The sequence below is a fragment of the Ornithodoros turicata genome, chromosome 3 (assembly GCF_037126465.1).
Source record: "Ornithodoros turicata isolate Travis chromosome 3, ASM3712646v1, whole genome shotgun sequence".
NCBI lineage: Eukaryota > Metazoa > Arthropoda > Arachnida > Ixodida > Argasidae > Ornithodoros > Ornithodoros turicata.
In genome coordinates, this window is record NC_088203.1 from 103998409 (window position 1) to 104452333 (window position 453925).

The 453925-nt window shown below is 44.8% G+C and overlaps 5 protein-coding genes and 4 long non-coding RNA genes across 13 annotated transcripts; 4 read left to right on the plus strand and 5 right to left on the minus strand.

The window, feature by feature from the left end:
- Positions 1 to 102372: 102372 nt before the first annotated feature.
- On the minus strand, positions 102373 to 105336 carry LOC135387600 (uncharacterized). Its single transcript, XR_010421228.1, has 2 exons — positions 104975 to 105336; positions 102373 to 102877 (listed from the first exon to the last, which is right to left on the minus strand). It is a non-coding gene; the product is annotated as an uncharacterized LOC135387600 (long non-coding RNA).
- A 7365-nt stretch (positions 105337 to 112701) lies between these two features.
- LOC135387601 (uncharacterized) lies at positions 112702 to 114880 on the minus strand. The gene is made up of 2 exons (XR_010421229.1): positions 114801 to 114880; positions 112702 to 113550 (listed from the first exon to the last, which is right to left on the minus strand). It is a non-coding gene; the product is annotated as an uncharacterized LOC135387601 (long non-coding RNA).
- Positions 114881 to 119341: 4461 nt separating this feature from the next.
- Positions 119342 to 124897, plus strand: LOC135387603 (uncharacterized). Its single transcript, XR_010421231.1, has 5 exons — positions 119342 to 119484; positions 120053 to 120090; positions 120201 to 120236; positions 120563 to 120769; positions 124629 to 124897. It is a non-coding gene; the product is annotated as an uncharacterized LOC135387603 (long non-coding RNA).
- Positions 124898 to 133815: 8918 nt separating this feature from the next.
- LOC135389778 (myb-like protein X) lies at positions 133816 to 137771 on the plus strand. The gene is made up of 9 exons (XM_064619809.1): positions 133816 to 133892; positions 134061 to 134117; positions 134285 to 134341; positions 136562 to 136618; positions 136800 to 136856; positions 137024 to 137080; positions 137249 to 137305; positions 137474 to 137530; positions 137699 to 137771. Exons 1-9 carry the CDS (start codon positions 133816 to 133818, stop codon positions 137769 to 137771), a joined length of 549 nt encoding a protein of 182 aa, XP_064475879.1.
- On the plus strand, positions 134974 to 136492 carry LOC135387602 (uncharacterized). Its single transcript, XR_010421230.1, has 7 exons — positions 134974 to 135125; positions 135193 to 135354; positions 135422 to 135583; positions 135651 to 135812; positions 135880 to 136041; positions 136109 to 136270; positions 136338 to 136492. It is a non-coding gene; the product is annotated as an uncharacterized LOC135387602 (long non-coding RNA).
- Positions 137772 to 143979: 6208 nt separating the features above from the next.
- LOC135387604 (uncharacterized) lies at positions 143980 to 148083 on the minus strand. The gene is made up of 12 exons (XM_064616719.1): positions 147999 to 148083; positions 147850 to 147903; positions 147693 to 147748; positions 147535 to 147590; positions 147377 to 147432; positions 145639 to 145694; positions 145490 to 145543; positions 145335 to 145387; positions 145180 to 145232; positions 145031 to 145084; positions 144568 to 144623; positions 143980 to 144177 (listed from the first exon to the last, which is right to left on the minus strand). The coding sequence occupies exons 3-12, from the start codon at positions 147741 to 147743 to the stop codon at positions 144001 to 144003; spliced, it is 666 nt and encodes a 221-aa protein (XP_064472789.1). The 5' UTR covers positions 147744 to 147748; positions 147850 to 147903; positions 147999 to 148083; the 3' UTR covers positions 143980 to 144000.
- A 556-nt stretch (positions 148084 to 148639) lies between these two features.
- Positions 148640 to 150249, minus strand: LOC135389779 (uncharacterized). The gene is made up of 6 exons (XM_064619810.1): positions 149364 to 150249; positions 149192 to 149268; positions 149057 to 149112; positions 148908 to 148961; positions 148769 to 148829; positions 148640 to 148673 (listed from the first exon to the last, which is right to left on the minus strand). Exons 1-6 carry the CDS (start codon positions 149412 to 149414, stop codon positions 148640 to 148642), a joined length of 333 nt encoding a protein of 110 aa, XP_064475880.1. The 5' UTR covers positions 149415 to 150249.
- A 4093-nt stretch (positions 150250 to 154342) lies between these two features.
- On the minus strand, positions 154343 to 405021 carry LOC135389089 (uncharacterized). 4 transcript variants are annotated; one of them, XM_064619055.1, is made up of 11 exons: positions 404863 to 405021; positions 369561 to 369609; positions 342323 to 342424; positions 267384 to 267558; positions 238842 to 239094; positions 167667 to 167816; positions 160389 to 160441; positions 159058 to 159186; positions 158897 to 158983; positions 158675 to 158825; positions 154343 to 155446 (listed from the first exon to the last, which is right to left on the minus strand). In XM_064619055.1, exons 6-10 carry the CDS (start codon positions 167741 to 167743, stop codon positions 158758 to 158760), a joined length of 414 nt encoding a protein of 137 aa, XP_064475125.1. In that variant the 5' UTR covers positions 167744 to 167816; positions 238842 to 239094; positions 267384 to 267558; positions 342323 to 342424; positions 369561 to 369609; positions 404863 to 405021; the 3' UTR covers positions 154343 to 155446; positions 158675 to 158757. The 4 variants fall into 4 exon arrangements, 1 of the variants encoding a protein (XP_064475125.1); XR_010421570.1 differs by lacking the exons at positions 167667 to 167816; positions 238842 to 239094; positions 267384 to 267558; ... (1 more) ...; positions 369561 to 369609; positions 404863 to 405021 and adding an exon at positions 160626 to 162444 and having other exon boundaries at positions 158887 to 159186; XR_010421572.1 differs by lacking the exons at positions 159058 to 159186; positions 167667 to 167816; positions 238842 to 239094; ... (2 more) ...; positions 369561 to 369609; positions 404863 to 405021 and adding an exon at positions 160516 to 160606 and having other exon boundaries at positions 158887 to 158983.
- On the plus strand, positions 281697 to 453723 carry LOC135389088 (zwei Ig domain protein zig-8-like). 2 transcript variants are annotated; one of them, XM_064619053.1, is made up of 6 exons: positions 281697 to 282145; positions 386328 to 386560; positions 439258 to 439468; positions 442344 to 442640; positions 450725 to 451265; positions 452769 to 453723. In XM_064619053.1, the coding sequence occupies exons 1-5, from the start codon at positions 282004 to 282006 to the stop codon at positions 450841 to 450843; spliced, it is 1002 nt and encodes a 333-aa protein (XP_064475123.1). In that variant the 5' UTR covers positions 281697 to 282003; the 3' UTR covers positions 450844 to 451265; positions 452769 to 453723. The 2 variants fall into 2 exon arrangements, with proteins under 2 accessions (XP_064475123.1, XP_064475124.1); XM_064619054.1 differs by lacking the exon at positions 281697 to 282145 and adding an exon at positions 328362 to 328392.
- The last annotated feature ends 202 nt before the right edge of the window (positions 453724 to 453925 follow it).

Here is a 453925-nt window from a genome sequence, read left to right on the forward strand (position 1 = left end):
ACGGTGATTTGTCTGTGAATTAGTTTTAATAATAATAATAATAATAATAATAATAGTAATGTTTTATTGGTGCCTCACCATTGGTTGCCTGCTGTGTGCTGAAATTTAGCTGATATGTTTAGCTGATATGTTTAGATGACATGTATTGCTTACGCTTAGGCAGGTTGAGCTGATAAATAATTCGTGGCTTTACGTCGCGAGCCAACCATGATCATGATTGACGCCATGGTTATCGGTCTGTGGATTAGTTTTGCTCACCTGGGGCTCTTTAATGTGTGCTGAAATTTAGCTGATATGTTTGGCTATGTTAGCTGATATGTTTAGATGGCATGTTTAGCTGATGTTTAGGTAGGTTTAGCTGATAAATAATTCGTGGCTTTACGTCGCGAGCCAACCATGATCATGTTTGACGCCATGGTTATCGGTCTGTGGATTAGTTTTCCTCACGTGGGGCTCTTTAATGTGTGCTGAAATTTAGCTGATATGTTTGGCTATGTTAGCTGATATGTTCAGCTGATGTTTAGGTAGGTTTAGGTGATAAATAATTCATGGTTTTACGTCGCGAGCCAACCATGATCATGATTGACGCCACGGTGATTTGTCTGTGAATTAGTTTTAATAATAATAATAATAATAATAGTAATGTTTTATTGGTGCCTCACCATTGGTTGCCTGCTGTGTGCTGAAATTTAGCTGATATGTTTAGCTGATATGTTTAGATGACATGTATTGCTTACGCTTAGGCAGGTTTAGCTGATAAATAATTCGTGGCTTTACATCGCGAGCCAACCATGATCATGATTGACGCCATGGTTATCGGTCTGTGGATTAGTTTTGCTCACCTGGGGCTCTTTAACGTGTCCTGAAATTTAGCTGATATGTTTGGCTATGTTAGCTGATATGTTTAGATGGCATGTTTAGCTGATGTTTAGGCAGGTTTAGCTGATAAATAATTCGTGGCTTTACGTCGCGAGCCAACCATGATCATGATTGACGCCATGGTTATATGTCTGTGGATTAGTTTTGCTCATTTGGGGCTCTTTAATGTGTGCTGAAATTTAGCTGATATGTTTGGCTATGTTAGCTGATATGTTTAGATGGCATGTTTAGCTGATGTTTAGGCAGGTTTAGCTGATAAATAATTCGTGGCTTTACGTCGCGAGCCAACCATGATCATGATTGACGCCATGGTTATCGGTCTGTGGATTAGTTTTGCTCACGTGGGGCTCTTTAATGTGTGCCGAAATTTAACTGATATGTTTGGCTATGTTAGCTGATATGTTTAGATGGCAAGTTTAGCTGATGTTTAGGTAGGTTTGGCTGATAAATAATTCGTGGCTTTACGTCGCGAGCCAACCATGATCATGATTGACGCCATGGTTATCGGTCTGTGGATTAGTTTTCCTCACGTGGGGCTCTTTAATGTGTGCTGAAATTTAGCTGATATGTTTGGCTATGTTAGCTGATATGTTCAGCTGATGTTTAGGTAGGTTTAGGTGATAAATAATTCATGGTTTTACGTCGCGAGCCAACCATGATCATGATTGACGCCACGGTGATTTGTCTGTGAATTAGTTTTAATAATAATAATAATAATAATAGTAATGTTTTATTGGTGCCTCACCATTGGTTGCCTGCTGTGTGCTGAAATTTAGCTGATATGTTTAGCTGATATGTTTAGATGACATGTATTGCTTACGCTTAGGCAGGTTGAGCTGATAAATAATTCGTGGCTTTACGTCGCGAGCCAACCATGATCATGATTGACGCCATGGTTATCGGTCTGTGGATTAGTTTTGCTCACCTGGGGCTCTTTAATGTGTGCTGAAATTTAGCTGATATGTTTGGCTATGTTAGCTGATATGTTTAGATGGCATGTTTAGCTGATGTTTAGGTAGGTTTAGCTGATAAATAATTCGTGGCTTTACGTCGCGAGCCAACCATGATCATGTTTGACGCCATGGTTATCGGTCTGTGGATTAGTTTTGCTCACCTGGGGCTCTTTAACGTGTCCTGAAATTTAGCTGATATGTTTGGCTATGTTAGCTGATATGTTTAGATGGCATGTTTAGCTGATGTTTAGGCAGGTTTAGCTGATAAATAATTCGTGGCTTTACGTCGCGAGCCAACCATGATCATGATTGACGCCATGGTTATATGTCTGTGGATTAGTTTTGCTCATTTGGGGCTCTTTAATGTGTGCTGAAATTTAGCTGATATGTTTGGCTATGTTAGCTGATATGTTTAGATGGCATGTTTAGCTGATGTTTAGGCAGGTTTAGCTGATAAATAATTCGTGGCTTTACGTCGCGAGCCAACCATGATCATGATTGACGCCATGGTTATCGGTCTGTGGATTAGTTTTGCTCACGTGGGGCTCTTTAATGTGTGCCGAAATTTAACTGATATGTTTGGCTATGTTAGCTGATATGTTTAGATGGCAAGTTTAGCTGATGTTTAGGTAGGTTTGGCTGATAAATAATTCGTGGCTTTACGTCGCGAGCCAACCATGATCATGATTGACGCCATGGTTATCGGTCTGTGGATTAGTTTTCCTCACGTGGGGCTCTTTAATGTGTGCTGAAATTTAGCTGATATGTTTGGCTATGTTAGCTGATATGTTCAGCTGATGTTTAGGTAGGTTTAGGTGATAAATAATTCATGGTTTTACGTCGCGAGCCAACCATGATCATGATTGACGCCACGGTGATTTGTCTGTGAATTAGTTTTAATAATAATAATAATAATAATAATAATAATAATGTTTTATTGGTGCCTCACCATTGGTTGCCTGCTGTGTGCTGAAATTTAGCTGATATGTTTAGATGACATGTATTGCTTACGCTTAGGCAGGTTTAGCTGATAAATAATTCGTGGCTTTACATCGCGAGCCAACCATGATCATGATTGACGCCATGGTTATCGGTCTGTGGACTAGTTTTGCTCACATGGGGCTCTTTAATGTGTGCTGAAATTTAACTGATATGTTTGGCTATGTTAGCTGATATGTTTAGATGGCATGTTTAGCTGATGTTTAGGTAGGTTTAGCTGATAAATAATTCGTGGCTTTACGTCGCGAGCCAACCATGATCATGATTGACGCCATGGTTATCGGTCTGTGGATTAGTTTTGCTCACCTGGGGCTCTTTAATGTGTCGTGAAATTTAACTGATATGTTTAGATGACATGTATTGCTTACGCTTAGGCAGGTTTAGCTGATAAATAATTCGTGGCTTTACATCGCGAGCCAACCATGATCATGACTGACGCCATGGTTATCGGTCTGTGGATTAGTTTTGCTCATATGGGGCTCTTTAATGTGTGCTGAAATTTAGCTGATATGTTTGGCTATGTTAGCTGATATGTTTAGATGGCATGTTTAGCTGATGTTTAGGTAGGTTTAGCTGATAAATAATTCGTAACTTTACGTCGCGAGCCAACCATGATCATGATTGACGCCATGGTTATCGGTCTGTGGATTAGTTTTGCTCACCTAGGGCTCTTTAACGTGTCCTGAAATTTTGCTGATATGTTTGGCTATGTTAGCTGATATGTTTAGATGGCATGTTTAGCTGATGTTTAGGCAGGTTTAGCTGATAAATAATTCGTGGCTTTACGTCGCGAGCCAACCATGATCATGATTGACGCCATGGTTATCGGTCTGTGGATTAGTTTTGCTCACCTGGGGCTCTTTAATGTGTCCTGAAATTTAGCTGATATGTTTGGCTATGTTAGCTGATATGTTTAGATGGCATGTTTAGCTGATGTTTAGGTAGGTTTAGCTGATAAATAATTCGTGGCTTTACGTCGCGAGCCAACCATGATCATGATTGACGCCATGGTTATCCGTCTGTGGATTAGTTTTGCTCACCTGGGGCTCTTTAACGTGTCCTGAAATTTAGCTGATATGTTTGGCTATGTTAGCTGATATGTTTAGATGGCATGTTTAGCTGATGTTTAGGCAGGTTTAGCTGATAAATAATTCGTGGCTTTACGTCGCGAGCCAACCATGATCATGATTGACGCCATGGTTATATGTCTGTGGATTAGTTTTGCTCATTTGAGGCTCTTTAATGTGTGCTGAAATTTAGCTGATATGTTTGGCTATGTTAGCTGATATGTTTAGATGGCATGTTTAGCTGATGTTTAGTCAGGTTTAGCTGATAAATAATTCGTGGCTTTACGTCGCGAGACAACCATCATCATGATTGACGCCAGGGTTATCGGTCTGTGGATTAGTTTTGCTCACCTTGGGCTCTTTAATGTGTCCTGAAATTTAGCTGATATGTTTGGCTATGTTAGCTGATATGTTTAGATGGCATGTTTAGCTGATGTTTAGGTAGGTTTAGCTGATAAATAATTCGTGGCTTTACGTCGCGAGCCAACCATGATCATGATTGACGCCATGGTTATCGGCCTGTGGATTAGTTTTGCTCACGTGGGGCTCTTTAATGTGTGCTGAAATTTAGCTGATATGTTTGGCTATGTTAGCTGATATGTTTAGATGGCATGTTTAGCTGATGTTTAGGTAGGTTTAGCTGATAAATAATTTGTGGGTTTACATCGCGAGACAACCATGATCATGATTGACGCCAGGGTTATCGGTCTGTGGATTAGTTTTGCTCACCTGCGACTCTTTAGTGTGTCCTGAAAATTAGCTGATATGTTTGGCTATGTTAGCTGATATGTTTAGATGGCATGTTTAGCTGGTGTTTTGGCAGGTTTAGCTGATAAATAATTCGTGGCTTTACGTCGCGAGACAACCATGATCATGATTGACGCCACGGTGATTCGTCTGTGAATTAGTTTTAATAAATAATAATAATGTTTTATTGGTGCCTCACCGTTGGTTGCCTGCCGTGTGCTGAAATTTAGCTGATATGTTTAGATGATATGTTTTGCTTACGCTTAGGCAGGTTTAGCTGATGAATAGTTCGTGGCTTTACGTCGCGAGCTAACCATGATCATGATTGACGCCATGGTTATCGGTCTGTGGATTAGTTTTGCTCACCTGGGGCTCTTTAATGTGTGCTGAAATTTAGCTGATATGTTTGGCTATGTTAGCTAATGTGTTTAGATGGCATGTTTAACTGATGGTTAGGTAGGTGTAGCTGATAAAGAATTCGTGGCTTTACGTCGCGAGACAACCATGATCATGATTGACGCCATGGTTATCGGTCTGTGGATTAGTTTTGCTCACCTGGGGCTCTTTAATTTGTGCTGAAATTTAGCTGATATGTTTGGCTATGTTAGCTGATATGTTTAGATGGCATGTTTAGCTGATATTTAGGTAGGTTTAGCTGATAAATAATTCGTGGCTTTACGTCGCGAGCCAACCATGATCATGATTGACGACATGGTTATCGGTCTGTGGATTAGTTTTGCTCACCTGGGGCTGTTTAATGTGTCCTGAAATTTAGCTGATATGTTTGGCTATGTTAGCTGATATGTTTAGATGGCATGTTTAGCTGATGTTTAGGCAGGTTTAGCTGATAAATAATTCGTGGCTTTACGTCGCGAGACAACCATGATCTTGATTGACGCCATGGTTATCGGTCTGTGGATTAGTTTTGCTCACCTGGGGCTCTTTAATTTGTGCTGAAATTTAGCTGATATGTTTGGCTATGTTAGCTGATATGTTTAGATGGCATGTTTAGCTGATGTTTAGGTAGGTTTAGCTGATAAATAATTCGTGGCTTTACGTCGCGAGCCAACCATGATCATGATTGACGCCATGGTTATCGGTCTGTGGATTAGTTTTGGTCACCTGGGGCTGTTTAATGTGTCCTGAAATTTAGCTGATATGTTTGGCTATGTTAGCTGATATGTTTAGATGGCATGTTTAGCTGATGTTTAGGCAGGTTTAGCTGATAAATAATTCGTGGCTTTACGTCGCGAGACAACCATGATCTTGATTGACGCCATGGTTATCGGTCTGTGGATTAGTTTTGCTCACCTGGGGCTCTTTAATTTGTGCTGAAATTTAGCTGATATGTTTGGCTATGTTAGCTGATATGTTTAGATGGCATGTTAGCTGATGTTTAGGTAGGTTTAGCTGATAAATAATTCGTGGCTTTACGTCGCGAGCCAACCATGATCATGATTGACGCCATGGTTATCGGTCTGTGGATTAGTTTTGCTCACCTGGGGCTGTTTAATGTGTCCTGAAATTTAGCTGATATGTTTGGCTATGTTAGCTGATATGTTTAGATGGCATGTTTAGCTGATGTTTTGGCAGGTTTAGCTGATAAATAATTCGTGGCTTTACGTTGCGAGACAACCATGATCTTGATTGACGCCACGGCGATCCGTCTGTGAATTAGCTTTGCTCACCGCTGGTTGCCTACTGTGTGCTCAAATGTAGCTGATATGTTTAGCTGATATGTTTAGATGGCATGTTTAGCTGAGGTTTAGGTAGGTGTAGCTGATAAATAATCCTGGGTTTTCGTGGCGAGACAACCATGATAATGATTGACGCCACGGTGATCGGTCTGCGGAATAGTTTTGGTCACCTGGACTCTTTAATGTGTGCTGAAATTTAGCTGATATGTTTGCCTATGTTAGCTGATATGTTTACATGCCATGTTTAGCTGATATTTAGGTAGGTTTAGCCGATAAATAATCCGTGGGTTTACGTCGCGAGACCACCATGGTGATGCCACAGTGATCGGTCTGTTTAATAATTTTGCTAACTTGTGGTTCTCTACTGTGTTATGAAATTTAGCTCGTATGTTTAGCTGTTTTCTTTAGCTATTTTAGCTTATATGTTTAGATGACATGTTTAGCTGATGTTTAGGTAGGTTTAGCCGATAAATAATTTGTGGCTTTACGTCGCGAGGCAACCATGATCACGATTGAGGCCACGGTGATCGGTCTGTGGATTAATTTTGCTCACCTGGGGCTCTTTACACTGTGCCGAAATTTAGCTGATATGTTTAACGATGCTTTGCTAATAAATTTAGCTGAGATGTGTAAAGCTATGTTTAACTGGAATGTTTAACTATATTTAGCTGGTACGTTTAGCTATGTTTAGGTGATATAATATTTCGTGGCTTTAAATCACGAGCAAGGTTGTGGTGTGGGGTCACGCATTCCCTTCTGGGGAATCGACATTTGTGATAATTCAGCTCTTTTCAATACGTCTTAATGAAAAGGTACGTTCAATTCCTCGCTCCTGGAATGGCTTGACCGCCCCATTCCATCCCTTTAATTCCACCAATAAAAGAAAAGGGACCGGTAGGCGTAGTGGGCAAAGAGGTGCAAAACGTCCGGAAATTTTGAATCGCTCGAAAAAAAAAAACCGGTTCTCTTCGTTTTTTTTCCGAAAAAATGGAAAAGAAATGGAAAGAAACGCGGTACTGCTGAGTTGAAGCATTGCCGGCCAAGCCACAGTATACAATGCGCTAGAAACTTTAGTAGTGTTCACCCTCTCGGCATAAATGCAGAACACAGCATCCCATGAGACTGCTGTCCACTTAGCGACAGGTAATTGAACAACCCGTCCACTCCGACATTATGTGAACGCGATGGCGATCGCTTGGAGCGGCCAGACGGAGCTCTAAGTTTGTGGTTGTTGGTGGATTAGAGGCACCTAAGGCACTGTTGGCGGGTTGGAACGCATCGAAGGAACAAAAAATTTACATTTTTGAATTTTGTCGCCTGGAAATTTGAGCAATTTTTCCGGAGACGAGGTAAAAAAACCGAAAAGAAAAACTGTGTCCCCAAACATTTCCGTTTTTTTTTTTTCCCGGGGCTTCGCATCTCTAAGTGGGCAGCGGAGCAATGTCGGAGGCATTATCCAGTGCGGAAGAAGTGCAAAGACGAACTAATTCGCTCTTGACCGTGTGCAAGGCAGGTGCGTGTGTGCAAAGGGCACGAGTTCAGAAACCAGTGGGTTGGAAGCAGAAATACCACCGGGGCGTCCAGAACATTCCATTCCTAGGACTGTTCCCGCCATTCCATTCTAACTCCATTCCGGGCTCTGGTAAATCTGGAATGATTCCCGAATCATTCCGACTCCGGGGTGGCAACACATCCTCTACGCATGTCAGCGTTACGAGGGGCACCGGTCAAATCTCCAGCGCCGTCTCGCTCAGAGATCGAAGTAACTCGTTAGAAGCATAGATTGAGAAGTTAGCCGTCAAAAAAGAACTCGATACGAGTTGAGTTACCGTGCGAAAAATGTAACTAAGTTAACAACGAGGTTCTTCAGCCTGAAATGTAACTCGCAGTTACTGAGTTACCTAAAAAAAGAACGAGTAACTTCCAAGTTAGCTAGAACACAAAATAGCGTTACGCAGGTGCAGCGCGCGTGAGCAGTTGAGTTAGACCTTGAGTTGCCTGCGGAGGAGTGCAACACGCTTAGATCGTTTTCGTTTATGTCCAACAATCGATCTCTCCCTGTTTGTAAACAAATGACGTCATAGTGTTCGGCAGCGCCACAAATTTGGTAAAGTTGAACTAGCTATAGGTGAACAAGGTCGCGCCCGAAAGCCACGGTCTTGAGGAATTACGATGGTCCCTGAAAGGGACGCGATATTCCGTCCTAGTTTTCTTTCAATGGGAGGCAGCGAACAAGTCCCCGTTCGGGAAACCAAGCCCTCTCCTTCCGATTTGTTTCAGTTTCAGTCTGCCTACCAACGTTATGATGACGTTTCTCTGGTAGAGGTCTATTCGGACGCTTTGCATCTTACGCCCTGTGGGCGCGCCATGGTTCAGCTTCATTTCAATGGCAGCGGTTCATACTTCCAGAATAAAATACTGTCATAGATTGAATATCACGTTTTATGGCAAAAAATACCATGAAGGAACCGGAGAAACAGTAGAAGTGAGTGAAAAGCGGATTAACAGTATTTTGAACGTAAGTTAATTTGGACAAAGTAAGAAACGAGTTCCTCTGAAAGTTACCACGGCGCAAAAGTACCCGGTTAAGTTAGAAGTTTACAAAAAAGAAAAAAGAAAAAAAGGAACTTAGTTATAGTAACGGAGTTACCTCGACCTCTGGTTACAAGTAACTCGTTACTGGAACTAAGTACTACACACTCAAGGTGTGTGAGAAATCAGGGCAAAAAAGCCAAAAGCCAACACCTACTCCTTTGCCAAGAATTAGACACATCCATACCCATGAAAATCATTTTATAAATTTACAGAAGGACCTACACAAAAAAAAGTATTTGTTCTACGTTGCTATTTGATAGGCAAAGAATAGAAATTTTGAAAGATAGCTTATTTAGCAACCTGGGGAAGTTGGTAGGTAGTGACTGTATACCGTCGCTTGTTCGACGAAGATGGTATGAAAACTGGGTACATCGATACATTCGTTATGGGATATGCGCACTCGTACTGATCCAAGGAGGAGAGACTGGTATGACGGCTTTCCGTTTATAACAACAGTTTATAAAAAAAAAAAGTGCTAGGGATAGCTATTAAAGAGCTAACGCTTAAGACGTGAAGTTTAACTTAAGTGCCATAGACGAACTTGTCGGCGGATTCCTGGTTCAAAACGCGAGGACGAGTGTAGCTAGTCTACGAGCATTTGTCTTATTCTATACTGCCACGGACTCGTCGGATTGCATTCTGCTCAATTGGGATAGATGGCAGCACTGGTCTGCGTTTGCTCCAAACATTCAGTTGCGCAGCAGACGTTCAAAATATGTGTCGTCCAGCGCGGCGCCGGCTCACTTCATTTGTAGCGAATCTGAAGAAACGTAATTTTGCTCGTCCAGTGAAGATGATGACTTTATGGCGGAACATAGCTCTAGATGAAGAAGAGGAGGCTGACTGCGGTGGTGGCGTGACGGAACTACCATAATGCCGCTTGCCGTTGTCGGGCACAAAAACCCAAGGCTACGACCGCCTCGCCTTACCGTTTTTGGGCTACCCTTGGTTTTTCATTTTTGTTGTTATATGTCATTTTTTGCTTAATATAATACTTATCATATGGTTATATACACAGAGGCTTAGGAGGGCGGATGACCACGAGGGTGCGATAAGCAGGAAAAAACCAGATGATGACAGTGAGCTTACAGGAAAACACAAAGGGGAGATTATTGACACATGTAGGGATAGGGGTCCACGTTTCGGCAGTCAAACGCTGCCTCGACGGAACTGGGGTTTGGTGACAAGAACAAGCTTTAAAATATGGGAGAGGGTTATGTATAAGGGAGAGAGTGAAGCGCATGCGCTTTTGCCATGAATAACATGGGTTGAAGACTATGTGGAAGGGAATGTCCTCGACTGTGCAGCAGGATCTTGACCCTTGAGCCAGGTAAGAGACAAAAGAGCGTATGTATTGTGGAAGGACTAGAATGTAGGTTACAAATACGCTATGAAAGTAGGTCAGCCTTTCGCGCAGTCTCTCAGCTTTTCCCTTTCCCCTCGTGCACGTAGAACGATCTGTGGCGCAGTGGTTAGCGTGCTGGCCCTGTCACGTCGAGACTGGGAGGTAGCCGGGTTCGAATCCCGTTGCCGGCTGTGCAGCCTGGGGTTTTTCCTGGGTTTTGCTCAGACGCTTTCACACATATGCCAGAACAGCCAGTCGGAGTCAGAAGTCTGCCAGGACGCACATTCCCATATTCACCCCCCCTTTCACCAGCACCACCACGTTGCTTCATCTTTTTCACCATAGTGCTGTTATAGTGTTGTGGCCCGTCTGCGAATACTCCCTTATTGCTGCTTTCTGATTGGACGGACGCTTTGTCACGTGCTTTCTGACACCTTTCCTTTTTCTCATGCGCAGGGACGTACTGTCGTAGTGTATGGCTGAAAGGATTTCAGGCTCTTCGTTAATCTCTCTCTGTGAGTTTTTATGATCGAGATAATATTCGGCCTGTTCCTCGCGCGCGGTGATGGTAGGCATGACTGTAGAGGAAAATAGATATGTTTGTGATAGAGTGACCTGGTTTTACTGTAGTGATCGTGTCACTGGCAGTCTCAGGTTTTTTTGACAACTACATGAGTTGTGGTAATCGAAGCGCGTTCTGAGTGACGTAGCTGTCTGGGCCGATATATTGGGCGCTACTGCTAGATTGCTGGTAGAAACTTTTGTAGTCCTTACAGTTAAAATCGCCATTGATTTTATCCCGATAATGATTATTTTGTAACTTTCTACAGCTTTAGCGTCCTGCATTGATTTGGCAATATACATTGCAATACCATGGGTGACAACTCATGTTATGTTCTGGGCGCTCGTTAATTTGGCATTTACTTAGTTTGGCCTTGAATGTTGCCATGCCCTGCGATAAAGTATCGCGCGGTGGCTCGGAAAATATTTCATCCAATAAGATAGTGAGAGAATTGCGCTGTGGCGGTATAAGTAATACTGTAATGTTAGGGATGCTGCATTTGAATTGTGACAGTGAAATTTACTGCATGATTTCTAATGGCTCGAGGAGATGTTTGGGAGCACTTGCCGGCGATCTGTGGGTCTGCTCGGGCATCTGGCGTCTTTTACAAGTTAGTCCGAGACCTTCTCCGTGGGTTCTGTGGGGGATGTTAGGTAAAGGGACGTGACATCTAACGTTACTAAGAGACAGCTTGGGGGAGTGGTTTCTTGTGACATAACTTGGAGGAAATGGTTGGTATCCTCTGATGGTGGGACGTGTAGTTTGGGGAGGGGGGGGGATATGGTTATGGAGGTGATCAACAAAAGACGATGGTATTCTTTGTAGCGGGTACCACTACAAGATACAATTGGTCTTCCCGGATTGCCTGGTTTATGTATCTTGGGCAGCATGTAAAATATACCTGGTAGAGCACGGACCGCTTTCTTAGGCCCAGGCCCTGGCCGAGCTCGGACTTCCTTTGATTTACCCGCAAGGGCCCGGTCCGACGGCTGCATACCTAGCCCGGGCCCGGCCATATAGCCCGAAGGATTCTTAAGTTTCTCAGCCCATATCCGGCCCGAGAAATTTTATAGGCTACCCGGCCCAGCATGGACCTGTGTATCAGGCTGGAAAATTTGACCGTGGCTAACTAACAGGGGGGTAATACAGGCTTGACTCCAACCTAGGCTCGGCAATGTACGGGACCGGCCCGGGCCCAAAATGGTCAAACCCGAGCCCAGCCCAGGATCGCAAAAAGAAGACTGTACGGGCCGACCGGGACGGGCTGGGCTTTCGGGTAAGTCCGAGCCCGTGCAGTGCTCTAATGCCTGGGTTCGGATCGTATATGTATATATATATATATATATATATAAGCAGGAAAAATCAGAAGACGACAAAGAGCTTACTTGTCGTCTTCTGATTTTTCCTTCTTATTTTACTCTCGTGGTCAACCGCCCTCCTAAGCCTTTAAATTATATATATTATATATATAATAATGAAAGAAAGGGGTTCGGGCGACTGTGAAATTCAGGAGGTGCTAACAAAGTCAGAGGCAGACAACGAAGATGTAGGGAGTAGGGAAAGGGGGTATTATTTATTTACTGGTGGCAAAGTTAAGGGGGAAGTCAACGTTGCGGCGGAAGCTCCGCAACTCCCCCTAACTACACGTTTTCCTACTTCTTACATCTTCGTTGTCTGCCTCTGATGTTGTTAGTACCTATATATATATATATATATACAGGGTGTTTGGTCTAACGTGTCCAGAAATTTTATTTAAAGCCCGCGATAAAAGAGAAACGAGCGCTTACAAACGAGCGAAATGGTGCGAAGGTACGCTATTAAAAATGTGTCTTCTATTTTCTTCTTTAATAGCGGTCTGGAAAAGTTGGAAATTCTAGGCCTCTGCTTAGCACGTATAACGTAGCAATGACGTAACACTAGGCGTGATGTCATATGTCTCGGTAGACGCCACGCGGCTGCTTTGCGCGGCGTATATTTTAGCCTCCTTCCTTTCTTCAGAAGTATACCCTCGACATTGTCCTCACCCGCCCTTTCTCGTCGCCCCTCCCTTCCATTTGTTCTAGACCCTGTGCAATAGGGTTGTTGGAGCAAAGTTTGCACAACGCCACTTTGGGCCCAATAAGCCACGGATCCAACAGTAGGTAGCTTCGTTGGCGGGTTTTGCATGGTGTTTCAAGCGGCATGTCGCCAACGAAAGCTACAAAACGTGTAGAAAATCACGGAAAAAGCGGTGCATCTTGCCAAGTGCTAACAGCTCGAAACCACGTATTTGAAAGTACCGCTGTCGTCCGCTAACTGCCGCGCGTTGCTGCTCACTTGCGCCACCTGGCCCGCAGAAACAGCTCTATAGCTAAATTCACACTAAACGCAAACGTTCTGTGAAATAAATGTATTTTATTTGAGGCATTCAGTTCACAACACAGGCTAGAGTGAAACAGGAGTAGTCATATTCCGAATAGCAATATCTAAGAAATTTAATATGGGAGTAGCAACTTAAAAGGACTTGCGTGGCAATCACGGAAACATACCAGAGAACATAGGATGGCTGGATCAATAATTAAGTTCGGGGTGGACATCACATAGATTTTCGGGCATGTTTTGAGAAATACTTGAAATCATTAGATAAAATGGTTCCTTTACCGTCTAAGAGAGCTAAGACGAGTATGCAATGGGCCTAATCTGAATACTGCTGATATTGAGTCTGCTGCATATCAAGTCGGTGTGAGAAGGAAGGCTGGGACAGATGAGAGCTTCCTAGGGCCACAAGGTGTGATGTGTCACCAGACCAGCCCCCGTAGCTCAGTGGTTAGCGTGCTGACCATGTCACGGCGAGACTGGGAGGTACCCCGGTTCGAATCCCGCTGCAGGTTGTGCTGTCTGGGTTTTTTCCTGGGCTTTCCTCAGACGCTTTCAGACATATGTCTGCACAGTTCCCTTAGAAGTCGGCCCAGGACGCACATTCCGCAGGGCGTTAGTCGTGAGGTTGCCCACCTCTGTGAGGCCGACCAGCGACGGGTCCTTTCACCACCATCACCGGCGTGTCACCATAAGAATATTCGTTGCCTGCAGGAGAGAGAGAAAGCAAGGTTTACTTCCGTCGTACTATGAGTTACTGACAACAACAAAGAATTAAAGAGCGAGGTATAAAGACACTTGCACCGATAGTAGTGACAACAGCAGGTTCCGTTGTTATCCGCTAACTGGACCCATTTGTTTCAAACACGGTTGCGAAAAAATCGCGATTTCTTGAAAAGATCAAATCAATCGGATTTACGTGATTTCAATCTCATTAATTTGATTTGAATCTTTTAATCAACTCCTTTAAATCTCCCTTCTAGCTGACCATTTTCCTAATAATCGCGAAGCACGACGGCGTGATAATAATCCGTCGGTACATATCATTAAATTCACACCCCATGGCACGTAGATTTCCTTGATGTATACTGTCAACTCAAAATATCAAAATGATATGTGCTAGACGAAGCTTCGCGAACATGAAAGAGTCTTGTGTGCTCTTTGCACATGCAACACGAAAATTGTCCCTAATTTGTGCATTAAGAAACGCTGTGCATGGAGAAAAATATTAGGACTTCATTTTTAAGGGCTTAGGGTAACTGAGAACGGTCTGGGAAAGCTGGTTGGAAAATTTATTTATTAGTAGATTATGAAAAAGAAAAACGGAGAAAAAAAAAGAGTTAAACAGCCGAGCCGAGCTTTGGCGATGTAACGTTGAGCTCTTCGCCTGAGTGTTGTTGGAATGACGCTGAGGAGCAGAAGCTGAGATTTTACGCTGCATTGCGGGGCTCTTTTCGATGTCCCGAAGCAGTTTCCTTTCCAAGGAAAATTATTTTGTAAAGAACAATAAAACAATTTAAATCACGCTTAACACGTGTGATGAAAATCGCGATTAAAATAAATGATTGAAATCAAGCCTTTAGATGTCGCAACTCTTGTTTAAAACACATGCCACGCTGCTACCTACTTTGGTCAAATTTGTCAACCTTGCCTGTCTCTGTGCCAAGCTAGACGCATCAAACTGCTCGTCCTAGAGAGAATTGCGCGGTGTAGATCAAGATGAGTATGAGTACGCGGTAGTATCAAGAGCAGTCGTCGGACGGAGACAGCCCTCCAGAAAACGTTTCGCATTAGTAACTACCATGTCAATGGGACACACATATTACTTGTTTCAAAGTCACTAAAATGCTTAAGCAAAAAATGGGTACAGCGGATTGGTTTCAGAAAAAAACCTGCCGCCAGAAAGTTTCAGACAGACTAAAAGTCATCTCGAAACACCCATATATAAATGTACCATAACGTAATTCTCCCAATGCTGTAATAAATGTCTGCCAAATACGCCATTGGCTTGGATCGTGATACATTCCGTCATTGACTAACTTGGTCAGCTGAGAGTTCTGCATACGGACTCGACACGGATTCTACGTGAGAGAAACATGCAATATAATTCCCTAACACGGAAAATAACCAGAAAACTCGTTCATCTGGACATACGCTTACCTGCTGCATTGTCATGGGAGAGTGACATCGCTGCCGTACATACCGGGGAGTACTTGCGCAGTGTGAAGAATATCTGTCAGTCTCCGAAATGAATCGCATGGACATCTTCAGTAACGAACACGCTGTGCACCAGCGAAGTCCACACTGGTCACGCCCAGTTACGTTACCCCTCCTTAAGTTGTACCTAAAAAAAGACGAATAGCACACGAAAACGACGCTACGAAACACGCGGCGTTTTTACAAATTTCTCAGTTAAGTGGTTTCAGTTAAGTGGCTACACGGAAGTGTTTACTGAAGACAAGGCAAATGCCCATATGAAATGAACTGCTACTCGCAAAACTGGACGATAAAGCACAGGACAAACAACAACTAATGGCAGCGAGTAAAAATGACCGAGGTAGGTGAGGTAAAGTTAAAGTTAAAAAGTAGGTAGGTAGGTAGGTAGGTAAAGGTAAAGTTAAAGTTAAAGTTTTACGTAACATAGCAGTAGATAAAACAATGAAGCACATGATAACAACACCACTAATTGCTAGTGAGAAAACACAACAGCAACACTTAATGACAGCGAGAAAAAACAACAGCAACACCCAATGGCAGCGAGAAAACCCAACAGCAACACCTAATGGCAGTGAGAAAACCCAACAGCAACACTTAATGGCAGTGAGAAAACCCAACAGCAACACCTAATGGCAGTGAGAAATCCCAACAGCAACACCTAATGGCAGTGAGAAAACCCAACAGCAACACTTAATGGCAGTGATATTACCCAGCAGCAACACCTAATGGCAGTGAGAAAACCCAACAGCAACACCTAATGGCAGTGAGAAAACCCAACAGCAACACTTAATGGCAGTGATATTACCCAGCAGCAGCACCTAATGGCAGTGAGAAAACCCAACAGCAACACCTAATGCCAGTGAGAAAACCCAACAGCAACACCTAATGCCAGTGAGAAAACCCAACAGTAACACATAATGTCAGTGCGAAAAGACAAAGGTAACACATAATGGCAGTGAGAAAAGCCAACGGCAACACAAAATGGCAGTGAGAAAAGACAACGGCAACACTTAATGGCAGTGCGAAAAGCCAACGGCAACAAATAATGGCAGTGAGAAAACCCAACACCAACACCTAATGGCAGTGAGAAAACCCAACAGCAACACTTAATGGCAGTGATATTACCCAGCAGCAACACCTAATGGCAGTGAGAAAACCCAACGGCAACACCCAAATGGCAGCGAGAAAACCCAACCACAACACCTAATGTCAGTGCGAAAAGACAACGGCAACACTTAATGGCAGTGAGAAAAGCCAACGGCGACGCCTACTGGCAGTGAGAAAACCCAACCGCAACACTTAATGACAGTTATACTACCCAGCAGCAACACCTAATGACAGTGAGAAAACCCAACGGCAACACCTAATGGCAGTGAGACATGACAACGGCAACGCCTAATGGTACTGAGACATGTCAACGGCAACGCATAATGCCAGTGAGAAAGCCCAACAGCAACACCTATTGGCAGTGAGAAAACCCAACAGTAACACCTATTGGCTGTGAGAAAACCCAACAGCAATATGTATTGGCAGTGAGAAAACCCAACGGCAACACCTAATGGCAGTGGGAAAACCCAACCGCAACACCTAATGGCAGTGGGAAAACCCAACCGCAACACCTATTGGCAGTGAGAAAACCCAACAGTAACACCTAATGGCAGTGAGAAATGACAACGGCAACACACAGTGGCAGTGAGAAAAACCCAACCACAACACCTAATGTCAGTGAGAAAAGACAACGGCAACACCTAATGTCAGTGAGAAAAGACAACGGCAACACATAATGGCAGTGAGAAAAGACAACAGCAACAACTATTGGCAGTGAGAAAACCCAACAGCAACAACTATTGGCAATGAGAAAACGAAAGAGCAACACCTAGTGACAGTGAGAAAACCCAACCACAACACCTAGTGTCAGTGAGGAAAGCCAACGGCAACACCTAATGGCAGTGAGAAAAAACAAGAGCAACACCTAGCGGCAGTGAGAAAACACAACAGCAACACCTAATGGCAGTGAGAAAACCCAACAGCAACACCTCATGACAGTGAGAAAACCCAACAGCAACACCTAATGACAGTGAGGAAACCCAACTTCAATACTTAATGGAAGTGATATTACCCAGCAGCAACACCTAATGGCAGAGAGAAAACGAAACAGCAACACCTAATGGCAGTGAGAAAACGAAACAGCAGCACCTAATGGCAGTGAGAAAACGAAACAGCAGCACCTAATGGCAGTGAGAAAACCCAACTGCAACACCTAATGGCAGTGGGAAAACCCAACAGTAACACCTAATGGCAGTGGAAAAACCCAACAGCAACACCTAATGGCAGTGGGAAAACCCAACAGCAACACCTAATGGCAGTAAGAAAACCCAACAGCAACACCTAATGGCAGTGAGAAAATAAAAGAGCAACATCTAATGGCAGTGAGAAAACCCAACTGCAACACCTAATGGCAGTGGGAAAACCCAACAGCAACACCTAATGGCAGTGGGAAAACCCAACAGCAACACCTAATGGCAGTAAGAAAACCCAACAGCAACATCTAATGGCAGTGAGAAAACCCAACCACAACACTTAATGGCAGTGATATTACCCAGCAGCAACACCTAATGTCAGTGAGAAAACAAAAGAGCAACATTTAATGGCAGTGTGAAAACCCAACTGCAACACCTAGTGTCAGTGAGAAAAGACAGCGGCAACACCTAATGGCAGTGAGAAAACGAAACAGCAACACATAATGGCAGTGAGAAAACAAAAGAGCAACACATAATGGCAGCGAGAAAACAAAGAGCAAGATTTAATGGCAGTGTGAAAACCCAACCGCAACACCTAGTGTCAGTGAGAAAAGACAGCGGCAACACCTAACGGCAGTGAGAAAACAAAAGAGCAACATCTAATGGCAGTGAGAAAACCCAACAGCAACACCTAATGGCAGTAAGAAAACCCAACAGCAACACGTAATGGCAGTAAGAAAACCCAACAGCAACATCTAATGGCAGTGAGAAAACCCAACCACAACACCTAATGGCAGTGAGAAAACCCAACAGCAACACCTAATGTCAGTGAGAAAACAAAAGAGCAACATTTAATGGCAGTGTGAAAACCCAACTGCAACACCTAGTGTCAGTGAGAAAAGACAGCGGCAACACCTAATGGCAGTGAGGAAACCCAACAGCAACACTTAATGGCAGTGGGAAAACCCAACACCAATCCTTAATGGCCGTGGCAAAACGCAACAGCAACACTTAATGGCGGTGGCAAAACCCAACAGCAACACCTAATGGCAGTGAGAAAACGAAACAGCAACACCTAATGGCAGTGAGAAAACCCAACCACAACACCTAATGGCAGTGATATTATCCAGCGATATTATCCATCCATATTATCCACCGAAGGCAGTGAGAAAACAAAACGGCAACACCTAATGGCAGTGAGAAAACAAAACGGCAACACCTAATGGCAGTGAGAAAAGGCAACGGCAACACATAATGGCAGTGAGAAAAGACAACAGCAACACTTAACGGCAGTGAGAAAACACAACACGTAATGGCAGTGTGAGAACACAACAAAAACAATACCCAATGGCAGTGATAAAACCCAACCGCAACACCTAATGTCAATGAGAAAAGGCAACGGCAACACTTAATGGCAGTGAGAAAACACAACAACAAAAACAACACGTAATGGTAGTGAACAAACACAACACATAATGGCAGTGAGGAAACACAACAACAGCAACACGTAATGCTAGTGAAAAAAAACAACAACAACACGTAATGCTAGTGAAAAAACAACAACACGTAATGCTAGTGAAAAAACAACAACACGTAATGCTAGTGGAAAGACACGATAACAACGACAACACGTAATGCTAGTGGAAAAACATAATAACAACGAAAACACGTAATGCTAGTGGAAAAACATAATAACAACGACAACACGTAAGTCTAGTGTAAAAACAGCACCACAACAACACGTAATGCTAGTGTAAAAACGCCACAACAACAACAACAACAACAACAACGCGTAATGCTAGTGTAAAAACGCCACAACAACAACAACACGTAATGCTAGTGTAAAAACGCCACAACAACAACACGTAATGCTAGTGTAAAAACGCCACAACAACAACAACACGTAATGCTAGTGTAAAAACGCCACAACAACAACACGTAATGCTAGTATAAAAACGCCACAACAACAACACGTAATGCTAGTGTAAAAACGCCACAACAACAACAACAACAACAACACGTAATGCTAGTGTAAAAACGCCACAACAACAACACGTAATGCTAGTGTAAAAACGCCACAACAACAACACGTAATGCTAGTGTAAAAACGCCACAACAACAACAACAACAACGCGTAATGCTAGTGTAAAAACGCCACAACAACAACAACAACGTAATGCTAGTGTAAAAACGCCACAACAACAACACGTAATGCTAGTGTAAAAACGCCACAACAACAACACGTAATGCTAGTGTAAAAACGCCACAACAACAACACGTAATGCTAGTGTAAAAACGCCACAACAACAACGCGTAATGCTAGTGTAAAAACGCCACAACAACAACAACAACAACGCGTAATGCTAGTGTAAAAACGCCACAACAACACGTAATGCTAGTGTAAAAACGCCACAACAACAACAACACGTAATGCTAGTGTAAAAACGCCACAACAACAACACGTAATGCTAGTGTAAAAACGCCACAACAACAACAACAACAACAACACGTAATGCTAGTGTAAAAACGCCACAACAACAACACGTAATGCTAGTGTAAAAACGCCACAAGAACAACACGTAATGCTAGTGTAAAAACGCCACAAGAACAACACGTAATGCTAGTGTAAAAACGCCACAAGAACAACACGTAATGCTAGTGTAAAAACGCCACAACAACAACACGTAATGCTAGTGTAAAAACGCCACAACAACAACAACAACAACACGTAATGCTAGTGTAAAAACGCCACCACAACAACAACAACACGTAATGCTAGTGTAAAAACGCCACCACCACAACAACAACACGTAATGCTAGTGTAAAAACGCTACCACCACAACAACAACACGTAATGCTAGTGTAAAAACGCCAAAACAACAACAACAACAACACGTAATGCTAGTGTAAAAGCGCCAAAACAACAACAACAACAACAACACGTAATGCTAGTGTAAAAACGCCACAACAACAACAACAACACGTAATGCTAGTGTAAAAACGCCACAACAACAACAACAACACGTAATGCTAGTGTAAAACGCCACAACAACAACAACAACAACACGTAATGCTAGTGTAAAAACGCCACAACAACAACAACACGTAATGCTAGTGTAAAAACGCCACAACAACAACAACACGTAATGTTAGTGTAAAAACGCCACAACACAACACGTAATGCTAGTGTTAAAACGCCACAACAACAACACGTAATGCTAGTGTAAAAACGCCACAACAACAACACGTAATGCTAGTGTAAAAACGCCACAACAACAACACGTAATGCTAGTGTAAAAACGCCACAACAACAACACGTAATGCTAGTGTAAAAACGCCACAACAACAACACGTAATGCTAGTGTAAGAACGCTACAACAACAACAACAACACGTAATGCTAGTGTAAGAACGCCACAACAACAACAACAACAACACGTAATGCTAGTGTAAAAACGCCACAACAACAACAACAACACGTAATGCTAGTGTAAAAACGCCACAACAACAACAACAACACGTAATGCTAGTGTAAAAACGCCACAACAACAACAACAACAACACGTAATGCTAGTGTAAAAACGCCACAACAACAACAACAACACGTAATGCTAGTGTAAAAACGCCACCACAACAACAACAACACGTAATGCTAGTGTAAAAACGCCACCACAACAACAACAACACGTAATGCTAGTGTAAAAAACGCCACCACAACAACAACACGTAATGCTAGTGTAAAAACGCCACAACAACAGCAACAACACGTAATGCTAGTGTAAAAACGCCACAACAACAACACGTAATGCTAGTGTAAAAACGCCACAAGAACAACACGTAATGCTAGTGTAAAAACGCCACAACAACAACACGTAATGCTAGTGTAAAAAACGCCACAACAACAACACGTAATGCTAGTGTAAAAACGCCACAACAACAACACGTAATGCTAGTGTAAAAACGCCACAACAACAACACGTAATGCTAGTGTAAAAACGCCACAACAACAACAACAACAACACGTAATGCTAGTGTAAAAACGCCACAACAACAACAACAACACGTAATGCTAGTGTAAAAACGCCACAACAACAACAACACGTAATGCTAGTGTAAAAACGCCACAACAACAACACGTAATGCTAGTGTAAAAACGCCACAACAACAACAACAACAACACGTAATGCTAGTGTAAAAACGCCACAACAACAACACGTAATGCTAGTGTAAAAACGCCACAACAACAACGCGTAATGCTAGTGTAAAAACGCCACAACAACAACACGTAATGCTAGTGTAAAAACGCCACAACAACAACACGTAATGCTAGTGTAAAAACGCCACAACAACAACAACACGTAATGCTAGTGTAAAAACGCCACAACAACAACAACACGTAATGCTAGTGTAAAAACGCCACAACAACAACAACACGTAATGCTAGTGTAAAAACGCCACAACAACAACACGTAATGCTAGTGTAAAAACGCCACAACAACAACAACAACAACGCGTAATGCTAGTGTAAAAACGTCACAACAACAACAACAACGCGTAATGCTAGTGTAAAAACGCCACAACAACAACAACAACAACACGTAATGCTAGTGTAAAAACGCCACAACAACAACAACACGTAATGCTGGTGTAAAAACGCCACAACAACACGTAATGCTAGTGTAAAAACGCCACAACAACAACAACAACACGTAATGCTAGTGTAAAAACGCCACAACAACAACAACACGTAATGCTAGTGTAAAAACGCACAACAACAACAACACGTAATGCTAGTGTAAAAACGCCACAACAACAACAACAACAACACGTAATGCTAGTGTAAAAACGCCACAACAACAACAACAACAACAACAAGTAATGCTAGTGTAAAAACGCCACAAAAACAACAACAACACGTAATGCTAGTGTAAAAACGCCACAAAAACAACAACAACACGTAATGCTAGTGTAAAAACGCCACAAAAACAACAACAACACGTAATGCTAGTGTAAAAACGCCACAACAACAACAACAACAACACGTAATGCTAGTGTAAAAACGCCACAACAACAACAACACGTAATGCTAGTGTAAAAACGCCACCACAACAACAACAACACGTAATGCTAGTGTAAAAAACGCCACCACAACAACAACACGTAATGCTAGTGTAAAAACGCCACCACAACAACAACAACACGTAATGCTAGTGTAAAAACGCCACCACAACAACAACAACACGTAATGCTAGTGTCAAAACGCCACAACAACAACAACAACACGTAATGCTAGTGTAAAAACGCCACAACAACAACAACAACACGTAATGCTAGTGTAAAAACGCCACAACAACAACAACAACAACACGTAATGCTAGTGTAAAAACGCCAAAACAACAACAACACGTAATGCTAGTGTAAAAACGCCACAACAACAACAACAACAACAACACGTAATGCTAGTGTAAAAACGCCACAACAACAACAACACGTAATGCTGGTGTAAAAACGCCACAACAACAACAACACGTAATGCTAGTGTAAAAACGCCACAACAACAACACGTAATGCTAGTGTAAAACGCCACAACAACAACAACAACAACACGTAATGCTAGTGTAAAAACGCCACAACAACAACAACAACACGTAATGCTAGTGTAAAAACGCCACAACAACAACAACACGTAATGCTAGTGTAAAAACGCCACAACAACAACACGTAATGCTAGTGTAAAAACGCCACAACAACAACACGTAATGCTAGTGTAAAAACGCCACAACAACAACACGTAATGCTAGTGTAAAAACGCCACAACAACAACAACACGTAATGCTAGTGTAAAAACGCCACAACAACAACAACAACACGTAATGCTAGTGTAAAAACGCCACAACAACAACAACACGTAATGCTAGTGTAAAAACGCCACAACAACAACAACACGTAATGCTAGTGTAAAAACGCCACAACAACAACAACACGTAATGCTAGTGTAAAAACGCCACAACAACAACAACACGTAATGTTAGTGTAAAAACGCCACAACAACAACACGTAATGCTAGTGTAAAAACGCCACAACAACAACACGTAATGCTAGTGTAAAAACGCCACAACAACAACACGTAATGCTAGTGTAAAAACGCCACAACAACAACAACAACACGTAATGCTAGTGTAAAAACGCCACAACAACAACACGTAATGCTAGTGTAAGAACGCTACAACAACAACAACAACAACAACACGTAATGCTAGTGTAAGAACGCCACAACAACAACAACACGTAATGCTAGTGTAAAAACGCCACAACAACAACAACAACACGTAATGCTAGTGTAAAAACGCCACAACAACAACACGTAATGCTAGTGTAAAAACGCCACAACAACAGCAACACGTAATGCTAGTGTAAAAACGCCACAACAACAACAACACGTAATGCTAGTGTAAAAACGCCACAACAACAACAACACGTAATGGTAGTGAAAAAAAAAAAAAACAACAACACGTAATGGTAGTGAAAAAAAACAACAACAACACGTAATGGTAGTGAAAAAAAAAAACAACATGTAATGGTAGTGAAAAAAAAACAACAACAACATGTAATGGTAGTGAAAAAACAACAACAACAACATGTAATGGTAGTGAAAAAAAACAACAACATGTAATGGTAGTGAAAAAAAACAACAACATGTAATGGTAGTGAAAAAAACAACAACAACATGTAATGGTAGTGAAACAACAACAACAACATGTAATGGTAGTGAAAAAAACAACAACAACATGTAATGGTAGTGAAAAAAAACAACAACAACATGTAATGGTAGTGAAAAAAAACAACAACAACATGTAATGGTAGTGAAAAAAAACAACAACAACATGTAATGGTAGTGAAAAACAACAACAACACGTAATGGTAGTGAAGAACAACAACAACACGTAATGCTAGTAAAAAAACACAACCACAACACGTAATGCTAGTGGAAAACACAACAACAACACGTAATGCTAGTGTAAAAACGCAAGAACAACACGTAATGCTAGTGTAAAAACGCAAGAACAACACGTAATGCTAGTGTAAAAACGCAAGAACAACACGTAATGCTAGTGTAAAAACGCCACAACAACAACAACACGTAATGCTAGTGTAAAAACGCCACAACAACAACACGTAATGCTAGTGTAAAAACGCCACAACAACAACAACACGTAATGCTAGTGTAAAAACGCCACAACAACAACAACACGTAATGCTAGTGTAAGAACGCCACAACAACAACACGTAATGCTAGTGTAAAAACGCCACAACAACAACAATAACAACAACACGTAATGCTAGTGTAAAAAACGCCACAACAACAACAACAACAACAACACGTAATGCTAGTGTAAAAACGCCACAACAACAACAACAACAACACGTAATGCTAGTGTAAAAACGCCACAACAACAACAACAACAACACGTAATGCTAGTGTAAAAACGCCACAACAACAACACGTAATGCTAGTGTAAAAACGCCACAACAACAACAACACGTAATGGTAGTGTAAAAACGCCACAACAACAACAACACGTAATGCTAGTGTAAAAACGCCAGAACAACAACAACACGTAATGCTAGTGTAAAAACGCCACAACAACAACAACACGTAATGCTAGTGTAAAAACGCCACAACAACAACAACAACACGTAATGCTAGTGTAAAAACGCCACAAAAACAACAACAACACGTAATGCTAGTGTAAAAACGCCACAACAACAACACGTAATGCTAGTGTAAAAACGCCACAACAACAACAACACGTAATGCTAGTGTAAAAACGCCACAACAACAACACGTAATGCTAGTGTAAAAACGCCACAACAAGAACAACAACAACACGTAATGCTAGTGTAAAAACGCCACACAACAACAACAACAACAACAACAACACGTAATGCTAGTGTAAAAACGCCACCACAACAACAACAACACGTAATGCTAGTGTAAAAACGCCACCACCACAACAACAACACGTAATGCTAGTGTAAAAACGCCACCACCACAACAACAACACGTAATGCTAGTGTAAAAACGCCACAACAACAACAACAACACGTAATGCTAGTGTAAAAACGCCACAACAACAACAACAACACGTAATGCTAGTGTAAAAACGCCACAACAACAACAACAACACGTAATGCTAGTGTAAAAACGCCAAAACAACAACAACAACACGTAATGCTAGTGTAAAAACGCCAAAACAACAACAACAACACGTAATGCTAGTGTAAAAACGCCACAACAACAACAAGAACACGTAATGCTAGTGTAAAAACGCCACAACAACAACAACACGTAATGCTAGTGTAAAACGCCACAACAACAACAACAACAACACGTAATGCTAGTGTAAAAACGCCACAACAACAACAACAACACGTAATGCTAGTGTAAAACGCCACAACAACAACAACAACAACACGTAATGCTAGTGTAAAAACGCCACAACAACAACAACAACAACAAGTAATGCTAGTGTAAAAACGCCACAACAACAACACGTAATGCTAGTGTAAAAACGCCACAACAACAACACGTAATGCTAGTGTAAAAACGCCACAACAACAACACGTAATGCTAGTGTAAGAACGCTACAACAACAACAACAACACGTAATGCTAGTGTAAGAACGCCACAACAACAACAACAACAACACGTAATGCTAGTGTAAAAACGCCACAACAACAACAACAACACGTAATGCTAGTGTAAAAACGCCACAACAACAACAACAACACGTAATGCTAGTGTAAAAACGCCACACAACAACAACAACAACAACACGTAATGCTAGTGTAAAAACGCCACAACACACAACAACAACACGTAATGCTAGTGTAAAAACGCCACCACAACAACAACAACACGTAATGCTAGTGTAAAAACGCCACCACAACAACAACAACACGTAATGCTAGTGTAAAAACGCCACCACAACAACAACAACACGTAATGCTAGTGTAAAAACGCCACAACAACAGCAACAACACGTAATGCTAGTGTAAAAACGCCACAACAACAACACGTAATGCTAGTGTAAAAACGCCACAAGAACAACACGTAATGCTAGTGTAAAAACGCCACAACAACAACACGTAATGCTAGTGTAAAAACGCCACAACAACAACACGTAATGCTAGTGTAAAAACGCCACAACAACAACACGTAATGCTAGTGTAAAAACGCCACAACAACAACACGTAATGCTAGTGTAAAAACGCCACAACAACAACAACAACAACAACACGTAATGCTAGTGTAAAAACGCCACAACAACAACAACAACACGTAATGCTAGTGTAAAAAACGCCACAACAACAACAACACGTAATGCTAGTGTAAAAACGCCACAACAACAACACGTAATGCTAGTGTAAAAACGCCACAACAACAACAACAACAACACGTAATGCTAGTGTAAAAACGCCACAACAACAACACGTAATGGTAGTGTAAAAACGCCACAACAACAACGCGTAATGCTAGTGTAAAAACGCCACAACAACAACACGTAATGCTAGTGTAAAAACGCCACAACAACAACAACACGTAATGCTAGTGTAAAAACGCCACAACAACAACACGTAATGCTAGTGTAAAAACGCCACAACAACAACAACACGTAATGCTAGTGTAAAAACGCCACAACAACAACAACACGTAATGCTAGTGTAAAAACGCCACAACAACAACACGTAATGCTAGTGTAAAAACGCCACAACAACAACAACAACAACAACGCGTAATGCTAGTGTAAAAACGTCACAACAACAACAACAACGCGTAATGCTAGTGTAAAAACGCCACAACAACAACAACAACAACACGTAATGCTAGTGTAAAAACGCCACAACAACAACAACACGTAATGCTGGTGTAAAAACGCCACAACAACAACAACAACACGTAATGCTGGTGTAAAAACGCCACAACAACAACAACAACACGTAATGCTAGTGTAAAAACGCCACAACAACAACAACACGTAATGCTAGTGTAAAAACGCCACAACAACACGTAATGCTAGTGTAAAAACGCCACAACAACACGTAATGCTAGTGTAAAAACGCCACAACAACAACAACAAACAACACGTAATGCTAAGTGTAAAAACGCCACAACATCAACAACAACAACACGTAATGCTAGTGTAAAACGCCACAAAAACAACAACAACACGTAATGCTAGTGTAAAAACGCCACAAAAACAACAACAACACGTAATGCTAGTGTAAAACGCACAACAACAACAACAACAAACAACAACACGTTATGCTAGTGTAAAAACGCCACAACAACAACAACACGTAATGCTAGTGTAAAAACGCCACCACAACAACAACAACACGTAATGCTAGTGTAAAAACGCCACCAACAACAACACGTAATGCTAGTGTAAAAACGCCACCACAACAACAACAACACGTAATGCTAGTGTAAAAACGCCACAACAACACAACACGTAATGCTAGTGTCAAAAACGCCACAACAACACAACAACACGTAATGCTAGTGTAAAAAACGCCACAACAACAACAACAACAACGTAATGCTAGTGTAAAAAACGCCACAACAACAACAACAACACGTAATGCTAGTGTAAAAACGCCAAAACAACAACAACACGTAATGCTAGTGTAAAAACGCCACACAACAACAACAACAACAACACGTAATGCTAGTGTAAAACGCCACAACAACAACACACGTAATGCTGGTGTAAAACGCCACAACAACAACAACACGTAATGCTAGTGTAAAAACGCCACAACAACAACACGTAATGCTAGTGTTAAAACGCCACAACAACAACAACAACAACACGTAATGCTAGTGTAAAACCGCCACAACAACAACAACAAACACGTAAATGCTAGTGGAAAAACGCCACAAACAACATGACAACACCGTAATGCTAGTGTAAAAACGCCACAACAACAACACGTAATGCTAGTGTAAAAACGCCACAACAACAACACGTAATGCTAGTGTAAAAACGCCACATCAACAACACGTAATGCTAGTGTAAAAACGCCACAACAACAACAACAACACGGAATGCTAGTGTAAAAACGCCACAACAACAACAACAACACGTAATGCTAGTGTAAAAACGCCACAACAACAACAACACGTAATGCTAGTGTAAAAACGCCACACAACAACAAACACGTAATGCTAGTGTAAAAACGCCACACAACAACAACACGTAATGTTAGTGTAAAAACGCCACAACAACAACAACACGTAATGCTAGTGTAAAAACGCCACAACAACAACACGTAATGCTAGTGTAAAAACGCCACAACAACAACACGTAATGCTAGTGTAAAAACGCCACAACAACAACACGTAATGCTAGTGTAAAAACGCCACAACAACTACAACAACACGTAATGCTAGTGTAAAAACGCCACAACAACAACACGTAATGCTAGTGTAAGAACGCTACAACAACAACAACAACAACAACACGTAATGCTAGTGTAAGAACGCCACAACAACAACAACACGTAATGCTAGTGTAAAAACGCCACAACAACAACAACAACACGTAATGCTAGTGTAAAAACGCCACAACAACAACACGTAATGCTAGTGTAAAAACGCCACAACAACAGCAACACGTAATGCTAGTGTAAAAACGCCACAACAACAACAACACGTAATGCTAGTGTAAAAACGCCACAACAACAACAACACGTAATGGTAGTGAAAAAAAAACAACAACAACACGTAATGGTAGTGAAAAAAAAACAACAACAACACGTAATGGTAGTGAAAAAAAAAAACAACATGTAATGGTAGTGAAAAAAAAACAACAACAACATGTATGGTAGTGAAAAACAACAACAACAACATGTAATGGTAGTGAAAAAACAACAACATGTAATGGTAGTGAAAAAAAACAACAACATGTAATGGTAGTGAAAAAAACAACAACAACATGTAATGGTAGTGAAAACAACAACAACAACATGTAATGGTAGTGAAAAAAACAACAACAACATGTAATGGTAGTGAAAAAAAACAACAACAACATGTAATGGGTAGTGAAAAAAAACAACAACAACATGTAATGGTAGTGAAAAAAACAACAACAACATGTAATGGTAGTGAAAAACAACACAACACGTAATGCTAGTAAAAAACACAACCACAACACGTAATGCTAGTGGAAACACACAACAACACGTAATGCTAGTGTAAAAAACGCAAGAACAACACGTAATGCTAGTGTAAAAACGCAAGAACAACACGTAATGCTAGTGTAAAAACGCAAGAACAACACGTAATGCTAGTGTAAAAACGCCACAACAACAACAACACGTAATGCTAGTGTAAAAACGCCACAACAACAACACGTAATGCTAGTGTAAAAACGCCACAACAACACAACACGTAATGCTAGTGTAAAAACGCCACAAGAACAACAACACGTAATGCTAGTGTAGAACGCCACAACAACAACACGTAATGCTAGTGTAAAAACGCCACAACAACAACAATAACAACAACACGTAATGCTAGTGTAAAAACGCCACAACAACAACAACAACAACAACACGTAATGCTAGTGTAAAAAACGCCACAACAACAACAACAACAACACGTAATGCTAGTGTAAAAACGCCACAACAACAACAACACGTAATGCTAGTGTAAAAACGCCAGAACAACAACAACACGTAATGCTAGTGTAAAAACGCCACAACAACAACAACACGTAATGCTAGTGTAAAAACGCCACAACAACAACAACAACACGTAATGCTAGTGTAAAAACGCCACAAAAACAACACAACACGTAATGCTAGTGTAAAAAACGCCACAACAACAACACGTAATGCTAGTGTAAAAAGCCCACAACAACAACAACACGTAATGCTAGTGTAAAAACGCCACAACAACAACACGTAATGCTAGTGTAAAAACGCCACAACAAGAACAACAACAACACGTAATGCTAGTGTAAAAACGCCACAACAACAACAACAACAACAACACGTAATGCTAGTGTAAAAACGCCACCACAACAACAACAACACGTAATGCTAGTGTAAAAACGCCACCACAACACCAACAACACGTAATGCTAGTGTAAAAAACGCCACCACAACAACAACAACACGTAATGCTAGTGTAAAAACGCCACAACAACAACAACAACAACACGTAATGCTAGTGTAAAAACGCCACAACAACAACAACACGTAATGCTAGTGTAAAACGCCACAACAACAACAACACGTAATGCTAGTGTAAAAACGCCACAACAACAACACAACACGTATGCTAGTGTAAAAAACGCCAAAACAACAACAACAACACGTAACGCTAGTGTAAAAACGCCACAACAACAACAAGAACACGTAATGCTAGTGTAAAACGCCACAACAACAACAACACGTAATGCTAGTGTAAAACGCCACAACAACAACAACAACACGTAATGCTAGTGTAAAAACGCCACAACAACAACAACACGTAATGCTAGTGTAAACGCCACAACAACAACAACAACAACACGTAATGCTAGTGTAAAAAACGCCACAACAACAACAACAACAACACGTAATGCTAGTGTACAAAACGCCACAACAACAACAACAACAACAACACGTAATGCTAGTGTAAAAACGCCACAACAACATCAACAACAACACGTAATGCTAGTGTAAAAGGCCACAACAACAAACAACAACAACAACACGTAATGGCTAGTGTAAAAGGCCACAACAACAACAACAACACGTAATGCTAGTGTAAAAAACGCCACAACAACAACAACACGTAATGCTAGTGTAAAAACGCCACAACAACAACACGTAATGCTAGTGTAAAAACGCCACAACAACAACACGTAATGCTAGTGTAAAAACGCCACAACAACAACACGTAATGCTAGTGTAAAAACGCCAGAACAACAACACGTAATGCTAGTGTAAAAACGCCACAACAACAACAACACGTAATGCTAGTGTAAAAACGCCACAACAACAACAACACGTAATGCTAGTGTAAAAACGCCACAACAACAACAACACGTAATGCTAGTGTAAAAACGCCACAACAACAACAACACGTAATGCTAGTGTAAGAACGCCACAACAACAACAACAACACGTAATGCTAGTGTAAAAACGCCACAACAACAACACGTAATGCTAGTGTAAAAACGCCACAACAACAACAACACGTAATGCTAGTGTAAAAACGCCACAACAACAACAACACGTAATGCTAGTGTAAAAACGCCACAACAACAACAACACGTAATGCTAGTGTAAAAACGCCACAACAACAACAACACGTAATGCTAGTGTAAAAACGCCACAACAACAACAACACGTAATGCTAGTGTAAAAACGCCACAACAACAACAACACGTAATGCTAGTGTAAAAACGCCACAACAACAACAACACGTAATGCTAGTGTAAAAACGCCACAACAACAACAACACGTAATGCTAGTGTAAAAACGCCACAACAACAACAACAACAACACGTAATGCTAGTGTAAGAACGCCACAACAACAACAAACACGTAATGCTAGTGTAAAAAACGCCACAACAACAACAACACGTAATGCTAGTGTAAAAACGCCACAACAAACAACACGTAATGCTAGTGTAAAAAACGCCACAACAACAACAACACACGTAATGCTAGTGTAAGAACGCCACAACAACAACAACACGTAATGCTAGTGTAAAAACGCCACAACAACAACAACACGTAATGTTAGTGTAAAAACGCCACAACAACAACACGTAATGCTAGTGTAAAAACGCCACAACAACAACACGTAATGCTAGTGTAAAAACGCCACAACAACAACACGTAATGCTAGTGTAAAAACGCCACAACAACAACACGTAATGCTAGTGTAAAAACGCCACAACAACAACAAAACAACACGTAATGCTAGTGTAAAAAACGCCACAACAACAACACGTAATGCTAGTTGTAAGAACGCTACAACAACAACAACAACAACAACAACACGTAATGCTAGTGTAGAACGCCACAACAACAACAACACGTAATGCTAGTGTAAAAACGCCACAACAACAACAACAACACGTAATGCTAGTGTAAAAACGCCACAACAACAACACGTAATGCTAGTGTAAAAACGCCACAAACAACAGCAACACGTAATGCTAGTGTAAAAACGCCACAACAACAACAACACGTAATGCTAGTGTAAAAACGCCCACAACAACAACAACACGTAATGGTAGTGAAAAAACAACAACAACACCACGTAATGGTAGTGAAAAAAAAACAACATGTAATGGTAGTGAAAAAAAAAACAACAACATGTAATGGTAGTGAAAACAAACAACAACAACATGTAATGGCAGTGAAAAAAACAAACAACAATGTAATGGTAGTGAAAAAAAACAACAACATGTAATGGTAGTGAAAAAAACAACAACAACATGTAATGGTAGTGAAAACAACAACAACAACATGTAATGGTAGTGAAAACAACACAACAACAACATGTAATGGTAGTGAAAAAAACAACAACAACATGTAATGGTAGTGAAAAAAAACAACAACAACATGTAATGGTAGTGAAAAAAACAACAACAACATGTAATGGTAGTGAAAAACAACAACAACACGTAATGGTAGTGAAGAACAACAACAACACGTAATGCTAGTAAAAAAACACAACCACAACACGTAATGCTAGTGGAAAACACAACAACAACACGTAATGCTAGTGTAAAAACGCAAGAACAACACGTAATGCTAGTGTAAAAACGCAAGAACAACACGTAATGCTAGTGTAAAAACACAACAACAACGACAACAACACGTAATGGCAGTGAAAAAAACACAACATGTAATGGCAGTAAGAAAACACAACAAAACACGTAATGGCAGTGAGAAAACACAACAAAACATAATGAGAAAACGCAAGACTATATGGAAGTGAGAAAACACAGCAACACTTAATGACAGTCAGAAACACAACAACAATTGTTAATGGCAGTGAGAAAACGCAACAGTCAATGACTGCAAGAAAACACAATACTGGATTGTAGTGAGAAAAATGGGAGTGAGAAACACAAACAACGACACTTAATGGCAGTGAGTAAAAACAAAGGGCGAGATGGAGTGAAGGTACACTTTTATGTAGCGTAGGGAGTAGTCACACACACATAAAGATGCGATGTTGAATGGGGATGATGCCGGCCGGATACGTAGCAGTAGATGCGACAATGAAGCACAGGCAAAACAAGGCGCATTAGTCAACGTTTCAAGAATGTAACAAAAAACATTTCCGTGAACATAAGAAGGGGTGAGAAGGACGACACCAAAAAACACAAGGTTCTTGGTTTTTGCTCCACGTTCTTGGTACTTGACGTGGTTTTGGTTGGTCTGTGGTCAGTTGATATTCCTGAAAACTTTACAATGACAATGCACTTTACACAACATGATAGTCAATGGGACATACCGCGTGGGAAAGCAATCTGGACGGCAGTCTGTGGGATCCAGGTACCAAGCGTAGACACACTTGAGTAGGAAGCATTCTCTGACACTCTGTGAACACTGACAGTTCACCTCATGCAGGGAGGAAGAAACAATTTCTTGCTTACAGGAGACTGGGTGCGTCAAGAAAAGAAAAGAAAAGCTGCCGCCGTTAAAGTTAGCATTTGAGGCACTCGTATGAGGACCTGGTGAATAGCAATGTTGTACCCGCTACCAAAATGAAAGTAACGGAATATCGCTACTCCACAAATAAGTAGCGCAATGCTAGAGTCGCTGTAAATTTGAAAACGTACGCGATACTACAAACAAATACAAGTAACGTAAATGCTCCGTCCGCTGCTTTTCAGCTAGCGTACCCTTCTCTAGGCAACACCTTATAGCTAGTCATTTGAAGAAAACGCGTAGTATCGACACTAGTAGTTCGCCATGTTGTTTTAGTGGCCATATTGTCCACTCTCGCTATTTGTGAAGGAACAGGAAGCCGACACAAGGAAGGAGGACAATCACAACAATCCTTGTCTCGGTTCCTTTTTCCCTCACCATGTACCATCTCGCTGCGCCCTTGCTCTTCTATCGTCGCTATTTGTATTCGTTCTGGAAATAAATCGTTTGATAAGGCCAAGTTAAAAAATGTGGTACAAGATAAGGCGGATACTATATCTACAGTACCCCTCACTGGTTTGATTTTGATACATAATATCCATGCTTTTAGTGTTTTAAAGAGTAAAAAGACAAGAATTTCATCAACATCTGTAGGGGCAATACACAATGAATCACTTATTTGACATTGTATAGTGTACTTTCAGTTGGTATCGAGGACACATTGGTTAGACCACGTGTAATGAATTGGCATGGGATTTGTTAAACGTATCAGCCAATGACTTTCATTGCAGCTGCTCATCTACACAAATACGCTCAACAGGTGACCCACCTTTACTTCTGCAGGTCAGATGATTAACATATTTCCATGTCACCTCGGGTTTATGGTTAAATGTCGCCCATAATACTCAGGTTTAGCTTCGCGCAACGCTGGGTTCAGGAGGATTCTAAATTGCTTGAATGTTCTTAACTGTAACTATCTTGTCGTCAAAAATGTCCTATGCAACAACCGCTTATGACAAGTCATTTCAATCACCTTCTTGGTCATCCACGGTCTTCTTCGAGCACTATGAGCTTGACCAGATTGTAGGAGTGGAAAGTGTTCACTATAAATGGCAATATATTTATTCGAAAACCATTCGTGTGCCATGCTTGTATCACTTGCTTCATAGATGTACGACCACTCTATTTCCCCTATTTCCATGACTTCCATTTGAAATCTTCAAGTGAGTGATGTCTTTGTAATAAAACCCCCCGTTCTTTTCATATGCAAGTTCATAAAAGCAAATATTGGCAGGTGGTGGTTTATGTCTTTAACAATACTCCCAGCCTTTGATTCTGATTCAGTTTGTTATCATGAAATCAATAGGAATTGATATTCCAAGTGCAACACGCATTAGATAAGTTATCATATCACTGACGGCATGGACAATACGGTCAATTCACGTTATAGTGGAGGGTGCCCTTGAATATTTGCATCGAAGTCGCTTTCAGGGCACATAGAACGTATCTATTGCTACGAACTCTATAAAATAAGGGTTCAAGTTGCTCAGACACGCAGGCTTCTGCGATGGACGTTAAATATGGTGTGCCGTATGTCGAGATTTCGGCGCACTTAGGAACCCTCATTTGCGCAAAATTAATCGATTATTGTATGGCAAAGTGGCTGTATAGATCAATTTTCGGAAACGTTTTTCCCAATGCTCTTTTACTGCATCACTTTGTTGTCTTGTTGGTTCAAATTGGGCTTGGCCCCTCCTGCTTGGGTCTTGCGCTCGCAGTATGTATAAATACAAATAAATAAAAATCACAGACCCGATCACTGTTGTGTCGCTCGTGACACCAGTTGTCTCGCGACGTAAAACCCCGAATTATTATTATCATAATACTAGAACCGATCCATCGGGCCATTTTTGTCCCAAAGACACCACATTTTGTTTATGTGTTCCGAACAACAAAGTTGAAAAACACAATTTGAAATGTTCTATCAGCAAGCTCAGACTTGCTTTGAACTGATTGTATGACAGAAACTAGCTTTCTAGCCCAAAATATATGTTCGGTACATAGACCTGTTTGTGCTTCGCAAATGTGTCATAAAGAGTTAAGAAAAACGCACATCATAACACAAGTTATATTGCGCTTAGTGAAACTGAAGATGATCTCATGATGCGGATCTTTAAAGAGTCCAGAGCAAATCCAAACAATTTTTTGCTGCCATAGGTCTCTCTACCTCTTATTCATTACGCGTCAACTTATTGTTTGTATTCTCTGCTATAGAAGTTCCTATGGCACCAGACATTGAAGTTTCAAACTGCCACATATATCAATGAGCATTACAATGCAGTTTGTAACGCAATGTCTCTCAGTTGATAAATTTAAAGACGCGTAACAAGTGCAGGTCGTTTCAATTTGCATCTTTGTTTATCAGTACCTTGCCATTTTTTAGTGCTTTGTCGCTATCACCGTCTTGTTTTGCATGGTTCCTTTAGCGTACTAGTAGATGTCTTTCCGTCGCACTGCACTAAATGTATTTTTTTTTTTACCTTGTGGTGCGCCTCCGTCACGACGGAGATCAATATCTCTTTTATGGAGACACACAGTAAAATAATAGTAAATAAATAAATCGAAGATAGGCACATCAATCTACGACTAAAAGAAATTAAGGGAAACGATAAGGAAAAAAATTCCTGTTTCTCCGTTATATCGCCAATTTTCTCTCTCTATTCCACGCCTTCCATATTATGAAAAGTAGCGGCAGCGGAGAAAGAGCCCGCCGCTACTCATATTTTGTAGCGGAAATAATTGTTCCATCACCAGTATAAAATTTACCGGGAGTGCTACTCCTCTGCTGAAAACAGTTGACAAATACCGGTAGCGGCCGCTACGAAGATACAAACCAGCAGACCCTAATTGGAGATGAACAATGAATCCATGACTTGAAAACCCGAGACGAGGTAGGGACAATAACAGACAAACACAAACACGTCTTTTGTTTGTCTGTTATTGTCCATACCTCGTCTCGGGTTTTCAAGTCATGGATCGTCACCACCAGCTCGCTTGCTACCTAACTTTCCTTCCGTGAACAATGAATCATTACCTGTTCGACAGCATTGACAGGACGGATTTTTAGATGTATTCTCCAATATGCAAACAGATCTGTCACGGGACAACGGTCCCGTCTCTTCGCATTGCGCTGTAGGACACATATGGGAAAGCGTTATCCATCACGGAGAGAATGCACGCACTCCCAAGTCCGACGGCAACAGACCCCATCCTACACCACCAAGTACGAAGGCGGTGAACACAGGACAACGTAGACCCGCAATGTGAACAGAACCGTCTAAGCCCAATGCATTCGCGGATGTCAGGACGTAGGTTTATGTCCCACGTTGGTCGTGACGTTGCCCGCTTAAGCGTGGCCAACTATGGCAAGCAGTCTCATCATCACCACGTAGGTTTATGGAGAGGAGGGTTTATCGCACGTGTAGATGTGGCTAAGGCGCGTGCTACACTGTACAGCTTACGGCACGTGGCAAAAATGTGTGATATCAGAAAAATACCGGTGTTTATCTCCCATTAATCATCGGTTGCTTGCATTCTCTCTTATCTTCTAGAGCACAAATTGGTGTCTAAAGATGCGTCCTGACTATGCCGATCGGCAAGGCCGATCCTTAATTCCTTTTAAGGTGTGATCTCGTAAAAAAATAAAATGAAATAAAGAAACATATAAAATAAAATGTGATAATGAAAAACTAAAGGGCATCTGTACCTTTCGGTTTCTTACTTTACCTCTTCGTATAATACTTAAATGCACCTCACGGCAAGGTCGAAGCCATTCGAAATAAGTCGGCCAGTCGAAGATGCCATAAGAAACCACAAATTGAAATGTAGGGTTTTCACTGTACCTAAATATGTGCAAGATTTTGTGTACTCCGATCGAGTGCTTTCCTTATTTACAATGCATGTCAAGGAGCAAAATAAGCGGCAACCTCCTCCCTCATTACGTAGTCAGAATAAAACTGAAACAGGAGCATCTAGTTTTAATAGCAAGCTCTCGTGCGGAGCCTGCACTTCTGCGCTTCTGCAGAGGGCGAGTCTACATATATATATAAAAAAAGTAGATAACATAACGTTTGTAGCTTTACGTCGCGGTCAACTGTGATAAAGTTTAGAAAGAGAACGAGACTGAAATGTTAGACCCGTCGTTTCACTCCTCCTTTAAAAACCCATAATCAACGATGTGATTTTCGGAGTGTCCCCAAACTGACATTTCACAAAAAGGTGGGAGTCTTTTGACGTGCAGAATACCTCTTGAGTCTTCTTTCTTTTTGCATTTTTTATTTTGTTCCTCGGAAGACGTATCTCGGCTCTCACCCACTTCCAGTCCTACGGACGCAATCTCGTCGCCGGAGACACAAAGAGCGATACCAAGGCTTGTAACGGGAAGCATTCACTTTTGTTCGTGCTATCAACAGAACTATATCCCAAGCAGCACAATGTACTGAAAGTCGAGTGCAGTAGGGGTGGACGGGTAGGTGGAAGGCCTTGAACAGACTCCTGGAACTAAAGAACATTGATAAGACACATACCGTCCACCCCTATTGCACTCAACTTTCAGTACATTGTGCTCCTCGGGATATCTACAACAAGCGTGGAATTTTCGAAGGTTGAATGTTGGCTGTCATGAAATTCCTGTTCATGCAGAATACGTTTTCCGATAACAGCAGCACAGTTTGCATCTGCGATGATTCGTTCCTCGTGAATTCTATAGTGGGCCACATTACAGTTAACACAGACGCAGGTTCCTTCCACAGTTTGTAGATAAAAAAACAATGAAGTTATAGGTATCTTCGATTTGGCATTCACCTCCGGCACTAGTTCAAGGGGGCGCCGATGTTGGGCAAGCGCGTGCGCCGAAGACTGAGCCAGTGCAAGTGTAGGTTCAAGCACTAGCGCCTACAGGGTCGCTTCCAAAACGAAGAAGCGAGCGCAGTAGCGGGGCTAGTCGTCTGCTGCGCGAACCGCGGCCACTGTCATGTTCTTTGACGCTTGCTTTTCCTTTCGTGTAGAACGTTTGTGTGTGTTGTGCTTCATTCGGTTTTACTACTCATGGGAATAAGTGTTTGTTATGGCACGTTACCTGTAAGCATGCAGCGAGACGAGAGATAGTGATCGGATCCCAGCTATTACGAGAACACTGAGGCAGATACTATACGACCACTAGTTCTTCTGTTTTCCTAGTTCGACCTCCATCTGTGCATATTTTTATTTATACGATATTCGCAGCCGCTCCAAAGTTTGCGTCATTTGCAGGCATAGCAGAGACTGATAACTAATGCTTCCCGCGCAGGCGAGATATTCGAACAAGAGAGAAACTGATGTTCTGAGGCTGGAAACAACATAGAAGGGACAGATACAAACCAAGCCTCAAATTGCCTAAGAATTCAACGATGAAAGATGAAAGTCACTGAAAAAGTTTAGCCAGCTGTAGGGATCGAACCACATCTTCGGGATAACCGACGCACCCCGAAAGTCGCTGGAGAGGCGTGTTAGCTTAGCTCAATTGGTAGAGCCCTGGACCGGTAATCAGAAGATGTGGTTCGATCCCTACAGCTGGCTAACCCTTTTCAGTGACTTTCCTTCTTTCATCGGAGAATTCGAGTTACCCGTTCGGTCTTAGATCGCAAATATAACCGCAGTATGTCACGTATTTATCGCGACCACGCAACTTCACTAGACTGCCTGCCGCGCACACATGGCTTCCGCTCTTGATGCAGGAAGGAACCATCACGGTACCCAACATCACGCCGCTGACGCGGACCTATACGCGTGCACTCGTTCTGCACTTCCTATACCGCAAGTGCAGGCACAGCCGTGAACTCGTGCAGAACTAGTGCTGCACCATTACAAAAGGAATAAGAGAATGCAGAGGGCAAGGCCGGCACTGACAAAACGAATACAGAAGTGCTGCACTGCCTGAACTAGTTAAGAAGTGCAACCAAATCGAAGAGATTTGGCAATATGAATACCAGTGATGGCCGCTAACTACTTCTACAGTAGTTTAACTATAACAACTAACTACTTCGCGATGGAGTAGTTTAACTAGTAGTTCAACTACTTTTCAGGGGAGGTAGTTAAAACTACTTCTTTAACTACTGCAATGTATTTTAACTACACCTATAACTACTTAACCTTGTCCGTCAACACCAATCCCAGTCTATAGTGTTCTTGGACACCTAAATATGAATCACAAGCAGCGATAAAAGTGAAGATTTAGTACACATGCAGGGCACAATTGCTCTGCACCTCCATTCTCATCAAACAACTAGCTCAAGGTAAAAGTCGGAAGCACAATCATGCCGTAAAGCTTGCGGTAAAATCGGAAGTAGTTGGTGCCATGCAGTAACCTAACTACTGTAGTTAACTACTCGAATAGTAGTTTAACTAGTAGTTGCCACTACATTTCTGCAAGTAGTTGATAACTACTTTTTAACTACAATGATGTAGTTTAACTAGTAGTTTAACATACTTGTAGTTAACTACTGGCCATCACTGATGAATACATACTAATGGTGACTGCGGAGTGCCTCAGCATAACGAAAGTCCTAGTTTGCGTTGTATGCCTGTAGGCAAAGTCCATGTGCGTGAATTGTCTGTCCTGCTCTCGGTAATTAAAGGACAACGTTTGGAAGCTTGCATCTGCAATCGGTTCTGATTCGTTCAAGTGGGTTCAAAAAATGAGGTGTCGAACCGATTTTAGTCGGTTCACCGCAGCTAAAAATTTTATGTGCTGATATTACAATTCAAACGTGGCTTAGGCCATTTAAGTACCAAGGGCATTACTTTCTTTCACGGAAGTGTGATTTCACAGAAACAGTCCTTAGGATCGGCGAACAATAGCACACGGCCAGAGGTGCAACCGCCTTTGACACGTCGTTCCTCGGAGGTTGCGGCCTGGCAGATAAAATAACAGAATCGCAGTGTTAAAAAAATATTGTCTTTTAATTGTGCAGCTCGGCTTATAAGCTGTTTATTTATTATATTCGGGTTTTGAAGCATTCGTTCGTGACAGCTTGATATGTGTCGTTTCATTATCCACGACAGGCTTCCAATTCGCATATTGCATATACAGTGGCGGATAAAGTACCCCCAGAAATGTACTTGAAGTAAAGTACGAAGTACCTGGCGTTGTTGGTACGTTAGGTAAGTACGAGTACCACATTGCACAGTGTAGACTCAAAGTAAAGTATTAGGCAAACAAATTACTTGACGTGCAGTCATAGAGCTTCGGCTAATGTTCATTTGTATCAGGACTCTTCAAGTACATTGACATTTTTCCTCCTGTCTCTGCTATACAACACTAGAACAGGGCGCTGAACAAAGTTGAGCTCCGGGTCAACTTTTATAGCGCTTATTCCTCTTGGCCATTCACGAAGCTCACCTAGCTGTCGAGACGATGACGTCGCGGAAGCCGTGGGTTGTTTTGCTTCCGCCATAACAAGTGGTACGGCGACAGCGCGAAGGGCTTTCCGTGCGTGTTCGTCCTTGCTGATTTCTCTACAACAAGTGATGAGATGTGATGTGATGTGATAAAGAAAAAAATGGGGATTCATCACCTAATTTAAGGATACTCTAATGAAATATAACCGGCTGGCCGAAATCGGCCAGGACTGAGAGCGACAGGTGGGTTGAGAGGAAACTGGCGTGGGAGGTTGCGTGTCCTGTCACGTAGCCTAGGCAAGGGCACGTTTGAGAAGCCTTCTTGGTCCCCGAAACGAAAGACTCCTAAAGCGTCGCCGTCGTTGAACGCGCCCTTGCCACAGCAACGAGTAACAGCGGGTTAATCTGCCAATGCATGGCAATGACAGCATCGACACGATCGCAGCCCATACGTACGGCCCTTGCGCTGACCCGAGCAGGATAGCGCTATGCGCTCGGCTGTATGTGAGAACGGCAAGCGGAAAAACAGCGCTAGGTTTCAAGCGCTATATTAGCTCTATGAGCCTGTTGCACCAGAGTTTCGTCCGGCGACCGCAGCGCCAACTGTCCTCTAGTGTAGAGCGCCCTTACTAGACGGTCGTGTCCGGCGTGTTCCTTGCCTTACCGCCGTACCGGGAACATAATCTCTTTTGTGGAAGTCCGTGCGCCACGATTTTTGAGAGACGCAGTGTAGGTGGTACATGCCTGTGTAAGGAAAAACTCCGGCTACACGACCACAAATGGCGCTGCGGAATACGGTTAGTAGTGCCCCAAACGTCGTGAAACAGGACCATAGACGACCCTCTGTTTACAAACATGTGACGTCACGAGAAGACTGGTTCGAGGTTATATTTTGCTGTGATGGCAAGAAGCGGTTAAAACGTGTCGGCTGATAGGCTGATAGTGCCCTCCAGCATGCTTTGCGCGGCGGCGTTACGTAATCAATGACGTAGGGGAGCAGGTCGTCTAGAGAGTAAAGCGCTGTATGTGGGAACTATTGTTCACGCCTTCTTTGTTTTTGCGACCAATGACAGCTTGCAGAGAAAGTAATGAGGTGGATTACTTTTGACGAGAATAGGGTCCCAAGGACGCCCCCACGCTCCTCGTGCTGATATGCATTAAACCGGGATCATCTAAAGGCAAGATCAAGAGTTTCCTGCTAGCCAACCCTGAAAACTTGAAGGAACACAACACGCCCACGATTATTATGCGAGGCTTCACTGCGGACATAAAGAAGCCGCGGAACAACTGGTTCGCGGAATTCATTCCCATAACCAATTCCCATAACCCGTACTGAAAATGCTATAGATTATGTCCTCCTCAGGGGCATAGATAAGCTAGTGGTTGCCAAGTACCAAGTACGTCACGTGCTTCAGTCTCCACAGGCCTCTACTGTCCATCATCGGAGAATGCTCACGATGAACTCGTATCGCACTGCAATGAAAATGTGCACAGCGATTTCTGTATTGTCATCAAGCAGGAGAGCTACCTATGGAGGTAGGTGCACAGCGATTCCTGTCGCACTTTTCGGGCTCTCCTGAGCACATGACTGTTCCTAGAGCTGCCTGCCATGATATATCGCAGCCGGATGGGGTCCGATATTTACGGTGCCAATTTTCTACGGCTCTTACCCAGTTTGCTGTAAACTTGGAATGCAAGCTCACACCGCCGTAGAGAACTGTCTTTTGCATTAGTGCGGCATAACTTGGGCCATCACGCTCCCTACATAGTAATGTTGACGGGCACGTGTCTAATGGTGCTAAAAGCGTTCACCAGCAGGGACATTTAACGAAAGCAACGAGATCCCCTCGTTTAAACGTTCCGGTAGCATTAACTGTCATTCCCTTCATCTGAAGAGCGACACGGTTCGAAAATCCCGATGGTACGATCATTCTATACCTAAGTACGGGAGAAGCCACACCAGCGTCATTAACGCTTATCGTTAGCACAACTTACGCCAGTCCGCCACATTGCCGTTAACACTGACGGACATGAAGCTCAAATGGCGCGTGCAGCGTCGCGTAGCGTCGTTAACGTTGCTTGCGGCCGCCTGGTTGCACGTTGCTTATTGGTTCTTTCCGCTTTGCGTTTCGTTGCTGCTCATTACGGAGGAAGGTTGTGTCAGGTGCGTCGTCGTCGGATGACCTCTCAAGGAAAATAGAGGACGACTTATTCCTCTTGCAGAGATAAAATCAAAGTAACCGATTAACTGAGAGCGAGGGTTCATGAAAGGGCACACGTTATGGGATTCGAACATCCGATTTCCTGGCAGAGATGATACCGCGCTATGACGGAAGCAGGAGAGAATCACAACCGGGAATGAGAAATCTGATGGTGTGGGTTTGAAACCCGTTGCTGAGACACCTGTCATTCTCTCTTTAATGGAGCTACGCGACTGGGCATTGTATTCGCCCTTCTACACTCTAGAGAGAATAAGATTTTTACCCACCTTTTACTCTTTTCTGCTCGTCTTCACTAACCTCGTCTTACGCTTCCAAACTCACTTTGCTTTGCCGAGATTTCTATTACTCATCAAACAGCGTAAAGGGTACTCAAAGAGAGCGCAAAGAAGGGATCTGTTACACTTCTTTCACAATTTTCTTGCCGGATATGCTATTTTCTTACCCCAATTGCTCTAACCTACTCTTTCCATTTTCTAGTCTGCGATCTCGAAAGTTCTTTTAGACTGTGCCTTGTGTAATTACGTAATATATCTGTTGAATTGCTGGAAACGTGATTGTTTCAGCAGAAAATGTAATTAGAAACGCAACATCATCTCTTTGAGAGCCATCCTTTTCAGAGACAACGTATTCCGCTCATTTCAAATTGAGGGAAGATCGTGGTACTTCATAGTTGCCATAGCACGCATGTAAAAGTAGTCCAAGATTGTACTTTACAGTGTTCTGCTCTACAGAGCAGAACACGTACGATAGCACGTGCTCGGAGGCCTCGTACGCGAATCCGGAGCCGCAACAGGAGTCTGTGATTAGCACTGGTGGGCATGACGAAACCGCGCTGCATGGCTGCAGTATATAGGTGGGTGCATTTGCGTAAGCCGGATCACCAGAAAGAGTGAAAAGAAGCACGTGTACAGGCAGGGTGCTCCGGTTCACCAGAAAGAGGGAAAAAGCATGGGTAAAGCTATGGTGTGACGTCATATGCACGCCACCTATACTAGCAATCATGGGCGTTCCCAGGACTTTTTCCAAGGGGAGGGGCAAAGTGCTTCCAGGGGGTGCAGGCGTGCACCCCCCCCCCCCCTCCCTACCACCTCTTTTTCTGGAGGCGGATGTTGCGGACTGTGCGGGTGTTTAGAGGTTCCTATTATGACATCTCAGAATAATAATGACGACCTATGACTAAAGAACGCACTTTTTCACACGCGACCTTGGAGTTCCAGGAGGGACACGGTCCCCCTCTTGCCCCCTTCTCGGTGCACCTATGTTAGCAAGGGTATAATTTTGCCATATCGTGCTGAATACGCTTATTCTCCTCCGTTTGCGACCTGCATTGCGCTGAAATATAGCGGCTTATGAATGGAGGACACGAGCGCGTTCCTGGGTGCAGTGTAACGTTGACTCCCTTGGCTCCCCTATCCTAGTGGCTATACGATGATGGTATTCCACGTCGAGACTGGGAGATGACCTGGGTACGAATCCGGGCAAAGGCTGGGGTGCCTAGCTGTTTTCCTTCCGTTTTCCTCAGACGCTTTAAGACAAATGCCGACACAGTTCCCTGCGAAGTCTGCCCAGGACGTACGGTCCCCCTGCGATAGTCGTGACGCTGTCCGTCTGAGGGTGGCCGAGTACGGCAAGCAGTTCTATCACCACCACCACCTTAACGTTGACGCTCGTGTCTTTGCACGCTGCGCTACATGCGAGAGACCTCAGTGACAAAGATTTCACAGTGACAAAAGAGTTAGGTGTACTCTATTTTTCGTACAGGTACATTGGCTCCAGCTGCTGCTGGGTTTCTGGAGGATTATTGTTTTCTTGAGGATACGTCAGTCTTTCTGCTCGAGCTTATAACGTGAAATCGGTATGCAGTGGCCGGACATTCTGGTTGGGGCTGCAGCAACGGAAATCTTACATACTGCAAAGGAGATGACATGACACCCCCAAATTTTGCAAGGCGTGCTGGATACAAATGTGCGAGACTGTGTCGTATGAGCGCTTAAAGTAGGACTTCGCAACAAAATCACCATAGAGGTTGTGGTATACCCGTAACCTTTGGGACGTCGGGATCGTGTGTACGAAATATCTCGTTCCAAAACTGCGCAGATTTTACAAGGTATATTTAAACAGGTAGCGCAACTCCCATAGGCCCCTGTGTCTTCAGAATGACGCCATGATAGAGACGGTCAGCGCCATCCATCCGTTGCGCGGACTACTACGATTGTAAATAAATGACGTCAGAGACGACGTCACTAGTATGAATAATAAGTAGTGCATAATTAGCCATGCACGTTTATACTGGCCCACTTCGCTTGCCTTGTATTCCCTTTTCCGCGCCCAGTCAACAATACCAGACGAGAACACAGAAAAATAAAGCATATCATATTTAATGAATCATATCAATTCCAAATACATACAGTTATCACAGATTTTGACAACTCCAAACAGAAAGGCGTCTTGAGACCACAAAGAAATTAGAAAGGCTCACATAAGGCCCATTTCTCACCTGGAGCTATACGTACATCTAGTGATTAGACGTTTGCATTTATTCAATGAGTGGCCGTTATAGGTCCATTGCAACAAAACACAACATCGTTGGTGCACAGTTGGTTCCTGCTAACACTCACACCATCATGGCCGCTCGTCCCATGACGAAATCTTTTTTTCGCGGGCCCTGCAACAGGAGATGCATTGTTGCATTCACATCTGTTAATCTTGGTCTACAGCACGGAGATGTGAAGGTCGCTTCCTGTTTAACCCAAAGAGTGTACGAACTCCGTATTACAATGCACGGACACACGGTACGGATACAGAGACACACGGATAAACACCCCCCAACTGTGTCACATGCGCAAAGGAGCAGGATACGGAAATGTACTGGAGTGGTAGATGATCTCGTATATATGCACGAGCGGGGCAACAGAAAGCTTTTTCTACATTGAAATTAAGAATAACCTATTAGTACACACACAAGCCAGGCCCATGTTGTAAAGTTTTTCTGTTTACAACCGTACTTCTACTGTCAACACCCAGGATCGCTCGCGCCTCATGCTGGTGGCCTTGCCGATGGGTCTGATTTGGTATTTTCGCTAGTTTTCGCTACCAGTTTAGATATACCTTGGATTTTATACAAACGAATTTATTACGAAGCGAGGGCTTCGCTTCTGTGAAGCTAGAGGGCACTGAAAGCAACACACTGCTGACATCATCCGGCATCCGGCAAGGGAAAATGGAGGTTGCGAAGCAGACGACAATGCTGGGTGACGTCACGGTATAGCATGGAGCTCTTTTTTCTGCTCTTCGCATTTCGGTTTCGGTTTGCCATTGTCATCATTTAGGAATTAATTACTCGCGCAGAATGAATGCGAATGTTGTATTCGGTATCGAGAGGGTGGTTCGTGTTCAGTATGATGCTCACCTATTTTTTTTTTTTTTTCGAATGCTCGCGAAGTCTCCCTTTAAAGGGACTCTCGCATCCCGAACCGCGTGTATGAGACCCATACGGTAACGTTAGGAACCGCTTATCTTCCGAACGCGGCTTACATATTAAATAAACAAGTTTTAAATATCCCCACTCCCTCTGCAGCTAAGGAAGCCCCAGCGATAATAACATCATGATGACGTAAGCCAGGCACACGAACGGGAGCGCAGCGCAGGCGGTTGTCTCCGAACTCGTCTGCTTTGCGTTCGCACCGCAATATACTATACGTGAAAATTCTCGGTAAATACGCTGACTTTCGCTTATCAGTGTCAGTTCTGACGCGACCATATCTCGCAGATCATGGTGTTACGTTCCTGGCAGCACGAACACGTCCGACGCTTGCCCAGAAGTGACATTCCACAAGCCGATCCCAGACTCTCCGCGACCTGCAGGCGTCCTCCCACACGTCCTCCGCCGGTTACCAAGGGCCCTCCGGTCGCTTCCTGATTGGCCTTGTCCGAGTGGCGTTGTCTCCGATTTCCAGAGAGGGAATTGCGGCATACTCTCAACATCCGTCTTCTGCTCTTGCCACGCATCACATGAAATTGCACAGACACTACTCCAATAATTCGCGTCGGATTTTCGGCGTTATTTTGGATGATGAACGAGGAGCAAAATGGCACAACGGCAAAATATTTTCGGAATCGACCGGGTCGGATGCGACAGCCCCTTTAACGTCAAGAGGCGTCCACTACCCGTCTCCGTCACTGTTGTTTACGCGACGCCAAAATTGCTGGAATTCCAGGAATTGCCACAACCAAGGCTGCAACTGGATTTCTCTAGCATAATTCATTTAAAGTGCATGTAAAGCATTGCCTTACCGGCACGTGTCACGAGAGCTGTGCAGAGAATGTTACTCAAGCATACCTTGACGTGCGTCTGAAGCTGCCAAGGAAAAAAAAAAAGCGCGAAGAAAGGGGCTCCTGCAAATCACGTAAAAAAAAAAAGAAAGGAAGAAGAACGACACACGCACAAAGAGGGTATCTTGCCAACTCCATTAGGCTACTTCCTCTATAGTACAGCAGGGAATCTGCAACAGCCCTTCGCTCTGAATGCCATAGTAGCTTCCGGTTTTGGCTAGACATCCCCGTGCACTTCATATAACAGAATCAACCGCTTCCAATAGCAAATACGCTCTCCGTGCTCAAACACGTCCTTCCCATCATTTATGCCCGTCCCTTACATGCATTACTAATGCACAGTGAAAGACCGAAGACATCTCCCACTGTTAGCCCGTATTAATATCACGCACAAGCGAGGGTCTATATAATACCAGATTATAGACAATCCCTGCTTAATGCGTAAAGATGGCAGTGTGCATGATTAAAGGATGTCCCGAGGGTTGCGTTGGGTGGAACACCAAGTTCATAGAGTAAACACGGAGCCTATGGACGCAATACGGATTACGTTGTGGTTTTTCCAACTTTTGGTTTTGGTTTCGGTGTGTCTACCAACGTCATGATGACGTTTCTCGGGTAGAGGTTTATTAAAGGGGCAATAAACAGGTATACAAGGCGCACTTTTTTTGAATGTATCGTGATACGTTGCCGACGGTGAACGTTTTCCAAAAATGGTTGTCGCAAAAAAATAAATAATGACGCCAAACCGACTGAATATTCACTGCACTCTTTCGCCCTTATGCTCCGCCCTGCGATCTCCTGGCGACAATAGCGACACGTCATTTTGACGTCGCGCATCATCAGCCATTTAGAATGTGGGACGCCTATACATGAATTTTGTTATAATATCGAGAGGTGAGGTCAACTCTAAACATATTCCCACTTGTCAAATCCAAGATAGCCATTTCAAACCGTACCAAAACCCTCAATATTCTATTTCACGTGCGCACTATGTTTCCGGTGCTGTATTGCTGTATTGCTGAGGTCACCGCGATGTCCCCACAACCGGTTCCCTCGCGAGCTGCAGCTTGTCTCAGTGGGGTCCGTCATTGGCTAGGAGAGCGAAAACTCCCCCACTTCCAGCGCCTAGAATTCGGTGTTGCTATACGCTGGAATATAATGACGTGACTCGGTTCCAAGGATAAGGAGAGACTCGCGCGGATTATGCTCTTTGAATGGCATTGTTTCGTGTTAAAGACGCTCGCTAGAAGCAAAATAATTTCATATTTGGATATCATGAGCTATGTTCTTTCATTGGGCATAATAATTGGAGAATGTTCCTCGACCTGTTTTGTGCCCCTTTAAGTACAATTAGGAATAATAATTCGTGGCTTTTCGTCGCGAGACAAGTATGAAAACTAATTGATGGGTAGTGTTCTGGCCACCGGTACCAGACTGGAGCCGCCGACGGCTTTTGCGATTAGAGTTCGTTTCGACTGTAAGTTACACGTATAGATGCCGTCTGCAAAATGTCATCCGAGAGAGTTTTCAAGATAAAAAAAAGACTACGAACGGGGTATGCTCGGTTTTGGTTTCGCGGTGACGTAAGCTTGAGCTACCGCAACTTGGCGATCGTCACGAGAGCGTGCTACCGAGGCAACAGTAATCGGCGAGTTTTGCGTGCAATCGGGGGCTTCGCAGTGGCTGACGGCGACGTTACGACAGCGAAAGTACTGGCCATAAAATTATAATTGATTGGTTGCGTATTTGATTGAAATATTTTGCACGGTGAGCCTGAATATAATAAGAAAGCACGTGACAGAGTTTGTTTGGCTTCGATTTTTTTCTTTTAAAATCAATCAATCAATCAGCTTTGATTTGGGTACGGACTATCGCGTTAGGGAGAGCTCGCTCCTTATGGAAATGTGTGTGACAGGATCTATTCGACACCAAACATTCGTGTACGACGTTTCGCTCGAGATCATCGGATTTACAAAGTTTTCTGTATTTTACCGTGATAGCTTGTAGCAGCGGCAGATACACAGGGAGGAGAATACTAGAGAGCCACCCAGTAATCACAAAAAAAGCCAATGAGTGCCAGCGCCAGGGTACGGTAGAGAGCCTATCATGCACGCACTTCGTTCACACTGCACTCATGCACTCGTTGCATGGCGTTCACTCTGGAGTGGTCACGTGGGAGCGAAGACGACAGCCAACAGCAGCCCGCGAGGCCGCTGCCTGGTGGTTAGACCAGCACCAGCTAGATACAGAAGGTCAGCCTAATGCCTCCTCTCCCTCCTACGCTATACGTGGGCACATAAAGTTAGAATTTGTCTGCTACCGCGTCTACTGCCCAAAACTCGGGGTTTCGAGACATGAAAGTATGCCGGGGGTCACAGATCCGAACCCTAGTGATGAAATGAGTGGGTAGCGACCAGGGGCGCATTTAGGGGGGGATCCGGATGTCCTGACCCCTCCCCTCAATTCCAGACTTGAACATAGGGTTCAATGGACCAATCCCAGCATGCACCTGGCACTTGTCCATAGCGGACCCCCCCCCCCCCCCTCGGAAAAATCCTAGATCCGCCCCTGGTAGCGACATGGAAGCAAGAGGCACGTGGTTCCGTTGACTCGAAGAGACCGCGGAGGACGGAGGGGGCGTTGTATATGGGGCCAAGAAGAGTGGAACATGAATGAATGACGTACCACGAAGTTCTGGCACGTTTTAAAACTCTTCTTTACTCTGGCATCCCTTGAAAATCACCACCGCGACCTTAATGACGTACGTAAGCTTTCAAGACGCTCAGCCCTAACGTATGGTACTCTTTGCAGCCATAGGAAGAGTACCATGCATAAAGTTACAAGCAAACATGGAGCGTGGGCTTAGAGGCTTGAATACTTCATGGAAGCCGTGTGAAGCTCTGAAAGAACGTCCTCCTGCATTGCACGCACGTATTTAAAGTGCCCCGTGAAGCACACATTCTGCATCTACATGTTTTATGTACGGCGGTCTAAACATTAGCGTGGAAATCTTAAAACGGACTCGACGACAAATGGCCCCAGTCACTTCTCCATTTTTTTTTCTCTTCTTGTTCCGTTGTGATGCTGTATAATTGAGCGTCACTGCTGCATGCTGGAATGTTTAAAAAAATATGATGCGCTAAAATTGCTTAGCGCCATAAAAAAAAACATCGTTACGTAATGAAAAAACACACACAAACATCGAAACTTCCGTGCTTTGTGACCGCTTTAAAGGTGACAGCGTTCGGATGTTGTGCTTCCTTCTTGTTACCACTGTCAGACCACAAGGGTGATAAATGTACGTGTTCTTTTCTTCGTTTTCCAAAAAGTTCGTTAAGTTGTTTTTTGTAATTAAGCAGTTGACTGCGAAAAGGTGTACCTAATGACGGTGCTCATGGTAATGTGTAAGACTGGGAGCTAAACCGGGTTCGTGTCCCGAATAGACTGTACTGCCTGGGTGTCCTTCCTGGGTTTCGCTCAGACGCACAAATACCGGCGCAGTTCCATATGAAGCCGGCACTGGACACACGATCACCAGCAGCATGGCAGGTAGATCACTTGGAGTAGCGGGACGTATTGGAACCACAGAGATTTGTAGGAATTATGTCCAAGGACAGAGGGAGGACTGGAGGACTCCGTTTGTTCGCCAGTGTGTGGATATGAGAGCGCATGGACGAAAACCTAAGAGTGACGTGGGCAGAGTGAATGCGTGTTGGTGTCTCTTTGAAAGAAACATTGGTATGTTTACGAGAGCGCGATGTCTGCGGACCGTAATGGTATAGCACATCGGACCGACCAGCAATTGGAGAGGTACAGGCTCGATTCCCGCCTCATCCATCAGCTGGGCTGTCCCTACGCCATTTTATTGTTCACCCGGCAGGCAAAGGGACCCTGCAAGAGACGGGTGTTGAAGCGCGTTGATTCGGGGATGTAGGAATCTCGAATCTTTGTTGTTAGAAAAAAACACCGAGCACACTACCGTGAGGATATTCCCAATGGATATTTAGGTGCTGGACACTGTACTGCACACAGGAGATAAGTAAGATTTGGGGTTAGCGGGACAGAAAGAAATGGGCGCCGTGCTTGATTCAAGTGGAAATTCAGAGGCACAGCCAGACGGCGGAGCCGATTATGTAGGTTTCTCAAATAAACAGGATGTGCACACTTCGTGGTGCCTGCTGGCCTCTCTTCATCTGTCCACCTCTTGTGCACCGCTGATATCCGCAGTGTTTTCGCGATGCTAGCGCGGACATAAAAAACAAACAGAAAACATCATGAGCCAGTCCGCTCTCTTTCGATATATTCTCCTTTCTTCCATTCTGTCTCTTAGTGACGCTACGTACGACTTGCGTTTTATGTTTGTTATACGCTACGGTTTGTGCTGAGAGTAATTACCATCGTAATAAACGTAAGGAAGCTACCATAAAGGAAGGAGACCCGTTGAATCCTGTCGACGCCCCGAAAACCGTTTGAGAATATTTATCCCGAGAGGGATATTTGCTCTTCTAACCATATTTTCCAATGCCGACATTTGCATACATATTGCCTGCTTAACGTCCGAGTTCTGTGCGGACCAACATTTTCCTTTTACGTGCCGTTTTCTTCGGGACCCGACTGGAGAAATTCGTGAAAGAGCGTCCCTTCTTTCCCAGCTTGCGGAGGACGCGCTTATTCGTGCAACATCTCTCGAGCTCTTATCTTGTCTTCGATGTTCGGGGGCCGGAGGTCGTGGCAATTGTCGAGGAAACCAAAACTGTCCTGTCCGTGTGGCATGTACAGCTCCGGTCAACCTTAATAATAACACTGGAAAAAATTCGGTCTTATTTCCCAGCGCGATAACAGCCACCCTTGGGGCACTGGGGGAATGTTAAGTGAACAAAATCCTTGCATTCAACCAACAGAGTAATTTTGTTCGATTAAGATTTCCCCATGTCCCAAAGGGTTGCTGTAATCGCGCTCGAGAGCGAGACCACATTTGTACATATAATGCATGTCATGGTACACGTATGTACCATGACATGCATTAGTACACATTTCACCAAAGTACAGCTTGGGACAAAAAGTTTACGGAGCACCGGAGCACCGTTTCTCCATTGCAGCGACACCCTAGCAGCGAACAGGAGCGGACACACATACTGAGAGTTGGATACGGTGAACCCTCGTTATTATGACCATGGTCATTCCCGAAAATTTTGGTCATAATGCGGAATTGTCATATTAACGGGGGGGGGATTTGCAGACGTTTCACTGCATTGTTCCCCAGGAGTACGCGGTCGTAAAGCGCGTATGTCAGATTATCGGGGGTCATATTAACGAGGGTTCACTGTGGAATAGCCGGTCACCCGTTTCGTATTCGATAGCTTCCTGATAGCTAGCAGGAGGCCGCTACGATGAAGAAGTACGAGGGTGCCGTGTTCCGTAAACTTTTGTCCCAAGCTACAATTGAAGTAAAACGTACAAATGTAACACGCCAGCACAGCCTGTCAGGACTACGTGCTTTCAGTACATCACACTGCTTCGTGAAACTTTATATTATAATTTTTGATTTTCTAATTATTTGTAATTTGTTATTGTGAGTTATAATTATAGTAACATGTATTATATTATAGAATAAGTTAGGCTGAATAAACAGTTATAGAATAAGCTATAATATAGCAAAAATATTACAACTATGGTTCTTAATGCATTCTTTTCGTGTAATGTCATGTCATGGAGTAATGAACGTACCGAAGCACGATCTTAATTATCTTGCGTGAAAAACCGAAAAGAAAAATTAACGATGGAGAGTAGACGAAGATTAGAAACGTGCTTTGGTTTGTAATGAACATAAAACATTGGGTATTAAAATACGAGGTAACCGACTATAAAAAAGGAAAAGTATATGAGCCATTTGTAACCTTAAGCGAAGGGACAGCTGCCGCCACCCCGATTGAAGGGCTCGAGAGATTAAAGAAAATAAATTATGAGGATTAAATGGGCCATCTTTTCGGTGAGAGAAATGAAATGAAAACCCATCCGGCAATAACTTCAATAACATTGCAGCGGAATCTCGTAACTAGTATGTGCCGGCAACTCGCATCGTCCACGATATGTAGGTACTGTTGGGGAAACGGTTAGCTAAAATTGCCTCGAGTACAACGCCGTCCCGTATTACCTCTGCTGCGTTTGTTAGTGTTGTGCCAGTATTGTATTTGAAGGTGGAACATGTGATGCACGCGTTTATTACTAGAAAGAAATAGTCTTGCAACACCTGGAGATTTGAGATGAGATAAACCACGGAGTGCCGATTTTTGACAACCGTGTCCCCCACAGCACATATAGTGAGACTTCTAATCACGTCATATAAAATAGAGTGGTGTACTCGAGACGGTGGTACTGATACACGCAATAGCAAGATGCGTTTCCTGTTATTGTCGGCCAATTTTAATCTAATCTAAACAACGTTATTCTCAATTAATAGTCAGTCAGTCGGAATTGTCATATTTACATAGTTGAAATTCACGAAGAATGAAGGAGAACTTGTCTGATTACTTTCTATGGCGAAACTTTTTTTGTTATTTGCGTCGAGTGGAGCTACAAACCTCTCTGGAAAGCAATAACGCTTCCCAGCACATTTTTATCTTTGACCCACACAAAGTGTCCTGTACGCATTCCGAACGCCTTTCCTTCACCCAGAGTGGCTCGAAGGGAAAAGTTGAGGCCCATGTGTATAGCCCGGCTGCGTGCTAGAGCGACTCAATAGTCTGGCACATCCCTTTCAAAAGAAAGACACAAAGCTGCGTCTAAGATCCATGACGGATAATGCGGGTCGATGGACTCGGAAGCTTCCTACGGATTTCCAACGAGGGACCGATGAATGGGGAGCTTCCCATTGGCTCTAACGATATCTCCATGTATTCGATGGATGCGCGGTTTCGGACGAGTGTAGCGGTATAGGAAGTGCTCTGGTAGTGTTGCATGCTGCCATAATGAAAAAAAAAAAAAAAAGCCTGACCGGCGAAAGGATGAACAACACGGACAGGCTTTTTTTCATTATTGACAGAAACACTCTGAGCATTGCTTTCTACGCAGTCATTTTTGCGATGCGATAGAGTGGTAAACTCATTTTCGGTGGGGGGAGATAAGCAATGTAGGTGTCATTCAACACCGGCAGATTAACTTCTCTACCTACGTTGAAGAATATATGTGAAAGATTGACTGCGCATCTATCGTTCGCCTTCTAATCCCCCCGCGATTTTACCTCCTACAGCAGAGAGAGAGAGAGAGAGAGTAGAGTAGAAGTACACTCTTAAAAATGAACTTCACCGCATAGCACGCTCCTAGCCAACCATAATCTCGAATGATATCGTTATCTGCCCTGATTTGTTGAAAAGGGGAGGCGTACGCCTTTTTTGTGACACTCACAAAAAAGGCGTACGCCTCCCCTTTTCAACAAATCAGGGCAGATAACGATATCATTCGAGATTATGGTTGGCTAGGAGCGTGCTATGCGGTGAAGTTCATTTTTAAGAGTGTAGCTGCGTTTTGGAGCTTGGTGACGCCCGAGTTTGGGGTCTGCTGCTCCATTTCTTTTAGTTGAGGAGTATGTTCCTCTTCTTCGCTTGTATGTCGGCTGGGGGAAGGGGGTAGCTCGAAGAGGTAGCTGGTTGTTGATTACATTTATAGATGGCAGGATGATCGTCCTTTGCACTTTGGATCTACCTGCTGATAGTCAAGATGCGCAGTTTCTTCTTCAGTGGACCTGGCCTAGTATCTCTGCACGATTTGCGTATCTTTGAGGAAGTCACACAGCACACTGAGTGCAATTTTTCGGTCTGAGCTAGTATTCCAGTTGCTCATTATCTCGGCAAAGGTGAGAGGCGTGTGACTAAGCTTTCTTAGTTCCTTCTCTAATTGTTCACGTTCTTTGGAGAACTTCGTGCACTGAGTGATGACATGGTGGGTGGCATCGGGAAGCATACACGTTGAGCAGTCAGGAGAGTCTGCTTTGCCTACAGCACGGATGGCCAACAGGTCGAGCTTTTAAGCCTTCGTCGTTCTTTCAAGAGCTTTTTAGCACCGCGAAGCGAAAGTGGCTATTGCCGGTGTCCAAACGGTCAGGGGGCAGAGTCGAGGATAGTAGGAAGTGTCAGGGGAACCTCATCCAGCATAGGCTATGGTAGGATTCGACCCCACCAGCGGACACCGTATCATCGCCTCCGGATCTTGAACTTTCCTAAGGTACGTTTTTTAAAGGTACTGTAAAGTAGTAGACAAGCATGATATCCCGGTGATGTGACTAGAGACTTTGTTGCTTCTAAACACCATATGCGGAACCATACGACCGACAACGCGCTATAAGTATTTTTAATTTGCCATGAAAAATGCGGCGTAGTGGAGCGGTGCGACGCCTGGTGTAAAACTACCCCCTGTACAGCGGGCAACACTGAAAATTGGTATTACACACTATTACATCGGAACTTCGTTATTTTAGTAACCATATTATTAGTTTCTCCGTTTACCTATGCATTATGAAACCCCTGTTAACAGTGTTTTTTTGCGAAGTAACCCAGCGCTGGCCGCTCTTCGATGGAGGCTCTCCCTACTTCTCTACTGCGCCTGCGCGCTCCTTCTGTTCGCGGTCCCTTTCGAACGAACAAACTCTCTCTGTGAACCTCTGTGAACAAACAAGTCCCGACGCTGTCTGGCTTCTTGAACGTCTGACACATTTTTTTCAACGGCTCAGCATTTCATTTCAGTTCGCTTATCCGTCTATCCTCAGATGTGAAATGAAAAAAAATAGCCGGAGCTCTTTGGCTGCACGTATAGCATATGTTTGTAACTCAAACGTCGCCATGCCAGTACTGGACAGCTGTTTCGGGCTTGTTGGGCCTCGTCAACAGTACGCAGGCAGGCAACGTTTGAGTGGATGGCGTCAGAAGGTCACGTAACACGTGATTCCTCCCGTCAGGGTGAGATAACTCACTCACTGAAAGCCCAGGGGCCCACTTTCAGTGAGTGAGTTATCTCACCCTGACGGGAGGAATGACGTGTTACGTGACCTTCTGACGCCGTCCACTCAAACGTTGCCTGCCTGCGTACTGTTGACGAGGCCCAACAAGGCCGAAACAGCTGTCCAGTACTGGCATGGCGACGTTTGAGTTACAAACATATCCTCAGATGTGGATCGTTGTGTGAATTGCAGGGACGGGTCTTATGGTGGAATGGAATGAAACTTGCGCTGTTTTTGTCCTGGTGGCTTGGACTATCGAGTAGCCACACTAAATGACATTTGATCGGTGCTGCTTTACAGTACCTTTAAGGACCAACTATTACTGACACTTTGTAACTCCCTCTACGGGTTCCACAAATTGGAAAGGAAACACTCAGCCTCTCGCTCTACCATGCGAATATGTACCGTCGAGTAGATGCGCCCCTAATGTTCGGGATGAGAGCTGTACCCTGATTGATGGCGACTGACTGGACTCGCCAGGCACCCATTATATACGAGTTGCTGGCAGTCTCTCCATTAGAGCGAAACTGTGTCTGTGTGGAGAACCACTCACGTAAGGGTTTCACCCCGCTGAAATGAATCAACTCGCTACACAAGGGTAGGTCTGGACGCTGACTGGTAGCTGTTCACCGGTCATTAATAAATTAATTACAGGTTTCACTGTAACGAGATACGGACGGGTTCATGAACTCCACTAATATTTGAGCGGATGTTTCAGATGTCTTATACATCAGTTCGAGTTCAGTTGAGTTACAGCGAATAGTTTGAGATGAACGGGCTTGTTTTACCTAACGTGTCGCAAAAGATTATTGTTAATTTATGTGTCTGAAAATTATGAGATCAACGGTATTCATTTACAGGGAACTTTTGTCACGTGCTACGAGTAACTGCATTAAAATTTCAGTTAAAAGAAATCAAATTTCTTGAATTGATCCCTGAGAATCAGGAGGCGCATCGCAGATTTACCCAGGACCACCACAAAATACGCTGCCTAGTGCGATGGCACAGCTGGAAACAATGTGCGAAAATGGTTGTTTGAATAGAATAGAATTAAAAAAAAATGGAAACGTAGGTCGACCTGGTGTGACCAGCTGTTCTATGACGGTTGATGTGTGAAAGCACTGAATGATTTGAAAGATTACGTCAGCACGTATATGTCGTTGAGGAAGTTCGCCAGGGCACACAGCGCAGGTTGTTGGTGTTGCTTTGGCCAGCTCCCCGGTTCTTCTCAACACTAAGAGGCCGGTTGTCAAGTTTCCGAGGGCGTTCTTCAGTGTTCGCGGACTAGAGTCGAAGCGTCGGCAGGTGACCAGCAAGTGCTCCGTGTTCTCCACCGTTTCCCATGTTGAACAGATCGGCGATCCAACGACAGCTATCTTATGAAGGAATAGTGCTGCGAACGGGACGTTGAGTCGCAGGCGATGGATGACGGACTCTAACGGCCATTGCATCTTTGATGGGGGGCAGTAGGTGCAGTTGGGGTCGATTCGCGCGAGGAACGAGTGATTCATGAGGTCGCCTGTCCACACGGTCTTAGAGAGGCGATTACGTAGGGAGGCGAGCAAGTACTTTGCGTCAGATAGCGCGAAGTAGATTTTATGAGTAGTTCTGTTATGGTGAGCAATTCGAGCAGCTTGGTCCGCCTTCACATTTCCACTGATACCGCAGTGCGCTGGGATCCACTGGATGATGTTGTGACCGTTTGTTTCTGCAGAGTTGTACGCTGCGATAACACTGTAGACGACCGGCGCAAGTCGGCGCATTTCGTCGAACCTTGCATTGCTTTGAGGCCAGGTTTTGAGTCAGAGTCGGGGTTTCTTTTGACGTTGTGCGTAGGAGAGCTTTTTCGATGACGTCCTGTGAGACAGACGGATCGCGCGGTGCTCTCCCGAGAACGGAACGACGAATACGCATGTCGATGACTCTTGTGATGTGGACGCATCTGTAAATATCAGCTGCATGGTTTGGTTGTTTGCGAAGCGCGATATTTGGACCGCCCTGGTGCATTGCGTCTCTGTATTCTATCGGCTTGAGGTAGAGTACCAAGTTATTCGGAGGTACAAGGTTCGTGACATAGTCGTTTCTTTGCAAGCCTTAGAGTATGAAGGTATACATGCAGGCCGTCTCACAAACGTGTCGAAAACTCGCAATGAAATTGTTTGCTGTGGTATGTGGTGAATGAGCCCGTTCACCTCGCGGTGAGCTGGCCTACACCTGGTGTGGGGAGCATAGTGGGAAACATCGAGACACAGGCACAACAGAGGGTTTCAAACGTGATTTTACTCCCTTGGAGGTATTGGCCGCCAGGGATGTCGCCGGAACTGCCCGGGATGATGGAGAACCCTCGTACGACGTGACAGTGAGGCGGCAGCTGGGATAGAGCGGGAAGTGCAGTGGAGGTTGTAGTCCGCCTAGGGCCGGTGTCTGCAAGGTCTGTGGTTTGAGCCAGAAGTTCGGTCCAGTTCTTTTCCAGCGAAGCCCGTCTGCAGCCTCTCTCGAGCTGCACCTGCAAGGAACTGCCGCCGCCGCTTCTCTTCGTCCTTCTTCCGCGCTCCCATGCACCAGCGCCACCACATGGTAGAGCACAGTATTTCGTCCAGATTTATTTGTCACTCACCGAGATTTTTGTGTGTGCTGTGTTAGTCTTGGCTTGCTTCTTTTTTACGAGGAATGGGTGCACTATATGGTCCTCGTAGTTATACACCATAACGAACGAAACATTATTAACACGTCGTCGCTATGGTCATGCTTACACCGAGCACGCTTGGAAGAAGTTGGAAGAACTCACACGAGGAACCAGTCATAAAAGATTTAAGGCCACGTTCATAAACAAAATTACGCAACTCTCAACAGCGTCATAGTCCTCGCTACCCCCTTAATTATATTCCCTTCGACACGAGGCGTCTAAGAAGCTCAAAAGACGCCAGCGTACCTCAAAAGTCATTTTTTAACCTCCAATCAAAGCCCACTTCCACTCGAGGCGTCACCTTGAATGTCGCAGACGACAAAGGGGCCATGCGTGAAATACTCTTGAACCCATCGTTCAGCGAAGATCATTATAATGGGCTGCTAGCGGCAGCCCCTATCCACATACTTGACTGCTTTCTGCTTGCGATTGAGAAACGCGTGCACTAATAATCGCCCTTGTATGATTCAGTTTTGCTTCACTGCATGCATTGGGTGAATGAGATACGCTGATCTGCCGTTCTTCTTTCGCTGCATACATTTTAGCCTCCGAATATATATTTCTTTTTCCGTGGGTAGCGAGGGCGCTTTGACTAACGGTTCTCATGGCTCGCTTTTTTTTTTCCTTCTCGTTTTTATCATGGTTACGGTCGGGCGCAGAAATTGCATACTGCACGAACGTAGTGTGACCGTTATCTTGATCGAGATCTTATAATTTTCCAGCGCAGAGCCCAAAAATGACACCATGTTCCTTTCCTTTTTTATTATGCATAAAAACGCCAAGGGACCTGTGGTGATGTGTAACATTCTATTCTTCTTTCTTTTTTTTCCTTACAAACCAACAAACATCCATCCAAAAAGAAAATGAAGTCCAAGGCGAAGTTCGCGGTTGGAAAGCTTTGAGCATTGGCTGCTTGTTTGAATAGAATTCCTCCGCGGACAACCTGCGCACATGACGTCACGAACATGTCGCACGTACCATGTCTCTTCGGACATGCCATAGAAAAGCCTCTTGGCTTTCCTCGCTATTTCGCCAAATGATTGCGGCTTTACATTCCAGACAACTACGATGATGAACGTGACCACGGTGGTCTGTCCGTTGATTATCGGGAGATCTCCAGATCCTATGCCATGGCTATACGTAGGGCCAAAAAGGATTTTTTCTCGGTCAAGCTCCCCGGTATGCCTTCTGGGAACCCTCATAAGTTTTGGAGAGCCATATGTCCCCCTCGTGCCGAGTCTGTATCTCTGACGGGAACAGACGGCTCTAACCTTACTGACGCTGACTGCGCGGTTAGATTTAACGAAGCCTTTGCGAGTGTTTTCACCAGGGTTGTACACGTTACTCGAAAAAAGTAATTGATTAAAATTACTGTTACTACTGCGTGAAAAGTAATTCTTTACCGTTACAAATTACTTCATCAAAAATGTAATACGTTACCGATTAGAAATGTAACGCGTTACTTTTCCCGTTACTTTCTAATTGTCTCTCCTCCTGTCCCTGATGAGGACGACCGTATAGGCGTTGAAACATCCGCTTCGTTTTGTTACTATTGTTACTGTTGCTCCAGTAGGTCGCGGTTGTAAGGAATTATCGTATTACTGTGGTCTGCATGGAACACGTGAGGACTAGAGACGGCCGTCACAGTGACCTCTGCGTCATTGCTTCAGTCGAAGATCGGGCTTGCTGAAAAGTGTTGCCATTGTTGACAGAAGGTTAAAAAAGTAATCGATTACTCAGTAATTGATTACCGAAAATTGTAATCAGATTACTTGGAAAATTACTTGCTCACAAAATTAATTGATTACGTTAAAATTTACTGAAAAAAGTAATTGATTACTAGTAACGCAATTACTAGTAACGCGTTACGTACAACTCTGGTTTTCACCAAGGATGCACGCTTAGCACACTCACGCGTGACCAACTCGCACAGCATCTCCGCTCCAATGGATAAGAATGTGGTCACGCAGGCAGGGGTGATAAAAATCATTGAGCGTTTGAAGTTGTCATCCTCGTGCGGGCTCGACCTCATCAATTCTAAAGTTCTTAAAAACACGAAAGATGCGTCCTCATTATACCTGTGTGCCATTTTTTTCGCAATCCCTCGAGCTTGGGGAAGTCCCGAGTGACTGGCGGCAGGCAAAGGTCATTCCCGTTTTTAAGTGCGGAGACAGGTCATCATACCTGAATTACCGACCCATTTCATTAACGAGCATATGCTGCAGGGTACTCGAACGTATTATTTATTCTGCACTCTCACGTCATTTGGAATCTAACACACTACTTGTTCCATTTCAACACGGGTTTCGTAAAGGTTTTTCCTGTGAAACGCAATTAGCCTCATCTATCTTTGATATCACATCTCAGATGGATAACTCTACGCAGACGGACTCCATCTTTCTTGATTTCCGAAAAGCTTTCGATTCTCTGTCTCATTCATAAGCTTTCTCTCCTTAATATCTACCATGATGTCTTTCGCAGGATCCAGAGTGACCTATCCAACCGGTCCCAGGCTACACTTGTTAACCATACCCTTTCTCCTGTCATTCCTGTTTTTTCCGGGGTTCCGCAGGGTTCAGTTCTTTGACCTCTATTGTTTCTCATCTTTATCAATGATCTACCAAATACATTAACATCCTCTATCAGGCTCTTTGCTGATGACTGTGTCCTTTATCGTCCCATACGTTCTCCTTCTGACCGGATGGCTCTTCAGCAGGATCTTAACTCGATCTACGACTGGTGTTCTGTCTGGCTGCTACCACTAAACGCTTCCAAATGCTGCTACCTGCCATTTTCTCGGTCCAGGTCGACTATAACCCATCAGTATCACATTGGTCCCTCCCCTGTCACTTTTTCTACCTCCTATAAATATTTGGGTCTTACTCTTTCCACTAACCTTTCTTGGTCCGACCGCATTCATGGCATCGTCAGTGAAGCAAATCGTGTCCTGGGTTTTCTTCGTCGGACTCCAAGACTAGCACCGTCCTCTGTTAGACGTCTTGCATACCAGACCTTGGTCCGGCCCAAACTTGAGTATACTTCCAGCATCTGGGACCCACCCCACGCTAATCATTGATAATTGGGTGTTTACGTCGCGAGACAACTGAGATGAACGCTAATCATGTCGATCTCCTTGAATCTCTTCAGAATCGCCGCCACCAGATTTATACTTTCTAATTACACTTATCCATCCAGCATCACCTTACTTAAATCGTCTCTTGATCTGCCTGCACTCCAGCAGCGTAGGAAACTTTCTCGCCTGTGCCTCTTCCATAAACTATATTACGTATCATCGATTCGCCCTTCGTTCATATACCAGTTACATCTCATCTAGATTAGACCATTATTGTAAAATACCAGCCTATTACTTGTAACAACTCCTACTTCATGTACTCATTTTTTCCACAAACAATCTCCGACTGGAACGACTTGCCTCAGTCACTCGTATCCATCTCTGATCATTCATCATTTCGAGACACATTGGCTACTTACCTTTTTTGTTAAATAGTGCAATATTGTCAATTTGTTTCAAGTGTTGTAAGGATGCTTTCCCCCCTCATGTATCGCCCCAGGAGGGCATTTGAGGTATTGACAATAAATAATTTTGCTCACTTGAGGTTCCTTGAACGTGATATTCTGCTGACGTCACCAGAAAGCGTAGCGGGTTACGCAGCGTTCAGACGGGGCAACTTTTCCAGCAACTATGAGAATTTTCGAGTTGCTGGCAGTCGGCCGACACCGGCAACCTCCAGTAACTCGAGTTGCTCGGAATCGCTCCCCGACCGAAAACTTGAGAAGTTGCTCGTGCAGCATCAATCAGTGTGGGGAGCATTGCCACGTGACTCCCGATGGCGTGATGTGATTTCGTTTGTGGGTTCACGGGTAGAAACCTTGCAGCTGAGAATTTCTTTATTATTTGTCCTTACGTTGCACAGGCATGCCAATAGCCATTTTGTAAAGATAATGATAATGATGATGATCTTTTGGCGTAAAAAAAAGACTAATGTTTGATAAACAGCAGCTAAAGAAGAGACACCATCAGTTGGAATCGAACCCACATTCTCCGGTTACCGTAAGGTTGCTTGTGGGTGAAGCTACTGACTTGGTACGTGTGAACGCGTTCTGCATGTTGCTCATAAGACGTCAGTTCTAGTTGCTCCGAGTTGCTGATAAAAAGTTGCCCCGTGCGAACGCTGCCTTAGGTGTCAGTCTCAACGTTCCGCTTTGTTCTCTATACCTCAAAATAATATCTTCATTCTCAGGTGATTAGTTTGAAGAGAAATAACGCAATAAAAAGTTTCGTTTAGAACAAGATTTGCTCGAATTATCCAAGTAATGTTATCCGTAACTCCAGCACACACAGTAACCCCTCCATGGAGACACTGAATTCCCAGCTTCTTTTCATGATTCGTTTTCCACTTCTTTCACTGTTTTCCCGTCGAACTGCGACCTCTGCAAGAAACGGAAGATTCCCATTAGAGCGCAATAATCGAGTTTGGAGCCAACATGGCGGAGGTGTTTGGTAATTAGGTTACCAGCGAAGAAGACACAGGAGCAAGATTTCTGCCGGTTCTTTTCTCAGTGGCGCATTGCTGACTGTGCGCCGACCGTGGCGTTCGCTCTTAGATGACAGTATCGAAATCGCTGATAAAGGACGCCTTCCAAGGAACATTTTTTATGCGGGGTGACTTTTCGCGGCGGTTGCCTCGTGATCGATTCGTCCCTTTTACGAGGTTAGATAAAGGTCGATCTGAGCAACGATTGCGCCTTGGCTGGGTTGAGTCGCCCGCGGGGGCCTGGTAGTGTCTGCGCCAGTGTGGAAGATGGCGTCAGCTCCGTTGAGTGCAGAATCTAAACAAAGCGACATACTACAATGCGCGTGCGTGGAGGTGTTTTATTAGTCATACGCTAGCGTCGCAACGCAACTGTCACTATCGGCTCAGTGGTTAGCGTGCTAGCCATGTCACGTCGAGACTGGGAGGTACACGGGTTCGAATCCCGGTGCCGGCTGTGCTGTCTGGGGTTTTTCCTGGGTTTTCCTCAGACGCTTTCAGACATATGTCGGCACAGTTCCCCTAGAAGTCGGCCCAGGACGCACATTCCCCCAGGGCGTCAGTCGTGACGTTGCCCACATACGTGAGGCCGACAACGGCAAGCCCTTTCAACATCACCACCACCACCACCACTATCGGCGGTGTACAGGATGAGGGGAGGATGGGAGGAAAGAGTCTTGGACGGACTTCACGGGGAATTGTGCTCTGTCATCTGCTTCGAAAGACGTCCGGAAAGCCGAACCTGAGACAGCACTATCCCGCTGTGGGATTCACTGCTGAAGACTGATCATGGGCTGTGAGCTTGTGGAGACGGCTCTCGTCACTGGAAGTGCTCTCCAAGATTTCCATTGCGCTTTCTGTAAAGCCTTTTACATAGATATCGACAAGAGGACTGAGGACATGTACCATCCTTCTTGTTGTCCTCCGTCAGTCCACGCGTGCACACTGCTGTGTAGATCAATATTTGCTCCGCGATGCTAACAAGCAAAGAATAAAAAGGAAGTAAAAGAGAAAGAAAGAAAGCGGTGCATTTAAAGTATGCACGGTCACTAATCTGTCGGCGTTCTTTGCTGGCGAATAACCATGGGACGGCGTACGAATGATAGGGTTATCGCTTCCGATTCGAGGAGAGAGCGGGGCGTACGCCTTTTTGTGACAATTTGAATATACGCTAATTGCCACAAAAAGGCGTACGCCTCCCTCTCTCCTCGAATCAAAACAGATAACCGTATCGTCCGCGGCAGTGATTGGCGCACTACGTGCTATGCGGTGAAGTTCTGTTTTTAGAGGCAACGAACGAGCGGACCAGCTAGCTTCCTCAGCACACAACAGCTGCAGCCCATCCTTAGCAGTCCCGGCCGACACTGACAGGCTCTTGGTCGTCAAACAGCTAGTTGAGGTGCGTCACCCTGGCATACAGGACATCATGCAGAATCACCGACCCTCTCTCCCCACGAAAGATCTTCCCCGTGGTATGCAGACAATGCTCCATCGATTACGCACAGGATCTGCTTTCACGAACTCTCAACTGTGCAAGATCGGCTCCAGGGAGGATTCCAGTTGCGGACACTGTAATCATCCGGAGACAATTGCGCATATCCTGACAGAATGCCGTGCATACCATGCCATGCGGGAAACCCATCTTCCCCACGCCAGGCCTGGTATACTGACGGACGTCCTCTTCCCCGAAGGTTCTTGTGCGGAACGACTTTCAAAAACTCGCGGCCTCGTGCGCTTTCTCCAAGCAACGGGCCTAGCGGAGAGACCACTCTAGTGCACCTCTCACCTACAGTGTGCTTCCGTCCCATCAGTACCGGTCATCCTGCTTCTACATCACTTTGAAGTCCTCAACTCCCCTTTCTCCCACCTTCTTTTCCTTTTTTTTTTGGCTATAGTCGTGACGATGCCCACTTGAGTGCGGCCAACAACGGCAAGCTACCTCGACACCCCCCCCCCCCCTCTGTTTTTAGAGTGTAGGACTGCGGATATTTGCGACCACCTGGCGCTCTTTTGACGTGCGTCGAAAATCTCTCCGACACGCGGTGCTGGAACATTAGCAATCAATTTGCATCACTGCCAAAAATAACAGCAACAACAACAATAACAGATAGATTAATGATGATGAATGGGGAAAGAAATAACAGCACTTAGAAGAAGTTGGACAGGAAATAACGATCGGCAGTCGATAGAATTTTCCCTTAATCAAACATCATTTCCATCAGAAGACCTGGCCTGACTTTTAGAATAATTAATGCGTGTCATTCTGTGGAACGCAAGCTGTCTTAGGAGAACGGCTTTGAACTAAAACCTCTCATATTTGACGTTTACTCGAACAAGACGAAGTTCTGCTTAAACAAACAAGCACATTACGGGAATAACCTGGAATAAAAAGTGCGGGTAGAAAAGAAGTCGTGCTGCCTTGTGTAGACAGTGCAGTGAAAGGCAGTGACCGGAACGCGGCCTCAAATGCGTCTCAAGAAGCCCATTTGCACGAATGCAATTTCGAGCCACGTGGGCACCGCAGCAGACCCCCCCCCCCCCCGCCCCCGCGTTGACAGAATTCGTGTTCAGGAGGTAAGAACAATATGAGAGTGTGTAATCAGTAACGAAAACAAAATGGCGAGAAAATGCGCGACCAGCAAATCCTTTGTGCCATTCAGAGATAGATAAATATGTAGGTAACTGCTGGTCCGAACGGTTCGCTGGACGCTCGTCTTCTTGATCTTCATGACGGGCTATACTCTTCCATAAAGTAGCCAAACAAAACCTTCTGGAGGTATATGCCGCGCGCTACTGCGCCTGGATCAGTATGACGTAGAATCAGCGTTAGCGAGCAGTCGCGAAGTCTTATTTCCCACCGAAGATTCGTCTGCTACGGACAGGGCGCGGCGCGGCGTACTCTCTACGTCACGGAATGACGTCACCATCACTCGTTCGCTTGCGGCCTCTCTGAACGAGTTGAGGAGCTCTAGAGGATGCGCAGATCAAAGACATCTCTCTCGCGCAAGAGTTTAGCTCATCAAATTTTAGCTCAAGAGTTTAGGTCATCGTTATTGCGCAAGAGCGCGCATTATTTGTTGCACAATCACCCGCGGCCAAACAGGAAAAGTTCATGGAGAGAGCTCTCAGAGATCCTTTAATTATGGATCACTCTCATCAGCCCTACTCCCGTTGGAGAAACAAAACCCCATCGCAAGACGTAACATCTCAATGATCCTCCCGTCCGCAGACTGCCATCAAATTACCCAAAGTATTGTTCCACCCTCTTGATCCTCTTACCTCTCTACCGCAACCCATCCCCATCTGTCTGTCACAGACAACCTCCCTAAGGACCGTCTCATTGTGTGCATCTCCCCATGGTATATGTATCCTGCCTGACCATTACCTCTATTAAATACAGGGAGCTGACAGATCCAAGACCTTTCCATTCAAGCGCCTGTATTCTCGCGACATCCCGCTTCGCGAGATTGAGTGCAGTGCGCACACAATGCGTATATTAGAGGGGACTGTTCCCGTTGCACTCTCCCGAATAACGGTGCACAGTGTGCATATTTAAGGACGCTGCCTGCTAGATAATAGGGATGCATTGAGAGTGCGTCTGTAGAGGAGAACTTCGGACGGATGGGTGTGGGATATTACGGGCACGGCTGTTGTAGTGCGTTCTGGAGTTAGTGTGGTTAACTTTCATTGTATGAAGTGCGCCGTGTCGCATGGAGTGCTCACCCGGTGTCTTTCTTCGTTGACGGTGCATTTTTATCAATCATTTTTTAATTTCTCTATTATTTGACGCCTCCCCCCCCCTTTTTTTTTACTATGAGGCATTTTGTTCTATTTCGCTTATACATACACCTGGATATAATCCTCGAATACTGAACTGTCACTGTAGGTAGTCTTCGATCTCGCCGAGTTCTCAAAGGTGCAAGTGGCTATTAGATCAAAACCACCCTTCTGATGTAAGTTTTTCAGTTCGAACTACCAAACAGTCAATTTCGCGAAATAATCGAAAGAGAAAACACCTTATCTAATGACACGATACACTATCGATACACTGTAGCTAATAGAGGAGACCGGGGTGTGTTGTCACACGGCTCAACTGTCGCAAAAGTAGAGCAGCTGAGCCATTTCCCCGCTGTTTGTCAGCGGCACGAGCAACCACTAACTGAAGAAGCTTTCTTTTTCATGTAAAGTATGGCACTGTGCACACAGCACAAGACTTGTTTCTGTCACGAGTAACTAAAATTTCCCGTTCTTGCAATTTTCAAATTTTGCGCGACACACACTAAAGCTCTAAAGAATGCGCGAGCTCGTAATGTTTATTCAACTTTCGGACATCTTTTCACGGATTTTCAGCGGAATGCGCTCCACAGTTAAGTCCACTGCTGAGGTAAAGTCATTGCGGGTGTCACAGGGGTCAGTTGTCCCATACGAGGCGGGGTAAGTTGTCACGTGTTTCAACCTGTAGAGCAACTGACAGCGCAAATTACATCCGCGAGAAAGTGCTTCAGTAGCTTTTTTAGTACCTCCTAGAGATGGTGTAATAATTTAATGCCGCTTTTTACATTTACAATGCAGGTCTACCAGCCAGTAATGGCTAGCTTGCATGAATCCTGTACAGCTAGGACAGACGTAGAAATATAAAATGTAAGGCTTAAGATAATCAGTTCTTCTCTGCTCGGTTAGTTTGTTTTCCCGTGTGCACTTCGAATGGTATTTCATTCGTTACACCTCCACAAGAGAGGTTACGAGAAAATGCAGCTGAGCCAACCTGCCCCAGCCCGTGTGATAACCTGCCCCGCTACTGAGGCGTATTGTCACACTTCACGACCTCCGCGCAAATCTCTTTTACAATCTGTTTTTGGAAGCCAGCTTTAGTTTAATATGTGCGTTATGTAGCCAACAGATCGCACTAAAATCCATCGTTGGTCTCATCAGCCTGACGAACGTACTTTCGTCACAGCAAAGCCAGAAGTAGAAACTGTGAAAACTCTTCTCGGTCTCCCCTACTGCTTATCGTGCGGTGTGCATGCTTGAACCTACATGCGAAGAGGACGATACTGGAGACAAGGAACAAACAAACAAACACACACACACACACACACACACACACAAAGTTTCTCAGAAATTTTGAAACCAATTTTGTGTGTGTGTTGTGTGCTTCTTCCTTGTCTCTGGTATTGTCCTCTTCGCAGTACGTTATGCACCAGCTAGTCAGCACATTTCCACTCCTGTTGAACCTACAGCGCGGACCTAAGTGAAAACAAAAAGAGCTGCTACCGCACGATCTGTTCACCTGTTCAATAAGGCGGCCGCCCATTATTTACGTGCGCATATTATTCACTTTCTCCCACGACGTCAACGTCATCAGATGCTGGCCCCGTAAAACGCCCGAGACACAGATATCTTTTCGAAATTCTCCGAAGAATTTTCAACAGTGTTTTTCGTCCAAGGTTGGTTTCCGAAAATGCGACTACCACTCAGTGCTTACATCACTCCAAAACGGAAGCGTGGCACGCATATGTAGTAAGTTTTTCTCCTCCATCTGGGCGAAAGAAGCTACGAGGCTTTGCTCGGCAAAATTTTGCACACAGCATCTGCACATTCGTTACAGTGTACGAGTACGGAAACCCAGTGGCCGTAGAGCAGCTTCTCCTCTACCAGGGCTCCGCAGATACTTTTTTTTCTCGATAACCGTAACATAAAATAACCTGTAACCTAACGTAATGATTACGTAAAATAAAATGATGATACAATCTCAATGAGATGAAACGAAAACTAACCAAGATATATATCTCAATAGCCTATTACGAATGAGCTTTCTTAACGCACCTTTTGTACTGTTGAATTATTCGAAGAATCACCAAAGCGTGAGCTTCAGGCTTCCTACTCTGTGACCGATTCCCTAAAGCAAAGCTCGCACTATTCTTCGCAGCAATTTATTCGTCCCATGAACGATTCAAATGTACAGGTTTCTTCAGAATCTTCTACAGCAGCTCCACTTTCACGGTGTTGCGCGTCTGCTTCTGAAACCGCGTCCAGGCAGGCTGCGAATCCACTTTGCCCTAATTTCCTCATTTGCAGACACTTCTTACCAGATACACGCTCATTTGCGTGCTATGCACGCATACCATCCACCTTCTCCAGAACCCCGTGAATGTCGGCGGCAACGCAGAGCCTATACAACCGTGCCCGGAATATAGTCTCCTCTCCCGCACATTATTCTCATCTAGAGCCAGTTTTTTAACGGGTAGCTGCACGCGCGTGCGGGGAAGTTTGAGACTATGTTGCCTTCGGTGCGGTGGGCTTAAAAGTCACCCGCTGTTTGACGAGGTTTTGATATCACCGGGAGTGGCCTGAGATTAGGGATGAAACGCTGGTTTTTATTTGAGGGCGACATAATGGAATGGAAGGATGCTCTTCGGTATTGCAACGAAGTGAGCTTTACATTCGCGGTCTGACTTCCAGGCAACCAATGAAATATATATTCCCTCGATGGGAAGCCGGGAAAAAAGTTTGAAACAGCTTGCACGCTCACACCCACTTCTAAGCGGGCACAAAATGCATTATGGGTAGAAGTGAGTTCAGGTAAGTAAATTCGCACCCGCTGATGTGCCACCCGCATCCGCAACTCGCGCCGCCTCATCTGGGTACACTCGCACTACCCGCGTAACGCGTTACTGGTAATTACGTTACTTGTAATCAATTACTTTTTGAGTAATTTTTCGAGTAATCAGTTACTTTACTGTGAAACTAATAACTGCTTTTATTATCGTACATCGGGGTGCCACAGGGTGGAGGCCCAAGCAGCACAACATCTTGGCCCAATATTGGACCAATGTTGGCAGTGTCGGCCCAATATTGAACCAAGATTGGACCAATATTGGGACAAGATGTTGTGCTGCTTGGGGGTGAACGGATGATTTCGGTCAACATCGTCCCAGGTCACACCTACAATACGGATACGTGTAAAAAAAAAAAAATGTCCGCATGGGGTGATATGTATTAACGCCCCGTAGAATACAAGACTGCCTCTGCCTTCCCCTCGCCTTTCAAAGAGACATGTTCTGCACCGGGTGTAGCTTCTCGGATGTGTCGGATCGCGCAATATTGTCTGCTGCTGACACGCAACATCGTCGGTCCACGCAAGGATCGCGCAACCCAATTTTCACTTGCCAGAAATGCCCCTAGGAAGCGATAACGGAGCCAAGAAATAGCCCCGCTCTACGAGGAAATAATTTATTACAGTGTAATACCATTCCGGTGATATACGCGCACCATATCCGAAATTATTTATTGCGTGTCCGCCGTGTGTTTGTGGGGCTATAAACATGTTCCTTCTTAAGGACACCACGAAAAAGGTTTCGTTGGTTCCCATTAAATGCCCTGCTCCGTATACTACATGGCCGTTAACCGCTTCTAGTCGAGTTTAGAACTTTGAGAACGACGAGTAGTTAGTGTAACTATTCCTAAATCTACACTGCGCTCTGCAAGATATATGTGTACGCCCCGCATCAAATAACAATAGATATTTTATAAGAAGATATGATTCTCTCAGGCCCGAACATTAAGCAGGGATGGAGAAAGATACACGTAAAAACGAACTGAACACTATAAATTTTGCGTGGTTGCACACACTGCTTTTTGCTACGTATACTTACCGTAATATACACATACCGACACCCACATTCACGCGAATCACGTTACATAGCACGCACTACCGTCCTTACCCATTGGTGTACAAAGTATGACTCTCAGATAAAGAATGTTTACATTGCGACCTTCCATCACAACCAAAAATCTACGATACCTTTGGGCAAAGAAGAAACCCCCCTCCTCCCCCTCATACCTTCCCGGACACAGTGAAGCGAAACGACCACAGAATACAGCGCAAACATCATTTCCCGTGTGATACGACACCAACCACCATCATAGCTGCGTTTTCCGCAACAAATTCACCGCACAACCCGACAATATTCACACAAGGGGGATGGATCCTTTTCAAGCCAAGTCCACCGCGACTGAGCCTCAAATAAAGAGCGAGTAAATAAAATGGCTACCTAGGGGAAAAGGACAGTCTATTCGTGGCACCCTCGAAAAATAGCAGACGCTGTCCGAGATCAATAAAGTTGTAACAGGACATGGGCCAAGATGAAGCAAGAATTGATGTGTTTCCGATTTAGATCTACAGAACGACCACAATTTTCCGACGCTGCTCTTTTCTGTCTCTCTTGGAATGTCCATCGTTTTCCCCCCGCGGAAGACGATGAAGTTCTAGGGGAGAAAGGAAGTTCCATCAAGAGAGGAGGGATGTCTTTGAAAGTAATAAAAATGAATCGAGCAGAATTGCCATGAGGGAGAAAGGGTGACATAGGGTAAGGAGGAAGGTTCCAAAGAGGCCCGTATGAAAACAACGTACATATAGGGAAGTCTTTTCGGAGGTCGTTGTACTCGAGTCGCGCTGCGGTCATTGCGGGGGTGTCAGCTTTGAATTGTGACGATGGATGTTGAAAGCAATGCTCTTGTTTTGTCATTCTTATCCGGAACGTTGGGTTTGGAAAACCGCGATTTCTTCAGTTGGAGATTCGCAGTTGCGATTCACGTTTTGGAATGGTTTCTCGACTAGGTCATTTGGAATTCGTCGATTCGTGAAAGGTAATACCGATGACCCGATGAAGTTGCAACGTTGAAGTAATTTTCACCCTCACACACGTTACAATTTCGCGAAGGAAACACAAAATATTTAACGCGAAGTAAAACAATCGCGGGGATCGCGTTGCTGCTCGACCTTCAGAAGCATACGGATAAATTTGAGGATTTCTCGATTCGGTCCTCACAGCTCCTCAATTAGTTCTCCAGCCACGCAGTAATTTTCTGCGTCACACTTAACTGCCACCGCAATTGTACAGTGTTGTTTCTGCGCTCTTATGGATACGAGTGCACGTGTAAGGCGCATAACATCACTTCTGGAGCTGCAGAGAAACACTGTTTTTGATTATGGCAACTTTGTCCTCTTTCTAGGCGGACAAACGCCTCTCATTCCTTCCTGCTATCCTCATTCCACTTCTGTGTGGCGTTTATAGCCACAGTTGCGAAATGATGCTTTGGTCACGTGAAGGCTTCGGTACTGTCCGCGTTTACTTTGGCACCAAGACAGTACATTTCAGCTATCGACGATAGCATCCTTCTTATCTCCTCCCGAAGAAAGAAGGGTGTCAGGCTTCACCAGCCCTGTCATCCCCGTTATCACCCGGTTTCCTTTCTTTCTCGACTTATCGGGTTGTTAGCCAATCACACAATAACGCGTTTTGACTCCTTAGAAATTTTCCATTTGTTGCTGCAAGTCCATTAGCGGGTGTACTGTGACCGCAGGCCACTACTTCTGGTTGCTGCTCTTCCAGTGGTGAATCACCCCATGTCATAGTCACAACAACAACAACAACAGCTTCATTGCAAAAATAACAACAACTATTTGTTGTTGTTAGTTTTTCCGTGGCTGGCATTGGGGGACGTAGAAGTGAACCGCCCAGCTTCACATCCCGGGTGTCTGAGGAAAAGACATATGTCGGCACAGTTCCCTTAGAAGTCGGCCCAGGACGCACACTCCCCCAGGGCGTCAGTCGTGACGTTGCCCACCTACGTGAGGCCGACAACGGCAAGCCCTTTCACCACCCACCACCACCACCACCATCCCGGGTGTAGTTTTGGAATAATGCGAGGGGACACTGGACAACGTCGTCAATGAGGTATGAGACTTGACCTGCAAGTGATTATCTCGATACAGTTTAAAACTTTAGACTGCTCAGGCAGCCAATGGTATGCGGATTATCGTGCATTCTATGGGAAGCGTTCTGTCTCCGGAGACGGCCTACCTGCCCTCTCTCATACCATATTATGACGTCACGGCAAGTGGGACACAGCGCCTGCTCACCCATGCCGGCGTCGTCAAATTATAATATACTGAGGCATATTATATACGATGTGCTTTGGGGACGTTTTTCGTGAGAGTGTGGCTTTTGTTTTGTTGACCACCGACACTGGCTCACTTGCTTTGCTCTGTCCTGTACGGAAGACTTGGAAGGTTGCTACAAATGTCACTGTACACAATGATCAGCTTTGAGTCTTCAGCAGGGTTGTTTGGATTTTATCCGATGGATTTTTATTTTTTCCACACAATTTAATCCGGATTTTTTATAGATTTTGTCCAGAAGCTATGTGAAAGACAATCTTAATTCAACGTCACGCGGAAAACTACCGCTTTATGTTATTGTAGCGTTGGCTGTTTATAAAAGCCCAGGTACGCGCAACATTAACTTCTTTTTTAGCTTTGTAACTTTTCAACGTCACTTTTTGATCTTTTCAGATTTACCTTTTTTCCCGTTTTCTTCTACTTCTGCCCATTTAGGGAGAGGCTTTCTTCTGCTTCCTGGAGACATTGTAACTGAAGTACGGCAGCTAATCCAGGCGTGTAGCTTCTACACCATTCACCCACGCGTGCATGGGACTCCTTTCGGAAAACAGTGGAAATTCACTCAGTGTTACAGGGACAGACAGTTTCATAAACCGAAACTATGAGAGGTCACCCGAAATCAAGAAGAACAGCAAAACACATTTGTTTTTACTCTGCGTCACATTTCTAGGCTTGTCTATATTCTCCAAAAATATGCAAAAATATCCCGGTTTTAATAAACAAAAAAAAAAGCCCACTGGAGAGGGTCTTTTTAAAATTATACGAATTTTTTTTAAACCCTGGTCTTCAGTAATTGCATGAACGGAAACGTAACTCTGTTTTTGCCCAATATGTCCTGGAGTTATCGTCACATTGCGTGGCCTGTAGCTGGGCCAAGGCTGTTTGACGAAAATTACGACTTTGACGATACTCTCTGCAGGACATGATGAATTGGAAGTCCTCCGCGTTTAGCAGTAGGGGAAAGAGTCCTGGTCTCCTGAGTTTTTTTTTTTTTTTTTGTTTGTGCAGTCGACACTTTCGTGGCCTTCCGTCACATTGCCCGAGCGGCTATAGGTAAGTCAAAGCTGGTGCTCCGGGTGCACTGTGCCTATGCAGGCCTCATCTTGGTGTCTGCACATAGGTCATATACAGGGTGTTCAAAATTAAGCTTTCACTAGCACTTTATGAATTGGCGAACAAAAGAAAACTGGCTGCTATTTTTCTGTTTCTTGAGTAAGAAACAGGTGCTACATAATTAGCAGCACCTGTTTCTTACACAAGTAGCGTAAAGTTTTCATCCGGTTTCCTGTCATCGCTGTGTTTGCGTAACGCTCGTGAAAGCTTAATTTTGAACACCCTGTACATGGTTTGTGGAGCTTTCAAGAATTACTTTGTAAGGATTTATTTCTTCCCATATTGTTTGTAGCAGTTACGTATAGTGCTACGCCCTGTTAGATCTATCTGCGACGTTTTTCAAAGTTTGATTTTTAACAGCTTTTCGTATGACGTTATCAACACGTAACTTGGGGAAAAGCAGCGTGATATAACGTCATTATTACGGACACTGTAACCGCCCGTTTCATTTTTTTTTATCACTAACGTCAACATGGAGCGCTCTTTTGTGTGAATCCTACCACTCCCATCCCTCCCTACTCCCCAGCGTCAGACGGGCGCTTACAGGTTTCTAAAAATGTCGGATACTTCTTTATGGGTGGCCTTTGTGTCGTAAATGGCCATAGAAAATAAAATTAAGAACCAGAAACTGCGCGAGGATCAAGCGAAACTGGCAAACCGACACGTGTTACTTGACTCGCCATCATCTCTCGTGCTGTAGCTGATACCGCACTCCTTTCAGTCCGTGAAGGTGTTATTGTATATTCAGACGTTCACAGACCATTTGGTTTTCTATCGCCTTCTTCACATATTCTCTCCGTGTATCATATCATTGCCCTTCCCGCCTGTGTGTACTGGTTCTGATATCGGGTATAGTGTTCTTTCCGCATTCCCTTATTGAATGCAAGTGTGGCCGATACAGACGCGGTTGAAGACAAAAATTTGCACAAAGTATCGATCGTTGTCCGTCTGCGGTCACGTTGACGCTGCTCGGTCGAAGGAATATTCTTCTTTTTCGTGTCGCGGGACGTTCAAACTTTCCATTAGTTAATTAACGAGTTGATACGTCTTATGACCATTGTCCTATAAGAAATTAGTAGTTTCCTTACCAAACGCTAACAGCGTGTTCTGTAAAGAACTCCACTTATATCCGATATACCACAGTGGTCCGTGATTGGTCATTTACTCTTTCTTATGCGAATTAACGATTCACTTAAGGATTAAGGACTTGCACGGTATTCACAAGTAAGAGGTCAGATGGCTCATTCTTTTCATCGTTATGCAACGTGACATTTTCACACACCTGTGATGGCTGTGTTCTGTGAAGGTTGACAACATTGCGGAATTCACTAATACGTTCACAAACACTGTTGCTCACCGGAAAATAGTTGGACGTAGCCTCGCAGCTTGAACTTGGGCAGATGCATGTACTTGCAGTGTTCATCATTGAAGTAGCTTGGTTGACAGGATGGTATCTTCATTTTGTCCTGGGATGCCACGATGTTGGTGCCGTCCTGGGGCGCCACGATGTTTGTGCCAAGAAGAAGTGGGAAAGCACAGTTCCTTGGTTGAGACTTGCGTTGTGTTGATGAACATGCACTAGGTGCTGATGTCGTGGCCTTGTTGTTGTTCCTTTGCACGTTGTTGGGAGCGTGAAGGATGTGATGAGTCTTGGTGTCCGTGGAAGTGTCTTGACGCTTGGATGTCGTGGTGTTATAGAAGATCCGTTCTCGAATTGGTTGGAATTGTTCACCTTGTGATGGAGACGTTCGCGAAAGTTCCTAGATGATGTCTTTCTTTGGGAACATGCTGTTGAAGATCTTCTCCTGGTGGGAACTTGGAGGTGACTGGATGGAGACGTGTCCATTAGGCCACAGCTTCCCTCCCACGGAAACGGAGTAAGAAGAAGGATTCACCTGTAATTCGTTCTTCATTCATTCAGCTTTTTGCTGGCGCCACTCTCACATATCATAACGCCGACCGTGTCCTTCAAAGCGACCTTAATAGGCAAGGCCTAGAAGAAGGCTAGCGAGCTGATGTTTTTGTGACAACATACTTTGTAACAAGTCACACACACGTCCGTACTGTCCACTTTGTTGGTGCTCTGTATGTTTACCTGCCTTCGTGTCCTTCGTTACGCTCAGACTTGTGCCCGTTACCAAAAAATAGGAACTAAATACCGTTACCAGTTACTTCAGAAAAAAGTAACTAAATACGTTACTCGTTACCAACATACAAAAGTAACGAGTTCTCGTTACTCACAGGTAACGAGTTACTTTTTCGTTACCGCCGCATATTAAGGAGCCAACAAACATGCCGTCACTTGCCTTCAACTCATTGTTAATGAGAAATTGCACTTCACAAGAAGCTGATACTCGAAATTTACATCAGTGGTCTTCGTTCTCTTTCGTGTGATGACATCTGCTGCCGAAGTGGGGGTGATCGGAGGTTAGGAAAACACAAGAAAAGACATCGGTTTTCGTGCCACCGATCACCAACGGTTCCCAAAAACAGATGAGGGGCTGCGTCATAATTTAGGGCTCTCAGAAGCTTAGCAAAGACAAGAAAAGGCTAGAAGTCGAAACGCGTTTTTTATAGCCATAGCACAATTGGTACCCATCCTTGGGAAGGAGTGATGGTCGGAGATTACGGAATCAAGAGAAAAGACAAGGGCCTTCGTTTAAGACGATTCAGCACGTCAACAACACATCCAACGAGGGACTGCAATAATACTTTGAGTCACACGTGGTCGTGGGTCACGCAGGTCCACGCATTGCGCCACACGGAGTGCCGAAATGAGCTCCCCCACGCTGAAGAAAAGGATTGAGTAACGTCAGTAACGAGTTACCAATTTTTGTAACTGATTCCGTTACTATTATCACTTTTTAAAAAGTAACTGAATCGTTACTTCGTTACCAAAAAAAGTAACCGTTACCAAGTAACGAGTTACTTGTAACGAGTTAGGCACAACTCTGGTTACGCTCGAGGAACTGTTGTCTTTAATCGACAACTGGTGGGCAGAGCGGCGTTATGCATTTTAATGTTAACAAACGTATAATGTCCCGTCTTCTGCAACGTAATAACATCTTTTCCTATCCAAAATACCTCTGTCTCATGTCAGCTCCTATAAATGGCTTGGTCTTCATTTTGCCCCCGACCTGCCATCGACACCGCACTATTGTCGCCAATCCTTCCCCGAGTTTCTTACGTAACAACAACAACAACAACTAAATCATGACTATGGCCTGGGGGTTTCTTACGTAGAAACGTTAAACGCCTAGCATATGTCGCATTAGTTCTAGGGTTCGGAATCCCGAGCCGTTTTTACAATCCCGGGATTTCGGGATTTCGAAATGTGGATCCCAGGATCTCGGGACGGGAGCGGGATCTTTTCGCAACTCTACCCAGGATGTCGTATAGGACTGTATCCACTTGCACAACCATGCTATCACAAATTGCCATATAGTTCGCGTCTTCTGCCATCCCCACGGAACATTCTAGTGAAAAAAAAAAAAGAAAGAAAAAATGCTCACGGGGCAAAATTTGCGCATTACATTGAGCATTCGCACCGTGCCGGAATGTCAACTGAAGTGCCGCAATGAAATGCGTCTCTTCTTGTCATCTGCTACGGAATATCTTCCTGCTGCGCCCCAGGATATTTCCCGCAGTTCGAAGTGCACGAGAAGATACATACTTATGACGTACAGCAATTCTAGTTACGCAGCCGCTAAAATCAATGACGTATTTCGCATCATCCGCTGGAGTATTCTGGGGAATGTCACTTGTGTGAATACATGGAATAATGCGGTTTGCTCGTCTTTTTTATTCATCCACAGTGACTGTTGTGTTCTATTCTGCAGCAGCAGAGTCCATAATTTTCTGAAAAGGCTGTCTCCATTTCCTCTTTCCTTTCCTCTCTCTCTCTATATATACATATATTTGAAAACAAACCACATTATTCCATGTATTCACACAATTGACATTCCACAGAATACTCCAGCGGATGATGCCAAATACGTCATTGATTTTAGCGGCTGCGTAACTACCCAGCGTATAACTGCGCAGCTACCCAGGGCTGACGAGCCGCAAACACGGCGAAACACGTGTCCTCTGATGCTGTCGCTTCGTTCCATGAGTATCTGTTTCTCTACGTGCAGCCATAGAAGCCATCTTAATCTGCAAGTTTGAATTTCAAACACATCTAGCGTCATTTACTTATTTCTTTCATGGCTTTTCTCCTCTCTTTATAATTCACTGGCTTGCACTGTGGCGTTGAGGAGTGCTCAGTCGCCCTCCCAGGTGTATATCGCTCGCTGAGTGACCCCTGGTTTGCCAATCCCGAACGATACGCAGCTACCCAGGGCTGACGAGCCACAAACACGGCGAAACACGTGTCCTCTGGTGCTATCGCTTCGTTCCATGAGTATCTGTTTCTCTACGTGCAGCCATAGAAGCCATCTTAATCTGCAAGTTTGAATTTCAAACACATCTAGCGTCATTTACTTATTTCTTTCATGGCTTTCCCCCCTCTTTATATATATATATATATATTGACGTTCCAAATATACGTATTCGTGAATATCAAAAGAACAAAAAGAGAGATTCTGCAGAGAGAGAGAGAGAGATTCTGCAAGGGATTTTTTATACTACTTGAGGGCTGTTCTCTGCTATGGCTTGCGTAGTTCACATGAGTCAGCAGCTAACGTCGTTGTAATGTGTCGTGGACGACAAGGTTGGTTCGGTTTCGGATTGCAAATCATATTCTTCGAGGAAGTGACGCTTGAAACAAAAAGTCGATTGGACACCGTTCTTTCCCTTTCACTCGTACCACCGAATATTTGTTGTCAAAAAAGCCGAAATTTATAATCTCGAAATCCCGGGATTTCGGGATCCCGGGCTCCGAACCCTAATTAGTTTCCTCTAGGGTACAGCACGCATTCGAAACCGTGCTGGTTTAGGATCATAACATCTAACCTCCAATATTCTACTGGTGTAGCCCAACTAAAAGACCGCGCTTCTCTGGATAACGCGTCATTCAGGAGGCGTATCTCACGCTTTTTTTTTTGTAAACTTTTTCTATCCCTCTTTCCATCACTTTGTGTGTTCTCTTTTGAGGTGAGATAAAACGCTCCGTATTTCACTTCGGCGAGTTTTAGTTTATCGGTGGTGGTAGTGCCCCCCAGCGGTGGGCAACGTCACCACTAACGCTCTGGGGGGATGTGCGTCCTGGGCCGACTTCTAAGGGAACTGTGCCGATGTACGTCTGAAAGTGTTTGAGGAAAACCCAGGAAAATCCCCAGACAGCACAGCCGGCACCGGGATTCGAACCCGGGCACCTCCCAGTCTCGATGACACGACCAGTTAGTTGATCGGAAAGTGTTCACGGCAACGGTTCCGAAAATATGACAAGCCAATTGCCTTATTCCTGATATATACAGGTACGTTTGCTCGAACGCGTCCAGAAATTTTATTTGAAGCGAGCGATAAAAGAGAAACGAGCGCTACTTTTCAGCTACTTGACTAAGAAACAGGTGCTTCTAATGTGAAGCAGTACGCGTTTCTTACTCAAGTAGCAGAAAAGTACCACTTGCTTTTCTTTTATAGCTCGCTTCAAATAAAATTTCTGGACACGTTAGAGCAAACACCCTGTATATTCGTGTCAATGTTTCTCATCAATCGTGATTCTCTAATCTCTATTCTCCCTCCGTTATATAATGCCCCCACGGGACCCCTAACAGGCTGCAGAACAGAGGTGACTAACGAGACAGGTTCAGCGGAATTTCTTCGATTTATTCCCTAAACGACAAATAACAAACGCGCTTGCATTATGAACTGTCACATATACGTCGCACGTTAACGTACCCGCGCTGTAACAACTAGGTCGATGTCTGAACTGTACACCCTTTTGTTGGCTACGGGAGGATATTAACGTTCGCTCATTGTTAAGACGGTACGCACGGATGCACAGACTACCTCTATCGTACGCACGACTGCGTAGAATAGAGGGAGAGAGCAAAAAGAGAGTGAGTAGCTGCAGCACATCGATTTGGCTCCGTGAATCTGCATTAATGCCGGAGCCCGTTTTTCATATTTACCCGACTGGTTGTTGCACTTCCCCAAGGGGTTCCGCCCATATTTCGTTCCTCATCGTTTTGGTAGCGCCGCTTTTGAAATCCACGGGTTTCCGGCCCTTAATTTCACGCAAGCAGGGAGAACACGTGCATTTAACGTGTCTGGTTCTACAGGGGTTTACGAACGCGAAGGCAATAGAATACTTGCTTCGTTCGTGTAAAACTCGTGAACCAAACTTATGCTGTTCATAATTGTCACAAAAAAGGCGTACGCCTCCCTTTTCAACAAATCAGGGCAGATAACGATATCATTCCAGATTACGGTTGGCTAAGAGCGTGCTATGCGGTGAAGTTCATTTTTAAGAGTGTAGGCTACATACACGAGAGTTTAAGAAGGGCTAACTTTCATCGGTTTAACAATGTGCTAATCCCGCCTTGATTAACAGTTTTGTGACCGATTGGTGCCCAGAATAGTGGAGGTGTTCATCTCTCGACGCCCTTGTAGTGTACCACGTAAACAAGGGAGCAGAACGCGCGTTCAACAAGACGCGCCGAGGGTCTTGCTCTCCACGAGGCCATCGCTTCCCTTTCTTCTTTACCCTGGGGTGATAGGAGGACTCAACAGTCGACCAGATGTAGTCGCCTGGAAACAGTTTCTGGGCGACACACAAAGGCCAGTATGAAGTTGGAGAGTTAATCGAGCGTGTCCGTTTAAGGAGCAAACATTTTTCAACTGGGTTCGTCGACGGGTGTTGTTTGAAGTTGCGCGTTGCCGTCCTGCAGTGCGACTAACCTCCTACTTTTTATATAGAACGCACGACGAAAGATCCGCTATGGCGGAGTGTACATAGAGTTTTCCCAAATGGTTTTCTCGGAATTCCGTCTTTGTCGACGTGGGTCGTGGGGAGAGCGGCCACGTCTGGGTTGCCCAAGTTTGCCCCAGCGCTTTTCAGAGGCTTTTGACGCCGCGGTGTAATCATTTGTAAAATCCGGTGTTGCCTTTTCGGGGATGCTGAGATCGATGTAGAGGACGTGAGAGATAGTGAGGGGCTTGGGGGTCTTTTTTTTCTCGTAACGAGGTATAGATGGTGGCACTAACTTGCTGCATGCAGTAAATGAACACAGCGTTTTTTCGGCCATCCTTTGAGTAAACTCGCACATGTTTATCAACGGTATAACCGTAAGGTGATGGTGATGTGATAAAGAAAAAAATAAGGGATGTCGGTCGCTACATCATCATCAACAACAACAACAACGACAACTTTATTGCGAGATGATGGATGGGGAGTATCAACGCCAGGGACGATACTCTACCCCTATTGCTGGTAGCGATGCGGGGAATGAAATAATGAGCCCCTTCACAATAAGGATCGAAGTCCTATGGTATCCAAAAAGGTGAAGAGAGCTTCGAGGGCAGAACGTTGGTGGGCTGGATTTGGCCAGGGACCAAGCAATTTTGTGAGAGAGTTGAGGCGGGAGGCCAGCTCGTTAAGGGACCCGGAGAGTACGGTTCGGGAAGGTTGGTATCTTGGCACATCAAGTGTTCGACAGGGCACACACTTATTGTAGGTTCAATAATCACAACTACTCAGTGATCAGTTCGAGCAAAGATAAATAAATTCGCCTGAACGCAACCAGCATGTTGCGTATATTGAAGCAAAAATGTACATGGCACGGTGACAGCACACTTCCTTCCTATACGAGTCTCTCCCATTTAGTCCTGGAAGGGTGAGCTCTAATGCGAGCGGGAAGACCGAGAGACCCTATTAAAACCTGCCGAGCATTATTTATAGCCTACGGCAACGACAAATGGGATATGGCAGGAGGAAGCCGCATGAAGGAAATATTGCGATATGTTACAATCTACTTCGCCAGGGAAAGCTGGACCCGACTCCCGCTTACCGAGTAGGAATAATTATTACCTTACAAAGTGGCTACGGTGTTCAAGGGGATGTAATAATTCAGCTCTGTAGTACTACTACGACACTTAGCAGCTCTCAAGCGTAGTTGGCGAGATAATATTTGTATTAAAAAGAAACGCAACCAAAGAAATAAACTTTGTTGCCTGACTACAATATGCAAACCTTCATGCATCTTACTCGTAGCAGTAAGCACTTTATCTGCAACAAAGCCTTGTACTTCTGACAGCTACAGCCTCTCAAGAAGGCGCTTAATTGATCGTAATAACATGATAACACGTGATAGGAAACCAGATCATGCACCACATGGCCCGTGATACGCTACGAGCTCCCAACCTATCAAAATGCTTTTCACGGGCCGTCACGTGATGTTTGGAGCGCGCTCATCTTGAAAAAAAAAGAAAAGAAAAAGGAATAGCGCTAACGCTTGCTATGCTCAGACAAGATGCGAGTCATGTCTGAGAGATAACAACTCACAGAGGCCCTATTGACTACAATGTTCTCTGCATCTAGTGGGATGACGTCACGTTTAGGCTGCACCATCACGTGACACTAACTTGAGGTATCCGCTTGTAGCAGAGGGAGTGTGCAGAAAGAGCCAAGTCCTGGATGGCTTCACAAACATTCAAAAAATATCACTGAGAACCCCCTTTAACAGAAATCTGTCCCCTGTATATCGTGCTTTGCCTGCGATGGTGCGGTGTTTAAGGGTGAAGCGAAACGTACAGATCTTCGAGAAATTTATTGTACACATTCCGGTTCTTAATTTTACTCCGCATTACGGACAAAAACTCGTAAGTCACCGAGTTTAAACCCGCAAAATTTGAAAAGAAATGCACAACCTCGCAAGAGTCTAGTTAACAGAATGGCGTGGTTAATATCGTTCGTTATAATTCAGCGATTGTGCGTTGACCGCTTCCAGTACACTACGCCTCATACAAGGGGAACATAAAAATGAAAATCAACCATTAATCGAACACAGCTAAAATAAGTTACACGTCTGCAAAGATTGCACAGTGTTTTCCCCTTTGCGCCCCACACATCATTGGCGATGATTTATGGGAGCAACCTTTAATGCTTCCGAGTCGAGCAATATGTGCAGGGCTTGTGCAATGCGCCATATCGACGGGCTGCTCATTCTCTCATCATACTCTAATGTGTTTTTCTCTGCAGACGAAAGTTTGAATGGGGACGAAAGGAGTCATTGTTAATAACGTGAAATTCTCGTTTTTGTTGCACGTTGCCGATGTACTTTTATTTGATACCACAGTGATCGTGTATTGCACAATATGACTATTGGTAAGCGTGGGTACTGAGGGTCACCCGCACAGCTTTGCGACTTGTGGGTGAAAAACTAAGCGTAGCTGCGGGTGAAATGAAAGAGAGAGAGAGAGAGAAGCGTCAAGCATAGCGTCGACACAAGTGAATCACCCGTTTAGTTTTATATTCTGCATCTATTTTATTGTAATTCTTTTAATTCCATTTGATTAACTATTTTTTGTGCACCAGCGGCATTGCCGAGTGAATTAAAGCATCCACTTGCTGGTGAATATTTCAAAGTCATGTTGGTGCTGAAGGCTTGGAGGTGGTGGGTTCCAATCCTACCACGGGCTGTGCTGCCCGAGGTTTTCCCTGGGCTTTCCGGCAGACCTTTCAGGCGGATGTCGTCGCAGTTCCCATTGAAGTGTAACCACCCACTCCTTACTGCTGTTTGCTCTCCATCTGTCCCCGCCTGTACCCGCTTATAGCCACAGTTGCATCGCGGCGCTAACACGAAACGTCTAACACAGCGTCGCTACCAACTCTCGCAGCTTTCCTCCTGTCTGAAACCCTCGTCGCCTCGCGGCCGTCCGAGCTTCTGTTTCTAGAACATGCTCTCGCATTTACGGATACACGAGTGCCTCTTTAGTGTACATAACGGTGCCCCCCAGGTCAAGGAACTCTCTATCACTCACAACCAAAACAAGCAGCTCTCGATCACGCCTTCCTCTTTTCCTTCGTATAGAAAACCCGTATTTATTTCTTCTGTCTCCTAACTCTTTCCTCATCTATCACCATTTTCGCTACTCGCGCTCCCTGGCGGTAGCACGAGTAGATTAACATCTGTAGCAATGCGTTCTCTCTTTCTATCTGCTGTCCTGGCGAACGAGGTTTGACGTCCGCACCGTACATACATAGTATACTGAGGCTTCCCGTTTGCCGGTTCTCCATCTTGCCCGAATAGCTAAGTGGATTTTGGGGAGACAAAGATGGATGACAGCTGACGCCATGTGGCGGCGCTTCGTTCGCAGGTTGCGTCAAGGACACGGAAAGGCGGGACATGGCTCGGCAGATGTGGTGAAGTTAGGTGTCCGAGAAGGTGATTTTTTTTTGTCCTTCCCTGTAATAGAAAGGGGTTGTTGAGGAATGTTGGGGGAAGTTGTGCGGGCCTAGGGTTGAGATGGATTACGTAATTGGGGTGGACGGATAAGCGCAAGCTGCTTATTTGGATGGGAGCCACGGTAAGGGTTATGCGCTGCTACGGTTGAAGCAGCGAGGGATATTGATGTAGGCAGGGCAAGGTGCTACGATCGAGAGTCCGGGACGTAAAGCGAATGCACGTCGTGCTGAATAGCGAGATCTTCTAAAGGGAGGTTACTGGTCGCCGTGACTTGACAGAAGTTTCTGGAACTTAGGAAACAAATTGTGAGGACGGTAAACAATTACCACAAAAAATTGCTTGACCTTTTATTTTCTCACTAGCGCTGTCCTAGAGTATAGGTACAACATCCGACGGCAGTATGGCCGGCGGTGTCGGCGACGCGGACGCGCAAAAGTTAACGGTAGTGCGACTGCACGATCTAAACAGTTATGTTCGTTTAGTGAACCCGCGCGACCCACGAGTCGTAGTCGTGGTCGTGACACCTGAGAGTCATCGTACGTCATCGACTCCAGCGACCGCATCAAGAAAAGAGTCGCTACGAGTCGACTCTAGAGCACCTCCAGTGTTGAATCTTTGAATTTTTGAACGGGAGTCACTGCAACGGGGATGACGTCACGAGAGCGGCGCCGTTGTATTTTCGCCCACCAAGAGTTCGAGTTGCTCGAGTCCAATAAATGAACACAAGCGATGATAAGCAAATGAGCAAATAAATGTATTATCAAGTTTTGTTATGTCGTGTGACAATACTAGAACAGTGTTTGTGAAATCTAGCGAGAAGGACTCATGTCTTTCTCGTGTCTTTCTTGTGTCATGTCTTCTGTCTTTCGCGAATTCATCCCGATTTTACTGCGAGTTCCGCCTTTATGACCAGATTTCCAACACGAAATGTTTCCAGGCTGTTCCGAAAGTTTCAAATGAGCTCATTGGAGGAGTGATTTCTATTCGATTCACAGTTTGACTAAGGACAAGTGAGTCGTGAGTCGTGACGTTGCCCACATACGTGAGGCCGACAACGGCAAGCCCTATCACCACCACCACCACCACCACCACTAAGGACAAGCCATGGGATCTATGCCCGAGGTTGGGTTATGTGAAATACCCCTTTCTGATCCTGAAAGTGTCAACTAATGAAGAGCACGAAACAGAATTGAAATTTCTCACGTGTCCAGACTTGAAACGCGTAAAGCACATCGATGCAGAATATCGGAGAAAATCAAGACGGTTATTTTGAGCAGTTACGACAGCTCCCTCTCGTGTTCCCTTAAGTCAATCACACGACTTTCTTTCGTCGCTTAGCACCATAGGACCATAACCACATTTAAGTATCGAGCAACATGGTCGTGTTGCCCAAGATCGGTGTCTGTCTGTCTTATTTAGATGTAGTTTTCTTTTTTGCTCATCTTTTCTTCAAGAAGCCTCATCTCACCTTCCCTTCATCCTCTTTCCATCTGCCTGTACTCCGCACGTGGCTACACTTGCTTCGCTGTGCTATCACGCAATCAGGGTACTGAGAACACCTTTATAAGTCCATGCCCGCCACTATCGCAGATACACGAGCAAATCCCTGCAGCCCGCTTTGTAAATGTCCCAAACTTTTCCTCGCATTGACGGCTTCCGGCAGTTGTCTCAAGCACAGTTCCTGTGAAGTTGGCCTAGGCTGCTCCTACCGTCGCCGCCACAATGAGATCCCCGTCTCACAAAGCAGAGTGTTCACGAGACAGGAGCTCTCGAGAGCCACACCGGAAAGGAGTTATATGAATAATGAATTCGTCTGGCAGAGACAAAGTGTGGGCTACATAAAGTGCTCGGGAGAGGCTCGTTTCGGAAAAGTGCATCGCAGGCGACTTGTTCACCGCTCGCACAGCTGCCGCGCCTTTCCATTCATTTATGCGTTCGGAAGGGCCTCGGTATTGATCGGCAATTAGAACGGCTTTCCGTTCGAACTCGATATCGCGTGTATCACCAATCGCGACGAAAATTTTGCTCGTTTAGGAGGAACCTCAACAATGTGTGCCTTCGTACGTGATTGAGTTGAGTTGCAAAATGGAAGCCGAACGTTTGTTTATTTTGAAAGTGCGTATATTTGTGTACAGGGGGATTCGAATTTGCGTGCCGTCTGATTTCCCGTGCAAATATCGAGCCGCAAACGGTAAAATAAAGCAACAGTAGGATATTTTTCCTGAATCTGACCTTTCAGCGGCAGTATGGCCGAGTGGATACAGGGATCGCTCGATTGGAGGTATCTCCAAGGTCATGCTGAAGAATGGGAGGTTGGGGCTCGAATCTTTACTACCAGCTATGATGTCTGATATTTCCCCAGGCTTTTCCGACGAGACTTTCCAGGCAGATGTCGGCAGAGTTCCTCTTGAAGTCTGCCCAGGACGTAAATTAACTCACTTCTCTCCCACTCATTCCTGCTGTCCTCTCTCCACCCGTCTCCATCTGTACGTCGCTCATAACCACAGTTGCCTTTGCAATGCCTAACACGGATTAAAATAAAAGAACTTTCCGCAATATCCACGTAAAACACGGTAACTCGCGAGACCGAACCTGAAAACAAAACGCGAGCGTATCATTTTTCTGTATGTTTCTATTCAAGGTATAGGCTTGGGCGACGTTCAGTGATAGCGAGTTTTAGTATAACGTTGGTAACTTGCCTACCGGAACCAATGACAGCGTGCGTGACTCAGAATCTTATCGGTTCATTGGGACTCCCGATAACTGTATACTAAAACTGTATGATGCGCTTCTTTCCATACCCAGCAGCCGAATCTATCAGAAATTATATGCTAACACATAGTGTAAGATTTCTACTCCATCTGTTTGTGGAGTAACCCCTAAAAAAGTGACGCTGCAGATATGCGGCGCTTTATCAGCATCGAGAGAGAAAACGTTCTCTTATCGGAGTTGATGAAGGATCTCAGTTTGTGATGTTCCTATATCCGTCAAGTCTAATGGTTAGGACTCCGATACTGTAGGAAATCCGTGTTAAAACCTTGCCATGAACCTGCCATTTTTCAGCAAGTGCCTCGCGCAGCGTCATTTCATTGACGGCTTCTTGACACTCTGCCGTGCACGTCCATATCAGTTTGAGTGGTCTCCAAGAAGACGTCCAACGGCGTCACCCCACCATTCATTTCCGAGCGTCAATGTCATTGGGATGCAGTACAAGTGATTGTGCATGATGGCACCCTTTCACAATGCGCACGTCTTCTATTGGATGCTGTATTCGGCAACACTCTTTGAAGATGAACAGTCACTCCCGTCAGTGGGATTGTCATTGTGGTCACCGCGTCAAGGGCCGCGCCTCCATCGCCTTTTGTCCGTCCCGTGCCCTCACTTGCTGTCGAATACAATGTTCGCGTCATTACACCGTCGAAATTTACCACCCCGCGAAATGGTATCGTCCACTGTGCGCAGTGGAACATCTCACAGCCTCAGTAACATCAGATATTATCACGGATGACGTCAGCATATTGTTAGGGTTTTGCTTTTTTTGTGTGTGTGCGTGATAGGACTCGGTTCCACTGGATGTTTATCCCCCAAATCAATTTTTCTTCTTGATCGTTTTTTTTAGATGTCTTTGCCGCATGCAGTACACCAAGGAAAGCACAAGCAGCATAAAATTGTGTATGTACAGGCAAACTGGTGAAGGAACCCGATAGCGAAAAAAACCTGAACATGAGTAAAACACAGAAACAACAGCCCAACGCAATAGCTTTGAGCTGTCATGAGACAACAGCTCAGCTATGTGTTCGTGTTGTCTCTGTTGGGGTTGGTGGTTGGTAAAATAACAAGGGGAGGTTGAATTCGCGCAAGCGAATTCTGCTACCCCAAAAAAAGAAAGGAAACGGTACGATTGCACCACAGAAGGTGCGAGCGCACCGCAAAAGTTCACCGGGGCGAGCGTCTCGACCGCGACCACGCAGGGCCGAGCGCGCCGTTCACATCAAGGATCATAGTAATGTCCACGCACCGTCTAATATCGGGTTTCTAGTCCAGATTTCACAATGAAAGTGACAAGAGCATTGAAGGCTGCGTCCCTGTGCTTAGCGTCCCATACGCTTAAGACTTTCTCTATGCTGAAGTCCCTGCTGTCGAGATGACCAAGGGTCTGCCTCAAGATGCCTCTTTGTGCAGCATGTTTTGGACAATGCATGATGATATGTTCAGCGTTTTCCACTGTGTTGTCTCTGTGTTTTTGCCCACGTCCGTGCTTTTTTACGATGGGACACAAGCAGCACTTCTTGCAATGTGCGTGCACCTGATACGCTAACAAGAAATCCAGCTACGCTGTGTAACTGTATAAGTTTCAGGGCTCAACCTGAATGCAAAATGCACTTATGAAGCGCGAAGTGGATGAAAAACACTTTGACCGGTTTAACACTCCCATTTCGTTGGCCCAGAATGTGTTCATCCAGTTTAGTGATCTCAGTGATATCGTGACTTCGCTTCAGGATTCGTTTGGCGAGGAGGCTCTTCAGTATTTCTACTACTACATTCGAAAGAAGTAGACACCAAAGGAGTAATCTCAGCTTAAATGTGGTCCGCCAACATGGAGCAAAACAACGAGGCTGTATAAAAATCGTTTTGGAAAGAGAAAACCTGTATAGCGCCCTCTGTTTTGCGTATTACGGGAACCCAGTAGAAGCTTGGGCAATGTGTTGTTTCCCTCGTGATGTTCTGTGGATTACTCGTTCGTATAATTACACATCTGTTACACGAGAATTGCTATCTTACGTGGTGTGATGACTACTTAGTTATTTTGTACGATATGGCTCATCTACATTAAATATTGCCGTTTATAATAAGTCGCACAGCATGATTCTAGATCATCAGCGCTATCACATACGAGGGTATGCTGAAAAGTCCTGGTAGATACAAAGAGCCAGGCGAATAAGACGAAAAAACTGTAGGTTTGTATACCGTGAAGCGTTCATGTGCGAAATTTTCAAAGGTTGAACTTGAGTCCTGAGAAAAATGACGAGTGCCCGTGACGAAGCAGAGTACCAACTCTCAGCGTTCATGTGTCGACATTGAAGACGTCGGAAGATCAAGAGACCTCCAACGGTGTCAACACCCGAAATTGTTCATTATGTCCGTGACCTCATTTTGGCAGATCGGCGGATCCCGGCTAAAACAATTGCGGGGCATGTCACGAGAAAATGGGCTTATAATTGATGAAGAGTGTTTGAGTGTTTGAGTGATGAAAGTATGTTTGAATGCCAATAAGAAACAACGCCAAATGGATGCCTCCAAGTGGACTTTGCAGCATTTTCAGCGTTCTGGCGGCACTTTTCTTGAGGAACTAGTTGCAGTTGATGAAACAGGGTTGCATCACTATGATTCTGAGATAAAACGACAGTCCATGGAATGGCGGCACTCGCGTCTCCGTGTACCGAAGCATCCCAGACTCAACGATGAGGGGGAAAGGCCATGGCCACGGTTTTCGGGGACAAGGAAGGTGTTTTGATGACTCTCTATCTCCAGACTATCTCCAGTTAATACAGCATACTACTGTAGCCTGCTCTGCCGCTTATAGCGGGCTTTGAAAGAAAAACGGCGCTAGAAGCTATAAGGAAATGTGCTCTTTTCGCAGGACAATGCACCGGCTTACAAAGCAGGCAATATCAATGCAGGCTCTGAAGGATCTGCGATTTGAATGCACTGTACACCCGCCGTACTCGCCGGATACTGCCCTATCGGAGTATTTTTTGTTTCCAAACCTGAAAAAAAAAAAAAGAAAAAGAACGGAAAGAGATTCTCGGAGGACTCGGAGGTGATAGGAGCAACCCAAACATATTTCGGAGGGCAGACGTCGGATTTCTTTTTTCGAGGGTTAAAGAAGTTTTAGGCCCAAGTACGCCAAGTTTAGGCCAATGCGCCAAGTACGTTGAGCTTCGAGGTAGATATGTGGAATTGTAATACAGGTTTATTACACTAGGCCGCGTTCTTCCTTGTCAGGTCGATAACTCTTCAACAGCCCCTCGTAGGCATTGTGCTCTTCGAAAAGAATGAAGACAGACAACCAGACGGTGGCATTTTTCGACGACTGTCTTATTCCAATCTCTCAGTTGTCTTGGGCGTTGGAGTCTGTTTCTGCTTGCCTGTTCTTATGTCGGTTTCAGCTTGGTTAATTACCATCCTGTTCTTCCTTTGTTATGTTAGGTATGGCGATTCAGGAGAGCATTGTCTGTTGAGGTAAAGTCCATGTGTCATTTACCGAGAACGGAATTGTCTCCTACAGGCAAACGTGAAACCGGATCTTGCGATGTACGCGAGCTTACCTTTTACGGGTCACTTTCCATCCCGCTGACGGTTCTGAGTCGAATACTCTGATATTTTAGCAATTAGCTGCAGAACAGTCAACTTGAGAGGACACCTGACACCGCTGCACGTCCTCAGAAAGGATAGCAGAGAGGATTTCCCTAAATTACGCTCGGACAGCACGGCTCCAGATAGATTAGCTCCGACAGTGCGGTTTCGCGCTGCTTCCTTTGATTACTGCCAATTGTTTCTGCAAGTTGCACATCAGCATTTTACGTGTGTATGTTGGGTCATTTTATTCAATCTTAGCTTTATCGCAAGTGATGCAAAATATGAGCGCGAGCAAAACTGGAAAAATAATTTTTTTTCTATAATCAAATTCAAACTCGAAAAATAATTACTCAGTGAAGGAGAGAGAAGAAAAACTATAAAAAAATGGGTTGAATTTGCGCACAAAAAGCTGGATTTACGCATTTGAACGAGAAAGATAAAGAAGAAGACAAAGCGTGCTGCATGAACGGCGATTGAAAGACAGGATTAGGCTGGCTTTGAAGCTCCTTTGGAAACGCGACAGAATGGGTTGAAAATTTTTCTTCTCGTGAGGGTCTCAGGGATTCCTCATTTCAAGCCTCGTTTTATGAACTCTTGATAAGGGGTTTTCTTTGTCAGCACTTAAGTGCACATCAGCATACTTAAGGGGCAGCAAAAGCCTCCTCCATAAATTTTTCATTCCTTTTCATTTTTTTTTTTTTGCGGCTGATTGTGGAACAAATAACTTGGCGCTCAAGAACGATTATCATAGCTGAACTCTAGCGCGCGAGAACAGTCTTTAATCTGCATACCCTCTAGAACTTCCTCAAATCCTCCAGAGAGCGCGTAAGCGAATGAAGGATGTTGACGAGTCAATACGCGCAGTGTACATAGCCGAGGAATGAGAACTCGCAGCTTCTCGATACGTTGATTCTACGTCACGCGGATCTGATTACGTCACGCCAGGAGATGGGGCCGATCTTCCAAGGTCACGTCATATAGCTTATGGCTGGCTGCTTAAAAATACCGTAAAGCAGCAGACAGACAGGTTCTGGTGACGGCGTTGTTTTACAGCTCCTTGCATGTAAACCCAGCACAACAAGTTAGATGAAATAAGGGTGAGCAGGCAAGCGAGCTGGTGAAGGTTCGACGAAGGCATACCTTGAGCTTGAGGGAACGATAACACACGAAGAAGTAGACAAGACGAGGCTTGTCTTGTCTACTTCTTCGTGTGTTATCGTTTCCTCAAGCTCAAGGTATACCTTCGTCGGACAACAAGTTATGCACTTGATAGGGAACGATAAATACTTTTAATCCGCAAGTAAAATTCTGTTAAAATGGGTGCCTCAATACTAGCTCCCTCTGCATACGGTGAAAACAACCGCGTCGTCTGCTACGAATTTCTGCCATCTTGACTCCTGTGCACAGCTCGCGATGCGCTCACAAAAGTATACGCTTTTAGAGTTGAGTAAATACGCAGCAGAGGAAGTTCGAAAAAGTTGGTGATATCGTGTACACAGCATTCGTGCATGGTAAGCGTGGGAATCAACATGGCGAATCAACACCCTTTGCGGCATTCGCTTCTACAAAGGGTGACTCCACCCTACACAGATGGAGCTCAGGCACCCTATGTTAAAAGGGCTACGGGCGACGCATGGTGAGAAATACTGTAATCCCCAGTTTTGACTACGTAGCCGACTTGTGTACTTAGATAATTTATGTCATTCGTCTCTCCAATAAAATATTCTGAACAGCCGACTTCTCTTGCTTTAGACCCAGTGTTATGCGCACGCAAGGTAGTTTTGCCGCCGTACGCGCCGAGTAATGCGCAGTTGGTGGCCACTTCGACACAGTATTGCCCGACCATTTCAATTTTAATTTGCTAAAAACCTAACGCTCGTTGGTGGTAGCCAAGGACGTACTGAAGACTGGGAGATGGTGGGTTCGAATCCTACCACCTACAGTACTGTCTGAGGTTTCCCCGGGTTTTCCGAAGACTTTCTAGACGAAGAGAAACTTCCCCCACTCCTTCCTGATGTCCTCTCTCCATCTTTACACATCTGTACGCCGCTCATAGCCACAGTTGCTTCGCGGCGCTGACGCAGAATTAAAAAAATACTGGGATTGTAGTTCTAGTGCTTTACAGTGACCTTAAAGGGTGTTTTTGTAAATTTTATTGAGCAGTGACGAGACACCGTTCAGTGAAGTTATTTTGCAGGACGGCTTCTGATAAACTACTGGATGAATGAACCAGGATTCGAGCAACGCCATAAGTGTCACTTCATTACTCCTATAAGACGGCAGTTGTCTCGCGACGTAAACCCCCAATTATTGACTATAAGACGGGGCAGAAGAAAATAAACTGAGCTTTCGACTGATTCCTGACATCGAAGTTGTGTCGTAATTATGACTTTATTGTAAGCGTGATTGTGATGCTTGAAGCGCAGCAAACCAGCTGTAGTATACCAAACTTAAAGGGATATTCAATGTAACGCCATCCTAGAAAACACTGGGTACATGTTATTGCCGCATTCTTGCGTTTGACGAACAATTGCAAAGTCTGGTAACACAAGCCGTTCCCTGCGACTTGGAATATTCAGTGACTTGCGAAGTAACTATATGTACGAATCCAAAAAAAAAAAGAAAACGTGACGGGGCGTGAGGTTTAAAGAAGGGCGGTCTGCCAGCCAGAAAGGGGGGCAAGTTGCCCCAGAAAAGTAAAAAAAAAAAAGAAAAGAAAAGGAAAGAAATGCGGTGTTGCGTACGGCCATTGTAGCGGAACTTCGCTACGATTGTAGCTTGTTCTTAGCTTCTTGTCAAAAAATAGCAAAGAAAGAAAAGCTTTGTTATTGAAAAACTAAAAAAAGAAAGCTCATCGAGAGAAAGAGAAAGAGAGAGAGGGAGAAAAATTGAACCCAGAATGATGAATAGCATCTGTGCTGTCTTCCGAATTTATCGCATCTCGGGCTTGAATAGAGAGCGGCTCAGTCGATACATATGGCTTCGTAGCTCGCTTCGGCAGAGCAGCTTGGAGCCGATCCAAAGTTCTTTATGAAACCAGGGATTCGGGTCGCTCGATACTCCAGAAACCTGTACTCAGCACCAGCCATTGGTTTTAACTCGGGACGCGTCGCACACGCTGTATATTGGAATAAACCTAGTGAGGTACGACAACCCTATAGTTCAGCCAACACCACCAAGTTGCAGAGAGCCTGCTTACTCGTCGACGTGAAGTAACGACTTAGAGTCACCCAATTAGGATCTTGTTTTCAACGACCGTAGCCAATCACGAACGCGCTTTCAGCGGGCGTAATTGTGAAGACGAGCCACCGTCAACTTCATGGGTAGCAACTGTCGTCTGCGAAAATGGTTAAAAATTGGGCTGTTCGGTACAGCATACTTTAAAAGCGATAAAAGCGATATGCCGGGGAACAAGTCAACAGACGACACAACACACAGGCACAGTGTGCCTGTGTGTTGTGTCGTCTGTTGACTTGTTCCCCGGCACGGGGGTTTTATCGCTTTTAAAGTATGTCGTCTGCGATTAGTAAACGTCCCTCGTATTAAATAGGAAAACAAAATAAAGCGCAGCATGGTCCCATATTGTTCTTAATACCGATTTTCTGGATAGCGTGTTGTACGTTTTGTCTACAAGTTAGCTGCAATCATTTGCGAGTTTCGCAGAAGGGCGAATCGCGGTAGCAGACGAATTCGGACTTTCTATGTCGACGTAGCGAACGAGGGAGAGGAGGCAATCCTTCTGTATCTAGATGGCGTTGGTGCAGCGACCATAGCACAACCTTGTGGGCGATCAAAGCGGAACTTGGCTCATCATTCCAGCAGTTGTTTCTCTTCAGGGTGTCTTGCTAACGCGACTGAAAGCGGTTAAGTTATTAGTGAGTTGTAGTACATCGTACGCTATCACCTTTGTGTACGTATAATGGATAACGTTGATGGTTCTGCGCATGCCCATAAGAGAAAGAGAGCTTCGCGCAGTGCGCAGAACCATCAACGCTATCTGTTACGTACGCTATTGCCTTTGCGTACGATGTACTATAAAACTCTGTATTTTGTAACGCGGGCAAACGCAACACTGAAAGCGAAACGTGCCACGTGACGCTTTCCGTTACGCCGCATTCGTGATGTCAGCAGAAGAGTGAGAGGAGAGAGAGAGAGAAGAGATAGAGAGATGAGGAAGCGACATGCGTGATTATAGGTGGGCTCGTGCCTCATAATTTCTTGACGTAAGTCATAGAGAAAATTCCCACGGGCACATCCGGGTACGGCTTTACGGTGATGCAAAAAGCAATAGGCTGAGCTTTGCGGACGTCGGGCAAAGTGCGTGACCGAGATAAAAGCGATTGGAGCATAGTTTGGCCCAGCATTCGCGTCTTCGATGGTTCTCCAAGAAAGACAGCTGAGACTGACGCCACGACACAGTTAGAAACAATTGGAAATCGTGAACACTTTAAAGCAGTAACTTTGACGCCGAGAGCTTTGTAGGTCCGTCCATAACAGTTGTGGAGAGAGAAGAATAGTCTGGAACTACAGGGTTAGTCTAGCAAACATTACACATTTCGATCGCATTGTAAGAATAGAAGACTCCGTTTATCCTGCCGCAAACTTTGCGGGCTCATAGCCATTTCTCTGAAGTTGAATTGTATTGTTTTTCTAAGCGTTACGGTCGTGTAGAGAAAAAGTAAAAAAATAAAGTAATATTTCACCCCATGCATTTTCAATGGCCTATATCACACAAACATCGTCATTTTTCTTGAGCCTGCTTCACGTTTACATCACTACATACACGTGGCGCTGCCTACAACAATGCGACATGCTGACGTTATGCATTAATCACCCTCTTATGATGTTTTTTTTCCTCTTTTTGGATTTCCTCTAATTGTATGTTGGTTTCCTCTAATTGTACGCCACCTGTGTGTGGTGATATGAAAACGAAGTGCACATATGGAAAAATTGGCGGCTTTTGAGTGAGATAGGTCATAGAAAATGCATGGGGTGAAATTTTGTTTGATTTTTTATATTTTCTCTACATGTCCACAACGCTTGTAAAAAAACAAAAAACAATAAAACTTCACACAAATAATGGCTAGCAGCCTCCAGAGTTTGCGATGGGATGAACGCAGTCTTCTAATTTTACAGTGCAATCAAAATGCGTAATGTTTGCTAGACTAGCCCTGCAGTACGGGCGCCGGAAGATCAGGATCGGAAGATGGTTACCGCATTTTTAAACGCTTTTGGCAGAATGCCCAAGGACCGGGTGGGTGTACACCACCACTGGCCACACAGTCCACGTCACCCTCTCCATCAATCTACGGGACATTAAAGTTACCCACATAAAGACGGTTCCATTACCCGTACAAATTTATGCACCGCCCTCGCCTTACAAATTAAGGCGCACTTTCGATTAGCGTCGCCCGAACGTGTGTCTTCGATAACAACATTTGGACCATTTTAGGCGGGAGAGCCAAAAGGAGGGAGGGACAGTATAAATGGCCGCTTCTTCTGGCAGCCTGAAACTGGATCAGTAGAATTTATCACAGAACGCGCCCCAAAGTCTGTTGCGAGTCCAAGATGAATGTAGAAAGCCTTCTCTTTTCCTTCTACTTCGCCGATGGAGCAAACATTTGTTTTTGTGTATTCATTCTGTCAACCGAGGGAAGCCATTTACACCGTTTGCGTTCTGCGCACAAGTAAGACTGAGGAAAAAAAGTGGGAAACAAAGCGATGTGTACTACGCAAAATGTAGTACACATCGCCGTGCAATTGCTCCCCATCGAGTAGGTGAAAGTTTTGTTTCACCGGTTGTGTTGGCGTCAGCCGTATACAGTGAAATCAACTAAAAGAGCACTGCGAAGTCGTGAGTAGGAACTATAGATTAAGCCGAAAGGGACAGTCTTGGGGGAAAAGTCACTTGAAAATCGAACTACCGAATGTTACAGGTACAGTCATTCAGGGCAAATACTAATGGCGTATTCCATTGGGAGAGCAGATTTTGCCCCGCGCTGGGTTGGGTTTGAGTGCATGCTCCTGGCGGGGTCACACGGGTTTGCTTCGTCAATGGAATGCTAACAGTCGTTCGAGATACGATGCACGCGCTGCGCATAGCACGTGAGCCCGTGCTTTCCTGGGGTAGCTTTGGTCTCGTGGGTAAAAAACTATTGCTCTTTCGAGCAAACGTTTTGCCCTTGCTCCGCCAATGAAACATTCAGCGTCAAACACGATTCTGCCACTGGAACAGTTTTTGTCCCTTCCCGGGGCAAAAAATTTGACCCAGCTTTGCCAATGGAATGCGCCATAACTATACTCATGTTCAACTTAAGAAGGAAAAGAAATCTAGTCCGTCATCTACATACGCCTTTGGAGGTAAGAAGACACAATAGCGCGCCAGGAGAGAGACTGCAGACCCCGCCATGGGGGAGTTCTGGTGTAGTGTCATGCGGCCAGTCTTAACAGCCAATAAGGAGGCAGAGTGAGTGTGATGGATTATATTATCTGGCGGAGGAGGGAGAGTGACGTCTCGGTGTTCGGCCATCCTATCCGCGGCGCAGTAATATTTGAGAGCTGACGGACTAGATTTCTTTTCCTCCTTATATAATTGTGTTACAGCTATAAGTAACTTAGTTACTCTACAGTTACTTTCGAAAATGGGGAAGCAAGGACTACTAAAACTTTCTGCTAAATTATTTACTAATGCGACGCGAACTAGTTGTGCAGGTTGTACTGGAGCAACAGCTGCTGCTCCAAGTTTGTTTCTGTATGTCTATCCAGCTTTATTCCAAAGCATCCCTACGAATGCTGAACAGCCGCCCAACAGGGACATAGACGGGATCAACGCTTCTTCCATATAGCACTTAGCAGCGCTGACCACAAAACTGTTTTCTTGTCATCAGAGTAAAGAAAACGTTTTATATTGTAGCAATATCAAAAGTAACTTTAATCTCAGCCCCTTACGAGGCTAGAGTGCCATCGTTGTACTTATCTGCGAGGATACTATAGGACTGTATCTTAGCATAGTGAGGTAGTGAGGTGGGTACCCTCCATGCCTGGACCACCCCCGAATGCAGTGGACGCGCCACGCGCTTGCTTTTCACCCAAGCAGCACAATGTACTGAAAGTCGAGTGCAATAGGGGTGGACGGGTAGGTGGAAGGCCTTGAACAGACTCCTGAAACTGAAGAACATTGATAAGACACATACCGTCCACCCCTATTGCACTCGACTTTCAGTACATTGTGCTGCTTGGGCAATAGCGGTAGTTGTTTTTCACACTGGTATCACACACTAGTATCATATCACACTGGTTTCATACTGGTATCATTGCTGATAGCTTCACGGGCAGTTGTGTGAGCCACGGATAACATGCTATCTAAACTAAATTAGTATCTGAAAGTATCTAGTTATTGTAACTAGTTAATGAAAACGTAACTAGTGTAAAAGTTACAGCTGAAAGTTACTTTCGTAGGAAGAGTTGCTAGTTACTTCTAACTAAGCTACTTCCTAAGACTGGAAAGGGGTCGTAGCACTTGGCTCCATCTTATGCCGGATAAGTAGAAAAGAAGTCTATTTGAATCGATATTTTGAATTGAATTGTTGAATGTTTGATTAGTTGAATTCTTTATTTTCACATTTTTTTATAATGTGCATGCACCAGAGCAAAAAGTCGTGGCAGCAGCATGACGGGACTCTGTCCTCTTCTTGCGACAGCGGCAGCCGTAAGGAGAAGCACGACTTCTGTGAACCTGTATTCAAAATTTTACAGCAAAAGAGGCTCAATAGAAGCGTAGAAAACTGGCACCGCGAATTCCGAGACTGATTCGGCTGTGATATTACGGCAGGCATCTTCGTCAGCGATGTAGCTACAGGGGAGGTCACGTGCCTATTACAGCCAATATGGCTGACCGAGGCTCTCGCCTCTTTGACGTCAGAGCTCTACGCTGTAGTGTGCATGAATATATGAAGTTTAGGTAATTAGTTGGCCGGTAGTTACATGCGCTTTCCCCACAGGATTATCGTATTACCTGCGGAATACCGGTCTCCTCAGTAGCCGGTGACATCGTGGGCGGGATGGTGGAAGACCTCTGACCTCTGACCCCACATCGCCTTACTCTAACTACCCCAGGAACATGACTACCCACTAATGAATTATTTAACGAGGAATAGCAAGTCGTCCTTTCTGGCCGACTTTTCCTGTTAAAATAAATACATACCCCCCCCCCCCCTCCCCGACACACACTCAGGATTTCCGTCTGACCAGGCCGTGTAACCCGCCTGCAAAAGTGGCATCACTGCTGTTCTCACAACGTTTTTTTTTTATTATAAATCTGTAAAGGATATAGCACCCTGTATATAGGGACCGCTCTGACCCTCAAAAGAACAGCTGGAATATTTCTCAGCATCTCTATAGCGCAGTAACAATGCACCCGTATTGCCACATCTTTCTGAGAGTTGCGCCTACGTGGAGCGATATGCTTTGTTGAGCAGCCCATCTTTTGCCATGTTCGGAAGAGCTAATCGAAAGAGAGGAGAGATGATACGTGTCAAGGACAGGCGAACGCTATTATAATCGTCTATTACCGTAATTTGACGCGTATCAGCCACGTCTTATGCGCGGTTTTTTTTGTTTTTTTTTTTGTTTTTCTCACGGGCGCTCTGCGGCTTATCTGCCAGTACGGCTCATCTGATGACTATTTTGCACTGATATTTTCCACATACCCCGGTTTTAACGAAAGGGCCGACAGTGTCTCTGGAACAGCACCGCACTGCTAATGCGTGAACAATGCGTAACAGTGGTGCGTCCAACCTCGAATAGACTGACCTTCTTGGTGCCTTCCCCCAAGCAGCTGGTGACCAGCGAAAGTGGTGACAGTGATTCATGTCTTCTGGAAGGCCACTGACCCGTCGATATATATAAAACGCAAAACAAGGGCGCAATCGGATCATGGTAGAAAACTAGAACTGACATCCTTCGTTGTATACTAGGCCGACCCCGGAGTATGGACCAACGGGATTATAGCCTTCTCTATGGTCTCTTTGTCGCACAAATCAGTCGCGTCGTATTGCCCGCGGCTTATCTGCGAGTGCGTCGTATCTGCCCGAAAATTTTCAAAACGTTCCTAAAAACGGGTCCTCCGGCTTATCCGCGCTGTGACTTATACGCGTAAAATTACGGTATCGATGCCTTCTCCTAGGCGTTATTACATTTTCAATTTCTTACCTCGTACCACTGAGCGCAAAGGTAAAAATGACACTATACGCTTCGCACTCACACACACACACACACACAGAGAGAAAGGGTCAGCTAACTGAGTGACGCAAACTATCCTTTCTTTCGTACATTCCTATTGCACTGACGACGACATGTATCTGTTCGACTGCAGCCCAAATTCCCGTACAACTTCATGCAGCATCCAAACACACATCAACGCATTGGACACCGCACAACCAACCAATTGCATCTCATCGGTAGAGCGGAAATGACGCCGTTTCCGACCGCTGACTTTTATCCAGCTGGATGGCCGTCGGTGGCAGGATGGGAAAGAAAAACTGCAAAGACGGGGGCTGCATGGGGTATAGGTGAGAGCGGCTGTGTGTTTATGTTCGCACGTTTTCCGCTCCCGTGGCTTCGCTTGTGTCGGTCGGCTGATGGGATTACAGTGTTGACGATTGCAGGCTAAAGGTGGAACAGATGAGGTTGCCGAAGCGTGGTTGCAGAGATTGCTCCCCCCGCGCCGCCATCGTTTGTTTGTAGCAGAAGCGTTCCGGAGAAATGGCTCCATGATAGGGCGAATTGATTCCGTGTTGACGTAAGCGACGAACGTGACGTTTATAGTGATATTTTTCTTTTTTCATTTTATTTCATTCGATGAGACCCTTAAAGGCCCGAAGACATTACATAAGTGGAGGGGGGGGGGGGGGGCAGGTTCAGAATGATATAGAAGAACGAAGCAAACCACGAAATAACTTCGAGCCAATTAATTGCCACATAGACTGAATGTGTAGTTACAATATGAAAATGTATAACGCAGATATTAGGAAAGAATAATGCAAGTTAAATAATATTTATGAAGACTCGGGACTCGGCCCTGGAGACCCTTCGCCGTATCTCCGCCTGGACTTCGCCTCGACAATCTTCGAGAGGTGGCATCTCCCGCTGCACGGGCGGCCTCCGTCTTATTTCTGTGCAGTTTGCTGCGCCGGTGAGTGCTGGCTCGGTGGAGTTCGGATACACGACAGGTGGGGCATAGTTGTCTCTTCCTCCTCAGGCAACAGAAAGGGTGGGTCCAGGATGGCGCTCCGCGGAAAGGAGCCGGGGTCATGCCTGTGTCGTGGGTTGGGTGGAGGGGACGAGGATGGCTTGACCACTTGCTGCGGGAGGCCCAGCCTGCGGGGAGGCCTCCGGCGACCACCATCGTGGTAGCAGTCGAACGACGGCAAGGGCGGGAGGGGGGTGAACACCATGACTGGAAGCCTAGGTAGCCCGCAGATAGCGGGCATAGTCTACCATAGACTGCTGAGCGCGAGGCAAGGAAGGTATGCAGCTTTGGCACCTGCAAGGAGACACATGGGGAATGCAGTAAAGAGGAAAACCCCCAAGCTGCGAGTACCTGAAGAGGTTGACTCCCAAAAATGATAGCGGAAGACTGCGAAACAGAAATCGCCAGTGACAACTAATACACCTGTCACACGGGCATTTTCGATCCTGCTCGACCGAACCTGCTTGAACCCAATGCAGATCGGATGGTGCTACACGGCCGCTTCCAAGCAGGATCGAACTTTGATCCTGCTTGACTCAAGACAGTTTCCATAACAGGATTGAGAATTTCAAGACGGCTCGACGGCCGCCATTTGCATCCTCGACCCCGGTGAACTGTCATAACATGCGCGCGAAGCTACAAATGATGCTTACATCGGTATACGATAAATTACCACTAATATCGCTGTTATATAGGAAACGCGAAATTAATGAGTTCCGTTTATTCATTTGCACAGGTCAACCATTCAATGCGCATTGAAAGTGGCCGTGTAGCAGCGTCAAAACTCGAGCGTGCTCGGGAAGTTCAATGCAGATCGGATTCGAGAAGGATCGGAATGCCCGTGTGACAGGGGTATAACACACACACACACACACACACACACACACACACACTGCACAATTCCAGCACGTGTCAGAAAACGCCCCCACATATTAAACCATTTTTTTTTTACTACCATGTCGTGCTCTGTGGCGGGCAGTACCTTCTGCAACGTACATGTCGCCGTGTAACATTAAAGGCTGCAGAACTAAACCTGCATGCTTTTGTCAACAGAATCCTATTGTTGTGCTGTTTTGCATAGATCGAGAAGTTACCCGTCAAAAAGAACTCGTTACTAGTTAAGTTACCGTGTGAAAAATGTAACTAAGTTAATAACGAAGTTCTTCAGCCTGAAATGTAACTCGCTGTTCGGAGTTACTTAAAAAAGAATGAATTACTTCCAAGTTACCTGGGACACAAAATAGCACTACGCAGGTGCAGCGCGCGTGAGCAGTTGAGTTAGACCTTGAGTTGCCTGCGGAGGAGTGCAACACGCTTAGATCGTTTTCGTTTATATCCTACAATTCGAACGCTTTGCATCTTACTCCTGTGGGCGCGCAATGGTTCAGCTTCATTTCAATGACAGCGGTTCTTATTACCTGAATAGAATACTGTCATTGATTGAATATCACGTCTCATGGCATAAAATGCCATGAAAGAACCGGAGAGAAAGCAAGAAAATAAGTGGACGTCAGTGAAAGGCGAATTAGAAGTAACTTGGAACTTAGCTTAAGTTACTTTTGCAAAGTTACTTGAAAAAGAAACGAGTTCCTCTGAAAGTTACCACGGCGCAAAAGTACCGAGTTACAAGTTACAAGTTACAGTAACGAGTTACTTCGAACTCAGCTGTTTTGCGATATTAGAAAGTTTTAGAGTACGGTACAGCCAAGCGCTTTGGAGCCCTAGTGAAGTTTGGGGTCTTCACTGGGCATGCTCCGAACCCAATCTGTGTTTTCTGTTTTGGGGGCGCACGCTATTCTTCGAAAATAGTGAGGGTAACCAGACTCGCAATCAGACTCAGAATCAGATAATTAATAAATACATAAATAAAAAGAAACGAAGAAGAAGCATACATCGCTTGTGTAACATAAATTTAATGACGCTATTTTGGAGAAAACATGCATTTTCTAATATACATGTCATATATACGTACAGAAAATAATTACTGCAGCCACCGTTTGACAGTACTTTCGTTTTGGTTGCGATGGGGGATCTTATTCTCAAACTCTGTCTTGTTGCGTCTGTTTGAGTACGCCGTATTCCCCGCTTATTGGGTACGCTATGTGCCTCTATTTGAAAACTGCTATTGGCTGACCTTCCTTGGAGTTTAACCCGATAACTCCCCATTCCTCATCTTAAAAATAAAGTTGTTGTTGTTAGCCTTATTATTAAACTTATTATCAACACTTATAACACTAACGCTGATATTAAACTTATTATCAACACTAAACCTTTTCGTCAGGGGGTATAAGGTTTCCTAACACTAAACCTTTTCGTCAGGGTGTATAAGGTTTCCTAGACCGTATAGCGGAAAGAACGATGCCATGTTAGAGCCAAACCGTTACTGCTTACTTCTTATCACCAATGGCTCCTGATGATGAGCACACAAACGTAGACAAGCGAATCAATAACAAAGAAAGCCGATCACCCAAACGACGGCAAGGAAACACACGAGACGTTCCCTTTTATGGCAGATGACAGGCACGGAATCTGCAACGAAGCCATCTCGCAGACGACGACGACGACTTTACAACATTCGGGAAAATAGTCTCTCTCTCGCTGTACGTCATGATGATCGAGGAAATGGCACGCAGAAGCCAACAATGGGGGGCACTTCATAGCTAGGCCTTCTTAGAAGAAGCCAATTTATTGTGTCGGCTCCACCCTGGCTTCGCACTGGAGCCGTTTTCGTGATGATGATGATGAAATAAGAAAAGGACGGAGTGAGTGGCCATTTTTGTGCGGGAGTCCTGAGACGTCGGGGGTTCCTGTTCGGTCGCAGGACAAGAAAATATACCCTACCGGCGAAGCACGGCAACGCGATGGACGGAATTACGATATGCCGCGCCGATAAACGGTTACGTTGCAGTGTTATGTTCGCGAACACGTACAAGGGGATAGTTCTTCTTCCAAAACGTACATCGGAGATAACTTTCAATCTATGTCTGATATATAGCCACGGAAGAAAGGGGAAAGAGAAAAAAAAAACGAGGGAGAGAGGATGTATATGGGACGAGGTTTTAGCATATTCCGGGCTTTGTAAATGTATACGTTGCGCGAGGAAGTCAATCAGTGGTGGTTGCACACGTCTTTATAGGGGGAACTTTAACGAGGCTCATCTGTCTAGGTCGATTGTAGCCCTTACAGTGTTATGCAGAGAACTGTCAAAATGAATGGAAACCATTTAGCAGATCATCTCTCTCATCAACCTAGTAAATACCGCGTCTGAAAAGTTCCTTCAATTCCCTTCATCCTCATAGCGTCTCAGAAGCGCTTACACGCTTTTCCTACCTATCTTGCGGATACCTTTGCGTACTGCATATTTTCCAGTACGATGAAACAGCCGTTACATCAAGTGTCCGGACGGATAGGTCGTGCGAAGTCGAGCACGTTTGCCGCGACTCTTGCGAAATTTCCCAACCCTCTTTTCTACAAGATTTGCACGATGATTTCTAGCAGAGAGCGGTTTCCCAAGCAGCACAATGTACCGAAAGTCGAGTGCAATAGGGGTGGTCGGTATGTGTCTTATCAATGCTCTTTAGTTGCAAGAGCGTGTTCAAGGCCTTCCACCTACCCGTCCACCCCTATTGCACTCGACTTTCAGTACATTGTGCTGCTTGGGTTCTTGCTCCCGTCCTGATTATATTTCATCACGCCGTTATCATATCCACAACATCGAGCTACCACTGATACGACTGCCTGTCTTTCTTCCCCAAAACTGACTGGATATCCCATTGACTGGATCTTCCTCCTCCAACGCGTTGCTCTCCCGTGGTAGTTAGGGTTCGCGGTCTTCAGTATTTACCGAAAAGCACCGATAAAGGGACGCCTGTAAATTTTTTACAAGTTCGGTGGAAATAATTATTCACCGATTGTCGTCGAAATGTCGACTTCGAATGTCTTGATGTCATTTCCTGTCCCTTCGCTCTGAACTTGTTGGCAGCGGACAGTGGACACGATGTAGCTCTTGAAAGAACAGATATTTGGTCTTTAGCTTCTCACGTGGTCTTGCCTAAAGTCAGGATCCAGGGCAGTTACAAATAGATCTGTATGATGAGAATAGGTACGTTCGGTCAGGAAGTGCTCCAGCTAGAGCCCAGAGACCATGGAGTGTACCAGTGCAAGCTTTTCGCCTATTCCACAAACGCTGAAAACTAAGACACGGACCGACTGAAAGATTTGCCTTCCATAAGAAAGCCCCGATGCTAATTCCTAACAGTGCAAAGAGCGGTGTGCGATCTCACCTGCATCGCTAACATGTACCTCACAGACTTATATATCAAACCCTGATTTTAACAGTTGGCATTGTAATGGGAAAAAAGAAGAAACCCCACGACGACATCAAGTGTTGGTTCAATGTATGCATGGAAAACTCCCGTCACATTCCTCGCCGGTTTCCACCGGGTGTCTTCACGTTTCAACATATTACCACCGAAAAACACCGATTCCGGGTGAGCAAAATAGCCACCGATTTCTCCCACCGAATCTCTAAGAAATTAAGCGCCGAAAACCGTGAACCCTAATTGTAGTCAAACAACATAGTGAGATACCATGATATTTACCTTTCCACTCGCTTTTTTTTTCCCTTTGGCCTAATAAATATATACCCCCCCCAAGGTGTTTACTTCAGTATGCTCCTCGGTCATGTGTTTTCCCTTCCCCACCCCGACGTTTATCTTAATAAATAAGTAAATACGTTTTAAACGTAGTCGTAAAAATGGTATGGCAAGCACGTGAGCGACATAACATTCTGGTTGTCTGGATGCTGAGAATTCTCGTCTAGTCGCCGTCTCCAAGTTGTATTTTGTGCCGCATTGCACTCGTTCCTTTTTCTCGCTTTAAATGTGTCGCTCCCTTCTGTATAGGAGCTTCATTTCTTTTGCATTGTTCGATCTCAAGTATTTTTCTGCACTGAAGGCTGTTCTCGAATTTCAGTTGAGTTTATGCGGAATCTAGCGCGCATCACTTCAGCGCTTTCTTTCTTCCTTTTTGCTCGAAAAAAGCGCGTTATTTTTCGTTGCTTCGCTCTTATTTTACGTGGCAAGGGTGCAAAAGAATGCTTCTGTGTTTCCAGAAAAATCCACGGCCAGCGGAGATGCGATTTTAGTACTCCTACGTTTCCTGTGAGCCTGAGGAATGCGAAACCTTCTAGCGAGCCGGGATGCAAGTGGAAGTGGATTGCGAGGTTTTAGAAAGGAGATACCGAGGATTTTGCGTTTCTCGTCTCGTTTATTAGATCTATGTTTGTGCGTGTGTGTACGTCTTTGTAGGCGCGAGCTGTAAGACGATGCTGCCAAAGTCAGGCTTTTCTCGGATCCATCGTCGTAAAGTTTAGTAGTTTAGGAAAAAGCCCCGAATTGGAGAGTCATCAGAGTCATCTGGGATATTGTTTATGGACGGTGTTGTCTTTTCAGATTGCCTGGGACACACTACGAAACGTGTCGTAGGCGCTGATACTGACGGGTGTGTATGACCTCGCGGTCTTGTTTCTTAGGCAATATATACACAGTTTTTAAGCCAGCCTCACACCCAGCGCTTTTGCAGTCACTGTTTACTGCCCTAGTCAGAAAGGAGCAAAGTGATACCAGGAAGGAAGCACACGACACGTGTACATTCTTTCTTTCTGGCTTGGGCGGTGAACAGTTTTCAACGTGGCTCCACCGGGTAGTCGGCGCTGCGCTTTCAGTATGGCGGTGTCCACGGGAAAACGATGTATAGGCCTGTGCGAATACTTTCGGGCTTTCTTGAGTACTGAAGCGAATACTTGTACATTTAATTCGAATCCGGAATCTAACTTGGATCCGTATCCGAATTTGGAATCGAAGCGACGGCCCTTCCGAACAGGACATATTTGAAGCTGGACTCGCAAGCCCCCCCCCCCCCCCCCCCAAGAAAAAGAGAGAAAAATAAAAAGAAACACGCCAGAAGCGAGAGTATAAAACAAAGCGAGTGCTGCTTCATAGGAAGAACCGCATACACACATAACGTACGTACAAATACTGCATATCCGTACACATTCTGCATATGTGTTCGGTTCGCTTCGTGTTCACTTCGTTAACTATTCGTTTCGTAATATGCCCATGACCGTCCCCGTAGATATTGGTCATAGAGCGAATTGTCATACTAACGAACAGCATATGATACAGAGCACAGAAAACACTGTATGTAACACAGCGCCGTGTTATTATCTACTGCAAAGCAGTAGGCATTGGTGAACAATGGACACTAGTTAGCATACTATTCATTTCATGTTAACGAGCTACGTACACACAAATACGCAGTCTTCCCTTCATCTACCACTTTGTCTCGTGTACTTTTTGCGATATTGCTGGTTTTATTTCTAGCCGTATATGCTGTCCTCTTTTTCTACACTCTAAGGAAAAAAAGGAGTCATTTTACTCCTTTTTGGGAGTACGTATTTTCACGCGTATAAGCCGCACCGCAGATAAGCCGCAGGACTCGTTTTTAGGAACGTTTTGAAAATTTTCCGGTAGATAAGCCGCACTCGCAGATAAGCCGCAGGCAATACGAGACGACTCCTATGTGCGACAAAGGAGACCATAGAGTAATGCCATAAACCCTGTGGTCCATACTCCGGGATCGGCATAGTGTACAACAAAGGAGGTCAGTTCTACAGTTCTACCAAGACCGGATTGTGCGGTTGTTGGGCGCTTTTCATGCATTGAAGGATCAGTGGTCTCCCAGAAGGCATGAATCACTGTCACCACTTTCGTTAAAGCTGCATGGGGGCAATCTACTCGAATGCTGACCCATCCCTGTTAGGCACTGTTCGTGCATCAGCCCTGTCGACCTTTCCTTAATATCAGTGTATGGGGAAAATACCTGAAAAAAAAAGTCATCAGATAAGCCGCACCGGTGGATAAGCCGCACAGCGCCCATGAGAAAAAAAAATCGCGCATAAGCCGCGGCTAATACGCGTGAAATTACGGTAAATGTATTGCCACAAAAAATAGTTCCTTTCGGGAGTAAATGCACGGGAGTAAATGAATGTCACAGAGTGGAGACTGCATTTCATGCTCTGTTCTAAGAGTCCCAGGAACGAAATTAGTGTGCACGCATGAAAATACTTCGAATCAAACAGTCAACAGTGATATGTCGAGTGATATAAAATCTTACGACATATACATAGGGCACAATTTGCGATAAGAGAAGAGCTAACTGTTTCTTACTCTGTGGGGGTGGAAAATTGCTAAGTTGGCTGAGTAATACAGCCTTATGACATCAAATTGACCAAGAGCACACAGATTAACATAGACTGTTGCATTCGGAAGACCATTTGTGAAGTTCAGTGACGATTTGCAGTCCTGGGAAGTAAATGTCGGGGTTAGGGAACTAAAATGGGGAGTATTTGCAGTCTAGGGGACTAGAAGCTGCAATTACTCCCCATTTTTCTCCTTTTTGTTTCTTAGAGAGTACGTATGACGTCAATTCATATAGGAACCAGCCTCACGTGCATGTTTTCCATGCCTGCTTCATTGGAACACTGTATACTTTTCTTTTCTTTTTTCCGTTCGCCTTGTGCCGTTCTTGGGCACGTAATATAAAGATTATTATTATTATTATTATTAATATTGGCTTCGATTTCAAAATGAGCATTCGCACAGACCTGGCAGCTATTCATAGCGTCCGGAGGCAGCAACAACAAAGAAAGTGACGCCATCTGGTTGTGTCAATCTAAGTAATTCAGAATTGTTCAATGTACATATCTCGTTCGGCTTATGAGCAGTCGTTCGACTCATGTGTTGGTGGAGACCCAACACGACTCTTCTTACGCAATTTGCTTATACGGCTAACAGGTACGAGGCACACCCAGCGGCGTGGCCGAGTGGATACGGCATCCGTTTTTCTTGGGGGTCATTTCAATGTCACGGAGGTGGTGGCTTCAGATCCTATCTCCGTATGTTACGTCTGAATTTCCCCCTAATTTCCCAACAGACTTTCTGGAAGGACTCCGGCTCCCCCTGAGTCGGTCGGGTCAGTACGCGTGCTATCTCCATGCTTCCCACTTCTTCGTGTTGTCCTCTCTCCTACTATCCACATCTGTACACTGCTCATAGCCGCAGTTGCTTCGCCGTACAAGCACCGAACCAGAAAAAAAGAAAACAGCAAGGCTTGCTCAGGCTTGCTGGTTTGCAGTGCTATATGCGCTGTATTGTGTACAAACAGCTTTCACGAATAATTGTGTCTTTCCAGGAAAAATTGGGAACAATAGGAAGTAGTATATATACACAGGAAGGTGTTCTTGATAACAGTTCTGAAAACATGATAAGTCAATCACCTGATAGTTTTGAGGTGGCTGACATCACGTTGCTGATTTTTTTTATTTGACAGGTCGTGTGTCGTTTTTCTAGAATACTTCTGGTCCACTAAAATCCCGAATAAGTAGTGCTGTGATCCGTATCTCTGTAGAGCTCCCCGTGTTATGTAAACATTGCAGCGACTGAAGCGCCACAATGGTGGGTGCCGGCCACCCTTCGAACTATTCGTGTGCTCTGGCATATATGACAACATGTTTGTCTTGCCCACCAGTGGACAGATTACGCCACAATGACGTATTTGGCGGGGAACTCTATCGGGTTTCGTTCCGTTTTTAACCTTATCAGTGACCAGATGTCAGTTAGTTGACTGATTGAATTGATAATCCCCGAACTACCCAACGAACAAGACACCAAATATTGATAGAAATATTTCCTGGCCTCTGAACCGATGTCAGAGGCTGAAGGCGTTATCATTGATATGTCATCTCTGCGCAGTTAGTTATTGACCGGAAACTGGCGTAGAGACAAGTGACCTTATAGAGAACCGGCCTTTCCCAAGAGTATTGCCTCCGCTATCGTCCACCTCGATCGCGGTCAGCGTCTGTCTGTGCAGCCACCTGGTACAGAATGAAGCGAAGAACGCAAGCTGTGTCGCGACAGCATTTTTTTTTTGTTCTTTCTTCTATCGCAGACCTTCGATATCAGTTTTCCTGTGACAGGTTGATTTCGCTTCAATGATGATCGATCGCAGGGTTATTGCTGTCCCATCTTGCGTTGACCGCCCTTCAAGTGGGTGTAGGTGCGAAATTGGTGTCAAATGTTTTGCGGGTATTGTCGTCCGATTCAGTCTGCACTAAACCTTTATGTACAAACTTGTGTTGGGTGGCACAATTATGCCCCAAATAACTATTTCGAGCCTTCCAGAAGAAATTAGCACGTGATGGGGGGGGGGGGCGAGGAAGTTCTAATAAAACGTCTTGATTCATGTCTAGGGCGTGTCCTTGTTTTAGTCAGTTTACCCAGCACTGTTTATCATCCAGGAGCTTCCATGAGCAACAACTTTATTTTTACGATGATGAATACTTGTGGGTGTTTCGTCACCAGGGGCAATACTTGGAGGATCTCGATATTCCTGGTTGCGAGATCCCCGATCCCGAAACAAGGAAAATGCTCGATTTCTTCGTAAGATGATATGTCGTGTGTAAAGACACGACATCATTCTTTAAACACTCAAGCTAACAGGTTTTCTATATCTATCCAAGTTGTTTCAGCGAACGGAAGCCACATTTTAGTTTTAGGCTTAGCTGGGCCGGCACGACGGAACACGTTGGTTAGTTTATTAGCAGGTTTATTAGAGTAACAGGTTAGTCCAAGTGCGGTGTTTGCATTTTATTCTCTAGGTTAGTCCAAGTTCGCCGTTGGCAGTTTCCCGCGCGACTGTACATTTTATAGCCAGATAACATTTATTAACAGTTTATTTTGCAACGGGGATTTCGATCGTTGTTTCGAGGTACACCCGCAATACTCTGCTCATTTGACCGCAGTAATTTAGCGATAGTTTAGTTAGGCTCATCGTTCAATGAAAATGAGCCGATTGCTTCTTCAGAAACACGTTTCTGTATAGTATCGCACAAATACTCCCCTTTGGGTGTGTCACTTTACGTCCTATAGGGTTCCCCTGTTTCGGTGCTGCCTCGAAGTTGTACATAAGTAGACATTATTTGCCTTTGTGGGAATACTTCTTCCACTTGTGGGTCCCCCTGCCCGTTCTGTCGTCGAAGGAAGACACAAGCAACCAAATAACAAACAAACAGTTTATTACCGCACCAACCGTTCAATGCCCACATCAACGCCCGGAGCGAACCTAAGTGATGACCTAATCACACATCATTAGGTTCTCAACTTGAGAGCGATGCCCGCGGCAGTACAGAAAACACGGCATCAGTGATAGCTTCGCAAATTTATATAACATTCGAGATAATCTGTTCCCCACATCCCCTTACCCCCAAAACTGGACACAACATCCATAACACAGTTTCGCTAACTCAACAAAACAGAAGGTCAACAAAGAAAGTGGTTTACGGTGCTGCACAATCAGTCGGGGCGAAACGTCGTACTCAAATGTCGGGGATGTCTCCGTGGTGGTGCTCGCTCATCAGACGCAAACAGTTCGGGGCGACGTCTTGTTAACAAGGAGATGGCTGCTTCCACGTAGTTATCGGCGGCCCTGGCATGACACGCGGCTTCTGTCTTAGTGCAGTGCAGCAATCCACGACGGTGAGCTTCCCGATGAATTTCTGGGACCATGCATGTAGGGCACAGCAAGCGTCGTTCGTCTTCGGAACTTGACGGTCGCTGGGGTGGCGTTCTACGAGCGTGAGATCGTTGAAAGACTGCAACACACGCTGCGAGTCGTCGCGAAGCGGACTTTGCTGGGAAGACCACTTAGCGGAGGAAGCCCCAGGATATCGGTCGACCATCAGCTACTACGGTCCAGGTTGCCGTCGAGCGTGTACGAGGCGCTCCTCCTGAGCCACGTTGTCCACCTGGCCAGGCGCCGTTCCCACAATCACGGCAGGAATCATGGCTGTTCGAAGCTCTCGTCCTGGCTCCAGCAGGCCTTGCTCTTGAAGATGGCTGCATGACAAACTACAAAATAAAGAAAACCGCAAACCGTAAGGAGGTAACTCCGACCGAAAAGGGTCGGTTCAGCCCTCTTGGAACATCATCGCGAGCAGCCGTGACACGGTATTAATCATATTCATACATGAGATATTCCGCAGAGAGCGAACCCAGTCGAGAGTACTAGGGTCTAGTGACCGATGGGCGGGAACGTTTCTTCCCCTGGACGAGGGGTGCGAAAGATAGTCTGAGCTACTCGCAGTGTTTTTATCGTCGACGTCTGAGAGCACAGCCCTCGAACCAGTCTCGGGATCTCCAAGAGATTTTAGAGATTGCGGTCGGTTTTCCGGTAGGTAAGTTGGGGTTTGAAACCGACAAACCGAGGAGCGGCGGAACACCATTATCAACAGCTTGTTCAGCCGGTATCAAAAATAGCGCTACGGATAGTAACCGATCGCCTACAGATCTGGTGGATAGCCGAGACGCAGGAAGCGCGTCACTGTCATAGCGGTTCGGGTCGGTGATGGCTCGTACCAACCTGGATCAGCAGTCGTGAGAATACCCCGGGGATATTCTGCTGAACGGAATCGGACCGCGCAGAAATCGCTTGGCAATGAGATGCGACCCCGCAGCAAGCAAGTGCCAGGTGCCGAATTTAGCCGGGTGCCGAAGGCCTTTGTTAGCGCCTACTGATGCGTAAACGTGGCAAATAACAGTCCTGCAATCAGGCGGCCTGGAGGCTGCCTTGCGTTATTACGACAGTCGAACTGGTGCATAACTTCACCAGGATGCTAAAGAGAGTGTTCGTTAAGGCAATGCAGGTGCAGGTACCTAAACAATCGTCTGGTCCTATCGGTCGTGTGAACAGTGGGACCTGGCTTCCTCAGGATCGAGAGTCGGGTAGGCTCGTAATCGGGCTCTGCAACCAAGGAATGGCACGCGGCGCAAGCAGTGCTCCAGGATACTAAATGGATGCTAGAGAACTAACAAGAAACGGCATAGCCGCTTGAGGGTCACCGGCAAAACAACCACTAAGAAGTAAGGAACCGAACCCTCCTCCAACCAAATAGACAGGACCCGCTCACAGAGCCGCTTCCCCCCTTCGCCCTCCAAAGTCAGTGCAGCGTTCATAGCCTGCACACTCAGGCGAGCGGGAGCCGAGCCCCACGTTGGGCGCCACTGTGTGGGGATAGTTATCCCACTCGTGGGTTCCCCTGTCCGTTCTGCCTTTGAAGGAGGACACAAGCGACCAAAGAACAAACAAAACAGTTTATTACCGTACTGGATCCAGCCAACAGTTCTCTGCCCACACCAACGCCCGGAGCGACCGTCTGCGTGCCAAGCCGGATAGGTCCAGAGGAAGCTTCTCCCCTAAGCTGCACGAGCAGCTTCGCTTTTATAACAAAAGTCCCGCCCACACGTGACATCACAGCTCGTGTGCGCACCGCCCACAAAACGTACCGACAAGGCACACATGATTAGGTTATCTCAATTTGAGAGCGATGCCCGCGGCAGTACGGAAAACATGATAACAGCGATAGCTTCGCAAATTAGGTAACATTCGAGATAGTCTGTTTCCCACACCTTCTAGAAGATTATAGCAAGAAATATGAGGGCGTTCATACCATGACACGACACCACAATAAGATTTTTGTGACAATCTTCCCGTTGTGTTCTGCTATAGCGAATTTTAAAATGGGCTCAGAACGATGTGATGTGAAAAAAATGCATGTTTCATGTTTCCACCATCTAGGTTCTCCCAACGTGTGCGCATTCACAAATGTGAGGTAGCATCGCAACATTCATTCACTGCGTATCTTTCGCTGGAGCATGTATGTACACCCGCAGGATGCGGCAGAGTGTGCACACGTTTCACCACTGGGTACCACAATTCGGGGTTTCGCAGCCATTGCTGCTCCCCTATACGCCCTGCTGTCTAAGGACATTAAGTTTGACTGGACAACAGACTGCGCACGCGCCTTCCCATGCCTTGAGTCGGCGCTTACCACCGCCCCTGTACTATACGCCTCTTTGGCACCTGCGCACCCACAGAGGTCCATACAGACGTAAGTGACAGTTCTCGCTCAGCGTTTTCCTGACGCTCCCATGCAGCATGCTGTCACATTTGCGAAGCGCCGCCCTGACGAAATCGAGCGGAACTATACGACGATGGAGAAAGAGTTCTTACCGTTTGTGTGGGCCGTCAGGAAATTTCTCCTCTCCGGCAAACCGTTCGTAGTCGTTACCGAACACCCCGCACCATGTTGGCCCCATTCTCTGAATGACCCCTCGGGACGCCTTGGAAACTGGATTCTTCGTCTACAGGAATTCGATGTGACCATAAAGTCGGGTCGGAAGAACTCAGATGCGGATGTGCTGTCGCGCTGCCCATTGCCTTACGATGAACAACACCACGAGTCTTTACCCGAGTTGGTCACACCTCTCTGTCCTCTCGTGTCCTGTGACGCCGCCTCTTTTCGTGAGGAGTAACTGAAAGACCCCCAGATAATCCATCTTGACGGCACCCACCCTTCCACCCCGAAGATCGCTAATAAGAGTAGGAAGAGTAGGAACTCGACAATGGCGTTCTATACAAAAATAACTATTGCCCTGACCGGGAACGCCACGTTTTAGACGTGCTCCCTTCCTTCCGCCCACGAATTATCAGAAGCTTGCACGACGACCCAACGCCTGGACACCTCGATTTCTACAAAACCCTTGATAGAATTCGAATACGTAATTTCTGGCACCGCATGTACACAACGACATAGATGTATGTGAACTTCTGTTTCTGGGGTCAGAATCGCAAACCGTCTAACCGTCGCTGAAACCTGATCCCCTCAATCCTCTTCCACCATGTCATTACCCGTTTCACCGTGTTGGCATCGACCTCCTTGTCTCGTTACCTCGTACTCCCTCTGGCAACCGCTGGGTCGCCGTAGCGATCGACCACTGCTCCCGGTACGTCGAAACAGCCGCCCTTCCATCAGGAACATCTCAAGAGATCGCAAAGTTCTCGTTAGCGACCGCGGTCGTTCGTTCTTGGCACATATATTGCAAGATATCCTGCGCGCCTGTTATGTAGTTCAGACGCTTACATCAGCCTATCACCCTCAAACTAGCGACCTCACGGAGCGATTTAACCATACCCTCGCTGACATGCTGACTCCCTACATCTCCGCCATAGTCACGACAACTGGGACTTGCTACTGCCATACGCCACGTACGCCAACAACTCTGCTGTCCAGTTCACACTCTATAGGGTCGAGAATCTCTTCATAATGTGGACACCATCTTGCCGTATCGACCTGAGCCTGCAGAAAACTCCACCCTTGCAGAGGCGACCTCCCACACTGAAAAATCCCGCTAGCTTGCCCGCTGTCGCACTGTTACGTTTATCCTTGATGGGTTCTTGATTTGGCACACTACCTGAGCAACCAGGCTGACGTAGAACGATTTCTTTTATTACCAGCACTACTGACATACAAGCGTCGAACGCCATTCACGCGCTACCCGCGTCTCTTTTTCTCGTAGTCTTCTCGCAACGTCCAAGATGGTGGTGGTGGCTCGCCGCTGTCGGCCTCACAGAGGTGGGCAACGTCACGACTGACGGGGAATGTGCATCCTGGGCCGCCTTCTAGGGGAACTGTGCCGATATATGTCTGAAAGTGTCTGAGAAAAACCCCGGAAAAGTCCCAGACAGCACAGGCGGCATGGGGATTCGAACACGGGTACCTCCCAGTCTCAACGTGATATGGCCAGCACGCTAACCACGCGAGCTGGTACGCAACGTCCAAGAACGTGTAATCCAAACTCACATGCATAATACGCACCTTTGACCACCAGGCAGCTTCCAAGTTGCGCTACAAGGACGGAATTGTCGCCACGTAGTCTACATCCTCGGCGACCTCGTGTGGCTCTGGTGCTCCCCCCCCCCACCCGAAAACCAGGTTTATGCGAAAAGCTAATTTGTAAATATACCGGTCCCCCCACGTTCTTCACGTTTTTTTCTCCCACGTTCTTAAGCCTTCTGCACCTGCATCGTGGCGGCACGCGTTTCATTTCTATCAGACCAGGGCGAAAAGCTCGTCAGCACATCTGACCCTCCGGGCCACTCCGTCATCGATGAGTGAGACTGATGCAGGCAAACTCGCGCAGTGGCGGATCCAAGGGGGGGGGGGGGGGCAAGCGACTAAAAAACGCTAGGTTATACTGTTATAAATTAGGTTTCCTCCTCTCCCGGTCCCTATTACGCGCTTCTACAATAAACACCCCCCCCCCAAAAAAAAAAATAATAACGGCCCGGGTCAGCATCCGCCACTGGACTTTCGTAGTGGACACTGCAATGATTATGCCATTTACATCACAGTCTGCATCAAACGTGGTCATGATGTCGTAGTATTACCGGTAGCTTGCCTTATGAGAGTTGCACACAATATCCCACTAATGATGGCGTTACATTGCCTGCATACGTGTATACTTGTTGTGTGAAAGACAATACTTATTCTACGAGCCTCGTTCAGCCACAGCAAGAGTTGACAGATCATTATAACACGGGCAGTTGGTTGTAGACTCAGTGCTACTTGGTTCACTGTTCTTTCTGCAGTAGCCAGCGGACGCCCTTTTTGTATATCTCTGGTGCGTCGTCATGACGACCGATGGGCAGCAGGAAGAAAGGTGACCTACACGAAAACATTCCCGACCAGGCCGTGTCCAGAAACTCTAGCCGTTTAATTCACGGTGAAAGTAAGCAAGAAAACGAGACTTGCATCAGCTGAAATACGTCGAACTTCATTTATATGGCACTCGTTAATCTGACATCCTCGCTTTATGACCATACCCTAGGGAACCATATGCTCGGGAACCATATACCCTCCAGATTGCTTATCTGACAATAACCGATATTTTTTTGCGCAAGTAGTGGGTGTATTATGCCCTGGATATTATGAGCGACGATGGTTGAACAAGTGGTCCTCTTGACAAAGTTTTCTAGCTCCTACAGCTGCCCTGTGGTTTCCGACGGCATATGTCGAAGACGCACGCCCGATTTCAGGATAACTCATGATGTTTTCTTGTTACACCAACAAATGAGCTTAAAGAGCAGTGGATTTGGCCGCTTGGTCATATTCTGATCTGCAGCGGTGGTACGCGAGCAACAGAATGTGTTCGCCACTGACCATGCAAAAAGTATATTTGCAATATAATTGGTAAAACTACAGCTTGAAGACGTAACTAAGTTGATACTGTTATCGGATGCCCTGCGTAAAGTAACTGTAACATGATGTCCAACATTGCCTCCTGTTTTGCAATAAATTATTTTATTTTATTGTTTTATTTGCTCCATATTAACGATGTTCGACTGTGTATCGAAACACCTTGTTCACCTTATGATTATTTTTTAGTAGTAGTAGATTGACCAAAAGTTACTACATGTGACTGCAGTTTTTCTCGTCCGTGTTTTTAACGGAGTCAAAGGGAACCCATTGGGATCTACGAAGCTCGATAGGCGTTAGCCTTTTAGGTTGTATTTTTGGAGCAAACGGACAACAAACACGCTAGCGTGTAAACGGTTTAAGCCTGGCGTCCATTCCTCGTCCTTTCTGCTTACATGACCCTTTGGTGCGATAAGCTATCTTGTCAGCAAAGCGAGACACGACACGTATCAGTGTCTTTATCCGCTTTTTTGCCCTGTACACTTTTGTCTCACGATAGACTCACGCCCATTGTGTTCTTCTTTTTGTTTACTCTTGTACACCTTCGCCGCGGCTGCGCATAGCGGTCACGTGACAGTACTGTTCTAACATGGCGGCCAGTTGGTGCTGTTGTTGTGTCGGCCGGAACGCGTATTCCAGTTTTCTTCGTGAAATTTTTATGTGCGACGTCGTCGTTAGCAGTTTTCAATCCTAGGAAAATGTGAATGAAATGGGAAGACAATGACGATGCCTTTGAAAGCGGACAACAGTACGTAACGAGTTGGAATGTTTTCGTTGCTCATATTACACAAGTGTAAGCTGCCTACGCGGATGACAGAGTCGCGGAGCGCTAGCCTCTGGACTTGAGACTGCGTCCGCAACATAGGCCCGAGTCAATAAAAATAATATGACACCTTGACCCTCCTTGACACACTCCTTGGCGCCTGGACCCTGTGACGTTGAGCCGCCTACAGTCTCAAGCCGACGGCCAACGTTCCGTCGTGCTGGCGTCTGCACATTGTTGTGTCTCACGGCGGCTGTACGCGCATGACTTGACCATCGAAGGCCTGGTTTTACCAACGCCGGTTAACTTTGAACCGACATCGAGCGTTGTTAAAACTTGTTAACACTCAACGTTTTTTTGTAGACGTTAGTTGGTGACGTGATGGACGTTTCAGTAACAATAACTCCCATTTGATATCGGTTCAAGTGTTAATCGGCATTGGTGAAACCAGGCCCAAGACAACTGTAAACTAAAATTTTGCAGTTCACCATGATCTGTAGTATGGCACTGTATATAATCCAAAAATAATTGCAATAATCCAAATTTTTTGTAGGTAGATTTGGACGTGCACGAGGACGCTGAAAACCCAGAGTAGGATTTGCCCCACCATTTCCATTTCCCATACACAAATACCACTGATGCGCGTAATTGAGCGTGGATTGAGCGCTGCTACTCAGTTGGACGTTGTCTTTGTTTTACAGATGAGGGTCCACATTTGACATTCCACGATGCTGCATGTAAGCCTTTCCTCTCTATTTTCAGCCAAACAGCAAACGATTTCAGGTCCGGTGTTATGTTGTTGGGCACGAGATGGTTATTTCCATCGATGTGAATACAAGCTTTGCAGCAGAGGGGGTTAACAGATGGACAGAAAATATAGGAATACCGATGCGTGGAGCGTAAAGCATCTCCCCCAGTGAGGCAGTTAGCACCATAACAGCAGCATCCGCTTGTTGGTCACAATTGCTAGCCCATGCTAAAGAGAGTCAAGATGGAAGGTCCAAATCTTACCAGTAGCCGTGCTGTCGGAACACTTGTTTACAGATTGCCCTGGGTTTTCCAGTTGACTTTCAAGACGGATGTTCGGCATGCGATTCCCCCCTGAAGTCTTCTCTGGCCACTCCACTTTTTCACCCTTCTTGCTGTGGCCCTGTCTTCGTCTGCCCACGTACACCGGTTGTAGCCATAGCCACGGTGCCAGCACGGAGTAGGAAAGTCTCCCGGGTCCAAAAGGAATGGTCCTGTCAAGTCGGTTGGCAGTTGCGTTCAGGTACCTACGATGCGTTTATGCTTACAAGTTTTCTGTTCCTATATATATCTTATATCTTCTATATCTATCTTATATCTTATTCTATACTATTCTTACAGGCTTATCTTATAGCCACTTGAAAATTTCACTTGAAAAACGTCAAGGAGGAGAGAAGAACAGCGTTCCTAACTATATCCCAAATTAAGCGCATGTAATTAATCATATAACTAATCGCATATAAGGTCAGTTGGTCGCCTTCGAGTGATAGTATTAGCACATCGGTATTTACAGTGTTGTTTCTGCTATAGTATATGGCGATTGGAGGCATCGGTTACATACGAAGTAGCGTGTACCGGTTGAATCGCATAACAATGGGGGCGCATAGAGCACGCGGCGTATAACGTTGAGGCGTATACAGGGTGTCCCAGAAAACGTGTCATTGAATTATAATAAAAAAACTACGCCACCTAGAATCATGCGGTAAAGAGCATTTGTTATTATTAGGTTTTTGCCACCTCCTAATGTGAATGGCATGTACTCCAAGTTTAATTATGTAAATATTTGCGAACTCAACTCGGAAATTTGCCAAGTAAAGGTCACTTTTTTACCCCACCAATATGAAGAGCGTGCCGAATTCACTCAAATTCATGATAATTCACAGTGATATTCACGAGCTATCCCATCGGAAAAAATAGCCGAATAGCATGCTTTTCGGAGCACCGGACCATAGCGCGCGATGACTTTTAGAGCGCAATCGCTCTTAGTGCGACGAAAGGAGGTTCCGAAGCCAGCCCACAGAGTGATAGAAGAAAAAGTAAAAGTTCCTTAAATTGGGAGAGGGTAAGCATTATCCCAGCGAAAGTCGGACGTGATAAGCCGTGCCTGTTTTATCTCTTTCTGCGATGTCGGGGAGGGCTGGGTTTCGAACCTCCTTTCGTCGGACTGACAAAGATTGCGCTGAAAAATTCATCGTGCGCTATTCTGTACGACCTCCGTAGAGCATGATGTTCGGCTATTTTTTCCGATGGGATAGCTCCTGAATATCCCTGTCAATTATCATTAATTGGACTAAATTAGACACGCTCTTCACATTGGTGGGGTAAAAGAGTGACCTTTACTAGGCAAATTTCCGACTTAAGCTCGCAAAAATTTACATAATTAAACTTACGTTACACGACATTCACATGAGGAGGTGGCAAAAACCCAGTAAGAACAAATGCCATTGACCGCATGACTCTAGGTGGTGTAGTTTTTTATTATAATTCAATGACACGTTTTCTGGGACACCCTGTAGAAGTCGTGGCGGTTAAAAATAGAGCTTATGTATCCGGCCTCAAAATAAGCGCTATAAATTTACAAAAAAATAGGGCTTATTTATTCGCCACCGAGGGGGATATATTTATTAGACGAAAGGGGAAAAAAAACGGAGGAAAGGTCAGCCAGACGGGACGTCGGCTTGCTATTCCGCAAAAAAAAAAAAAAATAAAGATGGAGAAAGAAGAAGAAATAAATAAAAAGAAAAGAAAAGAACGGGGAAGTAAAGACGATGAAGAAAAGAAGAATAAAATAAAAAGAAAAGAAAAGAATGAAAAAGAAAGAAAAGAAGAAGAATGAAGATGAAGAGAGAAGTGCAGAAGGGTGTTTAACGGCTTAACGGAAACGCAGGAGGGCAAGTAATATTTGAGACTTATAGTACGTGGGAAGGGTTGGGATTATGATAACTGTATGAGCTTTCCTGATGCCCATTGTACAGCACGAATTTTGTGTTAGACGACAGATAAAGCTTGCGAGTGGTGTCAAGGGGTGTCAAGTAAAGACGTGTTGGGTAAATACATATTCTGCAGAGAACAAAAAATAACGTGACACCTTGAAGCGTTCAGTTTCTCAAATCTAACTTCTTGCAAATTCGATGCATTCACTGTTCTTGTTAGGATCTGCCATAAATATCTGCAGCTGAGTAGAGATTATCCATCAGGGCCGCAACAAGGCATTTACAGCGCGAAGAAGTACCAGCTCCCGTGGCATAGTGGTTATGATGATCCACGACCAGACTAGGAGATGACACAGGCTCGAATCCTATCACCGCTCGTGCTGTCTGAGGTTATCCCTGGGTTTTCCGAAGACTTTCCAGACGAATGTCAGCGCAGTTCCCCATGAAGTCGGCCCAGGACGCATACTAAACCCCCTGTCTCTGGCCGCTCTTCTTGGCCCCGTCTTGCACCCCAACCAGTGGGCTGTCACTGCCGCTCTCCTCGGTATTCTCCGAGTCTCAGGACTCGTGAACTGCATGTAACGGTGTGCTAGTGTTTATTCTCTTTCTTTCTTTCTTTCCTTTTCCTTTCGTTTTGTTTCTTTTTGTTTCTCTTTCCTTTTCCTTTCTTTGTGTATCGAGTTATCTTTGCTTTTCCTTTCTTTTTGTTGCTTTTTGTTTTTCTTTCCTTCCTTTTTTCTTTTGATTCCCCCGTTTTTCTTTTTTCTTTCCTTCCTTTTCTTTTTGATTCCCTTTTTTCTTTTTCTTCTGTTTCGTTTTTGATTCCCCTTTTTGTTTTTTCTTTCTCCTTCCTTTTTCGTTTTCCCCTTCCCCTTTTTCTTTTTTTCGGGAATAGCAAGCCGGCTCTTTGCCTGGCTAACCTTTCCTTTCTTTTTTTCCTAATAAACATATCCCCCCCTGTGACAGAGGCTCGAATCCTATCACCGGCCGGGCTGTCTGAGGTTATCCCTGGGTTTTCCGAAGACTTTTGTGGCAGTGCGTACACACCGAAGTCTGGCACTTTTTCGTACTTCTTTTTTTAAATTCCATTTGAGGGGACAAATTGATGTCAACTTGTCAAGCAACCCTGTAAACAAGGAGTCCGATAAACAGATGACTTTCCTGTTAGGATTTGCAAATACTACCTTTTGAGAAAATGTAATTTGTGTGAAAGAAAATAAACACAAGCCGAAACTCGCACTCAGTGGCTAAACGTCTATACCTGGGCCTTGTTTCAGCATCGTGGCGCTGCTATCGTACGTCGCTCTGTTCGGCCCATAGTTGTGCGCATGAGACATTTTCGCCGCCGTACTTGGCAGAGTTGGCGTTTCGTCGGTCTGCTTCGCCACAGTGTTGTCAATAGATGTAAATTTTCATTTTTTCGGGAGCTATAACGTCTATGTGAGAAAATTTTGTGGCATTTTACTCCTGAGGACGTACACAATTCAGGGCACACAAAACATGCGGTTGCACCTCGACTGCTTTATAGTACCTTGAAATTTCTCCATGAACAATGCCATGTCTTATTTTTTTTTTTTTACATTCCAGACGAAACATAAAAGTGCTCATAATTAGCTGAATGTATGCACATATGTTGTCTAGATACTACTTTTTATTTTGCAGTGGGAACCTTGCAGAGAGGAACACCTTCAGAATTCCGTTGGGAAAACGCCAAGGGGCGTGGTTAACCTTTTTTGTTTGCATTTTTACGGAACAAACAAGTGCTCATAATTAGGTGAAATTCTCCACACATTTTCTCTGGATAATACCCTTTATTTTGCAGTAGGGGCTGCCCAGAGAGAGACACCTTTTAGATGTCTCCATGACATATGTCATGTCTTACTTTTTTACGTCCCTGCGAAACATAACAGTGCTCATAATTAGCTGAATATAACCACGTATGTTCCCTAGATACTGCTTTTTATAAGTACTCAAATTCTCCACATATAGTCTCTTGTACCTACTCTTTATTGGAGCCGCGCTGAAATAGATATGTACCTTTTAAATTTCTCCTTGAACAATGCCAGGTCTTACTTTTCTTTTGCACTCCGGGCAAAACATAAAAGGGCTCATAATTAGCTGAATATATGAACATATGTTCACTAGATACTTATATTTATTTTGTTCTAGGAACCTTACAGAGCGGAAGGGGAACACGATGGAAAGTGCTGTTGTGACGCCCTACAGCTGGCTAACCTTTTAGTGACTTCCTGCTTTCGGAGAGAAGCACCTTCAGAATTTCGTTAGGAAGCAACGCCAAGGGGAGTGTAGCCTTTTTTTGCATTTGTTGGGAACAGACAATAGTGCTCATAATTGATTGAAATTCTCCACTCGTATACTCTAGACACTGCTCTTTATTTGAGCCGCGCAGAAAGAGACAACTTTTAAATTTCTCCATGAAAAATGCCATGCCTTACCTTTTTACATTCCTGGCGAAACAAGTGATCATAATGAGCTAAATTTATGCATATAAGTTCTCTAGATGTGAAAAAGTGAACTGTTTTACACTCCCTTCGAAATGTAACAATGCTCAAATAATATATGCACACATGTTCTCTAGATATTGTTTTTTTTTTATTTTGCACTAGGAACCTTACAGATAGGAGCACCTTCAGAATTCGGTTAGGGAAAAACGCAAAGGGGTATGTGCATATTTGTATGTGCCCTTTCTTTGCATTTTTAGGGAACGAACAAAAGTGCTCATAATGAACTGAATATATGCACATATGTTCTCTAGATACTGCTTTATATTTTGCAGCGGGAACCTTGCGGAGTAGAGACCCTTCAGAATTCCGTTACGAAAAAAAACGCCAAGGGTGTGTGTGACCCATATTTGCATTTTTAGGGAACAAACAAAAGTGCTCATACTTAGTTAAATTTCATCACATATATTCTCTCGACACTGCTCTTTATTTTGCACTAGGCGCCGAGGCAGAAAGAGACAGCTTTTAAATTTCTCCTTGAAAAATGTCATTTTTACATGTCACTTTTTTACATTCCTGGCGAAACATAAAAGTGCTCATAATGAGCTGAATAGCTGCATATATGTTCTATAGATACTGCTTTTTATTTTGCAGCGGGAACCTTGCGGATATGAGCCCCTTCAGAATTCCGCGACAAAAAAAAAAAAAGAAAACGCCAAATGGTGTGTGTGACCCATTTTTACATATTTAGGGAACAAACAAAAGTGCTCTGAAAGTGCATGTGCACTGAAAGTCTGTGAGCTGAAACTTTCTAAAGAGCATGTAAGCCTCCGCGGCAGTTGGAAAAAATCAACTTCCGGTTTTCCCGGACTGTCCCTTTAAAAACCCCAAGGGGTTAGGCTTACCCTTTTTCCCATTTTTGGCCAAAAAATAAAAGTGGTCGAGTCGATCTAGAAATAAGCACACAGAATCAGCAGATCGTGAGCTTTAATTTGAACCCAAATTCGAGGTCGACAGAGAACCTTCCAGTTTTCGCCTTGAAAAAACCCAAGGGGTTAGGCATACCCTTTTTCCCATTTTTGGCCAAAAAATAAAAGTGGTCGAATCGATCTAGAAATGAGCACACAGAATCAGCAGATCGTGAGCTTTAATTTGAACCCAAATTCGAGGTCGACAGAGAACCTTCCAGTTTTCGGCTTGAAAAAACCCAAGGGGCTAGGCTTACCCTTTTTCCCATTTTTGGCCAAAAAATAAAAGTGGTCGAATCGATCTAGAAATGAGCACACACAATCAGCAGAGCGTGAGCTTTAATTTGAACCCAAATTCGAGGTCGACAGAGAACCTTCCAGTTTTCGCCTTGAAAAACCCCAAGGGGTTAGGCTTACCCTTTTTCCCATTTTTCGCCAAAAAATAAAAGTGGTCGAATCGATGTAGAAATGAGCACACAGAATCAGCAGAGCGTGAGCTTTAATTTGAACCCAAATTCGAGGTCGACAGAGAACCTTCCAGTTTTCGCCTTGAAAAACCCCAAGGGGTTAGGCTTACCCTTTCCCCCATTTTTGGCCAAAAAATAAAAGTGGTCGAATCGATCTAGAAATGAGCACACAGAATCAGCAGAGCGTGAGCTTTAATTTGAACCCAAATTCGAGGTCGACAGAGAACCTTCCAGTTTTCGCCTTGAAAAACCCCAAGGGGTTAGGCTTACCCTTTTCCCATTTTTCGCCAAAAAATAAAAGTGGTCGAATCGATCTAGAAATGAGCACACAGAATAAGCAGAGCGTGAGCTTTAATTTGAACCCAAATTCGAGGTCGACAGAGAACCTTCCAGTTTTCGCCTTGAAAAACCCCAAGGGGTTAGGCTTACCCTTTCCCCCATTTTTGGCCAAAAAATAAAAGTGGTCGAATCGATCTAGAAATGAGCACACAGAATCAGCAGAGCGTGAGCTTTAATTTGAACCCAAATTCGAGGTCGACAGAGAACCTTCCAGTTTTCGCCTTGAAAAACCCCAAGGGGTTAGGCTTACCCTTTTCCCATTTTTCGCCAAAAAATAAAAGTGGTCGAATCGATCTAGAAATGAGCACACAGAATAAGCAGAGCGTGAGCTTTAATTTGAACCCAAATTCGAGGTCGACAGAGAACCTTCCAGTTTTCGCCTTGAAAAACCCCAAGGGGTTAGGCTTACCCTTTTTCCCATTTTTGGCAAAAAAATAAAAGTGGTCGAATCGATCTAGAAATGAGCACACAGAATCAGCAGATCGTGAGCTTTAATTTGAACCCAAATTCGAGGTCGACAGAGAACCTTCCAGTTTTCGCCTTGAAAAATCCCAAGGGGCTTACCCTTTTTCCCATTTTTGGCCAAAAAATAAAAGTGGTCGAATCGATCTAGAAATGAGCACACAGACTCAGCAGAGCGTGAGCTTTAATTTGAACCCAAATTCGAGGTCGACAGAGAACCTTCCAGTTTTCGCCTTGAAAAACCCCAAGGGGTTAGGCTTACCCTTTCCCCCATTTTTGGCCAAAAAATAAAAGTGGTCGAATCGATCTAGAAATGAGCACACAGAATCAGCAGAGCGTGAGCTTTAATTTAAACCCAAATTCGAGGTCGACAGAGAACCTTCCAGTTTTCGCCTTGAAAAACCCCAAGGGGTTAGGCTTACCCTTTTTCCCATTTTTGGCCAAAAAATAAAAGTGGTCGAATCGATCTAGAAATGAGCACACAGAATCAGCAGAGCGTGAGCTTTAATTTGAACCCAAATTCGAGGTCGACAGAGAACCTTCCAGTTTTCGCCTTGAAAAACCCCAAGGGGTTAGGCTTACCCTTTTCCCATTTTTCGCCAAAAAATAAAAGTGGTCGAATCGATCTAGAAATGAGCACACAGAATAAGCAGAGCGTGAGCTTTAATTTGAACCCAAATTCGAGGTCGACAGAGAACCTTCCAGTTTTCGCCTTGAAAAACCCCAAGGGGTTAGGCTTACCCTTTTTCCCATTTTTGGCAAAAAAATAAAAGTGGTCGAATCGATCTAGAAATGAGCACACAGAATCAGCAGATCGTGAGCTTTAATTTGAACCCAAATTCGAGGTCGACAGAGAACCTTCCAGTTTTCGCCTTGAAAAATCCCAAGGGGTTAGGCTTACCCTTTTTCCCATTTTTGGCCAAAAAATAAAAGTGGTCGAATCGATCTAGAAATGAGCACACAGAATCAGCAGATCGTGAGCTTTAATTTGAACCCAAATTCGAGGTCGACAGAGAACCTTCCAGTTTTCGCCTTGAAAAACCTCAAGGGGTTAGGCTTACCCTTTTTCCCATTTTTGGCCAAAAAATAAAAGTGGTCGAATCGACCTAGAAATGAGCACACAGAATCAGCAGAGCGTGAGCTTTAATTTGAGCCCAAATTGGAGGTCGACAGAGAACCTTCCAGTTTTCGCCTTGAAAAACCGCAAGGGGTTAGGCTTACCCTTTTTCCCATTTTTGGCCAAAAAATAAAAGTGGTCGAATCGACCTAGAAATGAGCACACAGAATCAGCAGAGCGTGAGCTTTAATTTCAGCCCAAATTCGAGGTCGACAGAGAACCTTCCAGTTTTCGCCTTGAAAAACGCCAAGGGGTTAGGCTTACCCTTTTTCCCATTTTTGGCCAAAAAATAAAAGTGGTCGAATCGACCTAGAAATGAGCACACAGAATCAGCAGAGCGTCAGCTTTAATTTGAGCCCAAATTCGAGGTCGACAGAGAACCTTCCAGTTTTCGCCTTGAAAAACCTCAAGGCGTTAGGCTTACCCTTTTTCCCATTTTTGGCCAAAAAATAAAAGTGGTCGAACAGACCTAGAAATGAGCACACAGAATCAGCAGAGCGTGAGCTTTAATTTGAACCCAAATTCGAGGTCGACAGAGAACCTTCCAGTTTTCGCCTTGAAAAACCCCAAGGGGCTTACCCTTTTTCCCATTTTTGGCCAAAAAATAAAAGTGGTCGAATCGACCTAGAAATGAGCACACAGAACCAGCAGAGCGTGAGCTTTAATTTGAACCCAAATTCGAGGTCGACAGAGAACCTTCCAGTTTTCGCCTTGAAAAACCCCAAGGGGCTTACCCTTTTTCCCATTTTTGGCCAAAAAAATAAAAGTGGTCGAATCGATCTAGAAATGAGCACACAGAATCAGCAGAGCGTGAGCTTTAATTTGAACCCAAATTCGAGGTCGACAGAGAACCTTCCAGTTTTCGCCTTGAAAAACGCCAAGGGGTTAGGCTTACCCTTTTTCCCCATTTTTGGCCAAAAAATAAAAGTGGTCGAATCGATCTAGAAATGAGCACACAGAATCAGCAGAGCGTGAGCTTTAATTTGAACCCAAATTCGAGGCCGACAGAGAACCTTCCAGTTTTCGCCTGGAAAAACCGCAAGGGGTTAGGCTTACCCTTTTTCCCATTTTTGGCCAAAAAATAAAAGTGGTCGAATCGACCTAGAAATGAGCACACAGAATCAGCAGAGCGTGAGCTTTAATTTGAGCCCAAATTCGAGGTCGACAGAGAACCTTCCAGTTTTCGCCTTGAAAAACCGCAAGGGGTTAGGCTTACCCTTTTTCCCCATTTTTGGCCAAAAAATAAAAGTGGTCGAATCGATCTAGAAATGAGCACACAGAATCAGCAGAGCGTGAGCTTTAATTTGAACCCAAATTCGAGGTCGACAGAGAACCTTCCAGTTTTCGCCTTGAAAAACCCCAAGGGGTTAGGCTTACCCTTTTTCCCCATTTTTGGCCAAAAAATAAAAGTGGTCGAATCGATCTAGAAATGAGCACACAGAATCAGCAGAGCGTGAGCTTTAATTTGAGCCCAAATTCGAGGTCGACAGAGAACCTTCCAGTTTTCGCCTTGAAAAACGCCAAGGGGTTAGGCTTACCCTTTTTCCCATTTTTGGCCAAAAAATAAAAGTGGTCGAATCGACCTAGAAATGAGCACACAGAATCAGCAGAGCGTGAGCTTTAATTTGAGCCCAAATTCGAGGTCGACAGGGAACCTTCCAGTTTTCGCCTTGAAAAACCCCAAGGGGCTTACCCTTTTTCCAATTTTTGGCCAAAAAATAAAAGTGGTCGAATCGACCTAGAAATGAGCACACAGAATCAGCAGAGCGTGAGCTTTAATTTGAACCCAAATTCGAGGTCGACAGAGAACCTTCCAGTTTTCGCCTTGAAAAACGCCAAGGGGTTAGGCTTACCCTTTTTCCCCATTTTTGGCCAAAAAATAAAAGTGGTCGAATCGATCTAGAAATGAGCACACAGAATCAGCAGAGCGTGAGCTTTAATTTGAGCCCAAATTCGAGGTCGACAGAGAACCTTCCAGTTTTCGCCTTGAAAAACCCCAAGGGGCTTACCCTTTTTCCAATTTTTGGCCAAAAAATAAAAGTGGTCGAATCGACCTAGAAATGAGCACACAGAATCAGCAGAGCGTGAGCTTTAATTTGAACCCAAATTCGAGGTCGACAGAGAACCTTCCAGTTTTCGCCTTGAAAAACCCCAAGGGGTTAGGCTTACCCTTTTTCCCCATTTTTGGCCAAAAAATAAAAGTGGTCGAATCGATCTAGAAATGAGCACACAGAATCAGCAGAGCGTGAGCTTTAATTTGAGCCCAAATTCGAGGTCGACAGAGAACCTTCCAGTTTTCGCCTTGAAAAACCCCAAGGGGTTACGCTTACCCTTTTTCCCATTTTTGGCCAAAAAATAAAAGTGGTCGAATCGACCTAGAAATGAGCACACAGAATCAGCAGAGCGTGAGCTTTAATTTGAGCCCAAATTCGAGGTCGACAGAGAACCTTCCAGTTTTTCGCCTTCAAAAACCCCAAGGGGTTAGGCTTACCCTTTTTCCCATTTTTAGCAAAAAAATAAAAGTGGTCGAATCGATCTAGAAATGAGCACACAGAATCAGCAGAGCGTGAGCTTTAATTTGAACCCAAATTCGAGGTCGACAGAGAACCTTCCAGTTTTCGCCTTGAAAAACGCCAAGGGGTTAGGCTTACCCTTTTTCCCATTTTTGGCCAAAAAATAAAAGTGGTCGAATCGACCTAGAAATGAGCACACAGAATCAGCAGAGCGTGAGCTTTAATTTGAGCCCAAATTCGAGGTCGACAGGGAACCTTCCAGTTTTCGCCTTGAAAAACCCCAAGGGGCTTACCCTTTTTCCAATTTTTGGCCAAAAAATAAAAGTGGTCGAATCGATCTAGAAATGAGCACACAGAATCAGCAGAGCGTGAGCTTTAATTTGAACCCAAATTCGAGGTCGACAGAGAACCTTCCAGTTTTCGCCTTGAAAAACGCCAAGGGGTTAGGCTTACCCTTTTTCCCATTTTTGGCCAAAAAATAAAAGTGGTCGAATCGACCTAGAAATGAGCACACAGAATCAGCAGAGCGTGAGCTTTAATTTGAGCCCAAATTCGAGGTCGACAGGGAACCTTCCAGTTTTCGCCTTGAAAAACCCCAAGGGGCTTACCCTTTTTCCAATTTTTGGCCAAAAAATAAAAGTGGTCGAATCGACCTAGAAATGAGCACACAGAATCAGCAGAGCGTGAGCTTTAATTTGAACCCAAATTCGAGGTCGACAGAGAACCTTCCAGTTTTCGCCTTGAAAAACCGCAAGGGGTTAGGCTTACCCTTTTTCCCCATTTTTGGCCAAAAAATAAAAGTGGTCGAATCGATCTAGAAATGAGCACACAGAATCAGCAGGAGCGTGAGCTTTAATTTGAGCCCAAATTCGAGGTCGACAGAGAACCTTCCAGTTTTCGCCTTGAAAAACCCCAAGGGGTTAGGCTTACCCTTTTTCCCATTTTTGGCCAAAAAATAAAAGTGGTCGAATCGACCTAGAAATGAGCACACAGAATCAGCAGAGCGTGAGCTTTAATTTGAGCCCAAATTCGAGGTCGACAGGGAACCTTCCAGTTTTCGCCTTGAAAAACCCCAAGGGGCTTACCCTTTTTCCCATTTTTGGCCAAAAAATAAAAGTGGTCGAATCGATCTAGAAATGAGCACACAGAATCAGCAGAGCGTGAGCTTTAATTTGAGCCCAAATTCGAGGTCGACAGGGAACCTTCCAGTTTTCGCCTTGAAAAACCCCAAGGGGCTTACCCTTTTCCCCATTTTTGGCCAAAAAATAAAAGTGGTCGAATCGACCTAGAAATGAGCACACAGAATCAGCAGAGCGTGAGCTTTAATTTGAGCCCAAATTCGAGGGCGACAGAGAACATTCCAGTTTTCGCCTTGAAAAACCGCAAGGGGTTAGGCTTACCCTTTTTCCCATTTTTGGCCAAAAAATAAAAGTGGTCGAATCGATCTAGAAATGAGCACACAGAATCAGCAGAGCGTGAGCTTTAATTTGAACCCAAATTCGAGGTCGACAGAGAACCTTTCAGTTTTCGCCTTGAAAAACCGCAAGGCGTTAGGCTTACCCTTTTTCCCATTTTTGGCCAAAAAATAAAAGTGGTCGAATCGATCTAGAAATGAGCACACAGAATCAGCAGAGCGTGAGCTTTAATTTGAACCCAAATTCGAGGTCGACAGAGAACCTTCCAGTTTTCGCCTTGAAAAACCCCAAGGGGCTTACCCTTTTTCCAATTTTGGGCCAAAAAATAAAAGTGGTCGAATCGACCTAGAAATGAGCACACAGAATCAGGAGAGCGTGAGCTTTAATTTGAACCCAAATTCGAGGTCGACAGAGAACCTTCCAGTTTTCGCCTTGAAAAACCCCAAGGGGTTAGGCTTACCCTTTTTCCCATTTTTGGCCAACAAATAAAAGTGGTCTAATCGACCTAGAAATGAGCACACAGAATCAGCAGAGCGTGAGCTTTAATTTGAGCCCAAATTCGAGGTCGACAGAGAACCTTCCAGTTTTCGCCTTGAAAAACCCCAAGGGGCTTACCCTTTTTCCCATTTTTGGCCAAAAAATAAAAGTGGTCGAATCGATCTAGAAATGAGCACACAGAATCAGCAGAGCGTGAGCTTTAATTTGAACCCAAATTGGAGGTCGACAGAGAACCTTCCAGTTTTCGCCTTGAAAAACCCCAAGGGGTTAGGCTTACCCATTTTCCCATTTTTGGCCAAAAAATAAAAGTTGTCGAATCGACCTAGAAATGAGCACACAGAATCAGCAGAGCGTGAGCGTTAATTCGAACCCAAATTGGAGGTCGACAGAGAACCTTCCAGTTTTCGCCTTGAAAAACCCCAAGGGGCTTACCCTTTTTCCCATTTTTGGCCAAAAAATAAAAGTGGTCGAATCGATCTAGAAATGAGCACACAGAATCAGCAGAGCGTGAGCTTTAATTTGAACCCAAATTGGAGGTCGACAGAGAACCTTCCAGTTTTCGCCTTGAAAAACCCCAAGGGGTTAGGCTTACCCTTTTCCCCATTTTTGGCCAAAAAATAAAAGTTGTCGAATCGACCTAGAAATGAGCACACAGAATCAGCAGAGCGTGAGCTTTAATTCGAACCCAAATTCGAGGTCGACAGAGAACCTTCCAGTTTTCGCCTTGAAAAACGCCAAGGGGTTAGGCTTACCCTTTTTCCCATTTTTGGCCAAAAAATAAAAGTGGTCGAATCGATCTAGAAATGAGCACACAGAATCAGCAGAGCGTGAGCTTTAATTTGAACCCAAATTCGAGGTCGACGGAGAACCTTCCAGTTTTCGCTCAATAAAGGTTCCTCTCTATTCTGCAGGTCTATTGCGCGCAGGAAGGAGGACCTCCGGAATTGGGCCTCAGAAAACACCTAGAGGTCAGTCTTATCCTAATTACCTTGATGGAAAGTAATTGTTCTGAGGCTGGAACATACAAAAGAAATACCCAACACAATCCTCAAGTTGCCTGGGAACATTAACAGTGCCTCTATTGAACTGACATTAAGCACACAATGCTCAAAAGAATGTCCACTCTGTTCTACAGGTCTACTGAGAACAAGAAGGAGGACCTCCTGAATTGGGCCTCAGAAAACACCAAGAGGTTAGTCTTATCCTAATTACCTTGATGGAAAGTAATTGTTCTGAGGCTGGAACATACAAAAGGAAAATCCCAACAAAAGCCTCAAGTTGCCTGGGAACATTAACAGAGCTTCTATTGAGCTGACATTAAGCACACAATGCTCAATAAAAGGTCCACTCTGTTCTACAGGTCTACTGAGAACAGGAAGGAGGACCTCCGGGATTGGGCATCAGAAAACAGAAAGAGGTTAGTCTTATCCTAATTACTTTGATGAAAAGTAATGGTTCTGATGCTGGAACATACAAAAGAAAAACCCAACACAAGCCTTAAGTTGTTTGGGAACATTAACAGTGCCTCTATTGAGCTGACATTAAGCACGCAATGCTCAATAAAAGTTCCTCTTTATTCTGCAGGTCTACTGGGAACAGGAAGGAGGACCTCCGGAATCAGGCCTCCAAAAACACCAAGAGGTTAGCCTTATCCTAATTACTTTGATCAAAAGTAGTTGTTCTGCGGCTGGAACATACAAAAGGAGACACCCAACAAAAGCCTCAAGTTGCCTGGGAACATTAACAGAGCTTCTATTGAGCTGACATTAAGCACACATTGCTCAATGAAAGTCCCTCTTTATTCTGCAGGTCTATTGAGAACAGGAATGAGGACCCCCGGAACTGGGCCTCAGAAAACACCAAGAGAAGTTAGTCTTATCCTAATTACCTTGATGAGAAGTAATTGTTCTGAGACAGGAACATACAAAAGGAAAACCCAACACTAGCCTCAAGTTGCCTGGGAACATTAACAGAGCTTCTATTGAGCTGACATTAAGCACACAATGCTCAATAAAAGTTCCTCTTTATTCTGCAGGTCTACTGAGAACAGGAAGGAGGACCTCCGGAATCAGGCCTTCAAAAACACCAAGAGGTTAGTCTTATCCTAATTACCTTCATGAAAAGTAGTTGTTCTGAGGCTGGAACATTCAAAAGGAAAAACCCAACAAAAGCCTCAAGTTGCTGGGAACATTAACAGTATGTGCCTCTATTGTGCTGACATTAAGCACACAATGCTCAACAAAAGGTTGACTCTGTTCTACAGGTCTATTGAGAACAGGAATGAGGACCTCTGGAATCAGGCCTCCAAAACCCCCAAGAGGTTAGTCTTATCCTAATTACCTTCATGAAAAGTAATTGTTCTGAGGCTGGAACATACAAAAGGAAACACCCAACACAAGCCTCAAGTTGCCTGGGAACATTAACAGTATGTGCCTCTATTGTGCTGACATTAAGCACACAATGCTCAATAAAAGGTCCACTCTGTTCTACAGGTCTATTGAGAACAGGAATGAGGACCTCTGGAATCAGGCCTCCAAAACCCCCAAGAGGTTAGTCTTATCCTAATTACCTTCATGAAAAGTAATTGTTCTGAGGCTGGAACATACAAAAGGAAACACCCAACACAAGCCTCAAGTTGCCTGGGAACATTAACAGTATGTGCCTCTATTGTGCTGACATTAAGCACACAATGCTCAATGAAAGGTCCACTCTGTTGTACAGGTCTATTGAGAACAGGAATGAGGACCTCTGGAATCAGGCCTCCAAAACCCCCAAGAGGTTAGTCTTATCCTAATTACCTTCATGAAAAGTAATTGTTCTGAGGCTGGAACATACAAAAGGAAACACCCAACACAAGCCTCAAGTTGCCTGGGAACATTAACAGTATGTGCCTCTATTGTGCTGACATTAAGCACACAATGCTCAATAAAAGGTCCACTCTGTTCTACAGGTCTATTGAGAACAGGAATGAGGACCTCTGGAATCAGGCCTCCAAAACCCCCAAGAGGTTAGTCTTATCCTAATTACCTTCATGAAAAGTAATTGTTCTGAGGCTGGAACATACAAAAGGAAACACCCAACACAAGCCTCAAGTTGCCTGGGAACATTAACAGTATGTGCCTCTATTGTGCTGACATTAAGCACACAATGCTCAATAAAAGGTCCACTCTGTTGTACAGGTCTATTGAGAACAGGAATGAGGGCCTCTGGAATCAGGCCTCCAAAACCCCCAAGAGGTTAGTCTTATCCTAATTACCTTCATGAAAAGTAATTGTTCTGAGGCTGGAACATACAAAAGGAAACACCCAACACAAGCCTCAAGTTGCCTGGGAACATTAACAGTATGTGCCTCTATTGTGCTGACATTAAGCACACAATGCTCAATAAAAGGTCCACTCTGTTGTACAGGTCTATTGAGAACAGGAATGAGGGCCTCTGGAATCAGGCCTCCAAAACCCCCAAGAGGTTAGTCTTATCCTAATTACCTTCATGAAAAGTAATTGTTCTGAGGCTGGAACATACAAAAGGAAACACCCAACACAAGCCTCAAGTTGCCTGGGAACATTAACAGTATGTGCCTCTATTGTGCTGACATTAAGCACACAATGCTCAATAAAAGGTCCACTCTGTTGTACAGGTCTATTGAGAACAGGAATGAGGGCCTCTGGAATCAGGCCTCCAAAACCCCCAAGAGGTTAGTCTTATCCTAATTACCTTCATGAAAAGTAATTGTTCTGAGGCTGGAACATACAAAAGGAAACACCCAACACAAGCCTCAAGTTGCCTGGGAACATTAACAGAGCTTCTATTGAGCTGAATTAACCACACAATGTTCAATAAAAGTTCCTCTCTATTCTGCAGGTCTATTGAGAACAGGAAGGAGGACCTCCGGAATCAGGCCTCCAAAACCCCCAAGAGGTTAGTCTTATCCTATTACTTACCTATTACTTCATGAAAAGTAATTGTTCTGAGGCTGGAACATACAAAAGGAAAAACCCAACAAAAGCCTCAAGTTGCCTGGGAACATTAACAGTATGTGCCTCTATTTTGCTGACATTAAGCACACAATGCTCAATAAAAGGTCCACTCTGTTCTACAGGTCTACTGAGAACAGGAAGGAGGACCTCGGGAATTGGGCCTCAGAAAACATCAAGAGGTTAGTCTTATCCTAATTACTTTGATGAAAAGTAATGGTTCTGAGGCTGGAACATACAAAAGAAATACCCAACACGCTCCTCAAGTTGCCTGGGAACATTAACAGCGCCTCTATTGGGCTGACATTAAGCACACAATGCTCAATAAAAGTTCCTCTTTATTCTGCAGTTCTACCGAGAACAGGAAGGAGGACCTCCGGAATCAGGCCTCCAAAAACACCAAAGGGTTAGCCATATCCTAATTACTTTGATCAAAAGTAGTTGTTCTGAGGCTGGAACATACAAAAGGAGAAACCCAACAAAAGCCTCAAGTTGCCTGGGAACATTAACAGTGCTTCTATTGAGCTGAAATTAAGCACACAATGCCCATTGAAAGTTCCTCTTTATTCTGCAGGTCTACCGAGAACAGGAAGGAGGACCTCCGGAATCAGGCCTCCAAAAACACCAAGAGGTTAGCCTTATCCTAATTACTTTGATCAAAAGTAGTTGTTCTGAGGCTGGAACATACAAAAGGAGAAACCCAACAAAAGCCTCAAGTTGCCTGGGAACATTAACAGTGCTTCTATTGAGCTGAAATTAAGCACACAATGCTCATTGAAAGTTCCTCTTTATTCTGCAGGTCTACCGAGAACAGGAAGGAGGACCTCCGGAATCAGGCCTCCAAAAACACCAAGAGGTTAGCCTTATCCTAATTACTTTGATCAAAAGTAGTTGTTCTGAGGCTGGAACATACAAAAGGAGAAACCCAACAAAAGCCTCAAGTTGCCTGGGAACATTAACAGTGCTTCTATTGAGCTGAAATTAAGCACACAATGCTCATTGAAAGTTCCTCTTTATTCTGCAGGTCTACCGAGAACAGGAAGGAGGACCTCCGGAATCAGGCCTCCAAAAACACCAAGAGGTTAGCCTTATCCTAATTACTTTGATCAAAAGTAGTTGTTCTGAGGCTGGAACATACAAAAGGAGAAACCCAACAAAAGCCTCAAGTTGCCTGGGAACATTAACAGTGCTTCTATTGAGCTGAAATTAAGCACACAATGCTCATTGAAAGTTCCTCTTTATTCTGCAGGTCTACCGAGAACAGGAAGGAGGACCTCCGGAATCAGGCCTCCAAAAACACCAAGAGGTTAGCCTTATCCTAATTACTTTGATCAAAAGTAGTTGTTCTGAGGCTGGAACATACAAAAGGAGAAACCCAACAAAAGCCTCAAGTTGCCTGGGAACATTAACAGTGCTTCTATTGAGCTGAAATTAAGCACACAATGCTCATTGAAAGTTCCTCTTTATTCTGCAGGTCTACCGAGAACAGGAAGGAGGACCTCCGGAATCAGGCCTCCAAAAACGCCAAGAGGTTAGCCTTATCCTAATTACTTTGATCAAAAGTAGTTGTTCTGAGGCTGGAACATACAAAAGGAGAAACCCAACAAAAGCCTCAAGTTGCCTGGGAACATTAACAGTGCTTCTATTGAGCTGAAATTAAGCACACAATGCTCATTGAAAGTTCCTCTTTATTCTGCAGGTCTACCGAGAACAGGAAGGAGGACCTCCGGAATCAGGCCTCCAAAAACACCAAGAGGTTAGCCTTATCCTAATTACTTTGATCAAAAGTAGTTGTTCTGAGGCTGGAACATACAAAAGGAGAAACCCAACAAAAGCCTCAAGTTGCCTGGGAACATTAACAGTGCTTCTATTGAGCTGAAATTAAGCACACAATGCTCAATGAAAGTTCCTCTTTATTCTGCAGGTCTACCGAGAACAGGAAGGAGGACCTCCGGAAGTGGGCCTGAAAAAGCACTAAGAGGTTAGTCTTATATCCTAATTATCTTGATGGAAAGTAGTTGTTCTGAGGCTGGAACATACAAAAGGAGAAACCCAACAAAAGCCTCAAGTTGCCTGGGAACATTAACAGTGCTTCTATTGAGCTGAAATTAAGCACACAATGCTCAATGAAAGTTCCTCTTTATTCTGCAGGTCTACCGAGAACAGGAAGGAGGACCTCCGGAAGTGGGCCTGAAAAAGCACTAAGAGGTTAGTCTGATATCCTAATTATCTTGATGGAAAGTAGTTGTTCTGAGGCTGGAACATACAAAAGGAGAAACCCAACAAAAGCCTCAAGTTGCCTGGGAACATTAACAGTGCTTCTATTGAGCTGAAATTAAGCACACAATGCTCAATGAAAGTTCCTCTTTATTCTGCAGGTCTACCGAGAACAGGAAGGAGGACCTCCGGAAGTGGGCCTGAAAAAGCACTAAGAGGTTAGTCTTATATCCTAATTATCTTGATGGAAAGTAGTTGTTCTGAGGCTGGAACATACAAAAGGAGAAACCCAACAAAAGCCTCAAGTTGCCTGGGAACATTAACAGTGCTTCTATTGAGCTGAAATTAAGCACACAATGCTCAATGAAAGTTCCTCTTTATTCTGCAGGTCTACCGAGAACAGGAAGGAGGACCTCCGGAAGTGGGCCTGAAAAAGCACTAAGAGGTTAGTCTTATATCCTAATTATCTTGATGGAAAGTAATTGTTCTGAGGCTGGAACATACAAAAGGAGAAACCCAACAAAAGCCTCAAGTTGCCTGGGAACATTAACAGTGCTTCTATTGAGCTGAAATTAAGCACACAATGCTGAATGAAAGTTCCTCTTTATTCTGCAGGTCTACCGAGAACAGGAAGGAGGACCTCCGGAAGTGGGCCTGAAAAAGCACTAAGAGGTTAGTCTTATATCCTAATTATCTTGATGGAAAGTAATTGTTCTGAGGCTGGAACATACAAAAGGAAAAACCCAACACAAGCCTCAAGTTGCCTGGGAACATTAACAGTGCTTCTATTGAGCTGAAATTAAGCACACAATGCTGAATGAAAGTTCCTCTTTATTCTGCAGGTCTACCGAGAACAGGAAGGAGGACCTCCGGAAGTGGGCCTGAAAAAGCACTAAGAGGTTAGTCTTATATCCTAATTATCTTGATGGAAAGTAATTGTTCTGAGGCTGGAACATACAAAAGGAGAAACCCAACAAAAGCCTCAAGTTGCCTGGGAACATTAACAGTGCTTCTATTGAGCTGAAATTAAGCACACAATGCTGAATGAAAGTTCCTCTTTATTCTGCAGGTCTACCGAGAACAGGAAGGAGGACCTCCGGAAGTGGGCCTGAAAAAGCACTAAGAGGTTAGTCTTATATCCTAATTATCTTGATGGAAAGTAATTGTTCTGAGGCTGGAACATACAAAAGGAAAAACCCAACACAAGCCTCAAGTTGCCTGGGAACATTAACAGTGCTTCTATTGAGCTGAAATTAAGCACACAATGCTGAATGAAAGTTCCTCTTTATTCTGCAGGTCTACCGAGAACAGGAAGGAGGACCTCCGGAAGTGGGCCTGAAAAAGCACTAAGAGGTTAGTCTTATATCCTAATTATCTTGATGGAAAGTAATTGTTCTGAGGCTGGAACATACAAAAGGAAAAACCCAACACAAGCCTCAAGTTGCCTGGGAACATTAACAGTGCTTCTATTGAGCTGAAATTAAGCACACAATGCTGAATGAAAGTTCCTCTTTATTCTGCAGGTCTACCGAGAACAGGAAGGAGGACCTCCGGAAGTGGGCCTGAAAAAGCACTAAGAGGTTAGTCTTATCTGTTCTAACACTTTCAGCAAAGAAATGAAAGTGCATAGATTGCTTACAGTAAGCACACACAATCAGTAGAAGGTACTTCATATTGCGCAGGTATCGTGGGACTGGAGGAAGGATCTTCGAAATTGGGCCTCAGAGAACACCAATAGGTCAGTCATATCTGTTTTAAGCAGTCTTGGGTTTTAACTAAGTTACAAGTAACTTGGAACTCTATCGAATTACTATTCTAGAAAAGTTACTTCTAACTGTAATGAGGTAATGCTTTCGGTTAAAGTAACTGCAAAATGTAGCTAAATTACTCAGGTATGGTGATATTTCACGTGGACCGAGGCTTGAAGTACATTGCTGCTTTTCCTAACCAGGGATTCCATGAATCTTGTCATCTCATACACACCCAGGATGACCTAGACCAGTGCTTCCTAAACTCTGCCCCACTACGTCCCACCCAAAATATAAGGTACCGTGTAACCCCTCCTTCCCCCCACGTCCCAAACGAGCTTTTCGATTTTAGTGCATGAGCAGTAGCAACGAAAGTTGTCGCTGAAATGTAATTTGGCGGTTAATATGGTGAGATATTAAAATTATATAGTCAGCTGGGCTACAAGTCATTGCACAAAGAAAACTTACGTATCTCAACAGGAATGGCTGTTCCTATTCGAGAAGTGACTTTGTTTGCTACCAGGAGGTCTTCTGTGACGCATACTAGTGGGCAGATCATGGTCTATGGACATTATTTGTGTCTTTCTCTTCGTGCTCTCTGCCCCCCCCCCCCCCCCCCCTGCTGAGTCTGTCGCGACGCACAGTTGGGGAAACATTGACCTAGACTTTAGTCTAGGTCAATGTTTCCCCAACCCCACCGTGCAAAAACTGATTTTTGCGTTTATTCGACTTTTTTTCCTCAGAAGTTACCTGTAAAGCAACCAAGTTACTTTACTTTAACGCGGTAACTGTTGTACAACTAGTTAGATTTCAAAAACGGTAACTGCAACTCAGTTGTTATCTTTGCAGGCTACCACTAACTTACTTACTTTTTGTAGTAACTTAGCCATTACTGGTTTTAACCCAGCAAACCATTAATATCCATGGGACATCCCTACAAGGTCGCGAACGTCCTGAATATCTCGACATCCATAGGATATCTATGGGATATCGTACAATTTCATTGCGTTTTGGGCTTACTCCAGTAAACAACAGATGTCCCTGGTATGTTGGAAGGATATCGCGCTCTGGATGTTTGAATGTCCCATGACAAGCAGCCTGCAGATCCTAGGGATGTCTATGGGAGATCCAGAAAATATTTGTCTGTCCTTATAGAGAGGGTAATCTGAATTAAAAACACAGTAGTTGATAGGAAGGGATGTCAGAAATGTTGTTAGGTATACTGTGGGTTGATGCAGAAACACAGGAATTGCGAAGATACATCCTCGTCACCGTTACAAATGGTTTACGCCACGCTACCCCTAACGAACGTGTGTGTAACGATTTGTATTTCAGTATATGTTCCATCCAGCTCGCAAATAGAGGTTATTGCGGGTTTTTCCAAGTGGTCCAAGTAAGGCGGGCAGGGTTCGGCACTTATGCTGGCGTGTCCCACGGTGTTGCTGTACTGTGATGAATCCTGTTAGGCTAATGTAATGTTTTTGTTCCCAATAGTATCAAATGGGTTAAAACACACAATAATTTGCTTAAATAAATAAATATTAAATATTATTAAATATTAAATATTAAATAAATATTATTTGCTGGAACACAGTTGCTGTGGTCTCTACGCACTTTACAAACACTAAATATCTGATGCACAATATTGTTAAAAGCAAAATATGTACGATATTCGTAATCTCCCGTATATATCCAAATATCCGTGATAGACGTCGCAGGGACTTTCAGTGGATCTACAAACATGGCAGAAATGCTAGTCGCAGGGATATCGCATGGATGTAAAACGGATCTGTGGCAAACTCCACTGGATATCCAAACGTCCCGGGCGAGATATCTTACGGATATTTGCTGGATGTATCTGGTTTGCTGGGAAGTGCTTATATCGCGTTGTAATCATGCACATAGACTCAATAGAGGGTGCTCTTTATTTTGCATGTGGAAATGACGGGAACGAAGGACCTTGGGTGCACAGGGTGAAACTACAGGTTCGTGGAATGAAGGACGAGAGGGGGAGGGAGTTTGAATGCTTTCTCCTTTCCCCCCTTTGATTATGTCGGTTAGAGTTTCAGTTGTTCAGAAGCGTTAGTGTGCATATGTTGGATTCTGCGAATAAATATCTGGGTTCACACTTTGCAGTTTCGTTGTTATTCTCTGTCATCCTTCACAGCATGTACTACATACATCATGTACATCTCAAGAGCGGTGAAGGACTTTGGAAATCTGGCTTCAGAAAACTCCGAGAGCTCTGTATTGCTGTATATATTGCTGGATAGTTTCTGCAGTTGGAATTATGCAGGAAGGGCTACAAAGACGTGCCATTACAAACTTCATTGGTCCGTTTTATTTTCTAGTAATGAATAAAATTTATTCGTAACACCGTGATGCCAAAGAAGATTTGCATAATTCAGAATGCTGGAAAGGTAAGCGGCTCTTGCCTATAGATTGCGCTAAAACTACTCCTGAAAAGTTCGCCCCGTAAACAGACTACGAGAAGGGCGAGAAGGATAGCACGACCCCTCTCCCATAGGACATTCTAGACTTTTTTCTAACCTGAAAATCTTGTTCGGATCCAGTAAGTGAAATGGACTCGTCCTGCAGGGGTGTAAAGCACACCCCCATTGGACGAGTCCATTGATGTGCTCAGTAGAATAGGCAAAACTGGCAGTTCTCGCGCCCAAAATCCTGAATTTCCTGCGCAAAGTGCAGCGCCCCCTAGCGGGAACGTCCGGAACTAATTCAAGGCCACGTTTGAGGTCAAACAAGGTTATTCAAGGTCAAACAAGGTCAAACGGGATTAATTTTTTTGGGCCGTTTTTCGACAAAATGTTCAGAGTTTGAAGGTCGTCTTAGAGGTCAAATAGAGGTCAAATTGAGGTCGTTCAGGGTCGTTCAAGGGCGTCCAAAGTGACTTCTAAGGAATGGACTCGTCCGGGGAGGGAAAGGCCACCCCTTGGACGAGTTCATTAATGGACTCGTCCGAGGGGTGTCCTTTCCATCCCCGGACGAGTCCATTAATGAACTCGTCCAAGGAAAACCCTGACGCTGGAAGAGTCCATTTTTTCGCGTTTCTTTTGCAGGATTTTGTGCACAATTTTGGTACAAGGAGGCGCTGCAGTTCCGTAAGAGTAGTCTTTAGTCTTTAGTAAAAGACTTTAGTTAGTTTAGTTTACAAAATTTGATTATGGGACACTCCAGGTGTTTAGAAAGTCCGGTTAGAGCTTGCTACAACCAGCACTGCTTAATAGTAAATTCTGTAGGCCATCTACGATCAGATAGCTTACCTTTGATCGCTTGCCGATTCTGCACTGTTTCGTCAAAACCATGCTTTATATGGCTTGGATCAATTTTATTAAACACTGAATCAAAGACACACAGAGTTGAATGGCATATTAAATGAAACTGAATAAAGAACGAATTGACACCCGTCAAAGTTTTGGGGTCTTCCGCCATCAAATTCTCGAGGTACCACCGTCCTGTCCCTTTTGGCAGTGTTTGCTGCGGCCAAATTTCGGCAGTCGCTGTTCCTCTCGAATTCCATCTGCAGAATAAAGAGCACGTTTTACTGAGCATATTTGCTTCCTTTCAGCTAAATAGGTGCATTTTTATTATTTCACTGAACATGGAAAATGTGAGTTTTCTGAGGCCAAATTTCGGCTCTCGTTCTTCATCTCTCATTCTACCCGCAGAATAAACGGCACCCTTTATTGAGTATGTGTACTTTCAGCTCAATAGCACCATTTTTATTATTTCACTGAATATGGAAAAGGTACGAAGAGTTTTCTAAGGCCAACTTTCAGTCTTCGTTCTTCCTCTCCCATTCTACCCGCAGAATAAACAGCAGCCTTTACTGAGCAACCCTGCTTAGTTTCAGCTCAATAGGAACATTTTTTATTATTTCACCGAGCATGGAATAGAAAGTAAGACTAACCTCTTGTAGCTTTCTGAGGCCAAATTTCGGCGGTGGTTTTTCCCGTCGCATTCCACCTGCAGAACAAGAAGCACATTTTACTAAATATGTGCAGCTATTTTTAAGCCAATAGGATTTCTTATTTCACTGAACATGGAAAAGAAGGTAAGACTAACCTCCTGGTGTTTTCTGACGCTCAATTTCGCCCGTCGCTCTCCGTCTCGTTCCACCTGCAGAATGAAGAGCTGAATATGTGTGCTTAGTTTCAGCTCAATAGGAACATTTTTTTATTATTTCACTGAACATGGAATAGAAAGTAAGACTAACATCTTGGTGCTTTCTGACGCCAAATTTCGGTGGTGGTTTTTCTGTCGAATTGCACCTGCAGAACAAGAAGCACATTTTACTAAATATGTGCAGCTATTTTGAAGTCAATAGGATAATTTATTATTTCATTGAACATGGAAAAGAAGGTAAGACTAACCTCCTTGTGTTTTCGGACGCTCAATTTCGCCGGTCGTTCTCCGTCTCGCTCCACCTGCAGAATGAAGAGCTGAATATGTATCCTTAGTTTCAGCTCAATAGGTGCATTTTCATTGTTTCACTGATCATAGAAAAGAAGGTAAGACTAACTTATTGGTGTTTTCCGAGGCCAAATTGCGGCAGTTTTTCCTGTACCATTCAACCTGCAGAACAAGAAGCACATTTAACTAAATACGCGTGGGTAGTCTCAGTTCAATAGGATCATTTCTTATTTCACTGAACATGGAAATGAAGGTAAGACTTACCTCTTGGTGTTTTCTGAGGACAAATTGCGGCGTTTTTTCCGGTACCATTCCACCTGCAGAACAAGAAGCACATTTTACTAAATATGTGTGGCTAGTCTCAGCTCAATAGCATAATTTCTTATTTCACTGAACATGGAAAAGAAGGTAAGACTAACCTCTTGGTGTTTTCTGATGTTCAATTTCGCCGGTCGATCTCCGTCTCGCTCCACCTGCAGAATGGAAAGCTGAATATGTATGCTTAGTTTCAGCTAAATAGGTGCATTTTTATTGTTTCACTGAACATGGAAATGAAGGTAAGACTAACCTCTTGGCGTTTTCCGACGCCAAATTGCCACGGTTGTTTTTCCTGTACCATTCCACCTGCAGAACAAGAAGCACATTTTACTAAATATGTGCGGCCAGTCTCAGCTCAATAGGATCATTTCTTATTTCACTGAACATGGTAATGAAGGTAAGACTAACCTCTTGGCGTTTTCTGAGGCCAAATTGCAGCGCTTGTTTTTCCTGTACCATTTCACCTGCAGAACAGGGAGCACATTTTACTAAATATGTGCGGCCAGTCTCAGCTCAATAGGATCATTTCTTATTTCACTGAACATGGAAATGAAGGTAAGACTAACCTCTTGGCGTTTTCTGAGGCCAAAGTGCCGCGGTTGTTTTTCCTGTACCATTTCACCTGCAGAACAGGGAGCACATTTTACTAAATATGTGCGGCCAGTCTCAGCTCAATAGGATCATTTCTTATTGCACTGAACATGGAAATGAAGGTAAGAGTAACCTCTTTGCGTTTTCTGAGGCCAAATTGCCGCGGTTGTTTTTCCTGTACCATTTCACCTGCAGAACAGGGAGCACATTTTACTAAATATGTGTGGCCAGTCTCAGCTCAATAGGATCATTTCTTATTTCACTGAACATGGAAATGAAGGTAAGACTAACCTCTTGGCGTTTTCTGAGGCCAAATTGCCGCGGTTGTTTTTCCTGTACCATTTCACCTGCAGAACAGGGAGCACATTTTACAAAATATGTGCGGCCAGTCTCAGCTCAATAGGATCACTTCTTATTGCACTGAACATGGAAATGAAGGTAAGACTAAGCTCTTGGCGTTTTCTGAGGCCGAATTGCCGCGGTTGTTTTTCCTGTACCATTTCACCTGCAAAACAGGGAGCACATTTTACTAAATATGTGCGGCCAGTCTCAGCTCAATAGGATCATTTCTTATTTCACTGAACATGGAAATGAAGGTAAGACTAACCTCTTGGCGTTTTCTGAGGCCAAATTGCCGCGGTTGTTTTTCCTGTACCATTTCACCTGCAGAACAGGGAGCACATTTTACTAAATATGTGCGGCCAGTCTCAGCTCAATAGGATCATTTCTTATTTCACTGAACATGGAAATGAAGGTAAGACTAACCTCTTGGCGTTTTCTGAGGCCGAATTGCCGCGGTTGTTTTTCCTGTACCATTTCACCTGCAGAACAGGGAGCACATTTTACTAAATATGTACGGCCAGTCTCAGCTCAATAGGATCATTTCTTATTGCACTGAACATGGAAATGAAGGTAAGACTAACCTCTTGGCGTTTTCTGAGGCCGAATTGCCGCGGTTGTTTTTCCTGTACCATTTCACCTGCAGAACAGGGAGCACATTTTACTAAATATGTGTGGCCAGTCTCAGCTCAATAGGATCATTTCTTATTGCACTGAACATGGAAATGAAGGTAAGACTAACCTCTTGGCGTTTTCTGAGGCCAAATTGCCGCGGTTGTTTTTCCTGTACCATTTCACCTGCAGAACAGGGAGCACATTTTACTAAATATGTGTGGCCAGTCTCAGCTCAATAGGATCATTTCTTATTTCACTGAACATGGAAATGAAGGTAAGACTAACCTCTTGGCGTTTTCCGAGGCCAAATTGCCACGGCTGTTTTTCCTGTACCATTCCACCTGCAGAACAGGAAGCACATTTTACTAAATATGTGTGGCCAGTCTCAGCTCAATAGGATCATTTCTTATTTCACTGAACATGGAAATGAAGGTAAGACTAACCTCTTGGCGTTTTCCGAGGCCAAATTGCCACGGTTGTTTTTCCTGTACCATTCCACCTGCAGAACAAGAAGCACATTTTACTAAATATGTGTGGCGAGTCTCAGCTCAATAGGATCATTTCTTATTTCACTGAACATGGAAATGAAGGTAAGACTAACCTCTTGGCGTTTTCCGAGGCCAAATTGCCGCGGTTGTTTTTCCTGTACCATTCCACCTGCAGAACAAGAAGCACATTTTACTAAATATGTGTGGCCAGTCTCAGCTCAATAGGATCATTTCTTATTTCACTGAACATGGAAATGAAGGTAAGAATAACATCTTGGCGTTTTCTGAGGCCAAATTGCCGCGGTTGTTTTTCCTGTACCATTGCACCTGCAGAACAGAAGCACATTTTACTAAATATGTGTGGCCAGTCTCAGCTCAATAGGATCATTTCTTATTTCACTGAACATGGAAATGAAGGTAAGACTAACCTCTTGGTGTTTTCTGATGCTCAATTTCGCCAGTCGTTCTCAGTCTCGCTCCACCTGCAGAATGAAGAGCTGAATATGTATGCTTAGTTTCAGCTAAATAGGTGCATTTTTATTGTTTCACTGATCACGGAAAAGAAGGTAAGACTAACCTCTTGGTGTTTTCTGAGGCCAAATTGCCGCGGTTGTTTTCTTGTACCGTTCCACCTGCAGAACAAGAAGCACATTTTACTAAATATGTGTGGCTAGTCTCAGCTCAATAGCATCATTTCTTATTTCACTGAACATGGAAATGAAGGTAAGACTAAGCTCTGGGTGTTTTCTGATGCTCAATTTCGCCGGTCGATCTCCGTCTCGCTCCACCTGCAGAATGAAGAGCTGAATATGTATGCTTAGTTTCAGCTAAATAGGTGCATTTTTATTGTTTCACTGATCACGGAAAAGAAAGTAAGACTAACCTCTTGGTGTTTTCTGAGGCCAAATTGCCGCGGTTGTTTTCCTGTACCATTCCACCTGCAGAACAGGGAGCACATTTTACTAAATATGCGTGGCTAGTCTCAGCTGAATAGGATTATTTCTTATTTCACTGAACATGGAAATGAAGGTAAGACTAACCTCTTGGCGTTTTCTGAGACCAAATTGCCGCGGTTGTTTTTCCTGTACCATTTCACCTGCAGAACAGGGAGCACATTTTACTAAATATGTGTGGCCAGTCTCAGCTCAATAGGATCATTTCTTATTTCACTGAACATGGAAATGAAGGTAAGACTAACCTCTTGGTGTTTTCTGATGCTCAATTTCGCCAGTCGTTCTCTGTCTCGCTCCACCTGCAGAATGAAGAGCTGAATATGTATGCTTAGTTTCAGCTAAATAGGTGCATTTTTATTGTTTCACTGAACATGGAAATGAAGGTAAGACTAACCTCTTGGCGTTTTCTGATGCCAAATTGCCACGGTTGTTTTTCCTGTACCATTCCAATTTTACTAAATATGTGTGGCTAGTCTCAGCTCAATAAGATCATTTCTTATTTCACTGAACATGGAAATGAAGGTAAGACTAACCTCTTTGTGTTTTCTGATGCTCAATTTCGCCAGTCGTTCTCCGTCTCGCTCCACCTACAGAATGAAGAGCTGATTATGAATGCTTAGTTTCAGCTAAATAGGTGCATTTTTATTGTTTCACTGATCACGGAAAATAAGGTAAGACTAACCTCTTGGTGTTTTCTGAGGCCAAATTGCCGCGGTTGTTTTTCCTGTACCATTCCACCTGCAGAACAAGAAGCACATTTTACTAAATATGTGTGGCTAGTCTCAGCTCAATAGGATCATTTCTTATTTCACTGAACATGGAAATGAAGGTAAGACTAAGCTCTGGGTGTTTTCTGATGCTCAATTTCGCTGGTCGTTCCCCGTCTCGCTCTACCTGCAGAATGGAGAGCTGATTATGTATGCTTAGTTTCAGCTAAATAGGTGCATTTTTATTGTTTCACTGATCACGGAAAATAAGGTAAGACTAACCTCTTGGTGTTTTCTGAGGCCAAATTGCCGCGGTTGTTTTTCCTGTACCATTTCACCTGCAGAACAGGGAGCCCCTTTTACTGCAACACAGCAACAACTAAAGATGGGTGGCCATAGACACAATGTCTATGGCCACCCTCCTTGGTCCCGTCCCTCGGCCTACCCAGTGGGGCCGTCACCACAGCTCTGCTCAGCTTCCTGAAAGACTCGGGCCTTGCGTCTGCCCTCTGACTGGGCTTTATCGTGCCATGTCGTGCCTGTACTACACTAACTGTTTTTGTTTCTTTTTTCCTTATTTTTTAGTTTATTTCGAGATTTTCTTTTTCGGAATAGGAAGCCGGCATTAGCCTGGCTCACATTTCCATTATTTTTTCTTTCTTTTCATTCTATTAAACATATTCCCCCTTTTACTAAATGTGTGTGCTTAGTTTCAACTCAATAGGATCATTTATTTCACTGAACATGGATAAGGTAAGACTAACTTCATGGTGCTTTCTGACGCGCAACTTCACATGTCGTTCTCCCTCCCGCCCAACCTGCAGAATGAAGAGCTGAATATGTGTGCTCAGTTTCAGCTCGATATGAGAATTTTTATTGTTTCACTGATAATGGAAAAGAAGGTAAGACTAACCGCTTGCTGTTTTCTGAGGCCAAATTTCGGCGGTTGTTTTCCCAATACCATCCCACCTGCAGAACAAGGAGCCCCTCTTACTCAATATGTGTGGCTATTTTTTAATTTTAATTCCGTGTTAATTCCGCAAGGCAAATAAATATAATTCCGCGAAGCAACTGTGGCTATGAGCGGTGTACAGATGGAGACAGATGGAGAGAGGACAGCAGGAAGGAGTGGGAGACAGGGGGATGTGTGGCCTTAGTCTCAGCTCAATATGATAATTTCTTACTTCACTGAACATGGAAATGAAGGTAAGACTAAGCTCTTGGTGTTTTCTGATGCTCAATTTCGCCAGTCGTTCTCCGTCTCGCTCCACCTGCAGAATGAAGAGCTGAATATGTATGCTTAGTTTCAGCTAAATAGGTGCATTTTTATTGTTTCACTGATCATGGAAAATAAGGTAAGACTAACCTCTTGGTGTTTTCTGAGGCCAAATTGCCGCGGTTGTTTTTCCTGTACCATTTCACCTGCAGAACAGGGAGCACATTTTACTAAATATGTGTGGCCAGTCTCAGCTCAATAGGATCATTTCTTATTTCACTGAACGTGGAAATGAAGGTAAGACTAACATCTTGCCCCCCTAAGACCCCTCTGCCCAAAGCATGCACTGCTAATCTTTTGGAGAACCTGATACATTGGTCCTTATAGTCTGGCTCATCAACGAACAACAACAAATACACCGATGATAATGGATGGTCACAACAACGACGAAATCACGAGAGAGGAATGGGATAGAGTACAACCTCTTTGTTTTTCTAAGTGATCTGGAGTTGCCGGATCTCGTAATGAGTGCCTCTTTCTCCAATTTCTTTCTGCTCTCTTTCAACTCAACTCTCAGGAACAAACGGCGACATTTCCTCGAGTTTGAGGGCTTCTTGATGTTACTACTTTCTTCGGTTTCAATTTTCAGTTCTGGTCTTGGCAGATACTTTTATTGACAGCCACCATGACGCGCATCCCATGACCACGTGATGCTGTGACATATATTGCCATTCCTGACAGCCCTATAAAGTTACTGCATTTGAACGAGTTTAGCAAAATGTTACATTATTAATGGCGCAACTTGTATGGTTGTGTCTCCTATTGATTTAATTGGTACATTTCGGCTGGCCAACGCTAATGTGTCAGCATTGGTCCACGTTAGGCTTAGTCTAGACTGCAGGTGAACAGGGTATGCCTTTCCCTTAGGTGAACAAGGACGATTACATGCTGGCGTCCGGAAAGCCTTTGGGACAATTCCGTGTCTATGCAAAAAAAGAGGGTGGGAAAATACCTCCAAACATTAGTGCTTTCCCTGCTGTGCTGGGAGGTGCGCCGAGGGAGTGCAGAGGGTTGTCTTCCGTACTGCAAACATATTCAGTGCGCATGTTCCCACGTCCCGTCTATCGCCAGACTGAAAAAAAAAAGAAAAAGAGATAACCGAATCGCGCAACACGCCCTGTCAAATCAATCGAGATCACACGTTCAGATAACAACCTAGCAATGCCCCATGGAAACATTGAGGTGAACCTGCTGATAACCTGCGTACAGATGGAGTGAAAAAAGGTGAAATGCGTTTGCAGCACTGAAAGTTTGCCAAATATGAGTGGCCATGGCACGCATTTCCTATGTTTTTGCTGATATGGGTTTATTGCAACGACGATGCCAAGAGACACTGAATGGTTTTCAATGTTCAACTTCTAGTCCAGTTGTTAGCCCAGGAAGGACTGTAGAAGCTGTAGTAGTATGGCAACCAGTAAGGTGAGGGGTAACAAAGGTTGAGAGCACAGCCACATCTTCACAATAAAAACGGGAAGAGTCTCTTGAAAAAGGAAAATACATCAACTGAAATCAACCACACTGACAGTCAGGGAAACTCGGTAAATAGTGTCCTGCCTTGCCTTCTCGACGCCAGGTTCAATACTACAGAGACCAGCTCCCGTGGCATAGTGGTTAAGATGATCGCCTTTCCACGCCGAGACTGGGAGCTGCCACGGGTTCGAATCCTGTCATCGGCTGTGCTGTCTGAGTATTTCCCTGGGTTTTCCCAGTTCCCCCTGAAGTCGGCCCAGGACGCATACTGTCCCCCCACTCCTTCCATGCTGTCCTCTCTCCATCTGTCTACGTCTGTACACCGCTCAAAGCCACAGTTGCTTCGCGGCGCTAACATGGAATAAAAAAATAAATCAATACTACAGAATGTGGTACACCGGAAAAAAGACTTATCACAGACTTATCATCTTCATGAGGGTGATAGAGCAGTACTCCCAGTGGTCGAATCGACCTAGAAATGAGCACACAGAATCAGCAGAGCGTGAGCTTTAATTCGAACCCAAATTCGAGGTAGACAGAGAACCTTCCAGTTTTCGCCTTGAAAAACGCCAAGGGGTTAGGCTTACCCTTTTTCCCATTTTTGGCCAAAAAATAAAAGTGGTCGAATCGACCTCGAAATGAGCACACAGAATCAGCAGAGCGTGAGCTTTAATTTGAGCCCAAATTCGAGGTCGACAGGGAACCTTCCAGTTTTCGCCTGGAAAAACCCCAAGGGGCTTACCCTTTTTCCCATTTTTGGCCAAAAAATAAAAGTGGTCGAATCGACCTAGAAATAAGCACACAGAACCAGCAGAGCGTGAGCTTTAATTTGAGCCCAAATTCGAGGTCGACAGGGAACCTTCCAGTTTTCGCCTGGAAAAACCCCAAGGGGCTTACCCTTTTTCCCATTTTTGGCCAAAAAATAAAAGTGGTCGAATCGATCTAGAAATGAGCACACAGACTCAGCAGAGCGTGAGCTTTAATTTGAACCCAAATTCGAGGTCGACAGAGATCCTTCCAGTTTTCGCCTTGAAAAACCCCAAGGGTTTTTTTAGCTAACCCCCATTCAGCATAAGTGGTCATAATTAACTGAAAGTTCACAGATATTCTGGTGATGGTGCGTTTTATTTTGCAGTACAAACTGGACAGAAGGAAGCAACTTCGATATTTCGCTATGAAAAATGACTTCTTGGGGCAAGCACACGTCTGGTGGGAGGACATCGTCTTCGTGTACAGTTTACACCTGTTTAGACAAACTACTCATGTTCCTATGAATTGAATAAATTTTGAAAACAATGTAGTTTCTTAAATACATTCAGGCTACAGCCAATATGTTGTGGAAGACAGGTTGAAGACATGCGAAGGTATGTAGAAAAAGTTATGGGAAAAGTTATCACAACAACAATTACGGTGCAAGATAGCTGTAGAAATTTCTGTATGTGATTATCAAACATTGAGAGAGAATAAATGTAGAGAGGAGCGGTTTCGGTTTAGTGGAGGTAGCGCAGCAAAGTTAGAATACGAAACTTGCGGGAATAGGACCAATTATTGCGCCAGGGAGGTAAAGGACACCCCTTCGGACGAGTCTATTAATGGACTCGTCCAGGGGTGTCCTTTCCCACCCCGGAAGAGTCCATGTAATTCCAGTCGCCTTCGTTGACCTTGGCCGACCTCTAATTGACCTCTATATGACCTCCTAGACGACGTATTTTTACTTCGGGAATTCGCACAATTTAGTACGAAAACGGCTTAAAGTTTTTGCAATGAGGTCACCTTGTTTGACATTGTTCGACCTTGTTTAACCTTATTTGACCTCTAATGTGGCCTTGAATTAGTTCCAGACGTCCCCGCTAGGGGGCTACCTATAATTTTTTAAAAATACGCAGGATTTGCCGTACAGGACGCCAATCAGTACCAAAAGTCAAGATTTTTCTCCAAAATACAAATATCTCCTAGCGGGGACGTCAGGAACTAATTCAAGGCCACATTAGAGGTTAAGTAAGGTTAAACAAGGTCGGACAATGTCAAACAAGGTGACCCCGTGCAAAAACTTTGGGCCGTTTTCGATTAAAATCGCACGGATTCTTATGGGCATGAGGCGGTCTTCCTAGAGGTCACGTGGAGGTCAAGCAGAGGTCAACTAAGGTCAACCAAGGTGACTGGAATTACATGGACTCTTCCAGGGAGGGAAAGGACACCCCTGGACGAGTTCATTAATGGACTCGCCCGAAGGGGTGTCCTTTACCTCCCTGGGCGAAATAGTGCTCTTTCTGTAAACAAGTTTCGTACTCTGTCCTTCCTGTGCCACCACAAACCGAAACACCGCCTCTGTACATGGTCTTTTAGTATGTTTCATAATGATATATCAAATTTCTACAGCTGTCTTTTTTGCTGTATTTCTTTTACCGTATTTTTTGTAGTGGTAAATTTTCTGACACATCGTTACATATCTTCCGCGCGTTGTCTTCAACAGCATGTTGTCTATGCACCGAAGATTATATTACAAACACTCAGAAAATGTATTATTAAGTTTTATTAAATTCCTACCCAAGACATGAAGATTTAATCCCTGTGACGATAATACATGTATTACACCATGAATCAATTTATATCAATAAATAAACCAATAAATCAATTTGAATCAAAATGTTGGACAAGCCTGACAACTAGAGCCCTGTGACGGTACGTCAAGAGTACACGTCAAGAGCCCTGTGACGGTACAAAACAGCAAAGCGACAAGAAGGAATATCAGAAGCCCATCTTCTTCTTTAAATCTTGAAATAAGAAGGAAAGAATACATATACTATATTATATGTAAATGGGTGTAAATGTGCAGTTTGGTCAAGGTTTCCAACTCTTTTTCTTTTTCTTTTTTCACAAATTTGGGGGGATAATTCACATCTTTTTATTGTTCTCGAGATCGGCCGAAACGAAGAACAAGACGAACTTTTGGCTAACCTCTTCATTTTTCATATCACTTCCCTGAACTCATCCCACCGCACATTGGAAAAGGCAAGGATCGAAGCAGCTACTTCCTGGTGTGGATCCACATGCAAAAATCCTCAAGTCGAATTTATAGCCGTGTGAATTTATAGTTCTCTGTTAATACTACTGTACTTTACTAGGAATGCTTACTGAAACACGGTACAGACGACACAGTACAGACGAGTTACAGACGAGTGTGTGCGGGTGCTGGACGTGGTGAAGTCAACATGAACATCAACTCAACATGGCGAACATCCGCAATATATACCGCGCGTACACGTTTATTTTTAATGTGTTCGTTCGCCTCCTCCTCGTAATAGCTGGACATAGCAATATAGCTGAACGTATTTCCATTAGTCAGGAAAGTGAGTAGAACCGACCATACATGCAACTGAAGGAAATCTGGATACGCAGTCCAATGCACAGTTTTCTTTGCGTGGCGTCGCTGCCGTGCTTGATTGGTAGCGTGTCTGGCAAGGGGCTGTCTTGCTCAACCGCTTGTGCAAGAAGACGTCTGGACACAGCTGCCAACATTTTGGTCACGGTGAAACATCTTTGTTGCCATGGGACGGAGCCGGGATTCTCGGGGGCCTGTGAGCTGCGACCAGGAAAGGACCACAAGCTGGAACAACCACTGGAGGAGAAAGATATTTGTAACTTTAGATGAAGGAAGGTATTGGGTTTCTGGGACGAGTGTTCCGACGAATTTTCTAGGGAAAAATAACTGGTCCGGAGAAAAATTTCTGCCGCAATGTGGTGAAATGCACCAATAGATCGCAGCTTCACACATCGTGTCCCCTCGATGACACGTTTCTATCGCTCGTTTACTCGACCCTCCACTCGAGCTGTTCGTCGAGACACGCTTTTGCGCTTCATAACTGGCGTGCACGCTCGGTGGTGGGAGCCAAGGTGGTGGGTTCGAATCCTATCACTGGCTGTTTTGAAAGGGTCTTCCGAAGACTCTCCAAACAAATGTCGGCACGGTACTCCCTGAAGTCCGCACAGGGCGCATAATAACTTCTGTTCAAACAACACAGGGAACAATGGGAATAGCGTGGTCCCTACTGTCTTCATTTCCTGCACGATAACTGTGTTTCGATAAAAAGAAAACGGAAAAAGAAAAACAACAATTACCAAACAGGCTGTCACACGAATAGGCAGCCTTCAATGGTCATCGAAACCATCGGGTATCAAATATGCACCTAAGGACACCTAGCGTGTAACGTAGAAGCTTCTCAAACTGCTACTTCTCAAAGCAACTTCTATCGCTGTCGAGAGCCTTTTCACCCAGCCCTATAGCTTGGGGATGAACCACTTTTACCCTACATGAAAACTTTCAACTTTTTTTTAGAGCTATCGGCTATTTAAATGCTTTATAACTGTATGAATTTCCCTTTACTGTGGTTTAACCCTGAAATTCTGAAGTAATTTGGCTTTAATTGAGCAGTTTTACCTTGCGACACATATCACTATTTTAGCGCACTATAACCTTAGTTGCTCGTGCGCCATCATCATCATCATCATCATCTCAAAGTGCATTGGATCTATGGAGGAAAGCAGAAAAAGAGGCGCCTCAACGGCCCTTCGAGAGAAGACAGAAGCGTGGGGCAAGTGACGTGAGGATAGGAGGTGAGCTGTAGCTTCTTTGGAGCTATGCGAGGGTCACGTTACCTGAATAGCCCAATGAGGTCGCTTTGCACACGCCACTTTGGGGGCCACTTCGGCGCGCTACCACCACACCTCTCCAAGTATTCCGAAACTAGGCGTTGGGGGCTCCCATAGAGATGTATGTAACAGAAACCAGAAGGCGAGCGGTGATGTCACTGGAGTGGCCCCCAATCTCGGCTTCACTTCTCAGAGCAACAGGGCTCCTCCTCTCTTTCATTCCTCCATGGTTTGATTCAAAGCACTTTGAGAAGTTGACACGCTACACGCTCGATGGCGCCACGTGCATATATTCAATGGCCGTTGGTTTCGATCATCATTGGTTTCGAGTGGTACGAAAGACGCCTGGAGACGAGATTAGGGCTAGGGTGAAGGACGATTGCTCGGGGACCTTCTCGCTTCACGTCAGATGAGTCCCTCACACATATCATGTAGAGGCTTCCCGCCTGGTTGATAATCGCTGAAGATATGCGCTGGATAGGGTAGAAAGTAGGTCCTATCGACATAAACCCTGGCGAGCTTCCTCCAAGACAGGGCCTTTTTTTAAGGCTCACAAGATATCTAGAAAGTAATTGGTGACGCGCTTTAATATACCAAAAGTTGTGGGGCAGGTAGCCGCACCAGTGCGGAACTACGTCGCCAGTTGTTTCTTTCTAGTTCTCTCCGTCTACCGTCATTTTCCGAAGACAATGGCAATTTGCATTGTTACGAGGCACAGAATGTTGTCGTGCGCATGAACGCCTTTATCGTCTAGGCAGTCACACAAGAGACTTCGACAGGGCTGACACTCCGAACCAGGGTTTTTCTGTCTGACTCACTTAAATGGACTATCGCATCCAGAAAGGCATGTATGAGACCGATACCTTAAAGCAGCACAGAAGTCACTTTTAACACCCTGCTAACTTCCTATAACACTGTTAAGTAGGCCAGTTAGATGCACCATGCGAAGTAATTCACACTAGAGAGTCATAACTATCGCAGAAATTGAATTTAAAGTACGCTGCAAAAAGCGACCGTGCGCAACGGCGGTGGGGAGCAGAACCAGCCTGTGATATGCCTGGGACCTCGTGCTGACGCAACGAGGATCACGCTCGCAGATTGGTCCAGAGAAATGTTGTCTGCTACTCGGCTGTTCGGGGTTCTGAAAAAGCATTCCTATTGGCTCGGTCATGATTCGGCGCTCCTTCTGTCCCTAATTCTCTGGGGGAACTGGAAAATACTGGTTTACGGCGGCAAAGGGACAAGGCGCTGACCCCCACTGACCGGCGAACCAGAACGAGTTATCCCTGTAACGTCACCGGTGACGTGGCACCATACCTCCTCCTCCTCGTTATACCAGGAGTCTGGAGTTAAGGGTGAGCAAACGGAGCCCAATTTATGTGACTTTTTTTCTGGGAAACAAATTGCACACATCAAAGCCTTTCGCGCTATTCGGTATAATGACACACACACTTTCATCAGACGTCTTAACATGAAATTTTTTTGGACGGCCCTCTTTACTCCATCTATGTCGTGGTGTGGTTTCACAGTCTACTTGGCCAAGTTTCTCTTCCGAAAGCAGCCTGCTTATTAAATAACCCAGTTTTAAAAATTCGCACTCCGTTTGCAGCTAAGGAAGAATGACGTAAGCCGGGCTCACAAATGGGAGCACACCGCAGGTGATTGTCTCTGAGGACGCCTGCTTCCCGTTCGCACCGCAACACACTAAGTGAAAAGACCTCCGTAAATACGCCGACTTTCGCTTACCAGTGCGAGTGCTGACCGACGTGACCGTGTTCCGTGGAACACGGCGTTACGCCCTCGGCTGTACAAACACGTACGACGCTATGCAGAAACAGCACTCCACGAGCCGATCTCACACTTCTCCGCCACCTACAGACGCCAGCCATCACTCCGCCCGGCGGCCGGACGCCACGGTGTCTCTGCCGCTCCCTGATTGCGCTTGTCCGCGCCAAAGGGCGCTCACTAGTTGGCCTTGTCTAAGTGACGTTTACAGAGAGGGAATTCCGGAATGCCCTCAACACCCGTCGTCTGCTCTTGCCATGCGTTACGTCAAGTTGCACAGTAAGAACTCCACGAATTCGCGTCGGATTTTTTGCGTCAGGCATCGGTGATGAACGAGGAGTAAAATGACACAGTAGTTTCGGAATGTAGTTTGACGGATGCGATAGTCCCTTCAAGTGTTGGAGAAACTCACCTGACTTTTCTTGCGCAACGTTCGCTGATAGTTTGCAACATTTGCAGCCATCATGATGCGCTACATGAGGGACAGAACAGCGTTCAGGCGTTTTCAGCATCACCCGTTCCACAGTAGGCTGAGTCAGAGTGCGAAGCCATACTGCAAGCATCTGTGATGCAATAAATAGAGTTGTCGCTTTTTAAGTTGAATGAACAACGGAAGGTACTTACCGTTACCTACCATCAGTGTACCAAACCACTGCTATAGTCCACGTAGAACGGACATGCCGCTGATATGAGTCCGCAGGCAACGTGGGCATGTACCTATCTGCCAAAGTATAGCAAGTGTAGCTGAAAAGAACTGTGCCATATTTGTTTAAGTACCAATTAAGAAATATTTACGCTGTGCAACATTATGCTGTAGAACGGAACCTGCACACAACACACATGTGCTGACTTTTACTGATAAGCTTTTTTTTAGGCGTGGTCCGGCCTGGCCTGGCCAAACGCCTCGTTTTGGACGCCACGGACCTAAGGAAGCAAGGATCGCGAACTGTAAGTAAGAAATACCGAAAATAATGAACGTTCTGGCACAAAGACAAGGAAGAATCTGAAAATAAGCGAATAGGAAACGTCAGTCAAACGCAAAGACTCAAACAGAAAGTGTTCTTAATGAGAAAGTACGAAGATATGAGCAGAAATTGGAAACTGTTGATGTCAAGGTTTTGCCATCGTGCAGAAGAACAGCAGATACGCACTTTCGCGACTCGTGACATAAATTACAAACGGGCATAAAAATATTTCTGGACACAGCTTTTCCAGAGCATCATTGAAAGTGGATCGGATTAACCGACGTCAATTAAAAGGACGTAGTTTCTCAAGGTATGGTCGTTAGTGGCAAAGTTTCACCGAGAAAAAGAGCGCACCTCATGTCTGTTCTCAATTTCCAGAAGCAAAGTCTTACAGAACCCGTATACTTACTCGTATCTTCGACAATCAAAATATGATAAGGGCCAAAATTGAGCTTCATTAACTAAAGACGCTCGCACGTAGTTATCCTTTTTAATTTACTTCCCAGATGTGCTAAAGCGTTGCCACAGAAACTGGACACTGCAGTTTGATTATCAACTGACGAAGTCGTACTCTTCTTGTTCGTAAACATATTGCGCACTGATAAGAGTGATAAGAAAGAGAAGTTAACGAGAGGATAATGTGAGACAAGATAAATCGTGCGATGTATTTGTTGCGTCGAAATTGAACATTTAACTGGTTGGCTAGACCAAGGGATAATATATCCGCCCTTAAGCAACCAGACAAGATAATCGACTACTCTTCGTGTGAGAGTTCTAGTTGAACAGTAGCGCAAGCAGTTTCTTCTGTGTATTCCTCCTCAACTTCGAGTTTTACGGGCGGAACTACTCCGAGGACGCTTTTTCTTCGCGAAGCAACCGTGGTTAAGAGTGCTATCCCCACATGCTATCCCTATTATCTATTATGCTATCCCCATATAGATGGGGATAGCATAAAGAAATCAGCATAAATTATGTCAGGAAATCGGAGACGGAGTATTTGATCCAGCTGCTTCCGAGTCTTACTTTGGAGCAACGGGCATGACTTATTGTCCTAGTAAACGCCTCGCAACAAGGTTAATAAATTCAAACAACTCAATTCAATAAAGGCAAAGGTTAATATCATCATACACCGTTTGCGCTGTTCCCAATGGCTTCACTTACCACAGAGGTTCATCTTTAGCAAACTGGGGCAGCCCATCTTCCCCCTGATGCGTCTGAAAGAAAATAGACCTCGTTGAGTGTGACCACTACCCTCCGCGCAGTAATGCATGTTGTCCTAGCGCTTTACATGTTTGCACGATTTCAGTGGCGGCGGATGCCCATACTTTCATGCGCAACGCCTTTCAATTCAGGGTGCGTAACATGTAATCGCTGAAAGGAGTCATAAATTACAGGTACCATTTACAAATAGCGGCTGAGCAATCATATAGAAAATATTATGTAAGGGATACGTTCATCGTATGCGTTGCAACTCAACGCTAAAACACACACAAGCTCCAGGGCCAGCTCAGCGGCCTTGCCTACAGTTGCCTTGCCTCGCTTGTGCGCCGACAAAGCAGGTGCCCGCCATTCGTATGCAGTGAAGCCTTCAGTATGTAGGCCCATATCAGCTCAAACGTAATCGCCACGTGCGAGCAAAAAACAATGCCAAACGGTAGCCTTATCGATGTAGGTAAGCCTGGTGCTCGTGCGCTGACAAAGCATGTGCCCTCCATCCGTGAACGAAGCCTTCAATACGCGGAACCATATCGCTCGATTACAACGTCAAAAATAAGAGGGTGCCAAACAGTAGTGTTATCGAAGTAGATAAGCCCGTCTATCGCACGCTTCTATCTTTACAGCATTGCCGTGCCACGCCCACAATGACAAAACAAACATCATTTTAATATGAGAATGTAAATGATTACAGGGGGCGCAAGCATCAACTTCGCTCTTTCCACCGTGGGAAATATAAGCTGTGGCCTGAATCAATCTTGTCAGTCCTGGGGTGAGCTTGTCGCTGCGCGGATGGCCCCTTCTGCAAGGAACTCCAAGGAAGGTTTGGTCCCGGTCTCCTCTTTGCAGCACGATGAAGTTACTAGGAACACCGAGATACGTGCACGATTCTGCTGAGGGACTGGCCCCAACGGGATAGCGAAACGTAACCAGGACCATGGTTTCGCCTCTTTGGGAAGGTAGGTGTTTGCCTGACTGCTGCTGAAGTACGATTGCTCATTTTGTTTAGTTACATTAGTATACTAGTCGTGAAAAGTTGGGTCTTTTTCCTTGTACTGTCCTTTTCTAATCGCATGTTCATTCGTTTGTTGATGCTTCGTCTGAGGACCTTCCACTACGAACACATGCTGCGTCAAAGGCATATGGTGCGGTCCTTGGAACTACAATCGTCTCGAAGCTTTCGTAGGATAAAGGCCGTTGGAGGCCGCCGTCAACGGAGCGGAACCTTCCATTTTGGATAACTGCCTCCGCTTTCAAGATCCTGTTTTGTCAAGTTTCCGTTCCCATATTGTCCCAAGGCCCCGCGCACATGAAGTGCTACGTTATTTCCACCTCCTGAAATGCCGCCATGCAATGATAAAACTTGGTTCATCCATACCACGTAGCATATCTATGCTTGTTTACTCAATAAAAGTAGTTGAAGTGCTTGCTCCGTGTTCCTGGGTCTCGTAACGCTCTTTGGAGCAATTGAATCTATGTAGGTTTCCGGTATTGTACTCTCAATGTGAATAAAAACTTCATGTAGTCAGAGTTTGACCGAAATGTACTCATAGCTGCACTACACGCCTGCATGTGCCCTACCTACCCACCTTTAGCGGTGAGGCCGAAGGAGCTGCTTGAATGGCGACGTTTGTTATAAATTCCTGTCAATCGTTTCCTGAATCTGTCGTGAAGCAAACAAATTATACAGAATGCTGCCATGTACGGCAGGTCACGAGAAAAAGACTATCTAAGCTATTTGGGTTTTCTATGTTCAAAGGTAACTCCGGTCTGAATCATTTTATCTTAGTTTCAAGCGCACACCTCGAAGTTACTTGCGCTGCGTTCCTCATGATATTCGGTGGCAAGCATCACTATCAGGAGACTCAAACCGTGAAGTGTAAGCCTACAGCTAGAATTAATGGTCCTAAAAGAGTAAATGCATCAACAACGAGCTGTGACATGTAGCTCCAAAACCATTGTCTCTAAAGGCTAACGTTTTTACGGTTACGCCCCATTTCGTCCAAACGTTTATTTCGTCCAAGTGCTCACAACGTCCAAATATTTAATTCGTCCGAAAAAAATCTGACGTACTGAACACTTGGACGAAATGAACGAGCGAGGAGAAACTTGCCCAGCGCGTCCAATAGCCCGTTTCGTCCAAATGGGGGAATTCCCAAAGGATCTGCTCCTTTCGGCAGGCGACTGCCTGGCTACATTCATGAAAGCACAGGCCATTTTGACACTGGGTGAATGGCAGGTGACTGTATTCATGAAAGCAAATGGATTATCGATCAAACGGGGAATCACAGAAAACACAAACCCGTTCACAGGACCGCTGACCTACAGTGACCGTCCAGTTAACGATGTGTTGTTTTCTATAGCTGTGTTCTCGCTACGTACCGCGTTTCCCAATGTCAGTGATCTTTCTTGGAGACATCTAGGGATCTGAAAGGAAACTTGCGGCCCTTTGCCTTTACGTAGACTACTTCGAGCGGCAGTGGCTTACCAACGTTCATCTCTGGAATTAGTTTGCGGATGAGGACGATCTCCGCACAAACGATCACGCCGAAGGGTGGCATAATTCGCTGCGCATGAAATTCAAGAGCCAACCCCACATGACGTTTTCGAAGTTCCTCGTCGAATTTGAGTCAACCATACACAATGTAAGCACAACCAGGTAAGAAACAAATTCGCATAATCAGGGAACATCATCATGATAATTAATAGAATATAGCATATATACTTCCTCGCTTGCTCTCTTTGTATTCATGCTTCTTACCGCCATTTGCAGGTACGCATTCGGCTGCTGTTGAACGGGGCTTCGCCAAGCAGGAGACGATACAAGAGGCTCGCTCTTCCTTCTCATGGGCGTACGGAAAATACAGCTCAGGGGAAATGATGCTGGGAAACGAAGCAAACTTCACAGACGTAACAGAGCAGTTTGCTCATGTCATCAAGGCATACCTGCAGCGCATGTCCCACTTGCTGGGCCATGCTAACCAATAAGTTAGTTGTTTAAATGAAAAAATGAAAAGAAAAGAACAACTAAACGGAGCAGGCTGAGCATTTGTTTCTCGTTTTACTCGGTGTATAACATCTTTCAGTGGGAATGTTTAAATCTTACCTTCAACTAATAAGTCAGTTGTTGGAATGAAAAAAAATAAATAAAGAAAAATAAATAAACAGAGCAGGCTGAGCACTTGTTTTTCGTTTTACTTGGTGTATGACATGGCATCTTTCGGTGTGAATGTTTAAATTCTACCTTCAATCGTAAACGAAGCAATTGTCCACTCGCATTCGGAGATCCCCCTCCCTTTTCGGACGAAACAAGCGTTTGGACGGGACGGTTATTTGGACGGGTTGGTCAAGTTTCCCCCCCCCCCCCCCTTTGGTTCAGTTCGTCCAATGCCCACTATGTCCAATTTTTTTCGGACGTGCTGAGTACTTGGACGTTGTGAATACTTGGACGAAATAAACATTTGGACGAATCGGGGTGCTACCGTTTTTACAAAAATAACTATTTACATAGTTTATCTGCGCAGGGACCATTATTCCAGCAAGGACTGTTACCGATGATCATAGTGGATTTTTTTCCAGGACAAGGTTACATATTTCCAAAAATGGTTTCCACTAGGCGACAAAGACAGTGTTGTCGCCATGACATCAAACTTGTCTGTCCTTTTTTTCATTCCCTTTCACGGGTTACTCGCCTTCGGCTTTGTGAGCTGAGTCCCGTATATGGTTCCGACTCGAACGCAACCGGGAAGTACAACAAACATCAGCGCGGCTAACAGGCAACAACAAAAGGTTTATTGACTCACATTGAGCAGCACGCACACCACTATCCACGGCGATAATTCCCAATTCTATGAATGCACAGTAACAGCACGAGCAAATCGTAGTGCTAAGAAAAGATTTCCGTCCGACCTGAGAGCGCAGCTCTTACTGCAACCCCCCCCCCCCCTTACAATCACTCAATGCCCTTTTTACCTCTACCGAGATAAAATAACGAAAGGGAACGGGAACGTGCCCCGGCCGGCATATCAGTCCTTGATATCAGTCTACATATTTGTCAGAAGTAGCTTCTGATGATCCCACAACATCAAACTGGTTTCGTTCAGAACTTCCAAAAGTACGCAAAAGCCGCAAAGCATTGCTTGTACGACATAAATCATTCTGCGGACTAGCGTCAAGACCCCCCATTTCGTCATCTCACAGCATAGGCAACCTAACATATTAACTTGCGACCGCTACAATAACTTTACCCTTCACAGCGCATATTCTTGCATAGCAGCTAAAGCAAAAAGAAAAAATCTGGAAGATAATCGCCTTTTGAGAACCATTAATCATTCAAAGGCAGGCCAAGCGCAGTGCATGGGAACTCGCTGTAAGACTAACTGCTTATAGCAAAATCAATAGGAGCCGAGCAGTCGCCAACGATGTTGTTTCTGACGCGCGAAATAATCCATCAAATTTAACATAACGAAAGCTATTAACGGGCCTTCATCGTTCACTATTTTGTACTAAATAAGTAACAGCGATGAAACGATGCGCGAACCACAGAATCGAAAAACACACGTGGTTTCAAAGACGCCTGAAACCTTATCGCCATTCCTGATTGTGGGTTACCATTCGAGATCGTGAAGATCTAAATGTACCTTCGACAGCCGGTAGCACGCTGTAAGCCCGAGGTGGACGAAGAAAGAAACAACCAGAGCAGCAAAATGTACTGAAAGTCGAGTGCAATAGGGGTGGACGGGTAGGTGGAAGGCCTTGAACAGACTCGTTAAACTAAAGAACACTGATAAGATACATACCGTCCACCCCTATTGCACTCGACTTTCAGTACATTGTGCTGCTTGGGAACTACCGATGCTGTTGTCAGAGTGCTCCGTTTGGACCAGTCGAAGATAGAGGGCTCTAGAGAGTTCGGTGGCTGCCAGTCCAAGATGGCCATAAGAAAGATACCATAGAACGAAATGAAAGGAGGAAATACGCATGTTTTAACTCGCTCTCACTGGCTTTAGCGTAAGAAGCCATTGGAGCTGCGTGTATGCTATCCAGTCCTATCCAACCCGTTCCGGTTTCGTGGAGGCATTGATCGTGTTCTACCAGAGCACTGCACTCGTGTTTTTTTTGGTGATGCAAAAATGGGGCATATTGACGTTCATAGCACATTTTCTCAGTGAACACACATACGTGCAGAGAAATGACTAAGGAGGATTAGAAGACGCTGCTATTAGAAGGCACATTACAGTTTGAGGGGGGGGATATACATTTATTAAAAGGAAAGATCCGCCATTATAGTTTGAGTTGAAAATGCAGCCTTCGCACAGACACGGGCGCGTCGCGTGTGAATATGAAACCGAAACTCCTACGACATTTTTCTTTCCTCTATAACGACTATATTTCAAACCTCCAAACGAGATCTCTCTAGTTTCACCTTATATCTTCGCAATGGGTTGGACATCACGGTAGAATTGGCTTGATAGACGTTTTCTTTATTTCTTCTTTTATTTTATTTTTTTATTTTTTTGCATTCGCTACATGTACACAAGATTATAAGTTCAAGTTGTTTTCGTCCGCTGGTCACACTGACCCCGATGTGGCTTCTCTCGCCTAGTCTGTCACCGTCGGGTTATTTGGCTACAGTATCTTGTGTCTCTATGTTTATGAATAATCGCGCTCGATAAATATCAATAATGTTGTTCTAGCAGAATGAAACATATCGGTGAGCAGACTGTGAGCCTCTCAGACATTGCCCACGTGGTGAGGAACAGGTGAGGAGAAATGAGAGAGAAAAGGAGGTAATGATGATTAGTCGCTTTACGTCGCGAGACAACTATGACAACGCGTTGAGGGAAAAGGAGGGAATCGACGGGAAAGAGATGGGTAAGAAATGGGGGCACGTGTTGAGAAGAGAGAGAGGGAAAAAATGGGTAGCTGACGAAGCGGATAAGAAAGCTCCGAGGAAGGGGACAATATAATGACTTTTTAAAGGACCTGTGAAATGCCCCTCCATAAAATTTTCGTTTTCGGCGGCGACGTGTTGTGCAAGAAATAACACGAGCCTCTCGTGATGGAAGGGCGGAATAACACGAATCCTCTCGCGACAAGCGCAGCGGCCCTGCAGCAGGCGCTAGGGGCCTCTGGCAAGACCGCCCAAAAATAAAGCCTTTTAGCTGAAACGACGTCACGTAGCAATTTGGGGTCCGCCGCCTTCGTGAGGTGGGAGAAAGGAGGCAGCTGTGGGATAGAGCCTCATGGCGCGGACCGCTTCAGGGCCCCGCAAGACCCTAGGCTACCTCCACCACCACCAGCACCAGGAGACGAAAGGAGGGGTGCCAGGGCAGGACTCATCCGGAGCCATCCCCGGGGGTCATAATTTCTCTCGTCGGCCCTGGAAGTAGCCATGGGCACAAACCACCATCAGCCACAAAGCCTGCGTTTGAAATCATCTGCGGCGATTGGCCTACATCTGTTAATATGTTTACGTGCAAAAGAGTGAGAGGACACATTAATCAGGCGGTTGATCAACAATCAATCAACAATCTTCGGTTGTACTGGGTTGAAAACATGCAACCATAAACAGTTACGATGTCATGGTATTTTAGATTAATTAATGCATTTAATTTAATTTAAAAAAAATGTAGCAAATTTTGTGCAATGTTCTTTTACTCAGTGACCTGTATTGAGTACTTCTGTTTTATCATTTTTTTCTTTTCACTGTTCTTCTGTTTCTACATACTACAGAAAGTGTATAGGTACTGCCGTAAATTTTGCATGTTTTTTCTTTTTTTTTTTTTACTTACTGAGCTGCATTGAGTGCTTTTATTTTATAGTTTTTCTTTTCACTATTCTCCTGTGCCATATTTTTACTTACTACATAAAGTTTATGTTTATGAGAATATGTAGCATAGGCTAATGTGTGTTTGATTCTTGTGCATTATTTATCTTTACTGTGTACTGCATACTTGTGTACTGTATTTCTGCGTAGTGCTGCCTAGTGTCAGTGCGGCCCCCGGGTGCCCTCAAGGTACTTTGTTGTAGCTTTTTTTCCGGGGCCACCGCCATCTTTTGTTAGATGGAAACAAAAACAATAAAAAAGAAAAAGAAAAAAAGAAAGGTCTTCTCTATCTGGATGGCGTTTTCCTCTGGTCAGCACACCCTCTACTCATCCTCCTTCAAACACCCTCCACTCCTTCAAAGAGCGTGTAAGTGAATGATGGAAGCCAACGTCACTTTGTCACGTTCGCAGTCCCGATGGGAGGGTGATCATGTGACTCGTGACGCAGCCCCTGGCTTCGCTGAAGCGCCATCACATTAGCATCATCAGACGACTCCTTGCTGGTGAATACGAGCTAACGGCTGCTCCCCGTCCAGGCCTGCACTCTAAGAGAGAGAGAGAGAGAGAGAGAAAATGAGTGATTTTAGTATTTCGGGGGATAAAATGCACTACTACAAAAATTAGTCCCTTTCGAGAGTTAATGAATGTCACAGAGCGGGAACTGCATTTCACGCTGTGTTCTAATAGTTCTAGGTAGATTATTGATGTGCACGAATGAAAATACTTTGAATTAAACCGTCAAACCGTGATATGTCGAGTGATATCAAATCGGGCGACGTGCATAGGGCATAATTTCGCAAGAAAGAACCTTTCCCTATTCCTTTTTACTATTTACAGTATGTGTGGGTGGAAAATTGCCCAGTTAGCTGAGATGTATGGCCATCAAATTCACGAACAAGACGTATTTACGTAGACTATTACATTCAGGAGGCCATTTGCGAAGTTGAGTGACTATTCGCAGTCCTGGAGAGTAAATTTCGGGGTTAGGGTACTGAAATGAGGAGTAATTGCACTCTAGGGCAATAGAAGTTACAATTACTCCCTGTTTTACTTTTTCTCTTCTCCTCACAGTGTGGTGCAATGCAGAGTCTGCAGACGTCACGCGAATAGATCGGGACGAGGTTGCTCTCTCCGGGCGTTTCTATAAATTTTATTGCGCAGTGGCAGTACATTGCACAGCTACTTATAGACTGCATGATGAGTGAAGCAGGCTTTCGAACGACGTTACGTGTCACTTCCTTGTTCTTTCAGGCGGGCGTTCGCGATCACGTGTACGAGATGCAGCCCTGTGAGCAACATAAAAGTTCGGACTCAGTCAATCAAACCGATGGTGGATAGCGGGCGGATAGATGAAGGAGGACTCGTTGTTTGAACAACGAACAAAATAAAAAAATTACTGTTGCTACACTTGATCAGATACACATACGCGTTTCCAAAATCACAACTACAAACACAAGAATGCCACACAGGCGATAACAACAACACCAGTAAATGATGACGATGACGTATGGGGTGTTTCACCGCGGTGGTGCCGTACCCTACCCCATTGCACGTGGAACATTATGTGATAATGATGAAGGAAGGGTGAAAACACAAGAAAGAACTAAAGCGTCTGAAGCAATCCAGTGGACGACAGGAAGTCCATGAACAGGTGAAGAACCCGACGATGGAGCACAGGATCTTCATAGGGGCCAATGACTGCAGCTAAGGTGAGTGGCCTGTTGCTGATGCGGGCTACCTCACCACACAATGTTCGCCTTTGCGGGCAGTAGAGTGAACATTCCATAAGAATGTGCTGGGCAGTCGCCACGACACCGCAAATGGACTAAAGGCCCGTGCCACAGCATCGGATCATACACTTCAATTGCGGGGTGAAACAACATTGAGCCGGAGTCTATGCAGGAGGGAGGCAAAAAAAAAAAAAAAGGCGTAGGAGACGGGCAGAGAAAGAAAACGACAGATTTGGGACAGGCGATAAAACCAATACGTTACAACCACAAATCTGAACTACAACACAACTCTGCCACTCAGGCTACAATAGATCACGGTACATAAAACAGTCGACGCTTTTCAAACAAACCTAGCTGTGGTGGTTACGGAGTCTTCCCTCGTGGATACACAAAACATCGTTGGCCTTCCTCACACAGAGACTCTCGCGCACTTGGTTACATAACTTGACTCCACTCAGAGTCTTTGCCCTTCTTCGTCGATCCTCGAACTTCCGTCACGCTACCGTCCACACATTGAATGTACCGACTTGCGCACCTCGGGATCTCCCCAGCGGAGAACCGCCGCCACCACTTTCACTGCACCTTTCACTTTCGCTGACCACCAGACGAGTGACCTTACCCATTACGTTCCCTTCTTTTAACACCTCGGGGCACGCACGGGACCTTCTAACAACGCCCGCAAGACATGGCCCACTTTCCCTAGTCACAAATAGGTCACTGCCTGCGTCACATTCTTGGAATGAAAAGTTGCCCACTCTTTTACAATCCGGCAAACACCTGCCTTCCCGCGGTGGCACGGCTACTCTGGCCACCAAAAATGAACACCCCTTTTCCACGTGGTTCGACACAAGGCTTACACGTTAAACATCGAGAAAAAATATAGGGGTAAATTACGGCTGTTTAAAACACAAATATCTGTTGTACCGTGACAACGTGGACATAACCGTACTTGGACGTACCGTCGGCGTACCGTGGATGCACCGTACGCTACAAATTCCGCAAAACAATGTCGAGGGGTACACCAGTTTTATCCCAATAAGCTGTAGGCCGCGCCGCAGAGATATGTCCTTACCAGTAATTCATAATTGGCTCCTTTATCTACCGTGCCTGCGACCCGTTCTCAACAGGGGTTGCCAATTTCCCTAACGGGTGCCATTTTTCAGAACGGGCTAAACGTCCAGCGACGTCAGCCACTGGCCACAAAGAACGCGGAACGCACACCAAATTCTCCGAGCTGTGCTTGGTATGACGTATTAGCTGATCACAAGTTTCTGATTAGGAAACAATGGGTGGCTGCTTTCCGAAAGTCTGCCCATATATCACGGGAGAACGTGTGAAATGATCCACGGATGGGGCGACGTTGCCAGCACCTCAATGGTGTGTATTGTGTTATTAGATGTGCGGACCTGATGAATGGCCCTTTCTGCTTGAACGACGTTTGATTGCCCCACGAACAGAGGATTGGCACAGAATTAAAAACGAGCCATAGCGGGAAAAAGTAAGGGGAACTTGTTGATGGGTATTTAATAGTGTTATTGGTGTAGGTGTGAAGGAGTACTGGTCTCTCTTGAGAATATGGCACAGAGTATATGAGGACATTTTGCTGCGGTGGAAGACGTTATCGCGGTGTGCAGGAACGTTAGAAAAACGATGATGACATCAGAGCAGGTATATGAGGAATTCTATCCAAGCGATTTCGGAATATTCATCGCGATACTCTTGGATTTCTTTATAGCCTTTCCAATCAATTAGATTCGGAATGGTAAGGATGAGTGATTTGCTGTTCTCGTGAATTCGCTACGATTCTTAAGAAATAGACGCGTAATTCCCAACGGAAGTTTAAGTACGAAGAAAACTACACGCTAGTTGTCAAATTATCGGTTTCTATTCGTCGCTCGGGGGTTGGACTAGTAAATACCAGAGTTGTACACGTTACTCGAAAAAAGTAATTGATTACAATTACTGTTACTACTGCGCGAAAAGTAATGCTTTACCGTTACAAATTACTTCATCAAAAATGTAATACGTTACCGATTAAAAATGTAACGCGTTACTTTTCCCGTTACTTTTAAATTGTCGATCCTAGCAAAGCCAACAAGCCTGCAGTGTGCAAACATGCAGCTCTTGTTGCAAATTCTAATGAGACACCAACATACATGATAAGTGAAATTCACAAATACATCTGAAAGCAACATACAAAACACATACACGCGTTTATTACAGATTTATATACACATTTAAAACAACGTCGAAACATCCGCTTCGTTTTGTTACTATTGTTATGTTCAGCCCGCAAATTTATCAATACAGTCACCTATTTTACTGTTGCTCCAGTAGGTCGCGGTTTTAAGGGATTATCATATTTACTGTGGTGTGCATGGAACACGTGTGGACTAGAGATGGCCGTCACAGTGACCTCTGCGTCATTGCTTCAGTGGAACTCGTGGTGGAACAAAAGAACAGATTGGCTTGCTGAAAATGGTTGCCATTGTTGACAGAAGGTTAAAAAAGTAATCGATTACTCAGTAATTGATTACTGCTGAAAATTGTAATCAGATTACTTGGAAAATTACTTGCTCACAAAATGAATTGATTACGTTAAAAATTACTGAGAAAAGTAATTGATTACTAGTAACGCAATTACTAGTAACGCGTTACGTACAACTCTGGTAAATACTAGTATGACTACAGGCTTCCCGCGTAGCAGACTTGTACACGTTACCGAAAAAAAGGAACTAAATACCGTTACTCGTTACCACGAAAAAAAGGAAATAAATACGTTACCCGTTACCAAAGTAACAAAAGGAACGCGTTCCCGTTACTCGATAGTAACTAGTTACTTTTACGTTACCAAGCTATTACAGAGCCACAACCATATCAAAATTGACACGTGCTTCATTTGGTCCGACAATTTCCATGGAATTTGCTTTGAAGGATAGTTGGTACTCGAAATGGGCATCGGTTATTTTTGGTGCGTTTGCTCGAGAGAGCCTCTGTGACAAGACTGAAAAATTGCTGTGGAAAGGCATGGTTGCATCAAATACAACCACCTTTGTTTGATGCATGCGTTGGATGCGCCTGATTAGTAGCGAGGCTGACTTTCCTTCTTTTTTTCGTTCTGTGAATTCAAGGTCAACAGCTGCTTTTATTCCCCTATTTTGGCACCACGGTTAGGAGGCTGCACGACGTCAGCGCGATATTGTGCGTCTATGTTCTGATAAATATGTGATATATCTGATATGTTCTGATAAATGCTACACCAACGTCTACAAGCCGTTGTATAAGCTGCCTCTTTGAATGGCTAACCTTTCCTTTCTTTCAGTAAACATACCCCCCCCCCCCCCCGTTGTAAGCCATCAAATCAACAAATGTTATCGGGCCTCACAACACAGCATTGGCTCCACGAGGTCGATGGACTCGTGAAAAGCAATGCCTTTAACGTGTAATCCTCTATATAGTAAATGCTACAGCTAACTAAAATATTGGAGACGCTCACCTGGGCACGCTTCTCCAAATTCGAATGCGACGAGTGGGATGCTCTCCTTCATTTTAGTTTGGGAAAGCAAAGAAGACACTAAAATACTACATTCCCGTCACCTTTTGCCGCCTTCACTCTGAACGTCTCGTCCAACCCAGGCCACACTCACGTGATTATCATCTGTGCCATCTTATAATCCAACGAGAGATCCTCACTGGAGCTCAGAAGTGTGGAGGTGGGAGCGAAAATACGGGGACTAAGGTTTCTTCCCGGGATACGCTGGTAGGCCAATGACACGCGCGGGCTGCATATAATAAACCCGGGATTTCGTGGTCCACGTCGGGTGGACCCACTTTACAACAACACGGCGAATCAGCAGAGATTGACAGTGCCATCTCAGGATCCGAGTTTCGGCGAGCTCAGTTACTCTAGTATATCCATTGGCAGCTGCTGGGAGATAACACCTACACCCACAAACAAATTCAGGGTATTTTTCCAAGAATGCTTTCAAGGTCAATGACACCACCGGGAAGTATTGGGGCATTCGTCATGCCGGTCACTTTCAGACTCAACAAAAGAATGACTGCCGACCAGAGGCTCCCAGGAGCTGAACATCCAGGTCAGGTCACCTCGTGTTAGAAGCGTGCGAGATTTCGGGAATTTCCACATACTAACTGACCATGTTGTCCATGTTGAAGCCGAGCGTAAACGAAGGAAAGGAACGAGTAACGTGAGTAACGAGTTACCGATTTTTGTAACTGAATACGTTATTAGTTACAATTTTTAGAAAAGTAACTAGGTCGTTACTTCGTTACCGAAAAAAGTAACTGGTTACTGGGTAACGAGTTACTTGTAACGAGTTACGTACAACTCTGCCGCGTAGTTGAAGGTGACTCATTTCCATGACAACGGCTAGAAGCATGTCTGTGATTCGCGGGCCGACCTGCGACACGTCGCGGTCACAGAGCGACGAGGCGTTATTCAGTGCAGACGACGTTGCTATACGTTGAGAACGCGTCGTGTTATCTTCTGTTCCCTGTCTCAGATTTTATCGTAGTTTTACAATGTTCCAGCTCGCCTGCCAGTGGCGGATCCAAGAGGGGGGGGGGGCGGTTGGGCGATCACCCCCCTAAAAAGGTCAGTTCATACATTGAATTTCCCTCTCCCCCTTCCCCACTACGCGCTCCGAAAAAGAACCCCCCCCCCCACCCCAAACCGAGGGTCTGGATCCCGCCCTGTCGCCTGCACCCTTGCACTTCTACGGGATTCTGGACGCTATCTCTCCCTTGTTTCCACGCTCCATATGTGCGTAAACAGTTTCAGTATTTTTCCCCCACGAGAAAGAACGATTAACAATCCTGTAAATCTCTACGTCTCTAACGGACCAATTTTCTGCCATTTAATTACGCTCTGGCATTACATATCGGCGGGAAAGAACGGCCGCCGGGTTTACGAAGGTCGCGCGACCTGGATCTCATCCCATATAAGGGCAGTATCAAGCAGCGTTGGCACGTGAAGTAAATCACACCTGAAAGGTCGCAATTATAGATAAAGGCAGGTGGGCCGACGGCATTCGGATCAAAACAGATAGAATCTCTCTGAGCGGTCCACACCCTAATACTGACCGGGTACCATTACTGATGCATCAGAAGATCACTCTCGCGAAATAATAAGGCAGACAGTTCGTGCGTGGGCCCCGTATTTAAGGTGGCGAACTCTCGGAATGAGGACATTTTGAAGAAGCCCATTGGAAGGAAGCCACCAAGAGATACTTGAGAGATCTTCTCCCTGAGAAAACGATCAATGTTCTTAACCTGTCGGTTTCTGTGGGACTACGACGAATGAGAACGGTAATGAAGGGACGTGATTTTTATCGCGTTTTGTTATTTTTAATTCTGGGTTTTGCTTTAAAAAAAAGAAACTTGGTTTCTGGTATTGTAGGTATCGCCTTGAGCACGGCCAAGATCACGAGTAACCAAGAGCACCGAAGCCAATAACGGGGGTTAAAACAAAGCCGGAAACACAGGGGAGGCACAAACCCGCTATTGTTGTAACTACCCTCGCGCGAGTGCTTTTGGCAAAACTGCCATCTTCTTCAGGTCGCACGTCATAGAAAACGTCATTTTGAGGTCATGTGACTTTGTTTACATGTCGTTTTGCCGCTCACCGACATATTCCCGTCGTCATAGCGAAAAGAGATGAACGTATTTCGCCAACGTAAACTATGCGGTGCTTCTTCCGCAACATGGTAGCCTATTTCTCCTTAGTTTAAGTACATCGCATCGGCTCAGTGAGTCTTAACGCTCGGTCGTCATTACATCTTTGGAAGTCGTCAACAGTACATGGCCTTACGTGCAAAACTGCGCGGCTTACCGCGAGATTATCGGATGCAAACAATTACCGTGATCGAAAAACATCCAAAACGTCGCACAGAAACAACAACCGCATTGTGTACAAACGGTTTGGCCGCCGATCACGGGCGCCGCCACCTTTAATGTCACGTGTGCCTTGACGTTTGCTGGTACGTGCGACCAGGACCTGTCCAGGATGCATTGCATTCGCCCAGCACGCTTTCGTCTACGGAGCAATACATTGGATGCCACCCCTGTGGCCAGAAACGACGCCTTAAAAAAAAAAAACCCCGCTGGTCAATCTTATCTATAGTCGTGTTCAACTTAAAAAAGAACATAAAGTTAGTCCGTCAACTCCATACGCCGTTGGAGATAAGGAGAAGCAATAGGAGCGCCAGGAAAACTACTGCAGCGCCACCATACGCCATCAGTGGGGGAGCGCACTCTCTGCGGCAGCGTAGTGTCACGCGGCCAGTCTTAACATCCAATACGGAAGCAGACTGAATACGGTGGATTACATTATCGGGCGCATGGAGGGAGCCTGACCACTGTGTCCAGCCATCCTATCCGCGGCGCAGTAATATTTTCAGAGCTGACGGGCTAGATTTCTTTTCCTTCTTAAGTTGAATACGAGCATAGACAGGCACCCTGGCCCAGCAGTGTACGCTTGCATAGCTTTTCCTCGTAATGAATCACATTATCTGTTTAGATTGACGTAGTACGACCAGAAGTTCCTCTGCAGTGAGATAGATGACGGTGCGGCGACTAGACTAAAGCACACCCTTCCCTTCCCTTTCGAGGCAACTACCATCGCTGTGCCATTAAAGCAATTACGCGGGCTATTTATGCCCGCATGGTACGGCGTCCAAAGTACGGTCGTTCCATGGACAGACAGCGCATTGCGAAGACGCGCCAAGGCAGCAACGGGAACGCGTCAGCGGAATACAGAATGAGCTGCCAAGAGTGCTAATCAGCGGGTTGCCAACTTCATTGAGCTAAAATGTATTACAGTTATAGTCTCCAATTACATCGATGCTTATTTCATGCACAGTGCAGCTCATCTTTTAGCCCGCACCGACCTGGGGCGATCATAAAACACTAAAAAAGGCTCGGGTATATCAGTTGGCAACATGTCCGTCTATTGATCCCACGGTTGCGGATTCGCATCCGGCTAAGAAACTTTGTGGCAGGGTGCAAGTTGCTTATAAATCTTGTGGCGTTACTCTCAAACCAGCAGTCTCCGAGCGCTCCTTAGCCTCGTTCCCAACAACGATACAGTACACTCTTAAAAATGAACTTCACCACATAGCACGCTCCTAGCCAACCACCATCCCGAATGACAACGTTCTCGCCTCTGATTTGTTGAAAACGGGAGGAGGAGCCTATTTTGTGCTGTGCATAATGGGCACAAAATTGGCTCCTCCTCCCGTTTTCAAGAAATCTAGGGCGAGAACGTTGTCATTCGGGGTGATGGTTGGCTAGGAGCGTGCTATGTGGTGAAGTTCATTTTTAAGAGTGTAGGGGCGGACTGAAAGAATTGCCTCCTCCCATTGGGGATGGATGCTGGTGGACGCCGTCTTTAATGAGCATAACTGATGAGAACGTTAACGTTCCATATAACTGGTCATCCGGTTAACATCTGAGTAGCGTATCAATGTTCCAAAGATCAGATAAAAGAATTTTTTTGCTTGCTTCCGCGTGCGATATAAACAGTTGTCCACGTGAGGAGTACTGGCCAATGCGATATCTTCCCTACTCCGGTTCCTATGTGCTCTCAACGAACGGAGAAGCTGACCAACCACCTCGCGAATTGGTCAAAACTAAAGATATAAAAATAGCACGCTAGAACGTTAATGAGGATGGGATCACTGTGTTTGTGAATTCTCTAATCAGTCAACAATACAAAAAACGTCTTAAGTGACCGCCAGCTTTCATGGTTATTATAGAAACGGATCATAGTTGTCTCGGGACCGCAAAATCACGAATGTCCCTTACCTTTTATTAAAGTACACGGAGTATACATGTTTCCTCCATCCATTACAATGCATAAAGCAAAAAACCAATGCCCCCTGACCTATTTGACGTCATACACAAATTATATCCCCGTGAGTTCCAATTAGCTGCCGTGCACGCTTTCCTCTCATCAAGCGCACCTCGTCGTCGATCTGCCTGGAAGGCGCTATTTTGCGCTAACCCAAAACATGGACTGAGAGGGCCTTAGAACCTTATCTTCATTTTCAAGATTTTAATGTGGGGTTTTCTCGCAGAGTTAATGACCTACATGGTGGGGTAGCGCTTTACATCCGTAGGAGCATCTCATATTCCGTGATGGAGAAAACGTCATTTTCTTGTCGGTTAGTAGAGTCTCTCCTCATTGAAATTCCTGAGTGCCCTCCCCACTTTTCCACTTTCCATAAACGGCCTCTCAATGTCGGTGTTATACAGGGTGTCTTTTTTTTTTCTTACAGATTTGTCATATATATAAGGGCTATAAAATATGAGGGCTATAGACATCCAGTTTTCACTTCCATCATCTCTGGGCCGGCGGACGTTCTTGATCATCTGTTGCTCAACCGTCGAATGACTAATTACCTAAAAATCGTTAATTAACTTTTTAATTATAACACCTACGAAGTTGTCCAAATGAGGACACCTGTTCCCTTCGGTCACCTGATATCGTAGCCGTTTTCAGAACAAAAATTCGTTCGATAGATCGTCCGCAAAAAATTCGTGAAGGAACACAATTTTTTTATTTATTTTGTTCATCGCGCATCTTCGGAGACGCGTCTTTCCTTCATCCCCCAATGTGAGAGGGTGAAAGAGCACACTATCGCCTCGTGCGTCCTGGAAAAAGATTAAAAGAAAACAGAAAATGCATAGATAAGGGCAGTTCCGATAGCGGCACCCGATACATTTGTTTTTGTTTTGTTTCCACAAGGTAAAGCTCATCTTCGACGCATGAGGCGGCACTGTGCTCCTTCACCCTTTCACATTGAGGGTGAAGGGAAGACGAGTCTCCCAAGATAAGCAATGAACAAAATAAATAACAAAATGGTGTTCTTTCAAGATTTTTTTTTGAGGACGATCTATCGAACGGATTTTTGTTCTGAAAACGGCTACGATATCAGGTGACCGAAGGGAACAGATATTCTCTTTGGGACAACTTAGTAGCTTTTATAACTAAAAAGTTAATTAAAGATTTTTACGTAATTAGTCATTCGACGGTTGAGCAACAGATGGCCAAGAACGTCCGCCGGCCCAGAGATGATAGAAGCGAAAACAGGACGTCTATATAGCTCTTATAGTTTTCTTTTAAATGAAAAATCTGTATGGAAAAGAAAAAAAAAAAGACACCCTGTATATCGATCACCAAATAATGGTGTAAACTCCTTTCTTCACGAGTTTGAGCGCATATTATTTACTTTTTGGTCCTCAAGGTACAATGTTATAATCTTAGGTGACATAAACATAGATCTGCTTTCCCTATATCTCGCAAGCACATTGTACACTGAAATATTCGCATCTTACGCCTTTAAACAGCTGATTGCCTCAACCACGCGTTTTAACACTCCACATTCGGGATCGCACGTTCCCCCAGGGTGTTACTGGTGACGTTGCCCACCTCTACGCGTCTTTTCACCTCCAGCACCGCAGCACGGAGCAGCCTGAGCGTGGCCGACTACGGAAAGCAGTTCCACCACGGAGCGGTTCTCGAAAAGCGACTCTGCGAGCACTGCGCCGCGCATCTGTTGTCAGGCATAAATGGGACAACCCGCTGGTCGCTGACGGGACAAAGACGGCGGTCCAGATGTCGTCCCCATTTAGGCACGACAGATGTTGAAGAATAAGGTAAGGAACAACAGGCGAGTTACCAAAGGCAAGGACAGACGCTGGTTAGGCTTTAGGTTGGTAAAGGGCCGAACTAAAGAGTTCACAGATGGCGATACGTCGATGCTGGCCGGTGAACTCTCGTGGCATCTCCCATATGCCCATCGCTTTCGTGGATAAACGACGCCACGATGAAGATGATGATTGGTCAGTGGCAGTGATGATGCTGCTGCTTCTGACACGACCTCCATGTTGAAGGACGAACTCTGCGGCACTACTCAAGGGGCGTGGCACCACTGAACCTTAACTTAAGGCACTGAACTTAACTTAAGGCAGTTTCACTAAACGTCCGTGGTAAGGCACTGTCTTCCGGTCGCGATGATGCGGTCCGTATGTTGCTGCTGCGGCTGACGGTGTAGTAACGCCACCAAATTTTTCAGTGCGCTTTCCTGGGAAAGCTTTCCTCATCGGGCAAAACGAGGACCCCAGTGCATGAGCACAGTTTCAATCGCAATTGCCGGAAAGGAGACAAGTTGCCTGTCTACTTCACCACAGCTGTTTCTTCGTCGATAAACTATTGAAAGTACGCTTTGTGGTGTGTTTTCCGTGTGATCGTCCGGTGATGTTCGTAGGCTTTTAGCGCTTTGAAACGACTTTAATAACGATAACAAAAACGGTAATAAAAAGAACAGAGATTATAACTAACTATACGAGCAACGATAGCTATAAGAGGCTGCTGCTAAGTTCACTATCAACGTATAATAATTAATAGCAGCGTTAATTTATAAGCTCTGAGCGAACTGTCAAGTGTTGTACCGAGTTATACTCTATAAGCAAAGATCGAGTGGTACAAGCACAACCACTTCCAAAAACACGCGCCGTGCGTTACATGTGCATAGCTTTTACGTCATCAAACACAATATTTCCAGCACAATAACATTTCGACGCAATATCGTGCATTGCAGGTTGGTGTCGGAAGCTAGTGGTTACGGCATAAACCTTTCTTCTCATTTCATGAGAGTAATAACAATGGAATGCCAAGCGACTTACATCAAAGAAGATCTGTCGAGGAGGCGAAAAACCCCAAAATGAAAAACTGTCAAACTTTTCCTCAAGACTCTCGAGGAAGCCTCGTCCAGCCACACTTTTATTACATTTCTTTTTCGAAGCTGTCCGGCATTCAACTCTCATTCCAAAGAGAAGGAAGAAATATCTCACTTCATGTTCCCTCCACGAAGCTTCATAACAGAAGAATGTTCACTATCGCAAGGCGTTACAACGATACGAGTTCAGAACGAAACTGGTTGCCAAAACGAAAAGTCGTCCTCGAAACGAAGACTCGGGAAAATATGGGTCGAAATAGTTATAAAAAGTCCCGAGGAAGCGCGAAAGGAAGGATGTAGCAGAATTCAATAATAGAGGACTCAAGGGACGTTTACGTCACACAAAAAAAAGAGAGGGAGAGAAAAAGAAATAGAGGGGAGGTCCAGTTCCAAGGCACGTCAGATGGACGAGGAGAGAGGGCGAGATAAAAAAAAAAAATCGATTGTGAAAGATTGCGACTGAATTTTCTTCTATCGACTCCGGTCTGTCAAACACGACGCCGGAATAACAGTGACACTCGAAAGTGCCAAGTTGAAATAACGGGTTTCGTATTGCGATCAGGAGTGAGTTTGGTGGCTGCGAAAGAGTCGGGAGGGGGAAGGAGAGAAGTAGGTGAGGAGATGGGGCGTACATCGTATATTAAAGAACGGAGACCGAACGAGATGAAAGAGAGAGCGAGGAAAAGGAAGAAAAAGGATTCTGAAACAAGCGAGCGGCGGTAATGTGAAAAATGGCGATCGTGCAAGATATTTTGTCGAAGATGATGGGACGATTCTTTGCTTTGATGCGTGACGGATGTTCCGAATGAACGCAGTAGATAATAATCTTTACACATTCACAAGCACTTCCATGAACCAATTAGCTCGATTGCCTGTTACAGGTAGCTGCTGCGTTATCTGACTTGCCAGAACCTTCTGCCAAATTAAACATTCCACAAGCAGAAAACGCAGCCGATATGAGCACACAGCGCGGACGTGTATAGACACACGCACGCGGTACAAATACATACGAAACTGCTAAAAAAGTAATAATGGTAGAAGAACACAGTAGAGTATAGCGAATCCATGTAATTACATTTAGGAATATTACGAAGAATCTAATAGCGACGTCTTGATTTCCTTATTGACTCTCATTACGGACCTTGAAGTTTTTCTGTTGTCGAAGTAATCAGTTGAACAGGAGCGGAATATAATATACTATGTGGTACACTTCCCATAATCTCCCTTACAAAACTCTCTCAAAAAGAAAGATTTCCTGATCGCAATGTTGTATTTCTGAAAGTTGCTGCAGGTAATCAGGTAACGAAGGCGCATACCTCGCCAGTATTTCTACTTTAATGAGGTACGCAAAAAACTCATTCCAATGCCTCAAGCACGTTTCGTATGAAGCGCACTGAAATAGTCGCGTAACATGAACAGTATAAATATGGCAGTCGTCAAAATAGTCAGAGAGCGCAGGATTTGAACCACACACCTCTCGAATACCGGTCGAGCGCCTTGAGGCAACTTGAGGATTGTGTCGTGTTTGTTTGTCCCTTTGTATGTTGCAGCCTCAGAACAATTACTTTCCTTCATATTCGCGTAACACTCACAAATGGGGAGAACAACCATTTTAATGTCCCATATTCATTCGTACTCACTGTGCACAAAACGTTCTTTGAGAAAACCATTTTCACTGTTATCGAATAATAATTGCTGTTCGAAAGAAAGCAGCGGGATGGAAAGGTTGTGATTAACACGTCATTCTTTTCCTTTCCCCCCCACAGGAACAAAAAGAAAAAAAAAGAAAGAAAGGAAATAAAGAACAACAAAACCTTAATCGAATGAAAGTCCTGGGTGGGCGCGCACTGCGCAACCAACCGTTCTGTATCTTAATCGGAGGGGATCTTAACCTCGGCGAGACCTACTAAACGGCGGTCCTCTTGTTATTACAGTCTGAGCGAGATTTGCGAATTTATTCGACTCGGATTAAATAAAGTATGCGGACGGAATATTTAACTTTCATGACGCACATTTTAGAATAGGATTGGGCCAGAGGAATTATGTGGGCGCAGAGGAAGATTTTGCGAGCAGCCAAACCGTTTTTCCTGGATTTGGTCGTTCCAAAAGCAACTTCTTTCGCTTGACATAAGAGACAGATATACAAGAAAGAGAAATTGGGACTGTATGAATTACCGACTCATTTGATTTTAGAAGTCGTACCTATAAGCTCTTATACGCCCCCCCCCCCTTGTATGACGTCACGTAACTTTTTTTTAAGTCCCACGTTAGCGCCGCGAAACAACTGTAGCTATGGAGAAGACAGCACGAAGGAGTGGGGGACAGGGTGTCGCGTAACTTCGATGAATGTATGTTGTAACTCTTGTATGATTGTTACTGTTTATTTGTTGATTGATTGATTGATTTTAAAAGAAAAAAATGGAGATGGTAGTCTCGAGCCACTCGGGACTGGCTACTCCAGGACGCGTTATTAATAAAAGAAAGGGAAACTACACTAGCCTCGACGCTTTGAAACGCTTTGAAAGAATAAATGAGAACATCATCACCGAGCTTGTCACCAAAAGCGAAGTCTCAAGGCACTAAAAACAAAGAGTGTCACAATGTGTCAAACAGGTCCGTCGAGACGAGAAATTGCACAAGGGCGCGCATGGCAGGTATGAGCTGATTTGCTGGCCAGCACCCAAGAACCTTTTCGGTGGAGTATGGCCGATTATCCAGGCGAGACAGGGACGACACAAGGGTACATCGGTGTGCACTGTACCTCGGGCAGTCTTGGAGTATATGATCCACGTCCTCAACTACATCACACAGACTGCAGTTGGGGGACGGGACCATGCCGAGCTTAAACAAAAGTCGTCCATTGTATGGCACGTTGAGGCGAAGCCTGTAGATGAGCGACGTGATGGGTCGAGGGAGCGCTGACGGCATATAAAAACGGAGATCTGGGTCCACCCTGCGCAGGAACGACGTAGAAGGGACACTTCTGCGCCAGTGTTCACTGCACAGACGTCCCATGAGAGCACCAATTGCTTGCTTCGCGTCCGCTTGGGTGAAATACGTACGGTGCGTCGGTACGCCTCGTGCCACATGAGCCCGTCTCGCAAGTAGGTCGGCAGCCTCATTCCCAGGGACGCCACAATGACCTGGGATCCACAGTGGGATTTGTTATATGTTGACTGTTTGATTGACAATATTGACAAACTTGATTGATTGACAATACCGGCACAGATTTTGCCGGTATTGTATGGGGAAATTCCGTCGAAATTCCTGGATTTTTCTGGAACGTGATTCTTGGCCGCTTCAACGTTTTCTAATTTCATGCAACCTCTTTGCTGTGCACGTTCAACCACCCAGAATCGTCACGGGAACGCGGACACTGTATGCATACGTGCACACTGCTAAATGTGCGATATCGCTCCTGAAGAGTTTACTTCACCCTCTCCCAACCTCTCAATTTTCCTCCCCCAATCTCAAATTTTCTCATCTCTCCTTCTACCACACTCAGTCAGCCGGCATCTTTGATGACCAAAAGTGGCAATACTATGTAGACCAACATAGAGAGGGAGGGCGAGATTAAAATGTGTTTTTAGTTTCCTTAAAATTCCGGGTTAGCACCGCGAAGTAACTGTGGCTATGAGTGGCGTACAGACGTGGAGAGATGGAGAGAGGACAGCAGGAAGGAGTGGGGGACTGGGGGGGGGGGGGGGTTAGTATGCGTCCTGTGCCGACTTCAGGGGGAACTGTGCCGACATTCGTCTGGAAAGCCTGACGGAAAACCCAGGGAAAACCTCAGACAGCACAGCAGGTGCCGGGATTCGAACCCGTGTCAACTCACAGTTTCGGCGTTGAAGGTAGAGATGCGAAGCTCCGGAAAAGAACCCGGAAATTTTGAAAAAAAAAGACATTCTTTTTGTTTTTTTTCATCGTCTCCGGAAAAATTGCCCAAAATTTCCAGGCGACAAAATTCAAAAATGTAAATTTTCGATGCGTTCCAACCCGCCAAGAGCGCCTTAGGTGCCTCTAATCCGCCAACAACCACCAACATAGAGCTCCGTCTGGCTGCTCCAAGCGATCGCCATCGCGTTCACATAATGTCGGAGTTCTGGTCGGAGTAGACGGGTTGTTCCAATTACCTATCGCTGAGTAGACAGCAGTCTCGTGGGATGCTCTGCTCTGCATTTATGCTTAGAGGGTGAACACTACTAAAGTTTCTAGCTCATTGTATGCTGTGGCTTGGCCGGCAATGCTTCGACTCAGCAGTAACCGCGTTTGGTTCCAATTTTTCGCAAAAAAAAAAAAAAAAAGAAAAACCAAAAACGAAATAAAACGATTTTTTTCGAGCGATTCAAAATTTCCGGAAATTTTGCATCTCTAGCTGAAGGCGATCATCCTAACCACTACGCCACGGGAGCTGGCGAAAGTTGTGTGTGAATAAACTCTGAGCAGTTGAGAGAAGTGGAGCGGATGCCCCGAGCTTTTGTGTCCGAGTTGTGCATCGCTGCTTACTCCTTTTGATAATAATAATTATTATTATTATGTGAACGTACGGATTTACTTGTTGTTTCTTCTTTCTGTGTTAGCACCGCGAAGCAACTGCAGTCATGAACAGATAGATACAGAGCAGATAAACAACAGGAAGGAGTATGCCTTCTACACCGACTTGAACGAGAACTGTGCCGACGTGTTCCAAAAAATCTGCCGGAAAACTCAAGTAAAACTCGAGACAGCTCAATTGATAGTACGATTCGAGCCTGCCACGAGGTTTCTTCAGCATGAGGTCGAGGTCACACTCTGCTAGTGGAGAAATGTACTGAACTGGCCACGCCGCTCCCCCCCCCCTTCTTTTAGGTAGGTTTTTTAGGTAGGTTAGTGACATATTGTGCATACCTTTTGCACATGCACACGACGATAAGTACAATTGGGAAGATGAATACGCCACTTAGCGCATAACCAGTAATGTACACGATTAGTGTCATGTAACGTGAAAGAGCCGGCAATCACGGTTGATGGAGATACTTACCTTAAATTGCCCAAAATAGTAAAAACAGCGCGTACGAAAAAGATATCTGTTCCAACAATTCGTCGTTGGCCTTTGCGATGGAACTGTTGTTTGAGAAAATTTATTAGACGACTCATACTATAAAGCACAGTACGAGTACTAATACTAATACACACTAATACGCTAGTTGGAATTAGTTATAATGCACAAGATACAATGTATATATGTTTGCATGGTTGGTATATGGTTGTTGACTATTGCGTTTCATTAAATTCAATCGGATTCGCCGAGAATGCGTCCCCTTTTTGTGCACACTAGCGCGTTCACTGCTTGTGCACATTGCTTTGTTTTCCAGCTGTTCCGATCTGAAGAAATAAACAAAGCCTAACCGCAATAAAAGTGACGATAAGGAGAGAGAATAGCCGCTAAGATGACCAGGACTGACAATAGAAGTAGCGTTTCGAGACAATGGGAGTTGGCTTAAGCACGTAGGAGTAAACAAACAGGCTCAATATGTAGTACACGCAGTCAACATGTTCGTACAAATCGGATAATTTTTATCCAGTGCAGACAAATATCGCTGTCGATTCGATTTCGCGTTAGGACCGCGAAGCAATTGGGGCTATGAGCGGTGTGCAGACTTGGACAGATGGGGAGAGGACAACGGGAAGGAGCGAGAGACAAGGGTTAGTACACACCCTTGGTCGACTTCAGCGGGAAGTGTACCGAGATCAGACCATGAAGTCACGGCTGCCGGAAGGCCCAGGAAAAACCTCAGAGAGAGAAGAAGCAGGAGAAATGTGCAAATTGGTGTCCCGTGTGAGTGTCCATAACAAATAAAACGACATAATACAGGGTGTCTTTTTTTAATACATATTTTTCATTAAAAAACTATAAGGACTATAGACATCCTGTTTTCACTTCTATCACCTCTGGGCCGGCTGACGTTCTTGGTCATCTGTTGCTCAACCGTCGAATGACTAATTACCTAAAAATCGTTAATTCCTTTTAATTACAAAAACTACGAAGTTGTCCCAATGAGAACATCTGTTCCTTTCGGTCACCTGATATCGTAGCCGTTTTCAGAACAAAAATCCGTTCGGTAGATCGTCCGCAAAAAATTCGCGAAGGAACACCATTTTTTTCTTTATTTCTTTATTTTGTTTATTGCGCATCTGAGGAGACGCGTCTTTCCTTCATCCCCAATGTGAGAGGGTGAAGGAGCACAGAGCCGCCTCATGCGTCGAAGATCAGCTTAAACTTACGGAAACAAAACAAAAACACACGTATCGGGTGACGCTATCGGAACTGACCTTATCTTGGGTTGCATTTTCCGTTTTCTTTTAATCTTTTTCCAGGACACAAGAGGCGACAGTGTGCTCTTTCACCCTCTCACATTGTGGGTGAAGGAATGACGCGTCTCCGAAGATGCGCAATGAACAAAATAAAGAAACAAATGGTGTTCCTTCACGAATTTTTTGCGGAAGATCTACCGAACGGATTTTTGTTCTGAAAACGGCTACGATATCAGGCGACCGAAAGGAACATATGTTCTCATTGGGACAACTTCGTAGCTTTTATAATTAAAAAGTTAACGATTTTTAGGCAATTAGTCATTCGACGGTTGAGCAACAGATGATCGAGTACGTACGCCGGCCCAGAGATGATGGAAGTGAAAATAGGATGTCTATAGCCCTTATAATTTTTTATGAAAAATCTGTATAAAAAAGACACCCTGTATAATCACCAAACGAAAGTGTAGTACATTTCTCTATCATCATCATCATCATCATCAGTAAAATAAGTATGCTTATAGAAAAAGTTGATTCAAGGTACAAATGTCTGCACGACCATCATAAACTCCAGTTTACCGCATTGCGCACAGAATGGAAAAGAATAGGAAAAAACACCGTATATGAATCCTAATGAATGCGTATGAACTCAGTTTTCTATGCTCGGCACGTTTTACGTTCTTCTTACGTTTTACATTTTATGTTCTTCAATACGACCGTCAGTTTTGGAAGCAAAAAACTTTTTCTTTTCATATTGTTTTGCTCTACATGTGCAGTGCATACGGAATTTGGTGGAAACTACGTGGTTAAGTGTGTAACCATGCACGGGATGCAAGGTATGCAGTGGCTGGAACCGAGCTTTTCTTTATGTTGAGAAGGCTCAAAGCACAAGCTAGCTCGTGATACGCACATCATGAACGAAATTCCTCGACACACAGAAGCGAAACAGACGGTACAACAACACATTCTCAAAAATAGCAATGATTATATAATTTACATTAGCACACACACACACACACACACAAATAGAGATACGATGATGAGATGGGGCTGATGCCGGCCAGCAGGCTGATGCCACATTAGCAGCTTCCAGTGTCGAGACCAAATTACTCGCGTTCAAAACTTTTATAGAACCAATCCTGGAATATGCTACCGAGGTTTGGGGCGCTTTTCACAAATCACACATTACTAAATTAGAGACCGTGCAAGAGAAGCTGTTCGTTTGATATTGTCTGTGTATGATCCCCTGTTTTCTCCCGGTTCTTCCGGCTCTTCCGGTTCTTCCGGTTCTTCCGGCGGCTCTTCCCCAGACTTGATTTGACACCACTTCACATCAGGCGCCGGGTGCTCCGTCTAAAAGCCTTTCGTGCTCTTGATACCCGTAGTTTAAGTGTTTCTGGTACTTCCTCACCATGGAAGTTCACACAGATTAAATATTGCGTAGTATTCACGTGTAGACCTGATCGCCTTAAGTATAACTTTTTTTCCGTGGTGTGTCAGCGAACGGAATGCCATTGATGGTTGTGTTCTAGAGTTGCCTTCGAGTCAGATTTTGAATTCGCTCCTGCTAAAGTCTCGCCTCCATATGAGGCTGCAGTATGTAGAAATAAATTTATTCCCGACCAAAGTGAGGAACGAAGGGGAGACAGTGCGGGGGGGGGGGTTCCATACCTGTCCCCTTTACACCTCTTCCTCCTCCATTTCAGATTTACTCCTCTCACTTTTTTCGTTTTTCGGTGCAAAATGTTCTGCAACGAATAAAATGAGTTCCTGCGAAAGAACGACGCGCGTAGGCGACGTACAGAGCGAGCGCGAGGGCTCTGTTCTGCACACCTTTGAAAAATCTTTGTCCTCGTGAAAAGAGCGCATCGCAGAAGCAGAGGACGTCGTGGCGTATGCTACTCCCCTCACGTGACCAGTGACGTACGGCGACACAGCTCAAGGCACGGAGTCTTCACCACGTCACGAGAGCATCGTGTCGGCCGTCCGCGGCTGCTTTCTCCGACTGTTCTTCTTTGGTTTATTTATTTATTTATTTATTTGTAAATTCGATTTCACAGCCAAAGGACGTCACAAGAGACTGAGGCTGAGCTCACTGCTTGTTTATTTTTATCTTGGGTCCAAACTGTCGCTCTAAGAGCCATGTTTTTTGTTTTTTTTTCCGAAGACTTTCCAGACGAATGTCGGCTCAGTTCCCCCTGAAGTCGGCCCAGGACGCATACTAACCCCCCTGTCCCCCACTCCTTCCTGCTGTCCTCCCTCCATCTGTCCACATCTGTACGCCGCCCACAGCCACAGTTGCTTCGCGGCACTAACACGCAATCAAAATATGAGCCATGTTCGGTAAAAGTAGGAGAACTGTCGTTATGAATCAGGCCATTTCATTTGTCCGCTTTTTTTTGGACGGTGCGCGGAAAGTATGGTGTTTGTTCTTCTAGCGGGTGCGTTCTCCGCACGTCTCTGACGTTGCACCCTCAGGCTTTTCCCTATGCACATTTCGGTTATTGGAATAACGGCGCTGTATACTTTCGTGGTTTATTGAAAATTCTCCTCCCCAAACAGACATGAATTTGGTTTGAGAACAGCCTCGTTTGTTTATTCAGTGGCGGTACCCTACCCGACTTCTCCGCGTACAATAAAGGAAACGAAAAGCGAAGTGTCGTATATATTGAAATGAAGGATATCGAAAGAGAATCGAATTTTAGAGTTGAAAACAAGCAAACAGGGAACAAGATGAATAGAAGGAAGATGTCCGCCTCCAGTATAATACGGAATGCTCAATTTTACTAACCCGAAATTGAATTGAATTAAATGCACTCCGTGACATACATTGAACGGGTGTTCTTTATCAGCAGCGCCACAGTGCCACGGCGCCACACAGCGGTAGAGAATCATACGAGCGCTAGTGCTGTCTGATGTTTCTTCTTACAGTCGGTACATATTAACACCCCTGTCTCCCACATGTTTCTACTGTCCATATCTGTACACCGCTCATACCCATACAGGGTGTTCAAAATTAAGCTTTCACGAGCGCTACGCAAACACAGCAATGACAGGAAACCGGATGATAACTTTACGCTAGTTGTGTAAGAAACACGTGCTGCTAATTATGTAGCACCTGCTTCTTACTCAAGGAACAGAAAGAGTAGCACCAGTTTTCTTTTGTTCGCCTATTTTTAAAGCGCTAGTGAAAGCTTAATTTTGAACATCCTGTATTTCCATCGCATTTGTAATGCGGAATTAATGGAAAAGTCAGCATCGCCCCCCCCCCCTCCTTTTTTTGGCTTCCGCATTTCCCCAACGCCATACAGCCTTAAAGTCCTTTAAGTCCATACCTGAATACGTTCCATTCGACCTGACTTAAGCCCAACTTCGTTGTACGAGTGCACAGCTGTCCAATACCTTCGACCGGTAGCAACACTAAACTGCAATACGTATTCAACATGGCCCTGTAAACTGATCAACAACGACCCTCTTAACGAAGCCGGTCTTTTCGACCTGCTCTGCAGGGCACAAATTATTACGGTCCAGTCCACTCATATTACGTAGCCCTTCCATTAGCTGCTCCACTGGTAGGACATTGCTTTGCCCATGGCAGTTAATCAGACACTTTAATCAACTCGCGTAGTGACTACTCTAATTGGCTGGAGGTGGTTGTAAGATGGTGATAACTTTCGGGCAATTTTGTTCGCTCCAGAGTTAATGAAAAGCGCTAGTCAGCCATGTTGGTTGCTTCAAAGGGTAAATAGGTGCATTCGCTCAATGCTTCGAGGGGAATGTTAGTCTGATCTGATGGGGATGCACTAATTTGGTGTTGGAAGGCCCGTGTCGGTGTGTTAGAGAAGTATCACACTGAAAAAGTTAGAGGATTGGGTAAAATAAGGGCGTAAAAGCCGAGATTTACTAGTGATTATGGTGGATGATGGTGGCGGTGGCGGTGGTGGTTGTGGTGTTAAGGAAGAGAATTCTGAGGTACAGATTCTCTGACTGTTTATCTTCTAGAGTCGTGTGCAATGAACTCTTCAGGGTCGTAATATACACGAGAAGGTGGTGGTGTCGTGAGAGGCTGTAGGACGTGAGTCGGTAATATGGGGGGCTATGGTGATTGATTAATTGTATTAGATAATTACCTTACTTCTAGTAATTAATTGGAGAATGTTGAAACTGAGTAAAGTACAGACAACACTAGTGATAAAACATTGAAACTACTGTGTTTATCATCGTACAAGATTTCATACAGTGTACTGCATTTAATCAGGTAATGAGGTTTTATCAGGTGACGAAATGCAGTCCACCGCATGAAAGCTTGTACGATAAAAGACACAGTAGTTTCAATATTTTTTAATCTCAGTGTTATCACTTATAGTAATTAACAAAGGCGGAGCTTGTAATTGCCGGGAGGGTCGCATCAAATTGTGGATCCAAAAGGACGAACAATATGGAAATCGTGGCATACCGTTAAAAATACTGCAAAGTTACTTAGAAGGCTGAAACCAATTTGTATCTGTCTCCGGACACAATTCTAGCGTTAAACCGCTTACTACTGGTGTCCCCCAAGGCTCGAACCTTTTTTATTTCTAATCTATACCAACGACCTCCCTGACTGTCTCTCTGAAAGTTGTTTTCTCTATGCCGATGACACGAATATTTCTGATGTTTTTGAAAAAGGAAATACTGTGTTAACTAAGCTATCCACTTGGCTCTCATCCAACAGACTGTTACCGAACATCAAGAAAACTTCGTACATGGTATTTCGTGCCCGTCAAGCACCTATCAACTTACAGCATTATATTTTTATATAATAATTTTTTGTATATTTTTATATAATAATTTTTTGTATATTTTTATATAATAATTTTTTGTATATTTTTATATATTAATTTTATATATTATAAGGTATTATATTTTTCTGGATGTACTCTTGAGAAAGTTTCTTCTGCCAAATTCCAAGGGGTTATTCTCCATGAACACTTCAGTTGGAATGACCACGTCAACTTTGTTCGTTGCAAGGCCCTTCCCGGTCTGTTTGCATTGTCTAAACTCAGGTCGCTTTTTCCTATTCCAATTCTTTTAACAGTCTATTACGCATTAATTCAGTCGCACTTCTCCTATGCCTTGGAAGTGTACGGTCTCACGTATCATTGTACCGTGTATCATCATCGAGAAGAGAGCCACGCGGTTCATTATGTCACTACCGCCCCACGACTCAATTTCCGTTGCTTTCAATTGCCTATCATTACTAGACATTTTTACTCCTGTTAAGTTTATGGTTTTGCTCCTAGCTTACAAAGTGTATCACGGTATGCTGCCCAATCTCTTAATATCAGTTAATCATTTTCAGACACCTTACTCGCTACGCCGTCAGACAGCTATGTTGCAACTTCCTTTTCCCCGAAGAAATTTTGATCATCACTCGAGATTGGAATTCCTTGCCACTGCAAATGGGATCTATAAACAACTTTCCTCAGTTTAATTAGCAACTACGCGTATTTTTGTTGTCGACATAAAAACAGTTTCTATAGGTTTGCATCATTGCGTTCTACGTTTAACTTATTTTTAGCTCTTGCAGCGCACAATATATATTTTCCATTGCCAATCTTACGCTTTAGTTATCTTGTTTTCTGTTCCCATATACTATAACCTACGGACTGTATAACAGGGCTTGCCCTCACAGTCCAGTTATTTGTGTATTTGTCATCGTGATCTGTTCGAATAAACTATTTTGACTTTGACAGTTTGTTGTCCACTTACTAATGCACGTACTAATGCAATAGCGCTTGGCAACTGGTAACCAGCTGGATGTGAACGGTAGCTTTGAGTAAATAAAAGAGCTCCATACAGAAAAAAAAGTTATACTTTAAGTACAAAATGTATTTTACTCCCAAAATACCTCCACTGCAATCTTTGTACCATAAAAATTAGGTCACAATAGATTGCTCAAAGTCAAAGTCAAAGACATTAGTCAAAGACAAAAATTATGAAGCAAGGTAGGTATTCATAAGATGCTGCCCAGTTGAATAGTCTGTGTTAGAAATAACGGCGGCTTCTACTTCAACCTACCTCCACCGGATTGCCGGATTTTTCACTTTTAGGCATCAATAGAAATTTTTCTTTTTTCCTCTATAAGGTGCGCTTTACAACCGCTCATACGTCTTGCTGTTATAATCGCGAAGATTGTGTTACGAGAAATACTGTTCTAATATTAAGTATGACTCCTTCGTGAATTCGGCGCTTTCGGTCATCCTGCCGCCATTTCTGCGCTTGGGTCGTCAAAAACGAGCTATATCCAGGCAGATGGCGCCAAGTGTGGCTGCTTCTTGGTGCCTCTGTGACACGCGCGTAATTTACGTTGCCATCGGCGCACAGGTCAATTGCAACATGAGCCAAGTATGAACAGCATTCCGTCATTCCCGTTTTGAGTGGTGAAAGGATGGAACGCATCAGAGACTGTCAGAGAACTAGCGCCGTTCAGAAACTTCCTAGGCTACTCGTACACCTGCTGTAGTGAGACAACAACAACAGCAACAACAACAACAACAATAGATGATGACGTGACGTTGTGAGAGCAATGCATCGTCGTACTGCATTTTCGTTCGTAGATGAATTTCATCAGGCTTCTCTACTGAATAAAAAAGAAACGAAAAACCGTACGACAGAGTGCTCTTCTCCCAGCTTCGCCTGACTGAAGTTCCACAACCTAGCATCCTCTCCATTTTGTTCAGCTCATTTCTTTTTCTTTTTTTTTTCGTTCGTGCTGCACGTCCACAAATACCACGAGCCTCTTTGTGCTTCGTAAGCCTTTCGCGCCAGTTCGCTACTACCCAGAAGAATCCCAAAAGAAGCACAAGCAATGTATAGATTCTGCCATCGAACCGGTCACATTTTATTTCGCCCCGTTACTGCGCATTAATTGCGCCGCAACAACGAGCACCGCCGGCCGGTTCCAAAGCCCCGGCTTCAAAAGAAAACCGCAGCCTTGACGACCGCAGCGCCACGTAGCTGCCGTTTGTCGAGACGAATTCCCACTCGTCCTGCGTAACGGAATTAGACTCGGGAGACCACTTGGGCGACAGTTGTCTTAGGCCATGGCCCGTGGCTGCCATAAAGATAACCACTTGCGCCATGTGAAATGGTCCTGCCGTTACGCAAACGATGTGTGTCCAGGTTTTTACTAATTGAATTGCTTTCGTGAAAGCAGCTGTGCCTGCAAGAGGACGAGACATAGCTACGGATTTGTTACCCCTAACCGTTATGTAGGGTGCACCGTCTAGTTCTCGGTGCTGTTAAAGGCCTCAAGTAAAGTAGGACCAGCGGCATGGACGAGAGGGCAAAAGAATCAGCTCCAATGTCGTGCTGAAGATTGGGAGGTATCGGGTTCAAATCCTGCCACCGGCTGCCCCTGTTGTCCGGCAAACGTTCCAGACGAATTTCAATTCAATTTTATTTCATTCTTAGGATGTGGAGATGGGGAAAAAAGCTGTAGGACAGCTTGACAAGTTCCCATCCCTAAAATGTACACTTCGAACTAGCACAACAAGAAACAATGCCAAAGTTTAGGCTTCAAACTAGCACAGTAAGAAATAAGAAACAAAACAATACCCAGTTATCATACACACTACACATATAAAAAACACATTATCACAGTTCCAGCGGTGACTGCAACCCGAGAAAATCAGATGGCTCAACTTCAATGCCATGTTCAAAAAATCTATTTAAGATAAAAGCTAGAATGTCGGCCGAGTTCCCTCTGAAGTCGGCCCAGTACGCATACTAACCCCCCCTGTACCCCCACTTCTTCCTGTTGTCATCTCTCCATCTGTTTACGTCTGTACACCTATCATGGTCACAGTTGCATAACGGCGCCAACACAAAATCTAAAAAGTAAAGTCGGCTTGCCCACGCTACACGACAGTCCTGCAGCCAAAGCACGCTTTACAGGAACAAACACTGCGTTTATTTTCAACTGTGAGTCTTAGCTACACTGATATTTCAAAAATTATCGAAACCTCATTGGCGTCTTCCGTTTGTTCTCGACTCTATACTAAGATTTTTAGTTTGCTACAAAATGAAATATTCACTCGAAGAACTCGTAAAAAGATGTATCATTACACACGCCACACTTAATGCGTCATGCGAGAGGATACAATGCAGAAATAATTCATGCCTTACTATCCTACAAAATTTACGGAAGCATGCAGACATGGCGTTTAAAACCGTTGAACAGCTGCATGAAACACCGCTACAGCGCGTAAGCTGCGCAAATTCTTCTACTCCACGCTCTCTGTTACGAACTCTCATCCTTTTCAACCTCATTCCTTCAAAAATTTTCACTGCCCTTTCCAATTTTACGGCGCGTTATCCTCTCGTTATGTGTCGTCCGATTCGCCCCATCGCTATGCACGCTCGAAAACTTCTGACTAAAAAAGGAAGACAAAATAAAAAGGAAAAGCAAACGCTACACACGCACAGGAAGGATTCGAAAATGCAAAATTAAAGTTGTGGCTATAATGTCCTCTCAAAACAGCCCGGGTTGCGCCGTGAACTTATATTGAGACCGCTTAGAACACGCCATTTACATAGCAACGCGCGTCGAAGATCTGAATATAAGGTCGGCAGCCAGATCCCCAAAAGATCCCTTTTGTTACCAACGTCGTTCCGAGGAAGCTACGCGTTGCTGGTTGAAGGCGATAAGATTCTTTCTTTTTTTTTTCCCCACCGCATTTATATATTCCCCTTCTGGCCTGGCGCTTTGTGTGAAGTGCGCATGTTTGCAGAAGAGGGTCGCCACCGAGCTTTAAGTTGCGCGAAATTAAACTCCCGAAAAAATAAAAAAAATAATAATAAAATAAGGAGGATGCGAAACGAGGGAGAGGATGTGCAAAAGTTAAACTCCTGAAAGAGGGAAAAGGGTGCGAAACGTGTAGTGGAGGGTCGCGAAAAGGAATGGAAAGGCGTGGAACTAGAAAGAAAAGGGGGTGCGAAAGAGGAGGAGAGGGATGCGGGACGACGGTGATGGAGGAGATGGTAAGCGGATGCGTGATGAGATTAAAAGGGGTGGTGAGTGACTTGGCTAATTAATCGATTTGTATTACGAAGACTTTGTGGCCGGGGTGTGGCTGAGGCGTTGTGATAGCTTTTCCACACTTTCCGACACATTATTTCGTTGATAAAGCTATTTCTTTTGGTGTGCAAATTCAGAAAATAATGTTCAAATTAATTCAAATTATTTTGTATTGCACAGTTAATACGCGCACGATGCCGGTACTAGGCAGGAGACGAGAGAGTTGACTGTGAACACGCCGGCAATACATTTATATTTGAACTCAATGTTAACTGTGACGTTGCGCTACATACAAAAATGCAAAGCGCTATGCAGCAAACTCCTCACCATGGATGAGGCAAATCTTGTGCAGCACATTCCTCGCCTTATAAACTTGATATTTCACACTATAACCAAAAACAAGAAAGAAAAAAGCAGAAATGAGCAGCATTCTATTTTAGTGCAATTTTAGCTCGCGGTGACCGCTCAGCGAAACCTGCATGCTAGAAATACATACAATATGGGTATAAACATATACAATATGTTTATATGTTCGTGTTGCATATTAGGCGCTGAGAAATTAGACGCTTTAGATGCTTGAGAAAGAGAAAGAAGTTGTATGTCTGCTGAGGGGAGAGAAAGAGAAAATACACACAAAGCAAGAGCCAATAAACTGTCATGACATGGATGAGACGCCCCGATTTCCGCGATGCCACAACAACAACAACAACAACATAGATGAATGGATGATGATGATGATGTGGGATGTTTGCCACAAGGTGCATATTTACCGACACGATTGTCAGGAAACTTCACCTTTTGAAAACGGAAGCATACTGCGCATCAGGGTTAGATACACACACACACACACAAAAGAAAGAAAAATGATAAGAAGAAGAATACGAAGGAGAAAAGAAAGAAAGAAAAGTGGAGTGCGAGACGGTAAGCCTGTCAAAGATGGGCTTTCGCCATTTAATTAAAGAACGCTGCAGCAGTGCGCGCGGGGTCCATTTCTAAAGCGGCCTTTATTCTTCTTTCTATTTTATTTTGCGAAGCCTTTGAAAGGATCGATGTTTCTGTCAGTCGAAGCTCCCATCTGTGCGAGTGTTGATCAATTTAAATGCATCGATCTCGGCGGTACGAGAAAATTGCACAGGCCACACGAACCTCTTTCCAAGAAGAGAGAATAAAACAAAAATGTGCTGGAAATTCAAGAAGAACGAGACGAAGAAAATGTGAAATCTGAACAAAAGGAGTAAAATGGGAAAGAGAGAAAACACGATGCCCCTAGTACGTAGATTAAAGGGAATAAATTCGTTATTGCACCTTCTCCTCCCATCCTCTTCTGCCGGCTGGTATCATGACAGTTATTAACGCATGAACTCCGCGTTCAGTGTGCCCAATAACAGTGGTGAGCAGTACTTGGCATTGTACAGTACTTTACCTCTAACTAAAACTATTGCGCGATGGACAGCAGTCGGCATCTGGTACCCTTAGCCCCTACCGCCTAACTGGACGATTTAGATTTTCCCGCTCATCTTAATCCAATTAGAACCGCCTGTGAAAACCGCCTGTTTACGGTCAGAGAGAAAGGCTCTGATCCAGGTTAAAGGTACTATAAAGCAGTCGAGGTGCAACCGCACGTTTTGTGTGCCCTGAATTGTGTACTTCCTCAGGAGTAAAATGCCGCAAAATTTTCTCACATAGACGTTATAGCTCCCGAAAAAATGCAAATTTAAATCTACTGGCAACACTGTGGCGAAGCAGACCGACGAAACGCCAACTCCGCCATGTACGGCGGCGAAAATGTCTCATGCGCACGACTATGGGCCGAACAGAGCGACGTACGATAGCAGCGCCACCATGCTGAAACAAGGCCCAGGTATAGACCTTTAGCTACTGAGTTCAAGATTCGGCTTGTGTTTATTTCTTCTTTCACACATATTACATTTTCTCAAAAGGTCGCATTTGCAAATCCCAACAGGAAACCAGTCTGTTTATCGGTCTCCTTGTTTACAGGGTTGCTTGACAAATTGAGGACTTCTTCCAACCAGGCGTCGCCCCGACATTTTTGACCGCGTTTTTATTTAGCAATTAAAACTACTTAGAGTAAACTCCTGCGCACATGACTTGTTGTGCTGAACCTCTGAGTCTAGCACTCTCATGTCATGCTGATTGCATAGGTTCGACCTCGACTGCTTTATAGTACATTTAAGACAAAAGGGTCGAGATTTAAATATGAGGGCTTAGCCAAGAGACGGGCATGAGGAACAGTGCCAAAAGCTTTGGAAAAATCTAGGAAGATGGCGTCCGCGTATTGGATATGCACGGTTTCCTCGATTTCTACGTCACCCACCCGCTGAATACGCACAACTACATTTTCAAAAGCAAAGCCAGTACTTACATTGATTGATGCTATTTAATGTAATTTCCAGCCTTCGTCGCTGCTGCGCCATAAAAATACTAATCATCATCATCATCATCATCATCAGTAATTTCCTCGTCAAATTTTTAATCCGTGTGCCATATGAAATAATCCAGATGCCAAAGTTTTAGTCCAGGTACAACGCAAATTAATCCAAGCGCGCGAAAAATAATCTGTGCACCAGAAATATTTACACAAACGCGAAAAACAAAATTAATCCGAGCGCCATTCGAATAATTTCGTAATCAGGACTTGTTATCATCTGTGCGAAAATCTCACATTCTTCCTATGCCACCTTCGGTACACCGATTTTATTAGCGCTCGTAAGAGCTCATTTTTATCAACACGGGAAATACTTTTCTGGTTAGCGCTCGGCACAGTAGGCTTAGCATAGCGGGAACTAAGTTGGTCCGGCCCTGTTTCTGTACTTATCATTGTAGCAATGCAGTTTTATGAGGTTGCAGAATGTAATTTAGATTTCTCTTGATAACTGATTGCATACGAGGCTCCGGGAACGGCTACCGGCTTATTTCAACAACACCGGTAACGAGTCGGTTTCGTCCTCTGCGAACTGTAAATTATACGCTGCTTGACATCTTTTGCGACTTCGGATTGTTCGATGGCTTGATTGTGAACTATGACTCGCGTTATTCTCTCAAACTAGTCTTGTCATTCAAGCGTCTCTGCTTTAAAATGCCTGCAAAAATATTCCAAAAGCCGGGAGACGACATAACTGGACAAAAAAGTATAGAAACTCCGACGCGTTGTCATCCCCTATGTCAAAGGCGTTTCTGAATCTATCCGCCGGGCTTTGCTTCTCTTGGATATCAGGACTTCGTTCAAACCGCATGTTAAACTTCGAAGTCTCATATCGAAACCGAAGGACCCCGTCCCCCGCGGAAGACCAGTCTGGAGTAGTCTACAAAGTACAATGCCAAGACTGTGACACGTGCTACATTGGCGTTTGGCGAGACAGGCAGGAAACGGAACACTCGTTTCAAAGAACATAAGCGGGACATAAAGAGCGCGACGCACGCCACACGGTTCAAGACGGATCTTACAGAGCATTAGGAACACGGGGCATTGTTTTGACTTCGACAACGCGGTGACCTTGGTTCGAGAACAAAGATGGGGACCCAGAAAGCTTCTAGAGTCTTGGCACATACGTGGTGACCCCTCGGTTTGTAACAAAAACCGTGGCCCCCTTCCCGAACAATACTCCCATCTCCTTAAATAGTGACCGGTTGTGTAATCTCTTATTCAGTTTGGCACTGATGATGTCCGTCGCATGACGGACGAAACGTCTGAGTAAGCCTTGTTATTTTGTTATGTTAAGTCGGAGTTTCTCTACTTTTTTGTCCAGTTCTAAAATGCCTTCATAACCTCCCCACTCTCGCTTTCGCGAATATTCTTCCGCTTGTGCCTTTTCCATAGGTTCATTTACACGTCCTCCTTGTGCGCCACTTACATCCTGCCTGCACCGTCTCTCACTGCGTCTTGACCATCCCATGAAAGTCAGCCGTCCCACTACCCATGCCCTTCATATTATTCGGAATCATTCTTTCCACAGAGCGGCAGGGGCTGGAATGGCCTTCCCGAAGCCCTCGTTCTCAGCCAATGATCCCATTATTTTTCCCGCTAACCTGTATTCTTTTCTTTTTCACTCAATCATGTAAGTTGTACATTGTGTGTTCTATTTGTATGTCCTGTTTCTTCTATTGTCGTGTTTTTTCTCTTTTGCTTTTTGGCTACCTAATGTACATTAGTAGGTCAAATAATGCCTCATGTAATGTCTTTTTTTTTTCAATAACCACATCCACCCCACCCCACCCTTGAGACGACGTCATCAATAAATAAATATGTTGATTTAGTGTGTATGTGAGTGGTCTCAGAAATCTCAAATATATGGTGAACCTACGTCCACCGTGTCACCCTATTATGGTAGAACTACGGTGGTACATTCCATAGCCTACACCGGTTATCAAGAGCTGACGTACACTACCTGGTCGGTGTGAAAGAGCATAGCGTTCAAGGTGCAGGTGGCGCGTCGAAAATTTGCCGCGTGCGCCATCTACGGTGAAAGTCAGCAGCATTGAACTGAGCCTGCGTCGTTGTTGTCATGCAGCCGTACCTTGTACGTTCGCTATGGCGGGAATTACACTATAATGTCGGTTTCACCCTCTATGTGGGGTAGAACTTTCTTTTAGAAGGGGACAAACCTTGAGAAGGGAAGACGGGCATATTTCCGCCGTCGAAGTAGTTCTACTCGGGAAGCCGAAGCGTTATTACAGGAAGGTGCCTGGCGCTGACAAGCACATATTTACATCTCTCCTCAGGTAAATAGCTTACGCGTTAGCCCGTGAAATTGAAATAGTTTAATTCTGATTGTTTTTGGAAGGACTTTTTAGGAGAAGGAGCTGGGCGCCCTAATACGCGAAAACGAATCACGCGTTCTGTGTATGCACATTTATTCCACGAAATCGTTCTCAACACCTTTGCTCTTTGTTTAGCAGGCCAATGAAAGACCCGTAAAATAATAAAAGGACAATGTATTCGCAAGGAGGAATTGCGGCGAAATGTAGGCACGTTGTACACAAGCAAGCAAGGAAGCAGAACATTACGTTACTTGTGCCTCGCGACGATTTTCCTTTGATTCAAGCGTTGCCTAAGCTGGAAGTGCTCTATTTTACACATTTTCGTGAAGGACTGTGTGGTTAAACAAGAGCTGACATTGATGTCACTGTGTAGCTACTTTTCTGAAATGCGCGTGACTCCACGAAAAAACACGTTTGCAGCTTTCAGTGCGTGCGTGTGAGAGCTATTGCCTTTTTGTACAGCTGTGCAGTCTCTCCTAGCTACGCACCAGTAACATGAATTTTCTGAAGGCCCTCACATACTTAGTAATTACAAGCCTTGCAGTTGCTGATAGTTGCAAACGACTATCACGCAGAAAAAAAGAAAAGGTAATATTTTATGCGTTTATATTTTATCAGTTACACACAGACACAGTCAGAATTTGTGGTCGCTTTCCTTCGTTACCCAGAACACGGCGCGTGACGTTACGAAGTTATCACATCACCATCACGTTACGAAGTTAGGCATCGTGAAACATTTACGTTGAAACCACGCTTATTCACCTAAGGTTTGCAGCGTTTTTCGATGCGTAGATAGCAGCTATAAGCCTTCTTTGTCTCCTGTATTACTGAACTTTATCGTGACTCATAAGTGTGTTTCCTTTATACAGGGTGTATGCTGTAAAAGGTCAGTGACATTTTCGCGCGTGACACTATATCTATTTGAGAGACGGTCTTGTGCTGTCATACAGTGAATCACTTATGCCAGAGAAACCTACGAAAAAATTCTGGTTACCATTTACTGCGTAATAAAATAAACACGGCCGCGGAAACTTTCGTCCTCATGTGTTTCCTATGCGCAATACCGATGGATGGAGGTGAAAGTTTGCATGGTCATATTTATTTTGTTACATTGTGCTAGGTAACCACAATCGTTTCGTAGGTTCCTCTAGCATAAATTATTCACTTTGAGGCAGAGGAAGTCTTTTCGTGATAGAGGTATAGCATCAAGGAGGTATCACTTCTTGCACGAAAATGTGACTGACCTTTTATAGCATACACCCTGTATATGTGTATGTGTGTATGCATGTGCGTATATATGCATATGTATAGCTAATGTAGTTTATTGAGTACAGCTTCATGTTTGTTGGCATAGCGGTTTCCTTTTTTTTATTTTATTATGATTATTATTGTTGTTGCCGTTATATTGGTAGCGGAATATGAGCACTATGTATGTCCCTCCTTCCATGGCGAGTCAAACGCCAGAAGTATTTCAAATAAATAAATAAATAAATAAATAAGAGCCCGGCTACGGAACTTCATTGGCATCATATTTACAGGAGTTCTCCACCAAGGTAACTGGTGCAAGTGATGTAGATTTTGCGGGCCTCACACTATAGTGAAACCAAAATCTCCATTTAATTTTTTTCTTAAAACAAACCAACCAACTCGCGCCTTTGAAATCATACCCAACGCTGCCTGCGGTAGCGCTTACACGGTCGGGATGGAAAGCGGTAAAACTTCAGGTGTTGATCTTTCCCTGTGGTTGTTCGAGCAGCCCACAATGCAGGAATAGGAGCCACGCGAAGCTCCCGCAAGGTTTCCGTCCATGGCACACGCGGAAGTTTTTGTTGTTGAAGTTTCATCGCCCCGGGCGATACTCTACCTCATTGCTGGTGATGTGGGGAATGAAATAGTGAGCCCCTTCACAATAAGGAACGAAGTCCTGTGGTGTTCGAAAAGGTCAAAAGAGCTTCGAGGGCGGAGCGTTGGTGGTCTAGATTTGGCCACGGACCAAGCAATTTTGATGGCAAGGAAACAATATTCGCACGCGTAAAATGCTGACGTTCTATTATCTAAGGAACACCCCTGTTCGATGTGGCTCGTGCGCTCAGACTTGTACACGTTACTAAAAAAAAGTAATTGATTACCGTTACCGTTACCTTGTACGAAAAAGTAATTTTTTACCGTTACAAATTACTTGCCGGAAAAAGTAATGAAGTAACGCCTTGAAAAGTAACGCGTTACTTTGCCAATTACTTTCGATATCTGAGAAAACGATATAAAAAAAGATAGAAAAAAAGATATCCACAAAAAAAAAAAGGAAACTGAGCAAAAACGAAGCGAAGCGAAGCAAAAATGAATGGGGAGAGGACAGTGGACTCAAAAATACACCACACGTGCGGAACACTGTGGCAATTGACCTCGGGGTCCTCGGGTAAGTAATTGTTGCGGGAAAAGTCTTAGAGATAAGACAGCTGCCTTGCACCGAACTTGCAGAGGGCAGTTGGTTTTGTCTTCTCGCGGCGGTGAATCATCCCATATATGTGTGTGTGCGTCGTCCCGAACAATGTGGATTCTTTAGTTTCCAAGTAATCGATTACTTGGTAATTGATTACTGAAAATTGTAATTGAATTACTCAAAAAATTACTGGGCCCCAAAAGTAATCGATTACGTTACAAATTACTCAAAAAAGTAATTGATTACTAGTAACGCAATTACCCGTTACCCGTTACGTACAAGTCTGTGCGCTACGCAGTCGTGTCCAGAATGGACAACGTGGAGAGCGACTGTACAGGTAACAATGAATCTTGGCGAGTCTTGTGTATAGCTGAAATTATTTATTTGAACCTACGTGTTCGGGACACTGAGAGTACATGGCACGCTTACAACGAAAAAAAAAAAAAAATACAGGACGCTTACGACTCGTGTAAGGTAAAATTCAGAGTCAGCTGTGCGTGTGGTGAAATGAGGCCGGATGAAAATGTATATAGACAAATTTACTTAAGCGTGATGAGTAAGCATTGATTTGTGGTCGCTGAAATGGTTGGCTAGGTGAGCGGTGTTCTGCGAGCGAGGGGGCTATTCTGGAACACCAAGTCTATGCATGAGCCATGTCTAGTTGTGGGTTGGCGGATGTCGGTGCAGAGCGTAAGGTCCAGTTGTTTCGGATATATCACTTAGGAAAGTGGTATCCTTCGCGAGTGAAACGCCCATGTTGAAGTCTCCGACGACGAGAAGCTTGTGCGTGCGGTAAGGCGTGAGTAGATACACGATAAAGCGCCGAGCAACATTTCCCACGCCATCGGCAAACTTTGCTGACGTACTTTGGTTTTTATCTCACTTTCCATCGATAGATGTTGTAATATATACAGCTCACTATATAATATATAATGTAATATATACAGCTTCCTATACAGCTCACGCTGTAAAAGGAAGAGAGGCAATACAGTACATCACTGAGGTAATCTCGTCGTTTGATGTCGTTGTTCTAGTTTCTCTTTTCTTTTCGTTTCTTTTCTTTTCCTTCCTTTCCTTCTTTTTCTTTTCCGTTTCTTTCTCTTTCTCCTTTTTTTTTGGAATAGCAAGCCGGCTCTTTGCCTGGCTAACCTTTCCTATCTTTTTTTTCTTTAATAAAGATATACCCCTCCCCCCGATCATTTCAGCGGATAAAGCACTGTACAAAGGGCGGAACGTCGGCGAAGTGGGTACCATACGGGACTTTTTGAGAAACGATAACGAGCCTTGTCGGTCCAGTAGTAGCTGTCACGACCTCCACTTGATCACTTGTCCGCATCCTTCGAGAGCAGCTCTCGAATACTTGAAGTTATTTCGGTCGTAATCTGCACATCCAACACGTTGAACTTTCAGCATGACATGTTGCGCTGCGGACTCTAGCATAGCTCTTCGATGCTCCTTTTTCGTGATGCCTACGGGTGCTGCCAGGAGTTCGTCTCTTCCTTTTCTGAGAAAAGCCTTCACACACATCTTGAATTTAGCGAACATTTCCTCGATGGGGTGAAAGAACGGGCTCTATGCAGGCAGATGTTAACAACAACAACTTTATTTTGTGATTATGATTGGGGAGTTTCATCGCCAGAGACGATACCCCCACACGCACACACTTACACATAAAGAAATGATGATGAGATGGGGCTGATGCCTCCGTCCAATTGTACCCCGTTGCTGGTGGTAATGTAGTTAAACGGAATAATTAGCCGCCTCACAGTGATGACCGAATTTCTACGGTGTCCAAAAAGTGATATTAAACGGTAGGAGCAGCTTATTTATTTACACATGGTAACGAGACTTTCCTGCACGAGACTGCACTTCTTCAGGTTACAAAAATACGAACATGGTACAGGAACATATATACAGCTGACGGGGGAGTTTTGGCATGAGAGGGTAACAGGGTGATGGAAAGGATGCAAATACAGGTAAAAACGAAAAGAACATACATACAAACGCAGGGGTATCAGAAGCGCAACATAACGCGAGTCACAGGGATTACACGGGAAACGAGAACGTTTCTCGTTGCGTTTTCGTTTCCTGTGTAATCCCTGTGACTCGCGCGGACACGTACAGACTCAAATAATGTTCCAGCCCGGCCGTACGAACCACTTTCCGACGAGGAAATCGCGACATGAGGGCATTCTTCGTGCGCGAGGACATTAAAAAGTATCGCAACAAAATTAAATGAAATACACACACACACATACGTATAAAAACATGAATGATGAAAGAAAGGAATACAAGAGGTAAAGGAACAAGTACATAAGAACAAAATAGAAAATGCCGAGAGTGACCGAAAGTGCACCGAATTATGGAGGGAAAGAAACTAGGGAAAACATAACTTCGCATCATCGCTACTCGGGTTTGTAATCGAGATGACACTATGTTTAGGAGAGACAGGCCCAACTACATCTGTGGAAGCACGTATTTCGAATAAACTTTTTATGGAAATGACCTCAAATAACGGAATATACGGAGTCGTGCGATGATGAGCTTCAGTGAACCCTCTCCCTTCCGCATGCAGTTTAACTCCCTTTTATGGCGTGCAAATATACGCGAAATGCTCGGAAGGAAACATAGGAAAATGGGTCGATGCGCTGCGCTGTCCTGTAGTTGTGCCCCGTTGTAACCGTAATATTTATACCAGGAAGAAACGCGATGTGTGATAGATATTGCAAACATTGTATAATGTGTTATCGCTTTTTTGGTCTCGTACCCTTTCCCACGAGACGTGGCCAGGATTCAGCGGCTTTGCGTGCGAAGGCAAGCATTAATAGTGAGTTTTAGTATATATATATCGTGTGCTATCGCCTTTGAGTACGTAAGGGATTGCGTTGGTTGCTCTGCGCACACGAAAAGAGAAAACATAAAGAGAGCTTCGCGCATTGTGCAGAACCACCACGCTATCTATTACGCACGCAAAGGCGACGGCGTACGTCATATACTAAAACACACTATTCAAGTACAATTTCCACGCTACTTCCGGTATATGTACCACTGGAAACTGAACCGGAGTTCTCTTATTTCTTCTTCTACAGTAGTGAGAAGAAAGAGGAAAAGCCCACGTGTATATTCTTTTTCCCTCCGTCTCGTGTTCGGTTCTCGTCAGTCCAATCACGGATAGAAATACTCAACGTGCGGGACCTCATCTCTACCCACTGGGGCGATTTCCGGGTCGATCTCACCCTTGCAGACGATAAGCGTTTATCGAGCCGCAAAACGATCGTAACCCAATCAAAATCCGGAAAGACCTGTTTCGAACTTCCGGTTCTCGATGCAATCGAGATTACAGACAGTCGTATTTTATTTTGATAATCCAATTAATCTGATATGGTTTCGACATCACTCATGACCTTAAGTAGGGCGGATTTTATTTCCATGCGCATATCGATATTTACAGTGGGATGGCATTATTGTTGTGCTCCATAAATCACCTAAATCGAATATTTGTTTCATTCGTTGACCAAATGTGCATAACACGACCTTCATGAATTACGTTCATACTAGAAGAACAATATTCAGCTTTGAGGGACACAGAAAGAGACATTATGGCACGAAGGCTCGAAAGAAGCAAACTGAAGAAAATAATAATAATTAGCTAATTAACTATGATCATGACTCATGAGCGACGCTATAGTGGTCGGACTTAATTAATAACCTAATTAATTAATTTAAGTTTGGTTAATTTTGCCCACCTGAGTGTTCGTTATCGTGCGCTGAATAGGGCGCACCGTATTTAACGGCCTCCGCGGAAACGTATGAAAGCAACTTGTACCCTGCCACCAAGTTGACGGGTTCGAACCCGCGATCAGTAGGCGAACGTGCTACCAAATGAGCCATCGATGGCGCTGATGAAGAAAGTGAACAAATTATATATGTATATTTGCTGGGTTTGAGCGATCGTGTAGCTTTTTGTGTGTGTGTTTTTTTAGGCGACAGACATAAAGGACTCATTGTGACCTCAACAGCGCTCTCGGACATTTCCATCATCACCATCACGATCACGATCAGGATCGCCATCGCTGCTCCGATCATTCCCGTCATCTCTCATCACCGTCACCACTCATCATTGTCACCACTCATATTAGACCCCCTAGCTATGGGGTAGCGTTCCGCTCCTAGAGTGGAAAACCTCCCCACTTCATCATCAGAATATATTTGTCGTTTCTGTTGTTGTTGTTGTTGTTTTTGTGTGTGTCTTTCCCAAGTTCAAGGTTCTTCTGCCATGGACGTTTATCAGCTTTCCGCCCTTCGTTTTTCTGTGTTATCTGTATTCCGTATCGTCTGTATTAGAAACATGTCGACAATCTTCCCATCCACGTTCAGCACAAAAGGCTGTTTTAGAATTGGGTGCCGAACCGCGTTGGGGCTTTAAAAAAAAGGCGATTCGTGAGTGCGCAAAACACCATTTGGGTTCTTCGCATGCGCAGTGGCGACCCTTTAGAGGCCCAAAAGCGCTAGGATACCCTACTCTAACAATGCCTATTCATCAACCATCAACATGTACAGAATCTCTCGCGACTATACCATTCGAGGAATGTAGCGTTTCGATATGCCTCCCGCACCCTTATGAACATCCCCGCTGTACACCTACCTGAATAGCCGGAGCGCTATTCAGCACGTGTAAGAGACCGACGAGCGAGGCAGCAACTTTCCAGCTCCAGAACAATGAGACCCTGGCGCGAAAAAGGGTAGGACGCGCCCTGCTTGTTAACGAGACTACCTCATTTAAATGACAAGAGCGTAATATTAGCCTTTATTGCCTTCTCTGTTGCCCGGCAGCGAAACTTCGTCTACTGAGAAAGAAACACGCTCCGTGTATTGAGTGCCATTCAATGGCCACGTGCTCTTTATTTCGTCGTCTTCTGCTATTTTGGAGCGTCTAAGTTTAGACTTTGATTGGCTTCCAGTCCGTTGTTTGGCTGCGGAGAAGCGAGAGGCAGGTAAACGGTGTTTGTGGTGGAGCTGTTTGCGACGTTTTCAAAAGGTCTGACTGAACGCATGTAACAACAACAACAACAACAACAACAACAAGAGATGCATGATGATGATTGAGGTCCGCAAATTTATGCACAAAAATATTGTCAAGAAAATCCAAAAGATGCATGCAAATATGCGGCGCTAAACGTCTAAATATGCACAAAATATGCACAGATACAGGGTGTGTGCAGAAAAACGTGACTCGCATTTTTACATGTAACTCGTTGTCTACTTACCCGAGGAACTTCCGGTGGCGTACGATGGCGTATTTATGCGTGCGAAAGCTGCAAAAAAATCATGGAAGTCATAATCAGCGTAAAAAATAAACAGAGCGCGAAAACATCGGCTTCCATGCATTAGAATAGGGCGGTCATGACAGTGCATGGTAGTGCATGGCGGTCTCAGGAGAGTTATGTGCAGGCACCGCTAGGGGTACTACCGATGAGCATCCATGTGGGACATCGTTTCGATTTCTGCACCGATAGTTCCCCTAGCGGTACTTGAACACAACTCTCCTGCGTCCGCCATGTTGCCCTATTCTGATGCACGGAGGCGGAAGTTTTCGTTGCTCTGTCTATTTTTTAAGCTGAGTATGGCTTCCACGATTCTTCTGCAGATTTCGCACGCATAAATGCGCCCCCGTGCGCCACTGGAAGGTCGTTAGTTATGTAGACAACAAGCTATGTGCCTAAATGCGGGTCACATTTTTCTGCACACACCCTCTATTATGAAACCGGGAATGTTGCTCCGGAAGCTTTCATCATCGTCTCTTTATGTGTGTGTGCGTGTGCTTTTGCGTACCTTAGAACTGTATAAAAACCTAAATCTCTAAAATACTTTCTACAAATGAAAATGCACATGCCTTATTGGCAGATGGAACGTATGCACATAATTCACTAGTGCACGTGCCCGTTGTCCACCTCTGTGAGGCCGACAACGGCGAGCCCTTTCACCTAGTACCACCACCCATGTACCACCCATGTACCACCCATGTACCACCACCACTACCCTCACGAGTGCACACTCAGGTATTCCTTGTTGGTCATTACAGTATGCCGCCATAGCCATACTCAGGTTTTCAGGAGTGCACCCACACATACATACGCATTTTTATAGGGGATGATTAGAAACTCATGTGGCGACCCACTCATCATCATTAATTTATCGGTTGTTGTTGTTTCTGTTTCGCCAGCTAAGTAAGTCATGTACCGCAAAATGTGCGGGGGAATTTATTGGCAGAAAAAGACAAAGAAAGAAAACGAAAAGGAACGATAAAAAGGGAATGGTCAGCCATGCAGCACGCCGGTTTGCTAGTCCATAGAGAAAAAAAATAAAAAATAATTGATGTTATTAGTGGCACGTTAGATGGTTACCTGGCTCAAAAACGCCATGTGCAGACAGCTCTTTGTTCTACTGTTCATTGCCCTCGAGAAGGGCCGCTCACAGACTGAGCTACTTTCGATTCCCTTATTCTTATCAAGCACAACTTGTACTCGCTGACTACTCGTCGCACGTTCTGTGTTCAGGAGTTGGTTCTGGGTGCTAGTGGTGCTAGCCGAAACTACTGATTGCGTAGCACGAAGCAGCTCAAAAGCAGCGTAGTAGCTCAGATGCGAAGCTGGAACACGGGTTTTGGGCCGATGGGCTTCCCCCTTTAAAATAACGTGAGTAGTTGCAAAACAAACGAACCGGATAATGTTAGAAAATAATTGAAATGGCGTTAAAGTGTGACCTATTATGCACCCAGGTGGCGCCGAAATATGCCGAAATGTACAATTATATGACACAAAAAACATCGCATATTTGTTTCCTTGTGATTGGCAATGTGTGGAGCAACGTTAGAATATCCTTTAGAACGCACTCAAAAGATATGCATTTTGCATGAACTCCCGGGGCCTAATGATGATGACATGAGGCGTCGAACGCAGGTAAGAAACCACGTTTAACGAAGCTGCGTTCAAGTTAACTTTGCAACGAACTGTACATGTTGTGCGCATTTCTACGCAAATATTAGGCTCACCTGATGTGCTGAAACTCGCTATTCTCAAATCCAAGCTTAGAAATGTGATGTCACCCACATCACAAGAAACGTGGCGATTGGGCTCTCACCTTTTCGGAACGGTTAGCGCGAAGAGCTTACGATCTACTAAACCTCGCTACGCTGTATCCCAATTATTGTTGCACTGATATCGTTGATAAGACAAGTAGTGGTCGGCAGTCCGGAACCGTTGACCATGATTAGGAATCGGACATACATTCAGCTGTAAGCCGAATTCGCCTTGTCGACCTGGAGCGTTGTTTTCTTCCTTTTTTTCTTTTTTTTTTTTTTTTCGTGTTCCGCGGTGGCATTCTCGGCATATTTTGACTGATCAATTCGGATGGGATTCTTATATTTCAAGAGTCAGTTGAGCTCAAGTCGCTCCACGACGTGGCGTTTTTCTTGTTCAATCGAGAAAGCTCAGCTTGAGCCGGAACTTCAACGGATGACTCGTCACTTCCGCATCTTGCGAGCTTTGAGCCAGCGCCACCTAGATACAGAAGGCCAGCTTATTGCCTCCTCTTCCTCCTCCGCTACGTGGACGTATAAAGTCAGAATTCGTCTTCTACTGCGATTCGCCGCTCTGCAGATTCAGGAACACGCAAGTGATTGCACCTCACTTATAACCTGTAGACTTGAATCGGCAGACAAGTTAGTTAGTTAGTTAATAAATTAGTAAAATAATTAGTAAAATAAATTAGTAAAGTAAAGTGAAGTAAACAAAAACTGCGACACGCTTTCCAGAAAAATCAGTGTTGAGCAAGATATGGGACGATTTTGCGCTTTATTTCAAAAGTTTTCCCATTTAGCACGCGGGGACGTTCAATCAGTACTCGCAGACGACGGTGGTTCGTTTCCATAGGTACGACCGCTGAAAGCACGTTCGCGATTGGCTACGGCCGTTGGAAACACGATCCCGATTGGCTGACTCTTACTTGTTACGCCACGTCGACGAGTAACCGGGCTTTCTCTATCTAGGTGGCGTTGGTTGAGCGGACTCAATGAGTTCGCCGAATGCGGGCTACGATTTCCACCAATTGCTTGGCCGGAGCGTGCTTGTTTGTCAATAGTGGATTCGTTTTTGGTTTGGTTTCTCCATGCCGGATGTGGTCGCTCTGTAGCGGGCGGTGCTCTTCGAGAGCTTGCTCCAGATGAAACAGTCATGCTAGCACGGATGCTAGATGGAAAACTTCATCCAGTAGTGCGTCGTAGTTCTTGGGATAAAGAAGAAGAAGGAATGGCATGTCCACATCTGACTTCTATTTCACAGTGACCTAAACATGAACAGCCGCAGCTTAATGCACGCCACGATGGTGTGGGTCCGAAATAAAAGTGATTGATTGAGATATGATAAAACGTAATCAGCACGTTTCGTCTCAAATCGGTGGCTCGAATCGTCGGGAGAACACAAACCGGAAGCTACTGACTACAGCGAAATGGTGACTGTAAAGTTCATGCTGCAAGTATTTGCTGGTTTGAATTTCTTCCTCAAACTTATGGAAGTGTTTGTAGATACATATCCTATCAGCTATGTATATTTTTTTTCTTTTATTGTTATTGTTATCTTGTTCACATTTAACTTTCCTTCCGCATTTGCAAGCGAGCAAGGTTAATACCGAATATTTTCGCTATTTGAACGATTTTCAGCTTCATATTTCACAGGGTGAATGCTTTAGGACAGAAGAACCAACTGAAAATGATCGTAAGCTCGTCAAATGTCATTTCATAGCCCCTTTAAGTGTCATGCAGTAGACGGATCCACATGCATGGAACTACCATTTCCATGTTCTTTATTGATCCATCAATCCATCCGAAGTCGTGGGAGCGATCCAAGCTCTCAGCTGAGTACACTCCAAATATTAGGACATGGAGCAAATTGCTCCTCATGAGTTGTTCCATGGGAAAAACGTTAAAGAGTCGATGACTTTAACCCTATGGTAAGCGACATCAATACGCAAGTCGACAGCTATGCTATCACTTAGGAATATAGGTAAGCATCGACGTAGATAACCATCCTCTACATTCATCCACCATAAATCGGGGCCGCTTCAAGTGTTTACTAAAGCCCTCATTGGCCTCGGTGAAAGGAAACACGACGAAACGGGAGAGCTCAGAATAACGAAGACGCAAAAATAAAAGTCAAGGACAGGTATTTGATACGAAAGCACTTTGCATTTCACGGCTATCGATTGCAAAATGTCCCCAAACGTACGATGGTTCAAAGACCGAAAGCAGCACGCACACACCAGAATCCACAAATGTGGGATTATGTACCTGAATGTGCACGTTTAATTGGAGGCTTGTGTTAAACTTCTTATTTGGTTCGTAGCCGGGAAGAAAAAAAATATACGAATCCGTGCGGTCTCCTGAAAGTTCAACGGCTTTCTTTAGCATGATCATTTCGGGACGAGCAGTACGTGTACATCGATGGCTCGGTTACGTATGCTTCAGATTAATGGTTTTGTCGCTCGATGGGGGGAATGTCTCGCTTAACCACAAATGCATTTCTTCTCTTTCGTTAGCGGAGGACAATGAACTGAATATTTGACGGAGCAGTAATTATGTTCAGTGTCTCCGAGGGAGGTGCTCGCTTTTTTGCAGCCCATGGGGAACATTTCTCGATTACAAATGCAGGCCTTATAGTACTAGGCGTTACGTACGCATAGATACCGATACCGTCGTGGGTCAATGACCGCCTATTTCATTTCTTCCGAGTCGTCTTTTCTTCCAGTAAACCTGCTCGTTAAACGGCGTTGTTAAATGTAGGTCCTTGAAAAGGACAGCGAAGGACAGGACGGGAAGACAGGACATATAGCAACTTTTAACGTAGTTTACTTCGCAGGCCGTTGAATGTTCAGGTGCGTGTTCACAACCGTGTCGCAGATTCGCAAGTTTGTGTTGACTCCGCCCATCACCATAACAACAGGCGGGCCACGTGGTACGTTTCACAGGGTGAGCGCGAAAGAGCTGTCACGAAAATATGTGCCACGTTCGCTTTGGAAATAAATCCTTACGTGATCTTAAATAACGAAGGCATCGCTGATGACACGTGCCCCACTTATTTGATGCCTTCGGTACCATATGGGGTAAAGCAACAAGGAGAACACGCTGGTGACAAAAGTATTCGAATTAATACTGCTAGCTTTGTGTTCCTGAACTTGTACACAACCCAAGTATAAAGCTATGTATCGCGCCATATCCTTCCAAATGACGGACTCCAATGTCAAACTGAACTTGTATTACATCTTCCATGCAATATTTTCTTTCATGCAAGCTTTAGAGATTGTCAATAAAACACAAGCAGTCAACGGATGATAAATGTAAGAACAGAATACTTTATTCCCCCCCCGGCTGGACGTGCGCCTTGACGGTTGGTGACGGCCCGTGTTCTTTATTATAAAATTCCGCGTCAGCGCCGCGAAGCAACTGTGGCTGTGAGCGCGTACAAAAGTGGACACAGGATAGCAGGGAGATGATAGCAGGAAGGAGTGGGGGACATGGGGGTTACTATGCGTCCTGGACAGACTTCAAGGAGAACTGGCAGGCGCTGTCGTGCATCCTGTTGGCGACGGCGATTGAGCCGCTACGCCTTTTCATTTTTTTTCACTCGCATCATGGCTATTGGACCTCCTGTGGCCTAGCGCTGATGAGGGCGGAGGAAACGCGAACTCGCGAAGCTACGAAGTGGCAAGGAACGCGCCCCGGACTTGTCGTGGTAAAGGTTGTGGCTTTCCTCCCGTTGTTTTTTGCAATCTCCTTCGTTGTGAAAGACAGGAACGTGTGAATGGGGCGAATTTTTGTTTCAAGCTGGAACTGGTTAGAAATGCAGTCGAGCCCAATCGGCAACAGCTGTGTCGTTTTGTTGTTCGTTGCGCACCATTCCGCCTTATCCTGCCACTCGCAATTAAACGCAGCAAGTACAATACTACCGTAAATGGCGTAGAGCGATAGGACAATAGTAAAGCGTTAGAGAGACAAAACAAGACTCTAAATACTCTGAGCGTGAGCGTCAACGGCCCCATTGAGTTCCGCCACACGAGGATTTTAAAACATGATGGACCACATAAACAGCAAAGGGAGATAACAACAACTAATGTCATCGCCATAAGCACTATCGATCTTAATCTGAGACGTGCCCGTCACGTCTTCTAGGTTCTTTTCCTCGTATCCCATTTCTACTTTAGAGGCCGAGAGGATGGAAAGGCGGAGAAATTCCATCCCCTTCCTGTTTCTTTAATCTCGGAACAGGATGCTCCACGCGGATCAGATAAACCGTGAAAAATTGCCGCCACGACATGGGCTACATTCCTCCTCGCCTCGTTCCACTCTCTGCCATCTAACACATTTGTGAAAGATTCCTAGGAGGGAAACGAAAAGTAGGTCAGAGAGCGTAAATAATCTGAAGTAGTGCAGTGCGGTTCCCATTCATTCTTCCTGTTGCTTGTTTTACGCGGGAGGAAATGTTACTAGGACCAGCAATAGCGATAAAAAGATACAAACGCTGAAGCTACTGTTTATTAGCGTAAAAGCTTTCATGTAGTACGCTAATACGTTTGTGCTCTGATAAACTGCAGCTTCTTAAACAGTAGCGCTTCCCTGTACGCTAAAGGTGGAAAAGCTGGGTGTGTATTTCAGGACGTAAAACCGCCAGCGCGTAAAACGCACCGGCAAAAACACGTGGGACAAACCGCATGGATGAAGCGCACGTCGTGAAACGAGGAACTCGCCGAGAGAAAAAGTCACGCAGTGTTGCCAGTACTTGCGCAATATATACTAAAGCAAGACAGAGTAAAACACATACAGTAAAAAAACAAAAAAACAACAAAAAACATAAAACGTTTACTTGCTACAGGAAAGGGATTTCGGTAGGAGAAAAGCGGTTAGGAAGCAAGACGAAGGTTAAACGTTTGGTTTAATGGTTAAATGGTTTGGTTAAAAGGTTCAGCCGGGTGCACACACGGCGCTTCTATCAGGGAACGCTCAGCATCCAAGTGTTGTTGCAATTCCTTCTTACATTGCCGTCTTCAATACGACGTTTGTGTATTCTTTACTTCTTATATCCCAGCAGCGAGAACCTTTCCTCTACCTCTCCTCATCTCGAAGTATGACAAGTGTTTTTGAGAGGCCTGCAATGACCACCATACAAGGATGGATACAACGTCAAAATCATAGCGGTTTCCATGGGTTGCGGAACCGAAAAGTGATACGGATAACACGCTGCCGTCCGCGTGAAATATGAAGAGGTGCTGATGCGCTCGAGCACGTGGAAGAAACCAGTTCTCCGCGCGAAGTTGCACACCTCCGTGTATGTGGAACCAAACCACTTCGCCTCTCCGCGCCAAAGAGGAGGAAAACAGACAAGCGACAGGTGCGCGCGCGCAGGTGTGGGAAGGGCAAGCAGTGCGAGAGAGCGGCACCTGTGTGCGGTTTAGGCGGTTCAGCGAAATCAAAAGGAAGTACACATTAGGGAGAGTTTTAGCGCTTCGGATGCTTTCCACGGATCCAAAACAAGAACAAAAAGGAAGCTTTCAAATTGAAAAAGTGTAAATATTTGGCTCTTTGGCATTTAGATAAAACCGCTGGAACTCTAGTACAAGGGGAACACAATACAAAAAGGACGGACGACACAGCACTAACGGGCAAACAAGCTTTACGGCAAAAGGCAGCGTAGATTTTATGTACCTGAGGCATTAATTCCTCGCCGCAACATACTTTTCTCTGTCCTCCATCAAAGCAGTGAAAATAATGCTACGTGGTTCTGCTGCTAGTAAACATAGCCTGGGAATATTTTGTTGTTCCATGTTGCTAATTTTACCTTGTGCGACATGTTGTTTATCTTTTAGTGCATACTTTTGCATATCTTTGTGTTTGTTTTTTGCCTCCCACTTTCTCTGCTCCTGCACCCAGCCAACAAGTCCCTGATGGCTTAGGCGGGCTAGTTGTGTAAATAGTATCATGATCTGAATAAAATAGTAATAGGAATAATAATTTATTACTACTCAATAATCAGAATAAATACAGTGACGGTAGCTCGTGGCTATTCTCAAGTTAGAAAGGGTGGATATCAAAGAACGATAGCACTCACAATCAAGTGACGTGTGACAGAACTAAGCACATCGATATTAAGTAGCACTTCCCGAGAGAGAAGATCGAAGAGCACAATCTACAAATGGAATACGTCGAGTCCTCGAAGAACTATGTCGATCTTTCCGCGAATGAGAGCTATGAGCGTTTGGAGGAGGGGAATTTGGTGTCAGCGTATTAAGGTGAGACGTATAGTATTGTAAGTTACTGCCACCATTCAGCTCTGTTTTTGTGTATACGTGTTGTTACGGGGTTGCTCGCGCTGTGTGAGCGCACGCTCTTATCAAAAGAAAAAGAACCCGCTTTCTCGTTCTGCGGTTTGGTCGGTCGATCATCACTGGTAGCTAACAAACCTTTCATTCCTAGAAGGAGCAGAAGACATTCCAATCGTCACGAAAATCTCGTTGTTCATGCTTCACAGTCATTCCGGCTTTACAAAATGAACGAGATGCATGGCTCCAGGAACCGAAACCGAACCGAAAGCGCTTGAAATCGAAACTTTTGTACAGGAACCGGAACCATCACGTAACCGGGTACCCTTACCGTCCAATAACTTAAACCGTAAACCTTTACGTTTACATTTATTGACTCCAGAGTCAATAAGTGGACGTCTTCGGAGCAAGAATATTAAATATAGCTTCATCGAGCTATGCATTGTGGGCAGCTTTCGATCGTGCGCAACTAGATGGCAGTGCGATAAGAAACCGCACCTGGCAGGAGGGCGTGTACAGAAGCTTTAAAGGTGGGGCCTTGTGGATTTTTAGAACGGACGGGGGAAACAGGCGGGGAAGCTATATATTCCCTTTGTGTGAAGGTATGCAATAAACATTCTTCTTTGTTGAGCATTTCTTCGGCCTTGGGACGGTCGAGCTCACGCCCCGAGGTTATGAAAACACAGGTTTCCACAGCATACCAGATAACATATAACATAAATGCTATAACATTATTAGTAAAGAAAGTTCAAAGCGCTAAAACCCCAGTGCAGGGGATATAATTAGAGGTTAAGTGCGCGTAAGCAAACTTGGAACCGCACCAGCACAGTACTCGAGCGTGTGTGACCCGCACCCGCGAGAATTTTATCTGGGCGACCCGCACCCGCAGTGCTGTCTGTATACCCGCATTGGGACCCGCAGGGGGAAGTGTTCCTCGTCCACTTTACCGCTGTTCCTATTCTGAAACAATGGAAGCTCTGAGTGTTTGCTACGTGTCTCGGACGGCTTCAATCGAAAGCCAATAAAACTGCAATTCAACAGAGAGCCATATATGCATTAATAATCAAACTCGCACGCCAGCACTTGCCTGCTGCAGTCCAGCACATGGATTTATACGGACAACGACACAGGGCAGTGCTGAGCTCGCGTGTGACAGAGAGGGATCACTTAGTTGGCCGCGGAGCGAGGGTAACGCGGGTATACCCGCATTACCCGCGGCCGCATTGCGGGTACACCCGCATTTTACCCGCTACCCACAGCAATCGCGAGTCGTGACGACGTGCGGGTAACTGCCGGTACCCGCGAGTATACCCGCATCCGCGCCCAGCTCTAGATATAAACACGCACACAAACGCACACAAAACACGGACAGACAACACAGCACTGGGAATATGGTTAGTACTACGTATCATTAGCGCTGCGCATGTTAGATAACACATTACAGATGTAAGTAACATGACTCCCATTAAAAACTCTACTCCGACCGCAATCTAGTGTTCCCAGCCTCAAAGCAACCTCTCCATTTCCTTCAACGTGCCATTAAAATTGTTTTTCAACTATCTCCGCATACTATGCCCCCCACTTATTACTCGTCGCCCAAACACCCTTAAGGAGAGAAAAAAAAAAAACATAACGACAATTAGGGAGAAAGAAGCTAACAATGTTTTCAGACTCCCTTCCAGGAAAAATTACGCCGCCGCTCGCCTCCGCTGTTTGAGCTCTTATCTGCCGTCCCTCTATAGCGTGACCGCCAAGACAATGAAAGCAACACTGGTGCCTGTCTTCTGCTCCATCATCGTTCTTTGCATGTGTTTCTAACTTTTCTAGTCCTGTTACTCGACCCGATAAGCTCGCTGTTTTTTTTTCTCTCTCTCTCTTTCTCTTCGAGTCGTTTGTAATTAAATCAGGGGAGCGTTTAAAACTTTAGTTCACAAATATTTCTTGCTTCTTCCATTAATTTAAACTGGGCCTGTTTTCCCTCCTTCTGAGGCTTCATTCGCGAATGTTGCAAGAGAAGAAAACACAGTGCTCTTTTTCCTTTTTTTTTTTTGGAAAGGCAAAGAAGGACAAGTAATAAACACCGGGTAGCTGGAGTAGCGCAAGATTAGCTCTCCAATCACGGCAACTTCTCACCAGCGCGTCATAGTTAAATTAACGTGCAGCTGAGAGACGACAAAAACATAAAATGCGACGTGGGGTGTCAGGAGAAATTGCTTCCTGTGTATCGCCAACCAGGGCATCCTTTGTTTCATCAAACCCGAAGCGTGGAAAATTAACGGAGACGTTGCTTTCCCCGCTTTTTCCATTCTTTAACGCCCCCGGAGGTTCCTTTTTTCTTCTTTTCATTCGGTTTCAAAGCGAAGAGAAAGGAACACAGTTTTAAAAGGGGGCACCTAATGGCGGGTGTTGTGGACCGTGCACAAAAGCTGCTCGCGATTGATAAGGGGATTGTCGAGTTAGATGGACCATTTTGCGGCTTCCACGGCTGTGATTGCCCGCATAAAAGAGTGAGGAGATAAGCGCTGTGCCGTGCCGTTTCGTCTGTCTCTGTGTATAACCTGTTGTTTTGAGGTTAATGACGCTGATTACGCTGCATCTCAACATTCTGAAGTTATTCTCATTTCGCTGATGTCTTTGTCAAGTTCTGTTTTTCATGATAACTGTCACGAAGCGCAGAAAAAAAAAAGCAAACAAACAAAGAATTATAGGGTACAGCCCGTGATGTCAGATGTCTGTGATGTCAAATGTCAATGACGTCAGTGATTTCAGTCTTCGATGTGGGATGCAGGGTACAACATAATATGTCACAAAACAGTGCAGGATGTTAACAGAAACTTTCATAATGCCAACTTAGTTTTTTTCTCTGTATGCGTGCGCATCTATCTAAGTGTTGCAGTGCCTCAGTGCAAATCTACAAAGTATTTCGACTGAATTACAAATCCGTTCTTTCTGATTGCAAATGCATCTGCAATTATTTGGTATTAAGGTATTGTTAAACTTCAGAAGGAAAGTTCGAAAGTTTCTGACACGAGCGGAAGAAGAAGACTCGTTATTTTATTTCATTGTATTTTCACTGGGCGCAATCGCGTCGAACACCGCCCCTGGTGTTGAACCCCCGCACACGCTGCCAGTTGCGATAAAGCAGGGTTGAAGTCACGCTCCGCTGAGGCTGGGAACCTATTCAGGGGAACTATAAACGTTTAATGGCACCATAGACCTGAACGCAGTACGCTGGCCGTCAGACGGCAACAGAGGGTAGCATTACCGTTAAAGGCCGAAGTGATGTGACGTCAAAAACACACAGTTTCCTTTTTGGAGTTTGCTTCCTAACACTAAGCTGTAACTGGAAGGTTTTGAGGTTAGGAGTGTTTAGCGGTTCAACTCTTTGTGTTAAAAGGCTGTTATATGAACGCACGCCACCCCCAAACGACGTAAAACGTAATTTATGCACGCGCTGAACGTGCTTGAATTATAAAAAAAAGGAGAAAGGACACAAGTAACAGATATCCTAGTCTCCAACAGATATAACAGGTTCATCTATTAGCGTTGATGTTGAAACGCCCTAACGCCACCGCCGCCGACGTAGGTCAAATGCTCCTGAGGCGCGCGGTTTTGGTTTCGGCTGAGTTGCATAGCCAAATTTCGTGATAGATATTTCACCGCACGCGCTCGTTTCAGGAATTTTAAAAGACAGGATGGCTTTCATCGAAGACTGCCTCCCATTCCCCGATCTCGCTTTTGCCCGAAATCACCTAATTAAAGAGTTAATTAATGAATTTTAGTTAATTGTTCGCCTTGTAGGTACAGCTCCCCGCAACCTTAACTTGAACGTGGCTACGACTGGCGGACCGGGAGCAGAGACAGCCCAGTGGGATTCAGCAAAAGTGGATCAGGAGCATAAGTGAATTCAGGATCACAGCAGAAAAGTGAATCCCACTGGCGTGCCTCTCCTCCCGCTCCGCCAGTCGAAGCCGCGTTCAATTTAAGTTTGCGGGGAGCTGTACACGCTTTCTTCGAGAGGATGCCCACCTAGCTGCATAACTCTCTGAACTGCAAAAATGCCAAGTGTGCTGCACTCATAGCTTTTTTTCTAAAAAAAACCCTGCAAAGAATAAGATAAAAACACCGTGTACATAGAGGAAGTTCCACGTAACAGTGCCACAAAAAAATATATTCAAAAATTGACTTGTCCGAAAATTATGGGGTCAAAGTTCTATATCTTGGAGGAGCTTTTGCCATGACCTCCGAGCACTTTGATCAATTTTCATCCGCGAGAAATTGAGTTTTCAGTGAATTCAACTCCAGAATTTGCCAAGCCAATATAACGTTTCTTTTTTTTTTTTTTTGCAACAAAACAAAAAGCACATGCCGAATTTACCCAATTCGATCACAAAATACATTCCCTGCTAGAATGGTAGTAGCTGAGAAAAAAAAAAAAAGCAAGAAAGCGAAAACCTTCGTTTCCTGAGGCGCAAATTGTCGGCCGTGCTGAGTTATCCGCCAAATTAATGCAACAAGCGCAGAAATAAAAAAAAAATGAAAAAGAAAAAGACAATACGGTGACCCGGCTCATCCTGATTTCTTCTCACTTTTGTTTCAGATACCTGTGGCGTTTGAACCTTGCTGCAGTTAAGAGCAGAAGCATGGAAAAGGAACCTGAAGGATCGGGTCACCGGTGTTTTCTTCTATCGCTTCTCGCATTCATTTGAGTGCGGCCGACAACCTGCGCGTCATGTTTTTCAGAAGTTTTCACATTTTTTAATCTTGTGTTTTTTATCTTATGTTTGCAGCTATTCCCATTGTAGTAGGGAATGTACTTTGTGATGAAATGAGGTAAATACCGACAAGCGCTTTCCGTTTGCTGCAAAAAACATGACATTGGGTCGGCAAATTTCGGAGTTAAATTCAGAAAATTCTATTTCACAAGGCTGAAAATCGGGTCGGGCTTAAATTTTTTTGGACAAGTAGAATTTTAGATATATTTTGGTAGCACGTTGGTGAAACATCCTGTGTATCCGCGCTGTGGTTCTGCCTGTAAAGCGTGCTTTGCCTGCAGCATTTACGTGTGGGCAGGAAAAGCACATTTTACAAAGTTTTCGCGCGAGCATATTGCATTTTCGATATGGAACTGTTGCGGTTTCAGTCTACTTTTGAAGACGGTGATTAACGGGATCGACAAGACTAGTGATAGGGCGTGGCGAAAGCAAAAAAAGAAAGCGTCCGAAAGCGTCCAGAGGAAGGTAAGTTATGGAAAGGCACGATACAATCCTCGTCCACCGTATGATGTGTTCCTTGCTGAACCAACTTGGTGTAACACTCAGCACGCTAAAGCCGTTTCTCGCACAATACCTGGGGACATCTGCGAACAACATAAACAGTTTGGACGCACATAAGGACAAAAGAGCTCCATAGCTTTCTCAGCGAACGTAAACCTTCCCAGGGGCTCGGAACGGGTTCGCGTTCCGGAACACAAGTTCAGTGCGGACTTGACGGTTTGATCTGCTGACTCTGTACAGACGTCTCAGACATTTTCTATTTTTGTTTCTTATTTGGAGGCAGTTCGCTCTTCTTTAAACGTCACGCCACGTCACGCCACAGGCATTCAACCCCTCCGTTGAAAAACTGCTGAGCCCTCTTGCCGCCCTGTAGCCATATATGGATCTTCTCTGGCGGCATCAAATGCTGCGAACCTAAGCACACTTTAAAGGATTGTTAAACAGAAAGTCGCGATACTTTTGATTTACTCTCGAGCTCCACATTTTCAGGAGTGCAGTGGAGCGCAGACGAGGAATCTACTTGATTGCTTCTTCCTGTAAGTGAATCTTAACTATTCACAAAACAGTAGTTAAAGCAACCTAACGTTTATACAGGGTGTTCAAGATTATGCTTTCAGGAGCGCTACGCAAACACAGCGATGACAGGAAACCGGATGATAACTTTACGCTACTTGTGTAAGAAGAGGTGCTGCTAATTATGTAGCACCTGTTTCTTACTCAAGGAACAGAAAAAATAGCACCAAGTTTCTTTTGTTGGCCTATTTATAACGTGCTAGTGAAACCTTCATTTCGAACACCCTGTGTTACTACTATTACGAGTGTTCAGCAATTGTAGCATACTCGTATTTCCTAGAATCATTCTGAGCCGACATTAGACTCCTGGTGCTTTTCTTTACGTGTGTCACGGTAGAACCCGACAAGTATTGAGGGGGGGGGGGTCGGTGGTAGCGGTTACGAACACAGCCGAGGACGTCAGCAATTTGGTGGCAGGAGACACACACACAAACACACTCACATACACGCACGCACGCACACATACACACATGTACGCACCCACATGGAAACGTGCATAATTATAGAAAGGTGCCTTAATACTATTGAAGGACAGTGGTTATGCTTACTTTCACTTTAATGATTTTGATTGGGTGTGGTCAGTTCCTAGGTTCCTAGGTAGCAGGAGCTAACATTTTCATGTGTATGTTTCTTACTATATACGTCATTTTTTAAAGAAGCAAGTAACACCTGCCACCTTCCATTTATGCGCCATATTTTCCGTACCTTATTTTCTCGCATCAGTAGAGTAACCAACCAACCAACCAAGATGTCATCCACGATCACCTTCAGAAATTCTCCGCCTACGTGTCTTCCTAATGTTGTCGAAATCACACCGACAACACCAAAACGTTGCCGTCGTTTCAACAGGTAAAAAAACAAACAAAAAAAACTGAGAATTTCTGCAAAGCCCTTCAGTCGTGCCTATCCGCGAGCGGAAATTGCAGTCAGGCAAGCCGGAGAGAAGGGAAAAAGAAATAAAGAATGAAAGAACACAATTTAAACCGCTTCCGGAGGCCGGTACAAAGAACACAAGGAATGTTGTCATGGCTCGCCCAGGGCTCTGCATTATTAGTGGCTCCAGTGTTCCTCACGGAGAAGTGAGCCGGAGAACACGAGGATCTAAATGTTAGAACAGGAAGTTAATGAAAGACCAGAGTTTGCTTCTGTTCTCTTCAACTATGAACGAAATAAATGAGAACAGGGTGCCAGGGTCGGTAAACAATGTCTTGGTCGGTGGATCAAATGACATTGAACCCTTGGAGGAGTGTGGCGCTAATTAAAAGGAACTAATCAATCCCGACTCGCATGACGTGGAATTGTTGGGGGTGGGGATAGATTAAAAATCGTGATAAATCACAGAGAGACGAAGGCGTAAGGGGTGCGTTACAAACAATGGTTATTACCGTTATCCCGATCCTAGCGCGGTTTGCGCGAATGTCTAAATAAATCGCGAGTTTAGTATCACTTTTAATTAATATGGCAGTTCATACGGCACGTAAGGCTGTCTGCACTGAGGACTGAAGATGAGCACAGTTTGTGCTCCGCTAGTAGCTTCTGTAAGTTATCGGATATCGTTTCACAGGGTAACAGATGCAAAGGCTCAACTAATACAGTTTTACTCCGTGTAATGAAGCACTCTTTGGAATAAAACTCTAGTATTAATAATGTTTTATTCTAAAGAGTGCTTAATTCCCTGGACTTATCGTGTTCTCACTACTACCCATACGGGATTGTTTATGTTTTTTTCCTTCATCAGCCAAGGAACACAGTTTTACTCCGGATTAGATGCACACGTACTGGCAGTGCGCAACGAGCCTAAGGTCGATCCCTTAATTGACACGACACCTATTTCGCGAAAGTAAGCCCCGAGAATCATTTTTCGAAGCAACTCCCTCACAAATCGCGAAACATTTTTCATAGAACAAAAGAAAGAAAAAAAGTGACAGGATGTGTACAGTAATACTGATCGAAATAAAGCCACTTCATACTGCAAAAAAGTCTGCATATGGGCACAAAAAGGAAACAGACGACAGTCGCCTGCCTTTACGCTATTTTATCAGTAACAGCGACTTGTTGGGTGAATGCTAAATTTACTCAGCATTACATTAGTTTTACGTTCATTGTCTGCGCACTTCGTCGAATTACTACTCATTCAAACGCACGTAAGCCTGACTGCAGTCGAACTTTCGGTACAGAACTTGCTATCCGACTAGACAAACACCAGCTGCCCCTTGAGTCTCATAGACATTCCTAACTCGTTCGCATGGCCAACATATTCGATCAAACCTGGCTCGCACGGTATACCGTAGTTATCGTAGAGTATCCAAAAACAACATAAAAAAAGAGCGGTGTAGTTATTGTCGAGTCGGACTGTGTGCGTACAATTCATCAGTGAAGAACTCCAGCCGAAGCCAAAGTCACATCTTTATTCAACTTCTCTTGACACACAAAGAAAAATAAAATTAGACGACTCAAGAAAAAAGACGTACATAGTTTTTCAATCTTCAAGAACGATTATGACAATGTTGAGGAGCACGGAAATTGCCTCTTATTTACACACTGCCTTTGCTTACAGTTCCGACGTGGAAAAAGAAACAGAAAAATCCCAGAGAAACAGCAAGAATTAAAAAAAATTAAATACAATTACCCTTGTACGTAACTCTTCCATCTCCCTTTCTCCCTCTCTCTCAGTGCCTTTATGCTCTGGATGGTATCCGAAGACTTGTAAACTTAGTGTATTAGAAGCTTGTAAACTTAGTGTATTAGAAGCTTGTAAACTTAGTGTGAGATACAAGACGAGTCCAGCCACACGTTAGTTATACATACTGTAGTTTACCAAAGTGCACGCGCAGACCAGATTGCTGTGACCGTTACTTGTGGAGGTTGGTGAGCCGCAAGAAATGAAGTGTGCAAGTGTTCACATGCGTACGACCCGCATACGTAACATCGACAGGGGCAGCACTACGTCGAGCAAGGGTAAAAACTATGCATGAAAACTTTGCTTCATTTCTAATTCTTTATTATAATTACTTTTTTGAAGGGAGCAGCCTTCTTCTGCTTGGTGATCAGGCGCCCTCGGGCCAGAAAATAGCTTAGTAAAGGCCACTGAGGCCCGCAGTCCACGTGTTTGAGGTCCCTGCTATAAATAGTCACCTCACGTAGTCGGTGTGTATTTTTTTTTATTCTACAGTTAGTATTGCGAAGTAACTATGTCTATGAACCTTCCTTCCTTTTTTTCGGAATAGCAAGCCGGCTCTTTGCCTGGCTAACCTTTCCTTTCTTTTTTCTTAATAGACATATTCCCCCCGCCCATAGAATGGGCGGGGAATAGACATCTGCTTACTGCATTTTCCCATCATGGGCGTGTACCAACTACCCAGATTGTTCTTATTGTCCCTTACGTACGCAAAGGCGATAGCGCACGATGTACTCCAGACTAAACAAACTATTAACACATCGTCAAACACATAATCGCCCTTAAAGTCCTAATCTGAAACCTGGGGTAAAGCGGGTAACATCTGAAAAAATAACGACCCGAAATCTAATTAACACACGCAAACCATACCGCACTCAACATAACAGGTACCCCCCACACAACTAAACCCTTAACGTCCATCCCCTGATGAGCTACACGAACATCTACCAACTTTCTGAAACTTGAAGCCCACGGGGAAGGACATCCATACTTCCCTAAGCCCCTTCCCAAAATCCCTTTCATTATTACCCCTCTACGCACTCGGTTCATCCAATGGATGCCGATAGAAGCGGTCTTCTTTGTGCCCTCTATTGGTCACCCCTATCTGAGGGATACGGAGCTATCTGCACACCACCCTCATGGCCCTCTATCTGCACTAAATGGAAGCGCGCCAGTGAAAAGCAAAGTGGCGAAGAAGGAGTACGCCGTTATTTCTTCGGCCGGTAAAAAGAGGGGCTGTCATCGGAGATTGTAGCCTGTCACCGCTATAGTATCAGCGTCGACGGATACCCCCAACGGTTGGCGCTTAGGCACCTTTCAGTTTGCCGAAAATGCAATTTCTCTTCAATCTTTCCCTTTCTTCGTGCGTTGAGGGGCGGAGACACGAAGAGTGTTCTTCCTCATGAGGACGAGGTCGCCCCTGCGCCATTATTTTGCCAGTTCGTATCAGAAGAAATCTACGAACTAATGCCTCATACATATTTCGCGCGATGGGACTGACTGACAACAGAAAAAAATGCGAAGAAGATGAACGCGGTATAGACTTGAGATACTGGCCGAAGTAGAAAGGAAATGAGCGGTGCTTCCATTCGATATACTGGCGACATACACCTGAACTAAGTCGAGAGCGTAGTACGTAATAAACACGCCAAATAGGCAGACGCCCCTTAACCATTTCAAACATGCTGTGACCAATACCTCATTCGAATAAATAATCATTTGACCCTCGCTAAAGCATCGAAAATTGGAGTACGGCTTGAGACAAAAGTTTGCGGAACACCATGGTGTCGCATTTCTCCATTGGAGTGACAGCCTAGCAGCAAAGAAGAGTGGACACACATACTGAGAGATGGATAGAACAGCCAGTCACCCGTTTCTTACTCGATTTCTTATTTTTTTTCTAGCAAGAGACCGCTCCGTTGAAGAAATGCGCCAGTGCCGTGTTCCGTGAACTTTTCTCCCAAGCAGTACAATGAGACTGTGAGCGCCAAACTGTTCAGTCAGCCTCATCGTCATTGAGTTAAGCAAGCAGTGGCACCGCAGTCTGCATATAAGCGCGCGATATAGACCTGTTTCTCTGGGCCAGGTGGCGCGAGTGAGCAGCAACGTCAGCGCCCCAAATTGTGCAACACGCGGTCGTTTAGCAGACGACGCGGCACTTTCAAATACAGAGTCTCGAGTTGTTCGCACTATTCAAGAAGCATCGCTTTTTCTGTGGATTTCCTACAGGTTTTGTAGCTTCCTTGGCACCATACCGTTTGAAACACCATGCAAAACACGCTGATGAAACGACCTACTGTTGGGATCTGTGGCCGTTTGGGCCCGAAATGGCGCTGTGCAAACTTCACTGCAACAGCCATTATTATTGTTATAATTAAGCGCGCCCTACGCGCTGATGTGTGTTCTTCATCATACGTCGTCACTCATGAATGTTGGATCCTTGTATTAGCTCATTCGGCCCTTCATCACCCAAACTGTCAAGGATATTTGTTCCTTCATTTTCATTGTATGCATCATTCCAGAGTGTTAGTAAACTGTCTGTGTGTTATCCAAATGCCCTATCCTTGAATCTTTTGAGTTAGGCACAGCCAGGCAGTTAGCCAGGGGCATCGGGTCCGTCGCCGACGCTTAACTACATCTTCAACCCTTTTACCCGGTCTATCTTGCCTCACAGACTGAATGTCTTTAAAACACAGGAGCTTTCTGTTGTTAGTTCGGCGCACGTGCAAAGCGCTATTATCTGTCAATTTTTTTTTAAAACTGATTCTATGTGAGCGTGACTGACTTGTGCACGCGACATTAACTATAACCTCAGTGATGTATCTGTACGTTTTTATTTGTAACCGTGTTTCCGAGCAACTTGTATATTTTAAGTGAATTGTTGAAAGGTTCTTCATATAATGCAATTAGTAGTACTGACGGGACATAGTAGAAGAGAATACCAGATAATAAATTAGCGTAGATAAAGACGACGGGGAGAATCAAGAAACGGAACGATATGTGACCACTTTCATCATGTGGACGAATGTAACCATTCGTTAATTAAACCCTATATTTTCATTTTTTGCAACAGTACTCGACCAAGCTTTCCCAATTACCTTTCCACTTCCTATTTCTCCCGCCAAAAATACACGCGACTTTTCTTCCATCAGCGGAACGGTGCTTGTCTGCATCGAGAGTGCTGTGTTTTTTGCTCTATTTGTAGCGGATTGCGCCCCCTAACGACGAGGAGGAAGACGTTGAAAGCAAGAGAAAAAGAAGGAGGGGCGGCAGAAGTGGACGCCGTGACTCGAAAGACGTCGCTCCAGGTCAACGGTGCCGAAGTCATTTCGTGATCGGCATCTTTGATGCCCCTTTTTTAAAGCATACTGCGAGGGAACAAGGAAAGACGAAAGCAAAAGAATCGTACTCCGATCAATTGAAGCAGGCGGGGGAAACGGAACTGCAGGCCGCGTACTTAAAAGAGGAAGGGAAAAGAAGGAAGAAAGAGTGAGAGCATAAAGAAACGACGAAAAGAAGGGAATAATAATATCTGTTGCAAACCATGGTTGCTCAAATTCCGCCCGTATTTCGAGAGACCAAATATTCCGCTTTTCATGATGCAATAACAAAGGCTAACTGCGCGCAGAACCGAGTTGACAAGATCAATTTTTTTTTTTTTTCAGAACCGCTGAGCCGAGACGCGTGCGCTCCGCGACACCGAAACATTAGAGCTTGCGTCTTCTAGTCAACCTTCGACCAACCTCTACTTCAAAGTGGGTCTAACCTTTCCTCTTTCTTTATCCCTGCGGTTATCACCCCAAAGACAAGCCCATTCGGCAGTTCACAGCTGCGGGAAATGGTCATTTAGTCCCGCCCATCAGCAAGATAGCGCAAACCTCTGGAAGAGGAGGAAAAGGAGAAGCACCTTCCAACCGGGATTTCAAATGGTCGGAAAACCGCTTCCGAAATGACGGTCTAACTCGTATCCCCCATTAGTCTCGCAAAAATTGGAGCCCTCACCAGTTGAGAATGGCTTTTAACAAAGCCCCTGTTATCAAGACTTCCCGGAAGCATTTTAGAGAAGATCGTGCAGCGGATGGTTCGCGCGACACCAAACTGGTTGACGCCAACGCAGGGATAGTATTGAAGATAAAAGCATACACACACACACACAGTGCATAGGCAACAACGCCGTTTTATAGGCCTCTGTAGGAAACACACACAACGGCGTACTACGCATACAGCTGCGTGGGGCATTGCGGCTCTCAAGCACGCCATTTTGTCCCCGCATAGCATTTTGAATTTTTTTTTCTTTTTGTCTTCGTTCGGCTTATTGGTATTAGTGTCGGGTCTCTGGAACCGCGCGTGATCTGTGTTCGAGATTCGAGCCATTTTAAAAATCTTCTTTAAAACGCAGTCACGACCAGTCAATAACAAAAGCGGATAAAAATAAATAGACAAAATGGAAGAACATTGGAGAAATGAAGAATAAAGATGCGGGGTCCGTTTGTCGTGATCCTCCTCAAGTATTGCACCCGGCGGGATGTTCATTTTTCTTTTCTTTTCTCTTCTTTATAACTTGCTTTAGTTTAACAGCGTAAGCTTTACAAAGTTCCCTTTGCTTATGTTGCATTTGGCTGTGCTCTGGATCTTCACATGGGTGGGAGAACGCGTGGGGATGAAATCGTTTTTTTTTCTTCATCATCTTTCTAGTCTGTACCGTCGCAGCCACAAGAAATAAAGCCGAAAAAAAAAAGAAACGAAAAGCTGGGCTAGTTATCAAAACTTTTGTCTAAAGGACACATTTCAATCCTTCCCGTGCGCACAATTGTGGGGTTTGTTGACTATAAAGATAAGAAAGTTACGGGAGAAACCCCAGACTTTATTAGACTTTACAGTAGGTAGATTGGATATACAGCGATGCAGTAGCGGGTTTTGTCTCTGTACACAGGAAGAAGAAGAAGAACGTTGTGTGATGGAGGCAGCAGTTCTTGAAGTTTAGGTTTGAATAATACGGCCAGAAAATCATTACGAGGTCAGAAAAATAGTGACTTCATAAAGCCTTGTGGTTTCATAACATTAGTACTGAAAATTCTGTACGTAGTGGAAAATGTTACGTAAAGGAATACGTCACATATTACAAAACGTTACGTTGTGGAACGCGTGGAGACGAAATCGGTTTTTTCTTCTTTATCTTTCTAGCCGTCGTAGCCAAGAGAAATGAAGCCAAAAAAAGAAGACGAAAGAAAAGGCTGCGCTAGTTTATAAACTTTTGTCTGAAGGACACATTTCAGTACTTCCCGTGCGTACAATTGTGGGGTTTCTTGACCATATAAGGATAAGAAAATTACAGGAGAAACCCTAGACTTCATTCGATTAAACATAGTGGACAATTTCACATAGTTGAGAGTATGACCTAGCGGAATACTTAACGTAGTGAAAAATATTGCGGAGGTGGAATGCTTTACGTAGTGGGAATCACTAACGCAGCGAGAGTATTTTCGAAAGTGGAAACTTTTTACATGTTTGTTTTTACATGAGGGGAGCACCACATTTACTGTAAGCATTCCATACTTTTCTTTCACGAATGAAAAAGTTATTTATTAAAACTGCCAGTAAAAGCGCACGAAGTGTTTCTATTGGACACTTTCAACTGGAACACATCTACAAACTGCAGAACGTCCTAGCTTCTGTCCATCTGGTCTGCAATTACGTAACATGAAGCGACGAGCTGAACAAAGGACGTAGATAGCAGACAACAATGCCTGGCTTCACCGGTTAAAAGGGTACCTTGACACATTAAAGTTTTCCTGTTTATGGGTTAGCGCGGCCGTCGGGTAACTGACAAAATTATCCTTTATACTTTTTATGCTGCAGGTGCGGCCACTTGCCTCACGTGTACGTCCATTGATTTGAAAAAAAAAAACTAGTCATTTATTCATCTTTTTCTGAAATTCAATTTCTCCCTATTATTTTTTTCGCCAACATCGACATCATTCTTCTGCAATTTCATTTTGGAACTGAATTTTAATGCACAATTTGCCATACATGCTTTACGGGATTCAAATGAGATTTTGCGCGAAACATAAAATGTCTCGGATGTAATTAAGACAACAACAACTTTATTTGATGATGATGATGAGGAATAGAAGAGTTTCATCACCAGGTGCGATACCCTACCCCATTGGTGGTGGTGATGTGGGAAATGGAATAATGAGCCGCCTTACAGTGAGGATCGCAGTCCTACGGGGTCCAAAAAGGAGAGAAGAGCATTGACGGCAGAGCGTTGGGAGCTGGATACGGGCGTGGACCAAGTAATTTTGACAAAGAGAGACGGCGAGAGTTCAGTTGAGTGAGAGACCCAGAAAGAGTGGTTCTGGAAGGTTGGTAGTGTGGACAATGAGAAAGGACGAGGAATTACGACAAAACGACCAAGGTGTCATCACTTCTATTTTCTTCGCGTGATGCGTTCTAACTGTAATAACGTATTGACGTGATATTCAGATAATATTCAGAATACTCGGAGGTCGACGACACTAGTCTGTATAACGTGAGCTTTGACTGCTTTTTGCGTGCAATTAAATGAATAGAAGAGTGTGTTTGTTATACCTACATACATACCTAAAGAAAGCAACGAGGCATGGAATGACTATATAAAAACAGCGTTGAATTACGACTCTGTTGTAGCTGATCACTGTCTTCGTGTAGTCCGTCCCTGTTGTGTCTGTGTACATGCCGGTTGAGAGGACGAAAGCCAAGGTAATGCGTTTAGAATTTGCCGACTATGAGACTAAAAAAAAACTTCCAGATAAAACGTAGGCTTCCACTTTCTGTATGGTATATCTAGGGTTCTGCGTTTTCAGCGTTTATTATGAGACAAATAATTCGCCGTACGTTTTTCAGTGTTTTCGTTTTGCCGAGTAATCATCGATGCCTTGCGGCTAATGTTGTGGCTTGTAGTTCGTTTACCCGTTGACAATAAGCGAATTTGAATTGTCCATTTCACCGCGCCGCTGTGTTTACACCTCCTCAAAATCAGGGAAACGTTGCCTTCAAAAACCGTACACAGGCTCGCTCGTGTCTTTTGCACAAAGTCACATCTGCTTTACATGCGCGCAGAATGCATTTTCATTGGCGCGTGGCGCCTTTCTCCCAGAACCGAATAGTGGAATGAAATACAGACGTAAGCGTGTCGTCTTTCTTTCCTGTTTACGCTGAAGAATACGCGGAACCATAAGTACATAATACAGTGTTATTTCCAGCGATTCTACAGGAATGAAGACATGGCCGCTACACCATGCCCCACATCACGCGCTGAGCTTCTCCATCTTCTTGCCTTTCGATATTATTTCTCCTCGAACAATGCGGGAACCACATCTCCATTTTCTTTTTCGTGGAACTGCTTACGATTATTTCGTGTGTATATAGACATTCCCCTGTTTTCCCGCTCCCATTGGAACGAAGGCTAACGGCAGGGAGGCTGAGTTCAGCCACGCCCGTCACGTCTAGCTTTTACGGTTGCTACAATGAAACGACTCGACCGCCCTCATCCCCATATTCTCGGAAAAAAAGAGGCGCAACGCCGAGGTTGTTCAAACACCGGCGCTGCAAAGGCGTGCATACGATTATGTGCCACGTGATGGGGCACGTGATCACGGACGGGTGATGTCTCTTTACGCAGTGGAATATCGAAGGAAGGGTTACGAAGAAGATAGGGAGAGAAAGGCTATAAAAAGGATGACAAAAGGGGTGAACGAGGATTGCGTGATGTCATTATTGACAGAACTCGGAGCTTAAATTTTATCTTTCAACGCGTGCTATGAGAGATATTGTGCTGTTGGTTCTGTGTCGAGTTCCACTGTGTGTGTGTTTTTGAGCGACCGCTTGTTATCCACACGGCATACCCACAAGTATGTACTAAATGCGGGAGAACACGCTTCACAGGGATGTTCCTTAGCCGTCTTCTGTTCGATCCCGACAGTCACCCGAAGATATATTTGCCACACCCGTCGTACACTTCACTACGTGTGGCTATTTTCACAAACACGCACGTTGAATAACATGAAGAACAATTGAACGCATGATTCAGACATGTTTTTTTTTTTTATTAACGTGTTGATGAAATCCAGAGTGGTTCACAGCGGGAAAGAAACACGAGCTTCGCAAACACGAACAAGTTTCTGCTGAGTTTCTGTCTGTCCTGGTTTACACGCAACACACAAAATACGTCGATATTTCAACGCTGACATCCCAGACACGTCGACAAACACGAGAACATGATTCCTACAAGCATCTGCAACGCTTCATCTATTCCCTCAGGAGAGGTTTCGGTGCATACGCAAACTTCCTGACATAAAACCTCGTATGAGAGGCATGCCTTTACATCGCTTGAAGTTCAAGCCACTTTGAATGGCGCGCTTACATATTCAAAAAAGCTCGGAGGATGCATTTTCCTGGGTGCACTTCCAGGTGTTTACCGTTCTCTTAGGATATGCGCTGGCGCCAAAATTAACTGCACAAATAAGAGAGACCGTGTTACCTGTTTGTTTGCAACGTCCTCGGAGTACATTTTCGTGTCCCAGCGCCATCAACAACACGGACGCATTACGGCACCTCTTACCGGGAGCCGAGCGGGGATGAACGGAGTTGGTCGTCCGCGCCCAAACTCAGTTCTCTGTTTTAGAGGCATTAATGTCGTCAAAGAAGTACAGTCGTTAGAGTGCATTTTCTGCGTCAGCTTCGGCGGACAGGTTCCCGCGACAGGTTTTAACGTAATTATCTAAGTACACAAGTAACTTCTCAGGTTACACTTTGCTTGTAACTAACACAATAACAACGTAGATGTTCTGCGTGCCAACTACCGTTACAAGAATGTCACACTGCTAAAAATATGTACAATCTACCATTCGTATGTACACATACCAGGCAAAATTCGAATGCAAAAATTGGTTGTAATTGTGAAAAATTGGTTGGATTCTTGTTCTGCGCAAAATTGCAGCTATATACTGTGCTACTGGAAGCTACTATTTCGAAGATATCGAGTGAAATAAGGAACAATAGTCAAGACAGTGGGTATGACAACTGAGGACACATATCCCTTCGTTTGGTAAGCGAAATAAGATTCGCCCGAGAAAGCCGGAATTATAACGGGAATCTAACGGGAATTATAAAACAGGGAATCTGAAGTGGAACTTGGCGGGGGTGGAGTGACGTTGGATTGACTAGATGTCTGCCTGCCTAGACTGGCGGTACCCTACTCGTGGAGAGGGAATATCGGGATGATTCCTTTTCAGCCGCACTGGTGACGCGGCAGCTGCGTAGAAACAAAGCATGCAATGTCACATTCGTGACTTCGTGCGCACGTGATCGTACGCACGGTCTTCACGTAGGGTTCCATTTAGAGAAGCTACATACATTGAAAATGCAAGATCTATTTTAAAATCTTCTAATGGTAGTGTTCTTGAAAGACGTCGCCTATGACTATGAGCGCCGCCACAATGATCATTCGTAGGTTAGCTTTTCCCCCTCCCCCCCTGAGGGCTCTTTAACGTGCGTAGACATCTCAGGGCACCCTCGACTGGGTTCGATCCTGCAACCTTGGAATCTGTAACTTACCTACCTACCTACCAGCCGAGGCGGTAAAAACTTGTTTCGAGGTTGTTTGTAGCATTCATGGTTATCAAAAACGAACGGAGTTCCACATCTGGGGTTGTCCTGGAATGATTGATGTTGGCTGAGGGGGATTCTAACAGTTTGTTATTTGCCGAGTTACCAGCCTTGATTACGCGTTATGGGATACCAGTAGCTTGGGGGTGGGGTATATGCTTATTCGGAAAAAAGCAAAAGGAATAGAAAAAAGGAAAGGTCAGCCAGACAGAGGACCGACTTGTTATTCCACTGAAAAAAAAAGAAGAAAAATAATGAGAAAGAAATAAAGAGAGCGAGCAAGAAAAGGCGAAAGAGTAACGACAATTTCACGAATGGGGTTCGCTTATTCAGATACTGTTCATAGTTCTCTTTTCGTAAGTACGCTCTCAGGAAGTGGAGTACTACTTTTGTCACTACGGAGGGAGCTGTATGGGGGTATACGTTTATTTCGGAAAGGTCAGCCTGACCGAAGGTCGGCTTGCTATTCCTAAATCAAAATATATATATATAGCCCGAGCCCTGTATAGGGCCGGGTAATGTCGCTAAAGAGAAGGCTGGACATCTGAGATCACTTAAGCGCCGACTGAGAATGTCGCAACTAGCGGTGTATCGTTGAGCAGCTTGGAAGCCAAAATAGTACTTAGTGAGCAAGCAATATGGGTACTCAAGGTACCCCGTGGATGGTGGCTCATCCAATGCCACAGTAAGACTGGCGCGCAGGTAAAAAAAAAAAGAAAAGAAAAGAAAAAGCAAAGGCGTTCGCTAGCCCCACTTGCTTTCTATTACCGACAGTCTTGTTTCAATTTGCCTACGTCTCTCCGTCACCGATATCCACAACAGCTAGAGATGTTCTCACGACATCTACAACAAGCATGCGTAAGTCAGTGGCCACAGAAAAATTAGGAACCCGCGCAAAAGTAAAGAAAAGTCACAGACACCAAAAGTAACTTTAGACAAAAATAAAGACACCCCTGTGTCAACCGAAAGTGTCAAAAGTAAAGACACCCTTCTGGAGTCACTCATTTACCCCACTGAACCAATGTCAACACGGCGGGCAACACAAAGTATAGTCCTAGACTTTATGAAGGAGAGTAACTGCCTAGATGTTCTCTGACAGCAAAGGAGAAATACACAACGCTGTGACCTGCCTGACCAACAACCTGTGACCAACTGTGAACAACAAACCTGTAACCAACTAATGTGACCAACAAATCTGCGAGCTGCTGTAACAAATATGATCAACTGAAAGTTATTAGTTATTAGTTACAGAAAGTTATTACGGTGCACTGACCACCAGATGGCACAGCCACTGAACTTTGCACTGAGCGGATCATTGCTATGTGTCGTGTGTCTTGTTGGTGTGTACCGTCTTTCGTTTTCCCTCCTTTTTCCTCTCCCTCTGTGGCAACTTGCCGCCCGTCTCGGCAGGCAGACCGCCCTCTCTCTCTTATTTTTTTCTTTCTTTCGGTAAACGATACCCCTCCCTCCACACGTAAAAGTCAGTCACCGTCCCCCTAGCTACCATGCAAACAGCCCTGTCCACCACGTGTGTACCAACAAGGTGTAGGAGCGCCCACAGCTATGTATCTTAAACACGATCCACATAATTACTTGACTCACGCGATCTAATTCATTCTGCTTTATTCCTTTCTTTTTTCTTTTTTTTTTTTACGTAAAAGCACGATGACCGATAGCAGTGACAAGGAAAGAGTAGCTCCCCACGGAGGCTGGACAGAAAAAGCTAGTGTTAGGAACAAACGACCAAAATGGCGGTTGGCCGTCCTAAGGATCCAGGCGACGACGAATAGTGTCGTAAGTGTCGGCCCTTTTGTACTTTCCTTTGATTCATGTCGACCATCAGCCGCTGATAGATGGCATCTTCGGACACCGCCGTTGTCTTCATTGTCTCCTCTCCGTGCCGATCCTCCCTCTTTTTCGGCGTTTTCCCTCCCTTTCTAAAGCTTTCATCTGAGTGAGTGAGTGAGTGAGTGAGTGAGTGAGTGAGTGAGTAAGAGAGAGAGAAAGGTGGAAATTTCCAATTCGCTAAACACTGTAACGTTTAAGTAGAGTGCGATCATTTTTTAGGGTGAATGAGTCGACTCGCCCGATGTCTATCTCCCGTATCGATGTTAGACTGCAACGGGCTGTTGGCGATACGCATGTGACTTCACAACTTTACCGCATAGAAAAAGAAGAAAATAGTGGAAAGCAAAAAAAAAAGAAATTAAAAAAATAAACGGTAGTTTTTATGGACATCTCGACCTCTTCTATCTGTCTCTCACGCACGCAGACGTGCGCGCACGGACGGTGAGAGAGAGAGAGAGAGAGACAGACAGACAGACGTAGTAGATGTGGCAATTAAACATAACAGGGCGAACACAACAGAAGCCCCACAACGCCTACGTGCATACTTCAATTGAGCAACGGCAGTTGAAGAAGACTCACTGCTGGTGCTATCTCTTCAACTGCCGTTATATTCAATTGACAGTCAGACAGACAGGGAGACGTAAAATTTACATAGGCATTCCTCACCTTTAACTGCGCGCTCATGGCCGGTAATTTGTTCCATTGTATAAACGTACCACACTTCAAAGCTCTACAAAAGAAAAAGAAAAAAAATTACAACTGGACACCATTGACTTAGAATACTTCTGTTCTAAATCACATGCGCAAAGCATGTCGATTCTCGATTTACTGCGCAACATTATGAAGGTGAAGGACACCTGCTATCCGTTGTACCCGCTGGGAAAGGGGACTTCCGCTCTCCCGCTACCATAGGAAAGGCTCTGGCTGCACTATGTTCATCTCCCGGGTTCGCAACCAATCTAAAGGCCGATTCACCCTGCTGCTTTTAAGGTTGCGCTTGCGCGTTATGTCCGCTGACAGCGAATCACTGCAACGGAACATCCTTCCGGATGGAACGAAAGTACACACGTATGACGTTGTACGCAGCCACAAACGCAGTAACGCGAATTAGCCTTAACTTTCGTTGTACAACGGTACGGGTTGTGAAACTAAACCTTCTTCACGAAAATCACGTTTGGATACGTGCATATTGACGCTGTGGCATGGTGCTGACCAGAAGCGTGTTTCTAACCTTTTAAACCTTAGCACCGAAACAGCCGAATGCCATATAGTAGATAATACACATCAAATACGTTAATAAAAAGACCAGCGTGCTGAAGACTGCGAGGTGGTGGGTTCGAATCGTACCGTCGGCTGTGCTGTCTGAGGTTTTTCCTGGGTTCTCCGAAAGACTTTCCAGACGGATGTCGGCACGGTTCCCCCTGAAGTCGGCCCAGGACGCATACGAACCCGCCTGTCCCCCCCCCCACTCCTTCCTGGTGTCCTCTCTCCATCTGTCGACGTCCGTACGCCGCTCATAGCCACAGTTGCTTCGCGGTGCTAACACGGAATCGAAAAAAAAAGTTAGTAACAAGCGGATATTTTCTCCCCGAATTTATGAGCGATATATCGGCGAAAATCCTGTGCTGCTGTATCGTTCTAGCAGCAGCTTACGCAACACTGAAGGCAGAAACCGTTCGAAAAACAAAACAACAAACGCCATCATAATAGCAAACACGGTTGCTAGAGGAATCCTTCAAGATATCGCGTTCGTCAACGGGCAATATCCACGACGACAGTATTTCCACCTTCAACTCGCGTGTCCATCCTGGAAAACAATTGACGCACAACAGCGGAAGGCCCCCCAAAAAGTCCCGAGAGGCATAAGAATTCTCGCGTCCCCAATACCGCATTCCGCTGCCTCCCTCCTGCTTCCCTTCAACCCGAAATAAAAGTGACACCGAAAGGGTGACACGTCCTGTCTTGGCTGGCTCCAACGACACCGCATTCCACTCGAAAAAAGAACGGGAAACAACAACGGGAAAGAAAAGGTGGAGAATAAATATTCTTACAGCCTACATGCATTGAGACATGGCGATCAATACGGCAATATACACTTTTTTTTCTTTTTTCGTTTCCACTAGTGACCGACGTTGAGGCATTCCGGAAACCGTCCAGTATAGGTAGGAAAGCCGGTAAAAAATGGCGAGACAAAGCGTTACCTCGAAAGAAAGGGGAAAGAATGCGTTTTGGAATTTTTCGAAGGTCTGGAGGAACCATCTGCCCTTCCATTTCCGGATGTCAAGTGGGGCCGTTCGCAAAGGAAATGTTGCTTCTTATGACCTGCCCTTCAGCGAGACCGCGCGGTTTCTCGCGAATCGAAGAAAGCTTGTCAGTGTCATTCGGAGATGTATGGTAAAGTCCCGCTCTATCCGCGGACGTAAGCGGTTATCCGCCGGCTCCTTTCGGATAAGTTGCGGATATCAACATAGCGATCGGAGCTAATCGGATGCGTTTAACCACGCGCATGTATCAAACCGCCCACGAGTTTCTCGGCACTCCGGTCGAATTCGATGCCGCTACCCTTGGAACAACAACAACAACAACTTTATTTAAATGATGATGAATGGGGAGTTTCGTTGGCAACACTGGTACTACCCTTCTAGGCAGCAACAATGAGTGTTGAGAGAGCGAACGACGGGTCACTGCATTTGTAACATTTTGTAATGTCATCTTTTGTAAGCACAGGTAATAAACGATACAACAATAAGGTAAGTGTTGTAAAAAAAAAAAAAAATCACGTCTTAGCAAATCTGCACTTTGGCAGTTGTACCTTAACACATCATCTGTGCATTTTCTCATTTGCCCCCATGGACCATGTAGATCGGATGAAAGTGACTGATACGGTAATGTACCGCTTCACAGTCAGCTTGGCAAAGTTTCTCTTCCGAAAACTGCTGACGTATTAAATAGAAGAGTTTTAAAGATTCGCATTCCCTATGCAGCTAACACCATGATGACGTAAACCAGGCACACGAGTGGGAGCGCAGCGCAGACGATTGTCTCCGAGGTCGTCTGCTAGGCGTCCTAATCGCGATATACTAAGTGAAAAGTCCCCGGTAAATATGCCGGCTTTCGCTTACCAGTGTGAGTTCTGACGTGACCATGTTGCGTGGAATACGGTATTACACTCCTGGCTGTACGAACCCGTCCGTCGCTAACCAGAAACAACATTCCGAAAGCCGATCACAGAGCAGACGCCGTCCCCTAGTGTTCTGGATCGCCCGCCCGCCTGTGGGTCGGTCGGTCTTCAAGGCTATTAAGGTCCCTCAAACCGGTCCATGATTGGTCTCGTCCGGGTGACGTTTCCAGAGAGGGAGTCCAGGAATTGGTGACCTACAAGTTCAGAGGTGGCGCTATGCACAATTCAACATGGTAAGTAGACAGCACGGCATTTAGTGACAAGTGCCTACACCCCTAAGTTCAATTTTGTTTTACGCTGATGATATTTTTCCATAGCGCAGGATCCCGGGGTACGCGGAGTTTGTGTCCTTTTTCGGCAGAATTAGTGCAGTTACAACAACAGCAACAACAACAACTACATGAATGGTGGCGGGATGATATGATTCACCGCAACAATTGCGGTACCGTACCTCAGTGCATGTGGGTTAATATATGAGTGAGATGACGATGAAAAAGATTAGGCGTACACAGTCATGACACACGCAGTTAAGCGCTGAACACCCGCCCATTTTACATTGAAAACACGCTGACGATATGCAACTCCAGCAGAAGTTCGGACCGGAAGCGTAAATTCACGCGACACTGCAACCTCCCTTAAGCCATTTTGAGAGGAAGTTGCAAACCATCCCTGCTCTCAATACGCGTCGTCTGCTCTTGCCATGTGTTGCATCAAACCGCGCAGGAATAACGCCACCAATTCGCGTCGGATTTTCGGATTTGTTATCAGATGATAAATGCGGAGTAAAACGGCACTACAGTTTCAGAAGGTGTTTCCTTCTTTTTTTCTTTTGTTCGGCCTCCAGGGTCACGTTACGAAACATGTCGTCGAAGAATATCGACTTTGTATCTACTTCGTTTTAGGACTGCTTACGTGGCGAATTTCCCCATTCATTTTCATTAATTTATTTGTTTTTGTCGTTGTTTTAGGACTGCGTAGCAGCTGAGGCTACGAGTGTCGCAGAGACGTGGACGGGAGTAGAGCGTACATCATAAACGAGATTGTATCGGAACAGCCATCTCATCGTCGGCTACGCAGGTCCCGCTCTTGCGCCAGCGAAGCTTGACAATGCAAAGCAACGCTGTGACGGTGACTGTGGCGTGTTGAGAGCGGTGAGCGTCGCCAGCGGCGCCGCCTAGCGAGTCCTCGGAGGAATGAGGCACCGTACCTCCTGCGACGGCTTTCGGAATGGTCCTTAGATGGTCTTTGTAATAGATGTAAAATCAGGGATGGTGTATTGCCGAATTGTCTACCGGACTGAGGTGTCCGTCGCCCGGGTCATCAAGTATATAGAGGAGATGATGTCCCTCTACATGAATTCTTATGGGCGAAGATGGAATATCCCCGAGGGCTGGATGTGCTGGGGAGCTTCTCAACCCGCGGATTCACTCCAGGACGATGTAGATACAACTAACTGGTTTGTACCATGGCGCGTGGAAGTAGCTTCTTGTCGCCACAAGATGAAGGCGTAGGGGTTAGTATGCGCCCTTGCCGACTTCAGGGGGACGTGTGATGACATCTATCTTGACAGCCCAGGGGAAAACCCTAGGAACATCTGGTACAGCCGGTGATCGCTTTACGTTCTAGTTAGAACGTGCTCTTTCCTGACGTTTCTCGGCGACACCACTCGCGTCATCGAGTGCGAACGACCAATAAGAGACGTCGCGTTAGTTGCATCATAAGACGACAGGGACGAAATTCTTCTCACAGTTCTCCTTCTCGAAGCAGACGACGGAGCAGACGCACCGACATCCTTCATTCAACATCCAACAACTTCGCCATTAATATAACTCTGCCTTTCTCTGCAATCGAGAAAATAAGTCTATGACGAAGCTGAACTTCCGTCAGAGTTCGAAGCGATGCTCGAAGCAAATCCCAAGAAATACATCACCATCCAGCCTGTTCGTGCTTCGCATAACCTCTCCTACACTCACGGGAGTCGATCACATCTTCGACATTCCGGACGTGCACTTTCTTCTTCTTTCAGCCAAATAGAGACTTGTCCGCTTTTATTTTCTCGCTCGAATTTGCAGCGTATAGAGGACGGTGGGATTTCCGATGACGAATGACTTCTTTTTCGCCGTCTTTTCGATGATTTATTACGGATCGTATTCAAAGCCGGAAGCGAAGTTCACAGGCGGTGATGTTGGAACCGGAACCGGAAATCCTGATCCCTCCCAGATGTAATCTTTGTTTCTAGAGCGGAACTGGTGTTCACGCCTTTTTCGAACGGGGTGCAAGAGGCGGCAGGATGCGCTGCGCGGAAGATTCGATATGCGCTATTTCTCCTACAACGTGAGCAGTATTGTTAGAGACCATTTCATGCTGATTGATTGATTGATTTTAAAAGAAAAAAATGGAGATGGTAGTCTCGAGCCACTCGGGACTGGCTACTCCAGGACGCGTTATTAATAAAAGAAAGGGAAACAACACTAACCTCGACGCTTTGAAACGCTTTGAAAGAATAAATGAAAACATCATCACCGAGCTTGTCACCAAAAGCGAAGTCTCAAGGCACTAAAACCAAAGAGTGTCACAATGTGTCAAACAGGTCCGTCGAGACGAGAAATTGCACAAGGGCGCGCATGGCAGGTATGAGCTGATTTGCTGGCCAGCACCCAGGAACCTTTTCGGTGGACCATTTCATGCTACGCGTTAGTGAGAGGCAGTGTTGTACGTAACGCCGTTACCGTAGTCTATATATATATATATATATATATATATATATATATCTTTTTTTTTTATCGAAGGGTGGATCGCAATATTTTTTAAAATCGGTATGAAAAAAGTATTTCCGTTACAAATAGACGAGTCCAGAAAATCCCGGTGCTCTTTGCGCACGCATTGCATCCTGGGAGCTTACTGAGTGGGGGAACCAAGAATAATCCTTCACATTTCGCTTTCGCTAACCTTAACACGTCGCGGACAATGGACTGGTAGGGGAGAAATCGGAACAGTTTGGAGGCCACCCGTTTCTTTCGTATTAGTAAACTCCCACAGTTCAAAGCGATGCTAAGCACTCTGGGATTTTCTGAACTCGTCTATTCATGGTGACGCGATCTCCGTACCGTTCCCGATACCTTTTATAGTACCCCATTCTTGCCTCACCTGTCATATTTCTTACCTCGATCCATTCACACTGGCCCGCCTAGCGCGGACTGTGACAAGGACAGCTTCCCGAATGTTCACTTTGATTCAACCTTCAGAAAAGTGAACACAGCCGTTCCCTCTAATGCTCGAGCGGAACGTCGATTCAGCAGAGAGTTCTAGTACGTACATCGCACGCAAAGGCGACAGCGTACGTAAAGATAGCCTGAGTGGTTCTGCGCACTGCGCGAAGCTCTCTTTCTGTTATGGCCGTGCGCAGAACCATCAACGCTATCCCTTACGTGCGCAAAGGCGATAGCGTACAATGTACTAAAACTCTCTAGTGTCTGTGCAGACTAGAGATGCAAAATTTCCGGAAATTTGGAATCGCTCGAAAAAAAAAAACGTTTTTCTTTCGTTTTTTTTTCCCGAAAATTGAAAAAAATGGACACAAACGCGGTTACTGCTGAGTCGAAGCATTGCCGGCCAAGCCAGAGCATACAATGAGCTAGAAACTTTAGCAGTGTTCATCTTCTAGGCATAAATGCAGAGCAGAGCATCCCATGCGACTACTCAGCGATAGGTAATTAGAGCATCCCATCCACTCCGACCAGAACTCCGACATTGTGTGAACGCGACGGCGATCGCTTCTAGCAGCCAGACGGAGCTCTAAGTCGGTGATTGTTGGCAGATTAGAGGCACCTAAGGCACTGTTGGCGGGTTGGAACGCATCAAAGGCACGAAAATTTACATTTTTGAATTTTGTCGCTTGGAAATTTTGGGCTATTTTTCCGGAGACAAGGAAAAAACCCGAAAAGAACTGTTTTTTTTTCCCCCAAAATTTCAGTTTTTTTTTTTCGAAGCTTCGCATCTCTAGTGTAGACACGCTTACAGGAGAGCCCACTAGGATGACAGACGAACACTTTGAGCGCCATCTCTTGCTAAAAGCCAACCAAAGTGTCTAAACTGTATGATAATTGTCAAGCTCTTTTGTTGCAAAACTCTCTTCTCCCAATTACTTATTATCCAAATGGAATGTTCACGAAAACGAGATTTCGATGTCGTAGATTTCATGCAACTTTTTCGTATTTTTAGCAAAAGTATCGAATAAAGCATCGCGTTACTTTCTTTTAGTAGCGGTAGCTGTACTTCGTTTCATTAAAAAGGAAGTATCCATATCGGTATTTCGCTACTTTTTACTCAAGCAACGAGTATCGGTATCGCGGCACCATGTTTCGGTAACAGGTACAACACTGCTACGCATCTTATAATGCTGTTACCCTCGAGACATACAATTAACTTGTACGTCAATCACCCCGTTAATTTAACTTACCATAATTTATATTCTGTTTCTATGGAACTTTTTTTTTTTTCGATAGCAGGTGCCCATTTCCTATGGGGGGAGCTGAAGTTATCACGGTGAGCTAGCACGCGACTAGGATTGATGACGTCAACGTGGAGAATGACTTCCAGGAAAGCAGGGAAAACGAACAAAGTCAACCACCTTCCACGACAGCGTTAGAACATTGTCAGCACCGCACGTTTCCTCACAGAGTTCTGATGAAAGCAGATTTAATTAACTCCTTAGGAAGACCAGCGTTGACAACTGCCCCTTGTCGTGAAACACGGGTGCATGACGGAACGGACTGCAACCGCTAGGCGGCTTTTTATCCAGCGCTCAGCAGAAGACAGCTTTCAACGATGATTTGATTTATGATCTACACAACTTTTTAGTGTTGTTCGAACAGCAGAAAGTACATAATTGTAATGTCTGAAGCATGCGATCAATAGCGTACGCTACTTTAAACTCATAATCCACGTAATAGGAACTCAGCTTTAGAAACATTAGGAAGTGACCTTCATGTCACGTGATTTTCAAGCTCGGCATCCCTGTAAAGCAACCATCAGCTGTAGCGGTAGCATTGTTGGTAATCATTTTGTCCGAGATGAAATTTTCTTTGTTTCGTCCAAGAAAGAAGTATTTTTTAAGACATCGGTTTTTGTAATAAAAATGTATGAAAACTAAATTCCTATAAAATGCCACGTAACAATACACTAGCGCTCCTTCTGACGTGGTATTCCTGTTCTGTATTTCACTGGCTTCCATTTCAGGCAGGAGCAAAACAACAACAACAACAAAGAACGAGAAAGAAAGTCGCACAAAGCGTGATTCGTTGGAAACGCCTGGGCCGAGTGTTTCTCAATGCTCTCTACAAGTTTCCAATTGTCACCTTGACCCTTTAACCAATATTTTAAACGTTATTGAAATCGTCTGACCTAATGAACTTTTCGGTCACAATGAGAAACATATACACGACTATGATACGCCACTGCTAACATTCTTGGCGTTTCATTTGGAGAGCGACCCGTACTTAAATAAAAGAAAAAGAAAGGTCGATGTTAGCAGGGACACTCTATATCTTCCAAATCATCAACATCAACAAGGAGATGACAGTCCTTGAGACTGAGGGAAGACGATGCCGAACAAGAAGTATTTTCCGCTGTTTGAACACCCATAAAAATGTCTTCCCACAATCTTAAAGAACGTCAGCTCCAGATTATCAGCTCGCTTGTATCCTACTTTTATGTTCAGCCATCAACAAATTTCAACCGAAACAGTTTCATCCACGCTATCTCTAGTTTCCTCATCATCCGTAGCGCAAGTCACAAAAATCAAGGCTTTGCACTTTTCCTTCGACGATTGATTAAACATTGCGAGATCTCTCGGAGGACCTCGTTATGCTGAAGCCCCCCTCGCAGCGTCTATTAAGGAGCAGAGCACCACCTGCTCTTTAATTTCGCTGCTTTCTTCACAAGAAGAGCTTTCATCCGATAAGCGAGGGAAGTACAAATCCCTACATGTCCTCTTTTTCCTGCCTCGCCTAAATACTCCAACGGGAACAAGGCCTGATTTCCCTGGGGGAGCCTCGTCTTTACTGCGATTTGCTCACATCGATGACGATTGCTATAAATATTTCCGTTTTCTTTTTTGTCGCTCGTTCTGTCTGCAGGATAACGCGTACCTGTTCATTATCATATGCCGTTAGAGAGACTTAAAGTGTACCGGCACCGGTATGTGTCAGCCGCAATACTGTATTATAGTTGGACTACTATTGGTCAGGGCAAAACGATATTCCCAGTTTACGTTGGTTCATTGTTAACGAGACCACCAGCCTGTGCGGGTCAGCTGTCCGTTTTGCTGATCCCGGGAAAGCGAGTTCGAACCCAGCTGAGGACGCCAGAAGCTTGGAGGCACGGTGCAAGTTGCTTTGACACGTCGACAACCTTGAAGTACGTTGGACGTTCACACTCTGCTGGTCAACAAATTGTTTAACTTCATCTCATCCGCAATTTGCGTGTCGGAATATTTGCGTGTCTACCTTTGGACAACTACACGAACCTTGGCTTCCGGCCACTCAAATCTTTGGTCTTCACGCTCCGGTACGCATCCATAAGGACGCCAATGTACTGGAAGTACTTGTGATGTTCATCTGGCAATGAAAAAATGCCTAGGAAGCAAGCGAGCTGGTGAAGATGATGCATAATGTTCAACCCCGAGACTAGGGAACAGAAAGGGACAGACACAACATGAAGCCTCAAAAGTATTTTTGCGACTTCGTGTTGTGCCTGTCCCTTCCTGTTCCCTAGTCTCGGGGTTTTACATTATGCATGTTCATCTGATTGCGGGTGCAGCGTTTTTGTTTTTTGTGATACTGGTCTGTCTGTTGTACCTTCTGGAGTAGGACCCTTATCGGACCCTTATCGACTCTTCAAAAGAAGGGTCGATAGACAGTATAGACCTAGCTCAAGCAGCAGCGTCCGGTCAACAAGACATGACCATCAAACCGCATCAGGCGAACCACATCTGCGCGTACACGGTTAGTGCCGCACTTTCAAGAAGTATAATCAAAAACAAGGTTGGCTAGCATTTCCCTTCCTGGCGTCTTTCTTATACCTATAGCAGGGAATCCATCAGCGCTTGTCGGCGAAGACCTCAAAGGATCATCCTAAGAGCGATTCTTTGGGGAATCCCTGATGGATGACGAAGTGCACCGTCCGGGGCGTTTGCCGTGGACGCGCATAATGCGATTACGGCCAACTCACCATAACGATGACGTGCTGCTTAATGAAGTTAGGATGTGCGTCTGGTGTCTCGGACGACGCGCAAGCCGCGATAGATCCCTTTCTCCGTGGTTGCCTAGTTAGAGCTTATAATGCGATGTGCATATACTTCGGCTACACATAAACAAACGGTACTGACACATCTAGTCTTTTAAGCTGCTACTGGGCTTAAATGCGTCAGTTATAAGGATCAATACCGTTATTCTTGTAGTGGTGACAACACATTTCGCTTACCTCCGGAGAAGTTGCTGCCCCCGCGAGGTCCTACGTTATTAAAGCGATAGCTTTGTGGGACAAACCAACGTGTAGGTCCGTCCATAGCTTTATAGCCAATGACCACGTGACCAAGAACCACCAATGACGATCCTATAAAGCTACCGCATTTCAGTGCATTTGGCGCACGTACCCGAGGATGCAGCCATTTTTGGCAACGCAATATTTTTTTTGTGTGTGTGTGTATTGTTTTCGTACTTTCATTTTTGTGCGCATTGTCATATTTATACCACATGCCCAGGTACTCTTCGTCTAGCTATTATTATTTATTTTTGATAGCACCGTGAACCACTACTTTAACTATATGACGTAGAGACGTTGACAGAAGAATAGACGACAGCAGGAGACAGGGGTATTAGTATATGCGTCCTGGGCCAGCTTCACGAGAGCCGCGCCATAATTTGTCGAGAACCGAAAAGTCACCGGAGTGTATGTACCTCTCTTTTCTCTTATTGCGAAGCATCTAACAAAATATTTTCGAAGCTACGTGTACTTCAAGTTACAAGCAATGAAATAAACGCAATATTCGTTGCGAAAGCCAGTGCACTGTGTCTGGTAAGCTGACTACTGTTTTCAAAATGAACAGTTAGACTTCAACGCAAACGTCTCAGTTACGTCCCTAAAGGTACCGCTGAAGACAGGTCGTTTCCATGGTAGCTTGCGGTCGCCAAGAGCCTGGTTACGATTGGAGGAACAGCCCACAATACTTCGCCTTCTGATCCCGAGATCGCGGGTTCGAACCCGGCCGAGGACGCCAGTAACTTGGTGGCAGGGTACAAGTTGCTTAGACACGCCGTCTTCCGCGAGGGACGTTAAATACGGGGTGCCGTGTGATGAGCTTTCATCGCACGTTAAAGAACCCTCAGGTGGGGGGGGGGGGGGGGGGGAATATGTTTATTGAAAAAAAAAAGGAAAGGTTAGTCAGGCAAAGGCCGACTTGCTATTCCTTTCGTAAAGAGGAACGGAAAAGGAAAGGGGACGAAATAAAGGAAAGAAAACGAAAAAATAGAGAGAAAACGAAAAAAAAAGAAAAAAGAAGAAAAGAAGAAAGGAAGAAACGAAAAGAAAAGGGAAAGAAACGAAAAGGGGAAAGAAAACGAAAAAAGGAAAAAAGGAAAGAAACGAGAAAAAAAAAGAAGAAACGAAAAAAGAAAGAAACGAAAAAAAGGAAAGAAAACTGAATACACACACACATACACACAGACAGATACACAAAAGGGCCTTAGAGGCTGGTCGAGAGACCGGTTGCACGGAGAAAGCTCAAGAGGGCAGTCGTAACTGCCCCCTGGTTGTGCAGGACCGGGCCGAGCAGGGTGGCCAAAGAGACGTTGGGGTAGCCAAGTTGTCGCAAGTGGCGTTGGAGGACGAGTCTTTCTGGGAGGTACCGGTTACAGGATAGGAGGTAGTGCTCGATGTCGGCTTCCACATAACAAGTTGTGCAATCGGGGGAGTTCGTCTGGCGCATTTTATGCAGGAGTGAGGGTGTCCGTGCAACATTCATTCGAAGGCGGTGGAGGAGTGATTCTTCCGCTCTATTGCAGCGGCAGGCAATAGTGAAGTCCTGCATGGGGTCAATGAGGCGTACGAAATGATGATATGAGGTAGAGTCCGCTCGGAACTGCCGGGTACGGACATAACGCCACCGACGAATGTGCAGGGAGCAGACAGAGATCGTTAGGGGCAGAGGGGTGGCAGGAAGAGCTCTGTTAGATGTTGCGTCTCTTGCTATTGTGTCTGCGCGGGTGTTACCCAGAAGGCCTACGTGTCCCGGGATCCATTGAAGCGTCACAGAATGGCCAGTTACCGCAAGTTGTGTCAGAGCTTGTAGTATGGTGGGCCTCAGGTGGGCAAAAGCAATCCACAGACCGACCGCTGTGGTGTCGCTCATGATCTCAGTTGTCTCGCGACGTAAACACCCAATTATTAAACACCCAATTATTATTACAGCCCACAATACGTCACGTCGCGCGGCGAGCACGCCTTCCTTAATGCAGATGGCGTTGCGCATAGGAGCAATTACAGCTACGCGTTTAAGGATGTCGTCGTTGTGGTGGATGATTCAGAGTTCCCCTCCTCTAATGCAGAAGAACCGAGAAGCAAAACAAGATTTACAATTTATTGCCAAGAGCCGTTCCTAATATTTGTAGGGAAGTTTTTATTATTTTTTTTTTTGCGCTGTCAGAGGCGCCGCGACACGTGGCACGATGAAAAGGGGGAAAATAGTAATCCTACAAAAATTGTAGAGCAATCAAAACTATAAGCACCCCGCGTGAAAAATGGCATTTCAGTTTACGACAGGGGGACAATGAAATATGGAGTTTTTCTTCGCACCTGACACGGTTCCAACGTCTTAATAAGCGGTCGTGATAGATTAGACAGTGCAGCATCTGGTAAGCTCCACTCAACTTTCCTGCACAAACAATCTCTCTCTCTGTCTTTGTCTCTTCTAGTCTATTGGTTTTATTTTGCCTTCACGAGGGAGCAAACTGCAAGCAGTAAACTGTGACAAGACCTTGACTTATGATCCCTCAATTTAGGAATTCTCTAGTTTTATGAACAGCACCTTGTGGGGTGCGACATCTCGCTGTATTTATCCCTCGTTTGAAGCTAGAAACCCAAGTGCCGCGATTCATGAACGGATTGAGCAACGTCATCCAAAGGTCAGCAAAACACCACATGTCGGCGATCGATTACAGAAGGCAAAGCCACTGCGAACGGTGACTCGAGTTTCTTGGAGAACAGGCAAAAAGAAAAAGAGAGAAAAGAAAACTGCCCATTTGAACGTTGAAATGCACATGACGGGAGGGGTAAAGTGAAAGCGATGTCTGCAAAAGCGGCCTCTCCAATCCTTAAGTCTACGAGGGCTAGTCGCTGCGAAGTCAAACTTTTTCAGGGACATAACGGTCGCGATAGCCTCTTAGCTGCAGTTGCTCTCAAATGTCGCTTAATGATCTGTACAGAACCACATCCAGCGCATTAAGTTGCAGATAAGACTTATCGGCAGAAGAGAGGAAGATAAAGGTGAAAGAATGGAGTGGAAGGCAATTGGAGTAGACGTAAAGTATGTCATGGAGTGGAAGTCAAGCGCTAAGGTATTAATGTTTATCGTGAGATAAATGAATATTGTCAGATGTAGCGTAGTTTTTGCAAGTTCGATAAGGCTTACGATCCCTTCCATTGATTCAGAGTCACTATTTACGAATCGCTCGATTTATGAACGACTTTGGAGAAATTTTAACGCTCACGTATCGAGGTGGGGGAATATGTTTATTATCAAAAAAAAAAAAAGGAAGGGAAAGATTAGCGTGCGCTACGGCGGCTTGCTATTTCGAGCAAAGAAAGAAAAAAATGAAAGAAAACAAACAAAGAAGAACAACAAAAAAGGGAAAACAAAGGAACAAACAAAAAGGAAAACAACAACGAAATTGATCACAGTTCACCCAGAAGGCCACAGATCCGCAGGAAATGAACAAGTGATTTTGTCACGTGACTATGCTGTGTGAGGCCTAGCAGCGTAGCTAGGGAAAAGTCTAAAATGCTGAGGCGAGCGATGCGCGATCGTATCGAGGGTTGACTATATATCAACTTATGAGCGCAATCTACTGTGTCATTGAAAGCTTCCAAGCGCTGTGACTCATATCGGTAGCTCAACTTTGATTGGGAGTACATATTCCTAAACAAGATTTTCAATGAAGATCGCGTATTTCTTGCCGCAGCGTGTTCTGCAGCATATTGCCACACGTATTTACTATATGAGTGCTCCGTAAGCATTCCTGCACGTCCTTGTACAGAAGCACACTTCAGGACGTTGTAAGCATGTACATGTTTCCGGGGTACCTAGGTACAAGGGTCCTCCGAGCCCGGCCCAGTTCAACATAAAACGAGCGGATCCTGTAGAAAAAAAAATGCTATGTGCGCCAAACTTGAACTCCCTTGCTGTGGTTATTTCTTCCGTTCATCGTTTCTAATGCAGTCACTGAGGATACAAGAGTTTTTGCTTGAACCTGATACCAATTCCAAGTCCGATTGTGTCCAGAAAGGTCAAAAGAGGTTTGAGCATAGAGCGTAGGTGGGCTGGGGGGGGGGGGGATTTATTGGCAGAAAACAAAGAAAAAGAAAAAAAGAAAGAGGAAAGGTCAGCTATGCAGCACGCCGGCTTGCTATTCCCTAAACCAAAAAAGAAAAGAAAAGGAAAAAATAGTAATAAGAAAGAAAAAGAAATAACAAAAAGACAAATAAATAAATAAATAAAAACAAAAAGAAAAAGACACTCGGCTCACAGGTGAGCTGGATTCGGCCAGGGACCAAGCAATTTTGAAAGGGAGAAGGGGCGAGAGTCCAAGCTCACTAAGAGATCTGGAGAGTGCGGTTCGGGAAGGTTGGTATAGTGTGGGCAATGAAGATAAGGATGTGCTCCAGATCCTCTAGAGCACCGCGGTGACAGCATCTGAGAGAGAGTCAACTTGTTTCAAGCGGTAACGCCACTGAGCTGTAAAAGCCGCATCGGACCGCATTCGATGAATTAATTCAGCATCTTGACGAGAGGTGTTTCGTGGCATGCGGAAAGCGAGAGTTATTTCATTCCCCACATCACCACCTGCAATGGGGTAGAGCATCGCTGATTGATTGATTGATTTTAAAAGAAAAAAATGGAGAGCATCGCTTCTAGCGATGAAACCATCATCTTAAAATAAAGTTGTTGTTCTGATACCAATTCTTTTCCCTATTCTCCTATTCTTTTCCCTCTACCTCTTCACTGGCGTATTATTAGATCCTGACTGGCACTTGCCGCAATATGCACGTTTTGTTGACACTTACGTTCACTCCTTCGTGGGCTCATCGAGCTGCAGTACCGATAAATAAATAAAAATAAAGACCGTTGATTTGCTGCCTCTCGAGGGCAGTTATGTTGTAAGAATAACATAAAGCTCTGGAGAACACCCATATAGTGGCAATAGTGTAAGTGTTGCAGCCATCTAGTGTGTGGTTGAGAAACACCCTGCAGCGACAATGACCAACGTTTTATTGAATATGTGAAGGTGTTCTGGTAACCCCCCGCAGACATGGTGTTTGGTTTAGTGCTGAGATAGCTGCGAGGTATGTGGCTAGCTGGTGATGATTCATATAGTTCAAGAAAACCTTCTTTTCACACGTCTCTTACATTCCTCAAGCTCAAAGTTTTGTTTGGTGGTTTTCTTTCCTTTATTTTTATTTCGTTTTTTTCCCCCGACGCCGTATGATGAATGAGTGTTCGCCATTGCTTTCACCATTTTTTCTTTTTCTTTACTAATTTTGTTCGTGATTCTTATAATTTGACGTTGTCACCTTTGTTGGTCTCAGTCACGTCATCTGACCACACCAAAACGTGAGAAGCTGGAAAAATCTTCTTTTTTTTTCTGGAGCCACTCCCTTTAAAAGATTCGCAAGTCGAAAATATATCTCGCCACTTCTCCATTAATTGTAGTGCATAATAAGCACGAATGCCACCGCCTTTAAAAGATCCGAAAGTTGAAAATATATCTCTCCACTTCTCCATTAATTGTAGCGCATAATAAGTAATAAGCACGCATGAACTAACTGACATCGTAGTACAAGTGCAGATTATGGATTACAGAGCGCCGACGTTTGGGCTTTTCGAGCAGACCATCACCGCCCGGGGCAATGGGGTCTTTCCTCTGTTGACGCAGTGGCCCCCTTGCGGACGGCCCGGTAAGCACGCACCCCGAGGGATGTCAGATCTTGGAGCGTGTAATTAGGTTTTCTCCAAGATTGTATCGAGGTGGGCTGTCACCACTAATAAGTCCCTTCGTGCGGCAGTGGGGACCGCGATGTTCACGATGGCCGGAAGCTATTGTAAAGCAATATTCACCCACGGCGACAGTCGAGTGGATAGCCGAGTTCGTGGTGGCTTTAATGTCATTCTAAGGACTGCCATTAAAATCTGTTCTGGCTGGATACTTTCTAGATCGTATCGAGATAGTTCCTCGTGAAGTCGGCCTAAGACACCATGCGAAATCCCTGCCTTACACTCCATTCTTGCTGTCCTTTATTCTACGTCTGTACATCAGTCTTCTACGTTGATACGTCTTGAGGTACTGATGTGTTTGAGGAAAATTTAAAGGTACTGATTACAAGCAGGGATTTACGCAGCGATGGAACTGAAGAGAACCTGCTCTAATCAGGTAAAATGATTACTGAAATAAATAAAACAGTTGATATGATATAAAATTATATAAAGTCGTCGCTGTCTTCGATTCGGCAGGCGGCTCAGTTGAATATCAGCAGGGAGTCTCACCACTGCATTTTAATCTATTTTCTATATAATCTATATATAATCTATTTTCAGCGCTGCAAGTACAGCGGGCTCAGGGTCCGTCTCCTCACTCATCTTTTCATTATCATTTGCTCGTCATTATCCTTTAGTCATGCGCTGGCTTTAGCTCCTCTTATCCGATCCTTAAGCCTCGTATTGTATCGCTTCAGCTTTCCTACACTTATTCGCTGTTAGCACCGCAGGGCAACTGGAGCTATGAGCGGCGCACGGACGCCGACAGATGGAGAGAGGATAGCAGGAAGAAGCGAGAGACAGAGAGTTAGTGTGCGTCCCGGGCCGACTTCAGGGAGAGCTCTGCCGGAAAACCCGAGGGAAACCTCACACAGCACAGCCGCTGCTAGGATTCGAACCCACAACCTCAAAGTCTTCAGCATGACCTTAGAGACACCACATACGAGCGAATTTTGTGTCCATTCGGCCATGCCGCTGGTCATCGCTTCAACTGCAGCAATTATATATATTCTTAAAATAGCGCGTTTTCGCTTTATACATGTGCTAATATGTGTATATGCTGGGATAAACTGCTCTGCAGTGATGGCCAGTAGTTAACTACATGGAGTTAAACTACTAGTTAAACTACCTGATTGTAGTTAAAAAGTATGTATCAACTACTTGCAGAAATGTAGTGTGCAACTACTAGTTAAACTACTATTTCGAGTAGTTAACCACAGAGTTAGGTTACTGCAGGCGCAAGCTACTTCCGATTTGGCCGCGAGCTTTACAGCACCATTGTGCTTCCTACTTTTACCTTGAGCTACTTGTTTGATGAGAACGGAGGTGCAGAGCAATTGCGCCGTGCATGTGTATACTAAATCTTCACTTTTATCACTGTTTGTGATTCATATCTAGGTGTCCAAGAACACTATAGAATGGGATTAGTGTTGATGGACAACGTTAAGTATAGTTGTAGTTAAAATAGTACATGCAGCTAAAATACATTGCAGTAGTTAAATAAGTAGTTTTAACTACCTCCCCTGAGAAGTAGTTGAACTACTAGTTAAACTACTTCATAGCGAAGTAGTTAGTAGTTATAGTTATAAACTACTGTAGAAGTAGTTAGTGGCCATCACTGCTACTATGTGAGAAAACAGCGTACAACGCAAACACAACCATAAATTAAGTTTGGAAGGAACACTGTACCCGATACTATGGTAACCAATACGCCATTTTCGTTTGTCACAATAATTCCACCTCGCGCCCGAACGCCACCCTACCTTCTATCCCCCCTAAACGGACCTTTCGTGACACCGTGACACCCCCCCCCCCCCCCCACACACCCCCAAAGCAGCCAACACGTGCGCTGCTCGATTAAGCCTAATGGTCTATCTAAAATCCAAACGAAACCCTGCTGTTTGCCTCATCATTTATACCCGTTTAGAGACAGCGCAGTATAGAGAGACACATCGAACCCTAGGATTTGTCAAAGGCATGCACGCCGTACGATAGTGCAATGTATGGCGTCATTTGTCTAAAGTGTCAGCTTCCATATCAGGGTCATGGTGCGACGTTGTTCCCTTTTCAAAGCGATGCGTCAGCCTCTGCTGGGAATTGAAGGGAAGTTGACGCGCTTGTAATAGGGAACCACTCGGGAATAATAGTTTAGCGGAGTGCAGTACTGGAAAGGGTGTTTTGAACAGTGCAGGCGAAGCGACGATACCGGTGGGTTGGTCGCTGTAGAGTGACCAGTAGGTGGCAGTCAGGCGGGTTGCGGCGTCATACTGGTGTTGCCACCGGCGGCGTCGGCGGCCGAACAGATAGGAGTCAACGATTGCGCTCGAGCACTAATGTTCCTTCTGTTGTCCTCTCAACCACACTCTTAAAAAACGCCCTTTTTGTAACACTTATGCTGTACATAATTGTCACAAAAAAGGCGTACGCTTCGCGTTTTCAACAAATCGGGACAGATAACGAGAATGATGGTTGGCTAGGAGCGTGTCATGCGGTGAAGTTCATTTTTAAGAGAGTTCCGGTTCGCTGGATTTCTGAAGTTCACGTCAAGACTGGGAGGTAGCCGGGTTCAAATCCCGGTGCAGGCTGTGCTGTCTTTTCCTGAGTTTTCCCTCAGACTTTTTTGAGACATATGTCGGTACAGTTCCCCTAGAAGTCGGCCCAGGACGCACATGGCCCCAGGGCGGCAGTCGTTGCCCACCTCTGTGAGGCCGACAACGGCAAGCCCTTTCACGAGCACCTCATTTCTAAGAGTGCACGTAGTTGCAGCACATACCTATGGAACTGTCTGCAGCGTATGCGTACTGGAAATTGGGTCATTCAAAGCACAACTTATGTTCAGCAGTTCTACTTGATTCATCGCATGACAGGGCATGCCGTGGGACCAAAGGTCTCGACTCGTAAATATGAAACACCCCTTTCTGGCCCTCAAGGTGTCGCCGTTCCAACCATTACAAAATTAATGCAACGTGAAACCGATATTTGTTACTTAAGCAAAAAGTAGTGGAACACCGATATCGATAAACTCATTTGGAAGTAACGTAATACCACTACCATTAACCATAAAAAAGTAACGCTATGCTTTACCCGCTGCTTTCTCTGAAGATAGAGGTAAGTGGCAGCGAAAGCAGACTACTTGAACCTATAACCCACCAAGTAATTCACAGAAAGCCAATGAGCGCCAGCGCAAGAGGTTATAACCCGTGCTAACACGGCGATGTACATTAACAAAGCTCTGCTTCAGAGTAGCCAGTTTGAAGTCTTCAGGTAGCAGGAATACCCATGATTCGTCACCGCGGACTGCGTTCGCGAAGCTGCATTTTAAAATAAGTCGTCCGCTGTGCGCAGTGACTGGTCTTATGAACGTAGATATTGAGAAAACCAATTAGGAGACTCAGTGCGATGATACTCCTTCCCTACAGAACCCAGAGCAGACTGCCAAAGACTAAGCAAGATTGTTGGTGATAATTCGTGATGTGATGTGATGTGAATAAAGAAAAAATGGGGATGTGAGTTTCGACGAAGTCAAACTGGCTACCCCAGTACACTTAATAAAGAAAGTTCAAACAGATGATGAGATGATGAAAACACAAAGGGATGATATCCAGAGACGAACAGAGATGATAATGGAGTTCAGCATGTAGTTCAAAAGTTGAAGAGCTGCGCCCAAGTGAGAGTAAAGTGTCGGAATCGCCGGGGGCACACACAGGACACATCACACATTCACCGTGTCATATAGGATGTCCATAAGCCCGGTTGCATGCAAAAAGTCTTCAAGTGCCCTTAGCGTCTTGTCGGACGAAGGAGGACCTAACAGTTTCGTGATTCGTGACTTTACGTCGCAAACAACTATGATCATAAGAAACGCACCAGCGATTGCTCTGTGAATGAATTATGTCCACATGAGGTCCTTTCACGTGTGCCGTAAATTTCGAAACTCCGTATTTAGCGTCGCATGGTCCGAATGAGTACCACAAGCACAGTTCCTTCGCAGTCACGACGATGGTGGTGGTAATGGTGATGGTGAGAGGGCTCGCCGTTGTCGGCCTCACAGAGGTGGGCATCCTGTGTGCCAATGTGCGTCCAGGGCCGACTTCTAAGGGATAGCACATACGGATAGTAAAAGATTTGCGAAAGCGCACCGGAGTACTGTACCGTATTCTTCGCCTGCAATGACAGTCTACGGAATGGAGCACCATGGCACGAGACACTACCTGCTGTCCGCCCATGATAGGCAAGCCTGAGCGATGGGCAGGAACACGTAAACAAACACAAACGCGAAGGCTTTTTGAGCCTTCGTGTTTGTGTTTGTTTACGTGTCCTGCCCATCGCTCAGGCTTGCCTATATCATGGAATTCATCCACCAGCTATAGCCTGCATTTACGCCATTCTGCTGTCCGCCAATTAATCACACTACCAGCAGGTACTACAAAACTAATTGCTACGTGCTTGGTTAGCGCCCATGTTCGTCGACTTTCAAATGATGCTTCCGCTGGGGGACACACGCGAGCCAAAGGTGTAATACAGGGAAGCCGAGGGTGCAGGTCACATTTTCGGAAGCGAGGAAACGTGACGAATCGGGGTTCAGCGTAACGCATTTCCTCGGACTGAATGAGTGCTGACGGTTTTAGAGATGAGTGCGAACCCGCGCGTAAAGTTCGGAAGTGCAGGGTCGACGTAAAAAGGATAGATAAGGGTAGTGAGCAGGGATTTGTTTACGTCCATACAGTCGTTTATGACGGTTTATTCTAGTTTGCAAAGTTTCGAATGGTTTGACTTTTTAAAGCGATTAAAAAAATCGGGATAAAAATTACCGGTGAAAATAAAATGTTACGAGTTGTGACATCAAATCTATGCTGGCAATCTCTCACTCTCTCGTCTTGAAAAGAAATGCAGGAAATTTGGTGGAATTACAGGGAATTGCTGGAAATTTGGTGACTCGAATAGTCGACAAGTCATCAGGGCTAGCTTTGTTCCCCATTTTGTTTTTGCGAGAGAAAGTTGGGACATATCTGCAGCACTGTTACAGTTGACTTGTTCTGTACGCGTATTGGCATTGGACCACGGAATGTTTTTTTTTTTAAATGCACTGTGGAGATGGGCGAGAACTTATCGGTCTAATTTAAGCTCTATTTCTCCACGTAGTTTATTTTGCAAATAAAGACAGCACATCGTTTATGTCCCCTAAATCCAAATATAATATCTGGAGTAAAAACTTCCATCTTTCAAATTAAATAAATTTCGTACATGGCATGACCGCTGGGACTATACCACTTGACGGTGCAGCAAATGCAAGGTATGATGCAGTGCCGTGTATTAAAGGGGAGTCTGGCCATTAATGGGACCTGCCTATACCTGAGGCTCCACCCACTTTTTGAGGTATCTAGCCAATCACTGGTCGAAATACAGTTGTCTATTATTACATCCATCCAGTGCTTATACCTCACCCTTATTTACTGGGTGCCACCATTTTGGAGAAACTCGGTTGATTCGGATCGAAACGGATATCACTGGTGACAGACCAAAACGACGGATTTTGCACCCACTTTTATCAACGCCATCTGCACGGAGAGAGGCATGTTGGGAAGGCTCAGAATTGCAGAAATGGTTGCTGGCAGAAGTGATTGGCCAGTAGAGCAGTACAACCGCTTCTTGGTAGCAGACGACTGCCGGTATGAAGTTTTAAATCACGTAATGTAAGTATAGATCGAATCAAAAATGAGCAAAGATGTATGTATAAATAAAATGCAATTATATAATGCAAAATCCTACGTATAAGGGTGGTCCTGCTTGCTATTTTCTTGGTATCACGGTGTTAACTAGGCCTAACGTTAGCGACGAAACATCCCCATTTTGCGTAAATCATGACGGCGGAGCCAGAGTTGAGGCTGATTTTGCAGATGCGTACATAAGGATATATACTCACAGTATGAAATTAAAGTAGTCTGGGATAATTTTTTGTCACGAAATCTCCGCTTCGCCGTTCCAAGCACCATCCTCCATCTTGGAGAAAATTTGGTGTCATGGCAGCTCGCATGGAAAACGGTAACCAATGAAATGCGCCTAAGTTTGATTGACAGGTCGAGTCTCTCTTTTAGGCTCCTCCTAATGGCCAGACTCCCTTTGGCATACACGGCACTGAGTGGTGGGATTCTATCCTGCCACCTGCCGGCCTCGGTGGATAATTCGGTAGCGTGTCCGCCTACTGATCCCAGGGTTGCCGGTTCGATGCAGGCCGGATATGCAGCTTGATGGCCGGTATATACATGCGGTTGCTTAGACACGCCGTCGTTGAATACGGTGTCCCGTGAGCTGAGCTTTTGGCACAGGTTAAAGAACCGTCAGGGGGGGGGGGGGGGGAATTAATTCACAGATCGAGCATTGTGGCGGCGCTCATGATCATAGTTGTCTCACGAGGTAAAGTCACGAATTATAAATCCTAGCACTTCCCAGTTTTCAGCTGCGTCATCACCACCATCACCAATGAGCGCACGCTGTATTCACCGGAGCGACGGTGGCCCGCTTTTTTTTTCCTTATTGTATAAGAAAAACAAAAAGTAACAACCAGTTGCTGACACTGCGACGATGTTGTATGCAAACAATCGCGTTACATTTTCTGTAACCTTACATGCATTGTCGCTGCGCTGCAAATTATAATTGCTCAGTATTTCAGCTTAATTTCGTACCAATATTGACTCAATGTCGAACAACGCTGCAACCAGAACCTGGAAGAACCCACTGGCAGACCATGCCCCAAAATCCTCCTCAACAATTCACGGGGTTTCAAAATCGATAAAAAGAATCACCACTCCTCGTTACAAATCCACCCATTTTCCAGTCCATCTTACTTCGATCACGCTCCTTGCTCACTTTCAGAAAGCCTCTTCCCTTTCCTTTTGCTCTCTCTCTCTCTCTCTCTCTCGGGCGCTTTTTTTTTTCTCACGCAAACAACTAGGATAGAGTGATAGTCGCGAGGCACTACCGCTATGGCTACTCTACTCGCAGACGGATGCGCCCGGCGGTTGGCACGCCTCGTTGAGCAGGTATATCCACCCGTGCGCACGATGCAGTGTGTCCCGACGACGTTCAGGAATTCTCCCGCCTCCACGACAAGCGAAATAAGAAAAGAAAAAAAGCAGAGAGGAAGAGAGAGAGAGAGAGAGACGTAAAACATTCTTACACGCCCAACCACCATAGCTTCGCTCTCGTGCCTGCCTTTCGTGGAAGCATCATTGGCTCCGCTATTTATATTCATAGCCAAGTCGAGCCGAGACAAGTTTTCTCGGAGTGCGGCAGATGCAGTGGCGCAGCATCGCAATAACCGTGTCTGCTTTCGACCCGTGTCGGTTTACTTTAGGAGTGGCATTATACAGCCGCTGTAAAACTTGGCCTTCGCTGATGAATCTAGGATCTACTATTTACTTCATTTCCTTTCGGGACTCACTGCGATTTGCGCTCGCATACAATCGCACTGCACCTACAAAAAAAAAAGAAGAAAAAAAAAAGAAGGTGCATTCGCTTTAGCACAGTATAAAAAAAACCTGTGGCAATGCGAATCGTCCTTATTTGACGCTGTTCAAGCAGAGGTGACACGAAGAGATGAGGTAAACGATATATGTCTGAGGTGAAACAGGTGCAAGTGATACGAGTAAAAAATCAAATTAAAAAAAACAGGCAGTGTTAAAGGAGCACTTGGATAACATCCCCCAATTTTTTATTTATTTCTTTTTTTTTTTTTGCTGGGTAGTGCTCTGCAAACGAATAAAATGAGCTCCTGGGAAAGAACGGCGAGTGTAGGTGACCTGTACAGACGGCGCAAGAGGCCTCTGTTCCGCACACCTTTAAGAAATCCTCCGCTCGTGAAGAAAGCGTATCGGAGAACGAGGGAACGTCATGACGTGGCGTGGTCCCCGGGCACGTGACTCGTGACGTAGAACGTACGGTTTCAGTGGGTATAAGGGGCGCGTGCATGAGCGGGGAAGAAAGAAATAAAGGCACGGGGGTTTCCCTACTTCACGCAGGATCGTGTCGGCCGCAGTAGCTTTCTCCGACTGTTTTTGTAAATTTGATTGCGCAGTTATAATATACCACAGTGCGAAAATATTTTGCACGGTGGACAGGTCGACGAATGAGACAGCGTTGCGAGTCACGTTAAATGTCATCTAAGGTTTTTGCTTTGGTTCGAGTTTTTCAAGTTTAGCACGGGGAGCTGTGATGCCATCGGCACATTTCGTAGAAAATAACGTCATGACACGTTTGTTTCCGCGTTCTTAAAGAAGCGAAGAAAATCGCTACATCGAAAGGAAACTCGTTCTGAAGCAACTGCACCTATAGACAATGTAGCACTGCAACAACTCCTCGGTCGCACGCTAGATGTCGTTAGGAAGCTGTGACATCACATCACCTAGAAAAGTAATGTGTGTGTGCCTTCAGAATCTCAGTATCAAAGAGTGTTATCACTTTCGTTATCTCGGACACCTAAGATGCGCGTTTCTAGTTCCTGCAGCCCTGCCACATTGGGTGCCACTTTTTTATTCTCGAACATCATCACAAACATTGCCGATTGAGAATCAACCGGAATCTTCGTCGTCGTCAAGATCACTTTTAAAGTAAGGTTTTTCCTCGAATAAAACCTGGCCTCGGGCAACAGAAAAAGGCTTCGAAGGATACCTTCTACATCTGCGGTCGCAAGTATTCGCCTCTCCGACTACACATAGAGGCGCTCGAGTCATCCTCAACATGGGCGGAGAAAAGAATGATTGCCGATGAATAAATCGCCCTGCTTCATGCCTTCTTCCACGAGACGCGCTCCAAAACTTGTACACATAACATAACTCGCGCGCGGTTTTCTGCTGTCTGCGTTGTTTTCGTTCAAGCCGCTTCTGTGGTAGCACATTTTCCCTCCCCCCCCCTTCTCGTCATTGAATATTCTTCTCCGCAGTAGTTTTGCACTGCGGAATTGAGCAGTGCTGTTGCTGTTTATGTTCTGTAAGCCGGGAAACTCCATCAAAGGGAAGTTGCAGCAGTTTCGTGTCTGCGCGAAATATACCTGTCGTCCGGTCTTACTATCATTCATCGAGTGCTTCTGCTGGGTCCGCTAGCTGGCGAGCAGCCAGTTGGAGAGGTGAATACGTCTAATAACAACTCAGATTATTTCCTAAACAGAATATCAAGATCAAGATATCACCCTCCATATCATTCTACCATGACTCACACTAAGATGCCAGAGAAGACGGCATAAGGGTCAAATTCACAGACCTGTCCGTCCACAGGATGCCATGATGTTGGTCCAGCGAAGGTTGGCTTCGGTCTTCGTTCGCTGCCACAATATTCATTTCGAAAGCTAGTACCGTCGCAAATATGAAAATTACTAGGATATCGTACCAATGTGCAGGAACGACAGGGCTTGGGCGTGTTGTCCTTTTTGTTGTGTTGCTAAGCTCTAGCTTTCCCCTTCATTGACACGATCCACTAGATTGCCCGTGCTTATGCCGTTTCATCTTCTATCGTACGAACCATATCTACACAGTAAACAAGACTTGGAAACACCAAATGAAGGGTGAATGCGAAGAGGATATGGATCAGGACAGTCAGGACTGTGAGGACTCTGGTGGTGGTACTGAGGAAAGGTCTAGCCGTTGTCGGTCTCACAGAGGTGGGCAACGTCACGACGGAAGCCCCGGGGGAATGCGCACCTTGGACCGACTTCCAAAGGAACTGTGCCGACATATGTGTGCCAGTGTCTGAGGAAAACCCAGGGAAAAACCCCAGCACAGACAGCACAGCCGGCACCGGGATTCGAACACGGGTACCTACCCTACTTCACCCTACTTCGACATGGCGCAAAATCGCTAGCCACTGTGGTGCAAATGATGTCACGTGATGTGATTGAGGAAGAAAAAAAAAAAGGGATTTATGTCACGTGAATAAAAGCTATGATGATGATGTGTTTCAGTATGTCTTTTGAAACGGAAAGCGTCGACCAAAATACAGAAGAAACGTGCTCGAATAGAGTGTAGTAATAATAGTGTAAAAGTGAGTACATATACCTACATGCGTGGGTGTCTCTGCATGCTCTAAATGCTGCATTGTAAATCTGCGGGTACTTTCGACTGAAGGTAGTATGAGTTCTTGTCACTAAGTCTTAGCGTGTCTAGGTTTCGTAAAGTTTTCTGCCACATACAATTTCGACCACCTGGAGTTCTGTAACGTTCGCCTAGAATATTCGATACGCGACGCTGGAACCTCCCCTATATTACTGTTCCCGTTCGAATGTAGTTACACGTAATTTAACGCAAACGCAGCCAAAGATATCAAGACAAGCTAACACGATAACAGAACGCGCTGTCTTATTCAGTCCATCTGACTTTCATTCCATAAAAAGAGTGATCAGAAAAAGCAAGCTGCACGAGCCTTCGAACCCAGGGAAATCTTCTAATTTCATCGCCCATCACCGGAGGGCGCGTTGACATGCGCTTCACAGCGCCTTCCAGCGCTCAACGCCGGTACTACTACTTCGAGAGCTGCATTCCGTCTCTTTGATAAATTATTCCTGGGACGATAGAAATGAGTTTCGTTTCGTTTTCTTCTCTCTCTCTTTCTTCTTTTTGTTTTGTACGTACGAGCGCACAGTATTCCATGGCGGAGCGAAGTACTGATGAATTTTGGAAGTTTGCGCGAGAAAGAAAATTAAAATAATGAGAGAAGAATCACATTAAAGTCTTCCGCTTTCGTAACCTGTAGGGGAATGCGTCGCAAGGCATTTCAAAGCAACCGCTGTTAAACACAAGAGGAGTCGGGGGAAATAAAACGTACATGTTGGTGGATTTCTGCTATATGATAAACGAGCTGTACAATTCTATTCTCACACGGATAAACCTAAGGGACAACCCGAGACAAAAAAAAAGAGAGAAAAAACAATAATAGTAAACAAATAAAACGGGTTACTTTAGATGTGCCTTTCTGTGTGTGGAAGTATTTTTCGCGTTTATCGTGCACCCCTGCTAGCCCTGCGATTTTGTTCGTCCATGCGGAACGACTATACGATCGACGTTAACTACTGAATATAAGTACTGATTTGAAACCATAGTATCTATCTTGAGTACACTACCAGAAATGCTTGCCATCAGACAGGAGTAACAACGTACAAATGCTGAACTATAGTGCAGCTTTACTCATAACCCTTGATCACACACATTCCCAGCTCACCAGACCTAAGGCTTGCAAATTCTTTTGCAAAAAAGATTGTCCGCCAGACAGAGAAAAAAAACAAACAAAAAACACACACATAAACAAAAACAGAACGAAAAATACAGTACTCAAAATTACCGCAAAAACCATCATTGCTGTGCATGTTTATTTTATATTTTATTTTTTTAATGCTGGGTAGCACTCACGTAAGTGACCCTTAAAAATCTCAGAAGGAAGGTACAGTATGCGAGTGACTGTGCACTGATAGTTAGAGTTTTCACGATGCTTTACTCCGGGCGCAACCAAAACCTCGTGCATGAAGGGAATTGCCTCAGGACGAGTGCCGCCGATATTTCGAACAGAGACTGTTCTTCTTCTGGGCACCGTCCTCGTCATTGGCATGGTATTTAAATGGGTTAGGTATGACGTGTTAGAGGTTCATGCGAATTGTGATTCACAATTGTGCATTCACAATTCGCATGAACCTTTAACATGTCATACCTAACCCTTTAAATACCATGCCAATGATGAGGACGGTAGCCAGAAGAAGAACAGTCTCTGTTCGAAATATCGGAGGCTCTCGTCCGGAGGCAATTCCCTTCATACTTCCTTACGGGTTCGCTTGATTTCTACCCGTCTACGTAAGCCACCGTGTTTTTTTTTATATTTTTTTTACCATGAGCAGAGAATGTGTCTGTGTGTCACGGACGCTTGTACCAGAGCTTCATAGATTGCGCAATATAGGCAGTTGCCGAGCTACATCGCGTGCATGGACCCTCAATAAATCGTAGTCTTCATCTAATATCAACAAAGATTCATGAACCGGCGCATGTGATATAAGCACACACCGAGAGCAACATATCAACATTACGTCACGCAAACGCCCGTATTATGAGGCATTGCTATAAGCAACGAAGGTCACTGTAATAGGGACGCAAAATACGTCCATAAGGCTCAATAAGCGCTCAAAGTTGGCAGCATCAATGTCACAGTGGAAGCTTAGTAAGAAGGGAGATCCTAAGTCATGCATTTATGGCAGACTTCTCAAAAACGTATAGCAATAATACTGATAGTAAGCTTTGCAGCTTTCCGGAACACCGATGTTAATGGTGATATGCCTATGGCTTCACAACTGTTACTGTATACCACAAATTTAGTGTTACTGATAAGGTATGGGTGAAAGGTAGTGAAAAATTCACATAAACAATCCAACTTTTCTATCTTGTTTGCTACATTATGTAAAATATCACTATTTAGATGCATATCCATATGACCATGCTCTTTAACATGAACCTATTCCAACGCAAACATTGATGTTAACATTGCCTTGAGTTTGAGGGGAAAAACACAGGGCGAACATAGGACGAGATGAACAGATAGACTCACGAACTCAAGGCTATGTTAACCCCTCAAACTCAAGGCAATGTTAACATCAATTCAACACCAGCTAGCTTGCCTGCTCTTGCTATGTTCAACAAATCTTGGCCTCACCATCCAAAGATCAAGCACAATCACTCACACTCAATCACACGTCACGCGCATATACACGACATGAGACGTGCACATCATTTTCCCATTTTATCCCCTTCACTATCCCCATTCTCCCCTAAAACCCCCAAATCCCTCGTTCACCGCGAATACTTCCGCTACCATTTGCCCCACCAGCCCAGCTGCCACAAACAGTCGGAATCAAAGCTGAACAAGTAAACCGCGCAGATCCAACCCTAAAACGGGGAAGAGTACGCTCCCTTTCTCTCCCATCATCTTCGCCTCCTCACCCCATCCTATACTCCCCCAACAACCAGACGGGGAGGACATCAATCACCCAGACAAGTCCGGACACCCTCTCCCCTTGATGACAACTGTGCCGGAGTCACGTGCCACGGACACCCTCTATGCGTTTTCCCCCTTTATATTATACGCAAACATAGATAGAAACAGAAACACAAGAAAAGGAAAGGAGAAGGGGAGGGAGGGAGCGAGCGAAATCTGATGCTGTCCCGTTGCGAGCTCCCCTTAAAACCCCCCGCCCATAATAGTCAATTTTTTCAGATTTCTCGCGAAATCTTGACGTTGTGCCACGCTGCCGCTGAGTATGAAATAAAGTAAAACGCTTCCCTCCATAAAAAGGAGAAAAGAAAATGATTGTGTGTGGGCAAATACAGAGGTACTGTTACTTCCCATGAACGGGAAATATTACTGAAGAAAAAAAAAAGAAAAAGTTTTGCTACAGGAATAAAAAAAAAAAAAAAATACTCCGCCCTCCCGTTCGACTGCTGTCCATTTGATATGCTCTCTTCCTTCGGAGCACGTGCAGAGCAAATGATGTGGTCCTTTTGTAGTAGATGGATCTTTGTACGAGGTTATTCAAAGCCCCAGTCATGTGACTTTGAAAAGTGCACGCGTGCACGTAATAGGATGTCCTACTGAGGCGTAGTAAGCAAGGATAAAGTTTCACCTTGTGCATCAACGACAGAGACTGCCGCAGAATACGTGTGGGAATAATTCCTCCATTATTTTTTAGGGAGCCGGTCTATAAATACTCTCGAAAGAGAGAAAAAAAACCAATCGCGCCAAGCATATATTCATTAGTACATTAAGCAAGTAATCGTCGTCGTTTTCCGTAAATACCTTTTGGTTTCATCTTCAACCTCCACTAGAGAGAATCATCCTTGGTGCTTTGTTACCTTTCCCACCCACATTGATAGTTTTAAATATTCTTTCTTCCCGAGAACAACGCAGGAATCGAATTGCTCCCTCGTGGACGCCTATCATACAACTCCACGCGACGATCGACGTTATAAACTTCATAATCATCTGCAGTCAGCCAGCTTCTCATTCAATGTTCTGACCATTGTTATTAGCCCGGAAATTGTTCTTCCAGTGCGACCTGGAATGTTTTGTAAAATAAGAATGTTGTAACGATGAAAGACATCAGTTCTCTCAAGAATGTTGTAACTGCTAATTTTGATTAATATTGTTTTCTGTTTTGCTTCCGTCGTTGTTGTTATCTGATCGTTTTTGTACCTTACAAAGTGCGCTCGTTTATTGTGCCACGTTACTTTGGCCTTGTGTCGGTAGCATTTCACTTCTTTATTTACTTATTTTTTCATTCAGTAAGTCGAAGGACAAAAGCTATACAAAGCAGCCTGATGATATCAATGATTAATGAGATTATTTCTCCGTAGACGTATTATCCTTCTAGGACTTTCAATAATCAACACCTTTTATTGTTCCCGACATCGTTGCAGTTATACAACGTTGCAGAAAAATGAAATGAAACGCGATGTGCGTTCAGAACTTGGCGGAATTAGAAGCACATAGATCGTTAACTTCGAGGCATCGAACACTGATATTTGCACGCTCTAAATATTAAGAATGGTTATGGATGCTTTCTGGATGGATATGTTTGTACAGTACAATGCGTCATAATTTTAATGGGTTTCTCCCGACCGTAGTCAGATTTTTTTTTGTATGTGTGTGTTTCTTATGCACCATCTCAAGATTTCTTGCCCTATTCTCTTTTTTTTTCTTTTTTTATGTAGCGCAGAACAATGAACTCTTTTTTATTCGTCTTTCAACAGAACCATCATGTTTCTCGATAAGAGTGCGAATGAAAAAAAGAAGAAGAAGAAAGGTTCGACTTTGTAGTACAAAAAAGAATAATTGAAGCGTGGGGCGGATCGTGTTGAAAACAGGTTCGAGTACGACGAAGACGTGCTTGCCCTTCGACTGGCAAAGCTGTCTTTTTTTTATAAATGGTCACATTATTTTTATGCTCCGACGCGTTCTTCTATTCTCTTCGTTTTACAAATACTTTTTACTTCGACATCATCGAATGACACACCGTCCAATTTGTTACTGGTGCTGGAGCACCAGTAACCAAAAAAAAAGAAAGAAAAAAAAGAACACCTTGCCATAGGCATTATTCAGCTTCCTCCCATTATCACAGCGTCAGTGTTATCAAATGAAAAAAGTGAGGATAAATACCTGTAAAACGGTGCGACAGTGATAACTGTTCGACGGCTGCTTAGCAAATATTCTGTACGTGTTTTTCCACAGTCAGCTTCCAAAATCTTCCTTCCTTTCTTTTTTTTTTTCAACCTATCGATCCTGATGTGAGCGATAGGATAAAATGTTTCTGCGACGACATTCGTGGAGGTATCTGCGGAACGAAGGGAAAAAGCAGGAAGAAACGAAATAAATACGAGGATGGCTTTAATGAAGTTAGCGTAACGCGGAAAACAACTTTTTTTCCCCCTGGAACCTATTGGATGTGATCAAAATAAGATGACAAAAGCAGTTGGACAAATTGGCGTTTGATGTGTTGTCTTGCCAACGTCACTAGCTGGAGCAGGTATAATAATAATAATAAAAAAAAATCATGTTAGCATTATTCCGTGCAAGTACCGCGAAGGAACTGCGTTTATACTAGTGTTTGCAGACGTAGACAGGTGGACAAGAGGGTGTGAGTATGCGTCCTGGGCTGACTTCTTGAGGAACTGTGCCAACGCCTGTCTGCAAAGTTTGCTGAAAACCCCATGGAATAATTAATTAATTAATTTTCTTTCTTTATTTATTTATTTCTTTTTCCCTTACTTCTTTTTCTTTTTCTTTATTTCTTATTTCTTAATTTTCTTTATTTATTTATTTATTTATTTCTTATTCCTTCCTATTTCTTTCTTTCTTTCTTTCTTTAATTATTCTCTTTTCTTTTTATTTATTTATTATTATTTCTTATTTCTGGAATAGCAAGCCGACGTCCCGTTTGGCTGACCTTTCCCCGTTTTTTTCCCCTTTTCGTCTAATAAACATATCCCCCCCCCCCCCCCATGGAATATTGCTCAGACACAAGAGCGGGTGGTGAGATAAACGTCCGATTCGCAAATGGATTTCTTCACAAAATTGGTGCTGCAACCTCAATGTGCTTCCCACGGGAAACTCGCAGGCGTATCCCGATAAAACATGATCGCTATCCTACGAGCTGGAAAGCGCATCGAAGAACCCTGGACAAAATAGATAGATGTCCAAATAAAATTTAAATTTCGCCATTCGAATTTCATTGATTCTTAGACGCTGGAATGCTTACGTGCTTGCGATGTTGCATCTTTCTAGCGTGCCCCGGCTAATTGTCATTGTTGCTTACATAAAATAGATGTCCTTTTGTCGTCATGAACATGTTGGGTAATTGGCCTGCTCTCCATCGACAGACTGCACGCTGTTTACTAATAGGTCGGCGATAGAGGAGGAAACAGCATTTTAACATCTTGCTCGCGAGGGTCATTCCTAAACGGAGACCCAAGCAGCACAATGTACCGAAAGTCGAGTGCAATAGGGGTGGACGGTATGTGTCTTATCAATGTTTTTTAGTTTCACGAGTCTGTTCAAGGTCTTCCACCTACCCGTCCACCCCTATTGCACTCGACTTTTAGTACATTTTGCTGCTTGGGGACATACAGGTCACACAAAGAGCTGCTGAAGTAACATGTAGCCCTGGTTTCACAGATGGCACGTTTCCTGGCATTGCAAATAATGAATCTATCATATTTCACAATCTTATCACTCTGACATTGAATGAGCGCTGTGCTTCCTGCGCTGTTGATCGGTGCGGTTTAAGTTTCGGCTCATTTGCACCGCAAAATTCGACTGTTTCAACGTATGTGCTCGTTTTAGGGTTAAAAAAGGGATATGTTAGGGATATATTTAATGCTGATAGGGAAAAAAAGAAGGGAAATGTTAGCCATGATGTAGGCTTCCCAAAGCACACACAAACAAACAAAAGGAAGCTGAAGCATCAGAGACAAAAAATTATGAAGAAATGCGGGAAATGACAGCTCATTCACTAATCGTTGTGCAGACAGTCATATAGGAGGTATCAGAGAGTGCCCAAGAGTTCAGATTCCCGAATGAATCGTGTCAGCGCAGATGTGACTTCAGCGTGCTGAGCACACTCTTAAAAATGAACTTCACCACATAGCACGCTCCTAGCCAACCATCATCCCGAATGACAACGTTCTCGCCCCTGATTTGTTGAAAACGGGAGGCGGAGCCTATTCTGTGCCGTGCATAATGAGCACAAAAAAGGCTCCGCCTCCCGTTTTCAGCAAATCTAGGGCGAGAACGTTGTCATTCGGGATGATGGTTGGCTAGGAGCGTGCTATGTGGTGAAGTTCGTTTTTAAGAGTGTAGGGCCAAGTAGCAATGCGAGGGAGGGGGAAGCTCTCAGTAGCCTACACTCTTAAAACAGAACTTCACCGCATAGCACGCTCCTAGCCAACCATCATCTCGAATGACATCGTTCTCTTACCTGATTTGCTGAAAACGGGAGGCGTACGCCATTTTTGTGACAATTATGCACTGCATAAGTGTCACAAAAAAGGCGCACGCCTCCCGTTTTCAACAAATCAGGGCTGATAACGATATCATTCGACATGATGGTTGGCTAGAAGCGTGCTATGCGGTGAAGTTCTGTTTTAAGAGTGTAGATGAGCGGGACGGCGCCGGAGACTGGAGCGGTGACCTTCGTACCGCTGGCAGGCAAGGAGTATGTGTTGGACGTCAGCTTCTACATGACACGTGAAGCAAAGAGGTGATGGAAGTTGGGAGTGGAGCACGTGCCACATTCAGCCGCAGCCGATGAAGCAATGATTCCTCGATGCGGGGGATGCGGGGAAGGCATTGGTGCGTATAGCTTCTTGCTGAAAGAGCTGCGTGCGGTTGGCAATAAACGGCGGATTTTCAGCTGGCACATACGGAGCGTAAGGAGATAGTTGGCTGCTCAATGTCGTGGACATGCCGAGCGAGAGCGTCAGCACGATCATTGCCAGGAAGTCCGACATGGCTCGGAATCCACTGGAATACCACGCCGTGTCCCAGGGATGCAAGTTCAGAGTGCAGGGCGATCATCGTGGTGTACGTGTCAGTGATGACCGCAGCAGAGTAAGAGGCCAGCGTCTCCAGAGCCACTTTACTGTCGGTCGGGATCGTCCAGGCCCTGGGCGCCAACGAGAAGACGTGTCTCAAAGCGGCCAGTATTGCGAATGCCTCGGCCTCGGCAGATGTCATAACAGGGAGTTTGAATCCGTGCTCAATTCCATCCTGTGGGATGCAAAAGGCAGCAGACGACCAACTAGAGAGACTGATAGCATCAGTGTATACTTGGGTTCGGTGCCGGTGGTGGCTGTGGATGTGGTTCAAGGTCAGTTGGCAGGCCACAACTGTTGGCACAGCATTCTTTTTCCTAAGACGTAGAATGCACGTTTGTACAGTGGGGTAGTGAAGTGTCCACATGGGTGGCGCATAGGAGGTCCAGGTCGAGGCTGAGGGGATGTTGCCCCGTAAACGATATATTCGTTGACCGAATGCAGATGCGGGATAACGTTGAGCAGTGTCACAGAGGTAATTAGCACGCTCTGCGCCAACCACTGCCATGAATGATAGGGTTATCGCTTCTGATTCGAGGAGAGAGGGAGGCGTACGCCTTTTTGTGGCAATTACCATATATCCAAATTGCCACATAAAGGCGTACGCCCATCTCTCTCCTCGAATCAGAACCGATAACCCTATCATTCGTGGCAATGGTTGGCGCACAGCGTGTTATGCGGTGAAGCTCTGTTTTCAGAGTGTATGTTTTCGCCACATCGAGGAAGACAACGGCCGTTAGGAGTCCATCAGACTTTGCTTGATGGATAGAGGAGACGAGAACGATGGCATTGTCAATTGCAGACCGCGCTTGCCGGAAGCCAGCCCTGGCCTCAGGAAAGAATCGGGTGCTCTCAAAATACCAGTGCGGTCGAGCGGATGCCATCCGTTCCATAATCTTCCCGACACAGCTGGTGAGGGCGCTGGGCTCTTGCGTCGCTTATGGCTTGTCTCGCAGCCATCACCCTAATGAACGAACTCCAAGCCGTCGCCCTGATACGTTGGCGAGCGTACCATGGTAAATCATAAAACCATATCAACCCACATGCACTGGAATAGTGTCCAGCAACCTAAGCTGGAAAACACCCCATTATCATCCATAATTTAATTGTGTGTAGGAAGACAAAATTGGTAACCTATTCATCGTCATAGTCGTTTGGACACATTTCTTGACATTGAAGTTCATTTGCCATGATTCGCACCATAGGTCGATTGAAGGGAGTTGTTAAGACATTCCTGATCAGTGACGTCGGCTGTATCTTTACAACAACAACAACAACAAATACACTGATGATGATGAATGGGGAAGTTCGCCACCTGGTTTGTGGCCCACTACAGCAATGCCGACGGGACTGCATGAGATGTAAAGTGACAATGAGGGGACGAGGGGAGAGAGACGGTAGCAAGGCCGCACGTCAGGATTAGATAACATAAAGGAGACCGGTATCTCGCAGAAAATCCAGGAAAATTTGCGGGGAACGACGGTGTTGCAGGACGTCGGTCGAAGGCCTATAAGGACTGTCGCCAAAGTGAACGGAGCGGCAGTGATAGGCTCCAATCGGATTCGCAACCGTTCTCGTTGAACCCTGAAGACGACACAGCCCACGATCACGTGCTGGATATCTGCTAGCACGGTACACCAGGAGCATAACATGGTGTCAGAGCGACCTAGCCTGCATTTAGAGAGTGGGGTGAAGCGACACCGAGGCGGAGCCTGCGTATAAAGGACGAAAAGTTGCGAGACACCCGATTGGGCAAGTTGAGGGATAAATCGGGAACCACTTCTCTCGTGAGGGTCCTTGGTGGGACATCTTGACACCATTGTAGATGGGACAGGGGCTTTACCATATCGGCAAGGTAGCTTCTTCTATCCCCTTTGGAGAGGATAATAGATATTGTTGATCGGGACTCATACGCCGCTGCAGCAGCCCTATCCGCTTCTTCATTCCCGTGGATGCCACAATGTCCCGTAATCCACTGTAGAGATACTTCGTGACCACTACTCGTCTGTATAGACGGCTCATTTCCTGGAGGATGGATGTAACAACCGGAGCCAGGGATCCACGAAGCCCCATATGGGTAATACATTGCAGGGCAGCCTTGGAATCACAGTATACCACCCATCTACGACTATGAGTGGATGGGACATTTCTGAGGAACAGTAAGATGGCATGGTAATAGTTGTGCAGACGTAGAGGGTGTGCGATGTGATAATCGGTACCCGTGAGTCAGCGAGTCATCCGGAATGGTAAATGCAGCTGTCGACCATTGAGACCTGGCAGATCCATCCGTGAACACAGCCGTGTGCTCAGTATATCTCCTCTGCATCATGCACATCGTTAATTGTTCCAAAACTGGAGTTGCTGTCTTATTCTTCCGGTCTTTCAGCCAAGGAATGAAAAAAGAGACTTCAGGGGTCATGAACGCCCACGGAGGCGTCGCAGGCACGATGGGGATGAGAACAACAAAGGCAGGAAGCGAGGGCTTCACTCTGTCGATGCACTTAGAGATGTTTCTCCGCTTCCGTCGACGGATCTTCGAGATCAAGGGGTGACGATGATGGTGAGCAACCAGGCGTAAGTATAGTGACGCACAGTTTCTTTGAGCCGTAAAACCTCCACTGGAGTTCCGTGGGCCACCGCCAATACCATTCGGGTTTTTCGCCGCGCGCGGGACTCCAAGGCGGATACGCAGGCTTCTGGACAACCGGGCGCGGATTCGCTGCTCAGATGTTCGTGAAATCCCATGTAGCACCGGTAAACTGTACAGGAGGGTTCCACCGACCAATGCAAAATGGATGGTTAAGAAAGCCTTCTGGTGAATCCCCCGTGTAGCGTCAGCAAAGTGCCGGAGGACGTCCAGCCAGCGCTGCGCCTTCGTCTCTAGATATCTGATATGGGCTGCCCATGACAAGTGGCAGTCCAAGGTGAACCCCAGGAATTTATGACGCCTAAGACGGTTAATATGGCATTTTTTTTTCACCTCAGTGCCAGTTAGCTTTTCCCACCTCACTATTTTTGCTAGACATACGGCTAAGCTTCCACCATGAATGGGGTAGGGTCCTGCACTCAACGCAGGGAAACATCCCACATCATAATCATCCATTCATCTATGTTGTTGTTGTTGTTCCACCATGAAGCTACATTTCTTGGACCCATACCTACGATTTCGATCGCATATCAGAAAAATTTCACAGAAAATCTCTTTTGGCATCAGTAACTTATTAAGGACTAGACAGTGCGTTCCCGTTTCAGTTCTCCTCAATTTGTATTATGCATTTATACATTCTCACATTGCGTACTGTTCCTCAAGTATGGGGGTGGACATATAAGTCTCACTTACATTCCTCACAAGTGTTGCAAAATCGAGCTATAAGAATAATTTTTAGTCCATCATACTAATCACATAGCCCATACTATCTCGTCGGTACTGGATTACTCTGAAGTTAGGTCTACTTGATTTACTCGAGCAGGAGTAGTGGGCATATTTAATCTACCCATTACTAAAACTAATTTCGAAAAACTGTCGTTTCTTTTTTCGAAGCGTTTCAGATTGGAATCTTCTTCCATCAGAGTTAAAAAATTGCGTGAATTTACCGTTACTTAGGAGAAAGGTTAGACATTTTCTTTTGCATGTAATTCAACTGCTATAGTACTCATTGCTACTTTTTACGTAATCATTATTATCCATTTTCTGCTCCCTTGAATTCGAGCAACGCTGTTCTACGTTATCAATATGGATGACCCTTCAAGTGGGATTACTTTCCACTGGGCACTCCGTTTCATATGTACATGATGTCGGTATCATCTGCTGAAAATAAGCTTCAACTTCAACTTAAAAAAAAAAATAACAAGAAAAGAAAAAGAAACAATCGTCAGCAAGAAATCGACACTGCATACCTAGATTATTCACACATAAAACATTATAATAAATAAATAAATAAATACAAAGTAGATTAATAAAAGCAACCGTCCAAGAACCGGGCCCTGAAGTACTCCAGAAATAACATAGATGGGTAGAAATCCAGCGAACCGGTAGAGATGTAGGAAGGGAGTTGCCTCAGGACAGAAGCCGCCGATATTTCGAACAGAGACTGTTCTTCTTCTGGGCCCAGAAGAAGAACAGTCTCTGTTCGAAATATCGGCGGCTTCTGTCCTGAGGCAACTCCCTTCCTCCAGAAATAACAGGTGGTAATTGCAAAGAACAGGCGCTACCAACAATGGCAGACATCTGTGCTGCTTTCATAGTTTTTTTTTAAAAATCACCCTTATACACTTTATAACCCTTTTACTCCTTACATGTTTATTTTCTCTTTGTAAATTTCACTTCGAATTTTCATTGTTAAAAGGTTAGTTCCTAGCTCCCTGTGTATTTTCGCTCAGATAATCACTTGGTTATTCATCACAAACCTAATACCCTATAGTATTATTACGCCATAGCCTCAAAATAGCCTCGACGGACAGATCAAATCAACCTCATTTATTCGTGAGCACTATGAGTTACAACGCACAGATTGATTTGGAGCAGCTACACGTCTAGACTGATTACAACAGTACCAGTACGCCTGTACCTGTACACGTAGAACGGATACCATAACGAAATAGCGCCAGAAAAGACACGATATTATGATAATGTCGCTACTCGACGCGTCGTTCTTTTTCGAGAAATATATTCTCGGAAGCGCCTAATATGCGTTAATAGCTACAGCGATTTTCCAGTTTCTTCACTCGCTGATGTCAGGCATGTAAGTCACACAGCCATTATCATCTAAGTAGGTAGCCGGCTTATTAGAGCTGGAGGTCGTATTCAGAAGGCCTCTATGGACAAGATTAACTACACTTGTATTCTGTTTCTTTTCACGCAGCCAATTGGCCATTACTGAAAAGAACATTTCTTTCATTTCATTCACGTATGCGCGGGGGTCCCGTTTTATTTTTTGTGCTGCCAGTTATGTTTCTTTATTAATGCTTGTGAAAAATTGCATGAGGCCGCGTAGAGGAGAGCTCACACTTACGCAAATGGATCCCGTCGTTCTGAGGGTAGCAGGGAATGAGCATCAGCATGAATCATTACTCAAGTTCTTACTGGTAATGAATCACTCCCAAGATTTCTTGTGGTACCGTCTCTCTTTCCTTTTGAGTGAAATGTTCACAGTCCAATAGGCACCCTTATATAGAGCTCCTTCTTGCGGTCTCGGCGTGGGCGTTGTTCATGGGCACCGTTTCAAACATAAATATATCCTTTTTAAAAAATAAATAAAAAATAAAAAGATAAATTTTCTAGAAGGTTACATACACTCTAAAAACAGAACTTCACCGCATAGCACGCTGTGCGCCAACCATTGTCGCGAATGATATGGCTATCGCTTCTGATTCGAAGAGGGAGGGGGGCCTACGCCTTTTTGTGGCAATTTGGATATATGAAAATTGCCACAAAAAGGCGTACGCCTCCATCTCTCTTCCAATCAGAAGCGATAACCCTATCATTCTTGGCAATGGTTGGAGCACAACGTGCTATGCGGTGAAGTTCTGTTTTTAGAATGTACCACGAACAACCTCGCTAAGTACCTTTAGGAAACCTCAAATTAGTCTTGAGCCGCCTTTACGTCAATCGCATACTTGTGTAACGTCCGCAGAGGTACTGCTGCTCATGCTTTAGTATCGTAATGCTTACGTCACGGCATCATCAAGAGGTACGCTGCTGAAATTTTCGAAACGTACACTCTAAAAACAGAGGGGGGGGGGGGGGTCGAGGTAGCTTGCCGTTGTTGGCCGCACTCAAGTGGGCATCGTCACGACTATAGCCAAAAAAAAAAAGGAAAAGAAAGTGGGAGAAAGGGGAGTTGAGGACTTCAAAGTGATGTAGAAGCAGGATGACCGGTACTGATGGGACGGAAGCACACTGTAGGTGAGAGGCGCACTAGAGTGGTCTCTCCGCTAGGCCCGTTGCTTGAAGAAAGCGCACGAGGCCGCGAGTTTTTGAAAGTCGTTCCGCACAAGAACCTTCGGGGAAGAGGACGTCCGTCAGTATACCAGGCCTGGCGTGGGGAAGATGGGTTTCCCGCATGGCATGGTATGCACGGCATTCTGTCAGGATATGCGCAATTGTCTCCGGATGATTACAGTGTCCGCAACTGGAGTCCTCCCTGGAGCCGATCTTGCACAGTTGCGAGTTCGTGAACGCAGATCCTGTGCGTAATCGATGGAGCATTGTCTGCTCACCAGAACTTCACCGCATAGCACGCTGTGCGCCAACCATTGCCACGAATGATATGGTTATCGCTTCTGATTCGAAGAGGAAGGGGGGCATACGCCTCTTTGTGGCAAATTGCCTCTGGCGATGAACCTCCCCACTTTCAATTTCAAAGTAAAGTTGTTGTTGTGGCAATTTAGATATATGAAAATTGCCGCAAAAGGGCGTACGCTCCCTCTTTATTCGAATCAGAAGCGATAACCCTATCATACTTGGCAATGGTTGGAGCACAGCGTGCGCTGCGGTGAAGTTCTGTTTCTAGAGTGTATAGCCGAACGCGGCGCGAAAAGAACGTAAAAAAAACGATTTAAATATGGAGAAGACGACGCAAAATACCCCCCTCCATCATTCCTCGCCGACCGTCTCTCTCTCTGGATATCCATCTCTCGCTTTCCCTCCCTAGCGGTTGTCCTTGGCGCCAGATGGCGATTGTACGCTTTGATTATGAAGCGGCGTCCGGCAGCACGGTTTTGTCTGTCGAACTCGTGACCCGGTGATATCCTGGTCATAAATTATGCAGACACGCGGTTGGCAGGACATAATGCTTTCATGAACGGGACGGTATTATAGGGGGGCATATTCTTCTGCATATTAGTTTTCATCGTAGAGCTTCGCGTCCATGTTTATAAAAAGAACTCCCGTGTGCTTTTCGGGCGCATAGGATTTTCGAGTGTTGGTAAAGGTACATCTCCGTGTGATTTCGTAAACAAAGGCAAGAGCAAGTGCCGTAATGTCTACGTTTCCAAGACAGTAAGTAGGAAATCAAATCAATTGTTCTTTACCTAGAGGTGTGACACACATTCATACGCGTTTGTACGCCAACACATGGCAAGTCCGGAGAATAGAGGGTGACAAAAGAAAGACGGAATGGGGGGGAGGAGGGGGACCTTGGTTGTGCTTGGACCTGGCTTGGCCTGGACGTCCCGTTTGGCTGACCTCTCCCCCGTATTGTTTCTCCTTTTGTCTAATAAATATATCCCCCCTCTGCCGTTTCCAGAGACCTGGTCGAGTTGTTCATCCAGAATCGGAAACGTTGGGGGGGGGGGGGGGGGCTATTATTGCAGTACGTTGTAACAGCTCTACGTTTAATCGCTGACGTCTGTTTAAAGCTGAAATAACACTGCCCCCCCCCCTTTTTTTTCTTTCTAGAGGGTACACAGGAAGAAATGTCAGGGGGGGTGTCGCGAGGAATTTTAGGAGGTATTGGGGGTGTAGGGGGGTCTGGATCGATGTAGGAGGGTCACTGACCAGATCGATTCCTTATCTGTAGTCGTGCGGGGGTTTCTTCTTCTTCTGTTTTTTTTTTTTGCAACCTCATTTTAGCTGACTTTTTAGTGGCCGCCATTGATCAATAAAGGCGGGTATGCTCTCACGTAAGAACCTGTCGTAACCTTTGGAGCGTTACTTTCGAAAAGATGCCATGTTCCTAAAATAGCGTCATGAAAGCCAAATAAAAGTTCCTTACATAGAAGGAAGTGTAAAAAAAAAAAATAACGGGAGTATTAGAAATAACAGGGCTATTCTAAGACCAAGTAAAGACAGGACTATCGATAATAACGTACACTGCAAAGGCTGAAGCAACATGAGGCAGAGGTGTGGGTTAGACTCCCATCACCGGCCACACGTTGACTTTTCGTCAACTGCCAGGACCCTACACTCTTAGAAATGAACTTCACCGCATAGCACGATGCTAGCCAACCATAATCTCGAATGATATCGTTATCTGACCTGATTTGGTGAAAACGGGAGGCGTACGCCTTTTTTGTGACAATTATGAACAGCATAAGTGTCACAAAAAAGGCGTACGCCTCCCGTTTTCAACAAATCAGGGCAGATAACGATATCATTCGAGATTATGGTTGGCTAGGAGCGTGCTATGCGGTGAAGTTCATTTTTAAGAGTGTAGATGCCTGTAAATTTCTCTTCACCGTCATATTTTTGCTGTTGCGCGTCATTTGTGGTGGCTCTGATAAACTTAAAAGCAATAATCTGTAAAGAGCGGCGAGAAAACGGGCGAGCTGGTGATCATCGATCTTCATAACGAACCCTGAGACTGGGGAAAACACACTAAACAGGAGTCTCAATTTCCCCAGTCTGTTTTCCCAGTCTCAGGGTTCGTTATGAAGGTCAATTATCACCAGCTCGCCTGCTTTCTCGCCGCTGTTTGCGTTTCATGTCCACGCGCAGGCTTCATCCCACAAAGTTTTCCCTGTTTGCTGTTTTCTTCTGGTTCCTTCGAAAAGGATTTGGAATGGATTACCATGGACACCCTACACTCTTAAAAATGAACTTCACCTCATAGCACGCTCCTAGCCAACCATTATCTCGAATGACATCGTTATCTGCCCTGATTTGTTGAAAACGGGGGGCATACGCCATTTCTGTGACACTTATGCTGTTCATAATTGTCACAGAAAAGGCGTACGCCCCGTGTTTTCAACAAATCAGGGCAGATAACGATATCATTCGAGACAATGGTTGGCTAGGAGCGTGCTATGCGGTGAAGTTCATTTTTAAGAGTGTATGCAGACTTGCCCGCACTCGGACCCTCCTGGAAGCGGAATATCGCCTAATTGGTGTTTTGCTACGGAAAAGGATTTTGCCCCAAACATTTTGTGGTTCTATCTCTGCCGATTGAGACTCCTGTTTAGTGTGTTTTCCCCAGTCTCAGGGATCGTTATGAAGATCAATTATCTGTATTAGCAGAATCCTTTTTTTCTTTCTGAATAGTAATTCATCAAAACGCTAGCTAGCAGCGACAGTGCCGGATTTAGGGGAGGGCAGACGGGGCACTTGCCCCGGGGCCCCCACCACAATTAAGGGGCCCCCACCAGTAAAGGGCTTGTCCAAGGGAAATCTGTTTTGCATGCCTGAAACGCATCCCTGAAACGGAAACTTAGTAAAAATCTGTCCTCCGTCCACGCATATCGACCCCGAATAACACATTGGATGGACATGAATAGAATATTTATTTCACTTGTCTACGAAATGTTCAAAATATGACAAAACCTGACTGCTGAAAAATCTCGGACTAGTGGGCCACACGGCCGTCGTCCTTTAGATACAAAACGATGTCATTTATAGACATATAATAGACGAATACATAAAATACATAGAATACACGAGGGAGCCCCCACAGCACAGTGCCCCCCCCCCCCCCCCCCACTGTAAATCCGGCACTGAGCAGCGATGAAGTAGGCCAATTACAACTCTCTCCGTAATGCCCACACGACTGCCCTGCAGACATCCTTTCACAACCGATGTCGAAATCCCGCCTATTTCAGGAAACACAACATTCGACTGCAGAAACGCCGTCTATCTGTCTGTCCCGAAATTTAGTGCAATTACCAAAAAAACGCTCGCGCTGCGTTGAATGTTATCCCAGAGGTGCCAGATGTTAATTCTGCACGCTGCGAACAGGACGCCCCCGTCTAGGATGGTCCATTTTTTTATTGTGTGTCCGGATAATTCCTCGGCTCATATATTATGCGGGGACACGTGTTTGTCGCCCTCATAACTCTTGCTTGAAAGGAAAGCGGGATTTTTATGCGCGATATGTTTTTCAGCGGCGGTGCTTTTATTGTGTTAGGTTCTCTAAAAGAGAAAAACGTTGCAAAAAGGATGTCTGGTGCCTCGAAAGGATATGAATAATTTCAAGTTTTGTAAAACAGGTTTTGTGCACAGAATAGAATGTTTTTGCTTTCCTTGTTAGTATTTGTTGGGTCAACCTCCCCTCAGGTCCCTGTTGGTGCTCATAGAGGCTGAGAATGAACTGTTCGTCAGTTGCATCACGTACACTGTAACCTTTCCAGTGCTATTTTTGCACCCTATCCGGCAACTGCCCTTACAAGATTAGAAATCTAGGAGAGTATACTGTTAGAAAAAAGGAGTGAAATAGGGAGCAATTGCAGCATCTAGTCCCCTAAATTGCAATTTACTCCCCATTTTAGTCCCCTAACCCCGACATTTACTCCCCAGGACTGCAAATTGTCACTGAACTTCACAAATGGTCTTCCGAATCAAACAGTCTGCGTCAATATGTGCCGTTGATCAATTTGATGGCATAAGGTACGGGTTACGGGGTACTGGGGGTACGGTTGCTGTCAAGCTGCCTCTGCAGCTTTTTTGCTGTACCTCCCTTTTCCTTTGGAAATAAATACGAAAGTAAAAAAAAAAAAAAGGTAGCATAGCTCAGCCAACTTAGAAATTTCCCACCCACACAGAGTAAGAGACAATGAGCACATCTTTCTGCGCAAATTGTGCAATATGTATGTCGCAAGATTTTATATCACTCGATATACCACGCTTGACGGTTTGATTTAAAGTGTTCGCATGCATGCACACGAATTATGTACCTGAGACGCTTAGAACAGAGCGTGAAATGCAGTCCCCTGTGACCAGCAGCAGCATCGCAGCTGCTCACACCCCACTCAATGACATCCATTTACTACCGTGCATTTACTCCCGAAAGATACTTTTTTTTTGTGGCAATGCATTTAGTCCCCAAAAGGAGTAAAATTATTCCTTTTTTTTCTTAGGGTGTACTGGCTCGAACACGGGCCGAAAGTAGTGTGTCGACAACCTAAAACCTCGCTTCATATTTCTGGAAGGTGTTCGGTTTCCGCCCTCTGCGTGTCGCATACTGTAATCGAGATTTCTATGAAGTACCCCTGGTTGAAGTCCACTGCAGTAAACCACGTGAGACACCTAAACAACGGGCTCATTTCCGATATCAGGGGGTACTCCCGTATTGCTGTATCGTATGTCCGCAGGGAACTTATTGCGTCTGCATCATAAGGCATACCTCTCGTTACGCTCAATTCGATCATCGCAGACTGCTCTAAACTTTCTCTGGCCACCTGCTGCCTGAGCCGACACGGAGCAAACCGACACTCCAACAGGAACGGAAATCTCATCCAGAGACAACGGCGACGCATGCGACGAGGACGGCAGATTAAGCCCGGCGGCACGGCCACAATCTCCCCATCCTGATCAGTGCGTCTCCACGGAAGTGACGTCGCGCCTCCTCTTCCGCGCCTGCGCTTTCCCGCAGCCCACGTGACTCTCTGCGCAGACGTTTCCCCCTCTCCCCGTTATCCCGGCACCACAAGCGTTCCGCAGCGTCCCGAAGAGTGCTACGCTCACACCGCTACGCCGATCCCTTTCACCCTATTCTCAAGTAGGGAAAGAATTGTTATCCCCAATTTTGCGGCTCGCACCTCGTTTTGCCCCGATTATTTTTCCTTCGCCCCGCTAAATTGAGTAGAACATGTTCTCTCGAGTCTGTGGCTGTGTGTGATACGACCCCCGCCTGGATTTGTGATGACCAGTGTGCTCACCATGGAAAATTACGACTGGTATGGTTAGCGCTAACCACGCCGGCCACGAGTGACGTGAAAAAAAGTTGTGGTTAACGTTGACGGATGAGTGTGTGATCATGTCGGGTTCGGATTGTCGACGGCGCCGGTCGGTGTGGAGCCTCGGATGGGGGAGCCTATGTTCCGTCTGGCTCCCTGTGTCGTTGGTGTTCGCCGAAATAGCTGGGCACCTGCTGGCAACATCGGGATATGCCACCACAGGTCAGAATATTTTGATCGTGATCTCTCTCTCTTTTTCTCTATGTGACGCGCGTAAAAAAGATGTAAGAGTACGAGGAAACGAGTTAGTTCCCTTCCAGAGGGTACCTTGCTCTCAAATTCAGGATTTGTTACACTTATTCCTCGAGTTTGAGTCGGTCCCGACACCCTCGGTATTTCTTCATAACGGTCATCCTTTTGTGACCTTCAAAAATACGAGGGCACGTTATGACGCGTACATAGAAACGACACTCTAAAAATAACTTGGAAGGAAAAAATGGGAAGTATCTTTCCCCTTTGTGGGTATTAATTTTCTACTACACCGTTTAATTTCGCTTTACTGGACGCGAAAGTTACAAAAAGGGACGGTACATATCTCACACGGGACGTCCCGCCAGAGTAAGGTAAATGCATGCCGTCCATAAAGAATTGCGTACCCTTGCGTAGAGCAAAGATCGTGGCCTTCGCAAGGCCCTCGAGATTCCTGTTTGTTTATATTACCGTTTGCTTGATGATTTATTTTAGTTTATTTGTGCAGCGCCGTAAAGGATTGAATAATTAGGACGCCAAAGTGATAAATGAGTACACACTTTGTTGGCGTTGAACATATATAGAAAGAAGATACAAGCAAGATGGTGTGGATTCGAAGTTGGCAGCAGTTCGTTGCGTTTGAGACTCGAGGCGGAATATACAGCACGAAATAAAACGGCATTTGAGAATCGCCGTGGCAGCGCAACGAAAAGAAGCTGACTCGAGGAACATGAGCTCGCGGTGGCGGCTGTGACATAAGTCAACGTTAGCCCTCGAAAGTTGGCCTGAACATCACGAGTTCTGTGGGAGCGAAGTACAGGTGAGCTCGCGGGTTGCCACGCGAGAATAACGGAGGGTCCGTTCGCAATTAATTTTTTTCTTCGTCACGGAAGGGGTTGAGATAACGTTCGCTATACGAAAACTGAGAGTTTTAATGCATCGCACGCTATGGCCTTTGCGTACGTAAGGAATAGCGTGGAGGTTCTGCTCAATGCTCTCTTTGTGTTGCGCGTGCGCATAACGTCCAACCCTATCTCTTACGCACGCAAAGGTGATAGCGTACGAGGCAATAAAACTCAGTAATAAAATAAATTGTTCTCACGTGTGCAGGTAGCTGGCAAATTTCATTTTCGTTTTCAAAATCTTGTATTTCCCCATTCAGCATAATTAATTTATCTCTTGTCCGCGTTGACGTCGCCCTGGGCCCGTCAGGAATGGTGTCATGACGTCACCCGGTGGTCGCTCCTGTATGCTGTTGACCCAACTATTATTATTTGAAATGCCAGGCTGTTTCCACGGCCTCTTTACGTCACTCGTGCGTCGTTTACGACTTAGCGTTGCATTCATCCCTGCACTCCGGTATAGGCTGTGCCACAGCAACGCGACGCTGTGTATACAACTTGTGGTTTTCCGGCAACAATCCGACACATTATAGAAGACTGTAGCCAGTGCGCATGCGTGCGACGGGCCTTTAAATGTCTACTTGAACTGCTGGATCAGAGGCCATTCAACATCTGCGAAGTTCTCGGCCCATGGAGTAACCTTGCACATCAGTGCCCTGCACTTGGCGCTTTTCTTTCCTTTCTGAGGGCCACGGAAGGCCTTCACGAAGGCCTTCGCGAAGGTCCACGAAGGCCTTCAAGAACTGTGGGGATTTCCTTCCCTCTTCATCCTTTCATGTGAACCTTTTTGGAGTGGGGTAGGGTCCTGTACTCAACGCAGGAAAACATCCCACATCATCATCATCATCCATTCATCTACGTTGTTGATGTTGTTATCTGTTGTCGTTGCGCGAAACAGTAAAACTGCTGTATTTTTGCTTCGGCTGTTCGGCTGTTGGGGGAAATTATAGCTTTGTATAGGTAGGAAACATTACTAGATAAGATACGTTTAACAGAGATTGGACAGCGATGGTTTGTCAGTGATTGCGTCGCGTGCACTTACTAAACTACTTTAAATTGGCGGAGTCTCATTTTTAAGAACAAAGCTATGTTACCGCGGCGTTCTCACAGCGGCGTTCGTGGACCTAGGGACCGGGTAACGAAAGGCGCTCACTCACAACGACTAACGCGACAGTCGGAACCGTGACCAAAGTTTAAATAAACAAATAAAATAGGAGCGTATACGCTATATTACGATCACCGAAACAGAATATTTAAATTACATTCGCAGCCAATTGTTTATCGTTGAATTTTACGACCAGCTCTTTCGCTGCCGTGCCGTCTATCTCAGTAGCTTTGAGACTTTGTCTACCAAATCACCGATTAAAGACAAAACTCACAGAATGCATTTTATGATATCGCAAAACAGTAAATTCATGGTTGTGTGGTGGTAATTCATGACCTTCATCCCTGCTGCACACTCTCGTGAAGTCACGTACGTCACCGTCACCGTACGTCACCGAAAAACGAAAACTGCATGGATGTGAACTTTTTGTTTTTGTTTCTAGTTACCTCAAAAGCTTCGACGTTATCCTGGATAAAATTTTGCATTTTGCATCTGCACATAATGCACAAAAGTACACGCAACCCTAATTTCAAAATCAGTCGATCGCTGCAGACTGCGGTCCATTTAAGAAACAGCAGTTCACAAAAAAGCCGGCGTGGCAGAAGCTTTGACCCCATACTATACTTCCCAACATGGGCTTCACATTACGAAAATTTTAGGTTATAAACCTGGACACACAACGACACTGCTTCTCAGAACTCTTCAATCGCTTCCTGCCCTTAAATAATATCGGTCAGTGCGGGATAACGGGAGACAAGGTATGTGATAGGGGGAAAAAAAAAAAGACCAGGACCTGTAGCATCATAAACGTATTCCCATCTGTGACGTCACTCTCAGCTATATCATGTGTATACACTACATTTCTTCACAAACGGACCTTAGTGTAATTAAATTTTCGACTCTAGCCATGATGATGATGATGATGATTGAAAGAAAAAAAATGGGGATGACTCTAGCCATCATCTTCACCAATTGCACTAGGACAGCAGTTCGCCTCGATAACAGGCTAGTCTCAATCCGTTGCCACCGTGTTTGTTTGTGCGTTGTGTTTGTGTTTGTTTGCTCGTTCGTTCCTTTGTTTGTAGGAAGAAAAGTGGAGAAATTGAACACGTCTCCTGACCTGTTCTGCTACCCCTAACGTAAATTCTCACCCACTCCCCCACAACTTAAGGATACTTCTGAAGTGCTCTACTTCCAAGTACGCTATTCACTAATCATATGTTCGCTATTCAGAAGTGCACTATTCAAATGTTCACTAGAAGTCCACTATTCACAATTATCCCAAGATCGTACACAGAGAATCCTAGAAGGTTGCATCCATCCCACAGCTCTGGACAAATTTGGCAAGTGCCGCCTAAGGCAGCATCCTTCGTGTTCGGTGCCCAAAGTCCCGACACCTTCACTATATCGAAGACCCTGCTGTCTAGTCCAGCAACTGTATAGCTTTCAGTGTAGCTCTTTCTGATGCGTACCTAGTCCAGTGCATTATATAATATGCTCACTATCCTCCACAGTTGCACAAACCGAACAAATCTACGAGTCGGCTCTTCCAATTTTATGAAGAAAATGACCGCCATAAGGCCATTCAACCGGCACCGGTGTAAAAACGTCTGAACAGAGCGCAGTAACGTAGACCGAACACTGAACTTTAGCTCCGCATCTATGCAATGTAGCAGCGACGAACCACTCTACAATTGTACCCATCGCCGTCTGCACAGTTCCTGCGACAATGACCTTAATGAAGATGCAACATCTGACTTTGAGTATATCCTTTTGCGCTTCGCCGCGGCCAGTCGCGACAAAAATATGCAAACCGAAACCAATTCATTACTGCAACAAATGACCCGCTTTGGTGGCAGATTTTTCTCTAAGAGGCGTCCACTGAGGGTCCCAAAAGGGGTAGTACCCATTTTAATGCCAGCGGCGCCCTGCTTTAGAAGTTAGGTTCTTTCACGAAAACCATTTGGATTTTATTTACATAATGAGCGCCTCCCACTCATTCACACGGTGCGCGGGTTGTAGGCGGTATCAGACAGATACTTGTAAAAAAGAAAGTTCTTCGATTGGTGCAACGGTTCGCGACTTATTTAGTCCGGGGATTTAACTGAGACACCCTGTATATACGAAGGCTTCCTCCAAATACGAGACAAAAAATATCATTGAAAGCTTATGCTTATCAATATCTTATAAAAAATATCATTGAAAGCTTAGGAAGAAGGCTTATGAATCGTTGCTGACAGTAGGTAAATCGGACACACGGCGCATTGTTTCAACAGCAAGAACTAAACATCATGATGATGGTATTCTCCGCGCCAGGAGCACAATGTACCCTATTGCTCTTGGGTCTTTTATGAAAACTACTTCAATTCCGTAGGCATACAACTTCGGTATCTACTTCGCAGTGTTAGAAACATTTCTCTTTGTGAAACCGACGAAGGACTTGGTAGTGGAGCACGCAGTACAGAGCCAAAAATAGAACATTAGCATGACAGGTGGATTGTAGCTCCCGACAGGTACATAAAAAATGTCACGAAACTCAAACATTCCAAATGACTTTAGATCACGAGAAGCACGTTTCGCACATTCCTTATTGATTTTTATATATTTATTTCGTATCGTCGGGTGTGGTAAAATGGACGCAAATATCACGTTATATTTCAGACCAGTAAAAATAAAGCGCGGGCATTAGCAAAAACCTCGACTTCACAAGCTTGCGACGGCCAACGACCAAATACATTCAAATCTGCTAATCCTCCCGGCTCTAATTTTAACCTAGCCATCTAAATTCACCCGGGGCGAGGGAACCAAATCGTGCGCGGATGATAAACAAGATAAGTCGAGGGATTTGGAACGTAGTCGAATTCCGCGTCGACAATTGCCTCGGAACTTCCGCTAGAGGAAACGCAGTCGGCGCAGAGCCTCGCGGCATGTCGTAAACTGCGTCGTTTGCTGATGCAAGATTTTTAGAAGCAGTGGAGCACAAGCGAGAAAGAAAGTCGATGATGCAGATCTCTCTATAAGAGCGAGCAATGTGTGTGGCATGAAAGTCTGTTGGAAGTAAAAGGCGCTAGCTCATCACCTTCGTTAAGATAGCATACACTTTAAAAACAGAACTTCACCGCATAGCACGCTATGCGCCAACCATTGCCGCGAATGATAGGGTTATCGCTTCTGATTCGAAGAGGGAGAGGGGGGGGGGGCGTACGCCTTTTTGTGTCAATTATCATATATCCAAATTGCCACAAAAAGGCGTACGCCCCCCCTCTTTCTTCAAATCAGAAGCGATAACCCTATCACTCTTGGCAATGTTTGGAGCACAGCGTGCTATGCGGTGAAGTTCTGTTTTTAGAGTGTAGCACAGCTCTCGTCTTTTTAGAAGTTTTTTTTTTCCTTTCTAGGTTAGGAGTACCTTGTCCCGCCGTGAGCGGGCTCAAACCTCCATATTTTCCTTCTACCATTATTATCACCAAAATCTCTAAGTGGGGATGGTCGGGAAAAAGTGTAAGCGCACACTAAAAACAGAACCTCACCGCATAGCACGCTGCGCGATAACCATTGTCACGAATGATAGTGTTATCGCTGGTGATTGGAAGACAGAGGGGTGGCATACACCTTTTTATGGCAATTTTCATATATCCAAATTGTCACAAAAAAGCGTACGCCCCCCTGTATCTCCGAATCAGAAGCGATAACCCTATCATTCGTGGCAATGGTAGGCGCACAGCGTGCTATGCGGTGAAGTTCTGCTTTTAGAGTGTGTGTGTGTGGGGGGGGGGGGGATATGTTTAATGATAACAAAGAAGAGGAACGAGGGAAAGGTCAGCCGGACAGGGTGTCGGCTTGCTATTCCCCCCCCCAAAAAAAAAAGATAGAGAGAGTACCCAGGCGGGCACAGGCCGGTTCACAGGGCGACCAGTAGGTCGGTTGCAGCGAAGTAACGGAGGAGCAGTCTGGTGACTACGCACTGTCGGGTGCGCTGCACGGGGCCGAGTAAGGTCCGTAGCGTGAGGTGCAGGCCAAGAGTGTGGGTATGGTGGCCTTACATGTAGAGTATGCATCGGGTTTTCCGTCATGCAAACCGGACACCGGGTGTTTTTGATTCTCCAGTATCAGATTTTTTTATCGTTTCATTAGTTTTTTTTTTTTCTAACGAAGCCGAGGATGTTGATGAAGATCTGATTACGCGTCTATGTTGTTGTTCGTTATGGACACATGTACGCGTGCACCATGGGCATGTTGTACTTCCTTCTCAACAACAACAACAAATAAATCGTGACTATGGCCTGGGGTGATTCACCACTTGAGAGCAGTACACTGCCCCATTACACGAGAAACATGAAAAGTGAAATATGAAAATGAGGTTATGTGGAAGTACAACTCTTGAACTGCCTTCCTCTGGTTGCGCAACGCTACGTCACACAAAAGGAAGAAGATGCAGGGGGGGGGGGGGACCCTAGAGCGTCTGGAGCAAGCCGGTAGCCAAGAGGAACTACAAGAACACCAGAAGACCTCGACGGTGTTGCACATGGCTCTGACATGGGCCAAGAATTGCAGCCAGGTTGAACGTCTGTCGGCTGGCACCACTCAGCTGAGCACAGAGTTGCCGCCTCTCCGTTTCGTAGAGCTCACATTCTGTTAGGACGTGCTGAATGTTCCCTACGACGCCACATTTGGAGCATAGGCTGCTGTCACAGTATCCGATTCGGCACTTGAATTGGGGAGTAAAGGCTACGTTGAGGCGAAGCCTGTGCAGGAGGGACGTAAAATAGCGTGGTAAACGGTCAGGAACTGAGAAGGACATAGTGGGATCCACCGAATACTTTCTTCTCAATTGTGCGTTCTAGTTCCGGAAAGCAACTGTCGCTAAAAGCGGTACGCAGCTGTGGGCAGAACGAACTTGGGGAGACTCTGGTACACGTCTGGTGGCTTACTTCGAGGGGAACTGGAACGGCTTCCGGAAGACCCGAGAAAATCCTCGGAGAGCAAAGTCCGTTGTATATAGGATTCGAAAGTGCCACATCATGTCTCATGGGTGTCTCGGAGCCGTCACCAAAAAGCGCGTGCCCCATCAGCTGGTTTTTCTTAGAATAATATTGCGGCAGCGGATTCAATTAACAGTGGCACCTGTGGGAATGTTGAGGCGCTGAAGATATCTTATTATCCTGTCCACGGTATCAGCAGTACAGACAATCTGTACAAGCTTCCTTAGCTCGGCTGAATGGCAGACCATTTGATGTTGTTAAGGTTCTGGGCCCTTGGACACCCGACCATCGGTTTCACGCCATTCAGGTGTTTGTGCGATTTTGCGCAGACTCCAAGTTGGTGGACACAGTGTGACTGAAAGTGTGTGCGAGTGACTGACTGTGTGTCTCTGTCAGTCATTGTTCTTATTGTTGTTAGGCATCTGTGTTTTCCTATGTGATCTGGAGTAGCCAGCTCTCGTAATGAGTGCCTATTTCTCCATTGTTTTAAAAATGATTCTTATCAACTCAACTCAACTCAAGAATAATACTCCTGATCCAAACAACTGGTTGCTGTCCTTCTTCAAACACACGTTGTCCGAACACAACTTCCCCAAACCATGGATCTCGGTGACCGATACCGAGTACAACTTCATTTGAAACAACACACTCTACTCGCTTCGAAATTTTATGCCGGCATATACACATTGTATAGGCCTAACCGTTACGTTTAACCTTCCCGCATTTTTTCCACGGATGTTTACGTACACTAGCGATATGAACGCAGATATGCAGCAAGGCGGAAGCATCTTCCATCTTTGTCAAGACGCGCTGATCCCTGTCCATATATTTTTACCTCTTCCTTTATGCATATCCTTCTACAACGCTCCATTGCGGTCTACTCCGGCAAATGCTGTGCGTCATCTCCGCTGAGGAAAGCGAACAAATGGAACATGCTTGTAACTCTCGACTGACCGATTATACCGGAGCAAAGCGATACGGGCTCCGTATAGGCAGTTCTGCGTTATGCATGCATGCATGCATGCAACTGTGCTCCGCTCAGGATGACGTTCCATAGCTTTCGCGTCTTGATCTGCGCGCGGTCTTTGTGATGCGATGTGGGCGCCTGTGAGCAATGTACACATTTACTTTTCTCTGTTACTCATTGGTGCCTACACGTTGAAACTTGACTACATATTACTATTCAGGCATCCTATGTATATTACATAGCGCAGATACACTGTTATACTATGAGAACTTGGCTCCATCTTTTGGCAATGTGCCAAACGTGTTCTAAAAGAGGTAGCTTTCTATAGGGCTGTTTCCGTCATCGTAGTGCATGGTTGGATCTCTAAAGCCAAGGACGCGTTTACACGGCCAGTAGTAGCTACGGGACGCGGAACCGGCCCAAGCAACATTGAATCTTGGACCAATATTGGTTGGTCATTGGAAGGATTGGTCCAGTTTTGGACCAGCTTTGCCAATAGCCAGCCAGTAATGGCTTCAGCATAAAAATATTTGTCCAACATTGCCAATTAGCAGCTTATGTTGGCTATAAACCGGCAATGTTGGGCCAACACGTACCGCCAACAACGAACCCATATTGCCTGGAAGCTGGGAAGGTCGGCACTCATCATTGGCGTTATCACGAGAGAATTGGCACAATATGGGCAATATGGGAAGCGCACTGGTAATATGGGAATCCACCATTGGGCCGGGTTGCATTTACAAAATTGGGCCAATATTGGCATCACTAATTGTCAATATCGACCCAATCTGGGACCAATATTGGCGTGCTGCCTGGGGGTGTGAAAATAGAACAAAGAGCAAACGAATTATAGGAAACGTGCGTACCCAGTCATAAAGGTCCGACATACATTTTTCTCTAGAACGGTCATTTTTGAGGAAGACGGCAATTTCGCGGGAAGGTTTACAAAATACAGCTGTCTAGATTGGGAACAATGTTATCGAAATTAACAATGTTACAGAAACTAAACACCCATTTCTATTCGTGAGTCTAAATGTATTCCAAAACTACAAAACATCGCTGGTCTCTTGATAGCTTCTATCGACCACGTGACCGGAGGCAACAATGTTTTTTTAGCTCCGCGAAATACGCAGATAGTAGATATCCCATGAGCCCTTGCAGCGAAGTGATATCGGACATGATTTATACGCAGCTTCGCACACTGGAAAACACTGATAATCCAGGCCACCGATGCGTTGGCTCTTCGCACAGAAATACGCGGCTCTCGGAGAGACACAAGTTACAAGGAAAGATATATATAGAGAGAGATATATGTACTCTCAGCTTTCTCGTCGGTGAGAAAGGGTAAAGTAAACAACCCCGAAAAGGTGGAGGGAAAAGATGCGATGGGGGGTAGAGTGGCGGTGAAAAGCGGAAAATATATTTATCGGTTCCGCCGTAATCTTCACCCGAACGACGGTGGCGCTGCAGTCAGCAGTAATGCGATGAATTCGTCCTTGTCATTGAGCTTGAAGCGCTTGCACTCCAGGGCGCGGGACTCTATCAAGAGATTGTTGGGATTAGGTTTTTTGAGAATAACACGGGCGGAAGCTGTTTAGAGAAGGCTGAGAGGGGAGGTTTCAATCACGGGAGGTGGGGGGTGATTGAGTGTGGGGTTACGGCGCCTACTGATAACCACAGGAAGAAGAAAAGAAAGGAAATAAATGAAAAAAAAAATCACGCTAGCCCGCCATACTCATCACTGTAATCGATGGCCACCACGAGTTTGCATAAGCACCGTGTGACTTAGAGATTAAGCACTTTAAGAAAACATTGGGTGCGACGTTGGAAAGATTGGACAAGACGTGAGGTTTATAGAAAACATACAGAAATTCTGTCACGCATGTAACGAACTTTACGTCATCATTCCCAAGTGAGGCATACTATCCTCGCAGGTGAACCTATTTGGAAGCGGTGAACAGTTCGTCCAGTGAAATCTCTAAAATCGAAGGAAAGCTTTGAATGCAGTGGGAAAGACTGTGTTGTCCTTATGTCTACTGCGTCACGTCTTGAGGTTTTTGGTTTCTCGCCCAACTCAAAGTCGTAGATGTCATTTCTTACTCTGCTCAAGATACACAGCCGCAAAAATATAGGGCACCTAAGGCCTCCGGCAATTGGTGAAAATCTAACCAAATTAAACAGAAATTGGAAACCTACTCGCAATTTCGAATAATTGCGCGTCCTGTCACCAAAAGCTCGCGCACAGTTTATGGCAACCGTGTTTATGCGACTACGTCAGCTGCCAGCCTTACCTTCGCTGTATTATTATGTATTATTATTATTATTATTATAAAAACTCAAACTCACTCAAACTCAACTCATTCTTATTATTATTATTATTATTATTATAAAAACTCAAACTCACTCAAACTCAACTCATTCTTATTATTATTACCTTAACAGTTCTGTTTCCGTGATATAGCTCATATCCATATATGGCTCACTAATCAGATCACAATGAAATCCAAACGTGATTACAGGTTGAAATGCACCTAAGAAAATATAGTTAACATTCGTCGTCGACTTTGAGAAAGCATTTCGCTGCGTCCTCATTTTGATCACGCTCCAGGCGTCGATTTTTTTCTTTTTTCGTTCCCAAAGAAGTGACGGTTTCGTTCCCTCATTCTGATATTGATTACTTCAAGGGAGACCTTACATTTTTTGCTCGATTATTCTAGAACACACACCGGGCGCATTTTTACATTAAGCCCGAGAAACATTTGGGCTCTCTCTGTTTTCCTTCCCTCGATTAAAAGCAACTTCCCTGCAACCACAGTCTGTCTCCATTGAGACTTTCCATTGAGACTTTGGGACTCCATTGAGTTCTCTCCATTGAGAGAAGTATAACTCGTATCCAAAAACAGCAGTTGACATGTAGTTAACGAGTGCCTGTAACGGGACACTGTGTCGAGAATTTTTTATTTATTTTCTTTTAATATACACAAAACTGTTTATACAAAAGTAGCAGAAACGACGCTACGCTGCATACTGCGCTCTCGTCAACGCAGCAGGATTACGATATCCGCTATAACCTCCCACGTCGACCCAATTCCCAGCAACAACAACTCGATGGGCAATGTTTTCATTTTTATTCTTTTTCCCTCCTTTCCCCGTCTTTCCTCTCCCAGAACTTTTAAGTGCTCCTTTTGCATGAGAAATCACCTACTCCGCATAGATCGTCTCCAGCGCCGAATTCAATATTTCGATCAATGCGACCCTGTACTTTGTATACCCTTCGGCGAGTAGAACGGCTCAGCCGGTCCATAACGTTTCATGATGTTTTTCTTTTTTCTATTTTTTTTATTATTTTTCCTTAATGTATGTATACTGCCGTGTGCGCTGCGGAAAGTAGATACGTGGGTTTTCGCATAATGTGTTGTGTTTAGGGCCTCGTTTATCGAAAGATTTTCGATGCATACTCCTGCGTAACTTACGCCAAGGGCGGTTTGGTATTGAAAATCGCGTGGGTAATTTCAGGGAGGGTCAGGGTGTGAATGTCACAAGGGGCAGGGTAAAACCAGAGACGGATACGTCACTTTGAAAAATTTAACTAAATTACGGCAAGCTCGTGACGCCGAGTTTTTAGGATGTTGTTGTTGTTGTGGTGGTGGTGTGTAAATATTTTCTGAAACGAATGTACATAATATTGTCTCCAGTTGTAACTGCATGATGTATGGTTGTGTCTCGGGTGTTGTCTGTTGCGCGTTGTTACCGTCAATAAATTTTCATATAACAGCTCGTGGAACTTGTAACTGAGTTACAGTAACTATTTGAAATGTAGACGGTTACAGCTACCACGTTAAAGTTACTTAACAGTTCCTTCTTGAGAAACGAAATTTTTGGTAACCGCAAAAAAACTTTATTTTAGCATTTGTAGCATTCAATCGCAATTACATCGCATCCTTTGCTGCGGTAGTTGTTTTTCCAAATTATCGCCAATAACCTTAGATCACTTCAGTCAAACCATATGTCACCCCCACCAAAAAATATAATTGAATTCCAAACTTTCTGCAGTTATTGTTAGAACCACAGTTCGGTTCACATCTTCCACTTGCCATATTATAGTCATTGTTAACCCCAGGAGCAGTTAGCAACTACATATATCTCTTAATCGATAATTAACCCTGGTAATCCACTCCGTCATCGACTGCAATTTTAGAAAAAAAAAATCAAAGGAACATACGCATGGCGCCGAAGTTTCGTACCCTTTAGGGTACCTCACGCTCGTCTCCGATACTGACTGTTCTCACCCTTACAATGTGAATACCAGCTACACTGCTTTTAATTACTCTGTTCTAAGAAATAAATAATCTTCGCTGTACTGGATACAAAGTAGCTATATCTCCTTTCGCTGGCAATTCTCTCGGGGCTGGATCCTCGCATCCAATTTGATCCCCACGGTCTCGTGGAGAAAGAAGAGTAACCTAACCACAGCGACAGCGAAACTGAAAATCACGAAAGGAAGAAAAAAAAAAGATAGAGGGAATCGGAAGTAGCGGCAAAGACGCTGCCATAGTAACGCGATGTAGGTGACATGCAGGTTGGGGTTGGGTTGGTACTTCCATGTTCCATTTGTGGCCTCCCCTAATAAAGCAAACGCTAACAAAAACTGATTTTTCTTCGACAGTCAGCGTGTATATTGTGTTGAAGAGTGGGTGGGTTGTAGTTTGTACATGTGTACAAGTTTTGTATACAAGATTGTATATAAATACAAGTATACAGTATACGAGATTGTATAGAAGTATACAGTATACAAGGATGTATAGAAATACAAGCATACAATATACAAGATTGTATACAAATACAAGTATAGAGTATACGAGATTGTATAGAAATACAATCATACAGTATACACGATCGTATCGAAATACAATTATACAGTATACAGGATTGTACATGTGTACAAGACTCACATTACAGAACGCAAACGTCTACAAAGCCGAGAAAATAATCCAAAACAGGGTCATGTCAATTTGGAAAGTCACTCAACTATTTTTTTTTTCGAGGGTTTTACGGAGGCATCTATGATATTAAGCAGCGCCACGGTGGTCAGTGCGTGAACTTGCTCTCGTCCATCGGCGACATGTCTAAGGAGCATGCGCCATGCCATATACCATGTTTCTGGCGTCCTTGGCCAAGTTGGAATTCGCAACCTTAGTATAAGTTGGCAGACACACGCTACTATTCTGCGTGGGCAACTGCGACCATGGACGGTGTGCAGACGCGGACAGATGGAGAGAAAGGAGGAGTGGGAGACAGGGAGTCCTGTATGCGTCGTGGGCCGGCTTCAGGAGGAACTGCACCGACATATCTCTGGAAAGTCTGGCGGAAAACGGAGGGAACGATATCCCCACTATCGAATCTTTAAGATGACCTTGAGGTGACCTTCATGATGTCACCAACCTGAGAATGTTGTATCCACTCGGCGGTGCAACTGGCAAGACAGAACCAGCAGCAGTTCATATTCCGTTCTTGAGTTTAATACATTTTTCCTTTAACAGACAGAACCAACAAAGCAGCGCGTCCGTTCTTTTTTGGCTTCTGCTTTATTATGATCTAGCACAAGTTGGCGTCCGAGACAGAAAATGAACCAGGCAGTGCCATTCAAAACACGCGTTGAGCGGCAGCCGTGCAAACGCATACATAACGAGATTCTCGTGTCATCGCTCTAGCAATATATCACCTGTACCTGTACCATTGTTTTCCCCCTCTCTGGCCTGACACGTTCAAGTATTTCTGTCGCACGATATGTAAAGCGATTCCAAGGCCTGAGCTTCTTTTCTTTTTTTTTTCTCGAGCTTTCCCTGCCTTTTTATTGTTTCAAGGTCTTAACTACGGAAGTTGGGCGCTATTATAATGATGCGATAAAATATCGCGAAAGGTCGCGCGAGTTTATCGAGTGTGATGATACGAAAAGTGAAAAGGGGCTTTTCACCGAGTTTCCGGTGTCCCGCAGACGACGAATAGCACATTTCGTTCGGAAAGTATTTGTCATAAACAGTTTTCGCCCCACATTTTTTTGTTATGTTTTTGTTTTTTAATATAGCCCCCAGGACATTAGAACCAATGTGGTCTATCACAACGTGATGTCACAAATATGGCGCGCTTGCTCCACCCGGGTAAGCATGCGCTCCACTTGGTCGTCATTCCTGTTTTTGTTGTCGTGGCGAAACAGAAATCGTCGCGTGATCTTTCATATTTAGTTTCGACGCGATTGATTTCGTCCCTCGATCGCTTTATCAAAGAGCAGGTGCTCTAACCACGATACCACATTAGAAGAACTTCATTCTCTGTTTTAAGTTTTTATGAAACGTACTCTCGTATACAAGACGAGGCAGGCGGCTCCTGGCGAATATGATGGAAAGTACCCGCACCGAGACTGGCAGCCTTGAGTATTCTGTCCTATCCTATATCCTATCCTACCGTACCCTACCTTACCTTACCCTATCCTATCCTACTCTACCCTACCCTGTCCTATCCTATCTTATCCTATCCTACTCCACCCTACCCTGTCCTATCTTATCCTATCCTACTCTACCCTATCCTACCCTACCTTACCCTACCCTACCCTACCTTACCTTACTCTATCCTATCCTACTCTACCCTATCCTACTCTACTCTACCCTATCCTATCCTACCCTATCTTTTCCTACCCTACCCTATCCTACCTTACCCTACCCTACCTTACCTTACTCTACCCTATCCTACTCTACCCTACCCTATCCTATCCTATCCTATCGTACCCTATCCTTTTCCTACCCTACCCTATCCTACTGTACCGTATCCTATCCTACCCTACCCTATCCTATCCTATCCTATCCTACCCTATCCTACCCTATCCTTTTCCTACCCTACCCTATCCTACTGTACCGTATCCTATCCTACCCTACCCTACCCTAACCTATCCTAACCTAACCTAACATGTGCCTAATGCGACGCAGTATCTGTAGCGTGACTCACTGCTCGTCCTTTTCGTGGGCCTTAGTGGAAATGGCAATACACATTACCCACTTACGGAGTACATCATTTTTCCTTCCTCTTCGGCGCCGCCATGTTGAACCTCTTCTCCAAAACAAACGAGGCTTACAATAGCAGAAACCATAATTCCAGCTGCGCTTTCAACAACAGCTACCATTTGGGATCCGGTTCCATTGTTCCTGCGTGGCCTCGCCCCGCTTATACGTTGCCACAATTGTTTCGCAGGATTTCAGAAGATGAACGACATGTGCCTTTGTGTGTGTTTTTTTTTTTCACAAAAGTGAGCTACGTCGTTTCCCGAAGGAAAAACGAGAAATACACGACGACGCTCAGATGGCCACTAATGACTTGGCAATGGAGCGCGCGTGCGTCGATAGCATGAAGAGAGCGTTCACGTATCATTTTCCGCGCTCCGCTAAGCAAACGTAATTTATGTTACATTACCACGTGGAGCCTGAAAGAATGGTACAGGTCTGATTCGTCCACGCTGCGATCAGTCAGGTAACTACGAATAGCGTTAGTCCGTGTCAGCACCTCGAGCCAACTGTGGTCATGAGCGATGTACGGATGAACGGGTGAAGGAGTGGCAGAAGAGGGGGCGTCAGAGAACACCTCAGAAAGCGGAAGAGATATCTGTTAAACTACACTCTTAGAAATGAACTTCACCGCATAGCACGCTCTTAGCCAACCATCATCCCGAATGAGAACGTTCTCGCCCCTGATTTGCTGATAACGGGAGGAGGAGCCTATTTTGTGCCATTATGCACGGCACAAAATAGGCTCCTCCTTCCGTTTTCAACAAATCAGGGGCGAGAACGTTGTCATTTGGGATGATGGTTGGCTAGGAGCGTGCTATGCGGTGAAGTTCATTTTTAAGAGTGTAGATGAACAGTAACCGTTCTCAATCTAACGAATACAACAAAAGCGTCAAGGTGCTTAAAATAGCGAAGAAGTAATTTTGAACACTCTATTTTCTTCCTATAAAACTGTTAAGTGTGCCAGTAAGATACACCACGCGAAGTAATTTAAACCACAAAGTCATAATTATCGCAGAAATTGAATTTAAAATACGCCGCAGAAAGCGACCGTGCGCAACGGCGGTGGAGAGCAGTACCAGCCTGTCATCTGCCTGGAACCTCTCGCTGACGCTACAAGGATCACGCTGGCTGATTGGTCCAGAGAAATGTTGTCTGCTACTCCGCTGTCGTCTGCTACTCGGCTGTTCGGGTTTCTGAAAAAGCGTTGCTCCCGGCTCGGTCATGATTCGGCCGCTCCTTCTATCCCCAAATCTCCGAGAGAAGTGGCAAAACTGTTTTACGGCGGCAAAGGGACAAGGCGCTGACACCCCACTGACCGGCGAACCAGAACGAGTTCTCCCTGCAACGTCATCGGTGACGTGGCATCATACCTCCTCCTCCTCCTCGTTATACCCGTAGTGGCGAGTTAAGGGTGAACGCGCGGAGCCATGTTTACATGAATTTTTTTTTTTCTGGGAAACAAATTGCACACATCTAAACTTTTCGCTCTATAGTCGGTAAAATGATACACACACTTTCATCAGACGTCTTCTTAACCTGATTTTCTTTCTTTCTTTTTTTGATGGCGCTTTGTACTTCTTTAAGGACACAATGGATCGAAATATGGCAGTCGTAAAAAAAAGCCAGAGAGAGCCGGGATTCGAACCACGTAACTCTCGGCTTGCCCGTCCAGTGCCCTAACTAATTACGCTACTCTGGTATCAGCTTGCCGGCGACTTACCAAGGGCCTCATTCAACGAACGGGACAAGGCACTCACTCTCTGTACGTTCCCTCAGGCTGCATTGCTTCTCATGCACACACACATACCTACAACACAGGACGAGGCAAGGGCGAAAAAACATGTGGGAGAGAATGTGGAGAGAGTGAGTGTTTGTACCTCTCGTTGAATGAGGCCCTTGATAAATCGTCGGCAAGCTGATGCCAGCGTAATGTAGGGGTTAGCCCACTCCATCGGCAATCGAGAGGTGCATGGTACGGTTCCCGCCACTGTATGGTTTTCTCGACGGCTGCCATATTTCAATCTTGCGATATCTGTCCCCTGCATGGCCTTGAAGATACCAGCAGCGAGCGAATGTTGCATCCATTCAGCCGTTACGCTGGCAAACAGAATTCGGCAATGAAAGATGGACCAGCTGGTGAAGGGCAAAGACGGAAGTCTTCGTATGGCCGATCATTTTTTGTCTAAAGAAACGCTCCATCCTCAAAATCCTTGAAATGTTAATCTGAAATGACGACATCATAGCACAGATTCTACGTCTTAGCGTACGCGGTTTGTCCGTATAAACCAGGGATGGGCAGTATTTAAATACATTGTAATTAAAGTACTATTTAAAATATAAATACATGTATTTATATTTTGTATTTAAATACAGACCTGAAAAATGTATTTATAATTACATTTAAATACCAATTTTTGGGTATTTATTCTTGTAAATACTTTGTAAATACTCCTAAATACAGTATATATACTGACTCATATTTTAAAGTTGCCCTCCATTTGACCTTTCGGGAAGAAGAGAGAGTTTGGGGCACAGTTATGCTGTGTTTGCGCTACCATGCGCATGCGACAAAAAATTTTAGATGGCAAGTTTTTCCCTGTTGTTGCGGACAACGGTCGCGACTAGCCAATTACCTTGTTGTACGAAGCATCTTCGTCAAATTTAATAAAAGCATTTGTTCATCGGCACCTGTGGAGATGCTCTTCTCCTTTGCGAATCTGATGGTACGGCCGAACAGAAGATGCCTAAAAGATGCAATATTCGAGAAACTTCTAATATTAAAATTGCCATGATAATCTTACAAATACATGATATTGTTAGTTGCTGATTTGTTGTTATGATCATCGTTATTTCTGTAATTCCAGATGACATTTTCCTCACAGTATTTATGGTAGTAGTTACGGTATTTAAATACTGTATTTATATTTTGTATTTAAATACTCATGTTGAAAAGTATTTATGCAGAGTATTTAAATACCTCTCTCAACAAAGTATTTTGTATTTATATTTACATACTCAAAAAATGTATTTATGCCCATCCCTGTTATAAACCGACGTTTGTCCTGTTTCTTTGTACTTCAGGTTTATGCAAACATAAGACAACATGATTTAAATCCTGTAATACTTGTAATGAAATGTGGTGACGTAAACGCTAGTGATGATGACGTTAGTTCTTAATGTTTCCGGAGACGTCACAACGTTGGCTAATAACTGAGGACACTAACGTTGTAATTCCGGGTGCCTTCGGAAAATACATCAATATTTCCGAATATTATCTGGAGATATGCCTATATTTTCTAACATTTCCTAGAAATACGGCCACATTTTTTTTTATTATTCTTAAGTCGGTTTGTTGTTCTTTCGTATCACGACAGGCTAGTTGCTATACAGGTCCAGGATGAGGAGAACAAGCAAGACAACACACAACCACACAACATAAGCTCAGTTCTTGTTCAGTTCTTTCAGTTTCTTATTTTACACAGGAATGACTGCAATTTTTAGGTAACCTAAGGTTTACATCATGTAAACCGCTCCAGAGACAAAGTGCGCCTTTACGAGTGTTTCGCCACACTAAACGAACTTCAACTTACAGTAACCTAATGGAGCGAGGGAAACATCAAAGCAACGCTTGTTTACTCTTTTCATCCCCATACTTCCCGCTGCCACAAACAGCTTCGCAATTTCCCGCAAGACAAGACCTCCCTTCCTGACCACGAAACACACCTTTCTTAAACCCCGAGTCAATTCACACAGAGGCCGAAAGCGGCTTTTCCTTCGAGAGGGAAGAAATGAGAAAAACCGAGAGGGTTGTAAACCTGGTTGTCGACGACTCTCCTCAGAGGGAAGCTAAACATCCAATCTAAAATCGAGCCACAATAAAGGCACTGCAATAAAGGAAGCCCTGATCCACCTGCCAGGAACAGCTAAATCCAACCGTGTTCCGGGCAGGTATAAGAGCGCTAAAATAAGGTGAGGTGCGGATGGGAATGATAAAGAAAGGGGGAAGTCGTAGACAACTTAATTTCACGGTTTGTTTCTGTTTTTTCTCTCCACGTGCTACACTGCAGCGTTGGTCTTGAAGGGGTTTTGACACTTTGATATGTGAGGTCCATTACGCAATGCAAGCATAGTACTGCACGGCAGGTTATTGAGGAAAAGAAAATAATTAGTTTCCTTCGTGTCGTACTTGGCAAGAACACACCAAGCCCTAACGTCAAAGGAGCGAGAGCCACGGCCATTGGTAGTTAGAGACACGTGATCTTTCCCGCGCTGCGTGATTGGCGGAGACTCCGGGTGAGTTTCGCTATTGGCGGTGCCGATTCCCCCCCCCCCCCCCCCCCCGATCTACTATCCCATTTGCTGTAAAACTCAATATGTAGGTTCGCATCGATGCAAGTGATGAACTTTCACATTTCGCATAACATTGGACGAAGTATTGCAATTCATTTCAAGAAAAAACACACACACACACACATAAATGGGATGATGATGTGCTGGGCCATTCACCGCCGTTATGGTGGTACACTGCCCTACTGCTTTTGTGAAAAGGATGAGAAAGGGATGATGATGATGGATGATGATGATGGAACGGTGTCCTATTAGAGTTCGCCCATTAGTCCAATGCTGGAGAGGAACTCAGCAACAACTCGTAGGCCTGGCATCTGAGGTGAGGGGTCCGACCATGGCCCGAGAATTTTGGCTAAGTTGAACTGGCGTTGATCGACGCTTTGCACAGCAGTTTCCACGAGGGCGAGCACGAGATCACCGCGCACACCACACGTGGAACAGAGGCTAGATGCGCCGACACCGAGGAGATGTTTGAAAGCCGGTGTAAAAAGTCACATGCCGTGGAAGACAGTGGTAAAAAAAAAAGGGGGGGGGGGGTGTCTGCCTGCCTAGACTTGCGGCACGTTGCTCAGCACGTGGAACGTGAACGTGACATTGGAACGTGACACAATGGAACGTGACATTCGGCAAGAAAACAAAGATGCTAGAATAGTAGGAATTTCAATTAACTAGACAGCAGGGTCTTCGATATAGTGAAGGTGTTGGGACTTTGAGCACCGAACACGGGGGATGCTGCCCTGGTGGCACCTGTGAAATTTGTTCATAGCTGCGGGGTGGATACCACCTTCTAGGATTCTCTATCCATGATCTTTGGGATAAGTGTGAATAGTGTATAATTGTGGGCTTCTAGCGAACATGTGGATAGTGGACTTCTGAATAGCGAACACGTGAATGGTGAATAGCGTAGAGCCCCTGAGAAGTAGTTTTTAGGGGGTTGGGGCGGGGTGAGAATTTAGGTTAGGAGTAGCAGAACAAGTTGGGAGAGAGTTCAATTTCTCCTTGTTTTTTTTTTCCTTACAAACAAACAAACAAACTACGTAGTACTCATGGAGACTTTGTGACCATTACAGTGATTGGTGTGTGCATTAATACCCCTAACACACGGGCACTCTAAATGCCTTTCCAGAGAAGGACACCTAGCTGAACGGCGTTTGTGCCCATTGACACACGATAACAGATATTCTTGTAGCCGCGTTAGGCCGGGTTGACAATCGACCCTTCGGAGTGCAGAAGGTGCTGGACCCATGGCCAACGAGCACGCAACTGCCAGCTTTGCGAGCAGTTACACAGTTTTTAAGGGACACCAAGCTGTTAGACGGGCTATGACCCTGACTGTTGCGTTCGTAGCCGCTTCGCGACATCTCCAGTGGGTGTGGGTGGATGTGTCTGGCATTCCTTTCCTCAGGTGATCTGGGGTAGCCGACCCTCGTGATGAGGACTCGCTGTTGGGCACGTTGGTGACTATACATGTTCGAAAGTTGATCGTAGTAACCCTAAAGTCTCTTGTGGCAAGAGCCATCAGCACCAGTACGTTAGCTGTGCGGTGGGGGTAGTTTATGAGATCCCACTCACATGCGATAGGGTGTACATTGGCCAGACTGGCCGGTGTGTTAACGACAGGGCCCGAGAGCATGAAAGGTCTTTGTCTAGTGCGGACACGCGTCATTTGCCTATGCATGTTACCAAATGTAAGTGTACTCCGCTATTCAGCCAGATTGTCGTGCTATCTAGGAGCAGAGATAAGGGTGCGCGGGAGTTATCTGAAGCGTTTTTTATCGGGGATAGAGGCGGTAGGTGTGTGAGCCAAACTTCTGTGTCTTTGTTATCGGGGGAGAGGAGGATGTTGTCGAGGCGGTAGTGATTGTGTCTGTCTGAGCGTCTGCGCTTTTGGACCAAGGTGGGGTGACTGGGTTGGCGGCTGTGCGCCTGCGTACTGGTTTTTGTGTTATTAAACTGTTCGTTGGAGTCAGCGCCTGTCCTGTCCTCTCTTCTTCCGTCGTGTCTTCTCGCGCTGTGTTTTGGATCTTCATGGACCTCGTGATGAGGGCTACAATCCCCATTTTTTTCTTTCAATCATCATCATCATCCATCTAGCTGACCCGGATCTGAAATTTAGAGTTCCGTCAACGCTACCCCGGTCTATCCAGACGCTCTAACACAGGTTGTCATCTGAATGTCGCGAACGGGCGCCAATTCCTCCATAAAATTGGGAAGGCTGATTCAGCTAACTGTACACTCCGTGGAACCATGGAGGACACTGAGCACATTCTCGAGCACGGTTCTAGACACGCACCTCAAAGGTGTAACATGAAATCTGCTCTCGACCGACTGGACAGCCGCAACTTTGACCCCGTAAACTGAGTGCTGAGTTCTTGGCCACCTGACAAGAGGAATGCTTCCTTGTCAGCGTTTGTGACATTTATTCAGCGCTGTGCGTTGGGGGGAGTGGGGGGGGGGGGGGGGGGGTTCGAGCGGACTGCCTCCCTAGATTGGCGGCACGTTGCCCGGGGAATGCTCACAGGTCTGGTTCTGCAGTTCCCTGCACTACAACCGACCCTGAGGGTCCACTGCCTTCAGAAAGTTCAGCCAGGGCTGGAGGTTGCCGCGCGGTTGGACGATCTCCTCAATCTGCAGCTGTTCCATGGTGCTGCACTGCTTTCTAGAGTTCCCGCCAGGCGCCCGATGTGTAGCCGGACACACACCATTATAATCTGTTCCTTCGTTTGTGGCTCACCGCATTGGCATTGAGGCACTTCGAGATCAGACTCGGTTCGAGTCAGTCTATTAGGACCGTGTGATTCATTGTGCGATGCGTGAACGGGTGATTTGGCCTTTGGCCGATATTTATCGCCGAAGGCGGCGGGTTTTTCGTTTCTATTTTTTTCCCTTTGGGGGGGGGGGGGCGGTTTATGGGAGTAGCCGAATTTGTCGTGGGACGAAATCAATCTCTACCTATTATTTTTTTTCGCCAACATCAACATCAATATCGGGCAGGATGGAAGTGAGGAAAAAATAAAAACAGATGTGATGTGATAAAGAAAAAAGTGGGGATGTGAGTTTCGACGAAGCCGAACTGGCTACCCCAGTACACTTACACAAACAGATGATGAGATGATGGAGTTAAACATGTCGTTCAAACAATATAAGCAGATGATTGATTGATTGATTATTTAAAAGAAAATCTACTAGTTCTGCTACTCCCAAAACAAAACAACAAAGACACAAAAACAAACAAAAGTACATTCCCCATCCCCAACAATTAGTAGCAGAAGCAGACGAATATAAGCAGAAGAATATATATCACCATAGACTTTAAGGAATCCTCGGGAGTCGGCACTATAACAAGCATGAACGCTTAAAAGAAAATACAAATTGTTTGCTACCGATCAGCTCTGTTCGCAGCTCGCTGCTCACAATTCAACGCACACGGCCACGCTTTAACTCGAAGGTAGTACACTAGGGAGCTTTTTTTTTCAGTCTGGTGCGAAGAAAAGAGAAATCTAGCTCAGGTGTGCAGGTCCGATGCAGGCGTACGTGCTTGTCATTCTGCGCTAACAGAAACGCGACTACGAAAGCTCTTCTTTTGTCGTGCTGCGTGACTCTTTATGCAGAAAGCGTGAGAGAAAAGCTGTCGAAACGCGTGTTTCGAGGCATGTGTGTGGCGGATACATGAGTATATTTTAGCTTTTCATCTTTGGCTTGCGAGCTGGTTGTTCCCAGTGGAAAAGCCTGTTCCCGCTGTATACGCCTCGCTACGTAAACACCTTTTTCTTTGCTTTCTTCTTTCGCGTTTCTTGCTGCTGTTATTGTATTGCAAGAAGCAGGCAAACAGAAAGGGGGAAAAGGAAATACGACAGAGCAATCCTTGTAACGTTCCGTTTTTTTCTTTGTGTTTCCCTTATACTATGAGGAGGTTATACGCTCACTATTCTTGACATGCCTCATAGGAACAGAATGGAAACGAGGGCCCCAAATGCTTTCTACACGACGTGCGTGCAGGATACCATAAAAAGCAAGTATTTAAAATACGATGACGTATCTATATCGAAGGCAGAAGGTAACTGACATGGTACAATAAAAGTACTTGGAACGACAGTATATGGAGAAGAGTACTAAGTATTTCCAAAAGTATTTAAGGTCAAAACGACGATAAAACCTGAGACAAGGAACAGAAAAAATAACGCGACACGTTCTTAATGTTTCTCTCTTCCTTGTCTCAGGTTTTATCGTCGTTTTTACAATGTACAGCTCTCGTCAACCTTAATAATAACACTGAAAAAAAAAAAAAGGTCTGGTGTCCGAGCGCGATTACAATACAATTGAGGTCATGAGGAAATCTTAATTGAACAACATTTTTCTGTTAGTTTTACGCAAGGATTTTGTTCACTTAACATGCCACCAGTGCCCCCAGGGTGACTGTTATCGCGTTCGGAAATGAGACCTAATTTCTTTCCAGAGTTATTATTAAGGTTGACGGGGTCTGTACCAGCTCGCCTGCACATTTGCTCTTCTACCATCACTTCTATTATGATTATTATTATTATATTATTATTAGCTTCTATTTTGCTTTCTTGAATAAAAATTTATTATTATTATTATTATTATTTAAGTCTTGGTGATGGCGACGTAATAAAGAAAAATATGGGGATGGCAGCCACGACGAAAACTACGCTTTCTTGGCTTTCTGTAAGAGTTGCGTTTCAAAATATTCGTCTGTCGGCCTTCCTTTTCATTTTCTTCAAATGCTGCTAACACTGAACCGATAAGTTGTTACGTTCTCGTAAGTTGTGTTCTGAACGAAAATGGCCATATAAGAAAAGGCCTACACTCTTAGAAATGAACTTCACCACATAGCACGCTCCTAGCCAACCATCATCCCGAATGACAACGTTCTCGCCCCTGATTTGTTGAAAACGGGAGGAGGAGCCTATTTTGTGCCGTGCATAATGGCACAAAATAGGCTCCTCCTCCCGTTTTCAGCAAATCAGGGGCGAGAACGTTGTCATTCGGGATGATGGTTGGCTAGGAGAGTGCTATGTGGTGAAGTTCATTTTTAAGAGTGTATAGGTCTCCTGGCTAGTTTCCATTCGGTGTTTCGATGCCAATGTGCGGAAGAACACAGCCAACTGCATTGCTCCAGAGATGACACACGTTTCTCTATCAAAAACAAAATGGCGAGCAAAACTAGACTCTTAGAAATGAACTTCACCGCATAGCACGCTCCTAGCCAACTATCATCTCGAATGATATCGTTATCTGCCCTGATTTGTTGAAAACGGGAGGTGTACAGGTTGGGACAAAAGTTTACGGAACATGCGAGCGGCGTACTTTTTCTTCGGTGCGACACCCTAGCGGCTGCAGGAAGCGGGTGAGTTCACTGTTTCGGAGGGGTGGAAGGGTACGCTGTTAGCGACACACAGCGGTAGCTTCCACTTCCCAAACAACCAGGCGATACCGGAACTACCGCTGTGTCTCTGGCATCGCACGCTTGCACCCCTCCGAAGCAGTGAACTCACCCGCTTCCGCCAGCCGCTAGGGTGTCGTACCGACGAAAAAATACGCCGCTCGCGTGTTCTGTAAACTTTTGTCCCAACCTGTACGCCTTTTTTGTGACACTTATGCGGTTCATAATTGTCACAAAAAGGCGTACACCTCCCGTTTTCAACAAATCAGGGCAGATAACGATACCATTCGAGATGATGGTTGGCTAGGAGCGTGCTATGCGGTGAAGTTCATTTCTAAGAGTGTAGCCCTCGTCGCTTAGGGGGAGTCTGGGTACCTGAGATATTTTCGAAAAAATGACCCAATTCTCAATTCCAAATAACTAATTCCATTGCGCCCCAAAGAGCTCGTGTAACTTATCCTACTCTCTCTAAACTCCTTCTTAATTTGGCTAAATTTATTAATTGAGAGCTGCGCTTGCCTTTTTTTTTAAAAATTCCGCGTTAGCGCCGCGAAGCAACTGTGGCGATAAGTGATGTACAGACGTGAAAAGATGGAGAGAGGACAGCAGCAATGGGAGACAGGGGAGGGGGGTTAGTATGCGTCCTAGGCTGACTTCAGGGGGAACTGTGCCGACATTCGTCTGGAAGGTCTGCCGGCAAACCCAGGGAAAACCTCAGACGGTACAGCCGGTGCGGGGAGCTCCTGCTTCATTCAAGAGGGATAGCAGTATGATATTTAAACTTTTTTTTTTATGTACATAACACACGTATCGTATGAAGGAGTACCGAGGCCGCACAGCCTAATGATTGCGAATGTCAACTGTATTTATATTCCACGGGAAGGTTAGAAAAGCGCAGAGCAGAAATATATTGGAAATAAATGTTGTCGTAGGAGCTTCGCATATACCCGAATGAAAAAGGTGCAAAACGCGGAGAAAATCTCCAGACGTTGCTTCGAACTCATTTGAAACGTCGTATTTTCCGAGAGTAGATAATTAATGTTGCAATTTATTTCAAGGAGGAACAACTGGGAGCACGAAAGCCTGAAAAATGATGCGGATGATGTTTAGGAACGGTGCTACATTACCTCGCGTGCATGGTTGCGAGCTCGGAGGCTATTCTGGGAATTCGTTGTTGCAAGAGAAATGAAAGCTTGACGAGGCCCCTTAATCATCGGAGTACATAGTTCTACGGGCTGCACGTTGCTAGCACTACTGCGTTCATAGGAATGAATGTTCCCATGTTGTACGTATAATTTAATCGTCTAGCGCTGTAGTGGATGAGGTAATTAAACGCAGAAGGACAAACACAACACAAGCCTCACAACGTCCAGTTGCCTACTTCAATTGAATCGGAGGGAGTGGGTTCGAATCCCACTGCTGGTGCCTTTTCTTCAACTGCCATCATTCAATTAATCACTTAGATAGCTCTAAAGGAACACTGAACTCAAAACTTTCTTTTGTTTCTTCTTATGAAATCATGTCATTCAACTGTTGTTGTATTCGCTAAACTAGGTAACGAAATACTAGCGTCGCTACAAATTTGAAAAAATAAAGACGAAGTAAAATGTAATATAGTAAAATGTATATGTGATATATATATATGTTTGTAACTCAAACGTCGCCATGCCAATCCTGGACAGCTGTTTCGGCCTTGTTGGGCCTCATCAACAGGACGCAGGCAGGCAACGTTTGAGTGGGTGGCGTCAGAAGGTCACGAAGGTCACTCAAACGTTGCCTGCCTGCGTCCTGTTGATGAGGCCCAACAAGGCCGAAACAGCTGTCCAGGACTGGCATGGCGACGTTTGAATTACAAACATATGCTATACGTGCAGCCAAAGAGCTCCGGCTATTTTTTTCATGATATATATATATATATATATATATATATATATATATATATGTAAATATAGTAAAATGTAGTAATGAAGAAGTAAAATTGTCCAACCAATCCCTGACACTCTTCACAGACTGTTGGCTGGACGTTAAACGTCTATACAGTCTATACTGACTACGACGTATACTACTACAGACGTCTATACGGTGCACCACTGGACATAGGGTAGACCATTAGAGAAGGCTGTGCTAAGGATATGGGTTATAGAATCTCACAACCGACTGTATTGGGTTTTCTGGCAGATATGGATGTCTGCGCAGTTTCCCCAGTTCCCCGACGTCCTGACGCCGGCTCAGGACGCATAATAATCTCTATGTATCATCTACACCTTCGTGCCTCCGTGTGTCTACATCTGTGTTTATTTTATATATTTATTTATTTATTTATTTCATGATACTGCGGGCACTGCCCAAGCAGGAGGGGAATAACAAGAACATATGGAACTACTGTTGTTAATCACACAACTCGGAAACAGCGTCCTCAAATTGGTTAATTGTACAGTTCACAACATCAAAAGACAATTAACGAGTTCCATTCAGTGTCGTTTTCACAAAAAAACGAGTTTTTAAAAATATTCGTACGAGCAAATGACGGCTTAAAGGAGTAAGGATGACGATGACGTAAGGAGCGCGCTTGGAAGGGAAGCAGAAAGATCCGGAGTCTAATCTGATATTGCCCTTAAATATCCGAAATTTTAAACGAGCAATTTTTCTCATTTTCAGTAAGGTTGGAATATTTGCGTTCGACATGAGGACGGAAGGAGAGTCCCGCCTTGAGTACTTCCCGAAAATAAATCGCACTGCCTTACGTTGAACGATTTTCCAATTTTGCAATATCGGATTTCGTGTGCGAAATCCCACACAATGCTGGCGTATTCTAGTTTAGATCTAATTAAGGAGCTATAAGACAACATCTTCACTACAGACGGAGCCTGTCGTAATTTTCGCTTCTGTGTGTTCTATTCATAGGCACAGTCGCTTCGCGGTGCTGCCGCTGAATCAAAGAAAGAATCGAAAGGAAGGGAGGGGAAAATATAGCCTTAATCCACGAGCCCTGAAAGTGCGTATGGAGACACGTCTGTGAAAGCCACTTTCTACGAGGCAGAGACACCTGTTGGTGCTATTCGTGAAGAGCAATGTTTGCACGGGACCGCCAGAGCGGGAATCGGTGACACGCAAGATAAAAACGTGTAGACAGGTAGGGCGCGATCGAGAGTAAAGCAGTCCCGACGAGTCAATATAGCTTTTTTTTCTCTCTCTCTCTCTCTCTCTTCAACTTTTTCTTTTTACTTTGCATCACGGGCGTTGAAACCGCGTCGTCACAGATCGGGTGGTACGTATTTTTGCAAATATACTCCCAACAGCAAGCAGAGGGAGGAAGGAGGGAGGGAATCTATTGGCAAATAAAAAAAACAAAAAAACGAAAGGGGAAAGGTCATCCATGCAGCACGAGGGCTTGCTATTCCCTGAACAACAACAACAACAAAAAAAAAAGACAAAAAGGAAAAATATAAACAAGAAACAAAAAGAATTAACAAAAATAAATAAATAAATAAATAATTAAAAACGAGAAAAAGTGAAAAAGACAAAAAGGAAAAATATAAACAAGAAAGAAAAAGAAACAACGAAAAAAAAAAATAAGGACACTCGGCTCACAGGGGGCCCAGGAAGCTTGTATCACGCAGAAAGCAGAGCTACCGCTTTAGTGACACTCCACATATTCCGTTCTTGAGCTTTTCCTTTTCCTTTCCTTTTCAATAAATTTTCCTTTAACTCCACTGGCTAGCTCGCTGTACAGGGCCAAGGAGTGTTGGGGAGGAGTGATGACCTCACTCAACCCACATGAAGAAGAAGAAGAGGACGAGCAAGCAGGGTTGTTTGGCGGACACACACACACACACAAAGTGACGATGATGAGATGCGGCTGATGCTGGCCAGCAGGCAGCAGTTTGACATTGATAAACAAGTCTTGTACATTGCGGTTATGCATTTTTTTCCCCCTGGAAAGCATTCAAGAATCATTGTTCTTACTGAAATGGAATGGGACATCACTAGATTATAACTGATCAGTTGCACTGTGGCCAGTGGCGTAGCCAGAAAGGAGGGTTGCCTGTCCCCCCCCCCCCCCCAATGAAATCGAGCCTTTGGTAGTGCATTTGGGAGAGGGAAAGGAGGGTAAAATCCTCCTCCTCCATGTAAGGTACCCATAGAAACAATTTCGAAATATTTTTCTGGCTACACCATTCATTGTACTTACACTCTTAAAAAAATGAACTTCACCGCATAGCACGCTCCTAGCCAACCATCATCTCAAATGATATCGTTATCTGCCCTGATTTGTTGAAAGCGGGAGGCGTACGCCTTTTTTGTGACAATTATGAACAGCCTAAGTTCACAAAAAAGGCGTACGCCTCCCGTTTCGAACAAATCAGGGCAGATAACGATATCATTCGAGATTATGGTTGGCTAGGAGCGTGCTATGCGGTGAAGATTTAAGTTGAAGTTCATTTTTAAGAGTGTGTACTGTGCTATAGCATCAGTACGAAGGAAGAACGCACGGAGCAGCTGATGAAACGTGACGCATTTGCACTGAAGCGACCAGTGTAGCCTACACACTCGAGCCAGTTGAAGCGTATCTGCACTTTTTTTTTTAAATTCAGTGTTGGCGCCGCGAAACAACTATTGCTATGAGAGGCGTAAAGCCGTGGATGACAGGACAGCAGGAAGGAGTGGGGGACAGGAAAGTTTATATGCGTCCTGGGTAGACCTCCCCTGGGAACTGTGCCGACATTGGTGTAGAAAGTCTGCTGGAGTATACCCAGAACCTGCATCACACCCATGCCTCGGCTTGGAAACCGATCATCCTAACCACTATGTCACGGGAGCTAGTTTCTCCGGACTCGACAACAGTTACCCCCTGTGTGTGTGTCTTGCCCGTGATAATGATTTTATCGGTTTTGAAGAGGTTATTTATACTAAATTGTAGCCAGGTGGTGATGATGGAGACAAGAAAAAAGGTAGACGTAATGGGAATTGTAACCACACTCTTAAAAATGAACTTCACCGCATAGCACGCTCTTAGCCAACCATTGTCTCGAATGATATCGTTATCTGCCGTGATTTGTTGAAAACGGGGGGCGTACGCCTTTTCTGTGACAATTATGAACAGCATAAGTGTCACAGAAATGGCGTACGCCCCCTGTTTTCAACAAATCAGGGCAGATAACGATATCATTCGAGATAATGGTTGGCTAGGAGCCTGCTATGCGGTGAAGTTCATTTTTAAGAGTGCAGGATGGGAATTGCAATACACACGTACGTATGTATGCAATATGTATAGGCTCTTTTACGTGAAGGCGAGATATCATCATTTCTATATGGACATCATTATCTTACCCCGAAACAAACTCGCTCTCATAAGAGACCGAAGCAAAACACTTGTAGCTACCACCCGCTTAAAAGAGGAACGAAAGGTCGGGTCTGGTAGCGCGAAAGAACGTAAAACGAAACACAAAAAAAGCTAAATCAACGTAGGTAGCGAGGGAATAAAAGAACAGGTGTTGCGCAGAATCAATATTTCTCGCGTGTAAAACTTTTCATTTCTGCTGTTGAAACCGCAGTTTCCTCTTTCCCCCTTGTGTGTATATTTGCTAAGAGTGCGTAAAACGGCGATGCCGGTAATATTTCGTTCCGGAGCCGAAGGAGCGGAGAATATGGACACCCTTTGGATAGAAGGGGGCAATAAACGTCGAGTGCTCTCGAGTTCTGGGGTGGCTGACGTGAGTGAGAGTGTTAGAGCCGGTAATGCGGGTATAAGCAAATAAAAATTAGCCGAAATAAAAAGGGGGGCTTTGAAGTGACATTCAAAGCGGGTCGAAGTTTGTGTTGTGGTTAGTGAAGGTGATTTTTTTTTTCTACGTCCGTGCCAATAATGTATTGGACCTCTTGCGTTACCTGCTGATGGTGTTGCGTGGATGTTCTTTTGTACGTTTTATTTATGTATGTTATTGGATGTAAGTTTTTGCTTCGTACTAAACTTCAGGAGCAAACCGTTTGTAGTCTGTATGAAGGCTGCGACGGCTTTGCAATCTTTAGCTACTCCTACTCCAAATTTTCTCTACTACTAAAAAAACTCTCTACTCTAAAAAACTCTACTCTAAATTTTGCATACTGTTAATGATGATACCGCGGGAAGTCGGCAGTAATGTGTTTTTCTGTCGAAGTATGCCGATCTTTTAGCGTTCCTACGAAAACATAGTACGAGAAGTAGTTCGATAAAGAAAAAAGTCATTCGTTGAGAACAACATCAAAGAAATACGTAAAAGTTTAGACTAACACGTGTACTATGAGCAAAACGATGATTGAAGTACCAAAGTGGTCCTACACAAGCCTCATAGTATGATAAAATACGGTAATTATTTTTTGTAAGAAAACACCGTGTGAGGGACATTAAATGTGGTGTGCCAGGTGCAGAGATTTCGCCGAACGTAAAAAAAAAAATCCCTATGGTGCGCAAGATTTAAGGTGTTGCGACACTTCTTATCAAGTTGTTCCGGATAAATTTTCTGGACATGGCAAACATAAAACATATTGATCATGCTTACAGCCACCGCAACCCCTTGGCGTACAAGCCCCCACAATGTAGAACTTCCTGTGGCCTCCATGCATTACAATAGAATTTAGTTAAATTGCCTAACAGCATAAAATATATTTCCACGATGTCTAAATCTGATTTGTTTAATCACTTCGTTAGAATTCTGTAGCCATCTGTTTCTCTCTCAGTCTCTCTTGTTTTTTGTTTTTGTTTTTTTTTTGTTATCGTTTGTTTAAAATTATGCATAAGTTTTGATATATTGTATATCCCCTTGTCTACTGTATCCCTTTGTGCTGAATGTGGGGTACAGTGTGTTATGTCAATTTTCATCCGCTAGTTGATGGTTTTTCGCTGCTGTAGAGAGAGAGGTCCCCGTCACGTCCTCTGGACTTTTTTGCCTCACCTCCCATTCACTAAAGTAATAAATAGATATATATTATTATTAATATTATTATGAAATCTAAAATGCAATTATTTGCATTGATGTGGACCTGCGTTCTAATAGCGAATTCAGCTGGTCGTTTGAGTGCAGGCCAGTGTAATGCGCCGGTGTAGAGCTCGTGCAGGAAAACTGCGCCAGCGCTGCTTACACCGATCCGCCCAGTTGATCACGCTAGGTAGTGCCAGTGTTGACAAAAAACACATGCAACTAATGTACAAGATGGAGTCGCGACCGCAGGACAACCACATTAATAACCACTTTAAACATAAAATACATGACAATGCAAGAATCCACGTTCAAAACCCACATTTATACCATCCGGGTCCGAGGCTCCCAGTTCCAGTCCCAAATCGTTCGAGTAGCGCGAAACAGTGTCCACGACGTAAAGTTCTCCATCTTCGGACGCTTCACGCGTGGACAAAAAAAAAAAAAAATCTGTGGAACGCCTCACCATAAAGCGAGGTGTAACTAGTGCTACTGTGTGAACTCGACGAACATGACTCATCCAAAGTATCCAACATCTGCAGTAGGTCTGCCGGTTTCATGGCGGCCATGTTGAGCAAGCGTAAACCATGGAAATGAGGGCGCGAAGGAGCGGAAACCGGAACTTGAGAGCTCGTGTTCCGGTCCACATAGCCGATATCTTCGGTGTGGCCTAACCTGAGCCGCGTTTACATGAACTCGACAGAGCGGATCGAGACTCGACACGACGCTGTTTACATGAACTCGCTCCAACGGGAGACGATCAGCGCAGTGAGAGCGTCTTCCGGTAAATGTTTCTGGTCCCACATGCGTAGAGCAATGGCTGTGCTCGGTCCCACAGTTCCTCGTGTCCGGCCAACTTGACCCGACCGTGCACTTTGCCCGTCGAGTCGAGCGCGTCAACCCACCCCTTGCTGTCGGGTTCACTCAACTCGACACGACGCAGAGTCAACTCGACCCGACAGCGTTTACATGAGCGAGTTAACTCGACAGTTCAACTCAACCCGCTCCTGTCGAGTTCATGTAAATGCGGCTCTGCACGGATATAGTGCTTGCGAGCGGAACCAACGGAACATGTTGCATGTTGCCCTGAAACGACCAGCAGTACATGCACGCTCGAGCCAGTGCAACTTTTTCTGCACGAGAACGACCAGCTGAATTCGCTATAAGTTTTACAGCAAAGGAGGTATTAGACGCGTAGAAAACCAGGACCGCGAATACCGGAACTCATGCTCATCTGACGTCACGGCAGGCGTCTCCGCCAGTGAGGAAGCGCGAGGGACGTCACGTGCTTACGACTCTACCAATGAGAAGGGCCGGAGCTCTAAAGTGAGAGCTTGATGAGTACGTGTCTTCAATGGTTTCTCTCGTCTCGCCAAGTATGACACGTAGGAAAATAATTCTTTTTTCCTCAATACTCTGGTGTGCAACACAAAAAAGAGTAAAATGGGGAGTAATTGCAGCTTCTAGTTCCCTAGACTGCAATTACTTCCCATTTTGGTCCCCTAACCGCGGCATCTACTCCACAGGACTGCAAATTGTCACTGAACTTCACAAATGGTCTTCCGAATGCAACAGTCTCTGTAAATATGTGCTCTTGGTCAATTCGATGGCATAAGGCTGTATTACTCAGCCAACTTAGCCATTTTCCTCCCCCACAGAGTAAGACACAGCGTTCTTTCTTTCTTCTCAAATTGTGCCCTATGTGCGTTGAAAGATTTTATATCACTCCACATATCACTGTTGACTGTTTGATTCGGAGTATTTTCATGCATGCTCACGAATTTTGTTCCTGGGACTGAAATGCAGTCTCCATTCATTTACTTCCGTGCATTTACTCCCGAAAGGGACTATTTTTGTGGCAATGCATTTACTCCCCAAAAGGAGTAAAATTACTCATTATTTTCTTAGACTGTGTGCGTAATCCAGTCTAACAAAGTGTCACAACCGTTCAGTCCCCAGGCCGGCCACTGTTGGGTCGCTCATGATCAAGGCTCTCTCTCTCTCTTTCTCTTTCTCCTTCTCGACGTTCGTGAATGACTGCACACTGCGATCCGCAGCATTCCACGCGACATGGCAGTCTCCATCGGGTTCTAACCTTCTTCCGCTTCCTACCAATTACAAAGCATCATTCGCCACACAGCGTGTCCAAACACCCGTAACAGAAAAGCCATTTCATCCCTTCCACTCTCCAATCGTGCACAACAACCCGCTTACGCGGCAGAACTTACTAAAACACGTTTACAGCCCGCCAATATCGAACACCATACAACTACGCCCATCCTCTGCCTTCCTTTTTCCCCATTTACTGCAGACGAAAAACCTTGGAGGCACCTAAAACGCAGGCCCGCGACAGTGTAGAGGATTCGGTAATACCCTGTTTCTTCCCCCTATTCTCCGGGTAAGCTAGAAGGACGTAAAAAGAAACCCCTACACTCCGAGAAAATGGGCTGCCGAAAAGCTTTGGCCACAGCGTACACATAGTGAAAGGCGTCTTTGGACGAACAGCGGGCCCGTTAATAACATGGAAGAGACTGGCTGTCATTCCAAGATTGGACGGCATCCAAAAAATAACCAGAGAGAGAGAAGGACGGGTGGACAATGCTTTCGCTCTCTTCTTCCCTATCAACCGTGGGCGGCTACTGGCAGGGACAATGTTGACCGTCATGGTGGACGGGGTGTTAGGACGATGTTCCTAGTGGGCATGTATGCATCACGATCAGCGAGGTCTCTTACTGTAGACGCATCCTTTTCTTTTTTTGTGCGTCCACATTGTCCCCAAAGGGGAAACAAAATCGCGAATTATTTGTGTTCCCTCAAATATGTCCGTTCGAATGGTGGTGACACGTTCGGCGTGAGGTACTGGAAGATGAGTGCACTACACTACTAGCCCCAACAACACCGAATATCCTCTGGATGTGCGAATAACGTCCTAACAAATTAGAACGTCCTCAAAATATCCGTCGGACGTCCATAGGACATTATTCGTACATCAAGAGGATACTTGGTGTTGTTGGGGCTAGGTTTAGTACTTGTCCGAAAATACCTTCCTCAGAACAGAAGTAGCAACACGCAAATCGTGAATTAATATCGTCCTTACGCAGAACTGTAGACACACACAGTTTTTGTTTGTTTTTTTCCTGACAATCTGAAGAAGGTAGGGATGACGTTACTGCAAGTATTATTACTCCAAAGGATTGGGTCATTTGCATGAGATGTGACTCCGTCTCGAATGTCGTCTGCTACTGGCTAAAAACAAATCCACGTGAGGAGGCGCCACGCTTTCGGTTTCGTGTCTTGTCGTTCCAGCGTACTATACAGGGTGTCCCAGAAAACATGTCATTGAATTATAATAAAAAAAACTACGGCACCGAGAATCATGCGCTCAACAGCATTTGCTCTTCTTAGGTTTTTGCCACCTCCTAATGTGAATGCCATGTGCTCCAAGTTTAATTATGTAAATATTTGCGAACTGAACTCGAAAATTTGCCAAGTAAAGGTCACTTTTTTACCCCACCAATATGAAGAGCGTGCCGAATTCACTCAAAATCATTATAATTCACAGTGATATTCACGAGCTATCGCATCGGAAAAAATAGCCGAATATCATGCTTTTCGGAGCACCGGTCCATAGCGCGCGATTACTTTTTGAGCGCAATCGCTCTCAGTGCGACGAAAGGAGGTTCCGAAGCCAGCCCACAGAGTGATAGTAGAAAAAGTAACACTTTCTTAAGTTGGGAGAGGGAAAGCATTATCCCAGCGAAAGTCGAACGTGATAAGCCGTGCCTGTTTTATCTCTTTCTGCGATGTCGGTGAGGGCTGGGTTGCCAACCTCCTTTCCTCGGACTGACAAAGATTGCGCTGAAAAATTCATCGTGCGCTATTCTGTGCGACCTCCGTAGAGCATGATGTTCGGCTATTTTTTCCGATGGAATAGCTCCTGAATGCCCCTGTAAATTATCATTAATTTGAGTAAATTAGACACGCTCTTCACATTGATGGGGTAAAAAAGTGACCTTTACTTGGCAAATTTCCGAATTAAGCTCGCAAAAATTTACATAATTAAGCTTACGTTACATGATATTCACATGAGGAGGTGAAAAAAACCCAGTAATAACAGATGCCATTGACCGCATGACTCTAGGTGGTGTAGTTTTTTTATTATAATTCAATGACACGTTTTCTGGGACACCCTGTATGTACAAGAGATAAACTGATGTTCTGAGGCTGGAACAACATAGAGGGGACAGATACACACAAAGCCTCAAATTGCCTAAGAAATCAACGATGATCCAACCGGCAATCCAGAAGATGTGGGTTCGATCCCTACAGCTGGCTAACCTTTTCAGTGACTTTCACCCTGTATGTGTTCACTTTTTGAGTATCCGTCTTAGGTTTCGAGCCCTGTGTCTGCTGCTTCTCTCTGTACGAAGTTTGAGTGTCCGTTCGATGTATGCAACATCACCCTGGAGCCCGCCGTGCCATTTAATGCCAGACCAATAAGCTGTGCGCCACTGTTTTGAAGAAGAGGAAGAAGAAGATTCTTGCGCTTCTTGAGTGTAGCGCAGCCACTCGGCATTAAAGCTGGTCGTTATCGTTCCTGAGTCCTTTCCCTACATTTTTGGTAACCGAAACCGTAGCCTAAATCATTGGCGGGAGGATTCCAGGAACGGGAAAGTGGTATACATAGCAGCGTTAGCGTAGTAATGGTCCCGGCTGTGTTCAGCCAGAACGAGAGCCGCGCAAAGCGCTTGTGCATTCTCATGCAAATGGTCCATTGAGGTGTTGTTGTTCGCGTCAAAGTCGTTTCGGGGTTTTAATGTAGGTTGGACTCGGGTTTGGATGGGAGAAGGTCGAAGGTCAAATGGGAGAAGGTCGCCTTATACAAAGCTGGTTTTGTACGAGACTAGCACATTCAGTATGAAAAATGTTAGACGACGCATTCAAGCAAGGCACACAGCAAGGTTCCGTCGTTTTCTGGAAGAGCATGATTCTCTTTGCTTTTTAGGATTGACACTTTGAATTGACCTTTCACTTTCCTTCCTTTGTCCCTGATCAATGGCGCCCCTAATTCACCGGCTTGGAGTTAACGTTTCCTACAATTGTTGGCTGCTCTACAAGCTAAGGAAATCGTCGACTCTGGAGTGTTCGCAGCGTGACCTGGTCGATGATACACGATACACGATATTCTTGTGTCATGTGCGCGGTGCTCTGTCGTTGGAAGTCGCCTTCAGTCCTCGCTCGCCACGGTCGTGGTCTTCATGCCTTGATATCCCTTCTTCAAGATGTCAGGTCAGACAATATATTTTCACTATGTGGGCTGTTGGGTTCTCCCTTCTTTAAGTGTCTTTTGGCAGTCGGTCGGACCCACATAAATCAGACTACGCGTACTTGCTACTATTTTTGCTTTATTATCTTTCATTAGCGTGTAACACACAGCTACAAGTGCTATTCAGTAGCTCGCGTCTGTATTGACGAACCCTACATTTCTATGTTTTTTCGTTTTTCCAGTTCCAAAGTACACAAGTGCAGTTCTAACTGGGTGTGGCAAACTAATCTTGCTGTTTCCTTGTATCTTGTGAGACTCAGCTTTATAGATAGGCTTATTATAATACACGAGAAAAAACAGAAATCGTCACAGCCTTCGCGAAAATCTTGCGAAAAAAGGAAAACGAGAAACACGCCTCCTATCCCCTCTTAAGAAAATCCGCGGATGAAAGTCAATGGCAAAAGAGACACTTCGGAGAAACCAGGCGACTGCAACCTCACTCGGCGTGTCACACGCCAAGAGCAACGTCCATTTGGATCCTTAAGCCTCTCACGCGCTAATTAGATTCCTTATCCGCGGCTGCTCTCATTATCTGGCGGCGGCAGATGTCTGCTTCATGTAACAAGTCCGACAGACGCGGACAGATATCCCCGTTGCAAGTGCAACTGTCGCCTCGCCGCTATCCGCCGGGGACCCAATATTTCTATCGAAAGAGACGCAGGCAGCAAATATGAGTACGTCCGTAGATTCGTGTGCTTCGTTCCAGCCGGGGAGCTAAGAAGAGGACGCAGATATGAGAACACGTGCGTTTTAACTATAATGTTGTTCTTTGTGACAATTCTTTGTGTCTAGGAAAATAGCGAAACGAAAAAGCGGCCGCCTAATGTAAAGCCCCGTTAATACGAATTGTACCTATTCGAACTCTCGTTATTCGAACACAGCTTTCCCATCCAAGCTTTTGGTCGCAGATAATGGGCGATGCCATTATTATGGTCACGTGTTTGCATCAACGTATGACGATGACGAATCCAGAATGCATTGCGTTCGTCTGGCACGCTATCGTCTATGGACGGATACATGGCAGGAAATAGGAAATATATTCGTACATCGTACTGCCACCTCTACACCACTCTTCAAACCCCGGCGGTCACTGTTGCCAACACGCAGAAGAATTGAGAGGTGTTTTATTTCTCAACAAAAGGTAGCAAACATACATAATTTCTGAAATGGAGGCAACCCTGAGGTGGTGTACGTATTTTACGAGCTCCACATATTTGCCTGTCTTCTCTATGTGACTCCTACATGCACAAGTAACGATGGACCAGTCCAGGTTTGACACAGTAAGTCCCCGCATTCTTTTGATAAAAATAAAAAAAAGGAACATGGTCGTCAGGCTTCTCGGTTGTTCCAATTTATAAACCCAGTAAGCGAGTAAACGTTCCATTGTTATGGACATTCTTTTATGTGCACTCATATTCATACAGACAAGAGGAGAATTCTCGGAGATAGCGCAATAAATAGGGCTGGATACGATTGCCCCGTCCTTCGAAGCATGTACCGGCAGTAATACCTTAAACCTTGTAATAAATTACAGGTACGTTGCGATTGTACATAAGGCCGGACATTCCGGGCTTTTATTCTTCCGCGAATAAAAAAAAACAATGGGAATATAGAAAGCTGGACTTGTGCGTCGCCGCTCTAATGCAGGCAGGGTAGCGCGTTTGCAATAGGGAAAGATGAAATTCGTAATAAGGTCAAAAAGGAAGGAAATTCTGTTGGAGGGAAAAGTAATGGACTAGGCTCAAAGGATGAAGAAACAATAAAGAGAGATGAAGAATAGCAACGAAAAAGCGGCGCAGTTAAAAGAGGAAATGAAAGAAGAAGGGCCGTGCTGGTTGGAAAGGGAAAAGGAGGTTAATACGGCTGTGGGGAAATTGTGAAAGACGGCGGACGGCGAACAGGCGATAGAAACGCACGTTGGGTTGGCTTGGCTCGACTTGGCTTGCCAGTGCTTGACGCTTATTGGGGAAATATTAAAGGGGCTCTAAAGGAGTTGGTGTTTGTGGGTATCATAGGCTACTGGAAGCAGGTACACTGTTAAAACAGAACTTCACCACATAGCACGCTCCTAGCCAGCCATCATTCCGAATGATATCATTCTGTGCAATGATTTGATGAACATGAGAGGAGGCGCCTATCTGGGACAGATTATCTTGTCCCAGATAGGCGCCTCCCCCCTGTTTTGAACAAATCATGACACAGAATGATATCACTCGGTATGATGGTTGGCTGGGAGCGTGCTATGTGGTGAAGTTCTGTTTTAACAGTGTATATTCTGTGCTCAATATTCATTATTTCGAATACACTCCGAATGTAACGTAGCAAGGATAACAAGTGCGTGCTATTTCGAGGTGCGCACTGATTGTGAGGTGCGTGTAACGAGGAGTTTCACGTCAAAATGGCGAATGGATATGTCGTGATGACGAAATGTCCTCCTTGCCACTTCGAGGTCACGCTCGCACGTACGACTCGATAGCTCCGCCCACGGCTCCATCTACACTCTTAGAAATGAACTTCACCGCATAGCACGCTCCTAGCCAACCATCATCTCGAATGATATCGTTATCTGCCCTGATTTGTTGAAAACGGTGGGCGTACGCCTTCTTTGTACCAATTATGAACAGCAGAAGTGTCACAAAAAAGGCGTACGCCTCCAGTTTTCAACAAATCAGGGCAGATAACGATATCATTCGAGATTATGGTTGGCTAGGAGCGTGCTATGCGGTGAAGTTCACTTTTAAGAGTGTATAAGCAACCCGACGGCAATCGGAGAACATGGTTTCGAATCCAACTGATGGCGTCTTTTGTTAGCTGCTGTTTACCAAATCTTGGTCGTTTTTTTTTTTTGTGCGAAAAGACCACCTTTATTTTCAATAAATGGCTACTGACATGTTTGTGTGGCACGAGAAAAAAAAAAGATAAAAATATTTCCCAGCTGACCCTGCAGGATTTTAACCCATGAACCCAGGAAGGTGATTTCACGCCGGATAAGGCAGGGTCGACCTCACCAATTTTTTTTTCCTTTCAAACATATATTAAAGCCTTCTCCATAGGAGGCACACTGGCGCTGAAAGTAGTTGAAAATAATTGGTGGTGATTTTTTAATGAATTATCATTCAGATGTGGGCATTTCGACCACTGTGCTTCCTATACGCAACTTGACGCCACGTATCGTCATAACTATTTGACGCCGCACTCATTCGTTCGGCGCAATGACTCTTTGAAGACGTTAGCGGAAAGAATGACTTAGCAGCTAGCTATTGAAGCTAACACCCCTGTCACACGGCAAACCGAATGGCATTCCCAGCGAATGACAGTTGCACCGAATGTCATTCGTTTATCTTACATCGAGCTACACGAAGAAACAGAATGTCATTCGCAAAAGATGTTAGTGTCGATAATTAAAACACCAGGGCCGAACGTATGGAAGCATTTTACAGGTACATGAGTTATATTTTATTTCTTTTGCTCGAAAATATCGAAACATTAGATTATTTCGCAAAATCGTTGCCTTTTCAAACACACTTAACTGGCTAAGTACCGCAAGCAGAGACAACTAAGAATCCTATCTGCACCGCGCTTGGCAACGATGGCGACGGGGAACGAGAGTAGTTCTCCGCAAAACAGTGTTTCCTTCGTGTCAAACGTTATCAAATTCGTGATAAAATATTGGAGTATACAACTTTTCGTTCGTGTTTCGTTTCTCCGAACGGTTTATCGTTGCGGTTTTTAATTCCTCTCTACTGCGAGGGTACGCTGTCGGTGCGGGAGGGAAAAACGAACTCATTCGCTGGCAGAATCACTCATTCTCATGTATTGCAATTCGATTTCACCGTGTGACACGCAACAAATGCTACTCAGTACGAATATCATTCGCTGGGAATGACATTCAATTTGCCATGCGACAGGAATATAATTTCTCCTTCCTTCCCGCTCCCATCATAAAGCTGGAGTCAGCAAACTTGACTCTCCTGGAGGCTTTGGACATCGTTCGGGACGTGCACGACTCCTTACAAAATGTTCGAGGTGCGTGCTTGAGAAAAATAAGCTGCTCAAACTGTTGCAGTCCGTGGGCGCCATTCATGAAGGCAAAGAACAAGACTCCGAAGCTCTGTCTGCATATAGCATTTCAAGTTCGCAAGGATAACGTCTTGCGATGTCGAACGCACATTTCCTTGATACAAGACTGTATTTCCCGGCAATAGGATGTCTTTCAAAATTGAAAACCTAGAAATGGCTTTGGTTACGTACTGTAATGTTGTATAGTTCAGAGCCGGCTCCAATAAAAAATGTACGTTGGACATTCTGTGATCCGTTTCTGCTATTTTGCTGCGTAAAGAGGTTCGTGGTATACAACAGACTTTTGTGCCATACTCTTCGCATCACGTTTCATGAAGCGAGAATTCTGCTGGGCATATTTTGAGCATATCTGACCGTTTTTTTCTCCATATTTGCAAACATATTTTGGAAGACTTGGAAGAACCCGGGCCCTACGTATTATCAAACCCCGTTGCGTGCATGTTGAGTTTGGACGTATTTCTCCCACTGGCCACAACATGGTTACTTTCCCACGTGTTATTATTCCGCTTTCAGACATATGTCGGCACAGTTCCCCTAGAAGTCGGCCCAGGACGCACATTTCCCCAGGGCGTCAGTCGTGACGTTGCCCACATACGTGAGGCCGACAACGGCAAGCCCTTTCACCACCACCACCACCACCACCACCACCGTTATTATTCCGCGCGACAGGGCTCATCACAGTTCGAACAGGCAAAAAGCGCATTCCCGTTTCACCGTGCTGAATAACTGATGTAACTCTTTCTCTCGGCATCTCTGGCGCAAAAGTTTTTCCAACTTGCCTCCCCATTCATCAAAGTGTCAGTCGGATCTGGGCCTCGTTGCGCGCACCAGCAGGGCAAGAGTCGCCCGGGCAATCCATAATGGCAACCTCACCTGCCGGCATTCTTTTGAACGACGGTTCGACAGCTACCGGAATTTCCAACGCTCACGATACATTTCGAATACAGCCTTCCAAGCACAAGCACCAATAAGCGCGGGGAACGCTGGTGAGCGTTCCATATCGTGCACTCGCATTGAAGTTGCCCGGAACGATACTTCGTAATGGTGTGTGCACATTCCGTGTTCGCTTTATTCGTTTCCACACCGGTCGGTTCCCGAACATGATTTCTTTCTGGTGCGAAGAACGCCCTTCTTGTCTTTGACAACAACAACAAAAACAACAATAGATGATGACGACGAGATGGGGTGTTTCAGCGCGGTGATGCGGCACCCAACCTTATTGCACGTGGAACATTATATGAAGGTGATGAAGGAAGGATGGAAATACGAGAAAAAATTAAGCTTTGACACTTATATGTGCGATGCGGGAAACATGAAATAGAGGTGAAGTACGCACTCTACGCATTTCTCGATGATGTTCTAAAGCTGAAATAATGAAACCCCCCTCTCTCTCCTTCTCCCTGTGAAGGTGCACTGAAAAGAAAGGCAGGGGGTGCAGCTAAACATTTAGGGGGTGTTGGAGGGGTGTGAACAAATCACTGTGTAGGGTGCCTTTAGATTTTCTCTCGGCATGTCCAACTCCTGCGTGCGTATGAAGTATTTTTGCCAGCTGTTCACAGCCTTGGACTGACGAAGAAATGATGATGATGATGACGATGATTGGAGTTTTTATGCCACACAAGCAACTACGTGGGCTATAGTGCGACTAAAACATGCGCGACGAGCTAAAACTATAACGATTAAGTTAAAACCGAAATATTATACAAATGGGGGCATAAAACAGTAACCGGAAAGCACAGCAAAAGAAAAAAGAAAAAAAAAGACAGCAAAAAAGGAATGGGGGTGAAGGAAGGGTTAGTATGCGTCGTGAGTCTGACTTCAAAAACGAACCATGCCGACATGTAACGTAGAACTGAAAATGATAGAACGCGAAATATAGTTCTTTAAGATAACGCAACTGAAGAGATCATCACTACAAAGATGACTATTATTTCACGTTCCTCCATGCAGCTCACCGAAGCTAACTCGCACAAACTCAATTTATATCCGTTGCAGTGTGCATGTCTCTGCCATCCATATACATACAAGGAAAAAGAAGAATCGATCCTTTCAAGTACAAGCGTTCGCTTTGAAATTCAACTCTCCTACACGTCTCCAACCCATAGCCAATCTAATGGCTGCTCCGTGCACGAAAGGGCCAACAATAACAATCCTCCTGTGTTTGCAAGAAGAGACACTCGTGTACATGCTTCCAACGATCACTACGTCTCTGTAGGCAGACAGGCAGTCTCAAAGGATGTTTTTCGCAAATTGGATCAGTAACCAGGCTTGTTTTTATGGGGCATGCCTCGTCTTTATAGGGGGCGTTTCCTTTCAGTCGTTTAGGAGAGAAAAGGCATTTTCTCCAGCTTTGGAAGGAAATGCGCTCGTGCGCGAGACCTTTTGTTCCGGTCTCTGGACTAGGTTACGTGTCTCTTAAGTTGGTGGAACCGCTGTAAAGTCTCCCGTTAATTGTATTCCCATTTTTCTGGTAGCTAATTCAACATCACTTCGATTTGGCCGCACTTGCCACCGCACTATTTATAACATTTTCGTATTCCTTTTCTCCAGTGTCGTGCGTGCCCTGTGCACTTTCCTATTCGTTCTGTAAACACGCACGCCTGTTTCTAGACGAGTTAACGGTCAGCCAGCTCCTGCTGGATAGGAGGACACTTGCGACTTGCCAGAAGCCAGCACTTGCAGCACAGTATTATAGCAAAGACGAGCACTTAGGAACAAGAACCAACAGCGCGCGAACAAGGAGCTGAACGTTTTCAACAAATCAGGGAAAACAACGATATCATTCGAGATTATGGTTGGCTAATAGCGTGCTATGCGGTGAAGTTCGTTTTTAAGAGTGTACACAAACTTTCTGCAACCTGTGCAACCTTCTGCATCTTATGCTTGGATAGAGAATTCGGAATCCGAAGCTGTCCTCATATTTCTTCCCTCAAATAAGTGAAATACGATGACTACAGTAAAAGAATGCACCGAGAGTGACAACTTTTACGTCGGGCAACGGGGGGGGGATATAGGTTTATTGCAAAACAAAACAGAAAAAAAAAAAAAAACACGAATCGGGCAACGGATCCTACACCTGTAAGTGTAGATACCTCCTTTTCACTAATGAACATAGCGTGCTTTGACCTCCCCACTCTCCATTTCAAAATAAAGTCGTCGTTGTTTAGCGTGCTTCGTGCGCTACTCACTCGCTCTCCATCACACTTAGTGAGCACGCTGAAAGAAAGCATTCCTCCGGTTTAGAATAGGGGCTCTCCTATACTTTCGCTTGCTTGGATGAGCGTAGCAAGCAGGTGATTAGGCGACGAATACGCAGCATTATAATACGGACGTTGATGTCGCACGCGCGTTCATTCACTCTGGTTTGTAGATAGATATTAGGTCCTAAATATATCGTCGTAATGATGTGAGCAACCTCCCAAGGGCAGAGCAGGGACACTAGAAAAGCGTTTGACGTCACGTGGCTTCCCTCTGACTTTTGAAGCGCGCTCTTATCCGGATCATCCTTTAAACACACACTCACACATGAAGGCGATGTCCTACAACAAGAAATATCAATATGCTTTGGTTTGCCAACGGTTTGCCTCTGGCTTCGGCATCTCGAAAATGGCGCTGTCGGAATTTACCTCACACGGAGAAAACGACAGAAAACGGCGACGATTTAAAAAAAAAAAAAATAATAAGAACGCATATATACAGTATACACTCTTAAAAATGAACTTCACCGCATAGCACGCTCCTAGCCAACCATTATCTCGAATGATATCGTTATCTGCCCTGATTTGTTGAAAACAGGGGGCGTACGCCTTTTCTGTGACAATTATGAACAGCATAAGTGTCACAGAAATGGCGTACGCCTCACGTTTTTAACAAATCGGGGACGAGAACGTTGTCATTCGGAATTATGGTTGGCTAGGAGCGTGCTATGCGGTGAAACTCATTTTTAAGAGTGTACACTCTAAAAAATGAACTTCACCGCATAGCACGCTCCTAGCCAACCATCATCTCGAATGATATCGCTATCTGCCCTGATTTGTTGAAAACGGGGGGCGTACGCCTTTTCTGTGACAGTTATGAACAGCATAAGTGTCACAAAAATGGCGTACGCCTCACGTTTTTAACAAATCGGGGACGAGAACGTTGTCATTCGGAATTATGGTTGGCTAGGAGCGTGCTATGCGGTGAAACTCATTTTTAAGAGTGTACACTCTAAAAAATGAACTTCACCGCATAGCACGCTCCTAGCCAACCATCATCTCGAATGACATCGCTATCTGCCCTGATTTGTTGAAAACGGGGGGCGTACGCCTTTTCTGTGACAGTTATGAACAGCATAAGTGTCACAAAAATGGCGTACGCCTCACGTTTTTAACAAATCGGGGACGAGAACGTTGTCATTCGGAATTATGGTTGGCTAGGAGCGTGCTATGCGGTGAAACTCATTTTTAAGAGTGTACACTCTAAAGAATGAACTTCACCGCATAGCACGCTCCTAGCCAACCATTATCTCGAATGATATCGTTATCTGCCCTGATTTGTTGAAAACAGGGGGCGTACGCCTTTTCTGTGACAATTATGAACAGCATAAGTGTCACAGAAATGGCGTACGCCTCACGTTTTTAACAAATCGGGGACGAGAACGTTGTCATTCGGAATTATGGTTGGCTAGGAGCGTGCTATGCGGTGAAGTTCATTTTTAAGAGTGTAGAACGACGTCCCATACTTTTAACGTTATTCATTACAAAAAAGCCACACCGGCACTACGACGATTAAAACAGCATAAATACTTGACGCAATATTCGACGCAAATGTTGCGCGTGTTAGATGAGGGGCTCCGCATCCCTGTAACCTGTGGTTCCGTGCCATCTCACCTTGACTAAAGGCACCTTTTTATTCCACAGCCAAAGCCAATCATATCCACGCTTCTATCGCCATAAAAACGAATCACCTTCTGCGGTAGCGTAGCGAATCAGTGTTGGGTGTTTCGTTTTATGGTATACATCAATTCAACCATTTTTACATGTATTCATTTTTTTTTTTTTCAGGTAAGGAGACACAAGCGAAACCTCGAATTTTCACGCTCAACCAAGATATGAGTAAGTAAAAGACGTTTATAATCGCCCGTGACGTTTGAGGAAACAACAGAAGTGAGTATGCGCAACCTAATTCAAGGTGCCTCGGCTAGTATTCGCCGAGCTGAGAAATAAACAAATAAAAATAATTCAGAAAATCACTAAAACCCTTCCACATCTTTGAAAGACATCATGAACGACAGCGGATTATTTCTCGTGTTCTTCTGGATTGGATTGGATTGGAAAAGAAAGAAAAATATGGAGAGGTTAGTCCCGACCCAGTCGTGTTCTTCTGTCTTCAGTGAGTTGCGGAAGTTTGACATAGCGTGTTGCCAGTAGTCTCTGTCTGGTTTGTCTTTAAACAAAAACAAGCGAAATAGCAAATTGCTGCATCGATTAATTGATTCGGCGTCATGGAGTTCGTGTTGAACACTCGCTGACATTTCGTCAGTTAGCGTTTTTCACACCATAGAAAGTTCATCCACTGTGATATGACTTTGGTCTTGCCTTTCTTTGGTGGTGTTATTCCAGCACATTTTTGTAACTTACACGCGAAGAAATTGCCGCAAAGGAGCAACACCCATTATCCACTGATGCGCGTTATCCGTTGAAGGCCTCTCCCCGAGGAGCCGCTTCTGGGTAGGTGTTTGAGCAACACTATATATAGTCGTGTTCAACTTAAGAAGGAAAATAAATTTATAGTCCGTCAGCTCGCAAAATATTACCGCGCCGCAGAGAGGATGGCTGGACACAGAGAGGTCACGCTCCTTCCTGCGCCAGACAATGTTGTCCACCATACTCACACTAAAGTCGGATTTGCTGCTAAGACTGGCCGCGTGACACTTCGCTGCGGCAAAAAGTGCGCTCCCCACTGATGGCGCATGGTGGCCCTCTAGTATTTCTCCTATTGCGTATCCTTGACTCCAACGGCGCATATAGTTGACGGACTAGATGTTTTTGTTTCCTTCTTAAGTTGAACATGACTATAGTGGGTGTATCCCCTCCCCCAACCTGTTTTTACGCGACCTTCCCAAATTTTTTTTACTATGCAGCAAGTAAGTTACTACACAAGTTTCCTGTGATAGAACATACCTATGAATCCGCAGCAAAGTATCCACGAGTTCAGTTTACTTATTTCATAGCTTTCAAATTTCGTTCACCTTTAGGGCGCGCGCGTTGTACGGAATACTGAGATAAAACACGACGCTTTTCCTTTCAATTCAATCACAACGCGATGACTTCACTCTGAGACATCACCGTAAAAGCCTTCCGAGCGCGCCTTCCTTTTTCTCCGGACGTTTTCGTCTAGACTCGTAGAAATTGATTCACAGCCTCGGTATAGGAATACGCAAAATTAAGCTGCAGTAAAAATTGCTCGTAGGCGCGTCGTAATTAAAGCGGAAAGCAGGCACAGTCTAGCGGCCTCCGCTTCAATGGAAGTAAGCAAAGGCGGAAATTACAAGTTGCGCCCAGATTGATTCTGCGGACGCGCGTCGCCTTCCGAAGCGCCATATCGGCCCTCCACTTCTCCCTTTGTAGAAAGAGAAACGGCAGCACATGTCCATTCCAGGCGAGCGAACCAATTGTTTCTTCGCGCAGTTCATTCCCAATCTTTCTTCTCGCTCGTTTCTTATCTCCCTCTCTTTCTCATATCACGCGTACAATTGTGTGTGTACACAAATGTATCGTATAGGGAAAGGGGAACTTCAGACGGCCAAGAAGTATTGCTCTCCCTTTTTTCCCTCTCTCTCTCTTATCCCGTGTTAGTGCCGCGAAGCAACTGTGGCTATGAGCGGCGTACATATGTGGACAGATGCAGAGAGGACGGCATGAAGAAGTAGGAAACAGGGGGGGGGGTTAGTGTGCGTCCTGGGACGACTTCATGGGGAATTGTGCCGATATCCGTCCGAAGAGTGTGCCGGAAAACACAGAGAAAACCTGAGAGAGCACAGCCCGTGGTAGGATCCGGAACTACCACCTCCCGGTCTACAGCACGACCTTAGAGTAACCACCAGCGAGCTAATAATATGAATAATGTTTGTTTGTCACTTTCGTGAGAGTGATACTTTCGGATGCTTTGATCCACCCAGCCATGCCACTGGTAGAACTCTATTCGCAGTATCAACAACAACAACAAATAAGTAATGATAATGTAGTGGGATGTTTCGCCGCTAAGAGAGCATCCTATCCCACTGCCGCAGGTAACTCCCAGTAACACATGTATGCAGTGTTAAAAATGAACTTCACCGCATAGCACTCTCCTAGCCAACCATAATAACGAGTGATATCGTTATCTGCCCTATTTGTTGATAACGGGAGCCGTACGCCTTTTTTGTGACACTTATGACGTTCCCAATTGTCGCAAAAAAGGCGTTCGCATTCCGTTTTCAACAAATCAGTGCAGATAACGACGTCATTCGAGATTATGGTTCGAGAAGTGAGTGGACTCTGAAACACTCGCGCATACTTAACGCACCCGTTTTCTACATGTATGGAATATACTACTACGAAGCGCAATGTTGTCCAAATACTCCCGCTCACTTTGAGCTTCGTAACGCCGCAGGATAGCGTCACATCATCACACCTATAGCCTTTGCGCGAAACGTATACGCGCGTTGTATTCCAACCTTCACGCAAAGAAACCACATCGTTGGGACGGAGAAAGCTCGAGACGCACAAAAGGGCCCGTAGGAGCCTTAGCAACGCTCGTGTGGCAGGTAATACGAGCTCGGACTTTGGTGCGACACAGCAGCGACTAGCGCCAAATTGGAATTGGTCTCGGCGAGGAACGCAGGGCTAATGGGGCACTGCTAAGTCCTCGGGAATGGGGCAGTTCACATTACGAGCCCGGTAATTGCTCCGTCCGGCAGCCATTTCCATTCGCTTGGTACGTTCCTGTTACGCCCTCTTTATCTTTAGTATGTAAAGGTACCCTAACCACTATGTTCCTAGGCTGTTCCAACTAATGCAGGTTTGTGATGATGGTATGTTCTTGGGTTGCAATTATGCGTTATATTATAGTGGGATGAAAAGGCTGAGAGTTGCTGGGCCGCCAAGGGACAGGATGACTAGTAAAGTTGTGGGAGGTAGACATAATAGGTCGCCGCATAGGTAGACGTACACGTTGAAGTAATCTTTTAAATCACTCGGTGCTTTCGCACATCCAGCGACATGAAACAGCTAGTCGCACCAGTGCGACCTACGTTTCTATCTTTTCTTTCTACCTCTATTCTATTCTATTCTATTCTATTCTAGGTCGCCCAGGGGTTCATCAAAGTGGAGCTCGACATTAATTTCACCAGTTCAGTGCCAAAATTATGTTTTATTGTGCTACTTGTTCTGCTTCATTGTTGTTTTTTTTTTTACTTGTTCCATTTGTTCACGTTCAAAATGTCAAGTGAGTACTCCCGATTAAGGCGAAATTATCGAGTCAGACAGGAAAAGAATTGCAACAGTGAAACGGAAAGCTGGCTTGCCACGCAACGCCTTCCTTACCGCCATACTGGTGACGTCAGGCAGACTTTGCTTGCACCATTTTTTTTTTTTTTTTTCTGATACAGCTTTCGCTTTTAACAGTTGCACAGGAGGAACAAGAGCGCTCTTCGTGGGGCGGCAGGCCCCGTTTAAGGGCTCCCTTCAATGCAAAGACTGAATTTGAACGGATGTGCTGTCTACGGAAATATCGGCCTAAGAAGCCGGCCCAGGACGCACAATCTTTCCCGAGCAGCACGCGGTCCTCTGACTGGATATATCCCGGAATACAAGCATCGTCTATAAGAGGAATAGACAGACAGGCAGATGCGCCACCACCCGTTGTATTTCGAATTTTCAGAATCCAATTTTTCGAGATACATGAGATAGAAAAAGGAGTGGATATCATTTCTGCCGAGCAACACGACTTACTAATTATACCCCTTGGAATGCATGGTCCCGCGTGAGCCCTTCCCTTTACGATGGCTTCATTTTCAGTGGACTTTTATACCCTCTTGAATAGGTAACGTCTGCACCGAACCCTCGTTACCCCATTCACCGTGTCGAGGAAGAGGACCTTGTGCGCGCAGTGCTTGTGCGTGCGCGCATGAAGGCAACCCCGCCGTTGTATCCAATCAATATTCAGCGCTGGCGGCACCTCCTTGAGGACGCCGAGTGAAACGTTAACGACCGTTTTAACGCGTTTCGGTCTTTAACGAAAGCTGCGTCCTTTTTTTTTTTTTTTCTGTATGTTCATCAAAGGAATGTGGGTCCGCCATTAAATCTGACTCTACCGCGTTGCCGGGGACGTAAAAGAAGACTAAAGGAAAAAAAAAATTTTTTTTCTCAGTGATCTCCGAAACGGTAATTAAAGAATGCTTCGAAAGGGAGGCAAGTTGTCGTAATTACGTTTAATGAAGAGTGAATACACGCATTAAGACGCCGGTCGGCTATGGAATCATGCACGGGCACAGATTTTGATGAAGAAATATGCGGAGACAGCACAATGAGGATGGTAAGGTCAGACAAGATAAGACACAAATTTGTAATTTGTAACGCCATTTTTTATATATTAGTGATTCTACTTAAAAAAAAAAAAGAACGGTGGACGGTATCATTTGCTTGAGGAGGTGGCAGGGCCAGAGGCATAAACCACAAGTCCTTGGAAGTCCAGTGTTAAATCGAGTCATGTCTACTTGTGTTTTGTGCCTCTGTCCCTACCCCTTCCTCGAGCTCAATACCGATACCGTCCACATTGATACAAAAGCTTGCTTGCGTTTTAATGCTCTGCTCACATCATACGACCTTTCCTATACACCCTTAAAAATGAACTTCACCACATAGCACGCTCCTAGCCAACCTTCATCCCGAGTGACATTCTTCTTTCCCCTGATTAGCTCAAAACGGGGGGCGTACGTCATTTTTGTGGCATTATGCAGTTCGTAATTGCCACAAAATGGCGTACGCCCCCGTTTTCATCAAATCGAGGGAGAGAACGTTGTCGTTCTGGATGATGGTTCGGATGGCTGGCTATAGGAGCATGCTATGCGGTGAAGCTGTGTGTTTAGAGTGTAGGGGTAAGTACACTCCTAAAACATAGGTGGGTGGTGGTGGTGGTGATGAAAGGGCTCGCCATTGTAGACCTCACAGAGGTCAGAGGTGGGCAACGTCACCGCCCTGGGGGTGTGTGCGCAATTTGCGCAATCATAGTGTCCCCCGTTAAATATCGCCATAAAACCATGCAAAGTGAAGTACAGTAACAAAAATATGGAGGTGTCTGCTCCCAATACGTAGGAGCTGGCTACTTGAAATCGCTTTTCGCGAAAGTGAGCCTGTATGTATGTGTTGTGAAGAGAGGAAAGTGGCTACAAATATGTGGAAGGGGCCCCGATGTCCATAAGACATTTCACCAGGGCTTCGACCTCTTGTCACATTAGCTCAACCGGCAAATACCCGCGCAGTTTCCTCTGTTGACTGACACGCTGCAAACTGCTAGATATCAACTCTACTTCGGGTCTTCGTTTTTGTTCTGTTTTCATTTTACTTCATCTTTATCTGTGTGTGAATAAAGGCAGAGGGAGCGAGCTACAACTGCACCCTCATTCTGGAACGGATTACGGACTGGTTGGTTGCTCGGGCTAAATGTACGAAGCATATGACCGAGTTAATTCGACATCCTCAAGTAAAGCATGATTGGGCGTTAAAAGCATTTCGCGACACTAGAAGGCTATTAAGAACACGGAGGTGTGTTCGTGACACACAAACAACGAAAGTGATCAGATTTACCGGATACGTGCACCAAACCGCGGATGTTATTTTTAAACCCGCACATTCCTCGTGACGCGTAACCGGCGCTCAAGCAACCAAAACACGTCGAGGAGACGCGCAAAGCAACGATATACCTTCAGAGCCCTTGGCAAGGTATCGCAGTCGTTGAAATTGAAAACCGAGGCGAAAAAAAAAACAAAGAATGAGGAAGAACAGGAGAAAAGAAATGGAAAACCCGATAGGGGAAGAAAAGGGAAAAGCACCGACAGAAAGCGCGTTTACAAGACAGAGTGGTGCTTCATATCTGTACGCACCTGATATGGGAATGGGTGGCTGGAATTTATTGCGGCAGCGCTAGGACGAGATGTGGGAAATACAAATGAGGATCCCTTCTTCGCCGAGAGGGGGGGGGGGGGTTTCTTCCTTTGTTTTTATGTATACACTCGATTCCATTTTCTTTGTCTTGAACGCCTATTCGAATACTGTAGAGATATGGGAGAAATCATAGTAGTGTACAGACAGCTAAAAAATTGGAAAGTGTAGGTTGCACATTTTCTGACACTGGGAACTACAGAAAGGGCTTCGGCTACTTCCAAGTCTTTCGAGGGGGAAAATCAATAGAAAGAAGTATTGAAATTGGCAGTCGAGTAAGGGGCCTTTGTTGGGCTTCATGTTTTTAGGCCTTGCGTCAAAGATGTGAAACACACTTCTCTCCCATCTCCCTTTCATTCTCGCCAAGTAGACAAAATATGAAAACAGAAGACGCTTTCTACTTCAATTTAGAAATAAACTGAAGTTTGAAGGTGTAGATCTTGTCATTCTCGAATTTCCTGTTATTCAGATCGGTACGGTTCCAGAACCGTGGTAATCTCGGTTTATCTGCGGTAACACCCTGGTTGTAAACAATACTGAAGCAGCGCAAACGAATGCTACCACAAACGAAAGAACCTGTGATGCAGTTACTTGCACGAAAAACTATTTGCCAGTAACGTTTACGTTGTAGTACTATCACGCGTTGTCTCCATGCCAACTGAAGTCACGCAGTTCATAAATTTACCTGACGCGAAGGAGAATCTCTTTGGGGCAAATCGGGTTTTTCCGCGATTGGGTTTCACTTTGACGCATGACCGCATATCACCCTTCATGTTTTCCACACATTTCCATTTTTCCTCCAGGCATAACGTTACACCGGTGACACAACGTGCCTACGTGACCTACTTCATCTTTCCTTCATTACATTATGGCTTTCTATGCATACATTCATACCTTTCTCTTTCAATTTTATTCGTTTTTGAGTTTTTCTCTCTCTCTCTCTGTTGGCTCGATCCGAGCATATTACGTCACGTATTCCACTTTATGACTTGGATAATCTTGTCTTTAATCTTGCCGCTTCCTGGACAACAACGCCGATATAAAAGACAGACCGAACCAGACAAGCAGGCTTACGCTTTCGATATTACATATTCCGTAGGGTTCTTTTTAATTCAACAGCAAAAATTTTATAATTTCTTCGTCGATGTTCGCCCGCCATTTGCATAGCGACCCCAGATTCGAATCATTCCATTATGAAATTATTTTATGACCGTTTTTTTATTCCTTCCTTTGATCTTGGTACCGCGGTTGTCTTCCACTATTTACCTGTTTTATTTTACTTCACTTTTTCCCTCTTCGAGTCAGTTTTCTTTCCTCATATCTCTTTTACCCCGGAGCACATTTAATAAAATATTTGTTTTGTTTTTTTGTTCGCGTTCCGATTGTTTTGTTCAGCTCACATTTTGCTTTTGATTTATTCCTTTAATGGCACCTTCGTCGACATTGTCTTACGGCCGAGTATATTTAAGGAAGAGTGAATAACAATATCAAATCTGATTCCATCCCTATGGCTGGTGCATGAGTTGAGTGAGAAAAGTAAATTGTGTTAAAATAAGATGTATGTTCTACAGTGACTGTTTCCAAGGAATTATCAGTTGAGAATGTACTTTCAATGATGAAAGTAGATGCTTGAGCACCAACAAGAGAGAGAAACGAATAAAAACGACAAGCACCACAAGGATGAAGAGAAAATGACACTATTCATATTACTGTGGCACTTTTTTAAATGTGAACAACAAACTTTATGTTTCTTGTGTTGTTAGCAATGCTTCAACAGATGCATCATTAGAGAAAGTAACAACCCATTTTGCTTTAGTTCGAGGCGTCCTTAAACTAAAAAAAGTAAAAAGAAAAGGTAACCCGTTGAAAATTTGAACGTAACAGTTAACAACAAATTCATAATTAATATACACACCAGAAAAGAATCGCCCGGGAGATATCCTCTGGAGGTATGAAAAGCTAAAATCTTCTCCCATGGAAATCCCATCTGCCCTCATTAATTATTTACAGCCACCGTTCATCGAGGTCTTATCTCGTGACCTTGATAAACCGGTTCACTGCGGCTGGGCTGATTTATAGCCAGGCCTGAATAGTTACAGTTTCACTTACCAACGAAGAGCCGACTTGAAATATCGCCCGCGCTCTAGAATTAACGACTCGAACTACGCTGATGTGTTTCATTGTTGGGTATAAGCCCCATTTTCCGAATGCGAAAAGATGCTCCGTGAGAAATGATGTAGGTATTTGAACTGGGAAGAAGATGTCTTCGGGGCTTGGGAAAAGATTTAATGCTAGGAAATTAAATAATCTCGATTACGATGTCGAGATGACCTGTGCTCTGTTCTAATAGAGTCCCGTCTTTTGCACCCACAAAATGGAGGGTTGGTGGTGACTTCGAGGTCGCGCTGAAGGGCTAAGAAGGGACGGGAACGGGTCCTACCGTGGGCTTTGCCGTCTGAAAATTTTACAGGGTTTTGCGGCATACTTCAAAGGCAGATCTAGGCACACTATTCTCTGCTATGTAGGGTGAGGGTACGTGTTACTTTCTTCGCCGTGTGTGTGACTTTTCAGTTTTATGTTCTTCCTTTCCTTTTCCTCTTCTTCTTTTCCTTTTCTTTCCTTTTCTTCCTCCTTTCTCCTTTCTTTTCTTCTTTGCCTTCCTCTTTCTTTTTCCTTCCTTTTCCCCTTTTCTCCTTATCTTTATGTTTTCCTTTTCCTTTCTTCCCCCATTTTCCTTTTTTTTGGAATAGCAAGCAGACCTCCGTCTGGCTGACATTTCCTTTCTTTTTTCTTAATAAACGTATCCCCCCTCCCTTCACACCTCTCTTCTTCTTCCTTTTCCTGCTGTGCCCTTTCTTTATCTCTCTGCGGTACACCACTGCTTATAGACATAGTTGCTTCGCAGTGCTAACACGACAGTTAAAAAAATAAAGGCGAAATCACGTACGAAACAAAGGAGGGACCCTGAGCGAGGATGTCCAGTGGATACAGCACTTGCTCTGAAGGCGATGCGACTGGTATAGCACTACAAGGAAGTGCCGAGATCGAATCCCGTCCCTCCAGCCGTGCCGTCTGGGTGAGTTTTAGTATATCGTGCCGCAAAGGCGACAACGTACGTTATACTAAAACTGACTATTTTCGTGGTGTTCCGCAATTGCTTTTGGACAACTTTCGGTACAGTTCCTCATGATGTCGTCCCGGAAGGCACACTCGCAGAAAAAAGGGTGGAACGGTTACACCTTTCAGAATGTAATAGTTATCGCATATGTTCTGCGTAAAAGGTTGCAAAGTTCTACCTGCTACCTCACTCTCTGCCACAATGATAAGGTTACCGCTTCTGATTCGGTGAGCGAGTACGCCTTTTTGTAACAATTTGGGTATATGATAATTGCTTTTGCCACCCTGTTACACCCTTTACCAGACGCTATGTTGACCTAGGTGGTAACTATAGAAGTTGCCACCTTTTCAGACCCTTTTTTTCTTCGAGTGCAGGAATCCTTCCTACTGCGATGCGGCACATATTAGTGAGCGACAGAGAAAGAGATATAAAGGGTAACACTGAGCGTTACGATAATCAATTCTAAGAGTGCTCTCGATTCGGAAGTGACACAAAAAAGGGGGCAAAGAACATTTATACCAAATATTAACAGCAACAAAATGAGAAATATCTCGTAAACGTCGAGATCGTCCTATGTCCGTAACCTTCTTCAAGGGGCCCCGGAGGAATGTCGTCTTCATTTTCGTTTTCGCAGAGAGATTGTACGTCGTGTCCAATTCCTAGTGTGCGCCAATGTAACAGAACATGGTTGCTTCTAATTGCGAGCCCCGGGCAAAGAGTTTCACGAGCGCACGCAGAACAAAGGCGACGGAGATGGTCGCGCTAATGGGAAGCACAGCAAGAAAGAGTTCACAACGAAGAGAAGACGGAGCCAAAACAAGAAATAGCCTTTTGAGCAGAGGACGACGTAGGCGCAATTTCCTCGCCGATTCGTGTGTCACTCGCGTGTCTGTCTAGCTTCGAGTATTGCAGGATTGAAGAGGATGCTCGGGGACATACATTTGCCACAAGGACGCGAGGCGTCGGTACATGTCACGATGAAACAATGGCAGTTAATGAGAGGGCAGTGGGAATTCGAACCGAGATTACCTGCCAGAGGTGCTGCCTGATACACTGTGGTAGCTACATCCACATCCACATAAAAAGGTACGCTAGGAAACACAGGGACACCGTCACCCTTAACATTATGTCTCCTCTCTTACATTGTTGCCAATCACGCTTGAAGAGCAAATGAAGAGCACTTAACTGCGCTCTCCATTTGCATACAGTTTGATAACCAGTCAGGGTTATTTCATACTCACGACTGGTAAGTAGGTTCGGTCTCATGGCTTGTCGTACTCAAAACTGTGGATGGGGTAAGAGTTACTCCTCCACCAAACAGTGATAACGGGTTCAATTTGTTAGAACCGCCGCTCTCATGACATACGACAGCGCACCACGTATAGCTCAATGGGCGTCCACCGCACGTGGGTACGTTCTTATACGATAATGAGGTTAGAGAGTGCTCGTGCGCTATCATTTGCTTCTATTTGTTGTCTATCATTTGCTTCGCTGACCGTACAGGTTTACTTCATAAACTGTCAGTCATAAACGGGAAGACGACGCGCTGTCTGCACCGAGACAAGCCTCATTTTCTGTTTTGTTTTTGGCTGCAACGAATAAAATGAGTTCCCGCGAAAGAACGACATGTGCAGGTGAACTGCAGAGCACGCGCGCGACGTTTCGGTTCCGCACACTTTTTCAAAAATTATCCACGTTCGAAAAGAGCGTATCGGAGAATGAGGAAACATCGTGCCGTACTGCGGTCCCCTGGCACGTGACTCGTGACGTAGACGGACGCGGTTCAAACGAGTATAAGCAGCGCGAGACCTGACAAGAAAGAAACAGAGACGAAGAAAGGCAAGGGGAACATTTCCACATCACGCGAGGATCGTGCCGGCCGTCCGCGCGGCTGCTTTTATAACCGGGAAACTTTTCCCTCTGGGTCCTCCACCTGTATGGTCTGTACTACCCATTCAGCTTGGTAAAGTTGAAATAAATTCAATTCAATTCAATTCAATACATTTCATTGCGCAGTGACAATACACCGCACAGTGAAAATACTTTGCATTGTAGCTCCTGATGGACAGCTTGAAGAATGAGCCACGTTGAACGTCACCTCATTTAAGAATTCACTCTAAGAAAAAAAGGTACGATTTTCTACCCATTTTGGTAGAGCTCCATGGCAACCACATTTCTACTCCAACCAGTTTTACGTTCAATTGGCTGAGTGTCTCTGTCCCTTCGCGGGCCGGGCGGACGGGCGTGTACGACCCCGAGAGTGGGGAAGCTTCCCCATAGGGAATAACTGCAGAGTAGAAACAAACTACAGAGTAGAATCTGTCGTTCTACCAGCATTGGTAGGAAATTCTACCATTTTCTCTTAGAGTAAACGTGAGAGAGAAGCAAGGGAAAGGGACGCCGCCGCTTATACCCGCCGGACAGAAGTCGCGTGAGGATTGGCACGAAATGGTAGAAGTACACTCTTAGAAATGAACTTCACCACATAGCACGCTCCTAGCCAACCATCGTCCCGAATGACAACGTTCTCGCCCCTGATTTGTTGGAAAAAGGGAGGAGGAGCCCATTTTGTGCCCATTATGCACGGCACAAAATAGGCTCCTCCTCCCGTTTTCAACAAATCAGGGGCGAGAACGTTGTCATTCGGGATGATGGTTGGCTAGGAGCGTGCTATGTGGTGAAGTTCATTTTTAAGAGTGTACAGTCCTGCTGCAACATTGGGTAGGAAATTTTACCTTTTTTTCTTAGAGTGAACGTCACCCCCTTTAAGAAAGGCATGACAAATATTTATAATGGCTTTAGGGTTGATAATGGTTCATGGATGGCGTTGATTGATTCGCCGACGATGCCCAATGAACTCCACTGCACGCGTGGCGGGCGCGTCGTTTTTAAGCGTTGCTGCCACGATGATGATGATGATGATGGTATATGCGAAGGTGATGGCGGCGAAACTGTCGCTCACAAAACTTAGCATTCACACAAATGTTCTTCGCACATTTCCTCGACAGAATAATGAATAGGGGCGAGGCCTTCGCGAACTGAACGTTAATTCTTGCCTCGCTAATTTAAGCCCAATTTAGAACTCCTTGCTATGAATGCTCGCTGATTACCCGAGAGACGGGCGCCCAATTTTAAGGGGCTTCACGCGGGCTTATTTAGACCCCGGCGTAAGACGCGTACCAACTTAGCACGCTAATCGAAATCTTAAATTGTAACAGTAGAAACCCATTTTCTTACATCCAGCCTTCGCGTGCCGTTCTTAATTTTCTCACGAAACGAAAAATCTTCCACGGAGCTCTCTTTGAGAAAGGTTTAATTGGGCTCAAACTGGGTTTCCAAGTTGGCAGGAAGAAAGGCGTTTTTGTTTCGCTTGTATGGACAGGAGTAACAGTGAACATCTCTTCTAGCAGTGCCGGGAAAGTAAATAAAATAGAGTATTTTTTCAATAATCAGACACAGGGTACATGTAATGTAAAGCGCTACGGATGACACGTGAGATATTAATACGGAGAGGGGGCTTTATGTTTTGGAGCATCGTAACAGAGAGGATAATTTGTGCGAATTCGGAACTTCGCCAGGTGCAAGGGTTTGAATTGCTTGTCACCAGGTCTTCTGACAACTGCAGGATATGACCAACAATTCTTCTTTTGTCGCGAGGCCCAGAGACCTAACCACGCACACTTTTTCTCCCTTTATACCGACTCGATTTCTTCAGCCGCACGAGCATGCGTCTTTAATCTTCTTCTAACTTCCCCCTTGGTTCGTACTTTTTTTTTATTTCATTCCATTTTCGCACCGCGAAGCAACTCTGACTACGAGCGATGTATAGTAAACAGAGTAAACTGGCGTGCGTCCTCCGGGTCGACTTTATGCGGGATAACATCTGCCTAAAGTGTGTTCAGCAAAGGTGGCTGTCGGGTTTCTCTCATCACTTGTGGGATCACTCCTTTGTGTATCATAGAAGGGCGAGATATTTTGTGAAAAAAAAAATACATTGCATTCAAAATGCGAAGTAGAGAACAAAAATTATGATGCAAACGCAAAAACTGTACCAAGGTTTCGGGACCTAATTCCTGTACTTTATCCGCCCATGTTAATTATTGCTCTCTAGTGTACCGTACTGTCATTCAGGTTTTACGTTGTACCGTAATATATATTACCGCCTTCGTCAAGACAAAAAAAAAAACTGAAAGAAAGTGTGTCTTCGAAGCCAAAACAAAAGTGTGCCTTTCAGAAATGACGGAGTTCCTGAGGTAATTTTCTCCTAAGTTACGCTAAAAACAGGCATTATTGAACTGCGAGGAAACAAAAATGTCCTTTCTTGCACCTACGTCCAAATATACATAAAACATACCTGATGCCTTTCTTGCACATTTGCATTATAAGGTTTCAAGAGAGCCCCGCCATTAGCTGTACTTCTCAAGTCCTGACTCCGGTAATCACTATGTATGCATCTCGGAGGACGTTTCACTCCTGGGAATGTTTCCACGTCGGAGATAAGGCAACTTGATTATAACCTTCGTTATTGTTTTTTTTTCTTTTTTTCTCGCTTTGCGCGGACGCCTAAGTCGATGACATAGTGATTTATGGCGCAACTCGGTAGCGCGAGTACGGAAGAAGTTTCAAGACAGCGATGCTGTAAGGACTGTGTTCCGCGGTTCGGTAACCGTGTAACGAAAATAAAAACCAATGCTAATTCGAGGAAGTGTGGAGGAAGTCACTCACTGTTTTTAATTTCTGATTTTCTTCCTGGTGGTAATTGTCACCGCCGCTATGTTTAGCGACGTTCGGCGAACAACGATCGACCCAAGTTCTGCATTTGCGTGCCTGCGTTGTCAAGAGAGATGATCATGTGTTAAAAAACGTTTCACAACATTTCAATCAATATTTGTCGTAAAATTCCCACGGAGAAATTATGATTACTATGATTGGCGCTATGTTCGATAATCAAGTCTTTCCAAGACGTTGGACCGCACAGAAAGTTCAGGTCGACTATATCATTATTAGCTATGCATGCATTATATGCAATTGTATTATTGGCATCATATACACATGAAATAGTGACTGCTTACATGCTACGCTTCATCAGGCCAAATGCCTTTTCACAATTAACAATCAATAAGTTATTGGTTAACACATCCCTAAAGCAGTCTTCACCCGCGTACGAGTGAACAATGCAGGCAAAGCACGCTTTACAGGAGCGCCACGTTGTAAGCATGATGGTTATTGTGGCCGTAGTTGGTGGTAGATACCTCTAACTCTCACTTTTCTGTTGCTCTTAACTATATCCAAATGTGTTACTCGTAGAGACAATCGTTTCGTAGACGTATCGTATACGGTTGTGGTGCTGCTGATGTCGTTTTCGACAGGCGATTCGTCGGCATTGCGTCTTCAACATTCGGCCAATACAGCACTCCTACACCTTATTCGACGTCAATAACATGATTGTTTCTATGATAATACAACTTCGATATTGCCGAATAGTAGTATGCGTAACCTGACAATCATTAGGACGACCCTAAACATCCCCTTTCTTTTTTCTTCGTCTAATCTTTAATCCCAGAACCAATCATCCTTCCAGGCACGGGGCGAGTCGCACTTTCAACCTTTATTCTTTTTTTTAAATTTGATTTCATTTTAGCACCGCGAAGAAACACTGCCTACGAGCGACGTATAGTAGACAGGGGACTGGTATGTGTCCTGCGGTTCGAGTTTATGCGGGACAACATCTGCTTAAAGAGTGTTCAGCAAAGCTGATATCTATATTTTTTTTTGCATCTCTCACTTTGGCGACTTTCTTCTTTTTCTTTTTTTATGCACTACATAACATTGCCTCTAAACAACGCGCTTCGGGAACACAGTTCAAGCTCTTGTATTTCCAACAGTCTGTACTTCACAACCTGGCAGCCATCTACCAGTTGTTTTTCCGCCCTCAAGCGTACATGAACATCTTCAGTGTCATCTTTCTTCATTCCATCTATACTGTCCCCTTCCTCTCGCCGGGTCAAAAACTGCCCTGGGGAAACAACGCGCTGCCCATTATGAAGAAACATACTAGGAGTATTACGGCAGACGGAAGGTTGCCGCCGTCCCTGCAGAGTCTTCAAACTCGAAGCTGTCTGTAAGGACCATACCATTGGAGACGACGCTCTTATTATGTGTTCCCTTCTCTTTGTGCTCGGGCTCTTATTTTCGTTCGCCTTCCATTCTTGTAAAAAGGTAGTTCGACGACCGTAAAGATCAACATTTTTTTTAAACGTTGTATACAAAATGAGACGCTCTAAAAACAACGGCATGCTAAAGCAAGATAAGCTGCTTTCCAAACATGTTTTGTAAGTTGTACGATGCGGTTTGTACGCATGCAAAAACCTGAGCTATATTTAAGGGATAGGAAGACCGCCGTTGCTTTGTAAACCGCTGCTAGCAAGCCAGTAAATGTTGACCCATACAAACAGAAAAGGACAGAGAAACGTGAAACTAAATCAAGCTGAGCAAACAATGAGGATCGCAATGCTAGTCTCGGCAGAGCGACACAGGACACTTCAATTCTCTTCCCACGCGCAAAATACCTGTTTGATACATAGAATATAGCTAAAATATATAACATAATAAACAATATATAATATAATAATAAAAAATATTATACATAAAAATAGCTAAACTCGAAATTGTCCTGGTCTGTTCGCTAGCAGCCGGGTCCTTTCGCTCCGATTCTTTTCGGTTCAGATAAGTATATATTGCTCCTCGAATGTCACCTGCACTCTAAGAAAAAATGGTGTGAATAGGTGGTAACTTCTATAGTTACCACCTAGGTCAACATAGCGTCTGATAAAGGGTGTAAAAGGGCGGTAAAAGCAGTTATCATATATCCAAATTGCTGCAAAAAGGCGTACGCCCCCTCGCTCACCGAATCAGAAGTGGTAACCTTATCATTCGTGGCAGAGAGTGAGGTAGAAGGTAGAACTTTGGAACCTTTTAGGCACAACATATTCGACAAATATTACCTCCTAAAAGGTATAACTGCTCCACCCTCTTTTCTGAGAGTGTACGCGACTCAAAGTAGTAGTTTTTATTTTATTGTATTTTATTTCTGTGCCCACCACATGGTGGTGAACGTCAAGTACAAGCAAAAGTCAAGTAAGGATACTTCGAGCTTGAGGACCCACCGTGTACAGGAGAGTGCGTACCTGCAACTCCTCAGACGCTGTGGCCATTCCGGAAACGAAAAAGGCTTCTTTCGTCACATCAAATATCGGTATAGTTTTCGCACATTACAACTATTTAAAATGTCTTGCACCGCCCATTGTGAGATCAAGATCTGAATTAATTATAGAAAAGTCAGACACTAAAAAGTGTATATTAGGTAACAAGAAACTGGAAAGCAACTAGTTACCTTTCCAATGTACCTTAGGAACTTCAAGTTCACATTCTTATTACCTGTCACTTCGTTAATAACTTATTATACGTGTATAACTTATAATAACGTTATACTCCTTGCGCAGTAAGTTAACTGGTAATGAGTTCCTTTTTGTCGAGTTACTTCCTCATCTCTGGCTAGGAGACTGCACTCGACAGACTTCCATGCAGTGCTTTGTCTCTCGCAAACAGCCTTTTGATAGCGCTCGAGCCGTCCTGCACTTTTGATGCCAGTATTGGGTCACCTTCTCTTAAGAAACACAAGCATGTGAAAGACGTGCAGAGCCAGTCGCTACAATATATGTTATATAGAGCTTCGCGTTAAGCACGTTTGCGTTAAGCTATGCGTTCAGCACGGTGGAAACCCGGTTTTACCTTCGGGATCTGCTAGCACCGTTACTTCGGGCAATGCTTGTACCACCGGCTGTGCTGTCTGAGGTTTTCCCTGGGTTTTCCGAAGACTATCCACACTCTTAAAAATGAACTTCACCGCGTAGCACGCTCCTAGCCAACCATCATCTCGAATGATATCGTTATCAGCCCTGATTTGTTGAAAACGGGGGGCGTACACATTTTTTGTGACAATTATGAACAGCATAAGTGTCACAAAAAAGGCGTACGCCCCCGGTTTTCAACAAACCAGGGCTGATAACGATATCATTCGAGATGATGGTTGGCTAGGAGCGTGCTATGCGGTGAAGCTCATTTTTAAGAGTGCAGACTAATGTCGGCATAGTTCCCCCCGAAGTCGTCCCAGGACGCATAAAAACCGCTCGAAAAACCGCTATCAGAAGATAAAACCCGATTTTTAGCCCCGATTAAACAACCGAAAATACCAGGTTCTGTTTATGTTACCAGTCAGAACTGGCTGCAGCAACTGGCATCTAGTATTATGCCATCAGATAACAGAGTTGCTTCTCTGACGCAACAAAATCTTTCGCTGCTGTTTTATTTTATTATTATTATTATTATTATTATTTAGTTGAACTTTATTTTAAGCCTCTAGTAGCCAGCAATTACAACGGACAAACAAGACGTTATTAAAAACACTTCTATTTATCTACCTCAAACACGACGTTACTTAGTCCCGAGCAAGCTGTATTGGGCTCAGACGCAGCATGAGTGGCTACACTCGGTGAACTCTGCCTGTAGCCTTTAATGCGAGCAGCCAGTGCGGCAGCGTCGAGCAAACAACGCCATTACAGGATTACAAGCTGACGATTCGTTTTAGCCGATATCGAGCGCAACTAATCCATGTCGTTGGCACATCAACACGCGAAAGCCAAATAGGGGAAGAAAAAAAAAAAAGAAGAGGAAAAAGGAGAAACGAGAAAGATCAATGCACTATCCAGAGCAATAGTGTACCCCTCTGGCTATACCTTTTTCGTCTTTTCGGTCACCAAATAGGTTTTCTTTTCTTTCCTTGATATTTTTATCCACGTCTGGCTCTTCAAGGGCAACAGTGATCTGCTAAGACCCTAACCGGAAACTCTACGTCTAGGAAAGACCACCTTAGCTAAGGCAGTCCTCTACGGCGATAGTTCGTTGTGGCACTTTGTCGATGTCGTTTTGTATGTTTTTTCCGTTATGCAGTGATGTTTTGATCCTTATCTTTTGCTTCCCGGGGTAAGCCACGAGTGTAGTCGTTAACTTGCCGCATAAACTTTGTCGTGTGAAGTCGTGTAAACTTCAAACGATGAATAATGCATGCATATTTTCAAGCGTACACGAAATACACTCCCAAAGGGACACTCAGCGCAGTAGCGCCTAGTAGGGATGTCCTAATCGGGAAAGACAGACATATGTCAAGGGGCAGATCCTCGTCAAGCTACTAGGTTGTAGCTTCCTCCTGTGGCTCCTGTTCCCAGCAGTTTCCTCTTACTTTACATGTAGCTCTACAGGGTGTTTATTTTTATCATTTACGTAATTTTTATTTAAAAAAAGCTATAAGAGCAGCAGAGATATCGTTTTTGCAATTGAGTTTTCCAGGTAGGCGGGCATCCTTTCGAAGAAAGTATGCAGGCACAAGGGGACTAATTACCTAAAATTCATTAACGAACTTTTTAATTAGGGGATTTCGTGCAAAAGCGAGATAACCGAATGGCAGTCCCCCACTCCTTCCTGATGTCCTCTCTCCAACTGTCCACTTCTATACGCCGCTCATAGCTACAGTTGCGTCGCGGCGCTGCTGTACCAATGTGGGTCGTGGTAAACATTCCTGCCAGCACTTTGTGTCGGAGATTTTTGGCGCGTTTTGGTGGAAATGGTCAAAATGGAGTTGGTCGAAATGGTTGGTCGAAGTTGGTCAGTCCTGCCCACATGCAGCACGTGGCCACATCAATGCAGGGCTGACTCACCTTACGTGTAAATATAACCTCGATAATACATTTACTGGTGGGATTATCGTTTAGAAGCCAAAAGAGGTTTGGTAGCTACTTGGGGTGGGGGGTTCGTACGTTTTGGGACGGCTCCCAAAGGAATCTCAAAATAGACGTCGACGTGTCAGTCTTCTCCGCACCATGGTTCCCTTCACGGGACTATTTACGCTCAAAGTGTTCAGTTAACTTACGCGAGAAAGGTAGCATTAAGGGCAACCTCCATGGAGCGAATTTTTGCAACGAAGTTCGCGCGGCAGACTGCCACGCGCGTTCCGCCGCCAGTTGTTCGCCGGCACCAGCTCCATGGAGCGAAAAACCAGCGGACGGCGTCGGAAAGTCTTGCTGTGATGGCACTGTTGCCAGGGTATAAGGTGAAAGCTTAGTGAAATCAATTGCTCGAAAAAGTGCATTTAATGTCACAAATTTTGCAACTAAATCCAGCATCTGTCTGAAAAGATGCGCCCAGTAACGTACCGAAAAGTATATTCACTACTGCGAAAAGAAAACATGTTTCTTGGCAGAGAATGCCTCACGTTCTAACGACGCAGTTGGCGAAACAGCGAGCAGACGACAGCATCCAGTTGCAAGAAGAGGACGACGACGATGATTCACGAGAGCAGACGATCACGTGCAGGCGATCTGGCGTAGATTCGTAGCGGAAGAGCACTTTAATTGGTTCATCTGCAGTTGACGCTTCCGGAATCGCGGACGCTGGGCGAAAATATCTGGCATGGGCAGATCGGCGGCGAACGCTCACATTTTTGACGCTGAGCGCAGGGCGTCCGACGCTGAGCGAAGTTCGCAGCTTTTTCGCTGTACATTCGCTCCATGGAGGTTGCCCTTTATTGTGCAAAACGGGGAAGGAAACAAGATTGATGGTGTCTTCGACTGGCTGGTTTCGATCGCTCTAGAGCGCTCAGGAGCGACGTTTCATTTTCGATTGGTCGAAACAGAGCACTCTCATCGCATTCGACTGGTTCATTTGGAGCACTTTCCTCCAACTCGGAGCGTCCTACAGTGCTCCCACCAGCGCCGTCGGAGCGGTTGCGAAATCTGGTTGGGTTCCGGTCTCGTGACTGAGCCAGCTTCCACTGAGTAGTGTTTCTGGTACGTTTCTGTTCCGCCATGCCTACTATGTTCAGGAGTTTGCGTCGTCGTCGTTTCGAGTACGAGGAAAACACCAGAAGTCACGTCAGTTAACATTCCCTCTCCGCTCCTCAGCCCGAACCGGCCGCGTTCGGCTTCTGCACGGTTCCTCCGGCTCGGAGCTGGAGCGAGACGCGGTCTGTCGCGCTCAAGCTCGGAGTAGGGGAACGACCAGTTCGAAGACACCATAAGACATTACACACTCCTCGTTTCCTGTCAGAAACGCTACTTTTAGGCCACATCGGCCTTTTCATGTGCAGCAGTGCCTCAAGCATTAAGACGCGGAAATGCGGCTCATGCTTCTTCCCATACCCTCTTACAGAACGTGTAAGCGAGAATGGAAAAGAGCGTGGAAAACCCGACTGGAACTTTTGAGCTCACGTAGAAGGCCACAACAACACAGAGCTTACACGAGAGTCTACTGCATTCACGTCATAGCCCGCATAGCCCAAAACCGATAGGCGAAACGGCATACCCAACTTTGATCGGGAACCAGCGTTGCTGACAGAGAACATCTGCAACATTTCCGCGGGGGAATGTGTAGAAAAAGTTTGTGACTATGTATGATTGGGCTCATTGAAAACAAGCAGAAAAGGAATCCAAAACGAAGTTTAGGAAAAACATTTCGGGAAATTAACTGCCTGTACCACTCTCAACTGCACGAGTCTAACCGTTGCCTTGTTATCCACGAACGTAGTTGGAGCTTAACGGTGCAGTTTCGTGCATGCAAAAATGTCTGGATTATGTTTCCAATTGTACGTCTGCCATGCAAATTCAGTTTCTCTTCTTGCAGAAGCGAGAATGCCTGTGAACAGCGTCGGTTGCTCTAACGCAGAGCCCGAAACACTCGCAGTGCATTCCACGCGCATTATTTGTAGCGCATTTCCTTCATGCTGAGCGGAAAACGGTTGTATAGATTTTTCGGGGTGTACCCTTGCTGAAAAATGCGCCTCACGAAAGTATGATAATAATAATAATAATCCATAGTTTAGGGACAACGTTTAGTTTAGTTTTATTTTGAGGGACAAAGATTATCACGAAAGAGGCCACGGTGGTCGCTTTGCAGATTAGTGTTGCCCACCAGAGAGTTTTTAACGTGCTCAGAAATCGCAAAGCACTGCACATCGTCGGCAACGTTCAGATTACAACGTCTCTAATATCTGTCAGTTACACTGCCACATTGAATTGCCTTTGACATCAACTGCATTTGAGCGGCGTTACAAGGCAGCGTCAAGTGACATCGAAATTTCAAAGGACTTGATCTGGAGCAGACATGTGGATATGCCCCACTATCGAACTGCCCATATACTGTTATGTGGCTTGAACTTGAAACGTAACATTTTATAAACAACCTTAAAGACCGATTGAACATGACTCGATATTACGTCCCACATTGTTCAATCATTTCGTGTAAATACTCCGCTAACAAACCTTCTCAGAAAGAATCACGAAGCACATTACGACTACGCCTTCGTGACTCGATCCGTCACATCGGCTCCACTCTCTACAGCCACACTCCACCATTTTCTCTGTACTGTGTCACGCGAAAAAAGACATAACTCCAGCTGTTATCTCTATGATAAACTAAAATCACTCCTAAATGCAGCTTCCTAGAGCAACCCCAAGAAAGCAAAGACACGCAGGTTGAAGAAAGGACAGCAAAGAGACGTCGTTCTCCTAACAAGGTTCTCCTTTCCAAGATTCCCCGTGCGCTGCATCCGGCAAAATACATACACGTACGGCGCTCTCTAGTTTCGGCTTTGGAAAATCACTGCAGAGTGAACGGGCATATTTGCCAGCGTAACCATATTTCTCAATACGGACATTTGCATACATATTGTCTGCTTAATGTCCCAACTCCCGTTGTAGGGCACGATTTTGCTGCTCGGATTTTGACGGCAGGCTTTACACAAAGAGGAAGATGGGCTGTGGCGAAGAGAATTATGGGGGGGACGTTCCTTCGAGACACAAGATGGTCGCACTGCCGTTCTTGCGTTGCTGATTCTCTGGTGGCTGATTATGAGGATGGTAAAATAGTAAAGTTATCATCACCCGTCTGAACACACTTTCTTTAGAACTACGCGCTGACGGTGCAGTTCTGTACTTGCATTAGTTATCGGTGCGTGGCGCATTAAATACTTGTTGAAACTGGAAGGAGCAGTTGTATAGCTCCACCCATCTTTCTTCGTTGCGAAATTTTATTTGCTCTACTACTTTTCCTTCAGAATGTCGAGCGAATTCACCTGAGGAGGCGAAATTGTTTCGCAAAACGAGGAACAACACCTGGAACGAAGCGCAACCTTGAGACCGAAACCTGATCCGCCACGCGGTACATTCCGTTCCGCCATATTGGTGACGTCAACTGAATAGCCAGATCGACGAGGTGGACTGCACGGCTGTTCTAATGGGGCGCGAGTGAGTTTAGTTAGGCCGCGTGTGCCATATTTGTGACGTCACAGGCACACACTTAGCCCACGAAGCGATGCCATACGAAGAAGAGACAAGTACCCGAAATGAGGAGCCAACTTAAAAGACTTGTGGTAAAGAAACAGATAATCAGGTGTGTTTTGTAGCATTCACTTTTCGTACGAAACGTATCGAAGTTTCGACTAGCAAAGGTGGATGAGTGAAATCATTGCGGGGATGAATATTTTAAGGCTTTATCATGTGTAACCTCTATTTGTAGGATGAGGAGTTAATTTATACGAAATGCAGAGAGTGGGCATTTTACGAAAATATGCAAAATTGTCAAAAAGTTAAAAATAAAAAATGCACGCATACCTACTACTTCGTTCGGTATTCAGGATATTATGCCAGGGAGAAAATTTCAGCGCCGTGCCTGTAACTGACATTTAAAGACGCTCACACGTATATTTACAACTACCCCCTTTGACATCACATATCACCAAACGGTCCGTTGCTATCGATCTGTATTGACCTTCACGCAAACCGGTTTACACTGTCAAGCTCCGACTTTCAAGGTTCGTTTTACGATATTTCAGCGCAGTAAAACTAAATATAGGCCATTAAATTACTTTTATTAGGGCAGTGTAGCAATCTCATTCGGAACGGGTTCGCAAATACGGCTCGTAAAATCCTGCGCAGTGCAATTTAGAGCAGTCGTTAGATTTGTCATTATGCCCAAATGATCCGAACAGTCTTTAGTACGAACGATTAACCGCAAAGCAAACTGCGAAGACTTTTACGACTCTTCATTTCTTCTTCAATCTAAAAGAAACTAGTGAAGAAAACGAAGTTATGCTTGCGATGCCAGACAGTGAGTTTAAAGCGAAGAAGCAAATTATGGGCGTGTGCCGTAAGAATACCAGCTTCTCCCGGATCTGTTGACCTCTCAGGGTGTTCTCCATCGTTGCCATAGTAACGACGTAGCCAGTTTACCATGTTATCATATGTGTTAACTGTAAAGGAGTCATGTGTGTCGCAAAAGAGGAGTGGTGAGAAAAGGAGACGTCATTTTGGTGCACGTAAACTTTGAAACTCTCGAAACCGGCATTCTTCTACAGTACGCGCTCCTTTATTGTCCTTAGTCTTGTGTTTTTCGTTATGCTTTTTAACGAGAAACCCGAGGCTAGGACTTAGAAAGACGCAAACAAGGTAGAGCATTGGTGATGGCGATGTGATAAAGAAAAAAAAATGAGGAGGAGAAAGTTACAGCATTGTTCGTGTGCGTCATCCTTACTTCTAATTCCGCGGGTATTTTGTTAAGGATCATAGCACTGTGTGGTTACACCAGCCATTTGCCTCCAGTACCACAATAAATTCATGAATTCTAGTGGGCATACTTCGATATGCACTGAAATAAAACACACGTACGTGTTGTACGAAAAGAAAAAAAAAGCTTGTAATGCTGTATTCTGAAAGGCGTGCCGTAATGTAGCTCCTGCGCTCGCACAAAATGATGTGATGTGATAGAGGAAGAAAAAAATGGTAAGGATTGATTTGATTTGATTTGATTTGATTTGAAGAAAAAATGAAATGAAGATTTTGGCTTCACTAGTGTGAGGCCCGCAACTCCACATCTCTTGCTCCAATTACTTTGGTGTAAAACTCCTGCAATGATAATGATGATGCCAATGAAGAAGATGATGATGATGGCGATGATGATGATGAGCCCCGCAAATCCCAATCTCTTGCACCAGTTACTTTGATGGAAAACTCCCGTAATGATGATGATGAAAATGATGATGATGGCGATGACGATGATTAGTCAAGGCGGTGATTCGACAGAAAACAATTGCAAACGCGCACTGAGTTGTCGCGGAACCCGGACCACGCGAACAGTCGTCACCGTGACGTAATGATGACGTTGTAGACGTGGTGAAACAGAAAGAACGTGTGAGGAGAACGTCGCCGTTTCACTAAGCCCGACTACTTCACACGGGTCGATTCGTTGTACTAATGGTAAACAAAAAGGAGTTCACGTTTGTAGTCGCTTTGGTGTCTTCGGGTTCCTAGTTCACTACGGAAAGAAATGGAAAGAAAAGAGAGCTCCCACCCAAGAGTTGCATCGTCTCGAAAGCCGATGTAGTGATGCGGTACGGAATTTGATTTGATAGTACGACTCACTTGGCGCTATCTCTGTGGAGGAACACTGCGTGCACCCCTCAGGCTCATGAACATGAAGGAGCCCGGTGTAGCCAAGTGTCGAAAAACGTCCGAAAAGATAGGGCTACCGGCAGACTGATGCAGAACAAGGCTGTGAAACTAATAATATGTAAGAAGTTTTGCTAAATTGTTACGATATGAAAATACGAAATGCTATAATTTAGTGAGGCTTTTCATGTTTCACTGATTTTTTGCTCTGTTAGTTCCAGATTACCATGTTGGCGGCGCTATTGTAAAACAGGACAACGTTTTGTTTGTAAACGGGCGAGAGCTCTATTTTCAACTTGTGTCGGTATTATGCTTCCGTTATGTCGGTAAAAGCCGGTATTATGCTTCCTACTTAGGATAACGCAGCAAAATTAATATCGCGAGTCGCACGGCTCTGAAGCTACGCAGACTATAGTTTCCATATTCTTCTCTAGTTACCAGACCTGTAAAAATTACTTTTCCAAAGTAATTGAATTACGATTACAATTACATGTTCACAAAAGTAATTAAATTACAGTTACAAGTACTCATTTTCTATTGTAATTCAATTACGATTACAATTACTGAAAAAGTAATTGCATTACACTGAATTACATTCACAAAGTTGACTGCAACGGGCAAGCGACGTGCAAAGTGCAAGATTTGATGTGCACATTTATTGCACATGTTCTGAAAAATGGTGGTAGTTGCGCTTGTGGTAGAAAAACAAGTTAGAGAAGTCTTACAAAAACACCGAACATCACAGTCAAAAGGCTTTCTTTCTTCAGGTATGTGAACAAAGTGCAGATCATGTGTGCAGTTTGTATCGTCCATTGGCTTTCAAGAGTAAGGTATTCCCAGAGTTCTTGTCTGCGAGGCTGCCACGTCTCCTTATCATAACAAGACCACCAATCGAAAACAGACGCTTCACTGGTGCACTGCTGGGCAGCCCAACATTGTACTTCATGAACACCTCGAGCACACAAGGAAGATCTTTCAAGCACTCTAACGACTCTGAAGTGCGGGTCAATACCCACAATTCCTACTCTTTTTCCCATGGCGCAAGAGTTTTTCTCCTTCCACATTCAAATGCAAAAAATCTGTACCGGAAAATGTACCGATCTGAATCGAGTTTTTGGGTAATCACTGTGAAAAAAAAGAGAAAAAGAAACGGCGTGGAACTGACCCAAACTTTAAACATTGGGCCTTCTCAGATAGCGGTCAAAGTAATTCCGAAAGTAATTCAAAATGCGTTACGCGATACTTGTAAAAGTAATTCAATTACAGTTACAATTACATAAAACGTAATGTAATTCCGGAAGTAATTAATTACTAAGAAAGTAATTAATTACAGTAATCCAATTACTTGTAATTAATTACTTTACAGGTCTGCTAGTTACACTACAAGTCTGCCCGGCACCAGCTATTATTGTTTGACTAGCCGCTGGACACTAACTCCGTCTAGAAGCTTCAACAGAGGCTCGAGGTTTGTAAGTAGACTGAATGAGTACAAGTAGACATCACGCCAACGACAGAGTTCCTGCAACTTGACACCGTCTCGCACTTAATTAACGGTACCGGAGAAGCGCTGCGCAGCGGTACATGTTGTGGTAACGATATCTCGGTCCGCTTCCTCCACGAGGTCACCCTGTGTGTGCCTTAATTTGGAACTTTCAATTAATGTGCCCTAACTCCCCACAGACATGAGGTCCGATCTTGGAATGAAGGCTTCCTACTCCATTAGGTAGCTCTCATTAGACGCTACACGAGATAGCACTCGAGCGTCGTCTGCAAAAGGCTCCAAATTGTCGTCTGTTTTTAATAGTTTCTTCAGATCCTACTTTCTTCCGTATTTTTCTCATTGTTCTTTCAGATGCGGTTCTTTATCCTGCATATTTACTTTGAGGAATGAGCACTGCTCCTTTAATGTATGATAATGTTGATGACGCGCAGGAAAAAGAGAAAATAGCAACGACGTCTGGCGAATCTAGAGCATCGTTATTGTCGTCCGCTCTGAATCGTTGCCTCTACTGCGATGTCTCTTTGGACACGAACCATCGCTAAAGATATGCGAATCCGTGACCTTGTATTATAAGAATCATTGCCAGCCCTATAGAAGTTTTATAACCGGTGGTCTCTTTTCCATAAAGCCGCGCCATCAGCAACTTCTGAATTGTAATCCGCAAAGCATCGCACCCACAGCTTACTGACAAAATCATTATGCTCTAGCATTCTCCAAACGATGTTCGGTCGAACATCCTTGTGACGTCACCGAAGGTGTGTCCGCTGATGTCACCCGAAACGGAATATGACTTGTATACTCGTATGACGTTCATACTTCTTGTTTATCTCCGAAACCACAAAGCTCTTCTGCATAAATTTTTTCCTGCATCCTGTACACATACCCGAGAATCAGATTTATAGTGACCACAGGAGAACACCACACCTTACAATATTCGTATCTGATATTGGTGCGTATATGTACTGTCGTGGCGCACTGTTAACCAATCTCCCGTTTCCGTGTCCTCGCTCCGATAAGCGCTCCACTATCGGGGAACAGCGAAAACAGCATTAGACCGGTCGATTGTTATTTTGGGTATGGCAGTGTGCTGGCATAGTATCACTTGTTGTCAGCACGTGAAAAAAAAGAAAAAGAAAAACGACTGAAGGACAATTAAAGAAGACTGCTTATCTGAGACGTGCGTGAATGATTTCCTGGGGCTTCTTCGTTGCGCTTGGGCCGTTGTTGTTACAGGTGTTGTTAATAAGCGATGCTACCTGCAACCGACCACCCCCAAAGTTATAGTCGACCAGTCCATTGCTATTTCCACGGTTCTCCAGTAGTTGAGCGCTTATCGGAGCGAGGCCACGGAAACGGGAGATTGGTTAACAGTGGCCACGACAGAACTTACGTATGTATGTGACATATGAAGACGATGAGAATAAAGTTGTCATTGGTTCACGCGTTACATGAGTCGCCAGAATCCTACCTCAATCTAAGAATTATGCCCCCCCAAAGGCTCAACCCACTGAACCCCCTAGGCTACCATTAAACATACTGGAACACCTGATTACGTGGCTGATGATGTTCTGATCGAGAAGTGGCTGCAACCCTCCGAAAGGAGAACTTGCAGCAGTCATGGAGGGGCCGTAGACTATTATCCGGAAAATCTCACCCGTCAACTACGAGATCAACCGCGCTCTCCAACCCCTTGGGAGAGATACGGACGTTGTGCATATTAGCAAACTTCATGATCATTCGCCCCTGGTCACCACCCCTAGATGGGGGGGAGGTGACATATGAAGACCAGGAGAATAAATTTGTTGGTTTACGCGTTACAGGTACAGCTTCCATCAACCTTAATAATAACACTGAAAAAAATATGGTCTCGTGCCCGAGCGCGATTATAGCAACCCTTGGGGACATGATGAAGTCTTAATTGAATAAATTTATTCTGTTATTTTAACGCAAAGATTTTGTTCACTCGACATTCCCCCAGTGCCACCAGGGTGGCTGTTATCGCGCTCGGAAATGAGACAGATTTTTTTTTTTTCAGTGTTATTATTAAGGTTGACGGGAGCTGTACGTATATGTACGAAATTCGTACTGCTAACCACTCTTGGGTAGTAACTGGGTTACAAGTAACCGTAAATAGTTACAACGTTTTTTGAAAATAACCGTCAAATGTAAGTGTAATTAGGTTACTGGAACCATATTTGCATGCTTCAAACAAGTTTATCATCGTGAAGATAATGTTAGCGAAATTCAATGCGGGCGCATTCCTTTGAGAATTCGTGTGGAATGACTTTGTAGTGCGGAGAGGACGTGTTTGGACTGAAGAGATGGAAATGCACTGACGATAGCCTCGAGAGAACAATTATCGCTTAAATGTAACGAGCGTGTGATGCAACTGTAGTTGGATAGTACAAACGATGAAAAATATGGAATATTGAGAGTTGCGTGTACTCAGATGTCGTTTTTCTAAAAAAAAAAAGTAACTGTAAAGTAACTAAGCTACTTTACGGTGGTTTAAGTTAACGGTGGTAACTGTAGCCGTAACTGCCACTATTTTAGAGAGTAACTGTAAGAGTAAATAAGGTATCAATTTCACAAGCTGGCTGTAAATGTAATTTATTCATGTATAAAGGCAACTTACCAATGACTGACTGTTAAAAATGTTGTTACTCCTTCCGTATACCTTAGAATCGTTAGCACTGTTTTTCAGCCCCGGGTACAATATTCAAACCGCAACCCATCGTAAGCTCTTGTACTTTTTTAACGGAAACATCGCATCCCTATACGTCCAGCATCGATCCACAGAGCTACTTTATCGATAGTATACGAACTCGCAAACAGACGTCGCACGCTTTCTTTCCCTGAAGCCACTCCCCCCCCCCCCCTCCCACACACACACACACACACGGGCGGACAAAGAGAAAAATCCTTGTCAAGTCCAGCTTTGCCCTGTTTCCTTTCAAGAAAAGCTCCGTCTGCTCCCAATCATTCCCCACATCCGCCGCTGCAAAAGACGATTAAGCCCCATGTTCACAATGGCCCAACCATTAACCCGTTTCGTCTTAGAGCATGAAGGTCAGTTGCGACCATTTACCTAATACACTTCAAAGTTCCATGCAATACAAAAAAAAATAATAATAATAAAAATAAGGAGGGAAGAAGCATTTGGGGAGAAAGCTACCGAGCCACGCGGAATGTGCATGCATCAAAGCAATCATTAAAGAACTGCGGTGGAAAGCGTATGTTTGGCCATGTCGAAACGATGAGTAGGAATATGACTTCAAAGTGCAATATGTACGCTACAAAATGCCGCGAGTTGGCGCCACAGGAAAAATGTGCGCAACTTTGTTGATGAGGTACACGTGCTGCTCCATTGACATTGTGCAATCTGTGCAACAGCAGGATCGTTTATATGCAAATGTGTTGTGGCAGTCAGATCGTGGCATCGCAAACACAAACGTTTCATGCGTGCATAATGTACTTCCCTTGTCGATCATTTTCGGGTGGATTAAAGCGGGCATTTTCAGCAGATTTGAGCATGAAGAAATCACACTTAGAGCCTGTTCTTATGCGCAGAGCTTTGCTTCAGAGCGTTAGAGAACAGCATTGTTTTCTAGCAGCATGTTCTCACTTGCAAAGCAAGGCGTGCGGCCGGCTCGGCAGCTTAATCTAGCGGAACCTCAATGGCGACGTGATGCTGCGCCGTTTCGTCTTGTGTTGATCCTTGATACCCGTAACCTATGCGGACGCACAAGCTCAATCAGCTGGGCAATTTGACGCTCATGCTCAGTTCACCGCAACACCACCAACACAACACCGCAAAACCAGAACGCAGCACAATGCCACAGCTTCCGCGACGTCATGAGTGAAACAGCCTCTTGATTGGCCATCACAAACAACCCCTAGAAATGAGCATCGTGAAAACTGACACGAGCTCAACTTTGACAAGCGCTATTTTTCTGCGGTTCATAGCAGTGTGAGGAGGAAAAAGAAAGTAAAACAGGACAGTTTTCTAGCGCTCTGAAGCAAAACGCTTTATGCGAGTACAGACCCTCAGGAGAGCCCCAAATCTCGCTCATCAGGTACTCTATCAGCGGCTACTACGCAAAATATGAATTTTGGCTTAAAGGGGTTGATAAACCATATGCAACCCATCAAATGTATGGCTCCATTTCATACCACATGCACATCATCATCCCATTTGTGTGCGTGTGTGTTGTAGTTCATGTAGTCAAGTCCCACATTCCTCATCTGAACGACTTTTTAACTGTTGGGTTTTTAGAATTCTTGTTTTGTCAACTTACTAAAACATCTTTTTGGACTTGTTGGTACGGATAAGGGCGTTGAAAACACACACACACACAGGACATGTACATGTCTCCTGTGTGCGCGTTTTTAGCGCTCTTATCCGGACCGAATATTTTTCAAGCCACAGTTGACGGTGGCGCAAACTAGCGCTGATAGACGTCGACAGACAAACCGGAAGTGACGATATTTCCGTGCACGTTTGCACGAAGTACCTGAAGGCGGTTCTCCGGTGACCGGCTCCCTCTTCACAACCGCCTTCGTCGATCGTCATGGAAACGGAGAAGTGTGCACTTCCTTTCCCCACGGTAAAACGTCACTCCAAAAATGAGCGAGGAGGTCAAGTGTAGAGGGTGACGGAGGAGCTCGGCCAGCGCGCGATCATCGCCGCTCCGTAATGCGGGATCGCACACTCACACAACAGAACTTCACCGCATAGCACGTTGTCCGCCAACTATTGCCAAGAATGATAGGTGTCACCGCTTCTGATTTAAGAAGCGAGAGGAAGGGGAGTACGCCTTTTTCTAGCAATTGTCAGATATGCAAATTGGTACAAAAAGACGTACGCCCCCTTCGCTCTTCGAATCAGGTACCCTATCATTCGTGCGAAAATACTCCAAAAGCCGGGAGACGACATAACTGGACAAAAAAAAAAGTAGAGAACTCCGACTTAAGATCACTTAACATTAACATCATTCGTGGCAATGTTTAGCGTATAACGTGCTGTGTGGTGAAGTTTTCTTGTGAGAGTGCAGAAACATTTTGTTTTGATGTGCACGTTCAGTAGACACAAATCAACATGTACAACGTTGTTTCTGCAAAAGTTTGGAAATGGTTTCATAACCCCTGTAAAGGTGTCTCGTAATTGCAGAATTTGATTCACGAAAACGGCCATGAGGCATGAGGGGCGCTACCTTGAAGGTCCGGCCCGATCTTCCGGCGTGACGTAATCAGATAAGTGTGACGTAGCACCTGAATAGCGACCAGCCGCGTGGTCTCACTTCTTACAAAATACCTCCACCCTCCACCCCACTATCGCTATACAACACCATAACGTGCGAAACGCAACCTGCATGCGAAAGACGCACGCATTTTAATATTTCATTACCGCTTTGCCAAACGTTTCTAAGCTTGAACGCTTTCAAATCCCTCCCTTCTTGCCCTTAAGGAGAAAGAAAGCACACACTCTCCTACCCTCGGGTTACGACGACTCGCGTTAACTCGCATTACCATTTCCTCGAATGTTTGCGATTCTCGCACGTCGAAAAACACTACGAAAAACTCATCAAAGCGTGTAAGCCAGCGCGGCAATAAAAACGCTTTTAACATCTTGAAATGATGTTCCTCCGTCGCAAACAACCCTACCGACAAACCCGCTAGGATTTAATTACGGAACCTTCGCATAACTACCACCGGCTCAGACGAAAACTTTGTCCTCTCGGCCGTTTGCTGCTCACCAGCGCGTGAGCCGAGCCGCCTAGGAGAGAGGGAGACAGAGAGAGAGAGAGAGAGAGAGAGAGCTTCGACCTTGAAAAAGCTCACTCCGAGAGTAATGAGTAAAAAAAAAAAAAAGAGAGAGGAAAAGAACTACATTTCAAAACATGAGGACCGCTCGAAATTAAAGCTGCCAGGAATTTAGCGTGGCTCGCTGTAAGAAAACATGATCAAGGGGGGGGGAAGTGCCTGGATAGGCTGGAATCAGAGAAGTTTGCAATACGTATATGGTTCTATTTTTGAAAGCGAGAATCCGTCCCACTAATTAAATCGCCCAGGGAGTCTTAGATATGTCGCAAATAAGCGGCTCAAATTAACGATGTTTTCTCCGCGACTGTTTTTTTTTTTTTTTAAGACTTTAGCTGCCCTCTTGTCGTCTTGGGTTTGCGCTGTCACGAAAAGTGTGAGGGTTATATCCTAGTAAAGGCAAAGGTAATTGAATTAGCAATAAATGAAGGTAAGTTTAAGGCAAGTAAAGGTAATTGAATTAAATGAGTTAAAGGTGAACTATGTCCTAGTAAAATGAAACATTGGCTGCATATTTTGTCATTGTGCCAAACGTGATTAAATGTGACAGCTTTATAAGGACATCATGTGGCCACGTCACGTGATCATAGGGTGTCTCTTGGTGGTTCGCCTTACGAAGCCATCGTTTTGAAACTGCATATACCATATTATATTCGGGGGGTCGGGGGGGGGGGAGCAGAGTGGCACAGAGTCCACGTCTGTGCACCGCAGCTCGAGTAGGCGGCGTCTGAGCGTAGCTCGAGGGGTGTCGAGTCTGCGGCAGTCGAGGAGAAGATGTGGAATACCAGCTTCAACAGCGCAAGTGGGGCATTTGGGTTAGTGGAGAAGACTCATCTTATAGAGAAGCAGAGGTGTCATGGCGACGTTAAGTCGTAGTCGGTGTATACTGAACGCTTCTGAACGCGAGCAGTGGTGTGTTTGCTACGAAATCCATCAACGGGTCGATGGACCGGAGATGGTAGTTTAATCTGACAGCGCCCTCTAGAAACTGCCGAGTGTCGGATTCGGCGCGTCTGTAATCGACATGGTGAGGCTGAGAGTGGTAGTGAACAGTTCTTGAAGGTGACGTGCTCATGTGCCCGACGTGCTAAGACCTGTGTGACTGGGTAGCCAATGAATAAGGGTCATAAGCCAATCATTTGTTTCTTAAAACGATGCACGGGGAATCAGTGACTTTTCTGTCTCCGAGCCGATGAGTGAGTCTCCGACGTGACAAGTTTTGGTGTCAGAGTGTACCGGTTGTAGAGCCACTGCAGTGATCTCTCCAGAGCGCATGTGGTACTACAGAAACGGCACTGCAGGCGCAGGCTATTCAACCCCGCCAGCGGTTTAAAAATGTAGTGCTCGAGCGAAGGGAAACGTTGCGCACTTGGGGGTTCTCAGTGGCAGAACGTTTCAAGTTCACCTGACTTCCCGACACTCCAATAAATTTGTATATAAACGTCCTCTATTGTGATTGATGGATGGGGCACAACCTCAAAGTGACGTGCAGCTATTGTTGGCAAGGCAGGTCGGACAGTGCGTACGGAAGGGTGCAGAGAGTATATTCCAGGCATTCAGCATTTTTTAGCGCGAATACTTTTTTGGAAAAAAATCTCAGCACCGGCAGCGTAGCACAGTGTAAAAGCGTGCACATCGTATACCTAGTTAGTGCCCCTTTAACTGCTAAAGCTAGTAAACTCGTCATGTTCCTACAGTACTAACACATGCAGTCTTTTATCGTTCGCAAACCCCGTATTTAGTCGTCGTTCCGCTTAACACTGTTTCGCGCCCATACACACCATTACTCATAACTCCCTTTTCCTGTCCTTTCCCCTCCGTTATCGGTATCTCACACACGAATTAACCCCCTCACGCAACTCACGGTATCTTTATATACTTGACGGCACCCATAAAAAGGGTAGACGGCACACGAGGCCGCGAAACAGGCCGGAGTCCATTCCGTGCCCAATTTCGCCTTCGTTTAATAGCGGGCGAAGTTGGCTGCCGCATTTTAACGACGACTAAACATGGTGGCCACGAGGGTCATGTAGGCTCCGCACGCAAATGAGCTCTCTGGCGAATGCCCGGTATACAGAGAGAACGGTGCTGCAAGGTCATCCGCGCGTTAATTCGGGTCACGAAAAATTATTCAGCAGAATTCGGTAGGTGAAAAAAAAAAAAGCTTTTATTACAGAAATGACGCTATTACTGAGTGTGGTAAATTACACATATGATCCTTACCGTATGAACCTCGCAAATAATGCGTGGTTGATAACTTCAGAAATAGTTCGCTCTACAAACGCGTACGTGACACGATGCCTCACACGCTATCACTTTCACAAGTGGAAGTATTCATTGTGATTGTTAAAACTGCGGTCGTTTTCTTGAGACTCGCACTTCAGAAGAGTCTCTTTGAACGCACGTACTAAAATGCTGCAAGCGGAGCAGATTCTGAACGGAGTTACACTAACGTAGAAAACATAAGTTCTTCAGTACTTGTCCACATCTTCTATATCTGTGCTCAATAAGCGTTATGCGTCTGTGGTGTTTTCCATGGAGAGCGTGCAGTTCTGGAAAGGCCTGCATTCTGTGTCTACAGAGCCTGCAGGTAGTCCGAGCTCACAATTTAAGAGAAGCCGTTGCAAGATTTTCAAAGGTGCACGCCTCGCCCTCTTGTACTGCTGTGGGTTGGGTACTTCGAGGCAAGGTTTCTAAGTGGGAAGCACTCTAAATATTTGCCATGCTCTTTCTGCGAAAAGTTCAGAACATCGGAGGCGAAAGGCGTGGGCCTTTAGATATAGGAATAGATATCATTCGGCAAAGTTTACACTTTGTCTCTATGATCGATCTTACAGGTTCGCAGTCTACAAAAGCAATCCCAGTCATTAGGAGTAGCAATTTCAACAGTGCAAGTTTTGTTCACTGTCACGTCACGAACCGAATGAAGTAATTCCAACATCAAGAGCGTCAGTTCCTTGTTCGTATACATCAACTACGACGTAACGAAACGCCGCTCGGCTACATGAAGTTGTATTTCGGAACCCAAAATCGTGCAATCTCCATTCTTCTGTGCCCCACTCTCACCCTCAACGCATTAACCTCATGCTTTCCTTTTAAAGTCATCTTCTGTGATCCATCTCATCATTCCTTCACCGTTTGTTAGTCATCTCTTTCTTGTCATCTTTGTCTTTAATCTACCTCATCCTTCTTTCACCATTTGTTAGTTTATCCTTTATTTCCTAATTCTTTTTCTTTTTATTTATTTCCTATTTCTTAATTTTCTTTATTTATTTATTTCTTATTCCTTCCTATTTCTTTCTCTTTGTAATTCTTTTCTTTTCTTTTTATTTGTTTATTTATTATTTCTTAATTTTCTTTCTTTCTTTCTTTCTTTATTTATTTCTGGAATAGCAAGCCGACGTCTCGTTCTGCTGACCTTTCCCCCGTTTTTCCCCCTTTTTGTCTAATAAATATACCCCCCCCCCCCCAAAAAAAAAAAATTCGTGTCGCAGCAAGAAAATGCGATAGACTTAACGATATTTGGAGCCTTTCTCAGTAATTTTTTAGATTCACTAGCAATCCAGTAGATTTGACGACTAGAATTAGCCGAGGCAGTTCACAAACATGGACGACACAGACACATAAGCCTCCAACGCCTGCGCCATGTCCTGACGTCAGCACGTGAGCTATTTGAATTTAATTAGTAGAATTAGAAGACTTCTGATCATTTCTGCAAAACGAAACGACATTGGCTGCAATGTGCGTAGTGATTAATGACGCGGCACTTTGTGTACTCATGTGCGCATCAATACATAACCTCAAGAGTGCAAATACGACTATTGAAAAGATCAATGCACAAAGAGAAGAATGCCATAGTCTAATCAATTTCCTGTCTAGTAGACGGAGGATAACGCCATCGAACCTCTTTTCATTCCATGCGCACACACAAAGTGAGATCAACTTCATTAGACAACCTTAAGCTGAGCTCAAACAGGAACTCACAATCAGTCTGAGTATTTCCTAATGCTGAAGCTCATTCATTCCCGAGTGACTTCCTCGATTGCCTCTTTACTGAAATGTTAAACTGAAGCTGAGATCAAACGAAAAAAAAATAAAAAAGCCACGTTAATTTAATGTCCCTGCGGAAGTACTTTCTTCCTAACCCGATGGCATTAGTAGGTACTTAGACCTCGGCCCGGGCATGTTGTGTTTACTCCCGGAAGTATTTAAAGCAGAAGGGTGGCACAGATTGCTCTGATTGAGTTACGTCATTCGTGGAGGACGCTGGGTCCATGGAACTTATATTTTGCTACCAACTTGCTTGCATCGTCGGCATGGTTCAAATCCGGATCCTTAGGGTACTGCAAAGATACACTGTGATTGCTTTGTAACTTTTATCGTTGCACGCTTTACGGCGTACCACTACACGAGTATGCAAGTTCTCGTCGATTTTTTGTTGCGATGTTCGAACCTGCACTGTGTGGTTTCCACGGATTCTGCTGTTGCTGCTGATGATGATGATGATTCGAGTGTTTTTTTTTTGCGCATCGACAACTACAAGCATTCTGCGAGTACCCTCCCTGCCCCCTTCCCCCCCGCACACACACCCTACCAAAGATTTTTGCAACAACCCCAAATGAATACGCATGGCAGCAGGGAGCTGATAGGGGAAGTGTGATGTAATGTGATGTGATAACGAAAAAAAATGAGGATAGGGAAGTCATACCCCTCTGCGTTGCTCCCACATTTTCCTGAGATAAATATCCCGCGCAATACACTGGCGGTTTGCATGGTGGCTTTACCTCGTTAATTTTGGACAGCACTGCAGACTAAGCACTACCACTAGTGGCAGATTCTACATTTCTTGCTGAACGAAAAATAAAAATAAAAAATGCAAACAAGGACTCTACAGAAGAAACCCCGCTAAACTCCCTTCCCTTATGCCTTACTAACCTGACGGCATCTCTCTGCTCACGCATCGACGGCCTCGTTATTTGCTCTATTTATTTTTATATCTTGGGTCCACTTCTTTCACTTCATCGTTGTTCTTCCTCTCTAAGTAAGGGTCAGCTCTCTTCCTATCGGTAGGTCTCACCAGCTGCCGAGGTCACATTTGGACCATTGGCGTGCGGCGACAGCTCGTTCCATTGGAAGTGAATCCCATTTGGCCTCTTCTATCCCGGCACTTCTTCTCCAAACAATCCATACATCGCATCGCATACGGCAAAAAAAAAAGGGGGGGGGGGGGGGGTACTGGAAGCGAAAAAAAGCTCCACTCGGGGGTAGTCATCTTCCGACTGCGATGATGATGATGATATTGCGTAGTAAAGTATAGGACAAAGTCCAGCGCGATACCTAGCACTGTGGATGTCGTCTAGCAATTCTATAGAGTGGCACGTATAGGTAATGGGTCAGCGGTCCGAGGCTATGTAAATGTTATCGAGTTCCGCTCTACTTTATGTGAAGGGGGGGGGGGATATATGTTTAGTATAGAAAAAAGAGAGGGAAAGGTTAGCCTGCGCTACGGCGGGTTGCTATTCCCAGCAAAGACAGGATGAAGAAAGATGTGAACGATTGCTCTTCGGATGTAGTATGGTTCGGAACACGTTGATAGAGTAAGCGGTGTGTCACCTCGGAACAAGTTTTCCATAATGATCAGGTGTGCTGAGGTATTAACGTACTGCACTACTGGTATCTTAGGCAGAAGTGTACAGTTTGGGACAAAAGTTTACGGAACACGCGAGCGACGTGCTTTTTCTTCGGTGCGACACCCTGGCGGCTGGTGGAAGCGGGTGAGTTCACTGTTAGCGACACAGAGCGGTAGCTTCCACTTCCCAGGCACACCCAAGCGACACCGAAACTGCTGTTGTCCGGAACTGTCGCTGTTCCCATTCCCATGCGGGTCTGCCCGATGCACGACACGCACCAGAGACCTTGCACTACCTGTCGGCCACAGCCGGCAACCATTGCCTAACTTATTACCTGGACCGTTTCATTTGAGGGGTCCCGCGTGTCCCGCGACACACTGCCTCCCCATTAATGTCCTCGTTAAACGTCCGCATAATCAACTAAAGGACTTTCTTGCGATTACGACACGCGCGTTCCAGCTTGTTCGTATGGGAGTCACGAAGCACATGAGGAGAGCGACATGCAGCCGAACTGTGCTCAATGGAATTCTGGTCGCAGTTTCAGCAGTTATTGATCTTTTGCACGATCGTATTGGCTGCACTACTCATCTTCAACGCGTCAAATAAATCCGCCAAAGAAAGGCTAAACGAGTATACAAAATGGGGAACAAAAACGCGACATCGAAGGCGAAACGAAACCACCTCATAGGACCCTTTTTTTTCGATCCGCCATGACGTCAGCAACGTAACGACAGTCATTAAATGCCGTGCATACTTTTTTTTTTTTTTTTTTTTGTGGGAAGCGCGAGAAAGTACAGCACTTGCGCCACAGTCGTAAACTGACACGCGCAGACTGTATGCAGCGGAATCCCATTCGGAGGAGCGGTAAATACTCAAAATATAAACTCCATTTTAAAATTTTCAAGCTGTTGTATTCTGGAAGAAAAAAAGCGGGGATCTTTTATTTTGGCAGGAAAAGTCAGCCAGACGGGATGGCTGGAAAAAGCTCTTATGTTAAATGTTCAAACTGACAACTGCTTCGCATTGTCTTTAGGCCGTTGTTATACACTTCTTCTCGAAGTACAATGCTCTATTTATGTTTGTTCCTCAAGTCACGTACTTAATGCAAAAGAAAAGACATTCTTAACGAAACATACATTCGTAAGTAAAAATATGCTGACGTAACTAATAAACAACATCCCGATAATTATGCATCGCTCATGAAACTGATCAAAGAGCGAGCGAGCAGCGGAACATCTAACATATGCCTGAGCGTGGGCCCACAGGGTCGTTAGTATTGCGCGCGCAGGAGCATTTATTCGTTGTTAACCTATCACCGTGTTACCGAACAGCTCCACTCTTAAAAAAAAAAAGGGTGTACTTTAACTCATTTTTCTTGCCACATTTATCACTCCCTTTTGGAGAGTACAATTACTCTCGAAAAGAAGTCTCCTCACCCCCACAAGGGAGTAACATTACTCCCTTACTCCCTACCCGAGAGGAATACTACTCCCCAGTAGGAAGTTAAAGCGTAGCCCCACTCCCTAAAGAGAGTGAGGGGACTCCTTTTTGAGAGTAATTGTACTCTCCAAAAGGGAGTGATATATATGTGGCAAGAAAAAAGGAGTTAAAGTACACCCTTTTTTTAAGAGTGTAGGACCCAGCAGTGTGGCTGCGGCAATGAGCTAGAATCTGCATAACCTCTGTTATGACGACGAGGTAAGTGGTAGCATTAGTACAGTTCCTGTATAGTGTCAGCGTACACACGTGATGCGCGACTACTTCTGCGAGGGTGACTATAGAGCGAATTTGGCGATGCTTGTTCTGCCCCAACGCAGACGTCTAATTACTCGGTCGCAGGCCCATCACATCCCTTCTCGTAACATGTCGCCGGCGAAAATGCTATCTAGTCATAAGCGTCTTCCACACTGGCGGCGTCTGCGACATACATGACTCCGGCGATAATGAGAGGACGAGGAAAACCAATCAAGCCAGTAGTAACTGTGGCTCCAATCGCCAGGCGGCGGGCCTATCGCTAACGACGCTCCTGCACTTACACGCACCATTTGACCACCGACCATTAATAACTATCGAGCCGCAAAGAGCGTTCGCTGCGCTACCCCCACTTAGTCGTCTAACGGCAATATACGTTACAGCATGACGTTCGCTAGCGATAAGGGTTAATGACACGACGCTGGCTTTCCGGATACTTATGCTGCTGTACACCGACGGTTAACGGTTCGGATGGGATCACAGACTTGTCATCAAGGAAGATGTTCCAGACCGTCTCTTCTTTTTATGATTGTTCCACTTTCTTTTCTTTTTTTGTTCTTTTTTGTGCAGTTGCCTGGAGTTTGATATCATGGTGAAGTATAGTGCCGATTTGGGAGCTATGTCTTCTCTCTGTGTGTGCCAGAGTCTTTTTGTTTTTATTCTTCTCGTTTTCTTATTTTTATGAGATGTTGGAGTGGACGGGTGAAAAGTACGTTCGAAGAAGAACCATCATCGTCATCAGCACTCAAAGGCGTAGAAGAGTAGCTTCGTTATCTTTTTTATTTATTTTATGTTGATTCCACGTTAGCGCCGTGGGGCTAGTATGGGCTAGTATGGGGTTAGTATGCGTCCTGGGCAGACTTCAGGGACTCTGTGCCGACATTCGTCTGGAAAGTCAGCTTCGTTATCATTTTCACAAAAAAAAAGGAAAAAGAGTCACGGAAACAATCGAAATCGAGTTGAAAGACCAAAAGATTGAGAGTAGCTAGCAGACAAAAGGGTCTTAGCTACGCCTTCGTTGAAGGGGGGAATTATCCTGTCGTTTTCCACTACTTCAGTACCTACCACTCTCAATCGCCATATAGCGCCAACCGTTATTACACAGAAGTTGTTTATAAATGCTCATGCCGTCAATGCCTTCGAATGAAGGAAGAACTATTTAATTACCTACCATTTCAATGTACAGTCACAGTACGAAATCCCAAACTATTCAGTTCTGCTGCACACCTTCCCGTGATTACTTCTTACGTGTTATTGAAATAAAACTGTGGAGTTTCATCAATGAGTGCGCGAAGGTTCTGAAGTGCACGTTTTTCACGACACCGCGCGGCAATACAACGTCTCGTACCAATCGTACACTTTTCAGCTTCAGCACATTTTAAGAACTGTCTTTCTTCATAACACTTCTCCGATTTGTGGATAAGATGAGATCCCATTTGCTTACACGTAATTGCTCCCAAGATGTGGGTCACGCTTACAACAGGAAACGTTTTCATATTGAAAAGTCATGATCATGTTGTCATTATCCGAGCTAAGAATGTGTCAAACCGAATCAAACATGACATAAAACGGAGCACAAGAGTAATGCGCTCGCGCGAAATAAATAACTTCGTGCAAGCCCGGCCTGTGCCAAACCTAATGGACACGCAGAATGTTTCCAACCAATTCAAATGTGAGAGCCAGCAAAAACCGCAAGGATCACATACCCGTAATGAAAAGGACCGAAGCCAAGCCCAAACTGTGCGAAACGTGGACCTGAAACAGAGGAAACACAAGAGTGAACTAAGTGTAATTAAAATAATTCTGCAGCCCATTATTTCTCTTAGCGTTGTCGCAAACTAATGAATATAATTGAGCCGCAGCTTTTCTAATGAATTATACGTCCGAAACGCAGAATATAATGCAAAAAAGCGAGCTTAATGAGTCAAGCGTGCTTGACTGCACTCGAAAGACACCACATCCACTTTGCTATTTCGGCTCATTCAATTAGCAAAAGGGATACAGCTTCTTTTAGTTTTTCTAAATCTTTCTCTGTTAATTCACCATACTCTGTCGCACAGGCAATGAAGAAAATGATGAAGCAAAATAATGGCTCCATCCTTTGTGCTTCACCCTAGGATAGCTCACTGAGAACGACAGCCGGTACACCGTAATAAGTGGATTTGAAACAGATGCGAAGATTTTAAAAAAAAGAAAGAGCAAGCGAAGGAAATACTGAATCCGGTTTATAAATTCAACAGATGGATGCCACTTTTTCGCGCTGAAAAGACGACTGGAAGATATGAGGAAGGCCAGGTCCTTATGGGGTCCTCGTTCTCATACCGGTTGCATAATGCAACTGATCAATGACTGCCGTAACCACAGTTGTACACGTTACGCGAAGAAAGTAATTGATTACAATTACTGGTACCACTGCGCGAAAAGTAATTCTTTACCGTTACAAATGACTTCATCAAAAATGTAATAAGTTACCGATTAAAAATGTAACGCGTTACTTTTCACGTTACCTTTAAATCGTGGGCCATACCAAAGCGAACAGGCCTGCAGTGAATGCAACCATGCAGCTCTTTTTGCAAATTCTAATAGAGACACCGACGTACATGATAGGTGAAAGTCACAAATACATTTGAAAGCAACATACAAAACACATACACCTAATATTGCGGTCAGTCTCGCCTCCTGTCCCAGATAAGGACGCCCGTATAGGCGTCGAAACATACGCTTCGTTTTGTTACTATTGTTATGTTCACCCCGCCCAATTTAACAATACAGTCACCTGTTTTACTGTTGCTCCAGTAGGCTGCCGTTGTAAGGGATTATCATATTACTGTGGTGTGCATGGAACACGTAGTGACTCTAGTATGGACTAGAGACGGCCGTCACAGTGACCTCTGCGTCATTCCTTCAGTCGAACTCGTGGTGGAACAGAAGAACAGATTGGCTTGCTGAAAAGGGTTGTCATTGTTGACAGAAGGTTAAAAAAGTAATCGGTTACTCAGTAATTGATTACCGAAAATTGTAATCAGATTACTTGAAAAATTACTTGCTCACAAAATTAATTGATTACCTTAAAAAAATACTGAAAAGCAATTGACTACTGGTAACGGAATTACTAGTAACGCGTTACGCAAAATACTGGCCGTAACCTGTAACTAACATTTTGGCGCTACAAGTACCGGAGCAGCCATAGCCCTACATTGTAAATGTAGCGGTATTTTATATAAAACGTGTTTCCGCTACAGATTCTGGTAGGGGAGACCCGTGCAGAATATTCTTTCGAGGCTCTCTTCGATTAGCAATTTCAGTAAGCTTCCGTGCAACCCTTTGAATATGATTCCGCAAAGATAGCAAATTTTATTCGAAATAATAAAAAGTGCGAGCAGCTTAATGTCGATGAATGTCCAGCGAGCGTTTCTGACAGGGCTGGAGTCGAAAGCTCTCCGATTACGTTCCTGATCTAATTTTTTTTCTCTTAAAAATCAATCAATCAATACACATTCCTGAGCACGATAATACTGTGGCTCATATCGGAAGGCACCAGAGTGGTCCGCCAGATATGCTTGGGTTCGAATCGCACTAGTGACACCAGTGCATGATCACTGTCAAAAAATATATTTTGGTTTTATGTAACGACATACTTAATAAATGCTATATAAATACTGCACCGTCTTTGGACACATTCGGCAACGAGATGCCTACGATAATGTGTTGCCTAGAGAAGGGTATGGTAGCGGAAAAGTAGCGCCATAGTATTTACGTTACTTTAGTTGGTAGTGGTAGCGGTATCGCGTTACTTTTTCAAATTTGTAACAAGTATTGCGCTACTAATCACCTAGCGTCCTGTCCTCATCGCTTGGGACTTAGTTAGGTTTTATAGTATTGTATTTTGTGCCATGTATTGAATCATGGTCGAATCATATTTCTACATTATTATCTTACACGTGCCCCCTAGAAATATGTTGGTAGAGAAAGAGAGCACTTTAAAAATAAAAAAATAAAAATGTCGCCTGCACCTCCAGATTACTACACTTTTCAATTTGCGAACATTTTACCTCGAAGGGCCATTTTTACAGAAATAACGTTTTCCCCCATAGAAATGTAACTTTCTGTTTGAAATTATATTTCTCGCGGAATCTCGAATAACATCCACGAATATTTTGTGGCTTTGAGGCTCTTCCTGTAACCTAATACAGCGAAGCACTCTCACATGCCAGTGAGTAAATCTGGGAAAGAGAGGAAAAAAAATATCGCTGAATATATTTTTTTTCCCATCCATTCTGAAACGCCGCGAGGAACGCGGAAAACTTGGCAGCAGCTTTACACGTCCTTTCACATTTTCTATCCCGAACCCCTCGTGTCGCGAATAACCTAATTACCGCCTGCGCCATTTTGTGGCCAAACTAGATTACGTCATTCTCTTCTGCCGAAAACAGCAATGCAATACATTGATCGGGAAACGCGGGCACACAAGCCAAAAGTGAAACATGGGCAGAAAAAAGCTGTGATGTACTACCAAAAAGAAGAAGAAAAAAAAAAGCGGTCCTCCCTACTCCTCCTCCGCTATGCTTCTTCTTCTACTTCTTCACTCCGTTACGTAGTCCCCTGGGAATCGTCAAAGACGAGGCCCGTTCTTTCTCTTCGCTCTGGGGTATTCGCTGGGATCCGCTGAGCCAGTTTGAGAATGCGCTGCTGGTGGTGGTGGCGCTATGGCCCTAGGGTTAGCGGGAATACTTGGAGCGGAATGATCTTATTTATTGGGTGCTTCGAAGGCTGTCTTGGGAACTGCATGAGGTTCAAAGGAAAGGCATCTCTCGCGGAGTTCGAGGTGTGTTCTCATTAAGGACGGGGGCTTTGTGCTTGAGGGTTGGGGGGGGGGGGCGTCTATACACACTTGAGAGTCTTACTTACGTTGCTGATTTGCACGCAAAGAGAATAACGGATCATGTTAGCGCCCTTGCCTTTGCGTTCGAATGCGAAGCAGCGTCCTTTTGGGAATCAATGCTGATCTTGTAATAAGTAAAGTACGCGGAGTTTGCTTATTTCTTTAATTATATAGACAATTTCCGGGGCAAAGCCACTTTCAAGCTCACGATCGCGAGATAATTCCGAGTTCAGTAAAGAACGTTTCAGAAAACACACTTAACGGATGAGGTTTGAGTGGATCTCGCCACTTTTCCGAATTGAATCACTCATCAGACGTGCTGTGCGTGTGACGTCACGAATGTGGCGAGCATGACGTATAATGACGCATGACAAGGACAGACACAAACACGAAGTCTCAAACACAGCATCATATGCATCATCTTCACCAGCTCGCTTGCTCCTTAGCCATTTTGTCATTGAGCATGACGTGTTTTCATGCACGCTGCTCGGCAGAAGGCGGAGAGTCTAAACAACTTGCACCCTGTCACTAAGTTGCTGGCATCCTCGACCGGGTTCTAACCTGTAACGGTAGGGTGAATAGGTGGACAGCCTGTCAACTAATCAAACCGAGGCCAGCACACAATCCCGAAAAACAAAGAAAAAAAAAACAATAAATTTCGTGCAAAGTGGCCGGTTCTGCCTTAACCATTCACTCACAAGTAGCCGATATCATTAATACTCACATCATTAGCTTTTAGTCGCTCACGTATATTCCAAAAGGAAGCTTAAAAACATCCCTACTAAGTGGCACGATTGAGTTAAACTACGCTACTCAATCTTGTTAAGAGATTACGAAGAGGACGGGAAAATAAAAATTAAAAAACTAAGAAAAAAATCAGGCCGTGTGGGCGACATTCACTGGTACCGCGCGCCGAGGCGGGAATGTAATTTGTAAGGCCCAAGCAGCCCAGGGCCTGCTGAGGATTAAGTAGGCCAGGAGAGGGAGAAAAGAGAGTGGGTGAACGCACTGGCGACGGTCAAGAATCAATACATAGATAAATACAGGGAGCAAGTGGAGAGGGTGAGAATGTGGCGACGTCAGAAGGAGAAGAGCCTCTCGCGCATGCGTGGAAGAAGCGCATCCGATCGTCGATTGTAAAAAAGAAAAGGAAGGTCACCTCCAAAACCTCGTCCTTCTATTCCTAAATGATTTTATGCCTGAGGGAACGCATCAGAGATAATATTGTCGACCGAGTTGTATTGTAAGGACGTTGTAACGAAGTTGTACTCCAGTTAAGATCAGATGTCGTTTCCCTGAAATCACCCTACGAACAGGCCCTTCAAGTCGTGGGAACTTCGCCGTAGGACATGTGGTGCAGGGCGGTAATAAAAAATTACAACTAACATTACACAAATATGACAATCGTTATACTATTCCGAACTGTCACGGCAGTTACATTCATATTTTGGGGACGCATAATGTAAATAATTATTTGGAAATAACCCGCGCACGCTCGCGCCGCGTTTGTAAAGTTCACTGACCACAGTTGCAACAAAACTATGCAGGCAAAGCACGCTTTACAGGAGGTTTGCAGTGGCAATTTTTTTTTTTTTTTTTCCCCTCAAGAAAGCTATTACAGAAAGTTTTGATGTTTGAGACGCCATTTTTGAAACTGAAATCTATGAGTACAAGAATGTTAAATAATGTAGCAGCTATGAGGGAAGAGAAGTCCGTTCACGGCATTTCTCACCGTGATGGCAAAATGGCCCATTGAAGTTTATTATTAAATGTATAGTATTAGTTTAAAATTATTTAAGTTTAAAAGTTATAGTAGTTAAAAATATGTACACCCACTTAGATAATTATTAAAATAAACTGTCTCGCAGTGTTTCAAACAACTAAAAGTATATTCATTCATTCTTCTAAATCAAGTAAAAAGTGATTAATGAGAATTATTATTTCCAGTGATCTTTCCTACGACAGATTAAAAACTGAGATTGCTGTAACAACAAAAAACAGGTCCCGTTCGTTATCTTACGCAGTATCTCTTGTGTTCCTTCTGGAGGATCTAAAACTGCCGCCGTTTCTTTTCACGCAATATACCACGGGAGGGTTGAGAGACGTGAAAGCTAATCCCACGGCCACCGCGGCCTGTTTGCTCATGAGATTAGCGAGGGGATTGCGGACCAAGATAACGACATCTTCAAGGACGCACGAAGAGCACGTAGTTAGTCTATAAGTCGAACCACTGCAATAAAAAATGATAAAGAAGTTGTCATTATAGTGAACTACGTTGACTTGGTATAGGCGTAGAACTGGTTTTGTTTTGTCCCTCAACAGGGAAGACGTTAGATAGATTAGATGATGGGAAGGTAGCAACGAATACGATTTAAATCTGACGTTTCTTGACTCCCTTGGTATTGAAAAATACGTAGACCTTTTGTTGTTGTTGTTGGGTTCTCTTTTTTTTTTTTTTTTCGCTATGAGCGTCACACGGACGTGGAAAGATGGAAGAGGACAGCAGAAGGGAGTGGGAGACAGGGGGCTAATATGCGTCCTGGGCCAGCTTCATGGACGCGACTGTTACGACTTTCGTCCTGAAAATCCGAGGATCACCTAAAACAGCGACGCAAGCAGTAGGATTCGCACCCACAAGCTCCCAGTTTCCGGCATGACCTTGGAACTACCACCAACAAGCGAACGTTTCATCCATCATGCCACGCCGAAGTTTCTTTTTCTCTTTTATCACATCCCCTTTTCTCGGTTGTCTCGCGACGTAAACACATAACATCCGCTTTTATTATGCTGCTACGTGTAAGAGTATGACACGATTAATGCTAAATTAATTACATTATGTACTATGCAATCTGCTTCACAGCATATCATACAGTGACCGATAAATACAGATACAGATATGTATAGTGAATAATTGTGAATAGCGAACTTCCAGTGAGCATGTAAATAGCGAATAGCGTAATTGCGAGTAGAACACCTGAGAGGTATGTTTTGGGGGTGGGAGTGCGGGTGAGAATTTATGTTAGGAGTAGCAGAACACACCGGGAGACAGTTCCATTTCTCGTCTTGTTTTTTTTTCTTACAAAACACAACAACAACAACAAAAACAGATCCACATGTCAAAATGCCGCTGATGTAGATCTGATGGGCAAATAGGTGTTCCGATTACGAGATGCAATCCTTCCTTCTAATTCGGATAAATTTAACGATAGGGCGCGGTTGTCTGTGAAAAGCGAAAATTGCATTGCGTCAATGTAGGGACGAAAATATCGTATTGCCAAAAACAATACACCAAGTGCTTCCTTTACCGTCGTTGAGTAGTCTACTTCTGCGTCCGAGAAGGTGTGGGAGTGGTACCCAATGACGCTGAGTTGCTGCCCCTTTGGTTTATCTTGCTGCCGTTGGTATAAGATGACTCCCGTACCGTCGTGTGATGAGTCGGTCTTCAGTTGAAAATCAAGTGAAAAGTCGGATAACGCAGATAACACAGAATCTGAAGTTATGCGGCGCACGAGTTCTCGATATGCGCATCGAGCGTCAGTCCATCGCAAAGCGGAAGTTATCCCCATATCATCGTCATCATGTACCTCTCTCTCTCTCTCTCTCTCCCTCTACATCGGAAAGAAGCGCCCTTGCGGGTGAGGCTGGTGAGGTGCTTAGTAAGCGTCGCGTAACCTGGACTGAATGCTCGAAAGTGTCCGGCCAGTCAGAAGAGCACCCTTTGCGAGTGGACGTCAGATGGCTTTTCAAGTTGGGAAATCCGTGCTACAGATTCTTGTTTCGTGTAGCCGTCAAGTGCCCGACACCGGAGAACGACATTCTCCTTAAAGAGCGTACTTTTGCGGAAATATATTTTCATCATCGCTTTAGATACAGCTTCCAGATCCCTGGCAACATGTTCACGGTGTCCTGCTTCTGACTTAGAGTAAACGATAGTATCATCAGTGTACACTGCAGAAAACTTGCGGACTGATATGCATCCTTAATGTTGCGCTTCTAGAGGAGGAGGAGGAGGAGGAGGAGGAGGAGAAGCTTCCTCGGAAACATTGCCAGCAGTTCTATAACATTTTGCAGCCCTTGGCGTTACGTAACTACACGCTCTCCCTCCGACTTCTTCGAATATCGTGGGTAACTCATTAAATTCGCTCTACGGGATACACACACCGATGCCGTCATTCGCCTAAGCAACTATCAATGTGCAGCGATATTATTTACTAGAGAAAAGGAAGCACCGTTAAAGAGGAAGCTAAAGCGTTTCCGCGGTTTAACCACGCAATCAACCTTGCATGCACTCGCCGCCACGGGTCCCTCCACTTAAATTTATTTCCAAGAAACGCGATGCCTGCACTTCTCCGAACCCACGACAACAAACGTGTCACTATATCCTCCTCATAATTTAATCAACTTGCGTCGTCTCTGTTTCACAGCCTCAGTTCACCGAGGAAGCAAACGCGACCGCCGCTCTTGCCAGAAATACGGTCCAGTTTTCTGTTTCTCCGTTCTGTGTCTGTTGTGTACCAACCAGACTCGTAACTTGGTATCTGTTTTCCCGCTTGTTTCGGGGCGGAACAAAAGAGAGGCCCGCATTTCATCATCGACCTAAACGAGCCTGTCACAAACGACTGCACTCTTCGTTTTGCTTTTCTTCCGGCAGTTTGAAATACTGCAGGGGACCTGCGGAGTAAACATGGCGCTATAAATTGATCCAACTGTTTAAATGAAAGTGCAGTTACGTTCTGTTTGGCGAAGGTAAGGTAAAGTTTGAAGTAGGAAGAAAGAAAGAAAGAAAGAGAGAGAGCCGATGAAAGTGCCTAGATTGCTCATTACTCGCTACTTTTTCCGGGTGTGTCTGGCGTTCTGAGCACGTTGCAAGGTCAGAAGTATGATAGTGGTAGCAAAATGGACGATGTGAAAGTTAAACAGAGTAAAAATAATAAAATGTGCTCCAAGTGTTAACCTTAACAGCAACAACATATACATGATGATGATGGTGATATGTGCTTCCCTTTCTCTTACGTGAACTTAAAATATTATAAGTTGTTACCTACTTCGGTATCAGGTATTTATATACTTTATAGTTTATTCATATTTATTTTTGTTTACATACGCTTATATACAGGGTGCTCAAAATTAAGCTTTCACGAGCGCTACGCAAACACAGCGATGACAGGAAACCGGATGGTAACTTTACGCTACTTATGTGAGAAACAGGTGCTGCTAATTATGTAGCCTCTGTTCCTTACTCAAGGAACAGAAAAATAGCAGCCTGTTTTCTTGTGTTCGCCTATTTATAAAGTGCTAGTGAAAGCTTAATTTTGAACACTCTGTACAACAATAATACTTGCTTTAAAGTACATAAAATGTTACTACCCCAAGCCTCATCCGACTTCATTACAACAGTGAAACCCCGACACTTCCGTGTCTCGGGTGTCACTGTTGGAATTATGTACCAGCTCGCCCTTGCCCTTCTGTCATGGAAACAGTCTGGGATATAATTGTATCTACAGTAGGTTACGTGTAGATGCCTCTTTCTTTTTTGCAAATTAAACAGATCCCCCCCCCCCTCAATACGCAAAATTTCATCCCGCAGATAGTAGTAGAGTATCTCAGATAAATAAGACAAAAGAGCGATATGTCTACATCGGTTGAGGTTTTATGGTGGTACCGGCACCTTGACGAGAGCCACAAGGGTGCACGACTGAGATAAATGTGTCTAACGGCGAATTCGAGTGGTCATTTCGTGGCAACTTTTTTTGCCAGATCCCAAGCAGTGATGTTCGCGAGGCAATCTCGCATGTTCGCGTGGTGCTTTCCGATCGTCCGGAATTTTCCAGCTATTCCAGTTTATTCGCTCGGTCTCGAAACGATCGAGCAGTGGGTTGTCCAACTATATCCGGTGTCGTCACATCCGTACTGAAAGGGTGGCGAAGTTCACGTGAGTTAGCAGACGACGAGACCCGAGGACGAGCGACCGCGATGCCCCTAGCGAGATCCAACCGGCTAAAACCGCTAGATTCCTGGCACTCATATTTACGGGTGGCAACGCTCACGCGATCCAGCGCGGGCAATTTCCTAGCAATTTCTGAACGCTACGCAGTGTTGCCATGAAATGACCACCCGAATTCACCATAAGGGCAGTCGTGAGATATGCTTTATTTTTTATATATATTACTATACATTATTATATATATTATTATATAGCTTTTTCTTTTTTTGAGTTCCAGTTTGGATCCTGGTTGTCGCCTCTCAGTTTGTTTTCAGTAATGGTACGTAATTAAACTGTTAATAAGAGAAAATACGAAATAAAGGCTATTCCTGAGTGTGCGGAATCTGCGGAATTTTCATTTTCATTTCACATACTACACCGCTTGTGCCGAGTGTATGGGCTATAGAGCTCAGCGTCTCATCAGAATGATGATGATGATATGAAACCTTATTGGCACGCAAGCAACTAAAGCTGAGGTACGCAAAACCATGAGTCTCGTAAAGGAAAGGTTAACATTACAAACTTAACGATCGTGACACGCTAATTACGATAATTAAGCTACCTTTATGTATTCATTATGAGACTCCTGTCTGCTACCTACAACACTTTTTACTGAAACCACTACTAGTCATTTTCGTGAATACACCATATCAATAGAGGGGTGTCGTCGCCGTACAAGCAACACACGGTATACGGAAGCATGCGTAAAGGAATAAAAAGCCCGCTCACTCGATGTTTTCCTCAGTGTTTCTTTTTTACACTTTCGCATTTCCTTCGAGCATGTCATGATAGGCAAAATCATTTTTCACCCGACACAGGACAGTGATCGGTGGTTGGCAATAGATTGACCGATGGGACGACGTAGTACAATAATACATGGTACAGGAAGTGCATAAGACGATGGTAAGAGCAACAGAAGAGCGTCGAAATGGGTCTAGGAAGGTGTGCATACACCTTGGTGAGTTACTGCCCGAACAGGTTCTCCTAGAGAGGCTACGAGAGAAGACAGATCAAAAAGAATGTGAGAAGAATGGGGCTTCGTATTGCACGTGAAATGCACAGCTTCGGTAAGACTGTAAGGAAAAAGAGGAGGAACAGAAAGAAGCGACGATGAAGAGTGGGCGACGGAAAAACGCGTAAAGCAGATGAGAGAACTTAAGAAAAAAGGAAATTCAATCTGGGCTGGCTCAAAGGTGAACAATGTAGACTGGAATATCCTATAGGGAGGATGGAGGATAGTTGCTTTTGAAATAAGGTAGTTTCTCTGAATACGAATAAAAAATAGAGAGCCCGGTAGGCTACCGCGTCTACCACACCCAATCGACAGAGTCACACGCGCTGTCATTAGCTCCGGTACGTACGGTAGCTTGTCGGTAACGTTACCAACGCTATACTGAAATTCACTAATACGTGATATACAAAGTGGATCATACTCGGTGGACTTCAGAGTCGACTAAAAAAGTCTCTGTGTCGCAGCAGCAGATGGATTCCACTTTTGGGATAGCGATTGTCCCTCGGTAAATACGCCGGTACGGCTAAATAAATTGCACATTAAGATATTGTGAGTTGAACGCGACACTTGGGAAAATGTTCGACGATCTATTTAATGGCCGTTTAGGAGCACCGACTAGTAGTCGAACGCGAAGTGCTGACCCTGTCGCCCCTAACCACCATTATTAGAGATGGGACGAATCCAAAATTATTCGAATCCAAATCCAAATTCGAATCCAAAGAATGTTCTACGAAACCACGAATCTTACCAATCTCGAATCTTTCGAATACTTTCTTTAAAAAGAGTTTAAAAAGCCAGGAAAAAAAACAAAAAAAAAAAAGAAACACTCGTCTAGTGAAAAGTGTTTCGAAGCAGAACATGATACCTTTGTTTAATGAAAAACAAATTAAACAATACTTCAGTTTCGAGGGCAAATTTACCAATATAGTTCTTCTCCTAATTAGCATGGTGTTCATGGACTACAAGAAATGCATAAATTCTCCAGTCCGAATTATCTCCATAGAAGTAAGCCACAATCAAAAGCAAAAACCAGGTTACTTTTAAACTTGTAATGTAACAGTTCCTGCCCGAACTCTTTCAGTCCAGAGCAATGTAAACAAACAAACAAGAGAACACCCGTCGGCCAATGAGGCTTTCGGAGGACTCCGGAGGCGCCAATTAAAAAAACAAAAAACAAACAAACAAACATGGTTGGTAAGATTCGAAAGATTCGATTCGCCGTTTAGGGAACTGGGATTCGAATTCCCGAATCTCAAATCCCTCCCTATGATTCGAGGATTCTGTTATCATTATCATCATTAGAAACGGAACGTAATGTAGAACAACCTTAAAAGAAAGCGACATTCTCTATCAGCTGATCAGAATATTTTATTTAACATAATTATCTAAGTACACAAGTTACTTCTCAAGTTACACTTTGCTTGTAAGTAACACCATAACAACGAAGATGTTCTGCGTGTGAACTATCGTTACAAGAATGTCACACTGCTAAAAGTATGTACAATCTACCGTTCGTATGTACACATATCAGGCAAAATTCGACTGAAAAATTGGTTGTGATTATTTACACTATTTACATAATCTGAATCCCTTGTTAGAAAACCAGGTTCCTCAGAGCAACGCGCCCATACTTTACGCATATATACCGATATCTCCATCAGCTATACAACGCCTCGCATACGTTTACGTTTCTTAGCAGAATTCTAAGCATCCAAGCCTTTCGCTGAGGATTCCTCCTGAAGCCAGTCTATATTAGCGGACATCGCGTGAGATGCTAGCACTGTAGCGGAGATTAGCGGGGTGGTGGCCTCGCAGATGACCGTTCTACGCAGAAGGTGGAGGAAAAGATGCGATAATCTGCCAACATCAGCTCTAATTAGCGGCGTCGGCAGCACTGTCACCTACCGTCCGTGTGGGCAGCTTGTGGATGGAGACTTGGGTGCTGTTCGGGTACTTAGTGTCAGTCGCCTTTATGCGTCTCTCTCGTGGCGAAATGAGGAGAACACTTTTCCTCGCGGCAAATTTGAGGCTCAGTCGAATACGTAGCCCCGGTTCCAACTAATACAGTCAAACTCCTTTATAGCGAGCACCTTTTTAACGAAAATACCACTACAGCAAATTTTTTTGCGGTCCCGCTGGAGCCCTATAGGACCAATAATGGACATCCTTTTTAACGAAAATACCTTTACTGCGAATTTGTTTTGCTGTCCCCTGGGTTTCGTTGTAAAGGAGTTTGACTGTAGCTGTGTGTACGTTCAGTTGTAAGGTGTTGGGACAAAAAATGCTTAGGACTATAATGTACACCCTAAGAAAGAGTGGCTGCAGCTTTGGCCGTTGTGCCAAACTCGGTTTGGGGCAAGGGAAAATAAAATGGAGAATGTGGCACTCATGAAGACAGCCGGGTACCACAGTTCAATTAAAGCTGCGGTAAAGTAAATAAAATTATAATTAAGGAATAAAAATGAAAGGAAAGTAGCAGTCGCGTGTCACATACGTCACATGGTTATCATAGTGACGTCGAAGTCACAGACACATTGTATCCACAAGCTTAGTCTCTACAAAAACTGCAGGAACGCCTGCAGGGCTTAGAAGTGTTTTGTCGGGGGCGAAGGATCCAGGACGTTCGTTGCATCAAAAGGCCGGCTGTCCAGTCGAGATAAGGTTGTCTGGTGATACTGCTGCTGATACTGCTGCTGGTGATACTACTGCGACAGGACACTATCATATGTGCAGTGTCCTCTACACCTGTCCTGTGTACACAGTGTCCTGTTTCGGGGTTCTGCCTTCCTCAGTCTATGTAGTATTCGTCCTCTGTAGTGCACATTTAGGCGACACCGGTGGAACAAGGTGGCAAACTTCCTCGGCAACGATGTCTGCAGGGTAACGAGAAGGCAGGACTCTCCTTCTAGAGGGCATCCTCCTTGAGAGCGCCGAATATGTGATAATCCGACGACGCGAGGTCAGGCAAATATATATAGTGTATTGTGGGAGACACTCAAATCGAAGATCATGAAATGTTGAAGTAGGCATACGTGACGCATGCGACCGGGCGTCGCCATGTTGGTGCAGCACACTCTTTTTTTGTTAGTAGTCCACGACGTTTTGTTCTAATGGTGGGCAACAAATAGAGAGATCACAGTATGTCTCGTTGTTCACTGTTTGTCCCATAGTCATTCAATGTTCGACACCTTCGGCTCCTACAGCAGTGCGCGGGCTACCAGGTCGTGGCCAGTCCAACATTTGTGTTGCCTTCTGCGAACTTACGGGTGCACTCATGCACTTGCTACAGTGATGTAAAGACATTGCCTTATTACAGTGAACTAGAATAAACTAGAATAATAATAAATGAACCAGAAAAAAACTACTGTAAGCAAACTAGAAAATTTAAAAACAAACAAACAAAGGCTTATTCTAGTTCACTGTAACCATACTGTGACTTCATGGGACGCTGGATGGCAATGGGTTAGCTCCGTTCATAAGGAAACGGCTGACTGACCGTTCTTCCTCCCTGGTGCAAACCTATAGCGGGGCAGCTATTTTTAATTGAGTTGTATCGTGCTTGCCACGCGGAGGTCGTAAAACACAAGATACATAGTAAAATACTTGCAATACCATCCGCAGCGAGAATACTAAGTATGAGATGGAGTTCGGAAATTTTAATTCAATTTTTAAGTTTAGTTACTTAACTTCTATCGTATGTTTTTATTGAAAGCCTTTTAATGTTGCGTGAAATTGTCTCCTTTTTTTTTTCTTTTTTGCATCGTTATTGTTGTATATGTAGTCTCGCAGACTTACACTCTAAGCAAAAAAGGTAGAATTTCCTAGGTTTTCCTAGGTAGGTTTTTATCGCTTTTTAACCTACTGTCTATTCAGGCGGGCATTCACTGTGTTCGTTACATTCATTGTCGGGACTACACGTCTTATGTACTGTTAGTGGTCGGGTGTGCAGTTGGTATATTTAAGATGTGTCCCTGCCATTAAAGTTGTTTGTCAGTCAGTGCTTCGTCTGTGTTGTCTCTTTGTGTCCCCTGCTCCGGGGTTTTTTCGCTTTTAGAATTTCCTACCCAGCGGTACGGGACGGCACTTCTACCATTTCGTGAAAATTCACACGTGACTTCTCCCCCGCGGGTATAAGCGGCGACGGCCCTTTCCCTAATTCCTCTCTCTCACGTTTGCTCTAAGAGAAAATGGTAGAATTTCCTACCCAAAGAGGTAGAACGACAGATTCTACTCTGTAGTTTGTTTCTACTCTGTTGTTATACCCAAAAGGTAAAACTGGTTGGAGTAGAAATGTGGTTGCAATGCAGCTCTACCGAAATGGGTAGAAAATCATACCTTTTTTTCTTATTGTGTATAGCGTATACTGACGACACAGTCTGGCGACCACGTAGTGGCCGTTCAAAGTCAGGGACGGACCTACACGGTGGCTGGTCCTATAAAGCTATTGCTTTCAATGAAGTAACTTTACTCCTGCTTGAGACTAGATGCACTGTCACAAACATTAGTTCCCTGTGGGGTATACACGGAAATTAATGGGAAGTCAACGATTTACTTGTACCGTCAAATTTCAGGGTCAGCTAGAGTAATTGCGATCTAGGGGAATAGAAGCTGAAACTGCTTCCTAATTCACTCCTTTGCTTTCTTAGAGTACATCCCATACAGCGATCTGTCGCTCCTTAATGTCGCCCAATATCGGGCATACTGATTAACATTATGGCGAGAGAACGCGTCACATATGTGTTCAGAGAAAGTGTCTCAGTTTAAAAGCAACTATTCTACATCCTTCCTAAAACACTTATGTCTATTTTTTATCTGTCAGCCAACTCAGATTAAATTTCCTGCTTTCGAAGCTCTCCCATCCGCTCTATGCATTTTCTTTTTTTTTCCTTTCTTGGTCTCACACTAGCGCAACCACTTCTCTTATATTATTTCATCTGTCCCCTCCCGTGGCCTCTCTAAGCTAACCTTATTCGAGCACTAACTCACCAAGGCGTATGCTCACTTCTTAGGTAATTTTAGATCCTTTTCGGCGGCGGCTTCTCTCGCTGTCACTTTTTATGTACCGCGTGTACAGTACATCATTTCACTACCCGACGTCCCATCGGTCAATCTATTGCCAACCACTGATCACTGTCCTCTTCCGCACGAAACATAACTTTGCTATGAGGACATGCTCGAAAGAATGCGAAAGTGTAATGAAACAAGGAAAGAAAGGGAACCAACAAGTGAGCAGGACTCTGATTTCTTTCTGCACACCGTTCTGTGTTGTTTGTACGGTGACAGTGCCCGTCCATCGATATATTGTGTTCAAGCAAGCGACCAGCAGTGGTTTGAGTAAAAAGCACAGTAGCAGGCGGGAGTCCCATAATATAACCCATAAACGTGGCTTGATTGTCATGTGTATTGCCGCATAATGAGTATATTTCTTTCTTGTGTTTCTTGTGTGTCTTATTTTGGTGAAAGATGAAAGTCACTGAAAAGGTTAGCCAGCTGTAGGGATCGAACCCACATCTTCTGGATTACCGGTCCAGGGCTCTACCAATTGAATCCAATCTATGTCGTTCCAGCCTCAGAACATCAGTTTCTCTCTTATTTTGGTGTACGGCTAAGGCTGCTCAGCGAGAGCTGCGCCTAACTTAAGTCAACGTTAACACAGTGACAAAAACAGATAAGGTTAAAAACTAAAGCTAATATTACGGTTAAAAAAACAGGCAGGTGTCTGTCACACCATTTATCACTGCGATTCCCGACTGAAGGACCATTGATTGATTGATTTGTAAAAGAAAAACAAATGGAAGGACCATTGTTAAGTGGTAGAAGCGTTCGTCTTTTGCTGTGAGTAGCCGGTCGGCTATGTGGCTTCAATCTCTCCGGAAAAGCAATAATTAGTTCGTCAAATTCACTCACATTATTTTTATTTGGGTAATATTGCTGACCGCATAGTGACAGCCTAAGCAAGAATCATCAGAATATATCCGTTGTTGATGTTGGCAGCTTAAGCAAGAGTACATATGATTCAGAATTACAAAGTGAGAATGCATGTAACGCCAGAATTTCGGAGAAGAAAATGAAATCACTATGATTCTCTTGGGTAGGCATGGACGGTACAAGGCATATATATATATATATATGCCTTTCGGCGGAAGCTCCGCCTTCTTCTTGATTCCCGAAGAAGGCGGAGCTTCCGCCGAAACGTAGACTTCCCCAGACCCTTAGTTTAAATGTCAGCTTAATAAATAACTTTCCCCTACTCCCTACTTCAGTCTCTGGTGTCTTTTCTCTCCTATCTATATACAACATCCTGGTCGTTTGAACATCCATTTTGTAGCGTATATATTATATGAGGGAGAGAGAGAGAGAGATCCCCTATAGGCCTATGGGATCCTATAGATAGGACTATAGAAATCCCTTCTTCGCAGCATGTATGTATTTCTGCTTTTGGCAAAATGATTAACGTGGGATGACGAGAGACATACATCAATAGAGCAGATTTCACATGAGAATAAACCATTAACTGCCTAGACACAGATGCGCGTTTCATAGACCATAATGTTCATTCTCTTTTCTGACATTTCTTCTTCTCGATATTTTTCCAGAACGGCCAACGACGTTAGCGGGGACGGCGTGGGGCGACCTCTACTTCAACATGTCCAGGCAACGGAAGTCTTTATTTGAAGAGGCCGAAACGTCGCGTCTGAGCGAAGAGTTGTGGCCACCTTCCAGCAGGCTGCTCCCTTCCTTTGACAACTCCACGTCGCGCAACGTGACGTCACAGCGCGGTCAGACGGCCTACTTACATTGTGTCGTCAACAACCTCGGCGACAAAATGGTACGAGGCACGCTTCTTGCATTCCAGTATATTTCCAGCCATGGCGATAATCAAAGTCCTTATTGTAAGCTGTTTGATCGAGAAGGTTGAAGAAATATAAACGCAGGTTTTAAAAAACATCGCTAGATGTCGCTGTCTCGACCTGCATTCTAATAAGAAAAAAAAAAAAAACGTAGGATTTTCTACCCAAGCTGGTAGAACGACAGTACACTCTTAAAAATGAACTTCACCGCATAGCACGCTCCTAGCCAACCATGATCTCGAATGATATCGTTATCTGCCCTGATTTGTTGAAAACAGGGGGCGTACGCCTTTTCTGTGACAATTATGAACAGCATAAGTGTCACAGAAATGGCGTACGCCCCCCGTTTTCAACAAATCAGGGCAGATAACGATATCATTCGAGATAATGGTTGGCTAGGAGCGAGCTATGCCGTGAAGTTCATTTTTAAGAGTGTACTTTCTACCATTCCAATCGCGCTCTCTTCTCCGCGGGTATACGCTCTGCAAGTAACCGAGCGTTCTGCGCATATCTCCTCTCCCTCTATGTTACTCCACTCGGAAAGTCCCATTGGCTACGGCGGCGCCCTCCCTCTTCCCTCTCACTGCCTCCTCTCATGCGCAGAGACGCACTTGCATAGCGTATAAGCGGTGGGGTCCCTTTTTCCCTTGCTCCTCCCTCGCACGTTTGCTCTAAGAAAAAAAAAGGGTAGAATTTTCTACCCAGTCTGGTAACAACGACAGTTTCTACCCTGCAGCGATACCCAAAAGATAAAATTGGTTTGAGCAGAAATGTGGTTGCAAAACAGCCCTACCGAGACGGGTAGGAAAGTTTACCTTGTTTTTTTTTTTCTTTTTCCTTAGAGTGTCTGTTGTATATGCATGTAAGTGTGTGTGTGTGTGTGTGTGTGTGTGTGAGAAAACATGTAAGTGAGAACGTGAAGCGAGTGGGTGCGTGCTTCGTTGAATGAGGCCCTTTTCAAGACGCCAGGAAGCCTTATTAGTGAAGCCGGTCGGCGCCTTTCACCGGTAATCAAGAGCTGCGGGTTCTACTCTTGCCGCTGTCTGGCTCTATCACGTCGTTGACAATTTTCTAAACATGCTACCAGCCAGAGTTGTGCCTAACTCGTTACGTAGTAACGGTTACTTTTTTTGGTAACGAAGTAACCATTCAGTTACTTTTTAAAATATGGTAATAGTAACGGAATCAGTTGCAAAAACTCGTAACTCGTAACTTGGTAACTCGTTACTGACGTTACTCGTTCCTTTTTGTTCGGCGCGGTGGAGCACATTTCGGGACTTCTATAGCCTTTTCTTGTCTTTGCTAATCTTCTGAGCGCCCTAAATTATGACGCAGCCCCTCGTTTGTTTTCGGGAACCGTTGGTGATGGGTGGCACGAAAGCCGGTGTCTTTTCTTCTGTTTTCATAATTTCCGATCACCCCCCACTTCGGAAACAACGGAGAAGGTCCAGTCAAGCTGATATAGACTCCTGGTAAGGGGCCGAGAGAAACGCGACACGAAGGACGAACGACAAATTCTCAGACTCAGCAAAAGGTTTATTAGAATGACCCAAACTATATACCCAAGGCGCGACGCAGAGGGGGAAGACGCGACGCAAGGGGTGTCAAGACAAAACGAAGGGTCACTAATCACGTTGCCACGTGTGGCGGTCACTTTTTCTGAAGTGCAATTCCTCATTAATAAAGAGCTGAAGGCAAGTGACGGCATGTTTGTTGACTCCTTTAACTATGTGGCGGTTACGTAAACGTAACTCGTTACCTGTGAGTAACGAGAACTCGTTACTTTTGTATATTGGTAACGAGTAACGTATTTAGTTACTTTTTCCTGAAGTAACGGGTAATGGTATTTAGTTCCTTTTTTCGGTAACGGGCACAAGTCTGCTACCAGCAATGTACAATCGTAGCCTCCACACCTTCATTCTACTCTCGCATGCTTCTATATTTCTTCTTTGTCTTCATAAATGTTCCGCAGCACACTAATCGTGCAAGCGGAAGAGGGGCGAACTGCTCGCATCAACAACACAAACATACGTGGGAAATAGCGTCAGGGAATCCTGCGCCAGTGCCTGGGAACCCCACAATAACCGTTATTTACTGACGCTGGCTCACTTATTTATATGAAGGACTTCCTATTCCAGGGCTCTGTTGCCACAACGAGATACAAAAATTAGGATAAATTGGGCCTTGCACGCAGGAGGGCGAGCATCGAACGTGGACGGCGCGCGAAAGATGAGCCTACACGACAATCAGCGTGCATTCTCTTCCAAAAGCTACTTCTATCGAGGCTAGTTTATCTTTTTTTATCTCGCTCTCCCTATTCTAACAGGTAGGGATAAAGCGCACCGGTTGAGGGAGGAATTAATTGGACGGGTTATAGCCAACACATGCGAAGCCATCAAACTTTTGTTTCCTCCTTTTATGTCCTAATTGAAAGGATGACTCAATCACGATTGTGCTGGACGTATAGGTAATGAGGGTCTGTAGTTGTTTTGGAAAGTTTTAGTGGAGATAAGTTAATAACTGCGTCAAAATAAGTTTGGTGTTCGAGGAGTAATGGAGCTGGAATTTATTGGAAAGCAGTGGCGAAGTAACTGTTGATTATCTACTCATAACAGTAGTTATATGCCTACTTGGTCAAAACTGTAGAAACCTGTGATAGTCGCGGATCACTCTGACCTACGTGGAAAACCTTCGTGCGTTGCGGGGTTTGGTAGTACAAGGTCCATAGACATCACAACTATTGTGTCGATCGAAACACACAAAGATATCTCAAAGCTCAAGAAACATTCAGGCAAGCAACATTTGTCTAACTACATATACATTCGTAAGCGAAACCAAAAGACTCACAACAAGCTCTCTCTCTCAATGAGTCACCTACGTTTATGGAGTCGTTATGATTTATAAGACATATGACATTAAAACTCATTTTGCGAAAACAATGTACTCAAACGACAAAATTAAGCAGAGACAATGGCGAGGAAGCAGACAAGCTGTTGGCACTGTATATCCATATTTAGGACCCTGTAGCTCTACAACCCTGCTCTTATCCTGCAGCTCTAAAACCATTAACTCTAAGCTCTATTAAACATAATCTCTGAACCTGCTCACAACCATTTTAATACGTCACGAGCTTTCGCGTAGAGTTTGCACTTCTTCACCAGATATGAAAGCTGCGGACTCAAGATATGAACTCGCTTAATATTATTTCCAGGTGGTTTATTCGTTGTCGGTTTTGTCGGTTCAATACCTCCTTCAGCTGACTTCTCCCGTACTTGACATGATAAAAAAAGAGAAGTATCAATTTTACAACAACTGGCTTTTTAATGACGCACACAGCCTCAGCGAGACCAGAACGAGCATTAAGCACACTGTAGCAAGCCCTAATGTAATTTCAGTTGGTGGTACACACACACGTAAAGATTGTAAGATATTTATAGGGATATAGATATATCTTATCTATTATATAGATAAGATAATTGTATAGGGAATCAAAGATGATGATGGAGATGGCAGTTCAGGTGATCAAAGCACGGTGGAGAAGCCGGTCGATGATAGAAACTCCCGTAATTGACGGAGGAGGAACATTTCAGTGTTTCGTCCCTTTCTCCTATGCACTTTTCTCGTATGAACTCACCCAAGTCATGAACACCCTATGAACTCATCCCACATAAAAGCCTTCCATCTTCTTCCATGCAGTTGACTGTCATGCACACACGATCCAAAAGCAAATTGGCATCTGATAAAGTAATGAGATCGGACGTCACGCAGCTCGAAGCTGACGTCGACGAACGACGAACCAGATGCACTGCACATGTTGGTAGCAGAAAAAAGGCAAATGGGCTCGTTGGCATAAATGCATCTCCTATCGTAGTTATAGGAACCAGGGGAACCCGCACAGGATAAAATTACGTGTCAATTTTGATCGCTCCGTGCTCCTGTATCGGTAGCAGTACATGGATTTAGTATAGCAAACCAAACGTTAGACCCCCCCCCCCACACACACACACATTGGATGGTGATGATGTGGGTCCAGTGGTAGGTGAACGTTCCAAGATTTGCGTATCCTTGCATGTTCTAATTTTTGTCTACCTGCCCATCTATCTATCCTGGGACCCCAATGAAATCGGGGGTGGAGGTCATCACTGCCCATGTCCGCAGAGTGGGTACCCAAACTCGCCACAAGGTGAAGTTGCATCGGTCTCGCACAACAGGAGATGCTGCGGGGAAGCTACACTCTTAAAAATGAACTTCCCGACATAGCACGCTCCAAGCCAACCATCATCAAGAGTGACATCGTTCTCTCACATGATTTGTGGAAAACGGGAGGCGTACGCCTTTTTGTGACAATTAACATTTCTGCATAAGTGTCACAAAAAGGCGTACGCCTCCCGTTTTCAACAAATCAAAGAAGGGAACGATATCACACGGGATGATGGTTGGCTGGGAGCGTGCTATGTGGGGAAGTTCATTTTTAAGAGTGTAGAGCCACGGAATTGAAGCGGAGGAAACGCACATCGTTTATGTCACCTAAATCCAAATATGATACCTGGGGTAAAAACTTCCATCTTTCAAATTAACTGAATTTCGTACACGGCATGACCGCTGGGGCTACCACTTGACGGTGCTGCAAATGCAAGATATGATGCAGTGCCGTGTATTAAAGGGGAGTCTGGCCATTAATGAGACCTGCCTATACCCGAAGCTCCACCCACTTTTTGAGGTATCTAGCCAATCACAGGTCGAAATACAGTTGTCTATTATTACATCCATGCAGTACTTATACCTCACCCTTATTTATTGGCTGCCACCATTTTGGAGAAAATTGATGGACTTGGATTGCAACGGATATCACTGGTGACAGACCAGAACGACGGATTTTGCGTCCACTTTTATCAACGCCATCTGCATGGAGAGAGGCATGTTGGGAAGGCTCAGAATTGCAGAAATGGTTGCTGACAGAAGTGATTCGCCAGGAGAGCAGTACAACCGCTTCTTCGTAGCAGACGACTGTCGGTATGAAGTTTCAAATCACGCAGTGTAAGTACATCGAATCAAAAATGACCTAAGACTTTTGTATAAATAAAATGAAATTATATAATGCAAAATCCTACGGATCATAAGGGTCGTCCTTCTTGCTATTTTCTTGGGATCACGGTCTTAACTATAGGCCTAACGTTAGCGACGAAACATCCCATTCTCGCGTAAATAATGATGGCGGAGCGAAAGCTAAAGCTGATTTTGCAGATGCGTACATGAGGATATATACTCACGGTATGAAATGAAACGGTAGTCTGCGAAAATTTTTTGTCACGAAATCTGCGCTTCGCCGTTCCAAGCACCATCCTCCATTTTGGAGAAAATTTGGTGTCATGGCAGCCCCCATGAAAAACGGTAACCAATGAAATGATCCTAAGTTTGATTGACAGGTCGAGCCTTCCAATGGCCTCTTAATACACGGCATTGGTATGATGGTACCGCAGGCGCCCCCTATTTGAAAACTCCTCATTATCTGCATTTCCTGGCCGCATGAGGGACGTTTTGATGTCTCATTTGTGCTAGCATGACAAGACACCTGCACCACGGTTTTACGTCCCATCTTTTCTCGTGTCCACCACCAACAGCTTCATCATGATCCAGTTAGTGGGCGCATATGCTAACCCTGACGCACAGGTCTTTTGTGGCCGCTGTTGCATGTTAACTACCGTGTCTCCAGCTTCTTCCTGGTGCCCTCTTTCCATCTGTCCACGTCACTCCACCTCCACAGACGCTTCGCAGTGCTAAGGCAAACTGCGGAAAAAAGTCACTGTGCTCTTTGGTGCACTTGCAGTGCCAAACTCGAATGAAATACACTCTTAAAAATGAACTTCACCGCACAGCACGCTCCTAGTCAACCATCATCTCAAATGACATCGTTATCTGCCCTGATTTGTTGAAAACGGGAGGTGTACGCCTTTTCTGTGACAATTATGAACAGCATAAGTGTCACAGAAATGGCGTACGCCCCCCGTTTTCAACAAATCAGGGCAGATAACGATATCATTCGAGATAATGGTTGGCTAGGAGCGTGCTATGCGGTGAAGTTCATTTTTAAGAGTGTAGACGAAGGACGAGGACTCCATTTCGGATGCGCAAAACCACACATTGAGGAGTTTTAGCGGATCGGCAGCACTCTATACACAAACGATACGATAAAAGAAGCTGTCCAATCAAAGATAAGCAATTTGATGGCAGCCAGTTCGAAGGAATCAGGTGCTTGGCTTATCATGTTTTCGGAATCGTTATCGTAAATACCTTCCAATCTGCTAAATCACCCTACTGAGCCATCTCCGCCGAAACTTTTCATCTCAACCGTGGCGGTGCGATAAAGAAACAAAGGAGGAGGAGAATGCGCATCGGGTGGGAGAGTGAGGGGGAGGGGGCCCCTCTACGTCTCCGACCAGCGCGACGCTGCTACACCGACGCCTCAAAAATGCATTAAAGCATGTTAAAAAAAAACTACTCGCAGACGACGGCGGTTCGTCTCCATGGCTACGACTTCTGGAAGCACGTGTGTGATTGGCTACGGCCACTGAAAACACGATCCTGAGTGGCTGACTCTTAGTTGTTACGTCACGTTGACGAGTGAGCAGGCTTTCTCTATCTACACTCTTAAAAATGAACTTCACCACATAGCACGCTCCTAGCCGACCATCATCCCGAATGACAACGTTCTCGCCCCTGATTTGTTGAAACGGGAGGCGGAGCCTACTTTGTGGCCATTATGCACGGCACAGAATATGCTCCGCCTCCCGTTTTCAACAAGTCAGGGGCGAGAACGTTGTCATTCGGGATGATGGTTGGCGAGGAGCGTGCTATGTGGTGAAGTTCATTTGTAAGAGTGTAGGTGGTGTTCGCCTTACTCGCTGCATATCCTGAAAAGTTTCGAAACTATCAGCGTTTCGTATTTCGTGAGGCAACACCCTTCGCTGGGCACGACGCTCCACAGACTCAGCTAAGGAGGACATAGTTCTACGTCACACACACGAATGTAAAAAAATCTGAGTCCCCCCCCCCCATACCAGCGTGTCAGAACGGGTTCCAAATAACCCGGTACGTAAGTAAAAAAAGAAAAAAAAAAGCAGAACATTGCTGGATGGGGCATTAGTGGTTGTGTGAGTTCCTCATCGTAACCAGCAAATAGGAACCGCTTTTAGTCTTGCTTTCGTACAAAAGAACCCCATATAAAGAAAGCCCCTAACCTTATCGACCTGCGTAAAAAGTACACAGTCTTACACTTTTAACTGGATTAGATAGTGCGGAGAAAATAGCATGGCAGTCATCAACGTCGCGATCTCGTTAGAGGGAATGCTGTCTTTTTGTGCGTCCATGTTCCAACTCTGAGGCAAGAAAGACTCGCAGGGCGCTTCCATACAAGTCCATTAGGTTGCCAGACGTAATGAAAAGATCCAACAGAAGAAAAAAAAAAACACACTCTTGAAACGGCGCACTAAGAAATTGATTTACTGAGAGCTTGTTTTCAAACGGGGACTCTTGCTCTTACGGTCTCTTTCAACCTCATTTACTGTACGTGTAAAACTTCATTTTCACCAACGTGTGGGGAAATGGTATAAGCTGCAGCGCAATGCGTTAAACGCATTATGCGGTGTGAGTTCCCACCTCTGCACAACTGACGCGAGTTTTTCTCGGAATAATTAAAGTGGAAATCCGTGAGAGTTAGCCGCAAGTAATTCAGTTAAATTCTGCACTTGCTCCACCACACTTCACGTGACACACTTAAATATTACGTGATGGAGAAACTGGAAAGGGTAATACGCTTGTCAGGCGGTGCATGAAATTGCACGTATAAAAAAAAGAAAAGAAAAAAAGAGCAAGCAAGAACGAGTTGCTTCCAGTTTCAAAACTTCTTAATGGAGACCTGGGAAAGTTGTCGCCTTTCGCTTTTACTATGTTAACTCTATTTTTGTGGAAGTAGTATTGAATGAAGTGATGTAGGTAATGAATTAATGGAATGGAATGGAGGTAATGAAGTAAAAATGCATCCAATTGCTCCATCACCATAAGCACTTCCGATCCCGAGTAGTTTCGGACTAACATCTCCATTTTGTTCGTTTAACAATCAATCAAGACTTAAGAACGCAGACAACTGGAAACTAGCCTAATACGTTGACTGTTTGGTTGTTCAATACGCTACCGCCGGGATAACAGAGGGTGGCAAACGGCTCGCATCAGAAACGCCAGCTTTTCTTCCAGCTCAAAAATTAGACCTTCCTTAGAGATCAACAGTGACAACCCCGTGACTTGTGACCGTGACACTGAGTTGACACACCCCGCATTTTCGAGCAAATCTCTACTCCAGTCGATCTTTCATCTGAGTTGAGTGGGACATTTTTGTCGGCATTTTTCTTTTTTTTTTCTTTTATTACTTGCCAAATTTCAGAGTTCAATTCAGAAAATTTAATTTATCGCGACTTTAAATTGATAAAAGTGATCGGAAATCATGGCAAAAAGCTCCCCGGGGATAAATAGCGTTGACCCCATAATTTTCAGACAAGTAGATTTTAGGATCCTGCCACGAATCATCATCGCGAAACTTCCAGGGCAGGCACGAAACGGTACATCTCATCCCGGCGCATGCTGAAGAAGAAGCAAGAAGCTTCCAGACACATCGCATGCTCTATATGGCAAACGCACGTACTGTTTCTAGACTTTTCGGCGCGACGCTTAAATGCTTGTGCGCTCCAAGCTGGAGCATTCATTCTTTGGACTCAGTTGTGTTCAGAGAGCTATCACTCTTGTGTTTTGCTACCAAGTTTGTCTAATAAACCGTTGGCTGTTTATTCGACGACTCGCCGACCCATTTCGCTTCGTGACAACATGATTTTTTTACACGTTAGGTGAAACGCCCTGTATATATCCACCAGTCTATAAAACGTATTTAACCTGAAAGAAAGAAGAAGAAAAAAAAAAACGATAACGGGCAGAATACGCCAGCATTTCAAGCACATCCAGCCCGCAACGATGGAAGCAGTGGATACGCGTCCCATTTCCTCGTCGCCGCACCATACATAACATCGCCTGTATGATCGTCTTCCCCGACCACAGGAGCCAAGTCAAACACACTACAAGAGGAGGAAGGCGACAGAAAGCAAACAAAGTGTCCTGCGGGATGCTCTTTCTCCTTCTTTTTTCCTTGTTGAAACAGCCTTCGAGCATCGCTGATAGAACGCTCGCCGGCTAATAACTCGCACGACCGCAAACATGGCAAGCGTGACGTAGAGAGAGTACCCCGAATTAGACGCTGTGCGGGAGAGATTGAGGCCCCTGTGTGAAGTATGTGTGTGTGCGCGCGCGGCCCAAAGTCGTTGACTAGGAGACTGCGTGGTTTAGTGGTTAAGCACAACGAGGGCGACCTAAAAAAAAAAAAAGAGAGGGGCCGGCTGTATAGAGAAGTGCCTAGGCGTGCTTGTGTCGCAAACGGTACACTGACGGCGTTGCTGCGGTAATGATGCTCAGCAGGGCCGTAGCAAGATGGCCTTGATTGTGAACGGGAAAGGTGGCGTTGTGAACGTCAAAAAGATTAGAAGAATACGCGAGGAGTGCGTCAATCCGTGACTTTGTAAGGTGAGAGGCGCGCTATAATGAGGCTTGTCACGATAGCTGGCCTGTCTCTTGGACTAGCTTACCCGTGCTCGTTATTCTAGCTATCTTTTTTCTTTACAAATTTTGTTTGCTTTGCTGCTGCTGATTTACGACAGAAGTTCGAGTGAATTCACCGTGGGCAGGTTGGTAAAGTAGAAAACTTTGCTCGCAATATTGGGTTCGTTCCCCCTGTGTTCATGGCGTTCTGGTACAGCTTGGGACAAAAGTTTACGGAACACAGCACTGGCACATTTCTTCATCCGAGTGGCCCCCTGTTAGATATTACGAAGAGATCGAATAAGAAACGGCTTACCGGCTATTCTGTCCATCTCTCAGTATGTGTGTCTGCTCCTGCTTGCTGCTATTGTGCGCCCTAACGGAGAAATGTGACACCCCGGTGTTCCGTAAACTTTCGTCCGAAGTTGTACGTACGCGACATGCGGACGAGGGTTTAGGAGACGAATTTAAGGCGTGTTGGTGCGTTGTACACACTGGTAAATTGTGAACAAGCTTTAGACAGGAAGCGTACTGACAGGGCGCACCGAAGCTGTGCCTTGTGTCTTTAGACTATACCTACGATTTTCTCGCGTTGCGTAGTAGTAGCTGAGGCAATAGAGAGTTCTAGTACATCGTACGCTACCTCCACTGCGTACGTAAAAGGTAGCGTTGTTGGTTCTGCGCACGCGCATTGCGCAGAACCACCACGCTATCCCTTACGCTATCCCTACGCTATCCCTTACGTGCGCAAAGGCGATAGCGTACGATGCATTAAAACGCACTGTTAGCCAACTTTATGAATCCGAAGGTATTCACGATAACAATTCCGAAAACACGATAACCCAATGTTCTTATTCCTTTGAAGGGAATGACATAACGTGTCTGATCTTTGATTTGGCAGCATGCGTTATCGTATCGTTTTTGCAGGGGCTTACTAGCGAGATTTAGTGCATCGGAAGTATTCGATACGATAAAAGAAGTTATCGATAAGAAGAAATAAGATAAAAAGAAGTTATATCAAATCCAAGCTTCGCATTGTGATGTGATGTTCCAAAGAAAGAGGGTGATTCGGTATGTGTTATCGTGAACACTTTCCGATGTACTCAAGCCCGCTACTATTTACTAAGGGTCAGTTCTCACTTGGCGACGCTCGACACGAAGTCGTGAGCGGCCGGCAGTATTAGAGGCGCATTTTCGCCGCGCGCCCCGTCAGCGCGCGCGATTTTCATGTTCCCACCACAGTGGCATTCCTTCGTCCAAAGCAGACGACAAATGAGGAGGCGTGGCCTTTCCGTGTCATCTTATTGGTCGCCTGCATTTCGTTCTCGGCAGCTTTCGCTGACGTCGTGAAAAAAGTTCCGCATGGCAGTTTTTTTCGACGTCTCTCCTCTCCCAACGCCGGAAATACGCGTCTATTTCCGCCGCCCGCTCACGACGTCGCGCCGGGCGTCGCCACTTCAGAACTGGCCGTAAGGCTAGATAGAAACATAGACGGAAAAACGAAACACTTGAGCCTCCGAACGCCCAGTTGCGCACTTCAATTCAATTAAAAAGATGCAGGACACTGGCTTGAACAGCAAGGAAAACATTTAATGGTAACGTTTCGACGTCTGTACAAGCGTTCTCATCAGACAGAAATGGATCGTGTCTGGATCGTGTCTGGTTTCTGTCTGATAAGGACGCCTGTATTGGCGTCGAAACGTCAATTGCCATTAAAATTGTGTTTTCTTTGTTGCTCGAGTCAGTGTCTTGCAACTTTTTAAACGGCTACTCCTGCCTGTTGATCTGTTTTCTACTTCAATTCAAGAACGACAGTGTGCACATAGGCATTGCGCACATGTCTCTAAATAGTAGAACATGTAATGTTCATGATGTATCAGTGTAAACGAAGAAACAAGGACACGAACACCAGATGCGGACACGCGCTTACATTCAATAAACCATTTATTTCCCCGACACCCATCAATATGAAATCATGAATACTAACGAGCCAAGTGTCTCGCAATTTTAACACGTAATGCACATCGCAGTTCGTCACATCTGCTCATACTGAAGTTGAAGTTGTAGTTGAAGTTGTAGTTTGGTTTTAATGATTATGGTTGTTACGTGATGGCCGCTTTACGGGTTCATCCCAGCGGTCTCGCACTTGGTTGTGATGTGTACATAGCTATTACGGAAATAAATAAATACGAAAAATATGAAATATATTAAATAAATAGTGTAAAAAATGAGAAAACAGTGTGTTCGTCTGGTAGCATATCCCAGCGAAAAATCAGAGGGTGCGGCTTCGAACCCCACTGATGGTGCCCTTTCATTAAATGCCGTTCTTTAACCGAAGTTCCTGCAAGCCAATCGCTGGGACAGCACCAAAGTTTTTTTTTTAATTTGCTCGCTAAGGAGGCAACCGCACTCCACAAGCTCACAGGAAATCCTCCAATATCACGGTGTTTACTCGGAAGCCGCTGGAAGCAGGCCTCTCTATTTATTCATCCATTAATTTAGGCAGAATTCACTTCACGCGCTGACAGAGCGCTTTAATTAAGAGGAATCAACAAACACAGGTCGTGGTCGAAAACAACGTTCGCTGCACTCACGCTAATTAAGGTCATTAACAAATTGGAATTGTTTCACCGAAACATCTTCTCTAAACCCGCTGGCTCTCATCTAACGAATGCGAAAGTAGATACAGTGCGTTGCCCGCCGAGCGATCTTTATTTGAGTTTTCTGCGTATCATTGCGACCATCCCCGAAGCTTCGAAAAGTTCAAGAGAGTTCCCGTTCTGGTGGAGTTTGTCGAGTTCGCGAAGTGTGCCGCGTGTGGTGTCGGCGAGTTACGCATGAATATGTAAATAGGCTCAGCTTTTTCTGTCACTTAGATAACGGGCTTTATTTAAATGAGAGAGGGACCCGCGTCCGGGCAGTTGTCCTGCATAACATTCTAATGGAGACGAAACTGAACATCGAGAAAACTTGTGAGCAGGCCATCCGCAGGCAAGCTGTAACAATAATTGTATATTGTACTCGGGGTTGATGGCAGCTTTCCACTTCGTTCGAGTCATTTAGGGGTAGTCAAGAGCTTTTAGACAAAAAAAAAAAAAAAAAAAAACAGAAACGGAATGATGTTCTGGCATTGCAGTTCAAAACGACCTTTCGCTATGGATGGTTTTTGCGGATCCTTATACGGCTAAAGGCGCGGTGTGCGACCTCAGAAATAAAATTTGTGTTATATTTGTATTATTCGTATATAGTAGTGGAACGTTCGGTAAGTAGACATCATTTTAAAGAAAAGGTACGAGCAGCGCGCATCAGTAGATGGTAAGAGGTTTTCCCCGGACTTTCTTGCAGGTGGTACAGCTTTCCCTGAAGTCCGCCCAAAACGCATAATAACCCCTTGTCTCTCACTCCTTCCAGCTGTCCTCTCTCCACTTATCCACGTCTGAACAACGTTCACGTCCACATTTTCTTCGCGGAGCTAAAACGGAATGAACAGGTCTATTCTGCACGTGCAATAAAAGGACTACCCTATATGATCTGTCGTGCTTTCCTCCTCTATATAGGCCACATATATTGTGCACACTTTTCAGTGCAATTGTCGTCAAACAGAAACAGGTGCCAGTACAATCCATTTAAAAAAAAAATTAAATTCGCAAGACCGCGCGCGCGGAGCGGAAGCGCGCGCGGCTATCACGCAATGTCGCGTGCGCGCGGTTTTGTCATATCAGTCCCTAAAAGGAACCGTTAAACATGCCCCTACATATAAACAGCTTCCAGGCAAACACAGCGACTGTGAGAGAATCAGCAGCATGCAACGCTCGGAACTGGGACTATCAAAACAGTTCTGAACCCCCAGCAGAGCCGAAACAGGCATTGCGGAAACCTGGCTGCTAATCAATTTCCCTGGCGCGCATTCCAACGGCACAAACAAACTAGTGAGGCGTAATCACGTATGGCCTTGCTCTCCGTGCGCCAAACACGCGGCAATCTTTTAAGCTTTTTGTTTGCGTTATGTACTCTGTCGAAACTAGACGTACGCTCCTGTCTAGCGAATGGGCAGTCATGCGTCGCCCATAATAGGCAGTGCACAATGAAAATAAGCGAAAGTGCAAGCGAAAATAATGACGAAAGTCATTCTTTCCGCTTATTTTGCCTCATACTGTGCCATACGGAAGGACATTACATTTCGAAATGAGATTTTGTGCTGTGCTTTCCCAAGCAGCAAAATGCACTGAAAGTCGAGTGCAATAGGGGTGGACGGGTAGATGAAAGGCCTTGAACAGATTCATGAAACTAGAGAACATTGATAAGACACATACCGTCCACCCCTAATGCACTCGACTTCCAGTACATTGTGCTGCTTGGGTTGCTATGCCTCAATTGGAATGTGGTCAAAAATCAAGAAGGATAACAGGAGGGAGAAAAACAGGACTGCATCACAAGCAGCACAATGTACTGAAAGTCGAGTGCAATAGGGGAGGACGGGTAGGTGGAAGACCTTGAACAGGCTCGTGAAACTAAAGAACATTGATAACACACATACCGTCCACCCCTATTGCACTCGACTTTCAGTACATTGTGCTGCTTGGGATTGAGTAAGAGCATGCGACCTTGGGGATGACGAAGTTTTTCTTGCTTGCTTTTACGCGCACGTGCTAAAAAATGTGGAACTACCTGGTAAGAGCTTCATATGGGCGCCATCTGGCACTATTATCGTTTAAGTGAGATCGCTCTTGAAAGTGAAACCTATGATGTAGGATTCATGATACGTAGTGCCAAACCACCACCATCTCCACCCCCTGACGTCACCATCTTTGCAGGTGTCGCTTCAGTCGCAATACAGGTGCTGATTTTTCGGCGCCCCGCAAGGAGCTTTGTACGGAAGTAATATCGTATAAAAAGCCTCGAAACATCTTTTCGACAAAAGATTTCAAATGCATTTTCAATTTTGGGCATATCCTGCTTCTCCGAATGGAATACCATCATGGGCTACATGTACGAGTGACGTCACGAACACGGCGCCCAATTGAGAAGCGTACCTTCCACTGGACCGTCCTCGCTGCTTCCTGACGCCCCCACCAGTGTGGCGAAACTAACAGGTCACGTGGTAGATGTCAGGTATAGAACTCAGTGCTGTGTACTTCACAATTCATTTAGACCCTCATTAAGAGCTACGCAAAGTTGAGTGTGAAGTTAACGAGCAGTTGTAGTTACGTTACCCAAACGCTTTGGGGCTCCAAAGAACAAGGAATCGCCATTGCGCATGTCCGGAACGCAGAAGTGTTTTTTTTTTTTTTAATCACGACTTGTTTTCTTTGGGACGACATGGAGCGCTATGCGTTTGGGTGCCCTATTTTAAAACGCCCTTATCTACCCAGCGTGTAAAAAAAACGGTAACTACCGCACCCTGTAGGCGGACTAACGCCCACCCGAAACTTCAATCACACGAAAAGAAACTGCCCTATACGAAGACGTTCCTTACGATGGCTTTCAAACACAGGACAGGTCCCACGTGTAAGAAATAAGATTCGACCCTGATTACGCGGCTCCAACCCAAACAAGCACACACGACAGCCGAAGTCCTTCAATGAAATTCCACCTCACTCGGTAACAAGGCTAGCCCAGCTTTTGCTTTACCCTTGCTTCAATTCCCAGCATAGTCAACGCAAAGGAAAGGAAGCAAAAAAAAAAAAAGAAGCAGCGTCAAGATTCCTTTGAATCCGTCGGAACGAACGTGACCTCAGAACGCGCTGCCGGAGTCCGGTCTTCGAGGGTTTCTGCTGCTCCTCAGTGCATTTGTTCTGTTTAGGTTTGGCATTGACCACGAATGGAAGACAGCAGAGAAACACATGTTGTGAGCTTGCTGTAGCAATAGAAAAAAAAAAGGCCTTCGTGGAAAGCAGAATACATGCGGCACTGACGATATGACGGTACTTTCTGTGCACGTATGGGAGCGTACAGACGCCACAAATAATTACTACTTTACGTTGTAGTTGCATTTACTAACAATATATGTAAAGTAGTATGTGCAATGTAGTATATGTAAAGTGGTTTCGACTTCCTCTTAATCATATTTATGTTCCCCTGAACTACATGTTCTGACGTAGTCAGACTTGATCGGTTTGAGAGTAATTTCTCTATTTTTAATCTGATCTCGGTGGTACTGTACGCAGAAAAGAAAAAAAAAGGGAAATACTTGCCCGTCTGTAGTTCGGCAAGTCGAACACGTTCAAGTTACCTTGAATAAATTGGATGACCTGAAGAATTTGAAAAATTATCTAACAAGGAATTTAAAAAAAAAACAAGTAATTAAGGCAAAGCAACCCGAATACGCGGATAAATTCGTTGAGCACGAATTCATTCCCCCCTTTTTTTTTACATTCAAACTCAACCCAACTCATTGAGGACATAACTTCTTTCGCAGTCAACTGAAGCAGCAGTAAATTAGTTATATTCGACCTTTCCTGCTTACCTGTTACTAAACCTCACCAACAGGATCAAGGTAGTCAATCTGAGAAAGGTGATTGATACGACTTTCGTATCAATCGCGCAGGCTTCTTTCTAAGACCGTCTGAAATGCCAGTGGGACGAGTGTCAAAGACTTAAAGGAGCATGGAAATGATCAGAATAAAATATGACCGGAGAAGCAGGAATTACGATTCTGAGCCCTGTGATACATATTCGCACAAAAAGTTTGAGCGAAGCGCGCAGTCCTGGCGCGTGAGGGAGCTTTGAATCTCGCGGCAGAAATGCCCCCTCACTCGGTTGCCAGCCGCTGACGTCATGCGGCTGCACTGTCTTTTTCTTTCTTTTTTCGATTTCTGCGGCGTCGCGGCGGCGGTAAGCCGGCCGAGCAGGAAGCGTTGTTGTTCATCGGACGTCGTGGAAAGGGCAGGTGATGAACTGAACACTCTTTAGGCGACACGTCTGCTCTTCTTGACGAAACGTTTTATGGAGTTGGAGTTATGTTCATATCAAGCGGTGAAAAATATATGTTCCAAATGATTTCCATACTCCTTTAATGGGACACCTCTACTATACTCCATGGAGGATAATTTAAAAAAAATCTATGGAGATAGTAGTCCCACAAACGATAGTAGTGTTTATCCTGCTAGGGATTCACGGAGAAATGAAGGAAAAAAATTGGAATGCCAGGAAGGAACAAGGTAAAAAGGAAAGGTAAAGATAATTATTGTTCTATAAGAGGCTATTAAACGACGATACCGGATACGTTCGACATTGCTTTGGCCGCCTTAATGCCCCAGTACGATATCACACATGGCGGTCTGCGACCAAAGCAGTTTTGACTTTCTTGAGCGATTAAGATCTATGAACAGTGGTGGTGGTGCCATCTCATTCTCCAGTGCCCCACTCTGACCCTCAATACATAAACCTCATGCTTTTCTTTTAAAGTCATCTCCTTCTGTAATCCATCTCATCCTTCTTTCACTGTTTGCTAGTTGTTCTTCTTTTTTTGTCATCTTTGTCTTTAATCTATCTCATCCTTCTTTCACCGTTTGTTAATTTATCCTTTATTTCCTAATTCTTTTCTGTTGTTATTTATTTTACTCTCCTTTCATTTATTTTTCTTTGCGAAATAGCAAGGGCTTCTGCTGCGAGAACGTGCTTTGTGACTTGAATCAACTTCCAATTTCTTGTCAGATGGACACCTCACACAGGAGAGGATATGGCTTCGCATCCACGTTGCGTTTTGGAAATGCAGACGTCGCCCCGCAGTCCTTGCATGTTGTTTGAGAGCACAGCTGTCACTCATGCCCTGTACTGAAGTACAGCCAAATGTCCGAACCATATCTTGATGTTGCTTGACATTCACAGGGGAGCACCGGACTAACGCTGGTGAATAATGTCAACAGAAATCCCAACGTCACAACAACGACGTAATCGGAAACTTTGCGAAACTCAATGTTGCTCAGCTTGAACTCAAAACGAAACTATGGGGTAACAAGCCATCAATTATTGAAGGGAATTGGAACAGGATGTGCCTTGTATGATTCGTGTGGTTTTGTGGCGACATTTTTTTCCACTGAAGGAGCTTGAAAAAAAAAGTTTTTTACGAAAAAAAAACATGTTTTTTATAATGGATCTGCAACACTAGTGCTGCCACAACCGACTGTCCGAACGCTACGGGGTACGATATCGCCATACGATTTCTTGCGTGAAGGAGGACCCGCATTCTATTACTGCAAGCATGGGAAGGGGAGGGGGTAGGGGGGCAAGCACAGCGCTTGTCCCGTCCTAGAGTTGGCAGTACACAATGCTTTATGTGGAGGAAAGCGAGACACTTTGGAGTAAATAAAATAGAAGCCTCGCCCCACAACAAAAGTGCACGAGACACCGGGAGTGGCGAACAGAGAACATCCGACGTTTCTTCTATCTCGCTCCCTTTCTTTTGTCTTTCACGCCGACCGCGTAGTGGCTATAAAATGAAAACGGCACCGCAAGCGAACATAAACAGAGTACCGTGTTATCGTAGCGTTCTTATCTTACTGCAGAACGATAGCGAACAGTCCACTAAACTCGCTATTATAATACAAAGAGCGGCCCCCGTTTCGTCGCGCGTCCTGACGGCCCACAAAAACACACTGTTGAGCATGATCCAGTCGAAAGATGTTCAAGTCACTCGACTCACCTTCCACGACTGGTGTTCTTTCGGTGTCTCTCGTCCCACTTCACTCACACTGTCACCGTCCACCACCTCATTATATGTCCACACAACACTTTAGTGGCCATTCTTTGCGTTTTAGGTTTACGCTAACTGTCTAGACACGAGCAAACGAACGCGTGTATACTCCGTTCGAGACCTACACGAGCAGAGGAATGACGCAGCTACGGCGCCACGTGACTGCCGCGCAGAGAGTCAAATAAATCAGTATGAGTCATCGCGCGATAAGACGAACTGTGTTGGGAAGGTAGACAGTCCTGGGTGACTCATAGCTCAGGAATGAGGCTTGTGCACGTGACGTCACGCGCAGCCCTTGCACGCCTTGGAGCCACATGACATGCGAAAACATGGGGATGCGTCACAGACCTCTAAAGCATGGTTCACACTAGTGCGTTCTGCTGCGTGCGTTGTAAGCAATCCGTTCCGCTGTTCACATACCTGCGTCCGAATGCGTGCGTCACCAAACCGTAAGCCAATGAGCGCCGCCAGCGCCTTCCACTCCGGTGGCGGCCATGTTGAAAACAATTTCGCAGAGAGAAACCTACTGCGCACGCTCGGAAGGCGGCCTCGCGATTCGTTCTCCGTTTGCGGGCTGCTGCGTGCGTCGGAAAAGTTGAGCTCGGGCGAACTCCTTGCGTTCTGCTGCGGGAGGTCGCGCACGTATCTGTTGCCACGGTAACCAGCGCCCGCACGCAGCAGAACGCACGAGTGTGAACCATGATTTACTGCGAGCCGAATGCGGCAGCAGCATGTGTTCTCGCAATTTTTGCTCGTAATTGCACGCATACCGCAACAACTGACGGCATGCCCTCCTACTGTAACTCCGGTATGGCAATATGTTTTCCAATGTCACGTGACCAAACATGACGTCACTGCACAAGCCTCATTGCTGAGCGATGGCTAAACGAAAACCACAGATTAGTCACCCAGTACTTAAGGGAGGGTGAAATTTGGTTACTTTTACCGTCATTCGGTATGGAAAGGGAGCAGGTAGGCTATGCCAGCGCCACCTACATACAGAAGGCCTGCTTATTGCCTCCTTTCCCTCCTTCGCTACGTTGACATATGAAGTCAGAGTATTTGTCTTTTTTTTAAAATTCCGCCTAAGCGCCGCGAAGCACCTGGGGCTATGATCGACGTACAGACGTGGACAGACGAAGAGGGGACAGCTGGAAGGAGTGGGCGACAGAGGGGTTAGTATGCGTCCTGGGCCGACTTCATGGGGAACTGTGCCGACATTCGTCTGGAATGGCTCCTCATCTGCGTTTGTCATTTCATCACAGTCAGTCTCCTGTGGTCACCATCTTTCGCACAGAGCACCATCTACATTGTCATCACTTATTGTTGTTGTTGTTGTGTGCAGAGCTCTACGCCATTCTCTTTGCTATGGAAAAAATATCAACCAGCCCAGCTCAGTCCTGGATCGTCTTTACAGACTCAAGACCCGCGCTCCAGTGTGTGGCCAACTTGGGGATACGCAGGTCCCTTCAGCCCTGTTGTCTTTGACATCCTGCAAGTTTATAAGAAGGCGGCCTTTGCAGGGCACGCTGTCGCATTGCCGGGTGGTAATTGCGGGGGCATTGCAGTGGATACCCGGACATGTCGGCATCAGCGGCATGAAGAGGCATCAGCAGCAATGAAGAAGCAGACAGAGTCGCCTTGTGCGTCCACCAGCACGCAGCTTTTTCCCCGATACAGATGTTTCCGGGCGACTGTAGCGACCTCCTTTCGACACTCACCGACCCCAAGACGACATAGCCCACCCCCTTCTCTGGGATGTAGACACCACGCTTTCTCTCGCAATTCCACCGCGACTACCGCGACGCCACTCTTCCACCGCATGAGGCTCAACGTTGCATCTGCACCTGCCTTTAAACAACGTCTCGGCCCCTCCTCGTCTTCCCTATGCCCCACTTGTGGAGTGCACAGTGACCTCTGCCACGTCATCCTGGCTTATCTCCACTAGCGTGCACTGATGGAAGTTTCCATGCAACATATTGACAAACGGCCGTTCAACCTCGCGAAGAATGATCCGCGGAGTCCGTGGTCGAACGCTGCCCGCCAGATGCAAGGTCTTGCGGAGTGCTTGCGTTCCACCGGTCTGGCGACGGATCTTTGAAAGTGCTCTGCCGTCATCATCCGTTTCCAATGTGCAATAGGGCAGTGTACCGCCTCAGCGACGGTAAATCGCCCACCTCATTATCATCCAATGTCTATGTGTGTAGGTGCCTGTATATGGTCCATCAACGCTGCGATGGATTTTTTTTTTCTTTTTGCCGCACAACTACTGCTCGCGTAGGGAAACGTCGATTTTACATCGACTACGATTTAATGTCGTTAGAACCCCTCTGCTGCTCTACGAGGTGGGTCTTCTTCACTCGCGTATATGTCCTAGTTTCCTCAACTGCCGAAGATTTGACATCCCGCGAGCCACTCTCAGACGACGCCTTCTGGAGCTGTCGTGCACAGACTTTTCGTTGGCAACTGTATACCCGAGAAAGTACGGCACACTGCACAGTGGTCCGTGACCAGAGCAGTTTCGAAATTCTTATCTCTTGGATTATTCTGTGTGTGCGTGTGTTTCGTTTCGCCTCTTTCATCCTTCTCTCATTTCCGTGTTTCCCCTTCTTCTTGTTTCTTACTTATTCTGTTTCACTTACGGGATAGCAAACCCACACGCCGTTTGGCTGACCTTTCTGTCTTTCTTTCGAAATGGTAAATTTTCTAGTAATCTATGGTATATTATGTCTTGCGACGTGTAGTGGTAAAAGCCAAAAGCTATTTTTATTGATCTTTATTTCATTTCAAGCCCGGCAATAAAACACCACTAAGCACTACAACCGGTACTTTATTATCTTGGAAAGCCCCGTATATTATCGTTGCATGTAGCAAACATATGTAGTTATCTGAACATTTATTGACTACAACAGCACACAACATACAACACACCCGAGACGCTACCATACAACACGCAAACATATGAACACCAACTCCCGTGGCATAGTGGTTAAGGTGATCGCTTTCCACGACGAGACTGGCACGTGACACAGGTTCGAATCTTGTCACCGGCTGTGCTGTCTGAGGTTTTCCTTGGGTTCTCCGAAGACTTTCCAGACAAATGTCGGCACAGTTTTCCCTGAAGTCGGCCCAGGACGCACACTAACCTCCCCCCCCCCTCTGTTCCCTCATGTCATCTGTCCACGTCTTGACGCCGCTCATAGGCCACTGTTGCTTCGCGGCGCTAAGACGGAATTAAAAAGAAAAAACTACATTTGTACTGCTTGCGGCATATTTGTCGGAAATCTATGGCCGCTCAGCAAAATGTCTCCTACCAGCAGTCTCGCTTGCAACAAAGGCTGATTCGGGGAGAAGGCCACCACGCTGCTCAAGAAACAGTTGAAAGAATGAAGAATACCGTTGGTAAAAGCGTAATCATACCTAGCAGCGTCCCCCTGCGGTATACTTCCTGCTTTACAACTCGACACAGCCGGTAGGGGATACTTTTGGAGCGGCTCGTGATATAAGACAAGCGCATCACACGTAGTGTCATGTCTATTCACGGCAACAACGTTCTTCGATTGCTCGGCTACGTACCGCGCAACATATGCACATAAAGAAAAAAGGTCATCAGAGAACTGTCAACGGCACTGAGAACAGCACTCACGGCGTAGTGATGACGAAAACATCCGGTAAATGGCTTCCTAAGAGCTGAAGGTCAAGAAGGTCTTCACAAGAGTCCGGTTTGTTTGCGGCATAAAATGCCCACGCTCAAAAACACGACCATCTCCTTGATACATGGGCAGCCCGTATACCATTTTTCTTTCGATACCATCCAATCGCCTTTTTTGCCCCCGGCCTCCCTCTCAACAGCTCTGCATGCATTTCTTGCCAATTTTTTTTGCATAATTTATTCCACTGTCAAAATATACCCTTCACTGTGATGTCTTTTCCCTTCCCCACATAACACGTTCGCATATCACAAAAACTCTAAAGCTGGTCTTTCTGTGAAGTGTGGTTGCTATGACGACCACACTTGTGTAAGAAAGAGATCCGCGTATCTCGTTGCCAGGGAAAGGAAGAAAGCGGGGAAATGGAGGAAAATAAAGGACATGGGGGAGGAAACCGGTTGGCGGATTCTGGTCACGAACGCCGAATTTTCAGCTCCGAAGGGTATGTAACTCGATTAGGGCTCAAGACTAGGACACATGAGGTTGTGAGGAGGAGGAGGAGGAGGAAATCGGGAGTCCCCACCCGTAGGGATAGAAAGGGAAAGGGGAGCTCAAAATTGCGTTCGGTGATTGCGTGAAAGATGGGATAAATTGAAGTCTTACAGCGCCGGTAATCACGGCAAGGAGGAAGAAAAGAAAGCCTGATGACGGTCAGCCGACGAGCTTTCTCGGAGACGACTTGTTGTCTGATGGGACCTGGGTGTTAGGTGAAAGCTTCCGTGAAAGTTGGGGGATCTAAATGACGCGAAACATAATGTGGGATTTTCTCCGCTCGTTTCTTTGTAGTCCGTATCTAGTAGGATACTGTGAAAGAATCGAATATCGTTCAGTTGAAAAAAAAAACAAAAAAAAACGCTTGTACCATTTACCTCTGAGCGACGAATTTGCACAGATATTAGCAGATGCATGCGGTTGTTATGAATTTCGGCACAGTGTACGAGTAGAGATAATTTTTAGGATACCGTTTAGTGCCTTGGGACATAAAGGGTAGAATTTAGTCTCGAATGCATGCTAGCAAGCAGCAAATAATAAATATGTGTATAATACGTAATAAATGTAATAATGCTAACTTCTGTATCTCCATGTTTCCTTTTACCAATCAATCAAACGATCTGTATAGGAACCGATCAAAAAAACGTCAAAATGGCAGAAACAAAACACCTGAATTAGTCAAGACCATGTGCATGATGAAAAACGGGGATGGAACCATGCAAAAGTGACATCGCACGTTGGCGAAGCAGAACATTGATGAATATCCGAGCACCATGATTACAATAACCAATACAAGTATACGGTGAACACTCAAGCACCGCGACGCAAGCACCACGTCCCCAATAACCGGCACCACTATATCTACACGCAAAGGAATACGCAACTATACAACGTGGAAGTTGCTGGATAGCGTAACGATGTTACGCAAACCGGAGAGAAAGTACAGAACATAACGTCCCTATCTGCCGCACATCGTGAACTAACGACTGAAGAAAGCGGGACTACGCGATAAAGAGCCATTGTACGGAGTGTACAGTGAGATGAATTATTCAGGAGGCTTCGGCAAGACTCTGGAATAGAATCGGCCACCAGGGCGGCGCAGTGGTAGCAGGTGTTCAAAGCGAGTGGGCGAATTTGGGAAGGAGAGAGTGGTGAGCGCGTTTTGTTGTCGTTCAACTATACAACACTGCAAACAATGCTTCGTCGTATTGGCGTAGCCTGGAGATATTTCTTGTGTGCGTTCCTGTTTGCATCAACTTTATACTCGGCAGAACTTGGCGGCGCATTATTTTTGCCACGTGCTGACGGGGAGTTTAGGGAACGGTTAGCGATCGATAGACTTGGAGTTCGATTACGTATGGCGATTGCGTTGTGATGCGTGAAATAAATACACGGTTACAGTAATTACGTATAATGACACGTGTTCCTATTATCTCAGTTACTTTCGCATTACTTTGCTGGTCGGGCTGTAAAGCTACAACATCGCGCTGTATTCAGTCATGGTAAGGTGAGGTCAGGTAAGATAAGATAAGTTAAGAAAAGAAAATATATATAGAAAAGGAGATCGTGTCTATGCGCAGCTTGTATCATGAATAATTCACAAGAGGGCCCGTTGGTACATGCCTATGACGAGATCAGTCATGGAAGGTAGCAATAATAAGGTAGCGTTTAATAATATACGTTAATACACGTCAATAAACGTCGGTTGAAAGTTCGACGTTCACCTATCTCTCGTCCGTCTGTGTACCTTCGCCGCTGAGCTCGTCAATTTATCGTGCCATCAAATTGTTTCACTTCTCGACTAGGATCGAACCCCTCAATTTCCGTACCAGTAGATGCCACGTCTTACATCACCAACTGATGCATCACCTTTTTTTGTTATCACATCAGCTTTTATTACTGTGCTACGTATATATACGCATAGCTCTGTATCCGGTGTCATACTGATCGACATGCGTCGGCGTAGCACAGTGATATAATTATGGTGGACGCTATGCATCACTTCTCTGATGGACTTGGAGAGGTAACACAGCTACAGAAGTACCATAATAGCGGCTCAAATGTTCACAATCATTACACAGAGTATCAACTCAACAAAGACATCGCACGCTCTACCGCACGGAACGCCTGAGTTTTATCTATGTTCACAAGACGATATTCTAGCCATGCACCCGCAACCATTTACTAGGCTTATCAATGCCTCACAGACATCTAGCCACACAGAAAGCTGTTCGGTTACATTCTCTGTTCATTTTCGTAGCATAGAATGATGGTATGGTGGCTGTGGCGTTCACACAACGTTTGCCGCGGGTAAGTCCTTGTCCGGGAAACGATACATCCTGCGTGTATATGGGCTTCCCGCAGCAATTGCTTCCCAACTACTCCTTTGTGATTGGTCGCTGGATGTTGTCGCTGTGAAGGGTATCGCTCTGCTGCAGCTGATCAGGGATTTCATCCGTGACTTGTTGATAATTTGGTTTTGTGGGAGTTACAAAGGTTCGAAACATCAGAGTGAAGGTCGGTTGTTCCGTAGGTTTCGAACAAGAAAGATGATGATGACCATGCGTCTTCTTTCTCCTCTTTTTTTTTTTTTTCGCGTTGGTTGCGGAGAGGCTATGCTCGTGAGCGGCTGTGAGATTTCGTTTGTTTTCGGGTTAGCACCATGAAGCAACTGCGACTATCAACACATCTTCCTCGTTACACTGACACACTGATCGTCCTTGAACGCGCATTGCCAAATTTAGTTTCCAAATCAAGAAGATACGAAGGCAGAAAAATAGGCGATGTCAAGTTGCCGGCGATGAGTAGATCAAAGAGTGATATTAAACGGTAGGAGCAAGTTATTTATTTACACATGGTAACGAGTCTTTCGTGCACGAGACTGCACTTCATAAAGGCGTGCTCTAAACATAAGCAATTTCCACAGTAATATCGGAAGAGGTCACGGAGCCTCCACGTGGGGAACACCTTCGTACCTCTCTCTCTCTCTCTCTCTTTATTTTCGTTCTTTGCTTGCTAGCACCACGGATCAACTATGGCTATAAGGGGCTCACAGATGTGGACGGATGGAGAGAGGACTGCAGAAAGGTGTGAGAAACTGGGGGGGGGGGGGTTAATATGTATCTTGGGCGGACTTCATGGTTAACTGAACTGACATCAATATGGGAAGCACGACCTATAGGGGCTACCACCAACAAACGGATGCTCCAGTCACAAGGTCACGCCGTTGATCTACGTGTGTGATGGGTTACAAAGAACATATTCACAAGACCCGATATCCCATCGTATTCACGATTATTCGTATTCGTGTTCCATTCACGAGTTCTGGAGACGCCTCACTCGACTTTGTCTCACATCTCCATAATTTTCATATCTCAATCAATCAATCAATCAATCACAGTCGTATCCTGGAGGACGAATGAGGGAGACAGAATGCCTACCGATACTTGCGAACAAACTGCCAGAACTAACGAACAAAAGCTAACGAACTGGTGAAACTATGTCACATCGTCCTGTGATACGACGAGGAACTGGGCGAATCCGTCTAATGATGTGAACTGCAGCTTCCCTTTCACTCGAGTTTCTGGATTGAAGAGTATTTCGTCTTTCGAGCACATCCATTGTTACAAGTTCCATTGAGTTGCAGTGAAAGGAGAAAATTCCTGCGCCCCTCACGCTGGCGCGCGAGGCGCCATTGTGAGAGGCTCTATGAGTTGAGATCTTAGTACAATCTTTGGTACATTAAGGAGTTTGAGGTGGACTACAATTATACCTTCGTCGCAGTGAGTTGGGGTACTACCTCTTAAATTTGTTGCACGGGCTTGAATAAATTAACAGCGTAAAGGTTGGATTTCGCAGAACTGGTGTGATGGAACGGAATTGGAGGTTGGGATAAAAAACGTGTAGCTGGACAGCTCCGAGTGCACGGATATGTTTGTGCTCCGCTAGTCGACACTAACTTGATGCTTGTACAAGAAACCCACAGAAAGTATTTGAGTTGCTGAGTACGCCGGACAAGAAGTAACCGAGTAGATTACTAAATACCTAATTTTGGAAAGTATTTAAGATAGAGTATCAAGTACCCTTAAAAGTAAATCGTTGCTTTCAAGATGCTTTGACATCATACTATGATTCACTATGAAAGAACTACGAAAAACGTGAAGTTGAAAATAGCGTTATCGAAAAGCTTTTTAGCTTGCAGGAGGAACTGCTTTTCAAAATTTCAAACCGATTGCCTGCCCGGTTATTTTTAAAGCACATTGCATTTAATACTGAAGAGGCGCTCTACAGATGCGAACGAATGTTCTACAGAAACGACAGAATTTACTGTCGTGTTTCTCCTTATCGTTGCTTGAACATCATCAAGAGTTACTATTTTACGTGCCTTCTCTCGCTACGGCTGTCGGTACGGGTCTTCTATCCTGCCTGATAGGGGTCTAAATAGTGTACCCGCATACCCTTCAGGACATGCTCCCAAATGCGAGGCGCTGCACGGTACCCCTTCCCAAGAGGAACGTGGATGTCCCGATTATCTCGGACGATAAAGCATATATACAGCACAAAGCGAATGGAGGAGAGAAAAGAGAATATTTCGCTCGACCTCCGTATCACGCGCACAGAGACGCATCTTCAAAGTAACTTTGAAAATGAGTCAGGAGTTATTGAAAATCGCATAACTAAATACTGACCTTTGAAAGTATTTGTGAGATACCAAGTTAGTCATAAAAGCATTTAGGATAGGTAACTTAGATACCCTACGCAAGTTACCGTCTGCTTGAGTTAGGCTCAGCAGACGGACACATTTCTTCGAGTTTGCTCTCCAACGCAATAATGCTCGCTACAATGGGCATTCGCGGTCCTCTCATGTCCATTGTTGCTGACGTGCTTCAATCTTACAAGCAGGTGCTGGACCTGGGCCACTGCATAATATTACAGTGGGTACTTGGTCGTGTGGGCATAACACCCGGCAATGAAGAGGCTGACCAGGCTGCCCTACGGGGTCGTCAGACACCTTCCGCCCACTCTGTCGTCTTGCCCAAAGGTGACCGTCGGGCCCTTGTCCGTGCTATCTCTGCAGACAAGACCAGATCACAGTGGCTGTATAACATGACACTCTACTCTCTGCTCCAGGCAGCGGATCCGTCTCTCTCTCTCGGTCGCTTCCTCATCGCTTTCCGCGACGCTACTCATCTCTTCTTCACGCTATGCGGCTGAATGTTGCATTTACTCCAGTTATGATGCAGCGCCTTGGCCGTGCGCCATCCGACCCTAGTGCATCATGCAATATGCGCGCTGACCACCTCCATATACGGACTGTCCTGACTACGAGCGGGAGCGCGAGATCTTGCAGCACGGAGTGCTCGCAACCGACCACCGCCCCTTTATCATAGGCAAGGTGCTGGGCACACGGTCCTTCTTCTCCTTTCTTTTCATTTTCTTTCTTTTCCTTCTTTTTCTTTTCGGTTTGTTGTTCTTTTTTGGAATAGCAAGCCGGCTCTTTGCCTGGCTACCTTTTCCTTTCTGTTTTATTTTAATAAACATATACCCCCCCCATGGTCTAGCACCGTTCATATGCACCAAGGCCTCCGTCACCTTTGGGATTTCCTGTCATGAACATGCCCCTCCACCTTGCTTTGATCACCTGAATCCTTATCTCCATCATCATCTCTAACTATCTACAAATGGCACTGGGGCAGCGCCCAGGCTGGTGGCCGGCATCAGCCCCATTAAATCATCGTCTCTTTATGTGTGTGTGTGTGTGTGTGTTCGGGTAATTTTTGCATATCCATAGAGATAAACCTCAAGGGAAGTCACAACTCAAAAATTGACAAAATGTACAAAAGGGGGGAGCTGCAACAATTGAGTCATCGCAAACGGAGGCATATGAGCAACAAAAAGTTCTATATCTATAGTTTTATACACTTCTATATACTGAACAACTGTTTGGTTTCACCAGGCTGTTCAAAGCATGTTTTCAAACTCAGTACCTTTATTTAGAGACATTTTATTTTTTGAAGTATGTGTATCGAAAGCGTAGATGACGAACAGTGTGCGGTCTCGTACTAATCTGTCGTATCATTCGCTACACAGATGACGTACAGTCGTCTGCACTGCTCGTGTGCAAACACAACCCTCTCTGCGAAGGTACTCTTGTAATGTATACCTTTTCGCTGCAAACGTTAAGCAAATACGGGTCGTTCTCTCGACTTCCTATCATTGTTGACCGACGTCATGCCTTCGACTCTCTACGGTACACTTAATTACTCTATGGTAAACGTTATAGCGGGGACCAAATCAGGCCAAATCATTCGTCGATTTCCACATGTGCAAAAAAAAAAAAAAAAAACTAACTAAACTAACTAACTAAACTAGTAATAAAATAAATAAATAAATAGAAGTACAAGAAAATCAGCATGATCATCCAGCAGGTCTATGAATGCCACTGAAGTGTCCACCTTTGATTTCGACGCATTTCGAACAAAGCTTTCAGGATGAAGTCGTGAAGCAGGTTGCGTAGTCCCCCCAATTCGAATTTTTCCATTATCTCTCTCTGTGTGTGTGTGTGTGTGTGTGTGTGTGTTTCGCTTTCGTCTTAGCGCCGCGAAGCAACTGTGGCTATGAGCGGCGTACAGATGAGGACAGATGCAGAGAGGACAGCAGGAAGGAGTGGCGGACAGGGAGGGTTAGTATGCGTCCCGGGCCGACTTCAGGGGGGAACTGTGCCGACATTAGTATACAAAGTCTTCGGAAAACCCAGGGAAAACTTCAGACAGCAGAGCCGGTGATAGGATTCAACCCACAACCTCCCAGTCAGCACGACACAAGCGAGTGAGACGCCGTAACCACCTCGGCCATGCCGCTCGTCCTGTGTTCGCATGTTCTGTCTCTCGCATGCCGCCGGTCTGTCGTTGAGAAACGACGTGAAAATCCTGACTGCAATATTGGTGAATCCAGGTGCAAACACACATACACACATATAGAAAGAAACGATGATGAGATGGAGCTAACCCCGCCAGCAGGCAGCAGCGCTGTGCCAGTGTCAAATATAGATAATGAAAGATGATGGTGGAAATGGCAGTTCGGGTGATCAAAGCATAATGGAGAGGCCGGTTGACGACAGAAACTCGCAAAGGTGACGGATACCTTGATACATAGAGCGGAAGTAGACCCCGGGTAGGGGGGGGGGATATGTTTATTAAGAAAAAGTAAAGCAAATGTCAGCGAGACGGAGGTCGGCTTGCTATTCCAAAAAAATGGAAAATGGGGGAAGAAAATGAAAAGAAAAAGAAGGAAAGAAAAGGAGAAGAACCTTGCCGAGGGTAAAAGGCAGGGTTGCCTGGATTTAATCCAAATGAATTTTATCCCGTGGTACTTTTTGAACGTTCCACTTTTTTCCCGTTTTCTTCTACTTCTGCCCATTTAGGAAGAGGCTTTCTTCTGCTTCCTGGAGGCATTGTAACTGAAGTACAACAGCTAATCCATGCGTGTAGCGTCTACACCATTCACCCACGCCTGCATGGGACTCTACCTCTCGGAAAACAATGGAAACTCATTCAATGTTACTAGGACAAGCAGTTTTATAAACCGAAACTATGAGAGGTCACCCGAAATCAAGAAGAAGAGCAAAACACATTTTTTTTTTACTCTGTGTCACATTTCTAGGCTTGTCAATATTCTCCAAACATATCCAAAAATATCCGGGTTTTATCCGAAAAAGCGCACCGGAGAGGATCTTTTTAAAAATATCCGGATTTGTTTCAACCCTGGTAAAGGGGCCGTAGTCGATTGCACGCAGGTGCACTCTTAGAAATGAACTTCCCCACATAGCACGCTCCTAGCCAACCATCATCCCGAATGACAACGTTTTCGCCCCTGATTTGTTGAAAACGGGAGGAGGAGCCTATTTTGTGCCATTATGCACGGCACAAAATAGGCTCCTCCTCCCGTTTTCAACAAATCTAGGGCTAGAACGTTGTCATTCGGGGTGATGGTTGGCTAGGAGCGTGCTATGTGGTGAAGTTCATTTTTAAGAGTGTGGTTGATTCCAGGTACGGGATGCATACTGTTCTCTCTTAATAAGGAGCAACATTTTCTGGCACTTAGGATCTTATACGAGCGTTACTCTGAACTGAGCGTCGAATCTTTACGTGATATGGGTAGCACTTTAACGCTTTCTCTGCATACGGCCGACGCGTGTGAAATTCTTGAATGAGACGTTCGGTATGTACCTCTATAGCGCCAGCAACTCAACATTGATTCCTTTAAGCCAGTTGCTCACAAGTTGCGGTATTAGGGGGCAACTGTCACTATACAAAGGAAATCATGAAAGGTCGTGGCGTAGTCGTGCTGTGGAGCTCTATGTTGTGCTCTACTGTGTACCCATACCAGAGAATTTCAACAACGCCCTACGCACTTCTTCGAAGTCGCGTCCACCCACTTTAAGCAGAGGGGACGAAATTATATCACGGACTGTCCCAACCGTGTTGCGTATTAGACTATTTATGACAAGGGGCAACCGGTACAAGCCACAACGAAAAAAAAAAGAAAAAAAGCAGAAGAAAGAAGCGGTGGTGCAGGATGCAATTTCAGAATCTCTCTTCTTTTAACAAGCCATGACAATGTGGAGCAGACGTCGTAGACATATTTTCGTCGAAGACACCGCCGTCTAATTTTGGCAGAATAGCATTGACTATTGACGCGTCTGAAACGAAGGGCAGTTCTCTCAGACCTGTGAAACCATGACATTAACACGTACAAGTGCTCTTCACACGAATGAATCCACGAACTTATAACCGCTGAATTCTAGAAATGTAGATAGAAAACGTTGCCTGTGACATATTTTATTAGGCAAATGAATGGCAGACGATGAGTTTTGGGCAGCATCTGCCAAACAGAGCACAATTTACGTCATATTAGTAAGAATGATAAACACTCTAAAAACTGAACTTCACCTCACAGCACGCTCTGCGCCAACCACTGCCACGTATAATAGGGTTTTCGCTCCTGATTCGAAGACAAGAGGGGGGCGTACGCCTTTTTGTGTCAATTTGGATATATGATAATTGACACAAAAAGGCGTACGCCTCCCTCTCTCCTCGAATCAGAGGCGAGAATACTATCATTCGTCGCAATGGTTGGCGCAGGACGTGCTATGCGGTGAAGTTCAGTTTTTAGAGTGAACATAGAAAAAAGAAAAAAGAATAACATAGAAGAAACGTTCCGAACATATTATGAATTTTGTCTGCACACATCCGTCAGGGAAGTGTCCTTGCACCAGGGGGTGGTGTGGGATGAGGGGCAAGTGGCCCTCTTTGCCCCCCCCCCCAAACGGCGCCCATGCGTAGTTGAAGTATGCACATGTCGCGCGCCCAAACTCGAACAACTGTGAGATCCTTGGTCTTCAACCTGGCCATCCATATGCCGTAGCAGACGCTGAATGCATCACCCGTCCAGTGTTTCGCGAGCTTGCTGCGTTCGCCAGAAATTCCGCAATCGCCCACTCGCGTGTGGCCAACAACTGCAAGCCTGCCTCGACATTACCCCCTCCCCCCCTATCGTGACAAGTGCCAGAATTGAAGCTGCACACAGAGAAGAGAGAAACTTTCCCTGTTTTGCTTCGTGGACCTCCCGGGGTCCGGTGTTTATGTTGAGCACAAACATGTTTTCTACTGCAACTCGATAACATCCGAGTGCACAAATACCACGCAATTTTACTACACTAATTGGAGATTATAGAATGACACCTTATGTCTGCCCCTGAATGTGACTCCAACACGTCAGACACTACAAACACTGGTAATTATCATCAATGTGCAGAGTCAGCGCCGCGTACCTCAGCCCGTTAGCCCATTTCAATCTCCGCGTCAACAGCCATGAACATCATCATCTAACCAGCTAATCTATCCAACTATCCAACCAAACAAATCACGCAGCACACAGAAATTACTTTCCCACATTAATTACAAAGCCACGTCGTTAACTCGGATACGAATCATTGAAGGAACGGAAAGCTCGTACTTTTCCGGAACTCCGCGCGCAATCAATGCGGCAGCAATTCAAGGCCATATCCCTAATCACGCGGCCGGTCTCCCAAAAATGCCCTTCCCGAATTCCCTAACAACCCTCAAACCCCGCCTCGCTCATCAAGTCAAGTACATGAACCACAAGCCAAAAAACCGTGCCAACCCTGAATCTCTCCCCAGATAACGCAGTCTGATGCTTGCACTGTGATCATTCCTAACAAACATGACTCCCTTGTTTTCCTTTCTTTCCTTCGCAAAAGAACACTCTCTTAATTAACATTCCCTCATTGGAACGAATCCCTCTCTGTCTTCGTTCCGGTGCCCGCCTCTCCGGGATTTGCTGCAAAGGCGATATGTATTCGTTATGCATCGCATTCCAGTAGGCTACTTCCGCTCTTTTATCTATTTGTTCAACAGCCCACGATGCTGGCGTTGCGTATGGAGATGCTATTATAATCATGTTGTTTATCCCTATTTTGATGTATTTCACTGATTTTAAGCATTTTGGAAGTGCGCCTTACAATCTGATTCAAGCACGTAAAGGTGGAGGAGAGAGAGAGGCGTACGCCCCCTTCTCTCCTCGTATCAGAAGCGATAACCCTATTATTCGTGACGATGGTTGGCGCACAGCGTGCTATGCGGTGAAGCTCTGTTTTTAGAGTGTATATGACATGGGGTGATTCACCGCTGGAGAGCAGTACACTATACCCCATTACACGCGAAACATCAGATGGGAGATATGAGAATGAAGTTAAAGTTATGTACAAGCACAACAATTGAGCTGTACACCACTGGCTGCGCTACGCCGCAAAAATGAAGATGAAGAGAGAGAGAAAAAAAAACACATGACAGAAGCACCAATGGTCATTGAGATACAAAGTATGATTCTGCAGCGTCTTTTTTTTTAATAGAAAATTCACATTTACCAAACGAATTTTTTTCTCTATTTGCTTCTTCTTCTTTTTCTTGTTTTTTTTTGTGTGTGACAGTTTAATAATGATAATAATAATTTATTTTTCATCACAATCTTTTACAAAAGTCAAACAAAGTCAAAACACCTTTTTTTTTAAGTTTTGTTTTAAAGTCAAAACACCTGCTTAAGCCAAACGGCTTGTTTGCAGGTTGCAGACAACAGCACTGTGCTTAGTAATCTTTGCCAGATTCTTCTGACATAATTAAAAATAAATAAATAGAAAGATACAGGTCATATGAACGACAAGCTAACATACAAAATGAATTATGTAACACAACTAGAGTACTAACACGCACCACTACTACAACCACACCACTACAACTACATACCATTACTATTTACTACTACTATCATACAAACTAGCTACTAGCTTAATCCACAACTCAAAACCTAAAATTACTGTAGGAAACATACATTCTAAAGCTAGGAGTGTTTTACGTGTACAACAGCCACATTTGCATTTCTTTTTTGACGTTAGACATAGATTTCAGCTTTTTGAGTACATCCGATAGTTTGTTAAATTCATGGAAGACAATATGGTTCCTAGTACATTTGCCGTATTCTGTTTTACAAAAGGGAATTTTATAATATGTAGCAGATCCTAACGCTATGCCTCTTTCTTCCAATATCTTAAATTGAGTTCAAAAGTAATATTTGCATAAAATATTACATTTAAATAAATCGCTAAACTTTAATATTCCCGACTCTACATATATATTCCGAGCCGCATCATTATAACCGTTGTAGGGGACAATGTTTCGTAACATTTTCTTATGCACAGACTCTATTTTAGTTTTTAAGTATTGCGCACAATTCCAATATAATGTTATTCCGTAGTTTAATGAAGACATACCCAGCGCAAAATAGATGGATCTTCTAATACTGAGTGGTGCATTTCTTTTAATGAAGTACATTTGTGCCGAAACGGAGCGGAGTTTCTTACAGACCTTACCAACTTGCGTATGCCATTTCATATTATAGTCTAGGTATACAGTCCAAGGTACTCAGTTCCTAGAGGCTATTGATGTCGCCATTGGAAAAAGAAAAAAGAAATGAAGGGAGACATTGAATTCATCACACGACGAATTCGGCTACTCCCATAAGGAGACCCCCCTGCCCCCAAAGAAAAGAAAAGAACGGAAGAAACAACAACAACAATAAAAAAACGTCACTCTCGCCTGTCCTACGAGTAGGCGATAAAGCAAACACAGACCAAATCAGCGGTTCGCGTAGTGCACAATGAGGCACAGGGACCTAGTAAACTGTGTCCTGTCTAATGCACTACTCCGGATAAGAGGTCCTGTGTTCGTATCACGCGGTGAAAAAGATATACGTTAGACGTGCCTTCCATATTTCTTTAGCATCTATACTGGTGGCTGTTCTCATAGGACGGATTTCGTCGTCAGCAGACAGGGAAGCTGTGATAGGCTGCGCTGTCGGAGAGGGTAATTAATTAATGACGAAATTGAAACGAGCTCGCTCCTTTTAATGCTGTATTTCGATTCCGTCGATCATTCCTTCTTCGATACTGCAACCAACCAAACTAGAATTGCCCCCAGAAGGCGAAGCCAGTCCTCGGGCTTAAAAAAAAAAGACGAAATTCTTGGACGGGCTGAAAATAATACGGGACGAAAATCTTGTTTCGGGGCTATTCAAGCCAAACACTTCTCGTGCGAAACGTACCGAACAGAATGCGTCACGTTAAAAAATGGGCGGAGTTCTGGCACTGAAGCAGTTAAGATCCTTGAGAATATTTGCTGCTGCTAGCATAGTCCCTGCCACGAGCAGGCAATCTGTCAAAAATGTCACGGTGTAATGCAACATGGAAAGCATTATAAAAAAAACAACGTTAGACAGTGTCTGAAGGATGCACAATGTTGTCACGTTTTGCACGTTCGAGCAGAAAATCTCGCAATATTTTATAAGTGACAACTCGAAGTAACATGTCTAGTGTCAGGAACAAGTAATTCTGTGCAGCGCACGGTTCGTTCACGTGGAATCACTGGCAGTGGAGCGCCATCACATCTTCGTGAGAACTTCTTTCGTTCGACAAGAAAGTTCCTACACTCTTAAAAATGAACTTCACCGCATAGCACGCTCCAAGCCAACCATCATCTCGAATGATATCGTTATATGCCCTGATTTGTTGAAAACGGGAGGCGTACGCCATTTCTGTGACAATTATGAACAGCATAAGTGTCACAAAAAGGCGTACGCCTCTCGTTTTCAGCAAATCAGGGCAGATAACGATATCATTCGAGATGATGGTTGGCTAGGAGCGTGCTATGCGGTGAAGTTCATTTTTAAGAGTGTACGTCGTAATGCATTATGTTTTTTGGGCAGGATGGCTGCGGAGCCGTCGCTCTTCCTGCAGTCAGTGCGCCTCCTGCGTAGCTTACGGGTACACTCTTAAAAATGAACTTCACCGCATAGCACGCTCCTAGCCAACCATCATCTTGAATGATATCGTTATCTGCCCTGATTTGTCGAAAACGGGAGGCGTACGCCTTTTTTGTGACACTTATGCTGTTCATAATTGTCACAAAAAGGCGTACGCCTCCCGTTTTCGACAAATCAGGGCAGATAACGATATCATTTGAGATGATGGTTGGCTAGGAGCGTGCTATGCGGTGAAGTTCATTTTTAAGAGTGTAGGACGCGTTTTTCTATCATATCACGAAAATAGCGCCGGACCATGTATGTCATTGTGCATACTTTACCAGCTACTAACACAAGCCATTTAATGCCCCTGGCATGTGTATGATGCACTATTTAGACCACCACCTACCAATTATTTATATAACCTCGATGTGATGTCCGCATCTCTACAAGCCCGCATGTCATTACGCGTACTTATGTGTTTATTTTGCAATATATGTGCTCCTGTCAAGAAGCCCACCGTAGATGAAATTGCACGCCCGTCGTCCTTTTTTTTTTTTTTTTGTGAAAACCAGACATAACGCACATTGATTTAGTTAAGACTCGCTGTTTAAGAACCCCCCAGGTGGTCGAAATCATCCGCAGCCCTACCGTACATCACGTACAGCATGTCGCCGCAAAAGTGTAGGGTCACTTATACCTTACGTGTAGATCTGCTGATTGATTTGACTTGATTTTAAGGAAAAAATAAAACGGAGATTTCGGATACTCTCAAGCTACTCTCAATTGTTACTCACTGTACATGTCTTGTAATGCGTAAGGTCGTGTTGAAGAATGGGAGTAGTGGGTTCGAATCATACCACCGGCTGTGATGTCTGAAGCTTTCCCTGGGTTAAGACTTTCCAGACGGATGTCGGCCCAGTTACCACTGAAGTCGGCCTAAGATGCTTACTAACACCTCTGTCCCCCACTCCCTCACACTGTCCTCTCTCTGTTTTGTGTTCTTCCTTTCCTTTTCCATTCTTCTTCTTCTTTGTCTTTTCCTTTTCTTTTCTTCTCTTCCTTTACTTTTCTTTCCTTCTCTGTCTTCCCCTTTTCTCCTTCTCCTTTTCTTTTCTTCCCCATCTTCCTTTTATTTTGGTGTAGCAAGCCGACCTTCGTCTGGCTGACCTTTCCTTTCCTTTTTTCTTAATAAACATATTCCTCACCCCCTCTCTTCACCAGTCCACGTCTGCACGCTTCCCATAGCCACAACTGCTTCGCGGCGCTAACGAGTAATTTAACAAAAATACTGTAACGCAATTCTCCGGGTTACCGTACACGCCAAGAAGCAAAGTAGTGTACAGCAAAGTACACGCGCAGAGAAAAACATGAATACGAAACGGGAAAAGTGTTTTCGAATTCTCATCCTCCTCGTATCATTCTCTGGCCCCTCTTCCCCGTAAATGAAGTTCTGATCCGTCGGCCTCTAAGAACACTCAAATTATAAACATTATGTTTGATAACTGTTCCTTACAAGGACAGTGCTCGTTACGACCGTCCAGTCACAAGACTCGTCCGAATTGCACTGGATTCGCCTTTCGTGCAGTTGATGGCGTATTAAACTCGCGCGAAAGGCAATCCAAATGAGAGGGTTCATACGTGCCAATTAGGCCACTCCCCAGGCTAAGAATTCAGCCTTGGTTCTGCTTCATGACTGCAGTTTGCCTCAAACTGCCCGACGAGGGATTAGAATATGTCATTAGCCCAGTCCGGTGCTATGCGCTATGTAGCCATATCGGTTCGTTTCTACGCTATGATACCGCGTCATGTTCATCGTTATGACCTCTATTGATCGCAAATAATAAGGCTGCGTAACTATATGATTCCGCGGAAATTCCCGCGGTGATATCATTAGTAAGGCGATCTCCATACCCGGTGGCGGTCTATAATACGGAAACATCTCATGGAACATTATTCGAGCGTTACTTTAAAGTGGCACATAGGGCTATATATCGTGTGTTCAGAATCATTTAATCCATTGCAGTTTTTTTAGACTTTAGTAACGCTTAAAAATTAATAGAAAGTGAAAGGTAGATAATTATGGACCGCATTTGTTTTTCATTATTTATTTATTTTCAGGCCTGGCTAGAGCCCATTCAGAAAATGATGATAAGAAGTGGCTTTACGTCGCCGGGCAACTATGATAATCAGTGATGTCATACTGTGGATTAATTTTTGCCCAGCGGAGGAGTTGTTATTATTACTTATTTAGTTCTTCGGCGTGCAGTGAACAATACAGACAATAGAGAACCTTTGTTCGCACAACGCTCAGAAACGGCGTAAAATATCATCAAAACAGAAGTACTGGCGTGTTCTCCTTGCTGTGCCCTTGTCAATGACACATTTTGTAGAATTCCAGGGCTATGCGTTGATTTGTATTGAGCCCGAATGAGCAAATATTTTAGTGTGCGACACTCTATCGAGATGGCAGCACATGTTCGAGACGCACCCAACTTCAATTTATTAAAAATTAACCGCTCAACCTTGTCCTCTAAAAAATACGTCATTGAGTAGAGAAAAGCTAAGAGAACACGCCAGTATCCAATCTTATGATGATAGGTTAGAGCGTTCACGTGTCGTGTGCGAACGAAAATCACCCATACAGTCCCTCGCGGAAGACGGTGTGTCTCAGCAACTTGTAGTCCCAGGCAGAAAAGCTGTTATATGAGCTACCGCACGTCATTGAGCCAGTTAGTCAACATCTACTGACGTTAATTAGGTGTTCCAACAGTAGAGGAAAAGAAATTGCAAAATAATATAGCTAGAAGTTTTAAAAGGAAACAGTTTTAAAAGGAAATGGTATTTCTTTGTGTCACATCGTGCTATACTGCTACACCGGGTGTCTCAGCTAACCTGCACCAAGACTTTATTGATTGCGTCTAATTTTAAAAATGTATTTTACAACGAATGCAGATATTGTTAACTTTGCACGGCAATCGATATTCGATTATTTATCGTTAAAAAGCGCGAAACAGAACGACATTCGTAATCACGAAAGGCTTTAGAATACGGTTAATATTTAAAAACGCAACGGAGGTGAAGCGGAATATAACGTACGCTCAATACCTGTCAGAACCCATTCGCCAAAAGAACAGGAACACGGGCATGAATTTCTGTTTTCGTTCATTCCGCTCTATACGGCTTGGCAGAAGCAGAAAGAGAAACAGAAATGGGAAGGTTGTTTTGGCAACAAAATTTACTCCTTGTTTGTTTGCTCCGCGATATCTCGTTCTCTCTAAGTACAGTTCCGTGTCGTGCTCTGTAAACTCCCATGTTATGTTTCACTCCACATTTTTATATCTACTCTTTCTCTTCTTTTTTTACTTTACGCCTCCGTCGTCCTTATTCGATCTTCTTTCCGCCGCCTTTTACAACGCAGACGATTTCGTTTTGCACGTTTTAACGGTTTTAAAGCTCGTCTTTACAATCTGCGAACGAGCTTCAAAGAGCGGTACGATGATAAACTGTAAGTAAGAAAACAAAAAGGATTCCACGGCACGGAAGGTGGGTGTCGTAAAAATTTTGACGAGGTGGACGAAATTTTAGTTTTTCTTTCCAGACAGCGCACACGGCTTCCAAAAGACAGAAATGCGCAGTTCGTCGTCTGCGTGCAAAGTCGTCTGCTCTGAAAGTCGTTTGTCGCATATGGTAGACAGAAGACTCTGACGTAGGTACTAGCTATATCTAGGGGCGAAACTTTGCGGTAGTAGTTTAAGTTTCGCTTAAGCGGCAAATGAGGAAAATGATATATTCCGATTTATAACCGACAGCGGTGCTTTTATGTATTGCATGAACGAAATAAAGGACGGTGGTTGGCGGTCGTAAAAGTTTGAACGCATCAGTGATGATAAAGCGGAACACAGTGCGAGGCGCCGTGGCCTATATATTTTACTGTGCTTAAAACGGGCGCTATTTATCACTCATGTGTGTAAAAGTTTGGCAGGAACGTCGGCACAGGATAGATTGCGCGTTCACCCTTTCCTGAGCGCCAGTCTTCTTAATTATTATCGAATATTCTTAACGAGTGCTCTTGTTTGTGATGTACTGTATCAGTAGTCAGTACTAAGGTAGAAGTCGGGGTGTTGGTAATTTAGCGTGATGACGTCATCGTACCGTGTTTGTCAGCCCTCTATGATGAAATAATAACATTAACTCCTGGGTTATTTGTATAGTGGTACAAAATAGAGGTCGACGTTAGATATACACGGAAAACGAAGCGAGTCTTGGAAAGTTTTCAATGTTCTATATAAAACGATAAACAAATAGGTTCGATTCCGGAGGTAAACGTCGCTTCTAGAACCGCGTGTCGGAGATTTCCGACGCTCGTTAAAGATGACCACACTCTTAAAAATGAACTTCACCACATAGCACGCTCCTAGCCAACCATCATCCCGAATGACAACGTTCCCGCCCCTGATTTGTTGAAAACGGGAGGCGGAGCCTATTCTGTGCCGTGCATAATGCGCACAAAATAGGCTCCGCCTCCCGTTTTCAGCAAATCTAGGGCGAGAACGTTGTCATTCGGGATGATGGTTGGCTAGGAGCGTGCTATGTGGTGAAGTTCATTTTTAAGAGTGCAGGTGGTCGAAATTATCCGTAGTCCTACCCTGCGACACGTGCAGCATGTAGTCACACAACAGTGGGCGGACTCATGTTACGTGTCAATCGATACTCCCAATTATTCACAGGTTCCCAAAAAACAAAATCTTTTCTGTTCTGTGCGTCGTAGTACAAACGATTGCGCAGACCTGAGCGTGAAAGCAGCGGGACCTTCCTATTGGTTCCCGCAAACACGTGACCTCTCCCACGGGCACCTCACTGGCGACGACACCTGCCGTAATGTCACTGCGGGATAAATTTCGGTTCTGATTGGCGTCTATTACCACTGTGCTGGAAAATTTGGAACGCAGCCCAAGAAAGACGTAAATAATCACCCGGCACGACTCGAACCAAAATGTCACGACCCCTTTCGTTTACCGTATAATTAGCGAATCGTGTCCTCAAGTTATGTTGTATGTTGTCGAATACTTTAAAGACGTTTTCAATTATACAGAGAGAACTCAAGTATAATTGATACTACTTTGCTTCGAATTCCCCTCAGCAGAGAGAGCGACAAAAAAAAAATCTCTCTTTTATCTCCGCATGCCAATTGTACCGCCGACCACAATATACGTACTGGTGGCGTGTCTAGCAATTCCTTCCGAGGACACCTTACCACAATTGTCGCCGGCTTGAAATGAGTTTTATTGCCTCATTCATCTCGGGCGAATCCCTATTAAAATTCTCCGGCTCTTCCTGGCCCGGCGGTGAAATACCCTGGCCGTGTATCACGTACCCCTCCTCCCCCGAAAAGGGGAAAATATTCCAAGCGCGCGCAAGTACCACCTTCCACGTCGACAAAGCCTTTCTTCAAACCCACCAGTTCTACTTTGTGTTTTCTCCTTCGATCCAATGCGAGACAAAATAAAAATTTTTAGGCCTAGGAAGGAATTGCAACACGTTTGCAACAGTAACCGCACCGAGCACCCAGTATTGTTTTTCGGATGCCCTTTTATAGGTGCGCTCTGCAGACGTGAACGCGCGAGCTTGAGTGTTTTTCAGGTTTTCGAAGGTCGTTCGCGAGGCCCGATGGTCACGCGGAGCGGTTGAGAACAACGAAAGGCTCATGAGGGAATTCGTCTTCAGAAACCAGGGGAGATTTCATCGGCAGTAGTATGTGACGGGGGATTATCCTGAACGAAATCAAAATTGTTAGACAATTTAATAATGGCAACTGGAAAGTATAGCTACAACGTTGCTAGAACGAGAACAATAAACGATGGAAATGTAATGATGACATGGGATGCTGCCTCGTTGTAGCCACTTCAAAGAGGTTAATATGAGAGCATGAATGAATGGTGAGGGCGAAGGAGACGACAGGTCGGAGCTCTGTTTAGAGCTCTTCGAGGAAGTCAGTATCTTGAACGAAAGCAAAGAGGGAGCGAAGAGCCTGGCACTGATGCGCAGGGGAGCTCCATACGTTGTTAGAAAATGAACGATGTTAAGGCCGACCCGCATGGTGCGTTTCTCTCGCGTAAAAGCTGAGTTTTCACACCCGGCGCGAAATTTTGTACGTCGCGGCTGCTCGTATAGCGCGTGATTCACTGCACCAGAGCAGGGTTGATATTTCACGCAGCAGTCAGTTCACGGGTGTCCATAGCAACCAATCACGACGCAGCAAGCCACTTCTAGTTCCGGTCCAGCATCCTACTTCCTTTCGAGCAATGGGCGCTCTTACGAGAAAGCTGCAGAAGGTGCAGTAAGGAGAGGAGAATGTTGCCAACACTTGGTAAATCACATGCGCCAAACAGCGCTGTGCACGCAGCAGCTGGATTTGCGGCCCACGCGGTTTGACGGGCGTATTCCTTCGCGGTGCGTGGCCATGCAGAGTTTTACGCAGCGCGATATTCATAGAAACACGCACCATGCTTATCGGCCCTGTATGCGCCATTCCGAGATAGATGAACATAGAGATAACAGTCACGCTCGAATACTACCCCTGTTTACACGGGCAACCTTCAACGACCGTTGAAACGAACTGCATTGTAAAACGCGCGTAGCGCCAGCAAGCGTGTACTGTGTCAACTTCTGAATGGGCATTGAATCCAATGCTGCTTGACAGATTGACACGATACGCGCGTTTTTCAATGGAGCTGGTTTCAATGGTCGTTAAAGGCTGCCCGTGTAACAGGGTATCAGGTAGGTCAAAATATGAACAATCGAAATATGGCAGTCGTCGAAAAAGCTAGGGAGCATCGGGAATCGAACTATGGACCTCCCGGTTGCCTGTCGAGTGCACTAACCAATTACGCTACGCTGGCATCTTCTTTTCGTCGCCGTATCAAGGGGCCTCATTCAACTAACAGGACTACGCGCTCTCTTCACATTCTCTCTTGCATTTCTACTGATGCACCCACATACCAGCGGCAGCTAGTGAACGTAAGGGAAAGTAACTGTTCTGAAGCTGTTGTTAGGCCTGTGTTGTGTTCGTGTGTTATGTGTTTCAGCCTCAGAACAGTAACTTTCCATCAGGTACCAAATAGCTCGCTGCATGCTCATTTGCTTGTTATATTTTGATTTTGTCATAGATATCCTCTCCTATACTGCAACCAATCAAACGTTTCACACCTAGTCAAAAGCAAATTATTTCTGTGACTTTAAGGTTGCTTTTCTGCCCTCTACGTGATCGAATGTATAAGCGCTGATAAAATACATTCCAGCCCCCTTATGCAATGGCAGTTTCAGTACATCCTGTTGCATGTTCAAGAAACAAATAAAGTTAGTTCCCTTCTACCTACATGCCTTCAATCAATCTTTGACACGACCGATAGTAAGAGAGACTCGCGCGAACGTTTTTCTTTCGCTTTTTTTTATTTTTATTTTTTCTGGACGGAGAGCAGACAGACGAGAAAACCGACCTAATAGGACGCAGTAGTGTCCAATGCGAACTCCCTGTCACTCATGAGGTCTTGGAAACTTTTTCTGGACGTTCAACTTCTTCCGCCGGAAGGCAGATCTTCTTCTATGCATGTTTTTTCCTAGAATCGTAGGGTGCGCCCTACAACGTCTGCCGTCTCTTCCAACTCACAGTGTTTCACATAGGTCGAATGACATAAAGGGCACGGACGTTTCCCACTTGGAGATGGCCGGCAGGGGTCTCGGGGGATTCTGTCAATCTGAATGTGTCATATTCTCGGACGCGTGATTTCTTCGTCATGTTGAGTCAGTGTCACCCCGACTGTAAGGCTGTCTGTTAGTCTGACAGTCGCACGGGGTGCGTAAAAATTGACGCCGTACGATGTTTCGGAGAAAAGTTCGCACTGTCTTTCTACTGGCGATAACTCGAGGCCAAACGTGTGCCAAACTCTGTGCCAAAACTTGTGTGGCACAGTAACGCCCAAGCAGCACAATGTACTGAAAGTCGAGTGCAATAGGGGTGGACGGTACGTGTTTTATCAGTGTTCTTTAGCTTCACGAGTCTGTTCAAGGACTTCCACCTACCCGGCCACCCCTATTGCACTCGACTTTCAGTACATTTTGCTGCTTGGGCGGGGAACTCGACGAAACATGCGTCCTAAAATACAGATTCCATATCACTGCTCACTATGAAGTGCTGATAACGCCGAATCTCTCTTCTTGGGTTCCCAATTTCCAATTTGATATCATTTATTTCGTCATTAAATACAAGAATACATGTCACGGGCGGCCAAAAAGCAGCACGAAGCTGCTTGACTAGGGCACTACCTTCTACTACTCGTCAGTGACAGCTATTACAGGACATTACTACAAGAGAAAGGAAAGAACACATGCACGCATACAAAATGTACAACGACAAAATAAATTGAAATTGATGATCAATCGACATCAACGCGACATCAAGTTCAGGGCGACTAATTGGCCAAGAGTATCAGACTTCCCATTAGACTTGTACGCGTTACTTAAAAAAAGTAATTTATTGCCGTTACCGTTACCCTGTACAAAAAAATATTTTTGAGCGTTATAAATTACTCGCCCGAAAAAGTAATAACGTCTAGAAACGTGACGCGTTACTTTGCCAATTACTTTCGATATCTGAGAGGAAGTGTCTAAACGCCGCTGTGCTTAACCGCGAGCGTACTGCAAGCTGCAATGCACCGAGAAATTGCATGAGTTAAAGCTCAAAGCTGACAGGAATTTTTCTTGAGGAAGCCACAGCAGGCATTTCAACAAGGTCATTTCTGTCCTTTCTCTCCACCGCTCTGAACATGCCAGATGGCTCAGACCACGGCGACCAGTCATTGCAAATCGTCAACATCATTGTGACATCGAACCATGGTGACATGGGTGCCGTACAAGACAGTGTGTGTAAGCTTGGAGCTTACCGCGTCCCGAAGGATAAGCACGGAAGGAACCTGCGCTTCGGCGATAGGGGAGAAGGTTTCCGTGGTCTTCGGGACTCCCAAGAAAGTGTGCAGGCTACGAATTTGAAGATTAAGCAGTTGCCGTTCCTCGAAAGGGGAAATACCGTGCAACACAGGCAAGCAGTAGCGTAAAGAGCCCATAATAACAGAGTTGTGCACTTGGAGGAGGTCGGTGCAAGAAGGACCCCAAAAAGGACCCCCAGAGGCGGCGTAGCACGTCAATATAAGAGCCTGTAGTGGCACAGAGGGCAGTAATCTTTCGAGACCATGTTAGTCCCCGATCAATGATGACGCCAAGGTACTTGCACCAGGTAACCAATGGCAGCCTTGATCCTGTCAAAAACACTGTGTAGCTTCATAATGAGCGCCGCGTGAATGCCGTAGCCACGGTTTTGTTTGGCGATACCGATAGCCCTGGATCAGCGAGGTATGACACAATAGCGTTCACTGCAGATTGCAGGCGGCGTTGTATGGTATCCCGCCGTGCAGCAGAAGTCCATATGTAAATATCATCCGCATAGGTGGGTAAAGTTAGGCAGTTGAAGGGGCAGGTACGCCGTTACGACATTGAAAGAAGGATTGATTAAGTGAATGCCCGTTACTCCTTCTCGCGTATAGGCGACATCGAGGTAATTAAACAATTAATGAGTAATTAAACAAATACTATCCTAAAGCTATCCTTCCCTATTCTACAGAATACGAGTGAACAATCAGCGAACACGTTACTAAGACATTATATATATGTATATATGTTTATTTATTTATTTATTTATTACAGCGATCTAATGGTATATATACAATGAAAAAGAGGTGTAACTATGAGAAGCCATTCTGTGCTGTTCAGTATTTGCATGCTAGCACGAGCGCTTGCATTCCTTCGTAGCGCAGTCCTCTTTGCTTGCTGATTGATTGATTGATTATTTAAAAGAAAACCAGGGAGAAATTGAACTTGTCTCCTGACTAGTTCTGCTACTCCCAAAACAAAACAACAACCAACAAACAACCAAAAACAAACAAAGTACATCCCCATCCCCTTTGCTTGCTTATTTTTCGCGAGCAACGCCGTGCAACGTAAACTTGTGCCGAGTGATTTCGATCGCCCGAATACTAAGATCCTGGCACCAGTTATCTTTTATCTTGTTTACGCCTTGGTTTCCACGGTTACGATGAACGTCCAGGCGTCATATGGGCGCACCACAAGGGAATATGTTGTGACAGCACTATACAGATGACGTTTCTTTGTGTTGCACCTATGCTGAGCTCGAATACATTCGGTTCCCACGTGCGGTCTCCTACATAGGGCTTTGATAGCGTTTTAGTTGCGTTCTTCTAGCAGTTGATCTCTGCGTCAACCGTTCTTATTTGCCCTCAAAGTGAAAGCGTGCTTCGAGACATGGCGACGAGGATACTAGCGAGTTTTTGTACGTCGGAAGAATTCTACGAAAGCGATCCGATAAAGGAAGTTATCAAATCTAAGCTAAGAAACGTGATATGCCACTCGCTCCTTAAATAAAGAAGGTGATTGGCTTATCATGTTTTGGAACTGTTATCGCGAACACCTTCCGATGTATAGACGACATTCTGTTCACAAACGTGTAACGTAACGAGAAAAGCCTGATAAGGTCGATAGGTGCACATCACCATGCTTTGCTCGGCGGCGAAACGTAAGCGATGACGTAGGGGTGCAGGTCGTCTATACTAAAACTCACTGTTTATAAGAAACAACGCATATTCGACAATACTAAAAGTAAGAAAAAAAAAAGACTGTAGTTTTTGTCTCAGTGCCAAAAGCGTATGAGATGCGATAGCATTACAACAGACGAAGGACGACGACTCCATTTCGGATGCGTACACTCTTAAAAATGAACGTCACCACATAGCACGCTCCTAGCCAACCATCATCTCAAATGATATCGTTATCTGCCCTGATTTGTTGAAAATGGGGGGCGTACGCCTTTTCTGTGACACCTATGCTGGGGGCGTACGCCTTTTTTGTGACAATTATGAACAGCATAAATGTCACAAAAAAGGCGTACGCCCCCCGCATAATTGTCACAAAAAAGGCGTACGCCTCCCGTTTTCAACAAATCAAGGCAGATAACGATATCAATCGAGGTGATGGTTGGCTAGGAACGTGCTATGCGGTGAAGTTCATTTTTAAGATTGTACGCTGGAAGCTCACTTTCGGGAGTTCAAACAGATCGGCAGCACTCTACGAAAACGTACACAATTAAGGAAGCTCTCAAATCAAAGAAAACAACGTGATGTAAGCCACTTCAAAGCAAATTAGGCGATTGACTTATCATGCTATTCGAAGCGTTATCGATAAGACCTTCCGATCTGCTAAAACCCCGCTATTTATTCTTAAGGCCATAAACCTGGACGTATGTGCGTCACCGGGGTGTATGCTGATATAAACACTTAAAGAAAAAAACATTATAAAATCCACGCTTAAAATCCCACCCGTCAAAAACCATCTTATATGAAATAAACCATTTAAGAATCCACGCTCTTAAAATGCACACTGTCAAAATAAATCATGGTTAGCCCTAGTGGGGCCAGCTAGGCCTGCCGTACGTTTGTCTATTTGCAACATGATGTTCCGTTCAACGAAATAGTACACAATATCGACGTTCTCTGTTCACATCTGTTCCATAATTAACTATGTTTCTTCCAATAATAGTTGAGGAAATCGAAATATCTAGTTTGAGAGTGAGACGACGACGCGTATGAATACAAGAATAACACCCACATTTCTAAAGTTGAGCTAGAGGAACAATGTCATTCATATATGCGCTGGAGGGCCTCATGGCATAAATGGATTAGAGTTGGACGTTTCTTTGTTTGTTCCTTGTTTTCTCCCCACACTCAGGGATATGCTGCCTACGTAGTCATGGCTCGCGGAATTGGTGGATGCACGGAGATGACTACAGTAGGTTCAAGTAATAGTAGTAAATAACTGAAAAAAAAAAGGTGGGTTCAAGATAGCTGACGCTTCGAATCCGTCCACTTCTTTACTGTTCTCCTTTAAATATACGAAATACGTAGTCCCGAAGTTATGCGCACAACCCCCCCTCCGGCACAGCAAAATTGTCGTTCGCAGATGAATGCTCACTCCATGAGTGTAGAGTGTATTTTCCGACTCGGACGTAGTAAGCTTCGGCAGTCCACTAATTGGAGAGTATGGATTTTGAAAGATTTATTTCGACGCGTTGATTTTGCGAAGTTTATTTTTCAGAGTTTATTTTGATCACGTTAGTATTTGCATGGTTTATTTTTAAAATGTTATTTTGGAAGTCGGACTTTGAAGAGAGTTATTTTTCAACGTTTTATTTTTAAATTGTTTATATCAGCGTCACCCCGTGTCACCGTACATGATCACTCGCACGATTCCTCTTCACCTGGTTGGTCTTGAATTCTGGTGATGCAGAAAATGGGCTCGTGAATAAGATGTAGTCCATGCTGCGCACCCTATAAGGCGTGGTTCACACAACTGCGTTTCATTGCGTGCGAACACACGCGTGCGTATACGTACGACATAAGCAACCCGCTGGCCCGTTCACATACATGCGGGCACCGCAAGTGCATCCAATGCGCGCGTTTCACGCCGCGTTAAGGCGGAAAGTTTAAAGTCCACGTCTGAGTTCGGCGTAACGCAAACTCCAGTTAGTTTAGGTGTAACTAAGTGCATCTATCTTTCTTGCAACCTCCATGCACTCCATGTTTGCTACGGCCATGTTGAAATTCATTCGACACAGAGGAGGAGACGCGCTTCAGAACGCAAGCGTAGTAGGCGGCACTAGGTTCGCGCTTGCGGCTCGATTGCGGCGTCGGAGAAAGTTCAGCTCGGGCGAACTCCTTGCGTTATGCTGCGAAATGTCCCCCACGCGTCTGTTGCCACGGTAACTAAATTTTCGCCCGAGTCCGCAAACCGCACGAAACGAAACGCAGTAGTGTAAGCGAGGCTTAACACTTCTCGTGGACACACAGTCCGTCAATGTGCCGTTGCATGTAGTCGGCGCATTCACATCACCCGCGATGTCTAATTGAACGCAGTCGCAAGCGCTCTACGAAAACGGTACAGTCAAAGGAACGGATGAAAGAGGCTTGACTTGTGTTTGTTTGTTTATTTATTTGTTTGTATATTCCTCCCTCAGATCCACAACAGGATGACAGCCACTTGGAACGAATCAGGTGTTTGGCTTATCGTGTGTTAGGAACCGCTATCGTAAAGACCTTCCAATCTGCTAAGTCTCCGCCCGTGGAGACGTTTCTTACCAGCCGAGGCGCGCAATAAAGAAACAGACGAGGGGAAGATAGCGCATTGCGAGAATGAAAGGGCCCCTCTCCACTGACGCTACGCTTCACCGCGGCTCTAGCTTCACCGTGGTCCAAAAGTGCGTTAAAGAAACGCTACCGCATTTAAAAAATCACTCCGTCTTAATACCGTGGAGCCAATGTGGCTAAGTGGGTGTGCGCATGCGCGCTACATTTGTGATGCAACTCGTACAGGTTGTCCCAGAGGGGTTCTCCATTCCGAGAAGCAGATATTTATTTATTAGAAAAAAAAGGGGGAAAAGTCAGCCAAAAATGGATCGTCTACAAAGCGCATCAAGATGTTCTGTAAGGCACTCAACAACAACAACAACAATGAATGATGAAAAAGTGATGATGACATGGGACGAGCTCTACAATCCCTCACAACCTTCTTCAGCAACAGGGCTCCCGCGTTAACTCTGAACATTCATCATCATTCACCATCTTCTCCCTCTCAAGCAACGGAATAAGGTGGCGCCTCAGCTACGAAACATCCCGCTACATCATCATTACTTATTGTGTTGTTGTGGTTGTTTCCCGTGGTAGCCACATTTGGAGGAATGACGCCTCATTTTCTAGTTCATATGTCCAATTGTGATGGAACGTATACGCCTGCAAAATAGATATGTGCACGGATGCGGCAAAACACCGCATTGGCGGTACTGGTGGTGCTGTTGGTATATATGAAGACTACCATATCCTGTGTTTCCCCTACAGCTCACTGTATTTATTGGCAGACTCGTTGCCAGTGAAATATGCATTCGCGTGCCCGCCAACATCAGACGACCACTGCATAGCCTAGAGAGCAAAAACAAATTACGCGTCTACTTCGGGAAAGAAATTGCCGTCGGTTGGCTTCTGATATTGACGTAGCATACCCGACAGTAAACATATCTCTGCCCTACATCGCCATCTCGTAGTTAGCGTCCTAATTGGAATTCAGCACGGAATTTCGAGAAGGACTCGCGAGCTATGTCTCGCTTATTGTCCTTTTATGATTGACCGTTTTCGTTTGTGCTGTGTTTCTCACTTGATTTCGTGGTAGGGTATGGTTTCCGAACGGCAAAATAAATAAAAATGTGCGTGGGAGTAAACGTATGCTCTCAAAAGCGGCCCCAATTATTGTGGTCTAAGTTACATGGGGGATAAGACTCAAAGTGCAGGCTAACTGGTAACGCATGACGAAAGTAACCCAGAGAATTTTTTGCGGTTGTCTGTGTGCTCCTCTGTCTCATGGTTACTTTTCTTCCTTCTTTCATGCTTTGGCATGTGCGTAGGAAGCTAACGACGTATATACATACATATTTATAAGCTTGCATTTTAAAGTATGAATATCATTTTGCCTACATTTCTTAAAGAAAAACTTCGTTACTATGTAACATTTCGGTGCTGAGGCACCTTTCATGAAGTAGATGTCGACAGTGCCGGATTTAGGGGAGGGCAGACGGGGCTGTTGCCCCCAGGCCCCCACCACAAAGGGGCCCCCCACCAGTAAAGGTCTTGTTTAAGGGAAATCTGTTTTGCATCCCTGAAACGCATCCCTGAAACGGAAACTTGGTAAAAATCTGTCCTCCGTCCACTCATATCGACCCCGAAAAACACATTGGATAGACGTGAATAGAATATTTATTTCACTTGTCTACGAAATGTCCAAAATATGACAAAACCTGACTGCTGAAAAATCTCGGACTAGTGTGCCACACGGCCACCGTCCTTTAGATACAAAACGATGTCATTTATAAACATATAATACACGAATACATAGAATACACGAGGGAGCCCACACAGCACAGTGCCCCGGGGCCCCCGCCACTGTAAATCCGGCACTGGATGTCGACATTACTTAGTTGGGTAATGCAATTTTCCTTTCCTTATCTAATAATGATTACCAATAACCTACAGGAAGTTGATAGGATTTGATGAGATAGGAAGGCGACATCCATATACAGGGTGTTTTACCTAAAGTGGTAAAAAAATTTTAACTGGCGACTTACTCGTCGGAGAATTGTGGAACTTTCGGCACCTGCCTTGTGGAAACTTTTGCAACCATTGAGGAAGGCTTTGGACAATTTTTAATTGAGAGAAATTTATTTTTTTTTCAATTGGACTTTGAAAATTGCCAAGCCAACTTCACTTTTTCTTACGGAAATATGCGATCCCTTACGGATAACCGCGGACCCAAAAAAAAACTATGCACAGTATCGGAACAGAAATAGTCGAGAAAAAATTAATAAAAATTACGCTTTAGCCCCGCCTGCTTGATTTTCGCAAAGAAGCGCGCGCGAAATATGCGTCTAGAGGAGGAAGTGTCTCCGCCTTCAGTTGATTTGCCTTCTTTGTGATAAGACGGTTGTTTTGTTTTCTTTGTACTGGGAGGTACCCGGGTTCGAATCCCGGTGCCGGCTATGCTGTCTGGGGTTTTTCCTGGGTTTTCCTCAGACGCTTTCAGACATATGTCGGCACAGTTCCCCTAGAAGTCGGCCCAGGACGCACATTTCCCCAGGGCGTCAGTCGTGACGTTGCCCACATACGTGAGGCCGACAACGGCAAGCCCTTTCACCATCACCACCACCCACCACCTTGTTTTCTTTGTATGAGACGGTTGTCACCAGCATCAACACTCTTAAAAATGAACTTCACCACATAGCACGCTCCTAGCCGACCATCACCTCGAATGACAACGTTCTCGCCCTAGATTTGCTGAAAACGTGAGGAGGAGCCTATTTTGTGCCGTGCATAATGGCACAAAATAGGCTCCTCCTCCCGTTTTCAACAAATCAGGGTCGAGAACGTTGTCATTCGGGATGATGGTTGGCTAGGAGCGTGCTATGTGGTGAAGTTCATTTTTAAGAGTGAAGGGCAAAGCGAGGGAAAGAAAGGTAAAACAAGAGGCGGGAAGACTTCCTCCTTTTGACGCTCATTTCGCGCGCGCTTCTTTGCGAAAATCAAGCGGGCGAGCTAAAGCGTAATTTTTACTAATTTTTTTCGACTATTTCTGTTGCGATACTGTGCATAGTTTTTGTTGCGTCTGTGGTTATCCGTGGAGCACCTCATACTTCTGTTTTTTTTTTTTTTTAGTGAGGTTGACTTGGTAATTTTCAAAGTTCAATTGAAAAAATAAATTTTCCTCAATTTGTCCAAAGCCTTTCCTAAATGGCGGCAAAAATTCCCAGAAGGGAATTGACGAAAGTCCCACAATCCTCCTGCGAGTACGTCGCCAGTTAGAATTTTTTTATCACTTTAGAGGTGAAACACCCTGTATATATTCTGCTCATTCGTTCTGCTATCATCATTATCATCATCGTACGGACACACATCCTCAGAGAATTATCTCGCAGCTAATAAATTTTTATGGAACTATACTCAACTAAATAAGAAAACACTGACTAAATATTTAAAAGGGCGAGCCAACAAAAGGGGTGTCCATGCGCACTGATCACATTGCTTATTTACTTTTTCCCACTGTGTAGGTATTGTGGATCCGTCGACCGGACCGTGCCCTGCTCACCGTAGGGCTGGACACATACACGGCTGACGACCGCTTCCAGGCTGTTCACCTGGAGAAATCTTCCGACTGGGCCCTCCAGATCAAATACGTCCACCTCTCAGACCAGGGACTCTACGAATGTCAAGTATCCTCGGACCCAAAGATCAGCTTCTTCGTCAACCTTACCGTCCTCGGCAAGTGTTTAAGTTCTTTTTTTTTGTTCAGTAAGTTCTTTGTAGCGCGATATTGCTATTGTTTTCAAATTTATTGAGTGATTGATTGATTGTGTTGTGTTTGTTATTGCGTGTCAATCGCTCCTGCACTGTGATATCCCTTATGTGATGAGGGTAACAGCCTACAAGATATAAAGCTTTTACCTTCGCCCTTTGCACGAACTCCATCAGGTCGGGCCTGTCGTCGTGATCATTGTCTTCATCTCAGTCTGCCGTCTGCGAATAAAACAAGCCGTCAGGTCGATCGAAGTGTTACGACGTAACGCAAGCATTGATAAAGTGCCTCCGATGGATTACTTCAGTATGATTATATATTTATTAGCAGGGAGACCTATCCGCAAGTGTGGTTGTCGAGTTACTTCACGTTAACAGACGACGATTACTATGCGTCTATTTCAACATTGATGATGATGATGGTGATAATGATAACGAGACGTTTCTCAAGCAGCACAATGTACTGAAAGTCGGGTGCAATAGGGGTGGACGGGTAGGTGGAAGACCTTGAACAGACTCGTGAAAGTAAAGATCATTGATAAGACACATACCGTCCACCCCTATTGCACTCGACTTTCAGTACATTGTGCTGCCTGGGTTACTTCTCCCAATTCGATTGATTGTCATTCATTGATTTTCCTTCATTGATTCTCATCGAACCGAAAGATTCAATTCAGCGCCGACAACTACGTTTCTTTCTTTTTTTATTCGAGCGAAACAAAGCAAATCCAATTCCTGCACGCACTAATGCATTCGCTTTCCCCAAACCGTATCTTCGTTTTCGAATTTCTTGTGGGTGCAAACAAAAACTCTGGTTTCTCGGACATATCTCTCGAATGCGATTCTGATATCAAACTAGCAAACAAACTGAACTATGCGCAACATTCTGAACCATACAGACAAAAGGTAGAGTCTTCAGATGGTTTATCGTGCGCCGTAGAAAAGAATTCGGTGTCCTATAGGAATACAGCTCCACGGCTGCTGTTTTGTCGGCCACGTCGTGTAGCATAAGTTAAAGAAAGCTTGCAACGTAGAAGCGTAGTTAGTGCAGTTTTGTTTCGCAGCGTAGAAGCTGGGTGGAGGAGACAGACATTTTAAGAAGAAGAAAAAAAAAAGTAAAAGAGCAAGGACAAGAATTAGGGTTAATGGGGCAGCAACGAGAAATGTCGTTAGGGGTAATTTTTAGCTCGTTCTCTGCATTTCCGGGTAGGGTGTACGTGTTCTAGTACTGTTTTGTATTCGAAAGGGGGAAAAAAAAAGAAAAAGAAAGCAGTTGAAAGTGTGACAAATGGTGGCTTGTTGATGATGTATGACGTCGAAAATTCTGTGTAACGACGTTTTTCTTTTTCGTGTTAGTTTTTGCACGGGCGTCTGTACTCAAAATAACAAAAGTCTATCATTTATTGCTTTAGGAACAAGAAATATAAATTAGCGTGCTGCGTCAAGGACGTGAAAGTGATTGACGACTGGGTTCGGAGCTACACGTTGTAAGGTCATTATAAAATTGTCGCAAATTAGGGAAAGTAATAAGAACGCTACACAATGTGCTAATAATGTTATTTATAGGATTGGAACTCGGCATGCGATGAACAAAACTTTGCGGAGGTTATTCTAAATGTATCGCTGATATTAATAATAATGTAATAATTCCAAAGTCTATACACTACGCCCTAAAAAAACTACTCGGGAGTAGAAAACATTTCTCATCAATCAAGCAGCAGAAATGTTGGGAATCTGCAAATTAAACGTGCCACAAAATGTTATAATTGTGGCTTTGCTATCGATTTTTGTTTTCGCCTGCAGTTTTAGGGCAGTTATACTGTTCACCCCTCTTCTGCTGCTTGTATCTTCTTTTGTTTGCTTGATAGCTTTTGGGAATAGCAAGCCCATACCGTGGCTAACCTTTCCCTTATCTCTCTTTTTTTTTACTTTGCATTAAACATATTCCACCCCCCCCCCTCTTCTGCTTTCCCTTCCTTTTTTGTTTTTAAATCAGCATTTTTATTTAGATGCCATATAATCTGAACCTTACCCACCAGATCTGCTGCATATCAAAGGTTTCAAGCGTCTGTTGGATTAACGCTTCCCCCCCCCCCCCCCCCTACCCGGAAGGAAAGAATCCTAGGAACGCCCATGGTTTTTGGTGGTTGCAACAAACCTTTCATACCCCTCACGAGGCAAGGGCGCTTGAGAATGGTGACAGTGTTATTAACCGTTATTTTGCACTATAGTACAATGTAGTACGCTTCCATTTTATTCAAATGTTTCCGTCTGTTCGTATTTTGTGACTTCTGCGACGTACTAATAATAATACGAAAAGAAGAGAAACTTTTTAGATTATTCACTACACTTACTAGATTACATCAGGCTTGTAAAATAAGATCGAGATATTTCTTAGGCAATTTGAGGCTTTGTTTGTATCTGTCCCTTCTATGTTGTTTCCAGCCTCAGAACATCAGTTTATCTCTTGTTCAACAGGTGCCGCTTGCGTCGAATTCCGTCGTATGAATGTGTGTATGAGTGAGTAAAATGTAAGAGTGAAAGGAGGGTGAATGAGAGTGAGTGGCTGGTTGTCGTCCCTTCAGATGACGCACCCCGAAAGTCGCTGGAAAGGCGTGTTAGCTTAGCTCAATTGGTAGAGCCCTGGACCGGCAATCCAGAAGATGTGGGTTCGATCCCTACAGCTGGCTAACCTTTTCAGTGACTTTCATCTTTCATCGAGATATTTTTGTCGCGACTGACACCCGACGTCGGCTTTCCCGCTTTGTAACATTTTTTCTGATCTGGACTTTTTTTTTTGTGCTGTATCTAAACAGACTGACCGTTTTCGTCTGACTTCCAGAGGCCAAAGCCGTCATTGAAGGCGGACCCGACCTCTTTATACGAACGGGAAGCGCCATCAACCTGACGTGCGAGATCAGTCGCAGTCCCGATCCGCCTCACTTCGTCTTCTGGTATCACAACGACCGCATGATAAACTACGTCTCCGCCAAAGGAGAAATCAGCCTCCAGAAAGGCGGGGACGACATCACCTACAGCAGGCTGTACATTCGCAAAGCAGTCGCACTAGACTCGGGCAATTACACCTGCGATCCAGCCAACGCAGAGCCCGTCAGCATCAGCGTGCACGTTGTTAATGGTAAGTTGAAAGTGTTTCTATAATTGTAACTGCGCCGAAAAAAGCGTTAATGTACAATGCGCTTGGCAGTGATGGTCAGTAAGTACTTCTACAGTAGTTTAACTATAAGTACTAACTGCTTACCGATGGAGTAGTTTGACTAGTATTTCAAATATTTTTCAGGGGAAGTAGTTATTAACTACTGCAATGTATTTTAGTACATCTACGACTACAACTACTTAACGTTGTCCATCAACACACATCCCATTCTATAGCGTCCTTGGACGCCTAAATATGAATCACAAGCAGTGATAAAAGTGTACATTTAGTACGCATGCACGGCACAATTACTCTGCACCTCCGTTCTCATCAAACAGGTACCTCAAGGTAAAAGTCGGAAGCACAATTGTGCCGTAAAGCTTGCGGCAAAATCGGGGGGGGGGGGGGGGGTATGTTTAATAGAGTGAAAAAAAAAAAAAAACGGAAATGTCAGCCAGGTTATTGCCAGCTTCCTATTCCGAAAAAGAAACTGAAAAATAAACAAAAGAAAAGAAACAAAGTCGGAAATCGGAAGTAGTTGGAGCCTGCAGTAGCCTAACTACTGTAGTTAACTACTCGAAATAGTAGTTTAACTATTAGTTGCACTCGACATTTCTGCAAGTATAGTTGATAACTACTTTTTTAACTACAACCGGGTAGTTTAACTACATGTAGTTAACTACTGGCCATCACTGGTGCTTTGTGACCGACGACATTTAAAATGGCGAAAAACAGTGTGCGCGAAAGACGGACTCAACAAAATCGATATTGATGACACAAAAAGACAACGTTGCGTGGCTTTGCAGGGCTTTCTTTCTTTTATAATTTTTGCCGCTCCCCTGCAAGGATGCCCTCCTAATGCTGAATTGCCATGTCACATTCTTTGCATCCAGGAAAATATACGGGGGAGTTACTGACGCAAATATTCCTCACCATGGTTATCCATCTTGCTTCCCCTTAATTCGAGGTATGCCATACTATTAAGTTTGTAAATACACTAAACTATTAAATATGTCCGTCTAAGGTTCCACCTACGCACTCTGATGTCCAGTTTGTTGAGTAACAAGCCTGTAAATATCTGATCAGCACGTCACTGCACAGTAGGTACATACTATAACTCTATCATTGCTTATCATTTATTTATTTATTTATGGAATAGCAAGCCGACGTCCCGTTTGGCTGACCTTTCTCCCGTTTTTTTTCCCTTTTCGTCTAATAAATATATGCTCCCCCCCCCCCTCTATCATTCTAAGGATGTTCCCCTGCGGTATATGTTTATCAACTGGCATATCACCACGATCTACTACGCAGATATTTGCAATTGCAAATAAAAAATGTGTTACCTCCCGACCAAGTGTCGTAAAAATAGGATGAAATTGTGTGTAATATATTGGGGGGGGGGAAGAAAAATGCGATAAATTGCTGATCTAGCCCCGTGTTGCCAGTCCCGAGTGGTTTGGGACTAACATCTCCATTTTCTTTCTTTTAGCAATTAATGAATGAATCAGCGATGATAGCATATTTTAAAAACATGCATTATTAGAGTATGTAACACACAAAAGCTATCTATCACAATAATATAAATATGTGATACATCACATTATTCACAAACTGAAATGTCATAACTATTGCGAAAAATATCGAGGTTAATTACGATAAAAATACCGCGATATGATTAAATATTACGACACGAGGACGATATCCCACAAGGATCATATACGCCCGGAGAACCCGTCAGATGAATATAATTCCCTAATAAGGCCACTGACACTGAACACATACTGCTCAGCTGTCAGTCGTGAAATTCTCCGGGCTGCCTTGATCAGACACGACAACGGCCCTCTTGACTTCAAGAAGGTATTGGGCGACTGGCCAGCAGCACGTCGACATGTTTCGCGTTCTGTGATGTCCTCCCTTAGGACTTTTGTAGAACAAACCTCCTTTTGAATATGGTCCAAAGGCCGGGGGGTGTCATGTTTATTGGTAAAAAACGCACACCGCCACTAGAACATTAAAAAAGCTGAGAGTACAGTTGGTCCTACAGTACTGGTCCCATCATCATAGAATAGAATAGAACTAGAAAAAAAAATGGAATCATAAGTCGCACTGGGGCGACCAGAAACAAGTGTCTTGGCTGAAATACCGTCAATAGATAAGTAAGCATTTCAGCCAACACACTTGTTTCTGTAGCTTTTAGTTGTTTTTAATGTTGTAGTGCCGGCGTGCGTTTTTTACCACCTCCTTTGGTAGTCCAACCTCCGTTGGTAGTCAGACCTCGCTACCGTAAGCGTAGTGGAGTAGCCGGCCCAATGTTGAGTTGTGCCAACATCGAAATATTTTTCTTTTTTTTACCTACCCATCTACCTACCTACCTACCTACGTAACATGGCCAACCGTTCTGTACACAAACTGTAACATACGAACCCTCCGTACTACGGTGACGGGTAGAAAATCCAGCGAACCGGTAAGGAAGGATGAAGGGGAGTGCCTCAGAACGGGAGCCACTGATATTTCGAACAGAGTCTGTTCTGCGTCTCAATAACAACAGAAGAAGAACAGTCTCTGTTCGAAATACCGGCAGCTCTCGTCCTCAGTATGAAGGGGAGCGCCTCAGGACGGGAGCCACTGATATTTCGAACAGAGTCTGTTCTGCGTCTCAAGAAGAACAGAAGAAGAACAGTCTCTGTTCGAAATACCGGCAGCTCTCGTCTTCAGTATGAAGGGGAGCGCCTCAGGACGGGAGCCACTGATATTTCGAACAGAGACTGTTCTGCGTCTTAAGAAGAACAGAAGAAGAACAGTCTCTGTTCGAAAACCGGCAGCTCTCGTATTGAGTATGAATGGGAGTGCCTCAGGACGAGAGACACCGATATTTCGAACAGAGACGACAGAGAAGAACAGTCTGTTTGAAATATCGGCGGATCTCGTCCAAAGGCACTCCCCTTCATACTCGGGACAAGAGCTACCGGCATTTCGAACAGAGACTGTTCTTCTGCTGTTCTTCTTGAGAAGAAGGACGGAATACCCTTTCATACCCCTTCATACTCTGTACTACGGTATACAACTTCCCTATTGACCCGGGTATCGCTCGCGACGCGACGCCCGTAGGCACACGTACACCTCTATTACGTCTCATCCCATCATAAATCGTACTTTTTTGAAATATGAAGTTGGCATTAATGCGTCGCAGCCGTCCATTATGCATGCCGAGCGGCGGCTCGGTCCCGGAGTTGCCCATCAACCTACGAGCTCTTTAATTTTTTATACACCCCATACCCAAACGTATTTTAACTCAAGTTTTTTTTTCTCCCTTTAGCCTCATTTTAGATTCATAGAACAATCTGCGATCTATAAACTGGCACGAAACTAAGTGAAGCGTGATTATAAGTTCGAGTAATGCATGCATCAAATATGAACCTATCGTCTCGCAGTCGTGTATGCGCGAAAACAAAATACAAACTGTAAATGGCAACCAATGAAGAAACGAGAAAGGACAAACCACACCGTTTCCTTAGCGCGTACCTTCATATAGCAAAAAGTAGATTAAGGGAAATATTTTTATGAAGTTTATTTACCATTTCCGGGCAAATAAATGATTGCAAGGGCAAGGCACAAACGAGTATATTATATACAGACGTTAACCTAAAAAAAGCATAAAGCAAATCTTGTACTAGTACCCTTTCAGTATAACATTATTGTGACTCCTGTAAAGCACGTTTACCTGTAACAAAAATGCATAATGCGGAAAAGCCTAACTTACCAGGAACGCAAATTGGAACTTTTAATATTGAGTTACCATTATACGTGAAACTAACTTCCCCACATCAACTGTTTCTGTGTTTTAGTCTGTTACCACGTGCTATACTAACACTCGAACCCAACAACGTTACACTGAAACCCGTTTGATTTCATGAAGGCTATTTTTCGCAGCTCCGCAAAAATTTCGTTATGCCAAAAGCCCAAGGGTGCATTGTAAACATACCATTTGTATGCATGTACATATGAATATACATGCACCGTGTAAAGCCTCTATGCAGCACAACACGGTCTGATTGATGTATCGCACTGTTGAAGAAATTTTCCTATAACAATAACAATAGGCTCCTTCGGGAAGAACATTGCTCATGGCCTATGTCAAATGACCCAGTGGATCAAAGTGCGTTGGTAGCAATCCTAAAGAAGCTTACTCATTAAATATTCATGATGTGATAACGTACTTATACATTCAGATAGATGCCCAACAGCAGTTACTCAAAATCTTCCGGTTCTCACTTTACTTGTTCGTTATTTTAAGTTTAACGGTTAGGCGTTGACGGAGGTACGACGGCAATATCAATACAACAAAACTCCAGTGCGGTAATCCGAGCTGCAGAGATTCCGTTTGTGAGTAGTTTTCTTTCTTTCTGTTTTTTTTAAACGATATTTTCTTCTTTTTGCAACATCCGTTTTTGGGGTCACTCTAAACCATCTGCTCCGCCATATCCGAATGATTAATGAAGAGGGTTTTTTTACGGACGCGGCACGAACCTTCACCCATTGCGGGCATAATAAAATTCCCATCTGAGTATTGGAGAACATAAAAGGAAATAGGGGCCGCTATGTAGATCTACTCATGGGCGCACTTTCTTCGAAGACCATAAAACGCAGACACGCGCTTCAAAGTCACCCGTGAAAGCGATCTCGGCATCTTTGAGCTTGGAAAGCACCTCGCAAAGCCGTAAAGAAAAAAAGCTCCCTCCGCTTTATTGTTATTAGTAACTGCTGGAAATAAAACAACGAAGTAAGCAATTGACGTTTCGCAATAATGGCGCAGCGCTACTGGGGCGTAACGTTCGATGTTCAATCTTTCTTGTGCTTGGTTCTTGTGTCTTTCGTTGTGATTATGTGTACCGCACTTCTGTTCCTACGTAGTACCTACCAAGCGAAATGGGGTACCAAAGTTCCTTATAGGTCTAGAAAACGTAATTCTGTGCTGCGTCTATAGCGACAATATGGCCGTAAAGTCATCTCTGATAGATAAAGAAACAAATGAACAGAGGCAACCTCTGGAAATCTTGCACGTCCAGCATTTCGCAATCATTTTCGCTTGTTAATGCTTTATACTGTCATGGCATTATGATTAATCTCATGGTCCTCACCAACCTCTGGTGGTGTGTGCTATTACACCCATTAGTGCTATGAGTGGGCTGATGTAGCCGGCTCCACAATCCAAAAGTACAATAATCACTTCAGGTTTCTTTCTTTTCCTGTCTAATCCCAAAATAATGTAAAACTCAATGGTTTAGATGCAAATTGTTACCTTATAGTTGTGGAGTTCCATTGAGAATTTACTACAATTCAAGAACCATTTTTATGAGGAACTAACCAAACGATATTCAGTGTTGTACCCGTTACCGAAATATGAATATGGTATCGCGATACCGATACTCGTTACTTGAGTAAAATTATCGAAATACCTATATCGATACTTCTTTTTTAAAGTAACGGAGTACCGCTACTGTTACTAAAACATGTAACGCGATACTTTTGTTGGAATACGACATTGATGCAACATAAAAATCTCAAGAGATAAACTGATGTTCTGAGGCTGGAACAACACAGAAGGGACAGGTACAAACAAAGCCTCAAATTGCCTAAGAAATCAACGATGAAAGATGAAAGTCACTGAAAAGGTTAGCCAGCTGTAGGGATCGAACCCACATCTTCTAGATTGCCGGTCCAGGGCTCTACCAATTGAGCTAAGCTAACACGCCTCTCCAGTGACTTCCGGGATGAGCAAAAATGTAAGAGTGAAAGGAGGGTGAGTGAGAGTGAGTGGCTGGTTTGTCGTCCCTTCAGATGGCGCACCCCGAAGTCACTGGAGAGGCGTGTTAGCTTAGCTCAATTCGTAGAGCCCTGGACCGGCAATCCAGAAGATGCGGGTTCGATCCCTACAGCTGGCTAACCTTTTCAGTGACTTTCATCTTTCATCGTTGATAAAAATCTCGCTTACGTGAACACACCTTTTGTGTAATAGCGAATTGGGAGAAGAGAGTTCTGCAGTAAAAAGACAGCATATTTATTATGCCCCTCGGACACGTTTTTTTTTTTTTTTTACTTTTATCAATAGCTGGTTTTAAAAGTCGTCTTCTGCCATCCTAACAGGCTGTAGTCTCTCCGGCAGCTGACAGAGGCCAATATGACAATTACGTTAGTGTCAGGCCTACGCATACAGTGGAGTTCGACGACCAACGAAACCTATCCGAAGTTAACAATACCACAGTATATGCCAGCGTGACTCAGTGCGACACGGCAGCTTAGCAGTGGAATCCAGAGTGCACTGTCAGGGACTTGACCTCTGTTCGTTGACCTCAACTCTTTCATTGAGTGCAGCGTGGTTAAAAGTGAACATGTGTTTGGTATAATTCCCGTTACGGAGCACGTAGGCGTGTCCACAGGCTTCTTGTCGTGCGCTAGGCGGACCGGTGAGAATGAATAATAGTTAGAAATATGGACGCGAAGCAAGCAATTGGTACTCGTACAACTTGGGACAAAAGTTTACGAAACACGGCACTGGCGTATTTCTTCATCGGAGCAGCCTCCTGCTAGCTATCAAGAAGATATTGAATAAGAAACGGTGACAGGCTATTCTATCCAACTCTCAGTATGTCTGTCCGCTCCTGTTCGCTGCAATAGAGAAATACGCCACCTCGGTGTTCCGTAAACCATTGTCCCAAGCTGTACGAGACGTCTGTGCAGTGAACACTGGCGCAGAAGTATCCCTTCTACACCATTCCTGCGCAAAGTGGACCCAGACCTCCGTTTGTATATGCCGTCAGCGCTTCCTCGACCCATCACGTACGTCACTACAGGCTCCCCCTCAACGTGCCAAACAGTGGCCGACTATTGTTTAAGCTCGGCTCATCCCCCAACTGCGGTCTGTGTGATGTAATTGAAGACGTGGATCATATACTCAAAGACTACCCGAGGTACAGTGCACACCATTGTACCCTTGTGTAATCGCTGGCCCGCCTGGATAATCGCCCCTACTCCATCGGAAAGGTTCTTGGGTGCTGGCACGTAAATCAGCTCATACCTGCCATACGCGCTTTTGTGCAATTCCTCGTCTCGACGGACCTCTTTGACACTCTGTGGCGCTCTTTGTTTTTTGTGCATTGAGATTTTCATACGTGAACACTCCTACACGGTTGCCTTTGGTGTCAAGTTTTGTGGTGATGTTTTCATCTATTCCATTCCAAAGTGTATATAGATTTGTGTAGTTTCCTTTTCTTCTTTTCTGAATAACGCGTCCTAGAGTAGCCAGTCCCGAGTGGCTCGGGACTAACATCTCAATCTTTTTCTTTTACAAATCAAATCAAATCAAATAAAAAAAAAATATGGTCGGTGAAGAAAGGGTGGTCGGTATAGGTAACGATACGGAGATCGCGTTACCATAAACTTGTAAAGGAAATAAGTTTCCGATACCGATTTAGAAAAGTACCGCGATCCGTACTCCGATACCGAAAAAAGTATCGATTACTGTAACGGCGTTACGTACAACACTTATTGATATTTGACAGGTTCTCACCCACATGCAACCCTTTATATTGCTGACCTATTTTGTCTATGAAACACTGCACACCCTGGGTGGGCCGAAGTGGAACGCGAGGTAAAACGACAAGGAACGCCATGATACTGGATGTACGCAAATTTGCAGACACATTATGTGGCATTAATTCAGTGGTAAATTTCCTCGTTCATCGTTACAGTGACGTTTAACAAAATGTCACGACTACAGTTACCAGGAAACCCACCTCATCGCCCTTTACCCCTTTACGCCCCTTTACCCCTTTACGCCCTTTACCGATACGTTCGTTAAATATTATTTGACGAACTAGACCGGCAGCTTAATTTGTCGTCATCACCCTAAGGAGCTCAAAATTTGTACCAAAAAAACGCCCAAAACAAAAGAGATAACTAGAAAAGAAGGGGAGATGAAACATAAACATGTAAAAAAAAACACACAAGGCTGAATTTTCTTTTATCTATAAACAACCTTTCTATTTACAACAAACATTTCCTCCCAGGTGAGAAGCCAGCAGCGATGCAACACGACGGCAAACCCCTTTCCACGTCCTCCTCCCACCAACGATCACCTCATTGGTCGGCGTTGGCCCTCGTCATCGCCTATGTCCTCCTGAGGTAACACAACTCCTGGCGTCTTCCACGCTGTGCGAAGCAAAGAGGTACAATCGTCCACCACTCGCAGCAGCACCTCCGTCGAAACGGAAGTGCCGGAAACTGAAGAAAAACTTTCAAACTCTCCTGCACTTCCGCTGTGCTAGAACAGTCCACGAAGTGTGATTCTCGTACTTTGATTTTTTTTTTTCGTCCAGACGTCGTGATTGTGTATCTTCGCCCCATTGTCCTTCCTTACCTTACATAAGTATATTTCGCGTCTTCTCCTGACCAGTGTAGTGGCCGGTGCCTGCGACCCCTGGTGATTAAATCGAGAACTGCAAACGAACGACTTCGTTGCCTTGTGCTGGAAAGTGTGTGCGTGTGTGACTCTTCGACAAACTGTGTGTATTCTACGAGCAGTGGCGCAACTTCAGATATCGTTTGAAGGTAAACGGCATTTCGTATGTGATGCGATGTGAGGTGAGGTGCATGACATAAACAGGGATCGGAACCGGAACTGAACCAGAACCGAAAACCGGAAAAAACCGTTATTTTCTGACGAACCCGAACCGAACTGAACCCGAACAATTTTTTTGCTTGTCCTGAGCCGAACCGGAACTGAACCGAAAAAAATTGATACGGTTACCGGTTCGGAAATCGGTTCAGAGGTGAATTAATTGTACTACTGACCGACCTTTTTTTTTGCTCACCAGAAAACGGTTATCTCACACCTTTCTCTTACAATCGTGTACGGTGAGCGTAAGCTTGCTTGCATGTAGCAAAATTACTGCCCGTGGACCGGTTAAACCGAGGCCGAAAAAAGTAACTGTTTCCAATCCCTGTAAATGCCCCGACCGCTGACAGAGTTTTTTTTGTCTGTGTATGTGCTGGGGTGGGGGGTGGGGGGTGGGGGGTTCTCCCTGAGCCGAACCCGAACCGAACCGATATACCTGAACCGGTTCAAGCTGAAAATTTCGGTTCAGCGGAGCTAAACCCGAACCGAACCAATATGCTTGAACCCGAACCCGAACCGGACCGAAAAAAATACCGGTTCCGATCCCTGGACATAAATGGAGCTGTCCCTGTGGGAACGACCTTCCAGTTATAGGACTGTAAGAAAGGATACATGTATTAGGCACGGTATCAAAATATCGTTCGTTTTAAGATCACCCGTAACTGTGGATCATTTAGTAGCGTGTCCGCCTACCGATCCTGAGGTAGCGAGTTCACACCCAACTGAGGTCAACTTGGCGGCGCGGTGCAAGTTGCTAAGGTACTTCGTCTTTTGCGTGGGACGTTTAGTGTGTGCTGAGATTCCAGAAGCACGGTAAAAAAACAAAAAAAAACAATATGGGATAAACGAATCCACAGCCAGACCAACGTGGTGTCGCTACCATAACCATAACTGTGACCATATACTGTCTCGCGACGTCCAAGTCACCAACAATCAATTAGCGACCTTCAAGATATTCAGTTTAATAGTATTTCCCCATTAATCATCATCATTAATTTATCTGTTAGTAGTAAACCTCCCCGTCCTAATAGTCGAATTCAAACAACTCAGGGAAAAGGGGTGCTGACGCCAGAAATCGAACCTGAGCCGTCTGATCTCCGGGGACACACGCTAACCGCTACACCACACCAGCACGCCGTTTCTCTTGAGCTGGAGTGCCTCAAGTACAGGGGGGGTGGACAAACAACCAACCACGCTATTCCCCATTCTCTCTTACATATTTCTCACTCACTCTCTCATTCGTGCGTTCTGGGCTGGGTTGAGGCTAACGTGTCTGTGTCGTCCCTAACTGTGGTCTGCCTCGGCCAATTTCTCGTTGTTTCCGTCCTAATAGTCATATTTTTAGTTGTAAGAAAATAGCGCTAGCATGCAATAATAATTATTAGCGTCGATATCAACCATATCTAACCACCTAACTATCTTCTGGTTCCTTGCAGCACCACCCCGCGGGCACCAGCAAAGAAGACAAGGCTACCACAGCGCCAGCTATACGAAACGAACAATACGACTGCTGCGGTGCACTAACATTGTAAAGGCCCCAGGGTGCACCGCCATGACAAGAACAGATGTTCCAGTGAACAACCATCGAGCAAAGACTAGTCAGCCCTTTGTACGCAGAGTTAGTTTCGCATCATGATGATGAAGAAAACATAAGCGCTCGCTTTTGTAGTGCTTTAGAAAAAGGGAAAGAGAAGCAGCGGCCTGAACTTGAAAGGGAAAATCAAGCTTCATTGTATATTGACTTTCGTATCTGATGAAGGGCCTACATGCTAACAACTAGTATGTGTGTTCCAAGTTAAGTACTTTAGAAAAAAAAAAAAAACTCGTAACGCTGTATGTATTTACAATCTAAAGGAAGTCTGTAAATAAGAAAGGTCCGATACGGCTCACTGTTATTCGACGACGAAACGATAATGGCTAAGATATGCTCTTTTTGTACCTTAAAGGCAATCTGGACTAGCGATAAGGCGGAATCACAGTTTGTTAATCTGTGGTGCACTATGGTTTCGAACAGTTGTTGATACAGAAGCAAGGACGGTACATGTTGCTAGTACGACATGGAATGCCGTTTCCTGGAACCATTCTTTTTTTTTTTTTGGTTCGTTACCACCACGAGGTACCGCCTGCCTGCAGACGATATGCGCGAATAATATGGTTTTTGATTTGACTGCACTCGCTGGACCAGCTCTAACAGTGCACTACTTTCCTATTCGTGTTGTCAAAGAGCGCGCTTCGTTCTGGACGAGTTCACTTTGGGGCGAGCTTGGGTAACCACGCAATTTTTCAAATGCGCCCCCAAAACTCAAAACGTGGATTGGAGTCTAGGCATGCGCAGTAAGACCCTCAATTTCTGTGGACCCCATTGCGTTTGGGTACCGTATTCAAAAACTGTACTCTCAGAAATGAACTTCACCACATAGCACGCTCCTAGCTAACCATCATCCCGAATGACAACGTTCTCGCCCCTGGTTTTCTTGAATACGGGAGGTGGAGCCTATTCTGTGTCGTGCATAATAGGAAGAAAATAGGCTCCGCCTCCCGTTTTCAACAAATCAGGGACGAGAACGTTGCCATTCGGGATGATGGTTGGCTA

Coding starts and splice junctions, on each gene's coding strand:
- LOC135389088 (XM_064619053.1), top strand. CDS start 282,004: ATGTCGGGTTCGGATTGTCGACGGCGCCGGTCGGTGTGGAGCCTCGGA. Junction 386,561..439,257: donor ACAACCTCGGCGACAAAATG/GTACGAGGCACG, acceptor CCCACTGTGTAG/GTATTGTGGATCCGTCGACC. Junction 442,641..450,724: donor CAGCGTGCACGTTGTTAATG/GTAAGTTGAAAG, acceptor ATTTCCTCCCAG/GTGAGAAGCCAGCAGCGATG.
- LOC135389778 (XM_064619809.1), top strand. CDS start 133,816: ATGTCCACTCTGTTCTACAGGTCTACTGAGAACAAGAAGGAGGACCTC. Junction 133,893..134,060: donor GCCTCAGAAAACACCAAGAG/GTTAGTCTTATC, acceptor TCTGTTCTACAG/GTCTACTGAGAACAGGAAGG. Junction 137,306..137,473: donor GCCTCCAAAAACACCAAGAG/GTTAGCCTTATC, acceptor TTTATTCTGCAG/GTCTACCGAGAACAGGAAGG.
- LOC135389779 (XM_064619810.1), bottom strand. CDS start 149,414: ATGGTACAGGAAAAACAACCGCGGCAATTTGGCCTCAGAAAACACCAA. Junction 149,269..149,363: donor GCCTCAGAAAACACCAAGAG/GTTAGTCTTACC, acceptor TCCATTCTGCAG/GTAGAGCGAGACGGGGAACG. Junction 148,962..149,056: donor GCCTCAGAAAACACCAAGAG/GTTAGTCTTACC, acceptor TTCATTCTGTAG/GTGGAGCGAGACGGAGAACG.
- LOC135387604 (XM_064616719.1), bottom strand. CDS start 147,743: ATGGTACAGGAAAAACAACCGCGGCAATTTGGCCTCAGAAAACGCCAA. Junction 147,591..147,692: donor GCCTCAGAAAACGCCAAGAT/GTTATTCTTACC, acceptor CTTGTTCTGCAG/GTGGAATGGTACAGGAAAAA. Junction 145,388..145,489: donor ACATCAGAAAACACCAAGAG/GTTAGTCTTACC, acceptor CTTGTTCTGCAG/GTGGAATGGTACCGGAAAAA.
- LOC135389089 (XM_064619055.1), bottom strand. CDS start 167,743: ATGGCGCTTCAGCGAAGCCAGGGGCTGCGTCACGAGTCACATGATCAC. Junction 160,442..167,666: donor GGGACTGCGAACGTGACAAA/GTGACGTTGGCT, acceptor ATTTTCTTTCAG/ACGCATCAGGGGGAAGATGG. Junction 159,187..160,388: donor GCTAAAGATGAACCTCTGTG/GTAAGTGAAGCC, acceptor TTGCTTCCTTAG/GTCCGTGGCGTCCAAAACGA.